The 530,800-nt window shown below is 35.8% G+C and overlaps 3 protein-coding genes and 1 long non-coding RNA gene across 5 annotated transcripts; 1 reads left to right on the forward strand and 3 right to left on the reverse strand.

Moving 5' to 3' along the window:
• Nucleotides 1-87,425: 87,425 nt before the first annotated feature.
• On the reverse strand, nucleotides 87,426-247,292 carry LOC149788893 (plexin-A1-like). The gene is made up of 24 exons (XM_089973565.1): nucleotides 247,203-247,292; nucleotides 246,459-246,604; nucleotides 236,774-236,873; nucleotides 226,118-226,284; nucleotides 209,198-209,368; nucleotides 188,513-188,597; nucleotides 184,839-185,129; nucleotides 171,880-172,023; nucleotides 171,340-171,571; nucleotides 161,864-162,012; nucleotides 157,553-157,689; nucleotides 156,866-156,925; nucleotides 154,156-154,230; nucleotides 152,623-152,689; nucleotides 151,492-151,659; nucleotides 150,118-150,265; nucleotides 137,997-138,158; nucleotides 131,066-131,196; nucleotides 127,422-127,505; nucleotides 116,289-116,443; nucleotides 107,402-107,549; nucleotides 105,983-106,123; nucleotides 95,850-95,930; nucleotides 87,426-94,596 (listed from the first exon to the last, which is right to left on the reverse strand). The coding sequence occupies exons 1-24, from the start codon at nucleotides 247,290-247,292 to the stop codon at nucleotides 94,462-94,464; spliced, it is 3,267 nt and encodes a 1,088-aa protein (XP_089829691.1). The 3' UTR covers nucleotides 87,426-94,461.
• Nucleotides 247,293-254,819: 7,527 nt separating this feature from the next.
• On the reverse strand, nucleotides 254,820-272,278 carry LOC149788894 (uncharacterized). Its single transcript, XM_089973566.1, has 5 exons — nucleotides 272,162-272,278; nucleotides 271,101-271,199; nucleotides 265,377-265,467; nucleotides 260,070-260,254; nucleotides 254,820-254,852 (listed from the first exon to the last, which is right to left on the reverse strand). The coding sequence occupies exons 1-5, from the start codon at nucleotides 272,276-272,278 to the stop codon at nucleotides 254,820-254,822; spliced, it is 525 nt and encodes a 174-aa protein (XP_089829692.1).
• A 15,121-nt stretch (nucleotides 272,279-287,399) lies between these two features.
• On the forward strand, nucleotides 287,400-466,497 carry LOC149788895 (uncharacterized). Of its 2 annotated transcripts, XR_016424457.1 has the most exons (5): nucleotides 287,400-287,622; nucleotides 298,126-298,181; nucleotides 301,445-301,494; nucleotides 311,780-311,970; nucleotides 466,365-466,497. It is a non-coding gene; the product is annotated as an uncharacterized LOC149788895 (long non-coding RNA). The 2 variants fall into 2 exon arrangements; XR_016424456.1 differs by lacking the exons at nucleotides 311,780-311,970; nucleotides 466,365-466,497 and having other exon boundaries at nucleotides 287,415-287,622; nucleotides 301,445-302,963.
• Nucleotides 452,938-467,901, reverse strand: LOC149788896 (hepatocyte growth factor receptor-like). The gene is made up of 6 exons (XM_089975801.1): nucleotides 467,822-467,901; nucleotides 466,347-466,531; nucleotides 465,283-465,392; nucleotides 463,143-463,305; nucleotides 462,231-462,367; nucleotides 452,938-453,778 (listed from the first exon to the last, which is right to left on the reverse strand). Exons 2-6 carry the CDS (start codon nucleotides 466,494-466,496, stop codon nucleotides 453,481-453,483), a joined length of 858 nt encoding a protein of 285 aa, XP_089831927.1. The 5' UTR covers nucleotides 466,497-466,531; nucleotides 467,822-467,901; the 3' UTR covers nucleotides 452,938-453,480.
• Nucleotides 467,902-530,800: the final 62,899 nt, after the last annotated feature.

The following is a 530,800-nucleotide window of genomic DNA, read 5'->3' on the forward strand; positions in this document are numbered from 1 at the left end:
GAAGAGCAGCGTCTACTTTCCTTTATGGATCAAGGCGGTAAATCAATATTGTCATGGTTAACGGTAACTACCGGCAATAATCAAAATCCTGTCAACGGTTTATTCACTTGGCATATATCATCACAGCAAGGCGTTTCTGCACCGAGACATATCTTTATTGCTTTTCAACTGGCTGGACGATTAAAGAATCAAGAAGCAAATTCAATGGTATTTGACAAACTTGGCGTCTCTCTAGTATCTTTAAGAATAAACGGGCATCAAGAACCATCAGAGGATATATCATTGGATTTTGAGAATAATCGGGTAGCACGCGTATATCATCGCTTGATGACATTCATGGGACGTGATCAAAGCATAGATACTGATTTACAAATATCATAACTGGATTTTAAAACGCTGTACCCGATTTATTACTTTTCGCTGGAACATCTTGATTTAGTCAAGCAATCTGTCGTTGATATACACTTCAGAGCTATTGTAAATTCAGCTGATAATTACAGAGCAATTGCTGTCATACTCAGTGACAAATCAATGGTACTTGAGGGTGTTAGCGGGCGAATGAGAGTTATTGATTCACCAGTAGAAAACATGTAACATTGTTAAAACAATATGTAGACAATTAGATCAATCGCGTTTATTATAAAATGTCATATAGTCACGTTAATGTCACTCTGACTCCTGGTCAGGCGAAAAAATTACAATCGAAAAACGCGAGAACATGTGGGGCAACGATAACACTAAAACAAGATCAAATCGCTAGCGGCGTCGCAAACAAGTTATCGCTAAGTAAAACCCAACTAAAACATTTCAATAAAGCAAAGCAAGCAAAAACTGGAATTCAACTTGATTTCGCTCCAAAGGCCATCAAGGACATGGTTAAAACCGGTGGTATATTTCCACTCCTCGCCGCGTTGCCAGCAATAATAGCTGATGATGCCCCAGCTGTCGCAAAGCAGCCTCGTTAGGTGCTGTTGGAACAGCTGCTGGAATGGCATTAAAGAAAGCAACTGGGCAGGGAACTTTATACAAGGAGAACTTTTAAAAAAAAGACCATCACGGACAGAAAAACCAACAAGGGGTCCAAAAAAGTCCAATATGCCTCAGCCGGGTCGTCTAAAATTACCAGTGGAACAGTACGGAGCGGGTCTAAGACTTTCAGGAACTCCGCCTTCATGGTACCCAAAACGGTTTTGAAAACACAGTGTTTTACCGATGTCAAATTTTGATTTGCTCGATGCTGCTAAACAACTTAAAATAAAAAATGTCAGAGGTGTTTTTATTCGAGCTCAATTACCACAACAACCGAATAATCCAGAAACTGGAATTATTAATCTTGATCACAGCGAACGCCCTGGAACTCACTGGGTTGCTTACGCGATTGATCCACTTGGAATTATCTATTTCGATTCGTATGGGTTAGCACCGCCAGTTGAATTTCTAAAATACGCACGAAGCACTCCCATTCCAGTTTGGTATTCAATGCTACCAACACAAACACTAACTGATCCACCAATATGTGGCCGTGAAGTATTAAATGTTCTTGACGCGATATCAAAATCAACCAAACCGCCTCACAAAGTCGTGCACGAGTATACCGCGGACAGATTTAACATTTTAAACAATCCCTAAAGAATAATGGTTGATATTACGGAAGATCTCTCATCGAAACACAAAGACAAAAAAACGCGGCGATGTAGATTTATCAAAATATGCGACCAAAGATGAAATTGACAATCTTTTAACGTTATCCGGGATAGACCCAGATGAGGTTGTTATTTTTCAGGACCGATACGGAAAACTAAAACCCAGTAATATCAAATGGAATGATATAGTTCGCAGTGTTCTTGGAGCTACCCCGGATAACATACCTGTGTTTACTGACAGCGGAAAAATCAGAGACTCAAGTATATCGTTTACAACCATCAGAGATCAAATCTCAGCAAGTGTGATTAGTCGCTTAAAAAATACCGGTGACACAATGACAGGTGAACTCAATATGAACGGGAACAAAATAGTGGTTTTAAGAGATCCAACATCCGACTAAGATGCTGCAAACAAATTATAAGTCGTCAACGTAGACAGTAAATTATCCACTCTGCGGGCCGAGTATGACGTTCACGTAAACGCGTTTACAAATCTTCGTAGAAACTTTAGAAAAATTAATGAAGCCGCAGAGGAATTCTTCAGCACTCCCCTTATCGTTGACGCAAAACTTGCTGATATCAAAACCAATATTGACACGATCAAACAAACACAGCAAGATATCGTAAGTGGGATTCCTGAGATCGTTAACAAAACCAGTTTGATTAAAATCCCATCTGGAATTACTCCCGGGCATTTTACCAACATAGTATACAGTGAACTCCACTTAACTGCACATCGGTTAACTGCAAACTCCGGATAACTGCACGTAGACACGCCGGTCCCGTTTTTCCCAATGCTTTTCAATGGGAACAAACTTCGGATAACTGCACATCGCTTAAATGCACACTCCGGATAATAGCACGATAAATGTTCTGCCCGTGGCACATTATTCATTACAATTTTACTCCGGTTAACTGCACAATGTATAGTCAGGATCAGTTATTGCCAGTCCGCTGCTGTAGCGCTTCAAATAAGCCGACAATTAAGCCGGTAAATGCGACTTTGTAAATGATTGACATGTAAAGGATGCCATAGGTGGTAGATACATGTATATTCCCGCCCACCGGGGAGCAATAGCGTGGGAACAATCATATGTTGCAATAGATGGTCTTCAGACAGAAGGTGAAATCGAAGACTCAACCATCGTTGCAGCTCTTACAGAGACAAAACAAGAAGAAAATGACGAAAGAAGTGATGACGACGCAGTAGATGACCAGGTTTCATCTAAAGTCGCTATTCAGTCACTCCAGAATTTACGCAGATTTATGGAACAGAGAGAATGTGAGCTGTTTGAACCGTTTTACAAAATAGAGTCGGCAATTCACCAACTTATCAGGAAAACTTGTGCATACATCAATTGCCGATTTCTTTCGGAAATCGTCAATTTCATTGTGTTTGATTTAACAATATGACGTTAGATCTGTTCATTGTAGACTCTTGTTTCATTCAAGTAAACGTTGAAAGAGTGGATTCTAATCATTTTTATACATTATTCTTCACCTATATTTGTGCCATGCTGATTTAAAGCTGTACTGCACCGTACTTCGGTTAACTGCACACTCCGTTTAACTGCACAGTCTTGTGATGGGCCCGAGGCTGTGCAATTAACCGGAGTTGACTGTACACGGTATCATCTGGGTTTGCAACATGGTCTAAACAAAATAATACTATCAAATACACCGCAACAGCCACTGGTGTGTATAGGTTTTTTTGTGTTCAGTGCTGCAAAATTTGAAATGTTCACAACATATCCCTGGCAACATTCCACCGACAGGTTTTCCGGGGTTGTTACTATCATATTAAACAAGGGAACCGAAGAAGAGTTTATACTGGAAGCAGCCGATAAGAAATTAACCGCAACATCTTACTGGTGGTGTTTGGAATTCGTAGCTGAAACACCTCAATTGGTTACTGCGTAAAATAATAAATGGCATCCTTAACATAGTTAAGGACGACAAAGTCAATGACAGCGTCAACGACAACATTAGATGTGCAGCAATATAGATACGATCAAATACGCGAATGACAATCAGAGTTAAAAACTCTCATCGACAAATACACAACGCGAGTGGAGAAATATAGGCGACTAGCAGTCATCCTGGATGCTATAGTATACTCAGTATCCGCGGTAGTTGCATCCACCGGAGTAGTATTATCAGCGCTAACGCCAGTAACAACTGCAATCTCAGTAACAATATGCATTTCATCATCAGCGGCAATTGCAGGTGTTTTTAATATAATCGCGAAAATAATATCGTCATGCACGAGCACAAAATTGCACGATTATGTCATACAACTAAACACAGCAACAGCGGCATACTCAAAATTATCGTCGTTGATATCATCAAGCCTAAACGACGAAACAATCGCTATAATGGTTAAGATATACGAAGACTGCACCCGCCATTTAAAAACAACAAAGATAAATAATGACAGAATTACTTCAACAGATAGCCGAAAATACAAGCCCTCAAAGAACTTTGATGATAACAGAAAGCTCGACTAGACCAGAATTTAGTGTCAATTTTCCAACTGCAATTCCGGTGAAAGAAATCGCACTAGCACAATTACGAGTATACTACAGTTGGCCCAATATCAGATCAAAATCGTTCGGTGAATTACTAGCGAATAATTCGTTTGTGTTTGCACATAAAAGTAAACCTGGTGCCGATGGCACTAATGGTACACCCGACTGGAATACCAACCGGGTCTTATCAAATCAAAGAAATCGATGAGGAATTACGGCGTCGAATAAAAAATCTCACAGGAAAAGAATCCAAGATAAAAATAACCGTTCATGAACCAACGCTGTCTTCTTCAATTGAGATAAGCACTCCAAACTACGCCATAGATATATATCAGAGTTCGATCAGATCAGTGTTAGGATGGCCTGAAATTCAACCACCGACACCACCGCATCCACCAGAACCGAAAAAATCTGATTATGTCACGGACAATAAATCATACCACGGAGTTTTACCATTATACGAGGAAAATTTAATTCAGCTAAAAAACGCAACGTTGGGTAGTATATTTGAATTTCACAGTAAGGATAATATTTATAGGTTACTGCATTTGTATGGGAAAATAGGAACGAATTTTCGGAATGAATACTGCACGAACTTGTGAGAGAAGTATATCCTTCCGACAAAACGAGTTCATATTTTCCCATACAAATGCAGTAACCTTTTTATTATATGCTCATTTTTTTATTCTACCTAAGGTTTAATTATATAAACAAAATACACTACAAGAAACAACGTAAATGAATGAATGTCGCATTCCAAACTAAATACACAAGCGCAGATTTGACATTACAAAATGACATCATTATTAATGCTCACATAACTCCGCCCAGATAAATTTGAACTTAGTCGCGCACTCGACATAACTTTCGAAAGAAAATGGTGTGTCTAGTTAAAATTGAAATTTGCAGTCATATTGTGAATGAATGCGCATTGCAACGACTTTTCCGTTTGATCTGGAGTGAATATATTTTGGTATTTTGTTCGATTCGACTAAGGTTTGTGATTTTGGACTGGATTCATCTGTGCAAATGATACATGAAATATATCGGATTGAAGTGGCGCGGGAGAAGCGTGTTTACGTCTGCAAACGTGTTTCTGTTTCTGTCATTGAATGTTTGAAATGATAACGTGGGAAAATATGAAGTCTTTCAATTGCAATTTTCAAAAAGACGCTATGGAATTTAATGTGTATTTCATTTTCAGTGCGGTAAGGAGGATGCAATTGCACTTATCATCGAAATTACAGCACACTTTCGAAATGTGTAATCCAGATTGAAAACCTATGACATTGCTCATGTAATTCCGATTTGCAGAATTAAGAAAAAACATTTTGAGGAGATTCAGGATGTAAAACTGTAAGTATATTGTATTTTGCCATTCTTATCACCAGATAAAGAATACAGTATATTCCTTGTCACTTGTATGTTATTTGTAAGGACATAATCGTCCGTCTTTTATATAATGTAGCTAGCCTAAATCGGTAACATTGTATCAACGCGGAATGTGCCAAAACAGCTGTGGTTTTTTTTTGTTTTTTTTTTTGTTTCTTTTGCAGTCCACGAAACATGTTTTAGTTCATTCAGAAACAAATTTAAATAATCACAACGTAAAGAGCCTGTTACGCGAGTGTATATGATTTGTTTACAAATCAAAAGTGTTGGTGCCTGCGTCATTGTTTGTTAACAATAGAAAGTAGTTCCTTTATTCACGTGAATGCTATATGTGTATTGTCGCACGCGTTCAGTATCGGGGAATACTGAACGATTCCGGCAATGTAAAGTTAACGGGGAAAAAAAATGGGCATATAATAATAATTGGTTTTTAACTTACGAACGAGATCTACAAAGAGGAACAGCTAAATACATGACTATACGCCTAGATGAGATCAATGATTACTTCAGATTCATTGATCAAGAGCATAAAAGACAACTACAGCCACTACGGCAAAGTTTTCAAAACATCTTTTTGATATAACTTTACGCAGCGAAATTATTAAACAAATTGAGATATTAAATCAGCTCGCATACGATATGGAATATTTTAACCAGCGATTAATTCAGGCAATAATCGATCATTTTGACGGTGTAACCAGATATAAGCAACAATTTTTAGACTTCTTTAGAATACCAGAGGCGAATCTACCGAATTTTAAACTTCCTTGGTATAACGCAACTGAGCTAAAAAAAAATCCGTCAATGATATTATTGATGAGATCTTCCCTGATATACTCGCAGAATGGAGAAAAACACTACCACCGGCAACTATTCTCCTGCACAACAATGACCCCGAAGGGCAAGGCCGACATGTATCCCCGGAAATCGTAAATATAACCCCTGTGGTCGCGTTCAATCTTGTGTGTGATGTCATTGATGGCAGCTACAGCACAGACACGACAGTTTCAAATCAAGCCCAGCAAGTATTTGTTCTTCATTCTTTCACCCCAAATGATATACCACCTGGATGTCTGATTGTGAAAGAGCCGATCAATCCGGTTTATTTGCAGTGTTATAATCCGTTACTGTCAAGAATAAATTTCAAACTAACAGACCAATCAGGCCACCTTCTGGATTTAAGGAATGAAACATTACATATTAATTTACTTGTGAAATCTTAAAATTTCCGATTAGACCTTACGAGTAATTATATAATGTACCAGCACGTGAAGGTTTTTATACACGACAAACAAGCACTTGAAACTACATCAAAGAGGTGTTTATGCAGTCCCCGGTCAACGCAGTTGATTTAGTTATTGATGTATTCGGTAATGAAGATTTTTTATTAACGCAGGGACAGTTAGATGAACTGCGGCAAAAACGTATTTCTATGATCACATGTGACAGAAACCAGATTTTAAATTATGCACATTCCTGCATTAAATTTGATCGGCTTAAGATAATATTATTTAACTCATCAGATTGATACATGTAAAAAAGAAATAAGTCATCAGACTGATACAAGTAAAAAACAATATCTCTCATCAGATTGATGCAGGTAAAAAATATTTTTTTTACTTTAGATTTCATCTCCATGTAACTTGACTTCCATTTCCCAATCAAGGGATCTAACTCTCAATCGTTTCACAATCTGACATAAATTTTTTTAGTTGCCTTACGCGAGTATTAATTACTTTTTGATTCGTATTCTTGAGACAATGCTGATCTAATTTTTTCAATTGCACGAGACAACAAAACAAATTCATTTATTTGTGCTTCTTCTACTGCAGCCAGTGATTTATATAACTCCGTCTGGATTTTCTTTATAAATCTGTACTAAGCAGGCAAAATATATCGCCCTTCGCATTTAGCCTTCAGTGTTTCAAAATTAAAGACAAACTTTTTTCAGGATTTAATTCATCAGATATATTAATTCCGTTTTCTTCTATTTTTTTAATAGCAGAAATCACATCATTGATATTTTCGTAATTCATATTATTATAATTATATATTTAAAAAAAAATATTTTAAACTAAAAGTAAACAGTAGCCATGATGAGCGGTTATCATTTTCTTGGGCCCTTGCACTGGCCTATGCGTCACGAGGTCCTTTTAGACTTTTGTCCCAAGATTTTATCTCGGTTGAGACTTTGTCTTTTAGAGACTTTTCTTATAGCCTCTCGGCATCCTCGTGATCGTTTCTTCCTTGACGTTGTCAAGGGTCGCATTCTTTCTGAATGTTTTGTTTTTGTGGGGCCCATGTGACGTAGAGCTTTATACATCCACGGCTACTGTTTATTTTGCGGCGCGTCACAAACATACCTCCAGCGAATTCTCTAAGCGAAAGTGAAACGAAATGTTACAGTATTCAGAAGGCTATCTGTGTATTGCATTCATGCACATACCCCCCAAGATCAAATCCCAGGGGTGAAAACCACACCCCCACGATTTGACGTGGGAGAGAGATGTACATGAACGGCTTCGGCTGCCGACCCCAATTGTAACACCCTATTAATGGGTACCGTCGACAATATGTACGTTACGAGACTCGAACCACTGGCATTGACAGAGTCGGGGACGAGAGTCAACGGCTCTACCACTGCAATATGGTCCAATCTAATGATATAGGATTTAAAAATTATCATATAGGTAACTATTGACAGACAGTTAACAGTTTGCAGCTGAATTTAAGTTCTGAACTGGATTCTAAACATTACCGTGAAAATAACACTTACCTGTACTGACAGTTTTTGATTTTATCAAACGCGGAAGTGTTAATGCGGAAAGAGACTGCGGCGCAGTCTGTATACAATAAGATGGTTACGCCACGAACTGTATTGGCTGTAAAAAAAAATAACTGTATACAGTTCTCCGCGCTGGATAATAATATATTACCTTTACAGGTAATGATATATGTGTTGCGCAATCTCCTTGATGAAATCACCGTGACAAAGTCAAGGGGGAGATAATTCCATCATTGACTTTTACACAGTCGCTGTAGAGTTATCTCCGTTATCTGCATCTACATAGGAAAATAAAATCCAGCTATTAACTTGGTATGAAAACGATAATTTGGATATTTTATCTGCAACACGTTTGACCGATCGCGGGTGAATACCGAAATACTTGCCAGCCGCGCCCATTGACTGAAAAATTATCTCTTCACAATTATTTATGTTGAGAGATCTGACAGCTCTCCTTGTAATGCTCTTAAATTTACCGGTACCTCATGGTGCAGAATTTTCGCTCTGCGTGATGGCTTGTAGGTTAGATAAATTATTATTAAGTTTTAATCCATCAATGTGATCGATCACAAGACCATCTTTGTTCTTCCCACGAAAAACCTCGAACACAAATCGATGATTATAACAGGTTTTATTCCCAGCTCTGAACTTTAGATAACCAGTATTATTAACAACACTAACTGGCCTTTTCAACTTACAGTGCCAAATTGTGCCATCACGTGACGCTTCGTAATTCTTGATGATGGGATGTCTGACAAATTCTTGATTCATTTATACAATAATAATGTCATTTGTCTAATTTATAATTTGTCTGAAAACTTAGTTATATAATCGCGCTCACATTTCAGCGCATCATTATTATTTTTTTATCATAATATCGCTTAAGTTCACGATATCTTTTTCCGCAACAACTTGCGCAGAACTGTGTTTTACCCCTGGTTCCAATACCACATCGCAGACACGGTATTGGTCCTAAACTCCCTCTTCGATTGTTTTGTGAATGTTCCCCGCAGAATTCTTTTGGATTTGTTACAAAAAGTTACAGATCCCACTTTAAACCACTTGCATTGATTGGTTTGAGGCATTATATATATAATATTTCTTATTGAAATGTTTGTCTTAAATATAATATGGAGGAGTTTGAGAGATTATCTACAATCAAGCCCTGGAAAACTTCTAGATTCGATCTTGACAGACTAACCCCTGACTCGCGGAGGCGAGCCCTGACTGATCTGATTGATATTATCAGAGATCCAAAAAAAGAATTTCGTAATGATGGAGCATCTCACGAATGGTCTACATTCAAAATTATACACGACACTGAAGAAGTTATTGATGCCACAATGAGCAATGCACGAGCGAAAACGATCATCGATTACCTCAATCAGAAATATCATTTCAGAATAAAGTTTATTGTGCAAGCAGATTCCGATACGTGGATTATCCGTGACAAACGTGACCCTGTCCTTGCTAATGGAAAAACCGCTCTGTTAAGTAAAGATTACAAACCAGGAATGTTAACTGGGATTGATAAGCCATATTACACTCGATCGTATCCTGTGACCGCGGTCATTTATGTAATCTATCCGATAAGAAAAAACCCAACATTAATGATCTTGCCCCAATGAAATTTTCATCACTGAATTGTGTAGCTGAACGAGTAACAGAACTTTTTACAAAAGCGATGCGCGGAAACGGTCTAACGGCGTTACGACGTGAAAAAATAAACAAATGGGCTGAACGGGTCAAGGATACAGGAGCTACAATAAACGATGTTGCCGAGTTAGGAAAAGCACTGATTCCCCATAACCGTAGTAACAATAACAGGGGAAGTATTATACGAATCGAAATATAATCGGAACGGAGCTCCAATAAATACCATTGATCATAACGCTCACGCTTGGACCAGTGCAGTCACAATATTTCTACGAGATCGAACTGTAAGATTTTACCCGTCCTCGGAAAATTCCGAGGGGGGAAACTCTGTGAGAAACAGGTTTGATTTTATTAAACAGATGGTTGAAAACGATCCTGTGTCAGTGTCGTTATTTTCGAGTTCAAATAATGAAAAATATGATCGAATTTGTACGCGTTAACGGTGAAATATACCGTAAAGAATCTCTCCATGAAACAATGAGAAAACTGGCTCAGAGATGCTCAAAAGATACTGACCGATTACTAACTAATTGTTTCACTGTCCCATCAGTTGCAGCCCATGCTGCCAGAGAAAACAATTCGTGGAAGCCAACCCGAAGTGAGTTTCTCGAAGATGTACAAATAAGTTGTTGTGAATACAGACACGGCGGATTGTGGAATACCAAGTATAATTACAAGGAAATAATATCAGTTGATATGGCTGCGTGTTATCCATGAAGCTTAATCAGGATGGGAGAATGCTCTGGATACTTTAAAAGATTTGGACACCCCACAAACTCGATGACGCGAGCGCCATTAATGGACCATTACCCGATTTTGACCTGACAGGATTCGCTCGTGTAGTGTCATTTGAATTCGCCAAGGGTCTTCATGTTATTTTTTATGTTTGGTGTGGTCGGCACTTTTGTGAAAAGCGCTGGGCACCAATAGTGTTGTTACGAAAATATTGATATCGCTGACGATCAGTGAGGCAATTATATCATATCGGGCACAGATTGAAGTTTGGTTATCAACACCTGAACTGGTTGATTGCGAAAGTGATGATTACGATACATTAATCGCCAACCTCGAAGATAAAAGAAACGAGAAGGATCTTGGTAGAAGAATAATTGGTAAATTTACTCAGGGTGGTGCATAAATGATCATAAACGACATTATGCAAGACTGATTATGGATCCCGCCGAGTATAAATTTGTGGTCGCTGATGCAACTGCGAGAGATATATTTCTAAGTCGAGAAAAAGCTTATTTATCTGACGGAACTCGGCTGGGTACAATTGTAAGTTATACTGATGGCGAGTCACCTCAGTATACTCATTTAAGATCTTTAATACTCGCTTATGTTTCTATAAATTTGCTATCGATGATAGATAGATTCCCCGACACTGCAGTTAGAGTGGCAACGGACTCATTTTACATCAACACGAAATACCTGAATTCGGTAACTCGTTTTACAACTGATGATGCATCATGGGGTTCGTGGTGAATAAAAGAAGAAATGGTATATGATTATTGTGAGTCCGCAGATGTTGAGATCAAAGAAAGTTATTATAAATCAGAGTTATCAGAAATGTCGAGTGCACCATCTGTGTACGATTCAGTATCCAGACACAAGACTGTTTACCTCAATGGGCCGGGAGGGTATGGTAAGACGACTCGAGCGATTGAATTATTTCGGAATTCAGATATGATCGTGTTAACACCTACACACAGACTCGCGCGAGAGATGAAACAACGTGGGGTTAACTCATGCACTTATCAGAGCTTTTTCAGATACAAGGGCGACATATGGACTCCGGATCGAATGGGAGAGAAATATATTCCAAGGATTATAATTTGGGACGAAATATGTACGGTACCGTTAGAAACATTAAAAATATTTCTCGATTGGTTATTAACAAAAAATACAGCTGTGATAATGTGCGGCGATTATGGCCAGCCACCACCTTTTGTTGGACCATCTCCACATTTATGGTTAAAAGATTTTGTTGACCACTACGTAGAAGTGGCTGATGATTATAGAGCGCTTAATGCAGAATTAAACGAGTTTAAGAAATTAATCAGACTACAACCGAATAAAATTCAATGTGAAATAATGCGCAAAATAATTTCAGAGACTTCAGGTTGCGCTCACCAGATAATATGTACTTTTGAGAGAGTGACGTATGCAAGGTGAAGTAATTCGCATTTAAAACATACACAGTGGAGAGAATGTTTGCATACCTCTATGCTACATTAATGTAATGTGGATGATATTTCTTTTGGATATTGCACTTTTGGAAATTTTACATGATTTAAGCACACTGCTAACTAAAATGACTGCTCCCTTGTGTTAAAAAATCAGTCTGAATTAGTCTAAAGTACACTATACATAGCAGCAATTAAAATAGGGAAAATGAATTTTGCCAGACTAGACAATACCAGCTTCTGAAAGTGCAATGAATGAATTACCAAATATATAAAATGTAAAAAAAGTTATTGGCTCTTTTTTACACAATTTACCTCTGAAGTTCAGGAAGTGAAAATGACCAAGTAGAGCTAGCACTTTTTTGAAAGGTGCACATTTGAAGTAAGGCCAAGCTTTATACTCTATAACCCATAGTACACCCATCAATCATACACCAAAATAAAGGGAATTAAAGGTTCTTTGCATAATACCTAAGATATACAAGGTCTTTTTTAAATAGCCAGTATAACCAGTGAGGAAAGCCAGGGATATTCTTTTTCTTTAAAATCCTAACCCTATGCAAAATGTGAAAATGTATAGCGCCACCTCAGTGAGCGACTTTCTGCAAACGTGGAGACCAAACGACTTGATTGTGGCAAGTAGAAAGATAGACAGAGACACATTTCAACAGCGGTTGTTTCAGTTACAACGAGAAAAGTTTCCGACGCTGCCAGTGCCGTTGTGTTATCGACCAGCTGATACGCGACGGCAAAATATTGACGTTGATATACCAGGACAGACCGAAAAACAAAATCTCGTATTAAATGATATTGTCGCAGTTGATATCAATGTTGTTGAAGATGCACTGCGCGCTGATAAATCCCCGTGGACGCTAGGATACGCAATGACGATACATTCATCTCAAGGACTGACTATCTCTGATACAGCTGTTTGGATCATTGATGATCGTATCGAGTGGTCAAACTTAGTTTACTTGGCTGTGTCCAGAGTCAGAAGAATATCTCAACTGCGGAGAATTGTCTTGGATGAGTCAATGGCTGATGAAATTAATAATGAAAGCAACAATGATATAATAAGAAAAAAATTAACTGGTTACAAACAGTGACAAAAAAATAATCGCGATTTTGACCTTGATGTTGAATTTATCATGACACTGAAACAACAGCAGAATAATCACTGTGCGAGCTGTAATTGTATAATGTTGTGGCAGTATTTGAGTAATAATCCAAGACAATTCACCGTAGATAGAAAGGATAATCGTCTTGGTCATACACGCGAAAATGCGACACTGACCTGTCTTGAGTGCAATCGACGTCTGGGTGCTGGCACCCGTGGTGCTAGTTAACTGATCTGGGTGGTATTTGTGTGTCCTCGGGAATTACTTGTAATTGTTAACGTGTGAATCCACGTTGAGGAGCAGTTGAACCCAGCCTGTAGATTGCTGGTCTACCAGTAGATCTAGTTATGTTAGATATCTTGTGTGTAGTGATGCTCCAGATAGGATCAGTCGCTCTTTTTTTACCCTTTTCAAGTTCACCTGGTTCATATAAATATCTCACAGTAACATCGCCCAGTATTGGTTGTGCTGAAAAATCACGTCGATGTGGTATATATTTTTTGGTAATTGCGTTAATAGGTTTCATGTTGGTTGTTCGAGTAATTTCATTATTTAATGCAGCTATCACACCTGGTAATCTTGCAACCCATTCGCGTGATCTCTTGTCCTGAATGAATTCCTTCGCGTATTGATATCCAAATAACCGCTCAGAAAGTGTTCGATTAAATCGCTCAACAATTGCCTGATGACGGTGAATTTCAGTATGTCCTCGTCTGATGTTGACATTATGTTGCTTCATTAGTGATGATACTGCACCGTGAAATTCTTTGCCAGGATCAACTTGTAACAACTGTGGCCATCGTAGACCACCTCGTTGATAAATTCGTGCAAACGCAGAAGGAACCTCAGCTAATATATCAGCTTGATGAACTTCATTAGGAACACTAACATCAAAATGTGCAAAGTGAATTTGTTTAGGCGGTGGTTGGTAAATTTGCCATATTGCCTGTTTGGATAACCACTTTTTAGCAGTAACGCGTGTAACTTTTGCTGCTTCAGCGAGTTTACTAATTGCTGCGCTACCCCTCCAGTATCCTCTTGGGGAATAATAAATCGACTCCATTATAATTAATTACCAGCACCTAGCGATAATTTACCTTTCATCGCGGATTTTATTAACCAACTAGCTAACCTCTCCTTGAAAGATTTATCAGTGATGGAATTTAACGCGTGAATTAATTTCACATCTGAGAGATGCCTATCTTGTAGATTTTTACTTTTATAAGCTACATCATGAGCATGACACGCCTTATCAATAGCGTTTATAGGATACTCACCTGGCTTTGTTTGATCTTGATCATCAAGTTTGATATCAAGTCTGGTTCCAGGACCGCAGTAATTATATCCTGGGAGGTGTTTTTCTCCTGGGTATTTAGCCCACGGAGCCCCTGGCAACTTTGTTAATTTTGCTGCAATATCACCTCCGTGTTGCTTTTTTTTACTTGACTTTGGCTTTGACTTTGGCTTTGGCTTTGGTTTTGACTTTGGTTTTGGTTTTGGCTTTGGCTTTGGTTTTGACTTTGGTTTTGGTTTTGGCTTTGGTTTTGGCTTTTGCTTTGGTTTTTCACCTGACTGCACTGACTTGTCAGTGGAGATAAATTTAAATTTCTTTGTACCGCATCGTTCACACTTGCCCGTAACCGCAGATCTATTATTTTTTGTCGTAATGGTTGTTAGATCGCTTGTCGATGTGCGCGCCCTGCATTTTACACAATATAAATCCATATTTATTTTATATTATTCTAATGGAAATCATTGACTTTTCTGCTACAAGGAAAGGAGAACCAGTTAAGCATCATACTGCGCTACCAAATGATGTTCATATGATTATCGTAGGACCATCTGGAAGCGGTAAGACACAACTGTTACTTAACTTGATAATGAAGTGGATGAAGTGGGATAAGTTGTATCTGGTAGTACCATCAGTTGATGATCAACGATGCTATGACGTAATAAAAGATTTTAATGAAAGCGCAAAATTGTTGAATGAAAACGGCGATGATGTTGAATTTATCACTGATATGATGCGCCGAATGTTGATGATTTAGACAAATCTATTAACAATTTGGTTGTATATGATGACGTAATGCTGGATAAACAATCAAATCCAGCTAGGATATTTTCCAGAGGTAGACACAAAAACACAGATGTGATTTATGTAACCCAGCGGTATACACAAATACCAAAAATAATCAGGGATAAGTGTAATATTATTGCTGTGTTTAACGGAGTTGATACTCACACGTTACGAAATATTCATCAGACTTGGTGCAGCGGTGATATGGACATGAATAAATTTAAAAATTTCTTTAGTCGTGCTCAATCAACCCCACATGGATTTATAACAATAAACTTACACGATCCTATCGAGTTGGTCTTGATAAAAAATTTTAATTCATAGCAGCAGGGAGGGCGACGACAAAGAGTTGGTTCATTTTTTGTAATCGAAGCGCCATTAATGGGTTTTTCAACCAGAAACCACATTTGGACTAACTCAGGAGGACCTCCCAAAGAGGCTTATCTCTATGAGGGTTCCTCTTGAAACGTAGTCGACGTTATTTCCGGTTGAAAAACTCCCTCCTTGTGGAGATCTTATTTCGACATTTGGAACCTTCTAAACTTTGTAGGGTTCACCCTCCCTGGTGCTTGTTTTCTCGAGGATGTTCAGCGGTCATGTACAAAGTATATCCATGGAGGTTTCTGAAACAACAGTTACTACGCCAATAAAATCGTAAGCGTCAACATAGTCGCGCGTTATCCTGCTGGTTTTCTCGGACAGCTGTACTTAGAGAGATTCGGACGTCCAACACATGAGCTAACAGTTGGCATCTGATGGGCCGCTGCCCAACATCGATTTGACCAGATTTGTGGAGACCAGCAGTTTTGATTTTCTTCCGAACATTCATCCGGCTCTGTTTGCGTGGTTTGGCTATCAACGAAAATGGCACTGTTGAAAAAGACAGTGGACATACGATCGTCGGTAAATTTGCAGTGGCCGAATCAGCGAATTCCGCGCGTCCGTGTCGCCGAGTAATCATCGATCTGACGAATTTGTTTTCCTTATCAAGGTCACAACCAGGAGAGTTGGTAATGACTCGTTTTGCATAGATCAAAAGCACCTTCATCAACCAGAAAACATATCTGTACTTGAGCTGAGCAAACGGAGTTGTTTTCTCAGGTTATTATTCAACCACGCGAGCTTCCCGAGCACGTGTGCAAAGCCATACTATATATCCTGCGGATACGGTCAACGGCCACTGGAGAATCAAACAAGAGCTAATAGCTTACTCGTAAAAACACTGCAAATTATACAGCCAGGGAAGAATGTCGTCGCAATAGTTATCTCGGGACGATGTCAACGGCAAAGTTAGTGACCGATCCGATCGCATGTCATAAACTTATTTATCTTAAAGGTTGTGAACGTTCCGGTAAGACCAGGCAATTAATGAACCTGTTTTGCAACCAGGATGTAATCGTGTTAGTGCACACACAAACTCGCACGAGAGATAAGACACATATATATACAATCATAGTCGTTGTCACAGTTTCTTTAGATAGTGCGTCGATGTGTTGAATGAAACCGCATGGGGTCAAAATACATCACACAATCTGCCTTTGAATGTTTTGGATTTTGCCTCTTGTTGTGAAGATATAGATACAAACAAAATTAAATTGCATATATTAGTGGCAGTTGATTATGTATATTTACCTATTTGTAATTTCAAAATGTAACCTGGATACTCATACGTGTTAAAATTTATTACAACGTACAATTTTTGCAATACTCGATTAAAGCCACATGACCCAAAATACATTGTGTAATGACCTATTCTGGCACATAAACCCTACATTATTTGTAGCTACTCTGACTGGAAAATTAATATGAAGAACTACCTGATCATTCAGTTTTCGGATGGTGGAGAGTTGCGATGTGGGGGCGGGAATATTCAGACCGAGATAGCTTGTAAACATGATCTTGATATGATTGTAGAACAACAGCAACAAGAACTAGAACAGTAAAAACAAAGCGCTACTACTACTACTACTACTACTACTAATAATAATAATAATAATTTACTGGTTCTGAAGGAAGTCCTATCACCCAACTCCTCGCCAATTAAATATGGTCGGACTCTACTACAACAAAATGTTAATCTATTAACATTATTACTCTGCCCTAATAAAAAGCTGTGAATTGCCATGGGGTATTTTTTATTACATAACGAAATTCTTTTCCTGATTTCTGAATTTTCCCGATTTCTGAATTTTTAAACGCGTAACATAATACAGAGTAGATAATTACCTTGATATCAGAGAAAAGAACAGCTTTCTTTGTACTGAATGTCTCCCGCTTGTGTCGGATACATACTCCTGAATCTATGCGACATCCTTAGGCGTTGTTCCTGACATGTTCTTCTTAGTTTGAATAGACAAAAACTTGAAGAAATTATAATGGAACCATAATACACAAAGTAAACAACTGCACCATAATTCCCAGGAAACAACGTAAGATGACAGCTCTAGCATATATAGAACACAAGACCCGGATTCCACGTTACCTAACAATAACAATAGAACGAGGAATTATTGTGCTAAAAAAATGATATTAAACCACCTAACAACAGCAAGAGAACCAGGAAGTACTAGTACACCTAAACTTTACCCCTAGCCTATATACCTCTAAGTGATATACTGTCAGCACTGTCTTCACACAATCACACCTATGGAGGACGTTGAGTGACTCTGCTGTTGCGACGTGCATTTACTTTTGAACAAAAAGCAATCTAAATTTCAGGTTATATGTTTGGTGGGTGAGGGACAAGACATTTAATTTTCGATATGAGAGGGGCTGAGATTTTTCTTTAAACAAAAGTGTCCGACTCCAAACTGAGTTAAAATATTCTTGCTTTGATTCGTACAAAAAGAATTAATTAGACTCACTATATTAGCTGAAAAAGTCTCTTAATTACAAGAAAAACAAAAATATCCTGGTTCCAAAGAATATTCCAGGCACCTCTCTCATCCCAGATATTAAATGAAAAAGAAATTGTGGTCATTTCTTCGTGTTATCAAATCAAATTATATTGAAATATTTAGTATTTAGCATAAATCAGTGTATGCATACTTAAGTTAGCTAAGTGCCAGATTGTCAGGTTCTAGAAACTCTGCTTTTAGATAGATAGATAGATAGATAGATAGATATTACTAAATTTAAATATAAACCTGACAGGGCAGAAAATTTCATCTCCGGACCCTACATGATGATGCCTGATAATATGGTGTGAAATTTTTATATATTGAGAAAGAATTATCATACACATTAAATAATGTATTTAATTCGTTTTTCACCGATATTCGAACATATTCACAAATCTTTTCTTTTGCATGATTTAACTGATGGCAAAGAGTGGTATTTACATATTGCGATTTAGTAATAGTTTTAAGAGACACTTACTTGAACTTATGGTTAGTCGAAAATGATGGTTTGAATATGTTTATAACTATCAAGGACACGCTGTGGACTAGTAAACTCATCAATATACATGCATAAAGAACCATGAAATAAGTTCATTTGCTTATTTTATTTTTTATTCATCCTTGGAATCTAGAGACCTTCAGTGTATTTCGTGTCAAACTGGAAACATAGATCAATGAAAGAAATACAGTTTACGAAGCAAATGGAATTCTGAAATTTTCCCTTGGACAAGGAGGAGGTAATTCTGCGAAGTCCTTTCAAGAAACGTGTACTACAGGTGTGTAAACCTGTGTCCCCGCAGTGTATGCCATTTGCCACATTTGTGTCATCCCCCAATGTTTGTGGAAAACACATCATATGAGTCAAATAAAAATGTAGTTTTTCAAACCATCTAGATCCCGATGACATGTTTTTGTCTAAAATCAAAACAAATTCTCTATAATGGAAGCATATAAATGCTTTCCCAGAGGTGGACCTCTTAATGTATGTGGATTTACAAGTTGAAAGCCATACTTAAAAGTGTTCCGGTTCTTATAACTCCAAATTTTAGCCAATCATTTAAATTGTCTGTTGATGCAAGTGATGTTTGGGTCGGAGCAGTTTTGATTCAAGAAGATGAAAGTGTATTCATCATTCAGTGTGTAATCACCCTGATTAGAATAAAGAGAACGAGTCGTTAAAACAGGATCACTGTGATCAATACCTTCTGATTGCTCCAAACAAGGAGTGAAAGTGACCTCATCAAAAATCTGACCAATAAATGTGTCAGCGAAATTAATACTTTCCTTATCAACATCATTCTCAAGAGCTTTCTTTGCCATAGCTCTGGTAACTGCACAAGCTGTAAATATATTAGGGAATTCTTTTTCAATTGGATCGTCTTTCTGATCCAAGCAAGACTTGTCAGTTACAAGTGGATTAACCACAATTTTATCTCCAGCTAGATCGTTGCCTAGTAATAAATGGCTTTCCTCAACGGGTAAAACAGAGACCGTTCCGACTGTCACGTGTCCTGAGACTAAGTCTGATGACAAATTTACACCATGGAGAGGAACATTAACAAAGCTGCAATCTACTCCCTAATTAAGAATGCTCTCATTAGAAGAAGACTTCTCAGAGAAAGGCAATATACCCGGCAATAAAAGACTCTGAAAAGCTCATGTGTCCCTTAAACTTTTAATACGGATAGGAATGGCCGAATCACCCAAGAGTGATATAGAACCCTTCGATATGAATGGTTCATAATACTCCATAATCAAATCAGACTGGGGTTTGTTAGACCCAACAAATTTATTTCTTTCAATACATGACCTTGACCTTGACCTCTTAGAAATAAGAGCATTAGGAATAGGTCTGTCTTGATTCTGATGCCTATTTTTCAATTTGTAGCAATCAGAAATAACGTGTCTTTTTTTCTTGTAATAGGTACACGTAGGAAGAGACAAGGATCTTGAATCAAGCTTCTCCGAAGTTTGATTTTAAGAAGTTATGCCAGTTTGAGCTTTAGAAGGGCTTGTATTAGGCTGAAATACTTTTCTGTCAAAAAGACTGTTGTGTAGAAGACTTATTTACAAAATGAACTTTATGAGTTAAAGAATACTCACCAGCAGCACGAACAGCATTTTCCAAGGTTTCAATCTGATGCTCGTCAATATAAGACTTAATGTCACCATGTACACATTTTTGTGAACTCTTCAAGTAATATAAGTTACTTAAGACTTTCATAATCTTGTTCAACTTTCTTGGCTAAGCAACATCTATCAAATAACAACTCTTTTTCTCAAGCAAATTCGACATGAGTTTATCCAGCTTCTTTTCTATAGTTTCTGATCTTTTGCCGATAAGCTTCAGGGATTAACTCATAACCCTTTAAGATGCATTCTTTGACCGTATCATAGTCACCACTTTGTTGAATTGACAGTGAACGGTAAATATCACTAGCTTTACCAGTGAGTACACATTGTAATAATTGAGTCCAATGCTCCCTTGGGAACTTCAAATTTTCAGCAACTTTTTCAAAATAAGGAAAATATTTGTCTACTTCTTTTTCTCTGAAAGGGGGGACTAATCTAATATTCTTTGCAAGATCAAAACGTAAATTTGGATTTGAAGTATGAATGTGCTTTTCACTTGCCAGTTCCATTTCTTATATTCTATATTGATATTCCCTCTCCTGCTTCTCTTTCTCCCAACTGTAAATGTATTTGCTCTTTCTATAACTGTATTTGTTCATTTTGAAACTGCATTTGTCTTTCTTTCTCTCTTTCTTCCTTATCCATTTGCATTTGTTTTTTTTTTGCATTTGTCTTTCTTTTTCTTTTTCTTCTGCTTGTAATTGCGTTTGTTCTTTTTCTTTCTCCAATTTCATTTATTCTTTCTCTTTCTCCAATTTCATTTGCTCCTTCTCTTTCTCCAATTTCATTTGTTCTTTCTCTTTTTTCCAATAGCAACTGCATTTGCATTTGTTTTTCTTCTTTAACCTTTTGATGCTCCAGCTTCCTCAACTCCATTTTCATCTTGTATTTTAATTCTAATTCCTTCATTTTTGCGTCAGAGTCTGATACAGACTTACTGACTGAAACCAAAGCACTTTAATCCAAAACATTTTTTTCTACCAAATACTGGACCAAAATCTTATTTTTTATGTCTTGTTTTGTTAAGGAAGCCTTTACCTCAGAAAGATCATATTTTTTTCGCAAGCTGAACCAATTCATCTTTTTTGAAAAGATCTCATTGTTCCTGGGTAGGATTTGAAGAAATATTTCCATTTTTGCTGACATTTTAGAAAAAGATTGTCGATCTCACTAAAGATTTAAAAACTAGGGCAATTCAAATTTCAAGAAACAATGTTTTCCGAAACATTTTTGCCGGAATACAAAAATCCCGGACGAGCCCCCAATTTCTATATTACGTGTTTAGTCTCGAATAAACAGTAACACAGAAAGAGTGAAAACAGCAAGCTTTTTAAAATTTAACAAATAATTTATTTCCCTGGAATAATTCTGTAAAAATGAAAAAAGAGAAAACTTATGGTTTCAAGAATGAAATCCAAAAATAATCCAAGAATAATTCAAAAACAATCCAAGAATAATCCACGAATTAAATTGCAAAGGTCCTAGTAATAAATGTTCTGATAATTTCAAGTTCGAATCCTGATGGAAAATCCCAGATGGATGACGATGACATATAATGTAGTCATTACTCTGCTTACTGTGTTGGAAATCCAAATTAAATTTGTAAGCAATGTCTTTCCAAAATTTATGTGTAAGCACTCCTCAAAATATTTCCAGAAAAAATTTAACCCTTTTGAAATCCAACTGATCTGAAGAAAATTATAACTCTAAATCTGGCTACAACAAAATAACTTGACATTAGTGTAAAAAGCTCAAAACTGGGAAATCTCTCTCTACGCATCTCTGTTAAAACTAACAAATGCGTAGTAATGGAGAAACCGGAATTGCGAAATCGAAGGGGAGGGGGTTCACGTGATAGTGTTTATGTCACGTACACCAAAAATGATCCTGACGAAAACCAACCATTTGAAAATAAAATATAATTTAATTTACGAAGGCTGCTACAAATTCTGAAACAAGGTCGGGATGTAGGTCAACACCTGGTGTTTACGAAAGAATTATTCAGGTCAACTGATTTTCTGGAAAAATATCATCTCCAGTGAATAAATGTACATTATAATAGGTAAGTATCTGAGAAAGCTTGCCAGTAGCTTCTCGTGGGTCGGTGGTTCTTCCCGTGGTTTTCCCGGGTTCTTCCTCCACCATTAATACTGGCCGCTATGCATAGCCTCTCGTGTGCTGAAAAATGGCGTTAAACTCAACAACAACAACAACAACATTATAATAGCATGTAATAGAATAAAAGATTTAAAAGTGACAAAAAATTAAATTAAAATAAACATGAATTAAATCAGATATATATAATAACGTGTATTATGTATAAACGGTAATCTGTAATGACTGGAACCGATATAAAACTATCCCTTGGACAGTTTAAATAGCGGCAATTTAAAGGAAAATAGGTCAGGTATAAAATCAAAGTTTCACATTAAATGGCTGACAGTTTCTAGTGAGATGAGTTGAAGGTTTTAGTGGGTGAACCCATTGTGCTATTTTTCATATGTAGGATCAGAAAGTGGAACAACCCATTATAGGGACATGAAAGAGATGATTGATGGGTGCATAAGTACAAACGTCATTACATATTATTACCTAGAATGAAAATGTTTAGACCGCTATGAATTATATTTTTACAAGTTTTTGAACAGAGAGAACGTTTCTTTGAAGTCGTATTTTACTGCATATATAGAATGCAAAGCGTGATCATTTAATTAACGGAATAGTGTTTAAGTGCAATAAATTTTTATAAAAATTTATATACTAATTATGGATATATCAACGTTGTGTGACAATATAAAAAAAGGAGATATTTTGGGCTTGTGGAAATTTGAGTCCGGCATACCTGTCAACTTTTCAAAAGCAAAATAGGGAGAATAGCAAATAAAATAGTGAGATTTTGACCTAAAATGGGGAGTTTTTTTACGCGGCATTTTCTTAAGCGCCGGTTTCAGTAAATGTTGCCTGATCTTCCAGGTCCAATAAAGGTGAAATTATCACTGGACTCGCCAGAGGCGCCCGCAGACACGTTTTGTTGGGGGTGGGGGGTGGGCAGGGTGGCACGATGTGGTCAGCCACCAAAACGTTTAAAGATGAAATTGGGGGAGGCGACTATTACCGCCACCCCTTTCCCTCAATGTGCGAGCGCTTATGAGACGCGCCATTTCTTCTTGTGAAACGCCATATTTTCCCCCAGGACAGGCCCCTTTTTATATTCTGGTCATCTGTGGTTAAACTGCATAATAGCTACAGATTCGACTTACGAACACGCGCTTAAAGGCCAGTGTGACTAATTAACAGTTAATCCTTTTCCTTGCATTTATCTTGCGAAAAGGACAGTCTTTCGGACATATTTCAAAGAAACCATATTCTACAGTGTGTGCATGTAAGCACCAGCAATTGATTGGCAAAAAAAAAATAATTAAAAAACATGATGCCCTACTTTGTTTTAATTTAAGATGCCTAGGAATTCATTATAACAGTTCAAATCTGCAGTCAAAAGTTACCGTACATATTGCAACCTTTTCAACACGTTTTATATCCCACCTCATTACCTTAGGTTTAAACTCTTGGCATGTAACACTGTTTACTAAATAAATATTTATTCAGAATTAGTTCTTTGGGGGCACATATACTTCGTGGTTTATTTTGATTTATTCCTTCGTTTAATTTATTCATGGTCATTAAAGTTATACATATACGGTAAAAGAATGCTAAATATTTATTCAGAAATAGTTCTTTGGGGGCAAATATACTGCCTGGTTTATTTTGCTTTATTCATTCGTTAATTTATTCATGGTCATCAAAGCTTACATATACGGTAGAAGACTGCCAGGTGTTTACTGGTTGAGTTTCTTTGGCGGAAATGGAGACGCGATTTTGTTTGCAGAGAAAATTAAGCAGCATTCACAGTGATAAAATTCGTGGGATTGAAATTAATTGGAGACAATTTTATTTTTATTTTTTTTCTGCTACATCACTGTTGTAGGGGTTTAAACACTCAGAAATTTACATGAATAATGTTTATTCTTAACACTCCGTTTAATGAAGAAACAAATTTGTAGTGTGATATTATATATATGGTCACAACGGTATTCACAAGTGATACAACAGAATATGACATCTGTGGATTGCATAGGATATATTTATTTATATATGGGAGAGTTCCGAAATATGAAAATTGACAGGCATAATGTAATAATCGGGAGTTCTCTGCGAAACATCGGGAGATATGAGATCGGGAGGTAGGTGTGGAAATCCCCCAAAATTGGGAAGTTTTTCTCCCGGCTTGAGAGATTACAGGTATGAACTGTCCGGGCTTGTGCAATTTCAGTCAGGGCTTCTGAGTTAGTTTAAGTCACCAGCCCGGGGCCTGTGCCCACAAAAATTTCTTTTAGCACTGGTATTAGAAAATAAATATGAATAAACAGTGCTTTTATTATTACATAATGCTCAGCACGATAGCCATCTACCAAGTGAATCTTCTCAGAGAATGGAAACATTAACTCTACATGACAGTACGGTATCAAAGAACACACCAAATAATATGGTATATGCAATGCAAGAGTATATTAATAAAATATTCTTCTTAGGTAATTTTAGACAAAAGCTAAAAATTATATGCCAACGAGACATAGGACCCGGGTTCGAATATCAGTTGATTACGAATTATTAATTATCTAGACTGTATGATAATATTGTTTCTCCATAATTAAATTAACAATAATTAGTCGAGTCAGGAGGGATTTTCTTCATATATATATATATATATATATATATATATATATATATATATATATATATATATATATATATATATATATAATTTTTTTGAGGTCTCAGAAATGCTTAAAGTTTCGAAACACAAGTTTGTATGTTTTTATCATCAAAGGATAATGTGCGTAAATCGGGCCGTGATAGTCGCTAGCTTACCCGGGAAAGAGTTAATGGTCAATCAGCTATCGAAACACATGCCTGTGAATGTGCAAGAATTTCTTTGTCAGCGTAACTGACATCAGAACTAGGCCTAGCTACCGATGGCTTGAAAAATTCTATGGGAAACTTTACCTTCAAGAGAGAAATGAATCAATATAACATTATATGCAAGTATAAAACTATCCAATTTGAAATTGTTTATATAAATATCAAGAAAACAGGACTGAATTATTTGTATTTCCAAACTTAACTAAACTCAGCGCACGAGCAGCACGAGAAATCCAACAACATGGCGAGATACATAGAACAAAAGGAAAAATATTTCGACAGAGATAGAAATGAAACAGCAGAGGGAGCTTTTTTGAAATGTTCTTATAAAAAGGGGACCCAGAAAACTGACACAACAAGGATACCAGCAGACAAAAAAAACCATCAGTGGGCACAATGATAGTAGCTTTAAGGAGGAGAGAAAATGACTTCACAAACCTAGCGGACAGTTTGAAAACGAATGGCCCGAGAGGCTTCGTACTAAGACCCAAAGTGACAGATCCAATCATGCCATATGGAGAGATGGAAATCGCAGATGGCACAATAATAATAAAAGAGCCGAAACCCTTTCTGAGAAAAAATAAGAAGAGAATAGGGGAGCTACATATGGTCGACATACCTATGGAAATCCCACTTAAAGCAACGTTGGAAAATATTCAGCAAAAACTACAAATTGAAGTCGTAAGGGCGAGAATGGACACTATCCCAGGATACGGTATAACAAATGACATGAGAATACTAGAAGTGGAAAAAGAGAAATTATTCACAATCAAAAAAGTGTTCTTCCTACACGGCTTTCATATAAAAACTTAGTATAAAGGGTGCATTTTCCACACAAAATGTCACACATGCGGAAAAACGGGACCCACGCCAAAGAGATGCAGAACACAAGAAGAAGAAACAAAAGAACAGCTACGACTACAGCAGTTATATCACAGAAGTGAGATCAAGATTTTCCCCAGACAGGCAAAAACACAACAAGCAGGAGAAATAGAAAAAGCGAAAGGGAAACAGGAAACGACCCAAAAAACAAAATGATAAACAACAAAGACAACAAACTCCAGAAACAAAAACAGAGATACAAGAAGGCAGACAACTTATCCAACAACAAAAGTCTAAATAACAGCAAAAACAACAACAACAGAAGCAACAACCATAAGAGAAACAAAAACAACATAAATAAGAACCGAATGAGAAACAAAAAGAAGCACAGGGTAAACAACAGAACTAACAACAAAAGCAAATGAAAGCGAGAGAACAACAACAAAAACAACAACAACAACATCAGCAAATGAAGCAGAAAGAAGTATCGCAAGAAGAAGAAATAGCACAACAGAAAAAAAGAAAACCCTAGGAAAATATTAACAGATGAGCAGACAAAGAACATAGGAAAAGAACAAAGAAAGTGAAACCATCTTCAGGTCAGGAACTAGAAACAGAACAAGTGAAAACTATCCCGGAAGAGAGGAACTTGACGCTGAAAAAACGTATGATATAATTGACAAGTCAAGTCTAACTGAAATGGAAAATGAATAATTAATTAAAAAAGAGGATCCGAAATGACCCAAAACACAGACAATAGAAAACATATATACAATATGAGAAAGCGCACATGCACAACCCATACAAAACAAACAAAAATTAAAAACTGTAACAAATAGCAGTCACCTTGAACAAATACATTAAGCCTAAGGGTACAACTACAGTTAGGAAGGTGGGCCAAACTCTAATGTTCTGAAAAGATCAGAAGAGGGACCCTCCCCCCCCCACACACACACAAAAGGACAAATCAGAGGGCGAAGACTTTTTCGCTTTCCTAAGGTTACATTTTTAGGCGACTTAGTCGCCCACTATCTCCAGTAGTTTGACCCCTGGTCCATGTAACAACTTGTATTAATTCTGTTTTATTTTTCACTTACTAATTATTTAAATAACATGAAATGTCCAGGAGTCATTAGTATGATGTATGTTAATTGTATTCGATTTCACCAAGTGCAAACATTGTGGTCAATGTGTCCAAATCTATTCTTTTCATGCGCTGCTAGACATTGCCAGTTGGAGAACTGAGGTGTAACCAAAGTGTAGAGATGTTATATCTGAAGGATATTTGGCAGATATAATGAAAACTGATTGATGGAAACAAAGTTTTGAATACAATATTACTAGTGTTGTCTCAACGTGTCCTGCTACAAAAATGCATGTAGAAACATTATAGACAGCATGCTAACAAACATTACTGACCGATTTGTGAATTAAGGAAACATATATTGTTTTCACGACAACGTTTTCAATATTCATGTATATTTTAAATCAAATCAGCATTCTGTGACGCCATTGCTTACCAATCTGTGTACCATTACAAAGACTACTTTACAAATAATTTTTGTAAGGAAATTAAAATTAACTTTGTGTCTTTAACCTAATTTTTGAAAATGGTGATTCGCCTGTTGTATCCAGGTAAGAAATTTTAAAAAAATAATTGTAATAAACTCTTGTGGTGAACATGACGGTGTTATTTTCAAGGCCAATCAGCAGCAAGTAGGAAGAAAAGATTTGAATGTGAGTCTCATTTGAGCATTCGCGTCATCAGTGTTTATCTTCCTCAGCATCTTTGTTTAATCATTAAGCAACACCCAGGAAATTATGATCTAAAACAAAGAGACCTCATTACGTGTTCAAAGCGATTCTTGTTAATGTGATAGTAGGCCTCGTCAGTACGAGAGACGAGAAGAAATAAAAATGTCGAAATATAATGTCTGAAAAGGCTCTGTTAGTAGCTACATTGTAAAATGAAAAATGATATAATTTAGGTTTTGTTTCTAATGATGTCTAAAACGATAATGCGTTAATTCCGCATTTAATAACTGTCGACTGAGTGTCAACAAACAATACCCTTTGAATTTAAACATAGGGACTAATGCAAGTTGCAAAGAGGGCTAAAAGTTTGATATTATACAGAATTTGCAGAATGCCGCAAGCGTAGGAAAATGGGACACTATGCAAAATGCTGTCAAAATCAACAGTTCGCACAATAGAATCTAGAGCGTAACCTGATTTCTAGGGACTATTAGCACAAAGAAGGGTCAACCGTGGATAATGCGAGTGAGATTGAGTAACGCTTCTCTTTTATTCAAGACTGATACTGGAGCTGTAATTCCTGAGAGGGATTTACGAAACATCGGAGGCCAAAAACCATCAAAGTCTGACCGACAAATGTATGGACCTGGAAACTCTGAACTTAAAGTGCTGGGAAAATTTATATGTGGACTGGAATCGAACAATGCGTTCAGTGTACAAGACATATTTGTTGTAAAGGGACTGAATCAGACACTCTTGGGCAGGCCAGCGATTCAGGCTCTCAAGATTATTGAACAGGTAAATATATCCTCAGTAAATGCCTCAGATAAAATATCACAAAATGCTTGCAAAATTCACGATAAATCTATGAATTTAGATAATGAATATCGCCAGAAATTCCCATATTTGTTGAAAGGTCTAGGGAAAACAAAATGGTTCTATTACATAACTCTGGACAAAAATGCCAAACCTTATGCCTTATCTACCCCAAGAAATATTTATATCCCTTTGTTGAATAACGTTCAAGAGGAGTTGGTTAGAATGGACAAAAATGGGTGTTATTTCAGAAGTAGATGAGCCCAATGAGTGGTGCGCGGAAATGGTTGTCGTTCCGAAACCAAATGGTACGGTAAGAATTTTCCTAGATCTAACTAACTAAATTAATCAGTTAAAAGAGAGAACCACCCACTACCATCAGTTGAAGAATCCATTTCAAAACTAGCAGATGCAAAAATTTTAACCAGACTTGATGGAAACTCAGGCTCTTGAAACCTGTCAGAAGATTCACGCCGCCTTACAACTTTCGTTACTCCTTTTGGTAGGATTATTTTAATCGTCTTAAATTCGGAATCAGTTCAGCGCCTGAAGTTTTTCAGAAAAGGATGCCAGAAACTCTTGAGCGACATGGGGAACACTCTGTTATGTGGACGATGTTCTTGCTTTTGGATAAACGCAGAAACAGCATCACGAAAGACTAGAAATGGTCATGAAATTAATTAAATAGGCCTGCATCATTTTTAACGCTGAAAAGTGTGAATTTGCGAGACCATTCACTAGGTTTCTTTGGCATGTTGTTGACGAAAATGGTTGCCGACCTGATTCGGAAAAAATCAAAACTATAACAGAAATGTAAACACCGAAATGCTTAACAGAGATACAACGATTTCTCGGTATGGCAAATCAGCTTGGCAAATTTAGTCCAAATTTGGCAGAAAAATCAAAACCATTACGTGAGCTTTTGAAAGGTAAAACTCGTGGACTTGGGGTCCAGATCAAGAACAAGCTTTTAGAGATATCAAGCAAGAAATGATATCTTCACCAACGTTAGCACGTTATGATCCAAACAGAGAAATAGTTTTATCTGCAAATGCAGCTTCATTTGGACTAGGTGCTGTGCTACGGCAGAACCACGGTAGCACTCCGAGACCGGTGGTTTTCGCATCGCGAGGTATATCAAAAACTGAGCAACGCAATGTTCAAATAGAAAAAGAGGCCCTTGCAATCACTTGGGCATGTGAACGCTTCAGAAGCTATTTAATTGGGTCACAAAAATCTTGGGAGAATTACCTCTAGAGTTCAACGCTTTAGAACGGATTTGATGAGATTCAGCTTTTGTATAGTTCACGTTGTTGGCAAAAATCTATTACTGCTGATGCTCGTTCCAGAGCACCTTGAAGTTACCACTCTGAGAGTGACATAGAATCAATATCCACACCTTCTAAAATAAAAGGCAGCAACGTAATAGGGACCCATCCACGATCATTTTGCTGACGCGCACTAGATGACCTGGCGAAAACGTAAACTGTACGATTTGACTTGTAACATCTTCCTCAGTGAGATGTTTGTTGACTGAACCTCTGACAAGATCATGTGTAATATGACAACACCGTGCAAAGTCCAATAAATATGGCTGGGAAAGAAGCAACTATATCAATGCTTATGACATCATCGACCTCCAAAGACCTCCATGACCGTATCCTCTGCAAAACCGTTGGACATATTCGGGAAATGAATTTGACGTTGTCTGCCAGGTAATTTTTGTCTTGCTATCATCCACGTGTCTGATAATGTTGTAACAGATAAAGTAGTTGAACATTGGTTGCGGCAGCAATTAATTCATCGCGTACACGGGCTGGTCTAAAACATCATTCGGACGGCAACACATACTGATTGATTCGCTCTGAGTGAGGATCCCTCTCGTACCCTAGCATATTATTATTATTATTATTATTATTATTGTTACATATAGATATTCCTTGCACGCTGGTATATTGTTACTTTTCCCCAGGATACTGAAACACTGTTATTTCAATATGGTAAATATGACAACATTAATATCCATTGGGATCTCACTATTATCACTTTTTCAAATATTTCCTATTACTGACTATCCAACCTGAAAGTTGAAAATTGACTCTCTGAGAAATGAGAACAAATTTTAAAATATGATAGGCTTTATGTGTTTTGTATGTCAATGTGCATATTATTGTATTTTGTCCGCTTTAAACTTCCAACATTGTGTCACTGACCCTCATTCCATGTTTGCTACTAAGAAAATCCTCCGTATGATTAAGAGAACCCGACTAATGTATGACATTCAAGCAAACCTGGCACCTTCGTTATCTCCGACACCAGTACAACTTGACATGTTCCAGAGTTTATTGGTTGACAAACATGTCCCAGCAGCCAAATGCAGAGTGTCAGTTCAGAAGTGGTCTCCACATCGAGTGGGTTAGAAGTTCAGTATTTCCAATAGTGACGAAGCCACGAGTGAAAATACTACGTTTTTCATTCACGACATGAAGTATATCCGTTATTCACTCATAGCAAGTAAAAATAATTATTTTTAGTTTTCCCTCAAACGTATTTTCTAGTGTGTTTTCTTCGTCTGACCCGAGATCACTTGTCCATATAACCTTATGGAGTCAGAGTGTTGAGACCGCAGTGGAACATTATAAATAACTAACTCATATTGAATGATGCAATTATTCTTTAATCTGTCCATCTCTCCAAATTTTCTTCACAACAGTTTAGCGACATGGTTTTCTGATATGTCGCTCATGTCTAATACGCTTTCTTCTTCCACTGTTTCCATAATTCCTCTCTCCATTACATAAATCTCCCTTTATTATTTCTCAAGGCACCTATATTTACTACACCACGTACCTACAACCACTGCCCTTACATACTGAATATGATTATCTAACCCTTACTAAATTAAGGACAAGTCCCACAGACCACACAATACTAAATGATGCTGAACCAACATTTAGGACGAATATGACCTAGTTAACCATATTTGTTATGGTCCTGAGCCAGTAATTAAGACGAACATGACCCAGTTGCCCAGCTTTGTCATTAACTTCCTGAATCCCACAAACATATCTTTTCATCTGTCCCTGATCTTGATATGTTTCCCAAATTCTCCCTCCCTATTTGTTGCCAATTTGAAAACTAATAATGGTAACTGTTGAATCCATTATTTCGGGCACTACAATCCGTTTGGTCACACTGGCAAGAGGTACTGTACAACATATTGAAGTAGCAAATTCCTTAGTGGATCCCGCGCTATGTCAGCTGTTTACAGTTTATGCTCCATTGTGATTGTGATTATTCACACAGAAAATATGAACAGTTACACAATTCTCCCTCCCTGGTCAATGTAAAATATCACATTACACAAAATAATTCGCCCCTTATTGTACTGGAACCCGGGTAGTCCTGTAATGGAGGAGGTTATACTTACCATTCGGCGACGTAAGCATCTAAAAGGAGCTTCGAAGTTCAAGGCTATACTGTTATGAATGTGTCACTGAAACTATTTGTCGTAATTCACTACAGTGAAGTATAAGTAATTTTGTTTAGAAGCTTCAGTAGTTCACTGCCTATCATCAAATATATGTTCTTATTTGTTTTTATACTGGCTGAAAAAATATCGAACGCAGTTAACAGTGTTTGTGTTAATCCTTGAACCTGTTTCCCTTTTAAACTTAATTTGCGTCGAATGGACATGTATATGACAATGCTATAGAATATTATATTTTACCTGTGCTTCTGTGGGCAAATGATACGCAAGAACAGGAAAGCCGTGTGTCCATATGGGTAAATGGTACATAAAAACAGGAAAGGTAGATCATGTGTGATTCTGTATGATGACATAGAAACTACATGATGAATGGAGGCAACGGTATACGTTTGTAAAGACAGCAGGACACCTTTATAAATTTATTCATTCCTATTTATCGTGTTTATTCTGTCAATTACTTGCTGAGTATCCTGATATATGACCTGCAATTTCAAAGTAGTAACTGGACGCCTTTTTTAAATTTATTCATTCCTATTTATCGTGTTTATTTAAAGTCTATATTTATACTGGGACTGTACTCCTTTACGTCCAGAGAGATTCGTTGTCATTACACCAACGCCAGAGATTGAGTTTCCTTCTTGGAATACAAATTCTGTTTATAAAACTTCAAACTGACACATGCATCACATTACTTCTTCGTATTATTATGTGGATTTGGACTTTATAATAATGACTCATATATTTCTGGAAAAGGAGTTATTTAAGCGAGAAAGCTAGCAAGAACATATGCAACCAGACAGCAGAATGAACGATTAACTAAAGATACAAATAACAACAAACAAATGTCTTAAGAGTGATGAGTTTAGTTTTAAATTCCTGCTTTGAAGCGATTTCGTGGATGTGAAGGAGAACAAACATATATGTGCCTTTTGGTTTACCACGTGACAATAAAACTGACATCACTACATGCTTCAAACTTACATTGCTTATTTCTCTGTTCATTGCACGAAAATCAAAGCAAATTACTAGCTTACATATGAAAATACCCACTCATTATGCATAATAAATTGTTAACTTTGATAGTTGTAAGTGATTGTGTATTGTATCATCTGTAACGAGGAAATTATTGTACAGACAGATAGCAGCATATTGGTAAAGTATTTCATATTCCGTTTTATTTTCTTTGAAGAGAATGGTATTCATGGAAAAATGCAGTGTCTCGTGGGTAATGGTACAATTTTGATAACGACTAGTGATGAATAATAAACATGGTATTTCTAGGTCAAAGGTTAGAGTTACACTAACTAGGAAGAATGCGTTTATAGTTATTGATTTAAACACATATCATTTCATGTTTGTCACTTGAATTAACAGTAGATAAAACGTTTCATCCAAAAAATACACGATACAAGAAGTTAGTGAAAGCATGTATACTGATGATACAATGCAGTCAAAATAGAGATAGGGCAAAAAATCAGGCACGTTCAACGCATTTAAATGGCAGATGTGTTTCATGGTCACGATTATCGATTGCATATATCTATGTCATATTTCTGGCAATTCCATTATTCTTCGTCTCTTGAGTTATGCGTATTTCATGTTTTATAGTTCTTGTAGTGAGTTCTAATGTTTTGTCCAATACCCCACATTTACTGTCCGTGCATTGAGAGCAATACTTGGTTATCAACCATCGACCAACAAAAATTTGATATTATCCAACACGCCATGTGAAATGAAGAAAACCTTATCACATATTACCACATGAAAATGGTAGGATGTGATAAAGGTTGGTTGAAATTGCACACTATCACACGCAAGATGGTAGGAGCGTTTATACGTTTGCTATATCAGTATATACACGCAAACATATTATCATACACTAAAGGTTACTGAGAGCATATACCCTATATCACACAAAAGAACTATAGAATAGATTTACGTTTTAGTTGCTTTTCAACAGACGTAGACATACACAAACACAAAATACAAAGTGATAATGACTTTGAGCAGCATCTCGCTTTTCGAGGAGATTTGGGTGGCACACAACTGGTCTTAAGGTTATTTAATCAAAGATGTTTGACACATCCATCGCTTCACAGTTCATTTTCTCAAACGTCTCCTTATAGCTTGTCCATAGACTAATACACCCTTTCACATTTATTTGTTGTTTCCTTACCAAATAATTGTGTATGTGATGCATGTCAAATTGGCATAACTGTATAGGAATATAGGTTTTGCTCTGCAATCCATTCCATCACCATTTATGGATGCCCTTTCATAGAGCGTTTCGGCAACGACACACAATACTCTCCAATGTTGCGCCGACTTAGTGGAGGAGACTCCACTAGGGCCCGATTAACTTTTCTATTGCTCCTCTTGCTTCCGCTAAATTAAATGTGAGGCTTCCTCGGCCTGTTTGCCAACCGTAGTGACTAACTTACTGAGGTTAGCTTCTGTAATCCCGATGATTTCCATGCATTTTCGTACTTCGAGGACAAGATTTCCGGAAAGGAAGCTACATTCAAGTTTATCTTCATCAAAATAATGTTATTGTTATTTCACAAGCTTTAGATAAGTAATGTCATGGTTGCTTATGTTCTAGACCCTGCAATTCGGAAAGAAATTAATTAGTTCATTAATCAACTTCCAAGCTAAGATTGTTCAGTCCAGCCTGCTATAAGCAACATCTCCATTCCAAGAACAGAACAGTGCTTGCTAATTATTGATAACGTATATCACCGGTGGACATCTTGTTTCAACAAATAGCTAAAGGTCACACCTTTGTCCAGAAATAAAAATGTGTCTTTGCGTCCAATTTGTCGACTTCAGTCATTCCATTCAAAGCCATGACAATGAACACTAGAACTGTTAAGGGACGGTCAGAATAAGAATAAAAAGAAAAAGAAATTGAATTTTGTCTTTTTTTTAAATTTTGCTCTGCGTATTCACAAAAGACCGGAATTCACATCCATACTTTATGTGTGGTTCATTTCAATTGTGACAAATGTATTCAAGAGTCTTTATTGTGTCACTGTCCAAGTTGTAGCTTGATTCCAGAAGGACGCAAAAAGGACCATTCAGCTGGAAACAACAGTTGTCTTGAGATCTTTGAAAATGGTTTTATATATGTGTTGTTGGTTGCGTTAAACCCTTGTTTGTTATATACGTCTAGCACAAGTTCCTACAATATTTTTCTTTCTTGAAAGTAACCGCCAAATTAATAGATTGATTTAAATAATTTTCGTATGAAATGGTTTATTAAGTTACATTGTGATATTCTAGAGCCAGTGGATGCCTTCCTTGGTCCAACATTTAAGTACTTTCCCTCAATTTCCTTATACATGCAATAGATATTGCACGCATTTTGGTGCTATTTAAGGTATATGTATCATACTTGGAAGTGTTTCATATTGTAACAAACATGGGGTGGGGGTGAATTGTAAATATCTCTCTATTTATAGTCTTCTTAGATTTTAGCGATTATTCCTTTGATTATAGGTTGTCGGTGGCGTGAAAATATTTCTCAAAACTAATAGTTTGTCATTTTTTAGGAGCAGAAATTATGACGTATATCCTTCGCGAGACTTGATGGTAGCATAAACTGATTTCGTAAAATAAATTCTTCCTAATTTCTTAGCATAAGGAAGTCCCTTGATATTTTCAGGTACAGGTATTTACTAACATTCGGCATGGAAAAGCTTACTGATGGGTCATGCAATTGTAAAGAAAGAGTGACCATGCCAATCTGAAATTAGGATCTAGTGAGTATTTGGCTCTTCGTTGATTGGAGGAATTTGTATGCAGAACTTGTGCGATTAAGAACCCTACAGCAGAGAGCGGCTGTTTTCTTGACGTCCAAGGAAATAACGGAAAGTGTGACATCAAGCCAGACTAACAGAAGTGTTGTTTGATTCGCTTGGTAGTGAGACTCATTGCTATATATATGTAATGATCCTATATAATACGCTTGCGTATACATTTAGAAAACCTCTGGTCGGTTAGCACTTGCATTTACAAAGCAGATTCCACGACACTTCCAGATAAAATACGAAGCCTGGTACGTGGCTTCTAAACATTACACTATTTGTGTGCAATAGCTTTATTACAAAATTAATGTCTTACTGAAATCAAAGCAAGAACAAAATTTCGAGCTATCTGAGGGTACGAACTGTTTCTCTAAATGTCCCAGCCCTACCGACCCGAAAATCATTTGTTGGTCCCTTATTCGCGAGGACAATCGTGGACGTAAAGAAATTGTTCTTTTATAAAATGATCAACTGCTTGTACAACACTAATGACATACTCAAATGATGGTCACTTAAAGTTTCAGCTCAGAAGCATTTTGTACTTTACATTATTCATAAAAGGCATGCTACAGGTCAGGAGTTATAAAGCTAGCTGGATATTTTGCGTATCACCATGACTCGGTAAAACTTGAAATCTCCGTGCCACAGTGTCATATCATGAATGCGGATATTGCATCATATTTCTCGAGCAAAACATTTGCTCGGGTGACATTTGTATCCTTAAATATCAGGTTCATTATAATTTGTTTTATCTTTACTGCAACTACATCCTTACTTTATGATTCATGTCTAGACATTATGATAATGAGGCAGATGTTCCTGATGTAAAAGGATGTACAAAGTTAAAATCTATTTAATTTAGTTTTCTCCCTTTACTTTAAATGTCAATAAATTCAAGACGCCAGAGTGAGTACGATTTTAAGCGTGTCGCCAACAAAGTTTGAAAAATACTTTTACTTTGTATGACTCGGTCTTCAGTTATGTAAATATATCTTAATCTTAGCCAAAAATAATGCTACAGCGAGAGGGATTACTCTCTAAGATGGTAGACATATATTTCCAGTGGAGGTAATTCTAACCGGAACATAAGCCGTTCAGTCATGACGACGACATACTCTCAATGAACGTCACTATTATTTTGATATTTTAATCAAATGGGTAATAAGAATACAAGTCACTGGATGATTATGGAGTGGCGGGGGAAAACCTATTAACGTATTGTGATACCAGCTATATGATTAATACAAGGAGTGATTGGGGAGTGCTGGGATGAAATGACTATTAGGGTCTTCTGATACCAGCTATAATATTAATAATGCACTGGGTAGTTGGGAAATGGTAGGGCGAAATAATTATTTGCTTGCTATGATGCCAGGTGTATATTTGATAGAACACGTGGTGACTGAAGAATGGTAAGGCGAAACAACTATTAGCGCAACATGATTTCCAATGTCTGTTTAATAAAGCATTGGGTGATTGGGAAAAGGTATGTTAAATTAAATGTTAACTTATTTTGCTGCTAGCTGTGTGTTTAATTGAGCGGGGGCCGCTTGGGGAATCTTCATGTGGAACAAATATTAGGGTCTTATGATGCCAGCTGTGTGTTTAATTGAGCACGGAGTGATTGGGGAATGTTAGGATGAAATAACTATTAGCATCTTTTGATGCCAGTTATGTGAATTATTGTAAACCCTGAGTTAATTTAGGCCGTAAATTACCGTAGGCTCTGAATTAACGTAGACCGTGAATTATTGTAGGCCGTCAGTTAGTTAGGCCATTACTTACCGTAGACCGTGAATTACTGAAGTTTAAAGTTAAGTAAGTATGATAATTGACTGCAGTGAAATAGACCAGTATTTTTTTCTACCACGTCGATAAGATAATGACAAAGAAATGTTAGCTATTTTTAGAAGCTTGTATTGTGTTATGGTAAGATTAACTGATGTCGCTATGGCTCATCGATTTCTTGGTCAATATAAAATATCTTCCAGCATCCGCAACAAGTCATAGACATGTAAAGTTTTGCAAAGACAACGGGTTGTCCGTTTCATTTGTTTGTTTTGTCTATGTTTTGTACTTGCCTTCGAAAAAGACTCATTAAGAGTCGAAAGCACTTAGGGTAGTTAGATACTAGTTTTGCACTGTTCGTATTCATTTTATTACATTTATCTTAATCAATCCCTGACAAACGTGTTACCTTGCTGGGTCCAGAGCACTTGAAAGGATTGGTATTCGCCATATGATTATTATTATTATTATTATTATATATATATATATATATATATATATATATATATATATATATATATATATATATATATATATATATATATATATATATATATAATCTCGTGGGTGAAAAGTGTCAATCAAATCTCTTCACCATGTTTTATATTCATAGTGAAATATAGAGGCAGTATGGTTTATAAAATTTGCAACATGAATGATCTTCTACAGTCACTTCCATAAACAACTCATCGTCTTGTAGTATACTATCGTGTGTGTGTTTGTGTGTGTGTGTGTGTGTGGTTTGGATTGTAAACGTAGCTTTAACAAATTTTCAGTCACGTCTGCGGTGTGGCAGTTCATATTGGTGTCTCTCGCTGGGGATTCATGCCGCAGACAGATAGTATGATGTCCCACTCAGTCACGTTATTCTGACACCTGTCCGACCAGTCCTAACACTAACTTCTTAATGCTGAGCACCCAACGAGGCAGCTGTTAGTACCTGCAGTGTACTATAAACTCATTTGTATATTTGTATGGAACAGGTGATATTTTGAAGCTTAACTCAGTTTCCAATTCGTCTCGAATATAATTAATATGTAACATTCTTTACATATATCGCTCTATAATTACTGGATTAGTGTTTTTGAGAATCAGCCTAACTCAGTCACGATGTCAATGTACTGTAAGTAGTATAAGGAGATGGTTATAGAATAAGCAAACCACGGAACAAAATGTATGGAGTCTGAAAATTGTTCCTTTCATTATTGCTTGCATGGTTAATTTAATGTTGTCATGTGTCCTAATTCCTAGTACCAGTCAAAGGATGGATGGAAAAAGACAATGTAAACAAGCGGAATATACTCAAATAATCTCAGACGCTGATCTATGTTGGAACTAATCTCTGACACCGACAATGTAAAATATTGCCAATGATCTCTGACGCTGAGCCTGTACCATGATGTCAGTGATCTCAGACGCCTATCGTGTACGATGTAGGCATTGATCTTGGGTGTCAATTGTGCACCTTGTTGAAATTGGTGTCATATGCCATTCGAGTACGGTATTGATAGTAAGGTCTCACTGGACAGTTTTGCTGGTGAAATGTCATCCGACAATGACCTGTTGCAGAAAAATGAGAATAATTTTAGAATGAAATTACAAATAAAAACAAACTAATGATTTTTGTAGAAAGGATGCATGTGGGATTTTGACTGCGGTAATCAGGTTAATTTCTTATACAACTGGTGTCTTTTATACTGAACCAACACTGCCACATTTTTAACATTCATTTTTGACAGCAAAGAACGTTTTTGAATATTTTCAAGTGACAAGGCAGCTAAAAGAATCCGTACATGCCTTGTGCATGAACAAAGTTCACTAGTACTATAACAAATTAGCATACTTTTCATCACCCCGTAACCGTCTCGATGTTTAGATATCTTCCTCTGTAGCAGACACACGTAAATACGTAAACCAAGTCGGCTGTTCATTTGCAGCCCAATTTATGCATTTGATCTCCGTTGCTAGTCTAACTGTGACAGGCAGTCACCAAAACAGCCAACCCATTTTCAAGCCTAACTCATATTAAATCTAAACCACATTACACATTTAACTTCTGTGTGAATTTATAAATGCTAAGCTTATAATAAGTAGGTTCATGCCTTCTATCTTAAAAATTAGGGTGGTGTCAAAATACGAAACTATTCAGTGAGACCTAATCTCAGACACCGAACATGCACAAATCTCAACAATAATTTTCAATGCTGTTTATCAACCATATTGACCGTGATTGGATATGCCTATCGTTTATCATGTTGACAGCGATCTCAGACTCTTGTCATTTCATACGTTGAAAGCATTAATAGGTACTCAAACATTCTCCTATAGAAACCAGTGATATAACATTCCGTTCTATTTGGTTTATATTTTAATTCTCCATAATTAGTCTATATACCTTGACTTGATGCTTTCTTTATACGAATCTGGAGTGACACTAGATTGATAAGAATTAATTATTGTGCCTGCCGTTTCAAATTCAAAAGGCAAATTATGACAAATGCATGTTTCAAATACACCACGCCGATTCTGATAGATGCTGGTTTCAAATTCACCAGACCGATTCTGAACGATGCCGATTTCAAATTCACCAGGCCGATTCTGATAGATGCAGGTTTCAAATTCACCAGGCCGATTCTGATAGATGCATGTTTCAAATTCACCAGGCCGATTCTGAACGATGCAGGTTCCAAATTCACCAGGCCGATTCTAATAGATGCATGTTTCAAATACACCACGCCGATTCTGATAGATGCATGTTTCAAATTCACCAGACCGATTCTGAACGATGCCGATTTCAAATTCACCAGGCCGATTCTGATAGATGCAGGTTTCAAATTCACCAGGCCGATTCTGATAGATGCATGTTTCAAATTCACCAGTCCGATTCTGAACGATGCAGGTTTCAAATTCATCAGGCCGATTCTGAACGATGCCGATTTCAAATTCACCAGGCCAATTCTGATAGATGCTGGTTTCAAATTTACCAGGCCGATTCTGATACATGCAGGTTTCAAATTCACCAGGCCGATTCTGATAGATGCAGGTTTCAAATTCACCAGGCCGATTCTGATAGATGAAGGTTTCAAATTCACCAGGCCGATTCTGATAGATGAAGGTTTCAAATTCACCAGGCCGATTCTGATAGATGCAGGTTTCAAATTCACTAGGCCGATTCTGATAGATGCAGGTTTCAAATTCACCAGGCCGATTCTAATAGATGCAGGTTTCAAATTCACCACGCCGATTCTGAACGATGCAAGTTTCAAATTCACCAGGCCGATTCTGATAGATGCAGGTTTCAAATTCACCAGGCCGATTCTGATAGATGCAGGTTTCAAGTTCACCAGGCCGATTCTGATAGATGCAGGTTTCAAATTCACCGCGCCGATTCTGAACGATGCTGGTTTCATATTCACCAGACCGATTCTGATAGATGAAGGTTTCAAATTCACCAGGCCGATTCTGATAGATGCAGGTTTCAAATTCACCGCGCCGATTCTGAACGATGCTGGTTTCAAATTCACCAGGCCGATTCTGATAGATGAAGGTTTCAAATTCACCAGGCCGATTCTGATAGATGCAGGTTTCAAATTCACCGCGCCGATTCTGAACGATGCTGGTTTCAAATTCACCAGGCCGATTCTGATAGATGAAGGTTTCAAATTCACCAGGCCGATTCTGATAGATGAAGGTTTCAAATTCACCGCGCCGATTCTGAACGATGCTGGTTTCAAATTCACCAGGCCGATTCTGAACGATGCCGATTTCAAATTCACCAGGCCGATTCTGATAGATGCAGGTTTCAAATTCACTAGGCCGATTCTGATAGATGCAGGTTTCAAATTCACCAGGCCGATTCTAATAGATGCAGGTTTCAAATTCACCAGGCCGATTTTGATAGATGAAGGTTTCAAATTCACCAGGCCGATTCTGATAGATGCATGTTTCAAATTCACCAGGCCGATTCTGATAGATGCAGGTTTCAAATTCACTAGGCCGATTCTGAATCAAGTAAAAGTTACTGGAGTTTACCATTATTCCAGTGCCGAAAGCAGATAACTCTTTCTGCATCTGCACCGACTACAAAAAACTGAATAATGCCACCAGAATGATTCCTAATTCCAAAAATCGATGATACATTGAAAAAAATTGGAAATGCAAAATATGTCACCACGTTTGATCTTTTAAAAGGATTCTGGAAAATCCACTTACTGAAAGTGCAAAGGAAATTTCAGCATTCATAACTCCAGATTTTCTTTACCAATTTAAAGTGATGGCATTTTGGTATGAAGGGTTCCCTTTCAACTTCTCAGCGTTTAATGAAGATGGTTATATCTGGTCTAGATAATTGTGGCGAGCACATCAAAGACATCATCATCAACACCGCCAACTGTAAACTTCACATGGAAACCATTCGGAAATTCTTTGATCGACTAAGTGATGCAAATACAGCAATTAATTTAGGTGAAAAACTGAATTTTGCCGTGTGTGTTATAAGTCGTGAATAGGGATACCCTAGCGTCAATGGGACTTATCATTAAAAACACCCCTGGGACACTCTAGCGTCAATGGAAAATTTAACATTACCGAAACCCCTGGGATACTCTAGATGTGAAGGGGAATTTAACATGGGAATAAATCGTGGGACTGTTGAGCGTCAAGGGGAATTGAACAGGGTGGGACTGTCTAGCGTCAAGGGGAATTGAACATGGGAATAGAGTGTGGGTCTGTTGAGCGTCAAGGGGTAATGGAACAGGGTCGGGACCCTATTTTAATAAGGTCCCGAACTGATGGGTCTATGGAAAGGGAACAGGCAAAAATTGAAACAGGGAGGGGTCTCTATTATTTTTAAAAAAAATAAAAAATTAAAAAATAAAAAAGGGTAGGCAATCGAAAGTCAATCTCTTTTCGAGAAATTGGAGTGGCCCTGAAAAGGGTCTTTGGGTTTATGTTAATATTAAGGTATATTAACATAAAGGGCACCGCATTGGTCTTCTTCTTGTCCTTAGGCTGCGCCTCACTGCAGGACCGTAAATGAGTACTCTTCTGAGGCATCCTTGACGCTCCACATAGATTCTTCGCATCCACAGGCTGGTGTCTGTCCTGTGGATAACTGTCCAGCTGGATCGGACATACGAGCTAAACACGCCAACCCTGTGACTAAGCCTACCATACTACCCTTAGTGATTTCAACCAAATCATCATCATTATCAACAGTACGCAGTCTAGAGGTAGGCCTTGGCCGTGGCAAAGGCTTAAGGCAGTTAAAGTTGATAGCTTAAACTCACCCCTACACCAAAAAAAGGCCCTTTTCAGGGCCACCCACGTCTTTCGAAAAGAGATAGACTTTCAATTGCCAATAACTAAAAAAAAAACATTTTACCCCTATAGTGTGTGTGTGTAAGTTCTTATTTTAAAATAAAAAACACAAAGACACTTACCTATTATAATTAATGTATTCTTTTATAAATATTTACAATTCAATTCACAATTCACAACAAAACACTCTAAAAAAGTTCATAGACTTCTTCTGTCTCATTATTTACTCTCTCTGTTTTTTAAATTTTCTCACCGTCACAGTCTTTTCCTCTTCTTCCTCCTCACTTTCTTCCCTTCTTCTTTTCTTCTCCTGTTTCTTTTTCTTCACCTGTCTGCTTTCAATCTCTTCTTCCTCTGAAGAATCCCTCTCTTCTTCTGACTCCTCTTGTTTCTTTTTTGGGTAATCTGGAGACCAATGTCCTTTTTCTTGACAATAATAATAGGTATCTTGACTTTTGTCTTTTCTAATCCCTGTTTTTCTTTTTTGACGGTCTGGACACTCTGAAGACCAATGCCCTTTCTTCTGACAGATATAGCAAGTATCTTCACTTTTATCTCGCAAAGAAGGAGAGTAGTCCGACGACTGGTCTGAAGAAAATTTTCTAATGACCCCTCGCAACGCTCTGATGAAACGTTCGATTTGGGTAGTCTCTTCCATCGTTGTGCTCGGTTAGAGAGTGAAATGAATAGTGAAAGGACAAGACACATACCCTTTATATACGCTAGTCTGCCATGACTATAAAGTAGCCCATGGTGTTTAAACTTTAGTCATTTGACTTTTTGCTTTCAAGATGAAACAATCCAATTCATTTGAGAAGAAAGAAGAAGAAAGTAAGAGGCAGAAACGTGATCTATCGCCTCGTACCAGGGCTGAAGTCTTGGCACAAATTCATGCCAATGATTTTGAAGAGGACATGAGTGAACCAGAATTAGAAACCTCTAAACAAAGTTCACCACCCATAGTCAACCCTCAAAAGTACTATTCCATTCGAGAGACGGAAAAGCGTCCGTCTAGAAAATTTAGAACCACGGCTTACAAATACACGGCGAAGTTTAAAGATTTCAAGTCCGAAGTACCGTTGGAAAAAGCAGAAGGGTTCATCACCGAAATATGGGATTCTTTGCTCACCACACTCAAGCGACAATGTCAACCCAAAGAAGACGATCGCTTGAGACTTTCCATACAACACGACGGCTTGAAATCTCCGGTTTGGATCAAGTTTTGCAGCCCTGCAGAATTGACCGCTTCCAAAGTCATGGACAAGATTCAACACGTACAACAATCCAATGACCAGTCTGACATCACCGATGGAAAAGTCACACTGAACATGACCCACGTCTCTCCTCCTCAAGGGACTGGACGCAATAAGGTGTTATTGGTAGACAACCTTCGCAACACCAAAACAAGTCTCGTCTGAATTCACAACCAGATGTGTTTAGCCAGGGCTATCGTGTGGGACGAACCTATGCCAACAAAAACGACACGGCAGAATGGAAAAGAGCCTGGAAAACTATTCAACAATCGGATCGAGCCAAACAACGAAACGAAGCAGAACTCCTGTGACAACAAGCCGGCTTGCCCAATAACAAACCCTTTGGCATTCCTGAAATGAAAAAATTGCAAGATGTCCTAGCTCCACTATACACCTTGAAAGTGCACCATCAAGAAGTGCGCGGGCCTCTGTTGTTTCGAGGGACAGACTTTAAGGATGGAAAATACATTCACCTTTATCATCACGATGACCATTTCGATACCATTACCAGTATCACCGCATTCCTGGGATACGGTTATTACTGCGAGAAATGTGACTATGGCTATAACAATCGAGAGCAACACAAGCATTGTGGATCGAAATGCTCAGGATGTTTGGCCTCTCCACCCTGTCTGAACGAAGGGCAAGAACCAGTGCATTGTCCTGCTTGTCTGCGCACGTTTGTCAGCCCTGCCTGTTACCAACAACATCTGAAGACGCAAGGTTTACAGCAGAAATGTGCTTGTCAACTGCTGAGATTGTGCCCTATGTGTGGACACGGCCTATGTACCAATACTGCCAAGGCACACGTATGTCGAGGAAAGAAAAAATGTCACATTTGTCACCACATCGTGGACTTGGAACACCAATGCTACGTGCAAAAATACCAACCCCAACCAGAGAAAGAGGATGGTCACAAGAAGAAGAAGAAAGGCAATTTCATCTTTTTCAATTTCGAATGCATGTAAGAGACCGGCATTCACATTCCTAATTTCTGCGTGGCTCATCGAGCGTGCGAGAAGTGTATTCAAGAATCTATCGTGAGTCTTTGCCTTCACTGCAGTAAGATTCCTGGAGGGCGTGAAAAAAATCTTTCGAGGACCGAACACGCTAGCCGATTTCGCACAATGGGTTTTAGACCCCATCGACAAGACGTGGAGCCAAGAGGACATCGAACGTTACGGAGATTGTCATCGCCATGCCACGGTGATGGCTCACAATTTCTCCGGATACGATGGACAGTTTCTTCTCAGATACTATACGGAACATGTCACTGAGCGTCTAAAGTCACTTTGAACGCAGCCAAAATCTTTTTCATGCAAGTGGGACAAGTACAGTTTAAAGATTTGATGAGTTACTTGGCCATGCCTTTGAGTCGAATGCCTAAAACGTTTGGAATGACAGAAATGGCTAAAGGGTACTTTCCACACTTTTTCAATACGGAAGCCAATCAACACGCCGTTCTACCCCATTTGCCTGAGGCTCACTATTACGACCCTGACAACATGCGTACCGAACAACGAGAAGCTTTCTACGCTTGGTACCAGGCTCACGCCTCCGACCCTTTCGACTTTCAGGAAGAAATGCTAAAGTATTGTCATTCCGACGTGGACATTTTACGACGATGCTGTGGAAAATTTCGAGAACTGTTCATGGAACACGGAGGGGTCGATCCTTTGAAAGAAGCTTGCACCATTGCCAAAGCGTGTTCCTTAATCTACCGACAATTCATGCCAGAAAATACCGTGGCTGTCATCAGTCCTCAAACGATCAACTATGTCAAACGTCAATACTCGGTCAAAGCCCTGCGCTGGTTACATTACTTGTGCGACAAGGAAGACAAATGGATTCAGCATGCCCGCAACGGAGGGGGCGAGAAAACCATCGGAACGCATTCGGTCGATCGCTGAGACTTAGAAAACCCCAAGATCGTGTACGAGTTTAACGGTTGCTTATTTCACGGATGCCCCGTCTGCTACCCTGACCGCAGCACTAAAAATCAGTTTTTACAACGAACCATGGAAGACTTTACCAGGACACTTGTCAGCGATGCCTAAAGTTAGAACAGGAAGAATACCAAGTGGTGGAAATGTGGGAACACGAGTACGATCACCGTTTGAAAACCGATCCCGAGTTTAAACGCCTCGTGGAAAGTTACCAGTTCATGGACCCCCTGAACCCGAGGGATAGTTTGTACGGAGGAAGGACCAATGCCACCTGTTTTGCTGTACCAAGACGACGAAGAAAAAGGAGAAGAAATCAAATACTTGGACGTGTGTTCGCTGTATCCATACGTGTGCAAATATTGTCGTTTTCCTCCAGGGCACCCACAATTGTTCACCGAACACATCGACCTGAAAAACAATCGACAATACGAAGGCTTGATCAAGTGCAAAGTTTTGCCTCCCACGGACTTGTACCATCCCGTCTTACCTCACCATTGCCAAGGCAAACATTCGTGCTTTGCCTGTGGAGTTGAGAGAACGCATTTACCGAGAGCTGATCAAAATACAAGTGAAACGTAAAGAACAATTGCATCCGTTACGTCACCAGATGTTTAACCACTGATACCTGAATGGTATAAACGAACTGATTCGTCACAAATTGGTTCAGTGGTCAGGCCTTGTTCAACACTTTGAGTTAGTGAATGAACGAAATGTTTGTGATTTTGGTTACTTTGAGATTCACCTAGAGCAACGTATTGAGGAAGACGAGTTAAAGAATTACCAACATAGTTTACGTGGAATCTGCTTAGCGGAAGAGGAAACATCTAAACAAAGTCTGAAGTGTAGGTTACAGTATGCAAGATTTAGATTCCCAACTGGAGAACGAACATCTCTAGTTAGAAAGTACCTTTATTGCTTTCGAAACAAAGAGACTATAAAATCAGGAATCCATGCCACGGCTTATGTCACAAGTGATTGTACAGATTCCGTGGAAGGAACTCAATGACCATATTCAAACCGTGGATCATTACCATCAATTATTACAAGAACTGTATCCATTCAATTTGGGTCGACAAGTAGTGTATGTCTAAGTGACTTGTTTTCTGGGATTTCGTTTACCAGCCGATTCCTTGTGGACTCTTTACGATCAGTACTTACCACCCCAATGGCCTTAAATGGTCACGAAAGACTCCTTTATCTCAAAGCCTTGCGTTTTCATCTGGATACTTCTCGACCTCTACGGGAAAAAAAATTCGTCAAGTTTTAGCTACTCAAGACGTGTATGATGATATGTGTGTCGCTTGTGACTTACACCCCCATTGGACAGATGTCCGTGCCTGGAAAGAATGGGATTTTGAGGCTTGGACCCAAGAAGTGGCCCAGTATGCACGAGAGTTGTTCTAGGAAAAAAGTCACTTTTCAACCTGTGTTAGTGACGGTGCCAGAAGAACCCGTCACCCAGGTGGACATGCCTGAAAGACCCTATCGGGAGGACACTTGTGTGACCTTACCCCCTATAGAACTGGTCAGAACATGACCCAAAACATGTTGTACAGACACTTGTTTCTATTCCACGTTGATAATTTCGATGTGCCCTTTATCGTTGTACTTAAGCCTTTGGCTTTTATGTATTTTTATCTTTCGTATTCATGTTTAAAACATTCAATAAACGTGTCCTGAAAAAAGTATATAAACTCTTGTCTTGTTTGTTTTCGTGTCACAAGTGACATTCCTAACACTATGGCTACTTCTGCTGTCTCTGCTCCCTCTTCCTCTACTGTCAAAGTCATCGACGAACACTTAGATCGTGTCAGTTGGGAGGCTTTGTATCTTCGCCATCTTTTTAACATGCTCATTGCTGGACCTAGCGGTTCAGGCAAAACCGAATTCGTCAAACGTTTGATCGAACATAAACATCATTTGATCGATCGTCCACCCCAACGCATCGTGTGGTGTTGCAAAGAGTGGCAATCAGCGTACAGCCTCTTGCGAGAAAGTCAAGGCGATTCCATCGTGTTTGTGGAAGGCATTCCTAAAGAAGACGATGGCATTGTCTCTGATTCCCGTCAAACCCATTTGGTCATTTTTGACGACATGTTAGGAGAAGACGAAGAAGAAATTAAACTGGTTTACGCGCAAAGGGCATCACCGTAATGCCAGTGTCGTTTACATCACCCAAAATTTGTTTCAACAAAGTAAAGCCCATCGCACCATCAGTCTCAATGCGCATTACGTGGTCTTGTTTAAAAGCCCTCGAGATAAATCGCAAGTGCAAGTCTTAGCCAAACAGTTACGAACGCCTTGGCTGACTCTGGCGTACGACCATGCCACTCACACACCACACGCCTATTTAGTCGTCAATTTGAAACCTACGACCCCCGATGATTTGCGATTTCGTACCCAATTGTTTCACCACTGGTGCCAAGACGGAGGGCCTGTCCTGTACACGTCTCCGTCCTCGACTTAATTTCACTCCAAAAAAATTTATAAAACCTCAGACACTTTTCGTCTGTCTCACACAGTTTGAACATGACGTCCCTTCAGTCACATCTTCCCGTCAAATTGATTCGTGCCTTGTATGGCATCAGTCGAGAAAAAAATCCACAAATACGAGCTCGTGTCTTAGAAGTCAGTCTCAAAGAAGTCTTACGATGGTTCACGTTGACAGCACGTCAATTACTACAAGGGATTATTCAGATTCCTCATCAAACCAAACGCTTTTTTGATCGAAACAAAGTCGCTTTGACCCAACTGGCCGATCCCCGCATCGACACTCAAACCCAAAAACAAATCATTTTGAAACCTGGAGGGAGCGGTACTCTAGGAGGGGTCATCATTCGCTCTCTCTTAAGATGGAATCCTAATGCTCCCAAACTTCTCCCCAAGAAAAAAGTCAAACGAAGCTCCAAGAAGAAAAAGAGCCACGGTGCCAAAACCAAGTCCCCAAGGAGACCCGTGTCTCCAAGAACTTCTCCAGTGGCGGGACCCTCCTCTTACCAGACACCACCCCGGAAAAAGAAAAGCCCCCAGAAAAAGAAACAGAGAAAAAGTCCCCAGAAAAAGAAAAGTCCACAGAAGGAAACTAGTCGAAAGAGAGGCACTTCGGCCAGGACGCATCCTTACACTTGCAAACCACGACCTGCAACGGCGGTGACAGCGTCTCCGGTATCCTCAGGTTTATTCACTTCTCCGTTGATGACACCAAGAACTGAAAAGTACTTGGAGACGTTGATCACACCAAGAACTTCTCCGTTGATAACCCAAAGAACTTCCCCAGTGGCAGGGCCCTCCAATTTAACGGCAGTGGCCGCTGCTTACAAAGTACCTTCTCCCAAAATCAAAGTCCAAGAGAGATCGGGAATGTTACAAAGTTTACTGGATTTGTCCAAGCAAGAACTAGCTCGATTTAGTCCGTTGCGTTCCCCTGCACGACGTGTCATGCCTGTCCTCAAGTTGATACGACGTAAAGACAATCAGTGGCGACGCGTTGCAGTATAAAAAAGGTCTGTGACTAAGTAGGGGTATCAGTGTTTTTGGTGCTGAAGACTCAAAGATGTCACCCTCCAGAAAACATCCCTCTTCTAAAACCCAAGGAAAGAAAAGGAATGGACTGCCTCCTCGTTTAGTCAAACATGGGGACATGTTATCTGTCCTGTCCAAAGCTTCTCCATCCCTACGAAAAAAACTCATTCAATCAGCCTCCAAAGAGGTCATCGATACCGTGTGCGAATGTTGTTTGAACGTGTTGAAAGGCACGATCCCTTTGTCCAAACATTAGAAACAATGCTTAGGCAAACATCGTCACGTTCTGCGCCAAATGGTTCAAAAGAAAATTCCCATTCGTCAAAAGAAGAAGATGTTGGTCCAACGTGGAGGAATTTAACCCCTCTTGCTAGGCCCATTACTGAAAGGAGTCCTGGGAACCATGTTGGGAGGACTGGTGGGAGCAAGATAAAAAGGCCCTCTGAAGTCCCAAGATCTCAGAATCGACCCCTGACATCCCATGGAAGGACGAAAACTAGCTTTAGTGCCTTACAAATGATGGATGGAATACCATCGTTGGCAAGAACAACGCACCCCACACTTACCTCCCAATCCCAATTTGAGTGAGATGTCCCAGTTACAACACGAACTGCAGTCCTTGATGGATCGCCAAGATTTGTCCGAAACAGAAAAATCGCAAAAGTACGGTCAACTCTTGCAACGACTGCAACTCTTTCACCAGAAAGCTTTAGACGAAACAGCTCTACCCACTCTGAAAGATTTTAAGACCTTGATGAAAAGTCCAGCACCATCATCACTACCACCACCACCATTACTACTACCATCCCCTGGGGTCACCAGAGATGCTACCCCACAAAGGTCTGAGGAATAAGAGATACGAGAAGTGTTTCAAACACCGTCAGCAGCTCCCATTTCAAGTAAGATTGCAGCATCCTTGTTGACCCCATCCCCCACACCCCAACGAGAAGAAATGAAAGCTTGAGCTAAAAAGATGATGTCCACTCCTCCTTCGACAGAAGTGAAAAAGAAAGAAGGGAAACCAGAAGTGAAAAAAGAAAAGAAGACCAAAGCCATTCCATTGCCACCTCCACCACCACTACCTTCAACTTCTACTCCCGTAGCCCATCGGACACGTAAATCCGTTTCCAAACCACCCTTTCGTCCCACCCAAAGTAGCATCACCGAAGAGTGGGTGACTTATTAACACACAAACGAACAAAAAATAGAAAAAGTGTTAGCCAGAATTTACTACGATCCCTCCCATCCTGCAGGTTACGCAGGAGTTCAAAAAGTGTATCGTGCTGCCAAAATACGACTGAAAAGTCTCCGTTTACCTCAAATGCAACGATGGTTACAAGAACAAGCTACTTACACTTTACACAAACCCATTCGACGCAAGTTTTCCAGAAGTCGCACCCGAGTGGAAGGCATCGATCATCAATGGCAAGCCGACTTAGCCGATGTCTCTCATTTGGCCAGCTACAATCGCGGCTACAAATATTTGTTTTGTGTCATCGACGTCTTTTCCAAATTTGCCTGGATCGTGCCCTTGACTTCCAAATCGAGCAGCGAGTTAGTGCGAGCCCTGCAACGGGTGTTGAAACAAAGCGGTCGTCACCCTCTTCGATGGCAAATGGACAAAGGTACCGAATTTCTGAACCAAACTTTCCAAAAAGAATTAAAGAAACGTGACATTCATTTTTTTACCACCGAGAATCCTGAAACCAAAGCCAGCATCGTAGATCGTTTTCAACGCACTTTGAAAGAACGCATGTGGAAATATTTTACGCATCACCACACTCTGAAGTACATCGACATCTTACCGCACCTGTTGCAAGCGTACAACCAATCTTACCATCGAAGCATTGGACGTGCCCCGCAAGATGTGACTCCCGACAACGAAGTGCTGGTGTTTGAGCGCCTGTTTGGTACGTCCACGGCGAGGGCTGTCCGCAAGAAAAGTGGAGTGTTGGCCATTGGAGATTGGGTGCGCATTGGCAAAACCAACCGCACTTTCGACAAAGGATACTTACCTAACTGGACCACCGAATTGTTTCGCGTCACTGGACGAGTGCATGGCCGTCATCCTGCCGTCTATAAATTGGAAGACATGAACGGAGAAGTACTCAAAGGAACGTTTTATTTGCCCGAGTTACAACGTGTCACCAAAAAAGAAGACGACGTGTACGACATCGAAAGCATTCTCGAACGCAGAACCCGTAAAGTGGGCAAACGACGTGTCAAAGTCAAAGTACGTTGGAAAGGATATCCACCCAGTTTTGATTCTTGGATCGACGCTTCGCAAGTCATCGACTATAAAAAGAAGTGACCATCATGCCCTTTCACACAGACGCAGCTACGGCGACCACTCCTTCACCCAGTTCTTTTCTGCTAAATTTACAGAAAAAACCCTTGTGGGTGTGGTGCGGATAACGTGTGCCTAAAACGCAAATCGTCTTTTTCTGTCAAATCTCCGTGGTGTATTGTGTCATCGGGGCAGTCATTGCCAATTTGAGTTTGCAACAAGGAGACAAACAATTGTGGACCATTTTATTGAGCAGTTGCATTGGTTACCTGCTTCCTAATCCCTCCCTGAAATTCACCTCGAACGGGAACAACGGGAACCTTGTGTCCTGTGTCAATGCCAGTCACCACTCCAACAACAACAATCCCATTTTGAGCGGAGACACTCCTCTGACGTCCAGTAACCCCTCGGACAGCCACAGAACTCTGGAATTATGAACAATAACAACCAATTTTACTTAACCTTACCCAGTGACAGTTCCATGGAGGTGTTTCCCAAGAACACTTGGTGCTGTTACACGGTCAAATTACCTCGTACCATCCAATTAGATCACGAAGTCCATTGGGAAGTGGCTTTGGTAGAAATTATTCACCGACCCAAGTCCTCAATGTCGTTTCCAATGAAAATTTTTTTACGGTGGAAGTTGATGACGAGCAAATGCAAAAGTATTTGAATACCCATGTCAAATATGATCACAAAAGCTATGATGACAAAACTCAAAAGTGGTCCTACCACTTGTTCATTCCCCAAGGCTATTATTTTAGTGGTCAACATTTGGTCAGCACAATTACCTCCAGATTTAATGTCGTGTTTCTGAAAGCTTTGGAAAGTGTCAGAAAAAGTGTCACCATGGAGTACCACCAAGCAGCTCGTCGCTTCCTGATGAAATTTGACGGGGGTAAAATTGTGTCAATTTTATTTTGTCCTGAATTGTTTGACATGTTGGGCGGGGATATGGACATGAGAATGACCATGATCAAGAAAAACGAATTATCAGTCATTTACGACAACGATTCTTTTAGCAAGTTATTTCGTTCCCCGGTAGAACTGAACCAAGGACTGAATTTGATTTTTGTGTACTCCGATGTGGTGGAGTACAACGTGGTGGGACACACCTCCGTACCGTTACTGCGTGTCATTCCTTTCAAAGTGGATTCTGCCACGGCCGCTGACGAGGAAGGTGGAAACACTTATCACGTTCACCGCGAATTTGTACATCCTCATTATTTGCCGGTCAGCAAGTCTTATTTGGACACGGTCAACATTGCTATAAAAGGAGATTTGGGACAAAATATTCCATTCACCAAAGGAAAAGTCACGGTGAAACTTCATTTTCGAAAACGGTTCTCTCACGACTCGTAAGTCATATATCCAGTGTACCGAGGCGTTGCTCGACAGCGAGGACACGGTTTAGGAGATATGTTGAAATCAGCCTTTCGTTCGGTGGCTCCGGTGTTGAAACCGATGGTGACACGCGGATTGCACGCCTTGAAAGATGCCGCACTGACGCAAGGCAAAGAATTTCTCCAAAATGTCATCATCGACGAACAAAACCCCAAAGAAGCTTTCTTGAGGGCAGGCAAAAATGTCTTGCTGCAAACAGGTAAAGACCTTTTGGGCCGACGAGAAACACTTATAAATGCCCTGAACGCTACCGAGTCAGGCATTCCTTCTTCCCTGACACCACAGCAAGGACAAGGTAGAAAGAGACGACGAAGAAAACACCCTTTCACCAGATTTCACACGTCTAAAGCTAGAAAGACAAAGAAAAGAAGAACCGTTCGAGACTTAGATGTTTTTGATTATTAAAATATTGAGAAACAGAAAAAATGATGCACCGAGAGTCTTGCGCTTGTTCCAAGTCGGAACTGGATCTGTTTGCCATGCCACCCGCTATGATGACGATGCAAGAATCCCAGTGGGTGGAATTTCATCGCGTCTTCTCTTTGACGGATTCCGCTCCTATCGAGTTTGAAATCAAAGGACAATCTGAAGATTACATCGATCTGAATAGCAGTTACCTGTATTTGAAAGTCAAAGTAATCAAAACGGACAACACCAATCCAGGAGGCGATGCAAGAGTAGCTCCTGTTAACAATTTCATGCATTCCTTGTTCAGCGAAGTGGATTGTACTTGAATAACAAACTGGTCAGCAGCAACATGGATACTTACCCGTATCGTGCCTACCTGGAAAATATCTTGACGTACGGAAAAGAAGCCAAGAATACTCATCTGGATGCTTGCGTGGTATGGAAACCTGACACGGCAGGTGTAGCCACTTTTAACGACACGGCCCTAACAGAAGATGACAATCCTCACAATGTGGGGTTTAACGACCGTCGTAAGAAAATTCTGCAAGGGCGAAGTTTAGAACTGATGGATCGTTTGCATTTGGACATGTGGTTACAAGAAAAGTATTTGCTAAACGGGGTGGATGTCCGCCTGAGACTGAATCGTAGCAGTGCCGCTTTCCATTTGATGGCCCATGCCAATGAATACAAAACCATCATTCAAGAAGCCCGACTTTACGTGCGTCGTGTGGAAGTGTTACCCAAAGTGGGAAACGACGTCAGTCAGACGTTGAGCAGAACGACCGCCAAGTATCCGATACGACGCGTAGAAGTGAAAACGTTCACCATTCCTGCTGGACAGCAAACTATCATTGAAAATCATCTGTTTCAAGGACAGTTACCCAAGCGTTTGATTGTTGGTATCGTCAGGAATTCAGCTTTCAACGGAACCCTCGAACAAAATCCTTTTGAGTTCCAACACTTGGGCGTGTCCAAGATCAAAATCAGTCGCGACGGCAAGACCTTGTGTACCAGACCCTTTGAACCTAACTTTGGTGCCGCGAAGAATTACTTGAGATCGTACTTGTCCTTGTACGAAGCTACCGGACAGTTAGGAACCAACACCAGTCACGGTATTAAGTACGACGATTATGCAGGAGGTTATGCTTTGTGGGGCTTTGATTTCACTCCAGACCAAGGCAGCGACGAGGGACATTTCCACCCTATAAAATCGGGTCAGATTCGTGTGGAACTTCAGTTTGCAAACCGAGACCCTGATGTAATGGTGAACGTCATCCTGTATGCAGAATTCGATAATACGATAGAAATCAACAGCTTGAGAGAAGTCATTCTAGATTATTAGACGTCATGGAAGACTGTTATCCCTCTTTACAAAGTGGAGAAACTTTGGAGATGGAATGTGAGGAGACCGTGGAAGAAGAAGAATCCCAAGACAAAGACGAAGAAGTTATCATGATGAAGTCGAGATAGCCAGAACAAGAAGCCCATATGGTCTCCTGTTTTGCTACATTCCTGACAGATATAATGAAAGAATTGATCAAGGAAGAGTGCTATGGATGTCACAACGATCATCCCAGTCAAATTCAACACGACAAATGTCTGATGTTGAGCCAAGAAGAAAAATTGGACGAATATCTGGACAAAGCTTGGGGTGTCATCGAGATAGAATTCGTGTTGAACGAGTGGTATAAAGGCTTGGATAAATATTCTTCTCCTCCATTAACGTCTCTGGAGCGCCGTCGCATCGAATCTCTCTTTGACCAGAATAAGAAGTCGGAGCCAAACGCCTTTTACTTGTCAGACATTTTCAAGCAAAAGGTCAGGATCGAATTGATCACTTATCAGTACCTGTGAAGAAAAAAACCACACAAATCAATGGATACCTGGGAACTTTATTACTTTTTGAACCACAGTTCGTACACTGCTTCTTGGAATCCTCTCGTCTGTGCTAAAGATGAACTCTCTCATTGCAAACCTCAAGACCATCAAGCTTATGTGATCAGCACGGACGACAGTCATCTCCCAGGAACCCATTGGGTAGCCGTCTACTTTCCTCAAGAAAGATAGGTGGAATATTTCGATTCCTATGGATTGCCTCCTCTGGAAGACGATATCATTGACTTTATGAGAAGAAATGCTCAGACCACCCGATTCAATAATGTGAAATTACAAGGCACAGATTCCTTGGTGTGTGGACAATATTGTATTTTCTGCATCATCGCAGCCTGGGCTATTCCTTAGAACATTTAGTGACTCATTTTGATCCTCGTTCTTCTTCTAGAAACGATGTGAAAGTAGATCGATGGTTTTGTGACCAGTATGCTTATCTTTGGTCTCTAGCTAGGAAACGTAGTGTCCATCAATGGCCTAATGACTTCCAACAGTGGAAATCACAATTTCATTCACAACGTTGCCAACCCTGTCCAAAATAATGTGTGAGTTAAAAATGTTTGTGATTTAAAAAAATGTTTGATGTTATATTCTTGGATTATTGTTAAAAATGTTATGGTTGTTTTTTAGTGTTAAGTGATTTTGAATAAAAAAAATGTTGTGTTTTGAAAAGAAATGCCTTTGTGGTTTGTTTGGCTATAGGAATCTTGATTCATGCTCTTTGACTTCTTACTATCCCTCTCATGACACTCATTGAACGTTGCGGCTCGAAAACCGTGTAGGGATGTTTTCCTTCACGTCCTAGCTTTGACTTTAAAGCCGGGGTAGCCTCCAGTCTAACCATTAATTGTCGACTCATCCTCCTACGAAGATGTGCTCCAAACTAGCTAAGCTAAACGAAGCCTACGTGAATTTGCATAGGGTCAGACACAGTCTGATACCGAAGCCAGAAGAGACAGAGAATGTGAGAATGTTAAAAGTTACTGAAGACCTGATAGAAGAGCTCTTCAGAGAAGAAGTGAACAGGGAGAAAGAAGAATGGACAGAGAAGTACAGACTTCAGAAACAGCAGATAGAGCAGCAACAGCAACAACAACAACAACAACAGGAGCAGCAACCTGAACCTGACAGAGGCTTTGTCGATTGTCGTATCGACACCAAAGAGTTCTTCTTCTCTTTCCGAAGAAGCAGACCTATCGTCAGAAAGTCTATCGTCAGAGGACGTCGCATTCTTAGAAACTAAAAGATCGCCCTAGCTTCAACTTCACGCAAGCAAAAAAACAGCCCTTTTCAGGGCTACCCCAATCTCTAGAAAAGAAATAACAATCGATTTGCCAATGTGTGTATGTAGAGTAGTGTGAATATAAACACTGACTCTTTTCTGGTGTGATTGTATGTGTTTGTGTTTGTAAGCATTGACGTACGTTTGTGTGGATAGTAGATAATGTTTATTGATGTTTGACGTGTGGAAATAGTAGATTTGGGGTTTGTTTATTGTTGCTCTGCGTATGTGGATAGTATATTATTTTTAATGAAAATGTTTAAAATAGTAATGGGAAGTAAAAAAGTGAGTGAGTGTTTCTTTTAGGTCGGCGCGTTGTTTGGCTATGATCTAGGTAAGATAAATTCTCGTTCTTGACGTCACAGCGAACAAACGTATATTTGAGCTCTGATATTGTTGCAAATTTTATTGAAATTACTTCGCAAATGGATACAGTTTTGTTATCGAATATTACACCATTTTGCTGAGAATGAATTATGTAAGGTTTCTGTGACTATTGTTTCAATATCCTTTAAATATATTCAGAACTACATAGAATGACAAACTAACGTTGTTTATTTTAGTGACGTCATTCCCATAACGTCAAGTTTGAAAACTATCTCTGAATTTGCTTGATTTGTTTACTGTTTAAGACCGGCTTGGTGTATAATTTTAAAAGTTCTACTGAGTGCGGCCACCACCAACACCAATTACTATAGAAAAAAGGAACAGGACAACTTGTGCAAAGAAATAATGCTAAGAAGAGGAAACGATTAGCAACCCGCCAAGCCGTGAACAAAGGAAGTGCACAGAACAAAGGAACTCTCACAAAGGAACGATAGGAACACGCAGTAAGATAGTAATATAGCAATATATCAGACAAAGGAGATCCAGCCAAGCAGCCCGCCACGCAGCCATTTTGGATCATATCACCTCGTATAATAGCTAAGTACTTTAGTACAAGGTAGAAAAATTACTAAGCCTGCGGGCAATTAAAACTCTGTGCTGTTTACATCTCACTATAATATATTTTACCTTACTTGTACTAAATTCCGTATCTACTCAATTTGCCGCCTATTCTCTTAAACAGTCTCTAAGAACCATACTAGAACCGACTGGATTGAACCCACACATGATAAAAGCACCAAATATCATTGTGTGATTTTCAATCATAGAGAATGAATACGACAAATTGCACAACTAACCACTACCTTTTTCTCATAATAACAACTCTAGCTGTTAGCACTGTTCCCGAAAACAGGCACTAGGAAACACACTGGTACCACGCCTGGTCAGAATCTCACAAGTTACATGCACAAGCTAACCACTGTGAGATTTTCCGATTCACGGAACATAACAGAATCTCATCTCTCATTGTTTCTTCCCAACCACAACCACTATTAACAACAATAACTAACCTAAACTTAAAACTTATTCAAAACCAAAGTAGGAATGTCTCAATCAATCACAAACAAACTTAACTTTAACACTAGAAAACAAATTCTGAGAAACAATAGGCTTAAAAAGGAAATGAAATCACATAAACCCCCCACCCCTATGACACCAAACCCGCAAATAATCACGGGGAAATTGGATCTCAGTGCAAGCAGCAGAGGGGCTGGCCAGACCAGGGTATTTGAAGAAAAGTGCGGTTTCAGGAGAAAACATCACAAAAATATACCCATAAAGACAAATATGCTTAGTTACATAATCCAAATCATTTAGATAAAGTAATTGAATAAAAAAAAAACTTCGTGGTCTTCAGAAGAAAGTGGTAAATGAGAGAGCCTCAATAAGGGGCTGCCGAAGACGTGAAATAATTACAATTTTTTATTTCGTTAATAACCGCGAAGAATTGGTCTCAGCCCCTCTGCTGCTATACATTTGCTAAAGTAATTTGTTAAAGTAATTTATTAAAGTAAAATATTTTGTATATCATGACTGTTGGAGAGCCACATTCAGCTATATTGGCAAGAGAGCATTTAACGGCATTAAGAAAATTAATTCCTGTTAGAGAATCTGTCAAAAAAAAATACGATCGTATCATGATGCAAAACAAGGATTTAGTGATTTTACTTCAGAATTATTTAAGCCAGTAACTAAAACAACTGAACAAGTCGTGTTTGGAGAGATTAAAGATCCTGAAGTAAGAAAAACAGGAGTTCTTCCTGTGTTGAAGAAGATTGAAGAACAAACTATTCCTCGACCTATTCCTGCCCCTATTGTTAAAGTTATACAAGCAGCTCAGCCTAAAATTAAATCTAAAGCTAAAAAAGTTAGTTACAGACCTGGAAGACCTCAGGCTGAAGATATTGAGGAAGAATTTGAAGAGGAGAGATTTGTTGGTGCGGTTCGCGGAATTGATAAATTTACTGATGAAGCTATCAATAAAATAAGATTATTTAAAAATAATAATGTAGAATTAGCTGATTTTACCAGGAGGAATTTTAGACTTAAGCAGCAGTATTTTAAAGACAGATTCAGAAACGAAAATATAACTTTTGATAAATGGAAAAGATGAATATATTATGCAGCTAATAATATTGATCGTGTCTCCAAAAATAATCCGAATTATCTTGATTTTATTAGAGAGTTAAATAGATCACCAACCTCATCAGATTCTTTACTTGAACCAAAATTTCCACCTTCACCTTATGAACCAACCTCATCAGATTTTTTACTTGAACCAAAATCTCCACCTTCACCTTATGAACCAAAATCTCCACCTTCACCTTGTAAACCAGAATCTTTAAATCCAAGGGAATTTTTTACCGATGAAGCTATTCAATATTTTGGTGATGAAAATAAATTAATTGATATTGCGGCATTTGGTTTTGAAAAGAGAGATACTTTTCTAAAGGAAAAATTTAAATCTTCTAAATGTGATATGTCTATTGGTATGTGGTCCATTTTTATTTATTCTACTATTAGAGGTATTATACCCGATATGGGAGATCCAGATTTACGTAGATTTTTAGATGTAGTAGATCAAGCTAAATCTGATAAACAAGCTAAAAAATATTTTATTGATAACTTTGAAGAATTATTTGGTGAACAACCTGGCGCTACCGGCAGCGGTTACAACACAATCTGTCCAAATAGTGTTGTTAACGATGTGTCTCGATTAGAAGTACTTATTGGAGGAAAACGAGCTGGAAATAACTCACGTGAAATAACTAACGAGGCAGCAGATATTTGTAAAAGATTATTTAGCGGCAAAATTATAGATGTTCACACTTACAGAAATTTAATCAATGAAATTGTTGACGGGTACAGCGATTAGTTGTTAGATAAATAATATAAATAAAGATGATAGTCCACAAACATCACCGAAGGTCAGCACAAGTTCGTGTTGTTAATTCCAGATTGCCTGTGTATAAAATTGTTAACTGTAGTGGAATTTCTAGTTTAGTTACCAGAATTGCACCTAAAGTCGGACCGATTGCTAAACATTTAGCGATGAAAGCAATTGGATTTGTTCGTGATAAAGCTACTACTGCTGTTGGTGATTTAGCTGGTAAAGCTTTTAGTGCCATTAAAGATAAAATCACAAAATTAGTGCGAAAAAAACCAAATTACCTAGTACTGCTGTGATGCCTAGCGATATCAGTAAAATTATTAATGGTGCGGCGAATCAGAAATTAGCTGAATTAACGAATAAAATGGAAATCGCCCAAATGGCAGACACTCAACCAAACACTAGCTTTATATCAGGCAGCGGTCTTCGTTTTAGAAGATAATTATTATATAATAAAATATTTGCAAGTGTATCAAACGAAGCGTTTGACATGGATGAGCCAGTCAGTAAAGACATATCGTTGCGTGATCATCAATATTTTTCATATGACGCGGTAACACCAAATAGTCAAAATCGTGTTGAAGTTCAAATTCATGACATGACAAGATATTTTCTTCCATCTGAGGCGTTTATTGAAGTTGTTGGTGAAATTGTTAGGGCAGACAATAACGCTAATTATGGCGCAAATGAAAAGATCGGTTTTGTAAACAACGGAATTATGGCATTATTCAAGAGCGCCACATATATGATTGATGGAAGAGAAATTGAGTCATTTACTAATGATGTTGATTTAGCTACAACAATTATAGGTCTGGCGAGATATTCAGATGATTTTACTAGATCGGCTGGCCCTAGCATGATGTTTGCCAAAGATAATTCTGATGCAGCTGAACATATGCAATTTAATGTTAGGCAACCAAGGAATCGTGCTGTTCCTCCAGCTAACAATGACGACATTGAGAATATGATTATTGATGCCAACGCCAATTTTAATTTAGGTTTTGCTACACGAAAAGCAATGTTGACAGGAGATAACAGAAGTTTTTCATGCGCGATTCCCTTATCGCATATATTTGGATTTTGCAGAAATTTCAGAAAAGTAATTTTTGGAGCGAAACACACTATAACTCTTATTCGAAATGGTAGCAATAATGCCATCTGGCGAACTGATGGCGTTGACGGTAAAGTTAACATAACTAAATTTACCTTGTGGATGCCAGCGCTATTTCCATCAGTAATTGAAGAAGAAAAATTGATGTCATTCATGGACAGCGGTGGTAAATCAATAATGTCGTGGCTAACAACATCAACTGATACAATATTAACAAATATTAATGGTGATTACACCTGGCGTATTGCAGCTCAACAGGGCGTTTCGGCACCACGACACATTTTCATTGCTTTTCAAAACAATAACAGATACGATCAAACTCACATTCACATGATATTTGATAACGTTGCAGCTACCAATGTGTCGTTGAGAATAAACGGGCAGCAAGAACCAACTCAAGAAATATTGATAAATTTTGAAACATATTCAACAGCTCGTGCATATCGTCGAATATTAAGTTATATGGGGCGAGATCAAAATATTGATACAGGATTGCAAATATCGCAGTTAGATTTTAATACGCGCTACCCGATCTATTATTTTTCACTAGAACATCTTGATTTGATAAAACAATCTATCGTAGATATTCATTTTAAAGCAAGAATTTCAGTTGGAGCTGGAGCTAACTACAAAGTTATTGCTGTGATTCTCAGTGACAAAACCATGATTTTAGAGGGAATTAGTGGCAGAATGAGAGTTGTTGATGCACCTGTGGAAAATATGTAATTTGTAATCTAAATTCAATCTGATAAATAAAATGCCATACGATCACGTTAGTGTAACTCTTACTCCGGGTCAGATAAAAAAACTTCAATCAAAAAAAGCTAACTCGATAAAATTAACGTTAAAAAACTCACAAATTCATGGTGGACCAAATAAATTATCTTTAACTAAAACTCAACACAAACATTTCAGTAGGGCCAAATCGGCAAATACTGGAGTTAGCGTTAATCTCAGTCCAGAAGCTATCAAAAATATGGTTAAAGTTGGTGGATTTTTCCCACTATTAGCTTTATTGCCAGGTTTAATGGCTGCCTCTGCTCCGGTTGTAGCAAAAGCTGCTGCATTAGGTGCGGCGGGATATGCAGGTAGCAAAATATTACAAAAAGTAACAGGAGGACGAAATGGTAAAAAAAAGGTCGCGGCCTGAGGTTGCCAGGAACTTACTTAGGACACGGCAGCTGCCTGAGGTTACCAGGAACATACCAGTAGCGATGTCAAATTTGGACCTATCTAATGAAGTAAAAAAGAAGAAAATTAAATTTTTTAGAGGAATATTTATGCGGGATCAATTACCAGCCAAACCAAATTCTACCGAGACGGGAATTATAAATCTCGATGACAGTATTGGGCCAGGAACACACTGGGTAGCCTACGCAATTAATCCAAGTGAAATTATATATTTTGACTCATATGGGCTGGCTCCACCAAATGAATTTATCAATTATGCAAAACAATTAAAAACTCCGATCTGGTATTCAACGCTACCAACACAAACTTTAACTGAAGTGAAGTAATTAATGTTCTTGATGCGATATCAAAATCATCGCTGCCGTATCACAAAATCGTACTTAAATACACATCAGATAAGTATAATAATGGTTGACATTTTTAGAAGGTCATTAATAAGAGAAAAAAAATCTGATGTTGATTTATCAAAATTTGCAACAAAAGATGACCTTAACAATTTATTATCGATATCAGAAATAAATCCTGACGAGATTGTTATTTTTCAAGATCAACATGGAAAATTAAAAACGAGTAATGTTAAAATTGCTGATGTGGTTCAGCGGGCACATGTGACTGAATTGCGAGGAATTGTTAGTGGAGCTGACAAAAAAATTGGTGAAACTGACAAAAAAATTAGTGAAGCTGACAAAAAAATTACAAAAGTTAAAGATGATTTTACTGGCCATGTAACTGATTTTGTTAATTTACGAGCAAATGTTGGTGAAACTGACAAAAAAATTAGTAAGGTTCAAGGTGATTTTACTAGCCATGTAACTGATTTTGCTAATTTGCGAATAACTGTTAATGAAGCTGACAAAAAAATTAGTGAAGCTGACAAAAAATTTACCAACCATGTAACTGATTTTGCTAATTTACGAACAACTGTTGGTGAAGCTAACAAAAAATTACAGAAGTTCAAAGTAAATTTACCAGTCATGTAACTGACTTTGCTAATTTGCGAACAGCTGTTGGTGAGGCTAACAAAAAAATTACAGCGGTTCAAGGTGATTTTACTGGTCATATAACTGATTTTAATGGTTTAAAAAAAGATTTTGAAAATATTAAAGGAAAAATTGAAAAATCCCAAAGTGATTTTACCGGCCATGTATCTGATTTTACTAATTTACGAGGAATTGTTAATGAAGCTAATGAAAAAATTGCGCGAGCTAATGAAGAAATTGAACGAGCAAAGAAAGAAATTGAACGATCCCAAGGTGATTTTGCTGGCTTGCAAGAAACTGTTAGAAAAGCTGATGCAGAAATTACTGAGGCCAACAAAAGAATTAAAAAATCTCAAGATGATTTTAATAAAAAAGTTGAAGAAATTGAAAAATCTCGTGGTGGTGATTTTGCTGAATTACAAAAAGCTGTTAATGAAGCTAATGCAGAAATTAGCAAAATTAGTAAAGATATAAAAGAATCTCAAGTTAAATTTATTAATGAAATTAATGCAAAAATTACAAAATCTCGAGGTGATTTTACTAACTTGCAAAATGCTGTTGAATCAGCTAATGCAAAAATTACAAAAGCTTACGAAGATATAAAAAAATCTCAAGATGATTTTACCAAAAAAGTTGATGAAAAAATTTTTGCAGCTAATTTGGCAATTACAAAATCTCAGGGTGATTTTGCTGCTTTACAAAATACTGTTGCAAAAACTGTAGAAGAAATTGAGCGAGATAATGAAGAAAATAAAATAAATCGAGCCCATCTTGAAAAAGATTCTAAATTAATTCTTGAAAATATCGGCAGAGTAATGCATGAAACTTTCGAAGAAATTAAAAAAGCTCAAGCTGATTCTATCACAAAAAATGAAGAAAAAATTACGCGAGCTAACGAAGAAATTACAAAAGCTAACGAAAAAATTACAAAATTTGAAAGTGATTTTGCTGACCATATGACTGAATTTAATAACATGCGAAAAAATTCCAGAAAAGCTTTTAATGATCTTACAAAAATTCAAGGTGATTTTACTAGCCATATAACTGATTTTACTAATTTGCGAACAACTGTTAGTAAAGCTGACGAAAAAATTACAGGTGATTTTACTACCTTGCGAGAAACTGTTGCAAAATCTGTCGGAGAAATTAGTAAAATTAGCGAAGATGTTAAAAAAGAAAAAGATAATCTTGTTAAAAAAATTGCAAAAATTCAGGAGGATGTTGCATCAGCTAACGAAAAAGGTATTACAGTTCTTATAAAAGATTGTGAAAAAGTTAAAAATGATGCTGCAGTATTTAACGAAAAAATTACAAAAATTCAAGGTGATGTTACTAAACATGAAACTGAATTGAATACCTTGCGAGGAATTATTAATGAAGCTGACAAAAAAATTCAAGGTGATTTTACTAAACATATAACTGAATTTACTACTTTACGAGGTGAAGCTGACACAAAAATTACAAAAATTCAAGGTGATTTTACTAAACACATAACCGAATTTACTACTTTACGAGGAACTGTTAGTAAAGCTGACGAAAAAATTACAAAAGTTCAAAGTGATTTTACTAGTCATGTAAATGAATTTCATGAAACTGTTAAGGCAAATAAAAAAATTGTTGATAAAATCGCTCAAACAGATTTAGCAATTAACACAGCTGCTAAACGAGCTGATGATGCTATCGATGAGATAAATAAAGCTAATACAATTATTACAAAAATTCAGGGCCATTTTGCTGGCTTACAAAATAATTTTAAAATAATTCAGAATAAAATCAACGAGGATAACAAAAAATCAGATAAACTCATTAAAGATATTAGAGGCGATATTGAAATTATTAATGAATCTATCAGGAGAATTAACGTGCAGATTGAATCTATCAAGCAAATTAATGAATCTATCATGAAGATGAATCAGATGATAACAGAAGAAAAATCAGCCAGAACAGTTACCACTATGAGAATCGATGATGATATCACCGATGTAAATAAAAAAATATCAGAATTTACAAAGGATTTTGAAAAAGTTAAAAATGATGCCGCAACAGCTAATGAAAAAATTACAAAATTTCAGGGTGATTTTACTGGTCATATAACTGAATTTATTAACTTACGAGGAAGATCCAGAAAATTTTTTGGTGATGCTGAAAAAATTAACGAAGTAAATTTAGCAGCCAGCGCAGCTATTAAACGATATGATGATGCTATCGCTGAGATAAACGCTAAAATATCAGAATTTGACACAAAAATTGGTGAAGTTTGGTTAAAACCGCTTGTTGATTTAGCCCCAAAAATTATTGCAAAAAATGAACTTATTAAATTTCCGCCTAAAGCAGAACAAAATCAAATTAAAAATTTAACATTCACGGTAGCGACGGGGTTAGGTACCTGGACTCCAACCGATAACAAATTTACTTATATATCACCAATTATTGGCTTGTGTAGAATAACTGTTTTTTCCTCGGTACAATTTAAGATAATTTTTAGTGACAAAACTTATCCAAATCCCTTCATTATTATAACAAATAAAGACGCTGAATTAAATTTTACGCTAAAACCACCGGATCGAACAACAACAGATTAAGTTATATATATATCTGGTTTGTAGAATTTATCACTAAAATACCATCATTTGAAGATATTTGAAAATTAAATAATGACCGAGTACAGATATATCAGGCTAGATCATGGCAAGATTCACTAAAACTCACCATAGATCTGTATTTAGCAAAGATAAAAAAAATATCAGAGAAGATTGGTTGTCATTGATGTAATTGTTTATGCTGGTGCAGGAATAATATTATCCGCGATACCAACCACTGTCATCGCAGTTTGTGTAATAACGGCTGTTGCTGGCGTTTTAAATATTATTGCAAAAAAAATATCGTCGTGCGCGAACACAAAATTAACTTCGTATATAAATAAACTTAACGCGGCAACAGTTGCATATGCAAAATTATCTTCGTTGTTATCTGAATTTCTAAATGACGGAGTTATTTCTGATGATGAATTTTCTGCTATTGTAGTGATGGTTAATAATAATGTCGCTGGAACAGATTGTAGCGAACACAAATCTACGAAGAACAACAATGATATCGGCGAGCTCAACTAATCCAGAATTTAATATTATTTTTCCGATTCCGATATCTGTTGATGAGATTGCGCTATCACAATTGCGAGTTTATCATCGCTGGCCCAATATCAGATCAAAATCATTTGGCAGCTCATTATCGAATAATTCATTTGCTTTTGCTAATAAAAATAAACTAGATGGTACTCCAGATTGGATCGTTATTGGATTACCAACAGGTAGTTATCAGATTGAACAAATTAATGATGAAATACTACATAAAATTAAGAACTTCACGGGCGATAATGAACCAGGAATAAAAATATCTGCACACGAGCCAACATTAACTTCAATTATTGAGGTAAAATCGCCATATATCGTTGATATCTATCAGTCTTCGATTAGAACCGTGCTAGGTTGGCCTGAAATAGAACCAGAAATACAACCGGCGTCACCAGAACCTAACAAGGGTGATTTCATCACTAATAATTAAAATTATCATGGAATTATTCCATCGTACAAAAACAAATTAGATGAGATTAAAAAAAGTCACAAAATAACTGAATTTATTTTCATGGACGATCCGGCATGGAATTTTAGGCAACATGAAAAATGGTCCAGCTATGGAATAACATCAGTTCATATGAGTAACATAAATATTTATTTTGGAGAGATTAAACAATTACATAAAAAATATTTGTGGTTACTACAACGATATTTTCACGAATGTGTAATTAACGTGTCAGGGTCATGTGGTGAGGTGATCAAACACGCGGAAGTATTAAATCAGCTTGCATCAGATATGGAACATTTTAATAAAATATTAGTTCAGATAATAATTGACGATAAAACAAAAAATAAGCAAATGATTTTGGATAAAGAGAAATTAACTGAAGAAACATTAAAATTACCTGGCTATAACGAGCACAAATTAAGAAAATTAGTTGCTGATATTATTGATGAATTATTCTCTCAATTACATGCCGCGTGGAGAAAAAAATCGCTACCAAAATCCTTATTAGGTCATGACAGGCATATTTCACCTTAAATTGTTAATATAACTGATGTTATCGCGGTTAATTTACATGCAGATATTATCGACGGTAGTTATAGTGCAGATGCTTCAGTATCAAATCAAGTTCAACAGGGATCGATATTATATTCGTTTTCACCAACAACACCTCCTGGATCATTAATTGTAAAAGAGCCAATTAATCCCGTTTATCTGCGTTGCCACAATCAATTACTGCCGAGGATAAATTTTAGGTTAACAAATCAACATGGGAATTTGCTTGACATGCGCGGGGAGACGTTAAATATTAATTTGTTGGTAAAATTTTAATCTCTACCGCAGAAAAAAATGACAAAAAAATGATACAAAATTCAGTAAAAGTTATATTTTTTCAATAATATTTAAATTTGTTGGTTTTTTTAGCAAAATTAAGAAAATTGTACAAATTTTATGATTTTAACGGGCTAGTTGGTAGTCAAAATGAAGAAATTTACATGATTTTGTTAAATTTTATGAAAAAAACAAGAAATTTGTGAATTTGATGGGGTAGTTGGTAGTCAAAATTAAGAAAATTGTGTGAATTTCTTAAATTTTGTGAAAAAGATAAATAAATCAAAAATAAATATGATAAAAAATAAATATAATCATAAATAAATAAATTTATAAAATAAAGTAAAATTTGTTAAATTTTGTGAAAAAAAACAAGAAATTTGCGAATTTGACGGGGCAGTTGGTACTCAAAATTAAGAAATTTACATAATTTTGTGATATTTTATGAAAAAAGTGAGAAATTCGTAATTTTGACGGGGTAGTTGGTAGTAAAAATTGTACAAATTTAGTAAAAATGATAAAATCGTACAAATTTCAGTAAAAAAAATATTTTTCAGTAATAAATAAATATTATTACCGGAATTTAATCATCTGAAATTAACGGAACATAGGAAAATTCAATCCAAGTGTCAATTTTATATGAAAAAGCCGAGTTAGTTATTTTATCTGCAACTCGCCTCACTGATGCTGAATGAATATTAAAATATCTACCAGCAGAATTCATTGATGTAAATATTATTTCTTCATTTGTTTCTAAATTTATTGATTTAACAGCCTTGGATGTTCGGCGACCACCTGTGTTGCCACGTGAAGAATTTTCGCTTTGTGTAATTGCCTGAAGATTTTCTAAGGAATTATTTAGTTTATTACCATCAATATGGTCGATTACAAATCCGTTTGGAATTAACCCATGATAACCTTCGTATACAAATCTGTGACACAAATAATTTTTATATTCGTTATTTACCATAAAACGAAGATAACCAGAATTATCAATATTACCGACAAGTTTTTTCGTTCTGATATGTCGGACATAACCATCTCGGCTAGCTTCATATTTATTGATTGTTGGATGACATCTGAATGTAACTTCCATATGTAAATTGCTATTTGTTTAAATTGATGTTTGTTTTAAATCTATTGATATAATCTTCTTCACAATTATTCTGTCATCAACGTTAATTTTTTTGTCATAATGTCGTTTTAGTTCGCGATATTTTTTGCCACCACAATTTAGACACAAACGAGTTTTACCTCGCAATCCAACATTACAAACCATGCAACGTTGTGGTCCATAATTATTTTTTCATATAAATACCATGTGTTCGCCACAATATTCATTTTTGCATGATTTATCGCAGCAATTTAATGATCCAACCAATATCCACTTGCATTTTTTGCTCATTTATAATTTAAACATATGTTTAAAATAAAGTTGATTGCTCATTTATAATCTAAACATATGTTTAAAATAAAGTTGATTGCTCATTTATAATTTAAACATATGTTTAAAATAAAGTATAATGAAATTATTCGACATTGATTAGATTGAATATGTTATTGATGAAACAAATCAAGCCAAAAAGGAATTTTATGATGATGGTGCGATTCATGTTTGGTCGACTTGGAAAACAAACTTGATCGATAACACAATGACGGACGAGCGAGCCAATGAAATAATCTATTTATATTTAAAAAAATCATGGCGAGGAACAATTTATTTTCTCAATAAAATTTTTCGTACAAATGAATGATGACGTGTGAATAATTCGCGACAAGCGAGACCCAATTGTCAAAGAAAAAAAAAATATAATTTTATCTGCAAATAGCTGGCCTGGATTATTAACAGGAATTGATAAACCATATTATGCTAGATCGTATCCTGTCAGCGCAGTCGTCTACGGAATTTATAAGCTAAATGACAAACCTGACATTAAAAAATTAAATTTAATGAAAATTTCTTCGGTGATTAATTTTGTGGCCGAGCGAGTGATTGAACATTTGAAAAATTCGAAACGCGGATCAGGTTTAACTTCACTAAGGTTAACGAAAATTAACAATTGGGCCGAATCAGTTGCTGATGGCGCGTCGATAACTGATGTTGCTGCGTTATCGTGCAAATTAAAATTCCCTATAACAGTTAAAACAATTACTGGTGAAATCCTATTTGATTCAGCTTATAAATCACGAGGTACCTCTATAGAAATTATCGATCATAATTCACACGCTTGGACAAATGCGGTAACGATATTTCCTCGACACCGTGTTGTTAAATTTTATCCACTAGAAAATTCCGCCTTGGATAATTCGTTAAATATGTTTAAATTTATTTATGACACAAGTAAATCAGATCCTGTTTCAGTTTGGCTATTCAGCAGCAAAGATAAATACGATCAATTTGTGCGGCCCAATGGTGAAATTTACAGAATAAAATCTTTACATGACTCAATGACAGAATTGATTGATAAATACTCGACAAATTCAGAACTATTAACCAATTGTTTTACTTGTTCGTCTGTTGCAGCTCACGCCGCTAGAGAGAAAAACTCATGGAAGCCAACACGAAATGAATTTCTCAAAGATATCCAAACGAGTTGTGTTGAATACGGCCACGGTGGACTTTGGAACACTAAATACGATCACGCAAATATGATATCAGTTGATATGGCCGCGTGTTATCCTGGAAGTTTTCTAGGGTTGGGAGATTGTGGTGAATATTTTGCTAAATTTGGTCATCCAACAAGCGAAATGACCCGTGTTGCGATTAACGGACCGTTAGCAAATTTTCCTTTAACGGGTTTTGCTCGTGTTGTATCATTTAAATTTGCCGATAATTTACATAAAATCTGCTACATTTGGTTTGGAAAACACTTCACATGTCAACGTTGGGTTAATATAGCGCTGCTGCAATATATGTTAGATTCAGCCATGTTGACGTTGTTGACAGTCAGCGAGGCAATTATTTCGTATAAAAAACAAACAAAAGTTTGGCTACCGACATGTGACGAAAACGCGAAAGATCTAGGTAGAAAAATTATAGGTAAATTCACTCAGGGCGGCGCGTATGATCACAAACGGCATCATGCCAGATTAATTATGGACGACGCTGAATTAGATTTTATAATTGCCGATACAACAGCGAAAGGTACATTCTGCAATCGCGAAAATATTTACGTTAACGACACGAAGATTGGTACCGTAGTTAACTATGTTGAAGGAGAATCACCGCAATATACGCATTTAAGATCCTCGATGTTAGCTTATGTTAGTATAAATTTACTTTCGATGATAAATAAATTTCCTAAAGACGCAGTTAGGGTAGCGACAGATTCGTTCTACATTGATGGAAAACACGCGTCATTGCTAGAAAATCTGGTTAGTGATGGTAGCTGGGGCACTTAGAGAATCAAAAATGAAACTATTCTGAATTATAGTCAATCTGCTGATGTTGCTGATGCTGATGAATTCCATCAAAATATAATGCCGGATGTTTCTGTGGCGCCATCTGTTTATGGTGCTATTTGGCGACATAAATTTGTGTATATAAATGAACCTGGTGGTAGCGGAAAAACAACACGAGCCATTGAATTATTGAAAAATACTGATTTGATTGTATTAACGCCGACACACAGATTAGCAAAGGAAATGAAGCAGCGTGGTGTTGTTTCTTGCACGTATCACAGCTATTTCAAATATAGCGGAGGAGATTGGAATTGTTCGCGCATGGGAGAGAAATACATAAATAAAAATATAATTATTGATGAAGTTTGTACGATAAATTTAACGGTATTAAAGTTGTTCCTTGAGTTTTTATCAACGAAAAATACCGCCGTAATAATGTGCGGAGATCACGGCCACCCAAATCCTATAGACGGAATGTCGCCTCATGATTGGCTGAAGAATTTTGTTGATTATTATGAAGAAGTTGAAACTGACTTTAGATCTTTGGATCAATCACTAACTAATTTTAAGAAATTAATTCGACTACAACCAGATAAAATTCAATGTGACGTAATGAGAAAAATAATTAATGAAACATCTATGATAGATTTTCTAAATTTATGGCAGCCTGATCATTTAGTTGTTGCTAGCAGAAAAATAGTTCGTGATGAACTTCAACAAAAACTTTTACAACATCATAGAGAGAAATTTCCAACACTACCTGTGCCACTATGTTATCGACCAATTGATACGCGACGACAAAATATTGATGTTGTTTTACCAGGAGGAGAAATAAAAAATTTGGTTTTAAATGATATTGTCACTGTTGACATTAATCTTGTTAGCGACGCATTAAATGCTGAAAAATCACCGTGGAAATTAGGATACGCCATGACGATACATTCATCGCAAGGACTAACTATTGACGGTACTGTTTGGATTGTTGATGACAGAATTATGTGGTCAAATTTGGTTTATTTATCTGTTTCACGAGTTAGAAAATTATCTCAATTGCGACGAATTGTTCTTGATGCAGCGGTAATTAACGATGAAACGTGCGAAAATATAATTAAGAAAAAATATTTAGTTATAATCGATATGACAAAAAAAATAATTATGAATCTGACCTTGACGTAGATTTTATATTGACGCTTCGACGAGAGCAAACTAATAATTGCGCCATTTGTAATTGCGTGATGGCCTGGCAGTATAAAAAAAATGATCCACGACAATTCACCGTCAATAGGAGAAACAATAATATCGGTCACTTGCGAAGTAATGTTAATCTGGCGTGCCTGGAATGTAACAGAAGAGTTATTATTTAAGTGATTCTGGCGGTAATTGAGTATCAGCGGGAATTACTTGTAGTTCTTCACGAGTAAAGCCACGTTGAGGTGCCAGCGAATCAAGAATATAAATTGAAGGTCGTCCAGATGATCTTGTTACGGTAGATATTTTGTGTGTTGTTACACTCCAATTTGGATCAGTTGCTCTTTTTCGGCCTCCTTCAGCCTCACCTTGCTTATATAAATATCTAACAATAATACCACCTAATAGAGGCTCTTTTGAAAAATCTCGTCTAATTATCGGAATATTTGATTTTGTAATCGCTATTGCTGGCTTCATCTTTATTGTTCTAGTTTTTTCATTATTGATCGCGTTAATAACTTCAGGTAACCTTGACACCCAATCACTTGATCGTTTGTCTGAGATAAATTCTTTCGCATATTGATATCCTAATAATCGCTCAGCTAATGTTTTGTTGAATCTTTCGACAATTGCCTGATTTTTGTGTATTCCAACACCACCTCGTCGTATATTTGTGTTATTTTTTTTCATTAACGATGAAACAGAACCAAAAAATTCCCTACCAGGATCAACCTGAAGTAAATTTGGCCAGGTTAATGGTCCTCGTTGATAAATTCTGTTAAATGTGTCTGATACTTCAGTTGCTGTTTTAGTTGCTAACGGCATAGCTTCTTTATATCTACTGGCGATATCAACAACAGTTAAAACATATTTGTAGGTTTTACCGTCAACAACATCGTGAGGCAGAAACATTATATCAGCCTGATGAACTTCGTTAGGTATACTAACATCAAAATGCGCGTGATTAATTTTTTTAGGTGGAGGAAGATAAATTTGCCAGATTTCCTGTTTAGCTAACCAATCTGCTGCTGTTTGATATTTTACTTTAGCGGCTTTGGCAAGTTTGGCAATTGCTGCTTTTCCTCGCCAGTAACCACGAGGAGAATAATATATCAAGTCCATTATTAATTACCCGCGCCGAATACTAATTTACCTTTCATGGCTGTTTTTATTAACCACGAAGCTAATTTTTCTTTAAAAGTTTTATCGGGAATTGAATTTAATGCGCGAATTAATTTTACGTCAGTAATATGCCTTTGCGCCAAATCTCCGCTGCGATAAGCTAAATCGTGAGCATAACACGCGCCATCAATTGAATTTACGGGAACTTCACCAATTTTCGGGTTATTGTTTTTATCTAATCTGATATCGAGTCGAGTGCCGGGACCGCAATAATTATAACCTGGCATATGTTTTTCTCCGGGGTATTTTGCCCAGGGCAATTCTGGCAGTGATGCTAATCCTGCGGCAATATCACCTCCGTGTCTTTTTTTTTTCGCAGTGAATTTAAACTTTTTTGTTTTACAAATTTCAAACCTACCTGTTATAGCAGATCTGTTGTTCTTTGTGATAACCTCGTTTAACTCCAATGTTGGTGTTCGCGTGCGACATTTAACACAATATAAATCCATGAAATATTAATATACCATGAATGTAATTGATTTTTCAGCTACAAAAAAACGCGAGCAAGTTAAACATCACGCGGCATTACCAAATTCAATCAGGATGATAATAATTGGCCCATCAGGATCTAGTAAAACTCAATTATTGCTAAATTTGATAATGAGATGGTTGAAGTGGGACAAATTATATTTAGTTGTTCCGTCTGTTGACGACCAGCGCTGTTATCAGGTTTTAAAGGAATTTAGTGAAAATGTATCAGAAATTGGTGATAATATCACTGAATTTATTACAGATATTGATGAAGCACCATCAGTTGATGATCTTGATGGAGAAATTAATAATTTAGTCGTTTATGATGACATAATGTTGGACAAACAAGCAAATCCATCTAGGATATTTTCTCGTGGGCGGCATAAAAATACAGATGTTATTTATGTAACACAAAGATACACGCAGATACCAAAGGTAATTAGAGATAATTGTAATATTTTGGCGGTATTTAATGGTGTTGACACGCACACGCTACGAAATATTCACCAAACTTGGTGTAACGGCGACATGGATTTTGTAAAATTCAAAAATTTATTTAGCCGCGCGCAGTCAACACCACATGGATTTATAACGATAAATTTGCATGATCCGCGATCAAGATATCGAGTCGGGCTTGACCAAATATTTTAACAATTGTACAGCAGCAGAGGGGCTGAGACCAATTCTTCGCGGTTATTAACGAAATAAAAAATTGTAATTATTTCACGTCTTCGGCAGCCCCTTATTGAGGCTCTCTCATTTACCACTTTCTTCTGAAGACCACGAAGTTTTTTTTTATTCAATTACTTTATCTAAATGATTTGGATTATGTAACTAAGCATATTTGTCTTTATGGGTATATTTTTGTGATGTTTTCTCCTGAAACCGCACTTTTCTTCAAATACCCTGGTCTGGCCAGCCCCTCTGCTGCTCAGTGCAGACTCCAATCACCTTGAACTTTGCGAGAAGAAACTCAACTTCTCATCCACTCCTGAAAGGAATGATTTAACAATACCGCATCTAACCACACCTGAGAGAAATGAACTAATTCAAATATCAGCAGCCGACTTAAGTATCAACTCAACTGTAAGTTTCAAAAACTTACTAGATCCATCGGCAAACAATGAACTGGACGATACAATACCTATAGAAACACCAATATCGCCACTCCAAAAACAAGACCAGCCACACACCCCCAAATACATGGTCATTGCACAATCCCCGGAAAAAAAAATATAGCCATGATAATAGGAAACCCACCGAAAATAGGGCCCAACTCATGTAACAAAGGAAAAACTACACCCAAAATGGCGCCCATGGTAACGATAACTCCACCCATTCATATCAGTAACAACAAACCGAAATATCATAACAGTCAGACCCCTGGACCATCAAAACCCTTAACTGAAGAACAATTACTCAGCAGCCGAAACAAAACACAAGCTAATCCAACCACTAAATCAAAACCTAACGTGTGGGATGGCAAGGGTATAGGGAAGGGACCCATGTTTACCAAGAACAAACCTGCCCTTCAAAATAATTCAAACTCACACACCCCCAAAGAACCAAAGAAACAGGCCAAATTTTCATACCACCCCATAGAACACACACTTTATATCAGTAGCAACTCCAATAAACTGATAAATTTAACTGTTAACAGTCTCACACAGGCCCTCCTTAGGGTTCATCAAGGACAATTCAAAATATTTAGGCCAAACACAAGATACATAATAGTACACTGCAGCACTCGCAGTCAAATGGCCAAATTCCTAGAAATTGAAATTATTAACAACATTAGGGTTAACGTCGAAAGACACAAACAAATAGGGACAAAGAACATAATAATCAAAACACACAATAGCAACCAGACCCTCATGGCAATAAACAATAACACACGAACAAATGACTTAGCCACACACTCCGCACGAACAATCCCACATTTAAAGCAGTTCTAAAACTCACAGGACAAAATAAAGGGATAAACAATGAAACCCTCACTGCCAAACTCAAAAACAGTGGTACCCCCATAAATAGGGCGTATAAACTCAAAAATTATTTAGGACAGGAAACCAATACAGCGATACTAGAATCAAATTCTCCACTCTCAACCATGATAAGACTAGATCACTCTGGGGCACGTCACCGCCTTGAGACCTACATAAACAAACCCAGGTTCTGCAGCAACTGCCGACACTGGGGACATTTCTCTAACAGATGTAGATATACCCAACTATGCTACAAATGCGGGAGAAACCACAAAGGTGTATGTCGTAGAACCACACCCAAATGTACCAACTGCAGGGGCCCCCACCTACCTAAATCCCACGAATGCCTCAACACTATCAAGGAATATCAAACTATAGATATCATGAACAACAAGCAAATCCCGTATCACGCGGCGAAAAAACTAACCCCCAGTAATAAAAATCACCACATCATGACCCCAAACAAACCAGCAACTGAAGCAACCACAGCCCAAACACCCAACCAACCAAGGTCAAACAAGGTCAAACAAGATCAAACAAGATTAAATAAACAAGATACATTCTTAATCAAATCCCACAAAGACTCACAACTCCACCACGAAGAATCAGATAACACTAACACCAAAAACAAATCACTGTCAAACCCGACAATAGAAAAGTTACTCATAGAGATCAAAGCCGAACTTATCAACAACCAACAATAACACAGATAATAAGCATAATAAGCAAAATCGAATCAAATTTGAAGTTAACATCATAACCCTCAACACAAAACAATCAATAAATGACCACCCCAATAATGGATTATACAACAAACCGGAACATTATAATATGGCAATGGAATGCTAGAGGATTAATAAGTAATATCAGTGAACTCAAAGCCAAATTACAAAGCTTAGAACACAAACCAGATATTATATGCATTCAAAAAACAAAAATAACAAGTAGAACCAAACAAATACCCAAACTCCCAGGATACGCCCCAGGTCACTTCAAAAATCGAACCACAGGACAAGGAGGTGGGGGTTTAGCCATCTATATAGCAGATAACATCCCGAATGTAACAACAATAACCATAACACCAACCTCAGGTAGCAAAAAAGCATTCGAAATTCAGTCCCTCATAATTCATACAGGCAAGGGTCAAATACAAATATTCAATATTTATGACCCGGGGGAACATCAGGTACAGCTAACTTAATTACTTACAAACAAATAAATGATCACAAACGAGTAAATCAGATCGTCATCTGTGGAGATTTCAATGCCCATAACGATCTATGGGGGGGGGGGGGGGCGGTGTGACGGACAAAAGAGGCAAATTGATTGAAGAATGGACCGCAGAATCTAACTTAGCCATTTTAAATGACGGTACAAAAACACGCCTTAACCCAGAAAACGGTCTCATGTCCGCCATCGACCTCACCATTTGCTCGCCATCAATAACCCAGGTGGCGGACTGGAGAGTCGATCAAACTGACCCCTTGGGCAGTGACCACTTTCCAGTAATAGTCACCCTGCAGATGACGGTCCAATACAACTCGCTAAAAAGAACCCCTAGATGGATATATTCAAAAGCAGATTGGACCACATTTAATGAAACACTAAGCAAAATAGACACCAAAAACCTAGAAAATGATAATATTAATAAATATTACGAAGACCTGATTGATACCATACTAAAGGCAGCCACCACTAACATACCCAAAACTAGTGGTAACCCAAATAAACAAGCAGTCCCATGGTGGAATGATGAATGCAAACAAGCCATCACTGATAAGAAAAAAGCCCTCAATAAATTCAAACGCACTAAAAACTCTATTGATTTCACTATATATAAACAAAAGGAGAAAAACCTTATAAACATAATTAAACAGGCAAAGGAATCAACTTGGCATAATTACTGCACGAATATCAATATCACAACTACTACCAAACAAGTCTGGGATAAGATTAGATCAATTAGAGGAAAGACAACTAACACCACCCCAAAAATAGCTGGAGCCATTACTAATAAAGAAAAAGCTGACCGACTAGCTCAGCATTTCTCAGATATGAGTAGCAACACCAACCACACCCCAGCATTTCAATTACATAGGGACAAAGTAGAAAGAACCCATAGTAATCTCTTTAAAGACCTCGGTCCCAAAGTCTCGAACCTAAATAAAGACATTACAACTTACGAATGGGACCTAGCATTGAAAACCAAAAACGAAACTAGTCCAGGGGAAGATCAAATAGGATACACAATATATAAAAATATCCCAAATAACATTAAACAAACAATTATTAAATTACTAAACCAAATATGGACCTCAGGCAAACTACCCGATAAATGGAAACACGCAATAGTAATTCCAATACCCAAGCAAGGAAAAGACCCTAACGATATTAGCTCGTACAGACCCATTTCCCTAACAAACAACATTTGTAAGATCATGGAAACCATAGTCACCAACCGACTCAAACACCACCTAGAGAGCAATAATTTAATCTCCGATAATCAATGCGGATTTAGAAACAAAAGATCCACCACGGATCAACTAATACGATTGGAAACCGCAATCAAATTAGCGTTCAACTCCAAACGCAAAGCTGATAGGAATTTAATTGCAGTATTTATTGACCTCGAAAAGGCATTCGACCTTGTATGGACCAAAGGCTTATTAGCCAAACTCAACCACTACGCCATCACAGGTCGAATGTTTAAATTCATTGAAAACTTCCTCGCTGACCGTAAAATATCAACCAGAGTCGGCGACACCTACTCTGAACCACACACACTTGAAAACGGTACACCACAAGGAAGCGTACTCAGCCCAACCCTTTTCAACATCATGATTAATGACTTGGACACCAACTTAACATCAAAACTAATTGAACTCCCACAATTTGCTGATGATAGTGGATTATGGAGAGCAGGAAACCCCTCCAACCACAAAGTAATCAGCGATATTCAAACAAGTTTAAACAAAATAGGAAAATGGGCTGATAAATGGGGTTTCAAATTATCCCATGAAAAAACCATGGCAGTATTATTCCCCACCAAACGTAAATTACAAAATCAGTTCCCAAAGTCACCATCCAAAATCAAGAAATTAAATTCGTAAAAGTAGCACGATTTTTAGGAATGCATTATGACTCCAAGCTAAACTGGGGACACTACATAAACGAACTAGTCAAAAGGTGCAATAAAGACCTTAACCTCCTTACAACCCTTAAAGGAACCACCTGGGGATCCAATCAAGAAACCTTACTAGCATTATATAAATCGTTAATTAGATCTAAACTAGATTACGGATGCCAAATTTACAACTCGGCACCCCAAAATAACCTCAAGAAACTAGATAGCATACAAAGAAAGGCCCTAATTATTTGCACTGGAGCACTACCATCCACATCACTAGTGGAACTTCAAATCTTAACTGGAGAACTGCCGCTCCACCTTAGAAGACAAGAACTCACCCTCAGATATGCAGCCAGGCTAACAACACACCCCGACACACATCCCACCCGGCTAGCTATAAATAAAAGCAACATACCTTTTAGAATTAAATTATCACAAAACATACCAGCAGGGAAATTAGTCCATCAATTAGTTGAACAACTTCCTATAGACAACATCCAAGCAGAAATTGCAAATCACTATGACAAAGAACCATGGATAAATATCAACCCCTCAGTTAACACCCTCATTACGAAATATGGCAATAAAAACGAACAGGAACTCAAACTAAACACATTCTGTACAGAAGAAATCAACTCAAAATATTGCAACTACATTAAGATTTACACTGATGGATCCAAAATTACAGAACCACCCAGAACAGCAGCAGCTTACGTAATCCCCGAACTTAATATTAAAGTAGGACGAAGACTACCTAACCTCTGCTCCATATACACAGCTGAATTCTGGGCCATACTTGAAGCACTCAAATGGATCAAAGAGAACAAAATACCCCAAGCGGTAATAATAAGTGACTCGCTAAGCGTCATAAACTCAATACTTAATAACAACACCAAATCAAGAGAAAACTATTTTAGGCAAACCAATTTATTGTTAAAAATACTGAACAATAATACAAGTAGAATTTATGGGGATACCATCCCATATTAACATACCAGGTAACGATATGGCAGATATAACAGCTAAACAAAAACTAAACGAAACCACTCACATCAACCTAGATTATAGCATATGCGAACTCAATAGCATATCTAAAATCCTCATTGACAATAAATGGCAGGAATTATGGAACAGAAGCACTCAAGGCAGGAAACTAAAAACCATCATTAAAGAAGTATGTAGAAATAGGAAACCACCCAAAACAAAAGGCAGTGAACAAAAATTCATAAATAGAATACTCACGGGCAAAACCAAGCTGGCTAACAGCTTCGGACAGTACATAGGACCACAACCACATAACCCTAACTGCTACCACTGCAGGGTCCCAGAAGACATAGAGCATATTTTTAACAACTGCCATACACTTGAAAAAGAAAGGGCTAAGTTTAAAGTTAAACAGCATAATATTGGATCCCCTGCAACATACCCAGAATTCTTGATGAACACAAACCCCAATATTAATCTAACATTCAAAAATATCTTAAGTTTTATACACGAATCCAATCTAATCAAAAAAATCTAAGAAAGTAAATCAAAGACCAGTTAAAAATATTACAAATCACTGTTTGGGAATTATGACGGCCGGCTCGGTCTCGTGGGTTCACAGACTGACACAGCCGTTCATAGCCCGAATAATAAAAACCAGTTAAGGACGAATATTACAAAATCACTGTTTGGGAATTATGACGGCCTGCTAGGTCTCGTAGGTTCATAAACTGACACAGCCGTTCATAGCCCGAATAATAAAAACCAATTAAGGCCACAAAACATTAAAACAGGAAAATAGGAATTAATTAAAACAGGACTCCATAATAACATACAAACAACCATAAAACAAGTTTTCATTCCAAACCAATAAGATAAGGAATCAAAATAAATAAGGAATTCATGAAGACAAAAAATGAAAAAGAAAAAAAAATATATACTCCTAACCATCTCCTTGTCTCTAAAACATCATCTGGCTGAACTTTTAAATCAAGCTTCCACAGCTATTTCTACAAACATACTCAGCCAAATCCAGGCAATGTTGGCAGACGACCCTGAAGAATTTGAAACTTCCACGCTGGCAGCGGCCCTGTAAGTATCATCATCCAGCGGCGATGAAGCTGATGAACCTGCACCACCTAAACAGAGTGGAAAAAAGGAAGGCTCTGTCTACCGGAATATGGGACTGGGAAAGACAATTGATGATATCAAAAAAGCGGGCCACTTCGTCAATGCCACAAGACCAGGTGTCCTAATGTGACGTCATCGTTGCCGACCAATCGTAGCGGGAGTCACATACTGCTTGGTTTGACACCTGGGGCATTTCAATCCAACTAAGAAACACGAGTGTGTGGTGTGACTATTCCCACTTATGTTTATTAGCCTTTCAGTCAGGTTGTTAAGGACTAGTTAGTCCTACACCTGAGTGGCTAAATTAAAAAGTACTCTTTGAGTACATAAAAGCCTGGGGGATGAGGCTCCTTTTCCTTCCCCCAGGAGTAATTAAAAATCACGCAGTGCGTGAATAAACAAGTGGTACATGTTCAAAAGAACGAAAACCACTATAATCCAACTAACTAACTAAATTTGTTTTAGGGGGATGATTTCCTTCACGTCCGCGCTTTTAGTATAAATTGAAAATCGCTCGTCAGTCTAGCTACCCTTGTTGATTGATCAACACTAGAGAATAACCAGAAGGCTAGCGAAACTGTTGGAACTTCATGTGCACCTGGAATATGCCAGGCTCATACTAAATGAACTGGCTGCGGAGGCCATCGTCGAAGAGGGAAGGATGAAAGAGGAGGAGAGAAGAAAAAAAGAAGAGGGGGAAAAGGAGAGAGGAATGGCTGTACCACAGCCACAAGAAAGAAATTTCAGAATCCCAGAGACAGAAGATTGGGATTCTGAAGCCACTCATTCCGCCTCTGCTCTCCCCCCAAAAAGAGTGAAAGGAGATTGGAGTAGGAGATGTGTGTGTGGTGCCAGGCCTGGAAGGTGCCATCATTAACCAGGTGCCATGGAGTTCAAAACAAACAGCCCTTTTCAGGGCTACCCAAACCTTTAGAAAAGAAATAGTAGTCCATTTACCAATGTGTGCATGTAGAGTAATGTGAATATAAACACTGACTCTTTTTTCCCCTAGTGTGAGTGTATGTGTTTGTGTTTGTAAGCGCTCAAGTACGTTTGTGTGGATCGTAGATTATTGGGTTTTGTAAGCACTTAAGTTGGTTTGTGTGGATAGTAGATTTGGGTTTCATTTTAATGCTTTGCGTTTGTAGATAGTAGATTTGGGGTTTGTTTATTGCTGATTCATGTATGTGGATAGCAGATAATATGAAATGAGAAAAGTAGGGGATGTTTTCCTTCACGTCCGCGCGTTTTAAGTAATGATCTAGGTAACATAAATTTTGTGTCTTACGGGATGTTTTCCTTCACGTCCGCACTTTAACTATAAGAACCCACAAAGTTCGTCATTCACACCATTCTGCAAAGAATACAAAAGAAGATGGCTTCGAACCACCTTGATAAAATAAAAAAATTGCAAGACGTCCTGGACAATTTGGGCATGATGGAGCAAATGTTAGTTAGGCTAAACGAGGATCACTGTTCTTATAGTCCCCATCAAGTGAAGATGGAGATTAACAACTTACGAAAACTAAAGAAAATCATCAGTGATCTGTTGAAAGAAATAAAGGAAGAGAAGGAGGATGAAGAGGAAAGGATAAGGATGAGAGCATGGAACGAAAAAATTGAAAAAGAAGAAGAAAATGAGAAGAGGAAGAAAGAAGAGGAGGAGAAGCAGAAAGAAGAGAAAAAGAAGAAAAAGGAGGAAGAAAAGAAAGAAAAAATTGAAAAAGTGTAGTACAGAAAATAAGAAGCTGGTGGAGAAATAGAAGAAATTAGAAGAAGAAACCCAAAGGCCCTTTTCAGGGCCACTCCAATTTCTCGAAAAGAAATTGACTTTCAATTGCCTACCCTTTTTTATTTTTTATTTTTTTATTTTTGTATAAAAAAAATAGAGACCCCTCCCTGTTTTAATTTTTGCCTGTTCCCTTTCCATAGACCCATCAGGTTGGGACCTTATTAAAATAGGGTCCCGATCCTGTTCCATTACCCCTTGACACTCAACAGACCCACACTCTATTCCCATGTTCAATTCCCCTTGACGCTAGACAGTCCCACCCTGTTCAATTCCCCTTGATGCTCAACAGTCCCACGATTTATTCCCATGTTAAATTCCCCTTCACGCTAGAGTATCCCAGGGGTTTCCGTAATGTTAAATTTTCCATTGACGCTAGAGTGTCCCAGGGGTGTTTTTAATTATAAGTCCCATTGACGCTAGGGTATCCCTATTCACTACTGTTATATATGTAGGACATATTGTGGAATATAAATTAAACCTCTACAAGTTAAGGTCAGGCTATGTTAGAATTCCCTGTGCCTATCAGCGAGAAGCAACTGGTGCAATTTTAGGGCATGGTTGGATATTATCAGAAGGTTTGCTCCAATCAATGTTTCCCCTATTGCTTAACCTCTGACCAATTTATTGAGTAAGATATCCAAGTTTCATTTATGTTTGTCTTTGGATTATATATTGATATCATTATTACCTGGAGGTAGACATGTTTAAAGCATGTTTATAGATGTTCAGTTTAAGGTCTATTTAGTTAGAAATTAGGAATCTTCTAGAAGCGCGTTGTTTACGAATTTGATGGGAACATGACCTTCATCATGGCTCTGTTGTTGTGTTTTAGCTTTTTATATTGATTTTGTAATTTAAGAAAAAAATACTCCTATATTATCATCCAAAGTGATAATAATAACAATACAAAGAAGAATAATGAAAATAATACTTTATTTATAGGCAAGATATAGGATGACCATTTAGTTAAGAACTATGTGGCCCTCGTAAGGAAAGAGTAAAACAATGTACATCATACAAACGATATTAGCAATTACTGTTTAGGTGAGCATGTCTTTATTAAATATAACAACTAAACTGTATTAAAGTCTCAGGAACATAATATCCTTTTCTTAATCTGTAATATTTTCTGCAGGTTTTACTGGCAGTGGAAGCTTGTTCCACACAACTGTACAAGAGTATTGGAAACTTATTAACTGCTTTCCATGGTTTGGGTGTATAATGGTTTCCATGTGATGCTGATCAAACGCAACCCAAATTTTTTTATTTGATTGTGTGGATGATCATGATGAAACCTAACAGGGATCCTTTAATATTAGCTAATATTATCAAAATCTGTTCAAGTCTCCAGAGTGGTAACAAACGGGACCAATTACATCCTAGGTAATCTTATTAAGATGTAAAGAAGGACTCGTAATCAAACTCATCTGAGACATTTATGATTCAGTATAAGCCATTAATGAAGTACGGTCAAACTCTCTTCATAAATTTAGTCCTAGCATGTTTAGCTTATTGTTTATCAACCAATTAATCATGACCACTCTTCATTTAAAGCTCTTATGTTATCTATAATACAATTTATACATGAGCTTGATTAGATAAGCCCATATAACAAACTTTTAAAAATCTGTTTCTAAGGCAAAATGAATGATATACAATACATGATGGACAAAGGATGCATTAAAATACCCTAAACATCTTGCCCTATGCCTAGGACAACTTAAAAATACAAAAGTACTGAACATTGTGAACAGCACCTCAAGAACTAACTTAATTTGATCAAAACCTTCCAACCCTAATCAAGCTTTGGAACCCATAAAACTTAGATGACTTCTTAAAACATGTTAAGCAGTAAAAGGAGAAATGTAGCACATATGAACAGATGACATTGGTATGCAAACTATTTAGGATAATAATAGCTAAAAACTTAATGTCACAAAACACATTTTTACAAAAGTAACACTTTTAAACACCTGTACAAAATTAATTATATTCCATTAATAATTGTTACAGTAATAACCGTATACTTTCCACTTTTGTAAATTCTGGCTCTTTGGTTGGACAGGTCACTTGTATTTGAAACTAGTGAATTTTCAATAAAGTTCTTATATGAATATACCCTACCTCCTCCTGCACCACACCCCTAGCTCATAATGGATATTAGTCTATGGGAAAATAAAGCACATAATTCTTATGAAGATCGTGAGCAAAATGATTGACATATTTTCTGATGTTCAGCATAATATATGTTTATTACCCTTATTTGGGAAAGATATGAAGATTTTTCACCCAGACAAGTCATGTTACACAAAGGCAAAATCAAATTGCAACATGACTTGTCACAGGAAAGCCAATCCATCAAAACCACAGGACAAGTTGTACTAAAGAAATTGTGTATTTACAAACGGATAACAAGGACAAGCATTTAAGAAAAACAAAATATTTCACTATTTACATCTTCAGATAAAAAAAAATATTTATTACGTTTCATGACTATCTATCAAACATGTGGGACTAACTGCACTAATGAGAATGCATTGTACACTACAGTGGGATAAATGGGCAGTGACAAAAATTGCAGGAGGAAAGTGAAATATGCACCATTTCAAGTGATGCCCATTATACTAAGTTTCATGGCAATCCATCAAAAACCGCGACTAGTTGCATTAACAAGACTGAATTACATCCTGCTGCAAGACAAAATGGGCAAAACTGTCCCAAAATAGTTGCATGAGCAAAATGACTTGTCAGTTTGAGGCGATTACCATGATCTTTACCAAATTCATGTCAATCCATTAAAAACACTAAGACTAGTTGTGCTAATGAGATTGCATGATGGAGGGATGGATGGAAGATGTTTACTAACTATATATATATATATATATATATATATATATATATATATATATATATATATATATATATATATATATATATATATATATATATATAAAGAATATAAATCACATGGTAATAAAAATCCTTTCAAGTGCACTGGATCCAGCAAAGTATCACATGCATCAGGGATTTATTAAGATAAATGCAATAAATGACAATGAACAGTGCAAAACTAGTATCTAGCTAGCCTGAGCACTTTTGACTCTTTAATGAGTCTTTATCAAAGGCAAATACAAAACATAGAAAAGACAACAATGGAAACAAAAAAAACCAGTTTATGTTTGCAAAACTTTCATGGCTGTTTCTGCAGAATTAAACCTTTTAACTTTGTTATGTTTCAACTGGCTTATTTCAGCTTGTTGCTGACCCAGAAATTGAGCCATAATGACATCTGTAATTTTATGTAAATTTATGTAAGCACAAATTATATCCTGGATATTTCATTGTGACAGTAGTCATAGGCTATTAAGCAAATTTAGAGAATTAATTAAAAGAAAATGTTTCAGCTGCAAAAGATAATTTTTTTTGTGCATAGTTGTCTTTTTCTAGTCTTCTTGGTTTAAACTGCTTAGTTTCAGTGTTTTAAGGCGACATATCCAGTAAGATTCCTTTATTCCTTTTCTTTCCTAGTTTGGGGACTCCAGTTAGGGGTTTGTGAACAATTACAACATATATATATATATATATATATATATATATATATATATATATATATATATATATATATATATATATATATATATATATATATATATATATATATATATATATATATATATATATATATATATATATATATATATATATATATATATATATACTTACACATGGTTCTTTCCGGGGTTTTCACGGGTTCTTCCTCCACCATTAATACTGGCCGCCATGTATAGCCTATCGTGTGCTGAAAAATGGCATTAAACCCTACAACAACAACAACAACACCTCCACCTCCAAAGAGAGGGGTATAATGAATAATGAATAAGAATCAATGATAGTTATTATCACTAGTAAAAGTTAAATCTGGACCCTGTGGAAATGTTTTCTACTGTCCAACATGGTTTTTGATGTAGACATTTTGATAATTTAGGCAGGAAAAAATTAATATTATCATTTACACTTTAACAGTTTATTGTAACTCTGAAAGACTCAGCTGCAAAAGATGAAACTTTCCCATGATGCACAAGGTTTACAAGTATAATGGCTAAAAAATGGAAGCTGAATACAGGATAAACAGATCTACATGCTATGTAGGCACGTGTTTTACAGATTCTACTTTCAGGATAATCAATTCAAGAAAATGTTCAGGATAATCAATTCAAGACAATGTTTTAAGATTTGAACTGAATAAGGCTGTTCCTCGGTAATGCAAAATGATGTAGCAATAATGAGACATGAAACCATTTGCCTTTGTATTGGTCTAGCATCATTATACAAGTCTTTATGTCTTATGTAAAAATTAGAAACATACCTACAAACAAGCACTGTTGATGTGGCAAGGAATGTTATCAAAAATTCCAACGAAATATACAATAACTCATGTTAATTTTGGAACACCAAAATGAACCATTAAAACAGGCAAGTGTCTTATTGGGACTGAATATTAAAAAGAATATTGAATACACATATTATTTCATGTACAGATAAATGATATCAGAGTTGCCACTAAGACTGATTTCAGTCAAACTGTCAATTAGGGTTAATTAACTGAAAGACATTATTTTGTACAAAATGCTAATTATCATCATTTGGAATAACATACAAAAATAATGTATAACATTTAAATGCAATTAAATTACATTTACAGATTGTGATGACACATCCGCTGTACATTTTGATGAAGACATATTGATTCCTTACAAAAATAAATTCAATTAAATGGGGCAAAGGAGCCCGATGTTAATGTGAACAAAAGGCACAAGGTAATGAAAACATTTCAGTTGAATTTCATTTGGATAAACTTAAAATTTCCTCCAGTAAAATCCTGAAAATTGTGAGCCACATTAACTCCATAAGAAATTTCATAGAAACTGTCAGCTGTATTACTCTGAATTTTCCAATAATACAATTCAAACTTTACAGTTAGAAGTTAATGATATATGTGTATCGATTTGGCTTCAAAACTTAATTTGCAAAAACTAGCATTTACATTCTATCCCTTCTTAAATGAAGAATGCCATTTTAGTGATAAAATTATGGTGGTCATATTTCTTTAAGGTGAAAAAATAAGAAATGTACATACATGAAATATTCTTGAATAAAAATATATTTCAAACAAATCCTCATTAGCAGTATAACTATACACAGTTATGTTCACAAGCAATCACAATAACAATACCCTTTGAATAATCATAAAACAATGACTGTTTTGAACAATACATCATCACCATAGACTGTTTAGAACAATCCATCATAAACATTAACTGCTTTAAACCATATATCATAAACATACTGTTCTGAACAACTCATCATAAACATAGACTGTTTTAAACAAGCCATCATAAAACAAACTGTTTTGAATAATCCATCAAAAAGAGACTGTTTTAAACAAGCCATCATAAACATAGACTGATTTAAACAAGCCATCATAAACATAGACTGATTTAAACAAGCCATCATAAACATAGACTTTTTTAAACATGCCCTCATAAAACATACTGTTTTAAACAAGCCATCATAAACACACTGTTTTGAATAATCCATCACAAAGAGACTGTTTTTAACAAGCAATCACAAAGAGACTGTTTTTAACAAGCCATCATAAAACACACTGTTTTGAATAATCCATCAAAAAGAGACTGTTTCTAACAAGCAATCACAAAGAGACTATTTTGAGAAAATGTACCTTAATCCTAATGAGAAATTTAATGATGGATCCGGCACCAAAAAAAAAAGTAAAAATAAGAATCTTGCAAACTTAAAAAGTTCAAAAAAGTTTTACAAAACAGTTTTCCAAAGGCTAAGCTGTTTTGCCTCAAATACAACATGCATGTAAATGTGTATTAATAATTTTAAAAGTTACAAAAATAGTTTAGTACTATACATCTAGCGGAAATACTGGACAACAATGAGCAACCTTTAGTAAAAAATATGGTTAAGAACACCCTACCTACAATAGTTTGAACAAAGAACTTTTCAGTTCATGCCTTCTGCATCAGTCTTCATTATTAAAAATAGTACAATGCTTCTCTCTGTTTCTTAAGAACACACAACTGAATTAAGTACAAAAGTCTTATTCCAACATCTTGCATTGTAGCAAATATGGCATTACACAACATTATTCCTTCAATGCCTGTCCTTATTAAAACTTCCATGACCCAGGGTACAAAAATCCCAGACTTTCCTGAAAACTAAAATGCCTTTACTTATCCTTAACATATGGAAACCAATGACAAATATAAAAGTCATTATAAAAGTACATAAATCATGCAAACACATGTATTTGATTATAAGACAAGGGACTCCACTTAAATAAAATATACATTATAGGGCTGTGACCTTATATTTTGTTAAAATTGTTAATAAAAACAAACTAAAACAAGAAGTATAACTGACAAAATAAAAATTAAGACAGGCTAAATGCTAATGCAAGTAGATGCATGAATGCTTCTAGGTTCTGAAATAAGAAAAATAAATTGTCAATGCATGATGCTTGTCAGATTGTCAACAACATCTTACTAACCAAACAAGAACAAAAATAGGGACAAAGAAAGAAGCATTTTAAAAGTCCCTCATGACCTCTGTTTTTCGAAGTGTTGTTGTGACAGATGGATTGGCATTATTTTCAGTGAAATCATTTTTGTTCGAAACAGTATATAATGCCAAATTTAAATAAAATACTTTGTGATATTTTTGTTCTAAATAGTATCTATTGAAAAAATACTCCAAGATACTTTTGTTCTAAACTTATCTAATGCAAGAACACACTTTGTGATATTTTTGTTCTAAACATTATCTAATGAAAAAGAAATACTTTCAGATATTTTATTCTACTTAAACCTTAAATGTGTAGCAGGGAAAAGATTAATCATCACATATATCTTTCATTAAATAGTAATTAAAAGCCACAAAAGTGGGGACAAAGAAAGAAGCCTTTTCAAACTTCCTCATGACCCTTGTTTTTCTAAGTGTTGTTATAACAGATGGATTGCATTATTTTCGGTGAAATAATGTTTGTTCTAAATGGCATATAATGCCAAATGTAAATAGAATACTTGGAGATATTTTTGTTCTAAACAGTATGCGATGCAAAAACAAATACTTTGAGATATTTTTGTTGTAAACAGTATCTAAATGCAAAATTTTACTTTGAGATATTTTGTTCTAATTAAGCCTTATATGTAGAGTAGGGAAAAGATTAATAATCTCAGATATCTTCCATCAAGCGATGTTGAAAGTCAGTTGAGATCACATCAGTCTGCTGATGAAGTCCTTAGTGCAAGGACATAAACTTCAGGCTAGTTTTCTCTATTTTTGTGTATGTATTTGAATGTTAAATACATTGTTAAATATGAATATTACTACACAGTTAAGTTTTCACTAAAGCTTCATTTGATATATACTATAATTGAATTAATTATGAAAGACGAATATATACTTAAAAACTTCCACCATTGTTAGCAATTACTTTTTTATACCTTATCCTTATTTAAGACCGATAATGCCAACTCAAACACTATAATATCTCCGGACTATAAAACCTACTGTATTTTATGTAATGTATCATACACAAAAAACAATTATTAATTTGTGTATGAAAAATTATATGTAAAAAATACATAATGGTACAAAGATACAAAGTAAACATATTTTGTCTCATTCTGCTCTCAACTCAAGAACCAACTTACAATAAAAAATAAAAGTACTCAAAAACTTTTTTGTTGTTATTAGTGAACAAGAGAGAGGATAATGTCTCAGTGTGCAAGCTCATCTGCATTTAGAGCATATGTAGCTGTTATGTTGTGCAGTGTTGGTAAAATGATTAAGATGGTTTCAGGCCAGGCCCTAGGGCAAGGCAAATGAGGCAACTGCCTTTGGCCTTGCGCTTTCAGGCACCCCACGCTGCTGATGGAAATCAATGCCCCAATGCAATTTTTTTGCTTGCGGCCATGCTCATTGCTTGCTGCCTTGGGTCCTGCACATCTTAGGGATGTTTCTGGATGGTATGAACATTTATTAGTTATGGGTATTATTTATTAGCACATTTTACTCAATGATACGAGTCCACATTGTGAAGAAATTAAGCATGTATTGTTAAAGCAACAATAATCTTATTATCAAATTGCAATACAAAAAATAAAGAACTAAAACCACATTTTTGTTAATGCATGCGAGCGTGTGTGTGTGTGTGTGTGTGTGTGTGTGTGCATGCGAGAGAGAGATAAATGAAACAAAATTTTGACACTGCACAAGACCATATTTATTCAGGGCGGTTTTTATTTGTAGCTTTTGCAAAGAGAATCAAGGCCATATTTTCAGTTACCTGACAGTTGTGATAATCATCATGTATTACAACCCTACAAAATATATTCCAATATGTTTGCAGACATTATCATTTTGTTCATTCTTTTATCTCTGGCATAAATTAAAAAATTCACAGCTTACAAAGAGTCTCTGTCAGAGACCTCATTAAAAGTGGGCACAATCTGCAATCCATGAGATATGATGTGACAACTGACACACGTCAGAGGCACAAGGAAAAAAAACATGAATTCTGATACTGGCAAATTATCTATAAAAAGTGTAGCTTGACTATACCAATAAGAAATATATACAAATATTTATCAAGTGTGATAATTTTAGAGTTCTTTTCAAGGTGATGACTATATAATAAGCATGTAATTAAGTATCAACAAAGATATACTTCCAGGAAAAATATCCTCTGTATGTAAAAGAAAAATTTGCATACATTTTACCCTTTACCTTGTATAAGAGCTTTTTGATGCCTGTACCACATTGTCAAAGAAATTGCTATCGGATGCCTGTACCACATTCTCAAAGAAATGCTATTGGATGCCTGTACCACGTCCTCACAGAAATGCTATTGGAGGCCTGTACCACATACTCACAGAAACGCTATGGGATGCATGTACCACAACCTCAAAGAAACGCTACTGGATGCCGGTACCACATCCTCACAGAAACACTATTGGATGCCTGTACCACAACCTCAAAGAAACACTACTGGATGCCTGTACCACATCCTCACAGAAACACTATTTTGATGCCTGTACCACATCCTCACAGAAACACTAATGGATGCCAATACCACATCCTCAAAGAAATGCTACTGGATGCCTGTACCACATCCTCACAGAAACGCTATTGGATGCCTGTACCACATTCTCACAGAAATGCTATTGGATGTCTGTACCACATCCTCAAAGAAACGCTGGATGCCTGTACCACATCCTTATAGAAACGCTATTGGATGACTCTATACGGTTCACAATTAAGTGCATCTTGGATGCCTGTGCACCATTCACATGGAAGCATGTTTTGATGCCTTCAGTAAATTTGTCATTCTGAGATAGTTATCTTGGCACCGCCATTGGGGAAAACCCCCTATATATAAAATATTACAGGCATTTAGGCATTTAGGCAGGTTTCTCACATACCAATGTTAGCCAAGCCTGTGACTCGAACTCACGCAGCAGAGGTGAGATGGCAGTGATCCATAATGGTGAGTGCTTTAGATCACTCAACCACTCGGGGCCCCTGCTTTTTAAAGTATATAGGTCATATTCTCCACTTTTCAAAATGGTTGCCATGAATTTTGTTCACACTTTCTTGAGTTTCGACGATTAGAACTATATTTATGAAGGCTTCAATAAGTCATACATAGGCTCTGATATCAATGCAGGCAACAGTGATTTTTGATAATTTATCAAATTCTGACGATTAAGTGACACACAGGCCTCTTTGCGCTGAAATCAAGTAATGTGGGTAGAATTTTTTTAAAAGCAATAGATGTATGGAAATCCTATTTGAGAAAGAGTTAGGAATTATGGTATTGTATCAATTCATTTCAAAAATCTATTCAACAGAACATTGCAAGTATGTCTAAGATAACTAAAGAATCTAGCATTAATCAGTAGTTTATCATATTCATTTGCAAATATAATAAATGAGAGGAGAGGAGATGAACCAAGACTAGAAGCATATAATGCTTACTTTCACAGATAGGATTCATATGGAGAAGAGAGTTCCAAAGTTTATAGTGAACTTAAAATTCCTGATTTGGCACTCAGATTTGCTCAAGACTGTTAAATTAAAAAAAAATGTAATCAATGGAGCATTAAAAGTAGATTACTGTAACCTACCTTTGCTTGTGGTAGTACTCTCCAAACAGATCTTTCTACATTCAATACTGTAAATAGACCAGTGTCAGTGAAACCCGACTAAAAGTAACAATATAACCACTAGAGCATATTTTAATTGGGTCACTTTGACCTATATTTGTCTGTGGAAGGCAATACCCTCCAATATAAATACACACATGAAGTATCAACACTGTAAACAAAATGGTGTCAGAGAAAAACTGAGGCCGATGACAGAAAAGTCTTACTTACGCTTCACAGTCAAGAAAAATGGGAGGAAGCAAACATGTGTATATCTGTACTGTATTTATCAACACACACACATAAGTATATCTTATGTTTATGTATTGGAACAAGCAAAACATCATTTATACTTTAACATGAAATACAACAATACTGAGTGAGTCACTATACCTGATTGATTGTTTAAATGACTATTTGTGCCTCTCTTCAATGTAGCATCTCACATATGGCAAGTTGTGTGTATGTATGCGTCTGGGTGATCAACTACTATTATAATAATAATATTAGTACATAAAATGTTTATCAAAAATAACTTTTGATATTCTGAAATTGTTAATCAATATGAAAAATATTTTTACAATATACTGCCTGGCAAAATCATCTTTACATTTTTTTATAGACTTGCATTTACATATGTACTGCACATAAGTCAGCTTCTAAGAAAATAAAGCAAAATTTAATGTGATCCCTTTCTTCACAGAAACATCATGGGTTAGAAAACTGCGACATAAATGTTTGTGTGTGTAATGTTATAATTCCTATTTAGTCCAAAACCTTTATACAAGTCAATGTACTGCTGATGAGGATTAATCATGACCACAAGGAAAATCAGAGTAGGTTGTTTCCTCGTCACTCTCTTTTATTATGCTGACAAGTTCATCCAAACGGTCCGCCAGTCGTAAAGTTCTTGCCTCTGGGCTCTCTTGCAAGTCATCAATTACCTTCAAATAGAGATCAGGATAAATGCTAAGTGAGATAAATCATTATCTGATGATGATGATCATGACAATAATCAGCATTTAAAATCTATACTTAATACCATCGCCTTCACAGTAAGATGTATAGCAAATAAGTATTATATCTGATTATATACATGATGCAAATTGACTTTTTCATCACAACTTTTATTAATTTTACTGGGTAATTATTAAAAATCATTCACTAATTAATTTTCTGTTGTTTGTGTCAAGACTCAAATGCATGTTTAATATGTTTAATAGCAATGAAAGACTGCACCATTTGTGTGTGTTTGTGTGTTTGCATGTGTGAGAGAGATTTTTGTTGTTGTTATGGGGTTTAATGAGATTTTCAGCAAAAGATATAACTGGTGGAGGAAGAACTCAGGAAAACTGCATGATGAACTATGTACCCATGAGAACCTACACAAGCTACAAATGCCCTGTGGAGAATACTTTATCTCTGAGAGGAGTTTATTGAAGCAAATCATCTGCATAACTTGCAAAACTTTGTCACATGGCTTCACAACACATATGATTTGACAGTTTACATATTATAATGTAAGAGCTCAAAAATGATTTCTCCAGTTACAGCTCAGCACTGTGTATTCATTTGTCAAGTAAAGAAACAATCAATAAAACTATTTTATTTTCTCCAATATGTAACAGGTGCAAATTAATGTTGATTATTTATTTACATAATACACAGAATAATAATACCATTACTAGACCATATCTGTTTTCTGGGTAATGGTGGAAGAAACTCAGTTTGCAATTAATTAATCGGTTAACATATCACATGTTTTTTGCAAAGCTACAGACTGTGACAGTGAATATATAACCAGTCTCATCTTCATGTGGCCTCTACTTAGATAATTCCGTTGAATATAATGTAAATGCTTCAAATCAAGGAATTCATCTGCAGCACTGATATTACAGACTTGTGATTTGTTTAACATAGTTCATATGCAAACACATGCTAGTATTATACTCTGTTGAATAAGTCATATGTCTAAGAGAACAGTGTTTTCTAAGTCAGTAAATCTGATATCTAAGTCAAATTGACTTTCTCTTGTTGTGAGGGTATTGTACTAACAGAAAATAGGATCATCTGGTTTGATGATTCCAGCATGAACAGAACTTGAGAAAGTCAATGAAGTATGAAATATGAGTCATGGTGACCTACCTTTAGCATTCATCAAAATGAACTAAAATAACAAGACAAAAACTTGACTTACATCAACCATAAAGTTGTCAATGACTTTGAAGATCTCATACAATGCTGACATTTTACTGTAGGCCAACTCTTGGTTTTGTTTCTGAAATAAAAAAGGCAAAATGTCTTTTCTTTAATCTTATTGTACTAAAGGCAACATTTTGACTTATTCTGGATCCATACAGAAGTTTACACATGTATGCTTGGATGAATGCAGCTTATCATTTCACTGAAACACTAAATAATTTTCCATGTAAAAGTATCAATCTTTTCTTGAACAAATAGAAAGATTTACATTTAAATTATTCAATATTCAAATTATTTTCATTTCAATTGGTTCTGGACTAACATGTGGGATACTTTGGGGGAGGGGTAAACTAATTTTTCTCATGTAATATTACCTGATGCTGTTGCATAGCTTACTCTTTTCTGGGACAGATGGATGATGAGAATTCATACTCCCAAAAAGGTAACTTTCCAGAAATATTTTGGAAATCATCCTTGTGACATGGCACATGCCCAGTATTCCTCACCCTTTTCCAAGGGCATATATACACCACTTGTGGGGGATCACAGTGGAGTGGGATGAGGGAATCTGACAATAGCAATAGATATGCTATTACATTATTAAAATTAGTTCTACACCCCCACCCCTCATTTTAATATCAGCAATTCGTTATCTGTTATTTTGTAGATGAATTTGCCAGATCAGTGGGAGGCTGATGACCCACTAAACTGGAAAAGAAAAAGAAGAATTACTAACCCTAATGGTAGAAGTGTACAATACTGTAAGATTGTATCCACTTGGATCACTTTCTGTGCCACAATTATGGGCCCCAGACAAAAAAATTGTGTTTACTTTGGTGCACATCGGAATAAAGATAGATGGAGGAGAGAAAGGTAGTGTGGGATCACTGAAAGGTGGCTTCCTCCAAAGACAAATGAGTTAGATAGGTCCATGAGGTAGCAATGGCTCAAACCTTATGGACTTTAATAAGTTCTTTCAATTGTCATGACAATCCACCTCTAAACAGTGGAAGCAAAAATATCAGCCAAGACTTTTAACGGAAGAAAATGATAATTCCTACTCTTTGTTCTCCCTTTAGAGGCTGTCAAACAGAAATGTACAGCCCCAACTGGGTATAGAAGTAAATTTTGATCATCCCCAGCACAGATACAACTGAGACTGGGATCTGTAAAGGAAGTGAAGCTACTGAGGAAAGCTTGTTTTTTTTTTAAAGAAACTGACTCATAAATGCTACTGGACCACAGACAGTTCAAGTTCCATAGACAGAACATGAAGCTCACTGCTTTGTCTCAAGGATGCTAAGGAAAGCAATAAAACATCTTGAGGACAAGGTTTTTGAACGACGCTTCACCAAAGACTTAAGGGGGAGGGGGTCAGTTAAAATCACAAGACACGAGAGATTCCATCTCAGCATTAGAGTCTGAACCACGAATTTTTTGTAACTCAAAATATTTGATCAGAACAGCAATATGAGATTCTGAACTAATGGTCAGGCCTATTGAAAATTTGTGTGTATTCGAAAGGGCTGCCCTATTACCCTTGATATTAGAAACTGAGCACTGTCTATCTTCACAAAGGACAAGAAGAAAAACGGCCACTGTGCTCTAAGATTAGAACATTCTTTACTGCACCAGTTGCTAAAGATTCTCTACTTGGCATCATAGACCTTGGATGTAGGGTGTCTATTGGCCTGAGCGATGCACTTGGCAATTTTGTTTGAAACCTTGTCCTGGTGGATAGATCATTTGGGATGAGTCAAGCATAAGGTGAGAATATGGGGTCTGTTTTGTCGTGTGGAGCAATATCCTTGGCTGGTCAATCAGCAGGTCAAGAAGATCAGTGATCCATGATCATTGGGGCCACAGATAGGCTCAAAATGAGCTCAGTAGTACCTGTAGGATCATCCTGAAGGGTGGGAAGTGAACAGATGATCCCACTTCCTAAGTGTTCTTGTCTGTGACTGAGGAAACATAAATGTGAAGATTGTTGTTTAGCCTTGTTGCAAATAAGTCCACCAAGATCCTTGAGGACCATCCTGTCCCTCCTTGATGGACTGTCAACCAAATTATTCTATTTTGTGAAGAATATAGTGAACTCAAGGGGTAATCCTTTCCAATTTTTCCCAGTCAAAGATGTTTAAAACCTCCCTGCAGCGAGAAGGAACATATGTGCCTCAAATTTACCTGAGGTATTACTATGACAAATGTGTTGTTGGAGGAGACCATCATGTGGACATACCCCTAATAAGAACACTGTCCTAATTTCCAAATTGTTGACGTGGATGGCATACTCTTCTGGGAACCATAAACCCTGAAGAATTGGCCTGTCTGGCTCCAGATAAATGCCACACCATGAATATGATGCATCTGCAAAGCAGAAAGGAGTGGGGTTTGGGGGCATGCATTTGGTCTCTGACAAGAAACTGGGCAATATGATCTGTCATATGATGCAGTTTTCAGTTTGCTAGGAGACACTGGTGGAGGTGCAAGTGCAGTCTGTCTAGAGGAACCAGGTCTGCTGCAGAGTTTGATGTTGCTAGAAGGAACAGAGCTCACAAGGTCTGGGCTCTGAGCATCTTTGTCTACTCTTTCCTGCAGGACATGGACTAATCCCCTTTTTTGTCAGGAAATTCATCCCCATGAATATAAAATTTTGAGATTGAACCAGTTCGAATTTCTCTAGGTTCAGTAATAGACGTAGTCTGGTCACAATGGAAAAATTTCAAGCCAGATCTTGTATGATGGACTGTAACCAGTCATTGGGGATCAAACAGTCATCAAATATACTGGAGGATTGGGATCCCCAGTGACAATGGGTGGATGATAACTTCTCCCAAAAAAGCTCAGACTGTGCAAGCTAGGTCAAATGGCAGAGTGCAAAAGTGTAACACCTCTCCATCGAAGCAAATCCAGTTGAGGAGGAAAGATTGGGAGGTGAAGGCATGATTTGTGCAGGTTGATGGAGACCAGCAGAGACATTAAGTCTTAAGGTATTCATGACAAAGACTGACTGTCTCCATGTTACCATTATCAATAATTATTGCAGAACACAGCCATTGCTGCTTGTGTTCGGAATCAAGACTTACATAAAATCTATTTGTTGTATTATCAATGGTTAGTCGATTTTAATTCAAACAAAATCAAACCAAACACCATTTCAAGAAAATCACAAAAGGAACATTGCTCACAATTATTAATGAGCGATAGTTATAAGGAATGTCACTTTTCATAATTTCTTGGGCCTAAGCCTGGATGAAACTCTATCTTGACATATAAATATACCAGAAAAAAACTACAAAAGCATTGGAAATGTTACATATACTACGAAGTTTGGAATTCACTTTCTTTATTTCATCTTTACATAATCTATTTTTGGAGCACAGTGATATTATTCAGGTTATTCCATGGACTCAGTATAAAATGATACTGAAAAAAATACAGACAAGCAGGAATCATGTGCAAGTCAGCCGAATCTACATCATATGCTAGAATATCAGAGGAGGCAAAAACTTTCAACAAGATGCTACAAACAAAGATATCATTTTTCAAATGCAACAGGGTACAAGTCCTGGAAACCAGTAGGGCCTTAGTTTTTAAATGCACCCGAGTGCAAGTCCTGGATACCAGTGGGGTCTTAATATTTTCAAATGTTCCAGTGCAGGAGTCCTGGAAACCCTGGGGCCTTAGTTTTTTTTAATGTACCAGGGCACAAGTCCTGGATCTCAGTGGGACCTTAGGTTTTTCAAATGTACCAGGGCACAAGTCCTGGAAACCACTAGGGCCTTAGTTTTTAAATGCACCTGGGTGCAAGTCCTGGATACCAGTGGGGTCTTAATATTTTCAAATGCACCAGGGCATGAGTCCAGGAAACCAGTGGGGCCTTAGTTTTTTTAGTGTACCAGGGCATGAGTCCTGGATACTAGTGGGGTCTTAGTTCCCACAAGTGTCCTGCAGGTTAGTAATAGCCATCTTTGTGAGATTTAAGGTGTAAGAATGATTGCCAACTATCAATTTTCCAGAGCTGACATTCAGGAAAAACTATACATATCACATAAATTATTTGTACTGAGAAAAAAGAATTTATTTTTCTATGTCCTGATATTTACATTAATGAATGAGGACTGTATGCCGTAGGCAATTAAATATTACTTATTTTTGTTTGATGATATTTGACTGGGTTAAAAAATGGGCAGTTGGTTATCTTATTAATTCCACAATCAAATATATAATCATTCATCCTTTTCAAGCAAAAACTTGAAAAAAGGCATCTTTGCATATTTATTTTTTTCCTTTCTTTTTTCTTTTCATTTCTGAATACTTTTAAAAAGTTAAAGTGATCTAAACATTAGGTGTACAAAGTTACTTTTGTGATATGTCAATGTTAATAAGCAAAATCTACACTTAAGCATTGTAAACCTTGATCGTCTGGATTTGTACTTTAGATGTATTGTTAACCTAGATTGCCTGGATTTGTATTTTAGATGTATTGTAAACCTAGATAGCCTGCATTTGTACTTTAGATGTATTGTAAACCTAGATTGCCTGGATTTGTACTTTAGATGTATTGTAAACCTAGATTGCCTGGATTTGTACTTTAGATGTATTGTAAACCTAGATTGCCTGGATTTGTACTTTAGATGTATTGTAAACCTAGATAGCCTGGTTGTTGTTGTTGTAGGGTTTAACGCCACTTTTCAGCACAAGATAGGCCATACATGGCGGCCAGTATTAATGGTGGAGGAAGAACCCGGAAAAACCCCGGAAAGAACCACTGGCCCACGAGAAGCTACTGGCAAGCTTTCTCACATAACCACATTAGCCGAATCCGAGACTCGAACCGACGCGGACAGACGTGAGATGGCAGTGATCCGTAACGGTGAGCGCTTTTGACCACTCAGCCTCTCGGGGCCCCCAGATAGCCTGGACTTGTACTTTAGATGTATTGTAAAACTAGATAGCCTGCATTTGTACTTTAGATGTATTGTAAACCTAGATAGCCTGCATTTGTACTTTGGATGTATTGTAAACCTAGATTGCCTGGATTTGTACTTTAGATGTATTGTAAACCTAGATTGCCTGCATTTGTACTTTAGATATATTGTAAACCTATATTGCCTGGATTTGTACTTTAGATGTATTGTAAACCTATATTGCCTGGATTTGTACTTTAGATGTATTGTAAATATGGCACATTATCCAACACTAATCTTTCCTGTGGAATAAACATAAAATGAGTCTGGATTCCTTGTTTAGTTTGAGGAATACTGAAAAATATCTGTAGAAATAACCTGATGCTTGAAAACAGACAAGTTTAAAATTAAGCATTTCTGCTAAAGCCTTCCATGTACTTTAACCATATCTATTTATCTGACAGCCACATGTTATGGAAACCTATCAACCTTCTCCACATAAATATTTCCTTTCTAAAATACAGGTAACAGCGACATATTCAAGTTTAAGTATTTCTTGGATATCCATCCTGTGCTCTACTTGCATTCACTCAAATTGCTCCACACAATTTAATTGACAGTGCTTTAAAAATAATATATTCCGTTGGCTAAACAAAGCTCATAGAAGATGAAAATCCAGGGGCCATAGCTCTTCTTGTGATGACATCGAATGGTGGAAATCTAACTCATTCAGAATCTCATCAATATAAAGGTGCATGATAACCTTTCATTAATTTGGCATATACCGTATTTACCATTTATACTGGGCCACGATAAAATATATTTTTTCTTCTTCCTGTCCCAGAACTTATGATAAAACCTTTTTTCACTTAGGTCATATGTCCCAAGATGTAAGAGATGAAATAAATTTGTATTGCATTTGTGCTCCCCCCCCCCCACTGCAAGGTGCAACAAAATAAATAAATAAAACACTTATCTGATAATAAAAAGAATGAAACTAACCTTATATTGTTATCATTTATTCCTTTTTTTTCAACAAGAGCATTAAAGAATAAAATATATCCATGAAATCCATATATGTAGCATAGGCTTCCATACTGTACAACGTATTGCCTATGTCCAATAACACATGCCATTTTGTTCATTGACATGAACATTGAGCAACAAATTGTGTGTGGTTGTGCTCGAAGGTTTGAATTTGTTATCTGACTGAAAACTGGATCCAAAAAAATCACAAACAAGAAGGAAATAATCAACCAATATCTTGAAGACAACTGTCATTCATACATGACATAGTATTAGGTGCAAAAAATCAAGACTGAATTATATCCAGGTCTACTGTATGACAGTATCTTGCAAATAAAAATCATTATTTGAACACGCTTTCACTTGAGTGTAAGTGACAATCTTTTTGCCAGCATGGGTTACAAAAGTATCATTACTATTGACCCACAGACATCAATGCTCCTTTGTATTAATCATAACTACAGATGCCAAGCAAATAGAAGCCTGGGTGGTGAATAAACACAACTGGCAGCAAGCAGTAAACTCCTTCTTCGAACCTACTGACAGGACATAAAAGACAAAAGGTTATTTTTATTACAAATCAAACTGACTGCAGAAGCCGACTTTTGTTATTTTATTTTTAAAGGACATCACTACAAAGGTTATCTTATTGCAAAGCAAGCCAGCATCAGAAGCCAACTATGAATTCTTTTAAAGAAGCCAAATTTTTTTCTTTTCTGACTATACAAAGACGGCCAAGATATGGAAGCAAACATTGGTTCCTTTTTACTGGTATTCATGGGAATTCTCAAAATAAATTGAAACAATGGAACAAATTTTAAAGCAACACAATACAGTGCTTCTTGAATGGATGTTGATGACCCAGCATCACCCAGAATATTTGGAGAAAATAAAATCATGTGATGAATTCATGAAGGCCAGAAGAGAAAGAAGCAGACATTTTCGCAAACGAGAGGGAAGTAATCAACCAATATATTGAAGACAACTGCCATTCATGCATGACACGGTGTTAGGTGCAAAATAACCAAGACTCTATCATATCCAGGTCTACAGTATCACAGTATCTCACAAATAAAAATCATTATTTGAAAACATATTCACTTGAGTGCAAGTAAAAATCATTTCATTAGCACAGTTTACAAAAGTATCATTACTATTTACCCGCTGACATCAATGTTCATTTGTATTAAATGTAACAGTTCTACAGATGCCAAGCACATAGAAGCCTGTGTGGTGAATAAACACAGCTGGAAGTGAGCAGTAAACTCCTTCTTCAAACCGTCTAACAGGACATCAAAGACAAAGGTTATTTTTATTACAAAGCAAGCCAACCTTGGAAGTCAACTTTGGGCACTCTGAAGCCATTTTTTTTTAAAGGATATTGATACAAATGTTATTTTATTGCAAAGCAAGCTGACACTGGAAGCTGACTATGGATTCTTTTAAGTGTGCTTATTTATTTTTTTTAATATATAAAGACGGTAGAGATATGGAAGCTAACTTTGGTTCCTTTTCACCGGTATTCATTTGAATTTTTTAAATAAATTAAAACAATGGAACAATTTTGAAAGTGGCACAATATATTGCTTCATGCATGGACATCGGTTACCCAGCGACGCCCAGAAAATATGGAGAAAATAAAATCATGTGATGAATTTGTGAAGGTCAGAAGAGAAGCTGATGATTTCACTGATAATGTGATCATTAACATGGATGAAATTCTAGTGTACTTTGATGGCATTCTTGGATGTACTGACGATAAGATGGGGGTCAAAAGTGTGAGGATTAGACTGGTGCATATTTGAAAAAAATCTGACTTTAGTCCTTGCAGTTTCTGCTTCAGGTGACGTGTTGCCTCTAGCAATTTTTCATGGTATGAGAAAGCTAAAAAAACATATTCATGTACCAAAAGAATGGATTGTTCATGTGCAGGAGAAGGGTTGTGTTGATGAGTTGTTGCTGCAATGGATTAACGAGTTTTATCTCAAGTACAGTTTTATATTTTTTAAAATAAAATTTCAGTTGGAGTGCATTTTATGACATGTAATTTTCGAATGATTTAAAAGGTGTCCCACAACTTATGACTTGAAAAAAAAACTATGTGTCCCAGAACAGAGAGTGCAAAAAAAAATTACTTTTAAAATTAATTTATGGTGTCCCAACATATACGGTAAATACGGTACACAATATTCCTGAATAAAGTTATGCTGTGGAAAGCAAAGTAAGGGGGATGGGTAAGCAGGTGCCATAACTCTTCTAAGCTATAATATGGAACACTAGAATTACACCTGAGTCTAAATTAGTTCAACTGGTCTCATCATTATTAAAGAAAATTTGTCTGACATCCAACAAAACTTAGAGGATGAGCAATCTGGGGCCATCACTCCTGCAAATAATGCCATGGAAATCATAGTGATTCAAGAGCTCATTAACCTGAAGCCAAATTCAAAATCTGGTTGAAATCCAACACAATTTTATAAATTATATTGTGGAAATAGTCATGAGAATTATCATGGAGCCACAACTCTTCTAAAACACACACTGTTTGAGACGATGTACACCACAAACTGTATCAGAATACTCTAATCAGTTTCAGAACTATGCTGAGTAAATGAGTCTGCTGTAGTAGATAAGTGATAATGAGGGGAAAAGGACAATAACTCTGTCATACTTGGACTTGACAAGACACCCAAGCACAATAGACAAATAATGAGGGGAAAAGGGCAATAACTCTGTCATAACTGGACCTGACAAGACATCCAAGCACAATAGACAATATACATATCCTCCACCTGTCATGGTTTATACCCTTAATGTGAATTTCATCAGAAGCATTATAATATTGTGAGAAACTACTGATGTCACAAAGTGTTCAGCTGAATTGATTTAATTAATTTGTCATTGAAAAGTGTTTATATTTTCTCTAAATCTTTTGCAAGCTATTGTTTTTCTGCTGGCTGTCAAAATTTATGTGTATCTAGAAGTTTGTCCATGATCTGTGCCCCTGTAATAAAGGCCATATGACATACGATTGGAATGTGACAATTAGATTTTTTTTTACCTCCATATTAAAATAATCCAATGAAGAATTTCATAATGCATATTTTTCTACTGGACTTACTTTTTAAACATGATATAAAAAGTGTATGTTATAGTAACCAAGAATTTGCAATGCCTCTGTCATCTCAGAAATATCTGTGGTGGGTTTCCTACTAACAAAAAGGGTAAAGAAAACCAACATGCAAATAGTGGCCCTGGTTTTAACAGTTAACACTCACAGCTGGGTTACAAATTTGATGCAAATATGACATCTGATAAATTAGACAATTTTATTGTATTTCATTGGATTTGAATTTTAGTATTTATTTAAATCTCATTTCATCAATCATTTACTTTATAAATGATGTCAGGATCTTAAAACAAGTGCATAAAGTCATGAGAAATATGACACACGAATCAAGGACAGGCATAAAATTAGGTCAGTCAATGATACCAAATGACATCCAATTATGTGTAATACTTGTACAGCTATGCTGGTTACAAGAAGTATGAATGGATGAACAGACTGGTTTATAAAGAGACAGGTTAAATGGTGATTATGATAGTATTCCGACATCTTGATGTGAGTCTCTAATAAGGGTCAACCACTATTTTTAATATTAATTAGTTGGGCAATTTCTAACTTGCCCAGATCAATCAATTTTTAATGTTAATTAGCTGGGCAACTTTTAACTTGCCCAGATCAATCAATTTTTAATATTAATTAGCTGGGCAACTTTTAACTTGCCCAGATCAATCCTATACATAAGCTCCATTCAGGTAACTGGATATCCAAACAAATAAATGACTACAATTGTGAGGACTGTACCTTACTGAGTTCCTTATACAAACAAATAAATGACTACAATTGTGAGGACTGTACCTTATTGAGTTCCTTTTACAAACAAATAAATGACTACAATTGTGAGGACTGTATCTTATTAAGCTCCTTATACAAACAAATAAATGACTACAATTGTGAGGACTGTACCTTATTGAGTTCCTTGTACAAACAAATAAATGACTACAATTGTGAGGACTGTACCTTATTGAGTTCCTTATACAAACAAATAAATGACTACAACTGTGAGGACTGTACCTTACTGAGTTCCTTATACAAACAAATAAATGACTATAATTGTGAGGACTGTACCTTATTGAGTTCCTTCATGTACTGCTGGAAATCTATTGCAGTGATGGCTGTTGCAGACTTCACATCTGAGTAGAATTCATTAACCTGGTCACGGTACTCATCCATCTCAGCAGTGAACAGTAATTTGTGGGTAGCAGACTCCTGGAATGTTACAGAGCAGTATCTTCAGTTAATGTTCAAACAAACCTTGGTTCAAAATAATAATGAAGAAAAATTAATGATGAAGGAATGACTTAGCATTATTAAGTTCAAATCCAAACTTATATATTAACAGTGAATACTCATAGTTTTAATCAAAGGCTTTCTCCAACATTTACTCATTCAATCCATTATCCATCCTAGATGATTAATGTTTCTTCTTCTTTATTCTATCCTATACCTTAACCTCAACCAAATTGTAATGCTCTAGGGCTCAGCATCCTACTTAAATTACAAAATGTTCATCATGAAAGAAATGAGAACAAAATATGAACCGTAAAAAATGAGGACAAGAAATCCATTAATGGCACTATGTGCCTAATCTGTGTCCTATGGATCAAAGTATATAACACAGCATTGAAGAAAAGAAGTTTAGCAAAAAGATTAATGCAGATCACTGGAACATGAGTCAGTTGTTTTTAGTGAAGAGGGCTCTACTATTCATGAAACATCTACTTACCTGACTTTACAGGCAACTGTGTCTAAGAAATCAAGCTAAACTAGGAGGTTAATTCATGTCACTGCATATGAAATATAGGACACAGTTACCAAGTTTGTAATTAAGTTTAAAGCAATCCTTCATGTTGAATCTATACACCAAGTTGCATTATTTTGTTTTGTCTAAATGGTGTAGTACCATGTATCTGATCAGGTTATATTACTATGCATAGAGCACAGTGACCTAGTTTTGATTGATTAGGTATACAGCTTTATCCCATGTTACATGACTCTGCAAGCAATTGTGTCTGAGGAACTAATATAAATACAAAGTCTAAACCAGAGAAATTTAGTGTAAAGCAAAGGTGGGCCCTATTCCGAGAACCAAAATATATATTAAAGTGATCAACCAGACTTTCACTGATGGGTATAGTACTACTCAGGACAAAAATGTACAAACCAAGCCATTTGATTCTTTGAGTAACAGTGACTGAGAAAATGACTCAAGCATACACACTAACCTTAGTGTTGATCTCAGACAGACTGATATCAACAATCTACAAGCTGAAATTGCTTTAAAACTTTGCCATATTAAAATCTACCTCAAAAATAAAAAGTCAATAAACAATTTTATAATTTATGATAACCTTCTTAATACTTGACATCTACATGGTTATTCTAAGCATCAGATGAGTCATTTATTGGCCTTAAACCTATAAAACAAAGAGTCTGAAATACTTTCCACATGTCCCTATTGTAAAAGCTAGGAAACAATAGACCAACCTTGTTAAGATTATGGGAGGTGGTAGAGAAGCTATCGATGAAGGTCTGACTGATTATCTCCAGGCACTGGTCTGTGTATCCTGGCTTGTTGATGTCGAACACTACATCTGGCTTGGTGATAAGAAACGCCCAAAAGCGGATTGGATAACTGAAAGCAATGTGTGACTTCAATTAATGAGGGTACAGGATTTGCAGCTTTTTTATGCATCTTCAGGCATGATAGATCTAAGTCTTAAGTCATGGTTATGAAGGATAAAAAATGTCTGTTGAAGCGACTAAACCTCTTTTGGCCAAAAAGACAGAAATTCACATGAACTTTATTTCTATAATTTGTTTATTCCTTCGAATTACAAAGTATAAAACCATCAGATATTTCTGTGAAATTCAAACATACCAAATTTAGTAGCAAAAATATTTTTTTACATTGACCAGTAGAGCTAAAAATGACCTTTTCATTGAATATGCCTCATAAGCAAGTAATTGTAAAATATTTTGCTATCTAAAAAAACTGTGGTATTTAACTTGTTTCAATTTGTCCAACTCTTCATAAATCATTATCCTGCAGAATGTATCGCACACCCATAATTTAAGTAACAAAGAAACAGCTGCTACTGTGAATAATTTTGTTTATAATTAATATTCAAATGCTTTAATTTGAACGAATACCTTTGCAAATTTACAGAAATATTCTAGTCACTTTTTCTGCTTCTAGTTATCAAAATGAGAAGCCATTGTTTTAATATAAATAATGAAACAAGACCAGAACTTATTGTTCATGATATTGACCAAAACTGTGACTAGACAACTCTATATATATATATATATATATATATATATATATATATATATATATATATATATATATATATATATATATATATATATATATATATATATATATACCTAATCTCTTTATCTAATGATTTTTTAACTGAATACATTGCTATTAATGAAGACATGATAAATTTGATACATTTCTAAAACTAACAAAAATATTTGCAATAATTTCACCTGCTGATCCATGATGGAAAAAAAAATCTGTTCATATAATATTTTTCCTAACTATTAAGATCTGTAATCAGCATGTAGTAAATTCTACATTTGTCAAAACCTCACAAGATGTGGTTTTATACATATCTTTTAAGGTTCAATTAAGCTACATTTAGTACAACCAACAAAGATCTTCCTGAACTTCACCTTTAGCATCTTTCTAGTTTGTCAATACAGTGAAAAACTGTTATACATGCTTTGTTATTAAACCAAATAGAATACTGCAAGCTTGTGGCATGGCTCCTGAAATTTCATGAATTGCTTGAAGTTCTTCAAAAGCTTTAGTGCCAAAATCTGACTTAATAATTTGGCAAGATAGGTCATAATCTTTATGAAAATATCATTGCTTCTTCCTTATCTTGAGTTAACTCTTTCAAAAGTTGATAACTGTTAATTACTCCTGAATCATTAACAACAAATCCATTACAACTTTTTCTGTGTTTGTCTTCGGTACATCCTGGGTAGAATCATTGCTAAATCAGCGTACAGTGACAAAACTCTGATGTTTGCCTGAATACATACCCAAGCACCAAACAATGTGGTGGTCTACAAAAGTTTCTCACCTGAATTTATAAATCAATTAATGTACCAACCTATGTGAGGAAAAACAACAGATCACCAATGCCTGTGCAATCAATTATCAAACACAACTGTTGAAACATGTTTATTGCCACACACTGCTGCCATTCACCTTAATCTCATTTTTATAAAGTCAGAAAGGCAGACTTCAGTTCCAAATCACTATCATGCATAAAATAAAAGCTTCTTTGTCATTCTAATCCTATAGTCTCATGTTTTATACATGTCCTGTACAGCTGTACTGTTGTCAACCATTGACTGGAGCAGAACCATTTAAGTTGTAGGGCTGGCAGGATTTCATATTATATTCAAAGATATTATTGTTCCCTGTTTTTGCTCTGCAATAGTGCAAAGTCAGTTATACACTTCTTCCAGGCAATTATACAAACTTTTTAAATTGTTCATATCAAGTACATTATAATATCCATATCAAAAACCAATTGTATGAATTTCATTTAAAATATTCTGCAAGACTAAATACAAGTTTTTCTTTAGAAACTCCCAATGTCTAATTCATACGTTTTTATGTCAGCAAAATTAGATGTTTCAAGCAAATATGAATGTATGTACCAATGAATGGTTTCTCTGCACCCCAATTTATTAAATATGTAATAACTGTTTCAAATCTTTCTCATTTAATGTCTTTTCAAGTTGGTAACTGCATCAGTGAAGTCCATAGTTTTGCAGACACATACCCTCCCCCACTCCATCTTGTAAGGTTAAGAGGAATCATTTCTTCAGTTAACCGACTTGGTTGGATACTGCATAAAGCAGTGCACAACATGATGCCACTTGTGTACCACAACTATTGTGATACAGCAAATTTCACAGTAGTCTAATTTGGTATCATTAAAGCAGTATTATCACAGCCATGTGCTGGGATGTACCTCTTGTTGAAATGAGTGATTTACTTTTATTTGATTATATAAGTTACTGAATTGACCCTTACCACAAAGTGTGGCACAGACACACTGTGGCTAGTACAATATCTTGTCTTATACACATGTTGTACCTGTTCTTTTGAGTGTTGATGGTAGCAGATAGGCCTGGTAATAACTTTCCTTGAAAATATTCACATTTTTTAAATGTCATTTGGTTTTAAAATCAACTGACTTATCTAAAAGATTATTTTACATGCAAGCTGTGAACCCAAGTCAGAAATGTGCAGCTGTCCAACTCAAACAAAAACCAATTTGTCCCAAACATGGCCTGACTATAAATATCATTTATCCTGGATGCTGGGCTGTCAGGTTTGCTTCAGCCATAAAGTCAGTAAAATTCTGTAAGCAGCATTTTGAGATGAAGTTGTTTAAATGTTTTTGGATTTTTAGTAATGGTGGCCATATCTGATGGTATTACTTGAAAAAATTTTAAAACCCTTCATGCAAGGGTACTCTCTTTCAGATTTAGGTGAAATTCTTTTGAGCAGTTCTTGACAAAAAGTTTGTCTAGTTTTGGTCAACTGTGTCAATATTTAATAGTGGATTGACCCCATTTGTGTACATTTGAAGGCCATTAATTGCAATGATGCTTTCTGTCAAATTTGGTCAAACTTGTTGAGTGATTTTTGAGATGTCATTGAAATATTTTTGTAGTTTTAGTAACAGCAGCCAAACATGATGGCAGATCAGCACCACGTGTGTACTCTGATGGCAGATCAGCATCATCTGTACATTTTGAAGACAGACTAGAACCATTTGTACACCATCTGTACACTTCAATGACAGACTGACACCAACTGTACACTCTGATGGCAAACCACAACTATCTGTACACTTTGATGGCAGACTGGTACCTTCTGTACACTCTGATGGCAGACTGGCACCATCTGTACACTTTGATGGCAGACTGGCACCATCTGTACACTCTGATGGCTGATCAGCACCATCTGTACACTCTGATGGCAAACCACAACTATCTGTACACTTCAATGGCAGACTGACAGCAACTGTACACTCTGTGGCAAACCACAACTATCTGTACACTTCAATAGCAGACCAGCACCATCTGTAAACTCTGACGGCAAACCACAACTATCTGTACACTCTGATGGCAGACTGGTACCATCTGTACACTTTAATGGCTGATGAGCACCATCTGTACACTCTGACGACAGGCCAGAAATATCTATACACTTTGATGGCAGCCTCGCACCATCTGTATACTCTTATGGCAGATCAGCACCATCTGTACACTTTGTTGGCAGATCAGGACCATCTGTATACTTTGATGGCATACTGGCACCATCTGTACACTTTGATGGAAGATGGGCACCATCTGTACACTCTGATGGATGATGGGCACCATATGTACACTTTGATGGCAGATCAGCACAGATCAGGACCATCTATACACTTTGCTGGCAGACTGGCACCATCTGTACACTTTGATGGAAGATGGGCACCATCTGTATACTTTGATGGCATACTAGCACCATCACTTTGATGGAAGATGGGCACCATATGTACACTTTGATGCCAGATCAGCACAGATCAGGACCATCTATACACTTTGCTGGCAGACTGGCACCATCTGTACACTTTGATGGAAGATAGGCACCATCTGTACACTCTGATTGCAGATCAGCACCATTTGTACACTTTGAAATCTCTTTCAAAATGGATGCCTTTTGTCAAATTTGGTCATATTCTGCTAAGTAGTCTTCGAGAAGTCATTGAAAGGTTTTTATATTTTTAGTAATGACAGTTATAGCTGCTGATGGATCCCCATGATTTGTATAAATCTGAAGGCAGTTATACCATGATACCTCAAATAAAATTTGGTAAAACATTCCAATGAGCAATTTTTAAGATGAAGCTGTTTAAAGGCTTTTCTATCTTCAGTAACAATGGTAATATCTTAGAATGGATTTTGTTAGAATTGGTCAAGTCATGCTGAGCGACTTTTCCAATGTTGCCTTAGGGTTTATATATTTTGTATAAAGACAGCCATATTACATAATGGAATGTCATCTACTTAACACATTCTGAAAGGTCCTAAGAGCCAGCATATTCCATGTAAGATCATGTAGAAATTGCTCCAGTTTTTTAAGAAGCAAAGAATACTGAATAGATGATTGAAGACAAATGATGGACAAAATACCATACAATAAATTGGCTTGGTGAGTTAAAAATGGAATATATGATGACATGTAAGGATACAAGGCATGAAATTATGTCAAGGTGACCTACATTTGATTCCTCTGTAACCACTAAAAAGAATCGTATAGATGAACATAAAGCATTACTAATTATATATATTATGAACATAAAGCATTACTAATTATATATATTATGAACATAAAGCATTACTAACTATATATACTATGAACATAAAGCATTACTAATTATGTATACCATGAACATAAAGCATTACTAATTATATATACTATGAATATAAAAAATTACTAATTATGTATACCATGAACATAAAGCATTACTAATTATGTATACCATGAACATAAAGCATTACTAATTATATATACTATGAACATAAAGCATTACTAATTACGTATACCATTAACATAACACATTATTAATTATATATACTATGAACATAAAGCATTACTAATTAAATATATTATGAACATAAAGCATTACTAATTATACATGCTATGAACATAAAGCATTGCTAATTATATATATCTGTATGTATACTATGAACATAAAGCATTACTAATCATATATACTACGAACATAAAGCATTATTAAATATATATATTATGAACATAAAGTGTTACTAATTATATATTCTATGAGCATAAGGCATAAGTATATATACATAATGGAGCATCCAGCATTACTACGTACATTTACAACTCTATTGTCTTAACCGATTCAGCCCTGATCCCGTCTGTAGTCGTGAAGAGGCTGTACCCTACTTCCGAGCTCTGCAGCATCAAGGTCATTTAAGATACACCAATGTGAGTGGTATTAAAAAAAGCAGACAGATATAGCTCTAAAATGAGACCAAATAATTTGGAAGTTCTAGTTGCACTACAAAATACAGAGTGAAAAAGCTCATTTTTTGGACCCGTTTTTTTTAACGCAAAATTCGCTCAAAGTCGGAATGCAATTTTGTGTCCGGATTTTAGACCATTTGGCCTCAGAGCTAAGGCATACCAGTCTTAACTGCACACAGACAGGTGATTCTTTGCAAAAACTAGGATAAGGTGGGCATTTGGAATAAATTGCGGTCTCCATACGAAAATGATGGGTCCATTAAGCAAAAAAAAAACAACAAAAAAAAGAAGAAAAAAAAAGAGAAAAAAAAAGAACTCCAACCTTTACCCTTCTGCTCATGCGCAAGCAAAATAACCAATGGAAAATGATGTTTCTAATACAACTAGGCATTAGTCTCATGGAAAATCGGCTGAAAGCTGATGTATTACGATGTATTCAGAAATAGCCTCTCAAATGTCTTTCCTATGCACATTTCTGGCAAAAACGACAAAAGCCTCTGGGACTGAATGAGTTAAACTATGTAACAGAAAGCAAATCCAACCAGTGTAATAAAATCAACAAATAATTTATTTCCCTAAAATACAAAGTGAAAATTCAAAACACACAGTATTGTGAATTAAATCCCATAAAATTCTCAATGTTTTATCACAAGTCCAAAAGTAAAGAATGAATTTCAATGATCTTGAATGTCTTTATTTATCATATCATACAATCCAGAATGTCTTTGAATGAGTCCTCAATAATTCCAAAATAGTGATTTACTCCAAATATACAACGAGCACTTTGCAATTCCAATGAATAAATTGAATAAACAATGCCTCTTAAATTATATCTGAACACAACTATAAGTGACTCAAGAGACTGATCTTAAAACAGGAATGAATAACTGTTTGCCAAGTTTCCTCTGTATAGACTGTCACTTGACCTATGATGCAATGGTATTGTTTGGTCACTTGACCTATGATGCAATTGTATTGTTAGGAACAGTAAATGATTTCTAATAGAACATTCTATCAAAAAGTAAACAAGGCCTGAAATTAAAAATTTGATAAGCTACTTATAATCATGACAAAAATCAGGTAGACAAAACAAGACAATAATCAGGTAGGCAAAAAACTATATCCCTAAATCACGAACAAAGATTAATCATGCAATATAAATTAAATACACATAACAGCATATATATCAATAGCATCAAGTATTACTAAGTATATAACAAGACCATTAAGTATTACTAAGCATATATGCTAAGAGTATTAAGTATTACTAAGTATATATACTAAGATCATTAAGTATTACTAAGTATATATACTAAGTGCATTAAGTATTACTTAGTATATATATATATACACAGACCATTAAGTATTTTTAAGTATATTTACTAAGAGCATTAACTATTACTAAGTATATACTAAGAGCGTTAAGTATTACTAAGTATATACTAAGACAATTAGGTATTACTAAGTATATACTAACAGCAAAAATATTACTAAGTATATATACTAAGAGCATTAAGTATTACTAAGTATATATTAAGAGCATTAAGTATTACTAAGTATATACTAAGAGAATTAGGTATTACTAAGTATATGCTAAGAGCATTAAGTGTTACTAAGTATATATACTAAGAGCATTAAGTATTACTCAGTATATACTAAGAGAATTAGGTATTACTAAGTATACACTAAGAGCATTACGTATTACTAAGTATATATACTAAGAGCATTAAGCATTACTAAGTATATATTAAGAGCATTAATTATTACTAAGCATATACTAAGATCATTAAGTATTACTAAGTATATATACTAAAAAGCATTAAGTATTACTAAGTATATTTACTAAAAAGCATTAAGTATTACTAAGTATATTTACTAAAAACATTAAATATTACTAAGTATATACTAAGACCATTAAGTATTACTAAGTATATATACTGAGAGCATTAAGTATTACTAAGTATATACTAAGAGCATTAAGTATTTCTAAATATATATACTAAGAGCATTAAGTATTACTAAGTATATACTAAGAGCATTAACTATTACAAAGTATATATACTAAGAGCGTTAAGTATTACTAAATTTATACTATAAGCATCAAGTATTACTAAGTATATACTAAGAGCATTAAGTGTTATTAAGTATATACTAAGAGTATCAAGTATTACTAAGTATATATACTAAGAGCATTAAGTATTACTAAGTATATGCTAAGAGCATTAAGCATTACTAAGTATATACTAAGAGCATTAAGTGTTGCTAAGTATATATACTAAGAGCATTAAGTATTACTAAGTATATACTAAGAGCATTAAGTATTACTAAGTATATATACTAAGAGCATTAAGTATTTCTAAGTATATATACTAAGAGCATTAAGTATTACTAAGTATATACTAAGAGCATTAACTATTACAAAGTATATATACTAAGAGCATTAAGTATTACTAAATATATACTATGAGCATTAAGTATTACTAAGTATATACTATGAGCATTAAGTATTACTAAGTATATACTAAGAGCATTAAGTGTTACTAAGTATATATACTAAGAGCATTAAGTATTACTAAGTATATATACTAAGAAAATGAAGTGTTTCTAAGCATATATACTAAGAGAATTATGTATTACTATATATACATACATACATATATATATATATATATATATATATATATATATATATATATATATATATATATATATATATATATATATATATATATATATATATATATATATATATATATATATATATATATATATATATATATATATATATATATATACATACATACATATACTAGGAGCATCAATAACATTAAATATACAATTACAAAAAGCAGGTGGTTCCTTATGTAACAAGTCTAAAGATAATCATATCTGTTACCATTTCGGAAGACATAATTATCTGGAAATTTAATTTGTTTCCAATAATGCTACACTCCTGGACTACAACCTTACCTCAACCTTTTAACTCTCATGACCAACAATTTCCAAGGCTGCTCATTTTGTTTTTGTGACCCAATTTTCCTCTTTGCTGACTTTGTTGTAGGCAAGACAACAAGTTTAAACTTGTATGTCACTACAAATAAGAAGATCATATTGTTCTTTTACAACACTGTTTAACGCATTTTTGTCTATATGATGACAGGACCTTTTCTGGCCTTGGCAGGTAGCCAACCCATGACCCTTTGATTGCAAATCTGACACTTTACCAACTGAGTCATGAGCTATCATGTCACTTTACAGTATAGGAGGATAACGACAAATGTGAGCTAAAATATTTACCTATGACTTTTCCAAACATGCAGTGTATCTTCGTCTAACTTATGCTGGTCTGCCAGATCATCCAATAGATCGTAGAGGGTCTTCACCATGCTGGGAACTCCATTTGCATCAAGAATACTGTCAAATAATTCCTTTATGTATGGCAAGATGGAGATCTGAAATGAATCAAATTTGATCAGTTTCAAAGAAATAACACTTCTGCATCTTTCGTATGGAGACTAAAGATGTGTCCAGCAGGTACAATCTCAAAACAATTCCAGAATTCAGTCTCACTCCACAAGTCTACTTTCTACAAGAAAAGTAGCTGAAATGTTACTGTGTTTCTTGCTGATGTTTTGGATGGTGATAATAATGATAAATAAATAATGATGATAGTAATAATAATAATAATAATAATAATACCTTTCAAGCTTTAATAAGAAGTATAACAATATAATAAAATAGTAATTTTTATTAAGCTTAACATGTCTTATGTATTATAAATACTAAATTCTATTAGTATTGGTAAACTGTACATACTTATGATATATTTCTAAATATTGTAATATTTCCATGATTTTACATGAAGTGGAAGAATATTTCATTGAACAGCGCTCAAGCACTATTGGTTTTTCTTAAATTGCCCTATGCTTGGTTTCGGTGGATGAAAACTTCATGTGATGTTGACCCGATTGGTAAAAAGTGCTGAATAAGGCCTGAAAAAAACCTGCAGGTACTCTGGTTAGCTCCATGCAGAATTGATGTACAAAAACTGCACAGACAAAAAATCTAGCCTATCATACAATGTAAGCCATTTTAATTCTGTACACAGTTCTTTTGGTGAAAATTAAAATGGTGCATATAAAATAACACATGCTGCCATTTGTCTGAAGTTTATAATTTCGTATCAAGATGAGATTTGGCAGAGTTTCCAAAAACAGTAAAACAGGAATAAAAAGTTGGAAGATTATATGCACTGTAATACAGAATATGAGTTTCTGTAAATAAACTTTTTATTAATTTTACTGAGTAAGGCAATTTTTTAAGATGGTATTTTACAAATACTGAGAAAATTTAAGACTGAACACAAATGGGGCCAAGTAGAAATTTTAGTCTTGATGGGTTTTTGGTTTACCAAGTTCTTCAGACTTCACTAAAAAAAAGATGCAATCAGTTATGTCCCCTTAGTTAGAACAAAATGTGAATATTGGTTTGTACCAACTTTGGTTTACTAATACACTAATCATGGTTTCTATTTGTATTTATTGAGTTATTGTTTACACTAAATATTTATTGAGTTATTGTTTACACTAATTTTGTTTCAACAAGAGCACATTTATGGAAACTGACATTTTTATGTTGCTAGCTGGAAAATGTGAGACAACATGGTTGCAAAATTATTTTTTGCTGGTCTTTGTTGACACTATTGTGAAAGGTGAGTACGCCTGTCTTGTTCCAATTCCAAAATTCATTGACTGAGGATCATTTAGGTGTGTAGTATCAGACATGGATGACCAGCCAAAAAACATAAGCTGCTTCGACTTGCACAACCAATGGTTCTACAAAAATTTAACTTTCAAGACTGATGCTTGAGGCAGGTATAAAGACTAACATTATCCTATTGTCAACACTGGCCATAATCTGTACAATTGCATGTAATGGACATGGTTTATTTTTTGCTTTTTTTGGACCTCACAAATGGGATCTGGCAGCTATCTAGTCATGCTTGAGTAAGGTTTTATGGGGTTCATTTTAGGACAAAGGATTTTAGTTTACTCAATACCTCTGTATTGAAATTAAAAAGGGAACAATTCATTACCAGTATTGAAATTAAAAAAGGAAACAAGCCAGGACAAGAAAACTGTCTTGGTTTAAGAGGATTCCAGTTTAGTGAGGTTCTGGATATGGGGTTTTGCTGTATTGTCAACATGGTAGTCTCAATGTAAATTATTATCTACAGATACACATAATGTTCGTCATCCATGACATTTTCCAACTTACACATATTTATTATGAAAAATAGTTTTGATTTCTCAAATTGATGTACCCCGCATTATAAACTTTATTCTATATGCATGTATTACCAACTTATTTTGTTGTGCCTAACTTTGAACTCTAATAAGGCTGGAGTCCTTAGCATTGGAACTAGATATATACACATCTGCAAGCAAATCTGTATTCATGAATTCAGTACTTAACAAAAGATCAGATGCATCAATAGCTAAGAGGAGAAGATATAAAACAAAACACTGAAGATAATACAATTTTGTGAGTGAATACTGCCATTTGCTGAAACAAGTGATTTAGGTCTGATCTAGAAGAATACATTGATTGCCCTGTAAATCATCAATCAAAGTAAAAACATGATAACAATATTTTCTGAAACGATTTTGCTGGAGAAATGATTCAGCAGCCTACAGATAAAAAGAATTGTGCATAACTAAGTGCATATACTTTAAAATCTGTGACTTATAGAACTCTACAGAATACTTTCCATTTTTGGTCAATGCACATACACACCCTACAGAATACTTTCCATTTTTGGTCAATGCACATACACACCCTACATAATACTTTACATTTTTGGTCAATGCACATAGAAGAATTGTGCAAAACCTTTGAACAAATGATTACCTCTTACAGAATGAAATTACCAGATCTCAAGCTTACAGAATATGTTCACTAGATCTCAAGCTTACAGAATATGTTCACTAGATCTCAAGCTTACAGAATATGTTCACTAGATCTCAAGCTTACAGAACATGTTCACTAGATCTCAAGCTTACATAATATGATCACTAGATCTCAAGCTTACAGAATATGATCACTAGATCTCAAGCTTACAGAACATGATCACTAGATCTCAAGCTTACAGAATATGATCACTAGATCTCAAGCTTACAGAATATGATCACTAGATCTCAAGCTTACAGAATATGATCACTAGATCTCAAGCTTACAGAACATGATCACTAGATCTCAAGCTTACAGAATATGTTCACTAGAGATCTAAAGCTTACAGAATATGATCACTAGATCTAAAGCTTACAGAAGATGATCACTAGGATCTCTTACATCTGCACCAAAAGATATCACACCTGTTCCAATTATAATTTGGACATTCCCATCATACCATTTATACTCTCTAACAAGTCGACCATTCTTACTGAAAATTTAATTCATGCAGAGTATGGGCTGTCTTAGAAGTGCAACATACAAAAAGTTGTATAAATCTAGAGTAACGTTGGAGAATTCAGATGCTTGCAATACACAAAAATACAAAGAATTCAAATATTTTTATGTTTTTATGACACAAATCTTGATCACAAATTTTTATATGGTATGCACTGTGTTCATCCGTTTCATCATGGTATTCATTATACAATACTTGTATCAACAGTTATTTGGATTTTGAAATATTACTGGTAAATTAAATACTATCCACTGCAAGCGTCAAAGCGTCAAGTCAATGTAGTTTAGTGTGGTGTTAGCCAATGTGGGTACATGAGAAAGCTTGCCAGTAGCTTCTCGTGGGTCGGTAGTTCTTTCTGGGGTTTTCCTGGGTTCTTCCTCCACCATTAATACTGGCCACCATGTATAGCCTTTCATGTGCTGAAAAATGGTGTTAAACCCTACAACAACAACTGTTGTGTTTGCTAGAAGGTATATAGCTTCCACTTTTTGTGCAAGTCCCAACAACCTGTATTTATAATAATAATTGTGTTTTGCTGTATATACACTGTATTTTATACAATAAAAAATTTGGTTTCAGTTGTATTTTAGATTCTTTATTTACAAGTGATATTTCCAAGTCTTCTGCCAGTGCATGTGACCTAAGCCCTGGCATGCAAAGGCAGCACTCCCTTGTTTTCAGGCTGACAATCCTTTTAATCTAGCTACAAATTAAAAATGGGTATATCATATATATTTACAACAAAAATCAGGCTAGAAAAGATGATGCAAAATATAATGCGCATATTGAAAAAATAAATAATTTTTATACTGATTTATGTAAACAACAACAATCTCAGAGTCACAAAATCCTCCACCTGAGCCACAAAAATCACAAAATCCTCAACCAAAAATTCCAGAGCCACAAATTTTTAAAATGAAAAATTCAAGAACAACCTCAACCATAATCTTTTAAACTACAATCTCCGAAACCACAAATTTCACAACCACAATTTCTACAAGTATTTAATATTAAGAATAAATTTATGACTAAGGGTCATGAGATCAAAATACATAGATGCAGTAAATAATGCCACATACAGATACAATCAAACAGAAAAATATGCAAAACCTGAATATGTTGGATCTAGGGCGAAAGATGATTGGGTTAAAGATGTATATTCCATATTTACTAATTAACTTGCTGAAGATGACAACACTAATTTTAATCAATTTAAAAAGGATGTAAGACAAAGAGAATCTGGCACACCTCCTGGTGCTACTGTAAGTGGTTTTGTTACTCAAGGAAGCAGCCTTAATACTTGTCCTAACAGTGTTCTTTCTGATGTTGAACTATTAGAAATTCTGACTGGAGGAAAACGAGCTGGAAATAATTCTCCAGAAATTATTAATGAAATATCTTATATATGTTGAACATTATTTGCAGGAGGTATTATGCATATTAATTTTTATTAGTCTCTCATTTATGAAATCATCAATGATTATTACAGCAATTGAAACTTGTGATTATCAACTTCTTGTTGTTGTTGTGGGGTTTAATGCCATTTTTCAGCACACGATAGGCTATATATGGTGGCCAGTATTAATGGTGGAGGAAGAACCCGGGAAAACCCCAAAAAGAACCACCGACCCACGAGAAGCTACTGACAAGCTTTCTCACATACCCACATTGGCTGAATCTTAGACTCGAACCGCTGCAGACAGAGGTGAGATGGCAGTGATCCGTAACAAACAGCGCTTTAGACCACTTGGCCACTTGGGGCCCCCGAATATCAACTTGTAATTTAAAAAATGATCATACATAATGGTCAACATGGACCTGTAATGGTCAGAACAATAAATTCACAATTATCAGCATACAAAGCAATCTACGGAGATGGACTCGGTGATGTTGTTCAAGGTTTATTTAACTCATTTGGCCCCAATCCCACTTGTAGGCATGATGAGGCTGTACCCTTATTCAAGGTCATCTAAGATACATCAAAGTCGGTGATATTCCAAAAAAGCAGACAGATATAGCTCTACAATGATAACAAATGATTGGTAAGTTCTAGTTGCACTACAAAATACAGAGGGAAAAACCTATTTTCTGGACCCATTTTTTTTCAACCAAAGTTTGCTCATGGTCAGAACATGATTTTGTGTCTGGATTTTAGACCTTTTGGCCTCAGATCTAAGGCAGACTGGTCTGAACTGCACCAGACAGGTGAACCTTTACAAAAACTAGGATAAGATGGGCATTTGGAATAAAGAGTGGTCTCCATATGAAAATGATGGATCCGTTAAGCAAAAAAACCCACAAAACACAAAATAAATTAATAAAAAAATCCAACTTTTACCCTTCTGCTCAAGCACAAGCAAAATAACCAATGGAAAACAATGTTTCTAATACAACTAAGCATGACTCTCAGGGCAAATTTGTTGAAAACCGATGTATTACGATGAATACAGAAAAAGCCCCCAAAATGTCTTTCTGACTCGCAATTCAGGCAAAAAACTTACAAAAACCTCCAGGGCCAAATGTGTTAAGAGAATAACTCCAAAACCAATACCAACTGCAAAACAATTAGGAATGAAAACTATTGACACTATTTGCAATAAAGGTATCAGTGCTGTTGGTAATGTTGTCAGTAAAGCATTTTCAGCAATCAAAGAAAGATTAGCTTGATTAGTATGAAGAAAACCACAACCAGTAAAATTACCCACTACTGAAGTTATGACTGCAAATACCAGTTAAAAAAGAAATCAAGCTGCAAATCCAAAATTAGCAGAATTGGCTGATATACTCAGTCAGAAAAAATACAAGTTTAATAGCAGGAAGTGGCCTTCGAGTTAGACAATCATAATTATAACAAAATGTGTAAGCGTATATCCAATCCAGCATCTGATATGGATGCACCAATTCTTAAAGATGAATCTGTTCATAATTATTAGTATTATTCTTATGAAGCACAACAGCCAAATCAATGTGGATGAATTGAATTACAAGTTTAGGATACAATCAGATATTTCTTACCAGCTGAAGCATTTACTGAAGTAGAAGAAATTGTAACAGATGTCGTCGCTAATATACCATATGGAGCTGATGCCATAGTTGGTTTTGTTAACAATGGTATTATGGCATTATTCAGAAGTGCTGTGTACATGACTGATGGAAAAGAGATTGAATCAATTCCGGATAATGTTGATGTTGTTACAACGATAGTAGGTCTAGCAAGATATTCAGATGATTATACAAGATCAGCTGGCTTGTCAATGATGTTTGCAAATGAAAATTTAGACCATCCTGACAACAGACATTTAATGGCACAAACAGCATGGAACACTGCGACTGATCCACAACCAGCTGGAATAGATGCTGATGCTAATTTGATATTAAGACCTAATCCAGATTTTAATTTAGGATGCAGAATTCATTGATTAATGTTGAAAGGTTATCATTGAAGATTTTCATGCTCAATTCTATTGTCCCACGTCTTTGGATTTTGTAGAAATGTTACAAAGGTCATTTTCAGAGCTAAGCATACAATTGTACTTGTAAGAAAAGGTGAAGACAATGATGCAATCTGGCGACCAAACGCTGTTGCTGCTGGTAAAGTAATATTATTTAAACTTTCACTGTGGATGCCAGTAATGACTCCATCACTTGTTGAAGAAGAAAAATTACTTGCTTTTATGAATTCAGGTGGTAAATCATTGTTATCATGGTAGACGATGACTAGAGATAGTGTTCAAAGTGTAGTTGATGCTTTATTTACATGGCATATAGCATCACAACAAGGTGTTTCTGCACCACAACATATATTTATTGCTTTTCAAAATGCTGAAAGATTAAACTCTCAAGAACAAAGTCCAATGATATTTGACAGACTTGGAGTTAGTGACGTTTCCTTAAGGATAAACGGACATCAAGAATCATCTGAAGATATATCGTTAACTTTGATCAAATTTACATAGCACATGTATATCATTATTTAATGACTTTGATGGGACGTGATCAAAATGTTGACATTGGTTTACAAATATTACAGCTAAATTTCACAACACTGTATCCAATCTGTTACTTTTCACTGGAACATATAGATTTATTTAAACAATCTGTCGTTGATATTCATTTTCAAGAAATCATAAACACCAGTGGTGGTGTTAATTCCAGAGCAATTGCAGTTATACTCAGTGATAAAGCAATGTTACTTGAATGTACTGGTGGACAAATGAGAGTTATTGACGCACCAGTAAAAAATATGTACTTAATAGACTCACAATGTCATATTATCATGTTAGCGTTACTCTGACTCCTGGTCAGTTTAAAAAACTTCAATCAAAATCAGCAAAAAATTGAGGAATACAAATATCACTAAAAGAAGATCAGATCACAGGTGGTCAAAACAAATCATTATCAGAATGTCAATGCAGGCATTTCAATGATGCCAAAGAATCAAAAACCGGTGTTAGACTTAATCTTTCTGCTGTTGTAGTTAAGACTCAATTAAAATGAGTGGTATATTTCCACTTCTTGCAGCTATACCAGCTATACCAGCTTTATTAGCTGCTGTAGCCCCAGCTGTTGCAAAAGCAGCTGCACTTGGTGCTGTTGGAGCTGCTGATGGATTAGCAGCAAAAAAAGGTACTAGGACAAGGAAGGAAAAAAGGGAATGGCTCTAATATTTATAGCTACCCCTCATTAGCAAGGAAAAGGTTTGAGACTTCCAGGGACACTTCGCTGATTCTTCCTATGTCCAATTTTGATTTACTCAATGCTGCTAAAAAATTAAATATAAAAAATTAATGGTGTTTTTATGCATGATAAATTACCCAAACAACCAAATAATATTGAAACCGGTATCATCAATATCAATAAAAGTTCTGGTTCAGGTACTCATTGGGCTGCATACGCGATTGATCCACGTGGAATTATTTATTTTGATTTGTATGGGTTGGCTCCACCAAAAGAATTTTTAAATTATGTAAACACAATAAAAACTCCAGTCTGGTATTCAACATTACCAACACAAACAATAACCGATCCACCAATATGCGACTGTAAAGTAATTTCTGTACTCAACACTGTGTCATCATCAACATTACCACCTCATAAAGTCATGTATGAATACACAAGCAGATGGTCCATCATTTCAAACAGATCTTAAAGTATAATGGTTGATATTTATGGAAGATCTTCTAATAAACAAAAACAAAAAACCAATGGAATAACCTATGAAAACATAAGTAAACAGATTAGTGAAATATTTGAATTATTAAATCTTGCAAATGTAGATCCAAACGAAGTGGTTGTATTTCAAGATAAGCAAGGAAAATTAAAAACAAGCATTCTTTCATTGAAAGATATTATCGTTAAAATTATTGGAGTAACTGAAAATAGCATAGCTGTGTTTGATAGCAATGGAAAAATTAAACCCAGTGTTACTATATCAATGATATCAGATGATATTCATGGTCGAATACAAAACTCCAGTGATACCATGACTGGTCTTCTCAATATGTCTAATAATAAAATGACTGACCATGGAGAACCAGAATCAGACATTGATGCTGTAATGAAGAAATACATCGATAATAAGAACCACCCAATCATGAACTCGTTAGTTTCAGTTAATAATGAAATGACCTCATTTAGAACTGATTATTCTAATCATGTACAATTGTTTATGAGTTTTTGTAGAAACATAAATAGGTCCATTAATGAATTTTTTGGAAGTCAACCAGTCATCAACACTAAAGTCTCTGACAAAAAAATTACTGACAGTTCAGTATATACAGTTGCGTCTGGACAAACATTATGGTTACCACTTAATAAATCCATCAAACATCATGCTGAGGTTACTGGTATATACAGGTTCACAGTACCTGGAATTATGAAATTTACAATATCTACCACAATTTCATGGTGTTCCACTGATTCCATCAGGTGGATCTCCTGGATATATGTTACTGATGTTGGAACAAAATGACGAGGAAAACATGGTAATCTTACAACCCATTTGCAAGATCTCATATCTTTCTGAATTATTTCCTTCGCATATTGATATCCAAATAACCACTCATCAAGTGTTCCATTAAATCATTCAACAATTGCCTGATCATGATGAAAGGTGGTATGTCCTTGTCTAATTTTGACATTATGTTTTTTCATCAGAGATGATATAGCACCAAGAAATTCTTTGCCAGAATCAACCTGTAGTAACTGTGGCCATCACAAGGGTCCTCATTGATAAATTCATTCAAAAGCAGATACAATTTCAACTGCTGTACAGTTTTAGTTCATAGTGTTCTGCTTTTTTATACCTACTTGCAAAGTCAACGACCATTTATGTGCATTTGTATGTACACGATTGATGTCAAAACAATTTTAATAGTATCTTGTGGTAAAAATAAAATATCTGCCTGATGAACTTCATTAGAAGTGCTGATTTCAAAATGTGCATGCTAAATTTTTTAGGAGGTGGTAGTTAGATTTGCCATATTGCCTGTCATGCTAACCAATTTGCAGCAAGAGAACGTGTAACATTTCCTGCATCAGCGAGTTTATTAATCGCTGCTCTACCCCTTCAATATCCTCTTGGGTTATAATAAATCGATTCCATTATTTTATAACATTTAGTTGATTAATTACCATCCCCATATACAAGTTTACCTTTAATCGCATATCTTACCAACCAAATAGCTAATGATTCTCTGAAAGATTTATTTTTTATGGAATCTAACAAGTGAATCAACTTCACATCTGCAATATTCATTGCTGTAAATCTTTACTTTAATAAGCTACATCACTGATGTGACATGATTTATTTATTTGTTGGATTTTAGTGGCATGTGCACAATTGTTCATGTGCCACTGCATGAACATCACATGCTTGATCAATTGCATTTACTGGATACTCTAAAGGTCTTGGTTGATCTCGCTCGTCAAGCCCGATATCAAGTCGGGTTCCTGGACAACAATAATTATATCCTGTAAGATGTCTTTTTCCTGGGTATTTAGCCCATGGAACTCCTGGTAATTTTACTAATGAAGCAGTGATATCAACACCTGTCTTCGTAAAAGATGAAATAAATTTATATTTATTTGTACCACATTTCACACATTTATCTGTAAGTGCAGGTTTTTTATTTTTTGTTATTATTGTTGTTAATCCACTTGTGGGGGTGGATGCTATGCACTGAACACAATATAGATCCATATTATTTTTTATATTTGTACAATCTACCCCACACAGATTTATTACGATAAATTTACATGATTTTCGGTTGTGATATCTTATAGGTCTTGATAAAATCTTTGGTTGAGAGACTGATATAATAATGATTTAATTACGCACACATTATAGAAGCAGAGAGGGTGCAACCACAAATAAGTGTCACGGTAAACAAAACAATGACGTTATTAACCTTTGATTTTCATTTTAAGCTTTAATTTTCAAAAATGGACCCTCCAGCAAATGGTTTGTTCACCCTCTCTGCTGCTAAAGTTGCATTTTGTCTAATTAAACAGGTCTACATGTTACTTTGGACTGAAACTTATGCCCGACATAATGGGGTTATAAATTTAATAGGTGTCGAGACAAGCGGGTGAAAATGAGCATAAGAAAGAAGGATTTGTTTGGGACCAGACCAAAACGCTTGACATACACGAGTTCTAGAGATAACGGTGGTCGAGATAAAAGGGTTTGACTGTATCTATCTAATTATGTATCTGTATATATCTATCAATCAATCTATCCAGTTGGGCTTGTTTATTTTTCCAAAAGTGTAATTCTGAATCACCTTTAGATGGATCTGACTTGCAAAATACACAAGACTTAAAGGAGCATCAAAGATATATTGGCTTTTTGTAGCTCAAAAATGGTTGTGTCTGTTTGACTTTAAGTGTGTATATATGTTAATAGACAATTTGAGACACTTCTGTTTTCTCCCTAACAACTTCATATGCACAATTCCTACCTTCATACTAAGGAGTCTGTTGAGGTACAGTTCTACCAAGTCTTTGGTCTTGCCTCTCTTCTGAGACTCATCTTCCGGTTTCACCTGCAAGACATGCATAAACTGTTCAATGTATGTCCTACTTAATTTGCAATATTATTTAGCACCAATCTACATGGACACTTTAGAATCATGGATTGGTACACTGTACATACAGTATATGTGGTTTATTATTATTTATATGTCAACATGACAACATATCACTTTCTGTGAATTAGATTGGTCAGAATACACCCATGAAAACATTTTGTAGTACTCTTATTTTCGGCTGGCTGTGGCTTTTATAATTATCAACAATATGACAGTTGCCATCTAACCAGTAGCAGAGTGGACACTGGAAACAAGCTGCCAACTATCAGAGAAATGTACAGTACATGCATTGTAGTCATCTCCTACCATGTGCGATTTGACGTTAATGATAAGAGGAACAAATTCCAGCAGAAAGAAGACAAAGTATGATCCCTCCAACTAAATTCCAGCAGAAAGAAGACAAAGTATGATCCCTCCAACTAAATTCCAGCAGAAAGAAGACAAATTATGATCCCTCCAACTTTAGCTCAGCCATGACTATTGCTACAGATGGCAGCACTGAGCAAAGTTCATGAGACTGTCATAAATGGAATATCCATAACATAGAATCATACAAACTGTGCCCTCTGCTCTGTAAATTTTTCACAAGCGTTAAAACAAAGCCAAAGGCAGCTTAAGTTTGCAATCTGGAATCAAATTAGCAAAGCAGAAAGTAGCATAAAGCAGTACACAGCAAAGAATTACAACTAACATGTGAAGGCAACGGAAATTTTCCCAGAAGAGCTGAGGTGATCCTTAAGAAAGAAATTGAAATACAAAAGAAATCTCAACTGTAGATTCAATTAACACAAAATGGCACTTTAACACCACACATTTTGGAGAGACAAAGTTATGTCTTGGGGTGATACTAATTAGAACAATGACTCAGATGGCCAGGTTTCCTTCTGTGAACTTCCACATCCATTGGACACCCCTTAGCTCCAAACTCCCAAAATTGGAATGCTGTTGCATCTACCGATAAATAAAAAATTGCAAGTGTTGACACACTTCATGGAGGAATGAGAGAATGGCAGTTACATTGAGATACAGGTACATGATACCAGAACTCTAGTCATTTACCTGGCATAGTAAATTAAGCTATGTCAACAAAAATTTCCAGTGAAAGTGATGAACATTTCAAATTTACATACACTTGTTAATTGTTAAGTGAAAATCAAAACAAATGTCTTTCTTTAAATATGGATAAGTGCTATTTAAAAATGTTGTTTGTGTTGTTAAATTAATACCTATTGTCAACTTGAAAATGGGATCATTTTGTCATTGCTGTATTTAAGGCAGCAGCATGAATTGTTCAAAATTATTTTTATTTTCTGTTCTTCTATGTGTCTCTCGTTACTAATCTCTTAAAATAAAAACTATTTTATAAACAGATTCTCCAATCAGTAATGACTAAATAAGGAACATTGTCAGACAAATTCCAGCATGGCTCACAAATGTTAGAAACTATTACCTTTTTAGTAAATTCAACATTAAATCGTGATTCGTTTGAGATCCTTTCTGTATGAATTACAGGGACTATTTAAAAAAGGACTATATAAAGATGCCAATAAGGATGAGGAGTCAGTTTTCATGCAGATCTACAACCAAATGGTATGATGTTACCCTTACTGTTTATTACACTATCAAGTTTCATAACGCATAAGAACACTAACCCATAAAATCTCATATTGGCTGGCTTTCTGACTTTGACACATCCATTCTCTTAAGTGGAATAACCATTATATTTCATAAGTTTACACTGGCCATTATTATTTATAAAATGTCTAAGACGGCATGAATATAACTGTATATTTTCTCTCTCACAACAGCATATAAGGATTAATGAAATTCAGATTTTTCACTTTACTCTGCTTCAGCCATCACCGAACTAATGGAAACTCAAACTGAACCCCAAGAGATCTACAGCTCAAATCCTAATCACTTTGGTTATATAATGAATTCCCATATATTTGAAATCCAATTTTATGAAACCAGAGTAAAATGTTATAAAGAACCAATTTATTGCCCAGAATTCATAGTGAAATTTACACACAAAACCCCCAGTGAATTTGGACTTTGTATATACTGATTTAATCTGGACCTTGTACAAACTGGTTTAATCTGGACCTTGTACAAATTGGTTTAATCTGGACCATGTACAAACTGGTTTATTCTGGACCAAGTACAAACTGGTTTAATCTGGACCTTGAACAAACTGGTTAAATCTGGACTTTGTACAAACTGGTTTAATCTGGACCTTGAACAAACTGATTTAATCTGGACCTTGTACAAGCTGGTTTAATCTGGACCATGTACAAACTGGTTTAATCTGGACCATGTACAGACTGGTTTAATCTGGACCTTGAACAAACTGGTTCAATCTGGACTTTGTACAAACTGGTTTAATCTGGACCTTGAACAAACTGGTTAGATCTGGACTTTGTACAAACTGGTTTAATCTGGACATTGTACAAACTGGTTTAATCTGGACCTTGTACAAACTGGTTTAATCTAATTCTTATACAAACTGTTTTAATCTGGACCTTATGCAAACTGGTTTAATCTAGACCTTGTATATACTGGTTTAATCTGGACCTTGTACAAAGTGGTTAAATCTGGACTTTGTACAAACTGGTTTAATCTGGACATTGTACAAACTGGTTTAATCTGGACCTTGTACAAACTGGTTTAATCTAGACCTTATACAAACTGTTTTAATCTGGACCTTACACAAACTGTTTAAATCTAGACTTTGTACCAACTGGTTTAATCTGGACCTTATACAAACTGGTTTAATCTAGACCTTATACAAACTGTTTTAATCTGGACCTTATACAAACTGTTTTAATTTAGACTTTGTACCAACTGGTTTAATCTGGACCTTGTACAAACTGGTTTAATCTGGACCTTGTACAAACTGGTTTAATCTAGACCTTGTACATACTGGTTTAATCTGGACCTCATACAAACTGTTTTAATCTGAACCTTATACAAACTGGTTTAATCTAGACCTTGTACATACTAGTTTAATCTGGACCTTGTACAAACTGGTTTGATCTAGACCTTGTACATACTGGTTTAATCTGGACCATGTACAAACTGGTTTAATCTGGGCCTTGAACAAACTGGTTTAATCTGGACCTTATACATACTGGTTTAATCTGGACCTTGTACATACTGGTTTAATCTGGTCTTTGTACAAACTGGTTTAATATGGACCTTGTACAAACTTGTTTAATCTGGACCTTGTACAAACTGGTTTAATCTGGACCTTGTACATATTGGTTTAATGTGGACCTTGTACAAACTGGTTTAATCTGGACATTGTACAAACTGGTTTAATCTAGACCTTGTAGATACTGGTTTAATCTGGACCTTGTACAAACTGTTTTATTCTGGAGCTTGTACTAACTGGTTTAATCTGGACCTTGTACAAACTGGTTTAATCTGGACCATGTCCAAACTGGTTTAATCTGGACCTTGTACAAACTGGTTTAATCTGTACCTTGAACATACTGGTTTCATGACCAACTCACCAGATGCCACAGCTTAATCTCCCGAAGACTGTCTGCCTCAGAGGTGGTGCTTTGGGGGCTACTGGACATCAGCCGAATTGATTCAGTGGCTCCAGTCATCTCAAAATGAATCTGTTTAGGGCTCAGGTTTACTACAATAGAAAAATAATACAGTAAACCTGTCTTGAAAGACCATCCTTTTGCTAACAAACAATTGATTGATCTCCTGAAACTGATGGTCTCATATTTAGGTCATCACATTATAAAACAATTGATTTTTCATGAAAAATGTGCTCTTTCATGAGTGGTAGTTTTCTAAAACAGAAACCTTCCATGTCAGGTTTTACTGTGCACAAAACTATGTTAAGCACATATTACAGTGTTAATACAAAAATGTACAGGTTAGAGACCGATTCTTGCCACTTTTTCCTAGTTCTTTCATAACCATCCACTAATGACCTGAACTTGCTCCTTGGCAATAGAATACATAAAGGCAGGGCCTTTAACAATACTTTCCCTCATGTTATTGTTGTTGTTGTTGTAAGGCTTTATGCCATTTTTCAGCACACGATAGGCTATACATGGTGGCCTGTATTAATGGTGGAGGAAGAACCCAAGAAAACCCTGGAAATAACCACTGACCCACAAGAAGCTACTGGCGAGCTTTCTCACATACCCACATTAGCCGAATCCTCGACTCGAACCCAGGCAGACAGAGGTGAGATGGCAGTGATCCGTAATGCATAGTGCTTTAGACCAATCGGCCACTCTCGGCCCCTCCCTCATGTTAAATGTGAAATCAGCAACATGAATGATTTTATATGGGGACTGTTAATCAAAATGGTCTTGGTGATGAACTTTGCAGGAGAGTCAGTACCAATTGTCACCACATGTTGAAAAATGATCTACTCACACATGATTATTAGATTATATCTGCTCTTTAATTAAATGAAAATATAGTTCTTTCAGATTACTGAAACTTTAATTTGTGTTGCTTTGTAATTCAAAATAATATTTCTTTACATGTTATGAATTATGATAGGAATGCAAGTAGTTTTACTTATTCATTTGTTAAAAAACTGCGATATTTGTAAAACACAGTGTGACATGGAAAGGTTACTTCTTTGCGGTATTAATAAATATCTTGAGATAATGAAGTTTAAGGAGTCAATGATATTTCATTTGAAGTATAATTACATAAGTAATAGGCATTTGTTTCTGCTGAGAATTCATCTGTTATTATTTCACGGTGAACAGTGAGGTAAGTAGTCAAATCATTTTTATAATGGACACCAGTTCTGTGTAATTATCTGGCTGGCTCATTGGAATTAATTATCAGAAAAATCATTTCACAAGGAAATCGTGAAAGTAAATGCACAAATAATAACAGGAGTAAAAAAGTTATTATAAATTGTCATATTTCTCCAGAATATCAGAGATGGTATCAGTGCTCAGTTTTTAAAATGAGGAAAATAATAGGCCTTTTCTTGAATTCCTGGAAATTCTTTTAAGACCTAGGGTTAAGTCCCTCTGAAAAACTCTTGCTATCTGTAATAGTTTGCAAGCATGATAACACAAATAAGTTTGAACTGATTTCTATTAAACCTAGATTATGAATATGTAATGAAGAACACCAAATGATGCCTTCAGTAATTAGGGTGTTTAAAAAAAAATAAATGCTAATTAATGAGACAAAGATGAGTAACATTTATTTTTGAGAAATGCCATTTTTTTCAAGTTTATAATCCACTGCAGTTTATTATAGTCACTGTGGATCCTACAAAAGTAGTGTGTGTACATGAACAGGCAGTATGTCCAGTTCAGTGGTCAGTTTTTGTATGATGTGAATATATCTACAAAATGATATCAAAATGATCCTAAGGATGTTTCACCTGAAGTATTAGATATTTCAAACAAAAGACTGGTTTTAAAAAATTAATTTTTTCTTAGAAAGAGGTAAAAAGTATACAACAAATGAAACAAATACAAACCTAGCAAGGTTTGTAATGTATATTGTCAATGGGTTACTTGTAAATAGCTAAGCTATCAGCCGTAAGCCTAATGTGCAGATTGGGGGAAAGGTTGAGTTTTTTTATCATACAGCATCATTTCTCATTGTATGCTATGTACACATTTAGAAACTTTGGTAAACATTGTAACCTTATACCAGGGAGTTCATTGACATGGAAGATGAATTTTGTCTTGTCTGTGGATGGCAATACCTAGGTATCACTTTTCCACCAGAGAAAGTGTTGTCAACACTATTAATGTCATGTTTTAAAGTTCATTCATTGGTAGACATGAAATTGAGAGGATTTTTACCTTGTCAGTGTGGGGCCCCAAGTGGCCGAGTGGTCTAAAGCACTGTCCATTACGAATCACTGCCATCTCACCTCTGTCTGCATGGGTTCGAGTCTTGGATTCGGCTAATGTGGGAATGTGAGAAAGCTTGCCAGTAGCTTCTCGTGGGTCGGTGGTTCTTTCTGGGGGTTTCCCAGGTTCTTCCTCCACCATTAATACTGGCCGCCATGTATGGCCTATCTTGTGATGTAAAATGGCATTGAACTCCACAAGAACAACAACCTTGTCAGTGGATAGCAAGACACTGGTATCACTTTTATGTGTGTGGATGCCCATCCTGATGCCAACATGGATGGCAGTACATGTAAATATGCTTTTATGTGTGTGAATGCCCATACTGATGCCAACACTGATGGCAGTACATGTAAATATGCTTTCACGTGTGTGGATACCCATAATGATGCCAACACTGATGGCAGAACATGTAAATATGCTTTCATGTGTGTGGATGCCCATACTGATGCCAACACTGATGGCAGTACATGTAAATATGCCTTTCTGAGTTTGGATGCCCATCCTGATGCCAACACTGATGGCAGTATAATAGCAATCCTCTACTTCGTAGAGCTAACAATGCAATTGTTACACATGCAAATGGCTTTGTTTCAATCACTGCCTATCAATGCTTATAAAGTCAGTAATCATGTAAACACATGCTGGTACTTTTGGAAGTCACTGATGATGTTGTTGTTGTTGAAGGGTTTAACACCATTTTTCAGCACACGATAGGCTATACATGGCAGCCAGTATTAATGGTGGAGGAAGAACCTGGGAAAACCCCAGAAAGAACCACCGACCCATGAGAAGCTACTGGCAAGCTTTCTCACATACCCACATCTGCTGAATCCAAGACTCGAACCCACGCAGACAGGTGAGATGGCAGGGATCTGTAACGGACAGCGCGTTAGACCACTCGGCCACTTGAGGCCCCCTGCTGATGTCGTACAGACCCATGTAATTCTTTGGTTACACTATTGAGTTTTTGTCATGTACATCAGTACTGGAGTATAAAACAGTATCATTATGATCCTAAGGATATTTTACAGAAATGTGCTGATATATTCAACAGTGACAGGTTTTACAAACTAAATAATGTCAAAATAAGATGTAAAAGATTGGTATTCAAAACTAAATTGTGTCAAAATAAAATATAAAAGACATGTTTTACAAACTAAATCATGTTATAATAGGATATAAAAGACAGGTATCACCAACTAAATCATGCTATAATAAGACATAAAATACATGTATTACAAACTAAATTATGTTATAATAACACATAAAAGACAAATATTACCAACTAAATCATGTTATAATAAGACATAAAAGACAGGTATTGCAAACAAAATCATGTTATAACAGGACATAAAATACAGGTATTACAAACTAAGTGATGTCATCAACAGAGGTCAAAAAACATGCAGCAAATGAAATAATTGCATCCTGAGGCTGAATATAAATAGCTAAATTTATTAAGAGCTTGGGAAAGGTCCAGTTTCAATTCAGTTCAATTAAATGTTTATGTTTCAGTTATTGCATACTGAGTATGTAATGTTATTTGTTCTTGAAGAATAACTGCAGAAGGCATTCAATACTACAGTGTGATCTCCCTATAAGGCAGTAGTTGGGCAACATAGAACCTGACTGTGTTATAGACTGAACAGTGTTATAAGCAACCAGCCAGTTAGCTGAAGAAAATGATGCATTTACCCTACAAATAAATTGTGTGTGGGTGGGTGGGTGGGTAGGTAATAAATGCAGGCAGTAATATATGTGCTTCATCATCACAGTTACCATCTTAAATCGATGCATATTAAATGAGAAATACACCTGTAGTGAAACAAAGAAGACATATATAATATTTTACTTTATTTAGAGAACCATGAATTGGTACATATATGTGAATACTGTTTATATATACATGTCATATATATAGCATGAATAGAGTATCAACAACATGTATTCACCCACGAAACTCATCATATATGCTGAATCCACAATACAAGTGATTGCATCGAAAATATGCAAGGTTTGCTTTTCAAAATAATATTTCTTCTTCATAACAACAGAGCACAACAAATATTAAAGTTGCAGCATGTAAACTTTCAATGATCAATTTAATCTGATCTCTAAGATTCTGCACCCAGAAAGATGCTGGCAGCAATTCATTTATTTAAATGCATGTGGCTAGCTGATGACTTCCACTGAAAGCATCCTTATTTAATGAAATAACACTGATCAAATAATGAGTAATACATCAGAAAGATATTGTACACAAAAGCACAAATTTGGAATTGTTACTCTTTAAGTATGGCACAATCTGACTTGTACTGGGGCTGTGACAGCATGTGGCATTAGTACTGGGACAAACACCTATCACATTATGATTAGGAAAGCCTGACTCGGACTGTTAATAGTTCCCAATGACAGCATATGGAATTTGTGTTGGGACAAACACCTATCACATCATGATTAGGAAAGCCTGATTTGGACTTTTGCTAGTTCCAAATGACAGGATATGGTATTTGCTCAGACCTAATGGCTGGCTGGCTGGATGCATATATACATCTATGTCTGCCATGCATAATTATGTAATAGTTTGTGTCATGGTGTATCTAAGTGCATGCATCTATGTTAATTCATAGTCTTCATGCCAAAAAAGTGTTGACTGGTATTTGCTTTTATTTGCTCTAATTGTTGTTTATGTAACTTTATCAGAGCTTGTGTTTTCATATTTACATTCCACTTTAAATGAGTATTACATAAATCTGACTAGTGCTAGTCTGTTGGTAGGATTTGAACATGCAGCCTTTTGGTCTCAAGTCTGACACAATAACCACTAAGCCAAGACAAATAAAGGAAAATTACTGTCTGATGATAATTAATGAAGTGTTCATTGCTTCGTTAAATTAATTTATTGCTTTCTCAAAGAAAGTAGAGAAGATTCAGTACTGTATATTAATGTGTTTGGCACAATTTCTACAAAAGCACTAAGCCACTGTTTCTGGAAGTCATAATGCACATTTTACAACCTGCAAAACTGAACCAGAAACATGATAACCATGCGATTTAGTTAGCAATGTACATTTTCTGGTCAACCGAAGACTGCTTTAAAGAGTTGTTTAGATATGTTCATTAGAGATGTATTTTGGTTGAAAGTGAAAGTTTTATGCAATCGAGACCAAACATAATATTTTAAACACCAGACATAATCTTTTAAACACTGAATTTATAATTTTTATATAGTATAAACTGTCCAAGTGTTTAATGACCTTCTGGACAGCAAACATTCTCATAATCAGCCACGCTTAGCACAATATGTGCAATAATAAAAACAAATGAAACATTGCCAGGGCTAGAATGGCAAGTAGCCCACTGGAGTATTTGATACAAACATAAATTGCCAGGGCTAGAATGGCAAGTGGCCCACTGGAGTATTTAATACAAACATTGCCAGGGCTAGAATGACTAGTGAACCATTGGAATATTTAATAAACATCAAACTCTGACAAGACAAGAATGGATAGTGGCAACCCATTGGTATATTTAATAAAGAACCATTAAATGACAGCAATCTGTAATTGGTGTGTGTGTGTACAGACACATATTTATTTAGAGAGAAAGAGCAAAACAAAGCTATGAATAACCCATAAGTAACAGGTTTTATATATTTTTGTTGAATTACTACCATTTGTTTATTAGCAATTACTAATATTTTCACAATGCATGGTACAATTATTGGTTATAAAATGTTAACAACAGTCTGACCTGGCCTGCATGCCCTCAGGGTTAGATAATGATGGCAAGTAAAAAAAAAACTTAAACACTGACATTAATCTAGCATGTGGACAGACATATGAATGGACAAGCATGGTGACACCTAAGGGATAGCCATGTCAAGCATGGTGACACCTAAGGGATAGCCATGTCAAGCATGTTGACAGCTCAGGGATAGCCATGTCAGGCATGGTGACACCTAAGGGACAGCCATGTCAGGCACGGTGACACCTATGGGATAGCCATGTCAAGCATTGTGACACCTAAGAGATAGCCATGTCAAGCATGATGACACCTAAGGGATAGCCATGTCAAGCATGGTGACAGCTAAAGGATAGCCATGTCAGGCATGGTGACACCTAAGGGATAGCCATGTCAGGCATGGTGACACCTAAGGGATAGTCAAGCATGGTGACACCTAAGGGATAGCCATGTCAAGCATTGTGATACCTAAGGGATAGCCATGGCAAGCATGGTGACACCTAAGGGAGAGCCATGTCAAGCATTGTGACACCTAAGGGATAGCCATGTCAAGCACTGTGACACCTAAGGGATAGCCATGTCAAGCACTGTGACACCTAAGGGATAGCCATGTCAAGCATGGTGACACCTAAGGGATAGCCATGTCAAGCATTGTGACAACTAAAGGATAGCCATGTCAAGCATTGTGACACCTAAGGGATAGCCATGACAAGCATGGTGACAAGCTTCTGCCAAGGTGGACTCAATGAAAACTGGGGCCATGACACAATGGTTTGAATCATGTATATGTTACAGCATAGTCCCTTACACTTATGACAATATTTTTACATACCATAGTCCTCCTCTTGTGTATTTGTTTCCACCAGTGCCATCTTGCAGCCATCCCAAACATTATAGTGGGCTAAAGTATTCAGCCGCTTCCATCCATCTGACACATGATTTGAAACATCAATGTCATGTAGCTGCAAGCAACCGCTGCTCCCAGCATGCCATTCTGAAATCATCAAAACAAAGATGAACATGAGTCTAGTCATTTCATACAAATCCATATTTGCAATCTTTCATTCAGCCCATACAAAGACACTTTAAAATCAGATTGACAGATTCAATAATATGAATAATCACCTAAAAAAATGGCACATATTTAATATATTCATTTTCACTAGTTTTGAGCAAATGTTAATAATTTCTCATATTGAAAATTTAGCATAGTTTATAGTGAATTTACAGACATAAGCAAAATCCAAATGCTTACTTAAGCTAGTCAAGTGTTAAATGTAGGTTACAGAGATCTTCTTTTGAACCCTTTCAATCATCAGCCCAGCAAATTTCCCACTGCATCACTGCGGTTCCAGCTTCCATTAGACACCTCAACATGTGGGATTGTGTACTGGGTCTGTTCTACATCCATCAGTCTGATGGTCATCTTATATGATGGTGTATATTAACTCATTAAGATACATCCCCAAACCTGCATGTCATCTTTGTGATGGTGTATATTTACTCATCAAGATACATCCCTAAACCTGTCGGTCATTGTTTGTGATGGTGTATATTTACTCATTAAAATACATCTACCAAGCCTGAAGGTCATCTTTTGTGATGGTGTATATTTACTCAATAAGATACATCCCCAAGCCTGTAGGTCATTGCTTGTGATGGTGTATATCTACTCATTAAAATACATCCCCAAGCCTGCATGTCATCTTTGTGATGGTGTATATTTACTCATCAAGATCCATCCCTAAGCCTGTTGGTCATTGTTTGTGATGGTGTATATTTACTCATTAAGATACAACCCCAAGCTGCAGGTCATATTTTGTGATGGTGTCTATTTACTCATTAACATACATCCCTAAGCCTGTAGGTCATCTTTTGTGATGGTGTATATTGACTCATTAAGATACATCCCCATGCCTGCATGTCATCTTTGTGATGGTGTATAATTACTCATTAAGATACATCCCTAAGCCTGTCGGTCATTGTTTGTGATGGTGTATATTTACTCATCAAGATACTGCCCCAAGCCTGTAGGTCATCTTTTGTGATGGTGTATATTTACCCATTAAGATACATCCCAAGCCTGCAGGTCATCATTTGTGATGGTGTATATTTACTCATTAAGATACATCCCCAAGCCTGCAGATCTTACTTTGTGAGGGTGTATATTAACTCATCAAGATACATCCCCAAGCCTGCAGGTCATCATTTGTGATGCTGTATATTTACTCATTAAGATACATCCCCAAGCCTGTAGGTCATTGTTTGTGATGGTGTATATTTACTCATTAAGATACATCCCCAAGCCTGCCTGTCATCTTTGTGATGGTGTATATTTACTAATTAAGATACATCCCTAAGCCTATCTGTCATTGTTTGTGATGGTGTATATTTACTCATAAAGATAGATCCCCAAGCACGCAGGTCATCTTTTGTGCTGTATATTTACTCATTAAGATACATCCGCAAGCCTGCATGTCATCTTTGTGATGGTGTATATTTACTCATTATGATACATCCCTAAGCCAATCGGTCATCATTTGTGATGCTGTATATTTACTCATTAAGATACATCCCCAAGCCTGCTGGTCATCGTTTGTGATGGTGTATATTTACTCATAAAGATATATCCCCAAGCATGCAGGTCATATTTTGTGGTGTATATTTACTCATTAAGATACATCCCCAAGCCTGCAGTTCATACTTTTTGATGGTGTATATTTACTCATTAAGATACATCCCAAAGCCTGCAGGTCATACTTTGTGATGGTGTATATTTACTCATTACGATACATCCCCAAGGCAGCAGGTCGTCTTTTGGGATGGTCTATATTTAGTCATTAAGATACTTCCAAAGCCTGTAGGTTGTCTTTTGGGATGGTGTATATTTACTCATTAAGATACATCACCAAGCCTGTATCTCTTCATTTGTGATGGTGTATATTTACTCATTAAGATATATTTAAAAACCTGCAGGTCATATTTTGGATGGTGAATATTTACTCATTAAGATACATCCCCAAGCCTGCAGGTCATCTTTTATGATCGTGTATATTTACTAATCAAGATACTGCCCCAAGCCTGTAGGTTATCTTTTGTGATGGTGTATATTTAGCCATTAAGATACATCCCCAAGCCTGCAGGTCATCAATTGTGATGGTGTATATTTCCTCATTAAGATACATCCCCAAGCCTGCAGGTCTTACTTTGTGATGGTGTATATTTACTCATTAAGATACATCCCAAAGCATCCAGGTCATCTTTTGTGATGGCGTATATTTACTCATTAAGATACATCCCTAAGCCTGTAGGTAATTGTTTGTGATGGTGTATATTTACTCATTAAGATACATCCCCAAGCCTGCCTGTCATCTTTGTGATGGTGTATATTTACTCATTAAGATACATCCGGAAGCCTATCAGTCAGTGTTTGTGATGGTGTATATTTACTCATAAAGATACATCCCCAAGCATGCAGGTCATCTTTTGTGGTGTATATTTACTCATTAAGATACATCCCTAAGCCTGTAGGTCATTTTTTGTGATGGTGTATATTTGCTCATTAAGATACATCCCCAAGCCTACATGTCATCTTTTGTGGTGTATATTTACTCATTATGATACATCCCCAAGCCTATCGGTCATTGTTTGTGATGGCGTATATTTACTCATTAAGATACATCCCCTAGCCTGCAGGTCATCGTTTGTGATGGTGTATATTTAGTCATAAAGATACATCCCCAAGCATGCAGGTCATCTTTTGTGGTGTATATTTATACATTAAGACACATCCCCAAGCTTGCAGTTCATACTTTTTGATGGTGTATATTTACTCATTAAGACACATCCCAAAGCCTGCAGGTCATATTTTGTGATGGTGTATATTTACTCATTAAGATACATCCCCAAGCCTGTAGGTCATCTTTTGTGATGGTCTATATTTACTCATTAAGATACATCCCTAAGCCTCTCAGTCATTGTTTGTGATGGTGTATATTTACTCATTAAGATACATCCCAAGCCTGTAGGTCATCATTTGTGATGGTGTATACTTACTCATTAAGATACATCATCAAGCCTGGAGGTCATCTTTTGTGATGGTGTACATTTACTCATTAAGATACATCCCCAAGCCTACAGGTCATCATTTGTGATGGTGTACATTTATTCATTAAGATACATCCCAAAACCTGCAGGTCATAATTTGTGATGGTGTATATTTACTTATTAAGATACATCCGCAAGCCTGCAGGTCATCTTTCGTGATGGTGTATATTTGCACATTAAGATACGTACCTAAGCCTGTCAGTCATTGTTTGTGATGGTGTATATTTACTCATTAGATACATCCCCAAGCCTGCAGGTCATATTTTGTGATGGTGTATATTAACTCATCAAGATAGATCCCCAAGCCTGCAGGTCATCATTTGTGATGGTGTATATTTACTCATTAAGACACATCCCTAAGTCTGTAGATCATTGTTTGTGATGGTGTATATTTACTCATTAAGATACATTCCCACGCCTGTAGGTCATCGTTTGTGATGGTGTATATTTCCTCATTAAGATACATTCCTAAGTCTGTAGGTCATCGTTTGTGATGGTGTATATTTACCCATTAAGATACATCCCCAAGTCTGTAGGTCATTGTTTGTGATGGTGTATATTTACTCATTTAGATACATCCCCAAGCCTGTAGGTCATCATTTGTGATGGTGTATATTTACTCAATAAGATACAACCCAAAGACTGCACGTCATCATTTGTGATGGTGTATATTTACTCATTAACATACATCCCAAAGCCTGCAGGTCATACTTTGTGATGGTGTATATTTACTCATCAAGATACATCCCCAAGCTTGCAGGTCATCTTTTGTGGTGGTGTATGTTTACTCATTAGGATACATCCCAAAACCTGTAGGTCATTGTTTTTGATGGTGTATATTTACTCATCAAGATACATCTACCACGCCTGTAGGTCATCTTTTGTGATGGTGTCTATTTCCTCATTAAGATACATCACTAGGCCTGTCACTCATTGTTTGTGATGGTTTATATTTACTCATTAAGATACATCTACCAAGCCCGTAGGTCATTTTTTGTGATGGTGTATATTTACTCATTAAGATACATCCCAAGCCTGCAGGTCATATTTTGTGATGGTGCATATTTACTCATCAAGATACATCCCCAAGAATACAGGTCAGCGCTTGTGATGGTGTAAACTTACTCATTAAGATACATCCCAAAGCCTGCAGGTCATATTTTGTGATGGTGTATATTGACTCATTAAGATACATCCCCAAGCCTGCAGGACGGCTTTTGTGATGGTGTATATTTACTCTTTAAGATACATGCCGAAGTCTGTTGGTCATTGTTTGTGATGGTGTATATTTACTCATTGAGATACATCCCCAAGGCTGCAGGTCATCATTTGTGATGTTGTATATTTACATATTAAGATACATCTCCAAGCCTGCAGGTCATCTTTTGTGATGGTGTATATTTACTCATTAAGATACATCCCTAAGCCTGTAGCCCATTGTTTGTGATGGTGTATAATTTCCTCATTAAGATACATCTACCACGCCTGTAGGTCATCTTTAGTGATGGTGTATATTTACTCATTAAGATATATCTATCAAGCCCGTAAATCATCTTTTGTGATGGTGTATATTTACTCATTAAGATACATCCCCAAGCCTACATGTCATCTTTTGTGGTGTATATCTACACATATTGATACATCCCCAAGCCTATCGGTCATTGTTTGTGATGGCGTATATTTACTCATTAAGATACATCCCCAAGCCTGCAGGTCATCGTTTGTGATGGTGTATATTTAGTCATAAAGATACATCCCCAAGCATGCAGGTCATCTTTTGTGGCATATATTTATACATTAAGACACATCCCCAAGCCTGCAGTTCATACTTTTTGATGGTGTATTTACTCATTAAGACACATCCCAAAGCCTGCAGGTCATATTTTGTGATGGTGTATATTTGCTCATTAAGATACATCCCAAAGCCTGCAGGTCATATTTTGTGATGGTGTATATTTACTCATTAAGATACATCCCCAAGCCTGTAGGTCATCTTTTGTGATGGTCTATATTTACTCATTAAGATACATCCCAAAGCATGCAGGTCATCATTTGTGATGGTGTATATTTACTCATTAAGATACATCCCAAAGCCTGCATGTCATTGTTTGTGATGGTGTATATTTACTCATTAAGATACATCTACCACGCTCGTCGGTCATCTTTTGTGGTTGTGTATATTTACTCATTAAGATACATCCCTAAGCCTGTAGGTCATTGTTTGTGATGGTGTATATTTACTCATTAAGATACATCCCCAAGCCTGCCTGTCATCTTTGTGATGGTGTATATTTACTAATTAAGATATATATCAAAGCCTATCTGTCATTATTTGTGATGGTGTATATTTACTCATAAAGATACATCCGCAAGCACGCAGGTCATCTTTTGTGGTGTATATTTACTCATCAAGATACATCCCTAAGCCTGTAGGTCATTTTTTGTGATGGTGTATATTTACTCATTAAGATACATCCCAAAGCCTGCATGTAATCTTTGTGATGGTGTATATGTACTCATTATGATACATCCCTAAGTCTGTAGATCATTGTTTGTGATGGTGTATATTTACTCATTAAGATACATCCCCAAGCCTGCTGGTCATCGTTTGTGATGGTGTATATTCACTCATAAAGATACATCCCCAAGCATGCCTGTCATCTTTTGTGGTGTATATTTACTCATTAAGATACATCCCCAAGCCTGCAGTTCATACTTTTTGATGGTGTATATTTATACTTTTTGATGGTGTATATTTACTCATTAAGATACATCCCAAAGCCTGCAGGTCATATTTTGTGATGGTGTATATTTACTCATTAAGATACATCCCCAAACCTGTAGGTCGTCTTTTGTGATGGTCTATATTTAGTCATTAAGATACATCCCAAAGCCTATAGGTCGTCTTTTGTGATGGTGTATATTTACTCATTAAGATACATCACCAAGCCTGTATGTCTTCATTTGTGATGGTGTATATTTACTCATCAAGATACATCCCAAAGCCTGCAGGTCATCTTTTGTGATCGTGTACATTTACTCATCAAGATACTGCCCCAAGCCTGTAGGTCATCTTTTGTGATGGTGTATATTTAGCCATTAAGATACATCCCCAAGCCTGCAGGTCATCAATTGTGATGGTGTATATTTACTCATTAAGATACATCCCCAATCTGGCAGGTCTTACTTTGTGATGGTGTTTATTTACTCATTAAGATACATCCCAAAGCATGCAGGTCATCTTTTGTGATGGTGAATATTTACTCATTAAGATACATCCCTAAGCCTGTAGGTCATTGTTTGTGATGGTGTATATTTACTCATTAAGATACATCCCCAAGCCTGCCTGTCATCTTTGTGATGGTGTATATTTACTCATTAAGATACATCCGGAAGCCTATCGGTCATTGTTTGTGATGGTGTATATTTACTCATAAAGATACATCCCCAAGCATGCAGGTCATCTTTTGTAGTGTATATTTACTCATTAAGATACATCCCTAAGCCTGTAGGTCATTTTTTCTGATGGTGTATATTTACTCATTAAGATACATCCCCAAGCCTACATGTCATCTTTTGTGGTGTATATTTACTCATTATGATACATCCCCAAGCCCATCTGTCATTGTTTGTGATGGCGTATATTTACTCATTAAGATACATCCCCTAGCCTGCAGGTCATCGTTTGTGATGGTGTTCAGTTACTCATAAAGATACATCCCCAAGTATGCAGGTCATCTTTTGTGGCGTATATTTACACATTAAGATACATCCCCAAGCCTGCAGTTCATACTTTTTGATGGTGTATATTTACTCATTAAGATACATCCCAAAGCCTGCAGGTCATATTTTTTGATGGTGTATATTTACTCATTAAGATACATCCCAAGGCCTGCAGGTCATATTTTGGATGGTGAATATTTACTCATTAAGATACGTCCCCAAGCCTGTAGGTCATCTTTTGTGATGGTCTATATTTACTCATTAAGATACATCCCTAAGCCTGTCAGTCATTGTTTGTGATGGTGTATATTTACTCATTAAGATACATCCCAAGCCTGTAGATCATCATTTGTGATGGTGTATATTTACTCATTAAGATACATCCCCATGCCTGGAGGTCATCTTTTGTGATGGTGTATATTTACTCATTAAGATACATCCCCAAGCCTGCAGGTCATCATTTGTGACGGTGTATATTTATTCATTAAGATACATCCCAAAACCTGCAGGTCATACTTTGTGATGGTGTATATTTACTCATTAAGATACATCCACAAGCCTGCAGGTCATCTTTTGTGATGGTGTATATTTACTCACTAAGATACATCCCTAAGCCTGTAGGTCATTGTTTGTGATGGTGTATATTTACTCATTAAGATACATATACCACGCCTGTAGGTCATCTTTTGTGATGGTGTATATTTGCACATTAAGATACGTACCTAAGCCTGTCAGTCATTGTTTGTGATGGTGTATATTTACTCATTAGATACATCCCCAAGCCTGCAGGTCATATTTTGTGATGGTGTATATTAACTCATCAAGATAGATCCCCAAGCCTGCAGGTCATCATTTGTGATGGTGTATATTTACTCATTAAGACACATCCCTAAGTCTGTAGATCATTGTTTGTGATGGTGTATATTTACTCATTAAGATACATTCCCAAGCCTGTAGGTCATTGTATGTGATGGTGTATATTTACTCATTTAGATACATCCCCAAGCCTGTAGGTCATCATTTGTGATGGTGTATATTTACTCAATAAGATACATTCCAAAGCCTGCAGGTCATCATTTGTGATGGTGTATATTTACTGATTATCATACATCCCCAAGCCTGTTGGTCATATTTTGTGATGGTGTATATTTACTCATTAAGATACATCCCATAGCCTGTAGTCATATTTTGTGATGGTGTATATTTACTCATTACGATACATCCCCAAGCCTGTTGGTCATATTTTGTGATGGTGTATATTTACTCATTAAGATACATCCCATAGCCTGTAGTCATATTTTGTGATGGTGTATATTTACTCATTAAGATACATTCCATAGCCTGCAGGTCATCATTTGTGATGGTGTATATTTACTCTTTAAGATACATCCCCAAGCCTGTAGGTCATCGTTTGTGATGGTGTATATTTACTCATTAAGATACATACCCAAGTCTGTAGATCATTGTTTGTGATGATGTATATTTACTCATTTAGATACATCTCCAAACCTGTAGGTCATCATTTGTGATGGTGTATATTTACTCTTTAAGATACATCCCAAAGTCTGTACATCATCGTTTGTGATGGTGTATGTTTACTCATTATGATACATCCCTAAGTGTGTAGGTCATCGTTTGTGATGGTGTATATTTACTCATTAAGAAACATCCCCAAGTCTGTAGGCCATTGTTTGTGATGGTGTATATTTACTCATTTAGATACATCCCCAAGCCTGTAGGTCATTGTTTGTGATGGTGTATATTTACTCGTTAAGATACATCTACCAAGCCTGTAGGTCATCTTATGTGATGGTGTGTATTTACTCATTAATATACATCCCCAAGCCTGTAAGACATCTTTTATGATGGTGTATATTTAGTCATTAGGATACATCCCGAAGCCTGCATGTCATATTTTGTGATGGTGTAAATTTATCATCAAGAAACATGACATCCCCTCACTACGTTTTAGTTTTATCAGTTTTTTTGATAATTCTATAATGACCAGAGCTTGAGAAATAAACTTAAATCTTAAACTCAACCAAAGTCAGTGAAGCATGAAATCTGGAACACTGTGATATATTTTTCTGATAAAGGTGTAGCACTCACCAAAATGCATCCACACACTAAGTTTTGTGATTTCATATATAAAATTAACAGTTTTCAGAAAGGCTTTTTAAAAAATGGAGAAAAAGAAAATATGATAGTTTTAACAATGGCACCATAAATGGTACATTATGTGTCTGCCATTATAGTAAATAACATTATGATACATTTTTATGTAAAATCCTTATTCAGTGATTTGATACTTGGGTACTAAAAGATACAGGATTTGCTTAAGTCATATTCAGATACCATGCCACTATTGCTAAGCAACATTTTCTAACAATACTGAAACAAACTATTTCATTGGTCAATGATATCATTGGGTATTTGACAGTTACATCATGGCATGTACCAGACTAATGGGTGTCATGGTGTCAGCTGGATTCATTTTCCCTTTTGTGATGTGCGATTTTGTTTGTGTTTTGTCATTTAACTAAAGTTAGTTTGCATAACTATTTTTCTTCTTGTTTTGATACATTTTGGAAGGCAAAATGTCAAAATGCAGCTGTGATTCAGGGAAGGATAAGCCATCTGCACAGCAGGAAAATCCCAGCAAAAATTAAAGAATTCATGAATTGTGGAGTTTGAATTTGTGAAGCTCAGCAGTAGGATGGGGCATTTTATTCTTTGCACATGCTACAAACACCATACTGACAGGAGTCATTCTAGAGTGTACAGGCATCTTTGACTCTGTTGACACAGCAACATCATCCAGAATTGGGACAATGCATGAAAGCAGAGCTCAATCCTCTAAGAAGCTAATGTATTTAAAAAATCATTGACAAACCATGCCACAAGAGTTGAAGTACATTTCTGCAATTGTTTTACAGAGTGAAATCTGCGATTTGCATTTTCAAATAATTGTTCAGACCTGTATGTATGACATTCCTTCACAGCATGGCTAATGTAAAGATCATTTTCTATGCAGAGAAAAATTCAAAAATATCATTATATAAGCTTAACAACAATACCATCTAGTCTCAAATGAGTGCAATACTGGATACAAATTATAACTGCATTATATTCACCCCCCCCCATCCCCCCAAATTATCTATGAACAGTGGCAAATATTGCATCTGATTAAGACTCTATACCACTGCCTAATGGATTTTAAATGTAAAAAATTGCTGAAATATGTATTTAATTTATGTGTGGTTATGATTAAGTGAGTGTGGGCACATATGTGTATATATGTTTGTGATGATGATATTTAACAATACTCAGTGTACAAGCTAACTTGTGATCATGATATTTGACAATGCTCACTGTAACAACTAATTTGTGATCATGATATTTGAGAATTCTCAGTGTACCAACTAATTTTTGTTTGTAATGGTATTAAATGCTTCAAAGAAAACATCTTATTTTGTTTTTTTTTAGAACTGAACGTTCAGTCATTTTCCATAGGCTCATATGAGTAGAGAATTTATAATCAACTGTACAACTGGTTTTTTTTGTGGGGGGGTCACATGCACTGAACCCCTTATTCAAGTCTCACCCCCCATCAGTGTCTAGGAGGTTATTATGTATGTAATTAATGATGGCTCTTTTGCTGATCACCATACTGACATAGACTGGGAAATGATGCAAACTGTACGGATGACACCTTTGCTGATCACCATGCTGACATAGGCTGGGACATGTGATGCAAAATGTACAGATGACACATTTGCTGTCACCATACTGACATAGGCTGGGGCATATGCAAACTGTACAGATGACACCTTTGCAGATCACCATACAGACATAGACTGAGAAATGATGCAAACTGTACAAATGACATGTTTGCTGATCACCATACTGACATAGGCTGGGTCATATGATGCAAACTGTACAGATGGCACCTTTGCTGATCACCATACCGACAAAGACTGGGAAATGATGCAAACTGTACAGATGACACCTTTGCTGATCATCATACTGACATAGGCTGGGTCATATGATGCAAACTGTATGGATGGCTCCTTTGCTGATCACCATACTGACATAGACTGGGAAATGATGTAAACTGTACAGATGACACCTTTGCTGATCACCATACTGACGTAGACTGGGAAATGATGCAAACTGTATGGATGGCTCCTTTGCTGATCACCATACTGACATAGACTGGGAAATGATGCAAACTGTACAGATGACACCTTTGCTGATCACCATACTGACGTAGACTGGGAAATGATGCAAACTGTATGGATGGCTCCTTTGCTGATCACCATACTGACATAGACTGGGAAATGATGCAAACTGAACAGATGACACCTTTGCTGATCATCATACTGGCATAGACTGGGAGATTATGCAAACTGTACAGATGACACCTTTGCTGATCACCATGCTGACATAAACTTGGTCATATGATGCAGATGAGTTCAAGTATGGGTATGATCATTCTCAATCAACCAGTGTAGATGAGTTTCAGCACAAATATGATCATTTTCACTCAGCCAGTGTATATGAGTTAAAGGTGAACTGAGCTACTGATGGATAGACAGATGCATATACATATACATGGATGGATGCACATGACAAATCACAATATATCTACAACAATGCAGACATAAAAATTTTATAAATGTTACAACATTTTTCTAAATATTGGTGTAATTAATCAATATGTGACTTGACATGTGGGTCACATCCTTAATCATCCTTTTGTTTTGAAAAGCAGAACATGTAAATCAAAATGGACTCTTGACCTTCAGAACCGCCCAATGTAAAACAAAATGTAAGTAATGCCTCTACATATTATGGAAGGAAATCAGAGATTCTTACCAACGACAACATCATCTACATATTATGGAGGGAAATCAGAGATTCTTACCAACGACAACATCATCTATGTATTATGGAGGGAAATCAGAGATTCTTACCAAGGACAACATCAACTACATATTATGGAGGGAAATCAGAGATTCTTACCAAAGACAACATCATCTGCATATTATGGATAGAAATCAGAGATTCTTACCAAGGACAACATCATCTATGTATTATGGAGGGAAATCAGAGATTCTTACCAAGGACAACATCATCTGCTGTTCCTCTGTTGGATGCAGGGAAATTGATGTAGATCTGGGCCAGGCATTTATCCTTCACCTGTGTTATTGTGTCACAATCCAGTACGGTGCATTCATAATACTGATCCAGCACACTTACACTTAATTTCTGAAATAATACAGAGAAGTCAGGTAAAATTACAACTAGCTGAGAAATTCATAAAATGGCATGAGAATAAACATATTATGCCACACAGATAAAAGATAATCAGAAAGAGCATCATCTGCTCTGTGAATCATATAAAATAGGAACTTTTATGTTAAACGTATAGGACTCTATAATCTTGTTTACTTGGAAAATTATTTATTTATGCTGTAAGATCTTGAGGCAGAATTATTTGTTGTGTTCAGTGTTTAATTTGGGCTGTAATTTATTTATTTTTATTCACTGGAAATGCAAAGTGCTTATGGATAACATTCTTGAGGAGAGATATTAACTAGGAATTATTGGATTATAATACTATGTATTAACTAGGAATTATTGGATTATAATACTATGTATTAACTTGGAATTATTGGATTATAATACTATGTATTAACTTGGAATTATTGGATTATAATACTCTGTATTAACTTGGAATTATTGGATTATAATACTATGTATTAACTTGGAATTATTGGATTATAATACTGTGTATTAACTTGGAATTACTGAATTATAATACTATGATTCAACAAAAGACTGGCACCATTTTCATTGAGGATGAGATAGATATCATACAAAGTCTTTCTGTGAATGGTCTCAAGGTCGTGCAGTATTCCATCCAAAAAAGTCGTTCATATTTTCCCATACAATTGCAGTAACCTATAATTCCAGTTGAGTGGTTTTGGGAGTCATCTAAAGGTTTGTCTGTTTTCATTATTGGCAACCAAATTTATGGTGGATCGGCATAATTAGACTAAATATGAAATCCTTCATGCCAGGATGCTTTTTTAAGACCTGGTCAGACAAATGACCATAGCATAACAACAGACTTGGCCTTAAGCCTGGCCAGACAAATGACTACCGTAACAACAGACTTGGCCTTAAGGCCTGGCCAGACAAATGACTATACCATAACAACAGACTTGACCTTAAGGCATGGCCAGACAAAAGACTATACCATAACAACTCACTTGGCCTTAAGGCCTAGCCAGACAAATGACCATACCATAATAACACACCTGACCTTAAGCCTGGCAAAAAATGACCATACCATGACAACACACTTGGCCTCAAGACCTGGCTAGACAAATGACCATAGCATGGCAACTAACTTGGCCTTATGGACCCGCAAACTCAAACATACATCTCATTTTATGTTGCAAAAGTGAGTTAACATTTTCTAAACTGACCAGTGGATTGGACTCTAAAACAAGTTCACTTCCAGTTGCTGACTGTTTCTTTAGAAGCTGATTCTCTGACAGGGTGTATTTGGCATGGCCTGTGAGCTGGTCAATAGGTCCCTTCTCCATCCGAATCTGGATAGCCTTCAACATCATGTACAACGAGGAGCCATGTTTCTGTAGATGTGAAGCAATGCAATGAAATAGCTTAGAATATAACAATCATAACTAATATGCCCTTTATTTATATTTAACACATAAAAAAATATTTAACACATGGAAAAACATGGAAGAATATTTAACACATGGAAATATATTTAACACATGGAAAAATATTTAACACATGGAAACATATTTAACACATGGAAACATGTTTAACACATGAAAAAATGTTTAAAGTTGCAAAGATATGAGAGGCTCAGTCAAAGCTTTTCAATGAAGATAATGAATTAAAAATTTAGAGATTTCCAAGATTTATGCAGATAAGTTTTATAAAATTCTCATTATGTGCACAGTACCACTGTCCCCAACTATAATATGCCTCATTATAATGTGACTACAGATATAATGTGATACTAATATACACCCCATTAAAAATCAACCAATGTGTATAACAAATTAGGCTGAAAGAAAACACTGTAAAACTTAGTTTTTTATCTCCATTTCCATTTCAAAACACCATTGTTAGCAAATTTTGATACTGCACACTATATCACAGTTGGGCATATTTCACTATTGTTAGTGAAACATGCAATATATGTTGCAGCAACCTAATTTTTGTTAATAGCTTTAGTACTCATCATGATGCAAGTACATAAAAAGTTATATGGCATTTATAAGTAATTATGCCTGGAAAATTACCTAAATGCAAACCTACCCAGTGTGTTCACACCAATGGAGGCATGTATGAAGACATCATCTATCAACAACACAGAATTGCTTTGTAATCTGGTAAAAATCTAATCCATTTAAAACTAGACCAAAAATAAGTTTCCTCAGTTTTTTAATATTAAATCTGTCGGAAAAAAATTAGAATTACTTTTTTTTCTTCTAAAACTAAATCAAATCACTAACTCTTAAGTGAATATAAGAGTATTATCTGATAAAAATACAGGTTCAAAGAGACATATGACATCTAACCTTGAGATATGGGTACAGGCTTAACGAAAACAGATTCATCAGTAGCTTTTCTGTTACACTTTCACATCTGAAAGGATATATGCAAAACTATAGTGCAATCAAGTGTCTCAAAAAAGGTTGTTTAAAATCAAACATCATTTGAGCCATAAAAAATAATAAGGATAATGCTAAAACTACTAATAATAACAATAACACCCTATAACATCAACAATGATGATAATAATAATAATAATAATAATAATTATAATTATAATAATAATTATAATAATAATTATATTAATAACTGAAAGAAGGTAACTCAATTAGCAAACACAGGAGTTCCACAGAATAGTTTGTTTTGCCGGCCCCATAGTGCCATAATCCAAATAGCCTCGCAGAGATGGTAAAAGAAAAAAGCACGAATCTATGCATGCAAAAAATTCAATGGCACATCTGCAAAATACTAGACATAAGGTTGCTGAATAAGTTTAAGTATCCCCAAAAAAGTTATACATAACAAAGATAATGAGAGAAAAAAGATCAACAATTCCTGAAATGCAAAGTTTTAAATAAAGCCACATGCCACTAAAATGTCCAAGGCCTCAGCTGGAACATCATCACAGAAAAGTAACAGAATTGTTTCTAATTCAATTCAATAAAACCCATGCTCAATTTGGTTCCACAAAGCTGCTTCTGTCCTAATGATGAATGAAAGCTCTTCCATTCACACATCAGAAAATTGCTTCTCTCTTGATGTTAAATGAAAGCTCTTCCATTCATACACCACAAAACTTTTTCTGTCTTGATGAGAAATGAAAACTCGTACATTCACACATAACAAAACTATTTTTGTCTTGATGATAAATGAAAGTTCTTCCATTCACACACCACAAATCTGTTTATCTATTGATGAGAAATGAAACCAAACAACTGCTTCAATTTGATGATAAATGAAAGCTCTTTTATTCACTCATAACAAAACTACTTCTCCCTTGATGATGGATGAAACCACTTCCATTCACACACCATTCACACATCAAAAAACTAATTTTTTCCTAATGATGAATGAAAGCTCTTCCATTCACACACCACAACTGACTTGAAAGTTCAGATATGCAAAAGGATAACTGAGCAAAACTATCTGACACAAATTAACAAAAATTAACATAAAAAGTCAAGCAAAGTGTAATCACTAAATAAACAAATATAAAATGTCTAACAGTGTAAAAAATAAAAAAAGACAGTGTAAAATATAAAAATTCAAACAGAGTGTGAAATATAAAAGGTCAAACAGAGTGTAATCACAGAATAAACAAATATAAGTTGAACACAGCATGATTACTGAATAATCATCAAAATGTAATGGGAGAAAATGGCTTTGCAATTAAATAGGAAAACAGGAGCAGAAAAACTCTAGTGAATTTCTTGTTATTTTTAGAAGAAAACAATGTGAGTATCAATAAAAGTCGCATGCATTTTTAAAGCTTTTACTTCATGGAGAGAAGGAAGAATCATGAATACGGAAATCTCAATAATAGCTTTATAAATACTAACCTTCTAAAAAGTGCCTTGTGGGATTTCTTGTTAATGGACTCTTGCACTAAGTCTGGTAGTAAAATTTCAAGAATTCTGCAAATTAAGATAACATTTTTCAGGAGGTGTGATACTCTAGAAATGGAAATCAATTACAGTTAACATTTTCTCACACTATCTAACAAACGGTTTTATAATGTAATCAAGTCAAAACTTCATACCAAAGCTATCAGAAAAATCAGTGTACATATGCTAAGGCTTATGTACATTATCTTAATGTTTGTGTACACATTCTAAGGTTTGCATACCTATGCTAAGGCATGTTTATATATCCTAAGGTTTGTGTACACATCCTAAGGATTATATATATATATATATATATATATATATATATATATATATATATATATATATATATATATATATATATGCTAAGGCTTGCATACATATGCTAAGGTTTGTGTATATATCTTAATGTTTATGTACACATGCTAAGTTTTGTGTACATATGCTAAGGTCTGTGTATATATCCTAAGGTTTGTGTATACATCATAAGTTGTGTCCACATATCCTAATGTTTGTGTACATATGATAAGGCTTGTGTATATATCCTAAGGTTTGTGTATACATCATAAGTTATGTCTACATATCCTAATGTTTGTGTACATATGATAAGGCTTGTGTATATATCCTAATGTTTGTGTACATATCCTAATGTTTGTGTACACATCCTAATGTTTGTATACATATGCTAAGGTTTGTGTATATATCATAAGGTTTGTGTATACGTCATAAGTTATGTCTATATATCCTAATGTTTGTGTACATATGATAAGGCTTGTGTATATATCCTAATGTCTGTGTACACATCCTAATGTTTGTATACATATGCTAAGGTTTGTGTATATATCCTAATGTTTGTGTACCTCAGCCGCTCTCAAGTGTCATACATCATCGTCCAGTGTCTTACCAACTGTACGCTGATGACACCCAAATATACAAATCTAGCCACCCAACTGAAGTTGATGCTACCATCAAAGGTGTAGAGAGGTGCATTTCTGATGTGAAATCATGGATGACATGTAACAAGCTGCAGATGAATGATGATAAAACTGAGGCCATTCTGATTACAACACAAAGACTTTCTCATTCACATCCTTTACCTCAAACAATAAATATCAGCAACACCAACATTAAATTCACACAATCAGTACAAAATCTAGGTGTTACTCAGGACAGTACTCTCACATTGCACCAACATGTCATGAACATGTGCAAGGCTGCATATCTTGAGCTGAGACGCATCAGCTCCATTTGTAAATATCTTTCAGTTGATGCCACTAAAATACTTGGGTGTTCATTAGTACTTTCAAGACTGGACTATTGTAACTCAGTTCTGTCTGGTTCATCTCAATATCTACTCAAAAAAAAAAACTTCAAAAAGTTCAAAACACAGGTGTTCAGATCATACTTGGAGTACCACGATCAGAGCACACCTCCCCGCTGCTCTGTACCCTACACTGGCTATCCATTCAATCCAGAATCAAACACAAAATTTGTTCTCTGTGCTACGTTTCACTGACGGACTCTAGTCCAACATACCCATCCGACCTCACCCATGTGTACACACCAGCAAGATACTTACGCTCCTCTTCTGACAATCGTATACTCATTATTCCCACTATGAAAACAAAGTCATATGGACAGCATTCTTTTGCATACCAGGGCCCAGCAATGTGGAATGAATTGCCCACTGAACTTAGACACAAAGACACAGTGATCCCATTCAAGAGTGCTCTCAAAACTCACTTATTTCGACTGCAAGAACAAACTTAAAGACCTAATAATGTTTCCTACCGTAAATATTCTCAGCATGTTTTTCCTATATTTTCCAATTTCAAGGTGTTTGTGTTTGTAATCATATCATTATATGTTTTTTATCTTAAAGTACTTAGAGCTTCTAAAGATTAGGTGCTATACAAAGTCCTCATTAGTATTATTAAACATCACAAGATTTGTGTACATATCCTAATATTTGTGTAGACAAGCTAAGGTTTGTGTACACATCCTAAGGTTTGTGTATACATCCTAAGGTTTGTGAATTACTGTCAATCATTATATAAATGCATCTTCTATCATGAAAAGCAACGAAATAATTTTTAATCGAACATCGATCAATCAAAATAACATGTATATATTTATTTTAATACCTATCTTAATGGATATCATATGATGAAATGACTTCAAGAATCTACAAACGAATCTCCTATAGGTCATCTTTGATAAATTTGCAGTGTTAATCCAAACATTTTTGTAAGACAGTATAATCCAACTTTAGGAATAGAAGATTATATTATTTTATCTCAAGTAACAAATGCATCAGAATTTATTAATTACTGTAAATATAATAATTAAAATATGTCACTTATGTTCTGGTTATTGAGCTCTATGGGTGGGGGGGGGTAGCTATCTGAAATGCATGCTGTTTCTTTATAATAGCATGTTCCCTATTGACATGAAAGATGGACTCAATTTACTGTTTACTATAAAATAATTGCCCTATTGACAAGTAAGATGGACTCAATCTACTGTTTACTATTGCCCATTATCTGCCATGAGCTAGTTACACAGGGATTAATCTGGACTGGGCAAAATAACACTGCTAATTTGATCTGGTTTACATGGACTTTGTAATATAAAAAGGCAATCAATAAAGTACTTAAATACAAACTCATAAAAGTATTCCATCTTCCCAAGAAGCACAACACTCAGCACTGAAGAGAAATTGGCCCTGAAATAAAACAAACATTCAAGCTGTCAAATGCCTGACTGTTATCAACCCTGACAGAATGCAAGACAAAGAGTCCTTTGAAAGGACTGATACTCTACTAGTCAAAAATAAAATTTCCATGAGTCCAAGATAAGACCTTTCTCTTTTTAAACTGTTTATTTTTTAAACCATCGGATATTCTTTGGTAATAACAGCATAATGCAAGAAAAAGAGTCCTTTGAAAGGACTGATACTCTACTGGTCAAAAATAAAATTTCCAGGAAACCAAGGTAAGACCTTTCTTTATTTAAACTGCTTATTGTTGAAACCATCAGATATTCTTCAGCAATAACAATATTTTCAAGACAGCCACCATGGTGAGCATATTGGAACAGCAGTTTTAAATTATGACCAACAATGTATCTTAAGAATTCTATTGGTGAAAAACCCATGCTGAAAAACTGAAAAAATTTGTAATCCCTAGTAACATCATATTCTTGTTAGGCATACTGTGTCACACACTGGTGAAGTTTTAAAATCTTAATGTATTTTCAGGAATTACATTTTTTGTTTGTTAAACAAATTTAATCATGAAATAAACAATAAATCCAATACAATTAAATGATACTATATGTAATGCCATTTTACCTTTCCCTCTGAGAAAACTTTTTCTGTGGCTGTCTCTCCATGGTCTGAATTAGGGATTTGAGGAAGAATTTGTTGTATAACAAATCTTCCAACATATCCATTCCCTTTTTAAGTCTAATCCTCATATCATCAGAAACCTGAAATATTCGGCAATTTATTATTACTGGAAGCATCTGGAATCATTTTTAACTTTAAGAATAGCAAAGAATCACTGTCAGTGATAAATTATAAACAAGGGTCTGTTGAAGAAAAGATCTTCTACTGGTTGAAAACAATTTTGAGGGAATCAAACACAAGGAAATTGCAACATTTCAACTGCCGAGTGCTGAAACCATATGATAAGAATGAGAGATAACAAACTGGCCACTGTGGTGACCATACTGACTATACACACACCATTCTAATTTAGAACCAACCAAAGATCATTTAAAGTCCTTTTATAAAGAACCCCATCTCAATATGACCATTCAATCAGGAGGAGCAATAGTACAAGGATTTTGAAAATGGCCATCGAGACAGATATACTGGGTATATATATGACTAAGACAATTTTCATTTAGGGCCAACCACACATTCTGTTCACATCACAACCTCCATCATAAGAAGTATTCTGGTTAAAACTCCATGTCAATATGTCTTTCTTTGCAGGAGAAGTCTTGCTATCAAGATTTAAAAGATAGCTGCCTTGTTGGCCATATTTGATGTAAGACCAGCACCATTTTCATTTAGGACCAACTAGACATCACAAAAAGTTTTTCAGTGAAAAAAAACCCATGTTTAAACAAACATCCATTCAGTAGCAATAACATGATTTTCAAGATGGTGCTTGGTGGACATATTGGATGTGTGAGTCACACCATTACAATTTCGGACCAACTCGACCTAGGATGAATGAGTGTGCAAAGTTTTGTTGCAAGCCTCCAAACAGTTTAGGAGAAGTAGCGATAACAAACTTGTGACAATGGAGGGATGGGTGATGCAATGAACACTTCTGCTCCATGAACAGTGGAGCTAGAAATAAATAATTTCTTGAAAAACAAAGGAAAAGGAACACAATATCCAATCTGGGTTTGTCAGATGAGGCAAAATAATTGATACCTCAGTGCATTTTATATTACACTGATGGGAGAGAGAGATAAATAGAGAGAAAGAGAGGTAGTGTGTGTGTAAAAAAAAAAACTTAACCACTTCAGTAACTTCTTCTAGGACTAGTACCTACGTTTATAATAAAAAGCCTCCAAATTTTCCTACTTTAATTCCACTAAAGAATATTTCATGTGAACAGGTGGACATAGGTTTTATATCTACGTATTTATTTACAATGTACTTTTGGAGATAATCCAAACATTGCAATTATGAAATAATTTCATTACTGTTATTATTATCATTATTATTACTTGGTAGTTGCAAATGAGAAGTTTGTAAAGCAGTAGCATCCGTATTGTATGTCTTGGGTTTAATGGTACATTCGACAAATACTTACTGTATATTGCCTATCAGAAGGAAATTATATAAATGCAAAATGAAAGAACTGAAGAAAAAATAACTTAGGAAGATACACTCTTCGAAATCAATGTAAACATGTAGACTAGTACAAAGGTAAAGATGTTCAAACTATGTCGGAGGTTACAACAGTAAAATAAAAGACAACATTGAAAAAATAACATCTTTAAAATATAGGGTCATGACTGAAAAGAATGCATTGCATTGACAGATAACATTAGCAGAGTAGGCACTGTGGCCAAGGTTCACCCTTCAGATTGCATTGACAGATAACACTGGCAGAGTAGGCACTGTGGCCGAGGTTCACCCTTCAGATTGCATTGACAAAGAACATTGCCAGAATAGGCACTGTGGCTGAGGGTCACCCTTCAGATTGCATTGACAGATAACATTGGCAGAGTAGGTACTGTGGCTGAGGTTCACCCTTCAAATTGCATTGACAAATAACATTGGCAGAGTAGGCACTGTGGCCGAGGTTCACCCTTCAGATTGCATTGACAAATAACATTGCCAGAATAGGCACTGTGGCTGAGGGTCACCCTTCAGATTGCATTGACAAATAACATTGGCAGAGTAGGCACTGTGGCTCAGGTTAACCTTTCAGGAGCTTTGCATGAGTCAGGTATATGTGTATCATGTAAGATAAGCACAATTCCACCTCACTGCTGTAATTAGTTCTATCAGGGATGCCATTTTCCAATGATGGGTTGGATATTCTGAAGCTTGTCTGTTAGTTTTTATTCCATGTATTCTGCCCAGTATGAAAAACATGCTGCTTTATGGAATATTTTGAGTCGGCAGATGGAATCTTCTACTCAGCAATGGCTGCCTGCAGGGCAGCTTTGGCTGCTTTCTGTACCCTTCCATGACCTCAATTAAAAATGTAAAAAAGGCAGAATCATCAGAGTTTTCCATAACAAGTCTCCAACTTTACTGCATGCTGGAAAGTCCTACACTATCAGTTGAAAGCAGTTGAGTTATCAGTCATTATTCCAGTGACTGCAGGCTGTTTTTCCAAGTTCTGAAGATGTCATCCTCTAAAATAGTGGAAATTATCTGAATGAATCACATATCTGCTGTAACGTCGTGGTACAACTATTGAGTAATCACTGCTCCATTCTACTGAATTAACTCATCCAGGAAGTGACTTGATGAAACGAAGACTTTCCTTCACAATGAAAAAGGCATTCAGAAATAATGTCAAATCTTTATCTCCATTGTATGACACTATCAAATATCAGCAGAACAATGCTATATTTTACTGCAGTTCTGCTTCAAAGTAGAATAAACGTTCATGATATCCCACATGGTCAAAAGGAACTGTCTTCTGAAAATTTGCAGCACTAGGAATGACAAATTTGTTCTTGTACTTGTGTTTCAGACATACCCAGTAACTTGTCTTTCTGACACACCAAGTAACTTATCTTTCTGAAACACCCAGTAACTTGTGTTTCTGACATACCCATTAACTTGTCTTTCTGACACACCCAGTAACTTGTCTTTCTGACACACCCAGTAACTTGTCTTTCTGACACAACCAGTAACTTGTCTTTCTGACATACCCATTAACTTTTCTTTCTGACACACCCAGTAACTTGTGTTTCTGACATACCCATTAACTTTTCTTTCTGACACACCCAGTAACTTGTCTTTCTGACACACACCAGAACTTGTGTTTCTTACATGCCCAGTAACCCAGTAACTTGCAAAACAATATAGCCAATGTTTTATAAGATGTAAGCCATGATAATTGGTCAAACAATACTGTAATGAAACTTGCTGACTTATTCTGATTAAAATTTGTATTCCAAAATCCAATATGATCATATTAATTGAATGTCTAATAAGTCATGATTTAACGTACTTGATTGGTTGTCGTAACTGGTGAACATCAAATTAACAAAACTCCAATGGTGCTTTGATTAATCATTCTTGTACTCTTTTGTTCTTTGTATCAATACTTATATTCAAAACAAAGCCATGACAGTAATTACTGTTATAAAAATACTGACACTCCATTATAGAAGTATCAGTGTATTCTGTAATCCACTTGACAGTATCCATAGCAAGAGAGTATAGGCTTGGCAGTGTATTCTGAAATCCACATGACAGAATGCATAACAATTGAGTATAGGAGTGTCAGTGTATGCTGTAATCCACTTGACAGTATCCATAGCAAGAGAATATAGGCTTGACAGTGTATTCTGTAATCCACATTACAGAATACATAACAATTGAGGATAGGAGTGTCAGTGTATGCTGTAATCCACTTGACAGTATCCATAGCAAGAGAGTATAGGCTTGGCATTGTATTCTGTAATCCACATGACAGAATGCATAAATATTGAGTACAGGAGTGTCAGTGTATTCTGTTATCCACATGATGAAATGCATAGCAGTAGTGTATAAGAGTGGCAGTGTATTCTATAATCCACTTGACAGAATGCACAGCAGTACAGTACAGGATCAACAGTGTATTTTGTAATCCATACGCTTGGTGAAAGCATGATGCCATTAAAGGAGGGCTTAAACTGACTGATAGTCAATGCATTTAAGTTTATATAAAGACTGGCCATCCTGTTCTAGTTTCATCAGACTAGGACTTAAAATAACTTCATTTTACAGCTATTAAGTTAAATGTAAGAAAAAGAATAAGATATATGTTTGCAATCTCAGAAGTTCAAGCATTGTGCAACCAAATATCATTAATGTCAAATAGGTATGGCATATGGTATTTCTGTAACACTAATACATTTAGACAAATTAACATGCACACACACACACACACACACACACATATATATATACTTGAGGGTCCCGCATAACTGTGTGAGTCTCCATGTCTGCTGTGGGGAAGAGCATTTTGAAGCTGTAGTACTGGTAGTCACGATATGGAAATCCCCTCTCTACTAGAGAACTGGTCACCTCCTTAATACTGGTCTGCAGATCTGCAAACTCTGAATAACACAAAATAGTACAAGTATATAAATGATGTTATAAGTGATGTGGCTTAAGTATTGTACTTCTAGCTGTCTCTCCATGTGAAATAAAATAAATTACCTGTAAGTGAATATAAATTCTTGTTGTTCCTTCAGATTGCAGAGATCAAAACTCATCCTGTGTAATAGTCACAGTGGCTCATTGGTCAGCATGCCAGATTTGCAACCAAACGGGTTCAAGTTCAAATCCTTTCATACTATAAGCCCAGAATGCCTATCACAATGTGCCACCATGCAAAGTCTTTACACACATTGTCTCAACACTATATAATTCTGTAATACCAAACAAATCAGACCAAGCAGATGAATGTTTGTTAGGGGTGGGGGTTGGGGTGTAAAGGTAGTGATATAATGGGTACTGGATAACTCCATATTTAATTATGCATTATTATACAGTGATGGAACTAATTTGTCTAAATCTTCATAACACTTGCCAATAGAATGGACACACACGTATCATTCATGCTTAAGCTCATCAAACAGCTTCATAATAATCCTAAGCACCAGGTTTCATTCCAATCTGTTAACAAGCAAGGCCTTTTGAACTGTAAAAGTTAACACTTGATAGATGACAGACAAAGGGCAATGCACAAAGCACAACAAACCTTAGGCCATACAACCGGTTCAAATGAGCTAATTGTAAATGTATCGATCCAGAAATGAACTGTTAGATGTGAATATCAGTGATAATCCTTTGGAAAGACAAGTGTCTAAATGCCTTATTCATTTCATTTTTACTAAGTATTACTTTTATGCTTTTACAAAAAATTAATTTTCAGTAGTTTTTTAAGGTCATGGATATAAGCAATTAGGCCCTTTAGAGCAAATATATTTACATTATTGGCAAGTCATGGTTTGAGGCAACCATGAAATACATACTAACTGATACACCATGAATGAGAGTAATGTAAGACCATGCAGCTAAAACATGAGATCCAGGTGAGTTTGAGTTTGCTCACCTGACTGATATTTGCCTATGAGGCAAATGCAAGAGCAGCTAGTAAATCTGGTTCAAAAGGATGCATCCGATCTGAAAATTTAAAACTTTATTTACTGGTTTTAAGAAGAAGAAAAAATTACCATCGTGTTCTCTTAAGACGCATTTAACACTGAAAGGCCTTCAAGCCAAGATGCTCTGTGTCAAATTTTGTCATATTTTTGGAGAATTCACTTATATGGAGATTTCAATTTTAAGTACATAAAGCCATATTGAATAGCAATTGAAATCTTTTTTTCATAAAAGAAGAAAGCTTTGGTCAAATTTTGTCAAAACTAATAGGCAGCTTTTGAGAATAAATCATTAAAACATGTTATTATATCTTTAAATGTGAGTTATTGAAACTTCTTGGCAAAATAATTTTCATATTTTTTTATTCATTCATTTTCACATGTGAAAAATATATCCTTATATTTTCACATATGAAAATGTAAGATTTCACATCATGGATTGCAACACATGATTGTGTGTGCCTACAGAAGTTGTAGCAACAAAAATGAGCACTTTGTGAGCTATAAGAAATAAATAGAAACCACATTATATTTCAGATATGGAACTTAATTTGTTTTAAAGATATCTAAATTGATGCTCAAAAATATCCAAATTGATGCATAAAGATATCTTAACTGATGCTGTTCACAGCTATATGAGGTTTTATTTTCTTACTTCCTTGACAACAATGATAAACTTGATGTGATGCATTGTTAATTCTAAAAGTTTACGAAATTTCAAAAATGTAACTTATTGTTGCATATTATGTCTTTCCAATCCTAGCACTATCTTGAGTCACTGATATTTTTTATATATCCGCCTAGGAAACTGAGGTGAATTTACAAAAGGGGAAGGGGGTATTTCAATCTTTTAAGCTTTTATTCTGGAGCAAATCTGGTAAATAACGAAAACAAAATTTTCTTTTACTGCATAAGTACCAGATATAGTTCATCTTGTGGTATGAAAATCAATATATTTTAACCTCTGGTTTAATATATCATATTTTTTGTACCACATGATGAAACAAGAAAATATCCTCTATATTTTACGTGAAGCCTATGCTGGCATGACATCACTAACCTACCTTATATAACTTACAGTTGGCTTTTCAACTAAGCTGGGTTATGTAATACTGTAAGATTATAACCTACATAAACTATTTCTTTAACCTGTTGATTTTACACTAATTTAACCTATTTTACTAAAATCGTATAAAGGTTAATTCTACAGCTACAGCTATAAATAATATGCACACTGTATTTCCAGTATGTCTTCAGGTACTATTTGTTTATGGACACCATATACCAATCATACATATATATCAATCAAACAAATATCAATCATACAAAAATATTTATCAAACATACATATATATAAATCATACATATATCAATCACACATACATATATATCAATCATACATACATATAAACCATATATATATATATATCAATCATACATACACATAATTATATCAATCATAAATATATATATCAATCATACATAGATATATACCAGTTCTACATACATATATCAATCATACATATATCAATCATATATACATATATCAATCATACATACATATATAAATCATACATATATATATATATACCAATCATACATATATATACACCAATTATATATACCTCTCCATCAATAACTTGCACACAACAGGGTCAAAAAACATAAACTGCACTGTAAGCGAGGTGTGAGTTACCAAGGGACCTCCAAAAATTGGACAAAATCTTTTTGACATCGAGAAAACCATGGGGGGAAGCAGCGTTAGGGAACTGGGCTGTTTACTGACTGAATCCTCATTTTATAATCATGTCGATAATAATTTTTAATAATGCGCTTTTTCTAATGAAGTTGTTCATTATTCTGTTTAAATAACATTTATTTTCAAAATGTCCAACATATGAAAGAACGTTCCAATTGGTTTCAGCAACCATCATGTGTATGCAAAAAAATCTGTGTATTATGTCACTGCTTTTTGTTTTCTTGATGAGTCTGGTTCCCATAGTGGTGTTTAATATTATCCTGCCTAATTGGGAGTCCATTATAGCAGGGAACTAGATTAACTGTTGATACACCACCAAACAAGATTCCTTTTTTCAAAAACATAAGACATTTATTTCGGGAGACAATCATCTACATCGAAACTCAATTTTTGTATTGTTCAATTAGTACAATATTGATGTCGTGATTTCATTGGAAGTAATAATGAAACTTCTTATCATCCTTCTCTAAGGATATCTCTAACGGCCAGTTCAAGAATTCTCTGAGACCTGCTTGCCCACAATGGTCCGTATCTGTGAAATCAAGCTCTTTATTTTACGAAGTATCCATTTCGCTTGGCTGCCTTGTTATCTTTGATCACAGTTATGAAAGAGTTGGTTAATTTAAGGTAGTTTATGTTACATACACAATAAGATTTATAAGTGTTCGATTGATCAAATGAAGTGAGTTCACCTGACATAAGACTGGGGCTGCTAGATTTTAAGTTTGTTAGATTTTCATACCTTTTAACGTTTCTTTTATTCCTAATTAACGTGATAATAAAAAGGAGGCCAGCTTTTAATTCAGTGCAACAATACAACAAATACTTCCGGAAGTCAGTTATCAAAACACGGTCAGCAATTAATTAGGTTCTCAGAGAAATAATCGTGGACATATAAGCTGTTATGGTAGACTGATGCACTTTACATTTAATTTCAAGAGGACACATTTCATTTATGACGATTACACTTAAAAGGAACTAAAAGATAGAACTAGAACACAAATTTCAATTGATAAAAAAATTATATAATTTGTATTTTAGTACTGCCTCCACTTGGTGTGACACTTTCATTGATCAAAATTTCCTTACATATCGTTAATTGCGGTGTACTCGGAATGTCGTTTGGAAAGAAAATGTAAACAGTTGTATGACCTATTTTTAAATTTGATATTTCATAGTGCTGACTAAAATTTCCAGGTCTTATCTATTGTTTTCGATGATAAAATGAGCGATACATCAAAGTTACTGTTACCAATTTTGATTGCAATTTTCTTCAAGTTCAACAAATAGGGATCAATTTTTGGGGTATTTTCTGGTTACAAAAATGGGATCCATGCCTTACCCCGAGTTATAAGCGGGTTCGTGAGTTATCAGGGTGCGAGTTGTCGAGGGAGTGGAGTACATATATCAATCATACATACCATTATCAATCAAGCATACATATATTAATCATACATACTTATACCAATCATTCATACATATATCAATCATATACATACATAAATCAATTACACATACATATATCAATCATACATACATATATCAATCAAGCATACATATATTAATCATACATACTTATACCAATCATACATACATATATCAATCATATACATACATAAATCAATTACACATACATAAATCAATTACACATACATATATCAATCATACATACATATATCAACCATACATATGTAAATCACTTATACATACAGATATTATTCATACATACATAAATCAATCATACATACAGAAATCAATTACACATACAGAAATCAATTACACATAACATATCAATCATACATATATCAAGCAATATGAGAACAATAGGTTCTGTGTTTTTTTGTTGTGCACACATATATCTATGTGCTAGGCTAATCAATGTTCTTCCCATAATTCCCTGTAATAGTTTCAATCTAATTGTGAAGATTATTTCATAACTAACCATGTTACAGATTCAATATTTCATAAAATGAAAAGATTCTGAGGTAGGCCATTTTGGACATTTATAGTACATCCTCTTCTGAAGATCTCCTGATATGACCTTTTTAGGAGGTCATATGTATAAACTAAAAAGGGCTTCAATTAAGGATGCTCTCTGCCAATACTGGTCAGTCTCTGTTGGGTGGCCATATTAAATAGTTGATCAGCATCACTGGAAGGCTTTCAGGCATTCTATCTATCAAAGTTGGTTACATTCCATTAAACAATTTTTTGAGATGGTGGCAGGACAATAAACCCCTGGTCATTTACCCCCCCCCCCCCCCCCATCAATTAACCCCTGGACAAATACCCCCATGACATGGTTATTCCAATGTATACAAGAAGCACATACACTGAATAAAATAAAACAACCAGAAGTAAGAATGATGCATGATATTAATAACAAGAAGATGCCTTCATGTGAGAAAGGTGTTTTAATCAAACAAAGCCATATGCTCCAATACAATATATTAGAGGGGCCCCAAGTGGCCGAGTGGTCTAAAGCGCTCTCTGTTACAGATCACTGCCATCTCACCTCTGTCTGCGTGGGTTCGAGTCTCGGATTCAGCCAATGTGGGTATGTGAAAAAGCTTGCCAGTAGCTTCTCGTGGGTCGGTGGTTCTTTCTGGGGTTTTCCCGGGTTCTTCCTCCACCATTAATACTGGCCACCATGTATAGCCTAGCTGAAAAATGGTGTTAAACCCTACAACCACAACAACAACAACAACAATATATTAGCTGTAAAGAACAGGTTTTATGGCCTTAAGTGGCATGCTTCCATGTGACTTGGAAAAGTTCCAAAATTATATAATTGTCCAGGTATTGTGTCTTTAATCCACCTATTTAGTCTATAACGTATGCTTCTGTACAATATATTACCTGTAAAGAACAGGTTTTATGACCTTAATTAAGTGGCAAGCTTTTTTATAATTTACATAAGTTCCATAACTCTATAATTGTTCAGGTACTTAATTTGCCTACTGTGTGTATAACATATGCTTCTATACAACACATTAGGCATGATGAGGCCATCTGATAACAAGGATATGCCTAGCAGTTGATCATCAGTTTGACCTATTTGTCATCAGTAGCTGGCAGAAAATATTATGTTGCATGCTTATTTACTCAGTCTCATCTGCATTTTGTGCAACTGCAGATGTATTCCAAATATGACCAATTTTAGCTGATTAAGTATAAAAACCATTTTGAGGTGAGAACCAAATGTACGATAACTACCAAAAGTATTAATGCAATAAAACTAATAAATAATTGTTGTGTCTTACATTAAATTTCAGTTATCCCTAGTGTACACTCCTAACTGTGACTCACTTTGTACTTTTAAAGTTCCATAGTCCTAAACATAGAATACAATTCTTTTTCCTTGTGATACAAAATTGTTCTGTTTCAGGAATTACAAAATAATGCAATATTCTAATAATGTGGTATAAACTATCATGGGGTTAGATATCCAAAAAGGTAATTTACATGGGTGGGGGTAATTGACTTGGGGTTAATTGACAGGGGGGAAATAGACCAGGGGGTCAATGACTGAGGGTAATTGTCCTAGAACCATTTGAGATGCCATCAGTAAAAGGACTTTCAAATTCCAGAATGCTTTCAGTCAAACTAACTTAAGGAGGATTAATGATGTCATTTAAAGGTTTTTCGTACCTTTTTTAGAAATTGCAGCTACATTAGCTGAAGAATTAGCATCACTTGTAAAAACCTGGAAGGCTTATACTCTTTTCTGACTGATATGGCAGTGGATTTGAAAATGAATGCCATTTTTCAAATTAAGTTTTTCAAATTTCTGTATTAACATTTAAGACATTCAAGCCAACATGCACTCTGTCAAATTTGGTCAAATTCCACTAAGTGTTTTTAGAAAAGAACGTAGTAGGTTTGTTTATTTTAGGTAAAGGCAGCCATACTGGAAGGCTAATCAACATCATACTTGGAAAAACTTAATAATAGGTTTGGTTTTGTTTAAATTTGGTCAAATTCTGTTTATTGTTGCTTTAGAAGAAAAGAACAAATAAGAAGCAATTTGTTGTTGTTAAATTTTTTACTGTAAATAAGAGCCACAATTCTGGATGGCATGGCATCCACAGTTGTATAAACTAGAAAGGCTGTAATGCTGAATAATTTCTACCAAATCAGGATGAAATTGGTTTTGTGATGTAGGGAAAGAACTTGAAATTAGTAAATGTTGCCGGATGGATGTTAGAAAATGCACAATGGACACAAGCCATCAATACCACATGCTTACCTAGCCTCAAGAGCTAAAATGAAACTGGTGAAGAGCACCATCAAATTATATAGTTTAATATGACATATCAGGTACTAGATGGCTCAGTAAATGTGTCAAAAAATGATATTAGAAAGCTCTTGAAGCTGAGATATGTACATGCTGGTCCTATGCATGAGCTGGTTGTAGTCAAGATATGCATGAGCTCATCCTAGCTAAGATATGCATGAGCTGATCCCAGCCAAGATATGCATGAGCTGGTCCTAGCTAGATATACACGAGTTGGTCCAAGCCAAGATATGCATGAGCTGGTCCTAGCTAAATATACACGAGTTGGTCCTAGCCAAGATATGCATGAGCTGGTCCTAGCTAAATATACATGAGCTGGTCCTAGCCAAGATATGCATGAGATGGTCCTAGCCAAGATATCCATGAGATGGTCCTAGCTAAATATACACAAGTTGGTCCTAGCCAAGATATGCATGAGCTGATCCTAGCTAAATATACATGAGCTGGTCCTATCCAAGATATGCATGAGATGGTCCTAGCCAAGATATCCATGAGCTGGTCCTAGCTAAATATACACGAGTTGGTCCTAGCCAAGATATGCATGAGATGGTCCTAGCTCAATATACATGAGCTGGTCCTATCCAAGATATGCATGAGATGGTCCTAGCCAAGATATCCATGAGATGGTCCTAGCTAAATATACATGAGCTGGTCCTAGCCAAGATATGCATGAGCTGGTCCTAGCCGAGATATGCATGAGATGGTCCTAGCCAAGATATACATGAGCTCATCCTAGCCAAGATATGCATGAGATGGTCCTAGCCAAGATATGCATGAGATGGTTGTAGCCAAGATATGCATGAGCTGGTCCTCACCAAAATATGCATGAGATGGTCCTAGTCAAGATATGCAAAAACTTGTCCTAGCCAAGATGTGCATGAGTTGGCCCTAGCCAAGATATGCATGAGCTGGTCCTAGCCAAGATATGCATGAGATGATCCTAGCCAAGATATGCATGAGCTGGTCCTAGCCAAGATATGCATGAGATGGTCCTAGCCAAGATATACATGAGCTCATCCTAGCCAAGATATGCATGAGATGGTCCTAGCCAAGATATGCATGAGATGGTTGTAGCCAAGATATGCATGAGCTGGTCCTAGCCAAGATATGCATGAGTGTGTCCTAGCCAAGATATGCATGAGATGGTTGTAACCAAGATATGCATGAGCTAGTCCTCACCAAAATATGCATGAGATGGTCCTAGTCAAGATATGCAAAAACTTGTCCTAGCCAAGATGTGCATGAGTTGGCCCTAGCCAAGATATGCATGAGCTGGTCCTAGCCAAGATATGCATGAGATGATCCTAGCCAAGATATGCAAAAACTGGTTGTAGCTAAGATATGCACGAGCTGGTCCTAACCAAGATATGCATGAGATGGTGCTCACTAGATATACATGACATGATCAGAGCTGAGATGTGAATGATGAACTGATCCTAAAGCTATAAGAGACAATCTAACAGGTAACAAGACAGTATACTTCTGATTTTAAAAACGTCATTTGTATATATTACATGTATGTATAACAATTATTCTTCTACTGAATGACATCTAGTAAATGATATCCTAGATTGCATTGAATTTATAATAATCCATTTTCAATAGTATCTACAAATACATATATCCAACTGGATGTTGATTTTTAATTTTCTGTCAGATGGGTAATAATAATAATAATAATAATAATGCTTTATTTATAGAGGGTGACTCATTAGTCAAGGACTATTCTCCCTTGAGGCCCTCTTAAGGAGAGTATAACAATGCACATTATATGAAGATGGCAATAATTACTGTTTATTTTAACATGTTTAGTATTAAAATACTAAATTCCATTATCTGTTAGAAACACATACATGCTCATGATATCTTTTCTTAAATATTCTAATATTTTCAGCAGATTTTACATGTAGTGGAAGCTTATTCCACAGAACTGTGCCAGAGTATTGAAAACTCTTTTTAAATTGCTCTGTTCTTGGTTTTGGTATTAGAATGTTTCCAAGTGATATTGATCTCAACTGGTATTGTGCTGAAAAAGGCCTGAATAAGTCTTGAAGATACTCTGGTGCAGTTCCATGTAGACATTTATATAAAAGAACTGCCTTGTGAAAATCTATCCTGTCATATATTGTGAACCATTTGAGTTCTGTAAATAATGCTTTTGAGGGATGATCAACAGATGCAGTAAAAGCAGTAGAGGTCAGTTAATGTCTTGATCACATACCTTCTCGACTGACATTCCTAATTTCCATTTCCCAGTCTTGAATTTGTTTCTCCAATTCCTCTGCCTTCCTGCTGAGTTGTCGAGATTTTCGTAAACAAAAAACTGCAACCAGTATTAACACTAGAAGCAGAACTCCTGCAATACTGGCAATCACACCGATGACAGTTTTTGACATTGTTTCATCTTCATACTTCAAGTAGCCAACAGTTTGCTTGAAATTGCCAATCTTCACCTACACAAAGAAAGACATTCAAGATATTTCCTTCAACACTGTTATTTGTTGAGGGGTAGGAGGGATGTTGGCACCCACACTTCATCATGTCTAAATTATATGAATATAGCCAATAAAAATTTGAACCAAAACAATTGGAAATGTCAAGAAAGATAAAGATATTTCATAGATATTCTAATTTTGATTTTGTTACTCATATTCTGAATGAAACTTCGAATGAAAATATTTCAATCCCAGTTAACTTAAAAAAAAAAATTTGAGATAGAAACATGGCGTTAAATGAAAGTAATGAGTGATGATGTACATACAGAAACAGGAAAATGAAGGTTTGATCCGGGCTGCTGAGCTGGAGGACTGCATGATATGTTATTCTCTGTAACTTCCACCAATGCACAGTTTTCATAGCCAATGGTGATAATGATATCTCCTCTCTCCCACAGCAAGTTATTGCCCTGTTGAAAGTAGAAAAACTGCAAATAAATCATAAAGTTTAGTGCAAACAATTAATTGCCATTCATATGAAATCTGTATCCTCATTTGTGATAAATAATGGCCCCTGTTAACTAGATAGTCACTCTTTGGGACTCAACAAGCTCATAGTTTACTGTCTTTATAAATAGTGGAAGTTGTGTATAATGATCATAAAGTAACAAAATTATTTGGCTTGGTATCTGTTGGCTGGAATAATTTGTATCATTATAATTGTTATGTGGCTGCAAGAAAAAAATCCTTAATATACTTGGTCTGGTTAATAAAGGTTCCATGATATAAAGGCAGATACTGTGAAACACTTTAAATTTGTTGGATTCCAATTTTGTGGTTTTCATGGGTGAGCTAGACTACAAATTTAAAAGTCAAAACAAAATATCTGCTTCTTTCTTTTTTTTTTAATAACATGGTTTCCTATAGTGCTGAGAATGTGAAATGTACATTAGGATAACAAGGTTTCCTATAGCGCTGAGGATGTGAAATGTACATTAGGAAAACATAGTTTCCTATAGCGCTGAGAATGTGAAATGTACATTAGGATAACATGGTTTCCTATAGCACTGAGAATGTGAAATGTATATTAGGATAACATGGTTTCCTATAGAGCTGAGAATGTGAAATTAAGATAACATGGTTTCCTTTAGTACTGAGAATGTGAAATGTATATTAGGATAACATGGTTTCCTATAGTGCTGAGAATGTGAAATGTACATTAAGATAACATGGTTTCCTTTAGTGTTGAGAATGTGAAATGTACATTAGGATAACATGGTTTCCTATAGCGCTGAGGATGTGACATGTACGTTAGGATAAGTACACGAACAAGGAAAAATGGAACTAATTTCTGATTACAATTTAATTTGAATGCAAAAAAATTTCATGAGCATGAAAACTAGTGTAAGGTTGTAAAGACTATACCTGATGTATAGCAATAGTTTGCAAATTTATTCAATATCCGTGTCCTTCTTTATTTCCCAAAGCAAGTATTATTCCCATATTCCCATTTATATATGTACATTTTTGAACATAACAACAAACTGTTAAATAATCAATCAGCAGAACAGTCCCACTTTTTCAAAGCCCATTTCAGTCAGGTCTTTCCAATGAGCTGTTTTTGTTATGTCAACAGATAAGCCACTTAGAGTGAATTGGCTTAAGGGAAGATGTTTTCTGGTCTCAATGCACATCTCCACTGTCTGCATCTTTGCAGTTTAGGTTTAGCATATTTGTAACAATTTCTTCAGCACCAGCCATCACATTACATCCATTAATAACAGCAGCATTCATCAGAGCTTTACAGATCCAACTCTGGACCAAAACATTGGCTTCCCATGGGACAATTTTGGCAGGATTGTTTCAAACAAAATAGGTTTACACTGGCATTGTTCAGGCACATAACCCATGATTGTTGAGAACTTAATGCTTTGATAGTGAACCTAATTACTTAACAGTACAATAGTGGTATTCCACATTTAAATTTCCATGTTGTATTATCACTGCACTTGTAACAGCAACATTTGCAATATTTCCAGGACAGAAAATATAAATTTCCAATAAAGTCATGAATTAGAAATCAACTCAGTCATTACACACTTTGTGAGAGCTGTTTATCAATATTGTATCATACCATTGGCTACCAAAGAACATTAACAAATTATAATTTATGAAAGTGAAAAGCTATCCTAATAAAAGATATTAATTACTTATTATTTTCGTATGACATCCACTGATCAAATGTAATAATAGAGTGAAAATATTAAATGTTTTACATTTCTATTTTCTCATGAATAGAAGATGTGTACTTAGGTTTGAAAGGTCACACCACTGCACTCATTAAGATATTTGTATTAATGTGCAGTGTTTAAAAACAAAAGCATATTGCTCCAGGCACTCACTGTGCAATACTTGCGTAACAATTATAATATTTTTTTGCCTGTATTGTTTTTTTTTCTTTCTAAGAACAGCCTGTATAGCTAGGTTCTACTTAGATAATTATTCAGATTTTCATAAAACAATACAAGTCCTGATGGCCTTTATATACAGTGAAAGGCAATGACAGTAACAGTACAAGGCCTGATGTCTTTTATATACAGTGAAAGGCAATGACAGTAACAGTACAAGGCTTGATGGCCTTTATATACAATGAAAGGCAATGATAGTAACAGTACAAGGCCTGATGGCCTTAATATACAGTGAAAGACAAAGATAGTAACAGTACAAGTCCTGATGTCTTTTATATACAGTGAAAGACAATGATAGTAACAGTGCAAGACCTGATGGCCTTTATATACAGTGAAAGGCAATGATAGTAACAGTACAAGGCCTGATGTCCTTTATATACAGTGAAAGGCAATGATAGTAACAGTACAAGACCTGATGGCCTTTATATACAGTGAAAGGCAATGATAGTAACTATACAAGGCCTGATGGCCTTTATATACAGTGAAAGGTAATGATAGTAACAGTACAAGGCCTTATGGCCTTTATATACAGTCAAAGGCAATGAGAGTAACAGTACAAGGCCTGATGGCCTTTATATACAGTCAAAGGCAATGATAGTAACAGTACAAGGCCTGATGGCCATTATAAACAGTGAAAGACAATGATAGTAACTGATTAATCCCAGCAGTAGTTTTTCCATAACATACTCTGGAAAAGGACAGAATACCTTGGAAAAACATGGAAACAGTGAAAAACAAATGAAATATCTTGCAGAATTTATTCTGAAAACCCTGGATATTGTCTATGGAAAGGCTGGACAATGCCTGGAAAAAACTATGGACAGTTTGGACTTATAATCTTTTTTGATACATTTCAGCCTGAAAAACCCTGGAAAAGAACTTAGTCACTTTTCAAGACTGGCACTTAGATTTATATTTCATTTCTTCTGCTCAACAGATTAGAGTTACCTGTACAGAAACAAAACTCACCAATTCTCATAAGCTTCTCATCAACTGCACATATGAAACTTGTTAGAAATGTATGCAAATAGAATGCATAAGAAATGTGTTAGAAATGTATGCAAATAGAGTGCATAAGAAACGTGTTAGAAATGTATACAAAAAGAGTGCATAAGAAACTTGTTAGAAATGTATGCAAATAGAGTGCATAAGAAACTTGTTAGAAATGTATGCAAATAGAATGCATAAGAAACTTGTTAGAAATGTATGCAAATAGAGTGCATAAGAAACTTGTTAGAAATGTATGTAAATAGAGTGCATAAGAAACGTGTTAGAAATGTATGCAAATAGAGTGCATAAGAAACGTGTTAGAAATGTATACAAATAGAGTGCATAAGAAACTTGTTAGAAATGTATGCAAATAGAGTGCATAAGAAACTTGTTAGAAATGTATGCAAATAGAATGCATAAGAAACTTGTTAGAAATGTATGCAAATAGAGTGCATAAGAAACTTGTTAGAAATGTATGCAAATAGAGTGCATAAGAAACTTGTTAGAAATGTATGTAAATAGAGTGCATAAGAAACGTGTTAGAAATGTATGCAAATAGAGTGCATAAGAAACTTGTTTGAAATGTATGCAAATAGAGTAGTTTTACAAGCTCATAATGTGATGTTTGATAGATCTTGTTAACCAAGGAAAAACTTAGCAAATTATCACATGAACAGATTTTTCTCATGTGAGAATTTAAGTGTTCTCATAAGAAAAATTAACATGGAAAACATTCTTTTCAATTACATCTATGTCTGAAGATAAGGCATAGTTCTAATTTCTCTTGTGAGTTATCATGTGAGAAATTTGGACTTTGATTCTGGTTTGACACCTGTTATATTTGTTCTAAGTTGGATTTTCTCACATATGTGTTTGACATGAGCAATTTGGACTTTATATTCTGTGCAAATGTTGGATATCAAGCATGGCATAAATTACCGTTAAATAGATGTGGTTGGAATACAATATTACTCAATGTGGTTGGAATACAATATTACTCAATGTGGTTGGAATACAATATTATTCAATGTGGATGGAATACAATATTACTCAATGTGGTTGGAATACAACATTACTCAATGTGGTTAGAATACAACATTACTCAATGTGGTTGGAATACAACATTACTCAATGTGGTTGGAATACAATATTACTCAATGTGGTTGGAATACAACATTACTCAATGTGGTTGGAATACAATATTACTCAATGTGGTTGGAATACAATATTACTCAATGTTGTTGGAATACAATATTACTCAAAGACAAGATTCTAACATTGAATTACCCCATCTGCACAGCATATTTGATGAATCTTAAGCAACAGTATAGAAAACTGAATTTTTAAGCAATTTCAAGTAGCAAACGTACAAGAAATAATTTTATGCAAATGATGCCCTCTGTTAAATTAATCATGAAGATTACTTTTTATTTCCACTAATTCTTTTTTGTTATATTTAATATTACCAGATTTATACATTTCTGAAGGAGGTAAATATCAAAACTTTTAATAATAATAATAATAATAATAATAAACAACTCCATTATTTATAGATTTAAGATAAGTAAATAATGTGATATTAATTTGCTGTATTATATATATCCATATAATATCAATACTTCATTAATCATTATCCATTCTTCTGAATCTTTTGCTTCTTATCATTAGGCATGATTCCCTGTCTTGGTTATTATTGTAAGTGTTGTTGTGAATAGTATAAAATACTATTATTATTATTATTATTATTATCATTATTATTATCTGCTGACAGAATAAAAAATAGTTGTCAGTTATTTTCAAATAATTTTGTTTTCTTTAACAGATACCCATCCTATTCTGCTAGCATTCCGTACAGAGTTATGCTTTGCTTCTTAACAATGAAATCAAACAATAAAATCATGCAAGAGGAAATGTGGTTTTCTGTGAAAAGACCTAATTTGGTATTGAGACCTTAACATTAGTTACTTCCCTAGTTTACAGCCTGGAGACTGGTTTACAAACCTTCAAATATACAGACAACATTTATGATGTAATTACAAGACAGAACTATCATGACATTCTCATTTTCAAACTGGCTCCATTCTTAAGATTGAACCATCACAATATAACTTGTTAATTCAGGAAATTTTATTGCAAGCAGTACCAATCCATGTACAGTAACTGATCATAGAACCCATACAATAATTTAAAGTCACTGAGTTACTACATGTATGTTGGTGAGTAAAATCAAGGCTGTTGAATTTTCCTAGTTTACAGAACTGCAGTTTGGGGGCCATTTTATAGTTATACTGTATTCAGTACAATTGCTGCACAGTTTTAATCTTCCTTCACATAATCATTGAGATGATAACTTTGTAAATCATTATTATTTATAGCTGCACCTACCAAACTGTAGTTTTTGTTGCAATGTTGTTGGTTATCAACACTCAGTTAACAAGGTTAGCAAACTGCATGCAAGCTTGTTAACCTAATTTCCATTTTTCCTAGGGACTTTTCCCCCAAATATCAAATTCAGCAATTTTTCCAAGGTCACTACATTTAATTTTTCATTTTGAAAGAAAATGGCAGTTATTCTATTTCAAAGGTCCTAAGGTAATTGGTTTTTTAGTTGTTTAAAGATCTGAAGTACCAACCATATGGGGGCCCCAAGTGGACGAGTGGTCTAAAGCGGTCTCCATTACGGATCACTGCCATATCACCTCTGTCTGCGTGGGTTCGAGTCTCAGTTTTGGCCAATGTGGGTATGTGAGAAAGCTTGCCAGTAGCTTCTCGTGGGTCGGTGGTTCTTCCCGGGGTTTTCCCGGGTTCTTCCTCCACCATTAATACTGGCCGCCATGCATTGCCTATCATGTGCTGAAAAATGGCGTTAAACCCCACAACAACAACAACAACAACCAATCATATGACCTATCTTGTAGCCCTTTTAAAACGGATGATAAAACCAAAATTTACGAACTGATCATTGGACGGTTATGAATAACACTGAAAGATGTTTCTCAGACTTGTAAAGTGATTTTCTAATGTTAGCTAAAAAATTAAATGTTTTTGCCAAACAAGTAAATAGTCAAATTTTTGTTCAGGGTACATAGTAGGTGCTGTTGTGATCTCTTTCAGTGGATGGTACCTGAATCATACAAGAAGGAAGGATGCAGAATTTTATTCTAAGACTTGTAAATTAGATAAAGAGATGGTTCAGCGTAATTCAGATGGCTAACATTCACCTAATAGTGTATGATCTTTACAGATTGAGGGGAATCTTGTCAGAGTATCAACCAGATGAAAGCTATTTTCTAGTTACATTGGCAGATACAAATCGGTATGGAATATTCTATGAACAGCCATATTAATTTTGTTTTCTTCTAGCCAAATACTACATCTATACACCCAGCTGTACTTTTTCCATAGTGTACACTGGAAAAGGATAGAATACCATGAAAACCCATGGAAAACCCAGGAAAACAGTGGAAAAATTAAATGTTGTGCAGAATATATCATGAAAAGGCTGGACATGCCTGGAAAGCTATGGACAGTTTGGACTTAGAATTTTTTTTTCAGCATGGAAAACCCTGAAAAAAGTATGGACAGTTTGGACTTTCTTTGGTATATTTTAGCATGGAAAACCCTGGAAGAGAACATAGTCAATTTTCAAGATTGACACTTAGCATTACTTTTCATTTCTTCTGCTCAATTGATTAGGATTAGCCATACTGAAAAATCTCAACAATTATCATGAGTTTCTCATAAGCTGCACATGAGAACCTTGTTAACAATGTATAAAATGGGGTAGATTTTGCAAGCTCATGTGTGCAGTTTGTTAAATCTTGTGAGCCAAGGAAAAACCAACCAAATTTTCACATGTGTAGATTTTGGACTTTGATTCGAATTGGACACATAAATTTGTTCTAAGTTGGAATTTCTCACAAATCTGTTCCACAAGAGCAATTTGGATTTAAATATTCTGTGCAAATGTTGGATATCTGGCATGGCATCCAGATTATTGTCAGACAGACATTTCTCTGAAATACAATATTACTAAAGAACAAGATTCTAATTTTTAAGTGCTGCATCTGCACAGTGAATTCAATGTATCTGAAACAGTAGTATCGAAAAACTGAATTTTTAAACAATTTCAAGTAGCAAATATACAAGAAACAATTTTATGTTAAGAATGACCTCAGTGAAATTTCATGAAGATTATTTTTTTATTTCCGAAAATTCCATTTTGTTACATTTAATATTACCAGCTTTATACATTTCTGAAGGTAGTAAATATCAAAATTTGTAATAATAATAGTAATAATAAAAATAATAATAATAATCTCCATATTTAGAGATTTAGGATAAGTAAATAAATATGATTTTGTGTCCTGTATTATACATTTCCATAAGATATCAATACTTAAATAGTGAGTATTTTTACACACAAAAAAATCATTTAAAAAAAAGTCCATTCTTCTGAATCTTTTACTCTTATCACCATGCATATTATACCTGTCCCAGTTAATATAACTGCAACTGTTATTGTGAATAACATGAAATAGTTTCATTAAAATGATGGTGACAATTATTGTTGTTGCTGTTCTTGCTGTTATTATTATTATTATCTGCTGCAAGAAGAAAATAGTTATTCACTAAATATAAACTTTAACATGTATATAGTTTTTGCTTTCTTTGAGACAAACCCATCCCATTCTGTCAGCATTCTATAAAGAATTAAGTTTGCTGGAAATGAAATAATAAAACCAAGCAAGATGAAGCCCTTAACTATGGTTATTTCCCTTGTTTACAGTTGTGGAGACTGGTTAGTGAACCTTGAATAATGCAGCACCAATAAATGTGCACCAACTGATCCTAGAAGCCCCAAAATAATTGAATTCATGTTGGTGAGTAAAATCAAGGCTGTTTGGTAGCTGTAGGGCCAATATCTATGTCTACTGCTGCACAGCTTTTATGTAAGATTTAATATGCTAGATGAGATTTTGTAATCTTGCTTCATGTAATCATTGGGATGATAACTTTGCAGATCATTATTATTTACAGCTGCACCTGCCAAACTGCAGTTCTCGATGCATTGTTGTCAGTTAGCACCAATAGACTGATGAAAGCAAATTGCAAGAAAGCTGGTTGACCTAATTTCCATTTTTCTTCTCATGTATCAAATTCGGCAATTATTCAGGTCATTGCACCTACTTTTTTCATTTTTAAACAAGATTGAAGTGATTCTATTTCAAGGTATCAAATTAGTAATTTCTTTGCCTTTTTTGTTCACAGATATAGCCTAAAGTACCAATCATTTGACATTAGGCCCTTTCAAAATGGATGGCAAAACTAAAATTTAGAATCTCTTTAAAGCATAATCATGAATAACACTTACAGATGTTTAAGTGAAGTGATTTTTGAATGTTGAACTAAAAAAATGAAATGATTTTGCCGATCAAGTAAACAGTCAGATTATTTGTTCAGGCTAATACAGTGTAGTAACATGCTGTTGTAATGTATTTCAGTGGATGGTCCTGAATCATAAAAAATACAAGAAAGCAAGAGAGGATGCATCGATTGTTTCTGAGAGGACTTGTTTAGAAGAGGTGGTTAAATGTTAACAGTGCTCAAAGAATTTTTATTTTAGATACAGGCCCCTAAGACTCAGGTGATTTAAAACAAATAACAAGCCCAGACTCAAACTACACAGGCCTGGACTGCAATTTCCATGTTCCCAAAATTGCCCCTTTCTCAGTAATATTTTTACACATCGTTGCAATTGCTACATTTCAAATATGAAAAAATAAAAACAAAATCATATTAAATTGACTTGCTTTTTTTTTGAATCTCGAAAAATTAAACTGAAAGCAATTGTTTTCCTCCAGGTCCTGAGGTAAGCCATTGTCTAATTGCTCTAACAATGTCTGTCTTACTCAGTGGATCAAAAGTGTTTGTGATCATTAGGATCCGAAGTGTTTTGATTAATATACAGTTTCCATTTGCACTTTTGAAATTGTTTACAGATGCCACTTAATTTTTTTGGAACATTATTTCATTAGTGTAACCGTGAGCAACGGACAGCTTAATTATTATTTATGAAGCTTTAACTTAAAAAATCTTGAACAGTGCAATATCAATTAAACAAGATTATAAAAAATCAGAATACTTGTGCAAGGCTTTTGCCACAACCATTTTTAGTTGTTCTTTTCTTTTTATCTCATGGTCAGCCAAATTTTGTAATCAAAGACTCAAAACCGAACACAACCACACTGACCCCTTTATTTCTTATAATACTTGAAAAAAACATCCTGCAGAAGAAATGAAAAGTAATGCTAAGTGTCAATCTTGAAAATTGACTAAACAGATTACAAGAACAAAGTAATTGGTTAACAGTTTGTCATGTATATACACTAGCTTTAATGGCATTATGAGGCCATGCATCATTACACCAACTGGTGAAACAGTAACTGTCTCCACTAGTCTGGTTCTGGTGCATAAATATCCAGTCATTTAGAATCACATGTACGTTAAAGCCATGTGAGAACTAGTTAATGTAACACAGACAATCTGTTCCCCATTCATGGATCACAATAATTATGCTTCAATTTGTACTCAAAATTTACCACTTTCAATATAAGTAAGGGGCATATATGGAGATAAATATTAATAATTTACCAGTCTTCCAACATCTTGAAATTAAATTTAAACATTTCATCAGCATCGTCAAAGTGTTTTCAGATGAATTAGATTTTTTTTTGACAAACCCAATGGGCACCTCACTTAGAATACAGTAGGGGTTTGATCTGAAATTAGAGGGGCCCTGAGCACTGGACTATAAGACTTTATGAGCACTGACTGTAATTCAAATGGCTAATATTATATTGTTTCACCTAATAGTGTACATTATCTTAACAGATAGAATGGGGATCCTGTCAGGGTCTCAGCCAAAAGTGTGTGTGTGTGTGATTTGGATTTTTAATATAGCTTTAACAATTTTTCAGTAACTAAGAAATGTGTTACAAATAAAATGCATATTTGATAGCATAATGTTATAGTGTATAATGTGTTTGTAATATAAACTATAAAAAAATAACACTTAATTTAGTCTGATTTGATAGTAAACAGGAACAAAAGACTATAATATCACAAACTATGTCACCTAGATTCTGTATATTTGTATTTATTTAAATTGCGTATAAAAAAAAGAGATTGTACTGCATCAATGTGTGCTTGCATAAGGGTGTTTTTTTTTCTACCCTACATTTATAGTCCCTAGATTATGTTAGATAATAAGTTGACCTTGGGATGGTTCCCCCCAGTGGTCAAACAATTATAGGGAAAATAAAAAAAAAAAAGAAATTGTTTTAGTGAAATCTCTTGTTTTAAGGAAAAATGTCGAGGGTTTTCCAGCTAAATATTACAGTACTGTCCAGGTCAAGGATTCAGGGTTTTCCAGCCTAACCTGGACAATGACTGGAATATTATCCAAATACTCCAGTGTTTTCCATGCTAGGATTATCCAGGGTTTTCTATGTTTTTCCTTGTCTTTTATCCATGGTTCACAAGCCTACCCTGGAAGAAGTCTGGAATATCCAAATACTCCAGGGTATTCCATGCTATTATTCTCCAGGGTGTTCCAGGGTTTTCCTGGAATACCATGGATAATCTACAGCCATGATACAGTATGTGATGAGTCTGCTAATATCAGTATATTGCAAAAGTAAGTTATTTTAATTTGAATGAAAACGATTGTTTGAGAAAAATAACCTATGTTCATGTTTATACTAAAACAAGGAAATTCCAGTGATGGGGTTACATTATTTGTCTCCCCATGAGACCGACAGGGATTTTCTGGTGTCAGTGCAAAATCCACCATAGATTATATTAGTTTCATTCTCTGCAATAGAGGTTGCAGACACGATGATAACTTCATTATGTTGGTCATCTTATTTGCAAATAGTACTAATAAAAGCATTTATATAAAGAAAATGAGTAGCCATAAGAGATGATGCTTATAAAATGAAAGATTAACAGATATTTTCAATCTTGTCAAACATGCCAATTAAGCTTTTAGATAATATTAATTTGTTCTATTATAACAATGCCAACACCAATTGCATCAAGTTAGATATATTTTGAACCTGTCACTGGCGGGCCAATTTAGGAGAAGTGATATCCAGCTAACTAATATATTTTCAGAGTACTAGACTCATTGATGCTTATGTCTGGAATTTATACAGACAATGCAAATGATACATTTTTAAATCCACGCTAGTTTTAGAAAAAGGAGCAACCTAACGTACATGATGAGGCGCATTGGCTTGATGAGGACTGGTATGTAGGTTTTAATATAATAAACATTCTCAGTATATATTAGTTTAATAATTCCATCTGTCTTCATCTATAATAATATTAAAAATAATAATGATAATAATTATAATGGTGATGATAATAATAATAATAATAGTAGTAATAATAATAATAATAATAAATTACTTATTTCCTAAATGTTATCATAAATTCCATTCAAGTCTGAATCAAAAAAGCTTCAATGATAATGCTACTTTATTAAGGATATTTATTGTCAACAGCTTGATAATTATGTGAAAAAGTGAAAAATTCCTGACTACACTTACAGTACATCTTTAAGATTCTGAAGGTATTGTCATCATGACTTTTGTACCCATTTAAGCTGTAGCTTTTGTAGTGGTTGATATCTAGCAAGCTCTGTATAGAATATATTATCTATAAATGTTTTTCTTTTTTTATCTGTGCACAAATCGACTTCAAGCCCTTGCACTTCGTCATGAATAACAAGTCACTCTGTTTCCACAAAACAGCATGGGGGAATTGTGTCAGCTTACTTGGTAGAGAAGGAGAATTATAATGCAATAGTCATGTGTTCGATACAAGCCAAGGACAGCCTTGGTGTCTCTTTGTGAAAGGCACTTTGCTCTGATTGGCATGATATAGTATTGGAAGTGACTTTAAAAACCAACCAACCAATGAAAATAGCATGAATTTAGCATTCTACATGCTATTCACTTGCTAACCAACCAACCAATGAAAATAACATGAATTTAGCATTCTACATGCTATTCACTTGCTAACCAACCAACCAATGAAAACAACATGAATTTAGCATTCTACATGCTATTCACTTGCTAACCAACCACCCAATGAAAATAATATGAATTTAGCATTCTACATGCTATTCACATTTACCTCTTTTAAACTGATAGTCTACAAGGACCCAGGAAGAAACAGATTTATTTTATTTAGTAATTAAAAAAAATTATAATATATAACAGTAATAAATCAATCTGAGCTCAATTTGTTTGTGCAGCGTACTTATTTTCCAAGATCAAAGGTTGGGTAAAATGCTGAATGGGTCAGAGCCAGACCATAGTACAATAAAATGTTCATTACACAGGCATCACTTAGCTAGACTTGTCCATACTCCAGATAAAATGAGTATATGTGCAGAAAAAGAAAATTTTCACTTTCAGTTATCCAATCAAACAATTTTATGGACAAAATCTAATTCTTGTTTTCATAGATGGATGTCATCCCTGCATGCAAAAAAAAATCCCACCTGAAATCAAATGTCCAGACTGGGTGTACAACACTTCACAGAAGAAGCTTCATTGAATGCCCAAAACTTCTAACCACATCTAAAAGATAGGCTAATTACACAATCATAGGAAAGAAGATTTATGCTATATGGGTTCTTTCAAACATTTTCCAAAGCTGTTTCAGAGCAAATTATCAAGAAAAGATAATTGGTGAAGAATGTTTTCTACAAAATGTTATGCAACAGTCTAAGTCAAGATACTTGGTTTACCTACCTTTAACGTGAGAGTCCTGTCTTTACTTGTGGAGAAAATTTTAACTGAGTTATCTACAGTTAGATTAAGAAGGGAAGGATCCACAGTATAGGACAGGGTAAACCTTGACTCGAAGCCATCCATCTTAATCACTATCTCAAAGCAACCAGAACACAATCCACTGGTGCTCCTCCTTTCTCTCTTGATACTTTTACTTTTAACTTGGATAAGGTTCTTCTTTTGTTCCTCAGAAAGTTTGGGAGTTGTACATATCATTTTGGTGCCATTATCAGACACATCACAAGGCTGTTCCTGGAAAAGATATTGAATATGGTGCACATCAAAATGTACATTCCACATGATTTGAGAACAGTCAAATTTGCTTTCTTGTTTTATCTATATGTCATATTTCCTAAATCTACATATTGTTTTTTGCTGATGTCTTGTACTCAGTATGGAGGACTTAAGACCCTAAATTTAAAACCATGAAGCTAAGAATTTCCTATTTGAAAAAGTGAGAGCAGACCTATAATTGTAATATTTTTGTTGTTGATTTGCAGAGATGAAAAAAGCAAGGGTTCAGTTCTAGATGCAGGCTCAGTCCTCAATGTGTGCAACAAGAGTTCCTCTAACAGAATGACATTCTAGAAAATAATTTGTTGGAATCCCATAGAGGTCCATTTGTAGCCTAATTATCTTCTTTTTAACTGCTGAGTCCTGAAACCATGTTAGAAAATCTTAAGAAACCCACCATAATAAATTCAATGAAAAATATCTACTCCTATTTGTCTGAGTCAACATTATGGTGAAACAATCAATACACTTGATACATCAATATTTGTACATATCGATGCCAATACTGACAAAACTGGTGAAGAACTGATGCAAAAACAATGCTTGTCCTATATAGGTTACTTTAATCTTCATGAATAATTAATTATTTATCATTTGCCTTTTAATTCTTGAAACTAAAAACTCATCTGAGACAGCTATAGCAGACACATGCATTTATTTATGTCAGTAACAAAGAAAACCTACTGAATACAACCCCCTTGCCTTTGACAAATTAGCATACACAATGTGACTTACTCACATGGTCTGACAACCTCCCACAATTCCATGCAGATTATTTTATCCCGTCAGCATGCTCAGTCACTCACAAAATATATCAATCTAAAGAAGACATTCCAGATTTGTTTCCCATGCATGATTAATGAACTTTAATGATCTATGAATAATCAATTTTATGCGAAGTTTCACTGTTGCTACATATCTTGTCTACTTGCATCGAATATGAGGCTACATATCCCAGATGTCATCCAGTGAAATATGTTACATTCAGTTCTGATTGGTGGTTGTTTGTTTGTTCAAGTCAATAGTAAAACAATAACCACCAATAAGAACTGTAACTTATTCACCACACGACACATGAGAAGTATTCACATCTGAACTCATCCTAAATATACACAAAACAAGAGAAAAACTTTGTGCAAACATGGCTGTCAAATTATATGTAAAGTACTTAAATCATACATGGAGAACAAGTTTGGAATGTTACTGTTTTAAGCTGATATGTGTAATCAATGACTGAACATGCTGATGGGATAAAAAATTTACACAGAATTGGCAAAGGGTCAGTTTTCAAATGCACAACTTATAATCACATTGTTAATTTGCAGGAAAGAATTGGGTGTTGTCAGTAATTTTCTTTTGCTCTCACAGTGTATGTGTCTGCAGTAGTTGTTTTGCAACTGCATGAAGGAATTGGTTGCTGGTTATCCTCGCTCCCATACTTGGACTTGTTCTAGATAAGATTTTCCTTGCATGCATGAACTGCATTATTTCTTCTGCTTTAAGTTAGCACCAATATGCCTTTCAAATTTAAATCAGGACATGTAATTGGGTAATAAAATGTTTAAACAGCATTCATGCAGTGCAAATCAAAGGATATGGTGACCAAGATGAGTCCTTGCACCTGATAAATGGAGCAGCCTGAAAAGGCCCAAGAGGTTGAATAAAAATCACTGACACCTAACAGATAGTCTATTTGGAAGTATTTCTCTTGTAAAATTTGAGAATGTCATATTGGTTTTATTCTATACAATTCTTCAAATGCTATTGTGTGGAAATGGAATTCATTCATTTAAGTCATACTGGGGTCCAAACATGGTCAATTTTTCAATATGGAAATTGGTAGAAACCAAATTTCATCTTCTTTAATCTGCTTTCAATCCATAAAGTTCTTCAAAAGTTATTAACCCTTTACCTCATACAAGCGTCATGGACGCCTCTACTCCATTCATATGGAAGCACCTTTTGACACCTGCTGTAAACATCAGTTATTTTGAGCTGGTTTATGTAGCGCCACCTTCAGGGAAAACCCCCCTATTAGATACTACATTCATTTCTGCTAATGACAATTACATCAGATCACGTGGTCACTGTTTATGCACTGGTCAATATCTGCTATTTAAAGTAACTGGTCTTATCTCCACTCTCCAAAATGGCGATCACGGATATCAATCAGTACTTACAAAGTTTTCACGATTAGGATCACAACTATGAAAGATTCAATAACTTAGGTAAAGGCTCTGATATTGATGTAGGCAGCAATTAGTTTTTATAAATTATCAAATTCAGATGACTTAGTGAGTAGACGCAGATGAAAACTTGTAAATTTCGACTATGAGAAATGGCGGCTACAGTTGGTCACGCGACCTCACTGACATGACGGTGAATGAGTTCTCTCAAGATTTTAAAGCACATACAAAACTCTTCCATGAAAAATAATGACACAGCTTTAACAATCGGACTTTACTCTTAAATTTTTCCACATATAATAGATGTGTACCAAAAACATAAAATGGTTAAAACTGCTGTTAAATGCAACATACACTACACTGCTTAACAGTTCACAGGCATGCCTATGCGTATGGAGTCGACTAGTAACAGGTATTCTATTTATAGTGCGCTGCACTTTGTAACTATGCTCTATGAGGTAAAAGGTTAAGTGATTAGATGTACAGAAATAGTAAAACTACACATCCCTTCCATAGAATATGACATGTCCCCTCCATAGAATATGACATTTTAAAAAGATTAGTGAATGGAAATGAAATCTGACACAGTTGACAGAAAAAGGTAACACTACCTGTCCAATTCACGGAAGTTGACATTTTAAAAAGTTAGTGAATGGAATTGAAATCTGTGACACCACTGACAGAAATAGGTAACACTACATGTCCCTTCCATAGAATTTGACATTTTGAAAAGTTTACTCAATGGAAATGAAATCTGTGACACGACTGACAGAAATAAGTAACACTACCTGTCCCCTCCAGAGAATTCGACATTTTAGAAAGGTTACTGAATGGAAATAAAATCTGTGACACGACAGAAATAGGTAAAACTACATGTCCCCTCAATAGAAATTGAAATTTTAAAAAGGTTACGGAGTGGAAATGAAATTTGTGACATAATGGACAGACACAGGTAACAATACGTCTCCTCCACTCAAGTGGACATTTTAAAAAAGTTATCAACATAAACAAGAGTACAACAGAGACAGAGTTTATGATTATATTATGGCAGGAAACAAAAATTGCACAACTAATGTTGTTAATGTTTAGGTTATACTCCACAGCTTCAGACAAACAAAATCATCTGTCTATATAGTTTTGGGCTCTTTTACATACCGTACTGCTATTCCCAGCCATTTCAATTCTGATGTCATGGGCATTATTAAGGTATTTTCCTGTAATGGTTAGCTTTATTCCACCACTACAAAAGAAGATAAGATTTATTTCATGAATCATGTTTCTAGCACTAAATTATGTAAGCATAAGATTACATCCCTTCCAAGTATGAAATATTGAGTACTAACATCAGCACTTATAATCAAGTGTGAGATTAAGTTAAAAGAAGATAAGGCCAATCAACAAATTGACCTTGACACTAATCATCCCAAGAAACTATCTGGACACTTTCTCACTGTTATTCATTCAACCAATAAGCTCATTCCTATGAAATGGAAAACATGTTCTTCTGTTGTAATTTCACTGAACAATAAATAGTTAAAATGCCAACTCAGACTCCTATAATGTCTTTTCCATTTATCTGAACAGTTCAGAAAGGAATAATGTCTCCAGTTGTTCAAGTTTTTAAAATCACACATTTTCAGAAAATTCACCTGCCTGATTTTATAATGTTGCATATCTGACTCAAATCATATTTTTGTTTGGTTTGTTGTTTTATTGCAAAGCAAACACAAGTAGCTTATTTAATGCTGATGCAATTTGAGTAAAGTGACTTGTCCATGGATGTACCATGGTAGCCAACCCAGGCAGATAATACAGAAGGATTCGAACCTGTACACTTTTGGGTAAGAGTCAAACACACTAACCATTGAACCACCACAGCTACTGCCTCTGTTAATCAGCTGTTACAACATGCAGGAGGGTATATCTTTAGGGCAACTCAGTTGGTTATAATAAATTATTCTCCCCTAAGGCATTACAGATGAACATGAGAATATAAATAAGCATAAAAGCACAAACTCTTTATGATGTGTAGTAAATGAATAAATTGTATTGCATGTATTGCAATGTTTACAAAGAAAACTCTTTTTGAGACATTGGTCATACATTTTGGTTTTAAACACACTTATATTTGTTTCTTATCTAATAGGTTTGGAAAATTAGTTCCATGGAATGGCACCAAAGTAAGCAAATGACTGTTTTAAGTATTTGCTTTTGGTAGTGTTTTTCTTGAATTTATCATTTTTAACTGATCTCAATTTAAGTCTTTGGTACTGTTTTTCTGACTTAAAAGGAAACATAGCATGTAAACATTGTGGTCAGTCTTTACATTGAACATTACTATCAACTTTTGTTACAGTAATCTGTAGTTAAATTAAGCCATTTCAATTTCAAGAACACAATTTTGGTGTATCAAATAGTAACATTTGGATAATTCTTGCTGCCCTTTTTTAAATTTGTGCATTGTTTTAATATTGCTATCAGTTATATTTCCCCAAACTGTGCATCAGTAGTCCAAAAGAGGATGAATAAGTGCACTGTAAAATAATTTCCAATAGCTAAGTGGTAGATAACATTGTATCCTCTGTAAAAGAATGGGTTTTGAGTTTACTGCAGAATGAAGATGTTTCAGTTGCTTACACAAGTCCAGATTCTTAACAATATGAACTCCCAAAACTTTTCTGTATAAACTGTGCCAATTAGATTACTGACATTGCCAATTAGATCACTGACACTGCAAATTAGATCACGGACATTGCCAATTAGATTACTGACATTGCCAATTAGATCACTGACAATATAGAGCTCAGGATTTGTTCAGTGATAAATCTTTACTTCATTCCAAGCAACAATGCCTTGATTTCTAGGGAATTGATAATGATGTTAATTAGTGAGAACCAATAATTTGACTTAATATTATTCTTCATGAATTTTTTTTCGAAGTTATAGCATTATTATTAGAATGGCAAAGCTGTATCATCAATCTTTATATCAGTTTTTGTGGCAAGTAATACAATATGCATGGCATAGGCAACCAACAGCTACAATTTAATGTTACCAATATGAATGACACAGGCTCTGACCAACAGCTATGATTTAATGGTACCAATATGAATGATACAGGCAACCATCAGCTATGATTTACTGTTACCAAGATGAATGATACAGGCAACCATCGGGTATGATTTAATGTTACCAATATGAATGATACATACCATCAGCAATGATATAATGTTACCAATATGAATGATACAGGCTTTGACCAACAGCTTTGATTTAATGTTACCAATAGGAATGATACAGGCATTGACCAACAGCTTTGAATTAATGTTACCAATATGAATGATACAGGCAACCATCAGCTATGATTTAATGTTACCAATATGAATGATACAGGAAACCATCAGCTATGATTTAATGTTACCAATAGGAATGATACAGGCTTTGACCAATAGCTATGATTTAATGTTACCAAGATGAATGAAACAGGCTTTGACCAATAGCTATGATTTAATGTTAACAATATGAATGATGCAGGCAACCATCATGTATAATTTAATGTTACTAATAGGAATGATACAGGCTTTGACCAACAGCTTTGATTTAATGTTACCAATAGGAATGAAACAGGTTTTGACCAATAGCTATGATTTAATGTTAACAATATGAATGATACAGGCAACTAATAGCTATGATTTAATGTTACCAATCTGAATTATACAGGCAACCAACAGCTTTGATTTAATGTTACCAAGATGAATGACACAAGCAACCAACAGCTTTCATTTAATGTTACCAATAGGAATGATACAGGCAACCATCAGCTATGATTTAATGTTACCAATAGGAATGATACAGGCAACCATCAGCTATGATTTAATGTTAACGATATGAATGATACAGGCAACCATCAGCTATGATTTAATGTTAACAATAGGAATGATACAGGCAACCATCAGATATGATTTAACGATACCAATATGAATGATACAGGCAACGATCAACTATGATTTAATGTTACCAATAGGAATGATACAGGCAACCATCACCTATGATTTAATGTTAACAATATGAATGATACAGGCAACCATCAGATATGATTTAACGATACCAATATGAATGATACAGGCAACCATCAGCTGTGATTTAATGTTACCAATATCAATGATACAGGCAACCATCAGCTGTGATTTAATGTTACCAATATCAATGATACAGGCTTTGACCATCAGCTATGATTTAATGTTACCAATAGGAATGATACAGACAACCAATGGCCATCATTTGATGTTACCAATAGGAATGATACAGGCAACCATCAGCTGTGATTTAATGTTACCAATAGGAATGACACAGGCTTTGAGCAACAGCTATGATTTAATGTTACCAATAGGAATGATACAGGCAACGAAATGCTATGATTTAATGTTACCAATAGGATTGATACAGGCTTTGACCAAGAGCTTTGATTTAATGTTACCAAGATGAATGATACAGGCAACCAACAGCTTTGATTTAATGTTACCAATATGAATGATACAGGCTTTGACCAACAGCTATGATTTAATGTTACTAATAGGAATGATACAGGCAATCAACAGCTACGAGTTCATGTTACCAATATGAATGATACAGGCAATCAACAGCTATAATTTAATGTTACCAATATGAATGATACAGGCAAACATCAGCTATGATTTAATATTACAAATATGAATGATACTGCCAAACAACAGCTTTGATTTAATGTTATCAATATGAACGATACAGGAAATTGACCAACATCTATGATTTAATTCTACCAATATGAATGATACAGGCAATGACCAGCTATGATTTAATGTTACCAATATGAATGATACAGGCAACCATCAGCTTTGATTTAATGTTACCAATATGAATGATACAGGCTTTGACCAACAATTCTGATTTAATGCTACCAATATGAATGATACAGCAAACCATCAGCTTTGATTTAATATTACGAATATGAATGATACAGGCGTTGACCAACAGCTATGATTTAATGTTACCAATATGAATGATACAGGCTTAGACCATCAGCCTTGATGTAATGTTACCAATAGGAATGATACAGGCAACCATCAGCTATGATTTCATGTTACCAAGATGAATGATACAGGCATTGACCATCAGCTATGATTTAATGCTACCAATATCAATGATACAGGCAAGCATCAGCTATGATTTAATTTTACCTATAGGAATGATACAGGCAACCATCAGCTATGATTAAATGTTACCAATAGGAATGATACAGGCTTTGACCAATAGCTATGATTTAATGTTACCAAGATGAATGAAATAGGCTTTGACCAATAGCTATGATTTAATGTTAACAATATGAATGATGCAGGCAACCATCATGTATAATTTAATGTCACTAATAGGAATGATACAGGCTTTGACCAACAGCTTTGATTTAATGTTACCAATAGGAATGAAACAGGTTTTGACCAATAGCTATGATTTAATGTTAACAATATGAATGATACAGGCAACTAATAGCTATGATTTAATGTTACCAATCTGAATTATACAGGCAACCAACAGCTTTGATTTAATGTTACCAAGATGAATGACACAAGCAACCAACAGCTTTCATTTAATGTTACCAATAGGAATGATACAGGCAACCATCAGCTATGATTTAATGTTACCAATAGGAATGATACAGGCAACCATCAGCTATGATTTAATGTTAACGATATGAATGATACAGGCAACCATCAGCTATGATTTAATGTTAACAATAGGAATGATACAGGCAACCATCAGATATGATTTAACGATACCAATATGAATGATACAGGCAACGATCAACTATGATTTAATGTTACCAATAGGAATGATACAGGCAACCATCACCTATGATTTAATGTTAACAATATGAATGATACAGGCAACCATCAGATATGATTTAACGATACCAATATGAATGATACAGGCAACCATCAGCTGTGATTTAATGTTACCAATATCAATGATACAGGCAACCATCAGCTGTGATTTAATGTTACCAATATCAATGATACAGGCTTTGACCATCAGCTATGATTTAATGTTACCAATAGGAATGATACAGACAACCAATGGCCATCATTTGATGTTACCAATAGGAATGATACAGGCAACCATCAGCTGTGATTTAATGTTACCAATAGGAATGACACAGGCTTTGAGCAACAGCTATGATTTAATGTTACCAATAGGAATGATACAGGCAACGAAATGCTATGATTTAATGTTACCAATAGGATTGATACAGGCTTTGACCAAGAGCTTTGATTTAATGTTACCAAGATGAATGATACAGGCAACCAACAGCTTTGATTTAATGTTACCAATATGAATGATACAGGCTTTGACCAACAGCTATGATTTAATGTTACTAATAGGAATGATACAGGCAATCAACAGCTACGAGTTCATGTTACCAATATGAATGATACAGGCAATCAACAGCTATAATTTAATGTTACCAATATGAATGATACAGGCAAACATCAGCTATGATTTAATATTACAAATATGAATGATACTGCCAAACAACAGCTTTGATTTAATGTTATCAATATGAACGATACAGGAAATTGACCAACATCTATGATTTAATTCTACCAATATGAATGATACAGGCAACGAAATGCTATGATTTAATGTTACCAATAGGATTGATACAGGCTTTGACCAAGAGCTTTGATTTAATGTTACCAAGATGAATGATACAGGCAACCAACAGCTTTGATTTAATGTTACCAATATGAATGATACAGGCTTTGACCAACAGCTATGATTTAATGTTACTAATAGGAATGATACAGGCAATCAACAGCTACGAGTTCATGTTACCAATATGAATGATACAGGCAATCAACAGCTATAATTTAATGTTACCAATATGAATGATACAGGCAAACATCAGCTATGATTTAATATTACAAATATGAATGATACTGCCAAACAACAGCTTTGATTTAATGTTATCAATATGAACGATACAGGAAATTGACCAACATCTATGATTTAATTCTACCAATATGAATGATACAGGCAATGACCAGCTATGATTTAATGTTACCAATATGAATGATACAGGCAACCATCAGCTTTGATTTAATGTTACCAATATGAATGATACAGGCTTTGACCAACAATTCTGATTTAATGCTACCAATATGAATGATACAGCAAACCATCAGCTTTGATTTAATATTACGAATATGAATGATACAGGCGTTGACCAACAGCTGTGATTTAATGTTACCAATATGAATGATACAGGCTTAGACCATCAGCCTTGATGTAATGTTACCAATAGGAATGATACAAGCAACCATCAGCTATGATTTCATGTTACCAAGATGAATGATACAGGCATTGACCATCAGCTATGATTTAATGCTACCAATATCAATGATACAGGCAAGCATCAGCTATGATTTAATTTTACCTATAGGAATGATACAGGCAACCATCAGCTATGATTAAATGTTACCAATAGGAATGATACATTCAACCATCAGCTTAAATTTAATGTTACCAATATGAATGATACAGGCAACCATCAGCTTAAATTTAATGTTACCAATATGAATGATACAGGCAACCATCAGCTTTGATTTAATGTTACCAAGATGAATGATACAGGCTTTGACCAACAGTTATGATTTAATGCTACCAATATTAATGATACAGCAAACCATCAACTTTGATTTAATGTTACGAATATGAATGATACAGGCAACCATCAGCTATGAGTTAATGTTACCAATATGAATGGTACACGCAACCATCAGCTATGATTTAATGTTACAAATAGGAATGATACAGGTTTTGACCATTAGCCTTGATGTAATGTTACCAATATGAATGATACAGACAACCAACAGCTATGATTTAATGTTACCAAGTTGAATGATACACGCAACCATCAGCTATGATTTAATGTTACAAATAGGAATGATACAGGCTTTGACCATTAGCCTTGATGTAATGTTACCAATAGGAATGATACAGACAACCAACAGCTATGAGCTAATGTTACCAATATGAATGATACACGCAACCATCAGCTATGATTTAATGTTACAAATAGGAATGATACAGGCTTTGACCATTAGCCTTGATGTAATGTTACCAATATGAATGATACAAGCAACCATCAGCTATGATTTAATGTTACAAATAGGAATGATACAGACTTTGACCATTAGCCTTGATTTAATGTTACCAATATGAATGATACAGGCAACCATCAGCTTTGATTTAATGTTACCTAGATGAATGATACAGGCTTTGACCAACAGCTTTGGTTTAATGTTATCAATATATATGATACAGGCAACCATCAGCTTTCATTAAATATTACCAATATGTATGATACAGACAACCATCAGCTATGATTTCATGTTACCAAGATGAATGATACAGGCATTGACCATCAACTATGATTTAATGTTACCAATATGAATGATACAGACACCCATCCGATTTGATTTAATGTTACCAATAGGAATGATGCAGGCGACCAACACCTTTGATTTAATGTTACCAATATGAATGATACAGGCAACCATCAGCTTAAATTTAATGTTACCAATATGAATGATATAGGCAACCAACAGCTATGATTTAATGTTACCAATAGGAATGATACAGGCAACCATCAGCTTAAATTTAATGTTACCAAGATGAACGATACAGGCTTTGACCAACAGCTATGATTTAATGTTAACAAGACGAATGATACAGGCTTTGACCATTAGCTATGATTTAATGCTACTAATATTAATGATACAGGCAACCATCAGCTATGATTTAATGTTACCAAGATGAATGATACAGGCAACCAACAGCTTAAATTTAATGTTACCATGATGAATGATACAGGCTTTGACCATTAGCTATGATTTAATGCTACTAATATGAATAATACAGGCTACCATCAACTATGATTTAATGTTACCAATATGAATGATACAGGCAACCAACAGCTATGATTTAATGTTACCAATATGAATGATACAGGCAACCATCACCTTAAATTTAATGTTACCAAGATGAACGATACAGGCTTTGACCAACAGCTATGATTTAATGTTAACAAGACGAATGATACAGGCTTTGACCATTAGCTATGATTTAATGCTACTAATATTAATGATACAGGCAACCATCAGCTATGATTTAATGTTACCAAGATGAATGATACAGGCAACCAACAGCTTAAATTTAATGTTACCAAGATGAACGATACAGGCTTTGACCAACAGCTTTGATTTAATGTTACCAATATGAATGACACAGGCACCGAACAGCTTTGATTTAATGTTACCAATATGAACAATACAGGCTTTGACCAACAGCTATGATTTAATGTTACCAATAGGAATGATACAGGCTACCAACAGCTTTGATTTAATGTTACCAATATGAACAATACAGGCTTTGACCAACAGCTATGATTTAATGTTACCAATAGGAATGATACAGGTGCACGACCAACTGGACGACCACATCTGCGCTACAAAGATGTTTGCAAGAAGGATATGAAGACAGCAAACATCAATGTCAACGACTGGGAGAGCTGTGCAAACAACCGTTCCAGCTGGCGTCTAGCTGTCAGGCAGGGAGTTCAAAACGCAGAGGAAAAGAGAAGAATAAAGCAAGCTGAAAAGAGAGCTAAAAAGAAGGATAAGCAAAAGCGTACTTTGGAGCTATGCCATCGTCTCTCGTAGACGGACGGATGCCAAGAGGAATGATACAGGCTTTGACCAACAGCTTTTATTTAATGTTACCAAGATGAATGATACAGGCTTTGACCAAAAGCTATGATTTCATGTTAACAATAGGAATGATACAGGCAACCAACAGATTTGATTTAATGTTATCAATATGAATGATACAGGCAACCAACAGCTATGATTTAATATTAACAATATGAATGATACAGGCAACCAACAGATTTGATTTAATGTTATCAATATGAATGATACAGGCAACCATCAGCTATGATTTAATGTTACTAATAGGAATGATACAGGCAACCAACAGCTTTGATTTAATGTTATCAATATGAACGATACAGGCTTTGACCAACATCTATGATTTAATTCTACCAATATGAATGATACAGGCAATGACCAGCTATGATTTAATGTTACCAATATGAATGATACAGGCAATGACCAGCTATGATTTAATGTTACCAATATGAATGATACAGGTTTTGACCAACAGTTCTGATTTAATGTTACCAAGATGAATGATACAGGCTTAGACCATCAGCCTTGATGTAATGTTACCAATAGGAATGATACAGGCAACCATCAGCTATGATTTCATGTTACCAAGATGAATGATACAGGCATTGACCATCAGCTATGATTTAATGCTACCAATATCAATGATACAGGCAAACATCAGCTATGATTTAATTTTACCAATAGGAATGATACAGGCAACCATCAGCTTTGATTGAATCCTACCAATACGAATGATAAAGGCAACCATCAGCTATGATTTAATGTTACCAATATGAATGATACGGGCAATCATCAGCTATGATTAAATGTTACCAATAGGAATGATACAGACAATCATCAGCTTTGATTTAATGTTACCAAGATGAACGATACACGCAACCATCAGCTATGATTTAATGTTACAAATAGGAATGATAACAGGCTTTGACCATTAGCCTTGATGTAATGTTACCAATATGAATGATACAGGCAACCATCAGCTTTGATTTAATGTTACCAAGATGAATGATACAGGCAACCATCAGCTATGATTTCATGTTACCAAGATGAATGATACAGGCATTGACCATCAGCTATGATTTAATGTTACCAATAGGAATGATACAGACTTTGACCGAAAACTATGATTTAATGTTACCAATAGGAATGATACAGGCAACCAACAGCTTTGATTTAATGGTACCAAGATGAATGATACAGGCAACCAACAGCTTTGATTTAATGTTACCAAGATGAACGATACAGGCTTTGACCAACAGCTTTGATTTAATGTTACCAATATGAATGATACAGGCAACCATCAGCTATGATTTAATGTTACCAATATGAATGATACAGGCAACCATCAGCTATGATTTAATGTTACCAATAGGAATGATGCAGGCTTTGACCAACAGGTATGATTTAATGCTACCAATAGGAATGATACAGGCTACCAACAGCTTTGATTTAATGTTACCAAGATGAATGATACAGGCTTTGACCAACAGCTATGATTTCATGTTAACAATAGGAATGATACAGGCTACCAACAGCTTTGATTTAATGTTACCAAGATGAATGATACAGGCTTTGACCAACAGCTATGATTTCATGTTAACAATAGGAATGATACATGCAACCAACAGCTATGTTTTAATATTAACAATATGAATGATACAAGCAACCAACAGATTTGATTTAATGTTATCAATATGAATGATACAGGCAACCATCAGCTATGATTTAATGTTACCAATAGAAATGACACAAGCAACCAACAGCTATGATTTAATGTTACTAAATTGAATGATACAGGCTTTGACCAAAAACTATGATTTAATAATACGAATATGAATGATACAGGCTTTGACCAACATCTATGACTTAATGTTACCAAGATGAATGATACAGGCAACCAACAGCTTTGATTTAATGTTACCAAGATGAATGATACAGGCTTTGACCAACAGCTTTGATTTAATGTTACCAATATGATTGATACAGGCAACCATCAGCTATGATTTAATGTTACCAATATGAATGATACAGGCAACCATCAGCTATGATTTAATGTTACCAATAGGAATGATACAGGCACTGAACAGCTTTGATTTAATGTTACCAATAGGAATGATACAGGCTTTGACCAACAGCTATGATTTAATGTTACCAATAGGAATGATACAGGCTACCAACAGCTTTGATTTAATGTTACCAAGATGAACGATACAGGCTTTGACCAACAGCTATGATTTAATGTTACCAATATGAATGATACAGGCAACCAACAGCTTTGATGTAATGTTTCCAATAGGAATGATACAGGCAACCAACAGCTTTGATTTAATGTTACCAATATGAATGATACAGGCAACCAACAGCTTTGATTTAATGTTACCCATATGAATAACACAGGCAACCATCAGTTATGATTTAATGTTGCCAAGATGAATGATACAGGCAACCATCAGCTTTGATTTAATGTTACAAAAAACAACCTGCTGGCTTAGAGGTAATAGAATCATGAAAATGAGAACATGTGTTCTTTGAAAATTTCAATGCAATTATATTATGTCAGCCATGTCAAAAGTCTTCACAAAGTCAAGGCATAAAGTACCAATAGATTCTCCACTGTCCATGACACAGGCAACCATCAGCTTTGATTTAATGTTACAAAACACAACCTGCTGGCTTAGAGGTAATAGAATCATGAAAATGAGAACATGTGTTCTTTTAAAATTTCAGTGCAAGTATATTATGTCAGCCATGTCAAAAGTCTTCATAAAGTCAAGGCATAAAGTACCAATAGATTCTCCACTGTCCATGACACAGGCAACCATCAGCTTTGATTTAATGTAATCAACAACCTTTGCTAGCATAGAGTAACATGAGCGGTTTTGTTTAAATTTAGACTGGGATGGGTATTGACATATCAGTCCCTAACCCTCCACCTTTATCTGCTACTAAGAGAAACTTCCGTATGATAAATAGAACCAATGCACAACATCCAAGCAAACCTAACAAAAGAACTATTTCTAATCTCCCATTCATAGAAAAAATCTTAGAAAAGGTTGTTCTATCCCTGCTTGTATCTCATCTGAATTCAAACAGTGATTTTAGCAATGTACAATCTGCATATCACCCTTTCCACAGTAATGAAACTACTCTGACTTCTAAAAGTAGTTAATGACATTCTCTCTGTGTTGGATAGCGGAAAGATTACAGTCCTCACCCTCCTTGATTTGTCTGCAGCATTTGACACAATAGACCATGATACATTACTTCACCGTCTCCAGCATGTATTTGGCATTCATGATACAGCCTTACTGTGGTTCAAGTCCTACTTGGTCAACAGGACACAAATTGTATCTGCAAATGGAATTCACTCCAACCCAGTTGATCTATGTTGTGGTGTTCGACAGAGGTCTGTTCTTGGACCTGTTCTCTTCATTCTATACACTCAGTCTCTCTCAAGTGTCATAAATCATCATCCAGTGTCTCACCAACTGTATGCTGATGACACCCAAATATACAAAAAAAATCTAGCCACCCAACTGAAGTTGATGCTACCATCAAAGGTGTAGAGAGGTGCATTTCTGATGTGAAATTATTCATGACATGTAACAAGCTGCAGATGAATGATGACAAAACTGAGGTCATTCTTACCACAACACACAGACTTTCTCATTCATATCCTTTACCTCAAACAATAAATATCAGCAACACCAACATCAAATTCACACAATCAGTAGAAAACCTAGGTGTTACTCTGGACAGTTCTCTCACATTGCACCAACACGTCATGAACATATGCAAGGCTGCATATCTTGAGCTGAGACGCATCAGCTCAATTCGCAAATATCTTTCAGCTGATGCCACTAAAACACTTGTGTGTTCATTAGTACTTTCAAGACTGGACTATTGTAACTCAATTCTGTCTAGTCATATCAATATCTGCTACAGAAACTTCAAAAAGTTCAAAACACAGCTGCTCAGATCATACTTAGAGTACCACAATCAGAGCACACCTCCACACTGCTCTGTACCCTACAATGGCTATCCATTCGATCCAGAATCAAACACAAAATTTTTTCTCTGTGCTACGTTGCACTGACATTCTAGTCCAACATACCTATCCGACCTCACCCATGTGTACACACCAGCAAGATACTTATGCTCCTCTTCTGACAATAGTATACTCATTATTCCCACTATGAAAACAAAGTCATATGGACAGCATTCTTTTGCATACCAGGCCCCAGCAATGTGGAATAAATTGCCCACTGAACGTAGACACAAAGACACAGTGATCCCACTAAAGAGTGCACTCAAAACTCACTTATTTCAACTGCAAGAACAAACTTAAAGACCTAATAATGTTTCCTACCTTAAATATTCTCAGCATGTTTTTTTGTGTTTTCTAATTTCATGGTGTTTGTTTTTGTAATCATATCATTGTATGTTTTTTTTCTTATAGGTGCTGTCTAATGTTGTAAAGCACTTAGAGCTTCTAAAGATTAGGCGCTATACAAAGTCCTCATTATTATTATTATTATTATTATCATGAATGAATTGAATGGTACACTGACAGGTAGCCATAGAGATATATGGAAATAGAATAAAGATTGTTTATAATGTTTCACAGCGGACTGGGGTTTTAGAACATTATAACTGTAAAACATTATAATAAAATTTTCAAACATACATTTGTACGAATCACATGTTATCTTGAAGAAAGAAAAAAAGACAAACCAGTAATTTTTTGCATCAGATGAAAGCCAGTGAATCATAAAAATCATTTTTATGTGAAATCATCTTTTTGTTCAATAACTTGGTTGCTTCTTAGCAGTCACTTATTTCACAAACAATATCCTCATGGTACAACAAATTTACTTTTCTCTGTAAACATAACACCATGGACCACTCTGGTGGCCTAGTGGTTATTTTACTAGAAAAAAATAGTTTCTACTTTGACTACATCATCCAATCATAATACCTTTGGAGAATAGGTAAGTGGCTGAGGGAAATTTATCACCTTTCCCCTGAAGATGCCATCTCCAGTCCACTAAATTATGTGATACAGCTTCTAGATAACCCAAATGGAGAAAACTCCCATTTGTCAGCAAGCAGCTTCAAAATGGGAAAAATTTTCCTCCCGCGACTCCAGCAGAAGTTGTGAAGCCATGTCTTGTGAAACTGTAAAATGACCTGGAAAGGTGACCTGTTGTACCACAGCTATAGGTCCTACAAGATAGAGTTGAGCCCCTTGGAATGAAAGATCGCTTAGATAAAAATCTCCATCCCATAGTCTGGATAAAGTCAGTTAGAGAACAGTTGTGGCAAATGCTCTAGCCTTGTAAGCCGGAATACATAACAAATTCATTGGAGATGGGGTTATTTCTAAATATGTAGAGTAAATAACCCACATAATCCATGATGAAGTGGAATGCAGAATAAATGTAAACTGAACATAAGTAAAATACAAAATCAATGCACAAGAAACGGAGGACACAAATGATAAACATAGAATGAATGATAACAGAAAAAAGAATGAAACATGAATAAAATAAACGAATAGACTTAAAAATACAAAATTCCCAATGTTTCCTTTCACATAATAACTGAGGATCAGATTCTTTACACTTTCAAACTATTTTTCTCCTCTTTCATGTGATGATATTGTTCCTGCAAAAGAAGATGTAGCAAATGCAACTGACATAATGTCATCGGTGGTTGAATCTGAACAATTTTACAAACTAAATGAGATAACAAAATAAAATTTGCTGACAAATACTTTCCAACAATATTTTAAACTTAATACAGTTACAATTATACTTTTATTTATTAATCATTTACATCCCTTGCATTTTATGCATTTTCCAATTCATTAAAGCACACTTTTAATAAAACAAGATGTACATGCTACAGTTCTATTCTTTTAACACTCTTGAAAATGGAAAATATGATTTCTGTAAATTCATGTCCATTTTGTGCTGCTCCATGCAAATGAAAATGAACAAAGACAAGATACGAAAGTAATATGCACAAACTCTAACTGCACTTCTGTGACCATAAAAGAACAACAATGAAATGGGATGTAAACAGAGGGAATATAAAAAAAAATTAAATGGAATGTAAAAAGATGGAATATAAACAACAATGAAATGGAATGTAAACAGAGGGAATATAAACAACAATGAAATGGGATGTAAACAGAGGGAATATAAACAACAATGAAATGGAATGTAAACAGAGGGAATATAAAAAAACAATGAAATGGAATGTAAACAGATGGAATATAAACAACAATGAAATGGGATGCAAACAGATGGAATATAAACAACAATGAAATGGGATGTAAACAGATGGAATATAAACAACAATGAAATGGAATGTAAACAGAGGGAATATAAACAACAATGAAATGGGATGTAAACAGAGGGAATATAAACAACAATGAAATGGAATGTAAACAGAGGGAATATAAAAAAACAATTAAATGGAATGTAAACAGATGGAATATAAACAACAATGAAATGGAATGTAAACAGAGGGAATATAAACAACAATGAAATGGAATGTAAACAGAGGGAATATAAACAACAATGAAATGGGATGCAAACAGATGGAATATAAAAAAACAATTAAATGGAATGTAAACAGATGGAATATAAACAACAATGAAATGGAATGTAAATAGAGGGAATATAAACAACAATGAAATGGAATGTAAACAGATGGAATATAAACAACAATGAAATGGGATGCAAACAGATGGAATATAAACAACAATGAAATGGGATGCAAACAGATGGAATATAAACAACAATGAAATGGGATGTAAACAGATGGAATATAAACAACAATGAAATGGGATGTAAACAGAGGGAATATAAAAAAACAATTAAATGGAATGTAAACAGATGGAATATAAACAACAATGAAATGGGATGCAAACAGATGGAATATAAACAACAATGAAATGGGATGTAAACAGATGGAATATAAACAACAATGAAATGGAATGTAAACAGAGGGAATATAAACAACAATGAAATGGGATGTAAACAGATGGAATATAAACAACAATGAAATGGGATGTAAACAGAGGGAATATAAAAAAACAATTAAATGGAATGTAAACAGATGGAATATAAGCAACAATGAAATGGAATGTAAACAGATGGAATATAAACAACAATGAAATGGGATGCAAACAGATGGAATATAAACAACAATGAAATGGGATGCAAACAGATGGAATATAAACAACAATGAAATGGAATGTAAACAGAGGGAATATAAACAACAATGAAATGGGATGTAAACAGATGGAATATAAACAACAATGAAATGGAATGTAAACAGATGGAATATAAACAAAATGCAAGTGAAATACTCATTTGGTAAATTTATCCGTTTTAGAGTCTGTCACTGAATAATGTCATGAAAAAATGTTTCATTTTGTTTGTAAAATTTTTTTTTAACTACAATGCACAATTTCCAAACATAACAGAACCAAAATCAGGAAGATATGATTTAAGCTACTTACATTTCCCTCTGCTACAGAAACTACACACAGGACCAAAAACATTATATCACTTAATATTGTACTGTCTGCTAAAACAATAATAAGAATTATTTAACTTCTCATGAACAAATTAAACTCCCATATGAAGATGGATCCATGGTGGTCTATAGCATCCTGAATGAGAGCCATGACACTGTGTGTTTTTGATTATATTAGATGTTACAGCAAATCAGCACAATCCTGACTACCCTTGTGAAAATGTGACTGAAATTTCAACGAAATTTGCTGAAATGTCCTTTGTTCACCAAAATTATGGTATTTCACCAAATGTCAGTCAGATTTAGCCAAAGTTTCTAAAAATATCAGTGAGATTTTGTGACTGTAATCTCACTGAAATTTCAATGAATAAAATATCACTGAGAAACAGTACTTTACTGATATAAAAAAATGAACCTTTTTCCATTTAAACAATTTAACAAGCTGCAGATGAATGATGACAAAACTGAGGCCATACCAAACAATTAGTAGCAGCTCACATGTTAAATGATAAGCTATAGAACTCCAAACTGATTAACTTCAGAATTTAAGTAGAGACAACGTATACATCACAGACTGTGGGGTAAGTGATGATATTGTTGCCAGATATCCATGTCTATCAAAGATGGTCATCTTTGTGGAGTTTTCATGGCCCACAAGTAGAGTAATCTTTCAATGTCATGAGTGATATTATTATTTTTATATTAGCAAAATATTTTAGTTGTGTTATAAATCTGAGTAAAATCAGAGTTATTTAACTTGTTAAACATTTTCATAGCTGCTTATGGATCGGGGGCTCATTCAAATGATCAAAATAGCATTAGTTTGTACATTCAAACAACATTTGCAGTATGATGTTCGCATATACTGTGACTCTCATAATTATAGCAGCTGTATAATTGTTGTCCATTTATATTTTAATATTAAAGTGTTTAATAAAGTGCCGTATAATTTGTATCCACTATTTCACTTGAAACTTATTGAAATGTCTTAAAGATTACTGAAACTTCTGTAAAATACTGAAATTTCAATGAATAAAATATCACTGAGAAACAGTACTTTACTAATATAAAAAATGAACCTTTTTCCATTTAAACAATTTATTTTTGTTTTGTGTACATTTTTAATTATTTTCATCAAAACTATTTTTCTGTTTCTGGTAGCTCTAATTTTACTGTTCATTTTGGGAACAATAACTTCTTTCCACATCTTTCTTTGTCATTTTTCCTCTTTTTTATTGTTTAACTTGAATTGGATTTAACTGCCCCTGGATGACAAGATTGTTTTCCATTTTAAAGCAAAATTCCACTTTTCTCATGACCTGAGTCCAATTTTCCTCGACATGGACCATTTTTTTCATATCATCTCCGTAGCTGTTTTTTTTTCAATAAGAAACCAGTCTGTCTGTTCCATTCTGCAACAATCCTTATAAAAGTATTTGTTCCAAATATTATTTAGGAGATGATCACTATAAAGAGCTTTTTCATTGGTCAAAAGTCTGTACTTGCCCAATGAACCATCATGTAACATAAACAAAGGGAAAGAGCAAGCTTGCCAAACATGGCATTTCAAATTTTCCAGTTGGACATGAGTTTGAATAATGGTTTGAAAAATATGTGGAAATGAGAATGGCTTGAATGCAAAGTCGATGGCAATGCAGTTGGTCAATCTGTAATAAAACTGAATGCCAGCATTTTGCAAATTTGGGAAGCTATATAACTCCAAACTGATTAACTTCGGAATTTAAGTAGAGACAACGTATACATCACAGACTGTGGGGTAAGTGATGATATTGTTGCCAGATATCCATGTCTATCAAAGATGGTCATCTTTGTGGAGTTTTCATGGCCCACAAGTAGAGTAATCTTTCAATGTCACAAGTGATATTATTGTTTCTATATTAGCAAAATATTTTAGTTGTGTTATAAATCTGAGTAAAATCAGAGTTATTATAACTTGTTAAACATTTGTCATGGCTGCTTATGGATCGATGGCTCGTTCAAATGATCAAATTAGCATCAGTTTGTAAATTCAAACAACGTTTGCAGTATGATGTTCACATATACTGTGACTCATAATTATAGCAGCTGTATAATTGTTGTCCATTTATATTTTAATATTACAGTGTTTAATAAAGTGCCGTATAATTTGTATCCACTATTCCATTTGAAACTTAGTGAAATGTCTTAAAAATTACTGAAACTACTGTAAAATACTGTATATAGTAACTCAGAAATTTCACTATTTCATTTAAATTTCACTAGTAATTCAATGAAAGTTCAATGAAAATTTTGGTCAAAATTTTAGTGAGATGTCACCAAAAGTTTAGTTAAATCTCACCATAGTTTAATTGAAAGTTTAATCAGATCTCACTAAGATTTCACTGAAAGTTTTGGTCACTATTTTTGTGAACTCTCACCAAAATTTCAGTTAAATTTTAGTGTGATCTTACTAAAACTTTAGTGAAAATTTTAGTCCACACTTTTATGAAATTGCAACAAAATTTGAGTGAAAGTTTCGGTCAAAATGTTTGTGAAATCTCACCAAAATTTTAGTGATATTTTTGTGACACCTCTAAAAAATGTTAAGTGAATTCTTACTAATATTTTGCCCAAAACTTAAGAACCTTACCTGACTTGGCACTGTATACCCTAATAAAAATGTGACTGAAATCTCATGACATTTCTTAAATTTCAGTCACATTTACACTAGGGTATACTGTGTCAAGTCAAGTAAGGTTGTTAAATTATAAAATATAAAAATGACCATGACAATATAAATGGCATGACAATAAAAATACACCTTCTACAGTACAGCTCATATGTAGTTTTGGAACCCTACACATTGTGTGTGGGACTTAATCTCTCCAATTCACTGAAGTGTGATAACACTTTACAACGGAGTGATAGAATACTTGCAAATAACCACCACACCTCAGCCGACAGGCCGATGTCATCTCCACCATGGATCAGCTGATCAGCATTATTGATTCACATTTGTAACAGCCAATCAGCGAAGATGACCCATGGGCCCTTACAAGAACAAATCATAGGAAATATACGATACAACCATGCAGAATGCCTTAAATTTGTTGAACATATAAGATTTTAAAGTTTTCAACAATAATTTATTTATTTCACAATAACTGATTAATTAAGATTAATTACCAAACTTCCGCTGTTAATAATGAGACCATAATTTGAGGTGTAAAGTGCAACATACCAAGTCAGATGGCTTTATGTTAGAGACATTGTCCTCTGATGCTAAAAAAAACATGTTTACAATGGTCACTGTCATTATTTCTGCAGAACATCTGCTTGAGTCTATATTCTTTATTAGGAAGAGAACATTTAAGTTTCCAAAGGTTTACATTATTTGAAACAAATTTACCTGTGATCATGATGAATAGAAGAAAAAGAAAAGAACCCATCAGAAAGAACAGTAAATTGAATGACCAGTCCCATACAACATAAATGCAATCAGAATTGAACTAAAGTTTGTAGCTGTGTACATCTATATTCAGCCTTGTGACTGGGTCATTACTTTTCAAGGACAAAACATGGTTCCCATTTAAGTGTAAATTCCATGTTTTCTGTTATGTTGTTGTCTTTCTTAAACAGAATCAACAGTCATTGGGAATTTAAATGTTCATACCTCCAAGGATTACTTTTCATGTTTAAACAGTAGGACAACTTTGCACTCTTCTAGACAAAACCAACAAGGTCTTGTCAAAGTCTGTCCCTAAGTTTGTTCAGATTTCTTTGAATAAAGTATAAATGTAAACTTATTGCAAAAGGTGTCATTCAGCCTTTTGTAAATGAAAAAAGTACAGTAGTAATATTACAGTTTTTCAAGGCAATGCAACTATGTTAATATTACCTAAAATTTTATTTGTTATTAAGTCTATTAGACAATCTTCAAATAAACTAGGAAATGTCTATATTAATCTGATGATGATGTAGATAAAATGGAATCTCTCTCTCTCTTTTCATAAACCTCTAAAGAGTATGCTTGCAGGAGTCATACAGTAAACTACAACCATTTGATAGAAACCACGTCCATTCTGCAGTGGTCATTCATTGATGACTTAGTGAGAAAGAATGGTGTGCAGAGCATTTCTCCCCAAGCCGCTGCATCAGGATGTGCAGAGAGATGGCGGATGGTATTTTTTCTTAATCACCTTCACTCTCTCCACCCCCATCACAATGCATGGAGTTCCAAAAATACACATCAACTGTACTGTATATGGGGAGAAAACCACCAACTTCATTAAAAAAAAAAGGAAAGGTGAGGAAATAATTATACACTTCATTTTCTAGGCAACAACCTGGAGATAGTTAAAAACAGTTGTGAAATATTAAAATCATTTAATGGCATTTAAAGAAGCAAAAACATTTAGGTTGATTTTAGTTATCAACCAAACCATGCACAACAGAAAGTAAATGCATGAATTCAATTTCAGATATATTTATTTGGTGATTTTACTTTTCCAGACTTACAACTTACCTTGCCATACTTTTGTTGGGTTGAATTTTTTCTATTACAGGATTTGCCAAATATGTGAAGTTTTTGGGAACAGTTTTATATGTCTGATTATCAAATATCAAAATGATGCTTGCTGTTGCAGTCTTCTCCAATAGTGGTGTTCTGCATATAATTTTGTCTTTAATTCCAGCCCTGCCAGAAAAAAAAGAGAATCTTCAATGAAAATTTAAACGATTACATATTACAAACTCATGTAACCAAGTTCACTGATAAGGCAGCGGGGTGGGGGGAGAATGGTGAAGATGGGCATGATAGGTAGAATAAAATAAAATAGGTTTAAAAAGAATCAGTAACACATATTTTTAAAATCTGACATACTATGCATGCTGAAATTTAGTTGGGGGTTTCTTGGGGGAGGGGAGGTAAAACTAATTTAAATTATGTAACACTTATTTGCTACTACTGCATTGCTTTCATTACTGGGACTTCACTCTCTGGAGGGCCAGAATTGAATATAACTTGATCCCAGTCCAACTCCGTCATCATTACGAACAAAGGGATATCTTCTTCTTTTGACTTGAACCTAGAGTACAGGACATCAGAGAAGGATGGGCAATGGGAATCTTTGTGATAGCAGCAGGCAAGTATTTCACAATTAAACTAGTTTAACCCATCCCACCCCTAAGACTATGTGTTAACAGTATTAATACATTGCTTGCACTTCTGTATTAATGAATTTTTAAGTTATGAAAGAGGCTGATAGCCTCAACAAATCTTGCAGAGAAAACAAATACACTTATCCATATGGTAGGAGTGCTCACTAATGTAAACTGGTTGAAGACTGGGCCTCCCCAGTCACAAATCTGATGTGTCAGTGTACAGAAAGAGTTAAGGATATGAAATGGGATTCTAGTTAGAAACCAAACTCAATTTAGACATCTAGGCAGGTGTTGGTGAAAGTCAGCTATCAGGAGGATCAGAGCGTATACCAGGTGCTTGTGTGGTAACCAGCTTGCTAGAAGCAGAAACTGGACAGACCCAAGTGAAGCCTCCCTAATCTCTGCAGCCAAGTTCAGGGTTCCCAGGAAAGAGAGGTAATGGCAAGCCGACAATGAAGTCTTGGCCAGAAGACCTATTATGAAGGCCAGCATATGGTCAATCCTATCTGGAGAAACATGAACTTTCCCTGACTGGTGAAAAAGTCCAGAGATGGGATCAAATTTGACTTCACCAGATTTTTGATAAGACCAAGACAAGTCTCTGTCAACCAAGAGAGGGACAGAGAAGTTTCTGAGGATGATATGCATTAGCTAGCCATAAAATAATTAAAGGCAGAGATCCTTATAGATCTCATGTGGGTTGCTACTACCCCCTGAACTGAGTTATTTTCTGTGTGGCAGGAAGACTGGGATGCAAAGGAATGCAGCCTGAAGATCATTTGAAACCATCCAGTCACAGGGCCTTATAGTGTTCCTGACCATGGTGATAGTCTCCATTCTGAGGAAGAGGAAAGCACTGCAAGAGAGGGTGCAACTACCTGAGGCTGATCACCTCTCTCCTATGTGAAGGGGGATGAGACCAAAAAGAGTTTCTCCCTTGGCCTCTAAACCATGCCTTGCTTTGGATGAGCTTTGAACTCAGGCTGCTTGTGAGACTGTTGAGGCCATGCCAACTTGAAGAACTTGGAATACGGTCCCACAGGGAGGTCAGGGTGGGTTCACACTTCCAAGCCAGTTTCAACATCTCCAAGGCAGCATCCCTGTCAAAGGTGAAGAAGCTCTGCCAAGGGCTTCGTTAAAATGTTCAGCAAATGACAAAATATCTTCACTATGGCCTAAAGCAAACACTGAAGCACCACTGGAGACAATGATTACTCCCTCAAGAGACTGAAGGAAGCAGCTATAATGTAATTAACAATGTGAAGCTATCATCACAAGATTAAGGGCCTCTAGTTCCAAGGCATCCAAAGTTTTACTGCAAGGTTGTCCCAGGCCCCAGCTATCCCAATCTGAGATGTGCACAAGTCCAATGGAAGAAGGTTTAGGAGCTATGCTGAAGAATTAGCTCAAATAGGTGGATTGAGAAAACAGTAGCTAGAGCACAGAACAATGGACAAACTACACCAACGACAGCCTGGCAAACTCCTAAAACAGGAAAACTTCTGTGTCAGCTCAAAGATCATCACTAAGTGCAGAAAATGGAGAAAATCTCAAAGAGAGGAGGCCCCAGAAAGATTCTTCTTATCCAGACGATTTTGAACAACATGGGGGGGGGGGGGCAGGGAGGAATCAGGTAGTAACTTCATTCATTGTTTCAATGAATGTCCAAACTTCCTCTTTCTCCAACACCCGATTTGAGAGATAGGAAGTAGCTGGGGACTATGGAGGTAGAAACACCATTGTAACTGGTTCCTCTGGAACTTATTTGCATCTGCCATAATGGAAATGACATCACCATCCTACGTCAGCTCCTGAATAAGAACTGTCCTTAACAGTTTCTCACCCCAGAGAGGGAGACATTAAAATGGGTTCCTATCTTCCCATTATCACTCACTGTAGGTGACTAACTCTACTAGCTGTCCTCTGAGGCAAAATGGGATCTCTGATCACTGCTTTGGAAGTGAGTTGCATTTGGCCCTCCTTTCTGTTAGGCAAGACCAGATGCAATGAAGCACCCATGACCAGTTATGTCTACATTACCCTGAAACCAAGACAGAGACATCCATGATATCATGGGAGCGAAGATTTGCTTCCCAGCAGTGGTGATGCATACCATAAGAATTATACAGTACCACTGGGTAGGTTGGGATGCTAATCCATAGTTTATCAAGTACAGCCTGAATCTTTATTCCCATAGGGATCAAGCAGAAACATAAAAACAGATGGGAAATAAGATCACTTTCTCCAGAATGAAAATCAAAACCTGGTAATCAGTGACCAATGCTCAGAGCCCAGTGATCAGTAGATCACTGTTGACTGGTGCATAGTCACTTGTGAATGGTGCCCAGTGACTGATGCCTGGAAAAAAAACATAGACCCATCCAGTAATGAAGATCTGACTAACAACTCCATTTCAGATCACCACTCTTCCCTCTGAAGATGGTGCAATTAGCTCATCTCTGCCAGTGGGACATCAGTCTTCATAGGGCACTGCTCATCAGTAATTGGGAGGTGCAACTCGCTATCTGGTGTTCTCCTTCCCTTTGAAAGGAACAAGGAAGGATCCCCCATGGACACTAATGGTTTGAAATGAGTGCTAGGGATCCCTGGCTTTTGGAAATTCACAGCAGTCATTCTAGAGCATTCCTGCCCCACATGGGGAGATATTTCCCCAATATGGGCAGAGATCCAGATGCATCATGGGAAAAGGGTGGGTTATTCAGTGAAGAAGATGAGGAAGTAGGATGTTTCTTCCTGCTTATGTATGTGTGGTGACTTTTCATGAAATCTTACACTTGATCACTCCAGAGACAACTAATCAGGCACAACCAGAGTACAGTAGGCAGAAGGGGTGTGTGTCCGATGGGACCTTCTTGTAACTCACTAATGCAAACCCAGTGACATAGTAATCAATAAAGAGAAACGCAAAGAAAACAAACAAATTATGTGAATCCAAACAGGACAAGTGATGGATACTCTGGCACAGAACTATAGACTGGGATCATGTTCTTTTTAATTCTGGGCCTCCAATCTGTGTTGGAGGAGGGAATAATTAGCTTGGACTGGAACTAGGAGTTCTGGTAAAGGAAAACATGTAATGCATTACTGTTATTACAATGCATTATAATACCGTTTCTTGCAAAGTAAATCTTGAATTTCAATGCAAGTGAAAACAAAATGGTAAACTTAGATAAGTTCATATCTATCTATCTATCTATCTATCTTTAAAAAGAGATTTGTTGCACTGACAGGGCATCTTAGATGAAAAGGATACAGAAATGCTACACTGAGAGGGCTATTAACAAAACTAAACTTTGATAGGAGCACTCCTAAAATATAAACCAAGAAAACCAACAAGCGTGTCCCCTTTCCAGCCCAATGCCCCAAACTTAGAACAGATCATTTGGAAGCACTGGCACAAGGCTGAATCATCCAAATGTTTGAAGGACATATTCCAAGACATTCCAATGGTCGTATACTGTAGACTTAAACATCTCACAGACCATCTAGTTGCCTAATTTGCAAACATATGCCAAAATCAAATCATTTATAAGTTCGAAGACAGGAGTTACCTTCACTATTATTCAGAATCAGTATATCAGATATGTAGATTATTTAACATAAGCTTAAAATGGGGTGGGGTGGGGGGTAAAAGTGATTTTAACTATGCAATACTTACCTGTTGCTACTGTGCAGCTGCCACTCTCATGGGTTGCAAATACCCTGACTGTATAACAAGAATTTGTCCTACTAATAGGGTGGACCAGATGATTCCAGAACACAATAGATCATACCAGATATGTTGCCCATGCACACTGTCTTTCATTCGTTTAACACACAGGAATCAATGTGGTGGAGGAGGAGAGAAAATGGCAATAGCAAGAGATAAGTATTACATCATTAAAATTAGTTTTCTCCCCACCCCAACACACAAAAAGCCACATTTTAATAGCAGTAAATAAAAAACCTGTTGCATAGCTAAATATTTTAGTTTGGTGGGAGGCTGATGATCCCACCATTGGTCTGCAGAATATGTCTTCTGCCAGATGGTATGCACATGGGCACTTCTGAGTACCTCTGTGACTTTAGTCTTAGTGTGGAGACGGGCAATGTTGAACAACTTGCCATCAGCCTTGGTATGGACGTACACTCCCTCACTGCAGTCCTTGAAGGCATACTGGAGAAGCATGGAGAAGAAGATGGCGAAGAACATCAGCGCAAGGATACAGCCTTGTTTGACTCCACTGGTGACTGGGAAGGCCTCCAATGTTGCGCCATTGAAACACACTGTGCTGTGCATGTTCTCGTGGAACGACATGAGTACAGCAAGCAGTGGGAGGGACAGGCGATCTTCTGCAGGAGTCTGAAGAGTCCACTCACACTGACCAGGTCAAACTCCTTCATCAGGTCAATGAAGGCAATGTAGAGGGGCATCAGCTGCTCACAACACTTCTCCTGCAGCTGGCATAGTGAGAAGATCATGTCTACAGTTGATCTGCTGGCTCAAAATCCACACTGGGACTCTGGGTAGATGCATGAGGCTAGGATCTGCAAGCACGCCAAGGCAACATGGGCGAAAGTCTTTCCGATGATGTTGAGGAGGGAGATGTCCAGGTAGTTGTTGAAATCGCTATGGTCTCCTTTGTTCTTGTACAAAGTGACGATGTTGGCATCATGCCTGTCTTGTGGGATGTATCCCTGTTCCCAACAGAGGCAGAGGAGTATGTGTAGGGGCTGGAGCAGTGCTGGTTTACCGCTCTTGAGGACTTCAGGTGGAATGCCATTGCTTCCAGGAGCCTTCCCACAGGCAAGACAATCTATGGCTTTTCTGAGCTCTTCCAGGGTGGGCTGTGTGTCTAGTTCCTCCATGACAGGTAGGTCTGGAATGGTGTCCAGGGCAGTGCTCAACCCATCACTGCAGTTGTTTCCCTGGTCTGTGATGACTTCGCCCATCTTGGACTTGAGGGGGCGGTCTTGGAGGGGGGGCCCGTCACCTTCTTGATATCCTCATACATTCCTCTTGCATCCCCGGTGTCGGCAGCTGTCTGTATACTGTTGCAAAGGTTCAGCCAGCAAGTGTTGCCACAGTGGCGGGCTGTCTTCTGGGCATTGTTCCTTGCAGTCCTGAGGGCTTGTAGTGTTCTGTGGCTAGGTGCAGCCTTGTATGCCAGGAGGGCTATCCTCTTTGCCTCAGTCACGGGCTCCATCTCCTCCCAGTTTGCCTCATACCAGTCGACATTTTTTTGCTCCCTCTTCCCATAAGCTGTGATGGCTGAATTGTACACAGAGTCATGGAGGTGGGACCACCTGGAGTCAATGGTGTCATCAGGTGTCATTTTAGTGAGAGCTTCTTGCAATTTGCTGCTGAACTGCTGTGTTCTCTCTGGGTTGCTTGTACAGCATGTGTTGATGCGTGGGTGACCCTTTTTCTTGGCATGGTGCAGCTTCTTGGGCAATATTCGCACCATGCTGGCCACGAGGGAATGATCCGTGTCGCAGTCGGCACTGTAGTAGCTGAGGGTGAGGAGGACACTGGCCAGTTCTGCATGCCTGGTGTTGACGAGGTCTAGCTGGTGCCAGTGGCATGGGTGTGGGTGACTCCATGACACCTGGTGGATCTCCTTGCATTTGAAGAAAGTGTTGGTCACACATAGGCTGTGGGAGCAGCACCTCTCCAGCAGTCCCTCTCCAGCAGTCGCTGACCATTCTCATTGATCTTGCCCCTTCTGTAAAAGCTGAGACAGGTGGACCAGGCCTCATGGTCAGCTCCCACTCTAGCATTGAAGTCTCCTAGTAACTAGAGGCTTTCATTGTTGGGGATAATGGATATTGCCTGATCCAGAGCCTCATAGAACTTGTCTTTCTCCTTGTGGGTGGAGAAGAGGGTTGAAGCAGTTGACCGGACCTAAGGATGTTGACAGGTGGAGGGCAAGAATTCTCTCAGTACCTCTCTCAGTACCTGATGACGGAGGTTCAATGAAGGCGACTAGCGTGTTCTTTACAGGAAAGCCTACACTGTGCTGCCTAGGTTCATCCGAGGGCTTCCCCTGCCAAAAGAATGTGTAATTGGCTTCCCTGATGGTGCTGCTGTCAGCCAGTTGAGCCTCCTGGAGGCAGGCAATGTCAATGTTCAGTCAGGAGAGTTCTCTGTCAATGACGGCAGTCTTCCGTTCATCGTTGATCTGCTGTAGGTCAGAGGTCAATCCAGGACACATGGTCCTGGTGTTCCAGGTTGCAAAACAAAGAGCTGGAGTCTTTTTATTTCTTTCTGGTGCGGAGTTTGTGGCCCATTTGTCGAGATGGTCTCTAAGCTCCATGCACCCAGTGATGCAGGCAGGCCATGGCGGGCAGCACCTTACTGATTGGGGGCTGCCCAGCTTGAGGCGGGTGGTAGCTGTCCAGTGAGACATGATGATCTCTCCCACCATCAGAAGTAACCCCTGGTGCCAAGCTCTACACCAATCAAGCTTTGACTTAGAACCAATAAACTGCTACTTCTCGTGTTGTGCCAATGCCTTACGACACTGCTGGAGTGTCCTCTCCAGTGGAGCTATGAAGCCTGGGCAGAGTGGTATGGAGAATCAGCTGTTGTCCATGCAGCAGATCCCCCTCTCCACACAGTGGTGGGCCCAAGGAAATGATGAATGCTGATAAAGCTTGGCACCAATGGCATCGCAGGAGTTGCCGGAATGACGTTGAAGTAAATGTCAGACCGCCTTAGGGACTCTGTCTCCGGATTTTCTGTCGGGGTTTACTCCCTTAGCCTTTCCCATGAGTGGGTATAGCCGCAAGGCAGCAGAGGTTTGGAATCGGAGTTTTCCTTCTCCTAGATGAGCTATTATCCAGGGTTTAAGAGTCTCATCTACCCAAAGCAAGTGGTTTTAAGGCGCCATTGGCGCCTTCACCCCTTCTCCTTTTAGTGGAAAACGTGGTCTGCCAGACTTCAAAGCTAAGCCACACGCAAAGACCAGGAGCTGGATTATAGTTGAGAGAGGCAATCATAGACGCAAGCCATATGGGGCATTTCTGGAGGAGTGGGGCACTTGTCTCCCACTCCCACCCCGGCAATGTCAACCGTAGTATGCATTATTGCAGAGATAATTGCATGGGTGTAACCCTTCCCCAGTTGACTGGTTCTGACTGGTTTCTGTAATGTGTGGGTAGAGTGCATCAAAATGCTGGGGAGTTGGGTTGTCATTTTTAAAATCTTTGAACATTGAAAAATGGTAGATTTCAACAATAAAATGGTATTTACATTCAATGACCTTTAAAAATGTATTTTAGTCATACTACCAGTAAAATCACATTACGGAAATCACAAGATGTAAGTGAGATTCCGACTACACATTAGCAAGCAAAACTTGGCAGCTTGAAATAACTGAAGAGATCTGCTAAGTGAGACTCTCATCCCAATGTTCTTGTGAATAGCAAATTTGAATGTGTTGGGCTGCCCAGTAACCCTTGATCACTACTTCTCTTCAAAAGGGAGAAGAAATCTGTCACTGTACTCACAGAAGGACAGTAGAATTGACACATTTAATATTGTACCAATCTCTAAGGATTCTCCACTTGGCATCACAGACCTTAGATATGGATCATCTCCTGGATTTAATAAGGGACTAGGCTACTAGTTCAAAAACTGGTCCTGGCAGATAGATCGTTTGAGATGAGCCAAGTGAAAAGATGAGACAAGTGAAAAGATGGAGAATATGCAGGCTGTTTTGCAGAGAAAAGTGCCTGTGCTGCAACAGGACATCCCTACCTAAAGTCCTGGGATGGTCCACAGTGGGGCCACAGGGGTGTTATCAAAATGAACCAATAAGTGGAGTTCCTTACTTGTGAAGTATCATAAGGATGGATCCTGATGGATAGGAAGGCATAATCAAAGAGCATGATCACACAATAAGGACGAAAGCATCCATTGCCCAAGTCCTCTGCATGGGTGCAGGGGAAACCAAAAAAGGGAACTTATTGTTTAGCTTTCAAACAAGCGTGTCCCCCAAGCTTGGAACAGGGACTCGGATATGGATTGGTGTAGAGACTTCTTTGTGAGAACTATCAAGTCCCTGGCAGAAAGAGAAATGGATGAGCCAACAACTTGGTCGTAAGTGCTGGGGAAAGCAAAAAGGGGAGCTTATTGCTTAGCTATCAAACAAATGTGTCCCCCAAGCTTGGAACAGGGAATCTGATATGGATTGGTGTAGAGACCATTTTGTGAGAATTATCAAGTCCATGGCAGAAAGAGAGATGGATGAGCCAACAACTTGGTTGTTGCTCTCAGTGCCTCTAACAAGGGCAGGATCTTGATTACTCAGACCTGAGGGACACAGACTAAACTAATAATGTTTGTTTGGAAATGCATCACCACATAGACAAACTCTTCAGATGGAATAAGCTCCAATTTCTCTAGGACGGGTAGGAGACCCAGCCTGGTCACTATGGACCAATAGCAAAACAGATCTTAGGGTTTCTAGCTGGCTACTGTGGATCAATGAATCATCATAAAAGAATTAGGATACCTAGTGACATTTTGTCTGAACAACCTCTCTAATGCATTCTTCTAATGAAGGGAGTGCACCTCTTCCTTTAATTGCACCAGATTCAACTGGAGGAAGAGCATGGTAGATCCAAGTAGACAAAGTGATCCCAAACCTGAAACTGGTAACCACCTCTATGATAGAAAGGACCCAGTCATTGACTGTTATGCCAGACAAAGACTCCGAAATGGGGTCTAGCCAGTGGAACCTACTGGAACAAAGATTAACACTCAGCAGGAGAGGGAGCAGGCCCCTATTGCTACCCACCCATGTCCTTATGACAGAGGGAAAGACATGCAAACTTCCCTATCTGGGCCTTTGTGGTGCTTCCTCCTGGGGCTCATCTGATGAAGTGGAGTTTTCAAATGGGATGGGGTTGTTGCTTTGATACAGTCTGCATAGCTTTAAAGAACCTCACTAATAAACCCTTTGGCTGATTTCAATTTCACTGGTCAACAGTGAAATCATTACTGACTTGAAAAGGCCCTAATCTGTAGTATTTTGGTGTGCCGAACACGAATATAACCGTGAAAAATTTGTATTGGCTCTCGTTTTGAAGATATTCATATACCTCATTTTCTATGTTTCACTGTGTAAATTTCTCCAGTAGGACTGCAGCAACATCCGGAATAATGATGTAACATTGCATAATACCATCATGCTCACATCATCCACAGTTGATTGCATCATTTTCTGATGCAATGCAATACTAATGCCATGCGGCTGCTGAAGTAAGTTGACGTCAGCAGTGTACTATACATGTGTAGGCCTATTATACTAATGCCAGGCGGCTGCTGAAGCTGACGTAAGCAGTGTACTATATAAAGCCCAATCAGATAGGTTCAGCATTTAAAATATTTTAGACGTTGTGCGAGACAGTTCAAGCTACTGTTACATAAAACTTATTATTTTATCCATTTACGTACAATAAAGAACAGTAATGCCTCGAAAGTGTGTTAATACCGCGGACAATTTTTGCTATATTTGTGGGGAAGTGACATTTGCCAACCAGAAGAAAAGTATCAATTCTCAAGTGAAGAAGGCATATCATCTTTACTTCGGATGCAAGGTTGGTGACCAAGACAAGCCTTGGGCTCCGCATATATGCTGTGCTACATGTACAACACAGCTTTCACAGTGGTTGAATTGCAAAAGGTCATCAATGCCGTTTGCAGTCCCAATGGTGTGGAGAGAGCCAAGCAACCACCTAAATGACTGTTACTTCTGCTTGGTTCCTCCTCTTTCCGGCGGAATAACGAAGCGAAAGAAGTCGAGAATAGTCTACCCAAACATTCCGTCTGCATTGAGACCAGTTCCACATGGTGAGGGACTTCCTATTCCAGAACCTCCAGCAGAATATTCTCTTGATTCATCTGACGAAGACAAAGGTGAGTCGACCTGTTCTTCTCCTGGTCCATCAGCATGCAGTGATCCAGATTTTCACTGTGGTGCATCATCAACCCCACACAGAATAACACAGGAAGAACTAAATGACCTGATTCGTGATTTGGACTTATCAAAGAACAAGGCAGAATTGCTAGGATCAAGACTCCAACAATGGAATCTTCTAGAAGAAGATGTCACAATTACTGCATATCGAAAGCGCCACCAGCAATTGGAGCCTTTCTTCAGAAAGGAAAGTAATCTGATATTCTGTTCCGATATTGAGGGCCTCATGAATGCTTTAAAAATCACTCATGACCCACAAGAATGGAGACTATTTGTGGACTCTTCGAAACTGAGTCTCAAGGCTGTGCTTTTACACAATGGAAACATTCTTCCATCTATTCCAGTAGCGTATGCTGTCCACATGAAAGAGACATACGATAACTTAAGGCAGCTACTGAATTCCATTGAGTATAACAAGTACAGCTGGCACCTCTGTGGTGATTTGAAGGTAGTTGCCCTTTTAATGGGACTGCAGCAAGGATATACAAAATACATGTGTTTCTTATGCGAGTGGGATAGCCGAGCAAGGGAAATGCACTACATGAGGAAGGAATGGACTCACAGGCAGAATGTAGCCATTGGAGAGAAGAATATCCAACACCCAGCTCTGGTTGAGGCTCAGAAAATCTTGCTACCACCCCTTCACATCAAACTAGGTTTGATGAAGAACTTCGTGAAAGCCATTGACCGGACTTTGCCAGCATTCCGATACCTGCATGAAAAATTCCCTCGACTCAGCGAAGCAAAGATTAAAGAGGGAGTTTTTGTGGGTCCTCAGATTCGAGAGCTTTTCAAAGATGACCGGTTCAACAACTTGCTGGAAGGTGACGCGAAACAAGCATGGAATGCTTTTCGCCTAGTTTCTACAAACTTCCTCGGAAATGTTAGGGCAGAAAACTATAAGGAACTAGTAGAAGACATGTTGATGAAGTATAAGAAACTTGGCTGCAATATGTCTCTAAAGATTCACTTCCTTCATTCCCATTTGGATTTCTTTCCTAGCAACTGTGGTATTGTTAGTGATGAACACGGCGAACGTTTTCATCAAGATATCGCAACAATGGAACAAAGATACCAGGGAAAATGGTCCACTACAATGCTGGCTGACTACTGCTGGACACTCCTCAGAGATGCTCCCGAACAGCTGTACAAGAGACAGGCGAAGAAATCTAAGATGTAGTCAATGACTTGATTTTTTATAGGTAGGCTATTACAGTTGACCTTTTACTATTGGAATGCATTTCGTTATGTAAACATTAATTTCTTGCAGATTACAAAAAAACTAGAGCCAATTTTGCAATTTGACTGTCATATTCGTGTTCAGCACATAAAAATTGATAAGAATTGACTAATTTTATTTCAGTAACATGACTTTTGTAAAAATTTGTTGTCCAGTGTTTTGGGCCAGTTTGAAAGGCAAGAAGCAGATGTGAAGGACCAAGAAACAAATAGGGGATGAGCTCACCAAAGATAATCTCTGCTTCCAGGGCAGCAGCTTCAGAAGTGTTTAAACTGGGAGGCATGCCCAGGTTCCCATGGAAATACACACCAAGTTGTTTTGGCATCCAAAGTGGAAGGTTTAACTGACCAGGAACATGAATTATCCATTTAGCTTTATGCAGATACCAAGGGTCTCAATGTCAGAGAGTGGGAGACAGGCAGCAGACCTGAAGGCAGGACAAACCTTTTCTGTATCAAACTGTGAAACAATGAGGACAGAAAAGACATCATTCCATTCTTGTTCCTGAAAGGCAGGACTATGCAACCCAATATCCATTAATTGTGTGGGAGGTAAGAGGGATCTGAATCTTAACCCCTAATGTCACTCTCTCTCTCTCTCTCTCTCTTTGACATGAGGTCATGAGGAAATCGAGGTCCACAGCTCACAGCATCAACCTCTATACCATGTGGCCAAGATCCTAAAGACTATGTCTGTATGCCAGGAAGGAAAATAACAATTAATTTTCCTGCAGTGGAAGGACTCATATCCCATAGGAATGTTGAGGAATTATAGGGAAAAAAAGGTGGATACCTTGATCTTAAACCCCTCCCTAGTCTGCTATCCTTACAATAATTCCTAATCCCCAATGAGATGAAACCAGTCTGGAAAGAAGGTGGTCTAGATCTGTCTTTATCCAAAACCAAACATGCTCAACTGACTGGTAACAGATACCCAGGAGCCCAGTGACCATTCCATGCATGTTAACTGGTTCCTAGTGCCCAGTGACTGGTGAAAGACCAGTCAGGCAACTCAGGTCAGCAAAAAAGCCTTGCCCATATCTGATAGATTTAATTCTGAGCTCTCCCCTTACCAGATGGTTCAATCCCATCACCAAAAATGGACCCTGGGGACTTGAAGAGAGCTGCTGTCTACCATATAGGGTGGGGGAGGGGGCAGCAGTTCACTTCTAACCTAAACTGAGCTGTGGATGAGTAATGGGTACTGAAGAAGGAGTCAGTGTGCAACTCACTCTCTGTCATTCTGGATGAAAGAGGGTGCTGCTACTTCTTGTAGGGAGGGTGTGACTGACTCTTCATCCTAACGGAAAAGAGAGGGTGAAGCTTATCCTTCACAGGAGGGTGTGACTTGCTCTCTGCCCTCACAGAACGGGGTACTTGTGGTTCCTCCCTAATGGGAAGGTGCTACTCACTCTCCACAAGTTTTTAGTCTCCCTCGAGAGGGAGTTCACCAACCCAGTCTTCTTCACTGAGACTATGGTAATCCTTCAATGAGATCCAAGTGACCCAGAGAAGGAAAATTCCCACTGCTCAAAGAGAATGCTGTTAAGAAGATTTATCCGAAAACTTATATATATATATATATATATATATATATATATATATATATATATATATATATATATATATATATATATATATATATATATATATATATATATTCCTTAACCTTTCTCCAAGAATATATGTTATACTTTAAGATATTGGTTTTGTAAATAGGATGTTTTTACTGAGATAACATTAGACCATGATTATAAGTTGTAAACAGGATGTTTACACAGCATTTGAATTTGGAACATTCTAGGCTTGGTCTTGCTTATAATTAGAATGGAATATTTAATTGGATATTATTCACAACTAGGTAAGGTGAAAATGTATATAAATATGGATTTAATAAATAAATGAGTAATTCATGTTCTCAGAATATCAGTCTGTGGGAATAAATTATAAGAGTTTGCAGTTGTGTTGTTGACATAAGATATAATTCAAGTGGAATTATTTTTTCAAATTATTCACTGGAATTACTAAAGTGCTATTTCACTTATGTACTTGTATACTTAAATTTGGATTTAATGTGAACCCATTCAAAAATATTTGGGACTGCATCACTGTGTTAATCAGGATATTTAAGACCATTCGAATTAATCCGGAATATTCTAGTTTTAGACAGGCGATAGGACATTTCGGATTATTTGGGATTTAATTCACAATACTGTCTTTTTAATTTTCAATTTGTATTTTAGAGACATAAATTGTTGATTTGACTTCTTTCTGTTACACAGTTTAAAACCTAGAGTCATAACAATATATAAATATATTTGCATGGACTAAATCTATGCTAAAATGATAACAACAACAACTCACCTTTTCTGGGTTTTAAATCTGAGAATTAAAACAATCACTGATGTTTTAATACAAAAAGAAAGCAATGCTAAGATGAGAATGAATTGGTGTTCAATAACTAAGCACAGAACATAAAGGGAAAATCTAATGGGCGATCTGCCTTTCTGAGATAAAAACAGCACATTGGAAGAAAATGTGAAATATTTCAATTCTTTAGTGTAATAAAACAATAAACAGACTCAACATGAGTCTGCTGCCCAAATTTACTTAAGGCAATAAAACCACCAAATAATACTGAAGGCAAGTTAAAATTGACATTGACCAGCCTTATCTTTGAACTGGCAACTAATTTAGCACACAAAAAACAGATTGCTAAGACTGCTCATAAAAATGATAATAAAAAGGAGTACTATAACATACTAATTATAAGAGTGAACTGGTGTTTGATAACTAACATGCACCATAAAGGGAAAAACTGGTGTGCAACTTGCTTATCCAACAAAAAATGGCATGAGTCATATTAAAAGAAAGTGTGCAACATGAAGATTCATTACTGTAATTAACAATAAACAAAATCAATATGATTCTGCAGACCAAATTCAACAAAGATATGGATATTTACTAAATACAGCTGTACCTAAATAGTTATGCAAATATCCATGTGGGGCAATAACCTAAATGTAACCAGAAACGATGCTAACAACTCTCAAAATGAGCTCAATTCGAACTGAAAAAATACTTGATCTGAAGTAATTCCATACATAAGAGATGAAATGAAGACAATTTGTCTATGGCATTTAATTTAAGCAGCATGTTATTTCTGTGATGAAAAAAAGAATGAAGGATAGCATGCATGGAAAACTATTGGGTGTCCCATGGGTGATCTAGTGTTCTTGAATCTTCTGCATCCTTGCCGAGGATGAATTCTCACCATCATGTCATGGTATTTTCCACAAGGAAAAGTACCAGCTATGTAATAGCAACATGTTTTGTATTACTGATATTAAAAAGAATACTGATTTCTTATTAAACATATAGTCTAAACATTAACTTTAAAAAGAAACTCAGCAAGTTTTGTATTAAAAGGCAAGCTGTTCCAGACAAGAACCCTGAAAATGTTAAGCTCTGCATGAATTGCAATGTTTTAGGTTTCTGAAGAAAGAGCTTTCCAGCATCTGCAGCGTGTCATGCATAACAAGATTTAATCTGCCAAAACATGCCTTGTAAATAATTTGGTGCATTTCCATTTATAGCCTTCTATATTAAACAGCTTTGCTGTGATCAGTTCTTCTGTCAATTATAGGCTGAATTTAATTTTCAGAAGGTGAAGCCTTACCTAAAAGTATATCTGCTGCTCTTTTTCGTCATTTTAAAATCCTGTCAAGGTCTTTCCTGCTCTGCAGCACTTTATACACTATAGCAACTCGTTCTTTATGATTCAGTATAACTAAAACTTGATGAAAATTCTAATGACTTATGGACTTACAAATGGATGGGCCTGATATTAGGAACATCTCCATTCAAAGTCCTGCTTTAGAATTTGCCCATTTTATATGTAAATATTCATACAGTTTACATTTGTACCTTGTAAAGAAGACAGTTATTTTAGCTGACAATGATTTTTCAAGGTTGTCACCCTATCATTTTTGTTCAATGAAGCATTTTCAAATTTGATCTCCAGTATTTTCCTTTTGTCACATTAAAGCATATATGAATGCATTTGGGATAAATGTATCCAACATGAGTGAACCTTAATGACAACACAGTTAATATGATAATTAAATTCAAGCCCTTTCTTCATCATAATATCTAAGGCCAAAGTGTCTAAAATCCTAACACAAACTCCAGTTTCTGAACAGGCAACTTTTGGCCTTAAAAAAAAGAACTGGTCTAAAACAAATATTTCTTCCACTGTATTTTTTAACACAAGTAGAAAGTATACATCATTTGGTTATTGTAGAACTATATTTTTGTCCATTTCTGTAATACCACCCACTCTGGTGCATCACCAATGATGCTGACATAGAGTCAGAGGTAGCGTAAAACATCATGATCTGTAAATGTGGTACAAGTTAATTGATATGTCAAATTTTCTTTACAAGTTTTCAATCAATAGTTAATGCACAAATGATAAAATAAACAAGTAATATTCAAATTTGGTGATGTCATTAAAATTTGCCCGTTAACTCACTGACCCCATAAGATTCTTTTCATTTTGAAATGGGAATAGGAAATGCATTTTGGGGGACACTTCTAAATGCATCCAAAAACATTTGTTCCAGTGATTTTCCTTTACCCAGATGCTCAAGTGCAAAATAGTCTTTTTAATAAATTTGGCCATTTTGCCTAAGCATGTGCAGAAGGGGCAAACCTGGGCTTGTTTTTATTTTTTTTATTGAACCCATGATTTTCATGTCCCCCAAATCTCAAACATATCCTAATTTTTGCAAAGGTTCATCTGTCTGTTTGCAATTCAGACTGGTCTGCTTTAGATCTAAGGACCAGGAGTCTAAAATCCAGATGTAAACTCCAGTTTTGAAACCAGCAATTTTTGGCCTAAAACAAATCAGGTCTCAAAATGTATGTTTTCTCTGCTGTATTTTTTAACATGAGTAGAAATTCTACATTGTAGAACAACATATTTCTCTTCCTGTAATAACACTTTCTTTCATTTATCATAAATGATGTCAATATTACAGCATTAATTATCTTACAGAATTCCAGCTATCTTCATATTCGTGCAGCTCCTACTAATGGGTCCATCATAAACATTGACCTTGATGTTTTTGTTACCAATGAGGAAGTTTGTACCACTGATGGTTATCATCGTTCCCCCTGCCATAGGGCCTGTGGTAGGTGAGACATCTGTGATGTTTGGATCCTAAATAAAAATAAGACATGTATCCATCAGAAGAAAACAGAAGTCCACTGCACACTGGTGATAAGAAGCATTTGATAATTGGACATCAAAAATCAAAGCAAGAAAAACTGATATTGCCACAGTGGCAATAAAAGTGGCATTGCTACTGTGGTCATATCACCTCCCATTTAGGGAATATATATATTCTTACACAAGAAGATTTTCCATACTTCATTTTTCTTCTCTCTTTCCATGGCATGAACAAAAAATTAAAATGTGTCTAAAATTTAAATTTATGGGTGTATTATAAAGAAATGAAGAAAAAAAAAGCTTCCACATAAATCATCTATCATTCAAACCATCACTGACTGAACTTACCATGCTCTGTTTCTATTTGATAATCAGTGTCATCTAATGTCAAAATTCTTCTTCAAGGTCACAGCCACCTAATTATTTTATGAATGATGGGATCAGCCTATATGTGGTGATATATATAATATTGTAAATCAAAGAATGATGGTTGCTGTTTGGCTGAAAATAACTACCACTTAAAATTTTTAACTTCAATTTTTCTGCAGAAGTCTATGTATAGGTAAATTATAGTACACTCAGTTGAACCTTAAACCTTAAGAAATGAATGTATGTAATCACAGAATATACCAATCTGAACAATGATGTAATCTAAGAACACATATCAGTCATAATTAATTACAATAGTTTCTAATGTACTTGCATGAATTCATGTCTGAAAAACATGGTGTAGAGACCAAGATGGTCACATAAACCTTAAGTACATGACTGACAGTTCAATAACCTCAAAACTTTGACATTTAATTTCATAGATGACAATAAAACTATACTTTAACTATTCACAGATGATAACCTGAAACATTCAAGTAAATGAATCAGCACAGAGCCAAGTACAAATAATGAAATATAGCACCATTCTTGCCTGTTGTTGCATCTCTTTCTGGAAAAAGATTTTCTTAAATGAGCACTCACTTTACAGCTTCATTTCAACAATCCTGAGATAGGATTGCAAATTTATGGTCTTTGTATTTGTCTAATTTGCTTGCAAAAATGTTGTAGATAGGTTAACTGTAATTTGCTTTACTGCCTTTTCTTCATATTTTCACAAAATTAGTGATGTATGAATAAAACCTCTACCTTAAAGTGCTTCTCAAATTCCATAAACGAGCATTGTCCCATGTATGTTTGACCTAAACTTTGCATTAATAGGCTAAATCACATTATTTTCTATGAATTATATGTTTCTTTAATGTATGTACCCTATGAATTACAAGAACAGTTTAATGAAAAGGTACTTCCAAAGTGTTCTGTAAATACTGAGCTATGGCCATTTCCCCCTCCCCTTCATTTTTGTTATACTCCACCCTTATTTTTGTGACAAGAGGGAAATCCCACATTATGATGAAATCATGGGAGCATCTCTGCATTATATACACTAATTGATATATATCATGTTATTTTTTAACAAAAACTACTTACCTACCTACCCTAATTTTAAAATCAGTGCAATAGGAAATGCCAAATTTTCTGTCAAACTTCTAAGGTCTTAAGTTACATCTCAAAAGTTGCAAATTCCTGTCACGTAGTGCACATCAAACACAATGAGTGAGCAAAGTTGTTTTTGCTTTTCTAACAGAAGAAGGCTCAGTTTACATTTTTTCAGCAACTTCACTAACCTCTTCATCAGGTAGCATATGATCCCTGTAGAGGGTAAGGTTGTCAAAAGAAGCTTCACCCACATGTGGCCATAAAACATGAGATTCCATCTGGGCATTAGTGAGAGAAACAACAACCAGGCCTGTCAACAATTTTAGTGTGCTGGATAGGGCTGCCCACAGCCTTTGATAGTGGAAATTGATCACTGGCTATCTTCAAAAAGGAAGAGAAGAAAATCAGCCACTGCACTCAGAGAGAGACATCAAGGATTAACACATTTCCTACTGTACCAATCACAAAAGAATCTCCATATGGCATCATAGACGTGGAACAATGATCATCTTCTGGACTCAACCATGCACATGGTAACCTTGGTTAAAAACTTGTCCTAAAGCAGAATTTGTGTGAGAGGAGCAAAGTCTGAAGGTGCATGATTTGTGAACTGTTGTAGAGGAGAAAGCCCCATTGCTGCAACTAAAAGTCCCTTATCTGGGGTAATGTCCTTGGTTAGACTACCAGCAGGATGAAAGACCTAAGATCATCTAGGCCATTGAGGGGCTAAAACATCAGCTGAGCAGTGGGTGTACTTAATTTTTAAAGTATTTGTGGAATCATCATCACGAAGGGTGGGAAGGCACAAGTGAACAGATGTTCCCATTTCTGGCTGAAACTGTCCACAGCCAAGGCCTTCTGAGTTGAGACTGGCAAAAAGTAATATGGGAGTTTGTTGTTTAGACTTGGTATAAACATGTCCCCATGGGTTTCCCTCAAAGTCTGAGCAGGGAATCTATTATGGATTAGTGCAGAGATGATGCCATGAAGACTATCTTGCCCTTCCTGGACACAGAGTAAACCAAAATATTCTTCTCACCAGGAATGCGATGATCTCAGAGGGTAATCCCTTCTGAAATTGTCTGATAAATGCGGTTCCAAACCTCCATGCAGAGACATGAGTAAAGTGTGCCTCCTAGCTGCTGAAGGTACACTACCACCATGTTGTAGGAGAAGACCATTATGCAGTGACTTATTATTTTGTAGATGCAACCTTGAAGAACACTCGTCTGCATTTCCAAATTATTGATGCAGACAACATAGTCTTCCTGGGACTACAAACCCTAAAGAATCAGCCCTTTCAGCTCCAGCTGAGTACCCCACTCAGAATCTGATGCATCAGCAAAAGGAGAAAAGTGTGGTTTGGGGTCATGGGGATTCTAGCCAGAAACCAGATAGACTTGACAACCAAACTGGATGATGGTGGAATTACAGCTCTACAAAAGTCTGAGCAACCAGAAGGTCCCTGTGTGGTTTCTAGTTTGCAAGTCATAGAAATTATGGGGCATAAGTGCAATCTGCCTAGGAAAACTGGGTCTGCTTTGGATTTCAAGGTTCTCAGAAGAAATAGACAAGCTGACAATGTGCTCTTGGTTCTCAGTGCCTCTTACATGGTCAGGATGTTGTCTACTCTGTCCTATGGCCCAATCCTCTGTTTATGAGAAAATTCATCCCCGCATGGAAAATGTTTGAAATGGAGTAAGCTCTGATTTCCCTGGGATGGGAATAAGACCCAGCCTGGTCACTATGGACCAACAGCGAGAACAATCTCATCCAACAGGCTATAGCCAGACATTGCGGATCAACCAATCATCATAAAATATTGTAGGATGGAGGCATGGGCATGGATAACACATTTTCATATTTTGGCTACTGTTACTAACAAATGTTGAAAGGCAGCTGGATGAAATAGGCTGACGAAAAATGGTTGGCATGCAATATTATGGCAACTGTAGACATAGCCTTTAGTTTTAAATCTCTAATGCTTTAACTGGATTGTGAGCCTAGGTCCCCATGGAAATACCTACCTGAGCTGCTCTAGCACACACAGAGGCACTTTAAAGAGCCATGAAGGAGTGTGAACCCTACAACTAGTTCCAGAGACCAAGGGTCTCAATGTGTGTATGTGGCGTGTGGTGGACCATGCTGTCCAGCAAACTCATGGTCCTTACTTGGAATGCTCCTTAACCATGGCCAAGACATGGAGTAACAAGAGATCTAGACAAGACATAGCCCTAGATAGTCTCTCCAACCTTGAGAGAATTTTAGTGTCCTTCAAACCTAAAGGCTTGGGACACAGATCCAGTGATGAAAGACCAGATCTCTTCTTCCTCCTGGAGGTAGGAGTCCAGAAAGGTTGGCCTGTTCTATGTAAAATAAATGAGAATCTACAAGGACTTACAGGACATCCTCATCCTGTCCTCACTTCTGGGTGAAGCAGGATTTTCTGAGACAATGTATCTGTGCCGTGTGGGTTGACATTGGTGTTTGAGGAACTTTAGTTGTAGCTACAGTTCCAATATTGCTGCCTACACCTCACATTACAGTTTTCAGATTAGAGTAAGCAGCACTTTGTTTCTGAACAAGGAACATAGGTCTTGCCAAGCTAAAGACAGCAATCAATGTGAACTAAAGATAATTTTTCTTGTGAGTCTGTTAATATTAAATGATATATACATGAACATCTTTCCTAAAAGTAGATTAAAATATATTACTTATGCATCAGCTAGATATTTCTCCACCTTTAGTTTTTCTTAAAAATTTACTCTTTTTCTCACCGATTCAAATACCATCTTTAAATTTTTATAATCTGTACATAGTTATATCCAACTTCTGCCTGTAAATACCCAAATACAACAGAAGGACGCACAGATAATTAGGTTTTGTAAAGTTACTTGGTTATCATCTTTAAAAATATCCATATACAACAGATTGACACAAAAAAGATTAGGTTTTGTAAAGTAACTTGGTTATCATCTTTAAAAATATCCATATACAACAGAGGGATGCAAGGAAGATTAGGTTTTGTAAAGTAACTTGGTTATCATCTTTAAAAATATCCATATACAACAGAGGGACACAAGCAAGATTAGGTTTTGTAAAGTAACTTGGTTATCATCTTTAAAAATATCCATATACAACAGAGGGACACAAGCAAGATTAGGTTCTGTAAAGTAACTTGGTTATCATCTTTAAAAATATCCATATACAATAGACGGACGCAAAGATAATTAGGTTTTGTAAAGTAACTTGGTTATCATCTTTAAAAATATCCATATACAACAGAGGGACACAAGCAAGATTAGGTTTTGTAAAGTTACTTGGTTATCATCTTTAAAAATATCCATATACAACAGAGGGACATAAGCAAGATTAGGTTTTGTAAAGTAACTTGGTTATCATCTTTAAAAATGTCCGTATACAAAAGAGGGACGCAAAGATAATTAGGTTTTGTAAAGTGACTGTGTTATCATCTTTAAAAATATCCATATACAACAGAGGGATTCAAGCAAGATTAGGTTTTGTAAAGTGACTTGGTTATCATCTTTAAAAATATCCTTATACAACTGAGGGACGCAAAGATAATTAGGTTTTGTAAAGTAACTGTGTTATCATCTTTAAAAATATCAATATACAACAGAGGGATGCAAAGATAATTAGGTTTTGTAAAGTAACTTGGTTATCATCTTTAACAATATCCATATACAACAGAGGGACAAAGGGACATTAGGTTTTAGGTTAAAAAATATGCATATAAAAGCAAAACCTGTCCTGAGAGACCTTTTATGCCAATAAAAAGTGGATTTTTAGGACAGGTTGTCTCATAACAGGTCAGTGCAGTAGGATAGTTTTCAAGGTAAATAATCAAAACTGGGTTTAAGATAGATAAATATTAATTTTTGCTGTACATATATTTTGATTTTTATCCACTATCATTAAACATATTACATCTCTCTCTCTCTCTCTCTCTCTCTCTCTCTCTCTCTCTCTCTCTCTCTCTCTCTCTCTCTCTCTCTCTATATATATATATATATATATATATATATATATATATATATATATATATATATATATATATATATATATATATATATATATATATATATATATATATATATATATATATATATATATATATAATAGCTAAGTAAGGTAAAAATTTATTCTCTCTGTGCATTTCAAAGTGAGCCCGTGATAATGCTTATCCCAAACACCCATGACATAAACAAAAAATTGATCAAGACAATAAACAATGTACTAAGAGTCCATTAATTCAACTTTGCGGAAAGAAGGGGCCCTGTGATTTCTTTTTAAAAATGACTCATCATATAAAGGCATATAACTTAATATGACAAACAGGCAAAGACCTCATTCATCCTGATCATTATATTCAAATAATGTAATGCAATACATGTCATGCTACAGTAGCATTATCAACATTGTGTGTGTATTCACAACAGACAAACAGTACAAACTATATGCATCGTTGACTGCTAACCATTTAAAGATAGAATGGTTAATCATCACTGATTTTGATATCCTAGGCATTATAATGGCAATCTGTGATAAGTACAGATGTTTTATTCATGGTCCTTGCCATGCAAGTTAAAACCAGTTACCTGACTCAACTTGTACCCCCACTATTATTTTCCTTGGTGCATCATGGTTTTCAATAATCTGCACTCTGCCAAAAACTCTAACCAGTGTTACAAAGGATAAAATATAAAATAATTATCTGTAGTATTCATATCGATATTATGATGCACTCATTCATAGCAGTGTTACAATACACACTTTGCCAAAATATCATGGTTGCTGGTCACAATTAGTTAGTGGTCATGTAACAGTGCATTTTGATAGTAAAATTGATCTAAGCATGGTCATATTAGTCACAAATGATAGGGAGTTTGCTCATACCAGAGGTCACTCAAGATTGTTTGTTTTTTTTTTATTTGTATAGACACACAGCAAACAGTGGCCATGATGATGCTAATTATGTCAATTATTCATCTGTACCGACTAGAACCATGTCCAAAAAAATGTACTTACTACAATGTTTATATAACTATAAATGAAAACTAATTTGCTGATCATAATGCCAACACAGAAGAGAGTAACAGAAATAAGAAACTAGAAAAGTTCCATACAATTATAATTAAAATGGTAAAATGACAAATAACATTAGTTTTAGAAATTAAAATGAACTGAAATTAGGGTAGAGGGAGATACTAAGAGCGAATATTTATTACCCTGTTGCTAAGTGAGTGCCACAATCACATTATGTAATTTATCATCAAGAAATCCATGCTAATTATCAAAGTTCAGAGCATTCTGTCATTCACATAGTCCATAATTTACTGCAAAACAACGATCAACAGAGACTTAATATGTGATAAATGTTAATCATCTGATGGTAGGTGTAAAAAGGATTGATGCTTGCCAAGTTTATGTTTAGTCCAAGTCTTCTAACATTTGTGTTCACAAGGCTACACATAAAATGGCCATCATACCTATCATTCCATCATGAAGCATCCAAGAAGATCTCTATAGAATGTGTCAAGTATCAAACTGTACCATCTTTGATGCAAATTGACATAAAACTATCCCTTTCTTTTATTTATGCATTAAATAAGTTTAAATTCTTAGTACAATAAAAACCTGAAAATATATTATCTGAAGTCAGCTGTGCTAAAATGCATTATCTGAAGTTCAATGCAGAATACAAACTCATGTAAGTAATATGATCATGATAGTGGCATAATAGTTCTCACCAGCCGAGAAACTTGTGAACTTCATGATGCCTGCAATGGCTATTATAAAGCAACCATATGCCAAAGTAAAATGTTGGCAGTCACATGTACAATTTCTATGGACAGAAGCTAAAACCTGGACATTTAGAGGGGGGGGCTAAAACCTGGACATTTAGAGGGAGATAAAACCTGGATATTTGGAGGGGGGCTAAAACCTGGACATTTGGAGGGTGCTAAAACCTGGACATTTAGAGGAGGCTAAAAACTGGACATTTAGAGGGGGCTAAAACCTGGACGTTTAGAGCGAGAAAAGTGTTGCAACTGGGAATTATACTATTGGGAGGTAAAGTTTTTTTCTTCTTTTTGTTTGTTTATATACAATAGGGGTTTTTGAGGGTTCTGTTTTATTCATTACAACTAGCAGATTGTTTTCACTACTTACATATGTATTATTATAAGTCATTGTTTATAACCTACACACTATTATGTTTGTCAAATGTATTGATTGTAATTCATATTTAAGTATACAACATTTACGTTGAATATACTATGCTTTTATGTTATCTGCTTGTATAGATCAGCTGCAATGTAAATATTTCATATTTCCGCTTGCATTCATAAAATGTAAGATTTGTTTTCATTTAGTGTAGAGAGATGAAAGTAACTCCAGGTGTGGCATAAAACGAGCACTGGAAAAAAAATCAGAGCATGAAGGCACAGTATATAAGTTACTTGATGCAATGTACACATTAATCCTAAAATATTTTAATCAAAATAACTTTCATTTTGTAGCAGCTTTCAACCAGGGGAGATAAGGCCAGGATGAGACTGCTAACAGAAGATTGTCCTGGATAGGCAATCCTGCCACAAGGGCAGACAACTCAGGATGTCCCAAGAATGTTTGGACATGTGAGCCCCAGTCACTGAACCACTTGTGCAAGCCAGAGAATCCTGCCACAAGGGCAGACAAACCCAGGACAGCCTAAGAATGTCAAGACACTGGCATCCCTGTCACAAGAATCACCCTATAATTCACTACACAGTGGAGAAGCCATAGGTGCACCTATGCAATGAAGGAGCCATTAGAGGGCATACCTATGCTGTAAAGAAGCCATTGGAGGATGTATATAATCAGTGAATAATAATTCAGTGCAGAAATGCCAGTGAACATAAAGTGTTCTTAAGAACTTTGAGAACAGACAATACTTAAGAACGGTTTAACTGCAGTTGTTTTGTTACTATTGTGCAATATAATCTTTTCCAATTCATCATCATTTAATTAATTCATCTTAATTTTTGTTCATGTTGTCTTTACATTCTCCATAAGTAGCATTACGACCATCCATTCATCAGTTCTGTGACAATATTAATATTATTTTGTTTGTTTCTTTTTTCTGTTCATACGCATTACAAATGCCTATAAAAACATTAATAATACTTAATTACTGATAAATTGTCAGTCATATGTTCAATTAACATAATGATTTGATAAAAATACTTTACTTTCATACAAAGTTCTACTTTTCTACCAAAGGTTCATCAACCAGATAACAGCTCAATCCAGGCAAAAATCAATGTCAAACAATGAGCTAGGCTAACTTACATATGCAGAAAACATGAAAAAGCAGTTACAAAATAGCATCCCAACATATATTAATATATATGCAAATAAATATGCCCACAAAATTTCATTTCCTTATATCAAGTAGTTTTTGCATAATCTAGCTCCTTAGCTAACATATATAAACATACTGACAGATGATGGGACAACAAGAAATTCCTCCACTACAATTTGTGTGGACATTAAGATGGTGGTGGCAGTGGTGGGGTGGGAGATGGGATTTGGAGGCCACATTGTACAGATCTGGCTTCAAATTAATTTTATCCTAGCACTAACAAACTTGTACTGTTTAATACAGACATTCCATAAATTCTCATAAATATTGATGGACACAGTACATATATAATGAATACTGAAAATAAAACTGGCAGTAAATACATCTTCCCCACATTTTTGGTTTTTTAATATTGGGAAGGAACAAAATTTCTCCCGCCCACAATTCAAATCTCATGTCAGTTTATTTGTTGAGTGGACTGGTGCCATATTTACAAGTTCCTCAATTCAATAAAGTAAAAAGTCTGGATATTAAACTGTACAAATCAATTGCCACAATGCAAAAGTCAATATACTTTGTACATAATATACACTTTAAGATCTCTTTTTTCTGTGAAATATATCTTATTTTATTTTTCTTCTAAAACAAACTGCATGATACCAGTCTTTCCCATGTGTTATTTGTTTTGTTATTGTAATAGGGTTTAATGCCATTTTTCAGCAAAACATAGGCTATACATGGTGGCCAGTATGAATGGTGGAGGAAGAACCCAGGAAAACTGCAGAAATAACCACCAACCCACAAGAAGCTACTGGCAAGCTTTCTCACGTACCCACTTTGGCCAAGCCTTAGATTCAAACCCTCACAGAAAGAGGTGAGATGGCAGTGATTCATAATGGTGACCTGTTACTTCTCTTTTCTTGGTTTTGATATGCCACCATATATTTTTAATAAGAGTGAATGAAAATGCCATCACCAAAAATAGTAATATTTCAATCTCAATATTGATCAAGTATATTGTTAGATACATGTATAAACTTGATACAACATCATACATTTGTTGATAATTATTCCCAATTTTGAAAGTTTCCATTTCTTTTCAGTGTGCTAAAAATACTTTCACAAAATTTCACAACTTCTAATCAATTTCCATGGCCACAGGAACTTTGTGTTCCTGACTTAATCATTACTGTATATCCTCCTCCTCCTCCTGCTCTACTTCAATTTCAAACAAAGACATGTATTACTGTTTACCTCTCTCTTTGCCAACATTCACAACTAAAACTTTACTTTTTTTATTTCAGCCCACCAGTTATATCCTATACAGAATTACTTCATCATGTTTACATCATAATTTATTTCATTTGTTCCTTTATTTCTTTTTCACAACTACAAATATTATCACTCTTTTCCTATTCTTTATATGTTGATCTCCAAAGCACTCCAAATGTTATCACTCTTTTCCTGTTCTAATATGTTGATCTCCAAAGCATTCCAAATGTTATCACTCTTTCCCTATTCCTAATATGTTGATCTCCAAAGCATTCCAAATGTTATCACTCTTTTCCTATTCTTAATATGTTGATCTCCAAAGCATTCTTATTTTGCATCCTTAGCATTATTTACCTTATAGGTGAAAATTCCATGCTGTCCACTTTTGCCAAGCACACTCATAATGATGGGTCCTTGAGTTTCATTGACACTGGACATGGTTATACAAGTCACACTGAAAAGAATGATTTGGAACATTATAGAGAACCTGTTAATTAGTCACTACCAATGAGTCATCACATGAAAGCATAATACATGCTCATCCACTCATCCAATTTCTACATGTATTCACATTCAAAATTTGCAGTTAATCTGTGTTATGAGTAATCTGTCAAAATGTACAATATATAGCCATTAATAAGAAAGCTGAGTGATAGAGCATGTCAGCTGTTGTTATTTCTGTTTGCTGACAACACTTCAGTTAATTAATTCCTACAAAATCAGATTTAAACAAAGCTGACTTTATTTAGTAGTTTTTGTAATTTCATGTGGCTGCTATGGAAAAACAAAAACATGATCAGGAGCTTATAAGAAAAAGCCACTTCTGTGGTAGGAGTTGGTATGATTATAAGGTTCTAGAATGGGAGCCCAGACACCACTGTATAACCATTTTGCATTAATCCAGTAAAGCATGTCACAGTGACACAGTTTTTAGCACAGATACATGTTCATCACAAGACATACAAATTATAAAGTCCTATGTCAAACTGAATCGAACTATTGAAGAATGAGCATATTTTTTTTAGAATTTGACAAAATCTAAAAGTTAGTGCCCCAGTCTTAATTTATGACAGCCATTGTAAAATAAATCATCAGTGGACAGTTTAACATTTATTTGTAATAGAAAAAAGATGATACATTAAAACATGGACATATGGACATGTGTATATATATATCAATATATATATATATATATATCAATATATATATATATATATATATATATATATATATATATATATATATATATATATATATATATATATATATATATATATATATATATATATATATATATATATATATATATATATATATATTTTATTTTATAAAGCCTAGAAAGTACAAATCCAGTTTGGTGAAATACACATCTCATGATGACTTGCTTGAAAACTGTAGACAAATCACACATTATTTTCAAAATACACAAGTCCATGCTTTTAGATAATAATTCTCCATTTTTAATAATTCTAGAAAATAGGTCATAGAAAGATGCAATACACATGCTCACCTCAAAGTGACTTGCTAGAAACATTTACATATATCATGGAGTGTTATTAATACACACATGTCCATGCTGTTATAAAATTGCTTGGCATGGATTTACAAATCAATTTGTCCCAGGACAATCTCAAATTTGGTTCCAGCAAGTTCAAGTTTCTAGCTACTTGCCTGTGGGTACATCATAAAAAAATGCGAGAGAAAAGGAAGAAAGAGGTCATGTTCCATTCAAAATGATTTATGGTCTGTGAGTTTTATACCCTGTGATATCATCGCATTACATAAAGCAGCATCTTTGTTTATTGTTAATGTTCAAAAATCTTTCAGTTGTCACTGTAAATAAAGAACTACAAACAGTTAAGTTTTCATTATTTCTGACATAGTTGATGAGATTAGACTGCTATATTATCTAGGCAAGACACAAGTTTCTAGTTTTTATTCAGGGATTTACACATCTTATAAAAGTCTGTTTGCCCCAGGGATTTACACATTTTATAAAAGTCTGCTTGCCCGAGGAATTTACACATTTCATAAAAGTATGTTTGCCCAAGGGCAACGAGAAGCTGACTGAAAATACAACTGTTCTGTCTTTTTGTCTTCTAACTATATCTGTATTCTGAACCATTCTAATCTACTTATCTATCTACATATATATTTCCGGAAACTTAAATTGTAAGCAAATGGTTTTTAGGAGCCAACAAAGTTGCAAAGAAAACAAAAGTCAAAATAAATATAATTATGATAGCCATAAAATAGTGTAATAGCCATAAAATATTAATTTTTTTATCTTCTCATGCTGGGATGTTCCATGTGTTTTAAGTTGTTAATACTGAACCCTTTTTACAATCAGATGATTTAAAGATGTTGTTTCTAACTTTCATTGCTTTGTCTTCTGCCCCTAAGGCCCCAACTTTAATGTTATTGAACCTGAACAATGTGACTGTGTTTCAATAAAAAAATTATTGTTCACTTTTTCTGAGCTCTTAAAATCCTCCAAATTGAAGAAATATTTCCGACTGACCTATTGCATAGCAAACATGCTCAATTTATTGTCTTATGTCAGAAAGACAAAGGACATAGGACAAACTGCACACTTTATTGTCTTATGTCAGAAAGACAAAGGACATCAGGACAAATTGCATACTTTATTGTCTTATGTCAGAAAGACAAAGGACATCAGGACAAATTGCACACTTTATTGTCTTATGTCAGTAAGACAAAGGACATCAGGACAAATTGCACATTTTATTGTCTATTGTCGGAAAGACAAAGGACATCAGGACAAATCGCACACTTTATTATCTTATGTTAGAAAGACAAAGGAATCAGGACAAATTGCACACTTTTGTCAGAAAGACAAAGGACATCAGGACAAATTACACACTTTATTTTCTTATGTCAGAAAGACAAAGGACATCAGGACAAATTGCACACTTTATTGTCTATGTTAGAAAGACAAAGGACATCAGGACAAATTGCACACTTTATTGTCGTATGTCAGTAAGACAAAGGACATCAGGAAAAATTGCACATTTTATTGTCTATTGTCGGAAAGACAAAGGACATCAGGACAAATCGCACGCTTTATTGTCTTATGTTAGAAAGACAAAGGAATCAGGACAAATTGCACACTTTATTTTCTTATGTCAGAAAGACAAAGGACATCAGGACAAATTGCACACTTTATTGTCTATGTTAGAAAGACAAAGGACATCAGGACAAATTGCACACTTTATTGTCTTATGTCAGTAAAACAAAGGACATCAGGAAAAATTGCACATTTTATTGTCTATTGTCGGAAAGACAAAGGACATCAGGACAAATTGCACACTTTATTGTCTTATGTTAGAAAGACAAAGGAATCAGGACAAATTGCACACTTTATTTTCTTATGTCAGAAAGACAAAGGACATCAGGACAAATTACACACTTTATTTTCTTATGTCAGAAAGACAAAGGGCATCAGGACAAATTGCACACTTTATTGTCTATGTTAGAAAGACAAAGGACATCAGGACAAATTGCACACATCAAGACAAATTGCACACTTTATTGTCTTATGTCAGTAAGACAAAGGACATCAGGAAAAATTGCACATTTTATTGTCTATTGTCGGAAAGACAAAGGACATCAGGACAAATCGCACACTTTATTGTCTTATGTTAGAAAGACAAAGGAATCAGGACAAATTGCACACTTTTGTCAGAAAGACAAAGGACATCAGGACAAATTACACACTTTATTTTCTTATGTCAGAAAGACGAAGGACATCAGGACAAATTGAACACTTTATTGTCTATGTTAGAAAAACAAAGGACATCAGGACAAATTGCACACTTTATTGTCTTATGTCAGAAAGACAAAGGAATCAGGACAAATTGCACACTTTTTTCAGAAAGACAAAGGACATCAGGAAAAATTGCACACTTTATTGTCTTATGTCAGAAAGACAAAGGACATCAGGACAAATTGTACACTTTTTTCAGAAAGACAAAGGACATCAGGACAAACTGCACACTTTATTCTCTTATGTCAGAAAGACAAAGGACATCAGGACAAATTGCACACTTTATTGTCTTATGTTAGAAAGACAATGGACATCAGGACAAATAATCAGAAGACTGTCATATTCTTCTCTTGAAGCTGGGACTTCAAGCACTTGTGTCAGACGGTAAAAGGTAGTGTTATCTTTATCTGGTATTGATATGAATGAATCTAAAATGTATTCCTTTTGCTCAGCATCTGTTTTTGCACCTCTGAAAGGGGAATATTCTAATATTCTATTTAGGACATTTTGAAAACTACTGACTGGAATTCAGCAAAATATTTTAGGTATTTACCGCCTTACTGTGTATCAGTTTCACAGCTGGTTGTTGTTGTTGTTGTTATGGGGTTTAACGCCATATTTCAACACACGATAGGCTATGCATGGTGGCCAGTATTAATGGTGGAGGAAAAACCCGGAAAAACCCCAGGAAGAACCACCGACCCACGAGAAGCTATTCACAGCTGGTCTGCCATTTCACACTGAACTTTCATGACACAATATTCATAAAGTCAATAATCTGGCATGCCATACATGCTACATCTTGTACAATAATCATTTTCTGAATACTGGGTAATTTGTTGTTGATATAGGATGTGTATTTACTTAATGCATATTGCATGTATATACACTATGTGGGTTCATTATGTATGGATGAGTATCCATCTTGGGAGACAAAAGAAAGAAAATGAATATATTGTTGTATATGCACATACATGCTGCTAAGTATATGTATGCATGTGTGTGTATATGTGTGCATTTGTATATAAATAAGTTCCTTTGTATAAAGGTGCCTAGGTTGATTAGTTCTTCCGCTAACTGTATCACCTTCTTTAAATAAAGTCATTATTATTACAGTATTATGATTATTATTATTTTTGGGTATACTTTACTTCAGTATATAAGGATGACAATTGCCATGGCAACCAAACCTTCCTAGAATTTATCAAATTTACACCAATTTATAAAAATTATCAAATTCTAGTTTTCATCTTTTTGCCTAATTAGTTATGCTTTAAATTATCTCAATTTACGATTAAGATATAGACCATTTAATTTTCAGATATAAATTTCCCAAAAACTTCCACAAAAATTAGGCATGACAGGTGTTTTGTTTTCAATGAAGTAGCGAGACTGAACACTTGCAGACAGTACATCTTTTTGCTGTATATTCTGTGTTTTTATTTTCCTATGATATACTCTAATGATCTCATGTATGTACAATAGAAATGGTATATTGGTTGAACTACATGTATTTATGGGTAACAATTTTGAATAAAAAGCTTGATTACTAATATCTACATGTTAGTTGAAAAGATAAGTAGACTTATGATAGAAAATTCTTTTAAATAAACAGTGAATGATTGTAAATATTTATGTTTCAGAGCATATAATCATTAAATAATCAATGTACTCAATATACATTTGGTTTAAAACAAAATTATTTTTGAAACTAATCAAAGAATATGACCAGTATTATTTGATTCCTGTATTTCCTGATTTGGCAGCATTTTAGACTAAAATACTGTCCCTGCCAGTAAATGTACAAACATTTTTACAAACATCATAATGTGGGCAATACAACACATCTCCTTTCAGGCTTTATTGAGAAAACATGCTTTTTGGTTTGAAACTGAACATTTGTGTCATAAAAGCTTCATAAATAATTTATTTTAAGTCCAATAGTAATAATAATAGGAATAACTGTATGGAAAAAAATCATAGGCCAGAAGCCTACTAAATGATGTGTATACCTGATGTTGAAAAATCAAAAGATACCATAATGTCTTCAAAATAAAGCAGCATATCAAGCTAATCATTGCACAAAATGAAATGGGGATAGTCTAAAAATCAAGGGTCATAACTCTGCTAAAGATGATATTGCATACTGAACACGAGTCTAAGATTCAGCCAATGTGGGCATGTGAGAAAGCTTGCCAGTAGCTTCTCGTGGGTCGGTGGTTCTTTCCGGGGTTTTCCGGGTTCTTCCTCCACCATTAATACTGACCGCCATATATAGCCCTATCGTGCTGAAAAATGGCGTTAAACCCCACAACAACAACAACAGCATACTGAACATATACCTAAGCAACACTGATAATCCAACTCAGACTTGTCTCGTTAATATCAAGCTGCATTCTAAATGTGCTGAAAATCCAATAATGGAGTCCTTTAAGTGTAAAAGCATGTTTAGAAGGTGGATAAGAAATTCAGGGTTTTTTAAATTATGTAGAATGCTAACAAGTGAATTAAGCTTAGGTCTCATAAATATCAAGCTGCATACCAAATTTGGATAAAATCAAATTAACTTTTGTTTGAGTTATGGAGCATATTTCATTTTTCAGACAGTGAACCTGACTGTTAACCCACAAAATCAATATGCTTCTTCCTCACCTAAATGTAAATCATCCACAAAGTTTGGTCCATGCCTAAAGCTACTGCACAGAAACTGCTTGGTGTACTGTTTGGTCCATGCCTGAAGTAAAGCTACTGTACAGAAACAATTTCTTTTAGTCAGACCTGTTGTTTTTTACCCCAAAATAAATAGGTTTCTTCGAAATGCATGTAATAAACCAAAGTTTGGTGAAGCAGATGGTATAAAACTAAAGTCATTGTGTGAAAGAGAAAGAAATGAATTCATGTACAGATGGATGGCAGGCATTAAGAAATTACAGATTAAGAGGACGTTTTTACAGATCTTTGAAACACCTAAGGCTCGAAGAAACACAACACAGCATAAAAGCAGTATTGGATTATCAAGCACTTGTTCTCAACCAGTGCAAGGTTATAGTCACTTCTTGTGGGACTCCAGATATTGTGCACTAACTGCCCGAAGAAATTCAATGAATAATAATAATAATTTTAACTGAGATTTTACACCATAAATAGGCTTAAAAGGTAAGTACATATTTCAAACTACAATTCCTGTCCTAATTTTAAAAACTAGATTATTATTTTAGCAGCTTTGTTTGTATATCTGTTGTACTGATGGATTATAAGACCTGTAACAAAATGTTTTTGACATTAAAAATCTAATTTGTTTTTTATCATGTTTCTTGGTCATATCTACATGTTGGAAGCACACAATCTGAGTGGTGTATATTTTAGTACATGACCTCATTCTGCTCACATCTACAACTATTTTTGTGAAGCCTTAATGACAATTAATGAATCTGGTTCAGAGGCTACTATTTTTGTCATCTATTTTACTACATTGCCAAGTGGTACTGATATAACTCACCTAGCTTACAGAACTTAACAGCTAACCACAATTCACTAAGCAGATTGTCACCCAATGTAAACTATCTCCCAACCTTTTATCATGCTAATTTTACCTTATAAATAAGTGAATATCTTGCCCATTATAAAACTTGTAAAAACATGAGGGCTTTTATTAGTACTAGCAGCATTTTGATTGTCATGAAAGTTTAAACTGGTAAAAACTTGGCTATTTTCAATTGGATAGTCATGATAGTTTTAATTGGCTATTTTCAATGTCCACAATTAAACTTCATGCTCTGAAAAGAAAACATTTACCCACACTTCCAAAATATCACTAGCAAGAAAGTCACTTTTTTCAGCTAGCAATATCAAAATTGTAACTATCAAAATGCCAACTTGCTGGTGTAATTTTCTAGCCCTGAACATCTTGATGATACAAGACTATTTAACAACTTGTTCAAAATCAGATCATAAAAAGAGTCACTAATAGGTCAAAGCATTTCATTGACACATAGTGATGTCATTATCAAAACTGCCATTGATGATATAAGCCCTTTTTACACATTTGATAAAATCAGACCAGAAATATTACCTCCAGAATGGTAACCAGATCTGTTTAACATATTAATATGCATTAATCACACTCCTTACTGAACTCATCTGACATTTTGACAATATCAGCTATGTAGTAATGAAACTGATCCAGATAAGAGTTTTACTTACCAAAGACTTTTTCATGCAAGAACAAAATCACATAAATCATCAGATCACACAAATTAAACACTGCATGTATATATATATATATATATATATATATATATATATATATATATATATATATATATATATATATATATATATATATATATATATATATATATATATATATAATGATTCTCATGTTCTGTTTACAAATGCTAGTGCATCAATGTGGAGGCTGGAAAATGTGGAAAATAATTCTCCCTTCAACTAAGCATATTTGTGATGGATGAGGAGCATTATTGGAGTAAAGCCAAAGACCATGAACATAGTCCCTGCCTGTTTTTTCATTGGTCATGGTGATTATATATTACATGTTTGTCCTACCCAATGTTAACAGCAATCAATTAATGTACTGCAGTATTTAATTCATGTACAAAGACTGCTGAGAATATACATTTCTAATGATTACTGTGCATGTATATGGAGATAGCAAAGGGCACATATATCTAGTAGTGGAGTAAACATGAAAAAGACATGTTGGTACATATTTATGAAGTTCACTCTGCTGTAAACATCTACTATTTTTAGCGGATTTTCATAAAGCCACCATTGGGGAAAACCCCCTATTAGATACCTCATTCACTGCTGTGAATGACCTTTATGTCAGATCACGTGATCGCTGTTTATGCTCTGGTTGCAATCTGCTATTTAAAGTAACTGGGTCATATTCTCCACTCTCCAAAATGGCGATCGCGGATTTCATTCAGTACTTTTCATGATTAGAATCACAACTATCAAAGCTTTAATAACTTAGGTAAAGGCTCTGATATTGAAGTAAGTAGCAATTAGTTTTAATCAATTATCAAATTCAGATGACTCAGTGATGTAGATGCAGACAAATATCTTGTAAATATCGAGTATGATAAATGGCAGCTACGGTTGATTACATGGCTTCACTGACTTGATGGTGAACAAGTTCTCTCAATATTTTGAAGAACATAAAAAATTCTTCCATGAAAAGTAATTACACAGCTATAATGATTGGACTTTACTCTTAAATTTTTCCATACATAATGGATGTGTACCAAAAGTGAAAATGGTTAAAACTGCTGTTAAACGCAACATACACTACACTGCTTAATGGTTAGCAGGCAGGCCTATGTGTATGGAGTCAAATAGGTAACAGGTGCTCTATTTATAGCACACAGCACTGAGTAATTTAGCTACATGTGTATCAGAGGGCTAAAAAGCCATACACTCTATAAGGTAAGGGTTAAAGCAGCAAAATCTGATAAAAGTTTAAAAGAAAAAATATGACACTTTTGCACCATGCTTTTTCAACATACTTCACTGCTTTAAACCTTGTACTTGTACAGTACATTTCACCATCTATTATTTTGTTGATGTGCTGTGTTTGGGTTTTTTTATGTTAGAAGACCTGATTTCAACACTGCTAATCATTATGCAACTTTCTTTTCATGAACTAGAACTTTCTGTTATATAGATTAGTTGTGTGCTTCAAGGGAGATTAGATCCATGTCTATTCTAATTCAGCTACAGTCATTAAAATAACATATTATTAATAATTATCGCTATTAAGTGTATATTTATATTGCACAGATTTTATATGGCAGTCATGTCTTTTTATTTTCTTTTAAAGCATAGCTCTTACAAGCATCTGGATGACATTGCTAGTGTATACAAGATTTGCCACTGAATTTACTGTAATAAAGCCCCTAATTCATCACATTTTCCACCTAAGAGCTATGGAAGCCAAACAGTTTCTTGGAAAGTCACAAAAGACACGATTTTGGCAGAAGATGCCAAAGAAATATTCCTACCAAGTATGGGTCAACATTGGTTCTGTAGTCTACTGTGAAAACTAAATGGTTGTAAGAATACCACTACAACAAAAGCTTATAACATGTTCTAAGAAGCATACCATTAAGTCAGATTAAAAGTGACTCTGTAGTTTGAAGGTGCAAAATGTGGGCAAGCATACAATTCAGATCATAAAGCAGACATACGGTCATGACAGCCAATTTGAATAGATTCTAATAATGTACTTACATCCCGCTAACATCAAAAATTGTATCTTTTTGGCAATTTATTCCAGCAACTGTGATGTTATCAATCTCATTAGCAAAGATTCCAAAGTTTTTCCCTTTAATTCTGATAACAGTTCCTCCTCCAATTGGTCCATCTCTTGGCTCAAACTGCAAGCAGAGAAAGGAATTAAAAGACCAACAGTTTTATAAAGAATGAAAGATGAACTGTAATTATTAAATCTTAAAACTGTAGACATAAATGGCTAAGTGGTCTGAGCCAGGAAAGTGCAAGCCATATATTTCATTCTAGGTCAAACAGGTACCACTTTGAAAGTCCGGTCCAGTCCATTTTTCTACACACTGGAAAAGGTCACCAAGAAGTATTTACTGCAAATATTTATGTTGGGAAAATTACAAGTTGGTTCATCTTCTATGGTTTTGGTATCTAAAATCTTTGAGAAATGTCATGGGCAATTTTGCCATCGATCCTATGTCATGAATTTATGAAATAATCTGGGCAATAGATGTATACTTGGGGTATGAGATTTGCAGACAAATTATGGTTTCTAATCCCTAAACCTCATCTAAATTCTCCATAACGTTTCCCCACTTGATATTTTTCACCTATGGATGGATCTGTCATTATAACCCATGTGCGTCCTCAAGCAAAGTTTCCAAGGTGCCTCTGTACATGTATTATGTTTACCTTAAATCAATACACTGATGCAGATATTTACTTGAATTTTTCTGAATGTAAATCAGCTACCTGTTTTGGGTCACTAATGCCCCAGTTCTGTACGTGTGTGGAGTCAACAGTGGTTTTCCATTCAACCTGCACCATTTTGAACTCACCCATGCTTATTGTTTTATCTTGATGACCATCAAGTACAGCTTGGTAATTGTGCCAAGATTACTTTTTGTCACTACAAGAAGTTCTGAACAGACACATAATCAATATATGTAACCATAATGAAATTATCTTGCAAGCACCACCAGAGACACTGGATGCTATTGATATATGCACAAAACCAAATCTGACTGGTCACTATGATGGTTGATGTAGTCACTAACTCAAGCAATACTACCGTCAATGGTGGTCATAGCAGTGATTCCAAAAATACATCTAGGATAACACACAATTTGTATTTCAAAAGTCTCCCAGCTATTGTTCTGCTTTGATTATTTTCTTGTGTGGGTAACTTTGAGGGTCCATCATAGTTCCTCTATTAACATTGTGTCATGTATATCTATATTGTGTGCTTAACTTTTATCCATGATTGTAGGTTTTAATTTAAGATAATGGACATTTGTAAATAACATTTTTAGATGGTTAACTTTTATCCATGTTTGTAACTTAAGAATGAGTTGCTTTCTGATTTCTGAGTTCAAGTCTCGGCTTTATTTAAAAAAAACAATTAAAATGTTCTGAAAGCAAAATCTGACCACAACCTGGTCTTTGTTTGTGTGTGTTAGTTTTTCATATAAAGTTTGAGGTAAACAACATTATTATTCATTCTGACTTTTAGTTAAATCTGTAAAATCATTGTTAGTTGTGTTTTGATATAATTTGAGAATAATCATTTAAATTATTTATTGAAATTACAAAATGCTCAATGATGTTTGGAATAAAACACTATTACGAGATTGTTCCAAATTCATTCAAAGACATTTTGGATTATGTCTGATAAATCAAGACTGCTGATAAATCAACCTATGCAAGATTATTGTACATCAGTATATTCAAGAATTTGAATTTATTTGGAATATTCTATACTGTTGGACTTGTGATTGAACATTAAGGATTATTTGGGACTTAATTGACCATACTGTAGGTTTCTTTTAAATGTTCACTTTTTATTAAATGGAAATAAATTGCGAATTTTACTAAACTTGTTGGTTTCACTTCTTCCTGTTACTTAGTTTACGACCATAGAGTTGTAACAATTGTCATTGTGAAGTAAAGTGATTTATAGTCTGGCTTTGTTCAATTGCAAGATGCACACTCATTTCTACTCAACTACCATTTTCATTGGTACAACTGCTAAGCATTCAAAAAAACTATCTACCTGGAGAATATTTAAGTCTCAAATGATTGTGCATTCTGAGGGCCGTACACCATGTCCATATGGAACCATAATCAACATCCATACAGAACCATAATCCATGTCCATATGGATCCATAATCCATGTCCATATGGAACCATATTCCATGTCCATATAGAACCATAATCCATGTCCATATGGATCCATAATCCATGTCCATATGGAACCATAATCCATGTCCATATGGAACCATAATCCATGTCTATACTGAACCATAACCCATGTCCATACTGAACCATAATCCATGTCCATATGGAACCATAATCTATGTCCACAATGAACCATAATCCATATCCATATGGAGCCATAATCCATGCCCATATTGAACCATAATCCATGTCAATATGGAACCATAATCCATGTCCATACTGAACCATAATCCATGTCCATATGAAACCATAACCCATGTCCATATGGAACCATAATCCATGTCCATATGGAATCATAATCCATGTCCATATGGAACCATAATCCACATCCATACTGTGCCATAATCCATGTCAATATGGAACCATAATCCATGTCCATACTGAACCATAATCCACATCCATACTGAACCATAATCCATGTCCATATGGAATCATAACCCATGTCCATATGGAACCATAATCCATGTTGATATGGAAACATAATCCATGTCCATATGGAGCTATAATCCATGCCCATACTGAACCATAATCCATGCCAATATGGAACCATAATCCATGTCCATATGAAACCATAACCCATGTCCATATGGAACCATAATCCATGTCCATATGGAGCCATAATCCATGCCCATACTGAACCATAATCCATGTCAATATGGAACCATAATCCATGTCCATATGAAACCATAACCCATGTCCATATGGAACCATAATCCATGTCCACATTGAATCATAATCCATGTCCATACTGAACCATAATCCATGTCCATACTGAACCATAATCCATGTCCATATGGAATCATAATCCATGTCCGTATGGAACCATAATCCATGTCGATATGGAAACATAATCCATGTCCATATGGAACCATAATCCATGTCCATATGGAACAATAATCCACATCTATACTGAATAATACTGATTACGCTAGTCAGATCTGATTTTTTTTGTTTTTGCCCAAACATTGTTACATGGACAAGTGAATAACTGTTGAAAATTAGCTGAGATTTATCTCTTTTTGATTGAGTCGATGTTGGTGCAACATAATCAGTGGGGAATATATTGGGAAAAGGGGGATGTTGCTAATGAACTCTACTCAATTGCTGGTGAAACAATAATTGAATGTTTTCACTCAAGGCAATGTAGTCAATGACATGGTGTTTTCGCATGCTAACGTGATGACTCCAACGTGGCCTCAAGTTGGTATTAGTACATCAGTGTTGTTCCGACTGTTGATTTCTATTTGGTCAATAATAAGATTATACTTCAGTGTTAAACACAAGGGTTTGTTAACACCACTATTATGCAAATATTTCTCAATGAGTGAAATAAAATCACCATTGATGTCAGCATCCCTTGTCAGCTTATCCAACACCCTGTTAGTAAATTCTGCAACATCGTGACCGTTCAGAATCCATTATGTGTATGTGTTGATAAATCTTGAACACAAATGCTAAAGAGGGTTAAGTGTGCCTCTGGATAGATGCCAAGTCTTTTAAACTGAATGTTATATCCATGTGACTAATGGTAAAAATGCTGCATATGTGAAAGGTACTGGAACATTACTGGTTATGGTGTTATGCATTAATGATGTACTCAATTGCCAGTGATCATTTACCAATTCTGCCATTGTTGCCTACCAGCCTCTAAATTCAATGAAATATGATCCAGAATTGTGCACGTTTAAGGTGAGAGGTTTGGGTTTACCAAAAACCATCACTGACAACAGTGAAAACAAGTCTACCATTTGCTAAGTGTGTTCCTCCATTTATTCGATTACAGTGGCCACCCCTTCTGCATTGGAAAAATGGCCTTATAAAATGGGTGGTCTTTCCAGAGGGCGACTAAATATTTTGTGAAAAGTATATGTAATGTACATAGTAAGAAAGCTACATAATTCAATGCATTTAATATCTTCATTTAAAATCTTCATTTAAATGTAATATTAATTATTAAAAGGTTCTTCTTGTTATAATAATAGACTTATTTCCACTGAATAGACATTAATAGTTCTTATTCTTGGCATAAGTGGGATATGCAAGCAGGTATTGTTGTCATGCACATTGCAAAATCATTCAAAAACGTCATTTAAATCTTTGCTCCATTTTCCAACTGCTGCTGAATAACCTCCTTAATGGTTACAACATTGTTTATTCGAGTCTTTTCTACATAAAATTGTTCGGCAATTACCCCCTCTCCACCTTGCCAGATGTCGTAGAGTAGAATAACCAACTTTCTTCTAAAATAATACATCTCCATTTATGTGATGACATGTGAATGTTTGGTAATGCTTTATATGGATGTTGCTAACTGTATGTGATATAATTAAGCAAATACAACTTTTGTCAAGTGCATGAAATGCCTTCTTTGTAAAGAACCAATAAATGTGTTATGTGATTTTTCGGTCTTTGTCTGGTACTTTGTTTTGTTCAAAGTTAACTTCCCAGTGTGTGTGTTAATGCACAAAATCTATTTATAGCCTATGCTGACACTGTTATGATCTTGACAATTACATTTGTTTGTAATCATCAAAGAGAAGAACTCGACAGATGTTGAAGCCGAAAACTATCATAACATTACTGAGCACATTTCCTGTAAACGTTGACTTTTATAGACAATGTTATAATATTAATTGCACTGTTACATGTACTTTAGTCAACACTTCTTTCAGTAATGGAAACTTGACATTGGGAGACATGTATCGACGATAGAGATAATCTGATTACTTACCTTATGTCACGGCATGAATTAATTATTGGATCTGGAAACATCATGTCATCATGAGTAAATCAAAACTGGTCAACCATGAGGCCACAACTGAAGACTGCTTCCACTCATGATTCACCGACTCTGGTGACTGGGTAATTGAAGATAATGTTTCTCTTTTTTTATTGCCTAAAAGACTATACGTCCACTAACCATCTTCAAAGCCATTCTGGATGCAGTTCTGATGGCAATTAATGAAGCTGCTTTTGCAGCTACCAAAAGCACTGGGATCATAGTGAGGAATGGAAATATTCAACTGCTATTATGCACTACCATCACATCTGACTTTAATAACTTTAATGTCACTGAGGTGTTCTTTTGTTTGGCCACCTTGTGCTGGTCAGGCTGTGTTTTATATAGCCACAAAGGGGTATTTCCAGACAACTTTGCCAAAGAATTCTTTAATGTGAGCCTGCAGTCTTTTCTTGTTGCACTCTTCAATTGATACACTGGTATTCACCAAGGCCAACTTTAACTCTGTGATATGACATTATTTTTACAACAATTACAGGTTTTCCACAGGTGTGTCAATGACCCTTTACAGCCACCTGTGCATTCCAACAACAACATCTTTTCACAGCAATGAATCTGTAATGACGAATGTGGCCCTGAGTTACACATACATGAAAGTGCTATTGTGACATGCACGTGACATGATTGTGAAGTCAAGCAAAATTTCTTTGGGAGTTCGTGATGACTGTTTTTTATCGCAAAGAAACTTCAGACGCTCCTGACTGGTTCAATACTATTGCACTTGATTCATAGTTTAAAATGCTATGAATACATGTATTGGTGTGCTGATACATTGTTGGATAGTTATCTGCCATGATAACTGCTGAACGTTGCCTTCATATGAGTCTGTGGTGAGTGTGAGAAATGACAGTGTTAATGATCCTCCAAACTCATAAATGACAATAAATGTGTTTCTGCAGCCTTTGGAAGGTTTATCACAGGCATCCACAATGTCAACTTTTACAATTAAACTTTGCCATCAAATTGCATCATTGCTGCTTGGTATGATGTGACTGTTTGGCTCCAAAAATAGTTTTGAGGACATCACAGCAAACTCGAATATATGACTGAAGGAATCCCACAGAAAACAAGAATCAATTAAGTTGTCCTTGACTGTACAAATCCATGACTGTAATCCTGGACTGCTAACAATTACAGCAGTTGTTTGTACATCTCCCTCTACATTTCTGGCATTCACAATGGTATACAGAGGAGGACCTACATGAAAGGATCCATCCTTGTGAAACATAATAAGATGAGACAGTTGATCTGGCAATTCCAATAATCATCATGGCAATGGCAATATTGCTCAAACATGCTTTTATGTCCTTTACAGTTATGAGATAATGTGAGCTGCTCAACCATGCCATGATATGGTTATTGACAAATCCAACTTGGGCACCATCAGGAAAATCAGCATTTTCCATCGATTTACAAGAAGACCTCAAAGGAGAAAATACAGAGACGTATCATGCACTTGTAATTCTATTCAATTAGGAACCTAAGACAGGTATGAATAATACTGAAAGTCTCTTTTGCTTTCATCTGTCATCACAGGCATATCCATGTGAAATGCAGTATCAGGTACTTCTTTGAATTTTGCCACTACTTATTCCATATCAATTTCATCTAATACCTTTCTGTGAGATGGCTTTGCAATCCATGCCCAGTCCATAATTGTAATCTGCTTTCCACTGCTAAATTTCCAACTTGCATTCATTAATTCAGTACTGGTCTGTGCTAACTCGGCAAGACATTGTTGAGCATCTTTGCTTATGATTTTTCTAACTGAAGCTGACATTGTTGCCATGGAACTGCTCACGATTCAACCACTGGTTGAGTAGCCAATCTCAAACTGATTATAGACTTTGCCATAAAAAGAACTACCCTAATGCTGCTAAATGTGAATTTGGTGTGTTGGAGAAACAGATGTTTGACTGGAGAAAGAAAAAGTCAGTATTATTTAATAGTACCAGAGATCTTAAGAAAATTTGAATAATGGAAAGCCCTTATGCAAATTGTGAGTTTTGGTTTGAAAGAGTGGGTTCTAGGGTAGTGTGTTTCAGGCACAATTGATGCAGTCTGTGGAAACTCTCACTCACTGACCACATGTCACCCCTTGCAGATGGATTTGACTTGCAAAAAATACCTCATCTTATAGGAGGATCATAGAGAAATTCCCTTTTTGCAGCCCTAAAGTGGGTGGTGTCAACTTATAGTTGAATCAACTTATGAACGAGTATATACAGTTGCACCCATTTATGAGAGTGGAGTAAGGATGAACCCAGTATATTACATGAAATAAATAAAGGAAATATGATTCATGCTGTTTACCTTTTCTTTAAAAATCAGTTGATTTTAGTAGATCTTAATATCCGTATCTCAAAATTACAATGCTATAATTCTAATGAAAATACGGACAGAAGCATGTATATATAGGCAGCACTAAAACTATTGCAGTTACTAAGGTTGGTTTTTGCATCAGGGTTAGTATTAGGTCCATTGTTATTTTTAACTTTATTAATAACCTAAGAACTCCAATACTGACCCATCTGCAGATGACACCACATTCCTGCTTATGTTAGTCTTTAATTACCATTGAAACCAAGTTAAGCAAAGATCTAAAGAGGAATGATGCAGAAATAACAAATCCTTCAAAACCAAAATAAGACAAAGTGCAAGTTAATAACAAAAGTTCAGAAATTGGCTCACATGGACCAGAAGTATCTCAATTCACATCATCAGAATGCAACCATTAAAATGTTAATCAGAAACTTCCTGGCATTCATGCTGACAGTTTTCATATGTGGGTTGTACAGTAAGTCTACAGCATTTTTATTAAAAGTTTCCAAAGGTGTCCACTATTTACAATAACTGACACAATGCCATTTAATCAAAATGATTACATAAAATTTCCCCTTATTTAACCATTAGACCAACTGAATAGTTGACAACTGTTATAATAAGCAAACCATACCTTGGTCAATTAGTAACTAATTCATTTGCTGCCCATCTTTAACCTCTTATTATGACAGTTTCAGTTTGTAAGATGTGAATTTGTTATATACATCATTATTTAAGTGTCAAACAAAAACAGGATTGTAATGATATTGTTTCCTACTTTTACATATATGTACATAATGAAAAAATCAATACTGGAATCTTGCATACTGCCTGGACATGCTACAGTGACTGAGAAACTGAACAATGGCTTACAAACTTGACTCTGTGCTGCTTTAAAATAAAATCTTTACTAAACAAATATTGTTAACAAACATGTTGTTTAATGGCAAATACTGTTTGACAGAATTTAAGTTAATATGAAACTGTATTATTCTATAGCCAATTCTCATCAATTTGTTTTCCTAGCAGTGCCACATTCAATCTGAAAAACACAGACACATACTTTAAGATAAGAACAGGAAAATCCTACTGAACAATCTTCTTAATCAAAGATGTAGAATTAGTTGAAATGGAACAGTAAGTTCTTGTGTCAGTGACAGTCACATCAATCTTTGTTTACACATTTACCATGGCAACCATGTGTAAACCTCAAAGCCTAAGTGTACAGGTTAATAAAGTACATAAATGGCTTTCTTCTAAGATACCATGGCTTTGCTAAAATTAAGAAAAAACTTCTCCCTGATGTCAGAACAGAATCCTATATTTAAAGCATATATTTAACCAAAGCAAGAAAATAGTCTTAATACACCTCTATTTCGATAACTCGTGCACAACATGGTCCAAAATCACAGACCACACTATAAGTGAGGGCATGAGTTACTGTACTGATAGATCTTCAAGAAACAAGTAATAACATCCCCGCAGGACATTCAGAAAGCCATAGGATGGGGGGAGGGGTAAACATACTGTTTAATGGCTGGTAATTCACTTTACAATCGTGTTGAGAATACTTGTCAATAAAATGCTTTTCTAATGAAGTTGTTGGTTATTCTGTATAAATTACATTTATTTTCAAGATGCCCAACATCTCAAAGATCATTAACATTATTCCAACCTGTTTCAAACAGTATTCAAGTGCATGCAAGGACATTTATGTATTACATCACTGCTTTTTTTTGTTGATAAGTTTGGTTTCCTACTCCTTATGTGGCCAAGAAGTACAAAACAGGGAGTCAATTACAGAAGGACCAGACTAACTGTTAATACACCAAGAAGCAAGTTCCTTTTTCCAAAAACAAGCGACATTTATTTTATGAAATATTCATCTACATCAAAACTAAATTATTGTATAGCTCAATTAGTAAAATATTAATGCCATGATTTCATTGCAAATATTAGTGATACTCCTCCTCATCCCTGAGGACATCACATCAAGAATTCTCTGAAACTCACTTCTCCACAAAGATCCTATCTCTGAAACAAATCTCTTTATTTGACAAAGCATGGTTGCCTTGTTATCTTTGATCACATTTATGAATGAGTAGGTTAATTTAAGGCAGTTTAATTATATTACATACACAGTAATATTTATAGCTGTGTTTGATTGATCAATTGGAATGAGTTCAACCAATTTATGACCTGGGTCTCGAGATATCAGATATCAAAACATGGTTGGCACTTAATTAAGTTCTCAGTGAAACGCTCGTGGACATAGCTGTTATGGTTGATTGATGCATTTTGTGATTTTGTGATGTGATTTTGATTTTTTACGTAGCTTTAACAATTTTTCAGTCATATCACTACGATGTCTGCAATGTGGCAGTTTATAGTGATGTCTAGCACTGGGGCATCATGCCGCAGATATGTAGCATGATGTCCCACCCAGTCACATTATCCTGACACCAGGCTGACCAGTCCTAACACTAACCTCTTACTGCTGAACGCCAAGCGAGGCAGCTGTTAGTACCATTTTTCTAAGTCTCTGGTATGACTCGGTCGGGGATCGAACCCACGACCTCCCGCATCCGAGGCAGACGCTCTAACCACTAGGCCACCGGAGTGGTTTGATGCATTTTACTTTCAATACATGAGGGCACACTAAAGTCACGATGATTACACTTAAATTGAACTAACAAATAGGACTAATTTTAAAATACAAAATTTCCTTGATAAAATTATATTTAATTGATATTTATTAAAGTACTTCCTCAAGCAAGCATCAGTGACATTTTCATTGATAATTTTTTTTTTGAATATCATTATTTACAGTGTACTATGAAGATGCTTGGAATGAACAAGGAACAAAATATATGACTTCTTAAAAGTCGATAATTTCGTAATGTTTCTATCTGCAGTTTAGACAATAAAACAAGTGATACATCAATGTTTCATTCACCAATTTTGGTCATGATTTTCTACAAGTTCAACAAATAGGGCTAATATAATTTTTTGTACTTTCTAGTAAAACAAATGGGGTACACACCCGAACCCGCATTATAAGTGGGTTCATAAGTTACTGTTGTGCGAGTTATCAAGGGAGTGGTATATGTGGGAAACAGTTCCAGACAAGATGGTGACAAAACTATTAACTTGCACAGAAAGAACAGCATGAATATTTTTCCATAACCTGTTTCATTTACAGTTTGAAACCCTGCTAAAATATTAAGTTCAAAGGAATCTGACAAAAGTATTGGTTATATAAATCTATTTTAGTATATAAACCTCTAAGTGGAACAGCATGACAATATCTACAAGACATGTTAGCCATATACAATCTAGTTTATAATGCACTACACTTGTTAGATCCTGGAAATATTTTGCTGCCCAAACAAAATTGGAAAAGCTTTATATTTTACAGGGTTATTGCCTGCAACAGCTTGCCTATTAACATACAATAATAACATTTTCTCAGTGCTATTAAACATGAATGCTTGGATAAATGTCAATTAAGAAATCAGGATTTTGTTTTGCCTAGTGTTAAATAATGTATTTATAGATTGTAGAGAAGGCCTTAAAGGAGAATAGTTTTATGCTGAGCTACCTTCTGGAAATAAAGCACAATTATTATTATTATTATTGTTATTATAAACAAATTCTGTATTGCACCCCCTTCAGACCATTCACAAAGTCTGTGCCAACTGTAATGTTTTCTATATTCTCATAAAAGAAAGTTATAAATCCACGATAAGAAAAGTCATGGGATAATCTGTCATATATTGGTGCTAATGGGTGGTCTTCAAGCCATCAAAGAATCTTCAATACCTCTTTTGATTTCAGTATCACTTGGAAATCAATATTTGCCACAAAACCAGTCTGATTACCATCTCATGATAGAACCTCTTTTTCAAAGACAATGAAACCACCTTTTCATATACTGTCCAAATAGTAATGCCTTCTGGTGGACCCTCAACACTTTTATAAACTGTATGACAAACACACAGATTGAGATAACCAATAATACTGTCCTGTTTAAGTTTAATATAACAGATAAATTATACAGCAAAAGCCAAGTGGTTTCTTTAGTGGTTTAGATTGAAGAAAAACAATCCTTATGCTTTCTGTATTCATAAACCTTCTAAAAGACATTTATTAAGGAAAACTATTTTTACAAAAAAATGCAAATTTAAGATCTTTAAAATGAACTGGGATCCTTGAAGTAAACTGACTTATCAATCATCATAGCAATGATCACTGTTCTGTTTTATTTATATTTCTTTCCTATAACATTATCTTCTCTGAATATGAAATCTGTAATAAATGATTTAAATGTACATTGCAAGACCATGCTTCTTCTCTCCATTTCTTCTTTCTCTCCCTGTTTCCATCACATGTTCTTCCTTTCCTCTTATGCTGATTAATAATCTACACTTTATAAGTGGTCTATACCATGCTTGCAATATCAAATAAATTACATGTCAAAATATATATTTTGAGTTTGAGGGCTGTTCCAGTTAAATATACTTGTGACCCAGGGAAGTCACTTTCAATGTGCACTGACCACCCATGGATGCAATTGATAATTCTATCATGTTCATATGAACTTTTTCATGAATCATATTACCATGGCATATTGTTTTAAAATGGTGCCTTTCCTGGGTACCATGTAGATTAAATGGAATAACCCTGACCACCGAATAGTTATGATTTTGTATTTAAGTTTTCTTGATTGTGTCACTAATAAAAATTTATGACGTAATTTGAATTATTCCATTCAAGTGTTTATGTGATCTACCTTAGAAATATTGTGAATTTAAAGGAAACTATTAGAAGAAAGTGTGACAACTAATTAAGAAAATACATGCATTGTTTGCTGGACCATCTATAGTGTACATGTTTTATTTTGTCAAAGGTAAACAGTGGAAATCATTATTATGAGTTATCATTCAGAAATTAAATCCAGGCTAGACTGACTTCGACTTTTAAAGTATGGAGCCACAAAATAATTCCAACCTTGACAAAAGATGTGTGTGTGATTTGAATTTTTAACATAGCTTTAACAATTTTTCAGTCATATCGCTACAACGTCTGCAGTGTGGCAGTTTATAGTGATGTCTAGCACTAAGGCATCATGCCGCAGACATGTACCATTATGTCCCATCCAGTCACATTATCCTGACACCAGACCGACCAGTCCTAACACTAACCTCTTAAAGCTGAGCGCCAAGCGAAGCAGCTGTTAGTACCATTTTTGTATGTCTTTGGTATGACTCGGCCAGGGATCGAACCCATGACCTCCTGCATCCAAGATGGATGTTCTAACCACTAGGCCACCAGGGGGGTTGACGAAAATTGAAATTCAGTGCAATTTCATGAAAGCTAGAGATATTAAGTGCTTAACCCTTTAAGCAACGATCCCGGCTGTAGGCGTGATCCGGTTTCTGCATTCAATGGCCGATCCCGCCTGTAGTCGTGATTTTTTACTGCATTCAATGGCAGATCCCGTCTCCAAGCGTGATGAATGTGTGTTAGATTCAACGTCTCTGATTGGTTAGAAATGGGTTTATTCCAAGAACTAACAACTATTAAACCAAACAGAAATGATTTTACTTTCATTTGCGGAAATTTGAATTGTTCAGAAGCTAAGGGCTCCTGTTTTGAAAGCGGTTTAACTACACGTGTTCTGGTCATGAAAAATCGTAAATGATGGTGGACGTAAGAGCGATTTTTGATGAGAGCAAAAATGAGGAGTTTCTCGGGTTTGATCTTGAAAATACTGAGCAAGCTGAGGAAAGATATGTTCGGCAGTTGGATATTTGTGAGATTTCGATTCGGACATACAAGTTTCTGAGATTGAATCGTCCGAAGATGAAGATGCTGACAGCGATGATGATCGAGTTCTTGCGGATAAACGCTGCACATAATTTTGTAAATTCTGTATAAATAAGTCGTGAAAGACTTGGACAAATAGGGAAAAAAAATACATCACTGTGTAGACAAATTCATTTGCAATAAATGGTGAAACTTTCTTGGATTTTAATTGGATATAAGCAGAGAAATTAAGGTAAGAGTGAATGCATGTGCACGATGTTTACAAAATTTTTCAAACAGGTAAAAACTCTGGGGCACACGCAGCTAGACACAGCTTAGCGCTGCTGGGGCATAGCAGCAGTGATACTGATAACGGGTCTGGGGCTGAATGAGTTAATTCAAATTTTGAGTCATGCATAGAACATGTCTATGACATGTTTATGATACCTACTGAACTTATTTCAGGGGGTCCACATGGCACTTGTTGGTTCACACAGTGTGTATTGTAGAAGCAACCTGCTGAGGAATTTGTGCTGTTGCTGCACCAACGGCAGAAGTATGGGCCATTTATGTCCCTTTCATGTGCTCTACACTGACTGCAGTCTGGACCAAGTTTGTCACACCGGTACACCTCCACTGAAATGTCAACAAGAATATTCAGTGAATATTTGTCCCACACAAACAATAAGGTCACAATTGCTCATAAAAATGAAATCTGACTGTGACCTTCAAGACAGTTGTAAAACTATTAATTAGACATCAAACGTATAACCAAATTTCATTGCTCTATCTTAAACAACATCAGAAAAAGGGCAGAAAAGGCTTTTTTTTAAAAAGTTGATTAGTAACCTTGACCTTAAGATAAATCTTGACTGTAATGCACTAGATGTCATCAAAGTGAGAAACATAAGCATACTATATTTCACCCCTGTTCCTAAAACAGCTTGTTTAATGTAAACAGAAAGAAACCTAAAAAATTGACACATAACCTTGTCATGGGAACAAGACCCCAAATATACAACACAAAATATCTTCCAATGGCAAAATATATGTAGACCAAAATGTGTCATTTTATCTTAAGCTACTCTTAAGTTAAATAGCAAAATGGCTTATGTGACTTGAACATAAATATTGATGTGTGACCATAACTATGAATACAGGAACCCCAATGTATACATGATACACCTTTTAGTGATGATATATAGTCATAGGAAGTTTCATCACTTCATCTCAAATGGCTCTAACATTACAAAATGGAAAAGAAAGTGTAAAGAAAAAATTTATATCACTAAAACACTTGTACCCCACAGGACCACACAAGACATAGCATAGGTCATACTCAGCAGAAATGAACATATAAAACAAATATATATATATATATATCTGCTTGCTTTATAAATACTTTGGAGTTCGTTTTACAAGAATAATAGCATCATTTGTGGGAATATTTGTGTAAAACCCTTAGTTATGTTCTTTTAATGGTCATCTGTGACAGCAAGAACCATAACTCTTCCCAGTAAGTGACTACATACAAAATGCAATCAAGTAAAACAGTATGATGTATATTAGGTTTAAAAACACATAAAAATTTAATCTTATGGAAAAGCAAACATTCAAAACAATGAATCAGAATACATAAATGTAATGTTACTCATTATATTCAATTTATTACAAAATTTTAATGCATTTTTTATTATGTATAATATATTTTCAAAGCTACATTCAACATATGTGACTGTTAGAATTACTGAGCTATCATCAAAGTCGGGCCATCTACTCTAGGTAAGATTCTCATCTAGAGAAAATTTAATCCATTTTGCCAAATTTGGAAGTAAAGAAAACCAATTTCATTTCATTTTCTTTGTGAATATCAATAGTAATACTGTCATAATGAAGAACAGAAAATTGATCTACCTTGTTTCTTAATTTAAAAACATCTTCAGAAAATCTGCTGCACCTATATTCTTACCTATCATAAAAGGACCGCTATCAGATCTCATACCATAACCTTTTGCAGGGAAATCCTATCTGAATCTAAATGAGTAAGCTGTTGTACAGCTTTCTTACATACCCATTTAATCTTATATGCCAATCTGGCATTTGATACATATGTTCAATCTGTCATTTTGTATTCCACACCTAAAATTTTTGTATTGCATACTCAGCCTGGAACTACTTTTAAAAATTGAAATATTCAATAACAGTCCACCTATAAAATATTGGAAATGATTTTAAATTATTCAAAAATGCCAATAAAAATTTGTAGTTGTAAGAAATCCAGTTATATTGGGTGAAAATGAATGCTTTTAACACTGGGGATCATGGAGGAGTACTGCAAGTAGCAACGAGGAGTTTATGGTGTTTTCATGGAGTCTACTGCCAAGAAATTAAGAGTTATGAGTTAACTTAACCGAAATCCATTTCAGCTTCAGAGTTTCAAAAATATGGTCTGCATATTTTTTTTAATATTTCTTTAAGAACCATGTTTAAGTGGAAAACTTTCAACTCTGTCTATTAATGTTACTGAGGAATCAAATTTATTTAGTAAATCTGATGGTAAAACTGACCAACATTTGTAACATTGTGGTAGATGTATCAGAGAGAGCAACAACTGTTTCAACTGTGATGCAGATTTAGAAGAATGACAATTGTCACAATGTTGTTGAGACTTTCATTACTGGGGCACATTGAGGTAAGTGTATCTTTGTTTACATTTTAAATTCTTGCAACTGTTCAAGTAAAATATAAAGAGATGAAAATAGTACAATATTTAGAATTTTCTTGTAAAAATTTTTAGCTAAATGAATATAAAAATTCTAGTTCACGTGTTACAAAAAGACTGAATCTTCATTTTCTTAAAAACATATATTTAAATTTACAATATAGCCTTTACCTGAATGTATCAATAATTCCTTGCATAAAATGAAAACATAAAAATAGAAAGTTTTACAATATTGTAAATGAATCAGTTTTCTGCATAAAATTTGATCTATTTAATTACTGTTAGTCTGTGAAATTTGCCCAGAAATTTGATTGTATGTAGTAAGTAGGATGTAAGGAAAAGGGTCACTTACTGGTCTAAAACTTATGTTCCATTTGAGAAGTAAGGACAAAAGTTCACTTGCTATGACTGCAGTTTAAATTCATTCATCTGTTCCATACATTTTTTAATATTTCAAACTATAAAGTAAATAACCATATCTGTAATACAGACAGATTAATGACACAACTGTAGAGTATACTATATATCTAGACCTTGCCCTGGTTCTGTAAAGGTGGATTTTTCAGAGGATTATACAATATCTTTAATAAAATGCCAAATTAAAAATTCATTTTTTTCTAAAAGTATACATCAAAAAAATTGAAAAAGAATGCATGAATATAAAGGGGATATGTAATAAATACATCTACATATGTGTTTTTACTGATTCAGGGAAAAGAACTTGTCTGATATGGCATAAGAAAATATTAATTAGCCTGACTACTTAGACATTTCTATGCCGTATCAAACTTGTTCTTTCCGCACACTCAAAACAAAATACATATGTAGTTTTGTCTATATACTGAATGCACAGGCTGCATATATATTTATTAGTTCCAAAAAAGTCTTAAATTCACCATCTTTTCTTACCTGGGTTATCATTTTACTGGCTGTGCCCTGTCCTCATTTTTGTTCTTCACATTATACAAACTGCATTTGAATGAATTCTTATCATTACCTAAGTGTTGTTGTTGTTGTTGTAGGGTTTAGTGCCATTTTTCAGCACAAGATAGGCTATACATGGCGGCCAGTGTAAACGGTGGGGGAAGAACCTGGGAAAACCACCAGAAAGAACCACTGACCCATGAGAAGCTACTGGCAAGCTTTCTCACATACCCACATTGGCCGAACCTAAGACCTGAATCCACAAAAACTGGTGACATGGCAGTGATCCGTAATGGTGAGTACTTCAGACCACTTTGCCATTCAGGGCCCCTCATTACAGTAAATTTACTTTTAATAATCGGGTATTAATTTTCAGGGATTTAGTGGTTTCTATGAGTCAAACATTTCAAATCCAATGAACAATAACCCATCTATGAGGAAAACAGGACTCATTACCACATCAAAGGCATACCCAAAAAGTGAAGTCTTACAACTCTATGGTCTTAACTCATTCGGCCCCGATCCCGTCTGTAGGCATGATCCGGTTTCTGCATTCATTGGCCGATCCCGCCTGTAGTCATGAATTGTTTACTGCATTCAATGGCAGATCCCGTCTCCAGACATGATGAATGTGTGTTAGATACAACGTATCTGATTGGTTAGAAATGGTTTATTCCAAGAACTAAACAACTATTAAACCAATCAGAAATGATTTTACTTTCATTTGTGGAAAATTTGAATTGTTCAGAAGCCAAGGGCTAAAGTTTGAGAGCAGTTTAACTACACGTGTTCTGTTCATGAAAAATTGTAAATGATGGCGGACGGAAGAGTGATTTTTGATGAGAGCAAAAATGTGGACTTTCTCGGGTTTGATCTTGAAAATATTGAGCAAGCTGAGGAAAGATATGTTCAGCAGTTGAATATTTTGTGAGATTTAGATTTGGACATAGAAGTTTCTGAGAATGAATCGTCCGAAGATGATGATGCTGACAGCAATGATGACGGAGTTCTTGCGGATAAACGTTGCACATAAGTTTGTAGATACTGTATAACAAAGTTGTGAAAGACTTCGACAAATGGGAAAAAATTACATCAATGTGTCGACAAATTCATTTGCAATAAATGGTGAAACTTTTGTGGATTTTGTTTGGATATAAGAAGAGAAATTACGGTAAGAGTGAATGCATGTGCACGATGTTTTCAAACAGGTAAAAACTATGGGGCACAAGCAGCTAGACACAGCTTTGTGCTTCTGAGGCATATCAGCAGAGATACTGAAAACAGTGCTGGGGCCGAATGAGTTAAACAAAGTAACACAAAGAAGCAAAATCAACAAGTATAGTGTTCCAAATGAATTCCAATAATCTTGAATGTACTGATGTACCAATAGTCTTTTTGTAGCACAATGATATTATCCAGAATATCTTTGAAAGAATTCAGAATAATCCAAAAATATTGTTAATTTAGTAAATAAGCACTTTGTAATTTCAGTAAATGATTTAAATGATTCCTCTCAAATTATATCTGAAAACAACTAAACGTTATTCCACCAGACTGATATTAAAATAGGAATGAATAATTTTGTTTATCAGAACCTTATATAAACACCTAAGACACAATCTGTGGATCATAAGTTCCCTTCTTAACCTTTCTTAGATCAAAAGGCCAAGTTGACATGTTTACAGATACTATCTTGAAGTACAAGCCACAGACAAAGGTTACCTATCCAAACATTTGTTTAAAAAATATATTAGCTTAAACTACAACCTACAATCATGGATTTAATTTAAGCACAAAATACAGTTAATCATAACATGAAGAAACAAGAAAAAATACAATTCCCAAAGTACAAAAATAAAAATCAAATGGAACAAAAATTAATTAACATTAAGTACATCTAATTAAACCAATGTGTGCATCTTGTTTGAGGAATGGGGAGGCAGGCAGAGTGAGAGGACACAACCTGTAATTACAGTGATATTCTAAATTTTTAAAACAACCAACCAAATTTATATTTATTTGAATAAAATATAAATAAGTTACTTGTGCTAGAAAAGAAAAATGGGAAGTGTGCTTCATCATTACTGTGTGTATGTGTGATTCATTACTTACCACTGTTTCCATACTCATCATCCACAGGATGGTTATTAGGATACAGCAGTGTCATGGACAGATTCTGTGTGGCATTCTTAGCATTTCCTATCTGTAGAAAAACAATGGAAAATACCTAAGTTTCATCAATTAAAACTGGAGAATATGTAAAAAGGTTATTGTACAAAAAATATCAAAACACTACATGGTTTATGACATCTGGGTACCAAGCAATCTTCCAAGTAAAAATCAATAAGAAAATATCACAACAAGAGTCCTAAATGGCCTCAATATCATTCGCCTGGCTGACATTGGCCTAATAGCTGTATACTATCGCAGTTGGCCAAGTAATTTTATTATGAGCAACTACATCTCATGGTGGACATGTAATATTTGTACAAGTTTAAAACTTGATGCCTGGATTCTCTCCAAACAAGGCTACAGAGTCATCCATTAGGCTCACCAGGCTTCTAGGTCAGGTGACATAATATTTATGAAATGAAAATGTTCTAAGACCTGATGTTTGACACTTTTTTATTTGCCTTATCTATATGAAGCTGCCAGTACAATCTCAATTAAATTAAACAATAATTAGGATGGTAATTGTTCAGAGACAAAAGTCAGTGGGTCTGAAAATCAATTGCTAAAATGTTCTATATGATTCAGAACACTGACAACTAATCTCAACCAAAGTCTTGTGAAAATCAAGCTGCATACCAAGTTTTGTTGAAATCCAATTACATTTGAGTTACTAAGCTGAAAGTTGGTTGTGTAGTAAATATGTTCATCTCAGTCTGAGACTTTAACCCTTTACCTCATAGAGCATAGTGACAAAGTGCAGCTTGCTATAAATAGAACACATGTTACCTAGTCGACCGCATACGCATAGCTTGCCTGTGAACTATTAAGCAATGTAGTGTATGTTACGTTTAACAGCAATTTTAACCATTTTACATTTTTGGTACACATCTATTACATGTGGAACAATTTAAGAGTAAAGTCCGATTGTTATAGCTGTGTAATTATTTATCACGGAAGAATTTGTTATGTGCTTTAAAATCTGTAGAGAATTCGTTCACCGTCATGTCAGTGAAGCCGTGTGACCAACCGTACCTGCCATTTCTCATACTCAAAATTTACAAGTTTTTCATCTGTGTCTACATCACTAAGTCATCTAAATTTGATAATTTATAAAAACTAATTGCAGCCTATATCAATATCAGAGCCTTTACCTAGGTTATTGAATCTTTCATAGTTGTGATTCTAATCATGAAAACTTCGTAAGTACTGAATGAAATCCGCGACCGCCATTTTGGAGAGTGGAGATTACGACCCAGTTACTTTAAATAGCAGATATCGACCAGTACATAAACAGTGACCACATGATCTGACGTAATTGTCATTCACAGAAATGAATGTAGTATCTATACTATTTTATTACTGTTTTCTCTCTTTGACAAAGGCTTCAGCTAAACAGGACAGTAAGGTACAAAACAGTATGAAAATGGACTAAAAGCTCTTTCTTTCTCTCTCTCTCTCTCATACTGGGGCATATTTTATTATGATCATGAGGTGTAAGAAGAAAAATGCAGTGGAATACATATGACTCTCTCTTTCTCTTAAAAGAAAAAAAAAAACACTGGAAAAAGAATGTTGGCACCAGTGATGCAATTTCCTGTTTGCCAGTAATCTGAATTATCATACAATGATACTTTTAATATTAATGAAACCGGAAGTGAACAAGTTGAAGCCAAGGTATCTGGCCTTGTCTTATACTCCACATTGACTGATATATGGCTGACGGGTGGAAAATTTGCAGATTTCAGGCTCTTGCTGACCTTGATGATAGCTCCATAGAAAAAAAGTGGAAATGAGTTTGAGGCATGCACTTGGATTTAGAAGATAGAAGTTCAAGAGCTGGCTGTTATAAGGTACATTCAAGCTGGTTGAAGACAGACAAGAAATCAAGCAGAGACTTGTACATGCAATGACTAGAGCAGAGAAACAGCATCTTCAGGAGGAATACAGCAGAATTAAGAATAAGGAAGTCAAGAACAGCATGAGGAAAGACAAGCTGGAACTTGCCAACAAAAACATGTAACAGATGCCAAGAAAGCTGCAAAAATAAATTATATGAAGACCACTACAACAGCACACATCAGGAAGGAAAACTAACACAAGCAAGCATGCATGTGGAAAAGATGGAAATATCCTGAGCAAACCAGCAGAGTTCAAAAGGTGGAATGACATGTTTCAGCAGCTTGCTCAGGGGCAAATCTGTGGAAAACCAACCTCCCAGAGAAGAGAGATGACAACAACATAGGGGCCATTACCAAGGATGAGGTCATAAAGGCAATCAGGAAAATCAAGAGTGGTAAAGCCCTTGACTTTGACAACATCCCGACAAAAGTCTTAAAAGTGAATGCCACAGTTAAAGCAGACACCTTGATTGGCCTTATTCTGGAAATATGTTACAAAGAAGATATGCCACAAGAATGGAAGAAGGGAAACATTGTCAAGATTCCCAAGAAAGAAGACCTTAGCAAATGCAAGAAATGGAGAGGTATTCAGCTCCTATCCCTACCCAAGCAAGATTCTGACAAGGCTGATTTTTGAGAGGGCCAAGTCTGCAACAGACTCTAGGCTAAGAGAAGAACAACAGGGTTCTGGGCTGGAAGGTCACGTACAGACCAGATAGGAAAAAATCCATATCATCATAGAACAGTCCCTAGAATGTCAGTCACACCTGTATGTAAATTTTATAGACTTCAGGAAAGCATTGGACATGGTTTATAGAAGCATCAACTGGAAAATCCTGAAGCATTATGGCATCCAAGAGAATACTCTTAGGATTATCCAGCACCTATATAAAAACACAATCTGTCATGTAATACACAACACAGATTTGTCTCCTTTCTCTATGAGATCATGGGGCAAAACAGAGCAGCAACAATATAAAGCATCCACCAAACTGCAGTCTCATGGAATAAAAACAAAATTCAACATGATCTTGATTTTACTCACCAACATGATAGCTTTATTCACTGCAGTTGTCATCTTTGTAATATCAATTGCTGCACATGTGTTGGTATTGCTTGTAACAAAATTTCCCAAGGATGAGAAAATTCATGAACAAAATTAAAAATTTAAAAATGGAGCCTATCTGAAAATGAGGTTGCTGCAGAAATAAGCCTGAAAGTTGCACGAGTATTTGCTCATACAAAATGTAAGCTCTATAATTATCCATTCAGGTATTCAGAATATGGTTTAAAATCTATACTTTGCACAAATATATCAAGGATATTTTTTTTCTATGTTAATACCATATATATTTCATCGTGTGGTACAAAAAAATTACATTTTAATGTGGGAAAAGAAATGTTCCTCTGTATTTATTATCAAACATGCTCCAAAACTGAAGTTTAAATGATTAAACAACATGTCCACCCTCACCACCTTTTCGTTAATTCAACTCACTTTCATAGCCTGATCATATAAATATACATGACTTAAGAAAGTGGTCGAATTGAGTTGATTTATTCAATCACAGTAAATTACAGTTTTGTCATTTTGTAAACTACTAAGACCCTATCCAATTCAGCAATGCATCACACAAGGTTTGTTGTTGATGTCAAGGAAGTAAGGGGAAATAACTTCAGAGAGCTGTGAATGGCATCTGGTTATATTTCTTTGTCAAAGATTATTTTCCAAAAGTTTTCATTTTTTTTTTGCTGCATATACAACCTTTGTGGACACACAGAATCAAGCATCGCATGGCATGATTGGAAATATTATGTTTTCATAAGTGAAAATCTAAGGATATATTTTTCACTTATGAAAATATAGGAATGACAAAAATATGAAAATTATTTCACACTTAAGTATATAACAAACTGATATATAATTACCTCAGTTTCTTCTGTGTTCTGGTTAGCCTACTTAATAATATACTCATGCTGCATTTCAGTTGTAGATAATGCAAACAATTTTTTTGTACTTATTATATTTAGTTCAGAAACTTTGAAATATATCAAATTCAGTAATATGATGTGAAGTAATGTGTTGACCATAACATTTTTTCAATAACAGAATTACATTTTTTTTTTAGATATCAGCACCATATGAGATAAAACCACTTTACTGTATACCCATTTAATCTTACTGTATTTACTGTATATGTTGGGCCACCATATTTGTTGGGACACCATAAATTAATGTTAAACGTAATTCTTTTATGTACTGTTTGTTCTGGGACACATTTTTTTGAGTTGTAAATTGTACTTGATATAAAACTTTTTAATCCACTGCAGCAGTCTCTCATCAACACACCCCTTCTCCTGCACACATATGATCCATTCTTTCGGTGCATTAATATTTTTTTATAGCTTTCCCATACCATGAAAAATTGTTAAAGGAAACACCTGAAGTGGAAACTGCAAGGACTAAAGTCAGATTTTTTAAGATTTGCACCAGTCTAATTCTCACAATTTTGACCCCCATCTTATCGTCAGTCTGTCCATGAATGTGATCATAGTACACAAAATTTCATCCATTGTAATGATCAGTGTTGGCAAAATCATCTGCTTTTCTTCTGGATTCATGAATTCATCACATGATTTGATTTTCTCCAAATCTTCTGGGTGATGCTGGGTTATCGATGTCCATGCACGAAGCATTATATTGTGTCACTTTAAAAATTGTTCCATTGTTTCAATTTATTTTCAAAATTACAGTAAATACCATTGAAACTAATCAAAGTTAGCCTCCATAGCTCAGCCATTTTTGTATATTCAAAAGGAATTTTTTTTTTAAATCGCACACTTAAAAGAATCCATAGTCAGAGTCTGACATCAGCGTGCTTGCCATAAAATAACCTTTATCCTTTAAAACAAACAAAATAAAACAAGCCAAAGAATATATCAAGAAACTTACTGCAAGCTAGTTCTACTTTTTGAAGCAGACATAAAAGCCTGCACAAGTCTGCAACTATATCCAGCTAGCTTGCCAAAGATAGCACTTGCTTGTACAAGCTTGCACATACATTGTTAGCTTAATTACATCAAACACTTTTATATTAAGCTTCTGACTAGCTTACCACAAGCTTTCTTCAAGGATGTATTTTGGTTTGTGAATTAGCCCTAGTGCAGCTATCACAATGGTAACTGTAGATTACACAGGACTAGTGTAGTGACCTTGACCTTTCACCTAAAAAATCAATATGATTCTTCCTTTTTTAAGGTGCAAATTTGGTCGTGGTTGGTGAACCATATGTTATTGTGTAAAAACCATTTTTACTCAACCAAAGTAACTGTTATGTTGATCTGTTCACTCCCTAATTTGATAGAGTTCCTCCTTACCTCAAGTGCAAGTCATCCACAAAACACTTCGGCCAAATATGTAATGCAGAACTGATGTTATTGTGAAGAAACTATTTTTCTTCTTTGATATACATTGACCTTGACCTCTGACATTTTGACCCACAAAATGATACCAAAAAATGTAAGCCAGGCACACAAAGTTTGATAACATAAAAAGGTGGGCAAGTCAAAGAATTTGTTAAACAAGTGGATTCCAAAGTATTTCCTCAGGCCTCCATCTTAATGTAAAAGAATCAATTTTCCAAATAAGATGAAAATATGAACGTTCTGATAAATTATAATTGCATTTACTTCCCACACAAAAGAGACACATACACATTTCAAGTGGCTCTATTTACCATTATGCCCGTTTTGATTTAATACTTACAAAGATATGACATATTACCAGCTCTGGCTTGCTAGTTCTGTTGATACTAGTTGCAATAACTGGACTGCCATCTACGGTACACATAAAATTGCCAACATCCTGGAAAATAGTTTTAAAAAGAGCATTTAAATGCAAATTGAATTATTTAAGTCAAACCAAACAAGAAAAGTACTATTTTAAAACCATTTTCTTATATTAAATGAAACCCATCTGAGCTACAATTTCTTGGAATAATAATAATAATAATTATTATTATTATTATTATTATCGACCCCAATAAGCACCCAAGCCACATATTTCTTTTTGTGGGGTTGAGCAATGAACATAGTTTTCAGTTCAAAGATTATACTAACCTTTAAAAGTCCTCAAAATAAGTTTTTTTATTTCAAGTTTTCTTCTTTGTCCGTTCCAATGACACATAAATTACCATTCTTAACAAAGCTTTAATCATAAAAATATTATTACCATATTTATCTTTAAATTAGAGACAAAGAAAAATTAGAATTCTGTATTTGTAAAACATTTATCCCATTCTGACTGTGATCTCCATCTGAGTCTCTTGCGTAGATCTCTCATTGCTAAGGATTGCCCAGAGTGCAAATATCAGTTGAGTATGTGCATATACATAGTTATAGGTCAACAGTTTCCTTGGGGCATACATTTTATTGGACAAGGAGGTATCCATGGACCAAGGTCAGTTCCATGATATAACTTTGTCTTTTCATGCCCCAAAAATGCATAAATCACTCCCTCAATAACTCTGGCCCAGTTAACTCATGACCCCACTTACAATGCTGGAACATGTGTGGATCTCTTTTTTGTCTTTTTTGCTAAAGTAAACCAAAAAATTGATCCAGGTAGGCCTATTTGCTGAACATCAAGAATATCATTGTAAGTACACTGTAAGTAACAATATTCTGTGAAATTTTGAAATGTCACTAATGCTTACTGGTGGCAACACTACAATAAATCAATACCAATTAAATAAGTTTTGTCACAAGAAGTTAATGTTTAGTTTTACCTTTTAATTCAAGTTCAGTGCAATCATCGTAAATCCAAACCTGTTGCCTACACATCCACCACACCTGGCCCCTGGTTTTCTCCATGTCCAGTGGGGATGTGATCCCCATCGTAATCTTCTGAGGCCTCATCAACTCAGTCTCTGCTTTAGAGTGCATTGTGCACAATTATCAAGCAAGAGGTATATATGGTTATACTGCAAGGATCTCACAATTTTCCCATTCATGATCCAGGGTTCAAGTCCTCATGCACGAATGCCATTGCTCTTGAGCAACATTAAATGAAGATAGAATGAAGATAGAATGAAGAGAAGGTAAAGTGGACAGCTAGAGGACAGATTCCATGACATCATCATGAGAAGAACTACTTAGAAAGATGCATCAACAGCTCTAATCTCATATCAATGAACAATCTCTCTCCACAAGAGCTTGACAAGCTCTTTCTGTCAGAATAATAAACATAAAAATGATGACTGATAGAGTATCATAGGGAAAAAGTGGTACAGTCTGAAAAACTACTGATCTTGATAGGTATATAGTTTGATGCAAGCCAGACATGAAGGTAAAGAATCTGTGATCTATGGATTGTTGAGTAATCCCCCAAATGCTTTATATCCATGGAGGTTCCAGGCGTTGAAGCATAGAGAAGTGGCATGAATGATTCCTCAACATCTGTCTTTGGCTGCCATAATTCTGTTCATGAAATTGATGAACCCTGCAGTGTTAGGAGAATATTTACCCAATCACAGTACATTAGAAATATTAGCCTGATACCTCACAAATCCTGCCCTACAAAAGATGAAAATCATCTTTTTCTGCCTATTTCAATAAACAATTACCTCCCCTTGACACCACCAAGTGTCTAGTTTTTAGCCGAGTGAGATAATCAAGATGCTTACATGGCGGGGTGGTTGGGAGGGGTTTTTAATCAATGTGATTTGATAAGTATTCTTGGAGAAACATAATTTAATTAAAAATATGCTTTCTCCTTCGAATACATTCTCATCACATTATGTTGGGAGAATAAGTAATAGGAAGATGGGATTCTGAGCATCTGACCTCTATCTCGGGTATCCTTCAAGGGAAGAATAGCTGGATTCCCCATGTGAATGATAACCCATTCTCCCAATTACACAAGCAACACAGCCTGGGAACATTTGACCTGTGACTCTAACATATGGTTATGAAGATGAATATTGAAATCTTCATGCCTAAAACATTTCACTGGTGAATCCAGCAAGGCTTATAAGCTGTGTTGATTGATCAAACTACTTTTCCTTGTAAGCCTTCAGAGTGGACGGTTTTCTTGCTCTTGAGATTCTCTCCACAATTGAAGGCTTGATTAGGTTGTTTCACAAGGCTGTCCCAGTAAAAGCCAAACACTAACAAGAAGAGGGTGGTCTGGGCAGGGAAGGATCAGCCATTACCATGGCTGCTGGAGAAGATTCGGGTTCCCATCTGAGGGGGCTATCAGAATCATTCTGAACCCATAACATCTGGATTATTTTTGGTATCAGCACCAGGGAGGGGAGAATAATGCCAACAACTTCCCAAATGATTGACAGTGCTTCCAAGACCCAAGCTTTTGGGTCTGGAATTGAAGAGATGAAGGTGGGTAGCTTGTGATTCCACCTTATCACAAATAGGTTGATCATCGGACACACCATAAAGCATGCAAATCAGAGTGAAGACCTACTGATGGAGATCATTCCATGTGAAGGACTTGACCTCTTCTGGTAGTGTCAGCCAAGACGCTGAGTCTGCCAAGAATGTGTCTGATTTGTACATTGATATGGAGATTGTAACACCAATGCATGAACACCAATGTATGTAACACCAGTGTATAAACTGCCAAATTAGAACACACAGGTTGGGTGATTTAGTGTCTTCCTCGACTTATTCCGTCCTTCCTTCCCTTCATTGCTAAATGGACTACTGCTTTGAAAAATGCATTTCACACATTTTGTAAGCATTTTTCTCTAAATCGACACAAGAAGAGAAAACAAAGCATAGATTAGCAAATCAGTATGTAAATAACTAGCTAAAAATGGTAGCCTAAACTTCCTCTGCCCATGTTGCATATCATGGATGGTATAAACTTACTATAAACAGAACAAGAGTCATGGCAGACTTCCATGCTCTAAAGCTGCATAAATAGTATTTAAACAATGAAGCAATGATAGAAAGCAAAGCATAAATTAGTAATCCATCAAGTTAATAACTCACTAATATAAATAAATTTCTCTTACTAACAAAGGAATTGAAAAAGTCAGTGTCACATTCAAAACTGACAGACTATGCTTTGAACTTGTGCATTTCAAGTATTTAGATGACCTTTCTACTGAAACTACACAAGAAGGGAAAACAAAGCATAAATTAGCACTGCAGCATGCTAAATTCTTGCTAAAACCAACTCCTTTACAAACTGAGCAAAGGAGTTTTTTACTAACTCATAATGACCTTGCAGTGGTCAACAACAGCATGGTGTGACATGGTCTTATAAGGCCAATGTCTCTAACAGTGACAAATCACTCAAATTTGGCAGAAATTGTAAAAGGAACATACACTACCTGCTGTAAAATGATTAATCCACACAATAAATCTAAAAGGAACATTAGATGATTCAGTTAGAACACAAAAATGGCTTGGATTGTCAGAGGATAAGCTGTATGAAGTTATGCAGTACTGAAGAGAAGCTAAAAACTAGTGAAACCTGGTGGTGCCAAGGGAATATAATGGAGTTATTGTCCGTTGTCTATTGAAATAGACAGAAAAAGACAATTTTCATGTTTAGTAGGGTTGGATTCGCAAGGTAGCAGGCTAATATTCCTAATGTAATGTGATTGGGGAACATATTCAAAGGAGAAAAGGACTTGGTTGTTGATATGATGAGAAGATATCTGCCTGGACCACACACTGTGAAGGAATACCCACTCTGAGTCTGGATAAACACTCCAGCCCAAGCATGAATTGCTGGTATACAGGAGGACTTAGGTTTTGGCGTGTGTATCAAAACTCTGTCAAGAAACCTATCCTGCTTTATTAACCAGCTTGAAATTCAGATTCCAACAGAACCCAGACTGGATGGAAGTCTGTGTGCGACCACTAGTTTGCTGGCAGTAGAATCATGACAGGCCTCATAATAAGTATTCCTACAGAAACTATATCCAATGCTGCATTCTGGTTCCCAGGAAAGAGGGGTTGATGCAAGCAGACAATCCAGTCTTCTCTATATTTGTTTATGATGGAAAGTATTAATGAGATCCTGTTGGGTGGAACATAAACCGTTCCTTCATTTTTTGAGGAAAGCAGTGGACATGAAGGTTAGGATCTTTAAGTAAGTATCCGGGAGGTCTATAGTGACTGCCCAGTTGGTTGCCTTTTATATTTGTTCTGAACAAGGTTGATGCCTCCATCCGCTCTTTTAAAATAAACTTGTTAAATGGGGGAAAGACTAATCATAAGGAGAACATTTTCTCCTTTCCTTCAAAGGACTTACAGATTTTGAGTGCTTATTACCTCATCTACTAATCCCTTCTCTGCAAGGGTGTATGTCACATTTATTAGGGTTTTCTATTTGGACCCATGAATCCAAATGGGGTGGGTCCTTCAAAGTAATGGCTAGTCTGAGAAGCAAAGCTGGTAACCCTCTCTTATTATAGAGAGGACCTAAAAATCATGTTAGGTTAAACCAGGTTTCTAAAAAGAAGCCTTGTCTGGCACCTACTGGAAAGTCAAGAAGATGGACACTTGGAAAGAGAGGGTGCACCTCATAATTCAAGATCCCTTTTCCCCTTATGGAGAGTGGAGGAGTCCACAGACTTAATGTCCTAGCCCTTCTGGACATACCATTTTACTCAAGATAGTGTGAAAAGAAACTTCAAAGAGGACCTGGATATTTTGTTGATACATGTGCTTAAAATGTTAGGATGAGGGACCTACATATCACTCAAGCTGGAGAAGTTTCTTGGCCAGTTAAGATGGTCCTTGAACTCTGGTCAAGAACTATGTTCTTGATTTCTGAGATCCAGAGAGGCCACTCTAGGAATTAATCTGTTGAACAATGGCTGCATCCAGTGGAGATGCCCTCTAAAGGTGTTTTCTGTGTTCAAGTAAAACCTTTTAAATATTTAAGTCAGCTTTCCTAAGGAGGTGGGTAAACTTCACTGAAAGTGCAATCAACATCAGCTGAGTGTCTTGTCTGTGTGATAGCCTCCAAAAGTCTATGCAATGCAACTGCTTGCAGATACTCCTCCCACAAAAAGATAAAGATGGCTGCAATGAGATAAGCATTTGAAGCTATGGTAGCCAGGGTTCGAGCCTTAAGCTCCATAGCTTTAAGTGTCCTAACTAGAATATACATCAATAAGCCTGTCAATATCCCCATTTGAAACATTCCTGAATAAGGGACAAGAGGCTTGAATGGCCAAGCAGGCTAATGCACATTTTAGCTAATCAATGAAATAATGGGCACAGGGCAGAAGAGGGACCCAACCAACCCACTGCTGTCTTACTGCAATCTGACCATTATCCTAACCTTGTACTGAATTCTGCACTGTGCCTCTTACCATAACTGAGTGGATTAGCAACAGAACGTCAAATTTTTCTGAAGCCTCAAAAAGTCTCCAAAGTGGAAAGGACTCCATGTCCAAAGACTCATAATGTTTTTGAGGCAGATCCAGGGAAAGAATGTAGGTAACAGTTTACTACCTTATTAAAGGTCCAACTTATTTATGTTTCATCTTTTTTATGAGGGCCTCAAGGTAGATTAGTTCTTAGCTAATTGTGTTACCCTCTTTAAATAAGGTCATTGTTATCTGTGGACCAGCAGGGTGGGTTGAAGATTGGGACATTGGAAGAGGATAAAAAACTGATGCAGGCTCCTCAGTCATGGGAGTCCAATATAATGGAAAGTTTTTTTTATCTTGTATCTGTTGAGGAAGTGAGGAAGGACTATATGTTTTGTTGAAGAAGGGGTTTGGCAATCCTCTCTTTGATGCAGGAGGAAAAGTGTGGTGGCTCCATTCATTTTTCTTTGGTAACAGAACTGGAGGGAAAATGGAGAGCCTACTGCCTGCCCAGTGTACCGACCAATGGAACCATGTGAAACTCATACAGTTCATTCTTAATGTTCTCCAGATCATTTTCAGGAACTTCAGTTCTAAACCACATGAAGATCAATAACATTTTGCTTGATCTCTCAAGTCAATGTAATCTTTGTGGGAATGTTTTTAATTCACATGGCAGTGGCAATTATCAGATACCAATACCAATACACAACATTATGTCCAATAAATGTCGCCTTTCCTGCTTTTTCACAAGCATGGCCAAGTTTCTATATTGGGGAATTTTTATACTTCTGTGATGGTAGCTGGGACTTTTTAATAAGGGTTGCCAGGTCTGCCGTTCCATAGATGAGGCTGGTGGTCACAGTTGACAAATAATTGTTACCAGGTACTTCATTCACAACATCTCAATTGGACTTTCAAACCAACCAATTATAGGTTGGTAGGTTAATGAATTTAGTCCAATGTCCAGTGTCTGGTAGATAAAGGCTGGTGGCAGGAGACTAGTAATCTGCTTGGTAACCAGTAATAAATAACTGGTGATTAGAGTCCTGTGGGGGACTGGTGAGGAATGTCCAGTGACCTAATAGCAAGCAAACAACCAAGTGAGCTAATAACATACAAATAACTGGTGCAGGAAAACAACAGTCTCACACTTCCCAAAATAGACAATATTCCGAATGGTTGAAGTAACTAAGGAATCATAATGTTTATTTTTGTTCTAGGCCTCCAATTACTAACTGGAGGAACTTAACCTTGGAGTTGTGACTATCACTTTACAAAGAGAAAACAATATAATAGTAACAGATAATGGATTGCTGCTATTAAAAATCCTTCAAATGAAATTACAAGACCCCTTTTGCTATTGTTAAAGGTGACAATCATTACAATTATATGCAGATGGGTGACAAAATAAATTGTTATCTGCCATTTCTCACTTTGTATGCTCCCACTTCTGCAGCTGAAAGGTGCATTTTATTTACTGCTGTCCATATGCCCATCAACACATTTGTGCAGTCTGCCCAAAACACTATGGTTAAAAGTTAATTACATTTTCAAGCCATTACAGCAAATTCTTTCTAATTTTCCATTAATTACACCTTTGAATTTGTTGGACATTTTGTTTATATAAAAAAACACTGACAGCAGAATTAATCAAAACACAAATAAATAAATAGAATTTAGTGTGCTTATTTTTATTCATCTGCAATTGACCTTATTTGATTTTCAGGCCATTACAGCAATCTTTCTTATCTTCACGTTTTAACATTTTGGACTTGAACTCTTCTGACAAAATCCTCTGAGCAAAATTTAACAAATAACACAGAGACAGACTAATGAATTTGGTATATGCTCCTAAATTCATACATAAAATATCAGATATGACTGTCATGCCATTACAGCAATTTTTTAAATTTTTATACACCTTGAAATCTTTGAATTCTCCAAGTCTGCATTGAGGCATACTTGTTTGAAAAACACATGTCTAGTTTAGTTTTTTGATATATTACTAGCCACAGCAGAAAACAACCAAACAGGAGAAAGATGCTGTCAAAGGCAGGAACATAAAAATGTCAATCAGGTGGCCTGTATATCATGAATTCAACTATATGAAACTACCTCTGAATAAAGTCTCCTAATCTGGGCTAATGCTATGCATACTCATAACATTGCAGTACTTACAGGCAGATTCTTTGCATTTAAACTGTAATTAGAAATTACACCATAAAACATTGAAATGCTATGCATACTCTTAACATTGCAGTACTTACAGGCAGATTCTTTGCATTTAAACTGTAATTAGAAATTACACCATAAAACATTGAAATGCTATGCATACTCTTAACATTGCAGTACTTACAGGCAGATTCTTTGCATTTAAACTGTAATTAGAACGTGCACCATTTGCAGCAAACAGTTTCCCTCTGCTGTCCAACAACTGGGGACAATCCTCTGCCTGTGAATAATTTTTAAAAACAGTTATGTTAATTTCTGAAGAAAATAAAATATGTATCTCAGGTATGTACATATTATCTAACTGTGCATTTTGCACATGCATTGTATCTATGTATGAATCTGAAATAAACAACTTTATATCTTAATTATATGTCCTTTAATAACACTTAGAAAACAAACTAACAGTTCACTTACACATGAAAACATTTAAATACATGCAAGATATGAAATTCCAGTTGCATACAGCAAGTAACAATATCTTTGCTGGGCTACTAACAAAAATGGCAGCTTGTAAATTTCACAAAAATTGTTGTTTGTATGTTTCACAAAATATACATGCACTAACTCAACAAAACTATAATTACTTTTCAAAACCTTCATTGATAATTAAATCATGTTGTATTTCTGTAGCTGAATAAAGAATGTATGTTGTTTATCAGAGACAGTGCAGAACAGGAGTTCCAGGGGTCATGATTTTAGGAAGAGGTGACTTCTTTTGGACTGAACAGGGAGAAGTGAGAGCTGAACAGGGAGAAGTCGGAGAAAAGCAAGACATGCAATGTGTGTGTGTGTGTGTCTGTGTTGTTTTCATTTTCTTATTTAAATTATGCCTTCTATTTCCCTGTATGCATATTTGCATTTAACACTGGTTTTAACCAATACTTTATTTCAAGCAGAAAATGTTCTGAGTTCTATCTATATTATAAACACCTTTGGTGCATGTTTAAAAACTTACTTTAATATGCAGTGTATTTTGACAATATGACTTAAAAAGAGAACAACAGAAGCTGTACACTGTAATGAATTTGAACTGAGTAGCTAGATTACAGCATTGTAATTGCAAGTTAGTGCAAATCCTTAATCAACTACCCTTATTCAAGAATTTTTCTTATAACTTTCTGAATGTGCAATATAAAATGACAGTTTAAAAGATTTCTAACTTGTTTTTAAAACAACCCCAATACCATGTACATGAGAACAAATGCACGGGTCTTTCAGATCATACCATTCGTCTTAAATCTTTTGTTGCTGATAAAACTTTACCATAAATGTTTATAGACAACACACTGAAGAATTAAAGTCAGTATATGAATGAACAAAACCCTTCTTTTCAAACGAATCAACACAGCCAACATGCAAGTTCATCTATTTTTAGAAAGATGAGTTTTTCTTATAGTAAACACTAACTTTTATACCTTCATTAACAAAGTCCATTGACAGGATTGCAAATATATAGTTTTATTATTTGTCTATGTGCTTGTAGTAATGTGAGGCATTAGTTAAATGATATTTGCTTCGCTATTTTATTTCCACAAATAAATTCAGAACACAAACATGACCATACAGTATCTCTTGAATTTCACAACATAGCACTGTCACATATGTTTCGGACCTTCATAATTGCATTGTAAAGCTAAATCTTCAATAGCATAATATTTAGACTCTGCTTTCAATGAACTGTGTATTTTCCTGAATATATCTGCCCAGTGGTTTATGAAATGAGACAATCTAATAAAGTGGTACTTCCTAGACACAGCAATGTCCACCATTATTTCCCCATGACAGACTCACAATTCCAAACTGATTTTTATAAAGAAAATAATGTAAATGCAGCAGTTAAAATATTCATGTTATCGATTCTATTCTTAAAACACAAATTGTTATTTAAATAAGTTTAAGTTTCAAAACACAAATTAGTATGTTTTTATCATCCAAGGAAAACTTGCAGAAATTGGACAGTGATAGTTGCTAACTTACTCAGGAAAGGGTTAATGGTCAATCAGCTATCAAAACACAAGCATGTCAATGTGCAAGAGCTTGATTGTCAGTGCAATTAATATCAATACCAACTATTTGGTGGCTTGAAGCCTACATTTGGCCTTGAGCTATAACATAACATGGAACTAACCTGGCTAAGGCGATGTGGATCTAAAAAAGGATGGTCTTGTAAAGTTCATCATAAAAAGCACAGGGTGAAGTTGTCTAACAGAAGAAGGCAAAGTTTACATTGTTTGGGTGACTTAGTTGTCCACTTTGCCTGGGAGTATGACTCCTGAGTTTGTTTAAAAATCCCACATAAACATAACTTAAATGATACTTTATTACATTTTCAGGACAATTACTCTTTTAATTCTAATTTGAAAAGAAATTCTGCTTTTAAATTTTAATGGTTATAAAACTGCAAAAAAATCAATAAGAATTTGGGACTATATTTTTACAAGCAACAAATGAAAGGTTTATCATCTCAGTCAGAATGAATAAAATTATTTCTTCTTCTTTCTATCCATTTCAATTACAAAAAAAAAAAATAAACACAATCTCAACTGGGTAATGATTTAATATTAAATTAATGAAAGTTGTTGAATAATGTCTAGCTTTTGCTCACCAAGGTTTGCAAAAGCTGGACATCATTCAACTTATTTCATACATTCAGTATTAAATCATTACCCATTTGAGAGCTTCTATATATAACATATGATCTAGTCATGATAAAAAGTTTCAATTTTAATAATTTCATTGGTTCAGTAGTCATGTTCTGGACAAGGATACCAGTTTGGGTTACATTTTCCCTAGCTGTGACTTTCATTTGGAGGCAAGGAGTAAGCCAAAAGATCCATGACATATCATATATGCATAAAATCTGCATATGTTTCATTAAAATATCTTCAGGCTGAGCTTTTGTTGTTTTTGGTTTAAAGCCATTTCTAAATGCAAGGTAGGCCACATTTAGAGCACTGTAAGCACTGTAATTCCAGCAAATGATCAAATTAAAACAAAAGAATAGCTCCTATCAATATAACTGAATATATTCCAAAACTGATCATAATACTAGGAATGCCTAATTATATTTAATAATTCTCTTACAAATGAAAGACGCATATTCTTTCTAGAATGATAAGAACTAGTAAACAAGATCAAATGTTCACCAATCACAAATTATGTCACTCTGGCCTTCAGAACTCTTGTCCTGTAATCAGATCATGTGATATTTACCTTGATTTAATAGTACTACTCAATCTTAAAAACCATTAATGGATTTTATGCACTATACAAGAATGACTCGTGTTTAAAGTGTGAACGTATGATTGATAAGAAAATTAGTTCTGAAAATACAATTAACTAAATAACCTTTACAAACTATGAAAAAATACACATAATACAGATATACCTAATAAGGTATAAAGGATCTTCTATTTTTGGCAGCATAGATCATGCTGGATAAAAGATCTACATTACTTAAAAAAATTATAAAATTTCCATGCCAAAATTAATCTTTTGGCCTTTTAAAAAGTTTAGCAGGAATAACCCAGTTATCAAATGAAACTTTATTCCTACCTCGCACAACCACATGCTTAAACATAAAGTCATCCTTCCTGTGGTTCACATGCATTCAACTTTAAAACTTTTTGTTTATAAAATCTAAATTTCAGAACCATTTGCTGGATTCTGTTAATCTTTGCTTCTGTTACCTCCACAGTTAAAACTTGACTTCCTTTTAATTCATAATTCCCTCATGTTTTGCAAGCTAATTTCCAATTGGATGGTGCAGAAGGATGTCAAATCTACAGCCTAAGATGGCTATAAGGCCACACCAGTGTTCAACTCTGATAAAACCACACTTCTTTGGCAGATATGTGGTACTCTTCCAGGTCCATTTTTTTTAATGCTGCATGTTGAAATCATCTCTGATATTTTTGAGTGATAAGATTTTCAAATTAGTCTCTGTTTCAGTCATATTGGATGCAAGATAGGTACCATGTCCATATATGACAAAATTTGAAGACTACAAGTTAAAATGCTATGCTTATATGACCATCCACTTGGAAGAACAAGGGACATGATTTTCAGTATTCTCTATAGTGTTTTCAAGATGGCAATCAAGGTGGTCATTGTGGATGTAAGATTGGCACTATTTTCTAGGCACAAGGACCAACTAGATATCATATAGAGGGGTTGCAATAACAACATTTTAAAGATAACCACTGTGATGGCCATACTGAACAGTCATGCACAACCATTTTTATGAATGACTAACTAGACATCATAAGCATTCTGGTGAAAAGCCCATGATTATCAAGATTTTCAAAATGACTGCCATGACAGCCACAGTGGATGTCAGATCAGCATGAAAACATCATAATTAGTCTTTTAGTGGAACCCCCATGTTCAAATTATGATCCACTCAGGAGGAGTAGTGATAGGATGAATTCTGAGATGACCACTGTGATAGCTGTAATGGATGAACATGTGGAAAAATTTTCATTAAGGACTAACTAGATATCATATGAAATCTGGTTAAAACCCCATGATACAACCAATCATTCAGGAGAAGTTATAACAAGCTTTTCAAGATGGTTGCCATAGTAGTCATTTTGGTTGTCAGTTCAGTATCATTTTTGACCTGGACCAACTAAACATCATAATAAATCTTACTTTGAAAATCCCATGCTGATATGACCAGCCATTCAGGAGAAGTAGCAATAACAAGATTTTTAAGATGGCTGCTGTTTTGGCCATATTGGATGTCTGAGCAGCATAATTTTCATTTAGGCCAATCCTTAAGAGAAGTAGCAATAAGAAATTTGTACTAATGGACAACAGATAGACAACAGATGTCAGATGACAGATGACAGACATCAGGGACAAAAGGTCATCATAAACTACTCAATCAATGACCAGTGGAACTAAAAATTCATTGATACACAGTGATTGGTTAATATGCCCATTTTCAAATGTAAAATGTACCAATAATCACATGTACTAGGTATCACAGTATGATTAGTTACGGTCACCATATTATCTAACATTTTATCATAAACTGTATCCAAATGTATGGTCAATAATCTGAACATATCCCACATGAACAGTTGTTCTTCAATATGCAATTATTCAAATAATGCCCAGAATATGTAAAAGTATCAAAGAAATTGGCAACACTAGTTGTAATCACAAGATTGTATCATACATTGCATACAACTAAGTCACCAGAAGTACTGATACATTAAATATATGCAAATCTTTTGATCATGGCACTGTAAGACTATCTGAGTTCAACAAATATTGTTGCACACTTCTAGCTGAAAGTAAAAACAAGTAATAATTCTAACAACAATAGGTCCAAGGGAGCCTCACCAGGCATACATTGGTCTAGAAAGTAAATGAAGTAATAAGACATGTGCCTTGGGTTTGAAAGAGACCAGGTCAGTATAATTTTCACCTGTTTGATAGAAACTTGTGGTATCTGACATTTGGTTTAACTGTGTTTCTAATTTGGGTACCTTCAGCTTATACACTGGAATACACTGGAATCTTTTGAACAAGTGTCAAAAGAGCTCATGTTTGGACTCTGCCTATCATATTTGGTTTCATCTGGTAAGGCAAGTTTAGAAGAGACAGATTTTTGAGCATATATTCACAACAACAGCAATACATAATGGGATATGTTTAGCATTTTCTTGGTTTTACATCTGATCGCTATGGTAGCCACATCATTGCTAAAGATACCATCCTGGATACAAACTTGAAAGAGCATATCCAAAGAAACATCAATACCAAGTTTATCCTAAGAAAATTTTACCAAAACTAGTTCAGCCATTTTCAGAGAAGTAACAAAATAGGATTTTCTCCTGGTTGCTAAGTAAGTCACATGACTACTTGGGGAGTCACTCTGAATAAAATTTTGATGCAGCATGACATAACAGTTTTTGATAAAGAATGTCCTAACAAGCAATCCTATCAAGTGTGAGCAAGTCTGACAAATCCACGCATTTAAACAATAAGCTAAAGTCATTTTTCCATCTGGTTGATATGGATGCCAAAACACTGCTAGGGAATGCACCCAAGGCAAAGTTTTGGTCAAAATGAGCTTAAATGTTTTGAGAAGTTTTAAAAAAGGCTTTCCATATGGTTGCAGTGGAATCCATATAATGGGTAGGGCAGCACTCAAAGTTTTATAACTGCATATCCTATCAAACATTCCTAAAATGTTTTATAGCAATTGGTTAAGCCATTCTAAGGAAGAAGTAAAAAATAGGTATTCTATATGGTTGCTAAGGAAGTTACACTGTTACTGTGGTATTAAAACCGAACAAAAGTTTGACAGAGAATGGGCAAGAAACATTCTACCAAGCTGTATCAAAATTGGCTTTGTTATTCTGGTGAAGATGATATAGGTTTTCCATTTGGTTGTTACTGAATGCATGCCATTGCTACATAAGTTAACCTATATAAAAAATTTATAGAGTATTCCTTATGATGAAACACTAGTATAATGTTTAATCAAACCTTGTTCAGCCATTTCTAGACAAAAAGTTTTAAATAGGTTTTCCACTGGATGTTAACTGAGCCACATTTTTCAAGGGTGCCAACCCAGACAAAATAATAAAAATACAGCATGTCCTACCAAACATTCCTACTAAGTTTGATCAAAACCGGATCAGTTCGTTTAGTAAAAAAGCTTGAAAAATGGCTGCTGTGGAAGTCACAATTTTATCAAGACTATCCATAGAAACAGTCTTACAAACTTGGATCTAAATTAGTTTATGCCACTCTAAAGAAGTTACAAAAAGATTTATCAACAGGTTGCTAAGGAATTCACATCATAGCTAGGGGAGCCACCGAACACAATTTTGATAGGGCATATCTTAAGAAACATTCCTACCAAGTTTCCTAAAAGCTAACAGTGTCATTTTGGAAAAGAAGTCTAAATAGATTTTGCTTTTAGGTTTGTCACTGAAGCCACATTAATAAAAAGGGAGATACTTCATACAAAATTTTGCTACAGTATGCCCTGAGGAAATTCCTAATATGTATCTTTAAAAATGACTGAATGATTTTGAAGAAGAAACTTGACACATGAGAGACAATACAAAACCAACAATACATGACAAATGCAGGGCCTTACAACATTGTGAGCAAGAAATGAGTTATTTGTCAATATGCACATCTTTAAATAATAATCTTATATCTCCAAATACTTCACAACAATCAACCAAAAACTGAATGGTTATTTTAGTTTTGCTCAAAAGGCTATGTTTAGAACTGAAGGAGGAACACTGTACATGTGGAATCCTGTGTACCCCTGACTCTGTGTAGTAAACATGTAGGAAACTACAGTTGCAGTTGAGAGCTTTCATTACCTGTTTGTAAGTATGAGTAAGACAAGAACCATTAGTATTGCACATGACTGTATTATTGGAAACACACCAATTACATCCACCATCACTTTCCAATGTGCATGCAATACATCTGAAGAGAAACAAATAACATTACTTAAAGTTAGATGTTTATGAAATAAGTATAAGACTTTGTCACATATCTAAAACACAATTATGTTGCTTAAATCTCTACTAATACTGAGATAATTAGCAACATGCTGTCATGATGCAATAAAATAACACAGCTAAATAGTCCCAAGTCAATATGACCATACATTTTCAAGTAGTAGTCATTACAAGATTTTTGAATGGGCCACCATGACAGCCATAATGGATGTCAGATTGCACCATTTTCATTTAGAACTAACAAGACATTATAAAAAGTCTTTCAGTGAAACTCCATGTTGGTATACCCATATGTTCAAGAGGATTAGCACTAGCAAGATTACTATTTATGCAGGATAAGTATTGATAACAAGATTTTTAAATTGACACCATATCAGATTATCATCATTTTCATTAGAACCAACAAGACATCATGTGTTTCATTGAAAACCCAATGTAAATATACCCATCTGCTTAGAAGTAGCTGTGAAAGCATGATTTTTCAAATGGATAGCAGAGTAACCTTACTGATTGTCTATTTAGGACCAACAAGACATTTTGATGACTGTGTTTGAAAAGTTTGGTAGCAATCCTCCCTGTAGTTAATAAGTAGCAGCAATAACAAATTTGTGCTAATGGATGCCAGATACTAAACAAAAAGTTATTTTGGTCAACAACCAGCAGAGTAATAAATCATAGAAAGTGTGTCACATTAACCTAATTGGGATACACAACACATCTTCATCTTAAGATGCATTCACACAGTGTAAGTTTGATGCCAACAGGTTAAGTGGCTCAGGAGTTATAGCCCCTTGGTGTAAAAAAGGAACTCCATCTGTCCTGAATGCAATCTAACAAGACCTTAACCCTTTACAACCATCTTTGGACGCCTCTACAAAAGTCGCATCGAAGCGACTTTTGACGCTTCTACAAAAGTCCCATGGAAGCGCCTTTTGACGTCGGCTGTAAACATCAGCCATTTTACACCGGTTTTCGTAGCGCCACCTTCGGGGAAAACCCCTTATTAGATACTACATTCATTTCTGTGAATGACAATTACGTCAGATGACGTGGTCACTGTTTATGTACTGGTTGATATCTGCTATTTAAAGTAACTGGGTCATAATCTCCACTCTCCAAAATGGCAGTCGCGGATTTCATTCAGTACTTACGAAGTTTTCATGATTAGAATCACAACTATGAAAGATTCAATAACTAGGTAAAGGCTCTGATATTGATATAGGCTGCAATTATTTTTTATAAATTATCAAATTCAGTTGACTTAGTGATGTAGACACATGAAAAACTTGTAAATTTCGAGTATGAGAAATGGCAGGTACGGTTGGTCACACGGCCTCACTGTCATGACGGTGAACAAGTTCTCTCCAGATTTTAAAGCTCATAACAAATTCTTCCGTGATAAATAATTACACAGCTATAACAATTGGACTTTACTCTTAAACTGTTCCACATATAATAGATGTGTACCAAAAATGTAAAATGGTTAAAATTGCTGTTAAATGTAACATACACTACATTGCTTAACAGTTCACAGGCAGGCTATGCGTATGCGGTCGACTAGGTAACATGTGTTCTATTTATAGCGAGCTACACTTTGTCACTATGCTCTATGAGGTAAAGGGTTAATGAAGTAATAATAATGTCATGATATGGTACTAATAGCCCTAGCTTGGGCAAGGGACACAAGACTGTTCTGGACAATTAACCCTTCCATGGCTATACTGTAAACTAATTCTCTTTAATGCTCCTCTAAATCGTTCTCCAAAATTTCATATTTATATATTTTAGGACAACAATTTTAGCCAATGCTACATTCATGGTGTGACTATTGAATGAACAGTATACTATGCTTAAATTCAAAAGCATAACTAAATCTGTGCTTGCAAAATATATGCCCCCAATTGCAACCAATGTCAAACTTCAGAAGTTTAACAGATCATGGAAACTTTACAGAAATACTGTTCCAAATTAGTTTGCATGCCATAAGTTGTTTGACAGAATTGTGACATCAAGAATACTGTTAACATTACATTTTATGCCCACTCCATGTTCAAACAGTCATCTATTCAGGCACTAGTATGGCATGGGTGGCTCTAGAGATTACTGACCACTGGATCTGAATCACAAGATATGTGGTCTTAAACTAACTTACTGTGCAGAAACCATTATTTTCTTAATCTACCTACCATGGAAATGATACATGACCTTTAGACCCCAAACCTGTATGTTTCTTTATTACCCCAAGTATAAACCATTCACAATGTTAAGTCAAGCAACTTACCCTACAAGAAATGTTATTCAACAGAACCCATTTTTCTTTGAGCCACAATGACCTTGACCTCTGATGTTTAGCCACCAAAATAAATGAGTTTCTTCCATACCTTAAGTCCATGAACTTTGGTCAAGGCATGCCATTTAAGACTAAAGATATTATTCAAAAACTATTTTCTTCTTCTTTTGGTCACTGTAACCAAGAAGTTTTTACAGTTTGACTGTAAAATCAATATGTTTCTATATCACCCAATGTGTAAGTCAGCAACAAACTCTGGTGAAGGTACTAGATCATCAATAACTGAAAGTTTTGTGCAGAATATTTTTCTTCTTTTAGTCAGTGACCTTGACCTTTAACCAATTTGGCACCCTTTCAGATCTGAATATGCATCTTCCTTACCCTATTCCGTGAACAAGCTGTCCACAAAATTTGGTCCAGATCTGCGATTTGAAATGAATGCTATTGTGTACAAAACAATTTCCTTCTTTAAGTTGCAGTGACTATGACCCTTAACATTTGTCCCCAAAAACAAAAGACTTCTTTTTTTGATCAGCAATCAAAAAAAAGAGAAAATAATAAGACATTATAGTGAAAAAAATATAACATACATATTCACAACCTGACACACATACATACATACGAAAAAATATATGTCCATATGCCAGATAATACACAGAAAAATTTGTTCATGTAACAGAAGATCACAAAAATATTTGTGTGTGTGTGTGTTAACTAAATATGTACATGTACTTTAAATATAAATATGCATATACTAGAGGGCCACAAGATGGATTAGTTCCATGCAACTGATTGTGTCACCCTCTTTAAATAAAGTGATTATTATTATTATTATTATTATTATTATAGCAGTGCTGCTTTTATCATTTCCATCTATTTCTAAGTGGATTTGCCACTGCAGTCAAATAGAACTGTACAGAATTCTGAAGCTCAATATCTTTATAGAGCCAGATATTTTCAACACATAACAACAGGAATATATGTATTTCTTTATGAGTAGTAGACATATTAAGTTGATCATGTTCCATGCCAAATTATTTGAAACTGGTCATGTGTTGTTTGCAAAGAAACTGACAGAAAATGCATAATAGATGATATCCACTGTGCACTTTACCATGCGCTAAGCTCATTTGGCCTCTGGGTTGAATAAAAGCTTGATAAGCAATCAAACAATTACCTATTCATATGTCAAGATGTTGTACAAAATTAAACATGAAATGTCTCTCAGATCAAATTTGATGACAATTTCTTCAGTAACAAAACATACAAATATGATAACAAGCTGCAGCTAATCAATGAACCACAGAACATAGGACAAAAGATAAGCTCACTTGATGGCCTGAAAGTCAGGGAAACTAGAAATATTTATACTGAAAACTGAAAAAATACTTGATATTCTTACCTTGAGAATTGTAAACAGCTGTAGAAGAAGAAACGAAGTGATGTCAACATGGCAGTCTGATTATTTTTCATCAAATAGATAGCCAATACAGCTTCTGTGTGTGCTAAATTGGAAACAGATGAGTTGAGGTTTTAAACTAAAATCCAAAACTTGAAACTATAACATAAATCCCAACCCTAAGAAAGGTATATTAGCATACTTTGTGAATATAAGTGACAAAAAGGCATAATCTAGCATCAAAAGTGTAATCTATTTACTACTATTAATACTCATACTTCACTGAAACTATGACACTGAAGGATCTATATTACACTCCATAATTACAGAACACTACATGAAAAATGAATGGTTATTTTTACTTCCAACCTGGATCTGCAGGTCAAAATACTTGACAAAAATAAGCCAAATCCATGTAGATTAGAACCAGAATACAAACACAAAATATACTGACAAATTATTTAATACAAAACTCACTAATGTCTACAATTTATTATCTAACTTTTGCCAACTGATCGTGAAGTCCACAAATTCTTTAATAAGCATGACAAGTGCTCAATCTGAGTTATGTATCACTTCACTTTCATATTTTTCTTTACAAATTTGTAAAGCAGTGTTGTTTTGTCCTTTTTCTGACATGTTTTAATGTTTAAAAGGACCCACCTGTTCTAATAAGCCAAACTGTACAAGCCCATTTCACTTCATATCTGAAACCATTTTCTTTAAATGTATAGACTGGTTCACTAAATAACTTGATTATCAATATAATGAATCATGAGACAAAGTTTCAAATCACTGAAACCTGTTTTCTTGGAAATGGGTTATATACAGTTGTTATAAATAGAAAATTAGGAAAGTACTTGTAGATCTATGATGGACAAATTAGCTCTTATGCTATTGGTATACAGTATTCTTTATTATTTAGAATATTCTCCAATTTTTATGATGAGTGGAATTAAAGTGATGATAATATAAATGACCAATGATGCTCTTCCATATGCTTTTGCCTGAGGATAAACTTGTAGGCAAGTTTTTTAAAATCTTTCCATACATAAAAAACCCATTCTTCACAAGAAACTCAAAACAACAGTCCCAATACATACTGTCAAAATTTCTTCAATTTTGTTGAAACGGTCATGAAAACATTATTGATTGTGTTTCTTTGTTTCTATCTGTATAAATATTTCACAACTGACCAGCACCAATTGTATTAAAATGAAAGATCACTATGCCAGGATGTGTTTGTCAAATTTAGTTAAATTCAGTTTTTATTAACAGTGGCCATTTTGGATTGCAGAAAGGTATCAGCAAAATGATGTTGAAAGGTTTCATAGTTTATCAAGATGCTTTCCATCAAATTAGTGAAATTCTGTAAAGTACTGTGTGAATGCAGATAAACCCTGAAGGCAAGTTTCATGAGAATCTTTCATCTGTTTTTAATACCAAACTCGGACAAAATATCTAATAAAGCCTCAGACCTCTGAGATTGATAACCTGGCTGACAAAACAGGCACTTGTTTAAAAAAATCCAGCTCATCAGAATGCAAATTCAGCGTTTCTTCAAGTTTTGTTGAATTGCTCATGAAAACTGCTGATAGAAGGCTTCTCATACTTTTGTGTGTGATATTTTCATAATATCTGACAACAGATCACCACCAATTGTATAAAAGAGATAGATATTTATCTATAAATTACTTTCTCCTGCTTGTACCTTTGCTCATTAGCCCACCAGAGTGAAGGCATTTTCTCAATTTAATTATATTCTGTTGATTGTTTTTTTGAAAAAGATGCATTAAAATGTAGATTGGGGTGGGGGGAATCATTGCTATTCCATAGCTAGTACTTTTGATGGATAAAAATACCCCAACCCGAATGATGACATTTTTGTTCTCCCATTAGGGTGAACCAAAACACTCAATCACCCTTGCAGAAGAACCCAAAATATACTGGGCATTCATGTTGGTGCATGCTCTTCATTCATTTTGAGGAAATAGCCTAATTTACTGGAACACCAGTAAGAGGCATAAGGGAATTTGGCAATAGCAACAGGTGAGTATTAGAGTATTATAGCATTAAAATTAGTTTTATGCCCCCAATTTCATCTTAATATCATTGTGTGTGTGTGATTTGGATTTTTAACGTAGCTTTAACAATTATTCAGTCATATCACTATGATATCTGCAGTGTGACAGTTTATAGCGATGTCTAACACTGGGGCATCATGCCGCAGACAGGTAGCATCATGTCCCACCCAGCCACGTGATACTGACAACAGGCTGACCAGTCCTAACACTAACCTCTTAATGCTGAGTGCCTAGCAAAATAAATCTTTATATTTATATGGTTTTGGTATGACTCGGCCGGAGTTCGGATTCGCGAATCCTGCATCTGAGGCGGATGCTCTAACCACTAGGCCACCAAAGTATTCGCATTTTAATATCAGAAATACCTACATGTTGCTGTTTCTCCATAGCCGAATTTGTCCATTTGGTGAGAGGCTGATGAACCCACAACCGGTGAATAAAAATACAACACAAGGAATAATCACCCTCACAGAAGAGCAGGATACTATTGCATGGTGGAATCCACATGGACGATTTTCTGAGCTATAACAATTGGGCCCAGTGAGAAAATGCTTTCACTCTGGTGGGCCAATCAGCAAAGGTACAAGGAGGAGAAAGTAATGTGAAAGTACCAAAATATGGCTTTCATCAAATCTTCCAATGATGAATGAGTTAGACAGGCCAAAGAGGCAGCTATGGCTCTGATCTCATGAGCTTTAATTTTCATGAAAGGCAGATCCCAATAAGTAAGGGATTGTTAAGTTCTCTTGATAATTAATGACATCCACCTAGATATAGTGAAGTTGAACTATCTGCTGAACCTTTATAGAGGAGGACAAGACATTTCCTACCGTTCCTTCTCTCTTTCCAGTCTGTCAAATAAAAACATAAAGACCTTACTGGACTAAAAAAGTCTACCTTGATCATCCCCAGCATAAATATGACTGAAACTGTGATCTCAATCGGGATTGGAGCAACAAGGTGGGTTTTTTTGCTAAAAAGAGAAACTGACTCATAATTCCCAATGAACCTGATACAGCCCTGCTCTATGGATAGGGCATGAATCTTGTTCCATTGTCTTGTTCACATAATGCAAGCAAGAAAACCATCTTGAGGTTAAGGTCTTGAAAGGATGCTTCACAAAAAAAGATCAAAGGTGGCTTTATTTAAAACCAAAAGACTTGTGAGATTCCATATAAGCATTAGAGAACAAGATGCTGTTTTTTGCATTTTGAAATATCTGATCAGATCTGCTAAGTGAGTATCTGTCCTGAAGGCTGGGCCTAAGGACAATTTGAGTGCTGGAAAGGGCTGCTTGATAATAATAGAAACCAAGCATTGTTTCTCTGAAAAGGAAGAGAATCAGCCACCGCACTCACAAAGAGACAGGTAAGAATACATGTTATCTATCATGCTGGTCACTAAAGATTCTCAAATTGGCTTTGTGCACTTTATACGTTGATCTTCTATTGGATTGAGTGATGCATGTGGCAACTTCAATCAAAAACTTTCTTTGTAGAGAGATCTTTTGACATAAGCCAGGCATGAATGCGGAGAATCTGGGGACTGTTGTGTAGAAGTGTAACAGGAGATCCCTCCTATGAGGTAAGGTACTGAGATGGTCCATCAACAGACTGAGAAGATTGTTTAACTATGATCACTGGTACCACAGATGTGCAATCAAATGAGTCGAGCCATGAAGTGTCTGGCTTTTTGTAAGGCCTTGGAATCATCCTGAAGGGTGGAAAGGTGTGAGCGAAAAGACTATCCCACTTCAGGATGAAAGCATCCACTGCCCAGGCCCCATGGTCAGGGACTAGGGAAACATAAAAGGGGAGCTTGTTGTTCAGCTTTGTGCCAAACAAGTCCACCAAAGTAGTTTCCAAGCGTTTGAACAGGAGTCGTCTACTGATTGGCAGAGCAACCATTCCATATCTTCCATTTCCTTGCCAGACTGTCCACCAAATTGTTCTTACTGCCTGGAATGTGGCAAACTTGGAGGAATATTACATCTGAATATGCTCAGTGAAGTCAGTTCCTAGCTTACATGCAGAGAGAAGGTGCATGTGTGCATCCTTGTCTCCTGAGGTATGCTACTACAGATGTGTTGCTGGAGACCAGCATGCAGCAATGTATTATTTGGTGGATGCACCGCTGAAGGCATAAGAACACAGCCCTCATTTTGAACTTGTTGACGCAGAGGATAGATTCTTCCCAGAACCATGAACATTAAAGAATCCCTCCCTCCAGCTCTAGATGAGCACCTCATCCTAAATCATGCATCTGTATACAGGCAAGAGTGGGGTTTGGAAGTGCACAGGGACTCTGACCAGAAACCAGACCCAACTGTCCATCAATTCAGACGTGGTGGAAGTCCCAACCCAAAGAAATCTGAATACTCAAAGGGTCGGTCCCTGTGCAGTTTCCATGCCGATAAAAGGAGAATCTTGAGAGGATGCAAGTACAGTCTGCCTCAGGAAACACTGTCTGATGTGTAGTTCAAGTTCTCCAGCAGAGAGAGAGAATAAGACAATCTCACAACGTGGACTTATTCTCAGCATTTACAACTGGGACAGAATCTTGCCTACTCTGTCCAAAGGACACAGACTAACCCCTGTGATGAAATTCATCCCTGTGTAGACAAAATCCTGAGATGGATTGAACTCTGATTTCTCTAAGTTTGGAAGAAGACCTAGCCTAGTCACTTTGGCCTAACAGTGAGACAGGTCTAATCTGATGGTCTCTATAATGCCGTTGAGGATCAACCAATCATTGAAATATTGGAGGAATAGGATACCTAATGATCTTAAATGGGCTACAACTACTCCCATGAACCTGGTAAAAGCTCTAGATGTGGAGGTAAGGCCAAACAGCAGAGCTAGAAACTGAAGACCTCCATAATTCAAGCAAAACTTCTTGTGTGGAGGAAAGATATGGATGTGAATGTACACATCCTAAAATTCGAAGAAGACTGCCCAATAACCAAATCTTATCCCGTTCCTGACTGAAGCACAAGAGCACCATCCCTGTGGAGGTGGAGAAGCTCAGCCGAGAAAACAACGAGGCCATTGACATGGAAAACACATGCTGAGAAATTTTCACCACTGCTTCCAACAAACAATGAATGTCCATGGCGACAGAGATTATTCTTTCAGCAGGCTGAATGAGGCTGCTGATAAAGTGCAGCATGTGAGGCTATGCTTAATAGTGACCTAGCCTTTTGCTATAAGGATTACAGTTGTTTTCACTGGAAGGTGAGTCCAGGTCTCCATAGAAATACCTGAACTGCTTCAACATCCAAAATGGGAGGTTTAGTGGGCCAGAATGGGGTATGATCCTTGTAGCTAGAAGCATCTAACAAGGGTCAAAATGTAGAGGGGGAACAGAACACACCCTAAATTTTCTGGCGAAATCTTGGCCCCCTGCTAAACTGTTTGAGAGGGCTCCTTGTTTGCCACTGAGTGAGGAAGAAGCAGCAGATCTGTCAAGAGTTTGCCCAAGAGACTTTCTCCAAACTGGAAATTATCAAGTCACCAGAAGGTTTGGGACACAGATCACTGGACAAGGCATTATACTTCAGTTGCTGCTTTATCAAACAATCAGGAATCCTCCTCTGATGCCTCATTATCAAAAGGGTGATTAGGGGCAGGGAACCCAAATGGGAAAGGCACCGCATCAGACTTTTCTGTGTCAAACTTATTGGCCTCGACAAGAACAAAAGGATATATTCATCCTGCACTCTCTCCTGGGAGGCAGGAGTACATGACCAATGTCTCTCTGTTTTGGCTTGGGACGAGGAGAATCTTGAATGTATATCTCCTCCTGCAGAGTTAACAGACTGTTTATAGCAACTGACTCTGCTAGTGTTTTAGGGTGACTAGCCTGCCTCAAGCATTTTGGGGAAGAAAACCTATCCCATCCCTCAATTTAGACCAAACTTCATGTCACAATGTTGATCCATGGTCCTCATCCATGGCATCACTACAATGCAGCCTAGGTCCAGAAGTCCATGGCTGCATGAAGGGAACAGACCAATATTTTCCCTGTGGTAGAAGACCCATATCCCTAAGGATTCAGATGTATAATATGGAAGGGGGATTCCAGTCTGGTCCCCTGCCCTAATCTGAGGACAGTAAACTGATTCCCTGTCCACAGTGGGATGAAATGGGAGTCTAGAGAGGGGGGGATTCTCCGATCTCTATCTCTGTACCATAGGATTTCCAAAGACTGATACTTGGTGACTGTTCAGCAGGCAAGGACCTATCAGGTGAAATGTGTTACTCACCCATTAAGGGAGATGCAACTCATTATCATCGCTTTCCAAGCTGTGGGTCAGTAGAGGATGCAATTCCTCCCAAATGGGGGGTGTGTGTGTAACTTGCTCTGCCTTTCTGGACATTAAAGAAATCTGCTCTTTCCCACAGGGAGAGTACAACTCACTCTCTACCGAATTACAGCCTCCCTTGGAAGGGGGCCCACTAACCCTAAGAGTCTCCAGAGAGATATGGGTAATCCCTACCTAAGGTACTCAGAGAAAGAGAACCCAGAAAACCAAAAAACTGTGAAGAAGATAAAGATACCTTCTTCCATACTTTGTAGGTTATTGGACTCTGCATGAGATTCCATATCTAGCCAGATCAAAGGCTACACAAGAGACTGCCATCTGTCCTCTTACAGTGTGTGCAAGATAAGCAAGTGGTGTGTGTGCGTGTTATAAGGGGATTCTGTGGCCACACTTGCCCACATCTTGCTCAGACACTGTTCCTGAAAATCAAATAGCTGAAAAGAAAATTTATCATGCAAAACACTTCCAAGTTAAATTTGTATACCCAAGAAATGCATGTACACTTGCGTAGCAGGTGCTTTACGCTTTGGTTGATTAAATTTGTTTCTGAATGAAGTAAAGCAGATTTTTTTGGACTGCCACATACCAGCTGCTTTGGCACAATCTGCATTAACTTTTTTGATACAATGCTTAGGATTTAGGCTAGCTATATAGTAGATGCCAGAAAGGGTCCTTACAAATAACATACAAGTGACAAGGCATAAACCATCTTCTTTAGCTGGTACTAAGAATGGCAAAAAAATGCACATACAGTTTTACATCCTAAATTTCCTCAAAGTATACTTTCTTAGTTCTGCAAATCTGAATTACATGAGCCATATCATAGGTTTTCAATCTTGATTACACATTTCAAAATTGTACTGTAATTTCGAATATAAGTGCAAATACATCCTCCCCTTACTTCACTCAAAATGAAATAAGCATTAAATTCCATAGAGTCTTTTTGATAATTGCAACTGAAAGACTTCATATTTTTCCCACATTATGATTTCAAACATTCAGTGACAGAAACAGAAACACATTTGCAGATGTCAACATGCTTCTCCCATGCTTCTTGAATCTGATGTATTTCATGTGGAACTGTCACATATAAATCCAGTCCACAATTGTAAAATTTCATAGAATCGAAAAAAATACCAAAATCTATTCATTCCAGATCAAATGGAAAAGTTGTTGAATGTACATTCATTCACATTATAACTCCAAATTTCAATTTTAACTAGACATGCCATTTTCTTTCAAAAGTTATGTTTAGCATGCAACTAAGTTCAAATTTATCTGGGTGGAGTTATGTGTGCAGTAATAATTTTGTTGTTGTGTGATGATGAATCTGCGCTTGTGTATTTAGTTTGGAATACGACATACATTCATTTACATTGTTTCTTGTAGTGCATTTTGTTTATATAATTAACCTTTGGGTAGAATAAGAAAATGAGCATATAATAAAAAGGTTACTGCATTTGTATGGGAAAATATGAACTTGTTTTGTCGGATGGATATACTGCACTCCCAAGGTCGTGCAGTATTTAAATCTGAAAACCTCATTCATATTTTCCCATACAAATGCAGTAACCTATAAATACTCTACTCATTCATATTCACAGCAGATGTGGTTCTCCAAGAAGTGGAGGCATAGACAGACAAACAGACAGAAAGAATGGTGAGTAATATTCTTTGCATGAAATTATGCCTTTCCAGTAGATTTTCTGCAGAAAAAATGGATGATTTTTTAAAGTATTTAATGTATACAGTTCCTCTCTAGAAATGGGTGCTAAGTGCCTGTCCCAAGAAAACACCACTGCAGCTGACCTGTGCTGGACTGGATGAGCAATGAACCTGCAACCCTTTGAGTATGAGTCTAATGCCTCTACCAACTGAGTTACTGCAGGTCCCCTCTTTCCACTTTCAATAAGCTATAGCACTGACATTTTTGGATTTAATAAAAATAAGCATCTATTCCACACAAGCCCAAGAGGAAGACATGTGAAAACTTGGCAGATTCTAAAACAAAATTAAATCATATTATTGAGGGCACCAGGAGCTATGAAAATTGTAAGTTATGCCTAATATTTTTAGTCACCAAATCATGCAAGATTTACCATTCACTTTTTTAAAGTATTAATGAGTTTAATCAAAGGAAGAGCAAAGAAAAGTGGTTACAAAATGAAGTTAAATAACATGATGAAGGTGACTATTATGCCCGATTTGCACCTGCAAATGATCCACTCAGACAGAATTTTCTACATTTTTGTTGCAATATCCATTTGATTTCTGATTTTTGGTTTTCTTTGTACTGAAGAAACACTTGGCTTCCTGATGTTTAGAAACCTCATGGCAAATACATGTCCACAGACTACTTACTTGTTACATTTGGACTCGTACAATACAGCGTTTCATTATCTCTCTTTGCAACATTATCAAAAATGGAACTTCCATTAGGTCTTGTAAAGTTGCATGTGTATGTGCCATTCTCAACCAATGGAAATGGATTAAGTTTGATCATCAATTTCTGAAAAAAAATGAAGTGAGATCAATAAAGCATTACTTGTTCTTTATTTTTCTTGCAAAAACTATCATTTCTGAAAATCTGAAAACTAAAACTAAAACGAAAGGAGCATCTGTACGTCCCTGATGCCAGAGGTATAATACTACTGACATGCTGTCTGAGGTGACAATGCAGTGACACCTTATGAGGTTGACACCACTCTTCAAGGCTAGGAACACTGCCTGCACATTCAAGTTGTTTTATATGAAGGGTCATTCCTTTCCTAGACCAAATTCCCTTAAGAATTACACTCTCTGTCTCCAAGTGAGCACTTCATCACAAATCTCATATACTGAGTGTGTAGCAGGAGCATATATTTTATAATTTTATATAATTTTATATATTTATGTTTTAATTAGACTGAAGTAGGTATTTTAATATTTGATGTAATTAATGTTTATTAATGAGTGAAATAAAGTCATCAGCTGCAATTATTGTTATTCTCATTTTACACAAATTTAGCCATTTAGGCAACCTTGAACCAGGATTACCCATTCAAGTTTTGTTCACTGAGCAATGAAGCTACCCTGATTACTGTTCATGCTGGATTGTTCTATTGTATGACAAGTGGTAAGTAACTTTCTGATTGGTTAGTTTGCTACTTGTCTGTATAAACAACATGGTATGAACAGCATAGTAGTGGTGGTCATTCCATTGGGACTTCTGGCATTGCAGTAAGAAAAGTGCCTAATGATTCTTTTGCTTCAAGGAAAATGTGACTTGACCTTTGTCCCATTTGATAAGGTAAATGGATTTATAATATGGTTAATGTAACAGTTTATTTTATATGTACTCTGTATATTTCTCTGGAATGTATGTTGATGTATTTTAGTACCTATAATAGGTTACCAACCTGCATCTTCTTTTATGAGCCTATCATTCTGTCCGTACAATTGTCTGTCTGTCTGCTCTCTACTTTTGCTCTACACACTGATTGCTGTGTTTAGGTCTATCTCTCTAGATGGATAATTAATAAATATATATGGTAGTAAGTCATTCGTATTTAATGTACTGTAAACAGAATCAATGTATACATACAGAACAATAAGGCACTGATGATGGTATTATTTATAGTTGTAGTAAATGTATTTTTATTGTATTTGCAGGGCGTAAGAAAGCAGGAGAAATGTATTTATCTCCATTTACCAACCTCATGTACAACAAAACCCAATTTCTTATAACAAATGCTAGACTTGTATTGACTATTCTGTGAGTAGAAGGCAAGTGCTGTAACAAGTGCATGTGTGCTCTAATAAAATAAACTAGTTTTCATTCCTGATGTTGAATCCATATGTAGGTATGTAGGTTTTTTTAGACATGTAACAAAAGGTCCAAGTAGGTCTTAATATTATTCAGCTGGGTAATTAACATTTGTCTGGTCATGAATGTAAATCAAAAATATATTGAAGCCTGGGTGAGGAAAGAAGATACAGTTGCTACACTGTGTATTAATGGAGGTGCTGTGTAGTCTTTCCAAGACCATATACAAATAAGATAATTTTGTTTGCATGGTAACAGCATAAACAACAACTAGTACTGTTACCTGGATCTTGCCCTGCTGGACCTCTCCCACAAAATTTGATCAAACTCTCCAGATTACAATAAGGAAATCAATTAACAGCTTACTGTGTCCACATTAGCCTAATCCAATTACTCAGATGGGCATCACTGCTCCAGCTGCAACTGCTGCTTAATAGTTCCTGTCCCCAGTAGACCGTTCTCACTGATAGATGTAATGTGTGGATAGAAAAATACAGTGGGTTTTCTTAAAAAATTTTAACTTATGAAATCAGTTCATTTTCAAAAGCGGTAGTTTTCAACTATAAGAAGGTACATGTTGTAGATGGCTTTAACAATGGTATTTTTTCCTACTGCCAAAAGAATCACATGTACGTTAAAGCCAAATGAGCACTAATTATAAGTAATCCAGGCAATCTGTTCCCCATTCATAGGTCACATGTTTCATTTTGTACATAGAGTTATCAGATTTTGATAGAAGTATAGTAAGATGATCTTCATCAAGGTAAGGGGCATAAATGGGGGATACAAATTAACAATCCACTAGTATTTCAACAACTTGCATAAATGGGGATAAAATTTAACAATCTCCCAGTCTTTCAACAACTTGACAATAAAATTCTGAATTTACTCAGCATGAAAAAAATTCACAGGCAAATTTAGATTCTGTTTTTGTTCGAAAAGCCAGATGCATACTTCACTTAGAACATGGGAGGGACCTGATCTGAAATTAGAGGTGCCCTGGCAATTGGGTTATGTTTTTGCCACTAAGGAAGAAGAAAAGAATGTATATTATTATGTGTCACTGATTTGTTGAAAAAGCTCAAATTCAACTGACTACAACCCTCTTCTATTTCTAGATTCAAGACTCTAAGAATTACCATAGAAGTGTTGACAGAAACGGCTTTTGGTGAGATATTCGGTAAAATACATTTTGTTGGAGTGGGAAGCCAGGTGTTGTTTCCTGTTGTAGAACATGACGTCTTTGTATTACATCTGTAAAAATGTTAAGAAAGTGATCAAAAATGTGTATCTTTTGTTAAAAGGCGCATAGCATAAAAACACTTTTGTGTATTCACATTGAAACCAAAAGCTGAACATATATCACTTAGGTACTTCAAAAACTATTAAAATCAACAATGGATTTCTGTTTTTTTTTAAATGAAGTCAGTGTGCAATCTGATTGCCCAATGAGCTCACGATAAATGGGCTACTTAGTGCTTACTTGTCATATATTGTAGATTACTTTTGAATAGTCTAGAAAGAAGAAATATGTTCATGGAATATGGATGCCCCACCAAAGTGCCTGAAAAATAACATAAATGGAAAACACAAATGCCTAAATATGAAAGTTTCTGTTGACAGTAATGTTTGAATATTCCAAAGCTGAACACCCCAAATGTGTTGTTCCATTGAAGTTGCAAATTATTCTGTATAAAAGTTTTAATCTCACTAAAGTTGGCACATGTATTAATTCTTCCAGACTCATTTAACAGTGATGAAACAGTGGAATAGTGAACTGCTAAGATAAAAGATTGCAAAAGATAATGAGAGTGGAGAGTGATTTTGGATAAATAAAATAAACTAAAAATAGTGTTTCCTTTTACCCTCACTGGTACAAAAGTGATCCCCAAATTTTTAATCTGACCTCCAGTTCTGACAAGGATTGTTTTGTACTCTGTCTGCCCCCAGATCTGACACAACTCTCAATCTTTCACTCTCAATCTTGCATAAAACAAAATGGAAAAAGGCAGATTTTTCAAGTTCTGACTATATGTGGCACATCAAATATGTGATTCCATAAAATAAACAACAATTCCACCATTACAGTTCTACAGCAACTGAGAGCTTGCAAATTCTGCAGTGATGCATCATTCATCAGCTCAGACATGTATCTAGAGTGGTAGAGTCCAATGTTACCAAGTGCATAATGTCCCCTGACTAAAGCCTTATTAGTTCCATGCAACTAATTGTCACCCTCTTTAAATACAGTTGTTATTATTATTATTATTATTATTATTATTATTATTATTATTATTATTATTATTGTTAAATGTGAGCTTGTAATTTTAGTCAAAGATCCATCGACATGTTCAGCATTACTTGCTGTGTTCAGCAGATCTATTAACTACCAGTAGCTAGCAAACAAACAAGAAAAGTCAAGCACCACTTTAATGGACACAGGTGGATTAAAGACATGAATGGTTTAAACAGCTGTTCAAATAAACATACAGTAAACAGGTAATGAACATTGAAATACTCAGAGGCCATGATATAAAGAAATATCAGTTGACTAATTGGAAACATTGAGGAAACATTCCATTTACTTGGAATTATAAGTCCTTTATCCGACATTTCTCTTCCAAGTTAGTGACGATAAATTTGGGAGCTATGTCTATATAGCATTACACTGGATAACATGTTTCAGAGAACAGCTGAATAAAGAGTCCCAAGTGTGCTAAAGAGTTTTCTCAGTATTTGACCCTTAAGCCAGGTATGAACGGCAGAGATAAATGTAACATTTTTATTCTACTGTTCTTTCAATTGAAGGAAGTGTTCTCCAATGGTATTGTTTGGTGGGTATTATATTCCATCAGACTACAGGATAATTGTGTTTTTGTGTTTCTTGAATTTTCAATTTAGCTTTATCAATTTTAGTCATATTGGCATGATGTCTGCAGCGTGGCAGTTTATAGAGAAGCCAAGCACTGAGGCATCATGCTGCAGACATGTAGCATCATATCCCACCCAGGCTGACCAGTCTTAACACTAACCTCTTAAAGCTGAACGCCAAGTGAGGCAACTGCAAACCCATGACCTCCCAAATCCATGACGGATGCTCTAACCACTTAGGCCACTAAAGCAGTCGACTATAAAATATAGTTTCCCAGTTAGAAGTCAATAATAGATTCAGCACACCACATTCTTTTTGTAAAATACCTGGTTTGTACAGTCCCAAATAACTGATATTTTAAGTACAATTTTTGAAGTTACTGAAGGCTTCCAAATATTATCAAGGAGTATATTTGTTTCCTATAGAAATTTAACTTTTTCCATGTTACTTGGTTACACTACAAAAAAGGTGAATAAAAGTACACAAAAACACAACAAAACAATTAAGAAAAGACACAGCTCCATCTGATAATTACCTGCATTGTCATTTCATCCACCCAATTTTATACCAGTTTAATTTATCCTCAGAAAAAGCCAACAAGCTTGGGGAAAATTCCAGGATCTGGGCAACAAATTTAAGAAGTGTTCAAAAACAAAACTTACTTTCTAAATATTGAAAGAGTTTTTAACAAACCATTCAAATTCAAAGATTTTTTAAGGCTGTATGGACAATGAACCAGATATCAGACTACGTTGATACTATATACAAAATCTCATATAAATGAGATACAGTTTACATCTTATTTATTAAAGAGGCAAATGACATAATGAATCTGATACCTAATATAATACATAAAAATCCTACCAAAAAGAACAAATAAACAAGTAAAATGACCTGCAATATTATGACATAAACACATGGTTTGAAATCTGTAAACTCACTTTTTCTCCAGAATACACCAGCCACAGTGCGGATTGTCTGATGCTTGGCATTCATCACAGGTTGAATATTTAGAGCAATTACTGATCGCAACTTTCATCAGCTGGAACAAATGGAAAAATTAATATTTGGTGTGCAATTTTCAGTGACAAATGGCATGCTGTATTTTGGTTAAATAGTGAAGCTTCTACCCATCATAAAATATGAAATGTTCAGATAGTAAAAAGCACAGTGTTATTATTAAATGATACTAAAAAAAAGGTTTATGTAAGGGAAAAAAACAAACTATTCCCCCAAAATATAATATGGCATTGATTTTACCTATTTGATTATAGTCTGATTATTCCCAAAGACAAAGGCATGATTAATATGTTGACGCCTCTAACTCATCCATTATATTTATAACAGACCCATTTTCCAAATTTTAAAGTAAACTGTATGAAAAATATAGTTCCTAGGTCAGCCAATAAGATCATCTCATTAATGTGTAAATTTCAATTATTACAGAACCTGTCAAGAAAATGACAATAAAATCTTGTTTACCAAGTTGGAGCAGAATCTGACTAAAATTCAGTTCCCATAGTGGTAACAATCATAGTAATTCAGACACATGGTTTCAAGGGTTGTCATCGCCGGGGGTGGATGTGGGAGATAAGCACCCACTTCCCTTGGAAATCTCCCAATGGCTTGCGTCTGATAGAGCCTCTGACAACCAAATCCAGCTCAAGGCCTTCACGAGTGGTGAAACCTGTTTAAACTGACTGGAGAAGGGATGACAGGTGAGCTTCTGGTACCTCAAAACCAGATGCTTCGGGCAGATGGGGCTCGTTAACCTTGGGTGGTCGCCCATCTAGGAGAAGGTAAACTCCAATTTCAAACCTTCGCTGCCTTGCGACTATACCCTCTTGTGGGAAAGGCTAAGGGAGTAAACCCCAACAGAAAATCCGGAGACGGAGTCCCTAAGGTGACTTGGCATTGATTTCAGTGTGATCTTGGCAACTCCTGCGACGCAGCTGGTGCCATGACGTATCGGCTTGTCCTTTCCCTTGGATCCAACAGCAGCGTGGAGAGGGGGGATCATCTGCAAGGGCAACAGTTGATTCTCCATATCACCCTGCCCAGGCTTGCGCCCTGAAGAGGACACTCCAGCTTCGCTCCATAGCTTCGACACAACACGGGAAGCAGCAGTTTACCGGTTATAAGTCACCGCTCGTTTGGCGTTGAGCCAGATGCCAGGGGTTGCTTCTGATGGTGGGAGAGACCAACATGTTTCACTGGACAGCTACCGCCTGCCTCAAACTGGGCAGCCCCCAGCCAATAAGGTGCCCTCCCGCCACAGTTCGCCTGCCTTGCTGGGTGCGTAAGGCTTAAGGTATGTGAGTACCTGACAAGTGGACTGCAACTACTGCACCAAGAAATAACAAAATAAAAATAAAAAATAAGACTTCAATTCTCAAGCTAGGTACCTGGAATGCCCGGACCATGCTGACTGGGCTTTCAGATGATCTCCAGACAATCAGTGATGTTCGGAAGACTTCAGTCATCAACGATGAACTTGCAAGGCTCCAGGTCGACATTGCCTCACTACAAGATACATGACTACCTGATTCTGGGTCCCTCAGAGAAAAGAACTGCACATTCTTCTGGCAAGGAAAGAGTGCAGATGAAGCCAGAGAGTTTGGTGTTGGATTCACTGTCAGGAATACTCTGCTGGGGATGATAGAACCCTGCCAACAAAGAAATGGAAGACTGCTATCCCTCCGCCTCCACACCTCAAACGGACCTGTCAACCTGATCAGCGTTTACGCTCCCACACTAGGATCCTTCACAGATACCAAGGATGAGTTTTATGATGAGTTAAACGCGCTCATCAACAAAATTCCCAAGGAGGAGAACTTGATTTTAATGGGCGACTTCAATGCTAGGGTGGGTGCCGATCATGACTCTTGGCCCTCCTGTCTTGGCAAGTTTGGCATTGGGAAGATGAATGAGAATGGGCAGCGCCTTCTAGAGATGTGCTCGTACCACGAACTCAGCATCACCAATTCATTCTTTCAGACAAAGCCACAGCACAAAGTGTCTTGGAGGCATCCCCGGTCTAAACACTGGCACCAGCTGGACTTGATCATTACAAGACAGTCAGCTATGAAGGGTGTGCTTCTTACCCGTACCTTCCACAATGCTGACTGCGACACCGACCACTCGCTGGTGTGCTGCAAAATGAAGCTTCAGCCAAAGAAGATCCACCGCTCTAGGCAAGAGGGTAAACCATGCATTGATGTGAGCAAGACATCATATCCAGACAAGGCTGAGGAATTCACCTATGCTCTTTCCAAGACGTTTGACTCAGAACCCCCCAACGGCAGTGCCAAAGAAAGATGGGATCACATCAGAGAGACTGTATACAGCACAACCACACGGATCTTTGGTAAGAAGCAATCAAAGAACAATGACTGGTTTGAGGCTAACTCTGCCACACTCATGCCAGCCATAGAAGAGTGTCGCAGTGCTCACCTGCAATACAAGTGATTCCCCTGTCAGAAGACACTACAGGCATACAGGTCTACCAGAAGCAAAGTGCACAGATTAGCACAGCAGTGTGCCAATGAATACTGGCTTCAGCTCTGTCAGAGTATCCAGTCAGCAGCAGATATTGGAAACATCAGAGGCATGTACGATGGCATAAAGAAAGTAATGGGTCCCATGAAGAAACTGACAGCACCACTGAAGTCTACCACAGGTGATACCATCCACAACAAGGGCAAGCAGATGGAGCGTTGGGTGGAATACTACTCCGAACTGTACTCCAAAGAGAACCACATGACCAACGATGCCCTCAATGCCACTGAAAACCTCCCTCTCATGGCCGAACTGGATGAGAAACCTACTGTAGACGAACTAAAGAAGGCCTCAGAGAAACTGTCCCTAGGTAAAGCCCCAGGGAAGGATGGCATCACAGCAGAACTCATCAAGTGTGGATGCAGTGTGCTGCTCACACACCTGCACGACTTCCTCTGCCAGTGTTGGGACGAGGGCGCAGTGCCTCACGGCATGAGAGATGCTAACATCATAACCCTGTACAAGAACAAGGGCGACAGAAGCGACTGCAACAACTACAGGGGCATATCACTTCTCGGCACCATGGGTAAAGTTTTCGCACGCGTCATCCTGAACAGACTGCAGATGCTTGCTGACAGAGTTTACCCAGAGTCGCAGTGCGGGTTCCGCGCAGAGAGGTCCACAATCGACATGATCTTCTCTGTCAGGCAACTGCAGGAAAAATGCAGAGAACAACACAGACCCCTCTTCCTGGCCTTTATGGACCTCACCAAGGCATTCAATCTGGTCAGCAGAGATGGACTCTTCACAATCCTGGCGAAAATTGGTTGCCCTCCAAAGCTGCTAAGCATGATCCAGTCCTTCCACGATGACATGAAAGGCACAGTGCAGTACGATGGCTCAACATCCGACCCCTTTGACATCCACAGTGGAGTTAAACAGGGCTGTGTCCTTGCCCCCACACTCTTTGGCATCGTCTTTGCAGTCCTGCTAAAGCATGCCTTTGGGACATCCACAGAAGGGATTTACCTGCATACACGATCAGACGGCAGACTGTTCAACCTGGCATGACTAAAGGCAAAGAGCAAAGTGCGTGAAGTAACCATCAAGGACATGCTCTTCGCAGACGATGCTGCTCTAGCCACCCACACAGAAGCTGAGCTTCATCACCTGACGGCCTGCTTTGCTAAAGCATGCGATGAGTTTGGGTTAACCATAAGCCTAAAGAAAACAAACATGATGGTTCAGGACGCGGACCCCCCAAGCATCATCATCAACAACTACGAACTTGAGGTGGTAAGTCAGTTCATGTATCTCGGCTCTACCATCACCAACAACCTCTCGCTCGATGCTGAGCTCAACAAGCGGATTGGAAAGGCATCAACAACTCTCTCCAGGTTGTCGCAGAGAGTGTGGAACAACAGCATGCTGACCATGAACACTAAGATCGCCATGTACCGTGCATGCGTGCTAAGCACTCTCATGTACGCCAGTGAAACCTGGACTCTGTACGCCTCACAAGAGAAAAGACTGAGCGCCTTTCACATGCGATGCCTCTGACACATACTCGGGATCACCTGAAGCGATCAAGTAACGAACAACGAGGTGCTCAAGCGTGCCAAGATTCCCAGCATGATCACACTCCTCCGCCAATGCCGCATCAGATGGCTGGGCCATGTACGTCGGATGGTTGATGGACGGATCCCCAAAGACATTCTTTATTCGGAACTCGTCTCTGGCAAAAGGTCGATCGGACAGCCACATCTCCACTTCAAGGATGTCTGTAAGCATGACATGAAAGATGTCAACACCTGGGAAGAGCTCGCTCTAGACAGATCAAGCTGGCGACATGCTCTGATCATTGGTCTGAAAGCCGGAGAGGACAAGCAACGCTTGCTAGCTGATGAAAGACGATCGCAGAGGAAGAAGAAGCATCTCCAACCAACACTTGACACAACCTTCAAGTGCAGCAAGTGCAGCAGGGACTGCCACTCCTGCATTGGACTACTTAGCCACAGCAGACGCTGCACAACCACCAACCGGGACATCTCTCATGGGTGCAGTTCCATCGTCTCTCGAGACTAACGGATGCCAACACACAAAATTCAGACACAAGATTATCTTCAATGATTTTGTTCATGATCAAAATAATGAAATATCTTAACAGTACAAGACACTTCAACAAATTTGTTATCATAATCTGAAAAAAAAAATATAGATATCAGTGTTGCCATTACGAGTCTTTCAAATATGAGATCATATCAATATTTGTGGCTCACACCTATACTTGAGCCCAACAGATATGTTGATGATACAATTCTATTTACCAAGTCTGATTAAAATTCTATTAATGTACCAAGTCTGATTAAAATTCTAATAATTTACCAAGTCTGATTAAAATTCTATTAATTTACCAAGTCTAATTAAAATTCTATTAATTTACCAAGTCTGATTAAAATTCTATTCAAAATACAGTCTCTATCCTGGCAACAAATCACCTCCAAAATATACATAGGTCTTGTTCATAGTGTTACTCATCAACATATTAATGACCTATTGACCTTAAGTTTGATTAAAATCGGGTCATAAACACTACCAATTGTGTAGTATGATGCTCAGCAAAACAGATGCAAGGTCATTTCATTAATATGTACAGACTTTGCTCATAATAAAACTCATTGGGTATCTTTAAAAAATACACTTAATTACCAAATTTTATACAAATCTTGTCAGAAATAGAGTCGCACAGCAAATCAGTTGCAAGATCACCTTATTTATATGTATGTATTTCACTCATAACAAAATCATTTGAGATCATGATGAGATAAGCCTATATTCCAAGTCTGATAAACATTGGATGAAAAATATAGCTTGCAGAGACTGGTAGCAAGTTTAGCCAATCAAATGCAAGATCACATCACTGCTCATATTTTGAACTCATCTGAGATCTTGATGATACAAGACAATATTATAAGATTTATTTTAAAAAACAAATGATCATAAATGTTCTAAAGAGTGAAAACAAGTACAGCCAATCAGGTATCACCATAATATGCATGAATCTTGCTCATTAATGAATTCCTCTAGGAACTTCATAATGCAAACCTAAAAATTTCAAGTTTAAATCAAAATATGAGCAGAAATGGGGTGTTCATATTGGAAAACCATTTCAACCAATCAGATTTAAGGTCATTTCATTACTATGTTTGAATCTTCCTCATTATCTTACTCTTCTGAGATCTTTATGACATAAGCACATATTTAATGTTTAATCAAAATCAGACCAGAAAATTTAATATGGCTTCTAGGGTTAAAAGATGCTCAGTAAATCGGATCCAAGATCACCTTTTTTATATCTGTGAATCACACACATTTTTGAGGACAAACAATTATATTCCATTAAGTTTATCAAAACCAGATCAGAAATATGGCTTCCAGAATCAGAAGAAGCTAAGCCAATCAGATACCAGACTGATTCATTAAGGCTCATTACTGAGAAAGTCTGAACCTTGATGATACAAGCCCATATTCCAAGTTGTATGAAAAATCTAATCATATATATGTTCTCCTGCGAGATTTCATGCTCAGCCAATCAGATACAAGATCACCTCTTCAATACATTCCTTGTATTCAAACTCATCTGACATCTTGATGATATAAACCTATATTTTAAGTTTAAATCAAATCAGAAAGGCAACAAGCAAATGTTGATGGATGAAATAGAGACAATTGATGACAGATACAGGTTGGCATTAGGGCCATATAAGCTAATGAATGCAGTTAAACATGTATAACATCACTGACGAAGATAAGCCAATGCGGTAAAACTTTCTCATTTGATTCAAAAAAAATCAGTGTAATACAAGAAACATAGCTACATTTGTACAAAGTATAAGGAAAATGTCTTACTTTAAATATAATACAATTGTATGACCATTTCACAAAATATAGGACAATTATAGGACACAAAATTAATACTTTTGTCACTCAAAACATCAAGGGCAAACTGTAGATCATCAGGAATTCAAGCCTTCACAAAAGTTTTGATCGGGTTTAGTCACAGTTACAACCATTTTGTTTGCTGTCAAAATATATACTTCCTGTATGTGTAAAGAACTTATTAAACATATCCTGTACTGATGAAGCCATACCGTCATAAACTCAAATGAGTTGGAATGGAGTGTTTTTTGATGGATTGAGTTCATTCAGATACTGCCAGAAGGACTGGAATGTTTGTTTTCTTTAATAAAAGTTGCATAATAACTTTTCTTAGATTCATTTATTAGAAAGTTTACTTTATTTCACCATTTTCTATAGCTTTTCCAGTCTTTATTTGCATGAAACTTATCCCATTTAGGTCAAGATTCCTTTATTTCAGAAGTTATCCATTTAGATTGATACAGATGTTTGATGCATTTTATTGTTGTTGGTGCGTTTGTTTAGAATATTATTAAAAAATCCATACGACATGTCAAGAGCAGTGTTAATGCCAAAAATCTTTTCAATTTCTTTGAAAGGCATTTGAGCCAGGTCAAAAGGAATCCTTTTTTCTTAAGATGTTTCTTTATATCTGTGTGGTGTCCAACAGAGGGATGTGGAGAGTGTCTGGTTATACACAACAGATAGTGGTCACTTATGGCATAAATAGGCACTCTAATTTCACTATCATTTTCTAGTCTTTTAGTGTATATATAGTCAATAAGTGTAGCACTGTTTTCAGTTATCCTTCATGGTTTATCAATCATTTAGAATAAATTATGTCTGGAAGAAACTTTGACCTATTTTGGGAGCATCTTTCAACAGATCAATGTTAAAGTCACCTATAATGACTGTTTTGTATTCTTCAATTAGAAAGGTCTTTTCTGTTTCAATTTCTAGTTTATCAACCCATTCAGAAGATAGGGCAAGCAGTATTAGGAATATTGAAACCAAACAATTTGTTAGTTTCCATGCCACTTTTCTGGCAGTGAGTAAGGACATTCTTTCCAGATGGCTAAAATCCTCCATGCAAGCTGCTATCATCTATCCTAATATTTTACTCTATATAGTACAAAAATGACATTCACTAGTGCTATTTTTTCAGAGAAGGTACCTGTGGCCACAATGTTACAAATGGATGGCTGGTGCAGATACTCTACATTCCAGAAATATTATCAAAAATTCACTGAGTGGAAATTCATGAAACTTTGTACTGTTTTGTTCTGGAGGTAATTATGTATAACAGGATATTCAACCTTAGCTTCTGCCTCTTGGATCCCTGGACAATGGTTAAAGGTAAGATACACAAAAAATTTCTATAAGAGTAACATTTTCAATTATTTTCTGACCAATTTATAGATGCAGCCACTACAGGATGATGCTTCAAATCTATAACAGATTTTTGCATTATCTCAGCTACATCAATGTTTAAGGTTGAGTATAGTGGTTGGGGCTGGTGTGGAGGTGAGTTTCAAAGCTACTGAAATTCCTCCAGTTGATATTTCAATAAAACCACTTTTTGTTTATAAACAAAGATTTGAAAATAGTCACCTTTGTGCTAGTAAGAAAGTAGTCCATATCTTCCCCACCAAGGTAAATGGCCTCAACTGGTTGACCACTGTCCACATTATAGGTGTCGTACTGGACAGCCAAACTGTTGTTAAACAGAGCTATCTGAATCATAGAATAACAAAATTATTATGACACTAAGTAGAGAGAGACCGAGAGAGAGAGAGAGCTTGAATGTCACAAACATCTGCATCCACAGAGGCAAAGATTTATGACAATTTGTAAACTACTGATTTAACTATACAACTTTCTATGAATTTCAAGTTAATGTTTTAACTCATTACTTTTGTTGTTGCTGCTGATGTTGTAAAAAAAAATGTATAACCAATACAATATGTTTATTATAAAAAATATGTCTCCATCCAATTTCAAGATTATATGGCAGCACGAGTACTCCATATGTCCCCAGTAACATATTGCATATTGAGTAAAAGTTCTCTATCACAAATTAAACCTAAACACTAAACTTCAGGAGGTCAGAATACAGAATTTGCACAGAAATGCAGCCACTCAATTAATGGTGAAATTACTAGTAACTGCCTTTTACATGTAAGTATATTATGCAACACACATGGTTACTTTTAATATGTCAATAACTAGCAATCTGAGAACACAACTTCAGCATGATCTTTCCTAAAACACTTTATTGCAGGAGTCACTGTAATTTCTCAACAAATACAACAATTACACAGAAAAATGAACCAAATGTACAAAAATTACACATATTTGAGCCATGACATTATTTCTTGATTAAACTCCTCCAATATTAAGAATATATCACTCATTTTACAAATTGGAGGAAGGAATTTCCAGCCTGAAATTTTCAGTTCTAGAACAGAAACGTTCTGAATAAGTTTTTCCACCTGTTGTTATGTAAGCCACACAGTACTATGATAACCACTAAAAAGTAATGTTAGCAGAACATGCAATAAAATCATTCCTATAAATCATCAAAATTAAAGCCACACATGACTGCAAGGGAAGCCACCACAAACACACACTTTCACATTCGTTTATACTACCCTAACTATTTTAAAAACTAACAGCATCATGGATAAAAAATAATGCACAAAACTTGGTAGGTTCATTCATCAATTTATAATTTCTAACCTGATTGTAGCTGTATGATTCCAAACACTGTTGATTTGTTGGCATTTCAAATTAAACTGTTTCTTTAGTAATATGTCATATTTGCATGGGCAGGTCTACGTCTTGAAACAACAGAAAATGTAGTTCACCATTTTGGATAGTCTCAAAAATTCCATAAATTTTGGAGTTAATCTCTTTGAACACAAGTATACAAGACCTTTTCCATTTTATTTGTTCAATTTGTTTTAGAAATATTAAAACTAGACATTGAAATATTGAATGCAGACAAGTATCAGAACTAAATCCAGCCTCAAAGATGCATCTCAGATATCCAACATACAGATGCTCATGAAATTACGACTGCAGAAAGATGAGTTTCAGCAATTGATTGCTGGAAATTGAACTGGATCAAATGTATCCACATCAGCAGAATGCAGCAAATTAGTATACTTTGTTCATCTCAGCATCATGAATGATAACCGGACTGTCTGTAGCTCTGTGAATTTTCACCTCAGCATCTTCAAATGCAGATAAATGTACCTAATTACAACATTATCTGCATCATATAGTTTTCTTGAAACTAATTTACATTTTTACGTATTGTATGTTTATAATATAATTTGTCCATTGAGTTGGCCATATTTTGTTCTGAATCATACACATGAACTTTATCATAACATCAGGTGCAGCATGGTTCATTACATGTACTGTACACTATATTGAATGCATAGTGTTGTTCTATATATTGATACACATGGTGTTGAAATCATTTGTGTAAGGGGCCTGGGTGTCCAATTGGTCTAAAGTGCTCACCTTCACCATCTCCTGTGTAGGTTCAAGTTTCAGGCTCAACCTATGTGCATATGTGAGATAGTTGCCAGTAACTTCCCTTGGGTTACTGGTTCTTACCAGGGTTTTCTGGGATTTTTCCTCCATCAATTATACTGGCCACCATGTACATCCTATCTTGCAGTCAGAAATGGCATTAAACTCCAAAACAACAACAACAATAAAAACATTCATATGCAAAATAAATATGGTAACTTAGTTACATTTTGAAATCCTGACATGAAAAATCACTGAGCTGCAGTCTCAGATATCATTCGTGATGCTGAGTTCAACGAACTATAACAGTATTTTCATCATCTTAGCGTACATCCTGTTTCCATATTCTATAACATAACTATTGTTGTCATTTGAAAGTGTAATATTTCATTTAGAATATCTCTGTTTTCCTTGGATGTGTTTGGTTTTTCTGCATCTGGTGACTTTCAGGCATACAAATACCTCCACATGTTAACACTGGGAATCAAAGTAGCATGTTTCATCAAATGTCATAAAGTCTTTATTTGGAGTTACAAAAATCTAGTGTATGTGATTAAATGTGAGTTAATTATCTTCTCATATCACTTAAGAGTCATACCAAACAATTCACAATTATCAGTATATGTATTTATTTTTCACTGGGGTTTTAACATATCTTTTAACAGCATAAGAATTTAAAATTTGTAGATTAAATTTACTTGATATGCCTAAAAATTCCACTGGCCAGATGGACTGGCTACTAAATTTTCACCCCAGTCTGCAATGAAATTGGCTGGCATAAGACCAGCAGGCCAGTGGCAATTTTGCAAGCTGACATATATGCATGTAAACAAATGTAACACATCAGATAGCACGGGTAAATCATTAGGTAATTTATCCTAAATAACTTGTACACTAAATAAAAATCAAATCTACAATACCCCCAAAACTGTGTCATAGAATAAAAAAATGTGCCAAAACTGCTAAAGAAGCATCAAATTTAATCAGAAAAGACAATATATGCATATAAACAGGAATTCCAAATTCCATTAGTCTTTTTTTTTTTTAAATCATGTCAAATTAACTCAGACCTTTAGAGATAATACATTTGCTCAATGTTTTTAAATGCCTAATTTGTAAACCTTTAATTTGCCAAAAGTTTCAATTATGCCAGTATTTCACATCCTGAATCTCTGTGAAAATGGTTTATGGCTGTAGAATAAAATGCTTTTGAGAAAACACTTATTTCAATGGATGTAATTTTAAATGACTGCATTGAACCAAACCAGAAATTATTTAATTTTAGAATTCTTTATGTAGGCACTAAAGTCAATAATCTTTCAAAATCTAAGCTAATTGTTTTCAGGAAATAAGATAAAGCAGACAATCAAATCTCACTTTCAATTTGCAGCAGTTTGCTACTTTTCTTAAATGCCTATTTTTCTTCTTCATTCAAGCATTTGTAATTCAAAAAAGAAGATAGAGATGCTTATGATTTGATGCAGTTGACTCTATTTTACAAAGTCATGTTTATACTATATGGTAAAACACTACACAAATCAAAGACATGTTTTTTTTAATAAATATTATGTGATTTTACACACAAATTTTTCAAGTACAGAAATCATGTCATTATAGACAAGCTGTTTTGGGCTTTTTCCAGATTCATTACAAATAGCAAAGTACCAAGAAAACTATGTGTGTTGATTCATATGTACAGAAAAAGATAGGTTCATATAAATCTCCAAAGGAAGCATGCAACTAAATTTACAAAAGGTGAATATATCCCAACAGTGGTCAATACAGTGTTTTTTAAATAACAATCCACTGACTCTAAGAACAAAATTAATAGAATATGAGATTCAGACAGCCCTTTCACTGATCTAATTGGTATGCCAATACATAAACATTTTATATCTAAATTACAGTATCATACAATGATTTCTAAAATTTGCAGAAATACATATTTCCATGGTATAAGAAAGGTAAGGTCATCAAGACCACTATCTTAAACTTGACCCAATCATGATTTGCAGTACACTGCTGCCCAAATACTTATTTAAACAGGTATTACAAAAATAACAATGTATAGTAGTAGACTTTAAATATTTCTAGAATTTGTCATTAAGCTCATCTCAAGCTGAACAATCATTCTTAAAGAGAAATCTTAGTTGAAACAGAAGCACTTAATCTACAGTGTAAACTGTATGAAGGAAATGTCGGCTTTGGCTCACAGGTATAAATTACAGACTGGTGATAGCTTAAATAAATGTTAAACATACAGAGCTTATCATTTATCAATGTAAACAAAAACCAAAGTATCAAAAACTTTACAAAAATTTGTCTACGTTTTTATATCAGCACTACTTATTAAATAAATTGTTTTCATACTCTGGCTAGCTCACATTAATTTAACATGGGAGAAAGCTAACCCATATAGATAATTCATATGGCACCTATACTTGGAATACTGATCAATTTTGATACCAAATAAAAGTCAGCCAAAGAGCCCCTACGTTTTCCAGTCACCATAAAGTTGTATGCAGATAGTCAGAGGGCATGCAGGAATTTCACAGCTGCATTTGAAATCTTACATTTTTAGCCATCACCACAGTAACAAACCCAATAACATTATGGTGATGGCAACAAAACAAAAGAGGTATTTCGTTTTGTTTGTTGATTTTGAAAAATAATACTTCATTTTTCAAAGATAAAGCTGCTGAAATGAGCATAATGATGAAAAGACAATTTAAATAACCTATCTTGACTTTCCTGTGGAGTCACAACAATCTAACCAGAGAGGTCTTCATTTAATAAAGGAGATATAAATGTATGAAGCCCACCTTCTTGACATCTCCTTTGTCTGTTCCAACCAAAAGCTCAGAGTATCCTCCAGCCAATCTTCTACCAGTCACTTTTCCCAATAATAATTCATCAGCAGTGAAAATAGCTGTACTGTTTAATTTAGTATCAACGCTGGTCAAGAAACCATAGGATCCAAAATTTGTTTTAGTACAGTTCAAGTACTCCTTCACAAAAGATTCCTGAAACAAAAAAAGAATAAATATGTGATTCAAGATCAAAATTAAAACATGACATATACTGTAGTCAGTATGGTGCTGTAGTGTCTTCAGTTCTTTGTTATTCTACAGACAATAATACTCCAGTGTTTGAATTTCTGAATAAAATTTAAATAAATGTCTTTGTCCAAGAATTCTGTACGAGCACTCAAATATTTCCAGGAAAAAGATTTAATCTTTTAGAATCCAAATAATTTGAATAAAATTTAAAATATAACTCCAAACTGGTCACAACAAAATGAACACCTTACGTCAGAGTGTTTAGGAGTCCAACTGAGAAATATCTCTAAACATCACTATTCAATCTAGCTATAGCGCAATTTCGAAAAACCCAGAAGTGCAAAATCTAAAATCACTTATGACCCTGACAAAATCCAATCATTTTACTCTGAGAATAAAATAAAAATAGAAAGTTGTTTATTTGTCTCAGTGATTTCTGAATCAAGGTCGGGAACTAAGTAAAAACTAGAAACAGTGTTTCTACAATTAGGTGTTTATAAAAAGCCTCAGGTCAAACTGAATTTTCTGGATAATATCAAATTCTTAGTAAATAAAACTACATTACTCTGACATGTAATGAAATTAACAATAGGTTTTAAAACTTACAAACAATTAAATTAAATCTAATAAACATAACAGAATATCATCACATTCTACTGATACTGAAGCAACAAATCTTCAGAATTCAGAAATTATGAAAGCTCTGAACCAGAAACTTTGACATTTGCAAGAAGAAGAAATGAATTTAAACAGTTATTATTTGAATATGAGCACTTATTTCCAGATGTTCCTACAAGAACAAAATTTTCCATGACGTGGAAATTGCAAATTCCGAACCTGTGAAACAACACCCATACAGGATGAACCCTCTCAAACAGGAATACTTGAAAAAAGAAATTCAGTTTTGCTGGAGAATGATTTCATATAGCCCAGTAAAAGTGACTGTGAGTTCACTATGCATACTTGTTCCAAAACCAGACAAAACTTTCCATATGTGCACTGATTACAGGAAGGTGAATAGTGTGACAAAAACAGATTCATTTCCTTTACCAAGCGTCAATGACTGGATTGATTAGATCAGAAATGCCAAGTATGTCCCAAAATTTGACCTTCTGAAAGGATTTTGGCAAATTCCACTAACAGAAATAGTAAATTTCTGAATTTGTGACTCCAGATGGAATATATCAATATAAAGTAATGCCTTTTGGGATGAAAGAGTTGCCAAGTACTTTTCAACGTCTCATGAATATGTTTACCTACGGTCTAGACAATTGTGATGCTTACATCGATGATGTCATCATCTACAATACCTGGAAAGAACATTTAGCAGCAATTTGGAAATTCTTTGACAGATTCACAGATGCAAGTTTGACAATTTATCCAAAAGTGTGTTCTGCCGTGCTAGTGCAACCTTTCTAGGACATACCGTCGGACATGGACAAGTTAAACCTATAGATGCTAAGGTCAAGGCTATCTCTGAATTTCCTGTACCTGTTAATAAAAAGCAACTGATGAGGTATTTAGATTTGGCTGGACACAATCGGAAATTTTGTTCCAATTTTTCTACAATTGCTGAACCCCTGACAAATTTATTGAGTGAGAAAAACAAGTTCCTTTGGACTAAAAAATGACAAGAGGATTTTAACAAGTTAAAAGCCATACTTAAAAGTGCACCAGTTATAACAGTTCCAAATTTCAGCCAATCATTTAAACTGTCTGTTGATGCAAGTGATATTGGGGTTGGAGCAGTATTGATTCAAGAAGATGAAAATGGTGTTCATAATCCAGTGTGCTATTTTTCTAAGAAATTAAATAAACACCAAAGAAATTATTCAACAGTCGACAAGGAATGTTTGACTTTGACATTGGCATTACAACATTTTGAAGTTTATATTAGTTCAGCTCCTTCTTTGATTATTGTGTTTAGTGACCACAACCCCCTTAGTTTCATTGGCAAGATGAAAAATAAAAATCAAAGACTACTAAGGTCAAGTTTGATGTTACAGGAATATAATATTGACATCAGACAAATCAAGGGTAAAGATAATTTAATAGCAGATGCACTGTTTATAATTTATAAGAGTTATTTTTAACCTCATGTATAATTAATCTATGGTAAAAAGAAAGCTTTATCATATAAATATTTCTTTTTCTTTATGGGGGAAGTGTTATGTATATTAGATTTAATTTATATTTAATTTATAAGTTTGAAAATCATTTTATTTTTAATTTCATTACATGTCAAAGTAATGTAATTTTGTTTACCAGGAATTTGATATTTTCCAGAAATTATTTTGACCTGATTGTTTAATCGTAAACACCAAACTGTATCTTTTCATGACCTAGTTCCTGGTCTTGATTGAGAATCAAGTAAACAACTTTTTTAAATTCATTTTTAATGTGTGAATGATAAGTGATATTGAGCCTGCACTGGAATAAGTGACCTTAGACATGTAGATACCATATAAACCATTCTGGAATGTGATCACCTAACCCTCATATGGGTATCAGTTTCGCACATTATTTGTCTGTATAACCGTTGTCTATAGAGAAATAATCTCAGTCAGGCTTCTAAACACTGGGACGTAAGGTGTTCGTTTTGTTACTAAGGGACTCAATATCATCTACAGATCTCTATGCAGATGACACAACATTGTCAGACACCCAAAACACAAAGCATGAACTCCATGTTTCTTTACAGGATGCCCTTAAAATAAACTGGACAACTGGTGCACATGCAATGGTATGGTGGTAAATACTGTTAAAACTAAAACAATATTACTTATCTCAACATGGCAAAAAAAGGAACAAATCTTGATAGTGATGAACTATGTCTGACATGGAAGGATTCAAATTTGCAAATGGTCTGTCATGATAGATTATTATCTACCAAAACATCAAGTAGTCTATTTTGGTAGATAATAACCTATCATGGACAGAACATATCAAACATATCAGTAAAAATGTTATGGCTTCTCAGTAGGATAAGACATTTTCTCCCTGAAAGGCACAGAAAACTAGTTATAACAGTTACATACAACACTATTTAGACTACTGTAATACTGTATGGGGTAATTCAAATGATAAAAACATAGCAAAGCTGGCACATCTTCAGAAAAAAAGCATTAGGGCTCGTATCAATCCAGAAAGAAAGCAAGGAAAATTTAGCTAGTAAGTTAAAAATATTATCTACTAAAGACCAAATCAAATTGAGAAAAGCAAATTTAATGTACATGATATTCAATAATAGTGATCTTGAATATTTACAATCACTATTCCAGTATAGGCTACCTGGCAATACTCCCCACCTGCGATCAATTTCTACCAAACAGTATAAAATTCCCAAACTAATAAGGGAATTATTCAAAAAGAGTTTTCAATATTCTGGAACCTTGCTCTGGAATTAAGTATTCCAGTTGAGATTAGAAATGCGCACTTTATTTCCTTCTTCCAAACCCAATATATCAGGTGGCTTCAGAGATGGTTAAATAAATTTTCTTTTTATGAGGGTCTCAAGGTAGATAAGTTCTTAGCTAATTGTGTTACCCTCTTTAAATAAAGTCATTATTATTATTATTATTATAATATTATTATTATTAACTATGCATGGCAGCATAGCCCAGTAAAATTCAGGAGAATACTTTATATTCTCAAAACCAGAATCACAGCTTAAACTAACCTTTGATGTACAATATAAAATGATCAAATCAAAATGATGTTTTTACCAGAAAGTGCAGTCTTAACTACCAATTATCTGCATTCCCTCAATAAATATTAAAAGAGATACAGTAATAACATTACATGATTTTGTGGTTCTCATGACAAAGAATCAAGAAAAATATTTTTGAAGAAAATGAAAATGTACTATACCGGGGTCAAGGAAATGGGATTATCGTATAGTTGGTACACTTTACATACTGTGTTTGTAGTTTGATATTTTTGATATGTCAACATGTTAACAGATCATTTTCTATGAATCTGATTAGTCCAAAGAAGCCCATGAAATTCTTTCTCATTATTCTCATCAAATTCCATGTATACGGTGCACAACTAATCTCAGCCTACCTGAGAGAACTACGTGACATCACAAAGCAGTTTCCATCGGAGATCCAGTGTTCAAAAAGGATGTTCATGACCAATGTTCTACTGATTTGAAATGACAGTTGCTCTTTAAATCATAACTTGTAAAAAGAAAAAATATACTTTTAAATATTACCAAATTGTGCATTATTAATTCAACTCATGTCTGGAACCATTTTTTAATGGCAAGAATTGAAAGGTGCACAGTCTGAGCTAGAATTAAATGAAATGCCAAAAAATTTTCACTTCTTCTTTCCAAATTCTTTCCACTAAAGTAAAAACTGATAAACAGAATCCCAAATGGCTACTGATTTAACATTAAATTTATGAAATTTGTTGCATAATTGCCAGCTTTTGCTTGCCAAGTCTCGACTCATTTAATAAATTCAATATTAAATCATTACCCATTTGAGAACTTCCATATAAGTTTATTGACCAGAGAGACAGGTTTTCATCTGAATCAGGAAATTTATTTTAAAATGCATTTTTCATCACACATGCATGCTACAATGTTCTATCCTCTTTAAATAAAGTCATTATTATTATCATTACTGTATTCAGTGCATTACACTACTGCCAAGTAGAGGCTTTATTAGACCTTTAGCCCCATTCTTGACACACAGTCAGCAAGAAAGACAATTCCTACATAGGTTTGTGAAACAGGCCAATTTATAACTTTTGAGATTGTTTGCAGACTTCAGATGTATTTATTAGTAGTACACATGCTTTCTGCACTCATTATTTGGTGAGAATCTTATTACAAAAATGCATATTTTCAAGGATGAAAGCATGGATTTATCCAATAAAATGAATGTCTCCCAGAAATTTGATAAGTATTATGTATACTCTCTCTCTCTCTTTCTCTCAAATTTTATTAAAACAATTTAAAATGCATTAATGTATATTAGTCATTTTTGTGGTTTTTACCCTAAATGTTGCAAAAGGCCCCAAATATTGAGGGACTTTTATAATGTGTAACAGAATGCAGTTCAACACATGCTCAGCCAATGTTGTTTTCGTGAGAAAGCTTGCCACTAGCTTCTCATGGGTTGGTGATTCTTTCCAGGGTATTCCCAGGTTCTTCCTCCACCACTGATACTGTCCGCCTTGTATAGCCTTGTACTGACAAATGGCATTAAACCCCATAACAACAACATCAGAAGCACTTGGGTCATAACTTGCACCCTGTGGAACACCAGCAATGGACACTTTCTCACAGCTATCACATGTCTTATTTGCTAGGAAATTCAAAAAGACTTCATGTATAAAATTGAAATAGGTGTGGCGTACAAATATAAAAGTTTGACTAAAATTGGATATAAATAGTTTGGCCTAATAGGAATCAGATCACAATTATTAGTTCCAGTTCAGTACCCAAGAATGTAGTCCCAGTGTATTTTTAGAGCATTTTTTCTTGTCTCCTTTTGGATGGTGATACAAGAGTTAGATTTAGACATTCTTGGTATGGATTTAAAAGTAATTGTTTATTCTTTAGAATATGAGCTTATTGTGTGGTTGCCTGTGTGTGTTTTGGTGACAGTGCACAGTGAGTAATAAGGTCTTGGTGATGACATGGAAGTAAAATCTGTGTTCCATTGCATATTGCTTTGTTTACAGTCGAGCATCTCAAACAAAAGCTGATGAACCTATGACAAGGACTTCACTGCGAAGTCATCTTTGAAGGTATTTTAGATTAACATATGATTTACACTGACTGTTATACAGTGGAAAGTTCAAGACTAATAAACAAATGTAGATAATATATAGGAAAATTAACTGTGATCTTAGTTCATATCTGGCCACACGAAAAAAGTTTTCCAGTTGGCCGACTGTACCCAATTTCAATGCCGATCCAAAGACCAGGGTAAAAATATTTTTTTTATTAAAAAAAAACAGTCTGATAGAACTTGAAGCACTTAGTATATTATATATCATATATAATGGAGGGCGCATCATAAACATATAAACATATCAACTACAAGTACTCTAACACAGGCTTGCATTTTTACTTTATTCTTTACCACTCACAATTTAACTACATGTATTAACAATCAATTAAACTATTGACATACAATTTCACTTGAGCAACGAATGAATAAACCTTGCTTAACAAATGTTGCCATTTTACTTGGAAAATGTCTTTTAAAGTATCTTGTTTGTCTATATTTCATGAATACTTAAATTATATATGAACTGTCAATAAAAAAATCTTACACATGCTTAAACTCAAAGTGAAAACATTGTTCAATTTTTTTTTTCAATAATGATGGTCATTTTTCATTTTATTTAAACATCAGAATCCTACTTTCTTTGTAAAGTTTAATATTTTTAAAATCCCAAAATGGATTATGTTTTTCAGAGAAGGAATCAGTGTTGTACAAGCAGAGTACTTAAAAGAACCCCTTTTTGTTCTCAGATAACAGGATCAAGTGTTTGGTATATTCTTCCCAATTCATTTTGAAAGGGATTAAACTTCAATGTAACAGTGCTATTATCAGCCGTCATATTAAAATTTTTTTATTAAAAATAGTGCTATGCCAATCATCAATGCAATTGTTTTCAGACTCAACTGTATATTTATAATTATTGTTCTTGTAACTAATGTGACAAATAAACAAATAAACAGCATCATTCAATTTTCCCCAAAAAAATGTACACTAATACCATAACAGTTTATTATCCTTCTATACTGGTACTTTCAATTATCATTCCTGTAACTAACACACAAACACAGATTTTAAGACAAATGCCATGTGTCCCTTTAAGCAATGAAGACTTTACTTTAGATTCAATTGTTAGAAAATATATTTTTACAGTTGCCCTGTGTGGTTAGATGGCATTAGAATTGGGAACAATGTGGTACTAACATGATTATATGAAATGATAAAAAGTGTATCAGTGCTTAGAATGTCTCTAACTTTGGGATTCCAGCATGCATGTGGGTTTTGTTTCTATATCTCATATTTTTTGCCATGTAAATGAGATGTAAAACCAAAATGTGTGTTCCTGTTTGGCACCTTGATACCTGAACTGAGATGGCACATTGTAAAACCCACACCAATCAATTAACAATAATTAAGTCCTAGACCTGTTAGTTGTTTTGGAAACGACAAACATGATTCATTTTAATAAACTGTACAAAAATATATACAGAAATCGCTAAGTACACAGTTAAAACAGACCAAGTCCATGTCCTAGCTCAAAATTTAAGTCTACATTTCCAAGCTATGTACTAACCAAAAATGACTAAGTTCTAACTTTGTATCATGTTAAAAGCAAAAAATAAACTAAATTCACATGTCCAAGGCTTTGTTCAAGGTATATATTTCCTAGACTTTTTAAATGTACAAGATAATGTCCAAGGGTTGCTTATAAAACCTTGGACAAAATATCAGTATTGTCTGAGTTTTCCCATGTTTTCCTAGAAAAACCATGGAAACACCTCAGACATCCTATGTGTTTGTCAACATTCCAAGTATACCCTCGGAAAATGTTGAGACATGCCAGCACTAAATCAGTCACAAGCTTACAGAAACAGAAACCTCCAAGCTGGATATGTGCATCACTTGAAACTCAGGATCAACTCCATCTTTGGAAAGAAAATGGTCAATTTAAGTACCAGAAAGTGGATTTATGTGGATACTGTAAGGCCTGAGGAAAAGGACAACAAGCTGTGGTGCCCCACTGCCAAGATCTTTGGTGGTAACCTTAATGATGTACATTCCACTGTGACAAATTTGAAGTTAAACCACTATATGGGCCCTGCAATCCTTGACCTTTGCAATACCTGATGTATGACTTTTACAACAACCAGAAAAAAGCACTACGGGGAAAAGGCACACCTGCTGTACATGAACACTGATGGTCTGCTGTTGAGCATTGTGATAATGTCCACTGCCATATGGCTGAAGATGCTCACCCCTACAATATGAACAACTACCATGAAAACCATACAAAATACAACTCCACTAATGCACACAAGATCATAGGCTAGTGTAAGGATAAGTGCAAGGGAAAGCTAATCACCATGATTTTGGCCACTGCCCCAAGATGTACTCCAGCATATATAAACAATGCACAAGTGTATATATGGGCAAGCATTGCTCTTTCAAACCAACCGGTCACTGCAGACAACACTGACCATTTAAATGCAGCACAACTGACATCAATAGGTCTCTTACCTGTAAGTCCCCTTACGTCAGTGTTTATGGCCACCTCAACAGTTGGCAGTCACCAAATCCACTCATTATGATGTTCCTGTAGTGTTGCTTTTTGTAATTCTGACTGAAAATCACATCTCCAGGTCATACTGGTGCCCAGACAGTCATTAGGCCAGAGTATGGGTCAACTGCTCTACAACGCTGCATGCAATGGTAGCTGTCCTTGCCCTGCATCACATGCATACTATGTTTGGCCAAGAGTTGGAACATTGGTTCCCATAAACTCCAGGCTATGCATGGTCACCCTGCAGATTTATACAAGCAATAAAGTGGCAACAAAATAACTAGTACCTTGCAGAAGAGCGGAAGTCCATGAAGAGATCATGAAAAATCAGGTAATTCATTCTAAGCTGGTTGTTGTCGTTTCATTTGTCACTTAAATCAGAATGACAGCTTGCTGACCAGTGCACCTCCAGTACATAATGCATTTTTCAATAACAAGAACATGTTGCCAATGCTCTCTTAATATTGAACCATATAAATTGGCAGTAATAGCACTTCATACATACTTTAGTGTTTAATATGGATCTTAAAATATTTCACAATTGTTGTAATATCTGTACAGTAAACACATTGCTAATACTCACAAAAGGGACACAATATATCCATTGCAACTTATTACATGTACTGTTGTATTGTCACATGTTTAATAATTTCCATGGCATAAATTTGTCAGTGTTGTAACAGTTTATGATCGTGAGACAAAAAATGATTTCTGTCAGGACTAAACTGCAGAAGGCAAGTAATAAACTTTATATTTTGCACCTGTTTTTATTGAATTTAAAAGAATGGTAATCATCTCACACACCATCACTTTCTTTCAATATTGCTCACAAATCCATAGTAGAAAACCATGAAATGCTAAGACCACTGTCAACGTTTCTTGAAATGAATACCTGCTTTTCTGCATAAATTGTGACCCAAAGTACAAACAAGATTGCCAAAGTCAAAGTGCCGAGGCATCAACAACAAAGCATACTGTGACCATTTTAACTGCAATACTTTTGATTTTTTTTTTCTTTCTAAAATGCCACAAATTTCAAGAAAACACTGAAAGAACTACTGAAAAGACAAGACAAACAAATCAGACTTCAACTCCTCCAATAAAAAGTAACAGAAATAATGGCAATTCACCTAAAGGTCTCAAAGACAAACTATTGAACTATTGAAATGACTGCCAACAAGACTTCCAAAGATGCTGCAGGCACAAAAGGAAAACAAAAACATTCATAATATCAGAAATAAAATTGTCTTTAATCCACCTACAGACAAAATATGCAAAGAAAATTGCAGGAAAATGCAAATCACCTTTATGAAACAACCAAAGTATAATTTATAAAATGTATCCTCAGCCCCAACAAAATTCCAGATTTTATGAGGTGATGGTACAGTAATTGTACATTTAGAGCTATAAGCTTTGCAATTTCAGGAATCAAAAAGAGCTACAACAGCTAACATATTGTCAGGCATATGCACTCCAAAAGGTTACAACAATGCTTAGCAATTATCTCAATAACAATGTAAATAAATATTCAGAGGATAGTAATATGGAGTGAAATACTGTGTGGGCAAATGATGCCAAAATTATAGGTGCAGCATCACTGTTGTCCACAGACATTTTTGTGTATAGTGCTAGTGAATACAATTCCAAAGGAGTTGAGCCATATGATTGGTTGAAGTACCCATCATCCTTTTCCTTGCACAATTTCACTCAGTCTGGAATTTATTTACAAAACCTTGCAAATGACCATTTTAATGTAGTGTTTAAAAAGCATGAACATTAATTAACAGTTCAGTCTTATGCCATGTAAGTGATTTTTGAAAGGGTAAAAGTCTGAAATTGAAATCAGTATTAACATAAATTTAGGCTCATTTGAAATTAATCCTAAGTGAGATTTTGTTAAGAGAACCATTATTTGTATTATATTTCACATGTAAGCATTAAACTTATTACCAAAGAGTCCATTAATTGAAAGAAACTTGTTGTACGGGGGTGGGGGGGGGAATAACCAGAGGAGGAAACTAATTGATTGGGAGGGAGAAGTAACTTGATGGGGAAAGAATCAGCTAGTCTATTCTTTCTCATCTTGCTGATTCTTCCACATCAAAGCTTTAAGCCGGGGGTAAGAATTAGCTACTAAACTGGAACCTTTTCATTTAGGACTAGCTAGGTATTAGAAGTCTTCTGGTGAAATCTCCATGTTAATATGATTTTCTGTTCAGAAGTAGCAAAAGCATGATTTTCAAGATGGCTGCTGTGGTGGCCATACCGGATTTCAGATTTGCACCATTTTCATTTAGAACAAACTAGACACAATACAAATCCTTGCAGCAAAAACCCTATGCTGATTTGACTATTTATTCAGAAGAAGTAGCAATAACAAGATTTTCATGATGGTCACTAAGCATCATTTTCATTTTGGACTAACTAGACCATGGGATGAATGAGTGTACAATGTCGCATGGCAATTGTCCAAGTACTTTATGAGGAGCTGTGGTAACAAACTTGTGCATTACAGATAACTATGACAACAGACTGTTGCAGAAGCTCTCATGGTATATGATCAGTAGAGTTAACAAAAACAAAGATACACAATCCTTCAAGTGTCTAACTTTTTTTGTTCTGCCATTGCAAAGAGTTTTAAAATGGTGTATCATCCTCCAATGTTCACTCATATGTGCTGCCCTTAAGCCACAAGGGGCTCACACAAAGACATACCATGCTCATAAACTTTGCTGCTCAAACTGCTTCTAGATCAACTTCCGCAGATCCTCTCGCCTTCAAGGGTACGATGGGCAAACATCTTAAAAAGATTCATAGTTGCTCCACAGTACCCTTGCTTGTTGTGAATGCATCATTTCATCAGTATCACTATAACAAATAATTCTCTAACATAAATATGAACCCCCATTTTGCACCAGACTCAAGGACAAGGAGAATGGGAGCACTGGCTCATCAAGTCTAATAACTCCAGATGTTTTCTTTTTTTATGCCATTCTAACAGTGAACTGTCTTTTGCTGCACAAGTGCAAGCCAACTGTCATCACAACAACCAAATGACTGACCAGTGTACATTGTAATCATGTTTTCTTGTTGTTCTGACATGTTACCAATGGAACTCAGCTGCTGGTAGTGGTAAAATGTAGTTGTATGGGGGAGTAAAACTAATTGTAGTTATGTAACACTTAGCTGTCACTATTATTACTAAGCTTTAAGCTTTCCACATTGAAAGACCTCATCCATGCTAGATGCACCAAGTTCCTGTTCTAGAAATTTCTTAGAACAATACATCGACCCAGTCTTATCTGCATCATCAGCGCATGCTCCCTTGAGATTCTTCATTCTTTTCAAAATGGTGGCTAATGAAGGACATCAGTGCAGGGTGGGAGGAGGGCATCCAATAGTGACAGGTACATATTACATAATTATCTGTCAATATTATTATTCAGCTGAATTTTTCAGTAAGGATGGTGGTCGATGTACTTGAGAAGAATTAAATATGGATAAATTATTTACCTTCCAATACAAGCATTCAAGTCATACGTGGCAATTGCATGGGTCACTGATTGTGCAACGACTATTGGGCCCAGATAGAAAATACCTTGGTTTGGGGTTTATTAATGACTGAAGGTAAAAGGAAGAGAAGGTTGTGTGAGTAACAAAATGCAGCCTTTATAATATCGTCTAAAGATAAATTGTTGAAAAAATGCCCAAGAAGTAGCAATAGCCCTAACTTTGTGAGCTGTGATCATCATGAACAATAAGTCTCTTGTTGCAAGAGATGCAAAAGCTCTATTGATCAAGAGGTAGTGGCTGCTTAAACATCAGCTAAATCCCTTAAGGAGTGAAAAGGCCTTCTCCTACCCTTCCTTCTCCATTTAGCAGATGCTAAATAGCATCAAAGTGCTCTAACTGGGCAAAGAAGTCTATCACGATCATCCCTAGCATGGATGCAACTTAGACTGGGGATTTCAATCAGATATTGAAGTCTGATGAAAGTCATTGTTGGCAAGGAAACCAGGCTGACATAACATGGAAACACAGTTATAATTCCCATTGAAATGAAAACATCCTATAAGTTCCATTTTTATGCCAACGAGTGACACACTGGTCTCTGTAGTTCAAAATACTTTATATGATCTGATAAGAGAGGATCTTAACCAATGGACTGACCTTGGAAATTTATGAGAGTTTGAAATGGCAGCCCTATAACATTTGATTGTAGAGGCTGAACAAGATTTCCTTTTTTAAAAAATGGGAGAAAATCAGCTACTGAAGCAATAGATCATTTGCAAGGATTATCTAGCTTTCAAGCACATCAATCACTGAAGATTTTAAACTTTGTCCTGCAGACCTTGGATGTAGAACACTGTCTGGTTTGGACAATGCAGTCAGCAACATGTCTGAACTTTTTGCCTGGTGGATTGATCATTTCTGAGGTGAGACAAGCATGAAAGTGGATGATCTGGGGCTTGGTGTGAACTAGAGTACTTCTGTGTAGTAAAAGGAGACTGACCCAATGAGGAAATACCCTTGGAGTGTTGATCAACAGGTCATGTAAGTCACTGAATGACAGCCTTTGAGGCCACAGAGGATGATCTGTGCAGTGGACAGCCTGATTTTGCATAACTTGTGGAATCAACCTGAAGAGTAGGAATCCATAAGCAAACAGTTGAGACATAAGTCATTAACTGTGCAAACTGTCTGACCTGGGACTGGGATATATAAAATGGAGGCTTTTTTTAGATTGTACCACTTGAGGTAGATTCCAAGACTGAACAGAGATTCTGCAACTGCATGATGAAGAGACCATTCTGTTAGGACTACCTTGCCTGTTCTGGACAGACTAACTGCCAGAATGTTTTTCCTCCTTAGAATGTGACAAACTGAGTGTAATACATTCTGATTGTGATAACAAAGAAGGTTGCAGACTTCCATGCAGAGAGAAGCAACATGGGTAACTCCTTGTCATCTGAGGTATGCAACCACTGAAATGTTTTCGGAGATCATTATGTAATGCCCTCTGATGGGTTCTATGCACCCGATTAGGGCAAAAGACAGGCTTTTATTTCTCATTGTTTATGTGAAGGAGACTCTTCCTGTGACCATGGCCATGGAGAAGTATTCCGGCTCTAAATGGTGTATCGATAGGAGTGTGGTTCTCAGGCATGCAGGGAAACTCTCAGAAATGCATCTTGATTGTACGTCCACTTTAGGTGGTACAGAAACGTTGACCCCTTAGAGTGAAATGAGAGGGGATCCCAGTGGGGTTTCCAAAGCACCAACAGGATAAACTGGAGAGGACATAAATGCAGTCTCCCTAAAGATACCAAGTCCAACACAAAATTCAAGGTTTCCAGTAAGGTGAGATGCAGATGAGCCCACAACTAAGTCTTGGTCTGTAACATCCTTTTGAGTTCCATGAGTTTGTGTATTCTCTCTGGAGTAACAGGAAACTGGCTCAGGAAAGCAAAGAAATTCATTCCAATATACATTAAAACTTAAAGAGAGAATAAGTTATGATGGCTACAGATTCTGAATCAGTCCAAGTATGATGGCTACAGATTCTGAATCAGTCCAAGTAGTGTCACTACAGGCTAACAGCAGGCCATGTGAAAGCATAAGAACTGTTTATTTTGTGTAGTAGCCTTGTTGTCAAAATACCTGATTTTTTAAATCCCAAAGTATCTCAAGTGCATAGCTATTACTCCCATGACTCTTGTAAAGATCCCAAGCACTAATGCTAGACCGAACGTTATAGATTGAAACTTAAATACTTTCTGTCTGATCAAAAATCAGAAATATTTTTGTGTGGAGGAAGTTTGGGATGTGGAAGTATGCATCCTGAAGATCAATGGAAACTGTTCAGCTGGCCAGTTTGATAATGCCCTGAACTGATGTTACAGTTTCCATTTAGAAAGATTTTGCAGAATTTGTTTTGAACCATCCCAACTGCACTCTTCTGAAGAAGGATGTGCACATCTTCCTTGAAGTTGAAAATGTTGAGTTCTGTGAAGTGTAGACATAAACCCTACTTGACTAGGACCCATTGATCTTCCAAAATGTTCAGCCAAACATTAAAACAAAATGGCCAATTGAGCACCAGGAATGCACTGCAGGACAGGTGAGGTGTCCCTAGGGACAACTTCTATTTCCCTTCTTCACCTCTTTGGAGAAGGGGGAGGCAAAAGTAGACCATTTTCCCTTGCCCTTGCCTGTCCATTTATTTCATCTTGTTTGTGGATTGGACTTATAGGAGGGTTAATTGCTCTGCAATTGTGGTTGCCTATGTATTGACACAAATTGTGACTGACCCATAGAATGATCAGGATGTGTGTGGACACTGGCCAGTATTTTACAGGTCAGAAATGGATGCAATTGACCTATGTTGTTGGTCCCTAAAATCCTGAGAAGCAAAAGTAAAAATGAGACCACCTGATAAGGTCTTTGAATCCAGAGGTGCAGCCATCATAAGATTTTTGCTATGTTCAAGCAAAAACCTGAAGAGTGCAATGCTACATCTCAATGGAGATGAAGTAGGTCTGCTGACAATGCATTGCCGTAAACAACATGTGTCGCAAAGTCTTTACCACAGCCTCTGACAGTCCTTGGAAGGTAACAAGTGATAATTATTCTTCCTTCAGTAAACTGAAGGAAGCTTCTGAAAACAAGTCAGCATGTGAAAATATATTCCCTAATGACCTGTCCTTTGACTAAAGCCTCTTGAAGGATTTAACAGAGAGGCAAGCAAAATGAGAGCCCACTGAAATGCCCACTTGTGAAGCTTCAGCATTGGAGTGATGGGGTTTCAGTGGCTAGGCAGGTGAATGAATCTTATAGCTTGAGGTTGATATGAAGCGACTCACTGTACTCAGGAGGACAGACCACTCCTCATTGTCTCTCACCATTTCTTGACTTTTGCTCAACCATTTTACAACTTCACTAAACATTGGACTGTGGAAGCAGCAGTAAATCCAGTCTTGGCATTGCTCCTGGCAGTTTATCTAAACAAGAGAGAATCACAGTGTCACCTGAAAACATAGTTTTGGGCACATGTCATCATGTGGAAGAAGGCAGTAGACTTCATTATCAGCCATGTAAACTGACCAAGTCTACTCCTCCTCAACTATGCTCGAGACAATAGTAGTGAGGGATCTGGAAAACTTTGAGGAGTAGGGTATACTCTATCCTCTGGGATTCCATAAAACTCTTGAGAATCTACTAAAACTGATAAGGCATCATCTTCCTGTTCAAAACCTCATTGTGAAACAGGAGAATTTTAGCTTTAATGATCCCTCTGCGGAGAAGGCTGGGAACTAGGAGCAGTTCTATTCTGTGTCTCAGCACAGGGAGCAACATAATTGTCCTCAAAGTGTGTCATGACAGAGAGGAAGAAATAATTATCATCTCTCTTAGGTCTCTTAGTGGAATAAAACCTCACCTCCCTTGATGACCTTGCCTACAGAACTTCTGATGGTCATCAGACCTCATCATTCGTATATGCAGGAGGCCACATAGAAAAGAATACAAACAGATGACACTCCAATCAGATGTAACTTTCTGAATGAGTGCCAACAGCTAAAAAAGCAAACAGAGCCAGGTTTCCATCAGACACAGACAGCTTGTCTCTTGATCTATCAGGCTTCCTTCACATTCATGGGTCAGAAACTTTTTAATGTTTTCTATGCAGTTGAAGAGCTGGAGAGGGTACCAGTTCTTGTGGGGGAAGAGAAGGGAAGATTATATATTTAATAACAATCCTTAAATCAGTCTTTAAATATCTACAGTGTAACACTATACATAGCAGGCACAATTTATGTAGAAAAACAATAAATCTATATTACTGTGAACAACTCTTTCTTACATTTCTATTTAAAGCAACACCTAAACTTCTATATTTTTATGTACTGAAATCAATACTTACCGTATGGCACTTAAAAGCAACCCTCTTTGTATCCACATATCTCTTGCTTTCATTATATATCCAATAGCTATTGTTATCACACTTTGACAGAATCCTTGTTTGAGCCTCAATTATCCTCTCTTCGATTTCCTTCAATGTATATAGACAGATGGCGCTCCTATTAGACCAAGGATTTTCTGGATCAATACCAGCAGCAAAAGTGGCAACCAGAGCCTGATTTTCTTCAGATGTAGAAAGCTTGTCTCCCAGCTCTATCAGGCTTCCATGTTGTACAAGATTTAATTTATCTCCTTTTATGGTCTTACATTCCAACTCTAAATCAATGTATGAGTAAAAATTATCATCATCTTTACAAATTCTAATCAACTTTGAAACTTGAGGTGAGTTAATGTCATTTTCAAATTTCTGGTTTGTAAGAAAGTAGACATGGGTTTCAGTTTGAAATACAGCTCTAAAGTAAATAAGATAGTTTTTGCTGACTTTAAGCTGTTTCTGACCTATGACATTAAAAGCATCTGTGGGGTATGTGGCCCGGTTGGATACTGGACTGTATATATTGTCTCCATCTATATCTCTGTTATACGTTCGTCCAACATAAAAAGCTGTATCATTATTTGTAAGCAGACCAACTGCTGTTTTCTTCTCATTCCCATACAAATACAAACCAGTTTTATCACTGGTTGGAACTGAGACAAGGTTTGTACCATTATACACTGCACACTTTCCACTATCATCAATACCACAGACTATCAGGGTATTATTATTTGTCTTTAATAAAATCTTGCTGTAGCATGAAACACATGTCTGAATGGAATTTAGGACGGTGAGGTTATCTGTATTTAACTTGTACAAGTTCTCATCTCCTCCTAAGTACAGAACACCATTTTTCTCATCTACCACAATGTTCCTTAGATTATCACGGCTAAAACTGTTGTCTGAAAAGATTCTCCCACATAGCGCTGTAAGGACGGTCAGACTCACAAAGATCCGTAAACTAGTCTTAGACATCAGCAGCAGCATTGTATCCTGAATATTTCTGAAACTGACAATTACACATGTAGAAATTATGACATTTTATCAAATTTTAATTACAATCATCAGATTAATGATAACTGGGTTTAACACAGCATAGTAGTAAAAGTGTGTGTTATGTCATGCAACATTCATTAAATGTGTTAATATAAGGACTATATAATCATGGACTGGACACCACAGGAACAATAATCCAGTGGCAGCAAACAGAAGTATGTGTTGGAGCTAATTTGACATGTCATTTGAGCCTGCTTTATCACTCAGCCTACCACCTAATTACTTTTTAATTCACCTGGGTTCTAACGAGTTGGCAAGAAAGAAATTAAAGGACCTCCTCTATCAGTGTTAAGACTTAATTGTACTCAAGCCTTAAACTAAAGTAATATGGTCTGATATTCCCCCATGTTTATAACTGGTATAATGCCAGAACCCAAAACTGGTTGACAAAGCTAGGAAATACAAAATGAGCTTTAAGAGCACATGTCCTTCAATTACATAATGCATCACCCAGCTATAAAATTCAGTGAAACTGCTCTTAAGCTTTGTCCAATCCTGACATTAAAGTTTTCCTAAATACTCTCCATGGTGCTTTGGAAACATTCCTAGATGGCACAAGAGCAATTCTTCCACACTCCTGGTGCTAGGGTGGTGAGTGGTCTTTAGACCCACTCATTAAGCTAATGAAAAAGGCATATAAAATCATTGTATTGGTGTGGTCGGGGGAGATGGCTATGGATAATGGAACTCAACTGGCTCATACCTGCACCACAAATCCCTACATGGAGTGCATTAGGAGGGAAGGAGTGACATGGAAAAACAGGTCTACCTATGTCATCTGAGTGACCCACTCTACATCTGGTACCAGATGGAAGTTTGCCTTACCTGTGTAAATCTCAAAAATGAGTAACCAAGGAGGCAGGTGGTGAAGTGGGTACTGTACAAGCTAATTCAGCTTGGTCATTTTTACTTCCACTGGACTTACAGTATATTGTTTAAAAAAAGAATCCAATAACTTTTTAAGTTTTATATTTTCTGTAATCATTCATTGTACTTTCAGAAGCTGGTATTAACTCAAGTGGAAAAATGTATTTTCCTTATTTTAATAAACTGGTAAAGATGATTTACTTTACACTCATTCAGTCTGATTTTTCAAGCACATGCAAGCAGCCATTTTGGTTTGCTGTATGCTTCGATCACCTACAATTCCACAAGTACAATATCCAAAGAAATTTCAGCCACAAGACATGAAATTAACATATTAGTATAGCAACATTCTCTCCTTTGTGCATGTTGCAAATGCAAACAACTTCACCTAACACCTGTCACCCTCTCAGAAGTACATAATATCTGTAGAGCACCCCCACCATCCCAACATCATTAATAATGATGTGCTACCAGCAGGTTGTTTTCTGCTGTTGGTGTTTACTACTTTCAGATGCTTGCCATATAAGAATTTAGCAAGGATGATATAGCCTTGATCAGGAATTTGCTAGTGTTGTGTGTGCTGAGCGACTCAGTATCACTTGCTTCTTTGAGCTATTACCTGCTTCTTTGAGCTATTACCTGCTTCTTTGAGCTATTACCTGCTTCTTTGAGCTATTACCTGCTTCTTTGAGCTATTACCTGCTTCTTTGAGCATGTGGTTATGTCAATGATTCTGATAAAATATTCGCAACTAATGAATTATATGTGCATAAAAAATAATTATTTCAGCCTATAATTGATTGGCCAGTAATTTATGGACAGAATCTAAACATTAAGGATGAACTGATGCTTCATTACAGTATTGCTGACATTTGCATATAGACTTTATATGATATAAATTGTTTTTCATTGTACTTAACTACTTTTAAGAATCAAACTCAAATGGCTCATACCAGCAAAAATACCTACAAAGTCTGCATCAGTGATCACCAGAGACCCACTCTACATCCGGTACCAGATGGGAGTTTGCCTACCAGTGCAAGATTCAAGAATGAGTAACCAAGGAGGAATGTGGTTAAGGTGTCAGTAGACAGTGGGGTTCAAGGCAAGTAGAGTATCTCAAAAAATGCCTTCGATAACAACTGTTTTGAATTACATCAAGCTTTTTTTCAAAATTATCACCCAGGGAAAGGGCTGGCGTTTGCACTGTGAGCACTACATACTATCAAAAATGGCTTGAAATATGAAAAATACATATATAAAATAGGGGTTGGGGTGCATAAACTTTCTATTCTATGAACTTCAGTGGACTTGTCTGCTCAAGTGAATGATATGCTTATGTTGCTCTTCATAATACCTATCTAAAAATATGGATCTTCTTTTACCTCGCTCATGTATTATTTTTTTAATGAATGTCTATATTAGATAGGTGTATGTGACATTAAATTTGTACATGAAAACTGTCCCTTGCACCCTAAGCAGCTATCAGTAATTAGCTGGGAACCATATACGATCCTATCTGACCTGTGGGACCTGGGCAGACCTTTGTCACCATATGATAACAGATGGGAGTTTGACTACCTGTTTAAGTCTCAAGAATAAGTAACCAAGGAGGCAGATGGTTAAGTGTGTATGAGTAATCAGTTGGACACCATATCTGATCCTGTCAGACCTATGGAACCCAGGCAGACCGGACAACTTTGTTACTAAAGGGGTGTTGGCACCTAGTGTAGGTTATCAGTTTATCTCCCTGGATCTATTCAACTGTAAATTTTTCTTAAGCTATCCCACTATTTGCTTTTTTATTATTTCAGTTCAGTTAGTAATAAAAACATTGCACCATCCAGGTCGCTGTTAGTTAGTTAGTTATTTTCCCAGTGTACCTCCCTTGTTAAAAAAGGTCATGAAAAATGGAGGATGGGTTTATCTTAGAACAACGCTTTCCTGGATAAAGATTCACCTAAATTTCATAAGAGCTGGAGATGGAAGTTAGGAAGAGAAAGTTATCAAGTGTGGTATAGTTAGCCTAGTAACAAAGTATACATTCAAGTATTATTTGTCCTTTCAATGAATATAACATTTATATAGTTGGGCATAGAATCATCCGAAACTTTTAACATAAATTTTGATTTTCTTAAACTTATTCTTTCATAGACAGTCACCATCTTCAAATCCTTCTTACATTCATAGATTTTTTAACACTAATGTCAAAGATAATTCTACAAATCATTTTTGAAGTCTTTCCATGTTAATTAGAAACATTACTATATATGATGTTGGAGTAGTCTAGATGAGGTTAAATATAACTTTTTTTAAAACTTTCCATTGGTTAAAGGTTAAGAATTCTTTAATATTTTATAGTAACCAGAAAATCTAAGATATAGTTTTGGTAACAATACATGTTCTGACCATAACATACTGTATTAAACTTGAACTACTACAAATTTATGTTGCATAACATTTTTCATTTTCATGTCACTAAAATTAATGTGGAGATTGTGTCTTTAATTCTGTTACGTCTATGATGTGTGGTTATCAGCATCACTTAAGTCAAACTTAATGAGCATTCCATTGTATTTCCACAAGAGCACTGTGCAAGTTTCTTTATTAGTATATTATTAGTTGAGATAACATCATACAAGATGTCATCAGTATGGAGATCAGTCTCTGTATTTCCTTCATGCAAATGTAGATAATGCATAAACACAAGAAATAGCAGTGGCCCTAACATAGATCATTTGGTACTGCCCAGTGTTTCAAAAGGTATTTATCATCATAGAGTTGTCTGACATGATGAACACTATCATGTTCTGAAGGTTGTTACTCTGAAAATGAAAAACTGTGATGACAGCTTTCATCTCCAATATGTGGAGACCTCTGTTCTCTGGACCCATCTGGTCATGACAGGATCTAAGTCAGGTAACAGATGGGTTCTTCAACCTTATGTGCTAGTGTTTGTACACACAATCACATCTGGATGTGGCTGTTCAAAAGGTATTCCTGTCATGACCCAACCTTAGGTTGTGCCACCACTCCAGGAATGATCCTATCTCAACTGTTACATTGATCTGTATTTGAGTGGCATGGAAGAGGGGCGCCCTTGAGAATTAACAAGGTCATCTGCAAAGGACACCTGAAGAGGAAACACAAGATCCACTTCTGCATAAAAAAATACAAGGAGTTGCAGAATTTCCCTTTTTGTAATCCATTTTGTGTCAGAAATGGATTGTGGACAATGATTCAGACCATCCAAAGGTGGAGAACACATACCTAGCTGAGGTGGGTGAGAAATCTATACCCAGATGAATAAACTGATATGATGGACAAAGATGGGACTTCCGAATTGATCAGAAATCTTAGATAATGTTAAAGGAAAATGAGATCATTCTTTCATATGACTAGAATGGAACTGATGATATGTTTCTGGAGGATGTCATCTATGGATATGGATGAAGTTGTTCAGAACTGGGATATGATACAATAGAGCAGTTTCATAAAAGTCCATGGAATGATGTTCAAACCAGAAGAGAGTGTGAAACTGATAACAATTTCTTCTGTATGTAAAATGCAGGCTTTTCCATAAGGATGGATGGGCATCAACATGAAAATATGCATCTGTGACATCAAGGCAGATGGTAAATTCATTCAGAAAGATGGAGAGGTGGACTGATCTTGACCACTCAGTCTTGACTCTTGAATGGCATTGGTCATTGTAACCATGAAAGGCCTAAAGGAAAAATCCTGAGCTTGTGGATTCCAAGCAATCTCCACTGATCACTTCTCAATGAGCATCTAGATCTCTAGCAACAAAATTCTTTCGTTATCATGTCTGATGGTACTTCCATCAGTAATAGAGAGGATGAAATGGGAGGGGGCTGGCTAAACAAGACCCAGAGTCCCTCTGAGACAATATGGATTACTCACTCACTTGATGCAAATAGATCAATCCAATGGTACCAGATGACTGTAAGCAGTCACGTACACAAGTCAATGGCTAGAAAGCAGAGGCATGAGGGTAGAGAAGCAGTTTCCTATACCATCAATATAACTGCCACTGAAACTGATTAGCAGACTGTGTCCAGATACAGTATAAGGTTGGGATTGTGGCTGGCTTTTGGATTGTGCAGCAAACAATCCTGTATCTCTTTGTCTCCAGCCTTCAGTATTCATATCACTGAGCATGAATCAGAGATGATGTACAATGTCATGGTTGCTGCACAGAGAATTTTATATGCCAGAGTATAAATGAGGGATGGCAGACATTCTGAGTTTGGCAACACACCATAAATTCTTCAATTGCCACCTTAAAGCTCAGTCTGCTCTATGGTGGAATCTGAGCAGGAACTGTATGTTTATCCCCACATTCAATGTGAGGGTAATCATGGTCAGCATCAAAATCAATATCCATGTAACACATTCCTGGAGGGATAGATGAGGTGTGGCTATCATTTCTAATACTGTGATGGTACCATACAAGATAGTAAGTTATGAGTATATGGCTATCCATATCCGCATGATGTAACTATCAAATCAGTATGGACAGCTTGTGAAAATCAAAAATAGTCAGTAGAGGTTTTGGGCATATGGACTGCAGTATAAATGACTGTACTGCCAGATTAATGGTATGTTAGGCATCCAGACAGATCTATCAATAAGATCTCCAGCAATGTTAACATTCCATGGATCAACTTGACGAGGCATTGAATGATATGAAAAGGAACCCATACGGTCACCAAATGGTAAGGATCAAGAGCCAGATGGCTGGATGGTATGGTCAGCAGCCAAGACAGCAAGAAAGCTGAGGTGCAGCTAGATGGTAAGGATCAAAAGCCAGACAGCTGGATAGTACGGTTGGTAACCGAAGCAGAATCACAACTCAGCATGGCTCACTGAAGTTATTTTCATTGAAGTCATTTATAAACCCCATGCACCTGGACTAACAGACCCAGCATCTGGGCTGCCTAAAATTGGGTGGAATCTCCACCAAAGTGTGTAACTTGCTGTCTAAAACAGAGGAAGATGAATGAACATGGAGAAATTGACAAACCAATTAACTCTTTTGCTGCTTGTTGTACAAAGTGTCACATATGCAACTCCAGAGATGGTGTAGATAGTGGAGGAAAAGTAGTGGCTTCCTCATTTCCCCATATGTAACAGTGTTGCCCTCTAGGCTAGCCAAAGACTCAATATAAGATGAATGTTTAAAACATCATTACTCTTAGTCCTTTGGTTTTCAAATGTTCAACACGTCAGTACTCTTGGTACTTTGATTTCCCACATCATTCTTCATTTCTTGCAGTTTTCCTTAGAAGTGTCAATGATGTATTCTCCAACCAACTGGACCAGGTGCACATGCTGCACCTAGCCAACAATGTACACTTTGCACATGTGAGACACAAATCGTGAGATTCTTGCATTTAGCTTATATAGTCAACATAGTCAATACTGAAACAAGGTAAGAAAAAGAAGAAGAAAAAAAGAAATGCATAGTTAACTGTCTTACAAATGCCAGAGACACCCACTATACCATGGTGATAAATAAATTTACAGTGTGCACAAACATTAACTTCAAAACATTCTATTGCAATATAGCCTTTAAAGAACCATGAGGTCTGAGCACAAAGAAACTAAGTTTGCATAAGTGAACAAATTCAGATATTTATGTTCAGAATTTTTAAAAAAATTACTTCTTACCACCTACAGAATAATCCGTAATGCATCCAAAAATAACAAAATCCTCAATGGATGCGATGAAAAGTAGCACAAATTTCCAACGGATTATGGTAGGTGAAGTGAATGATGTTGTCAGTTCACAAGCAAAAGCTTAAAACTAGTGCCATATTTAGGTGGCAAGGGTAGTTAATGGGCAGGAGTTATTGCCTTTTGCCTCTATAATATTGAGGGAAAAGACAAATTTTCATATTTTGGGAGGGCTAGATTTGGGAGCTAATATGGCTTATATTCCTAACAATAATATGACTGGGGAACATATTCAAATGTGAAATTTTGCTGTCGTATAGAAAACAACCGTTAAACTTCATTCTCAAAATTTTGCATTTTAAAAAATTTTCACATTCAGTACATATCTGCAATCAAAATTTTGTTCTAATTTCATGCAGAAGACCTTATGTGACTTCTGGGCCAAGTCTTATCAAACTTGGCCCAGATGGGTTCTGATCAATCTAACAGCTCACAAATTGTATCCAATCACATCTCATTACAACTACAATCATATTAATGGAACAGAAAATGATTTTAAGCATTTTTCTTTGGAATGAACATTTGAACACTGCTGTTCCAACAAGAATTAATATTTTGTACAAAAGTGCAAATTACCCCTACAAAGTGACCATTACCAATGCGCTGCCTCAAGGCTTCAAATCTGATAACCAGGTGTTAATCTTTATTGTAAAGAGACGAATTATCAACCAGAATTTCTGATCAACTAAAGTGTCTGTCTGAGTGCACACAATACATCAGATACATGAGTTGATAAATTTGGAGGGTTGACTTAATTGCATACAATAAGCTAGTGGTACTTTTTTAAAATCTGTTGTTTAAAATAAATGAGAAAAAGATAAAATAATTGCCTCATATTTGACTGTGATTATTAGAGACAATGTGCCAAGATAAATTATTAAAAATTAGTGTATTAAACCATTATCTACATAATACAGTAATAAAACTTACCTCACACCAACCAAGTGAAAGGCAAGGGAATTTACAGGACAATATAGTTCTAGATACTGACTTGTTACAGACCCTCCTATTCTGCGGCACAAAAATCTGTCAGACCATGCTGTTTACCATTCAATAGAGATATATCTTGCTTGTACATGTTGTGCTTCATTGCTTAAAAACCTTCACTGTGAAGTCTCTTCTATAGTGTCTTGCCCAAATCTTTTCCCTGGACAGCTAGAGATGTACTCGTTTATTACAATCACAGAAATACTAATCTGGACATTACTGAGATGATATTCTCTTAGATTAATTTCCTCTATTTGGAACTCGATTATTACACCACAGTGTTAAGTGCCAGGCTAATTTGAATATTTTTTTCACATATTTAACTCCTCAGTGCTGATCTCCACTATCCCTGGGTATGTAGTTCACAGCACAAAATGTCTTGCTTCAGAAGCACTGCTACATTAGTCCGTGTTCTCAAATTAGACTTTATCTTATAATACTTGTAGAAAAGGGTACTTTCCAATTTCTTCTTTTCTTCTGGTTTTATTCACATCAAAGTTCTTATGTACACTTTAAAAGATGATATTAATCATTAAATTTCAAGGAGCTAAGATTTACTATTAGACATGGAAACTAAGAAAATAATGTTCTTATTTAAGTACCTCATTATAACACTTTCAAAGAAACCATCTTAAAAGTGACCTGCTAAAAGGGAACCCAATAATGCTGTGCTATGATAGTATATTAATACACAAAAAGGACATTTATGGTAAAGTAAAATCATATTAACAATGCTTCTCATTAACCTGGAAGTAAAATTAACTGAAAATATTCAAGTACTGTACATGTAGTAATAATAACACAAAATCCAAACAATCAAATGGGATCTTTAGAGGCCAAATATAGGTATGCAAGAGTATAGCATGACACTATCCTTCATCTCACACTTTCAAGATGAACTGATGGTACAGACCACATAAATGAGAAGTTCACTAATTATGTTGTAATTACAAAGTATGCTGTATGTTGTGTTATTCCCTTAGCTTGATATGCCATGCAAATACCCTAAAATAACTCCCTTAAATGTAGCTTTTTGGTGAGTGTGGGGACTAATCATATCCACAACAAAAAATATAGTTGTTTCTTTCTTTCGGGTGTGGAGGTAAAGTCATTGTTAGTGATGTAATAGTTACCTATTGCTATTGCATAGCTGGCTCTTTTCGGGAATACCCTGACCATATGATGAGAATTCCTTCTCCAAGAACCAGAAAGTTAAAAAATTGCATCTTAGTCCAACCCCCAGATACCTTGCCCATGCGCATTGTCCTTCATTCATTTTCAGGACACAGACTAAACTAGACAGATATCAATGCTGATGGTAAAAGGGATTAGGACAATAGCAACAGGTACAAATTACATAATTAAAATTAGTTTTACCCCCTCCCTAATACATTTTAATATCAATAATACATAACTGTTGCTATTGTGAAGCTGCATTTTTCAGTTTGGTGGGTCGTTAATTCACATCTGTTCATAGAAAAACAAACGCAATGACTACTCACCTTCATCATACAATAGAAGACTACTGTCAGAACTATGACAAGGGGTGAGCCAGAAAAATATGATTTACAACTGTACTAGACATCAAGATATAGAGTTACCAAAAATTTAATAAAAAATCTTACATCACTTACAATGACAGGTAAGTATTAGATCCATTTCAAAGTGGCGCAGTAACATTCTGACAAATACAATCAGTTGTGCTCCTTCATCTCTTCAAAACCAGACTATTTTGTCTCGTATATACCTCAACATAATGACCTCATCATACATACAGACCTCAACATAAAGATGCCATCATACTGACTTCAGTGTACCAACCTCAACATACAAACTTTATCATACTGACAATCATACAGACCCTATCATACAGACCCATGAAAGATAAGTTCAATCATGGTGTTAATAACAAAGTATGGATTTTTCTATGATTCATTATTCACTTAACTTGATAGGCTATGCATAGGCATGTTAGTGTTTCCATTAATGTGGGTTTTCTTTTTGTGGGGAGGTTGAGGTTAATCCTATCTATAATAAAATTAACTTCCTGTACTGAAAAATCACCTAAATGTATTCACAAGATAGCATGAACTTTGGAAGGTATCCAAACCCCAGCCTGAATTTCAAAGTTAATATACCAATTTTTTTGGCTAATGTACTTTATCACATACACAAAAAAATCAAGCTAATAATCCAAAACCTAGCAACTGATAGCACTGGTTCAACCAGCCTTAACCAAAATTCCTTAAAATAATGAAGCATTGTTTTAGCCTATGTACTCACACACATACTGATCAAACTATGCACTGCGGCATAGACCAAGTACTCTGTTACAAACAAACTGATCAAACTATGCATACCAGCATAGCCCATGTACTATATTATATACATGCTGATCAAACTATGCATACCAGCATAGCCCATGTACTTTATTACACACATACTGATCAAACTATGCATACCAGCATAGCCCATGTACTATATTACATACATACTAATCAAACTATGCATTAACAGCATAGCCCATGTACTTTATTACATACATGCTAATCAAACTATGCATACCAGCATAACCCATGTACTATATTGCATACATACTGATCAAATTGTGCATACAAGCATAGCCCATGTACTCTATTAGACACATACTGATCAAACTATGCATACCAGCATAGCCCATGTACTTTATTACACAAACACTGATCAAACTACGCATATCAGCATAGCCCATGTACTTTATTACATACATACTGATCAAACTATGCATGGCAGCATAGCCCAAGTACTTTATTACATACATACTAATCAAACTATGCATACCAGCATAGCCCATGTACTTTATTACATAGAGAGTGATCAAACTATGCATACCAGCATAGCCCATCCATGTACTCTATTACACACATACTGGTCAAACTATGCATGGCAGCATAGCCCATGTACTTTATTACATACTGATCAAATTATGCATACCAGCATAGCCCATGTACTTTATTACACAAATACTGATCTAACTATGCATTACCAGCATAGCCCATGTACTCTATTACATACATACTGATCAAACTATGCATACCAGCATAGCCCATGTACTTTATTACCTACATACTAATCAAACTGTGCATGGCAGCATAGCCCAAGTACTTTATTACATATATACTAATCAAACTATGCATGGCAGCATATCCCATGTACTTTATTACATGCATACTAATCAAACTATGCATGGCAGCATAGCCCAGTAAAATTCAGGAGAATACTTTATATTCTCAAAACCAGAATCACAGCTTAAACTAACCTTTGATGTACAACATAAAATGATCAAATGAAAACAAAGTTTTTACCAGAAAGTGCACATTCTCAATTACCAAATATCTGCATTCCCTGTATAAACATCAAAAGGGGGGCCCTGAGTGGCCGAGTGGTCTAAGGCGCTCTCCGTTATGGATCACTGCCATCTCACTTCTGTCTGTGTGGGTTCGAGTCTCGGATTCGGCCAATGTGGGTATGTGAGAAAGCTTGCCAGTAGCTTCTCGTGGGTCGGTGGTTCTTTCAGGGTATTTCCCAGATTCTTCCTCCACCATTAATACTGGCCGCCATGTATAGCCCATCGGGTGCTGAAAAATGGCGTTGAATCCTACAACAACATAAACATCAAAAGAGATACAGTAATAACATTACATCATTTTGTGGCTCTTATGACAAGGAATCAAGAAAAATATTTTTGAAGAAAATGAAAATGCATACCAGGGTCAAGGAAAAGGGATTATCATATAGTTGGTACACTTTACATACTGTGTTTGTAGTTTGATATTTTTGATATGTCAGCATGTTAACATATCATTTTCTATGAATCTAATTAGTCCAAAGAAGCCCATGAAATTCTTTCTCAGTATTCTCATATAATTCCATGTATACAGTGCACAACTACCCTCACTGACCTGAGAGAACTATGTGACATCACAAAGAAGTTTCCATTGGAGGTCCAGTATTCAAAAATGATGTTCATGTCCAATGTTCTACTGATTTGGAAGGACAACTGATCTTTAAATTATAATTTAATATACACTTTATATATCACCAAACTGTGCATTATTGATTCAGCTCATGTCTGGAACCATATTTTAATGGCAAGAATTGAAAGGTGCACAGTCTGAGCTAGAATTAAATGAAATGCCAAAAATGTCTTACTTCTTCTTTCCAAATTCTTTATACTAAATTAAAACTGATAAACAGAATCCCAAATGGCTATATATTTAACATTAAATTTATGAAACTTGTTGAATAATTGCCAGCTTTTGCTTGCCAAGTCTCAACTCATTTTATAAACTCAATATTAAATCATTACCCATTTTAGAACTTCCATATAAGTTTATAGACCAGATAGACAGGTTTTCATCTGAATGTTCACTACAATATAATTTCAGAATGGCAAAAACCACCATTTACATCAACATACCCAACCAATTATCACTTTGAGGCAATATTAGCAAGGTAGACTGCAAAGCACATGCTCTTTCTGCCCTTGTACAAAACAACATTCATATTATACAGGGTTTAATGGCATAATACTGCTTATATAGTGCAGCTTAAATGTTAAGTTCCAAAAACACAGATGAAGAAATTGCAAACAACTTTTGGAAGACAAACTCTTCCTAATAAATGCAAACAATCAGATGGGTGTGATGCTGTAATTCTGTACAAGTTATAGAAAATAAAAACTAAATGTAAAGAATATAAAACCTTAAAATATAGGATCAAATTTGCTATGTAAACTATATTTGCTTAAAATGTCCAAAATTCACAAACAAAACGTATTTTATCTCAAACATATCTTAAATGAGTTCACAGTAAAAACCTTGTTAGATGTCTATACACTCAACAAAAGTACCAAACTCTGATTGATTATCTTCATGAGTCTAATATCAGAGTGCAAACCTGTTTTATCTAAAATTGTGTGATTACAACCTAATTTTAACACAAGTAAACAAAATGTTTTCAGTCTGGAACCTATACATAAATGTGGGCTTTGTTTTGAAACTACAAGGTTACTGAATACAATCAATACAGTGAATCCAATTTTTAAGTCCATACAAATTGGATCTCCCAAACACTAAATAGACTAGAACCGTATAATGCGGGTGGATATAGTGGTAACATAAAGACTGACAATCATGAACTTCTAAGGAAGATATCTGGTCCTGTGTCAGATTCTCCGGTTTTTTATGCAGAAGTCTAACCGAATTTATTTCATCACAATTTTTCCTATATCTTGAATCTCCTGGTGCTTTTTCAATTTCTGACCTAATAAATGTATTGCAGAAAAGCTAAAAGATAGGTCTAGATGAAGCATCTGTAAAAAATTAAAACAACTTCAAGACAAAACTGAGCAGAACGGAACAGAAAGTTTATTCAGTACTTTAGGCCTTTGCCCCATAATACATAACATATTTAACAGAGTTGAGTACATAGTGCTTAAACAGTATTGTAAAATACACTTGTTTAGCTGTTGATACTTACACTTTTTAATAGCTCATCTCTTAGTTTAAAAACAACTATAAAAACTGAAACAATTGTAATTAGATTTAATTTCCAAGTGGATGTTAGATTTATAACTTTATCCACTGAAGGGTTGATATAATACATCTTGTTGGGATATTTCCATCTTAAATTGGTATAAAAAGTACATATACAGTACATACAAAATGATATGTCTTCTACAAACTTGATATTTTCTTCTTTTTTTTTTTAATAGTTTACAAACTCTGTCATCTCTTTCAATTGTATTGTGTCTTCCTTGCTCATTTATTAAATCATGTTTAAAACATCAAAGAAATACAATTGTTTTTCTGAAAATGAAGATCTAATGTTAAATATTTCTCAATTTTTAATAACTTGTACTGACTATAATAAGCATATGTTTTGTAGAATCACCTATCAAACTTGACCAGACCTGTAATGAGGACTCAAATAGATGCTGTCTGAACATAGCTAGAAAAGTGTTTCTGTAACCCATTTCTTGTGCTAGTTACGGAAAACATAATCCCATGAGAAAACACACCATTTTTAAGTTTACTGGTCCATGTGCTTTTGACAGTATCATCCAGTTTCTTTAAAATAACACAATATTAGAAAGGATATCAGCTTGTTGGCATATGTTGTACATACTTTTAGTCATATGTTACACATCTGAACATATAGTCTGTACTCATAGTGTATTGTTCACTATCACATACTGACATAATTTTCACTGTACATGTATTTGGTATGAATCTTCACTGAACTGCTTCTATTTCTGGTAAATATTCATACCTCAATATTTCTGAACCATAATAGTTTCCCCATAGCGTCAATATTTTAAAAATATCCGGCATAGGTAATCTTCCAAATATGTGTTGATACCTACAAATTCTAGATATTACTTTCAATGCTTGTGATGCCAACATATTTTTAGCGTTAGTCCAGCTCAACCAAGATGTGAAAGCAACCCCATACACATGTATTTATAAAATGGCACCATTTCAATAGGGTTGCCCTTATAGTACCAATGTTCATAATTTTTCAGAAAGCCACCATTTCAAAAGATACTTATTATTGTTGCAGATATTAGATTAATCTAAATTCCAGTTTCAATTTTAAAAAATTCAACGATGGCATTTATTTCATAAAGTAATAACCCTACTGTTTCAACAAAATTATCCCCATCATTTGCATACACTAAAGCAAAGATCTGTGGCATGTATATTCTCTATAAAAAAAAAAATAGCCCTATTACACTTATTTCATAATTTTTGACTACTGTAAATCACCAATAGAAAGACAAAAAAGAACTGGACTTAAAACACATCCTTGTCTTGTTATTGCAGTTAAAATATCTGGTTAGTCCATTTGGTGTTTGTTCACAGCTTTTCAAAATAGAAAACATATTTTTTAAACTAGTAAAATATTTCATCAATATTTTTCTAAAGAAGAGAAAACCATAGTTTATTAAGTTGTACATGCTTGAAAGCTTTGGAAAAATCAATAAATAAACAGTAAAACCTACCAATGGATTTACATATACACATCTGAATCAGTAGGTATAAAATGCAAAATGAAAATGAACTCCTTTTCGCAAAAAGACTGTGGCAAAAAGAAGTCCGTTTTTGAAAAAAAGTTTTTTTTTATTATTGCAAAATGGATTTCCTCATCCATGAAAAGGACCCTTAATGTTAACACAAATGAATTAAAAAAAGGCATATTTTCACAATATATAAAGCAAAGTAATAATTTCATAATTAAATGTATTTTTCTATTTTACTGGGTTTGCTTATGAGACTAATTATGAGTTTAATAAGGCTTTTATTGCTCTCTATAGATTTAAAAGTATGAACTGAAATAATTCATTCTTTCCCATGTACAAACAGGATCATCTTTGCTAAACACTACCAGTACCATGAATTGGTGCAACACAAAGGACTTCCCATATACAAAACAGCACCTTTATAATAATGCTAAAACGAATTTGTTTCAGAAAATGGACTTCTCATTCGCAAGAAGAATAATTTCGCTTATACAAAAACGGCACTTTAAAAAAAAACATGTTATAATTTAATAATTAACTGAGTAAACAAACCATAAAAAAGTGATTTCCCTGTGTACAAAAAGGATCCTTTACATTAATACTAATGGGACTTTTTTTTGCAAAAATGATTTCCTCCGTAGAAAAAGGACCCTACTAATCATTTGAAACAAAGAAAATGGATATAAATATATAATTCATCAATGAACATGAGCTTTTTCTATAATAATCTACATTAAATGTATTTTACTGAGGAAATAAGATATTTTTAATGTACAAATGCTGCTGCCTTTATTTGATTTTTTAAAGTTACAGTTGTGTTTATTGTACAGTTATATATATATATATATATATATATATATATATATATATATATATATATATATATATATATATATATATATATATATATATATATATATATATATATATATATATATATATATCTGAATTAGTAAAACCCAAATTAATTCACTGCCAAGATACTTTCGGCAAAGATGGTGTCTTGAATGACTGATGATACTTTAATTAAGTTGTAAACAAACAGCAGAAAATTAAGATGGATTATCACACCTTTATTGATCTTCTGTTTATCAGAATCATTGTGTCTACTGTTTTTATTGGATCCAATTAACTGTCAAATTAGATTGAAGGTTTACATACTTGCTTTGTTTAATGTTCTTTCGAATAATAAACATGTCTCACGCATTGCCTTTTAACAGTTATCTGCTTCAAAGTATAAATTAAACACCCAGGAGGTTTTCATTTATGTAGTCAGAAATCCCCTTTTCTGCACTGAACACCTTAGGTTATATCCATGTTTATTTAAATAGATTTTATTTTTATAATGAATTATAAATATTCATAAACGTTACTTACTTTTAATTATCTGCTTTATAGATACTTATCTGTTTTATAGACAAAAAGGATCCACCGTATGTGCAGAACAACACTTTTGGTTAAATCAAAGTTTATTTACATATTTTTAATATATATTTCGAATGATGAAAATGTATCAGCTTTATACAACGTTATCTGTTTTAAACATTAAGAATAAAAACCTGGAAGGCTTTTACTGATAAAAAAAAATAGTCTTTATATGGTCCTTTCTGCAGTCGGGGAGGGGGGCATTTTGAGTACCTGGTATGCGCTGAACAACCATTTTGGTTAAAATCAAAGCTTGTCTACATGGTATTTTTAAATTTAAAAACATTGTTTTTTAATGTTAGGTGCATTAGATTTTTTATATATAAAAAACAATCTCGAGCGGCTTTCATAACAAAATTAAAAGTCATTTTTGCAGAAAGGAATCGATTTGGCATTTTATAGCCACCACTTCTGAATAACGCATGCAAACGGAATATATTATCACGTGTTTTCCAAAACCAGCCTGAGACTCATCTATTAGATTGGTACTTTCTGTCCATCCATACAACCACTTGTTCAAAATAGATGTGAATATTGTGCAGAGTGCCTTTGTCAGGGAAATTCTCGTGTAATTGCTCGGGTCATTCATACACCCAGTCTCAAATACCGGATATGTTATACTTTTGACTACTCCTCTGAAAATTCCCCCTCTTCAAAGATCCTATTGAAGAGCACATTAAGAAATGAAACGATGCATGGTAAATACAACGTGTAACTAATGACTGGAATCTTGTTGGGACATGGTGCTTTATTTTTTAAAGAAAGATCGTTATCAATTATTTCTTGATTTGTAAATGGTTTTTTTTCAATTCGAAAATTGTCATTCTCGTTTCTTGCAGAACCCTCATCGTCATCCATATTTTCATCTCTGTTAGACAATAAAAATGCTTTTCATTTGTGGACCCCTCTCTGTCCTCTAGCTATATTAGCTATAAGCCTTTGAGTGTCCCCCCCCCCTTTGGCTATAGACATTTTAAGCCTCTGAGTGTTCCCCCTTTGGTTATAGACATGATAAGCCTTTGAGTGTCCCCCTTTGGTTATAGACATTATAAGCCTTTGAGTGTCCCCTATTTGGTTATAGACATTATTAGCTATAAGCTTTGGAGTGTCCCCCATTTGGTTAAAGACATTATTAGCTATAAGCCTTTGAGCGTTCCCCATATTTTTATAGACATTTTAAGCCTTTGAGTGTCCCCCATTTGGTTATAGACATTTTAAGCCTTAGAGTGTCCCCCATTTGGTTCTAGATATTATAAGCCTTTTCAGTGTCCCCCATTTGGTTAGACATTAATAATGAACGAAAAATATAAAACCAGTCATTCTTTATTACTTCAAATTCACTAAAACCTACCCTATTATAGTAATTTCCCTTTAACACTTCCAAGAATTGTTAGGATGATTTCATGATTGTACAAATTTATCTCTCATTTCCATATAATGGGTTTTTCAATAGACAATCTTTTCAGTGAGTTTCTTGTGATGTGAATGTCTGCATGTAGACGAACAACTTTGTTTTTAAATCTATATTTTCTGAAAAGTTGAAATTTCCCCTGTTTAGCTTCATCGCAGTCTTGATCACAGCATGGAGGGCGTAGCCTCTGCGGTAAAACTAGATACTTAGGTGTCTGCATTTAAACACAAATTTCTTGATCTAAAGGCCTTTACCTTTTACACAATCGTTGATATTTAAACACAAATTTCATGATAAAAAGGCCTTTACCTTTCACACAATCGTTGATATTTAAATGTAGTCAATCAGTTATGTCTTGGACATGTTCAGTAAATTACTGCTCAAAAAGTTGGAGAAAAGGTTCCCCACTTGTGTCTTTCAGTCGAAACATTTACCTGTCACGATCATAGTCAACGTCCTCAAATTCGTCACTAACGCCACCTTCGCTGACATTATCTCTTGTAATTTTATCTATTTTACTACAATTCTTTAATTTCTCAGCAATTTGCAAGCGGGATAGATTGGAAAACTGATGGATTCGTATCTGTCATCAATATTAAAATTTTGATATAAAGGGTCTCAACTCTGTAGAAACTACAACATAATCCCCAATGCTGAAGCCATTATTTGCAATGTGCGTTATATTCCCATCCATACAGATGAAAAGCCTATCATTAAGTACGTGTATATTTTGCACATTTCTACAAAAGCCAAACCAAAACTGTTGTGAGTTTCACTGTCTTTCACATTACTTGGCACAGAAGAATTATTGATATGGTACATATCTTCTGCATTTAAAATGTTTTCCAAGTATCATTAGGTATAAAATACGAAAATCTTAACCACGAGCACTAAAATCTCCCCAAAAGACCGGAGCAACTTTTTGAGACATTGATTTTATTGTTCTTAATACTTCATTACATAAATTAATACCATTTTCTTTCGGAACATCATAAATTAGCGATCTTTCCGGTGAAATATATACAATTGTAAGAATTACCTCTCCTATATTACTTGGTCAATTAGATGAAATACGCAATGCAACACAAGCTTGCATATCACTACAAATTCTTGACCCTTTTCTCCTTCTCCTAGATGTGTCTTGACAAATGCTGTTACGCCACTGAGTTAAGACCTATATTTTAATTTATACATATAAAGCCAAAGCTTTACATTTCTTCAGAAAATTGCGAAACTAATCGTCCGACATACGCATGTTTCACGAAAACAAACTACTAGTATATGTCAAAATGCATACAAAAATTAGACAAATTCAAAGCTATATGTATCGTTTAAAGTCCTTCGATGCTCTAGCACATGAAATAAATGCATATACTACACAAAAGATTGTCATTATTCACATTATAGTGGCCTTGACCTACTTCTTAATCTCGTTCCTCATTGATTATATCAGCTCTATCCATATCTCGTCTGGCGTGTTGACTCATCGTATGCAGAGCGTTTAGTGATAAGTTTATCCGCTCCGCTTTTCCGACAACCTAACAAACCTCCTCTTTTTCCCAGCTATGCAAGTAAGCCTGCCCAAAGAGAAACTGTTTATTGTATCTGAATACATCCCTCTTCTTTTCTTTCTTAATAAACTCGTTGAAAATTTTTCTTTCGTCTCTGATACGCTGAGTGTATTCATCTCACACACGGTATCCACCCTGTTCATTGATTAGTTTTCGTTCCGCTTGTAAGATACGGTCTCTGTCCTTATACGAGATAAAGATGGCTACGATAGGTGAATATCTTGTGCTTTGGTATTTGGACGTCAGCCTATGTGCCCTTTCGATTGCAATAGTTCACGCATAGTCTATATGAAGGGTGTCCTGAAGGAAAGTTTTATTTTCTTCTCACATACATCCCATCCTTTGCTAGCTGTGTCAGATAGGCCATGAAAATAAAATTATTTCTTCTAGATTGTGCCTCAACTTTCTCCATATGTTTTCCATCTGCTTTACCCGATTCCCCAATTTCAAATATTGTTCACAAAGTTTTTTATTCTCCTGCCTTAGATCACGTGAAAAATCATAAGCTTTCTGATTGTGTTCAGTGTAATTTGTTTTCATGGTTTTCAATTCTGCTAAAGTACCAAATTACTTGTCAAGTACTTGTTAATATCTTTTGGTGAAGTTGCCTGCTTTTGGGGTTGTAGTGTTATCGACCCTGATTGTTCCAGACTCTGATGTCAATAGACTTGTCTGTTACACTCTCTCTAATGGGCCCCGTGCCAGGGTTTCGCTCTACCGAACCACTCACTGCTAATGACAATCCCATTGCAAGGAGAAGCTTTAAAGCAATAAAATGCCATCTTCCCATCCTTAACACTTGCATCCTCATTTTTACCTTTTTTGGTGGAACAAACGTGTCAATTCAAGCCCGCCAAAGTTCAATGTTTGAAACCCATTTTTCAATCCTATGTTAGAGATGTCTCTATCATATAGCAATCTCTCAAAATGTGCAAGATGACATCCCTTTCCCCTCCCAATGTGTGTACTTCATACTTATGAATTCTAAATAAACTAAAATGTGCTTGGGTTTTGTTTCCATCGTTACCAGGGATGGTTTATTTACGTTTTAGTCGTATCAAAAAAATGGATAGGTTCACCAAATACTGCACCTGCAAAGCATGGGCAGTGAGAAAACCGAATGCCTATAACCAGTGTAGTTATAGAGTCATTTCAACCAGTACTATCACAATACAAGATAAGTTTTGTCTGGAAGCTGTCCACTATTTCTTCTTTACACTTGATCATTTTTTTGGTTCTTTTTGTGCAAGTATAACTATTTTTAATCATGTAACGCAAATCTGATATAAACAGGAAAATGTTGGAGTACGGCCGGTGACCTTTAAGGATGGCTTCCTGACCAACAAAAAGCCTGTAAGGCAAAATAAACTACAACGGGGTCTAACAAAACTAGGTACTGATTGTATGTTGAGAAATACATTATCAATAACATTTACGGATGGGAGCAATCTTAGGCAGTAGATGCACGTAAAATATAAATTTCCATTATTATTTCTCCATAATGGGATAGAATTGTTTCATACATTAGATGTTCCAGTATATATTCTAAAGTGTACAGATAATCACACTTATACCATATAATAAAATGTTATTAGATAGACTAGAGTCAGTTTTTTTCCAACTAGTCATTTTATAAATGAACACACAAACTGAATTCATTTAAACGTTGCATGTATTAAAAAATCAATGATTCCCAACCTTTTTTGTCCGCGACCATCATAAAAGTTTTTATAAGCCTCGTAACCTCGTTTGTCCACATTTTGATAAATTTTTCCACCCTCCACAAATTCATGACGACCCTCAAGAACGTCTTCGCGACCATTACTTGCGTCACGACCTTGGGTTTTTTTTAGCAAATGTATTAATGGACAAGAAAATGTTCGAGTTCTTATAGTTTTGTAAGATTGTTTTTTTTCAGATACTGTTACAAGTACGAGCCTTTTTCTTATTGTAAAAATCTCGTGCAGTAGTTCTGATGAAATGCTTTAATATGTAACAATTAAATTCACATGCGCGCATGCCTTACGTATATCATTGCATTTGTACTTGACCGTATAATGGGATAAGGGCGCTTCAACTAATTAATGATATACATTTTGTGTAGAGCTAATATCTTGGCTGTAGGACTCAGTGGGGTTTCGTATAATATGTGTACTGCTGTCGGTGGTGACGCTGATTCGGAGGAAGATGGTGGTTTTCTCCTGTTGAGAGACTAGAGCATCTAGACCAACGGGTCTGCAGCGAATATGGGGGCTCCTGATGGCTCCTTCTACAGACTGGGAAGAGCGGGTCATGCATTGTGGCTCCTTGACCTTCCAACAGAGCGGCGGAACCAAAACCGTGCGTGGTCGTCAACTTGACGCCATGAGTTACATATTCCGTTGTTAAATTATTCAGTTCTACTATACAAGGGAAAATTATATATATATATATATATATATATATATATATATATATATATATATATATATATATATATATATATATATATATATATATATATATATATATATATATATTCTGCTTCTGAGTGACACCATATTCGTACTTGTACAAATGCCATACTTTGATCACCCTTGCTGACAGAATCATAACCTATTCGTAATTGTGCAAATCCATATAATTTGACACCCTTTTTCATTTCTGTGTTTAATTTATAAAACTTTGATCATCAATGATGACCGATCCATTAAGTCAATCATATTTGTTTACAATTTCCGTAATTTATTTCTTATTGATTACTCGTTTAAGTTACATGTTCTGGTTCGTTCCATTTAGGAACGATATCATTTTCCTTGTATCAGTTGTCTAACTCGGTGCGCATCATTTTGTTAAATTCATCGTTGGATTTTATACGCACAAGTTTTGTGTCAGATTCATTCATTTTTTCTTCTCCATCGCATCATAAATAAACATCTCATTCATGTAAGTGCTTTTCGTGTCTTCGCTGTAATCTAATCCCAAGCCGTGTGTGTGTCTGTGTGTAATCTAATCCCATGTCGCGTGTCTGTGTTTAATCTAATCCCACGCCGTGTGTGTGTAATCTAATCAAAACCATGTATGGGTGTGTGTGTGTGTGTGTGTGTGTGTGTGTGTGTGTAATCGTGCGTGTGTAATATAATCCCAAGCCGGATATTCCTCTTACAATTAGCACAATTTCATATCGTACACTGCAAAAATCTCATATTATGCCAAAGAATATTTGGCTGACTTTTATTATATTCCTGTTACATTGTGGCACACATTCAGGAGTTGAGCAGATTTCAAAGAGTGAATTTAAGCCTATCTGGAAGACAAGGGAGTGACAATCATAACACACTCTGGCAACCACAATGAACAGTTTCAGATAAGATCATCAACTTGCAATGTAATCAATACAATATAGTCCGTAATACGCTCAGTATATTTTGTCGTGTGAGAGCGTGTATAACAATGATTATGCATGACATATGAACAAAGTAAATGGTTTTCATTGCCATACACAATGATACCATGGGTGTGTATACATTTAAAACAGGGCGATATAAATGTACTAATGTATGTACTCTCAATGATGCACACACAAAGCACAGGCAATGAGAAACCAATTTTGCCTCATGATTTCTGGCCGTGGATAACCATGACCACAATACTTCTAGCCCAAACATTTCTCTGTATCATTACAATATTATCTTGCCAGGAAGCCGTCAACTTTATCGAAGCTGTAGAACTTTTAGGAGGAATTGTCAACCAATGTGGGTTTATGTAAACCGGTGTTATCACACTAGGTCTTTATGTAACTGAAAGAAGCGAAACCAGGCACGTTAGTAAAATCAACAAATAATTAATTTCCTCTAAATTACACAGTGATAATCTAAAAACTATTAATAGTACTATGAAATAAATACCAAATAATCTTAATCTAATTAAAAAAAATTCCTCACAAATTACATCGGAATAGAACTAAAAAATCTGTTCATCCATTCCCAACGACTGACATGAAATGGGAATCAATACTTTTTTACCCAGTCTTAATATATATATATATATATATATATATATATATATATATATATATATATATATATATATATATATATATATATATATATATATATATATATATATATATATATATATATATATATATATATATATATATATATGTGTGTGTGTGTGTGTGTGTGTGTGTGTGTGTGTGTGTGTGTGTGTGACTTATCTGCGACGTAATAGACTTCCTATGGAAAAACCTAACTCGTAAACAAGATCAGGTCTTGAACTGAAATTCAAGTAAACATCTTGTTTACTTTTTAGAATTGATGACAAAAGTCAGTTAAGCACAATCCTCAATCACAGGCAACAATTACGTACACAATATAGATAGGTATGCATAGCACCTGAAAACTACAGTCTATGGTGACATCGATGCGAGGGATGATACTCATTAGCTCATTGTTGTTGTTGTAGGATTTAACGCCATTTTTCAGCACATGATAGGCTTTACATGGTTGCCAGTATTAATGGTGGAGGAAGAACCCTGGAAAACCCAGGAAAGAACCACCAACCCACGAGAAGCTACTGGCTATCTTTCTCACATACCCACATTAGCCGAATCAGAGACTCGAACCCATGCAGACAGAAATGAGATGGTAGTGATCCGTAACGGAGAACGCTTTAGACCACTCAGCCACTCAGCCACTCAGGGCCCCCATTAGCTCATTGTGTGGGGCCAAATGTTCTGGACCAATGGGTTTGCGGGAAATGGGGATTCTTGGGCGATCTTCAGCAGGTTGGGAGTGCAAACCACACGAGGGTGTTTCTTTACCATCTGTTAATAACGTTGGAATTGCAATCTCCTGAGCATTGCCTGGATGCCACAAGATAAATAACACACACCATATATACTAATGAAATAAATATATTAGGTTTTGAAACTAAAAATCAATATCATAAAATTTAAGCGTGTCCCTGATATCATATCCCAAGAGTAAAACAATAATATAAACTGCGTATGTTCTAAAGAAATCGTATTATATTTATGGAAATTGTTGTGTCCTTTGAATCTGTTTAAACCTTAAAACCATATACCGATATTATAGGTATGCAAGAATATATATATATATATATATATATATATATATATATATATATATATATATATATATATATATATATATATATATATATATATATATATATATATATATATATATATATATATATATATATATATATATATATATATATATATATATGTGTGTGTGTGTGTGTGTGTGTGTGTGTCGGAATGGAAATATGGTTGGAAGCTCAGAAACAGAACAGTGCATGTATATAGACTGATAAATGGATAAGTAGAATATAGTTTGTAATATCTAGATTTTGAGAGAGAGAGAGAGAGAGAGAGAGAGAGAGAGAGAGAACCCCCAATGTATCCATGTGGTTAACAATTATCACGTATTGTAAAAGTCATCTAGGGCACGTGGCCAATTGTTTAGAGCGTCCGCCTCGGATGCGTGAGGTCGTGGGTTCGATCCCCAGCCTCGATATACCAAAGACTTATAAAATGGTACTACCAGTTACCTCGTTTGGCGCTCAGCATTAAGAGGTTAGTGTTAGGACTGGTCAGCTTGGTGTCAGGATAATGTGACTGGGTGGGACATCATGCTACATGTCTGCGACATGATGCCCCAGTACTAGACAACACTATAAACTGCCACACTGCAGACATTGTAGCGATATGACTGAAAATTGTTAATGCTACGTTAAAAATCCAAATCACACACACACACATACACACACGCACACACACACACCAAACATATGAGGCGCCGTAGTGGACAAAAGGCGGTCCAATGAGAAAATTACAGTTGAAATTTCGATGTCGTATGTCAAGAGATCCAATATCACGTGTTGGATCAAATTACATGTCAGTGAAGTTCAAAATCTCTAGATCGAGAGTTTAGATTTTATATGTTGAATCATATAGTGGTAGTTTAAAGTTCTATTTCCTATGTCGATGATTTACAGCGTATATTTTGAATTACACAACGGTGGTTGAAATTTCAATATATGTTGAAAATCCCTAATCCACACGTTGTATGCAACTGTTTGTGATGAAAGTTCCATTTCATACGGCAAGTATTTAGATTTCGTCTGTTGAATTTCACAGCAAGAAGAAGCAGCCCCTTCTTTTTTAAAAAAAACGTCCGTTCACGAGAGCGACCTCTAGCGAAGAAATTCTCCACCTGTGAATGGTTACTTTCAAACTGTAAACGCATGAAATGTAATGGCGCATCATAATTGAATACACAAATGATGTATCTTAATACTCGATACCATTTGGAATTATCAAAGTGGACATTGTGTAATGTTGCTTTTAACACCAACACATCATTTCACCATATAAAAATAACAATTCTGACAAGCACAATAAAATGTCCAATCACCGCTGTGTAATTCAACAGGTACAATCTGAAAACTCAACATACGAAATGGAACTTTCAACACAATCAATGTGATTCAACATGTTAAATTGAAACTCTCGATATATGACACTAAAATTTCAACAACCGCAGTGTAATTCAGAAGATACAATCTAAAAACTTAACATTGGACACAGAATTTTCAACCAGCGCTGTGTAATTCAACAGATAAAATCTAAATACTCAACATATGAAATGGAACTTTCAACACAAACTCTTTGAACCAATAAGCAAATTAACAGTTGGTCAACAGTTATACGTATTTGGGTCATATTTTGAAATCCTATCGGTCAGATAATGAAGATATGATGAGACATTACCGATATATGTGTACTAGAACAAACATGCTTCTACGTAAATTTAAGAATTGTTCATTGAATATCAAAATTAGATTATTCAATCTTATTGCTGCACTATATATTATGCTCCCCTGTGGAAAAACTTTAGTAAATGTATGAAAAGAAAACTAGTTATTGGTTATAATAATAATCTTAATTTTCTATTAGGTCTTCCTAGATGGAACAGTGCCTTCAACATGTTTGTAAATTATAACGTATTCAGTTTTGATGAAGTAACGAGAAAGTATGTATTCTCAATGATGACACGAATATCTAGTAGCAAGAATTGCATATAGAAATCTCTTTGGAACTATGCCATTCATTTAAATTTTCATATTATTAACAGATGGAACAAATTACTCTTTAAATGTGCCACTTAATTTCATTCTTAACAATGCATGGCACAGTTAACTGTGTTGATGTATCTGTATACTTGTACGTATGATATATATGTTCTTCTATTTTTACAATGTTTTTACTTTATATCTATATTTTAATTTGAATGTATGGACTATGTAGTCTGAAATAAAGAATTCTTATTTTATCTTATTAGGAATGCTCGACATATGACATTGAAATTTCAACCACCGCAGTGTAATTGAAACTACACAATCTAAAACCTCGACATAGAAAATATAACTTTCAACCACTGCTGTTTAATTCACAGATACAATCTAAAATCTCGACCTAGAAAATGGAACTTCAAGGACATGCATTTTTGATGCAACACGTAATATTGGAATTCTGGACATATAACATTAAAACCTCAACGGCAACATTCTGATTTGACCAGCTTTTGTCAGCTACGGCGCATCATAAAAGCGCACACCTGTAAAAAAACTTTCATGAGATGTATTTTTAGCAGCTGACATCTATTCGCCATAAAATCGGCGACATGCACCAACAAAATCTTTGAAAAGCCATTGTTTAGACTCATCAATCTTGACAAAATGCCCGAGGCTTACTTAGGATCGGATAGTCGGAAAAATCCATGATACGTACAAATAAAATGATTGCAATATACCTGATAAGTTAAAATATAAATATTTATTCCTTATTTGTCAAAACATGCTTCAAATAGTAAATATTCACATTATCACGCCATTGCTAGAAAATGTGAGGCTGACCCTGACATAAACTACATGATGGAAATGACAAATAAAAAACAGGTGAAAGAAACTGAATCCAGGTATGCAGATGAAGGATGTACTGTATATAAATTCTAAAGAAAGGTACTTATATGTGTATTGTTGCGAGCTCGCAAGGTATAAACTTGCAATAACATAAAGCATCAGGAACTGATCACGACCCAATATTGATAAATTAGCACATACAGAGTTACTATATTCCCCAGACCATCAACGTTAAATCAAATTTCTTGTATCACTCTCTCAAGTTTTAGGTCCTGGCCATTGGGCAGATGTTTTGCAAATCTGAGCATTCCCGAACCGATTTTGAGCTTGTCCTTTGAGTTGAGCAAGTGTATTTTTAAATCCCTGCATTATATGTGTGACAATCACTCTACTATAGCAACCTACATTAATCATATCTATTAATGAACCATACATTCATCACACTTATAAACAATGATCTGTGGATAGGTCCATATATCAGTCATATATATTGCACATATTGATCATATCCATTGACATATGAGATTATTCGTGATTATTTGCTGAAAGTCTGTGCTCTGGCATGTATCAATTTTAACGTATCCAATGACGAACTTATTGCACGCGAGTAAGGTGTCAGATTCGCTGATTATTCATTTAAATAAATAATATAGATTTCATTCACCGAAATGTGTAAAGTGTTCCCTAGATCCAATTCACTCAGTTTTATCATGTTATAATAGTGTTAGAAGTGTGATCAGATTAGGTGCAGCGATGACCATGATTTAATAGGTCTTGACTCCAGCACTGCTTTGTTTTACATATCTGCTTTAGATTACCTGTTACCTATCTGACAGGGGCCACGAGTAGCCGAGTGGTCTAAAGCGCTCTCCATTACAGATCCCTGCCATCTCACTTCTATCTGCGTGGGTTCTAGTCTCAGATTCGGATAATGTGGGTATGCGAGAAAGCCTGCTAGTAGCTTCTCGTGGGTCGGTGGTTCTTTCCGGGTTTTTTCCCCGGGTTCTTCCTCCACCGTTAATTATGGCCGCCATATATTATCGTGTGCTGAAAAATGGTGTTGAACCCTACAACAACAACAACCTACCTGACATGGGATAGTACAGTTAGGGTGAGCAAGTGTCTCGCTTGAATTATTCCTTCATTTCTTCTTTCATCATGTATACATTTTGCTTTTATTGTGTTGATCCCATTATTGTATGTTTTACATCGTTGTGCACCTGGGTTTGGTGATATAAGAGCAGTATTAATCAATTCACTTAAAGATCTTGTAGAGATGGGCAAGCAGTCTAGCTATAAATGGAAGCATCTTAGAAAATTGTTCCAGGAGTATAGTAGGCTCTGGTGAAGGAACTGATAATAAATAAAAATGATACAGAAATGGAAACTTCAGGGACAGAGCAGCAAGCAGAAAGGGCAAGAAGGGAATCTGAGGAAAAGAAAGATGAAACAAACCATTTTTGTCCAAATTTTCGTCAAATGGAAACAAAATCACCATGTTTGATGCAGAATCAATGTCAGATATCGACGGCTTGTTTCCAAAACCAATTGGACACCAATTCATTTCAAAGTTACAGATGAGCTCACCAAAGAATATTGGCAGTTGCCCATCACTGATGAAGCATGTGCATTAATGGCGCCCCTAATGGTCTATATCAATTTAACGTCATGCCTTTCCGTTTTGTCACAGTACTGTCACCAGATTTCGCAACCCCTCATAGTCTACATAAAAAATAACGTCATGCTTTTCAGTTTTGTCAATGCTGTCAACCATATTTCGCAACCCTTAAGGGTCTACATTAAATTAACGTCGTGCCTTTTAGTTTTCTCATTGTGCTATCAACCATATTTCGCAACCCCTAATGGTCTACATGATATTAACATCATGCTTTTCAGTTTTGTCAGTGAGCTGTCACCATATGCACACATTATTCAAAAGCATTGAAAACATTGTTTCATTGACTATATTCGTATTTGTATGCATATCTGGGAAGACCATATTAAAGTATTAATCAACTTGCTTGACAAACTCCACAACGCCAATCCCGAGGTGAGACCCACCAAATGTAGTATTACTTATTCTAACCTAGAATGCCCAGGCCATCTAGTGAGTGGATCAGGGCAGTTACAACCCATCCCTATCGAAACTAAATGATCAGAGATGCTTCTAAACCAGAAACTACAATAGTTAGAATAGTTTTATAGGAAGTTCGTAAGAAAATGTTGCCACTATAGATATTCCATTGATGGACTTAACTCAAAAATGGGAGAACCCAATAATGTTTCTTGTGATTCCTGACAGGAATAGGTTTGAATAATCCTATGAAGAAAGTTAACCAGTGCACCAATCCTAACTTGACCGGCGTAAAATAAATCATTTGCATTAAGAATTGATGCCTCTGACATGGAATTAGGCACAGTTTTTTACAGGAATAAGATGGGGTAAAGTTGCGCATTGCTTATGCAAGCAGGAAATAGCTGCCTTAGTAGCAAAACCAATGTGATTGAAAAAATAGTGTTTGGCAGTGGCATGGGGAATAGGAACATTTCACACATACCTTTTTAAAAGAGAATATGTCCATGAAACAAGATACCAGCCCCTCATTTATTTAAACAAGTGAAAGTTAGCAATGCAAGACTGATGTATTGGACATTGATTTTACAGCCATATCACATCTGCATTGAATGAGGGGATGATAAATTGTAGAGGTCACTTACTGGAGCTGAGACTGATATACTGACATTCTGGTTACCATCATGCCCATGTAATACATTATAAACTTTATGAAGAAAAAAAGAATGATTCAGAATTTATCAGGGTGCCAAACAGTCCAAGTCAAATCCACATATAACCTTTTATTAAAACAATTTGCTAGCAGATTGATTTATCATGCAAAATCCATGATCAAACTTTTAGGCTCAAGTGACTTAGACCTCTGACCTTTAAACTTCACATAAAGTTTTCTTTCTGAAACCACTACATACAGTACAAGAACAGTCAACCTTTGAGACTAAAACAAAGATGAACTATACACTAGATAACAGTAGTTCCGCACCACAGCAAATCATTTTAAATCAAAATAGGAATCATTTGTTACAAGGAGGTTTTGATTATAACAAAGTGTATTTATAATCCTTGTATATATCTTTGGCATATAATAAATACGTTTTGTTTTAGCAGGGAAATAACTGCATGAAAAACACGTACAGAGAGACGGAAGGAGATTACTATAACTATATCCACAACTTTTTCATTCCATGGATGTGGGATGGTTTCTGATATAATACAACAATATGTATATATCATGAAACAAATTCTATTACAGTACCTTCTTTTAGAATGTTTAATATTCTGCATTCTGAAGATTTCTTCTCACATTCTAAACAGAGTGTATAAATAAAATTATTATTGACCCTACTTTAAGGTAGGATCTAACTGTGTATGATTACAGAAGAATTACAAACTTGATACTAAAACAACTGCAATGGATTGTCAGCACAAATCTCCATGCTTCTTATACACCTTGCAAATCCCACTCCATCCTCTGGTCCTCAACCTAATCACCATAGCAACCCTGGGATCATAAAGCTGAATTGGCAATACATATATGATGTGAATTTCCTTCCAGCACTTTAGGAAGAGATGTAACATTGGGATGAATAAGTGGACGGAAAAACGATAGATTGCACAATATGCCACTTGTTCAAAAGGCATACAGATAATAATTTACTACTTTGTATGAAGTGTTTTTTGAAGAAATTAGAAGGAAAAGTCTAAGGGTGTAGTTCAAGTCAACTATATTTACAAATATAGACAAATGCACCTACACAGTAGGCATCACGTGGATATGAATCATCTGTGGATTAAAAAATCTTGTGGGAGTATTATGGATAGCTGTTGACAACAATATAATATAATAAATGACAGATATAAGTGTCAATGTATACTGAAGTACACTTCATCCCATTGCATATTAGGCAGCTATTCATGTCAAAGTGGATTGGATGAAAGATGCAATGAAATATTTTCCTATAGCACAAGTCTTGAACAAAAATGTGTTGAGAAACCTATTGCATATACTCATTTACATTTCTAATGATTTTACTCTATAGTTCTGTAACTGTACAATGATGTAAAATCGTTTGTTAAGGTTTCTGTTCTTGATTGCAACATTCATACCAAGCCACTACCGCTTCTGTAATAGACTACAACTGAATGATTGACAAATTATCTTTAGCGATTTTAATTCTTTGCAGTCGAAATTAACATTTTCAATTTAAGGCTATACTCAATTTTCCTTCAACAAAATATACATATGAATTTATAACTCGGGTGGAGACCATCAGGTAAAATACCTCTTTAATGACACATGTACAAATGCCTCACACTTCTGGTACTTGCGATGTGACAAATTTAATACAAGCATGTGTATCATTCTTCTTTTTGACAATATTTAAAAGCCAGGTGTTATGAAAAATAAATATTACCACTCAGGTAATATTACATCCAGTAAATAGAAGTTTTGTATACTATTACCATCCCATCTTTTAATATTGGGGAAACAATAAGTACTTATTTACTCTAAATTATTCATTTCTTCAAATATCTGTGGGACTTATTACATTATTGTAAAACCCTCACCTGAGCATCATGTGACAGATTTTAAAAGAAGATATTTGGAAATATTTATGATACAATGATGTTTCAACGGTTTATGAGAATAATTGAACACATGGCATTTTTCTTGCATTGTTCATTGTTTATTCCCAGCTTAAAATTATTATAAAATGTTACAAAATCTGACTTACTCAGTACAATATCATAATCATACAGAAATTAACATTTCGTAAAAGTTTTATGTTAGGCAAGACATTATTGATTTTTTTTACTGACGGTTTCACCTGTAAAATCCTGCAAATCACAAATTAATTTACTTAAGCAAAATACTAAACATGTTGTCTCCCCTGTTACAGCGAGGCATCTATCAGGCCATATCTCCCACTGCAGTCATCCAATAAGAAACAACATTATAGAGGATGGGGCCATTTAGGTGCTTGTCAGAAATATATGCTAGCCAAAAATATAAATTTTCCTTTTAAAACAAATTTTCATAAAACTCCACAAACAACGACAAATGATAAAATCAAAGAAACTACAGTATACAATTAGTTTCAAGGAGTCTGAATGTGCTTGCAAGCTGAAAAACAGTAGTTAGTACAACTTCATTAGTTTGCTATCACAAATTCCGCGGGCAATTTATTAAATATTTCCTTATTTGAAACAATATCATAAAAATATCTGCCCTCGTACTATCACCCCCTTCAACAATGACTCATAGGACCTAATCCAAAATATGACAAGAATTAGATATAAAAATCTTGGTTACAATATTCATTTTGCATATATTTATGACAGCAATAGCTCAAAATATACGTTTGGTGAATTTCCAGCCAGTGCTTGAAGCTAAGCTACAGTTACAGACAGAACAAATAGATGGGTGGGCAGATAGACAGAAGGAGGGCATCATTTACCCCTGATACTGAAGTGTGTTTTCAATAATCATATACATCAGTGGTTCTCAACCTTTTGGGATGGAAACTCAGATTAGGTTTGTGATGTTTGTCTAGTGACCCATCAAACTAAGAAAAACCACTTTGCTAGGAAATTTCAAACATTACGATTGATCTTGGCAACCCGCTCAAAACAGCATGGCAACCCATGGGTCAAGAATGATTATTACATATTCACATTTACATGTATATCTATTATCTAATGATAATCTAATTTTGGTGAAATTGTCAGCAAGCAATCCGATCCCCAATCAGACTGTCATGAGGAATAAATAAGAAAATAATTTAAGAAGAATGTGTAGGTCATTTTGCCAACAGGATAATCATGCTTGCAAACAAACAACATCACAGTGTTCATGCTGTACAACTACAGAGGTGGGAATAAGCATAGTTTACCACAGCAGTGATAATGAATGTTGAGAAATTTTACAATTACACGTACATGTAATTAAATTTCAGTCTACTGAATGAATTAAAAGGAAGCTTTAAGTATACTTAATGATTTAAAAGGAAGCTTGTATTAACATTTTGGCTAGTTAAGCACGCTCATTATGCAGCATGTATGTTTTCTTGTGCTTCTGACAGTCTGATTGTGCTACTGTAATTAGGGTAATAATGTCTCTAATGTAATTAGGGGTAATAATGTCTCTAATGTAGTTAGGGGTAATAATGTCTCTAATGTAATTAGGGGTAATAATGTCTCTAATGTAATTAGGGGTAATAATGTCTCTAATGTAATTAGAGGTAATAATGTCTCTAATGTAATTAGGGGTAATAATTTTTCTAATGTAATTAGGGGTAATAATGTCTCTAATGTAGTTAGGGGTAATAATGTCTCTAATTCAAACAACAAAACTTTTAAGACCCCAACATTGGGCATGACATGTAATTATAGATCAATGCATATACATTTTTCAAGATGCATTGAATTATATACAAAATTTTACCAATATATGAAAGAATTTTAGAAATACCAAATTTATGTATTAAGTGTCCAGAAGACCTGTTCTTGTCAATTTAAGCAATATCTTTCATCAAAAAGATGCTGACGGTACACCAAGTTTGAATACACTGGTCTACTGGTTTGGAACATCATTTGCAATGACAAAATGCAGACTCCCAGCATTTCTTGTTTTCATAATCACTGTCTTAAATCAATGAAAGTTTAAGACAATCAAACAGTTCTAATATAAATACCTCCTGCTTACTTATATATCTCTGGCACATGAAGTTTTCATTACAGTATCATATTGTGTATATTTGTATGTGTTCACTGATGCTTGTGCATGTGTTCCATGCTTAAAACTTGTTTGATTTTCAAAATAACTAAATTATTCTGTGATAAGTAAAATTGCTGTCTTATATTGTGCATGTTATATGTTATATGTTAAAGAAATAGAGAACCATCACCATCGTATTAAAGGAACCACTTCATACTGCAATGATTTATAGTGTTTGAGTACAGTATCTGATTTGTAGTGACTGAGTACTGTATATGAGTCATAGTGTTGAGAACTGTATATGATTTATAGTGGTTGAGTACTGTATATGATTTATATTGGTTGAGTACTGTATATGATTTATAGTGATTGAGTACTGATTGATTTATAGTGATATAGTACTGTATGATTTATAGTGAATGAGTACTGTATATGATTTATAGTGGCTGAGTACTGTACATGATTTATAGTGGTTGAGTACTGTATATGATTTATAGTTGTTGAGTACTGTATATGATTCATAGTGATATATATATATATATATATATATATATATATATATATATATATATATATATATATATATATATATATATATATATATATATACATACATATATACTTGTGATGGCCTCGAACATGGATGTCTCTGTGAGTTTTAACCATGAAGCTGTTGCAACATTGATTATATAAATTAAACCCGTTGATGTTGCTTCCAATTCGTCTCAAAGATGTAGTTGAACTATAGAAGATTATTGACACTATCCAGCTACGAATACGGGAACATGCCAGTGAAGAACAGTCAGGAAGGGAGATGAACAGTTTGATAACGTTATGGACAAATATTGATATTAGTGATGCGCGCGAAGCACTTTGTGAGTATGGTAGTTTGAAGGGTGAGGAGTATCCGGACGGATTTCCAAAGACGCTATTGGACATAGAAGATCTCATGAATACTAACAGTGTATCTCAGGAGATCAATAACGAGTAGTAGACAGTAACTTCACCGTAATGATGTGACAAAAAACTACTTATTTTTAATGAAAAGACTAAATTCCTCTGTGCATATATAAATCATGCCGATCGCAGACTGACAACCGCATGCAGTCTCATTAAAAGAAAACTATTCTCAGCTCACTAGAATCGCATTCTTTTGCCACGATCTAACATGTATTTACATCATCTATTTGCTGAAATAGACAAGATCACGCTCACGGAAGAACTAGCGCGACAGTCTATGATTGAATCTGTTGTTGACCCACGGTTTTGATCTGGACTTGTCAGTTTCACACGTGATAAAATGTAAGCGAAATTTGCCAGAGTTACATGGCTATATTTATGATGCCAAACATGAGTTTGCTGTTGGCGGTTATGTCCAGCTTTTTACAAGTGGCAGTCGAAGCAACGAGATACACAAAACGACTCGATCAAGATATTTTACGCCGCATCTTAGAATCTGAGGTAGCCATATCGTCTATGACGTACCCATGGACGATACACGTTCAAGTGAGATTTTTAATCGTCTACCCGACAGAAACTATCTTCACATGATTAAATTTATTGTGCAAAATGGTGATAGCGACAAGTGGATGACGCGAAACAAGACGGAACCAATAAAGGAAGAGCGTTAACGAGGACAGAACATTGTTGCATTATCAGAAACGTCGCAGTCTGGTATTGATAAAATTTGCTACGAGATTGTATATCTGGTTACCGCATTCGTGTACGGTATTGTTGTAATCAACGAACCCGTCGTTGAAAATCTAGCACTGGGGATAATAGATTGCACAGCTAAGCGTGTTACTAAGCATTTTACTAACACGCGTAGCGGCCATGGATTGAATAAACAGAGGCACAAAAATAACCAACGACAGTCGTAACGAATTCGTGAAATTGTTGAAAAACGCTCGGATATACCAGCGCTAGAAAATGCAATAAAATGTCTGATTGTCATCAAAACAATAACGGGCACAATTCTGGAAATACCAGCTAAGATCATAACGTACATGAGTGGTCGCCAGACTTGCAATTTCCCACCAGACACACAGATAGATTCCATCGCGATATTTCACGCGCCTTCGTGGTCATCGTCAAGCGCGACAACACATCAGTGGTTATTCAATAATGATCCTATATCTGACCTTGTCTATTAGCTTGTGCTGCCATCGGGCGAGCATTACCGCCTCAAAGAGGTTCACGAACAAGTGCGCATCATCGTGCTAAAGTACACGCGAGATATATATGATATCATAAATAATTCATTCACGATTGCGTTGTGGTATCACACTTTGCGTTGCAAAAAACACAATTGGCAACTGTTCCAAATTGTTTTCTTGAGGGTGTTCAGCGGTCATGTGCAAACTATAGTCATGGAGGTCTCTGAAACAACAAGTACTACGCAATATAATCTTCAGAGAGTTTCGTTTATCCAACACATGAGCTAATAATTGGCATTTGATGGGTCGCTGGCCAACATCGATTTGACCAGATTTGTGGCGATCAACAGTTTTGAGTTTCATCTGAAAATGCATCCGGTTATGTTTGCTAAGTTTGGCTATCAAGGAAATGGCACTGTTGAAAAAGACGGTGGACAAATGATCATCGGTAAATTTACAGTGGCCGAATCAGCGAATTGCACGCATCCGTGTCGCCGAGTAATCATCGATCTGACGAATTTGATTTCCTTATCAAGAACACAACCAGCAGATTTGGTAATGACTCGTTCTGCACAGATCAAAGGCAACGTCAGCAACCAGAAAACATATCTTTACTTGAGCTGAGCAAACGGAGTTGTTTTCTCAGTTTATTATTCAACCACGGCAAGCCTCCCGAGCACGTATGAAAAGCCATACTATACATCCTGCGGATACGCTCAACAGTCACTGGATAATCAAACAAGAGCTAATTACATTCTCGTCGTAACACTTCTGATTATACCGCCAGGGAAGAACGTCGTCGTAATAACTGTTTCGACCCCGTCAGTGTCCGATCCGATCGCATGTCATAAACTCATTTATCTTAACGGTGGTGATCGTTCCGGTAAGACCAGTCATTTAATCAACCTGTTTCGCAACCATGATGTGATCGTGTCAGTGCACACACAAACTCGCACGAGAGATAAGACAAAGAAATATACAATCACAGACGTTGTCACAGTTTCTTTAGATAGTGCGTCGATGTGTGGAATGAATCCCGCATGGGGTCAAAATATATCACACAAACTGCCTTTGAATGTTTTGGATTTTGTCTCTTGTTGTGAACATATAGATACAAACAAAATTAAATTGCTTATATTAGTGGCAGTTGATTATGTATATTTACCTGTTTGTAATTTCAAAATGTAACCTGTATACTCATATCTGTTATAATTAATTACAACGTACATTTTTTGCAGTACTCGATTAAAGACACATGACCCAAAATACATTGTGTAATAACCTATTCTAGCACATAAACCCTATATTGTTTGTAGCTACTCTGACTGTAAAATTAAAATGGAGAACTTCGTGACCATTCAATTTTCGGATGGTGGTGAGTTGCGATATGGGGTGGGTGGGTGGGATATTCAGACCGAGATAGCTTGTAAACATAATCTTGTTATGATTTGTAGAACAACAACAAGAGGAACTAAAACAGTTTCAACAAAGCACCACCAATGCTACTACTACTACTACTGCTACTACTACTAATAATAATAATAATACTGTACTGGTTCTGAAGGAAGTCATATCACACCCACCCCCTCGCCAATTAAATATGATCGGACTCTACTACAGCAAAATGTTAATCTATTAACATTTTTATTCTGCCCTAATATAGAGCTGTGAATTGCCAAGGAGTCTTTTTTTTATTACATGACGAAATTCTTTCCACGTTTTCTGAATTTTAAAACGTTAAGCACGTAACATAATACAGAGGAGATAATTACCTTGATATCGGAGAAAATAACAGCTTTCTTTGTATTGAATATCACCCGCTTGTGTCGGATGCATGTTCCTGAATCTATGCGACATCATAAAACTAGTTCCTAAGGCGTCGTTCCTCACATCTTAGTTTCAATAGACAAAAACTTGAAATGATATTGAGTTATAATACACAAAGTAAACAATTGCACAATAATTCACAGGAAACAAAGTAAGATGACAGCTCTAGCATATGTAGAACACAATACACAGACTCCACGTTACCTAATAACTACAATAGAACGAGTCTTGTGCTGAAAAAGTACGTTAAACCACATAACAACAGCAACAAGAGAACCAGGAAGTACTAGTACACCTAAACTTTACTCCTAGCCTATATCCCTCTAAGTGATATACTGTCAATACTGTCTTCACATAATCACTCCTATGGAGGATTTGGAGTTACTCTGCTGTCGCAATGTGCGTTTACCTTTGAACAAAAAGCAATCTAAATTTCAGGTTACGTGTTTGGTAGCTGAGAGACAAGCCATTTAATTTTCGATTCGACAGGGGCTGAGATTTTTCTTTAAACAAAAATGTCCGACCCCAAATAGAGTTAAATATTCTCGCTTTGATTCGTAGAAAAAATAACTAATTACAGCCACTATATTAGTTGGAAAATATCCTAATTACAAGAAAAACAAAATATCCTGGCTCAAAAGAATATTCCAGGCAGCTCTCTCATCCAAGATATTAAATGAAAAAGAAACTGTGGCCATTTCTTCGTGTTATCAAGTCAAATAATATTGAAATATTTTGTATTTAACACAAATCGGTGTATGCAAACTTAAGTTAGCTAAGTGTCAGATTCTATAAACTCTGCTTTTATTTATATATATATATATATATATATATATATATATATATATATATATATATATATATATATATATATATATATATATATATATGATGGTTGAATATGTTTATAATTATGAAGGACACGCTGTGGACTAGTAAACTCATCAATATACATGCATAAAGAACCCATGAAATACTTTTCGTTGCTTATTTTATTTTTTTATTCATCTTGAAATCTAGAGACCTTCAGTGTATTTCGTAAACGATGATTATTTTAGGCTCAGTAGTGTCAGCAGTTTTCGAGCCGATTGAAAGCTGGAAGATACTATTACCGTATGTAATGGAGTAGATCATTTAAAAATCAGGATTCTAACCAGGGTTTCAAGTAATCATGATTTTAACAAAAATATGACTTTTTAAATTTAATAATACACAAAGTTAACAATGGCACAATAATTTATATTTTTTTAAAAAATAAGCAGAAATTTTTTAAATACAATGAAAGAATTAGGTTTTCATTTTTTTGGCTAAATATATGCATAGTTTATAATAGTATATTTTTATGTAATGAAAAAAAGATTAGACATTTACTATAATTAAGTTAAAACATATTTGAAATCTTTACATCTAAATACTTCATTTACGATGCATATATTTTTATATAAGATTAGTGACTTGTGTGTAACAGTATGCAAAAAAATAATCAAAATGTTGAAAATATGTTTCAAACACTAGACTAGTGACAACTGCCAACTAAAATTGGATTTCCTTCAGGCCCTGGTGATTGGGGACTCTACCTTCAGAAGTTCGGAATTGAACAGGTTGGCCTTGAAGAGTTTTAATAGAACCCACATGTTTCTCATCTGCTACATGTCTTTATTTACAAATTAGACTTACACTTTGAATGTTTTCATAATTTAATATTGAAAAACACAACTACAATTAGCTGAGTAGATCCAACATGGTTATTTAGACCCACATTTTGAGTTCTAATTCGGTTACATAATCTTTGTCGTTTATCATCAAAGGTAAATTGTTTGAATAAAATCATTTGGATGATTCTTTTTGCTTGATTTAATGTATGATTTAAATCAATGATATAAATCATTTGATTTGGATCAAACAATCCTGATATTAACAAGACTTTAAATGGTGACAATTCCAAAGTCTAAAAATTATTTTGTTCATACTATTCCGTTCTCTCTCTCTCTCTCTGTCTCTCATATCCCATGTAGTGGTATGACAAAAATCGTTAAAATATTACTTTGTTTTGAGAGTGAAGAGACTGAGAATTCTTTGCTGTAGTATTGCTCCTTTGCCGAAGACCGTCACCGAGAAAAGAGTGGAAACAGATGGAGAGTAAGAAAGCGGTCTGGATTGGTTGGTTGCACCCTTCCCAACAATATTATGACTAATCTCCATAACAGTGGTAATATACACGACTTGAGATGTTTATGTGAGATATCATGGCACCGTAGGTTCACATGTGGCACTGTTTGAAGTGTATACAAGGAATCCTATCTTAAAAGTGTTCAATGGTTTAACATTATGCGTCACTTGCGGTGTGTCCGGGAAATGCTGTGCTAAACTTGTTCATAGGGTTAACATTTGGTGTCAAATAATACTATATACAATCCAACACACTTTCTACAATCTACCATGTACTGTTCATTTTGCTGACCAGGACACAGTTCACTATCTAACGAAAAGGTAGGAGTGCTTAAAGACACGCCATACATGCATACTATTATGTATGCCTATATTATGTGTATTATCATTCATGATTATATATTTGTTAGGGTTATTTAGTTCATAATATTTTAAATACTACATTTCATATCAATCGGAAGTTCGCACTTTAACGATGAATCATTCTAATAGTGCATAGATCCATTCAAAACTTGCAAGGTTGAGCACAGGTACACATTACTACAATTTCATTTAAAAATAATTTAGAATTGTAGCTGTAACGGAATTGCTGTGAACTCATTTAAAGACATTTTGGGATTATATCATAATGATTCTTTGGTACTATTGCTACATCAGCACAATACAGACCATCATTCAGAATATCCTTGGAAATCATTCGGATGACTCGATACTCTTGGACTTGATAGAACATTTAAGACTATTTAGGACTTCATGCATCATACTGTATATAATTTGTTTTTCACTTTGTAATTTACGGAAATATATAACATTTGCAATTTTACAAAACGTGTTGGTTTTCGCTCTTTCTTCTTACTTATTTTAAGAACAGCGTCGTTGCAGTGAATACATACATACATACATACACACATACATGAACACATGCATACATACATGCATACATGAACACATGCATACATATATACATACATACATACATACATACATCAATACGTACATACATCAACACATACATACATACATCAACACATACATACATACATCAACACATACATACATACATACATCAACACATACATATATACATACATACATACATACATACATGCACACATGCATACATACATACATACCTACGCACGCACACACACAAATAAACTGATACATACATACATACATACATGCACACATACATGCACACATACATAGAAACATACATACATAGAAACACACACATACATACATACATAGAAACACACTCATACATACATACATACATACATCCATACATACATACATAGATACATAGATACATAGATACATAGATACATACATACATAGAGACATACATACATACATATATACATACATACATACATACATACATACATACATGCATACATACATACATATATGCTCACATGCATACATACATGCTCACATGCATACATACATACATACATGCAAACATACATGCTCACATGCATAGACACACATACATACATGCTCACATGCAAAGACACACATACATACATATATACATACACACACATACATACATACATACATACATACATACATACATACATACATACATACATACATACATACAAAGGTAGAACTATTTATGTACATACCATACCCTCACTTAAATATTATAACATAAAGGCAGGGGTGTTTATAAACACACTATAGCCACATACGAAACATGCTAACTTACACAAAAGAGAGTGGGAAGGGGTCTTACGTTTTAATATTAAGCAAAGACATAGACATACCTAAACATATAAAGATCTGCAATAGTTTTGAGTTGAATTTCTCTTTTCTAGATATCTCGGTGGCTCTGAAAAGGAGCTTTGCGTTTTTTTTACGAAAGAGGAGTGGTAGCACATATTACACAGCTTTACAGTTCCTCTCTGCAAACTTTTTTCGCTGACGGTCCATAGAATAAAACCTGCTGCATGCAGCTGTGTCTTTCCAGATAAGTCGTAGGTTGTCGGTGTCTTAACTTTTAATATTAAAGTTGTTTACTTCAAAATCATACATTCCTTCCTTAGCTAGCAAAATGGAATTAATCTTATTATTATGTTCAGTTTTTAAGTTTGGAGGATTTCTTTATCTAGATCATTAACTGGAATTACAATGTGCTCAATATTTTCGGACAAAATCACTATTCTTGGGTTACTATAAATTCACTCATCGAGTTTTAGATTGCATCATTGTGATCCATCAAGATTTGTGGAACATTAGCACAATTGAGGATATTCACAATCAGCATATTAAATATTCCAATTCATTCGAAACACTGCTGGAATGAATTCGGATCTCTATACATTTGGACTAGTGATAAAACATGTATAACTATTTGGGATTTAATTCACAATATTGTACATTCTTTTTAAATTTTCCTTTTGTACTTTATGGGAATAAATTATTTCATGAATTTTAGAAAACTTGATGGTTTTTATTATTTTCTGTAACTTAGGTTTAGAACATATAGTCGTAACAGAAAATTTTGACCCGACCGATATGCGAATTTGTTCAACAATTCTCTTGCTCCCAGATCTTTTAATTTTACATATTGGGAAATCTATAATGAAACTAACAAGCTTTCACAATGTCATCTAAAGTGGAGAACTTTTTAAAAATACTATTGAAGAAGGATAAAAGTCATCTGCAATGTATATCTATATTTTGTGTAACTTTTGTTACAAGATTGTATCTCTGTTGTTTGTAATTGTTGTTCGTTAACGTAACTTGTAATGTAACAATTTATTACATAGTTTATTTTTGTCCACGGGTTAGCTTCTATTTTAAGATATTGAGCTATAAATATGTGTTTACAAGTTAAATTAAACCTATATATTGAACTGCTTGACAAACTTTGAATAATTTTTCAATGGCTAGTTAAGTCAGGTGGTTGAGTACTGTTATGAAATTGACGTGGGTAGGTATTGAGAAATACGGTTACTTAGTGAGACATTGTCACGTAGCATCTTGTGGACCTATATAAAGAGAGAAACGTACAATTAAATTCATTTCGAATTCATAATTCTTGATTCTTAATTATTGTCTTAATATCAGTCTGAAGTTGTGTTTAATGTTGTGTCTGGTTTTAATTGAGACAGTTGTGAATTCATTCAAATAATTTTTGGACGATGCCATTGTGATACATCAAGACTCGAAAATATTAGTACATCATAGTATACAGGATCTGAAACTTTTCGGAACTCTTTATTCTTTTAGAGAACTATTTGAGATTATTTTGAATTTAATTCATAATACAGTAAAGGCCTTTTAAATATTCAATTTTTAACTTAGAAAAAATAAATTATTGGCAAAATCTGGTTTTGTTCTTTCCTTTACTTAGTTTGCGTCATAACAGAAATTTGGGACTCATCCGGGAAACAAATTTCTAACAGTTCAAAAATATTTAAACTTTTGAAATTTCAATTCACTTTGTTTCGGAAGTGTCCTTCTTCCTGTCATTTTATTTTAAATAGTGAAGTCAGCAAGATTTTACAATGTCATCTAAAGTAGACAACTTTATTTCAAATCCTACACAGGAATGGTACAATCCTTAAAATATGATGAGTTGCTATAGCTTGACAGACATTTCTCTATTTCGAAAGCAAAAATATATTTGGTAAAACAAGAAGTAAAATAATTTGGTCAATTTTTTGGTTGAAAAGAATAGAAGTAGATAAAAAAAATCCTCATTTTGATACAATCGCTGAAAATTTGAAATGGCTAAGAGAGAACTGGACTTTGTTATTACAAGTATTACTATTGGCAAAGCTCGTGAATTGAAGACTTTATTGTCGGTAGAAGCAAGTGCTGAGTATGATGTGCTTCCGGAACTTTATTAAAGGATTATGAGTTGCTACAGGAAACACATCATCAGAGGTCTCGGAATTGTAACCAAGAAACTGGTCAAACCAATATCGAGATTGCTAGAGCAGAGGAACAACTATTTGATAGGTAGTGTTCATGTAAAATGGCTGATAAAGAGTATAATAGTCTTAGATAATTCATATTAGCTGAAGGGTTTAAAAATTTCTATCCATAGTGACGTCAAGACTTATTTTGCTGAGCAACGTGTAGACACTTTTGAAAACGTTGCCAGTACAGCTGATGACTATTCTTTAACATACAAAATTTCCTTTGTCGATAACTCTTGCTCTCGGCCGGTGTTTGATAATAAAAAAAAACAATTCCGTCTCAAACGAGTACTTCCAAGTTTCAGTTTAGCACAACTTTTTGGAATCAAACTTCAGATAAAACCGATTCGAAATTCTTATATTGTCCTACATGCATTTATTGCAAGATATGGGCACATTATTTCTAATTGCTACAAACCGAAAAAAGAAACAGAATACAGACAGAGCTATTCCAAATGCTCTTACTCCTGAGATGTCAACTTCACGGTCATATATTGAAAGTAATTCATTTGTTGAATCAAACAAACCCAATCAAACTTTGTTATGGAGAATTATGAAAAATTCACATCGAAAGGTTCTGTATTACTTATCGGTGTGTCTGCCAAAGATATCCCTATTAAATATTAAGGGACACATGATATTCTCGTAGTCGTTTATTATCGGGTAATTTCTTTTTTGCTGAGAAAAATCATCATCGGATGAAAGTGTTTTTATTCAGGAAGTAGAGTACCCATTTATTAATGTTTCCTCTCTATTGTGCAAATTTGTCATCAGACTTAGTCTCATGATCCATGACAGTGATCGATGACTTCTTTACCCATCGACGGTATTCGCTTATAACTAGGTGATGAGCTAGATCCTATATAACATAAAGTCTGTGATTTATATCCACCTTGTGCAGTTACTAGAGCTATGCAAAAAGAGCTATTGAGAATGGTGTCGATCAGGAAATAATTCCTTTAGCTGACAAGTTTATTGATCATTCTTTCGATGAAGCCAATTTCGCTCCTTGTGTTGATTAATCAATAGATATTGATTGCAATGATCCTCTTTTTCCTACTCATTCTCTTTATTCTAATTAGTGTGAGAAAAGAAAACCACTCGTTATCGAACACGAGCAATATCCTGATATCTCCTGTCAAATAGCAGAAAAACACAACCGGAATGTACACAAGTCTCATCTGCAACTTATATCTGCTTTCGACGAAGCATTTAGAAGAAAAATGGTAGACTGTGTCGGTCTCTTGCCAAAGAGCAAGTCAGGCAACCAATACCTGTTGACCTCAATGTTTGCGTCCACAAGATTTCCAGATGCAATTCTTCTGAGGATTATTAAAACTAATACCATAGCGAAAATGTTGGCAGAAGGTTATTTTTTTGCCCTTTTTTCTTTCCAAAATCTGTCCAAACTGATCAAGGGTCACATTTTATGTCTGGAATTTTGCAACAAGTTATGAATGATTTAAACGTACAACAATTTACGTCCTATGTCTATCAACCTGACAGTCAAGGGACTTTAGAAATTTCATCTAACTTTGAAACATTTGAACATATTGGTTTGATACAGGCAAAGATTGGAAAGGGTTCATTTGTTGTTGCATACTGTTTCAGAATCAGTTCAAAAGTCTTTAGGTTTAGTCCTTTTGAATTAATTTTTGGACTTTTGTCCTTGGGCTATTGAAGATATTTCAACAAAAGAGAAACCTTCTTTCAAAAAAAGATTCAGGAATTAATCTTCTTGGCTATTTTATCTGATTTAAGATATAAATTGTCAAAGGCTTGTGAAGTAGGAAGAAGTAATCTTTACTATACTTAGTTAAAAGTGAACTTAAGGTATAAAAGAGATACAAGGGACATGAGTTTTCAGCTTGGTGATAGAGTTCTGGCTCTCCTGTGCGTACCTCAAAGTCCTATTCAGGGTAAGTATTATGGACCTGATACAGTTGAAAAGGAACCACGTGACTTGAATTATATCATTAACACTCCTGGGAGGCGAAAAGAGAAACAACTTTGCCATAGAAATATGTTCAAGTAATATATTGTTTGCAATTACCCTTTTAATCATTCTGTGAATTTAGTTCTACCTGTCCCATAGTGTGAGGATTTAATCGATAGTATGCAATCGGACTGTACTGTCATTGGTGTGACCAATCTTCGAATTCAGATATGTTGAATAATAAGTATCATAAACTTTCACATCTACAACCACAAGAACATTAGAACTAAAACAGCTATTGCGCGATTATAATCACTTCTTTCCATGTGTTCTAACACGAATAAAAACACTCTACCATGACGGTGAAATTGCAGACTTTTTACTTTTTGCTGAAGAATTATTTTATTGAACCAATGAAAAGTAACTTAAGTTTACCATGTATTCCAGTGCAGAAAGCAGATAACTCTTTTCGCATGTGCACCGACTATAGAAAACTGAATAGTGCCACCAGAATGATTCATTTCTAATTCCAATTATAAATGACTGCATTGACAAAATTGTTAATGCAAACTATGTCACCACGTTTGATCTTTTAAAAGGATTCTGGCAAAATCCATTTACTGAAAGTGCAAAGGAAATTTCAGCATTCATAACACCATGTTTTCTTTACCAATTTAAAGTGACAGCATATGGTATGAAGGGTTTGCCTTCAACTTTCCAGCGTTTAGTGAAAATGGCTATATCTGGTCTAGATAAATGTGGCGAGCACATCGATGACATCATCATCAACAACGCCAACTGTAAACTTCACCCGGCAACCATTCGAAAATTCTTTGATCGACTAAGTGATGCTCATGTGACAATTAATTTAGGTGAAAAATTTAATTTTGACGTGTTTGTATTATATTTGTAGGACATATTGTCGAATACAATCAAGTTAAATCTCTAGAAGTTAAGGTCAAGGCTATATCAGAATTCAATTTCAGCAAGAAGCAACTGATGAACTTTTAGAGTATGGCTCTATATTATCAGAAAGTTTGCTCCAATTGTTTTCACTATTGCGGAACCTTTGACCAAGTTATTGAATAAGAAATCCAAGATCATTCGTCTGTCGAACGTCAGGAGGGTTTTGATAAATTAAATAACTTACTAAAGAGTGCATCAGTTCTTTCAGATTCAGATTTCAATCATTAAAAATGTATGTTGATGCAAGTGATGTGGGGGGGGGGAGAATAAGTATTGATTTCTGAAGACAAAATTGTATGGATCATTCATTGTGCCGATAATCTAAATATTATATAAGCACCAGAGAAATTACTGCACAGTCGAAAGGTGTGTTTGGCTTCGATACCGGCATCGTGATGCTTTTTGAGTTTATTTTTGTTCAGCTCGTTCTCCGATTATTCATTTATCACAACCTCTCTTACTTGCATTAACAAAATGAAAAATTAAGAGAATGTTTAGGTTTAGTTTGATATTATATGAATAAAATATGGTCATTAGACACATCAAGGGAAAATAATCTAACTGCAGATGCACTTTCACATGCATAGACGTACTATTTTGCTTCAGGTACATTTAGTGTCATTTATAATGCATCATCTTATGTAATTTTGTTATATGTATATTTGACTTGTATATATTAGAAAGCTTTATTGAACAACTCATTTTCTTTATGAGGGGAGGTATTGTGTATATTCAATTTTTTTGCGTGTTGTCTTTCTCCGTGATTATATGTTATTTATATCTATATTATGTGACTGACCTTGGTCAGTAATTTAGTTTATGTCCTACAGGAATAATCTCTTGTTATTTTGAAAACAACATATGACATAACTAATATTTATGTTTGAATTTGGATTATATATTAAGAACATTATTACCTGGAAGTAAACATGTTTGTAGATGTTCAGTTCAAGATCTATTTATTTAGAAATTAAGAATGTTCTAGAAGTGGGTTGTTTACGAATTTGATGGGAACATGACCTTCATCCTTGTTCTATTGTTGTGTTTTAGCTTTTTATGTTAATGTTGTAATTTACAAAAGATACTTATTCCTATCATAACATACAAAGTGAAATCAGTCTTTAAATATGAATTACCTAAATTATTCACTGAAATTGCACAGTGATAAATCACTCTTTTTGGATTATTGTGAATTCATTCAAGTACTTTTTACCAAAGCATTCTTCTTTTTTGACATTTTTGTGCTACATGAAGACTGTTGGCACACATCAGCACATTAAAAATTGGAATTCATTCGAAACTCTATACATTTTGACTGTTGATACAACTTATAAGACTCTTTGGGATTGAATTCACAATACTTTAATTTGTTTTTAAATTTTCACCTTCTAGCGAAATAAATTATTTGTTTAATTTTGCAAAAACGTTTGGCTTTTACTCTTTCCTGTTATTTAGTTTAAGACCATATAGTCATAACAGATTCACACATTTCTGGGTTAAATTGCTTGGTTATTTATTGTTCTTGTTCGATGGGTTCTCTAAAGTATGTAATAATGATGTTTGTTTAAAGTAGCCGATACATTTAGTGATTTCAATTTGAGTTTGAGTTTCTCGATACCGTTAGTTCGTTCAGCATGCCAATCGGAGTCTTTTTGGACCATACTATTTCTGCCGGAATAGAGCTCTCAAGGGTCGGACTGAAATCCCAGGGCAAGAACTGACCCGTTTATTCCGCTATACTGTATCAAATTTTGCCCAGTTATCTATATTCGGATATCACTATTTTAAAACTGAGCAAGCCGCGTGTGATGATACTGTAATTAGATTGTTAAAATGTCCTGTATTAAAAAAATTGGTTCTGAGCGTACATGTGGTTTTAAAGAAATGGACATACCAATCGTTTTGGAATCAATTGCATTTATATTGTTTTGGTAATCTTTATCAGTTTTTTGGGGGGAGGGATCATTTTTGTCAAGATCCCAGACTTTACATTTATCACACTTATTGCCAATCATGTTAAGCAGCTGAAGGAGTTAGTGGCCCAAAAGGGATCTAATGTTGCAGGTATAAGATCCCAAGGCTTGAAACACTGACTACCGCCTTGCCCAGGACTTGAGGGCCTATAAATACGTTCTTGTTTACACAAATAATAAATTGTTCAGGAAGGTGATAAATTGTTTAACAAAATAATATCTCGTTCAACAAAGATACTATCTTGTTTCAACGAAATATTATTTTGGGTTTTCGAGCCAGGTTTTTGGATGCATGTTTTTGTCAGTAGTCTAACGTGGCATGGTCGGCGGATACATATCTGCATACAATTAAGTCAAGACAACGCAGTCCATCGATGACAAGAGACATTGTTAGTGAAAACTGGCATGTGACCGCAGTGTAAGAATTTTCAGTTTGGAGAGGATAGTTTCATTTCAGGGACAAGTCAGTGCAATAAATGACAGAGTCCTAGATAAATAATTTTATCATTTGCAATTCTGACTTTGATTTTTCTTGACAATGAAACATGATGGTATTTTCAGTACAAGTATTTTTCATGAATCTTGCCAAGGTATTAAGCAGTGTAAAAACACACCCACCTCCTATAGTTCCCTAGTATTAAGCAGTGTAAAAATGTACCCACCTTCTAAAGTTCCATAGTATTAAGCAGTGTAAAAATGCACCCTCCTCCCATAGCTCCCTAGTATTAAGCAGTGTAAAATTGCACCCACCTCCTATAGTTCCCGAGTATTAAGCAGTGTAAAAATGTACCCACCTCCTATAGTTCTCTAGTATTAGGCAGTGTAAGAATGTACCCACCTCCCAAAGTTCCCTAGTATTAAGCAGTTTAAAAATGTACCCACCTCCTAGAGTTCCATAGTATTAAGCAGTGTAAAAATGCACCCTCTTCCTATAGTTTCCTAGTATTAAGCAGTGTAAAAATGAACCCACTTCATATAGTTATATAGTATTAAGCAGTGTACAAATGCAACCACTTCCTATAGTTCCCTAGTATTAAGCAGTGTAAAAATGCACCCACCTCCATAGTTCCCTAGTATCAAGCAGTGTAAAAATGCACCCACCTTCCATAGTTCCCTAGTATTAAGCAGTGTAAAACTGTACCCACCTCCTAGAGTTTCATAGTATTAAGCAGTGTAAAAATGCACCCACCTCCCATAGCTCCCTAGTATTAAGCAGTGTAAAATGCATCCACTTACTATAGTTCCCTAGTATTAAGCAGTGATAAAATGTACCCACCTCCTAGAGTTCCATAGTATTAAGCAGTGTAAAATGCATCCACTTCCTATACTTCCCTAGTATTAAGTAGTGTCAAAATGCATCCACCTCCTATAGTTCCCTATACGGCTTACTAGCTACCCAGATATATTGAGAGTTTCGCAGAAATTCAGACGGGCAAAGAAACAAAGATTCATCCTTATTTATATACATACATAGAAATACAATGCGCACAAATGTACGTACTAGCATTCGAATTTGCGAACACACACATATTCTTACGTGTGTAGATGCATGCATAAATAGAGATTTTCTGCAATAAAGCAAACATACATATACAAACGGTTAGACCTATTTGTGGATGGATGGATGGAAAGATACCCCAACTTGCAGAAACTATCATTTATAGCAGTAGCGGTATCAGTAGTAGTAGTAGTAGTAGTAGTATAAGGATTGGTTTGATTTAAAAATCATATGAGCCACTAGATTACTCTTACAATGACTATTACACATATAGTCAACATTGTCAACATTTTGCTGTATTATCTTCAGTTGCTGCGAAAATCCAATTAACTTTTTACTTCAAGCTTACCTACCTGCCTACATATATTCCTACTTAGACGCACCTGAAATAGAGCTTCTCTCGCGATCTTGTGTGTGTGTGTGTGTGTGTGTGTGTGTGTGATTAGGATTTTAAACGTAGCTTTAACAATTTTTCAGTCATATCGCTACGTTGTCTGCAGTGGGGCAGTTTATGGTGATGTCTAGTACTGGGGCATTATGCCGCAGACATGTAGCACGATGTCCCACCCAGACACATTATCCTAACACCAGGCCGACCAGTCCTAACACTAATCTCTTAATGATGGGCGCCTAGCGAGGCAGCTGTTAGTACCATTTTTGTAAGTCTTTGATATGACTCATCCGGGGTTCGAACCCACGACCTCCCGCTTCTGAGGCGGACGCTCTAACCACTAGGCCACCGGGGCGGTCTTTCGCGATCTTGAAATGAAATATGATATGACTTCTTAGGGTACACAATATCAATATTCTAATACGATTCATTCGTCTTCCATTATGTGACTTCTAATCAAATTCTTAAACTTGCATCACCTGAATTGAAGCTGATTTGTGATAGCAGAATTGTGTTAGGAAGTGATTATTTGATAATAGTGTTTTTCTATATGTCTAATAACAGAATAATCTAAGGGATGACTTTTACTATAATATTTTATCTGGGTATGATGAATAACGTCATTATGTTTGGAAGGGACTGTACGATAATTCTTGCTTTTGACATCAGCTGGGTGATGATTATTTGATAGTATCTGCAATGGGCCTGTTTGTTAACAAACCTCTGATAGACCATGTCTATTCTGAAGTGATTGCGTGATGATTGGATGCTGTGTATGTAATGGAAAAAATAAAGTTTGTGAAAATTATAATAACTTTCTTATTCAAAAACTTGCTTTATATACTGGTATTTATATACTGGTACTTTACAAGTATTTAGGCAAACATTTAATTGACAATACAGTATGGAAACCATCAAATGTATATACTGGTACCTTACAAGTATTTAGCCAAATATTTACTTGACAATAGAGTATGGAAACCGTCAAATGCAATGGAAGTGTTATATATTAAATATTTTCTATCTTATTCTTTTTCAACCAAAGGTTTTGTTAAAAGGGCGAATAACTTAGATTAAGTTACAATGCCACCAAAAAGTATGCCTTGCACAACCTACTTAAGTGACATAACTATATTAAGTACTGACACGTGGGTATTGGATCCTTGATGTACAGATAATTAACCGCCTACAGGTCCATAGGAGGATACATACATCCTTGTTCATTGAATTGTAGCAATTATAAACATGCACTGCAGAATCGTTTACGGAAATAGATAATATAAGAATGATTGACACTCAAATTCAAATCCTGTTGACTAACTTACAACGAGAACTATGGGTCGCCAATCTATAGCGCAAACGGTATGACGGAAAATTAAAGTTACATTAGTATCTGATCAAAGGGACAGCAAAGCTTTGATCGTTTTGAGACAAGGCGAATCAAATGATATTTTTCAAACATTTCGTTACGTATATTTAATTTGTTTTGTATGCTTGACCTTTCTCAGTTCATATGGGGTAAAATAGTTAAGGCGTACCTGACTTTTATAGTTTTATTTATAGATATTTATGTTCAGGGTCTAGCTTTGCTTACAAAATTTAGAATGTTCAGGAAAAGAGGGAAATACGAATGCACGGAGAGGAGATGTATAGGATTTGAGAAAAATGAAAAGAGAGGAAAATGCAGAGGTAAGATAGCTAGATAAAGAGAAACAAGAAATGGAAATGCAAATTTAGATATATAAGAGAGAGAGAGAGAGAGAGAGAGAGAGAGAGAGAGAGTTGAAACTAAACGGATTACAACTGGCAGGCAGTGCACACACGTCTAACTTTATACACGTTTCGGTTTTGCGGTTACCAAAACTATTAGTTTATTACGCCCTTTCTAAAAAAACAGAAACAGTTAAATACTTTCCTCAATTTGAGAAAATTGCTGAAAACTTGAAATGGCCAAGATAGTATTGAACTTTGTTATCGCATCGTGTACTTATTGTCAGTTCTGCACTTCACCGTCGGTACAACAAGGTGCTGATTATGCTGTGGCCAAACAATGTATCTTGAATTGCTATGAGTTGGTACCTAATGGAAATCAATAAAGGTCTAGAAATTGTAGAAAAGAAACTGGACAAACCCATGTCGAATTTGAAAGGGATAAATAACACCTATTTGATAGCAGGTGTTCCGCCAACAAGGTTGGTCGAGATTGAGATAACATGAGACAGCTCATATTAATTGAAGAGTTCAAGAATTGCATCCATACTGAAGTCAAGACCTGATAAGCAAAAGGTAGAAACTTTGGAAACTGCTCTTGGGACAGCTGATGATTATTCCTTGACTCACAAAGTTTCAATTGTCTGTATGTCATCTTCTCAGCAGTTTTCCGGTAAAATCACAAGTGCTTTCTTCACATACTAGTACTCCCAGATCTAAATCGGTTACAACTTTTTGGAATCAAATTTCTGCTAAGACTAAACAGATATCCGTATATCTCTCTATGTGCACTAATCGCATAAAGAAATGTTACGTCATTATTTTATTGCTAGAGGGTTGAAAAATAAGCAACGGAGTAAGCCAGATCTATTCCAAATGCTGTTAGTAGATATATGTGTCCCTTGAGGGCAAAAATGGCACTTGGGGGCCTAAGCGGAATTTAACAATGGAATGGCACTTGGGTGCATAAGGGAAATTTAACATGGCAATGGCGCTTGGAGGTATAAGGGAAATTAACATGGGTGATGGAGTTAAAAGGAATGGATACGCGTTTTAAGGGGGCAAGTGAAAATACAGACATACACAAAGACACACTTACACACCACCTACACAACAATTTTATGGCAAAGAATAGATCTTCTCGAGGCATAGAAGTGGCCCTGAAAAGGGACGTTGGGGTTTGTTAACCAAAGACTGTTAAGATACGAAACACTTGTCGTTTTGTCTTCTGACCGCGTGGCCGTACATCAAGATTCTCTTCAGAGAGCCTTGCCTCTCCACAAAATTCCTTCATTTTCAAATAACTGTATATGTTATCTTCGTGATAGCCCAAGATGAGTTCACATACATGGGGTAGTCAGGGCGTAACAGCATTCCCGAAATTAGGGTAGACGACTCAACGTTAATCGAAATTTTGTCATGAAAACAGGTGAATTCACGAGGCGAGCTACGGGTATTTGTAATTTAAGGGTGGATCAAAACCGATTGACATGTTTCACTAATCCAAACGCACGCATAGTCTATCCACCAATCAGAGGAGTAGTGTGTAATGTCACATGCAGTTTATATGTGTGGTAGCGACCGTGCGCAGTGAATCGATACGACACAGTTGGAGCATGGTTAAGAAGACGATGTATTGGGGAGCTCCTGCGGAGGATGCAAGGAGTGATCACATGGCGGCTACCAAAACAGCCACTGTTATACTTCCGGAAAAGAACGAGTTTATTTGGGATTTGGCCGATTTTCTTTCTTCTTCTCAAGAATTTGTACCTGTACCAGTACCTTCACTTCCTTCTCCTTCCTTACCTCGGGTAGATGATTTTAGGAAGAGGCTTAAGGAAGAATTGGAGAAAGGTTTACAAAAGCAAAAGGAGGCAGACCATGCGTTTCTCATTCAACAACAATAAGAGGAAAAAAGAAACGAGAGGAAGAAGAAGAAATAGGAAAGTGCGAAGGAAAGAAGAAGGATGGTGAAAACAGTCAAAAGGTGACGGTGCTACTAGATATTTTGGCAGAGTTAAGGTATATGAGACAAATGTATCAGACCTCTTTAACTCGACCTAAGAGAAAAATACCTTACGGAACCACACATTCCATCCCAATCATCACTCCCTCTACGATGACTACCTCTGAGAGGTCACCAGCAGTAGCGATTACTACCAAATAATCGACAGTAAAAGCAGGCGAAGAGGTAGGACCTGGACCTGGCAAGGGTATAAAACAGTTAAACCTCATTGCCTCCAATTCAAGAATTTGTTTTAAAAAAACAACCATCAACTTTCCTTTGCACGGTCACCCACCTCTCTAGAAAAGAGAGACTACTCAGAGGTTGCCAGATGAAATAAAACTGTCAACCCCTTTCCCATGATGTTTGAATGATGGGCCAATGTGAGTGCGTGCGTGGAGGTCCTTATTATACAAATCAAGACCAAGAGACACTTGCTTATTTAGTTCTGGTATATTCTCTCATCATTTAAAACAAAATGACAATGAAATATCACAACACATCGCCAAAAGTTATTTTCTTCTACTTTCACTCTTTCTTTTTCACAACTCATGACACAAGTTTCACAGCAGAAAATGCTTGCCAGCTGCTGAGATTGTGCTCTACTTGCCCAGTTCTCATACGCACAAACAACTACAGAGCGCACGTTTGTCCAGGAAAGAAGCCATCTTATATTTGTTACCAAATGTAGAATTGGAAAATAAATCTCACATTTAAAAATACAACTCGAAACAGGAGGATGAAAGTGCTTGAAGTGCATCCAAGAACCCTTCTTTTTCCTATGTCCCCACCTTAGCAAGATTCCAGGAGGACGTGAGAAACCTTTCGAGGACCTGAAACGCTTTCCGATTTAGCCAAATAGCTCTAGGACCCTATCGACGACACGTGGAGTTAAGGGGCCACGATCTTGGATCACAATTTCTCGGGATATGTAGGATCATTTTTCATCAAAGGTTCTACACAGAACAAGGCACTCAATGATCAATAGTGACAATGAACGGAGCCAAAATCATCTACATGTAAGTGGGACAAGTACAGTTTAAAGATTAGATAAGTTATTTAGCCATGCCTTTGAGTCAAGTCTAAAACGTTTGCAATCACAGAAATGGCCAAAGGATATTTTGTATGCTTTCGCAATATGGAAGTCAATCTGAACGCCGTTCCTACCATATTTGTCTCACACCGCTATTATGACCCCGACAATACGCACACCTAACAACGAGAAGCTTTTTAGGGTTGGTACCACTCTCATACTTCGAACCCCTTCGCTTTCTGAAAGAAATGTTAGCGTAGTGTCGATCCGACGTGGACATTTTATGTCGTTGCTATGGAAAATTTCGAGAGCTGTTCATGGAGCAAAGAGGTATCGATCCTTTAAAGGACTCATCTACCATCGATAAAGCGTGTTCCTTAGTGTACCACAACCTATTCATGCCAGAGAAGACCCTAGCTGTCATACGCCCACAAATACAAAATGCATCAGACGTCGATACTCTGCCAAAGCGTGTGTTATTTACATTACTAGTGCAAAAAGGAAGACAAACATATCCAAAATACCCGAAACGGAGAAGGCGAAGGGATTATTGGAGAATATTCATTTAAGGGCTGAGACGTACAAGACCCCAACATCATTTACGAATCTAATGAACGCTTTGTTTGACGATGCCCGACTTACAACGAAAATGACATGCAAAACAATTTCTTAAGTAGTATCACGGAATAATTGTACCAGATCACATACAAGCGAATCCTAAAGTTAGAGCATGAAGGATAACGAGTCGGCAAAATGTTGGGAACACGAGTACAATCGACGTCTGAAAACCGGTCCCAGGTTTAAACTCATCGTGGAAAGTTACAACCTTCTGCACCCTCTTGACTAAACATGACAGTTTGCTTGGATGACGAACGAAATGCACATGCTTGCTTTGCCACGCGGACGAGGAAAATCGGGAAGAGATTAAATATATGGATGTGTGCTCGCTGCATCCTTGGGTGTGCAAATATTGTCACTTTCCAGCAGGACACCCACAATTCTTTACGAAACACATCGACGTGAATAGCAAGGATTGATGAAATGCAAAGTCTTGCCTCCCACTGACTTGTATCATCCCGTCTTACCCTACCATTACCAAGAAAATCTGATGTTTTCTTTGAGTCGTACCTGTGCTCGAACGTGAATTTGTTTGTACGACAAAACAAAATATGTGAAACAAGCGGACCTCGTTCCACAAGACCTGATCTTGGTGAATTACAAAGAAGAACCAGATTTTGTTCAGGCCGACGAATTTGGAAATGTCATCATTGCTGCGTACGTGACAACCCTAGCTCAATTTAAATTGTACGAAGCCTTACACGAGTTAGGATAATGTGTCAATTCTTTAACAGAGACAGTTGCATCTGCATCCATCGCCTTGATCATTCTGACACTGAGATTTGAGGAAAACGTTTAGGGGCCTGGTCGAACGAACACTTCCAAAACTAGATTCTAAGTTTTGCTACCGGCGGTCCTAAATATTACGGTTTTTAATGCCATGAGAAGCGAGGAGAATTGCACACCGACTGTAAAGTTAAAGGACTGATGCTGAATCATCGAATAATCCAATTGGTAAATTTTGATGTACTGAAAGACACTTTGCAGTCTGGAGATGATCAATACTTTATCTTGATCACCTACGAGTTGTACTAAAGTGTACGTTTAACCACTCACCGAATCGTCATTCGCCCATTGAAAAAAATAAATGTACCAAATCTTCTACCAGAAACGAGTGTGACTTCCCAACCACTACACTTTATCTTACGTACACGCTGATATTGCCCAAAATATAACTGGGAAAATAACCCAAACAGTCACTTCATTACAAAGAGAAACCCAGAGCTATTTGCAAGAGTAAAATCTCAATTTCTGACTCGAATTTTTGTTTCAGGAATTTCTCTACAGGAAAGTGAAAAAATTTAACAATGATATTATATTTTTCTTGATCAAGACGTTGTTACTCAAAGTATATATCTTTAGACTGTTTACATTAGAAGATTTCGTTGCCATTATTGAAAGTTACCCTCATCGACAGTGGACAGAAATTAGTCTTTATATTGATAACTTCAACTTTGCTGCAGGAATGAATAACTAATGACATTCACAATTTGACTGACGTAGGTATAGAAGTTTACTGTCAGGGCACGACCTTTATAGGCAATTTTGCAACAGATTCAGTGGCATTAAGTCAATTCTCATATTCAGACCTTGGATGATTACTTAAACCTTGTACAATAACTATTTCCTTTGAATTTTGAACGCCATGTGGTCTCCGTGTTAGTGATTACATATGTGTCATTTCGTTTGCCTGCAGATACCTTTCGGACTATTTACGAACAGTTCCTGCAAAAGCATCTTTAGTTTTTCAACTTTATATTTATTAACCGTATCTGGAAAGACATCATGATTGTTCGCTTAATTATGCACGAGACACCCATTATGTAAAAGGCGTCGTGCTCTCATATGGATACTTCTCAGCATCTGCGTAAAGAAAAGATTCATGAAGCTTTATCGAATTTGAATGCTTAGGAAGATGTATGTGTAGATTGTGACCTTCACCTCCACTAGAAAGATGTACGCGATCGGAAATGTGCTGGAAGTGGATGAATATTGCCAAAGCCATTTGTATTTAATCTCAGAAAATAAGTGGACTTGAAACGTTAGGTGAAAAACAGAACATTTAAACCCCTGTTAGTCACAATGACAGATTAACCCTCCACAGAGGAAAACCAAATTCAGGACAGCAATCCCGTCGTTGACATTGATACGAATGAAAAACCTTTCTGGGATGAAAAATAAATTAGAGACTGTCAATAGTGTAGAGACTAAAAGAATTATATAGTGTGTCCAAAGAAATTCTAGGACAGCATACATTCATCGACAATGTTGTACAGTGACTTGTATGTATTGCACTTTGATCCATTTGCTTTGCATTGTAGTCATGTACTTAACCATCTGGCTCCTATGTATTATTGTATATCAAGTTTCAACTTTGTACACTGAATAAACGTGTCCTGAAAATTATAAAATCTCTTGTCTTATCCATGATATTTTCATAATTTTGATTACCTTCACTATGGATACATCTTTCCTTTCTACCTCTCTATCTGCTCTCAAAGTCATTGATGAAAAGTTAGATCGTCGAAATTGGGTTGCACCGTATCTTCGACATCCCTTTAATGTATTGATTGCTGGACCAATTCATTCAGGGAAAACCAAATTTATCAAACGTTCGATCAAGCACAGAACCCATTTAACTGATCGTCCAACTTAATGCATAGAGTGGTGTTATAACGAGTGGCAATCGGCTTACAGCCTCCTTCAATAAAGTCAAGGAGAATCCATCGACTTTCTGGAAGGCATTTCTCACGAAGACGACGGGATCGTTTCTGACAAGATATCAGCACATCTGATCATCTTCGACAGCATGTTAGGAGTCGACGAAGAAGAAATTAAACTTTGGTTTACCCGCAAATGGTATCATCGTACTGCAAGTGTCATTTTCATTACCCAAAATCTGTTTATAAAGTAAAGGCCATCTCTCCATCAGTCTCAATGCATCATTACGTGGTCTTGTTTAGAAGTCCCAGAGAGAAATCTCAAGTGCAAGTCTTAGCCAAACAGTTAGGAACTAGGCTGACTTATGCGTACGACGATGCCACTCAAACACCTGACTCCTATTTACTCGTCGATATAAAGCCCACCACAACCGATTATTTGCAATTTCGTACCCATCTGTTTCACGACTGGTGTCAAGACGAAGGGCCCGTCGATTACACGTCCACGTCGTGTTATAAAGTCTATAAAAGCTCTGACACTGCGTTTCTGTCTCAAAAATTGTCAAATCCCAAGAAAAAGTACAGCCCCAAGAAAACAGCATTTGCCAGAAAGAGGTACGGTGCTGCTCGGAAGCAACCCTTATTCCATAAACTACGACCCTCATTGACCATGTCTCCAGCAGCTTTCTTCCTCTTCGCCGTTGCTCGTGATGCCGTCCAAACTCATTTGACTAAAAATGGGAACCCATTTCTAAAGGAACTTCTTCCCCGGCGATGACCTCTTCTTTTTTACCGGCAGCGGCTTCCGCTATAGAAATACCTCCCCCAAAACCAAAATCCAAGAGAGTCAGGCGATTCGCTTTAGTGTTTTTGCTTTTGAAAGAAAAAAGTTGTCACCCAAAAGAAGTCCACAAAACCACTACTCTAGTACCAAGAGAAGAAACAAGAAAAGGACTTCCTCCTCGTTTTTTTTTAACATTGGGACGTGTTGTCGGTACTGTCGAAAAGACATCCATACATGCGAAAACAACACATTCGAAGAGCCCCGAGAAAACATCAATACCATATGTAAACGTTGTTGGAATGCCTTGAAAGTAACGGTACCTTTGTCCAAGTTCCAGATATAACCCTTAGGAAAACATCGAAAAGTTCTTTGTCAAATGGTCAAAAATAAAATATCCATCAGTCAAAAGAAAAAAGATGTTGGTGCAAAGCGGAGGAGTTCTGCCCATGCTGGTAGGACCCAGGCTCAAAGTAATGGCGGCTTCTTTGTTTGGAGGAAGTATTGATCAAATTAAAGGAAACATCAAGAACTAAGTAGGAAGCAGAAGATGACGAGGACCCATTTTCTGGAAAGACCTTATACGTGTACTTTGGAATCACATGGGAGGACGAGAGATGACTTTTGTACCCTACAATCAATATATTCAGTTCCATTGTTGAAAAGAGACTCTTCCTTTATCTCACAATCCTAATCATACCGAGACATAACAGTTACAACTCGAATCGCAAGTGGTGATGGATTTCAGCAATTGGTCAGAAACGAAAAATCGCAACGGTACGGACAAGTTTTGAAATGTCTTAAACTCTTTCACTAGAAAGCTTTCGACCGTATAACTAAATCGACTCTGAAAGATGTCAAGGCCATGATGATGAGCCAATCACCACCATCCCAAATAGCCATGATAGACGCAGCCAGACAGATGCCAGAGAAAGAAGACGCACGAGAAGTCTTTCACATGTTTTCGGCTCACATTCCTAATACGATTATAACCTCCTTGTTGACTCCTTCCACAAATCGTTAAAGAGAGGAGGTCAAAGTTTGGGTTAAAAAGATAATATGGATCCCTTCCTTGACAGAAGTCAAAAAGAAAGAAGGGAAGCCAGAAGTGAAATAAGAAGGCAACGAAAAGAAACTCCTTTGTCACCACCACAACTACCACCATCGACTCCTACTCTTGTGGCATGTCGCACACATCAAACAGTTTCCAAACCCCAAGAAACCAATTAGTAGCATTAGTTAATAGTGGGTTACTTATTGATGATAGTCTTGATGAAAAACTGTTTTATCCAGCTTTAACTACAATACTGCCCATCCTGCGGGTTATGGAGGAGTTCCAAAACTTGTATAATGCTGCCAAAATGCAAACGACAAGTACCCCAAATGCAACGATAGTTGCAAGAACAAGCCACGTACACATTACACAAACTCATTTAACAAATATTTTCCAGACGAGGGCATCGATCATCAATGGCTAGCCCACTTAGCCGATATCTCTCATTTGGCCACCCACCATCGCAGTTACACATTATTGCTTTGTGTCTTCGATGAATCGTCCAAATTTGCCGGTGTTGTGCCTTTGACTTCCAAAACGAGCTTCGATTTATTGAGAGCCTTAAAACTGGTGTTGAAACAAAGCGGTCGTCACCCTCTCCAATGGTAAACAGAAAATGGCACCTAATTTATGAATCAAGCTTTCCAAATATAATTGAGGAAAATGGACATTTTCAACGCAATTTAAAAGAACGCATGTGGGAATATTTTGCACATCAACGCTGCCTCAAGTGTATCGACGTCTTACCGCGCCATGTCAAAGCGTACAATCAATCTTGCCATCAGAGCATCAGATGCGCTCCCGAAGAAGTGACTCATGACAACGAAGGGGCCGTGTTTGAGCGACTATTTTGTACCTCCCCTAGTGCCCCAAAGAAACGTGGACAGATGACGACCAGAGATTGTGTGCGCATTGGAAAAACAAAAGCACCTTCGACGAAGATTATTTATCCAACTGGACCACCGAATAGTTTCGTAAAACAAGATGAGTGCGTGGACATCCTCCTCCTGTTTTTAAATTGGAAAACATGAACGGCAAATTGTTAAAAGGAACATTTTACTTGCCCGAGTTACAAAGAATGATAAAAAAGAAGACATGTACGACATCGAAAGCATTCGTTATCGATGAACCCGTAAAGTCGGCAAACGCCGAGTTAAAGAAGGTCGTTGGAAAGGATATCCCCCGAGTTTCGATTCTTCGATCGACCCTTCGCTAGTCACCGACTATAAAAGAAGTGACCACAATCCCGCTCAACAAAACATCAGAAGGGACCGCTAATTTTCTGAGTTCTTCTCTTCAACAGCTACAAAAGCAACTCTTGTGTGTGTGCGGTGCAGAAAACGTGTGCCTAAAATTCAAAATAGACTTTGTCCGTCAAATCTTTGTTGTGTATTGTGTTATCGGAGACGTCATCACCACTTTGAGTTTGCAACAAGGAAAGAAATAATTGTGGAACATTTTACCAACAGCTGCATCGGTTACATTCTATCTAATCCTTCCTTGAAGTATTTCAGTCACAACGGGAGCCTTACAGCTAAGGGCGTTCACCCAAAAACAGAAGCAGCAACAACTCTATTTTGTAATCTTGTTTGACCTCGAGTGACTCCACGGAAAGTAGAACCCTCAAATTATGAATAACTAATTTTACTTATCTTTACCCGGTGACAGTTCAATTGATGTATTTCCCAACAATACGCTGTGCCCAATTACATCAGGTCATCCATTTTGGATCACGAAGTGTAATGAGAAGTCGTTGTTTTAGAAATCATTCATCCGACACAAATTCTAAATATCACCAAAAATTAAAATACTTTCGCGGTCGACATCCTGAATGAGCAAGTGCAAGAACAGTTGAACACAACTGATGTGATGGTGTGAGAATTCAAAAGTCCATCGTCAACCAATTCTCAACAATTGTCAACTTACACAAAGGAATTCACGTGGGGTATCTTTTTAACGCTCAAAATTTGGTCCAAACGACTGGTTTCCTGTTTAACGAACAGGTTAGCAAAGCCCTGGCCAAACAACAAACTTGTTCAGATCGAGTATCGAACAATTTTCACAGTCTTGCCGTCTATTTCTCGGATTACAAAACTTTGTCCTGTGTTGTATGTTATTTTTCGTGGAGTCATGATCAAGGGTCCCAAGACAGTCATCAAAAGCAGCAAGGAATGTCTCAAGGATCTTAAACAACCTATCCAGTTAAACGAGGAATTGAATTTAACGTATGTTTAATCCAATGTGGTGTTGGGAAACACAGCCGTACCGTTACTGCGAGTAATTCCTTTCAAAGCGAATTATTCCATGGCTGCTTATGATGAAAATACTATCACGATCTCTGTGAATTTCTAAATCCTCATCATTTGCACACCAGTATACTGTATTTTGACAGTGTTAACATTGGTATAAAAGGAGATCTGGAACAAAATATTCCATTCTAGAAAGGAAAAGTCATGGCGAAACTACATTTTCGAAAACGATTCACTAGCGACTTGTGTGCCTTGTATCGTGTTTACCAAGAATTCGCCCGAAAACGAGGACATGGTTTAGGAGATATACTGAAATCCACGTTTCGTTCAGTACCTCACGTATTAAAAGCGATGGTGATGCGAGGATTGCGCGCGTAGAAAGATGTTGCTTTGATGCAAGGAATATATTTTTTTCCAAAGTGTCATCACCGACAAACAAAACCACAAAGAAGCCTCCTTGAGAGCACGCAAAAGTGTTTCGAGTCAAACTAGAAAAGACATTTGAGCTCGAGGAGAGACTCCTATAAATGCGTTGCACGCTGCTGACTAAGGCATTCCTTCTTCATTCACGCCACAGCAAGGACAAGACCGAGTCCAATCCATATCTCATAAACACGCTGCGGGAAAGACTAAGAAAATAAGAACGGTCAGAGAAGTAGACGTCTTTGAGTACTAAACAGAACATTATATGCCGAGTTTCTTGAGAATGTTCGAGATCAAAACTGGATGTGTTTTCTATGCAACTCACTATGATGATGATGCAAGATTCCCAATAGGTAGAACTTCATCCCGTCTCGTCTTTGACAGCCTCAGCCCTCTTTAAATTTTGAAATCAAAGGTCAGAATGAAGAGCAGAACTGAATAGCAGTTACTTGTACCTGAAGGTCAAAGTGCTGAAAAGAGAGCGCTCCATGTGTATTTGACAGAGTAGCTTTCGCCAACAATTTAATGCAACATAAACACATATGCAAACATACAACAGGAACACTGTAAGTATGAATGACTCAAAAAATCGGAATGAATCTGATTGCTTAACTTTCTCCCTATATACGCCAAATATTACGACTGGTCTTCGCAATAGACCCAACCTGACAGCATACACTATTTATTTTACATCGAATTAAGCATATTTAGGTAACGGCGCGCAACCAATGGGAAGCCAAAGAATTGTTCTTGAAACGTAGAAATCCTATCAGTCACTGAGAAACTACGCCATATGCGCCATTTTAAGTCGTATTATTTAGATTATTATTACTATTTGTCAACAAAGATTTAAACATCTCTTTATAACTTCTACGTAATACTATACTCTTAAAAGATTCAAATTACGTAGGCCAACCATAACTAAAAATATTTTGTACGAATTACAGCCATTAATAAGAATTATAAGACTTAGATAAATTCATGTACCAGGAGTTACAAAAATATAGATATTCATAATTGTATGTTAGTTTGTTGTACCATGGGTGTTTTAATATTGATTGTAATGACGATTGGAAAGTGAACGCTATCTAAGATGTTATCTTGATTGACCTACCATATTGACTTATGGGTTAGCTTTGCAGAGCAGATCGTCAGATCAATGGCGGATGATTTGCTACTTTCCGGGTCAAGTCTTCTATTGGTTTCATTATTAAGTAATTTTTGGTGTTATTTGCTGATCCAATTCCCTACGATGTTTCCTTTTTTGTCCAAGTGTTTTCCTCCCCATGGTTCACTTTGGGAGTTAAAGTTGCCGCTTATTCGAGTGTTCTCTTTTTAAGTTACCTATCATATCTCTGTATAATTGCAAGGTGGTATGGTTGCTTTCTACTGGGTCCTAAATGTTATATATGTTTATCGAGGTTTGTCTAAAACAGATATTAATGTATTGATATTTCAGTGCTGTTGGTTTGCGTCTAGTCTGTTTTGACATTTCCCGGGGTAGTATTGGGAACAGGGTCGTGGATATAAATGGTGTGTCCTCCCCCTTTTTCCCATTATTACTGTGCTGGAAATATGTAGTAATGTATCCAGATATTTTGGGGTTTATTTAGTGTTACTCGTTAAGTGTTTCGTGAATGCATATAATGTAGGGTTTGGTGGTTGCATGGTTTAGTGCGATGATAAGTTTTGTGTTGTTTTTTTAATTAAGCCTCGACGGTTCCACTGCCATATTACAATTGACTGTTTACCTTTCTTACCACTTTGGTCGTTGTATACCTTTGGTTGTCTTACCTTGCTTGAGTTAATTCAATGCAAAGACGTTTTCCAGCAGTTTTGTAGATAATAAAATAATCAGTTTAGTCAGGACTTGTGTGCTGTTCGTGATATTTATAATTCCCTTAATTAGTTTGCTGTTCTATTGCACAATTGTAAACAGATTTATTTGGACTATTGGTTGATTTTTATGGTTGATTTTGTTGCTATTGCAATTTCTGGTATTCATCTCGATTGATTTATTGCATTAGTTGTTTGATATAGATATGTTACTGTGACTATCAGCATTCCTTTCTGCCTTCTTGTCGGTTTCCCCACTTTTGCATTGCTTTTCTGGTATTGCTTACCTGTTTATTGATTACATTGCTTTCGGTTTGTTTTAATCCTTTACTACTGCTCTGTTCTGGTTGGTTTGGTGTTCCTTATTGTTTTCCCGTCGTTGTTTTTTTTTTTTTCTTCTTTTTTTCTTTTCTGGTTAGTACTTGGGGGTTTATATCATGGCTTGTCTTCCGTATTTTGGGGTTTCCTGTTTTGTTCTACCGTCCTTTGCGATGCATCTTTTACTTATGTTGCATCCTTGGATGAAGTTGTCTTATTGCTTTGGCACTAGTATTCCTTGTTGGTTGTGTATATAATTTCCTTCGCTTTCTTCGAGGTCATTTTCGTGTCGTCCATTAATTTACTAATTTCGTGCTCTCTGGTTGCGTAAATGTAATCATCCGATTTGGGTTGGTGCTCTTCTTTTCAGATGGCGTATCTCTTTCCCTGGAATCTACACTTACGTTTATGTTGTCCCCCTCATTTATTGCATCGCGATTTCCGTGTACATCATGAGGTGAGGTGGTATCCCCCGTTACAATTTTCACAGATTCATACCATGTTAGGTGGGGTTCTAACCTGAAAGATTGGCCGCAGGGTCCAATTCCTAAAATTGGTGGAGGCGGTACCTTGAATTCGATTAAAGCCGTTGATGATTTATATCCCAGTCCATTTCTGAGTTCCATGGCTCTTCTAATGTTAGCGTCGTAGTACGTCATTTAATTTTCTATCTCGCAGATGTGTTGGTACTTATGATATCCCGTCAATCTTAGCATTTTGTAGGACATTTCATTTAGGGTTCTTTGCCTTTCGTTGAATCGATATTCATTGTCGATGTTGTGGTTTTTGTTCTTCTTGATGTGTTTCCTCCCTTGCTGCTGTCTAAAGATTTGTGTCTTGAAATTTGTATCGTTATTCCTTCTGGCTTATCAATTTTCATACATTTAGCTAGTTGTTACTAAGTCCTGCACCTGATAATTATTCATCTTGTATTGGGCCTGGTTATTCTAAATTCGCTTCCGTGTTGTGTGGTTAGTGCTGATGTTAAACTTTGATTGCTGATCGTGTTCCGTTTTTGATTCTTGCTAGTAATGAAGATTGTCAGTTCTATTGGGTGGAAGGGGTTGTTGGTCGAATGTTTATTTTCGTAGCAGTAGCAGCAGCAGGGAGGGCGAATCGGACATTTTGTTCAATCGTCATTTGGTTTAATTAATACTTTCTGCACTCAGCGATCCGGTGTCGTCAGCGCCTGGTAAAAAAAAAACGACGTCGTCGTCGGGAGGGGGGGATCGTCCAAACTTCATTTGGTTTAATTAATACCTTCTGCGCGCCGATCCCAGCGTCGTCAGCGTCCGGTAAAAAGCGCGACGACCGCGTCGATGTCGTCGCCCTCCCTGCTGCTAAGTGGCTACTTACAATTTAACCGAATATTTGGTCGAGTCCGATACGATATCGTGTCCGAGGGTCATGTAAATTTATCGTTACAAATCCATGTGGGGTCGACTGAGCATGACTAAAAAAGTTTCGAAAAACATTAAAGTCCATGTCACCGCCGCACCATGTCTGCCAAATATTTCGTAGCGTGTGTGTATCGACGCCGTTGAACACAGCAAGAATATTACAGTTATCTCTGATTACTTTTGGAATCTGAGTGTATCTTTGAGTGACATATATCACGTCAGTGTTTTTATGCCTGCCTCTGGAAAATATCCTAGCTGGGTTTTTTTGATTGTCTAACATAACATCATCGTACACGACTAGATTGTTAACGTCGCCATCAATATCATCGATGCCTGGTGCATCATTGATATCTGTAATAAACTCAATAACATTTTTTTCAGCGATCGCTGATGCATTCTCGTTGAAATCTTTCAACACCTCGTAGCATCATTGATCATCTACGCTAGGGGCGATTAAATACAACTTATCCCACCTCATCCATCTCATTATTAAATTGAGTAACAATTGCGTCTTGCCGGATCCAGATGGTCCGATGATAATCATCCGGATCGAGTTTGGTAACGCTGCAACATGCTTAACTGGTTCTCTTGTTTTAGTCGCCGAAAAATCAATTATATTCATGTCTCTATACATAAATTATGGATCTATATTGTGTGAAGTGTAGAGTGCGTACTGGCACAAATGATATGACAACCGTTACAACAAGAAATAATAGATCGGCACTTACTGGTAAGTGTGTACAATGCGGTATAAATAAATTTAGATTTATTTCTATTAAACCCGGAGATGTTTTAAAAAAAAGCGAGGAGGTGACATCGCAGCCAAGTTATCAAAACTCCCCGGAACCCCGTGGGCAAAGTATCCAGGAGAAAAACACCTCCCAGGATATAGCTACTGTGGCCCCGGAACACGATTAGATATCAGACTCGATGATCAAAATCAGCCCAAACCCGGTGAGTATCCAATAAACGCTATCGATAAGGCGTGTCATGCTCATGATGTTGCTTACTACAAAAGTAGCGATCTGCAACAGCGTCATACCGCGGATGTAAAATTAATTCACGCGCTAAATGCTATTCCTGATAAATCCTTCAAAGAAAAATTGGCCTCATGGTTGGTAAAATCGGCTACGAAAGGTAAATTAATGATTGGAAGCGGAGCTTCTCGCGCTGGTAATTGAAAACGCTAGCGTTTATGATAACAACATCGAATCCATCTATTATTCTCCGAGAGGATACTGGAAGGGGAAGGCCGCAATTGGTAAGCTTGCAAGCGCTGCAAAAGTAACGAGGGCCACTGCGGCTAATTGGTTATCCAAACAGGCTATATGGCAAATCTATCTACCACCGCCTAAACAAATCAACTTCTCGCGCTTTGATGTCAGCGTACCTAATGAAGTTCATCAGGCTGATATACTATTTCTGCCGCATGACAACGGTTACAAATAGGCGCTAACCGTAGTTGATGTTGCGAGTCGATACAAACAAGCGGAGCCGTTAAAAACAAAGTCAGCAACTGAAGTGGCCGATGCGTTTGAGCGGATTTATCGAAGAGGTCCTCTGCGCTGGCCAAATCTATTACAAGTTGATCCTGGTAGTGAATTTCGCGGCGCTGTTTTATCAACGCTGAAACATCATAGCGTCGCGGTACGACGAGGTCATACTGCGCTACATCGTGATCAGGCAATTGTTGAACGATTCAATCGGACTCTTGCTGAACGGTTATTTGGATATCAATACGCGAAGGAATTCATCCAAGAAAAACGATCTCATGAATGGGTCAAAAGGTAGCCAGGCGTAATTGCAGCGTTAAATAACGAGATTACCCGAGCAATCAACATGAAGCCCAGCGACGCGATTAAAAAAAAGTATATACCCGGAAGATCAAAAATAGATAGCGTTTCCAAGCCGATTCTCGGCGATGTTACCGTGAGATATCTGTATGAACCAGGAGAGCTTGAAGGCGGTAAAAAAAGAGCTACTGATCCTATTTGGAGTGTTACCACGCATAACATATCAACGATAACACGATCAACTGGTAGACCACCGATCTATAGACTGGATTCAACTGCCCCACAGCGGGGGTTTACACGCGAGCAACTACAAGTGATACCTGACGATACTCAATTACCCCCGCGTAGTCTTAACTAGCGCCGTTGCGTCTATTGCACTCAAGACAGGTTAATCTCACATTGTTTTTGACATGACCGAGACTGTTATCGATTCTGTCCACGGTAAATTGGCGAGCGTCTTTATCCGAATAACGCCAGCGCATTACACAATTACAACTCGCGCAGTGATTATTCTGTTGTTGTCGTAATGCAATTATTAATTCGGCATCAATATCAAAACGCCGCTGTTTTTTTTATCCTGTTGGAGGTAACCCGAGAGTTTTCTATCAATGACGCTTGCATCGATGATGTCGTTGGTGACTTCGTCAGTGACTCCGTCGGTGACTCCGTCAATAACAATTCTTCGAAGCTGATTTATCCTCCGTACTCGGGACACCGCAAGATAGACTAGATTTGACCATTCGATGCGATTATCAACCATCCAAACAATTGTGTCCGTGATAGTCAGTCCCTGCGAGGAATGTATTGTCATTGCGTATCCTAGCGTCCACGGGGATTTATCAGCACGTAGCGCGTCCTCGACGACGCTGATATCAACGAGCACGATATCATTCAGCACGAGAACTTGTTTTTTTGTCCCTGACGCTGTCGGGGCCGGGATTTCAACTTCAATGTTCTGCCGTCGTGTATCCGCGGGTCTATAGCATAACGGCACCGGGCGCGTTGGAAACTTTTCCTTATGCAACGTAAACAACTTTTGCTGAAGTGTGTCTCTGACTATCTTTCTACTCGCTACAATCAAATCGTTTGGTCTCCATGTTTCCCAGAATTCATTTAACGGCGTTTCCGGAATCACCTCGCGAATTATTTCACATTGAATTCTATCCGGCTGTAATCTGATTAATTTTTTAACCTCGCGCAGTTGTTCATCAAGTGCTCGGTAATCAGTATCGGTTTCTTCATAATAGTCCACAAAACCCTTTAACCAATCATGGGGACCCTCGCCGACAAATGGTGGTGGTTGGCCATGGTCGCCACACATTATCACCGCTGTATTCGCGAGCAGCAACCAATCAAGAAACATTTGTAAAACATCTAACGAAACAGTACATATCTCATCCCAGATGATAACCTCAGAAATAAATTTTTCGCCCATTCGATCAGGAGTCCACTCACCGCCGCTGTATCGAAAAAAGCTGTGATAAGTAACGGCGTCAACATTTCGTTGTTTTATCTCTCGCGCTAGTCTATGGGTCGGTGTAAGCACGATTATACTTGCCCGCGTTCGAAATAATTCAATTATCCGAGTCGTTTTTCCCGACCCGCCACAGCCGCTTAAATAAACCGTTTTGTGCCTACAAATTGGATCAGAACACGGTGGTGCATTAGACCATTCTGATAGATTATCACCGCGTAAGTAGTTGTTCTCAACGGTGACATCTGCTGAAGGGGAATAATCGCGTCGTATTTCTTTTTTAATTCTCCATGTACCCCAACTCTCGTCCGGACTAGTAAACTCGGCTATGTTTCCCTTATACTTTACGTCAATATAAAATGAATCAATCGCAACTCTAACCGCGGTGTCGGGAAATCTATTTATCATCGAGAATAAATTGATAGCGGCGTAACCCAGCATAGACGCCCTCAAATGTGGATATGCCGGGCTGTCTCCATCGCTGTAAGTAACAACTGTACCCAACTTTGTTCCATTGGACAAGAAAGCTGTTTTGCAGTTCACGTATTTATTTTTCGCCACTGCGTCCTTGATTACGAAATCATATTCTGCGTCATCTATAATCAGCCGTGAGCAATATCGTTTGTAATCGCAGTTTTTTCCACCTTGTGTGAACTTACCAATTATTCTTCTACCGAGATCTTTTGCCTCTCTGTTTCGTTGGTTGAATACCCTCCTGGACCATTCGATGATATATTCCTCGTCGGCATCAATGTGTTTTCTGGACTCGTCAATTATGCTATCTAGACGCTCCGGTTCTGGTAACCAGACTTCAGTCTGCGCCCGGTATGATATAATCGCGTCACTGACAATCAACGAAACTAGCATTTTACAATCAATCATATACCGTAGCAGCGCTATTGGCAACCACTTCTTTTCAGACATGTGTCTACCGATCCAAATATAACAACAGCGATGAAGTCCTGCCGCGAATTCAAATGATACTATGCGAGCGAATCCGGTTAAATCAAAATCAGGCAGTGGTCCATTAATAGCAACACGAGTCATTTCATGTCTGGGGTGTCCAAATCGTTTAAAGTACTCAGCGGCGGATCCATACCCGAGAAAACTCGCTGGATAACAGGCAACCATATCAACGGAAATCATAGCGTCGCGGTTGTATTCAGTGTTCCATAGTCCACCGTGATAGTATTCCAAACAACTGGATTGTACATCCGGTAGAAATTCCTTGCGCGTTGGGCTCCACGCATTTTTCTTTGCTGCAACATGAGCCGCAACCGATGAAATCGTAAAACAATTTGTTAGCAGTTGTTCATCATGCTCTTCAAATTCTATGGAGGTTTTTTTCATCTTGTTGTGAAACGCTTCAGTGCGGTATAATTCACCGTTTGGTCTTACAAACTGATCAAAGGTATCCGCATCGTTTTCAGCGCTGCGAAGTAACCACACTGACACAGGGTCGTTTTTACACAAACAAGCAATAGCATCAAATAGTTTCCTCTCCGCGAGAAAACCATCCTCTCCCAGGAATTCCCCCGGGATATACTTTACTGTTCTATCCCGTGGAAACACTGTGATCGCGGGCGTCCACGCGTGCTCGTTATGATCAATAATTTTGATTGGGGCTCCCTTTGATTTATACTTTGATTCGTGTAATACTTCACCGGTTATCGTTGTAACGGTTATTGGAAATCTCAGCGACGTTTCTAATCTCGCTATGTCGCTGATGGTTGCTCCTCGCTCGCGCACTGTCTCCTCCCACTGGTTGATTTTGCTACGTCGTAAATCGGTCAATTTGTTTCCTCGACACGCATTTGTAAAATGCTCTATTATTCGTTCTGCTACACAATTTATCCCCGTTGACTGTTTCATCGGCGCTAGTTTTTCGATATCAGGTTTCTTATTTAACGGGTATATTCCATAAACAACTGCTGTTTCAGGATACGCTCGTTCATAGTATGGTCTGTCAATTCCGGTTAACAACCCTGGCTTGGAGTCGCGGCTAACAATGATTGTTTTCTTGTCGCTGAGAACTGGTTCAAATTTATCAAGTATGATCCAATTACCTGATTCCACCCGGACAATAAATTTTACTCTGATGAAATACTTTTTACCGTCAAGTTGTGATATTATCGTTGCTGCGCGGTTGTCGTTCATGGTAGCATCAACAACGCCATCAATTCGAAATGTTGACCAACTATGAGATACACCATCACGCTTGAATTCATTGATACAATCGCGTATTCTTTTTAACAGGGTTCTATCGTTTATTAACGCTTTTGGTGCGTCCTTGAGGACTCTGTCGAGATTAAACCTAATATTTTTCCAGGGCTTAATTGCTGCTAATCTCTCGAACTCATCCATATAATTAAAACAAGTATTTAAATGAAAGAATATAGTATAATGAATAAATGCAAATGGTTGATGATTGGGTCGACAACCCGGTGCAATAAATCATGTAGAGGTGAATTCTGCGGGTATCATTTACAAAGCGTTCGTAATGGTTCTCTTGGCCCCCTCCCGTGCTTGGTTTGCCACGTTGGTGTAAGAGGAAAATCGCAGTTGTGTATCAATTGTGGCGGAAAGCGATACAGAGAGTTAAAACGTTATTACGACAAGCGAATAAAAAATGCCGTCATTGACCCCACCGCCGACTCCGTCAAAGACAAAATCATTAAGACTCCTCAAGACTACATTGAGAGATTTATAATTAAACCAAATAATGAATTAGACAAGTAGTATTATTATACAAATGGACCAAGAATTTCAGCCGCATCCTGTGCTCGTTAATTACGAGGCATCTCGCGACGGTGTTGTTAGAAATCGTAGACTAAAAAAACCAGTTGGATGGAAAAATAATCAGGGGTATTTGATATTTAATGCTGGAGGGAAAACCCATCTCTGTCACAGAATTATCTATGAATGCTTCCACGGATTGATCAAGGATGGTCTCGTTATTGATCACATTAATTCTAATTATCGAGATAACAGACTGTGTAATCTGCAAGCTATCTCTCAAAGCGAAAATATTAAAAAAGGCCAAACTGGTAAGTGCTCAAAGCAATCAAAGGGTGTCAAATCGTTTAATACATCAACGCACGAGGAAAAAATATTTCAGTCGATGAATGAGGCAGGAAAATATTTCGACATTTGTAGAGCCTCGGTACGATTTGTTGCAGAACGAGTATATCAAACAGCGATCTCAAAAAGGACCGGACACAGAATTCGATTTTCATATATAAATATCAGCGAGTGACAAGGTCACCATGACGAAGTCGCCATGACAGTGTGAAACGTTATAATTAATAAATTGTCTGTTCCGGAAGAAAACGAAGTATTCAGTGTTGAATAACACACCTCGGGATTGATACGCGGGGGTCATTTTTTTTTATATTAGAAATAAAGATGTTTATAAGAATATGAATATCGAAGACATCAATAACATTTTAACCGAGATTTCAAAATTAAAAAATCAAGGAATTGAATTATCTGATAGTCTCGACAGCGAAAAAATATTATCCGATTATGAGATTATTAACGAATAATCGAAACGAGGGCGTTTTACCCTGGCCCGCGAGTACTTTTTTATAAAACGATTACAACATGCGATTAATGAAAACTTGTACCACAATGACGTAAATGCATTCATTGGACTATTTACTGCCGTTGAAATAATACGAAAAAAACTTGGACGTGTTTATGAACGACGCCGGGAGATTTCTAGTAAGATCAAAAATATTAGAAGGATTATAGACGAAAACTCCGTGGAGCTCCCGATGGTATACATATCCCCCCCCCCCCGCCACACTCGGCGGGAAATTAGAAATTGCGGAGCAATTGCAATAATGGTAGGCGAATCACTTACTACTCGGCTAGCCAGAGAGCGGCTAGCGGCGCTTAAAAAGTTCATACCGTTACGAGACAGGGTCCGAGAACAACTTCAAACGCGGCAGCAACTACAAAATGATTTTACTGTTGGAAGTGAACAACTCTTTGCTCCGATAACGAGTGCAACCAAGGATGTGAAAACAGCGATATACGGGGATATTCCCGACGAAGAAAGAAAGAAAAAGGCGTCACTGCTTGGCGTACTTGAAAAGATAGCGGCTCGGACCGAACAAACAAAAAGGTCTTTAGAAACACTCCCTGCAAAAATAGCGGTTGCTACAACACAGAGGCCACCACCACTCGCTATAATGGACCCACAAGAACCTTATGTTACAATGGCCGACGAAGAAGAACTAGGTGCTACCGCAAGAGAACCAGAAGAAGAAATACCGGAAGAAATACCGGAAGAAATACAGGAAAAAAAAGAGAAAGGGGGGAATATACCCCGTAATGTACTTAAAAAGGACACAATAGATAAAATTAGAGGCCTCAGCAGGGAAGAATTAGTTGATTTTGTTGTAACAACAAAATCACCTAAGAGCCTTCGAGATGAGCATATCAATGAAGGTTACAAGAAAAAAATAACCTCGACGGAGAACTGGGCAAGAATGGTGTATTTAGCGAGTAAACATGAGAATGCGGTACCACGTGGTGATTCCGATTACAAAGCATTCCTCGATGAGGTTAGAAGTGCAAAACCAAAAAAAGGAAAAGGATACAGCGGTGTGGTTGAAAACGCTTGTCCTAATAGTGTTCTCAGTGATATATCACGGCTGGAAGTACTAATCGGAGGAAAACGAGCCGGAAATAACTCTCCGGAAATAATCAATGAGGCCGCTTATATTTGCAAGCGGTTATTTGCAGGCGGTATCATGGACATTAATGCATATCGAACGCTCATAGACGAGCTCGTGGATGATTAATTGGAAAACTAGTGTTTTTATAATAAAGATGATCATACACTACAACCATGATAAACCAGTACTCGTCTACGTGGTAAACTCGCTATTGCCTGTTTACCGCGCGTACTATGGAGATGGTCTCGGTAGCATCATTGCGGGGTTATTTACAAGAATGGCTCCAAAAGTAGCGCCGTTAGCCAAACAATTAGGAATGGAGGCTATTGATGTTATTCGTGATAAGGGAATCAGCGCTATTGGAGATGTTGCCGGAAAGGCGTTTTCTGCAGCAAAGGACAAACTAATGTCATTGGTGAGAAAAAGAAAACAGAAACCACCGGTGATGCCATCAACGACAGTGATGCCTGCAAATGTCAGTAAAGTAATAAATAACGCCGTGGAAGAAAAACTAGAGTCGTTGGCGGCTCAGTCATTGATGACGACTCCGTCGTTGGCGGCTCAGTCATCCGCCGATGCGGCAACCAATGCGCTCATGAACGCAATAGCGGGAAGTGGCCTTAAACAGAATTCGAAGAATTTACGACGAAAACGACGTTGATGAATTGCAATTGAAAACATCAACATGAATAATAATAAAAATGTTTGCGCGAACCGCTGATCCCGCGTTTGATATGGACGCCCCAGTGCGCAGGGATGATTCTGTCCGTGATTATCAATTTTATTCCTATCAACCACCACAAGCCGACCTACGATCGCGAATTGAACTTCAAGTCCAAGATACCAGTAAATACTTTTTGCCGTGTGAAGCGTTTATCGAAATTGAGGGAGAACTCTTGACAAATGTTGCCGCTAATACACCGTACGCAGATGACAATCGTGTTCGAGTTGGCTTCGTCAACAACGGTATCATGGCGTTATTTGAGAGCGCCAGATATCTTATTGACGGGCGAGAAATTGAATCAATAGAACGCGAGGTTGATGTTGCAACGACGATAATTGGGTTAGCGAGATATTCAGATGATTATACAAGATCGGCGGGCCCATCTATGATGTTCGCAAAGGACACCACTGATAACGCTGATCATCTTCAGTACATTAACGTGCTGGCGGAAAGAGATACCGCAGCTGACCCACAGGCTGAAGCAGCCAATCCAGACCGCAGAGCAAGACCAGGCGCTAATTTCAATATTATAAAAAGTATTAACGATAATTACAATATGGGATTCGCAGCACGAGTAGGGATGTTGCAAAGACCACGCCGAAAGTTTTCATGCGCGATTCCACTCCATCACATATTCGGATTCTGTAGAAATGTCAGAAAAGTTATCCATGGGGCTAAGCATACAATCGCGCTAACGCGAAGGGGCGATGATAACAATGCAATATGGCGGGCTGCTGGCGTCGATAACGGTAAAGTCGTTTTAACTAAAATAGCATTGTGGATGCCGGTGTTGACTCCATCAGTTACCACGGAAGCACGATTGTTATCATTTATGGAACAGGGAGGGAAATCGTTGTTGAGTTGGCTAGCGGTAACAACTGATGCTAAAGAGGATAACGTCGCCGATACATTTACATGGCACTTGGCATCAAAACAGGGTGTTTCAGCCCCGCGTCATATATTCATAGCGCTACAGAATAGGGAACGATTGGGTAATCAAGAACGCAGCCATATGATATTTGATCAATTAGGAGTCAGGGATGTTTCGCTGAGAATAAACGGACAACAGGAACCATCCGAGGATATACAGCTTAATTACGGCGACAACCATATCGCACGTGTGTATCATCGATTGCTGTCATACATGGGTCGTGATCAAAACGTCGACACTGGTTTGCAAATATCACAACTTGATTTTAAAAATCTATATCCGATTTATTATTTTTCGTTGGAACATCTTGATTTAACGAGACAATCCGTCGTTGATATACACTTCCGAGCTCGTATAGCCCCGGGCGGTGCTGATTATAGAGCGGTTGCTGTCATTCTCAGCGATAAATCAATGCTGCTAGAAGGTGTTGGTGGACGAATGAGAATCGTTGATGCGCCAGTGGAAAACATGTAATTGAAAACACAAACGCGTTTACAATAAAATGTCGTATAGTGTTGTCAGTGTAGAGTTGACTGATGGTCAAGTCAAAAAAATACGATCAAAGTCGGCTAAACAATGCGGAACCACAATAACGCTGAAGCCGTCGCAGATGGCAGGTGGTAATCATAAGATATCGTTGACGGCGCGTCAAATAAAACATTTCAATGATGCGATGAAGAATAAAAAGGGTATTCAAATAGATTTTTCGGCCGCAGCGATTAAAAACATGGAAAAGACCGGTGGGGTATTTCCGCTGTTAGCTGCGATTCCAGCGTTGATTGCCGCGGCCGCACCAGCAGTGGCTAAGGCGGCGGCGTTAGGAGCCGTTGGTACCGCGGCGGGGATGGCATTGAAGAAGGCAACCGGGAAAGGCTATAAAAAAAAAAACGATCCGTGGCCGGAAAAGGTCTAAGACTACCGGGAACCCCGTATTCATGGTATTCGGGAAAGGGTCTAAGACTACCGGGAACCGTTTAATGACTCCTATGTCCAATTTTGATTTAATAGACGCCGCCGACGCGTTAGCTATAAAAAACTTCAGGGGTGTTTTTATGAGGGATCAATTACCGGCGGCACCAAGGAATATTGAAACCGGCATAATTAACCTCGATGGGTCCTCCGGAGCGGGAACTCATTGGGTTGCGTACGCGATTGATCCGCGTGCGATCGTCTATTTTGATTCATACGGGTTAGCTCCGCCGAAAGAGTTCATGCGGTATATCCGGGCGTATTCAGCCCCGGTTTTTTATTCCACGCTGCCAACACAGCGATTAAGTGACCCACCGATATGTGGCCGTGAGGTATTGAACGTACTCGCGGCGATTTCATCATCGCGGAAACCACCTCATGTGGTTGCAAACGAATACACTAGTGGGGTCGTAGAGGCCCGGCGGGTTAATTAAAAACACCGTTTTTTTTTACAATAACGATGATTGATATTTGGGGACGACCTATTTCGGCGCTGAAATTCACGGAAACGCCCGCCACCGATGACATAAAAAGACTAATCGAGGATGAAATCGCCGATACGTTGAACCTAACCAGTGTTGACCCGGGCGAAATAGTTGTATTTCAAGACCGCCAGGGTAAATTGAAATCCAGTAATGTGTCGCTGGATGACGTTTTAACACGTATACCAGCGACGGACGACTCAAACCGGGTCAACATTTATCGACAATAACATCAATCCAAGACGGTTTTATAAGGTTGGATAGATCGGTGACCGAACTTGACACGCAGGTGAAAAAATCTGTCACCGAGGTGAAAAAATCTGTCACCGATATACAACTCACTACCGCTAGTTTTTTTGGGACCCCGACGGTAACCGAACCGAATATTACAACAATAAAAAATACTATTTCGGAGTTTACAACGCTGTCGGGCCAATTTTACACGTTACGAAAAAATGTTAACAGGATCGATGACAACTTTGATAAATTCTTTGGTAAAAAAAATACCAAGCTGGATGAGATTACAACAACTATAAATGATATCACTGCGTATGGACAGGACATAAAAACAATCAAAGCTGATGTTGCAGCGAACAAAAAAAATGTAGACGCGAATGGACAGGAAATAAAAACAATCAAAGCTGATGTTGCAGCGAACAAAAAAAATGTAGACGCGTATGGAGGGGAAATAAGAACAATCAAAACTGATGTTGCAGCGAACAAAGGGAATATAGACGCGTATAGAGGGGAAATAAGAACAATCAAAACTGATGTTGCAGCGAACAAAGAGAATATAGACGCGTATAGAGGGGAAATAAGAACAATCAAAACTGATGTTGCAGCGAACAAAGGGAATATAGACGCGTATAGAGGGGAAATAAGAACAATCAAAACTGATGTTGCAGCGAACAAAGGGAATATAGACGCGTATAGAGGGGAAATAGGAACGATCAAAACTGATGTTGCAGCGAACAAAAGAAATATAGACGCGCATACAGGGGAAATAGGAACGATCAAAACTGATATTGTAGCGAACAAAAAAAGTATAGACGTGCATGAACAGAGAATAGGAACGATCAAAACTGATATTGTAGCGAACAAGAATAATATAGACGCGCATGGATGGAGAATAGAAACAGTCAAAACTGATGTTGCAGCGAACAAAAGGAATATAGACGCGCATACAGGGGAAATAGAAACAGTCAAAACTGATGTTGCAGCGAACAAAAGGAATATAGACGCGCATACAGGGGAAATAGAAACAGTCAAAACTGATGTTGCAGCGAATAAAAAAAGTATAGACGCGTATGGAGGGGAAATAGGAACGATCAAAACTGATGTTGCAGCGAACAAAAAAAGTATAACCGAGAATACACAGGAAATAAATACACTCATTACTAAGGTTACAGCGAACAAAAAAAGTATAACCGAGAATACACAGGAAATAAATACACTCATTACTAAGGTTGCAGCGAACAAAAAAAATGTAGACGCGTATGGAGGGGAAATAAGTACACTCATTACTAAGGTTGCAGCGAACAAAAAAAATGTAGACGCGTATGGAGGGGAAATAAATACACTCATTACTAAGGTTACAGCGAACAAGAATAATATAGACGCGTATACACAGGAAATAGGAACGATCAAAACTGATGTTACAGCGATTAAAGACAGACTACCTAGAATGACAGAGCAACTCGAAAAAATGAAAACACCTCATGGGAGCATCGGCAATAGCGTATACACGGTTAAACACGGATCATTCGATTGGACTCCTACGCATAATATAGTAAATATCACCGCAACTGTTAAGGGCATTTATCGATTGACATTGATTTCAGCGATGCAGTTCAATATATCATCGTCGAGTTCATCCGGGTTTAACAAAACAATATCAACAATCATTGACAAGAATGCAACCGAACGGTTTATAATTAGAGCCGTTGATAGCAATCTATTTAGGATAAACATCACATGGTATGTAGAATTTGTAGTGAATCTAAGTGAGTAATTAAAAACACTAGCTCTTTTAAAATAAAATGACCACCAGGGTAATTGAATCAGAGGTATCACCGACGTCACATCAATATCGATTCGATACCGCAAAAGAATTCTCCGCGAGCTTAAAAACGCTTTCCGAACAATACCGCGCAAAAGTAAAAAAATACCGTCGTAAAATAACCGCCATCGACGTGGCCGTGTACTCGGTGTCCGGTATAGTAGCTGGTACCGGTGTCATTTTATCCACGGTGACCATGATAGCCCCGATCGCTGTTCCAATCGCTATCTCCGCGGCGACAACAATTGCTGGAGTCGCCAACGCAATCACCAGAAAGATATCATCGTGTTCTCAGAAAAAACTCAACGAGTATACAGTAAAACATCAAATAGTATCCGACGCGTACTCGAAATTATCCGGGTTGATCTCGTTGTCGATTGATAATTCGTTCATATCCGATGTTGAATTCTCCACGATGGTCCAGTTGTATGGCTCCGCGATGTCAAAAATCGAAAATTTTCAACTGGAAGCCGGAAACCACTTCAATGGCTTAAAACATTCTTCTGAAAACAAGCAAGTTGTTGATATTCGGTGTCAAAATTAAACACTAAAAACAGCGAATAATAATAATGTCGCTGAACCCCGAAGGGTTTCAATTACTTCAACGGATCGCGGAGAACACCACTCCGGTACAAACAAGTATGATATCAATAACGTCAACGAAACCCGAATTCAGTGTGAACTTCCCATCACCGGTTCCAGTGAAGGAAATAGCGCTGGCAAAATTGCGAATATATCACAGTTGGCCTAATATCCGAACGGACGCATTTAACGGACAACAACCTAATAACTCGCTGGTTTTTGCATGGACAAATAAACCCGATGGGACCTCAGACTGGAAGGAGGTTACAATACCAACTGGGTCATACCAAATAGAACAAATCAATAAAGAATTTCAACGCAGGATAAAATCGATCACAGGAAAAGAATCAAAAATCGCTATTACGGTTCATGAACCGACGTTATCGTCGACGATTGAAATAAGCACACCGGGGTATATGGTTGATATTTATAACAGTTCAATAAGAACCATACTAGGATGGCCTAAGAATCCACCTCATGAATTCACCGCGGACTTGCACACGAATGCGCAATCGTATCATGAGATTACCCCCCGGTATCGAGATGATTTGTCTATTATAAAAAGCACGTTATTACCCAGTAGGTTTATATTTCAAAACAGGAATACCATGCAATGGTATTTTCCGTATAAGGAAACTCCTGAATCATCCGCCGTGGTCACAGTTAGTTTAAATGATATCACTGATGTTTTTATCGAGATTAATCGTAATTACCGATTACAACTAGAACAGCTACGGAAAACAAAAGCACGAAAACACGTTGAGGTGTTAAATCAACTTATATCAGACATGGAATATATTAATGAACGAATCGTTAAGACAATATCTGCTAACAGCGATGATAATAAACAAAAATTCCTAACCGAGTATAATATCACAGAAGCCAATTTACCCGATTTCAAGTTTCCAGGATACAACGCACCAGAACTAAGAAAATCTCTTAATGATTTTCTCACCCCATCAACTATCCTCAGACACGATAACGGAGAGGATGGTAGGCATATTGCTCCATACAACGTAAATATTACGTCTGTGATAGCAATCAATCTAGTGTGTGATGTTATCGAAGGGAGTTACCAGGTGAATACCAAGCAATCAAATCAGGCTCAACAGGGGTATATCCTTTATTCATTTTCACCAACAGCCCCTCCGGGATTTTTAATCGTTGAGAGTCCGATTAATCCGGTCTATATGCGATGCCATAATCAGTTTTTAACGAAAATTAATTTTAGACTTACCGATCAGTCAAATAACCTAACTGATCTACAAGAGGAGGAGTTAGTGATCACTCTGTTTGTAAGATCATTGTGAGCAGCAGGGAGGGCGATGACATCGACGCGGTCGTCGCGCTTTTTTACCGGACGCTGACGACGCTGGGATCGGCGCGCAGAAGGTATTAATTAAACCAAATGACGTTTGGACGATCCCCCCCCCCCCCCCCGACGACGACGTCGTTTTTTTTTTACCAGGCGCTGACGACACCGGATCGCTGAGTGCAGAAAGTATTAATTAAACCAAATGACGATTGAACAAAATGTCCGATTCGCCCTCCCTGCTTCATTGTAATGCTTGGTGACATTGGGACTGTATAGTCCAATGTCTCTGGTTCACAAGTCTTTGTGTGATCCCAGAAGGTGATATTGGGTTCATTAGTTGTCAGAGATGAGGTCATCAGTGGGGTGGGTGGGGATAAGATGTAGACTTGGACACACAATTTGGTAGTTGTTTAACTTGCGGTGTGGCTATTACTTAAATGGCTGATTACGGTCTGAGGTAAATGTTTTGTCAGTTGCTACAAAGATTTGAGATGTTGATACTGATGTCTAGAAGAGAGCTGTTACTATCATTGATTTTCAGACTAGTATTGGCTTGCTCCATCTTCTTGATTAGATTGATTGCTTTCTAAATGCAATATCTATTGGTTTTCATTTGCACTTCGTGTTTCCCAGTTTGTGACGTTTGTATTGTCAATATTTACTATTACTAAATGGTAGTAAATTTTATTCCAAATGGGTTCTAATTGTTAAATGTTAATTTGGCGTTGTTGTTGTTTCTGTTTACTCAGCCCGACTAGCGGAAAGTCTCATAATTTGTTTTCAATGGCTTTTAAATATGTGAGGAATCCACGCAGGTGTTTGGTAGCATGGGTCCTAAAATCTGTTTTAGTTGGAGTTTAACCATCGCAAGGAAGTCAGCCTCAAATGTAAGAACGTACCTGATTGGTTGGTGTTGGAGCTAAAAAATTCACCATTTAGAAATGAAATACTGTTAATTATATATCAAGTCGATTGCGATGCTGTTTGTAAGATCATTATTAAATATTATGGTTGAAATAACTGTTAATGTACTTGTTAAAGAAGATTCGAGATATAAGATACATTGAGCAAGGTTTAACATAATTTTTCCGCTACCTTAATTTCGAATATTACTTCATGGTTCCTAAATTTAGGTGTCCGCAGTATTTCTGCTGGGAATCCTCTGCAGATCGATGCTGCTTGGCGGGCTGCTTGGGGGGGGGGGCTGCTTGGTGGGCTGCTAGACCGTTACTGATGGTCGATACGACACGGCCGGCTGCTGGGCTACATTGGTTGTCACGTCTGCTTACCGAGCTGATGGTCAAGCTGATGAGCGGGCTTCTTGTCTGTGTTAGCGCCACAGATGTCGTTGACAACACAAGTCAACACTTCTTTGGTACTATATATGTATATATATATATATATATATATATATATATATATATATATATATATATATATATATATATATATATATATATATATATATATATATATATATATATATATATATATATATATATGCAGGTTAATATGCACAAGCGGTGGTAGGTACGTGTGTTCACGTGCACGTCACCAACTCGAATGGTAGCGAGACTGACAGTCAGATTGAACTGTAATTTGCGTCGGTTTTGTACCATGTGCATATCCGACGATTTTATTCCAACAATGTGGGATATTTAATTAGCTGTACGGGAGGGAATTCGAGCCATAGTCCAGTACGCATTTATGCATACAAAGTTTTCTACTTAAGTCAGTCTTACTTTCCGGGACACTCACGAAACATAAGCTGTATGAATCATGCCAGCACACACTCGTTGCAGTTCTGTATACTATTGAAATTTAAGACGTCGGGCGTGATTGTGCACATCCCTTGTTTCTTCACGCCTGTTCCGTGCTAACACGTTCTTGTGGGCACCTGATTACCAGCCGAGCGGGAATCCGCACATAAACTCATATTGGGTAGTCAAAGCCAGTAGGGGATTAAAGAGACTCGAATGGGTGACATAATTATTCACCAGAATGTTGCATGAACGGCATAAGCTAAACCAGTTTTCTAAATCAGGTTTCTCTAATACCAATACTGTATAAGCTACAATCTTAATTAGAGTCATGCTTGTAATAAGTAATAGATTTTTCTACTCAGTTAATTTAGTATTTCATGACCAAGTGTACAAAATTGCCCCATATTTACAAATAAAAAGGTCACAGTGACCAGTTGAATTTCCACTCATATTAGGTAAATCTGGTTGTTAATTTAGAACGTTGACTAAACGGATCTTATCAGGTTAAATAGATTCATCAAGTGGGGCCTTCAAACCGAAAGATATAGTCTTTAAATAACAGGAAATTTTGACTAGCCCTTAAACGCACTGAGGTTATACCTCGTCAGGGAACAAGAGTCGACTGCCAGTGCTCGGGCGGTACAAAAATCTTCCTGGTGCATCCAATGGTTCTGTTTACGATGAATATGTCTGCTATTACCAAATCTTCCCATTCTGGTCTCATCTAGTGTATTTTGGTCTCCAGTCTATGAACTGAAATTGTGGATATTGGCACTGGCGTCATGCTGTACCTTTCGCCCAGTTGAGTACAAGTTTTCAATCGCCTTAGTCAAATGTTTTTGATTTGCTTTACCGAGCTTTCCTTCGCAAAACTCCCATTTTCGCATTTCCAGCACTGCACGTAAGCCCTCTGTATATTTATATGAATATTTGGCATCTTCAAGGAAAAATCTATATCCTTTTCTTCTTTTTGGTCATATATATAATCGCCCAGTACAGTCTTATTTCATAGGTAGGTTGACTAGAGGTCTTAAATTTCTTTTCTAAGGTCCTCTTCGACTCCTGTACTGCCTAAGTTGTTACAGGCAAGGGTATTAGTCGCTGTCTTCCTTGTTTTCTTGTTTTGACTGACGACACGGGCAGCTGTCGCTGGTGGTTCTGATATAACATGCAGTCGAAGTTGTTGCTGCGGGTTTCGCCTAATGTTTTATTCTGGCCTTTTATTTTGCATGTGCTGCTGTTATTGTTGATGTTGTCTTTGTTGTTGTTGTTTTCGTAACTGGTTGTGCTGCTGATGGTGCAGCTATTTTGTTTGGTAGTTTGGGTGTTTCATCAGATGTTGTGTCGATAAAGGTAATCTAGGGAGTGCTAAGGGAGGTTAATCCTGTTCTTGTTTTTGATTATCAGTTGCTTAATACAGGTCCGATTCCTCTTCGTATGTCACACAACGAAGGAGGTTGGTCCCCCTTAACCATAACGGTCTGCGTAGCTTGTGATAACTGTGCAGGAGCAGTTTTTTACCAGTAGGAAAGGTTGTTTAGTTAGTGTAAATTGTCTGTATCTGCTGACTCTAAGAAGCCGGTGTTCTTCTATTATTCACTGGTTTTCTTGTTCCTTTTACGGGGGCGTTTGTCTCCAATTAAGTAGCTGGCGATATCTTCCTATATTATGTGCAACGTAGTTCTTTTTGCTATTGCCCTAAGGGGCCAGCCAACTGCACGTCTTAGACATAGGCCCAGGATTGCTCTCCTGGCTTGTTCTGCGATTAACGCTTCCATCTCTGACTGTAGTACAGATCGTTGTTGCTTCTTGCTTCGCTAGGAAACGTACCGCTTTATATGGATGAAGCACGGAAATGAAGGAAAACATCCACTTATACAAACTAAAATACACACAACATACGAGACCATAACATAGAAACGATGTATGGCGCGCACCTTAAAGAGACATTCTCTCCACTTTACACAAAAACACACTATACTACAACAAAACACATAAAAACCATGCATCAAACCTACCAAACAGTCACTATTACACAATTAAGGTAGTAAGTGTTTATAGACACATCTCTATTCTCTTTCATACAAGCATGCACTATAGTGTAGGTAGATGGGTTTCTTTGTTATAGAAAAAAGACACAAACGTACACATACAAATTCCAACACACTAACTTACAAAACAAAGAGAAATAGTTTGGCAATTGGTTAGTCTTTTTTATAGAAAACGGCTGTTTTAGTTTATTTTTCAATCTCTTAAAGTCTGCGATGATTTCCGCGTATCGATGCAGGCTTTCCCACGGGATAAGGTCTGCTTCTGCGGAAGGAGAAAGGGTAATCCTTGCTGTCCACTCGACACTCCACAAATACTCTCTTGCTCTTGCTGTTGTTGTAGTTTTTGCTCCTGCAATCTCTGCTGTTTCTGCAACTAATATTTATTTGTCCACTATTCCGGCCCCTTATTCATTTCTTCTCTAAAACCTCCTATGACACTTTTAACATCCTCAAATTCTCTGTTTTCAGGCTTCTGAATTGAGTTCTGCCTGACAAGATGCAAATGCAAGTGATCCTCGTTCATCTAGGCTAATTTGAAAGAAGTTTTTATTTATTTACGAGTCAACAATGGATGGCCTGACTGTTCTTTCTTCCTCCGCTTAATGTTAGGTCGCAAGCGCTCGTTTGTGCATGAGCGACTGGATAATACCCACAGCGTGGGTTATTTAATTCATAACGTAAATGGGAAACCTAATCTCCTCCCAAGAGCGTTAAAGTGTGCCTACTTGTTAATTACAATTTCTGGCTGCAGAAGTGAGGGAAACGGGACACGGGTAGCGCTAACGACATTCGAAGTCCTCCGACACCTCTGCGCAAATTTTGTTAGATGAGAAAAAAGAATAGTTGTCTTGCATGAATGTAGAAAACGGAATCTCTGTTTTTTCGTCAGGTTGGAGTTGGTTCAGTCCCCTAATATTAGTAGCCTGTCGATATCAACCACGGTTCCTATTTATTTTCAGTTTTAATTTGTACCAATGATGCTCCTTTTGCAGCAGGACCTGATGGCTTTGGAGTTAGCTACATTATATTATATGACCAAACTAGCGAGCTCCTCGCTTTATATTCTTCAAGAGAGGACGCGATGGAAAAATATCCCTGCAATTTTGTGGGAATGACATTAATAATATGACCCAGAAGAAACGTGAGAGGTGAAAGAGCAAATATTCAAACAGTGTCAATAAAAACAACCATAAAAACCAATATACACCATTTGTTTTCACAATTAAACATTTTTATACATAGCAAGAAACTTCTCAAATACAAATCAACAAGTCAACAATTTTCCAAACATGATCATATTTACAAGGTTGACAACGTTGTGGAGTCAAACTCGATTTCCACTGACCTAAGACATTTTGCCATGATGCACACTACTTTCCAATCTAAATACAAAAGGTACCTATAATATTCACAAAAAACATCTTTCTATTTTATCATTGTTTCTAGAATAGTCACTCTCAAAATGAGTCACTAAATGTTCTGAGGTATATTCAAGGCAGCGTTGTTAAAGAAAATATACACAATATATTTGCATTTCTTTTCATAAAATCGATTATATTGTCTTCCAAAGGTGGGGATCAATATCAGTTAAAATAGCCCACACTGTGATCGTTGGGAAAGTAGACGACCACTCATTCGGTTCATGGTTGATGACTGTCGTCGGTGTTGATGACATAGGTTTGATTGTCTCTAGGTTTGCGATGAGAAAGTTCATCTCTTCCAGAAGGTAATGACTTTTCCAGGTATCAATTTTGTTTTCACACGTAATAAAAAGTCATCAATTCAATCCTTACCTTTGTATGAAAATGTCTGTCATGTAAGTAACTCTATCTTATGTCTATGTCTCCTTTTTCTGTGGCAAGAGGGTTTCGATGTGTTGGATCTCCAGACAAGTCAATGGGGGAAGGTACAGCCACGCAAGTCTTTATACCACCAATGCAACACATTCTCTTCGGACACGAGACTGCAAGAATCATCTAGATACCATTTCAATTTTTCTTATTGGCTCATCTTCATGCATTTGTCGTGTTGAATTTGACTAGGATGATCGTTTTGACAGCCAAAAACAATGTTTGTGGGTCAGAGCTGTATTTTCTCAGCCAGGTGCTTACCAAAATAATAGATTGAATGTTTTTCTTCTTCTCGACATTTTGTTTCTGTTTGTTATTTTATGTTCCGTTTCTTATTGTTCTGAACCAAAGACTTATTCGTCCCCAATCTCCGACAAGGGTCCACATTCCAAAGAGAAATAAGGTTTTTCCATACATTCATCTAGTCTATAATCACTTCTCTCAAGCTGTTGAGTTTCAGCGTATTGTCGAATTCTGCATACAAGACGACGTTCTCCTTGTTAGGCAGAGTTTCTGCAAGCTGAAATTTTACTTCCACTCATCGGATCGAATACTTCGCAGGCGTTCTACTTAAAGTGTGACTGATATCATTTCGCACTTTCGGTAACACTTCCCCGCGACGTACGTAGAGTCAGGCTTCGTGCATGATGGTTTTGTACTCGTTTGCATGCATTGGCTATCAAATAGAAAATAGTACTGTTTCGATGCAACCTTAAGTGGATATTCACTCCGTTCAACAAATACTTGTCTTGCAACCACATGACCAAATTCAAACGAGCCATCAGTTTTAAACTGGGACATTGTTGGAAGAGGAATTCATTTCGACGGTTGTTAAATCCACCATTCTGTCATGGTTGTGTCTTTAACTACCACCTGTGTCAGGTTTCCATACAGCGCAAGCATTCTTAACAGTTTTCTTAGCATCCGCTCCGCACGTCAAGAGATTGTCTTGGTGCGTTCCTTAACGGTAAGTATCCATGCTGCTGATGACCAGTGTGTTTTACAAATCAACTTCACTAGACAAGGAATGCATGAAATTGTTGATGGGAGCTACACTGGCACCTACACATAGAGCACATTCGACTGTTTTCACAACATTTAGTTTTAAGGTACATGTAACTGCTGTTCAGTTCTGCTCTTCGTCCTGTCCTTTGATTTCGAATTCGAAGGGGGCTAAGGCCGTTAGACGAGACGGGATACAATTCTACCCATTGGGAATCTTACATCGTCATCATAGTGGAGGCATGGCTAACAAATTCAGTTCTGATTTCGAACATTTGCAAGAATCTCGGTACATCATTTTCTTAGTCCTTCTTGCAAAGTGCTTATGAATCCTGGATTGGACTCGGTGTATCTTGTTGTCTAGTCCTTGCTGTGGAATGAATGAAGAAGGAAATGCCTTAGTAAGCAGCTTGCAGCCCATGTATAGGAGACGAATTTTTGCCGTAAGAAGGCTTCTTTGGGTTTTTGTATGTCGATGATGACATTTTGGAAAAATTCTTTTCCTTGCATCAAAGCAGCATCTTTCAACGCGTGACCTCCGCACGAAACGCAGATTTTATCATATCTGCTATACCATGTCCTCGTTGACGAGCGACTCCTCGTAACGCAGGATATTGTCTTACAAGTCGTTTGAGAATAGTTTTCGAAAATGTAGTTTCACCATGGCTTTTCTTGTCGAGAATCGAATATTTTGCCCAGATCTCCTTTCATACCAACGTTAACATTGTCAAGATACAACTATCTGGCAGGCAAATAATGAGGATTTAGAAATTTATTTTGAACGTGACACTTGTTTACGCCCTCGTCATAAACAGCTATGGTGGTTCCACTTTGAAAGGAATGACTCGATGTGACGGTGTGGCTGTGTTTCCCAACACGTTATACTTCACCACATTGGATTAAACATACATAAAATTCAATCCTCCGTTTAACTGGATAGGTTATTTAAAATCCTTGAAAACTTCCTTGCTGCTTTTGATGACTGTCATGGGACCTTTGGTGGTGACTCCACCAAAAATAACATAAAACTCAGGACAACGTTTTGGTTCCAGAAAAAGTGACAGTCAGACGGTGAAAAATGTTATGGTACTCGATCTGGACAAGTTTGTTATGTTTAGCCTGTGCTTTGCTAAACTGTTTGTCGAACATGGAAGCATTTTTCGGGACCAAATGCTGAGCGTTAAAATAATATTTCGAGTTTAGTCAAAATAATACCCAATAGGAGGATTCGATGTCAATGGACTTTTGAATTCGTACACGATCGCATCATTTGTGTCCAACTGTTCGTGCACTTGCTTGTTCAGGATGTCGACCACGAAAGTGTTTTGATATTTGGTGATATTTAGAATTTGTGTGATGAATGATTTCTACCAAAGCGACTTCCCATTACACTTCGTGTCCAAAATGGATGGCCTGAGGTAATTGTGTCGTGAACGAGAACAGCGTATTTTTGGGAAATACATCCATACAACTTTTACAATGGTAAAGTTAAGTAAGATTGGTTATTAATAATTTGAGGTTTCTACTTTCCGAGGAGTAACTCGAGGTCAAAGAAGTTTCGAAAAGGGGTTTATTGCTGCTGCCGCTGCTATTTATTGGGGTGACTGGTCTTGTAAGTGGAATATTTCAGGGAAGGATTCGGTAGAACGTAACCGATACAACTTCTAAAGTAAAATGGTCCACAATTGTTCGTTTCCTTGTTGCAATCTCAAATTGGCGATGACGGCTTATATGACACAATACACAACAAAGATTTGGCAGAAAAAGACTATTTTCATTTTATGGACACGTTCTCTGCACCACACACACACACACAGCCACACACATACACACACACACACACACAGACACACACACAGACAGACACACACACACATACACGCGCGCGCGCGGTTTGCTTTTGTTGATATTGGAGAGTAGTCCTATCAAAAGGAGCGGTCGCTCTTGATGTTGTATTCAACGGCATGATTGTCACTTCTGTTATAGCCAATGACTACCGAAGAGTCCAGTAAAGAATCAAAACTTGGGGAAATCTTCTCTCCAAGACCCTTCTACTTCTTTGATTCGGAGTTTGCCTAGTTTACTTATTCTTTGATCGTTAATGATTTCGACTTCATCCACGTCGTTTTCTTTTTTGGTCACTCTTTGTAATTCGGACAAGCAGAAGATTTCTTTGAACACTTCGCCGTTCATGTCTTCCGATTTGTAAACAGGAGATTGACGGCTACGCACTCTTTCAGTGATACGAAACAATTCTTTGTCCAGTTCGGTAAATAGTCTTCGTCGAAGGTGCGTTTGCTTTTCCGATGCGCACCCAATCTCCCGTAGTCAATAGTCCACGTTTTGGGGGCAGTAGGGGATGTACGAAACAGTCGCTCAAACACGGCCACTTCGTGGTCAGGTTTCACTTCTTCGGAGACGCATCCCATGCTCCGATGGTAATATTGGTTGTAAGCTTTTATCAGGCACGATAAGTCGTCGATGTACTTGAATGCGTGTTAATGTGTAAAATGTTTCAACATGGTTTCGGGATTCTCGGTGACGAAAAAATTGGATGTCTCTTTTCGCAATTCTTTTTAGAAAGTTTGGTCCAGAAAATCGGCGTCTTTGTCTGTTTACCGTCGGAGAGAGTGACGACTGCTTTGTTTCAACACCGGCTCTCATTAGCTTGCAGCTCGTTTTGAAAGTCAATGTTACGACCCCGGCGAATGTGGAAAAGACGTCAATGACAAAAAACAAATATTTATAGCAGAGATTGCAGTTGGCTAAATGAGAGATATCGGCTAAATAGTTTTGCCATTAATGATCGATGATCTCAACTTTGGTCAACTTCTGGAAATTTTCGACGAACAAGTTTGTATAAAGTGTACGTGGTTTTTTGCTGTAAAAGTCATTTCACCTGGGGTGAACGTACACTTTTCAGTTTGATTTTGGCAGCACAATACAATTCTTGAACTCGTCCGTAACCCGCAGGATGGGCAATATTGTAGTAAATGCTGATAAAAAGATTTTCCATTAGGACTATCTTCAACAAGTCACCCACTGTTCACTGATACCACTCATGGTTTCGTGGAAACTTCTTGACGTGTTTCACGTGCCATAGGAGTAGAAGCCGAGGGTAGTGGTGGTGTCAAAGGGGTCACTTTTTTCACGCTTTCTGTTTTTCACTTTTGGCTTCCCTTCTTTATTTTTGACCTCTGTAGAAGAAGGGGTCGATATTATACTTTTAATCCAAGCTCTGACTTCTTCTCTTTAGGGGGTGGGGACGTGGCAATTATCCTCTGGTATATGTCTGCCTGCGTCTATCATAGTTAAGGGGGGGGGGATCATTGTGGCTTTGACATCTTTCAAAGTCGATTTAACAGTTGGTCTAAAGGTTTCTGGTTAAAGAGTTGAAAACATTTCAAAACTTGGCCGTGCCCTTGCGAATTTTCCGTTTCTGACAAATAGCTGCAATCCATCAACGATTACAATGTGTGTTGTAGCTGTGATATCTTGGTCGGATTAGGATTATGAGGTAAAGGAAATTACGTTGTTATTGCCAAAGATGGAGTTCAATCCATCGTTTGTAGAGCACAAAAGTCAGCTTTTGTCCTCCCATATGATTCCAAAGTACACGTATAAGGTCTTTCCAGAAAATGGGTCCTTGTCATCTTCTGCCTCCTACGTAGTTCTTGGTGTTTCCTTTAATTTGGCCAGTACCTCGACCAAGCAAATAAGTAACCACTTCTTTGATCTTGGGTCATACCAGCATAGGCAGAACTCTCCGCGTTGCACCAACATCTTTTCCTTTTGATTGATGGCTATTTTCTTTCTGACCATTTGGCGAAGAAGTTTTCGATGTTTTCTTAATGGTTATTTCTGGAGCTTTGACAAAGGTACTGTTACTTTCAAGGCATTCAAAGAACTTTTACACACAATATTGATGTTTTTTGGGGCTCCTTGAATGAGTGATTTTTGCATGAGTGGAAGTCTTTTCTACAGTACCAACAACACGACATAACGTTTAACAAAACGAGGAGACAGTCTTCTTTATTTTTTCTTTCTTGGCATGAGTAGTGGTTTTGTCAGTTCTTTTGAGTGAAATCGTGCTTTCTTTCAAGAGAAAAAACACTGAAGCGAATCGCCTGACACGTTTTTTTTTTAAAATAAAAAATTGTAATGCGTCTCAACTGATTGTCGATACGTCGTATCATCTTCATGATGGGTATCAATGAACGTTGAAGGGTTTGCAACGGACCAAAAAGTGACAGTTATTGTTTTGATAAATCCAGTAAACTCTGTAACACATCCGATCTCTCTTGAATTTTGGTTTTGGGTGAGGCAATCTTATATCAGAAGCCGCTGCCAGTAAAGAAGAAGAAGCAGAGGTCATCACTGGAGAAGAAGTTTTTTTAGAAAAGGGTTTCCATTTTTAATCAAATGAGTTTGGTCGGCATCATGAGCAATGGCGAAAAGGAAGAAGACACACGGTCACCGAGGGTCGTAGTTTAGGGTAGAAGGATTGTGTCGGAGCAACATTGCCTCTCCTCCTGGTAGATTCTGTTTTCTTGGGGCTGTTCTGTTTCTTATGATATTTTTGTCTCTGGACGTGACCTGGTCATGCCACTCATTTCGTTTTGAGATGACTTTGAGGAGAAACTTTTTCCTTGGAGGTGGCGGCTGAGACATTGTGACCCTATTTTAAAAGAGATCGAATGATGACACCTCCTAGATAACCGCTATCGACATATTGCAAAATGATTTGCTTTTTGGACTGAGTATCAATTCTGGGATCTGCCATTTGCCTCAAATCCACTTTATGTTTGTCAGAAAAGCGTTTGGTTTGATACTGTTTTACGCACGAATAAACTTGGGTGGAGGATAAAATTTAAAGGAAGTCATGTGGACGAGATGTGAGACAGAAACGCAGTCTCAGAGCTTTGATGGCCTTTTTTTAGGCCGACGTGGACGCATAAACGACGGTCGCTCCCTCTTAGCACCAGGCGTGAAACAGATGGATACGAAATCGCAAATAATCGGGAAGGCGGGTTTTAAATCAACGAGTAAATAGGCTTCAGGTGTTTGAGTAGCATCGTCGTACGCATAAGATAGCCAAGAAGTTTCTAACTGTTTGGCTAAGACTTGCACTTGAGATTTTATTTCTGTGACTTTTAAACAAGACCCCGTAATGAATATTGAGACTAAATATGAGATGTATTTTACCTTTTAGAAACAGATTTTGTGTAATGTAAATGGAACTGGCATTACGATGATGCCATTTGCGTATAAAGCAAAGTTCAATTTCTTCTTCGTCGTCCCCTAAAAACATGTCATCGAAGATGACCAAATGTGTTTAACTCGTGTCAGATACTATCATGTCGTCTTGGCGAGAAATGCCTTCCACAAACACATGGATTCTCCTTGACTTTCTTGAAGGAGGCTGTAAGCCGACTGCCTTTCTTTGTAACACCACACGATGAGTTGGGGTGGACGATCGATTAAATGGGTTTTGTGCTTGATCAAACGTTTGACAAATTCCTTTTTGCTCGAACCACTAAGTCCAGAAATCAACATATTAAAGAGATATTGAAGATACAGTGTCTCCCAACTTGGACGATCTAACCTTTCGTCAATGACTTTGAGAGTGGAGGAAGTGGTAGAAGAGAAAGAGGTAGCTATAGCAAAGATGCTCAGAAGTTTGAAAATAACATGTGGATAAGACAAGAGATTTATACTTTTCAGGACACGTTTATTTAGAGTACAAAGTTTATACTTTTCAGGACACGTTTATTTAGTGTACAAAGTTGACACTTGATATTCAAAAATACACAAGAGCCAAATGGGTAAGTACACGGCTACAATGCAAAGCAATTGGATCAAAGTGCAATACATACAAGTCACTGTACAACATTGTCGATGAATGTGTGGTGTCCTACAATTTCTAGGGACACACTGTAATGTTATTGGAGTCTCTACAATATTGACAGTCACTAATTGTCATTCCTAGCAGAATGATGTTTCATTTGTCTCGATGTCGACGACGGTACTGTTGTCCCGAATGTAGTTTACTTGTCACTGTGGTTAACATGGGTTTAAATGTCACATGCCGTTTTAAGTCCACTTATATTCTGGATCGAATCAAACACGTTTCCAGTATTATACATCTTTCCAGTAGTGGTGTAGGTCACAATCTACACACACATCATCCTAAGCTTTCAAAGTCGATAAAGCTTAACGAATCTTTTCTTCACGCAGAAGTTGAGAGGTATCGATATGAGAGCGCAACACTTTTTACAGAATTGGTGTCTCGTGCACATTTAAACGAATAACAATGATGTCTTTCCAGATACGGTTTATAAATATAAAGTTAAAAAGGTAAAGGTGCTTTTGCAGGAATTGTTTTTAAAGAGTTCGCAAGGTATCTGCTGGCAAACGAAATGCCACAGATGTAGTCACTAATACGGAGACCACATGGCGTCCAAAATTCAAAGGAAATGGCTCTTGTACAAGGTTTTGGTAATCATCCAATGTCTGAATATGGGAATTGACTTAATTCCACGGAATATGTTGCAAAGTTACCTATAACAGTATGCTTATATTTCTATGTCAGTCAAATTCTGAATGTCCTTAGTTATTCATACTCTTTTAGCAAAGTAGGTGTCAAAGCAAAGACTAATTTCTGGCCATTGTCTGTGAGGATAACTTTCAAGAATGGCAACGAAATATTCTAATGTAAACAGTCTAAAGATGAATAATCTGAGGAACAACGTCTTGATCAAAAAGAAATCTAAGATCTTTGTTCACTTTCTTCACTTTCCGATAGTGAAGTTCTTGACACTAAAAGTTATACAGTCACAAATTGAGATTTTACTATTGCAAGTCCGATCCGAACTTCCTTGTAGATCTTCTCTTCCAATCCTCTTGGCAATCTTTAAATATTAGTTTTCAAATTTGCTTAAATACTTGACTATAATGAGTAAATGCTGTTGCGCAACGTTTGACTCCTAGCCAGTCTGATTTTTTAAACCACATGGTATGCAAAATTTGCGTAGGTACTTATATTACTTGTGTCGTACCAAAGGAAGGTAGTGACAGTGCGGAGACCATCAAGCATGCTCTAGGTAAGCCGTGTCAATCTGCTTCCACTCGTGAAGTGATACACTGCAACTGAAACACCAGACTTTATCTCCTAGTAGATAAATCCAGCTCAGGTTCATTCGTCGGGTGTAGGTCCGCGCAGACATTTAGTCCACTTTCCATTGAACTTTTGGAATCGACTTTCAAAGCCGTATTAGCCACAGCAAAGCCACAGTGAATGAGTATTCTTCTGTGATGGGTGGATCTCGAAGAGATGGTGGTGATACCCAAAGCAATTTGCTCAGGCGTGGATGACATGCGATGGGTGGTAGACAGTATGTTATCATTTTTACAATATTTAATGGCCGCATAGCAGCCAAGCCGTTGATTGGTGGACGGAAATGAACGGTATCACTTTCGCATCTAAAGGGTTTTACACGCACAACATCAATATTTATGGTGGTAGTAGTGGTAGTATTAGAGAAGTGCCCATGTCGTGCTGAATCGATGATGTCGCATAGTACGGCATCTATTTCAAGATCGCACTCTAGTGTATCTCTGAATTTGAACGCCTCGTTTGCTTTTGTCTGTGGGAAACAATTCATCTTTATAGCTCTGGGTTTCTTTTTGTAATGAAGTGTCGGTTTGAAGTGTCTTCCCATTTATTTTCCGGGCAATATCAGCGTGCCCATAAGGTAAAGTGGCATGGCTGTTAAGTCACACTCGCTTCTGTTAGACGATTTGATACACTTATTTTTTCCAAATGGCGACTGATGATTTGGTGAGTGACTAACCGTACAATTTTGTACGGCTTGTAGGTGATCACGCTAAATTGTTGAGCTTCTCTAGACTGAAAAGCTTCTTTCAGCACGCCAGTTGACACGTTTGATGATTCAACGCCAGTCCTTTAACTATGCAGTCGGTGCGCATTTCTCCTCATTTGTCTCGGTATTTGCAGCCGTAATGTTTATTACCGCCGCTAGCAAACCTCAGAACCTTGGTTTTGGAGTGTACGACCAGGCCCTTATATGGTCTCCTTAAATATCAGGGCGAGGATGATCAGGACGATAGGTGTCGTGGGCTATTACGTAGGCAGCAATGGTGAGTACGTCTGTTTAATAAATACAAGGATTTATACAATTCTGTGACAATACCTCCCCCCTTAAAAAAAGTGGTCACACTTTGATAAAAATCACGGAATGTGAACATAAGCAATTGCTAAAACATTCAATTTAAATACTGAATAACAATGATCTCGTACTTACACCCTACTTAAAAAATCAGCACACACATTTTCTGACCCTCAAATTGCCTCGATTCGGAAACTATACGGTTGCAAAGAAAACGCCCAACGCTCAATCTTGCGTTGACGACCTTTGTCTTGTTCAAGGATAAGAGCGGCTGGTGGTCCATTTGTAAGGTAAATTCCCTCCCGAAAAGGTACGTATGGAATTTTCTTATCCCCCATACTAAGGCTAGGCACTCCTTCTCAATCACGCAGTACTTTTGCTCCATAGACAGCAGTTTCCTACTTGCATAAGCAATGGGCAATTTCATTCCCTCTTGCACCTGTAAAAAACAGCCCCAAGACCCGAAGTGGAAGCATCAGTCGTGGCACAAAATTTTTAATCAATTCTGGCAACTTTAGGATTGGTGCACATACCAGTTTATGTTTTAAAGCGTTAAACGCTTTTTCCTGGCACATCCCACCCCAGGGGCCTTTATTCGGTTGCTCTTTCCTAGTCAAATCTGTTAATGGGCTAGCGATAGCCACAAAATTGAGGACACATTTCCTGTAAAAGCCTAATCAAACCTAGAAAAGATCTTATTTGTTTCTTAGTTTCTGGCCTAGGTGCATTTCCAATTGCTCCTATTATGCCTGTGTGAGGTTTCACCTGGCCTAGTCTACTTACAAGATGTCCCAAAAATTATAGGTTAAAATACCCTATACTATATTTGGTTGGCCCTGCTGTAAGATTGGCAGTGTGAAGTCTATCGAACAGATCCCTTAATACCTTAACATGTTCATCCCATTAATATGTATAAACAAAGATGTCATCTACAAAACTGTCAACGTTTCCATTCCATTTAACAGTTTCCTCATGAGACGCACGCACGACGCATAGGCATTGACTGAACCGAAAGGCATGACTTTAAATTGATAAAGACCTTTTGGAGTCGCGAATGCCGTCAACTCGCGGCATTATCAGCAATTGGTATCTGCCAATATCCCTTGGTAAATTCTAACTTGGAAATTTATTTGTGACCTGCCAACTTTGAAAAAAAACTTTCTATGTCTGGCATTGGTTCTGGGTCGAATACGGTGATTTTGTTTACTTGCCAAAAATCAATGCAAAAACGGTTTGTCCCGTCTTTCTTTCTGGTTAACACAACGGGGGAAGAGTATGGGGAACTGGAAGGTTCGATCATTTCCTGGAATAACATTTTCCCCACTTCTTCGTTGATTGTCTCCCTCGCATTCAAGGGTATTGGATATACTTTAACCATGATCGGCTCTGAGGTATTCAACTTGATCTCGTGTTGAATCAATCAAGTACGGCCTGACGCCGTTTGTAACAAGATAACCGGATGTGATTTCGCATTTACAACAGCACACTTTTGATGGTAATACAAATGCAATGCTTCATGACGAATGACTTGAATGAGAAAAGAATTATGATTAATACGTGCGCATAATATCCAAATATTGGATCAATTAACATAATCCGAACGATCTAAATAATGAAAATACAAATAAATGAATGATTCACAGTGATTTCACAACAAAATAATGATGTGTTTTACTCAAATAGTAAAACTGTGGTACTTTATTCATATAGTAAAAATGTATTCACTCAGATAGTGAAAATGATGAAAACAAAGGAACAGATGTAAAATATATCTTTATAGTCCCGAAAACACACTGGGTATTACGAAAGATTAGCCCACGGCTAAATGATTACATGTATAGAGTTACACACTCCGTCACCAGCACACTTGGCTACATCATCACCCATGTTAAATTCCCTTTATACCTCCAAGTGCCATTCCCATGTTAAATTCCCTTATATCCAAGTGCCATTCCACTGTTAAATTCCCCTTAGACCCCCAAGTACCATTTCTGCCGTCGAGGGCCACATATCTCTTCTACTAGCATTTGGAATAGATTTATATTTATTCCGTTGCTTATTTTTCAACCCTGTAAAAAAAAAAATGACGTGCCGTTTCTTTGTACGATAAGTGCACATAGGGAGAGATATGGATCTCTGTTCAATCTTATCAAAAATTGGATTCCTAAAAGTTGTACCAGACTTTGATATGAGAGTACTAGTATGAGAAGCAAGCAATGTTCATTTTACCGGAAAACTACTGAGAAGGTGACATACAGACAATTAAAACTTTGTCAGTCAAGGAATAACCATCAGCTGTCCAAAGAATAGTTTCCAAAGTTTCTACCTTTTGCTCATCAGGTCTTGACATCAGTATGGATACAATTCTTGAACTCTTCAATTAATATGAACTATCTCCGATTATAGTAATCTCGACAAACCTTATCGGCTGTTAGTTGTTATTTATCCCTTTCAAATTCGACATGGGTTGTCGAGTTTCTTTTCTACAATTTCTAAACCTTTATAGATATGTATTAGGTACCAACTTATAGCAATTAAAGATACATTGTTTAGCCACAGCATATTCAGGACCTTGCGATAACAAAATTCAATTTTATCTTGGTCATTTCAAATTTTCAGCAATTTTCTTAAACTGAGGAAAGTATTTAACTGTTTCTGTTTTTTTTTTTTACAAAAGGTGTAATTAGTGCCTGATTTAGACATAGCGAGGCGTTAAGCCATAGGAAGCTGTAGAGGTCCTATTTGGTACAAAATAAATTTCAGAGGCCCCTTTAAACTGTGAGGCCCTAATCTTTAGTTTGTTTGGCTTATGGCTAAATCCGGCACTGTGTGTAATAAAGTAATATATTTGGTAAACTGAAAACCGAAACTTGCATATAAATTTGGTGTGCTCTTACTGCCAGTGGTAATCCCTTTAATTTCAATTCTCTCTCTCTTTTCCAGATAATTCTAAATTTTTTAAGTAAGGTAAGACATTGAAATTAAATGCCAGTAAATAAAACGACAGAAGTCACGTACGCCATAATTATTTTACCTCCAATCACTGAGAAAGGTCAAGCAACAGAATAAAATTAAATATACGTAACAAAATGTTCGCAAAATACAATTCGATTCGCCTTGTCTCAAAACGATCAAAGGTTCGCTCTTCCTTTGATCAGATACTAATGTAACTTTAATTTTCCGTCAAATAGTCTGCGCTGTAGATCCGCGACCTATAGTTCTCGGTTTAAGTTAGTCAGCAGGATTTGAGTTTGGGTGTCAATCATTCTTACATTATCTCTTTACACAGTATCCTTTTATATTTACTACAATTCAATAAACAAGAATGTATATACATTCCTATGGAACTGTAAGCTAGGAATTATCTGCACATCAAGGCTCCAGTAACGACGTGTCGGTACTTAATACAGTTCTGTCCATTAAGTAGGTTGTGCAAGGCATACTTTTTAGTGGCATTGTAACTTGATCCGTAGTTATTCACCCTTTTAATAAAACCTTTGGTTGAACAAGAAGAAGGTAGAACATGTTGAATATGTAACACTTCCATTGCATTTGACGGTTTCCATATTGTACTGGCAAGTTTAGTAATGTTTGCCTAAATACTTGTAAGGTACCAGTATATACATTTGATGGTTTCCATACTGAATTGTCAAGTAAATATTTGCTTAAATACTTGTAAGGCACCAGTATTAACATTTGATGGTTTCCATACTGTATTGTCAAGTAAATATTTGCTTAAATACTTGTAAGGTACCAGTATATACATTTGAATATTTCCATACTGGATTGTCAAGTAAATGTTTGCTTAAATACTTGTAAGGGGCCAGTCTATGCACCTAGTAGATGAATAAGGTAGATATTGTAATTTTCACAAACGTTAATTTTCCATTACATAAACAGCATCAAATTATCACGCAGTCACTTCAGAATAGATATGGTCTATCAGAGTTTTGTTAAAAAACAGGCCCATTGCAAATACTGTCAAATAATCATCACCCAACTGGTGTCAAAAGAAAGAATTATCGTACAGTCCCTTCCAAACATAATTACGTTATAACACAGACCCAGATAAAATATTAACGTACAAGTCATCCTTTAGATAATTATGTTATTAGACATACATAAAAACAACATTATCAAATGATCACTTCCTTACAAAAGTGTGCCATCACAAAATCATCTTCTATTCAGGTGCTGCCAGTTTAAGAATTTGATTAGAAGTCACATAATGGAAGAAGAATAACCGTATTACAATAGTGATGTTGTGTACTCTAAGAAGTCATTCTGAAGTTGAGTTGTATCCCTCTGACCTACTTGTCTTCAAGCACAAAAGTTTTGAAACTCAAGCCCTGAAACCATTACAACCACAAACAACCATGACTATATGTTGGAACTGAAACAGTTTGATTGATTATCGACTGATCTTCCAGAAACATTTCGAATGTTTTAAGTGTTCTGTAAATTCATATAGACAGACTTCCGGTCACAAGGTCGAGTCCATATTATCAATGTAAATGTTACCTTCACCCCTCCCTCCCTGCTGAGTGTATATAGGATCTAAAACCTTGGTTATCATCTATCCCTCCTGAAATATCATATCAAATATGCTCACTCTCTTTCAATCGATGGAAATGGAAATTAGATTGCAAGGAAAACGGTTAATGACATCCGGTCATTATCTATCACAATATGTCCACGAAAGTATGGATATAAAAACACTTAAGTTTGTAAAGAAATTAGTTTTATCATTTGATATAATTACATCCTTTATTATATTTCATTTCTAGATCGCGAAATGAGAAGTTCTATTTACAGGTACGTGTCAGTAGGCATATATGTATGAAGGCAGCTAGTTAGGTAAGCGTGAAGCAAAACTTTAATTGAATATTTGCAGCCACTGAAGATGTGTGTGTGTGTGATTTGGATTTGTAACGTAGCTTTAACAATTGTTCAGTGATATCGTTTCGATGTCTGCAGTGTGGCAGTTCATAGTGATGTCTAGCACTGGGGCATCATGTCGCAGACATGTAGCATGATGTCCCACCCAGTCACATTATCCTGACACCAGACCGACAAGTCCAAACACTAACGTCTTAATGCTGAGCGCCAAGCGAGGCAGCTGCTATTACCATTTTTGTAAGTCTTTCGTATGACTCGGCCGGGGATCGAACCCACGACCTTCCGCATCCGAGGCGGACGCTCTAACCACTAGGCCACCACTGAAGATAATCCAGCAAAATGTTGACAATATTGACTATATGAGTAATAGTCATTGTAAGAGTAATCTAGTGGCTCACATGATTTTAAATCATACCAATCCTTATACTACTAGTACTACTACTACTACTGATGCTGATACCGCTACTGCTATCAATGAAAGATATAGCCGCTCACCGTAAAACAGCACTTTTAGGGCTAAATTTGGGATCTTATACTTGCATTATAAGATCCCTTTTGGGTGAATAAGTTCTCAGTTGCCTAACAAGATTGGCAATATGTGTGATACATTTAAAGTATGGGATCTTGTCAAAAATGACCGACAAACTGATTAAGATCACCAAAATCAATAAAAATGCAACTTATTCCAAACGATTGGTAAATTCATTCCTTTAGACAACATCTACTCTCAGTATTGAATTTTTGTTTTAAAACCTTGACATTTCAACAACCTAATACAGCATGATCATACGTTGCTGGCGAATTTTTAAAAGTGGAATACCCAAATATGGGTAATGTTATATAATATGGCGCAATAAACGGTCAATTTTTGCCCTGGACTTTCAATCTGACCTTTGAAAGCCATACTTCAAACAAACGGTATCGCGTAACTCAAAGGCAATAAACAAGCACTTGAGGGACACATACAAGAACCCATAGTACAAGAAATGAAACCGAACAATCTAACTCAGAAATGTTTGAATCTGTTAAGGTCTTAAACTAAATGGCATAAAAGGGTGAAAACCCCAAAAAGTTGTAAAATTCGAAAAACATTTTATAATCTAGAATACAAAGTGAAAATTTAGAAAGAACTTAACGTATTGTGAATTCACTCGAAAATAGTCCTGAAAGTTGTACCAAAAGTCCAAATATATAGTTCCTAATGAATTTCAATTTGTCATGTGATAATGTGTTAATACCATCGAATGCGCTAACGTTCCAAAAAGTCTCGATGTATCACAAAAATGTAAAAAAGACCCAATCTTTTGAAGAAACGTACTTGAATGAATTCACAATAATCCAAAAATAGTTATTTAGTCCGAAAATATTGAACACTTTGTAATTACAGTGAATAATTTAAGTAATTCAAATTGAAATCGGAACACATTGATTAGACCAATTTTACTTTGGATGGTAAGATAGGAATGAGTAATTGTGTAGTATACGACATTAATAGAAAAACAAAACAAAATAGCCAGTATGAAGGTTCCTATCAAATTCGTAAACAACTTGCTTCTAGGACATTCTTAATTTCTATATAAATAGACCTAGAACTGAACTTCAATAGTTTCAAGATTGAGAAACCACTGCATATCGATCTGGCGATTTTTTTTCTTTTTGTTTCATATGCTACCGCAAGCAAACTTTCATTTCAATGTATGGTAGATATGTCTGCCACTTTAAATATTTCCTTTTTTTTGAATATATTTGTACAGTTCCTCTCTTTCTATGACTTTTCACTGGATACGGAATAAACTATAGGATTTTAGTAAATGTTTCTCTTGTAATAGGAAAACTATTATCAATGAAGTTTTAGCTACAATCCTAAAAGCATGCAAAATATTTATATTCATGTATATTTCAACATGCACTGTAATTTTAAATGTATTGATTTTGCTCCTTTTCTGTCCAATAAAATGCTTTGAAGATCTAAAACAATTTGAGAGGTTTTACAAGCGTTCAAGGTACAATGGGATTGTCCTTGAAATAGGCATGTAATTCAGCTTGTACGTGGAAACCGACATCTAAAATGTACATGGTTCGTAGTTTTCTGGCACTGCAAGAAGATAATCTTTGGTCCAGTTAATTTACTCGGTAGCTGCCGAGTCTTAACAAGCACGAACTCACACATATCCCTCTCATACAAGGCTCTTGTACGCATGTACACGATGAAGTCTACACAACCTCCTATATTCACAATAATGTCTAATTTCGTACAATTATAACTTGCATAATGTGGATCATTATCATTGGTCTATACATTCCTAATCATGCTTTATTTTTCCTGGTCTCCTCGATCATTCCTCAGGAAGACATCTTATTTAGTTGGCTGTTTTAACTCAACTCTCTACAACTTCAAACTCGTTTCATGAGCCAAAGTGGGGTCACTATAATAATGGGCAGCAACGTGATTATACTATTTTATTTGAATCATTCAGATTTAACACAAGGAATCGGTGTAGCTTTATAAACGCAATAGTCACAAATGGCACCTAAAGGTTCAAATTTCAAGTGGTTCATGGCATCGTTAATGGTATTTGGAATTATCCCGTTAAACAGTGGCGAATGAAATTCATCCATTTAATGATATCCGTGTATTCCTATAGGTAAATATATTTCTTATAAGAAGGAGTACATAACTAAATATTGTTTCAATGTCGCTGTAAATTGTTCAAAACTTAGAACCTTTAATAACTATGCCAATAACTGTCCCCATGATCCCATAGCCTCACCAAACCTGAATATTCGTTTAGCCGTATTTAGGAACCTATCAGCCACGAAAGTATTGCTAAATGACATATGATTTTTATCTCTTGTTCGAACTATTTTTTATATAAAGTTATGACTTGCATGTACTGAATGATTAGTTGAAAGAATCTGAATATTGGTAATTTCATTTGCATAATTTTGGTTCCTGATAACTTTGAAATCAAACAATTTCTTGGTTTGTATTCGTTAATATCATGATGTATTATAGGTAATTATATTACTAATTGAACCAGTTGAACAAATTCAAAATTTATTGTTTGGAGACTTATTCCAATTACTTTTAGTGCGTGCTTCTACCACCGTATAGGTCCTGGTTATTAATACACTCCTTTCGATGGCATATTTTTCGTGCTATTTTTTGTTTCTTGTGGATTTGTCTACGTCGTTGCCTTTGATGCATCTGTATTCGTTTCCTTTGTTTATACTGTTTTGTTCTTTTCTTCGTCGGTGAACATTTCCTTGCCTTCGTTCTCTTTGTTTCAATGACCAAATATGACCAATTAAGGTGTTATGATTGTTTCGCTCTTATGTTTGAGTACTATATGCTTTGATTCGTTGTGATATTCTCCTCTGGATTCGGTATTTTTTCCGATTAATCTTTAATATGTTTTAGACTATTTTAGTTTATCTGATCCAGGTTTTATCGTTGTTTTCTTTCTTCAGTTCGTCTTAGTCTCATCGGTATCGAATTCCTAATGCATTCGATGTTTATGATGTCGTGCTCTGCTATTCCAATGATTTAAATTTTATCACACATTATTACATTATTGAAAGAACGAAACATCTTGCAGGAACATTTTACGGATTGAAAGACACTAATTGATAAATTTGGTTAAATTATTAACTGTATTTCGCACTGGAAAAGCAATGATTTATTTAGAAATGCAGTCTCTTCATACCCGCTTCTATAGGATTTAAATGACTAAAATGTCAGTGTTGTATCATGTAGCTTTGTTTGAGGTATGATCTATGCTAATAACGTTTCGATCTTTTATATGTTACGATTTTTTTTTGTTTTGTTTTCTCTAACTGTTCTTATCATCTTTTCCTCCTCAGCTTTCAAACTATTTACACATATATTATTTTCTAGATATCCATCATTTGTGTTCGTGAATCTGTGCTGCACTTCATGTTCATAACACGTCCTATAAGTCTGTTTGAGCTTTTTGACGTTTGTAATAGTCATCATTGATCATTATCATTGTCATAACAATCATTTATTTCGTAAATATTACTATGACTAAAACTGACTACACATCACTGCATACTAATGACTTTAGTGGCTGGTATTGACTTTAATAACTTAAGCAACGTTAGGTTGTCTACCTCAGTGACTATAAATTATACCAAAATGATTTTTTTCTTACTTAAATACGAGGAGTACTTTAACCTTGTTACAATTTTCAACACTTTGTATATGTCGAGTTTTTCCGAAGATTCTGAAAGCAAATATTCGAGATGATATGAATGAATTCAAATCTATAAACAAAATCAAGACCTTCGCAAATTGGAAAATGGACAATATTTAATAACTGGAATTGAAATATGTTGTTAAGAACAGTTTTGCAAAAGCATATTAACTAATATAACAGTGAATGCCAACCATTTCTTTTCTGGTGGATTAAACTCCAGTGAGAAATAATACACACTTTTTTGACAAGTCACATCAAAATAGAATAAAGGTATCAACAGAATGCCCATTTTGTAGGAGATCGAAGGCAATTAGTTCTGGATATAACATAAATGAAAATATAAGCAAAACAAAAGCAAACAGAGAATGAAAACTTTCTGGAACACTTTACATATAACATTTTCTTGCTTATTAGTATTGGTTGTATACTTATTTACAAATTGAGTCATAGCCAGACTTATACCACTCTCAACTATGGGACGCGATCAAGAACAGCATCGAACTGCTCACAAAACAACTACGAAAACAAGAAAGTCAACTGGTGCAGCCTAAGCACATTGCACTGCACCACAAATACACAACAGAGCTATTGCAGGATGAAAAAGTATATCATGCAACAAGAAATATGATCATTTATCATTTCCCTGAAATGTTGTGAGGTGTACCTAAGCCAGTGTCTCTTTATGTACTCCTAAAGTATATAAGTATCCGATTTTAGTGTCTTATAAATTACATGTCTGAAACAAAAAATATCATCAATGTCATTTAGAGAGCACTTCTACAGTAGTATTGATAGTTAACAAAAGCACACTACTCTGCTATATAATGTGTCCGTGTCAAAGTTGTTTGTTGCAGAGATTACCTTTACATATCACTAAATCTAATCTCAGCAATGTCTGTTTCATTCTACAAGTTTTGTTTACATGGGACCGTTATTCACTAGATACATATTCTTGTACTCTTTCAGTGCCTTTTTATCCATGCAGGCTTTCAAACAATGTCTACAATGTTAGCACCAAATTGCATTTCTTGTTTCAGTGTCGTAAAATATCGATTTTTTAGAAGTTTAAATATTGTATAATGCTGCTGGTATTGTACATGCAAATTTCTCAGAATTACTGTAAAATACTTAATTTGACTTTTATATACTTGTAGATTATAGACATTTAAGAGAGAGAGAGTAAAAACTTTTGACAATTTGTTATACGTTTTCCAATGATATTAGTGCATTGTTAATAAGCTACCTGTATAATTTAATTTTGTGCAGTTCCTTTTTATACTCAACGAATGAAGTAGAAAGTTTCGAGGTGTAGTTATAGTTAAGCATATAACAAATGGACAAAATGAAATTGTTTAAAAAAAGCCAAACTAATTGTTCAATATAGTTTTGAAACCAAATGCACCAACTATTAGATGACATACATCTTTGATTAGATACATAACAATTACATGAACTAAACTTATTTAAATATATGAAAATGTAAATACCAGTCTCTCTTGATACACATTCCTTGTAGATTATGCATGTCTTTTTCATATTATTATTATTAATAATAATACTTTATTCAGTAATTTAGACCACCGGCCCATATTACAAAATGAAGTACAAGTAAATATAATGTGCGCCATGATTTAAAAAAGTTAAATATGGCATTCATCATGAGTATAGATACGTAATTACCAATAATTGGTGCATTATTTTATAAAGATATTAATAGTATATTATTCACCATTCATTTGAGTAATCAAAGACTGTCTAAGATGAAAACCTGAATTGAAGTAGTAAAAAATAATTCATATATTATTATGATTCATTAGGGAGATACATTTTTCTACAGAAAGAAAGAGATAATAAACTTCACTGAAGTATTTCTTTTTTATATGGATGTAAGCTGGACAAAGACAAAGAAGCTTTGCTGTATTGGTGCAATTAGCATCATCATCAGTGTAAAGTATTACACAAATATCATCAATGTTGCATTCAAGCTTCAGCTATAGTATAATCAAATCGTTAATAAAATGGGAAAATATGATATGGCTTAAATCAAAACCTTGCATTGTACCTAATGTACAATTAAAATAAGCAGTTAAACCTTTGGGTATTCGGACACAGCTTTTTAGATTTCTTTACATATCTATTAAAATGTTTACTACTTTACCATTCATACCCGTACATATTATTGACGACCATAACATATCTTGCTCTATTTTATCAAAAGCTTTTCTTTCAAAATCTACAAAAAGACAACAAAATCTAAATTTTGTTTTGGATATATATTTCTGAGCTAAAGTCTGAATAATAAAAATATTTTCGCATGCGGAATATTTGTTCCTAAAACCTGCCTGTGCTTTGTCTAAAACACCATTGTCTTCCGCCCACGTGTATATACAAGTATGCAATGTATCAGTAAAGACTTTACATAGAGTATCAAATAGAAATATACCTCTGTAAATGTTTAGATCGTTCTTGTCACAACACATATATATAGGACAGATAATACTCTTCTCCCACTGTTAAGGAAAATAACCGAATTCACAAATTTTGTTGAATAGAGCGTGAAGGAATGGTAAGATGGTTTCGTTAGTGCACTGATAAAAAAGAGAATAGGTATCATACCAGGTCCAGCCATTGTGTTTTTGATTTTAATTGAATCCTCGGGGATAAAATCTTCAAAATTCTTAATTCTAGCACTGAAATCTCACGATCAGAAAATATAACAATTTATATATTAGCTTTTGATCATAAATAGCTTGTCGCTTAATAATTCAATTCCATCTTCACTAATATTGTTGTATATTGGAGACTATTCAGGGGAAATATACGTGAACACTATAATTATATATGTATCAGCATGCAAAGTTTATGACATAAGTAACAGAGCTACACAGTCATTACACATATCAACTAATCATTTAACAAAATCTTTCATCATGACAGTTTTGCCCACAAAAATGATTTCACCTATCGAATTCCTAACTTTACTCACCATTTTACGAACACAACTCTAAGTGATATAATCTTCAGGAAAAATTGTCATATCCATCTAATGATCTTCTACAAGTTTCAAATAAACCAATGATATGAAATCTCTTTTAAGTTGTCTATATTCCTCAAAAGAATGCTTAGGTCAACAAATGTGTGATGGCTATTTTGTAAAACATATATGGGTATTGGCCTGTGACCTACGTGGTTTGTAGGATTCCTTCGAATGAAGAAGGGATGTCTCCTGCGCCGAGATTCCTGTCTGTCATTTCTGTGGTATCTCAATAAGAGGCATTTCTTGCATCACCATATCGTGTACTTCCCACATTAGTCGCTTGAGTATAAGAATGTAATATGTCATTCTGTCTTAAAGGGTTGTGTTTATTAGCTGGTTTCACCAGCCACCAGCTCACTGCTCCAGTCATACATCTACACTTGTTGTCCAATGATAAGCCTGTCAAACTTGATGGAAACATAATCACCCTTTCGCCTAAATCTAGTCATATAATCATACAGTGCTTTCATTCCATCCCTGATATGCTTGCGGAATATCCTCCAATACCCTAAAGTTATCATTGCGCTTTAGAAATTCTCGTGTTTATTACCACGTGTTTTTCGTCGTTGTACTTGCCGAACTAAACAATAATTGGTCTGGTAGAAATTGTTTAATTGTCACTAGTGATGTTGTTACATAGCCTGTGCGCTTGTTCTATTGCTATGGAATGTAAATCAGCTATATGGAGAGCGCCTTAAAGGAAATCCCAAATTTTGCATTTGGGAATATCCTACCTTTTGTGATTGGCACCGTCAATTCCATGAAACAACTTCTTTCTCTGTGACTGTGATTCTAAATTAACCAATCTTTTATCAAGATTAACAACTTTATTAGACTAGATTAGCTCGAAGTTCACTTGCCATTTTCGCAGAAAGTTTTAAATAACAATCATTAAGTGATTTAAGTTAATGATTAAGACTTGACCAATATCATCATCCGTATATGGATTAGGGGATGAACGAGTCATACAAACTTGATAATTTAGTCAAGGAATTTTTTCATTTACGTAACTTTGAAGGTGAGATGTTTTGACATAATGGAACTCGTGTTGTTAAAATATGCCCATATGTTTAACACATGAAAAGGAAAAATGTTTGGAAGAGTTACATGACTTCCATGCATGAAAACTTTCTTCTCTATGTTGATCATTGTTGCATGTTTTATTCACGTGAACAATTGGTCTATTGACTTAATTTACATCTCATAATTTGAAATGGAAAAAAATCTTTTTCATATTTAAGACTGTAATAATGTTAAAATAATGTTAAAATCATTTCACTATGAGTAGGTTAAATTGTAAGAGTCTATAACTTTAAGCTAAGTAACAGAAAGAAGCAAAACTCATTTACTTGCAATAACAATGTAAAAGTTTAAGCAACGAGATGCATGTTTTCAGTCACCCGTCGTTACTCACACAAGAAGAAGAACCAAAGAATGGGCTGCCAGATGGATTGTACTATGACCAGAACAAATAAAAGATATCAACAAAAAGATCTTTCTATAAATTATTGTGAGATGTTTTAGGCTAGGATCAGCAACAGAGGCTGCTGTGAAATATACTTTCCGGTTTGTAATTATCTTATTGATGTCAGTCGTTTTGTACATCAGTATAACACTGTTTTGCCTAGTTCTGCTCTACAATTTGTTCCAGGTCCTGTAGGTACACAGACTGGTACAACAGTTCAAGCCAAACAGGCATTCTATGTTATATGGGTTCACTGAAGATGGAGCAATATTACCACACGTCATTGTTTCCAGTGGTATTTTGTGACAAAGAATATCAACGTTTCAGGACTTGTCTGTGCGCATAACTGGGCAGTATCTCATCAATTGTTTGAAACACGGTTTCTTTACTTTTGTACTATTCAACTCTAGTACTGAGTGTTTTTATGTTTAATTTCTTTTCTTTTTTTCCATAATGTTTTGTTGTTACTTTGTTTTATATGCTTTCTGCAGGTCATCATCACTTTGAGTTACACATAGTACTGGAGGTGTTTGAGCCCTATGTGTGTGGTGGCGGTTTAAGCCCTAAATTGTAGATACTTTAACTTCGTCATAAAGAATGTATACTGAAGTGTGCATAGAAGATCTAAGGCATTATAACAGTAACTTTACTGTGCCATTTTATACCTACTGAATTCTGATTTATATGTATATGCAATCATTATTAGAATTCACTAAACGTGGCCTGAAACAACCATCACATAGTATGTGAATTTTGCTCCCCTAGTTCTGAACTAAATGTACCCTCAAGTTGCAGTTTAATTATTAATTAAATTATATCTTTACTCAGTCTTGCCATCCTTCCTATAAACAATCACCTATGGTATAACTACTTGCGCTTACTGTATACTAAAACTCATTGAGAATATATTTGGTTTATAGACACAAAGACCATGGGATCATGTTTGACATTAGTCAATATTTATTTCAACAAAGCCAATCCCCACCATATATTAATCTCTATCCTCATGATGTGGTCTTGTTTAATAACCATAGAGACACATCTCAAGTCCGAGTGTTAACTATATAATTAGGATCTATATGACCGAATAATGCCAGTGATGTTTTGCTACAACTCTGTTTTGGTTGTAATAAATGTTTCACAAGTCAAGAGGCTGGATATTCTTCAAAAGTTGGGAGTGCACCATTTTCATTTTGTATGTCAATCTCTCAATATTCTGTTGATGTTAACAATCATATCTGAATCTACGAAAGTTTAAGAATAAACAATTAAAATGGAAATCGTTTAACCAATAACCTGTGATATCTTTAATGTTAAGGTTTGAAGAGAACATGAAAATGTAAATTACACATGTAAATATGCAATATAACTGAATACAAATTAACACAATCTTGCAGTCATATGTGACTTGCCCAATTAGATTTAGTAAACAATGTGGAGGTTGACAGCAGAAAGTCCTAATTTATTTACTGGACACTCAGTTTTATGGGTATAAGAAACACTCAAAATGCAAATGCATGTATCTGTGTGTTTTATTTGATATAGAATACACTGATTTAAATTATTACCAAATAGTTTTGAGCTAACAAATATGTATTGGTTCAAGAAATATACACAATATATCATACAATATTTAAATGAATTTTCTACATTCAGAGAAGTGAAAGCAAACAACTGAGATGCAAGGAATTGTAGGTTTGATCGTGATTTCTTATATTGTAGAGAAAAGGCAATCTTCCATTTACGTTTTTTGACAACAAAGTAAAATAACACAGTTCGCAAAATCAAAATGTTAATATTTATCATAAATTTGCTTACACCCACTACCTTCCAAAATCTGTGCATGCTATCTCTTAAATACAAAGACCAAATCAATCAAATCAATGACCAAATCAATCAAATCAATGACCAAATCTTGATATGCTCACTATATCATAATATAAGTATTTTATATAACTATGCATTTTCCAGTATGATTTAGGAAGTTTCATATTTATTTGTACAATATACACAAACTTCTATGTTTTAAAAGAAAATATAAAGAAGACAAAAAAGCTAGTATGTGTGGTATGCTAGGATTTGCACATAAAATATCCTAATTACAATGTTGTTTCCGGAAAAGAAAATTCAATACAATTCAGATATTTTACAATATATGACCTGCTCTTCAGCGATCAAGGAACAAGTCTTCTTTATGAAGCTGCACTATCCTGCATGTGACAGCTGCACCATCTACTTTTTAAAATCCTTAATGCAGTTCCAAAGTTGGCAATGTAATGTGTTTTGTAACCTGTTACTATATATAGATAAAGAACAACTGAATCATTTTGTTATAGAATTCTCTCGAATATGACTCATAAAACTTTAACACACAGATATACTGCCTTGAATGAAGATATTCTAAAATAATGAAGACCTGTGAGCTGGATAGGTTAACTGAACCTAACAGTGATGATGTATATAACTACTAAATATCAATTTTAACATTCTAGAGATGTCCCAATAAGAATCTTGGTTTTTCCCAGTTATATTTTCACCAAATATATCTGATCTTGTTGCAACACAAATTGCAAGTCACACAAAAAAATAACCATTAATAATAATAATATAATAATAACAATAACGCTTTATTTATAGAGGGTGACTCATTAGTCAAGGACTATTCTCACTTGAGGCCCTCTTAAGGAGAGTATAACAATGCACATTATATGATGATATCAATAATTACTGTTTATTTTTAACATGTTTAGTATTAAAATACTAAATTCCATTATCTATAAGAAACACATACATGCTAATGATATATCTTCTTAAATATTCTAATATTTTCAGCAGATTTTACATGTAGTGGAAGCTTGTTCCACAGAGACGTGCCAGAGTATTGGAAGCTCTTTTTAAATTGCTCTGTTCTTGGTTTTGGTGCTAGAAGGTTTCCATGTGATATTGATCTGAATTGGAATTGTGCCGAAATAGGCCTGAATAAGTCCTGAAGATACTCTGGTACAGTTCCATGTAGATATTTATATAAAATAACTGCTTTGTTAAAATCTATCCTGTCATATATTGTTCATCATCTGAGTTCTGTAAATCAATGCTTTTGAGGGGTGATCAAAAGATGCATCTAAAATTATAAATACTGCTCGTTTTTTAAGTCCATAAATCCTGTCAAGCTCAGATTTAGCACAGTTTCTCATACATTTGAATAATAATCCATTGTTGGATGAATATATGACTTGTAGTTTAGATTGCGAGTTTCAATAGGTAAATATTTATTGATTCTGCTGAGTAAGGCAATTTCTGATGACAGTGTTTTGCTAAGCTTATCAATATGATCATTCCATAATAAATTATATCTACGGACAAACCTACAAGTTTTTCATGTTTGACATTTTCTAACAGATGATTATTTATTGCAAGAGATAGTTCTGGGTTCCCTGACTTGTGTAGCTTTTGTGATTATAAGCTGAGCATGACGTTATAATACCAACTCTGCTTGACCATATTATCTTAGACATATAGACAATAAAAGGAACTGATTTAATTAATTGTTCTTAAAATGTATAAAAACATATTACCTGATAAGATTAGTCTTATCTACATAAAATAGGAAACTAGAAAGCTATTAAGTATATGAGAATATGTTGAGCACTTACTGAGACACACCTTTCACCAAATTAGATGTTACAAATATATAATCCAAAGACAAAAGGATAGCATTTATTGTCTTAGTCATATGCAATGTGGTACATAGACTTTTTCAAAACGTTTGTTGTTTCTCTTGCTGTTGCTGTTTTCTGGACATGTTACTCTTGATTAAACTGATAATAACTTCAACATAAAAAGACTTAACTACAGAAAATATTTTGAGGCACTCTGAATTGGGTGCGATCATCTGATACTGTCTTTTGGCTCCCTTAAAGGAAAGGCCTTAGTCTTTTTAAGCCAGAAATATAGGTTACGCCTGATACTCTAATGTATATAGTTTTCAACAAATGATGTCAAGATGAATGATAACTGTTCTTGATGTTTCAAACCTATTGAAAATGCAGTTCTTTTCTTCTTCTTCAGAAAGTATGAGACCTAATAAAATTACGTTGTTAAGAACAATTCAATATTAGCTCTTTATAACCCTTTACTGAATGATGACGCCTTTTGACGCGAACTGCTTTACTGCATGATGACGCCTTTCGTGACAGACTCTATTAAGATACACAGTACTACCAAAACGAAGTTTGTATACGCATACATATCACTTATATTGCTGCAAGAATGAATCTTGAAAATAATTATGAATCAAATCACTAGTTTATTTGCATGATTAAAACAGCTGCTCAGTTAAAGCTGCACTCGACGATTGTACGTAGGAGCGTGTCCGCCATTTGTACAAATCTGCTCTACACCCTGCAGTTGCAATGTGAAGGAGTTTAAAATTTTGAATTGTACACTTAAAAGATTTTCATTAATATACACGGGAATATGAAATTCTTTTAACTAGTCCAGATTATTGTTATCAAGTTTACACCGAAAAAAGAGGAATATTAGACAAAATTTCAAACATTGGAACGAGGCTAAATGCTAAAAATAACTTACTGCTTGGTGTTCATGTCTTAAGCTCAAAACCATCATTTCAGCAAAGAGATATGACCAAGAATCACCAGTTTATCGAAAATATGGATTTCATATATTTAAATAGCATTTACTCGCCAATTGCAATACCAGTCAGCACAAAAAATATACAAATGAAACGTTCAACTATTTGTCTGTTTTTAGACGTAAGCAAAAACCATAAGTCACGTGGGAGGCAGATTCTGATCAACTCCACTAATTGACAGTGTTCGTTTATTGCATTCAAATGTAGGATTTCCTCTTAATGAAACATATTTTGCTACTTTTAAGTCTTTATTTAATGTCACATATCATTTTGAAATCATTATAATTAATATCGTTTTGAATTTCACAAGAAACTTGATATATGATAGCATGTCCCTCAATCATGAGTTAATGATGCACTTCGTATTTCAAAAACCATTAAAATCGTTAATTATACTAAATATTGTACATCAATACTGATTGTATGCTTGATTGCCACCCAATCACTCAACCCACCAGGAGTTTACAAATAATCATTTTTTTTTATCGGCAGTAATATGATTACTGCTCCCAAGAACACATTCCAAGTTACTTCTGTGAAGGAGAATGTAGAATGGTGGGTTTTATGATTTTATTATTATGTCCTATTTATTCAAGCTTTACTTCAGAAAATTAACATTAATTTTAACAAATGCAAATTTGTTTTCGGTGAAATATAATTTTTTGGGACAATATTTCAGATTTAATTATATACTTCTTTAAAGACATAAAATTATGATTTTTATATCATTCTTTTTATACAACTACTAAATATAAATTAAACATTCTAGAGATGTCCCAATAAGAATCTTGCCAAATAAAAATATTTTTCTGTCTGTTCTATTTGTTCTTCTGGTTTCCAACCTATATTATAAACAAAACATTATAAGTCGTGTCCTATGTTTAGACCATTTCCCTTCAAGTTGAACCCTTTTTATTACATGCTACCATCCATTCTGTGAAATTAACCCATATAATGTATGTTATAAAGGACTTTGTACAACAGCTTTACAGATGGTATCTAGATTGTTAGTCAACAAGATGTTTTAAATAAAAATGGCATGACATTAAGTCTTAGCTTTTCAGAACTATGTTGTATATGTGAATTTGAATAAATATAAGAGCATAGCGTGGGACCGATATAACCATGAGACAGACATACATATTTCCAATGGCTGATGTGTTGATATTATTTAGAACTAAAATGCATGCACTTTTTCCTTTGTTACAGAATTTACACAAAATGATTCAAATTATCTGTCATATATATATATATTAGAAGGCCCGGGAAACTGAGTGCTGTAATGTGTTCACCTTACAGATCAATGAATCTCAACTCTGTCCACGTGGGTGCGAGTGTCAGCTCGGTCAAGATTGCTAGGTGAAAAAGCATATCAGTAACTCCTGCATGGGTAGGTTGTTATTCCCAGGTTACCCCTTCACCAAATATTCTGGCGGCCATGTATATCTTATCTTGTTTCAGAAAAACATTGTAAACCACACTCAAACAAACCATTAATAATAATAATAATAATAATAATAATAATAATAATAATAATGCTTTATGTACAGAGGGTGACTCATTAGTGAATGACTATTCTCCCTTGAGGCCCTCTTAAGGAGATTATGACAATGCACATTATATGAAGATATACTACTGTTTATTGTAACATGTTTAGTATTAAATTACTAAATTCCGTTATCTATTAGAAACACATACATGCTCCTGATATCTCTTCTTAAATACTCGAATAGTTTTAGCAGACTTTACATGTAGTGGAAACTTGTTCCACAGAACTGTACCAGAGTATCGGAAGCTCTTTTTAAATTGCTCTATTCTTGGTTTTGGTGCTAGAAGTTTTCCATGTGATATTGATATCAACTGATATTGTGTTGAAAAAGGCCTGAATAAGTCTTGAAGATACTCTGGTGCAGTTCCATGTAGACATGTATATAAAAGAACTGCCTTGTAAAAATCTATCCTGTCTTATATTGTGAACCATTCGAGGTCTCTAAACAATGCTTTTGAGGGATGATCAATAGATGCATCTAAAATTACGCATGCTGCTAGTTTCTGAAGTTTATAAATCATGTAAAGCTCAGATTTAGCAGAGTTTCCCGATACATCTTAATAATCCATTGTTGGAAGAATATGTGACTTGTAGTATAGATTGCAAATAGCTTCCATAGGTAAATATTTCTTGATTCTGCGGAGAAGGGCAATGTTTACTAACTATTGTATATTTATATTTTTGTACAATCTCCTTCCACAAACGTAAAGATGAAAAAATGTTTCAATATGACTTTCAAAATACTACTGGAGATGACTCAATACCACTAATGTTGCTGATATTACATACTAATACACCTCTCCCTCGATAACTCGCTCACAACGCGGACCGCAAACATTGACCGTACCATAAGCGAGGGTGTGAGTTACCAAAGGACCTCCAAAAATGGGGGGGGGGAGTTAGGGGACTGGGCTGTTTTATGACTGAATCCTCGTTTTACAATCATTGTTTATAACACACTTTTTCTAATGAAGATGTTCGTAATTCTGTATAAATAATATTTATATTCAAAATGTCCAACATGTAAAAGATTGTTCCAAATGGTTTGAACAACCATCACGTGTATGTGAAAACATATGTGTATTGAATCACTGGTTTTTGTTTGTTTATATGTCTAGTTCCCTTTGTGGTAATTAATTGCATCCTGCCAACAAGAGCCAATTATTTAGTAAGACAACTGTCTACGTCGAAACCCAATGTTTGATTTGTTCAATTAGTACATTATTGATGTCGTGATTTCATCGGCAGTAATAGTGAAACTTCTTATCATCCTTGAAGATATCTCTTAGTGCCAGTTCAGGAATTCTCTGAAACCTGCTTGCCCACAATGGACCGTATCTGTGAAGCCAAGCATTTTATTTTACTAAGTATTCTTTTAGCTTGTTTGCCTTGCTATCTTTGATTACAGTTATGAATGAGTTGATTAATTTAAAATAGTTTATGTTACATACACAATAATATTTTTTAACATTGTTCGATTGATACATGAAGTGAGTCCAGCTGATATACGACTGGGCTGCTGGATTTTGAGATTGTAGGATTTGCGTGCCCTTTTAATTTTGTTTTAATTCACCTTCTTTATTGGATTCAAAATACATAATTAACGTGATAAGAGAAAAGAGGCCAGCTTTAATTTAGTGCAACACTAAAACAAATACTTCCGTAAGTCAGTTATCAAAACATGATCGGCACTTAATTAGGTTCTCAGAGAAACATTTGCGGACATAGCTGCTATGGTAGATTGACACATTTTACGTTTAAAAACATATTGTATTTATTTATAAATTACACTTAAGAGGAACTTAAAGATAGAATTAAAACACATATGTCACTTTACAACAATTATGCAATTGTTATTTAAGTATTGATATACTGCCTACACTAGGCGTAAGTGACATTTTCATTGATCGAAATTTCCTTGAATATTTGTAATTATAGTGTACTAAGAAAGACGTCTGGAAACAAATGTAACCACTTATATGAGTTCTTATTAAAAGTTGACAATTTCAAACTGTTGATTAAACTTTCGAGGTTCTATCTACCATTTTTGACTATAAAACGAGCGTTATCAACCTTTCAGTTACCAATTTTGATCACGACTTTGTTCAAGTTTTAAGAAATTTGGATCATTTTTTGTATTTACTGGTTTAAGAAATGGGATCCACGCCTGACACGCGTTATAAGTAGATTCGCGAGTTATCAAGGGGCACGTGTTATCGAATGAGTGGTGCATTACAAATCATAAATTGTGAAATACATTAGCTAAGTCAATTATACCAAATAAGCTTATAAAATGTACAATTTCCTTGCACAAAAAGCACTGTCATTGACATTCAGAAAATGGTAACAGAATATCCTCCTCGTATTTTTCTCACTTATGCTTAGACTACAAGTGACAGTTTCACACAATCTGCTTCTTTTAGATCAATACATGTGAATTTTTGTTTTCTCCTATAGGATATAAACATACATGTAATATCAATGTAAATATTTCTGGCAATTGTGTTAACTATTCCATCACGTCCAAATAGGAATGTCTCTCTGCTTCCTCCTTCCTACTTGTTTCATTTTGTGCCGTTATTTCTGTATCAATTGTGCCATCAAATTCATCGGAGTCCGTGGTCTCATTATAATAGATTGAACAGTCTGATATGTTGACATACGTGCTATCAATGCCTATTTTCTGCCCATCTTTTTCTATCTGTTCCTCTGGAGGGTTTACTATGTTCCTTAAACCCTTCGTCAGCTCAATAAACTCGGGTCGATCATCAGCATCAGTAATCCAACATGTTTTCATTATCTTGTACCTTGAACAAAATAATAGTTGGGGTTTTGTCAGTTTGAATGTACAAGTAAAATCCAAGTTAATTAAAGATCAAGGATCATAATACTAGTAGTGAATTGCAGCCTATTATCAATCAGGAATTGAAGTCTCAAGCTTTTAAAATCAAACAGTTCTGAGAACTTATGCCACTAACCCGGTTCCATATAAAACCTTTATATCGGTAGTGACCCAGTTTTTTAATTTGAACATTCAGTTAGTTCATTAGTTCATAAAGTGTCTTCAAAACGTGAGTTAAAACAGTAATAATTATACAAATATTATCAAGAATAAATCATCTTCAATGTAAGCTCAATTTCTGCTGTCGCAGTTTACTTTATAAAAGAGTAGCTTGAGCATGAACAAAATCAAGTTTACTGCGATTTTCAATGTCTTACAAGTCAGTAAAGTCAATACAGGAAACATGCAATGACGCAATAATATTACTTGTCTCCTTTGTATTAAATATGTATCAATTGTCAGATAAATTATTACTTTGATATCCCTATCGCTTTATTATTTTAGCTGAGAAAAATAACAAGTGAAGTGCTTAATATACTTATAAAAGCAATAATAAAGTACTAAAAATCATGTCATGTAACAAATATAGCGTTCAAGCCTGACGTGACCACATAAGAAAACTGTCGAAAATACCATACAAAACGTGCCCACTGTAAAATTGCGCCAACAAACTAATGGTATGCAATGCAAATTGGAAGAATGAGTGGCTTGGTGCAAAGAAGAGGAAAACACTTGAAGTTAAGGAGAATTTGAATATCGCGATTGTACACATATAATAAATTCAATACTCTAACTTGTTTTTTTATACAAGACTAATTGTGATTTGAGCCATGTTTTGCAGGCACCTTTGTAAAATACACGTCTGTTTAAAGTCAACACCGAAAAATCATTTACACTTTTTGATATTGAGCATATATCGCGAATCTGACTTACATCAATGCAACATACTTTAGTCATAGTGGAATGATAACAAATGTATAAGTACTTCCTTGTATGTTTCCACCGAAAAAAAACGTTTTTCTTGTTTTCATTCTCATTCCATCCAATACTCACATAAAATATTTTAATATAAATTATAATAATTCGCATATTTGTGCTAAAATGAATAAAATAAAATGATTTAGGAAAAACAATCTTGCAGCTGCTTGACAGGGTAGATATTTTCTACTCTTGTACCTAGATAAGCAAACAGTGATCTTGAAACCTATGCATCAATTTGCCTGAATGTGCATCAAATCTTGTAATAAAGTAAATAATTTAGGCAATAATTGCTTGTATAAAAGTACGTTGTGTAAACAAACTAAAAGCTGGCTGAATATTTTAAAGGTGCAATATTTAAAGGGACGTCTAAACAGTTTATTCTGATATTTACTGATAAGATTACATGGATATTTTTGAAACATGTAACAAAACAGCTATATAACAAGCATACAGGTTTTCTATATTACTAAAAGGTTTAAAGATATCAGATGATGATTACCACATTGTATATCATGCCATATAACATTTTAATCATCAAACTTTTGAATACATGAAGATCTAAGTGACAGTTATATCATAAATCAGACTTTAATACTGTGTGGCATATTTGAAGATATTCATAATTTATGCATGAATAGGTACAAATTAGATGCTGTTCACTACTCGTATACACCGGAAATAGACCATAATACATTGTTAAAGACATCTAAAGCAGAACTTGAACATTTACCAGACAAGGGCATATTCTTGATGACTGAGAATGGAATCAGAACTGGAATTAGTATCATACTGCATATAAACATACAATAACATTATGAATGCTACTTAGATGAATATGGAGAGAAAACGTCAAATGAAGTGTATGAAAGCCAAGGTCAACGTCATTTCTTATACACTTAGCTATTAACAAGTTCTATGAATGATCAATGAGCCAACACATGCTGGGCCGCTGAGGAACAAATTGTATGGGCACAAGAAAATTTGCTTGAAATACAAGATAAATATTTTGCTGGTTATATTTAAAGTGGATTAAAGATTCCATTCCAGTTCCATGAATATTTTAAGGACTGTGATTTGCAGAAGTTAATATATGATTAATCAAGTGTCCTAAAACTGTTATATAAACTGAAAAATAAAGACAGACATGACTTTGATGTTTAAAACTGTTATATGAACTTAAAAATACTGATATATTATCATCATGTAAAACTAAAAAAGGATACACCGAATTATCTTGTTTTCATCAACAACCATGGTTAAGGTGCTCGCTGATATTAATTCAAAAACAGACTCAGAATCCAGACAATGATTTTAACAAAGATGTATTTAACTTAATGAATACATATAGAGAAAACGCTAGGAGGAAAACGATTAATAAAATGTGTGCTGAGAATTTTTTTATAATTTATAAGGTTGACCAATAGGACAACTGTTGATGATGACTTGTGCTTGTCAATTTGGAACAAAGAAAATATCAAAATTAGTTCAATGGTATTCAAAAGCTACAGATAAAGTCGAATTTTATTCATTACTAACCTAATATTAGGAACATAAACACATTTCCTTATATGAAAGCTTTCAATAGTCAAAAGAGACCTCAAAACACATTGAAAGTTTGTCTAAATTGCTTCAAGGTTTCTATAATTTCTCCTTTTGTTTCATCTGGGATAGCTTGTATTGTCCTTGTTGTAATGAAAGCTTTGATTGCTGAGTTGCACTTTTGCACTAGCATAACAGTGAATATTTCATAATGTCTGCGACTTAAAGCTAGCTTAAATAAGGTTGTTTGCTTTGATTTATATATTGTGATGATTGCCACAGTAACACAGTATTTGTACCTTATTCAATATCAGTCTGTAACTATAACCTCTTATTTAATATATCCCCAGGATTTATCACGAGTACCTTTTCTTTAATTCAGCAACCACTTTCTACTACAAATAATGCTGCAAAATATATTGGACAGAGCTTGTTGACGTAGTTATATGTTCTTCCATCCATCGTCTGCAGATTCAACTCAAAATACAGGCTGTTTCCATCAGCATTTACTCAAAGAATTATTATGTAATGACGCTCTTCAAACATAGTTATCGCACCCAAAACCAAAATTAAAGAATTGCAATTGATTGGTTGTTCACCAAACAGATACTTAACTCCTTGTTCTGTCTTTTAGTGACAAGTTATATATATATTTTAAGCTGCACATTGTATTATAAATTTATATAAAAAAATGAAAGATTGTACAATCCACACACAATTTATGGTTCAAAAACATGTTTATTTACAAAAAGCTTGTAATCAGCATACAAGTTACTCATTGCCCGATAGTTTTATTAAATCATCAAGATATAGCATTGTACCTGTTCTAGATGCTAAATTCCAGCATGTAGATGCTTGCAAATGTTAAGAAGAACAAACAGATGGTAAAACAGTGAAACATCAAGAAAAAGAGACATCAAAACAATACTGGTACTCAGCAGTATGAGCAAGTAAACCAGGTGGAAACAAGCTAGTTATATTGGGCTAGATAAAACAAGCCAATATATTTGTACCCAACTGAGAAGACAGAACATACATAGAATCTCAAACCTTCTGATATACGAAGGTTCCTGAGGATACTAAGATGCAAATAATGAACGTAAATGAAAGAGCCATTTTGAGTGAAGACGAAACTGTAATCCATGAACAATACAGAAGAATGCAAAGTAGAGAACTACGAATTGCAATCAAAAGCTCATTCACTACACAAGGGGAAGAATAATTAATGTGTGAACTAAATTCAGTAGGAGTTATCAACGTGAGAACATAATAATTTGACACTGTAATGTATGAATAAAAGATTGAAGAATTAAAACAATTAACATCAAAGAAAGGAACCCAAAGCAAAAACCTGTACTGTAATAGCCATTGGATATATTTGAAAGAACAAATAATCAACTATTAAGAAAAATTATAATTACAAGAAATATTGAAAACAGAAACTTAAGTATAAGAGTGTGACAATTGCCGCTATTGCTACATCAATAGGTACATGGATGACTATATCAGCCCTTACTCTATTGCCACAGCAATAGTTACATTGATGACTATATCAGCTAGTACTCTGTTGCCACAACAATAGGTATTTGTATGAATACATCAACTATTGCTCTGTTGCCACATCAATAGGTACATGTATGAATACATCAACTATTGCTCTATTGCCACATCAATAGGTACATGTATGAATACATCAACTATTGCTGTACTGTCACCTCAATACATGAATGACTATATCAGTATTAGCTCTGCCCATAGAAAATTAATAATAAGCATGAATCTAACTGCTCATAGTCAATACCACCGCTTTACATTATGTAAATACCACATGCAATCTAAATGTCTACAAATTATATCAAATGCACTATGTACAGGCTCTACCATATGAATTGTAAGGCCACAGTCAGAATAATCCTTTTTATGTGCACGTATTCCACTCACATTCACTTCTGTTATGTGCTATATTGTTTTATATTGTACTGTCACAAATTGTTTATAAGCCAATGGAATACCAGCCTTCACTACATTAATATTAATTGTAAGATTTATTCATTCGTAAACGAGTTTTGTATTTAAGCAAATCACTCTTGTATCCTACTATTTATTTTCATAATCATGTAGCATGTTCAAAAAATTACTATCACAAATAACAACATAGTTTAATGTCACTTTTCAATATGTTATATTTGTGTTCTGGAATATTATGATAAAGTTTTCTACATTCTCTAATTATAGCTCAATTAAGATATTAATAGCATCTGATGCTATGAAAATAAACTATACAATAGCTTCTCTTTTCTGAACTTGTGCACCCAAAATACAAGTCAGATATGATCTGATACTTTCACTTAATTTTATATTACTAACATCTGTTAAACATTTTCTATTTTGCAGAAGGAAATAAGATCAGCCATTTAACTCATTTACATAAAATTTCTCTTTAAAATAGTATGCGGTGATTTAACCTTCCTTGTTCTTTGATTTATCAATGATCTTCAACTATGTTATAAACATATGTTTAAGATATTGCAAGAATTTGTTCATCAAGAGGCAATGTATGTACACTTGCACACAAACTAAGTTTAGACCTTAAATCAACTGAGGAGTGGTCAAAACAAAATAAAGTGTTAATAAGTGAAAGAAAAACAACTGCAAAGTTACAAAGAAAGGTATATACTTATATCAGATATTGTGGCAATTGAACATGTCAATGATGAGAAGCTATTACGAATAATCACTGACAGAAGTCTTAAGGGGGAAACAAGTAGACAGTGTCTGTCTGCAGGTCCCTTACATCTAAAATTGCATTGCTTTATAGCATAAAAAGTACCTGACTAAGGACAAAAGAAATCATTACTATAATGCTTACATATTTCCAATGATTAACCACTGTTCAACAAAACGAGGAAATTGGACTAGTTCACAGCTAGAAAGAATTCACAAGCAAGCAGTTCTAGATGCAACATCATGAGACATGTTTACAGAATGTAATTGGTTAAGAACAGATGAGAGAACAGAGTGTCTGAAAGTAGTTCCTGTTTTTAAATGTATCAAAAGAGCTCTTCCAGAGTACATGAATAAATTATTATACAGCATGTCTTCTTCCCAGATTCTAAGATCGAATTTTAACAATGTATTATTATCAAAACTTTGCATTGAACAAATCAAAGGAAATCAACAGAATTCAGGAGCTAAAATATGAAACTCACTTCCTGCTCACATTCGATTTTCTGATTCATTTAAATCACTTAAAACGAGTTAAATGTAGCATTTCAAATGATAATAATAAATTAGTGAGAAGAATCAAGGTCAAATTTGAGTTCTGAGATTTGTTACACTGTTACTTTTCAGATTTATCACTTGTTTGATTTAGATCTTTCATATTAGCATATTTATAAAAGTATTCATAAACTGTCAAAGTATTCATAAACTGTCAATGTATATAAGCTCACGATGTATATTAAACGTTGATGTATTCATAAACTGTCAATGTATTCATAAACTGTCAATATATGTAAACTGTCAATGTATATAAACTGTCAATGTACATAAACTGTCAATGTAATACAGTACGTAAGCCTACGATACATATATGCAGCTCGTGGATATATTTATATTTTACGTGCTCATGACGAGATAAAGGAATAAATAATAACAACACAAGGTTAGTTTCTTTCATCGTATTATCATATAAGGGTTTTGTTTATCTATTTTATTACAACGTGCGGGGGTGAGGCACAAATTCAGTACAAATTTATTTCAATTCTTAAATCTTGGGACACATGACCTAGGTGAAAAATGTTTCACCATAAGTTCTGGGACAGGAAAATATTTTTTAATCATATATATATATATATATATATATATATATATATATATATATATATATATATATATATATATATATATATATATATATATATATATATATATATATATAAAAGCATCTGATACAAAGAATAACTTCAAAACAACCCAAAAATCGGTTGATTCGTTTGCAGCTTTAATTCCAAATGCATGAAGACAAATCCAGCACACCTTTCATCGTGTGTAAGTCTGGTGTTAAGTAGCACATTCATCCATAGTGTTATCGCTTTCATCAGACAACACAACACAATGGTCATTGATTTGAATATTGAGAAATGAATCATGCTTGGTTGTCCTCAAAGGTTTGAATGTTATGAGAATGAAAACTGGATCCTGCAAAATCATAAACGAATGATAGAGAGAGAGCGAGAATTATCAACCCCTTTGCTCGAAAGCACCTGCTATTCAGGCATGACATGGTGTAAGGTACAAAATAACAAAGAGTGTATTATATCCAGGGTAACAATATGACAATATCTCACAAGCTAAAATCATTATTAGAAATACATTCATTGTGAGTACAAATGACAATCTTTTTGATTCCATGGGTTACAGAAAGTATTAGTAAAGCAACTTAATGCTGTGTATACTATTTACACTGAAGTACTCGAAACCCGTTTGTGTAAATTGTTACTGCATATGGCATATAAATGAAAGCCCAGTATTGAATAAACACATTTTGTAACAACCATAAACTCATTACCGGTAGGATATCAAATACCAAGGTTAATTTATTACAAAGCAGCCAACGCCAGAAGCAGACTTTGGATTCCTTTTAGCATGGAGATTGTTTTAAACTATGCATATGTATACAAAGTAGGCCAACATGGTGAATCCAACTTTGAATTATTTCTACCAGTTTTCACTGGGAATTTGAAAATAAATAGAAACATTGGAACACTTTGAAATGATAACTTTTCACATTTGCACAAAAAGTGATTCCTTGCAGTCATTATTTTCATGTACATGGCATATATGAAGGGGAATAAAAATAAAACAAAATAAACAAGATTACTGAGAGAACAAAATGTATCCCAGAATGTACAGTGCATGAAAATTACTTTGAACAAAAATTGTGGTGCCCCAACATATACGGTAAATATGGTAGATTCCATTATAAGAAATATAGATATGTCATCAAAACAAGATAAAATTGTTATAAATGAAACAAAAACTAAATGTATGGTAATAGCTCCATCATAGAAACATTACACATCTGAAAAACTGTGAAATCTGACAATGAATGGGCGTATCACTGAAAATGTTAAGGAGAAAGCTTTACGGAATGATAGTTGAAATCAACGTAATATGCTATAAATGGAAAAAACATACTGACTGTGTCTGCAGCTCTTTATAATTAAAATAACTAAACGAAATTAAGAACGTCTTAGCCATGAATAATAAACTATATTGCTTACATTTTGCCAGTTATTGACACTGGTTAACAATATAGGAAAACTGCCCCAAGAGTCAGTTTCAAAGAATTAACACGAAACAAATTATCAACATCAAATAGTTGATTAAGTTATTATTTTTACGACAATAATTTGGCCATCTCATCTTCTGTCGAGGTTGATTATATTATCTCAATAAATTTTGAGTAAATCTGTGAAACTATTTTAAATACACATATTAACATCTCAATATTATTATTTTACCCAACTAGTTTTAACTACAATTGTATCCCATTCAAACATATTGTCATTATCATGGATAGGGACATGGTTTTATTTGTTTTACCCCAATTTGAGCAAGATAATGAAAGATTGTAACACTAGCTAGAACTTCAAACTGTATCTTTATATAATTTTTAAATGCTGACATCTACACAAGTGGGTTTGCATATAATATACTAGCTGCTTAGCCTCTGGTATCAATATTTGTTTTTCGTCTTTGTCTTAATATAACATAGATGTTTGGTAAAGAAACTATGCTTGCAGTGCTGTCATTTGTATGTATCGCTATGAATATAGTTGGTGTGAAAATGTCTACGCTCTAGAACTCACACATCTACATTTCTGTAGACTTACAATTGTTCCGGACAGAATTTAGGTTGGGGTAGACGTCTCCCTCTCTTTAGGTAGTGCACTATGTCCCAATTGTCCACACCAGGATAAGGCGTTCCACCCCTTGTCATTAACTCCCAAAGGACAACACCAAAAGACCACTGCATAAGAGAGAAACACAAGTGAATTTAGTCCCATAAGATAAAAATAACCAAAAATAGTAATTTTATTCCATACACAAAATTTAGAGCATTTTTGGAATGTTACACAGATCAAGGGACAATACTTTTCGCAAGTACAGAAATTAGCAGCATTTAGAAGCTGCAGATGAAACTGAGAAATTCCTTTGATTTGCTCATATTAAGTTAGCACATTTTTTAAAAGTTGTATATAAAACCAGTCATTTCCTGCTTGTACTGGGTAAAGAACAATTATTGAAATTTGCAGAAAAACTGGACGTTCAATTGCTTACTTCAAGTTGGACACAGTTTTTACAAATTAAAAAGAGAATAGTGATAGTCGCTTCATGCATATACTGAGGTTTTGAAAAGTGCAGAGAGTGTAGATATACTTTTGTTTGCACCAAGTTTGACAGAAGTTAAAAAGTCTCATGACATTTTTTATTATTATTTCAAGCTTAGCACTGATTAAGAATATTGCATTCAAAGCATGACATTATCTCCTATAATTGTAAGTAGTCAGTTTGCAAAACTATCAGTGAAACCAGGAATATTTTATCCCAGCCTCAAAGATTCTTCTCAAAGGTACATAAACGATCCATGAACCTCATTCAAAATAAACAAATAAATATATTAACTGTACCTTAAAATATCAAATTTAAGAAGAAAAAACCCTTAAACATACTAGTCATACTGTGAAGTCTTAGATGTAATACAAACTGTTCTATTACTTCAAATATGATGCTAATGTACTGACCACATCTGATTTGGAGTTGTAAACTCCTCTTTCCAGACTCTCTAAAGCCATCCATTTGACAGGAAGTTTGGATTTCTTGTTGTCACTACTGTAGTAGTTTTTCTCATACATGTCCCTGGATAATCCAAAATCGGCCACCTTTGCATGGAATTCTTCATCTAGCCTACAACAATAACATTTAATGTACGTGCATTTCAAAGCTGCTCATCAGATTTGTGACCTAATGCTGGCATGGTACATGATGCGTACTATCATAATTAAGACATTTACATTTTAACTGTTATAGTGCTTGCAGTTCACATATTCCCACATTTCCTTTCGACTGACAGACTGCATATTTTGTTATGATTATTAACAAGAATACAGAACAACAGTTTTATCACCTGGATTTGAAATCTTCATTAATGTTATATTATTCATTCTATGAAGTTACCAATAATTTGAGGCCAGCTTTTCCTCTGTCACAGGCTTAAGTCGGCTAGAGTAACATCTACAAGTATCTTAAATATTTTATGAATTTGAAATCTATAATATATTTCAAAGACTCCGAACAATTTTATTTTGGAATGTTTGTATACAATTTGAAATCAATTTTGTAAATTGCAGGTGCAGGAGTATATTCATATCTGAGATATGTGTGATGAAAGTTTTCCATACAATTTCTTTAAAATATTTATGTGTAAACCTATCCTATCCAACGAAAATGTCGTAATAAATGCATATTGATATGTAAAGATTGTACTTTGGCAAGTGATTTTCACAAATAATCAATGAAATATTATGTATGTTGGAATCATGCTGCCTTCCACGTATGTGCCAGAAAGTTAACAAAGGGTCAACGGACGATAGAGATGCAGGTGTTCTGGTCTGATGACATAGAAAATGTAAGTGTTCTGAAGGATTTAATTCTGAGTGGAAATATGAGGAGTTTTACTTACTATCCACATACAAATATCAGTGTATGTAAATATATATAATATAATTACTAGCAAGCAGCCGAACATCTGATGAAAGATAGATTTCGAGATAATGCCTCATCCGGTTTATCTCCGCTACAAGAAATATCAACAACAAATAAAGTGGATATCTCACAACATAACAGAACTCATGCTCGATGTCAACAAAAGCGGATTATGATATAACAATGCACTGTTAAGATGGTTTATCAATATGGACAAAGAAATTGTTTATGTAACAATTGATCAATTTCAGTGCATTTTATATCAAGTTTGTGGCTTTCTTTCATGGGGCCTCTGAATTTCTCCACTACAAACCAATGGTTGTATATACAACTTTAAACAGCCAACAATGTTGCCAATACAAAAAATCACCAGATAGTATATTTTGCTGCCAATAAGGAAAACAAAATTGCAGTTTGCAACATTGGAGAAGCACTACGCGATCCCAGAATAAACTTTTTAGACGTTATTTTTCGTACTTTTAAGAAGACAAAACTATTTTTTGGTGTACGAAAAAAGTACATATAACATTTCAGGAACCATGCTACGACCATCTTGTATTATTCATGTGTAATCTCTTCCCCAAAATGATAATAAACTTATAATGGTTTTTTGTAATTTTAAGAAATAATTGTTTTCTTTTTACATACAAGAAAAATACACATATATGTAAATTTCGGAGACCAGGCCATACCATGTTATATCTGAATTCATGTTATAACGCAGTGTGCTATAGAGGGGCCACACTGTCATTTTATATATATATATATATATATATATATATATATATATATATATATATATATATATATATATATATATATATATATATATATATATATATATATATATAAAATTAAAAAACTAACCAGATAGTATATTTTGCTGCCAATAAGTAAAACAAAACCAGTTTGCAACTCTGGCGAAGCCCTTCACTATCCCAGAATAAACATTTTACCCGTTATTTTTCGTACTTTTTTTCGTACTTTTAATAAGACAAAACTAGTTTTTGGTGTACGAAAAAAATACATATAAATTTCTTTTGTAGTTTTAAGAAAGAATTGTCTTATTTTTTTAATGCATATAACATTTATTCATTAACAAAAAACATTTAATTGTTACATGAATAGAATATGCATTCATGAAAACTTGATATTTATTAATATAGCTACAATACCTACATACAGTTTCTGGCAGCTAAATCTCTATGCACACATCTGCGACTGGAAAGATATGTCATCCCCTCTGCTATGTCAATTCCGATTAGAATGAGATCTTTGATGGTCAAAGTCTGAAATTAAACAAAAGCTAAAGAGACTAAAGTCATAAAATCTAAGCTGATTTTTGCAAAACATTACTGTAGCAATAAAACTCCCTTCTAAAAGATAGAGTTGTTGCAAGTTTATCTATTGAAAAAAGTTCAGACTTAGTCAACTAATTTATATCAATAAATGCAATATAAATTTAATGCAACTGTGTAAATCATGTAAAAAGTTAGATCTTCAAAATTTTCAAATAATACATTTTATGGAGAGTTTATAAATAATAATTTCTTTATTTTTCTGTTTTACTAGGATGCAAAATGTAGAATTTTTGTTTGAGAATCAGAAACTCATTAAGCCTTTCAGTCCAACCATGTAATTCTTCATATCAATGTATGTCCTTAACACTTTATGATGAAGCAGTATTTACATTTTGTTTCACCCTTATTCAGTTTTATCAGAATATATCCAATTTATTTAAAATGTTATCACAGCTAAACTGCAATTTATGTGCAATTGAGTTCATACAGTACCATTAAAAATTATATGGAATAAAGTATTTAAATCATGAGGAAATGGGGAATAAATTGTGGCATTCTTAATCCAGAATGAGTTCAATGATGAAGGAAAATGGAAACAAAAACAAATAAGTTTAAGTTCTTACTCTTGTTTGAAAGAAAAATCAGCCTTTATTGGTTATGTTATTTAGTGATACAATTATTGTATCATGCTAGCCACTGATCTGACCAACAAGTCATTATACTATTCATTATACAATATCCAGATTGATCAGATACTGGGAAAAAATGTACATTTCACTAGAATGTTCATTCTTATCTTTCTACTGTACAGCTTATGTTCAAAATGCTACATTTCAATCAATTCTACTAACTGATTTTAAGTTCTTGATTTACTTGATATTTGTCATTGATTTGTTATTCAAAGAGATGATTTTATGTACCGCAATCTGTACCGTGGCTTACATTTTTCTCGTCTTTTAGGTGTGACAGAACATCTCCATGCTTCATATAGGGAAGTACAACAAGCGGCATATCATCCATTCCCAGGCATATACCAACTAACTGGAGAACATTGGGGTGGTTGAAATGCATCATAATCATGGCTTCACTCATGAACGCCTCAACGTCAATGTCACGAGGATTATTTTCTGTTTAAAATAAAGAAAACCTGTACAAACTGACATCGCCTTTTCTACAGAATCATGAATATTCTGTAAAACATTTTATCACATATTAGCAATAATTTTCTATTAACTGTGAAATTTTAATGAAAATTTGATAAGGGGTAGTTAAAATTTTAATTGTTTGAATTAGTGTATGCTATTTAGTGGAAGTGAACTGGTTATCAGGCTATTAATGGATTAGTACATGGTACTTAGTGGCATTGAATGGGTTACTAATGACCAGACTGGTTCATTCACAGACAAACATTATCATCCCAGATATCCTAACTAAATGTCCATTAGATCACTGGAATTTAAATATATTATGACTCCACGACCGCTGATAGAAATTGGGTAAAGCCTAGAATTAATTATATTTAGCTTGGAAAAGTTGTAACTGAATAAAACCACACTACCATGTATCTTGCTTTTAAAACTGTTCATCTGCAATGCAGTTTTTTATTTTGTAATGCATAGCTTTTAATTATTATTGCATTGCAGTAAATGTATGGTCCAATGAGGATACTACTCTAATGAAAATCACAACGAGTGTGTAAAGATAACTATCTAATATCCATTTAAATGTGGAAAAACAAACAACTGATTTTAAAGAAAAGTTGTTATCGTTGGAGATGTTTCACAATATATAATCTCATTTGCAAATAAATATACATTTTCAAGGCTTGATTTTATGTGACTTTTCAGATCACATGTTAATATGACTGACAACTGCTATAATACCTTACACAGGTCAACTTCACATATATGTTGTCTTCATCCAAATGGTTTATTTAGGGAATATAATATAGTGAGTAGAATCATGACTGAAAACTATTTAAGTGTCATTAACATAAATAAAAGCAGAATATGTGGTCCAGAAGACAATTATATGAACTCTTTTGTCACCTTCCCTCTCCCTCTTTTCATAGCTTGTATGTTTAGCTACCATTTTTTTCCCTTCTTTCTAAACTGACTGATATTCATGTCCATCATGCCAAACTAAACTTTCCAATCATCATAAAACTATAATTTATCATAACTATTAAAGTGCGTTAGAATATGAAAAACAATTGTTTTAGTTTTTTGCCCAGTATATTTTCCAAAACTCTAAATAGATGGACCATAGGAGATCGTACATTAAAGCAAAATAATACTACTACTATCAGCACTATTACTACAATGATATTGATGTGATTATGATGACAATGATGATGATGATGATGATGATGATGATGATGATGATGAAGAAAGTAAATAAACAATTTTAATCCATACGATGAAGAGTTTTTACAGCTACAACTTTGTCTGCATTATCTTCAGGCACTGAAAGGTAACCCTTGTACACACTTCCAAAATGACCTGATTGGAAACAAGAAGAGCATAGTCATTAGGATACTTACATAAAATGTCATATTAAAGTCAAATTATTTTAACTATGGTGTCAGTAGTAGGGATTAATTTGGGAGTTCGGGCTCACCTATGCCTTTTCCATAGAGGGTTATGGTGCACTTGTCTGTAATGAAGGGGATTGTGACTCACTTGTCTGTGTTTTTGGTTATCTGTGTTTTGGCTCAGTTTGTCATCACTGTCACTGTATTTTTAAACGTCTTTTGTGTACATGAGCAAGTGTATGATTGCTATCGGTGGAGTATCGTTTATCATCAAAGGGGCATAATCCTTTCTTTTAATGATTGTGTTGGAGATTCGGGATCGTTGTGATTTAAAAGTTTTCATGGAGTAGTAAATCGTGTTTTCATGCAGTGATTGTGTATAATGTTGTGGTGTGACTAATTTGGCACTGACTGGTCTTTTGACTCCTTGATTTTCTTCATTAGGATGTCATCATCACATGTGATGCAGTACACTTTGGATCAAATTCCCACGAATCCCCTGAAGGGTACTCCATAAATTTCATCTTTAAATTTTCCTTTCACTTTTTTATTGTTCTCACAGTGGATGGGATGGTCGACGCTAGGGTCAAAGAGTTCTCGATGTTGATGTAGGTCTGCATAGACATCGTCAATGTGAAATTCGCACACGAGTCAATATCGGTCCATAGAAGTGTAGCTTTGTCTCCATACTTATGCTTGATGAAGTCGTAGTGAAACTCGAGCATGATCATTTTTGAGAGACTGAGAATGGCTGCTCTGACGTAGACAGGTTTGTTAAAAAAGAAACTGGGTTTACTGGATTCAATGGCGACGAGTTCTTCGTCAACGATTTTCATTCGGACAAAGGCATCATTGACAACGAATTTATCTTGTTGGTATTGGTTGTTAAATATTTCGATGTTATTTTCCTGTCTGATGTTTTCCATGTTTTTTCTTTCCGAAGACACTGTTGTTCATTAGTTTAAAGAAGTCTTTGTCGAAGTTTGTGGTGGCTTTAGCGCATTGTATCATATTGAGATCGATGTAAGGAGATTACTTGAGTTTGAGTACTCGATGCACTTTTTCTAGAACGAGTCCATGCCAGAGAGCTTGTTCGAGTAGGTGATAATGCATTTTGTAGTGTTTTTTGTAGTTGAGACTGGGTATGAGTTGTTTTACCTTAGCATCTCTGAGTCTGGACTGTTTCTTTTCTTGTAGGTATTCATGAGAGAGCATCAAGTTGTCCACAAGAATTTATTCAGCACAGAAGGGATACTAGTTATGAAGTTCGTGAATGTGTTTTGTATACTTAAGATCTACCTCGATGACATAGCCTTTGCCATCTAGATATATCTTGCTTTATTTCCTGGAGGAATTGTACATAATCTTTAGAAGCTCTAAGCACTTTACAACATTAGACAACACCTATAATATATAAAACATATATAATGATATGATTACAAAAACAAACATCATAAAATTAGAAAACATAAAAAACATGCTGAAAATGTTAAAGGTAGGAAGCATTATTAGGTCTTTTAGTTTGTTCTTGCAGTCAAAATAAGTGAGTTTTAAGAGCACTATTGAATGGGTTCGCTGTGTCTTTGTGTCTAAGTTCAGTGGGCAATTCATTCCATGCTGCTGGGTCCTGGTATACAAAAGAACACTGTCCATATGACTTTGTTTTCATAGTGGGAATAATGAGTATACGATTGTCAGAAGAGGAGCGTAAGTATCTTGCTGGTGTGTAAACGTGGGTGAATTCATAGGTATGTTGGACTGGAGTCCGACAGTGAAACATACCACAGAGAACAAATTTTATGTTTGATTCTGAATCGAATGGATAGCCAGTGTAGGGAATAGAGCAGCGGGGAGGTGTGCTCTGATCGTGGTACTCTAAGTATGATCCGAGCAGCTGTGTTTTGAAGTTTCTGGAGTAGATATTAAGATAAACCAGACAGAATTGAGTTACAGTAGTCCATTCTTAAAAATGCTAATGAACACACAAGTGTTTTAGTGGCATCAACTGAAAGATATTTGTGAATGGAGCTGATACGTCTCAGCTCAAGATATGCCGCCTTGCATATGTTCATGACATGTTGGTGCAGTGTAAGAGTACTGCCCTGAGTAGCACCAAGGTTTCGTACTGATTGTGTGAATTTAATGTTGGTGTTGCTGATATATATATATATTGTTTGAGGTAAAGGATGTGAATGAGAAAGCCTTTGTGTTGTGATCAGAATTGCCTCAGTTTTATCATCCTTCATCTGCAGCTTGTTACATGTCATCCATGATTTCACATCAGAAATGCACATCTTTACACCTTGGATGGTAGCATAAACTTCAGTTGGGTGGCTAGATTTGTATATTTGCGTGTCATCAGCGTACAATTGGTAAGACACTGGATGATGATCTATGACACTTGAGATTGACTGAGTGTAAAGAATGAAAAGAACAGGTCCAACGACAGACCACAACATAGATCAACTGGGCTGGAGCGAATTATATTTGCAGATACAATTTGTGTCCTGTTGACCAAGTAGGACTTGAACCACAGTAAGGCTGTATCGTCAATGCCAAATACATGCTGCAGACGATGAAGTAATATTGCATGGTCCATTGTGTCAAATACTACAGACAAATAAAGAAGGGTGAGCACTGTAATCTTAGCGCTATCCAACGCAGAGAGAATGTCATCAACTACTGTTAGAAGAGTAGTTTCAGCACTATGGCGAAATCAATATGCAGATTGGTTATTGCTAAAAAGACTGTTTGAATTCAGATGAGATACAAGCTGGGATAGAACAACCTTTTCTAAGATTTTTGATTGGAATGGGATACTAGAAAATGGGTAGTAGTTTTATAAATCATTATGGTCTAGTGTTGGTTTCTTCAGCAGAGGCTTTACAATGGCAATTTTGAAAAATGATGGGAATTCCCCGGATGAGAGAGAGAGAGGTATTAATAACATCAATTAGTGAATGCAATACTGGATATAAGCACTCAAGCAGCAGTGATGTTGGAATTGGATCAAGTTCACATGACTTTGGTGCACTCTTCATCACGACTGTACGTACGAAATCCATAGAGACGGGTTCAAATGCTGCTAATGCTTCCGCTCAAATTCTGCATCACAACTGTATGGTGATGACGAGTCAATCGAAATTATGGTGTCAAGCTTATCTTTAATGGTTTGAACTTTGTCACAGAAGAAATTTGCAAACATGTGGGGAAGGTGGACTGGAGAGAAGGTTGTTGGAAGTGGTGTGGATTTGTTGCTTGACATTAGCTTGTTAGTAATCTCGAAGAGCTCTTTGCAGCTGAAACTTTCCAAGATCTTAGTAGTATAGTGGGATGATTTCGCTGCATGGACTATATTTGTGACATTCTTCTTAGCGGCTTCATAGATCTGCTTATGAATAGTGAGTCTGGTGGAAAGCCAAAGCCTCTCAGCTGTACGGTCATCTCTTTTAGCAGTGCAAAGCTGGTCCCTAACACTGTTATGCCATGGAGAACACTTTTGAAATGATACTCTGCACTTGGTAGCTGGGGCATGTTTCTCGAGCAATGAACACAGGCAGTTATCGAGTTGTTCTGCTGTAGGAGCTAAGCATGTTGTTGTGTTTTCTTGGATGTTGTGCATTAGTTTGGTTCTATTTATCATACGGAGGTTTCTCTTAGTAGCAGATAAAGGTGGAGGATTAGGGACTGATATGTCAAGATGGCATATAATGCAGAGGTGATCTGTTACAAGGTCATGGGATACCAGGGAGGACCGTAGAATGTTGTCATCAGGTATATGAAGAATCCAGTCTAAAATGTGATCATGTTTATGGGTGGGTGGGTGGGTTAACTGACTCCTTGAATTTCCATACTGCATGAGATTCGGAGATTGCTCTAAAAAGAGAGATTCAGCCAGCTACTAGGAAGAAGGCGGTATAGGCAGAAAAAATGGACTGACCTTTGCTCCAGTGTGAGTGTGGTTTGGACTAGTTCAGACGATGTGTGGTGGAAATTCAATGTTGTGGTGTGGAGTAACCAGTGGGTGTTAGATCCACACACTTGGGCTCATCGCCTGATGCTTTTCGCCATGTTTCTGTCAGGATAAAGATGTTAATATTCTGGTCGTTGATAAAATTAACTATCTATGTGCGCTTTTCTGGTGGTCCTACTGCCTGGGTATTGAATAATGCAATACGCAGAGGTACTTCTTGGATAGTTGACACAAAGGTTGACGAACTAATAGGGATTTGAATTAGATTATCTAAATTAACTATCGATCTTTTTTAAATTGTTGAGCCAAAATAAGGGGATAACTAGAATTCTTCTTCCTGTTTTACGCCGGCCAGCCTTGGAACAATGGTTCTATTTTGCTTCTGTTTACATTTAGGTAATGATGAATGTAGTACCAGTTCGTTTAGTGTAGAGCACAATGTAATGTGGAGAGCCAAGGAGTGACCATTTAAAGCAATTAATTAGGGTCCATCACAGCATAAACGGGTTGACTGGCGAGTATCAGGAGATGGCGGTTTGCTCAAAAACAGTGGAGCAAGATAGCTTAGAAAAAGTCTAATTGTTCTCATTTCCAAAACAAGGAGATGAAGAAACAATTACGAATTGAACAGCCAATACATAAAGAACACAATAACGTAGATGAAGACAGGCAAGAAGCACAAATATCATGCAAACGGCACTAAAAAAAGGAACAGCTGCTTCAAGCCGGTTAAGCCGTAGCGGCCATCTTGTTTCTTAATATACACAGGTGGTTTGGTGGGTTCGAAGTTTTTCATGTATTTATTGCTGGCCACAGTGTGGTTTTGACTGATGACGGAGATAACACCTAGTATCATATGTTTGGTGAACATGAACATGTATGGATCGGTGAACAGTCCTAAGGTCATGCCAGTGTGCTTGAGCATAGCATTCCAGGAGAGTCCAAGTGATTAGAAATACCACAGGAGATCGAGCTGGTAATGAGTGAGGCATATCCATTTTAAGATAAACATCATGATAGTCTCTGAGAATGTGACAGTCGAATTCTTTCCATAGTTTCTTCACGTATTGGTATTCATCATGGGTGACCCCTATTAGGCTGAGATGAGAACAAAAATCTTTTTGAGGGGGTAGCGACGGTTTAATTGAATTGTGAGGAGGCGTTGATGTATTTGCTGCGATAGACTCCTTTTTGTTTGAGAAGATCGGCATGGTGACCAAATTCCTTGCCTAAGTGAGTAAACTTAGGACTGTGTTTAGCGAGTTCAGTGACGTGGACATAAACTGAAATAAATCAATGAATTGGAACGGTCCAATGGTGTTCAACATGTGCTTTTCAAAACTGTTGGGGATACATTTGATTTTAGTTCTCACTTTGGGGAGAATCATTTTGATGTGTGTATGATTAAGAACTGCCAAGATGAAATGCCCATTATATCCACATAGATTATGAGCACTGATGGGATGGAATTTCGGCTCTTTGACGTGCAAGTTGCAATTGGCCTGAGCAGCCCCTCGATATCGACCGGTGATATGGTATCTCACATTGCTGTCACAGGGTTGAAAGTACTCTTCGCAGATGTGACATTGCTGAGCTGTCTTATGTTGTTGCAGTTGTGACGGAGTGAGTGAAGTGATCGGTGCTGGATTTTTGCGTATTTCTTGAATACATTTCAGCTCTGAAGTGAGTTGCGCAAAGAACCAGACAATGCAATAATCACCACGATGCTGATGATATTCCGATGACAGGAATTCATCGACGGAACAGCATACCGTAAACCCGAGCATGGGACATGTTTATGTTCCACCTGAGGGAAAGAATGGCTTGATCTGGTGAAGATCCTTCTACTTTTACAAGTTTGTCCTTGCAGTCAAAGATGATATAAAAAGGATCAGCTTATTTTTTGCGGTGATGTTCGAATATGAACGTGTCATGTGGTACTTATACCATCTATAATTCTTGGCATTATCCAGACGAGATGAATTCTTGAACTTGTGCTGGTTGTAGAGAGCGTTGTAAGTAAAAAGAACAGAAATAGTCATGATTTTTATGCTGGCTGTCCTGAGATTGACATAATTGACTTAAGTCCTTGATGTGCATGAAATGATCTTGGTGATGCAGTAAATTGATGCTACATTTTCAGTCTGTTGTGGAGATCATTAGTGGATAGACCATGAATGCTTATCGCCTGATTTTTTCTCAGTCCAAACACATTGATGGAAAGTCATTCGTTGAGCAATTCTAGTTTAGAAACATATTTGCCTGCTAATGGAAAGTTGATTCCGTTGGTTTTGATGGTATCAAATACAGCCTGTACTTTGAGACACGATCAGCATTGTCCTCTGCAGGATGTAGAACAGAAAGTATAGCCCACACGAGACAGTAGTCATCGTTGTTCTTGACATTGATGCGGGCTTTAGTAGCCAAGACTGATTCGGGAAGAGGCACGTACTTACTTCCATTCAACGGTGCGAATTTGCAAGTTTCTGACGAGATAGAATTGACTCCGGCGAGGATCCAAGCCAATCCTGACTCTTGCTAATCTTCGATGCGATGTTGTATAAATGACCAGGCAATGTTGATGATGTTGCTAAAATCATCACTGGGATACATGATTAACAATGTGGATCTGATCCACACATCGATGCTCTTGAGTTCCTTGAGAAGATTAATGTTGAAGGCGACTCTGAGTTTGAAGGCTGTGTGTGTACATAGTTTTTGTTGGATGGTTTGATGTAGAATGCACTGCCGAAGTTGTTTGTCAACTCCATGCTGAGGTACATGAGAATGATCGTAGATAAATACTTTATCAGCACTGCCGTACACTTTTTCGGTATGTTTATGAGGCGGTAGAAGTGTGACCTAATTGGGTTGTCGTTTATCGATTTGGGGTATTTTTTCTCAATAGTAGCTAGATGGGATTGACTGAGAACCTCTTGCTGAAGTTGAAGGAGCTTGGAAGTTATTCCAGTGCATGCTTTGTATTGGTCTTGCAATTGCGTCATGTACTGCTGCGTGGTGATGATCTCTCGTCCAGCAATGGTCTTGAACTCATTAATGAGCGTATGGTCATAGTCTCCCCTTGACATCACCTGAAGGTCTTTTGGTATGCGCTCGATGAGATCATACAGAGCTACATTTGATATTGGATAAGGCACTTTAGTACCTGACACCGAATGAGTGATGACTCCGAGTCTACAAGCGATCTTATGGCGAATAATAAAATATCTTCCTGGATTATCAGCAACTTGATGCATAATTCTCCGTTTCGCTGATACTAGGTAAAGATTCTGGTCTATCATTGCAATGATAGAGATGCTATAAAATATAGTCTTGTATTTATGTATCTAATTGCTTGTTAGTTTTTACTTAGGATAAGGTTTTGGTCTATCCTTGCAGCAATATAGATGCTGTATAAATGTCCTTTATTCATTTCTCTAAATGCTTGTTCATTTCTGTGACATAAAAATTTAGTGTGTATTACATAGCAAAATGCCTCTACATGGGACTCAAAAGAGTGTGTGGCTGCCTCAGGATAGCATGTAAAAGTGCAACAGGTCTTGTACAAGTATGCTCTCATCAAGCGTGAAAGTCAAGGGATGAAACCCTGCTTCGGATTTCAGAAAGGAGTTCGAGGTCAACTCCAAGTGCACCAGTGTTGTGGTGGTAAAAATATCAGATCGATTAAATATTATTATGAAAACACAAGAACTACTCTTTTCAACGAATTTTTGGCTAAGATTAAACATGATGTGAAAATACATCCTGTGTTTAGTCGTTACAAAGTGAATGAGGAAGGAGAGGTGAGGAGCATACAGACGAAAATCAGACACATAGTAAGGTTTAGCATGACTGGCTATTCCATCGTGTACTTGTTTGTCAACGAATAAGGGGGACAATGTATGTACCATCATCGTTTTTTGTTTGAAGCTCATCGTGGAGTGGTGCCCATTGTATATTCAGTCTTTCACCTTAACAGAGATACCTCTGATAATTGGTTTAGCAGTTTAGACATAAGAACCAGCAGATAGCAACAAAAAATATTAAAATACCATGTTTTAAATCCTTTGTTTCATTTAGGAGGAATGATACGACAACTTGAGGAATATTATTGATGTATCAGGAAGTGCAATGCTTCAACAGGAGTTCCTTATCATAGGTCATGTTGAGCATGTCAGATGAGTAGAGCATTTTATGATGTGTCGCTGTGATCTTGTCTATGCCTATGAATTTGGTCAGGGTCACATTTATATTGATGTCGATGATAAAATGAAATGCGTTCACCGATGATGTTGATGAGGTAGGCCTGTTTCTTCCTCTCAGCAGTATCTTTGGCGTATATCGAGATATGCACACCATGTTCCGAGGTATCAAACGCATGCCTGTGCTGGAAAGAGATTCCCCAGCTCAATACATACAGAAAGGGGGGAAGTAGCTAATGGACAATTCATCATGATTCGTTTTTTGTTGTGGATGCCCAAAATCACATCCTCTACTGCACACATGCTCGAATTGGAAATGACATTAGCCCAATTCACCAAAAAAACGGTACTTTGAAAAACACCATATCGACATGGAAGAGTTTCTCGCTGAACAGACTAATACCTCATGGAGAGTTGCCACCAATTCAGGAAGCGAACTTCCCAGACCTGTTTTCATGACGTTTCAACTGGCAGACCATTGTAACGGTGGTCAACTTCAAAACAAGCACATCGTCAAACATCTCAATCTCTCTTGCATTCACATCCATATCAGCTCCAGTCAAATTCCTGAGTGAATACCTGAATGTAACGTTGCGTTGACTACTCGAAAATACTCTCGCGTGTACATGATCTTGATGAAAGCAATGCATTAGTATCATGAAGTGGACATTGGGTTTGAGGATTTTGCTAGCTTGTATCCCATCTTTCACTTTGATGTCTCCAAATGTACCAAACGTCTTAAAGCCTCTCCAGCTGACAGCAAAATACAATGGATGGTCACTCCAGGAGTTGGTGATGATTACCTATGCTATGCTTTGGTGACCTCAGACCGATTCATGACGTTGGATGTCCGCAAACGAAAATTAATGTCCTTGTATATACAACTCTGTTAAAATCTATATTGTCAGACAACTCTATTGGCCAATAAACAGAACAATTGTGGACAAATACCTGTATTTTAATTATTTAGCATCAAAGAAGTCACTTAGTGTACTAATCTATACTATTTAATTAAACGAGGCTGAAATACATTTAAAATCTGTTTCACAATAAATAAGCTTTAATTATTTCAAATCAATTTCCAGTATTGATAGAATACCTGGGAAATTACAGACACATACTACAAAGAGAATCAATGAACTTTGCATCAAATATGTCATTCCTTAAATTTCCTGCATATTTGAATGCGTCCTAATTGGAAAACCAATTCCTCATCTATCCAGTTATGTTTATAATTCATCATCTACTCAATTATCTTTTGAATTTCTCATCTACACAATTATTTGTTCTAATTCCTTATTTACCCAATTCTGTTTCAAATGTCTCATTTACCCAATTGTTTTTCTAATTTCTCATCTACCCAAATTCTAATTCATCATCTACCCTCTCTTTCTGATTTTGTCAGAAGATGAATACCTTCATAAGGTATAAATAGCACATTATTTTGACACTTTTAACCTGACTTCAGTATGATGAATTGATTTGTCTCTTCATATAGGGAAAATAACTCATTCAAATTATTCTAGATACACTGTTTCAGTATTAAAGATCTAAAGATAAATGTTAAAGCTTGCACTTATGCATTCCAACTTCATGTGAGGGAATATATATATAATATAGAGTTGTGATGAACTCAAGAGTCAAGTTATGGCAGCTTTTATTACAAACCTTGACCAATGACATCTCCAACACGAAGTCTGTCTTTGGTTATTAGCAGGCCAGCATCTTTAAGAACATCAAGGGTGCTCTGATCAATTACCAGACCACTTTCTGGTTTTTGCTCTAGTGCTGTGTATCCTATGGAATATCAGAAAAGATGGGTTGTAAGTCATACGGTGATGTATGAAGATGCTTCACTTATATAAACTGGAAACAGTAAAATCATAACAATATTACGTATGAAATTTAAATGATCTTGCTTGGATGAGGCAAAAAATACCATATGATCCTTAATAAACCCCTTTTATGGAACTATGGGTGAATTATCTAACAGATTATTTTGAGATGCTATGGATGTACCATAAAATCTTCAGTTTCTATCACCATGGGGCTGTCAACCTTTATATATGAATGCATATATGTCATTTGAAGCCCAAATCTTAGTAGTAGTAGTAGTAGTAGCAGTAGTAGTAGTAGTAGTATCAGTTCATGTTACAATTTTCTAGTGTTTTGTATCTAACAAAAGTTTCTTTCTGAGATAAACACCTCAGGTTTTATTTCACCATCAACATATTTTAAAAGCATGCTGATATCTTTAATATCCGAATCCTTGCTAACCCATAACTGTATTATATTGCCATTTTTATTATATTATGGCATCTCTACTGGGGCAAATTGGATTTTAAAAAAGCATTAAAAGGTATTCATGCCACATTTTCATCATTTCTTATACTTGCAATCAATTAATTACAATTGCCATACAATTAATTGATTGAAAATTTGAGACTTAGAAAATTATTTAAATGCAGCTTTAAGTTATTTTGTATTCAATAATGCTAAAAAAGTTCCATACATTTTAAAATATATTTCCACAGCTATAAAAAATATATTTTCATGTGCTTTGATAAAGGTCACAATATAAAAAATGTTAACTCAGCAGTATAATTTTTTCCTAAAATTGGCACGTTGCCATCATGAATGATTTATTTTAATGGCAAATGAAACAGAAAAAGTTCATATAACTTATATAAAGCTGTTGACCCTGATTACCTCCCCCTCATGACATGCATTACTAATTTCCATTTCATTTTTTGTACCTACATCATGACATGCATTCCTAATTAACTTTTTATTGTTTGTACCTTCCCAGGTGACACGCATTCCTAATTTCCATTCCATTGTTTGCCCTCATGACAAGCATTCATAATTTCCATTTCATTGTTTGTACATACCCTCATGACATGCATTCATAATTTCCATTTCATTGCTTGTGCTTTGTGTTGCATGCTCTTTTCTTTCCCTTTGAAGTTTCCAGAACATCCTCAGGCAAAACAGAGAGACAAAAACAAGTGCAATAAGATGGACCCCTCCAACACAGACTGCTACAATAATGACGACCTTTGACTCTTCTTCTGACTGGTATTTGAGGTAGCCAACAGTTTGTTTGAAATCTCCGATCTTCACCTTGATAAATAAGAAGTCTACAATACACGTGTAGATGTGCTGGAGGTTTGTAAGTAACTTACTGTATTATTTTGTATACAATGTATTCGGACAATTGATTGTAAATAGGTATTGGAAGATTTATAAGCATAAAATATTTCATGAAAGTGAAAGCCAATAGATTGTCAGTGTTGACAGTAATTGCTAGCTTTTTAAGGTATAAAGATGAAAACTCAAATGTCTGAACCTTATATGAACTGCAAGTAATTAAACTAGGAAATTGATTGTGAAGTTAATTAAGATGTATGAAGAGAATACATTGGAATTTAGTGAGAGGATAAGCTGATGATCAAAATGGTAAGGACTGTTACAATGTACACACTTTGCACAGATCAGAGATTCAAGCTGTTATTTAACCTATTAACGTATGATAGATATCCTATGTACATTTCATTCTAAGGAAGTAAATATAGTGTAGGTAAGTCTTGAGAGACAACGTATACTGGACTGATCTATCAACATGAGCACAAAATCACAACTTCTCATCTTTAACCTGCAATAACTTTAAACCTTGCTTTTTACAATCTTTTGAGAGACTTGGGCTGACAATATTTAATGTTGAAATAGATCTAAAAACTCACAGAAACATCTGGAAACTGATGGTCTGATCCGGGCTGCTGAGCTGGAGGACTGCATGATATGTTATTCTCTGTAATTTCCACCAATACACAGTTTTTATACCCAATGGAGATAACAATATCTCCTCTCTCCCACATCAAGTTAGTGCCCTGTTGAAAGTAGAAGATTTGAAAGCCTTTAAGTAAAAGAGAAAATTGTTAAGTTTTAATGATCTTTTTTAAAACACTTTTGCTCAAATTTTAAACATGAACAGTCCCCAAATCACAATTTTATCCTCCTCCAGGCACAGTTTTTAACATGATCAGTACCCAAAAAACAATATTACCCTCCTTGATGACAGTTTTAAACATGCACAGTCTCCATCACAACATTACCCTCCTCCATGACAGTTTTAAACATGCACAGTCTCCATCACAATTTTATCCTCCTCCATGACAGTTTTAAACATGAACAGTCCCCAAAAACAATATTACCCTCCTCCATGACAGTTTTAAACATGAACAGTCCTCAAATAACAATATTACCCTCCTCGATGAGAGTTTTAAACATGAACAGTCTCCATCACAATATTACCCTTTCCCATGACAGTTTTAAACATGATCAGTCACCAAAAAACAATATTACCCTCTTCCATGACAGTTTTAAACATGAACAGTCTCCATCACAATATTACCCTCCTCCATGACAGTTTTAAACATGAACAGTCTCCATCACAATATTGCCCTCCTCCATGACAGTTTTAAACAGGAACAGTTTCCATCACAATATTACCCTCCTCCATGACAGTTTTAAGCATGAACAGTCCCGAAATAACAATATTACCTTCTTCCATGACAGTTTTAAACATGAACAGTCTCCATCACAATATTACCCTCTTTCATGACAGTTTTAAACATGAACAGTCTCCATCACAATATTACCCTCCTCCATGACAGTTTTAAACATGAACAGTCTCCATCTAAAGGCTAAAGGAAAATCTCTTGTATATTGATGTATTAGGATGTATTCAGAAATAGACCCCATAATGTGTTTCCTTCTCGCATTTCAGGTGCAAACAACAAAACAAAGAAACTCCAGGGGTTAACGAATTACGAATTTAATAATGCCTTCTATTTAATGCAGTTAGGATTCTTGACTAATTAGAAAATTTCCACTACAAAGTGGAGACTAATTATTAATGGTTTTCATAAGGACTTCGATAAAATGCAATAACAGGTGATTATTTCAGTTACTGTGCTGACACTTAGCAGATAAGACAAAAGGTACATATTTTTAATAAATCAGCCTTTTGTTACTTGTAGCAAATGGGAAGCAGAACTATGTTTGTTCCAGGGTTAGATTTATCTTATAAAGAAAGCAGACCAAGGGGAGCATAATGCAATGCTTAATGTTACAAATGTGAGGAAGAACAAACAAAGACACGTTTAATTACCACACTCATCAAGGAACGAGGATTTGTTTATAAGACTGAGCTAGTTAACATACATCTTTACACAAATCTATCAGTTCTATTGTAAAGACCATTTATTAAGAGGATGGTATATATTTTTAAAATATATAAACAGTACAAAATGGTACAATGTCACCATTTCTGTCCGAAATCTCCACCCATGGTGTTGGAGGTAATATGCCATGAAACGTTTAAAATAACTAACAATGGATCTGAAGAAGGTGCATTTCCTGTGTGCACCTAAGGTGAAATGTAAGAGGTTCTCATGAATTGAACAATTTGGTTCATGCTGAGCTCACAGTTTTCATTGCATAATTTGTACATTTTGTTGATGTAGTAAAACCTGGCATAAAGTAGTAGTCAATGTACCAGCATACATCAACCTTAATGTGTAATTAAAAAGTAATCCTGACATCTACATGCAGGCACTTCAATATATATATATATATATATATATATATATATATATATATATATATATATATATATATCTACCTGTAAAGTAAGCGTTCTGTCTTTACTCGGGGAGAAAATTTTAACTGAATTATCTCCAGTTAAATTAAGAAGGGAAGGATCCACAGTATAGGACAGGGTAAACCTCACAGTTTTTACTGCATAATTTGTTTATTACATCGATGTTGTAAAACCTGGCATAAACTAGTATTCAATGTAACAGCATACATCTACCTTAATGTGTAAATATAAAGTAATCCCCCGACATCTACATACAGGTACTTCACTATATCTATATATATATATATATATATATATATATATATATATATATATATATATATATATATATATATATATATATATATATATATATATATATATATATATATATATATATATATATATATATATATATATATATATATACCTGTAAAGTAAGCGATCTGTCTTTACTTGGAGAGAAAATTTTAACTGAGTTATCTCCAGTTAGATTAAGAAGGTAAGGATCCACAGTATAGAACAGGGTAAACCTCGACTCAAAGCCATCCATCTTAATCACTATCTCAAAGCAACCAGAACACAATCCACTGGTGCTCCTTCTTTTTCTGTTCGTACTATTACTGTTAACTTGGATAAGGTTCTTCTTTTGTTCCTCAGAAAGTCTGGGAGTTTTACATATCATTTTGGTGCCATTATCAAACACATCACAAGGCTCTACCTGGAAAAGATATTGAATATGTTGCACATCACAATGTACATTCCACATGATTTGAAAACAGTCAAATTTGCCTTCTTTTTTATCTATATGTCATATATTTTTTTGGTTGAAATCTGCATATTTATTTTGCTGATGTCTTGTACTCAGTATGGAGGACTTAAGACACTAAATTTAAAACCATGAAGCTAAGAATATCCTATTTGAAAAGTTATAGTAGACCTTTAATAGTAACATTTTTGTTGTTGATTTACAGGGATGAAAAAAACATGGGTTCAATTTCAGATGCAGGCTCAGTCCTGAATGTGTGCAACAAGAGTTCCTCTAACAGAATTACATTCTAGAGAAGAATTTGTTGGAATCCCATAGAGGTTCATTTGTACCCTAATTATCTTCTTTTTAACTGCTGAGTCCTGAAACCATGTTAGATAATCTTAAGAAACTACCATAATGAATTCAAATAAAAATTTTTACTCCTATTTGTCTGAGTCAACATTATGGTGAAACAATCAATATATTGATACATCATGATACATCAATATTTGTACACATCGATGCCAATATTGACAAAACTGGTGAAGACCTGAATCAGATGCAAAACAATACTTACCCTATATAGGTCACTTTAATTTTCAGTAGTCATGAATAATTATTTATCATTGGCTTTTTAATTTTTGAAACTAAAAACTCATCTGAGACAGCTGTAGCAGGCACAAGCATTTATTTATGTCAGCAACAAAGAAAACCTACTGAAAACACCCCACTTGCCTTTGACAAATTAGCATACACAATGTGACTTATGTTGACAGCCTCCCACAATTCCATGCAGATTTTGTATCCCGTCAGCATGCTTGTTAATTGTAAAATATATCAACATAAGGAAGACATGATTACTTTACTGATATATGAATAATCACTTTTATGTGAAATTTCACTGTTGCTTCACATCTTGTCTACTTGTATCAAACATGAGACTACATATCCCAGATGACATCCAACGAAATAGGTTATATTAATTTCTGATTGGTGGTTATTATTTGTTCAAGTCATGAGTAAAATATTAACCACCAATAAGAATTGTAGCTTATTCACAAAATGACACATGGGAAGTATTCACATCCAAACTCACCCTAAATATATACAAAACAAGAGAGAAATTTTGTGGTAAAAGTGGCTATCAAATTATATGTAAAGTACTTAAATCATACATGGAGAACAAGTTCGGAATGTTGCTGTTTTAAACTGATAAATGTAATCAATGACTGAACATGCTGATGGGATAATAAAATAGTACATAATTGGCAAGGGGGCAGTTTCCAAACTGCACAAACAATAATCACATTGTTTATTTGCAGAAAAAATTGAGTGTTGTCAATAATTTCCTATAGCTCTCACAGTGTCTGTGTCTGCAGTAGTTGTTTTGCAACTGCATGAAGGAATTGGTTGCTGGTTATCCTCGCTCCCATACTTGGTCTTGTTCTGGATAAGATTTTCCTTGCATGCGGGAATTACATTATTTACTATGCTTCAAGTTAGCAACAATATGCCTTTCAAATTTAATTCAGGACATGTACTTGTTTAATAAAATGTTTCAAAAACATGCAGTGCAAAACAAAGGGTGTGGTGACCAAGCTGAATCCTTGCACCAGATCAAATGGAGAAACCTGAATAAAAATCATTGGTACCTAACATGCAGTCTGTTTGGAAGCATTTATCTTGTCCATGTTGAGAATGGCATATGAACAGATGATAAGCCTATTTCTGTCTGTAATATGCATGCTAGAAAAATAACCAATATGAGTGACCTTCTAAAGATGGAAAGACCATCAAGTTGATATGTGTATTGATAATGTATAATATTGTATACTGTGTCATGAATCATATTAATACACAACAGAGGTGTATAATTTTACCCCTAGTTATCATGTTCAGAAGTGCAAAAATCTAAATCTTGATCTATGAACTTGATATTACGGATAAAAGATCATGGAACCTTGAAATGAATGCTAACTATAACGTCAGAACAAAACCTATTTTTAAAGTGGTTCCCCTTTTATAAGACCATCCCTTCTTCATCAGGAAGTTGGCCTTGTAAGAGGGGTAACCTTTCCAGAGGCAGATCACACAGATAGTAGTAATGATTATATAAGAAGGAAGTATTAAATAGCTACTATTTTTCATTAAATTGCACAGGCATGGTATGTAATCAATGTAATCAAACTTGTATTGCATCACTTAAAATAACTGGTACAAATCTACCTTGCGAAAAAGTTAGGGTAGCAACATCTGGTTGTAACTATATTTGTTTGTTCATTCCATTTTCTCACTGCTGTAGAATGTGTAATTTTACAAAGTTTATTGGATATTTCTGACATCAAAATTTCATTGGAGTAATCCCAGGATTGTTCCTCATTTCATTTAGTCAAATTGCTTTCATGTTTACCTCCAAGCTGTGAATATCTGACATTTTGCACTTTTAGGAACTACTTTTATTACTTTACTGGCAATTTGTAGTCATTACACAAAATGCTTAGTGTTTACAACAGAAGTGAGCTTGTCATGTGATCAACTGGCTTTAGTCCAGTTTCCTTTAAAGTACATTTGACCATCCATGAGTAAGAAGCCTCAACAGCTCACACAAAAATTCTACGTTATGGTGACTGGATCTCACACTGACTTGAGCCGAACAATACAGTGAGTCTCAGTGGTTAGCGTTTGTTATGATAGTTATTAATAGTAATAACAGCCAGTAATTATCAATGTGACAAAATCTGACATCTAAGGAATACACAGTTGTAAGGATAATCAGTTTACTTACCTCTTTGTATTGGTTAATGTTAGGTACTTCATTGGTATGTTGGAAAAATGTCAACATACTTTGTTTTGATATCATCAAATATTAGCGACATTTCCATCTGTAAACCCAACTACCTGGCCACTGTTAAGATTTAAATTTGACATTTCCATCTGTAAACCCAACTATCTGGCCACTGTTAAGATTTAAATTTGACATTTCCATATGTAAACCCCACTACCTGGTCATTCTTAATATGGAACTTTGACAGCTTTTGCACTAAAATGCAGCTGTGAGTAGTGGCCATCCTAAAGGCATACCTTTGGACACATAGTCATCCATGCCTAAATATTCAATAGCAGGACCACTGTATAAGTTAATCTGTTCATACTCTGACCGAAGTATAAAAATCTAAGAAGTTACATTTGAACTTTATTCCAAGACCAAGGTCAAGTAGGGCTGGTTATGAGGTCATTGTTAATAGCGCTTAGATGAACCTGGGCTGAGGATACTAAGTTTGATCAAACCTAATCATAGTTGTAAAAATGACTTTGACAACAAGCCATTACCGATAAATAGAGCCAACTATATTTCATAAGACGATGACAACGATCCATGTAAAAGGAATAGTGACAAAACGATCTTCTGGATGCGGTGATCTTTCCAGCATTTTCACAGAGAGGGGAATTAAGCCTACTAGCATTTTGAGAGGGGCAGTTTTACAGAGCATGAAGAAAATGTTTTAGACACAGGCCCTGGGCTAGTGACTTAAATAAACTCATAAGTCCTGTCTGAAATTCCACAAGCCTGGACTCAAATTTCCACATGCCCAAAATTTCCACTTTTTTGATATAGTAACAGAGCATTGCAAAAGCTACAATTTGAATACAAATTTAATAGGGTTCAAAGGGGTTTGAAGGTAACAAAGTGTCATTAGTGTTCATCACTCCACACACTAGGGACTGAATGGTCCTGGTGCTAAGATTTTTCTGCTGGATTCTCTGAGTTAATCCTGGTCAGAACCAAGTTAATGTATGTCTATGTGTTGTTTGCAGCATGTGGAAAGATTTAATACCCCCGCCCCTTTTTTTTTTGCTGTAGTGCTTAACAAAGTAAAACTCTATCAACCAAGTGTTGTGGAATTTATTTTTGTTGGGCTTTACTGATAGCTACTTGCTTCCTAAATCATCTTCAAAAATGAATTACACTTAAACACTATTCCAACAGCTGAAATGATCATACTTTGCTTTCTGCATATGCAGTAAAATCTGACTTCAAAGAAATATTGCCACTGTTCACAAACTTGTCAAAAATATAATACATATTGCTTAAACATTTTGATTCAAGGCAATGATATTTATTAACTTTTGTTCTACACGCATCTAGCATCCATACCTGTCGACTCTCATACCAGGAGAACAAAACCTGAATTTTCGGTGTTGTTCTACGCCTACCACCCGATTCATGCAGAGAACTCCCGATTATTACATTATATCTGTTAATTTTCATTTCTCTTAAAAGAAATCCTACATCACTATATATATTATGCAATTTACAGAAGGCATGTTCTATTTTATCACCCATGAATGTTGTTATGATGAAACAGATATTTTTATCACGCTACTATGAAATTATTTTCTTCAGTAAATAAAATATTAAGTTAAAACATTATTCACGTCAATCTATAAGTTAATTTTACCCAACAACAATACTAAAATCAGAAAATAAACCAAAACAAACAATAAACAGCAACGATAACACTATCTGCAAATAGTTTCAATCCCAGGAATGATTACTGATGCTGTAGCATCTACATTTCCACCAAGAAACTTACATGAGTAAACACCTGCCATCACTGTATCATATATATATATATACATTAATTACCATCATTAAATTAATATAAAAGAAGGAATGAAGAAACATATGACACAGTTTGTGTTTATGTGCCCTCAAAAACTAATTTATATAAATACGGTATTTAGTAAACAATATTTAAATGTCTTTTGAGCTGAGAATATGGAAATAAGGTACGATATAAAACATGCAAAATTAAACGGAACATGTACGACAGCTTCAGACTGCATATTTAGACACTGCTAGTTACAACAACATAGGGAATTGTTTACTTGCCAATCAATTGCTGGTGCTTATATAACACACTGTAGAATGTGGTTTCATTGAATTATGTCGAAGGGCAGGCCTTTTCACAAAATAATTTTGTTAATTAGTCATGCTGGGTTTCTTGTTTATTTACTTAAGACTAATCTTTAGCTATCAAGCAGTTTGGCAACAGCTGACCAGAATATGCAAAGAAAGCACATCCTGAGGTAAAATAAGGCATGCCACAGGGTGAAATGGCGTGTCCTTGGAGAATTTCACGCACATTGGACCCTCAGAAGATCGGTTAATATTTAGTAAAAATGAGGCTTATAAAATGCCATGAAAAACCTCTCTGTTTTAGGTCCCAAACTGATTCAGTCTCCCTACTTGCCTTTAAAAGTTGACAGGTATGACAATCTCTTTGATTTATATAATCTACTGTTCCAGTTACTAATCCTACCAATGCAAATTAGTACAATGGACTCACCCACTGCAGCCATCAAAGAATCTCACTAGCTATTTTCAGTCAATCAAGTAATATGTGAAATTGTGGTTTATACCTGACCTCTTCGCCTTTAATTGCCACTATTTAAACTGCCCAAGGGATAGTTTTACATCAGCTCTAATCGTGAATGTGAATGCTTACCATTTAGACATGCTACATGTAATGGGCAGATACTAAAAGTGTTTTTTTTTAATGTTTTTTTAAGATTACTGAAAATTGTGTTTTCATGAAACATGACCCTGTCAGGAGGTTTGGAAGTACAAAATTATATTTTCGACAAGACACGACATGTTTTACTTTGATTAAAATCAGATGTCAATTTCATGCAGAACAGTGGTGATTTGAATTTGATTGCACTGTGTTATGGCAAGCATGTCAACATCTTGAAAATACATTTACACATTCTATCAGCATGATCCAAGGTTCCTCAGGCAAATTAATTTTTTTAGACAAGCTCAACATGCACTTTACTTAGAAAAATACAGGATGAGCCCGATCAAAAATTAGAGGGGCCCCGGACATGGGGCTATAAGAGTATGCAGCCTGCCCTTCCCGTAAAGCTGAATTTAAAATCTGATATGGTGCCAAGAATGACAGTATACATCATGCAGCATATTAAACATGACAACATGTATGGCACCATAGAAATCCATATTAGTAGAATCTGAATCAAATGTGGATAAAGATAGATGTGAAGCAACACTGTCGGCCAACTTTATATAGCTGAAAAAAAACCAGCAGCAGGTCATGTTATTTAGAACTGTGACAATAATGTTTAACTGACTAAGAAACTGCACAAAAATACTCATACCAACAGGCCAAAACTACTCATATAGTGTCCCAAGCTTGTGTCTTCTTTAGGACAAAGAAATGTGCAACAGTTAAAAGATTTCCATTCTGAGCTACCATCTCTAGAAATCAAAACTCCCAAACCCAAGTTTTGCAAATCTCCAATTTGTCCTAAGCTCCCTTTTCTGTTTTTCACATGAATCTTTTCCATTGCTCAACTGCAAAAAGTCCTTAAGTAAGCACTTGATTATAGTGCTTGATCTACAGGTCAATCACTTGTATGATCAGACTGAGCTTTGTTAATATTAATATTCATTATGCTCATAGCAAATTGATGCACTTCGATCATTTTTAAAGGGGACGGTCATTAAATTTAGTGAAGATTTATGTGATTGAGCATCATGATGAAAATACTGCGGAGGCAGCCATAATGAAGATCAGAGCTTCATATTTGTATTTAGAATCAACTTCACTTTGCAAGAAGTCCTTCAGACCTACTAAACCATCTGTCTACATAGTTTTGGGCTCTTTTACATACCATATCGCCAGTCACAGATATTCCAATGCCAATGTCATGGGCATTATTAAGGTAGTATATTTGTGATAAGACTGCCTGTGATCACATGACTGCAAAATGACTGAAGCATGGCAAACACAATGTAGTATATTTGTGGTAAGACTGCCTGTGATTGCAAACTGACTGAAGCACAGCAAAAGCAATGTAGTATATTTGTGGTAAGGCTGCCTGTGATCACATGACTGCAAACTGACTGAAGCATGGAAAAAACAATGTAGTATATTTGTGGTAAGATTGCCTGTGATTACATGACTGCAAACTGACTGAAGCATGGCAAAAACAATTTAGCTGTTAATATCAAGCAGCACCATACAAATGCCCTTTCATTCCATTAGCAGGGTCACTGTGACGTTTTTTAATACTAAAATTCAACAAACAATTTATTTTCCTAGAATACTAAGTGAAAATTCACAAGACACTCACAGCACTGTGAATTAAATACCAAACAATCATCAATGTCATATCACAGTCATATTGGTTTAATTCTATACAATTCTTCAAATGCTATTGTGTGGAAATGGAATTCATGATATATGTACAAAGGCAAATTTTTAAGTCATACTGGGGTCCAAACATGGTCAATATTGCAATATGGAAATTGGTAGAAACCAAATTTCATCTTCTTTAATCTGCTTTCAATCCATAAAGGTTTTCAAAAGTTATTAAGTGACTAGTTGTACAGAAATAGTAAAACTACACATCCCCTCCATAGAATTTGACATGTCCCCTCCATAGAATATGAAATTTTAAAAAGATTAGTGAATGTAAATGAAATCTGACACAACTGACAGAAAAAGGTAACACTACCTGTCCAATCCATAGAATTTGACATCTTGAAAAGGTTAGTGAATGGAAATGAAATCTGTGACATGACGGACAGAAATAGGTAACACTACACATCCCTTCCATAGAATTTGACATTTTTAAAGGGTTAATCATTGAAAATGAAATCTGTGACACGACTCACAGAAATAGGTATCACCACCTGAACCCTCCACAGAATTTGACATTTTATAAAGGTTACTCTATGGAAATGAAATCTGTGACATCACTGACAGAAATTGGTAACACTACCTGTCCCCTCCATAGAATTTGACATTTTAAAAAGGTTAGTGAATGGAAATGAAATCTGTGACATGACAGAAATAGGTAACGCTACATGTCCCTTCCACAGAATTTGACATTTTTAAAAGTTTAGTGAATGGAAATGAAATCTGAGACATGACGGACAGAAACAGGTAACACTACACATCCCCTCCACAGAATTTGACATTTTAAAAAGGTTACTCATTGGAAATGAAATCTGTGACACGACTGAGAGAAATAGGTAACTCTGTGTCCCCTCTATAGAATTTGACATTTTAAAAAGGTTAGTCAATGGAAATTAAATCTGTGAAACTAGTGACAGAAATAGGTAACACTACACGTCCCTTCCATAGAATTTGACATTTTTTAAAGGTTACTCATTGGAAATGAAGTCTGTGACACGACTGACAGAAATAGATATCACCACTTGTCCCCTCCATATAATTTGACATCTTAAAAAGGTTACTCATTGGAAATGAAATCTGTGACATGACTGAGAGAAATAGGTAACACTACGTGTCCCTCCATAGAATTTGACATCTTAAAAAGGTTAGTGAATGGAAATGAAATCTGTGAAACAACTAACAGAAATAGGTAACACTACATGTCCCTTCCACAGAATTTGACATTTTTAAAAGGTTACTCATTGGAAATGAAATCTGTGACACGACTGACAGAAATAGGTAACACTACACGTCCCTTCCACAGAATGTGACATTTTTTAAAGGTTACTCATTGGAAATGAAATCTGTGACACGACTGACAGAAATAGGTAACACTACCTGTCCCCTCCATGGAATTTGACTTTTCAAAAAGGTTAGTGAATGAAAATGAAATCTGTGACATGACTGAGAGAAATAGGTAACACTACGTGTCCCCTCCATAGAATTTGACATTTTAAAAAGATTAGTGAATGGAAATTAAATCTGTGACACGACTGACAGAAATAGGTAACACTACCTGTCCAATCCATAGAATTTGACATTTTAAAAAGATTAGTGAATGGAAATTAAATCTGTGACACGACTGACAGAAATAGGTAACACTACCTGTCCAATCCATAGAATTTGACATTTTAAAAAGGTTACCGAATGGAAATGAAATCTGTGACACGACTGACAGAAATAGGTAACACTACATGTCCCCTCAATAGAATTTGACATTTTAAAACGTTTAGTGAATGGAAATGAAATCTGAGACATGACGGACAGAAATTGGTAACACTACCTGTCCAATCCATAGAATTTGACATTTTAAAAAGGTTACTGAATGGAAATGAAATCTGTGACACGACTGACAGAAATAGGTAACACTACCTGTCCCCTCAATAGAATTTGACATTTTAAAAAGTTTAGTGAACGGAAATGAAATCTGAGACATGACGGACAGAAACAGGTAACACTACACATCCCCTCCACATAATTTGACATTTTAGAAAGGTTACTCATTGGAAATGAAATCTGTGACACGACTGAGATAAATGGGTAACTCTATGTGTCCCCTCCATAGAATTTGACATTTTAAAAAGGTTAGTCAATGGAAATTAAATCTGTGAAACGAGTGACAGAAATAGGTAACACTACACGTCCCTTCCATATAATTTGACATTTTGTAAAGGTTACTCATTGGAAATGAAATCTGTGACACGACTGACAGAAATAGATATCACCACCTGTCCCCTCCATATAATTTGACATCTTAAAAAGGTTACTCATTGGAAATGAAATCTGTGACATGACTGAGAGAAATAGGTAACACTACGTGTCCCCTCCATAGAATTTGACATCTTAAAATGGTTAGTGAATGGAAATGAAATCTGTGAAACAACTGACAGAAATAGATAACACTACACGTCCCTTCCATAGAATTTGACATTTTTTAAAGGTTACTCATTGGAAATGAAATCTGTGACACGACTGACAGAAATAGGTAACACTACCTGTCCCCTCCATGGAATTTGACTTTTCAAAAAGGTTAGTGAATGAAAATGAAATCTGTGACACGACTGAGAGAAATAGGTAACACTACGTGTCCCCTCCATAGAATTTGACATTTTATAAAGATTAGTGAATGGAAATTAAATCTGTGACAAGACTGACAGAAATAGGTAACACTACCTGTCCAATCCATAGAATTTGACATTTTAAAAAGGTTACCGAATGGAAATGAAATCTGTGACACGACTGACAGAAATAGGTAACACTACATGTCCCTTCCACAGAATTTGACATTTTTAAAAGGTTACTCACTGGAAATGAAATCTGACACGACTGACAGAAATAGGTAACACTACACGTCCCTTCCATAGAATTTGACATTTTTTAAAGGTTACTCATTGGAAATGAATTCTGTGACACGACTGACAGAAATAGGTAACACTACCTGTCCCCTCCATGGAATTTGACTTTTCAAAAAGGTTAGTGAATGAAAATGAAATCTGTGACATGACTGAGAGAAATAGGTAACACTACGTGTCCCCTCCATAGAATTTGACATTTTAAAAAGATTAGTGAATGGAAATTAAATCTGTGACACGACTGACAGAAATAGGTAACACTACCTGTCCAATCCATAGAATTTGACATTTTAAAAAGATTAGTGAATGGAAATTAAATCTGTGACACGACTGACAGAAATAGGTAACACTACCTGTCCAATCCATAGAATTTGACATTTTAAAAAGGTTACCGAATGGAAATGAAATCTGTGACACGACTGACAGAAATAGGTAACACTACATGTCCCCTCAATAGAATTTGACATTTTAAAACGTTTAGTGAATGGAAATGAAATCTGAGACATGACGGACAGAAATTGGTAACACTACCTGTCCAATCCATAGAATTTGACATTTTAAAAAGGTTACTGAATGGAAATGAAATCTGTGACACGACTGACAGAAATAGGTAACACTACAAGTCCCCTCAATAGAATATGACATATTAGAAAGGTTACTGAATGGAATTGAAATTTGTGACATAATGGACAGACACAGGTAACACTACATGTCTCCTCCACTGAAGTGGACATTTGAAAAAAGTTATCAACAAAAACAAGACTACAACAGAAACAGAATTTATGATTATATTTATGACAGAAAATAAAAATTGCACAACAAATGTTGTTAATGTTTGGGTTATACTCCTCAGCTCCAGACCTATTAAATCATCTGTGCATATAGTTTTGGGCTCTTTTACATACCATATTGTCAGTCCCAGCCATTCTAATGCCAATATCATGGGCATTATTAAGGTACTTTCCTGTAATGGTTAGCTTTATTCCACCACTACAAAAGAAGATAAGATTTATTTCATGAATCATTTTTCTAGCACTAAATTATGTAAGCATAACATCTAAGATTACATCCCCTACAAGTATGAAATATTCAGTCTTAACACCAGCACTTATAATCAAGTGTGAGATTAAGTTAAAAGAAGATAAGGCCAGTCAACAATGGTGACCTTGACACTAATCATCCCAAGAAACTATATGGACACTTTCTCATTGTTATTCATTCAACCAGTAAGCTCATTCCTATGAAACAGAAAACACGTTCTTCTGCTGTAATTACACTGAATAATAAATAGCTAAAATGCCAACTCAAAATCCTATGTCTTTTCCATTTATCTGAACAGATTAGAAAGGAATAATTTCTCAAGTTTTTCAGATCACTTATTTTCAGAAAATTCACCTGCTTGATTTTATAATGTTGCATATCAGACTCAAGTCATATTTTGGACTGGTTTGTCATTTTATTGCAAAGCAAAGACAACTAGGTTATTTAATGCTGATGCAATTTTAGTAAAGTGACTTGCCCATGGATGCACCATGGTAGGCAACCCAGGCAGATAAGACAGTAGGATTTGAACCTGTACACTTTTGGGTAAGAGTCCAGACCCCTAACCATTGAACCAGCACAGCTGCTGCCTCTGTTAGTCAGCTATTACAACATGCAGGAGGGTATATCTTTATTTTATGAGGGCAACTCAGTTGGTTATAATAAATTATTCTCCATTAAGGCCCTACAGATGAATATGATATTATAAATAGAAAACAAACAAAAATAATAAAAATATAACAAAAATATTAAAGTCTGCTTAAACAAAATAAGCATAAAAACACAAAGTGTATATGATATGTATTAAATGAATAAATTGGAATGCATGTATTGCAATGTTTGCAAAGAAAATTCTTTTTTGAGACAATGGTCATACATTTTTGTTTTAAACACACTTAAATTTGTTTCTTATCTAATATGTTTGGGAAATTCATTCCATGGAATGGCACCAAAGTAAGCAAATAACTAATTTAAGTATTTGTTGTTAGCAGTGTTGTTCTTGAATTTATCATTTTTAACTGATCTCAATTTAAGTCTTTGGTACTGTTTTTCTGGCTTAAAAAAAAAACATAGCAAGTAAACATTGTGGTCAGTCTTTACACTGAACATTACTATTGACTTTGTTACAGTAATTTGTAGTTAAATTAAGCCATTTCAATTTCAAGAACAGAATTTTGGTATATCAAATAGTAAAGTTAGGATAATTCTTGCTGCCCTTTTTGAAGTTTGTGCATTGTTTTAATATTACTATCAGTTATATTTCCCCAAAATGTGCAGCAGTAGTCCAAAAGAGGATGAATGAGTGCACAGTGTAAAATAATTTCCAATAACTGAGTGGTAGATAACATTTCATCCTCTGTAAGAGACTGAGTTTTGAGTTTACTGCAGAATGAAGATGTTTCAGTTGCTTATAGAAGTCCAGATTCTTAACAATATGAACTCCCAAGACTTTTCTGCATAAACATTGCTAATTAGATTATTGACATTGCTAATTAGATTATTGACATTGCTAATTAGATTATTGACGATATACAGATCAGGATTTATTCAGTGATACATCTTTACTTAGTTGCAAGCAACACTGCCTTGATTTCTGGGGAATTGATAACAATGTTAATCAGTGAGAACCAATATTTAACTTAATATAAATCTTCACCTATTTTGTTTCAAAGTTATAACAAGAGTTTTAGAATGACAAACTTGTATCATCAATCTTTAGGTCAATTTTTGTGGCAAGTCATTTATAAACAATAAGAATGATACAGGCAACCATCAGCTATGATTTAATGTTACCAATATGAATGACACAGGCAACCAGCAGCTTTCATTTAATGTTACCAATATGAATGATACAGGCAACCATCAGCTATGATTTAATATTACCAATGGGAATGATACAGGCAACCATCAGCTTTCATTTAATGTTACCAATATGAATTATACAGGCAACCATCAGCCATGATTTAATGTTACCAATATGAATGATACATACAACCATCAGCTTGATTTAATGTTACCAATATGAATTATACAGACAACCAACAGCCATGATTTAATGTTACCAATATGAATGATACAGGCAACCAACAGCCGTGATTTAATGTTACCAATAGGAATGATACAGACAACCAACAGCTATGATTTAATGTTACCAATACGAATGATACAGGCAACCAACAGCTATGATTTAATGTTACCAATATGAATTATACAGACAACCAACAGCCATGATTTAATGTTACCAAAAACAACCTGCTGGCTTAGAGCTAGAGAGGTATTACAATCATGAAAATGAGAACATTTGTACTTTTAAAATTTCAATGCAAGTATATTATGTCAGCCATGTCAAAAGTCTACCTAAAGTCAAGGCATATAGTACCAATAGATTATCAACTGTCCATGGCACATAGTACCAATAGATTATCCACTGTCCATGGCATATAGTACCAATAGATTCTCCACTGTCCATGGCAAGCAACTATTCATCAACAACTTTTGCTAGCGTAGTGTAACAGGAGTGGTTTTGTTTAAATTTAGATTGGGATGGGTGAACTGAATGGTACATTGACAGGTAGCCATAGAGATGTAGTGAAACAGAGTAAAGATTGTTTATAATGTTTCACAGCGGACTGGGCTTTTAGAACACTATAACTGTAAAACATTATAATAAAATCTTCAAACATACATTTGTTCAAATTACATGTTTTCGTTAAAAAAAAAGACAAACCAGTAAATTTTTGCATCAGATGAAAGCCAGTGAATCATCAAAATTATTTTTATGCGAAATCATCTTTTTGTTCAATAACTCGGTTACTTCTTGGGAGTCACTTATTTTACAAACAATATCCTCATGGTACAACAAAATTTACTTTTCTCTGTAAACATAACACCATGGACCGCTCTGGTGGCCTAATGGTTATTTTACTAGAAAAAAATAGTTTCTTCTTTAACTACATCACCCAATCATAATACCTTTGGAGAATAGTTAAGTGGCCGATGGAGATTTATCACCTTTCCCTTGGAGATGCCATCTCCATTCCACTAAATTATGTGATACAGCTTCTAGATAACCCAACTGGAGAAAACTTCCATTTGTCAGCGAGCAGCTTCAAAATGGGAAATTTTTTCCTCCCGTGTATCCAGCAGAAGTTGTGAAGCCGTAAAATGACCTGGAAAGGTGACCTGTTGTACCACAGCTATAATAAAGTCATACAAGATCAAGTTGAGCTTTTTAGAATGAAAGATCTCTTAGATAAAAACCAGAGAATGTCAACTTTGATCTCCATCCCACAATCTGGATAACGTCAGTTAGAGAACAGTTCTGGTCAAATGCCATGCTTGTGGCAAATGCTCTAGCCTTGTAAGCCGGAATACATAACAAATTCATTGGAGATGTTGTTATTTCTCGATATGTGGAGTAAATAATCCACATAATCCAGTATGAAATGAAATCCAGAATGAATGCAAACTGAACATAAATACAATGCAAAATCAATGCACAAGAAACCGAGGACACAAATGATAAACATAGAATGAATGATAACTGAAAGCAGAATGAAATATGTATATAATAAATGAATGGACTTGAAAATACAAACTTCCCAATGTTTCCTTTCACATAATAACTGAGGATCAGATTCTTTACACTTTCAATGCATTTTTCTCCTCTTTCATGTGATGATATTGTTCCTGCAAAGGAAGATGTAACAAATGCAACTGACATAATGGCATCAGTGGTTGAATCTTGACAATGGAAAATATGATTTTTGTAAATTCATGTCACTTTGTGTTGCTCCTTGCAAATGAAAATGAACAAAGACAAGATATGAAAGTAATATGCACAAACTCTAACCGCATTTCTGTGACCATAAAAGAACAATGAAATGGAATGTAAAGAGATGGAATATAAACAAAATGCAAGTGAAATGCTGATTTGGTAAATTTATCTGTTTTAGTCTGACAGCGAATAATGTCATGATGAACATAACAGAACCAAAATCAGGAAGATATGATTTAAGCTTCTTACATTTCCCTCTGCTTCAACAGAAACTACACATAGGGCCAACAACATGATATTGCTTCATATTGCACTGTTTGCTAAAACAATAATAAGAATTATATAACTTCTCAAGAACAAATTAAACTCCCATATGAAGATGGATCCATGGTGACCTATAGCATCCTGAATGAGAGCCATAACAACGTGTGTTTTTTTATTATATTGGATGTTACAGCAAATCAGCACAACCCTGGCCACCCTTGTAAAAATGTGACCGAAATTTCAGTGAAATTTGCTGAAATGTCATTTATTCACCAAAATTATGGTATTTCACCAAATGTCAGTCAGATTTAGCCAATGTTTCAAAAATTTCAGTGTGATTTTGTGATTTAATCTCACTGAAATTTCAATGAATAAAATATCACTGAGAAACAGTACATGTGCTTTACTGATATGAAAAAATGAACTTTCTTCCATTTGAACAATTATTTTTATTTTGTGTACATTTTTAATTATTTTCAGCAAAACTTTATTTTCCTGTTTCTGGTAGCTTTAATTTTACTGTTCATTTTGGGAACAATAACTTCTTTCCACATCTTTCCTTGTCATTTTTCCTCTTTTTTATTGTTTAACTTGAATTGGATTTAACTGCCCCTGGAAGATAAGATTGTTTTCAATTTTAAAGCAGATTTCTGCTTTTCTCATGACTGGAGTCCAATTTTCCTCGATATGGACCATTTTTTAAAATATCATCTCCATAGCTGTTTTTTTTAATTATTTTTTAAATGGTCTGTCTGTCCCATTCTGCAATGATCCTTATAAAAGTATTTATCCAAATATTATTTAATGGATGATCACTGTAAAGAGCTTTTTCATTGGTCAAAAGTCTGTCCTTGCCCAATGAATCCTCATTTAATGTAAACTAATGGTAAAGAGCTTTGCTTGCCAAACATGGCATTTAAAATTTTCCAGTGGGACATGAGTTTGACTAATGGTTTGAAAAATATGGGCAAATGAGAATGGCTTGAATGCAAAGTCGATGGCAATGTAGTTGGCCAATCTGTAAGAAAACTGAATGCCAGGACAATCATTTCACAATTTCTGCCACAAAGATTTGAACTACCAACTTTACTATACAGTAGCAGCTCATGTGTTAAAGCTATACAGTAAAAACTGTTACGAGCTACCTCTGCTATGAGCGACCACCTATCATGTCTGACCACAATCGTAATGCATGGATCGATTTTATTATATAAATGCTCTGTTATGAGAGAACACCTGCTGAACGTAACCAGCAACAGTGATGTCCTGGAAAAATATGCATTTCGGCACTGCTATGAATGACAGCATCGCAAAATCAGATCGACACCACTGAGCCTGACTTAATCCTTTGTAAACACGATAGCTCAGGATACATGTAGTATGCAAACAAAGTGCACATTAAAAAACATTACAGTTGTACAACCATATAGCGAGATAAACACTACTAAGCATCATTTAATCCTTTGTAAGAATGACTGCATAAATAGTAAAGATTGTTCTAATAAGGTATTTAATTAGAAAAATTTGCTAGCTACCAGTTTTGTGAAATTTAAAAGTCCAGCGTATAGTGTCATTTGTAAACTGCAGTAAACCAGACTAAAGTACATGTCACTAACTGCCATTGTAGTGCCAAAGTCAGGTTAATAGCCAATAAGATTAACAATTCTTTCATCAAAGGGAGTAATGATGGACATAGGCAGTTAATTTTGAGATTTATATTTTTTCTTTGTAAAAACCCACACAATGTTGGAAGTCCTAATGTCTCAATGAGAAATCTTTTGGAAGGGCTTTAGTGTAGGGTTGAGTACATTGTTTGTCTTTCCAGTTAATCTGTAATGCCAGGGGGTGGGGGTGAATGCATTCTTTGTCTTTAATACTAGTGAGTGAGAATCATTTCTGGATTCTTTTTCATATTTCTTTTGTTGCAATGCTTCACCAAGCCACCATTTGTTTACCCAGGTGCAGATTGTCACAACCTTTGTTTATCAAGCTATAACGCTGATGATTTAAACTTTGTCTCAAAATAAATGTATTGTTTCTTGATGAGTTAGTTATGTCTTTAGTTAAAATCATTCATTGCTACATAAAATAAATTTATTCTATGTTTCCCCAAAACCTGATCAAAACCGAAATACATCTTGCTGTTATTACATCAACACTAATACCAATGGCAGAACCTCCGTTGAAAAGAAGAAAAGTTCTAACACTGGAAGAAAAATATATTCATGTGATGTTCACATATAAATTTGATTCCCATTGTTGGAAAATGTCTATCTTTATTATATAAAGTTATTTTGAGAGGAATGCATGCAATATTTAACAAGATTTATGAATGAAGGATAAGATACATGTACAGTGAGTATGGGTATTTTTCCTTCTTCAACAATGCTATTGATCCTGGAAATCAGTCCATTTTCATACACCTCTTATAAGAGATCACTTGTCCTGACAGACTGCTTTTGGTTGGCAGAAGGGGCAGTCTCTCATAACAGGTTTTATTGTATAACTCCAAACTGATTAACTTCTGGAATTTAAGTAGAGACAACGTATAGATCACTGTGAGTATGTGATGATATTGTTGCCAAATATCCATGTCTATCAAAGATGGTCATTTTTGTGGAGTTTTCATGGCCCACATGTAATCTTTCAATTTCATGAGTGATATTGTTTTTACATTAGCAAAATATTTTAGTTGTGTTATAAATCTGAGTAAAATCAGAGTTATTATAACTTGTTAAACATTTGACACGGCTGCTTATGGATCGGGGGCTCATTCAAATGATCAAAAAAGCATCAGTTTGTAAATTCAAACATTGTCTGGAGTATGATGTTCTCATATACTGTGACTGTCATAATTATAGCAGCTGTATAATTGTTGTTCGCTTATATTTTAATATTACAGTGGTTGATAAAGTGCTGTATAATGTGTATTAATTATTTTATTTGAAACCTTTTGAAAAGTTTGAAATATTACTGAAACCTTTGTAATATACTGTATCTAGTAACTCGGAAATTTCACTATTTCAGATAAATTTCACTATTAATTCAATGAAATTTCAGTGGACGTTTTGGACAATAATTTTGTGAACTCTCACCCAAATTTCAGTTCAATTTTAGTATGATCATACTAAAATTTTAGTGAAAGTTTTAGTCCAAATTTTTGTGAAATTGCAACAAAATTTCAGTGAAAGTTTTGGTCAAAATGTTTGTGAAATCTCACCATATTTTCAGTAATATTTTTGCAAAACCTCTACAAAATGTTCAGTGAAATGTTAGTAATATTTTGCCTAAAACATACGAACCTTACTTGACTTGGCACTGTATACCAGGTAAAAATGTGACTGAAATCTCATGAAATTTCACTGAAATACCAGTGAAATTTCACTGACATTTCAGTCACATTTACACTAGGGTATACTGTGCCAAGTTCAGTAAGGTTGTAAAATTATAAAATATAAAAATGACCATGACAATATAAATGGCATGACAATAAAAAAACACCTTCCACAGTACAGCTCATATGTAGTTTAGGAACCCTACACATTGTGTGTGGGACTTAATACCTCCAATTCACTCTGTGATAACAATTTGTGATGGAGTGATAAAATACTTGCAAATAACCACTGCACCTCAGCCGGCACGTCGGTGTCATCTCCACCATGGATCAGCTGATCGGCATTATTGAGTCACATTTTAACAGCCAATCAGATAAGACGACCCATGGAAAGCCCGATAAGCAATGAGTGTCTGACAATCATATACCATTTCAGCAATCAGTGATCTCAATTTCAATGATATATATGGACAATATAAATTAATTTTAAAAGTCTTACATATTTCATTCTTTTAGAAAACTTAATGTGTTTACTTGATGAGAGGCCCACCTTGTTGAGCTTTTCTTGGACAGTGTAAATTTATCCTACTTTTTAAGTAAAACAAAGAATGGCATAATTTCCTTTTTTATACCACAAATCAGAATAAGAAAATAGTCTTCAAGCATTTAACCCAACCCCTTTAAATGGTGTCTTCCTAGCAAAGACTTGACTTTAGTGGATGTTCAGCTGAAATCAAGGCAGTGACCATTGTAAACACTGTTATAAAATTTCAGTATAAGATGTCAATTTCAGCTTGGGTAAGGTGCATTTCTATTGCAAGAATGACTTGATATGTTGCTCTTAATACATATACCTCAAATTATGGTCCAGTCATTAAGAATGGAAGTTTTACTGATTGACAAATGAATAGTCAATCAACATGACCACCCACGGAAACACCCAGACATCATGCGCAATCAAATGCCATTTCAAGAATCAAGTGATCTTAATTTATACAAAATATACTAGGACATAAAATAAATTAAGTAAAAGGTCTTTATATTCTATGTATTTAGAGAAGGGTGATTGACTTCTTTTGCAGCATGTTTCCATTTCTACTTTATTTAAAGAAATCTGAACTTATGCACTGATTTAATATGAGGCACACTATTGATATTCTCTTGGACAGTGCTAATTTATTTTGCTGTTTAAACAAGAAAGGTAATTCCCTTATCAAACAAAACACTAACAAAAGGAAGAGCAAATTCTGACTTTATGAATCACTTAATGACCCAGTTATGAGGCTGAATATACATACGTGTTCAATTTTAACTACATGTGTACTGCAAGGCCATTCAATTTAATGGGCTAGATAGTTCCTTCTGAATGGGACATTATTTAATTCATCACAAGATAAATTTATTTCAAAGTAGAAAAGAAGTGGCATGGTGTCCTTATTATAAAACAAATCTCATGTTTAACCTTATTATAATACAAATCTCATGTTTAATTAACCCCTTTATAATCCTGTAATTATATGTCAGAAGAAATAGTACAATATATTACTGAGAACTCATCAGGGCCAGATCAGCTCCGCCCTTAAAAAAATTTAACACGCACACAAATGTGCAGTCACTTGAAATTTAACATTTTATTCTTGCAGGAACAAATAATAGGAAATAATGGATACAACCAAGCAGAATGCCTTAAATTTGTTGAACATATAAGAAGTTTAAAGTTTTCAACAATAATTTATTTGTTTCAACAATAACTGATTAATTAGGATTAATTACCAAACTTCTGCTGTTAATAATGTGACATTAATCTGAGGTGTAAAGTGCAACATACCAAGTCAGATGGCTTTATGTCAGAAGCGTTGTCCTCTGATGCTAAAAAAGTGTTTACAATGCTCACTGTCATTATTTCTGCAGAACAGTAATTGAATGACCAGTCCCATACAGCATAAATGCAATCAAAATTAAACTAAAGTTTGTAACTGTGCACATCTATATTCAGCCTTGTGACTGGGTCATCATTTTTCAAGGACAAAACGTGGTTCTTATTTAAATGTAAATTTTGTGTTTTCTGTTTTGTTGTTGTTTATCGTTAACAGAATCAACAGTCATGTGGAATTTAAATGTACATACCTCCAAGGATTACTTTTCATGTTTAAGCAGTAGGATAACTTTGCACTCTTCAAGAGAAAACTAACAAGGTTCTGTCAAAGTCTGTGCATTAATTTGTTCAGATTTCTTTGAATAAAGTAAAAACGTAAACTTATTACAAAAGGTGCAATTCAGCCATTTGTAAATGAAAAAGGTACAGTAGTAACAGTACAGTTTTCAAGGCATTGTGACTATGTTAATATTATTTAAATTTTGATTTGTCATTATATCTAATATATAATCTTTAAGCAAACTAGGAAATGTGTATAATCATCTAATAATTATGTAGATAAAATGGTCCCTCTCTCTCGGTCTCCGTCTCTCTCTCTCTCTCTCTCTTCATAAACCTCTAAAGATCATGCTTGCAGTGGTCAAACAGTAAACAACGATCATTTTATAGAGACCATGTTCATTCTACGTGGTCATTCATTCACGACTTAGTGAGAAAGCATGTTGTTTTGAGCATTACTCGAAAAAATCAGGATATACAGAGATGGTGGATGGAATTTTTTCTTAATCACCTCCACTCTCTCTCCACCCCCACCACAATGCATGGAGTTCCGATAGCTACACAAGAGCTGCACTGTATATGGGGAGAAGACCATCAACTTCATTAAGAAACAAGAGAGGTGAGGAAACAGTTACACACTTCATTTTCTAGGCAACAACCTTTATATAATTAAATACAGTTGTAAAATATTAAAATCATTTAACTGCATTTAAAGAAGCAAACACATTTAGGATGGATATTAGTTATCAACCAAACTATCCACAACAGAAAGTAAATGCATAAATTCAATTTGAGAAATATTTATTTGATGATTTTACTTTTCCAGACTTACAACTTACCTTACCATACTTTTGTTGGGTTGGATTTTATCTATTACAGGATTTGCCAAATATGTGAAGCTTTTGGGAACAGTTTTATAAGTCTGATTATCAAATATCAAAATGATGCTTGTTGTTGCAGTCTTCTCCATTAGTGGTGTTCTGCATATAATTTTGTCTTTAATTCCAGCCCTGCCAGAAAAAAAGAGAATCTTAAATGAAATTTAAAAATTACATGTTACTAACTTATGTAACCTAGTTCACTGACAAGGGAGCGGGCGGCGAGGGGGGGGGGGATGGTCAAGATGGATATGATAAGTGGAAGAATATAGTTTTAAAAGGAATCAGTAATACATATTTTTAAAATCTGACATACTATGCATTCTAAAATATTGTTGGGGGCCTTTGGGGGGAGGGAGGTAAAACTAATTTAAATTATGTAACACTAATCTGCTACTACTGCATTGCTTTCGTTACCAGGACTTCACCATCTGGAAGGCCAGAATTAAATAGAACATGATTCCAGTCGAACCTCTTCATCATTATGAACACAGGGATATCTTCTTCATTTGACTTAGACCTAGAGTACAGGATATCAGAGAAGGATGGGCAATGGGAATCTTTGCGATAGCAGCAGGCAAGTATTTCACAATTAAAACTAGTTTCACCTACCCCCACCACAAAGACTATGTGTTAACAGCATTAATACATTGCTTGCACTGATGTATTAGTGAATTTACCATTTAGGAGAAAGGTTGATAGCCTCAACAAATCTTGCAGAGAAAACATGGTAGGAGTGCTCACTAATGTAGACTGGTCGAAGACTGGGCCTCCCCAATCACAAATCTAATGTATCAGTGTACAGAAAGAGTTAAGGATATGAAATGGGACTGGTTAGAAACCAAACCCGATTTAGACACATAGGCAGGTGCTGGTGAAAGTCAGCTAACGGGAGGATCGGAGCTGATAGCAGGTCCTTGTGGGGTCACCAGCTTGCTAGAAGCAGAAACTGGAGCAGACACAAGTGAAGCCTCCCTAATCTCTGCTTCCAAGTTCAGAGTTCCCAGGGAAGAGAGGTAATGGCAAGCCGACAATTAAGTCTTGGCCAGAAGACCTATTATGAAGGCCAGCATATGGTCAATCCTATCTGGAGAAACATAATCCTTCCCTGGGCTGGTGAAAAAGTCCTGATATGGGATTAAATTGGACATCACCAGGTTTCTGATAAGACCAAGATGAGTCTCTGTCAACCAAGAGAGAGACAAATCCTTCTGAAGAGAAGTTTCTGAGGATGCTGTGCATCAACTAGACATAAAATAATTATAGGCAGAAATCCTTATAGATCTCATGTGGGTTGCTACTACCCCCATGAGCCTCTTGGTCAAGAGAAAACTGAGTTATTTTCTGTGTGGCGGGAAGACTGGGATGTAAAGGAATGCATCTTGAAGATCAGCTGAGACCATTCAGTCATAGGGTCTTATGTTGTTCAAGACCATGGTGGTAGTCTCCATTGTGTGGAAGAGGAAAGCACTGCAAGAGAGGGTGCAACTATCTAAGGCTGATCACCTCCCTCCTATGTGGAGGGATGAGTCCAAAAAGACTTCATCCCTCTAAACCTTGCCTAGTGTAGGATGGGCAGGAATGAGCATTAAACTCAGGCTGCTTGTGAGACTGCTGATGCCGTACCTCCTTGAAGAACTTGGAATAAGGTCTTACAGGGAGGTCAGGGTGGGTTCACACTTCCAAGCCAGTTTCAACATCTCCAAGGCAGCATCCCTGTCAAAGGTGAAGAAGCTCTGCCAAAATACCTTCACTATGGCCTAAAGCAAACACTGAAGCACCACTGGAGACAATGATTACTCCCTCAAGAGAACATGTGAAACTATCATCACGAGGTTAATGGCGGCTCTAGTTCCAAGGCATCCAAAGTTTTTACTGGAAGATCGGCCCAGGCCCCAGCTATCCAAAATTGATACGTGCACAAGTCCAAGGAAAGAAGGATTAGGAGCTATGCTGAATAATTAGCTCAAATAGCTGGATTGAGAAAACAGTAGGTGGAGCATAGAACAAGAGACAAATCACACCTACTGTACCTGGCAAACTCCTAGCCCCATTACCTAGTTCTGTGTCAACTCAAAGACCATCATTGAGTGTAGAAAATGGAGAAGTTCTCAATGAAAGGAGGCCCCAGAAGGCCTCTTCAGAATGGAGAGATTCTTTTTATCCTCTGTGCCAGAAGATTTTGAACAAACATGGGGGGGGGGGGCAGGGAGAAATGAGGTGGTAACTTCATTTATTGTCTCAATGAATGTCCAAACTTCCTCGCCCTCCAACACCCGATTTGAGAGATGGGAAGTAGCTGGGGACCAATGGAGGTAGAGACCATTGTCACTGGTTTCTCTGGAACTCATTTGCATCTGCCATGATGGAAAAGACATCATTATTCTAAGTCAGCTCCAGAGATGAAGAAGGACTGTCCTTAACAGATTCTCACTCCAGAGAGGGAGACATTAAAATGTGTTCCTATCTTCCCATAATCACTCACTGGAGATGACTAACTCTAGTAGTTGTCCTCTGAAGCAAAATGATATCTCTGATCACTACCTTGTAGGTTAGTGGCATTCACCGCTCCTTTCTGTTGGGCAAGACCAGATGCAATGAAGCACCCATGACCAGTCATGTCTGCATTACCATGAAACCAAGATAGAGACATCCATGATGTCATGGGGTGAAGGACAATTTCTTCCCAGTAGAGGTGATGCATACCATAGGAATCAAACAGGACCACTGGGTTAGGATGCCGATATGATCCCCATCCATAGTTTGTCAAGTACAACCTGAATCCTTATTCCCATAGGGATCAAGCAGAAACATAGAAACAGATGGGAAATGTAATTGATCCCTTTCTCCAGACTGAAAATCAAAACCTGGTAATCAGTGACCAATGCTCAAAGCCCAGTGATCAGAAGATCACTGTTGACTGGTGCCTAGTCACTTGTGAATGATGCCCAGTGATTGGTGCCTGGAAAACAAACAAAGACCCATCCAGTAATCACTATATGACTAAGAACTCCATTTCAGATCACCACTGTTCCCTCTGAAGAAGGTGCAATTAGCTCATCTCTGCCAGTGAAACATCAACCTTCATAGGGCACTGCTCATCAATAATTGGGAGGTGCAACTTCACTATCAGGTATTCTCCTTCCCTTGGGAGGGACCAAGGAAGGATCCCCATGGACCCTTATGGTTTAAAATGAGTGTTAGAGATCACTGGCCTTTGGAAATTCACAGCAGTCATTCTAGTGCATTCCTACCCCACATGGGGAGATATTTCCCCAATATGGATAGAGATCCAGACCCATCATGGGAAAAGGGTGGGTTATCCAGTGATAAAGATGAGGAAGTAGGATGTTTCTTCCTCCTTCTGTATGTGTGGTGACTTTTCATGAAATCTTACACTTGATCAGTCCAGACACAGCTAATCAGGCACAACCAGAGCACAGTAGGCAAAAGGGGTGTGTGACTGATGGGACCTTCTTGTACACTCACTTATGCAAACCCAGTGACATATTAATCACTAAAGAGAAAATAAACTCACAGAAAACAAACAAATTATGGGAATCCTAACAAGACAAGTAATGGATACTCTGTCACAGAACTATGATGGGGATTACAACTGCCTGATGAACATTTTTAATAAATGTACAAAGACCCTATAAATTTAACTGAGAAAACACTAAAAAAAGCAAGGACTAAGGAGAATATATTTCATATGTTGGCTATGACTAAGGCATCAGATTGGGATCATGTTCTTTTTAATTCTGGCCCTCCAATACTGAGTGGAGGAGGGAATAATAAGTTTGGACTGGAACTAAGCGTTCTGGTAAAGGAAAGCAATTAATGCAAAACTGTTATTATAATGCATTTTAATACCGTTTCTTGCAAAGTAAATATTGAATTTCAATGCAAGTAGCATCCTAGATGAAAACAAAATGGTAAACTTAGATAAGTTCATATCTATCTATCTTTGAAAAGAGATTTGGAGAGCTGACAGGGCATCTTAGAAGAAAAGGATACAGAAATGCTACACTGAAAGGGCTATTAACAAAACTAAACTTTGATAGGAGCACTCCTAAAATATAAACCAAGACAACCAACAAGCGTGTCTCCTTTCGAGCCCAATGCCCCAAACTTAGAAATGATAATTTGGAAGCATTGAGAAAAGGCTGAATCATCCAAATGTCTGAAGGGCATATTCCAAGACATTCCAATGGTTGTGTACTGTAGACTTAAACATCTAACAGACCATCTGGTACATGCCAAGTCAGCTTCAGGCACATACTGCTGGAAAAACAAGAGTTGCCTAATTTGCAAACATATGCCAAAATCAAATTGTTTATAAGTTCAATGACAGGAGTTATCTTCACTATTACTCAGATTCAGTATATCAGATAGGTAGATTATTTAACACAAACTGAAAATGAGGTGGGGTGCGGGGTAAAACTGATTTTAATTATGCAATACTTACCTGTTGTGACAGTGCAGCTGCTACTCTCATGGGCTGAAAATACCCTGAATGTATGACAAGAAGTTGTCCTACTAATAGGGTGGATCAGACGATTCCAGAACACAATAGATCGTACCAGGACACCCCATAGATATGTTGCCCATGTACAATGTCCTTCATTCATTTAATACACAGCCTAGTTTACTGGGCAATGAATGTGGTACAGGAGGAGGGAATGTGGCAATAGCAACAGGTAAGTATTACATCATTAAAATTAGTTCCCAAGAACTACATTTAATAGCAGTAAATACAAAACCTGTTGCATAGCTAAATAATTCAATTTTTGTGGGAGGCGTGTGTGTGTGTGTGATTTGGATTTTTAACGTAGCTTTAACCATTTTTCAGTCATATTGCTACAATGTCTGCAGTGTGGCAGTTTATAGTGATGTCTAGCACTGGGGCATCATGCTGCAGTCATGTAGCATGATGTCCCACCCAGTCACATTATACTGACACCAGGCCGACCAGTCCTAATACTAACCACTTAATGCTGAGCACAAAGTGAGGCAGCTGTTAGTACTATTTTTGTAAGTCTTTGGTATGACTCGGCCTGGGATCAAACCCACGACCTTCCACATCTAAGGCGGATGCTCTAACCACTAGGCCACCGGAGCGGTACTTGGTGGGAGGCTGATGATTCCACCATTAGTCTGCAGAACATAAACCTACTGCCAGATGGTACCCACATGGACACTTCTGAGCTAAAACAGGACCCAAGGAAAATATGGCTTCAATTTGGTGAGCCAAAGAGCAATAGTAAAAGAAAGTAGTTTGAGATCACCAAAAAGCGGCCATCATTGTATCTTCCAGACTAATAATGAATTAGATAGGCCCATGACTTAGTAATGGCTTTGACCTCACGAGCTTCAGTTTCATGAATGAAAGGTTCCTCTCAGGAAGGGACTGATAAGCTCCCCTGATAGTATATACAATCCACATTGAATTGGTAGAAGCTGAAAGATCACCTAAGCCCTTAAGGGTGAGGAAAAAATGTCTCATACCCTTTCTTCTCCATTTAAAAGTTGCCAAAATAAATGCACAAGTTCTAAATGGGCATAAAAGTATTACTGGATCATCCTCAGACTGAACTGGGATTCTCAATCAGGAGTGGAGCAACCGATGAGAGTTGTTGTTTGCTAAAACCTAGTTGGCAAAGGGGAGAAGCGGACTCAAAGATCAATAGAACTTATACAGCTTGTTTCTATGGATAAGCCAAAAAGCTCACTCCATAGTCACAAAGATGCTAAAGAGATCTGTCATGTGACTGAACCAGAACAATATATCAGTAGATTTACATATTTTTTTCAGTAGATTCTGTTCTAAATATGACTTTTTAACAACAAAATTTTTATTCATTATAAGTGTTGTTACAAGAAGAATAATTGCTCCAATACAATAGAAGGAGAGGGAGCAGACCCCTACTGCTATCCACTCATGTCTTTAGGACAGAGGGAAAGACCTGCAAACTTCCCTATCTAGGCCTTTGTGGTGCTTCCTCCTGGGGCTCATCTGATGAGGTGGAGTTTTCAAATGGGATGGGGTTGTTGCTTTGATACAGCTTGCATGGCTTTAAATAACCTCACTGATAAACCCTTTGGCTGATTTAAATTTTGGGCCAGTTTGAAAGGCACGAAGCAGATGTGAAGGACCAGGAAACAAATAGGGGATGAGCTCACCAAAGATAACCTCTGCTTCCAGCAGCTTCAGAAATGTTTAAACTGGGAGGCATGCCCTAGTTCCCATGGTTTTGGCATCCAAAGTGGGAGGTTTAACTGGCCAGGAACATGAATTAACTATATAGCTTTATGCAGAAACGAAGGGTCTCAATGGCAGGGGTGGGGGGGTGGGAGACATGCAGCAGACCCAAAGGCAGGACAAGCCTTTTCTGTATCAAATTGATGTGAAACAATGAGGACAGAAAAGACATCATTCTGTTCTTCTTCCTGAAAGGCAGGACGATGCAACCTAATATCCAATAATTGTGTGGGTGGTAAGAGGGATCTGAATCTTAACCCCCTAACATGGAGTTAATGTCACTCTCTCTTTTTGACCTATGGACAAGTGGAAATTGAGGTCCACAGCTCACAGCATCAACCTCTATACCATGTGGCCAAGGTCCTCAAAGCTATGGATGTATGCCAGAAAAGGGTGAATAATTTTCCTGCAGTGGAAGGGGTCACATCCTGTAGGAATTTTGAGGGATTATACAGAAAAAAGGTGGATACCATGATCTGAAACCCCTCCCTCAACTGATATATGTACAATGATTCCTAATCCCCAATGAGATGAAACCAGTCTGGAGAGAAGGTGGTCTAGGTCCGTCTTTATCCCTAACCAAACATGCTCAAATAACTGGTAACCAGTATCCAGGAGCCCAGTGACCAATCCATGCATGTTAACAGGTTCCTAGTGTGCAGTGACTGATGAAAGACCAGTCAGGGAACTCAGATCAGCAGAAAAGCCTTTCCCTGATATGATAGAAATTAGATCTGTGCTGTCCCCTTACCAGGTGGCTTGATCACATGACCAAAAATGGGCCCCGGTGACATAGAGATAGCTGCTGTCTACCATATAGGGCAGGGGGAGGGGGCAGCAGTTCACTTCTAACCTACACCAAGCTGTGGATGAGTAGTGGCTCCTGAAGAGGGAGTGGGGTGCAACTCACTCTCTGCCATTCTGGCTCAAAGAGGGTGCTACTCCTTCCCGTAGGGAGGGTGTAACTCGCTCTTCATCCTAATGGAAAAGAGAAGCTTATCCTTCACAGGAGGGTGTGACTTGCTATTTGCCCTCAAAGAATGGTGTAGGTGCTGTCACTCCCTAATGGGAAGGTGCGATTGACTCTTTGCAAGTTTTTAGTCTCCCTTGAGATGGAGTTTGCCAACCCAGAGTCTTCACAGAGGCTATGGTAATCCTTCAATAATATCCAAGTGACCAAGCGAAGGAAAACTCCCACTGCTCAGAGAATGCTGTTAAGAAGATTTATTCAAAAACTTATATATCAGTATATAACCTTTGTTCAATATTATATGTTATACTTTAGGATACTGGTTTTGTAAATAGGACGCTTTACTGAGATAACTTTAGACCATGATTATAAGTTGCAAATAGGATGTTTGCATAGCAATTGAATCTGGAAAATTCTAGGCTTGGTCTTGCTTATAATTAGAATAGAATATCTAATTGGATATTATTCACAACTAGGTAACAATATATAAATGGATTTGCATGGACTAAATATATGCTAAAATGATAACAGCAACAACTCACCTTTTCTGGGTTTTAAATCAGAGAATTAAAACAGTCACTTATGTTTTAATACAAAAAGAACGCAATGCTAAGATGAGAATGAACTGGTGTTCAATAACTAAGTACAGAACATATAGGAAAAATCTGGTGAGTGATCTGCCTTTCTGAGATAAAAACAGCACAAGTCACTTTAAAAGAAAATGTGAAATATTATGATTTGTTAGTGTAATAAACAATAAACAGAATCAACATAAGTCTGCTGCCCAAATTTACTTACGGCAATAAAACCACCAAATAATACTGAAGGCAAGTTAAAATTGACATTGACCAGTCTTATCTGTTAACTGGCAACTAATTTAGTACACAAAAAACAGATTGCTAAGACTGCTCATAAAAAAGATAATAAAAAGGAGTACTATCAAATACTAATTATAAGAGTGAACTGGTGTTTGATAACTAACATGCACCATAAAGGGAAAATCTGATGTGCAACCTGCTTATGCAACAAAAATAGCATGAGCCATATTAAAAGAAAGTGTGCAACATGAAGATTCATTGCTGTAATTAACAATAAACAGAATCAATATGATTCTGCAGACCAAATTCAACAAAGATAGGGATATTTACTAAATACCTAAATACTGATTTCTTCTTAAACATATAGTCTAAACATTAACTTAAAAAAAAAAAAAACTCAGCAAGTTTTGTATTAAAAGGCAAACTGTTCCAGACAAGAACCCTGAAATTGTTAAGCTCTGCATGAATTGCAATGTTTTAGGTTTCTGAAGAAAGACCTTTCCAGCATCTGCCTTGTAAATAATTTGGTGCATTTCCATTTATAGCCTTAGAATTTGCATATTTTATATGTAAATATACATACAGTTTACATATGTACCTTGTAAAGTAGACAATTATTTTAGCTGACAATGATTTTTCAAGGTTGTCACTCTATCATTTTTGTTCACTGAAGCATTTTCAAATTTGATCTCCAGTATTTTGCTTTTCTCACATTAAAGCATATATGAATGCATTTGGGATAAATGTATCCAACACGAGTGAAACTTAATGACAACATAGTTAATATGATAATTAAATTCAAGTCCTTTCTTCATCATAACATTTAAGGCCAAAGTGTCTAAAATCCTAACACAAACTCCAACATCTGAACAGGCAAATTTTGGCCTTAAAAAAAGAACTGGTCTAAAAAACAATATTTTCTTCCACTGTATTTTTTAATACAAGTAGAAAGTCTACATCATTTGGTCTTTCTAGAACTACATTTTTGTCTATTTATGTAATACCACCCACTCTTGTGCATCACCAATGATGCTGACATACAGTCAGAGGTAGTGTAAAACATCATGATCTGTAAATGTGGTACAAGTTAATTGATTTTTCAAACATTTGTTACAAGTTTTCAATCAACAGTTAATGCACAAATGACAGAATAAGCAAGGAATATTCAAATTTGGTGATGTCATTGAAATTTGCCCATTAACTCACTGACCCTTGAAGATTCTTTTCATTTTGAAATGGAAATATAAAATGCATTTTGGGGGTTACTTCTACATGCATCCAAATACATTTGTTCCAGTGATTTTCATTTACCCAGATGCTTAAGTGCAAAATAGTTTTTAAAAATATTAATTTGGTCATTTTGCCTATGCATGTGCAGAAGAGGCCAACTTGGGCTTGTTTTATTTTTTTTACTGAACCCATAATTTTCATGTCCTGGACCCCTTTTACTCAAACTTTCAAACATATTCTACCTTTTGCAAAGTTTCATCTGTCTGTTTGCAGTTCAGACTGGTCTGTTTTAGATGTAAGGCCCAGAAGTCTAAAATCCAGATGTAAACTCATTTTGAAACCAGTAATTTTTGGCCTAAAAGAAATCAGGTCTCAAAAAGTATGATTTCTCTGCTGTATTTTTTAACAGGAGTAAAAGTCTCCATTGTGGAACAACATATTTCTCTTTCTGTAATAGCACTTTCTTTCCTTTATCATAAATGATGTCAATATTACAGCACTAATAATCTTACAGAGTTCTAAACATCTTCAAATTCGTGTGGCTCCTACTATCAGATCCATCAAAAACACTGGCTTTAATCTTTTGGCTACCAATGAGGAAATTTGTACCACTGATGGTTATCATTGTTCCCCCTGCCATAAGGCCTGTGGTAGGTGAGACATCTGTGATGTTTGGATCCTAAAAATAAAATAAGATATGTATCCATCAGAAACAGAAGTCCTCTGCACACTGGTGATAAGAAGCATTTGATAATGGGACATCAAAAATCAAAGCAAGAAAAACCGATATTGCCACAGTGGCAATAAAAGTGGCATTGCTACTGTGGTCATATCACCTCTGGAACTACTTTCTTCTCCCATTTAGGGAATATAAATATTCTTATACAAGAAGATTTTCCATACTTCATTTTTCTTCTCTCTCTCCATGGCATGAATGAAAAATTAAAATGTGCCTAAAATTTAAATGTATGGGTGTGTTATAAATAAATGAAGAAAAAAAGCTTCCACATAAATCATCTATCATTCAAACCATCGCTGACTGAACTTACCATGCGCTGTTTCTATTTGATAACCAGTGTCATCTAATGACAAAATACCCCTTCAAGGTCACAGCCACCTAATTATTTTTATGAATGATGGGACCAGTCTATATGTGGTGATATATATAATTCTGTAAATCAAAGAATGATGGTTGCTGTTTGGCTGAAAATGACTACCACTTAAAATTTTTAACTTCAATTTTTCTGCAGAAGTCGATGTATAGGTAAATTGTAGTACACTCAGTTGAACCTTAAACCTTAAGAAATGAATGTATGTAATCACAGAATATACCAACCTAAGCAATAATGTAATCTAAGAACACATATCAGTCATATATAATTACTATAGCTTCTAATGTACTTGCATGAATTCATGTCTGAAAAATATGGTGTAGAGACCAAGATGGTCACATAAACCTTAATTACATGACTGACAGTTCAATAACATCAAACCTTTGACATTTAGTTTCATAGATGACAATAAAACTATACTTTAACTATTCACAGATGATAACCTGAAACATTCAAGTAAATGAATCAGCAAAGAGCCAAGAACAAATAATGAAATATAGCACCATTCTTGCCTGTTGTTGCATCTCTTTCTGGAAAAAGATTTTCTTAAATGAGCACTCACTTTACAGCTTCATTTCAACAATCCTGAGATATGATTGCAAATGTATGGTTTTTGTATTTGTCTAATTTGCTTGAAACAAATGTTGTAGATAGGTTAATTGTAATTTGCTTTAATGCCTTTTCTTCATATTGTCACAAAGTTAGTGATGTATGAATAAAACCTCTACCTTAAAGTGCTTCTCAAATTCCATAAACGAGCATTGTCCCATGTGTGTTTGACCTAAACTTTGCATTAATAGGCTAAATCACATTATTTTCTATGAATTATACGTTTCTTTAATGTATGTACCCAATAAATTACAAGAACAGTCTAATGAAAAGGTACTTCCAAAGTGTTCTGTAAATACTGAACTATGGTCATTTCCCCCTCCCCTTCATTTTTGTTATACTCCACCCTTATTTTTGTGACAAGAGGGAAATCCCCCATTATGATGAAATCATGGGAGCATCTCTGCATTATATATACTAATTGATATAATATATATCATGTTATTTGTTAACAAAAACTACTTACCTACAACCCTAATTTTAAAATCAGTACAATAGGAAATACCAAAAGTTTTGCCTAACTTGTAAGGTCTTAGGTTACATCTCAAAAGTTGCAAACTCCTGTCACGTAGTGCACATCTAACACAATGACTAAGCAAAGTTGCTTTTGCTTTCCTAATAGAAGAAAGCTCAGTTTACATTTTTTCAGCAACTTCACTAACCTCTTGACCAGGTAACATATGATCCCTGTAGAGGGTAAGGTTGTCAAAAGAAGCTTCACCCACATGTGGCCATAAAACGAGATTCCATCTGGGCATTAGTGAGAGAAACAACAACCAGGCTTGTCAACAATTTTAGTGTGCTGGATAGGGCTGCCCACAGCCTTTGATAGTGGAAATTGATCACTGGCTATCTTCAAAAAGGAAGAGAAGAAAATCAGCCACTGCACTCAGAGAGAGACATCAAGGATTAATATATTTCCTACTGTACCAATCACAAAAGAATCTCCATATGGCATCATAGACGTGGAACAATGATCATCTTCTGGACTCAACCATACACATGGTAACTTTGGTTAAAAACTTTTCCTAAAGCAGAATTTTTGTGAGAGGAGCAAAGTCTGAAGGTGCACGATTTGTGAACTGTTGTAGAGGAGACAGCCCCATTGCTGCAACTAAAAGTCCCTTATCTGGGGTAATGTCCTCGGTTAGTCTACCAGCAGGATGAAAGACCTAAGATCATCTAGGCCATAGAGGGGTTAAAACATCAGCTGAGCAGTGGGTATACTTGTATTTGTGGAATCGTCATTAAGAAGGGTGGGAAGTCACAAGTAACCAGATGTTCCCATTTCTGGCTGAAAGTGTCCACAGCCAAGGCCTTCTGAGTTGAGACTGGCAAAAAGTAAAACGGGAGTTTGTTGTTTAGACTTGGCATAAACATATCCCCCATGGGTTTCCCTCAAAGTCTGAGCAGAGAATCTATTATGGATTAGTGCAGAGATGATGCCATGAAGACTATCTTGCCCTTCCTGGACATACAGTAAACCAAAATATTCTTCTCACCAGGAATGTGACGATCTCAGAGGGTAATCCCTTCTAAAATTGTCTGATAACTGCAGTTGCAAACCTCCATGCAGAGACATGAATGAAGCGTGCCTCCTTGCTGCTGAAGGTACACTACCACCATGTTGTAGGAAAAGACCATTATGCTGTGACTTTTTATTTTGTAGATGCAACCTTGAAGAACACTCGTCTGCATTTCCAAATTATTGATGCAGACAACATAGTCTTCCTGGGACTACAAACCCTAAAGAATCAGTCCTTTCAGCTCCAGCTGAGTACACCACCCAGAATCTGATGCATCAGCAAAAAAAGAAAAGTGGGGCTTGGGGTCATGGGGATTCTAGCCAGAAACCAGATAGACTTGATAACCAAATTGGATGATGGTGGAGTTACAGCTCTACAAAAGTCTGAGCAACCAGAAGGTCCCTGTGTGGTTTCTAGTTTGCAAGTTATAGAAACTATGTGGCATAAGTGCAATCTGCTTAGGAGAACTGGGTCTGCTTTGGATTTCAAGGTTCTCAGAAGAAATAGACAAGCTGACAATGTGCTCTTGGTTCTCAGTGTCTCTTACATGGTCAGGATGTTGTTTACTCTGTCATATGGCCCAATCCTCTGTTTATGAGAAAATTCATCCCCACATGGAAAATGTTTGAAATGGAGTAAGCTCCGATATTCCTGGGATGGGAAAAAGACCCAGCCTGGTCACTATGGACCAACAGTGAGAACAATCTCATCCATCAGGCTATAGCCAGACACTGGGGAACAACCAATCATCATAAAATATTGTAGGATAGATTCATGGGCATGGATTACACATTTTCATATTTTGGCTACTGCTGCTAACAAATGTTGAAAGGCAGCTGGATGAAATAGGCTGACAAAAAATGGTTGGCATGCAATATTACGGCAACTATATACATAGCCTTTAGTTTTAAACCTCTAATGTTTTAACTGGATTGTGAGCCTAGGTCCCCATGGAAATACCTACCTGAGCTGTTCTAGCATCCAATGAGACACTTTAAAGGGCCATGAAGGAGTGCAAACCCTACAACTAGCTCCAGAGACCAAAGGTCTCAACGTGTGTATATGGCAAGGTGTGGACGATGCTGTCTAGCAAACTTCTGGTCCTTACTTGGAATGCTCCTTAACCATGGCCAAGACAGGGAGTAACAAGAGATCTAGACAAGATGTAGCCTCTGATAGTTTCTCCAACCTTGAGAGAATTTTAGTGTCCTTCAAACCTAAAGGCTTGGGACACAGATTTAGTGATAAAAGACCAGATCTCTTCCTCCTCCTTCACCTTACTCAGCAGTTGGGAGGAGGTAGGAATCCAGAAAGGTTGGCCTGTTCAATGTAAAATATATGAGACTACAAGGACTGACAGGACATCCTCATCCTGTCCTCACTTCTGGGAACAAGGTTTTTCTGAGACAATGTCTCTGTGCTGTGTGGGTTGACATAGGGGTGTGAGGAACTTTAGTTGTAGCTACAGTTCCAATATTGCTGTCTACACCACACATTGCAGTTTTCAGATTAGAGTATCGGTAAGCAGCACTTGGTTTCTGAGCAAGGAACATAGGTCTTGCCAAGCTAAAGACAGCAATCAATGTGAACTAAAGTTAATTTTTCTTGTGAGTCTGTTAATATTAACTGATATATACATGAATATCTTTCCTAAAAGTAGATTAAAATATATTACTTATGCATCAGCTAGATATTTCTCCACCTTTAGTTTATCTCTAAAGTTTACTCTTTTTTCTTAGTGACTCAAATACCATCATTAAATTTTTATAATCTGTACATAGTTTTATCCAACTTCTGCCTGTAAATACCCATATACAACAGAGGGACAATAAAACATTAGGTTTTGTAACGTAACTTGTTTATCATCTTTAAAAATATCCATATACAACAGAGGGACACATGCAAGATTAGGTTTTGTAAAGTAACTGTGTTATCATAAATAAAAATATCCATATACAACAGAAGGATGCAAAGATAATTAGGTTTTGTAAAGTAATTATGTTATAATCTTTAAAAATATCAATGTACAACAGAGGGATGCAAAGATAATTAGGGCTTATAAAGTAACTTGGTTATCAGCTTTAAAAATATCCATATACAACAGAGGGACAAAGGAACATTAGGTTTTGTAAAGTAACTTCGTCATCATCTTTGAAAAATGTGCATATAAAAGCAAAACCTGTCCTATGAGACCTCTTATGCCAATAAAAAGTGGATTCTTAGGACAGGGTGTCTCATAACAGGTCAGTGCAGTAGGATAGTTTTCAAGATAAATATTCAAAACTGGGTTCAAGACAGATACATATTAATTTTTGCTGTACATATATTTTGCTTTTTATCCAATATCATTAAACATATTACATCTCTCTCTCTCCCTCTCTCTCTCTCTCTCTCTCTCTCTCTCTCTCTCTCTCTCTCTCTCTCTCTATATATATATATATATATATATATATATATATATATATATATATATATATATAATAGCTAAGTAAGGTAACATTTATCATATCTGTGCATTTCAAAGTGAGCCCGTGATAATGCTTATCCCAAACACCCATGACATAAATTTAAAAAAATGATCGAAACGATAAACAATGTACTAACAGGCCATCAATTTAACTTTGGGGAAAGAAGGGGCCCTGGGATTTCTTTTTGAAAAGGACACATTTTAATGTTAACTCATCATAGAAAGGCATATAACTTAATATGACAAACCAGGCAAGGACCTCATTCATCCTGGTCATTATATTCAATAAATTTAAAGCAATACCTGTCATGTTGCAGTAACATTGTCAATATTGTGTGTGTTTTCACAACAGACAAACAATACAAACCATGTGCATCGATGACTTCTAACCATTTAAAGATGGAATGGTTAATCATCACTGATTTTGATATCCTAGGCATTATAATGGCAACCTGTGATAAGTACAGAAGTTTTATTCATGGTCCTTGCCATACAAGTTAAAACCAGTTACCTGACTCAACTCGTACCCCCACTGTTATTTTCCTTGGTGCATCATGGTTTTCAATAACCTGCACTCTGCCAAAACTCTAACCAGTTGTTACAAAGGATAAAATATAAAATAATTATCCTTAGTATTCATATCGATATTATGATGCACTCATTCATAGCAGTGTTACAATACACACTTTGCCAAAATATTATGGTTGCTGGTCACAATTAGTTAGTGGTCACGTAACAGTGCATTTTGATAGTAAAATTAATCGAAGCACAGTCATATTGGTTACAAATGATAGGGAGTTTGCTCATACCAGGGGTCACTCAAGAGTTTTTTGTTTTTATAGACACACAGCAAACAGTGGCCATGATGATGCTAATTTTGTCAATTATTCATCTGTACAGACTAGAACCATGTCCAAAAAATGTACTTACTACAATGTTTATATAACGATAAATGAAACTAATTTGCTGATCATAATGCCAACACAGAAGAGAGTAACAGAAATCAGAAAATAAAACAGTTCCATACAATTATAATTAAAATGGTAAAATGACAAATAACATTAGTTTTAGAAATTAAAATGAACTGAAATTAGGGTAGAGGGAGATACTAAGAGCAAATATTTATTACCCTGTTGCTAAGTGATTCCCACAATCACATTATGTAATTTATCATCAAGAAATCCATGCTAATTATCTAAGTTCAGAGCATTCTGTCATTCACATAGTCCATAATTTACTGCCAAACAATGATCAACAGAGACTTAATATGTGATAAATGTTAATCATCTGATGGTAGGTGTAAAAAGGATCGATGCTTGCCAAGTTTATGTTTAGTCCAAGTCTTCTGACATTTGTGTTCACAAGGCTACACATAAAATGGCCATTATACCTATGTTATCATTCCATCATGAAGCATCCAAGAAGATCTCTAGAATGTGTCAAGTATCAAACTGTACCATCTTTGACGCAAATTGACATAAAACTATCCCTTTCTTTTATTTATGCATTAAATAAGTTTAAATTCTTAGTACAATAAAAACCTGAAAATATATTATCTAAAGTCGGCTGTGCTAAAATGCATTATCTGAAGTCCAATGCAGAATACAAACTCATGTAAGTAATATGATCATTATAGTGGTATAATAGTTCTCACTGTCCGAGAAGCTTGTGAACTTCATGATGCCTGCAATGGGTATTATAAAGCAACCGTATGCCAAAGTAAAATGTTGGCAGTCACATGTACAATTTCTATGGACAGGAGCTAAAACCCGGACATGTAGAGGGGGCTAAAACCGGGACATTTATAGAGGGGGCTAAAACTGGGACATTTATAGAGGGGGCTAAAGCCTGGACATTTAGAGGGGGGGGCCAAAATCTGGACATTTAGAGGGGGATAAAACCTGGACATTTGGAGGGGGGTTAAAACCTGGACATTTGGAGGGTGCTAAAACAAGGATATTTAGAGGGGCTAAAACCTGGACATTTAGAACGAGAAAATGTTGCAACTGGGAATTATACTATCGGGAAGTAAAGGTTTTTCTTCATATTTTTTTTGCTTATATACAATAGGGGTAGTGTTTTCAGGGTTCTGTTTTATTCATTACAACTAGCAGATTGTTTTCACTACTTACATATGTATTATTATAAGTCACTGTTTATAACCTACAGACTATTATGTTTGTCAAATATATTGATTGTAATTCACATTCAAGTATACAACATTTACGTTGAATATACTATGCTTTTGTGTTATATTCTTGTATAGATCAGCTGCAATGTAAATATTTCATATTTCCATTTGCATTTTCATTCATAAAATGTTAGATTTGTTTTCACTTAGTGTAGAGAGATGAAAGTAACTGCAGATGTGGCATAAAACAAGCACTGGAACAAAAATCGGAGCATGAAGGCACAGTATAAGTCACTTGATGCAATGTACACATTGATCTTAAAATATTTTAATCAAAATAACTTTCATTTTGTAGCTGCTTTCAACCAGGGGAGATAAGGCCAGGATGAGACTGCTAACAGAAGATTGTCCTGGCCAGGCAATCCTGCCACAAGAGCAGACAACTCAGGATGTCCCAAGATGTGAGCCCCAGTCTCTGAACCACTTGTGCTAGACAGAGAATCCTGCTACAAGTGCAGACAAACCCAGGACAACCTAAGAATGTCAGAACACTGGCGTCCCAGTCACAAGAATCACCCTATATTTCACTACACAGTGGAGAAGCCATAGGAAGGTGCACCTATGCAATGAAGGAGCCATTAGAGGGCATACCTATGCTGTAAAGAAGCCATTGGAGGATGTATATAATCAGTGAATAATAATTCAGTGCAGAAATACCAGTGAACATAAAGTGCTCTTAAGAACTTTGAGAACAGACAATACTTAAGAACGGTTTAACTGCAGTTGTTTTGTTACTACTGTGCAATATAATCTTTTTCTATTTATCATCATTCAATTAATTCATCTTAATTTTTGTTCATGTTGTCTTTACATTCTCCATAAGTAGCATTACAACCATCCATTCATCAGTTCTGTGACAATCTTAATCCTATTTTGTTTGTTTCTGTTTTCTGTTCATATGCATTACAAATGCCTGCAAAAACATTTATGTTACTTATTTACTGATAAATTGTCAGTCATATGTACAATTAACATAATGATTTGATTAAAAATACTTTCATACAAAGTTCTACTTTTCTACCAAAGGTTCATCAACCAGATAAAAGCTTTATCCAGGCAAAAATCAATGTCAAACAACGAGCTAGGCTAACTTATATATGCACATTTCCTTATATCAAGTAGTTTTTGCACAATCTAGCTGAGCTCCTTAGCTAACATTTATACACATACTGACGGATGATGGGACTACACAAAATTCCTCCACTATAAATAGTGCGGACATTAAGATGGTGGTGGCAGTGGTGGGGTGGGATATGGGGATTTGGGGGGCCACATTGTACAGATCTGGCTTCAAATTAATTTTATCCTAGCATTAACAAACTTGTACTGTTTAATACAGACATTCCATAAATTCTTATAAATACTGATGGACACAGTACATATATAATGAATACTGAAAATAAAATGCAATAAATACATCTTCCCCACAATTTTGGTTTTTTAATATTGGGAAGGAACAAATTTCTCCCCCACATTACAAATCTCATGTCAATTTATTTGTTGAGTGGACTGGTGCCATATTTACAAGTTCCTCAATTCAATAAAGTAAAAACTATGGATATTAATAATGAACAGGTTGTTGCTGAATATGGGCAGTTGTTTCAAAAGAACAATGATAAATGAATAATTAACTGTACAAATCAATTGCCACAATGCAAAACTCAATATACTTTGTACATAATATACACTTTAAGATCTTCTTTTTCTGTGAAATATCTCTTATTTTATTTTTCTTCTAAAACAAACTGCATGATACCAGTCTTTCCCACATGTTATTTGTTTTGTTATTGTTATTGGGTTTAATGCCATTTTTCAGCAAAACATAGGCTATACATGGTGGCCAGTATGAATGGTGGAGGAAGAACCCAGGAAAATCACAGAAATAACCACCAACCCACAAGAAGCTACTGGCAAGCTTTCTCACGTACCCACTTTGGCCAAGCCCGAGAGTCAAACCCGCACAGAAAGAGGTGAGATGGCAGTGATTCGTAATGGTGACCTGGTGCTTCTCTTTTCTTGGTTTTGATATGCCACTACATATATTTAGTAAGAGTGAATGAAATTGCCATCACCAAAAATAGTAATATTTCAATCTCAATATTGATCAAGTATATTGTTAGATACATGTACAAACTTGATACAACATCATACATCTGTTGATAATTATTCCCAATTTTGAAAGTTTCCATTTCTTTTCAATGTGCTAAAAATACTTTCTCAAAATTTCACAACTTGTAGTCAATTACCATGGCCACAAGAACTTTGTGTTCCTGTCTTAATCATTACTGTATATCCTCTATCTCCTCCTACTCTACTTCAATTTCCAACAAAGACATGTATTACTGTTTACCTCTCACTTTGCCAACATTCACAACTAAAAATGTACACTATTTGTTTCAACCTACCAGTTATATGATATACAGAAATATTTCATCATGTTTATTTTTTTCTTCTTTATTTATTTTTCACAACTACAATTATGATATCAATCTTTTCATATTCTTAATATGTTGATATCCAAAGCATTCTTATTTTGCATCCTTATTCCTCTAACTCAATTCATCATCACACATTCAATTCAAGACCACTGAGTGGAGCAGACCGTTAACCAGATGTCCGGACTTCCAGACGTTAAATTACGTTATACCTGTCTAGGTTCACTCTTTGCCGGGATGGATGGTTTTCTTTTGGATATCTCAGATCTTTTAACCACTAAATCCGTGCAGGGTGCGTTTCCAGCCAAGAAGGAGAAGAAGACCAAGGAATAACTTTTAACCTGACCGCCCAATTCTACTGCCGCCATTCTGACCAGAACTAACAAAGGAATTCCAGCCAAGCAGCCCGCCTAGCAGCCATCTTGGAAAACACCACCTCGTATTACAATAAATACTTAGTACAAGGTAGGATTTTCACTAAGTCTATGGGCATCAATAACTCTGTGCTGTTATTGTTATGCAAATATTACCTATACTTCTAACTAACTAAGCTCCAAGAACTCAATTTGCTGCCTATTTTCTTAAACAGGTTCTAGGACTCAGACTAGAACATCCTAGATTGAATCCACACATGAATTATCATCAAAAGTCGTTGTGCGATTTTCAATCAAAAGAAAATAAATACGTCAAATTACACTATCTCTCTTACTAAATTAACAAATAACAACCCCAGCTGTTAGCTCCATTACTCAAAACAGGCACTAGGATTCACACTAGTCTAGTACACGCCTGGAAAGACTCCTTACAATTACAAGCACGTGTAATACTGTAAGATTCTCTGCCACAAGGAAATCAACAGCATCTATATACCTCTAGCAACTAATAACCTCCTTTAATTAACCACCCCAAAAGTAAGAAATGGCATCACAACTACTTAACAAGAAATGTATCAAAGAAAGAAGTACTAGAAATTATAAGGAAGGTGGACCATAAACAAATGCAAACCTGCAATACCTCCAATTCCAAAACCACCACCACCCCAACAAACATAGGGAAACTTAATTTAACACCAAACCTAAACAACAAAGAAATCCGCGCTATTGAGTTGCCTTTCACTTGCTCAAGCCCAGATTTTGAACTTATTGGTGAACAGGCAAAAAATCTTAGTCCTAACTCACCAATAACTTTCAACCTATTCGACACTACAGTAAGGGAAGAAAAGTTAGATGCAACTATGGCAGCAGAATTCCAAAAGCTGATTAAAAAAATATCACCAATGAAATCACCCACACCCAACTACTTAGTACTTGCACAAAAACTATATCAGTCACTATTGAACCAAGACAGGGAAGGAAATAATCAGCGGGGAGACCTCCCCAAACCAAAAGCAGGCCAATAAATTCCAGGTAAACAATAGCACATCTATAATAACGCCTGAGGCCTCCACTAATCAAAGCCATATACTACAGAACCCCAACTGCACAACTACCTACCACAATAGTCAAGCCCCAGGGCCATCTGAACCGTTAACAGAGAAGGAGCACATATATAGTCAAACGGATAAGGATAACCACAGTAAGAAGAGAAACAACCCCACCCCCAGCCCCAAAACAATCAACATTAAATGGGAGGGAAAAGGTAAAGGAAAAGGCCCCCTCAAACAGGAAAAAACTTACACCTAAGAAAACCCTCTCTAAACCTGAACAGGAAGAAACAACCGCTCCTACCCACCAGTCAAATCAAAAAACTAAAACCAAGTCCAATTCTGAAAACACACAAGTTGCCCCACCTAAAAATAAAGACAACCCAAAACCATCCACTCACCCCCAAATTGGCAAAACTAACCCCATTCAGGCATCAACACCCAAAAATACCCAACAAATTTCACCCTGAAAAACTAACCTTATACATTAAAATCCCTCAATACATTTACTTAACAAAACCACAAATAGTATAGTAGGGGCCCTTTACATGGTTCATTAAGGACAATTCAGAATCATCCGACCAAAAACAGGATATATAATAGTACACTGTAGCACTCAGAAGCAAATGGCGAAATTTTTTTAAATAGAACACATAAACAATATCCCAATAACTGTAGAGAAACACTATCAAAATAGGCAATACACTCAAGCAACCAACAACGCAACAAAACAAAACCTAAAATTAACTCCTACCAATACCATAAACCACAAACAATCTACACCCAGACCACAACAAACCACCTTCAAAAGAGTATTAAAACTAAAAGGAAAAATCCAAAAACTTACAAATGAACAATTAACCTTTCAGCTAAAAGAAGGGGGACACCCATTAACAGGGCTTTCAGATTAAAAAAACTACAAAGGGCAAGAGACCAACACAGTAGTACTGGAATCAGAACTAACACTCAAACAACTTGTACGAGTATCCCCCTCAGGAATAAGATACCGCATTGAGCCTTACAAAAACAAACCAAGGCTATGCACCAAATGTCAATATTGGGGACACTTTGCCTCAAAATGTAAATTTCAAACAATCTGTAAACAATGCGGGGGGAACCATAGGGGGTATGCAGACAAACAACACCCAAAATGCACCAATTGCAGAGGCCCTTATCTACCCCAATCATCAGACTGCCCACATTCAATTAGAGAAAACCAGATTATCCAACTGATGAATACCAAAAATTTGTAATATCAATTAGCAAAAAAGGAAATCCTCAAAAATAAAACAAGACTCAAACAACCCCAACAACAGTCCCACCAAAACCCAAGAACCCACCACCCCCCAAAAATACATAAAAACAGCCAAACCACTCACCCGCACAAGTTCTTCTGATCAGTATCAACAAAACTCATCAGATAGAACATGAACCAGAAATAGTACGAACCATTGAGCACATAAAAAACTTGATATAAAAAGACCTCTTAATATCAGAAAACAAATTACAACAAATAGAGGAAACATTACAAATAATTCTCCATAAGAAATGATGACACTATGGCTCATCAATCAAATAGCTAATGACCACCACCACCATGATTAACACAAATAAAAATAGCACAATTTGGCAATGGAATGCTAGAGGACTGTCAGCAAATATTGATAAACTTAGATTAAAACTACAAAATCTAACTACTAAACCTGACATAATCTGCATCCAAGAAACTAAAATTACAAACAACATCAGACAATTACCGAAGATTCAAGGATACACACCAGGATACTTTCAAATAGGCTTAAAGGACAAGGGGGAGGCCTAGTAACTTTTGTCATTAATAACATATAAAACATAACCCCAGTCACCATCAACACCTTATGCAACAACACTCAAATAGTCGAAATACAATCCTTACTAATACACACAGGGAAAACTGACATACAAATATTTAACCTATATGACCCAGATTGCACCACTAAAGAACTGAACCTACACACTAACAGGCAAATCAATAATCATAAGCAGGTGATAGGAGTTGGTATCATTATAACTGTTTAAGTGACCATGTAAATGTAGTCACATCAACCGCATTTTTTATGTGACTCAGCTTAATCTCAATATACACAAACAATGCAGTTTTGCTGGCTGGAATAGATGTCACAGTGACACATTTCTCTTTAGAAGTTTGGTAACAATAGGTGAAAAGGTTCTAGAACGGGAGCCCAGACACAACTGTATAACCATTTTGCATTAAATCCAGTAAAGCAAGTCACAGTGACCCAATTTTTGTGCAGATACATGTTCATCTTTAGATCCATACAAATTATAAAGTTCCATGTCAACTTGAATAATACTCATGAAGAATGAGCACATTTTTTGCAAATTTGACAAAATATAAAAGTTCGTGCCCCAGTTTTAATTTATGACAGCCATTGTAAAATAAATCATCAGTGGATAGTTTAACATTTTAATGGTAATAGAAAAAAGGTGATAGATTAAAACATGGACATGTGTGTGTGTATATATATATATATATATATATATATATATATATATATATATATATAAAACCTAGAAAGTGCAAATCCAGTTTGGTGAAATACACATCTGACAATGACTTCCTTTCATCATGATGACATTCATGATGACTTCCTTTCATTATGATGACATTCTCATGATGACTTCCTTTCATCATGATGACATTCTCATGATGACTTCCTTTCATCATGATGACATTCTCATGATGACTTCCTTTCATCATGATGACATTCTCATGATGACTTCCTTTCATCATGATGACATTCTCACAATGACTTGCTTAAAAACTGTAGACATATCATACATACATTATTTTCAATATGCACAAGTCCATGCTTTCAGATAATATTTCTCCATTTTTAATAATCCTAGATGCTCACATGCTCACCTCAAAGTGACTTGCTTGAAACATTTAGATATATGATGGAGTGTTATTAATACACACATGTCCATGCTTTTATAAAATTGCTTGGCAAGGATTTACAAATCAATTTGTCCCAGGACAATCTCAAATTTGGTTCAAGCAAGTTCAAGTTTCTAGCTACTTGCCTGTGGGCAAATCATTTGAAAATGCAAGAGAAAAGGAGAAAGAGGTTATGTTCCATCCATAATGATTTATGGTCTGCAAGTTGTACACCCTGTGATATCACCATATTACATATATCAGCAACTTTGTTTATTGTTTAGTATAAACAAATCTTTCAGTTGTCAGTGTAAATAAAGAACTACAAACAGTTAAGCTTTCATTATTTCTCACATAGTTGATGAGATTAGACTGCTATATTATCTAGGCAAGATAAACATTTCTAGCTTTTATGCAGGGATGCAGGGATTTACACATCTTATAAAAGTCTGTTTGCCCCTGGGATTTACACAGCTTATAAAAGTCTGTTTGTCCCAGGAATTTACACATTTTATAAAAGTCTGTTTGCCCCAGGGATTTACAAATTTTACGAATTTTATAAAAGTCTGTTTGCCCCAGGGATTTACACATTTGATAAAAGTCTGTTTGCCCCAGGAATTTACACATTTTATATAAGTCTGTTTGCCCCAAGTAGAACCAAACAAATACCCAAACTCCCAGGATACGCCCCAGGTCACTTCAAAAATCGAACCACAGGACAAGGAGGTGGGGGTTTAGCCATCTATATAGCAGATAACATCCCGAATGTAACAACAATAACCATAACACCAACCTCAGGTAGCAACGAAGCATTCGAAATTCAGTCCCTCATAATTCATACAGGCAAGGGTCAAATACAAATATTCAATATTTATGACCCAGGGGGAACATCAGGCACAGCTAACTTAATTACTTACAAACAAATAAATGATCACAAACGAGTAAATCAGATCGTCATCTGTGGAGATTTCAATGCCCATAACGATCTAGTGGGGGGGGGGGGGGGGCGGTGTGACGGACAAAAGAGGCAAATTGATTGAAGAATGGACCGCAGAATCTAACTTAGCCATTTTAAATGACGGTACAAAAACACGCCTTAACCCAGAAAACGGTCTCATGTCCGCCATCGACCTCACCATTTGCTCGCCATCAATAACCCAGGTGGCGGACTGGAGAGTGGATCAAACTGACCCCTTGGGCAGTGACCACTTTCCAGTAATAGTCACCCTGCAGATGACGGTCCAATACAACTCGCTAAAAAGAACCCCTAGATGGATATATTCAAAAGCAGATTGGACCACATTTAATGAAACACTAAGCAAAATAGACACCAAAAACCTAGAAAATAATATTAATAAATATTACGAAGACCTGATTGATACCATACTAAAGGCAGCCACCACTAACATACCCAAAACTAGTGGTAACCCAAATAAACAAGCAGTCCCATGGTGGAATGATGAATGCAAACAAGCCATCACTGATAAGAAAAAAGCCCTCAATAAATTCAAACGGACTAAAAACTCTATTGATTTCACTATATATAAACAAAAGGAGAAAAACCTTAAAAACATAATTAAACAGGCAAAGGAATCAACTTGGCATAATTACTGCACGAATATCAATATCACAACTAGTACCAAACAAGTCTGGGATAAGATTAGATCAATTAGAGGAAAGACAACTAACACCACCCCAAAAATAGCTGGAGCCATTACTAATAAAGAAAAAGCTGACCGACTAGCTCAGCATTTCTCAGATATGAGTAGCAACACCAACCACACCCCAGCATTTCAATTACATAGGGACAAAGTAGAAAGAACCCATAGTAATCTCTTTAAAGACCTCGGTCCCAAAGTCTCGAACCTAAATAAAGACATTACAACTTACGAATGGGACCTAGCATTGAAAACCAAAAACGAAACTAGTCCAGGGGAAGATCAAATAGGATACACAATATATAAAAATATCCCAAATAACATTAAACAAACAATTATTAAATTACTAAACCAAATATGGACCTCGGGCAAACTACCCGATAAATGGAAACACGCAATAGTAATTCCAATACCCAAGCAAGGAAAAGACCCTAACGATATTAGCTCCTACAGACCCATTTCCCTAACAAACAACATTTGTAAGATCATGGAAACCATAGTCACCAACCGACTCAAACACCACCTAGAGAGCAAAAATTTAATCTCCGATAATCAATGCGGATTTAGAAACAAAAGATCCACCACGGATCAACTAATACGATTGGAAACCGCAATCAAATTAGCGTTCAACTCCAAACGCAAAGCTGATAGGAATTTAATTGCAGTATTTATTGACCTCGAAAAGTCATTCGACCTTGTATGGACCAAAGGCTTATTAGCCAAACTCAACCACTACGCCATCACAGGTCGAATGTTTAAATTCATTGAAAACTTCCTCGCTGACCGTAAAATATCAACCAGAGTCGGCGACACCTACTCTGAACCACACACACTTGAAAACGGTACACCACAAGGAAGCGTACTCAGCCCAACCCTTTTCAACATCATGATTAATGACTTGGACACCAACCTAACATCAAAACTAATTGAACTCTCACAATTTGCTGATGATAGTGGATTATGGAGAGCAGGAAACCCCTCCAACCACAAAGTAATCAGCGATATTCAAACAAGTTTAAACAAAATAGGAAAATGGGCTGATAAATGGGGTTTCAAATTATCCCATGAAAAAACCATGGCAGTA

The sequence above is a fragment of the Sinohyriopsis cumingii genome, chromosome 11 (assembly GCF_028554795.1).
Source record: "Sinohyriopsis cumingii isolate HCF-2022 chromosome 11, ASM2855479v2, whole genome shotgun sequence".
Lineage (NCBI taxonomy): Eukaryota > Metazoa > Mollusca > Bivalvia > Unionida > Unionidae > Sinohyriopsis > Sinohyriopsis cumingii.

What these genes read in the sequence shown, in the direction of transcription:
- LOC149788893 (XM_089973565.1), bottom strand. Translation starts at nt 247,292, where the DNA reads ATGGGTGAGTTCAAAATGGTGCAGGTTGAATGGAAAACCACTGTTGAC. An exon ending in GCCTGTACCCATATCTCAAG is followed by an intron (nt 151,660 to 152,622) that starts GTTAGATGTCAT and finishes TCACATCTACAG; the next exon opens with AAACATGGCTCCTCGTTGTA. An exon ending in ACAGACTCCTTAGTATGAAG is followed by an intron (nt 116,444 to 127,421) that starts GTAGGAATTGTG and finishes GATTCATTTCAG; the next exon opens with ATCTCCATCTTGCCATACAT.
- LOC149788896 (XM_089975801.1), bottom strand. Translation starts at nt 466,496, where the DNA reads ATGAGTGAAGCCATGATTATGATGCATTTCAACCACCCCAATGTTCTC. An exon ending in ACCTAAAAGACGAGAAAAAT is followed by an intron (nt 465,393 to 466,346) that starts GTAAGCCACGGT and finishes GTTTAATTTCAG; the next exon opens with ACTTTGACCATCAAAGATCT. An exon ending in TTAGCTGCCAGAAACTGTAT is followed by an intron (nt 463,306 to 465,282) that starts GTAGGTATTGTA and finishes TTATTGTTGTAG; the next exon opens with GCTAGATGAAGAATTCCATG.
- LOC149788894 (XM_089973566.1), bottom strand. Translation starts at nt 272,278, where the DNA reads ATGCACTCTAAAGCAGAGACTGAGTTGATGAGGCCTCAGAAGATTACG. An exon ending in GGTGGATGTGTAGGCAACAG is followed by an intron (nt 271,200 to 272,161) that starts GTTTGGATTTAC and finishes ACTATTTTCCAG; the next exon opens with GATGTTGGCAATTTTATGTG. An exon ending in GACCCCCTGAAATAAGTTCA is followed by an intron (nt 254,853 to 260,069) that starts GTAGGTATCATA and finishes TGTGTTTTTCAG; the next exon opens with ATTGAATGTGGCACTGCTAG.